Source organism: Argiope bruennichi, chromosome 4 (genome assembly GCF_947563725.1).
Source record: "Argiope bruennichi chromosome 4, qqArgBrue1.1, whole genome shotgun sequence".
NCBI classification, from domain to species: Eukaryota; Metazoa; Arthropoda; class Arachnida; order Araneae; family Araneidae; genus Argiope; species Argiope bruennichi.
In genome coordinates, this window is record NC_079154.1 from 29,347,959 (window position 1) to 29,924,674 (window position 576,716).

General features: G+C 29.6%; 3 protein-coding genes across 4 annotated transcripts; 2 read left to right on the plus strand and 1 right to left on the minus strand.

Annotated features, from left to right (window-relative positions):
- Positions 1-19,130: 19,130 nt before the first annotated feature.
- Positions 19,131-411,214, minus strand: LOC129966545 (protein shisa-9-like). 2 transcript variants are annotated; one of them, XM_056080985.1, is made up of 9 exons: positions 411,103-411,214; positions 309,233-309,362; positions 191,255-191,322; positions 109,513-110,162; positions 95,530-95,695; positions 47,427-47,551; positions 43,895-44,062; positions 30,727-30,856; positions 19,131-19,471 (listed from the first exon to the last, which is right to left on the minus strand). In XM_056080985.1, the coding sequence occupies exons 4-9, from the start codon at positions 109,562-109,564 to the stop codon at positions 19,342-19,344; spliced, it is 771 nt and encodes a 256-aa protein (XP_055936960.1). In that variant the 5' UTR covers positions 109,565-110,162; positions 191,255-191,322; positions 309,233-309,362; positions 411,103-411,214; the 3' UTR covers positions 19,131-19,341. The 2 variants fall into 2 exon arrangements, with proteins under 2 accessions (XP_055936960.1, XP_055936962.1); XM_056080987.1 differs by lacking the exons at positions 191,255-191,322; positions 309,233-309,362; positions 411,103-411,214 and adding an exon at positions 177,113-177,163.
- Positions 411,215-468,956: 57,742 nt separating this feature from the next.
- Positions 468,957-470,258, plus strand: LOC129966211 (uncharacterized). Its single transcript, XM_056080625.1, has one exon. The coding sequence runs from the start codon at positions 468,957-468,959 to the stop codon at positions 470,256-470,258; it is 1,302 nt and encodes a 433-aa protein (XP_055936600.1).
- A 21-nt stretch (positions 470,259-470,279) lies between these two features.
- On the plus strand, positions 470,280-472,903 carry LOC129966212 (uncharacterized). The gene is made up of 2 exons (XM_056080626.1): positions 470,280-472,640; positions 472,694-472,903. Exons 1-2 carry the CDS (start codon positions 470,280-470,282, stop codon positions 472,901-472,903), a joined length of 2,571 nt encoding a protein of 856 aa, XP_055936601.1.
- Positions 472,904-576,716: the final 103,813 nt, after the last annotated feature.

The window sequence follows — 576,716 nt, forward strand, 5'->3', positions numbered from 1 at the left end:
GCAATATGAGCTGAAATTTGATAAAATTTCAAAATTAAAAAAGTTTTCTATTAATTGTTGGGATAGCTTTGAACTACAAGGTGCTGGAATAAAATAATTATTAAAATTTTGCCGATGTCATTTCAGTTAACAATAAAATACAAAATAATATACTATATAATATTATGTGGTTAAATATTCCTGAGTAGCTTCTTAATGTGTTTAAAAATAACTATCATTTTTGATTATAATTTCATTTCACACACTAGTAGTATAAATGTGTTAATTTTATTTAGATTAGGTTATGTGCAAATGCCTATATATATATATATATAATTTTTTGAAAGTAGAGGGCAGTTTCGAAGACAGTGTAGAGATTTTCGATTTTTTGATGTCACTTTATTTCATCCGAGGGAGGCTCGCATTATTTACAAGCAGGAGTGACGAGCACACACACAACATAGAGCGATATGAGGGAAAGCTTATGAACATTTTATCCCTGGTCTTATATAACATGAGATATTGATAGGGAAACATTTCTCACAGTGCTAATACAATGATATTTAGATAGGGAATTTTTTCTACACGCGTGCGAATCAAGCAAGGGAAACACAGGGATCTTTTAGAAAAGAATTTGTCAAGTCAGCGGTATTTTGTTCCTTCACTCGGAGTATTGGAACGTGAGGCTTTTAGCCGATTCAGCAATTTTACAAAGCTTCTGTTGAATTAATTAGATAGAAAAAGTGGAATGAAATCAGGAAATAAGAAAATATTCTAGAGTGAAGTTAATATGGGCTAAATTGAGATAAAAATTAAGAAATTAATTAAGTTTAAATTAAATTTTAAAATATCATTACTTATATATATGGTAAAGCTGCCACTATTAGCTTTCAGTTGATTACTTAAAAAGCTTAGATTATTGACCACAATTTTCTGATAGATACGTGTGAAAGAGGTTCTTATTAAGACTCTAACTTTCATTTCATCTGCTTTAGCAAGGTTTCTATTTAACCCCTTAACTGCTTGCATAATCCAATTAGACAATATCTTCCATTTCAGAAATGTGTTGTCCTGTCGACTGAATGAAGGATTCATAGAATATCTGAGATAGTTACAATTTATGTTTGAATTTGTTGTATTGATTTATAAGAGACATTGAAGTATTTAATTTTTGTTTGCATGTATAAGGTGAGATAAACGAAGTATAAAATAATGTATTTTACATTACGTTTCAATGCGTTTTAAGAAGATGGTTGCATATATTTTATTTATTACAACTATGAATCACTAACGTTTATTCCATTAGATTTGTCAACTAGTTTTGAAATTTATTTCGAACGAGTAAATACTGTACTTTTTTAAAACTGCTATTTGCTTTTTTAAACATTTTTGTTTAAGTTAAATGTTTTTTTTTGTCATAAAAATGCAATTTTGTAATCGATTCTTAACTCTCTCGATGTGCAGAATTTTTGAAATTTTGCATATTCTTGATGACAATGAATCAGAATTCAACTATCAATTAATCATTAATTAAATTCTGTATCAAAGATACTATCTGATAATGAGTATGAGAAACAACTGATTCCTAGATTAAAAAAATAGAAAGTGATTAAAAAAAATATTAAAGCGTATTTTTCAAAACCGTTTTTAATTAGAATTTTCAAATTAATATTTCCGTTTTATTTCTAGATATTTTATCGAAAGAATAAGCATCTGATTGATTATTTTTGTTCTTTTTTCACTCTTAAATTACAAACTAATTGCTAATTACTTTCGAATTTTTATTATTTGTTTTTTTTTGTTCCAATCACTGTGAATGTAACACATTAAACATTGTATATTTCTGATGAAATTGTGAAAAGTTTCTATTCCAAAATGGAGCATAGCTTATTTATTACTAGTTACCTTTGGAGAGTAGGTTGTTCTGGAATTATAAGGGGTTATTAGTTTCAGTTAAGTATCTTATGAGTTAATTGGTTTCCGGATTTTTTTTTCAGTTAAGTATTTTAAATTTCAAATTGTCCAAGACATTGTATCGTATTATAAACCCTGTATTTATTTATTCATTATGCCGTTTATTTAATTAATTACGTCTCATATAAAATCATGAAAAATTCACATCATCTTGTATAAAGTTTGAGCTTTGATATGAAAAACAGAAATGGAGAAAATTTAATTTACTCAATAACGTAATTATATGAATTGAAAAAGTTTCATATCTCTAAGTTATGGACTTCTAGTTTGAAATATAATTAGTTTAGTTTAATGTTTATTCTATAACTGTATTATTTAGTTATAAATTAGTTTAATACTTAATTATTTTATATAACAATTTTATTTTGACCCAACATGAAGATTGTTAGGATAGGCTCTTTAATTTTTTACTGAGACTTGGGCGGTATCTTCTTTTTTAAACTTTATTTAATTTAAATAGTTCTAATCTATTCAAAATATTATTTTGTATTCAACGCTAATAGAATAAATTAAAACGACGTAACAATCAAAAGACTGAAACAACTCAGCCTACCATTTGACTGATTACGTTTTCCCTCCTGATAATATTCCAAAAGTCAACTGGCGTGTTACATTTGACATTTGCATGAACATAATGGTCTTTGAATATCATTGTGTTCTTTTATCTTCTTCTGAATTTCTACTTTTAACTACTATAGAATAATTTATATAATTCATTGAGTTTATTTTAAATGACAGAATGTAATCTTGCTTTGATATTTAATAATAAAACTAATTGATATAGTGTCTCTTGATTAACATTTGTAAATAAATATCCTTCTTTTGATAGCCTTATAATAATATCTTCCTTTACCAATGACATTTTTTACTTTCGTATGCGAAGTAAATAGAAAGTATCATAATTGTCAAAAAATGCAGTCTCGAGATTTTGATGACGTTTTAGTTCTCCCCAAGTTCGAAAAACACATTTTTGAAAAATATCTGTCTGTCCTTCTGTGGTGAGGATAACTAAAAAAAGATAGATGGATAGTTTAGCTATGAACTAGGCGGGTGAAACTTTGCTTTTACTATAATCTATGCACTGAAAAGCAGTTCTAAAGGGTCTATAAACAAGCCGCTCTTAATTTTATTTTGTTTAAGGTAGCGCATGTTCCTGTTCTCACTTCTAGTAACAGACGATAATTATTGCTACTAAATGACTTGGCGAAAAGTTACTCCGTGTCCCGCCAACCTACATGGACGGCAGCAAACAACAAAATTTGCCAAAATCTTTCTGGAACCCTTTGCAATTCCGCCTTTCCATCTGCCACTGATAATGAGACTTTTCCAGCTTAAATATTATTTTCTTTCGGAAACTCATCTAGACAGTTTAATAAGTCACTAGGCTCTATTCCGGGGTTGGTGAGTTCTCCGGGGAGCTGCAAATACTGCCATGGAAACGGGAATGCCTCCTGAAATCCTATGGCTTAAGTTTCCCATTACAGGAAAATCTCTGGCCCGTTCCATCTTCTCACATTTCGGGTTTCATCGTTCTCCAGGGGGCAGAAAATCAATTTGATCCCCCCCTTGTAGGCTGAAAGTTGGAAGTTTCAGCCTTTCAGGGCCATTTTGATGGTTATTACCGGGAATGTTTCGCGCCCAATGGGACTCAATTATGAAACCATTCGAACTTTCTCTTTCGACTGCTTTTCTTCTTTTAAATCGCATTAAATTGTCACGGTTCTTTGTCACGACAGTTACGGAAGATGGTTAAATAATGCGAAAGACACTATGCCTGTGTTGGTGGTAGAGTCGGGAATAAAGGAACGATTTTCATCCGATTACAGCATAAATGAATTTTTATTTCGAGGGAAAAAAAAAGGGGAAGGATTCATATATTTTTATTGAAAATGATTTTGCTTCTTTAAAATAGAGGATTAATAAGATTTAGATTTTTAAAGAAGATTCGAATTTCTAGTTTGAAATTTCATAGCAGGTTTTAGGCTTAATTCATTTGTCCCTTTTACTTTCAAAATACATGCTACAAATTATTTTTTTTTAACTTAGTAGGTCCCCATCAGCAATGGTATCCCCAAATCTGTCTTGGGTACTCTCTAATAAAGGTATTATCTCGAGAACGCCTTGCATAGTATTTGTCTTGCAATATATCAACTTTGATGTAAATTTAACATTTTTACTGAATCTATCATGCCACCATTGGCGAATTATTTGGCGATTAACTCTTGGCCTGTGATTAATAGCATCCGAAATTCGAATTTGTGTTTTAGATGCGTTTTCCCCAACCGACTGAGACAAAAATTTGACACTAAACCATATTTGTAGTCACAAAATCTCGTACTAAATTTATTATATTTAAATCATTCCGTTTTTAAGTAATCTCGTTTACATGTTTCTAAGAACAGACCGACATATGATCAACCCCTTGTGTCTAGAATATAGATGCGAATTATGTATACCAAATTTTACCTATCTAGCATTCTTCGTTTTGTAGTTAACTTATATTCCAACAGCCAGACGGACAGACTTTCTCTGACAGCATTATGCTCAAAATTTGAGAGAAATATACAAATTTGGTATAAAAATCTTGTACCAAATTTCCTCTTTCTAGCTCAAAGTGCTTTTGGGTTGTCTGTCACAGATAGACAGACGGACATTTTTCAGAAATGTGTTTTTCCAACTCAGGGAGGTCTAAAACAAGGAGAATCATCAAAATCTCAAGTTCGAATTTTTTGACGATTAATATACTTTCTCTGTTTTTCGTATATAGAAATGTGAAAACAAAGTACAATTTACTTATTGTTCACAGGAAATCAAAAATAACATTTGAAAGCTTAAACTCAGTATATCCATAAGTGTTTCAATATGAGCCGTTATAGATATATGAAAATATTGAAGTAATGCAATAATTCATCCCAAATATTTTTCAGGATATCTGATGAGACTTAAAAAAGTTGCAAATATGTGTATCTTAAGTTCGTCGACGTCAATGGAATAAATACCTGTTCACATATGAATATTAAGAAGTTTAAATTCATCACAGATATATTGTTATTTTTGATTTTTCGATGAGCTGCAAGGTTGTACTTTTTTTGTTTTCCTTTTAATAGCTCTGCAAATTTGGGATGTTCGTCTATGTGCATTCTGTATATTCTTAACCATACTGCAGCGATAACATACAAAATATATTCAGTATTACTGCAATACGCAAAAGTACAAATCCAGTAAATAAAATTATGAAATTAATGTAAAATATAATTTAATAATTCATAAAAATAGAATTTCAAATTTGAGGCTTAAAAATATTGCCGAAGAAGCTATTAATACACCAAATTATATAAAATATTTAATTGAAAATTTTAATATACATTAAGGCGGATAGTGTCAAATATACTTAAGACTATTTTTTTTAAAATATATAAAAAATAATAAAGATTAAAAATAATTATTAAATAATGGTGTGAAATATTATAGAAATAAAGTTGGTTTTGAATATTAAAAGGGTGTAAAAATGGACTTTGTGCAATGATATACCCCGGAAGTATTGAGGAAACATTTTTATATAACATTTCATTTTAAATATAATTAAGACTATTTTTAAAAATTTATAAAAATTAGAAAAAAGTATGAAAATAAAGTTAGTTTTAAATATTAAAATGATTTTTGGGCTATGACATATTCCGGAGGTATTGAGGCAATATTTTCATGTAATGATTGATTTTTAATTAAAAATCATTGCAAAAGTTTGTAAAAGTTTTTTTATGCTATCCAAAAGTACCCATCTGTAAAATTTACTATGCAACTGACTAGAATTGATTTAATTTTGCAAAGAAAGTAATCATATTAAAGTATGTGGCAGATTGATATGAGCGAGGATAGAACCTGGGACCTTGTGGTTGGCAGTCCAGTAACATGACCACGATACAAAAGCAATTGCTCGGGTAGCGTAGTTGCTAACTGGCTTATATGCTATTCACCACAAGTATAATTTAGAGCACCGAATCTGAAATCCAATAATGGATTTGTATCGCATAACTACTACACTTCATAAACCATGTGAATGAATATAAAAAAAATTCCGAACCGATAAAAATGTTTCTGAAAGCTATACGACATGAATGAAAAAAAAAATGTTCCAAAAGTGAAATTAGCTGTAATTTGTTACAATAGAAGAGCAAAATCGATTCGGAGAAAACTATCCAAAAAGTTAAAAAAATCTATTAAAAAAAACTTTGGGAATGTGAACAAGAATGAAAATGTTCTTCAGAGATATCTTGAAAAAATAATAGTTCTGGAACATCAACTATTTCTAAGATATCAAAGGAAGTGATTTGAAAAGCCTTAATAATTTTGAATATCTTTGATGATATACAAAAATCATCTCTTTGATGATATGGTTTTTCTAAATGTAAACAGTAATCAGGAAATGTTTCCAGTAGCTATTAGAGTAAGATGGAGATATATCCAAAGGAATAATAAAACACTTCAAATATGTTACCAAAATTCAGGAGTTGAGTTAATCACTTTACGGTTTTATTTTCTCTACTATCTAATAAGATGGCTAATTCTATTTTGGGAATATTTTCTTATTTTGATTCAAATGGAAATCCATTCAATACTTGACTTATCTATGTATTCGACGTAATTTTAATATTGAATTATAATCGTTATGTATGTTTTATTTTTTACTTACAGCTATCAAAATGCGATAAATCGATGGAAGTATGGCACTGGGGTAAATTAGTTAAGCGGTTAAATCTACAGAGTGGATGCAAAATATTCTGTTCTTTTTGGAGACATTTGAAGCTAAAATTAACCACTCGAATTAAATTAAATTTCCAAAGTTATTTTTTCTATATGCCGTAGATGCCATAGAAAGAGGAATCCCGCTAAACCGAGAGCCAAAAGTTGCCGTTAGGATACATTTTGGCGGTGTGGGAAACGAAAATGGGTCAATGATTTTTAAGAATGCACGGAAAAGGGCTTATGCGAAATATTATTACTGTTAAAGTAATAAAAGCTTTATAAATATAATATCAAATCACTAAAAATTAATTTAGATTTATTAAAAATACTAGAACCCTCTGGACTATGGACTATTTTTAATATGTTGACCTTCAAGATATTGCATAATCAAATGTATACTATTCTCTACTTCTGCTCGTAAACGTATAAGTAACTTTTGTTATTCTATTGTCTGACACTTCTTTTGTCCTCCGTATGATTCTCTGCAGTCCAGTTTCCTTGACTTTTTTATTTTCTCATCGATGTAGTATATAGGAAATATCGTAATCGTCAAAAAATTCGAACTGGACATTCTGATGAATCTTTACGTTTTAAACCTCACTGAGCTCGAAAAACACATTTTTGGAAAATGTCCGTCTGTTTGTGACAGAGATAAATTAAAAAAAAATGCTTTTGGCTTGCCTTTGAAGATGAAATTTGGAATCCGATCTTTATACAAAAAATGTAGATTTCTATCAAATTTTGAGCAAAATCCGCTCCGAGGAAGTCTGAATGTTCGACTGTTCGAATATACTTTGAAAATTCTCTCAAACTCTTTCAACCGTAAGAAGATAATCCAATAGCGCAATGAATTTTTCATTGAACATTATTCTTATGAAAGTTTCTTCAACAAATGCTCGAGATCCAATAACTTTCTAAGAATTTTTTTTTTTTAAAATAAGATAACTAGGCATATTTTTCAATCTTGTACATTGTACCGATCTTTATGTTTTTAATTAAAAGGAGAAAATAATATTTACGGAGCTGTGCCATGTTTTTTTTTTTTTTTGTTTTGCTGTCGTTTTTTACTTATAATGTTGTGTTTTCCACTGGGGGCACACCTCAATTAAAAGGATGAGGAACTTCTGTTATGGTGGTTCGTTCTGACCACCCGAATGGGTACAGAAATGATGTGGGATCGAGTATCCCCTACTGATGACTGGACGTGCTTCCCACGGGAAAGGTAGAACCGTGGCCGGTGATGGCTGTTAAGACTCAATCTTAATTGCCCACAATGCTTTCGCAGTGGTTCAGTTATTCAGATTTATCAGTATGCCTGAAGGCGGGTCAGAGAAATCAATGTGAATTGTAGATGCGTTATTTTTAAGGCCTCTGGGATATAGTGGTCATTCGGATGTATTGATATGTTTGACTAGGGCTCACGGTTACCACTACAAACAAAATATATAATCTATGTTCTTTTCTTTTAGTTTTTTAAAAATTTATATTTAACTAACTGCGTTGTATTGGAATTCTTTTAATTTTATGTCGAATAACATAATTATGTTTTTAGGCGGTCAAAATTTCTGTAACTTGCCTGTTATAAAAAATGCCACACACAGAATATGGCGTTCTATAAGGCAGATCATTCGAACCAGAGATGCCAAATTTGACACATAGATCCCTTCTTGGGTAGTAGATATTCCCTAAGAAAGTTTTTCCAAATTTTGATTACATTTTTCAAACATTTAAATTTAATCTTAATTTTAAGATTTTACTTGAACACCTCAAAACCATACTATTGCTCAAAAACCAGTTTTTACATTACCTTAAAATTAAATAAAAATAATAGTTTTTCCAATGACACTAATTTCGTTTCCGCACAATTTTTCTCAAATTTAATAAATTAAAAATAATCTTAAGCAGAATTTATTATCATGCTTCCTATTGTTATTATGAAAAAATTCAAATCAATATTATTGCTTTATCTAATCTTTCACCTATGCTGTTTTGTCAATATTAAAGTTATGATAGCATTGAATAACTGTGGGCATTCAAGCTTCAAAACAGACATAATAAAATTATGCTTTGTGACATACTATATATATATATATATATATATATATATATATTAGATGATATAAAAACCATTAAGGAGGAATGCCCCCTTCTGTTGTTATCAAGACAGAATCAAAATTAAATCATCACCATTTTTTTGATTTTTGGACTATAGGTTTGATTTTTCTTTTTTGAGGGCGGAAGAGTCGGACAATGAGCAAAAGTTAAATCGAAAGGAACATTTACTGTACTTCTTGCCAATACTGTATAATTTGCATTTACTGTATAATTGCCATATATTTTGATTAGTTCGATATCATTTTGAAGGAACACTAAGGCTATTTTAAGGCAGATCTCATAGTTACGAATTGCAGACAGATGATGATGACGACACTTTAACTGGCACTCCCTCTCCAAATTTCCATACCATACCAGCGGGAGCACGTACCTCCCCGTAAACTTCCGTATCTCAATAGCTAGGAGAGTTTTTGGTCTCTGCGGATTTAATTTGCAGCAGACATGATTATACGGCGATTTTTCGGTGAATAAATTCTCGCTCGTAGAGTCTCCCTATCAAGAAACCGAGATTTTAAAACCAAACTACAGCGGGCTTTGAATGTATTTGAAGTTATTTCATTTTGACAAAAGTTCACTTTAGTTTCACAGAAATCAAAATATCTATATATTAACCCCTTGCTTTCCTACGTCCAGTCTGTCTGTCCATTATTTAGGATGCATCGTTTTCACATTCTTGTTGGATAATTATGTTTATATAAGCAGCATAATAGCTAAAACTTTTAAATTAATTTTTAGGAATTGTAACAAACCTACATCTATTTCCAAGTTTTATAAACATTAAAAGGAATCCTTATGTTCACATATATATATAATGGAACATCTTTTTACTTTACGGAATGCAAAGGGATACAAACTTGAAAAACAAAGAAGCAGCCCTCCAACGCTTTACTAGATTTCGTCAGTTTTTATTTCGTATGAAAGTTTACGACTCTAAGATAGGTTTTTAGCATATGCCTGTTTTTCCTCCCAACATTTTCGAAAGAAATATCAAGAACACTAATTATCTGTATTATGGGGGAGGAAGAGGAGGGATCAGGGCAGAGTTTTCATCCCCAAATTGATCTCGATCACTTTAATTTGAAAGCTTATGACGTTTAAACACAGTATCTAGGCAGCGGTGGCCTGGTGGTAAAGTCTCGAATTCGGTAGCGTAGTGTTTCAGATTCGAGACCAAATTCCACCGAAGAACCGTCGTATAAGTAGGTCTGGTGGACCCTAAATCCATCGGGATCAAATGGCCTCCAGTTGGTGTAGTGCGGAAGTTTGGAGAGTGGTCAGCTCAGATGTCGTCTTCGCCATCTGACCGCGGTTTAAAATTAAGAGATCCGTCCCAAAATAACACTAACGTTGCTTTAAAATGGGACGTTAATATTGTAACGAAACTTTTTCTAACTTAGCACGGACTGAATGGCTCAGTGATAGAATGCTATGAACTGAAAGCGACAATTCGCAAGTTCGCATGTGACTGCAGGCAAGTGGCCTAAAATAGTTTTGTCATTGATTTACTTTCTGTTATAAGAACATTCTAGAAGAAATGAGAAATAATTTCTGTGTCTTTCTAAATCTGGAAGATTCGTGTCATTTCATCTTGTGGATAAAAACAGTGATAAGGTTTAGCTCCTTGAATAAAGTATCGAGTTGAGATTAGCGATTGTTATTTTCGACTTCAGTTAACACACGGTTTATCTATGCGACAATATAACAGAACCGAACTGAACTAAATACTGTATCTAGCCCTAACTACTTGCCATTTTCTAAAAACATCTAAAAACGAAACCCCGATTCAGGTCCTAACATAAACAAGTGGGACTATTTCACCAATTACTTACGTCACTTAGCATCAGAGTTAAAAATTAAGAATGCTCTATGGTTCTTGAGCAAGAATAATTTAAAATAGCAATTAAATTTATGTTAATAGGATGCAGTTCGTTCCATAAAGAGCTGTTGCCATTGCTTAATTCTGTTAATATATATGGTGTACATATTAATAGCCATTCATTTGGAATTTAAATAATTTAATCCCGATCCTTTGCTTCTCCCAATAAATGCATTTTTAAATCAAAATTTTTCATATGGATCTCTGAAACTTTCGGGGAAAAAGTCACATTTTTGTAAAAAAATGCGATGCAGTCTGTCTGAGGACTGAAAGATAGATCCAAACATCTCGAGTCTATTTCTGTATGATAGATTGCCTATATTCCCCGGGGTTCTTTCGTAGGGCTCGGAATGAAGATTAATGCGCCCATCTTCAGTTTGTGGTATTAAATAAATGATGCGCTGATGTGAATTATGGTTGCTGCACCTGTCAAATATCCCCAGTTATATCCTTTTTAATTCTTCGCGTTTGTGTTTGCAAAGCTGCTGTGCCGACCGAACGAACCAATTAATCTGGAACAGCGAAATATCTCCATCAGCGCAAAAATGAAGCAAGTAGAAATTGTTGGAATCAATTACTGCAGTTAACGACGAAGCGTAGTTGTTTAATTAAATATTGTCCATCAAATTAAGCCGATAAAATTCTCTAATTTGATTATTTCATCGGGTATACTTTGCTGATCCCTTCACAGGAATGGATTCATTTTGATATGAGGCGGTAGAAAAGGGAGGAAAAATTCGTTATGGTATTTGACATTTTTCTGACGAATAATTAAATGTCAGCTGATATAATTGAAAGCTCAAATATTTGCAGTAAGAAAGAATGGATTTCATCATCAGGTTATTCATTGTTAGAGACCAAAATGGGTATTTTTTTTCAAATAACAGAGCTTTGATGATGCTTATAAAAAAACTGGGAATAATTTCTATTAGATAAATTCATTCGTTTCTACTAGATATTTTCGTTTGCCAAACGATTGATATACAGAACGTTCATTCTAATCATGGTTCAATAGCAAATTTTTAAATCGTTTGAAAATGGCGAACAATTCAAACTGAATAAATGCTTTAAATGATAAAAAAAATTATATTTTATTTGTTTCAGTCAATAATTGTTCTGTTGAAAAATTACGAATAAATTTTTATTAAGTCCACGGTTTTATTATTGTTATATATAATCAAAATATTTCTACGTTTAAAAGATATAAAATTTCTTTTATTTTTTTACTTCGAAATTGCTTAATTAAGATACATGAACCAAAGTTCTCTGCTTCTTTAATTAATTAGTTTTTTTAATCTATTAAAATCTACTGGCAACATTGTGCAAAATTATTTGCCTTTTTTTTCCTTCTTTATTTAATTAGTTTTCTTAAGCTTTTAAAGATTTATTGGCTTCATTGTGTAAAATAATTTGCCTTATTAAGTTATAAAAGCCTATGTGTGTATCTGTATTTAATTCATGCTATTTCTTTGCATTATTTTTGAAATGAGAGTTTGAAATCATTATTTTTTTTGTTTTTTTTAAATTTTGAAATGTTAGACCGTTTTCTGAAATTGGCTTTTTTTCATGAAAATATATTAGACACAGTAAAAACTTGAAATTTTAATGTGTCAAGTAATACTTGAAGTTTTTTTTTAGTTTCAAAGATTTTGCGCATATTTGGGAAAGCAAATTATGTACAAATAAGAAAATCTAACATTTTTTTTTAAAAAAAAAACTTTTTGCTACATGTCATTCTATTTTTATTTCAATGTGCACTTAATTTTTAAATACCACCGCCAAAGGGCCATTTCAATTTAGATTATAAAGTAGATTTCAATAACAAAATTAAAACAGTTTTTAAAGCATGGCGCAGAAATGTATTAAAAATGAAAAATGCGAGAACTGAATTAACATAAAAAAAGAATCCGAAAAAACATATTACCACATTTCTCCCAAAATGGCTTTAAATTTTCGTAGCTTTTTATGGAATGCCCTTTCCAATAAAGAGTTTTAAAAGAACATTTTTCTTCAAGAAAAGTGAATTTGATACTTTCCAAAGAAATATTATCACACTAATGATTGGAATAATTAGAGTTGTCGAATTTTAAAAACGCCTTTAGCTAGAGTCAATATTGACGAAACTGCGAAATCGTGATTTTCTTGGGAATTTGGAAAGCTAATAGTTGCAGCCTCCGGCGCTAATAACATGGCATTTAGAAATGCAAATTAAGCTGCTCTGAAAAAGCTGTCTGTTTATTTCTTTCTGCCCTTAGGAAAATAAATTGCTATTTTGCCAGCAAAATATTTATTTGTAACAATCCGAAAATCTCTTTTTTTTTTGGAATTAGTGTAATATTAACTGAAAGTGAAGGATTTTCAGCATCTGTGAAATAATATAAAACCAAGGAATTTACAAACCCGAACATTTTAATGTAAATATTTTGAATGGATAGTTATTATTTAAGCGCATATTTACTGACATGATACGCTTTTACTTTAAATGGCTACTGTGACACTACGTAGTAATCACTTCCAATCATGCACTATATGATTCATAGTCGTCTGGATACTCAAATAAATTTTTTTATAAGTTTTTCATAATTTTTTATAGGTTTATATTATTACTAAGTTACATAAGTTTGCTACCTCAATATCTGTATTGTATTGGTTAAATTACAATACAGGCGTGGAAATACTTGTATTACAATTTAGCCAAAATTATTGAAATTCGGATTTCCCATGCTTTTATTGAGTGAAGTAGCCAAATCTTGAAAATCAAAATATCTCGACGTAAAATATCTTTTTTACTAGCCGCTTTTGGTGACTAATTCCTTATCCTGGAATATTATTTTTCCTAACAGATTGTAATGAATGAATTATTATGGAATCAATGAATTAATTATAGAATGAATTAATTTAAATTTTCATCTTCTTATTCCTTAACATTGAAAAACATAAATTTAATGGAATATATCTACTACAAATTATTTGGCGATCAGCATAATATATTTACATATTACGAAATAAAAATGGAAATAAAAGTTCTATTTTGGAGTTAATATGTAAAGGAATTATTTTTTGAAATTTTTATTTTAGAAATGGCAAAAGAAGGCGATTGGATGATTTCATGGAATAATAAAACTTATCCGAATTTCCTCGTGATAATAAAAATAATGTTACAAATTGTGTAGCAAATTAAATATTAAAAATTAAAACGCATATTGAATGGAAATGAAATTGGTCCAGTTTCCCACATACTCTCTAAATAAGTGTTTTCTTAGAAATTGCCTTACATGGCATTAGTGTACAAGAATTAAAAAATATTAATCTCTCACGTGAATGTAGCATTTTTACTGAATCTATCTTGTGATTGTCGGCTAGTAATCAGGCTATTAACACTATTGGAAAATAGAATTTGTACTTTAGACGCATTTTTGACAATCTTTTGAAACTAAAATCTCGTCACGGAACTTGAATTGTAGTCACAAAATTACATATCAAATTTGATAAATTTAAGTCACTCAGATTTTGAGCTATCGCGTAAACATGTTTCTGAAAGTACAGACCGACAGACGGTCAACTCCTCGTTGAATTGCTCAAATTTTTGAATTGAATTTTGAATTGCGTTGAAAGGCTCAAATTTTGATATACTTCTACACTATAAATGCTAAACGTGTATTGAATTTTATTTATCTGAGTCATTTTGTAATTATCGTCTTAACTTATATTTGAACAGATGAACAGACAGACTTTCTCTGGACGGATTTTGCTCAAAATTTGATAGAAAAAAAAAACATTTTGGTGTACCGATCATATACTAAATTTTGTCCGTCTAACTCAAAGCGATTTTGAGTCATCTTTGCCTCAAATAGACGGACATTTCCCAAAAATGCGTTTTTCGAACTCATTGGAGGTCTAAGACGAGAAAATGCGTTGAAATCTCAAATTCGAACTTTTTGACGATTATTATACTTTATACTACGTATATGAAAAAGTAAAAATAGCCATCTTCTGAAGAGTAGTATTTAATTTCAAGAATTGATCAATAATTTTGTTAATTCTATGAAATCCTATTTTGTTATCGTATTTTGTTAATATGTCACGGTTGTATTTTTGTTAAGCATGTACTATAATCAAAGGTAAATACTATTTCGGTTCAAATATTTTAAATTTGGATTTAACCCCTAATCAGTGAACAACAGTTCGGTTTTATTTCGATTAATATTTTTCAGGCAAATAGTGTAATTAAAATTATTGATTTCGGTATACTTCATAATGTACTATCTTCTTGTCCTAAGAAATTTAAATACAACGGAACGATTTTCTCCTTTTGCAGAAGACAGCCAATTCCAAATAATAGACGATTCTACGCCAGGTTCATAAAACGATCATAAAATCCTCTCTGAAACTATCTGCTGATGCTAGCTGACAGAATCAAGTATTAAATTTTAGTACTGTCAATAATGGGAGTCTGCAAAATTGATTCGAATAACACAGCGCGCATAAACTATGTTTACACGAAGAGAGGAACATAAAATTAGTTGCTCATGATAGAATCCATCCTCTCCCTTCACTTCATTAATTTAGAATTTTCTATGAGATATTTCCTTGTAGAAGATATTTGGAGCTCTAGGAACTTCATTAGATGCTTGAGTACGTGATATAGTGTATAATGTTCTTTTATTAAGTGGCCATGCTTTCGCTTATTTTCTAGTATGAAAGCGGAAATAGTCTAGCATTCAGTATTTTGAGAATTTTCATCTACTGCTAACAGATTGCGAAATAACGAATGCATTAGAACTGGGGAAAATCTAATTTTATCTTTTATTGTAACGTTGTTGCTAGATATTTTCGACTCAGTAATTAAAAAGTTTATTAAAGTTCATATCTTGATTGCTTGAAAGATTTTAATGAGTCATGCAATTGAATCATGTAATCAGATAGCGGAAATCGGTTATTTAATGTCGAATCCTTCGTACCTTTCATTAGATAAAATGAAAATTTCATGGAATTCTTGAGCATTTCCAGAATACAGTTGAATCTTATTTTGATTAAACTAACAAATATCTTGAATTTAGTGTGTCGTATTAGAAGATAATAAAAAAAATTCAAACTTCAAACTGACATTGTTATTCTAAGATCGTAACATTTTGGAAGAGATCTTCATTTGCTGAAGAAACGATACTTTTAAAGATTTAGTAAAATCAGCGCTGTCATTAGTTCTATTAAATTTGCCATGTCTGCTGCAAGTACAAATAAATTAAGCGTGGGTTTCACATTTTGTCTAATACTTAATTCAAAGAAGATTTGGATTTCATTTGTTTCTATGTTTGAAGTGGATGAATATAGAATATTTTTCTGCTTCAGGAGATAACTCGGTAAATTATATAATGAAATAAAATATTTTTACCGTGGCTTCAAACGAAACTTAATCGACCATAATTTTTATAGAAATATAAAAATTTAAAGACATTAAAAATCTATTGTATAATTAATAAGAAACCAATGCTAATAACATATCTGGAATAAGACTGGAACAGAACAGTGTGTGTGTGTAAACAAGTTTTCAATTAATTCTTTTTGAAATAATTTCAAATGTATATGTGAAACCCATAGAATATATACACTAATTGCATCTAATTGTACAATGATGGAATTACATCAACTCTTTCTTTGCTACATTATCATAGAATTTAGAATTACAAAAAAATGCATTTAAAATTTGTGTCAGGGTTTTTGTTGTTTTCTTGGAATACTCTTGTTATTACTTTATTCTTTTAAATTTATAAAAATAACAACAAGTGAATTAGGAGATTCTGTAGACTAATGTATGTTAGAAATCTTCACATTCCTAGAGTTTAGAACATCATCCTTTCTTTTCCTTTTAAGAATGCCTTGCATTTATATGAAGAAGACATCAAAGTTTGTAACAAAGACATGGACAACTAATCTTTGAGCCTTTGTAAACACCTCAGCATCGGTGGTCTTGGGAATATTATTTCAAGTAACTATTTGGTAGGCTCAGAAGATCATATAACATAAGTGGAATACAGATATTCAAAAACTTTTTTGGGGTTCGGGAATTCTACGATGGATTGTGGTGTTTCATAAATCAATGATCCCTTTTCGACAATGATTCTAAATACATAAAACAATGGCACGAGTGTGCTATTGTTTAGTGAAATTACACTATCTGACGATTTAATCTATAATCTACTTCATAATGTACAGTTCTATAACTATTCAATGAAATAATAAAATTATGCAAACATACCTATACCATTTGTCTTTAGATGCAAACAACAGAATGCAAATTACAACCACAATCAATGGGAACGATAATCCACCATGTTTTGACGTTCACCCGATCTTTTGTATTAATAATTACGACGACGTTCATCTTCAGCTGGCAACTCAAATTTGGCGAGATGTGTAGATATTTTATAACATCTGCACTTCTTGTACATTGGGCCAATATAAAAATTGGCATCTTTTGGCGAAATTTTTGCAATTATCTGACCATAGATTAAAATTGTGATGCCCATAGCAAAATAGCTTTTGTATTTTTTAAAATGAGATTTTTTAATAACAAAATAAAATTATTCCTTTACAAAATTTATTTTACAAAATAAAATTGTTTTCTTTCGAAAGAAAACCTTGAAATTGAATTTTGAAAATTAATTTTTTTCGACCAAAATAAATACATGCTATGTGATAACGATAGAGTTTCTCCTGAAATGAGTTTACTTATAGAGACGTCAGAACACTATTTTATATTGATATCAGTGAAATCTTAAAAATTGAGTTCAGAACTACAAATTCATTTTATTATGTTTTTTTAAAGTACTGAAGTTTGTGCTTAATGTAAAGTAAATTTTGTTTTGCTGCTGCATGAATATGATTTTGAAAAGACTACGTAATTCTGAAACGTGGCCAGATGTCTAGCAGTCACGTGTCAGCCTGACCCCCTGTTCTGCTCCTCTTAAATTTAGATGTTAAAGGCGAAAGGAAGTCTGATTTAAAGTGATATGAACTCCATGGTTTATAAATTCGTTTTATCTCCTAATTAGATACTAATCCTGTTTGGGATGTTTTTTCGATCCAAATAAGAAGATAAAATAGGTATGATAATTAAATATGATTAGGTGATTGTTGTCTTTTTATTTACTGCTAAATAAGCTGTCAGTAATACAGCAAATATCAGATTAGGAAATGGCTGTATTAACGAAAGAGAAGAATTAGTTAAAGTTTATTAAAAAAGAAACCCGCACTTTAACAGAAAAACTTATTATTTAGTGCACAAAATGTACAAAACTGTACCCAAAATTATGCTATATTATTAAAAATAGTTAAAAATCTGGGTAGTTAGTTATTGTTTATGTCGTGTCAAAGTACCAGACATCCGCTTACCATGGCTTGTATTCCTTTCAATCATCTGCATATTCCCACTAAATACCTCGGATTATAAGAAGAAAGGTATTAAGAATCTACTATATTTTAATTTGGTACTTATTAATTAAAGGCGAAAGAGCCCAAACTCGCATGAAAAGCAAATTGGTATTTGCAACCCTACGAGCGCGCTTCTAACTTACGAAAAGAAAACAAGCATCTGTTTACGCTGTTTATATAAAAAGATATCAAAGTTTTTGATTTTAAAGGTGAGAAAAATAAAAATGTCAAAATTATCGCCAACGAATTACCAATCCTTCACATTTAATTAATAAGTACCTTTAGTTTATTCACAATTTTAAATACCAAAAAATAAGTATTTCGATGCACATCTGAAGCACATCATTGCATCCGAAAGGGCTGATATGCAATCGAGCCACTATATAAATTAGAACTTAAATCTTTAAGTTCTAATTTATATAGTGCTTCTGCGTCTTGAATGACAATCTCTGCTTCAAGTTCCAAAGCAGAGATTGTCATTCAAGATGCAGTAGACCTTAGAATTTTATATATTTTTCAAACATTTGTAATTTTCTATATAATGAATAGTACCAACAAATACCACCACTTTCCTTCTTAATTTGAAGATAGAAATTGATAAAATCTGCAACGCTTTCTTTGATACCATTGTGCCATATGGCACGTAAAATCCGAAGCTGTTAGGATTTGGATTAAAAATAATATCCAATCGTCAAATTTGAATTTCTTTGGGATTTGCATGGAAACTTGATTTGCATGGGATTGCTTTGGGAAACATGATATTCCTAATAATTTTTATTACGATTCCAGAAAATGTATGTTACTATTTCATATCTTCAAACCATTGGCGAGTTTTTGGGCGTTTGGCGCAATTTCTTTTGTACTCGGTGAGAAAGCGGACACTAATCTCAAATCTTTCCGCTGTTTGTAAAAAATGAATGTGACAATTTTTAAATGTAGATGTTCATAAAAAAATAAAACATTACAAAATCAAAATGAATGTTTTTAGAAATTAAAATCTTTATTGAATGCTTAAGACTATCAGGTGATTACAAACAGCTGAGTGACGTTGATAATTACGATGCAATCCAAACCAATGTATTTGTTGACTCTTAGCACCTTCCTTCGCATGACTTGCGCAAATGTTTTACCATTACTACATAATCTTTCAACCTCACATACAAAAATACGCTCTCGTGGCACATCTTAGTTCTATGAACGGCTCATCGCCACTACTTGTAACGTCAGAACTTAGTTGACCAGTAGAGTGTGTTCTGTGTCGGGGTTCCGTCATTTCCGTTAAGTCTCCGATTAGGATTGATTGGATATCTTTGCTGAGATGCTAAGCCAACACGAGATGTCCTCAGATCGAAACTGAAAGAAAGGGAAAATAAACTTTAATTAATAGCATTTTATTAAAAATTAAGTAACATTTAAATGGCAGTTTTACTTCCAGATAATTTATCGAGACCAGCATGTAAACCATGATAATTGCGATATAAAATTGAAAGTAGTTGTATAATAAAATTATATCAATCATAATATGACAAGAAATTGTAAGATATCTTCACGATTTTGTTCGATATTCCGAACATGTAAAATATTTTGAACATATTATCATAAAGCTGAAGTCATTATGCTAAATTCCATTGTAAAAAAGCCAAATAAATGAAGGCAGATTTTACATCAATCATATTATCACAATAAACTGTACACTATCTTCACAATTTCGCGCGACATTCTGAACATTGTACAGTATTGTGAAGATATTTAGCAAAAGACTGTTGCCTTAATGCTAAATTCCATTGTAAAGAATCCAGAAAAATGAAGACAAATTTTATACCAATCATATTATCACAACAAATTATACAATATCTCCACGATTTTGTTCGATATTCTGAACACCGTGAAATATCATAAAAGTATAAAAATATTGGTGGATATTGCTGCTAATAGGAAAGACAATCAGTTTGCGCAACAGGAAATCAAGTGACTTCATCAGTATCACGTGATCTGTGGAACGATGAGAAAGTTAGAATGTGAATAGGATAGTAACTTTCTACTGCCTTTTTCTTTTCTTCTTTTGCGCATATATGTGACCCTGACATCAGATTGACAACGATCTCATGATCTTACGTAGATCATGTGACTTCCTACTGCGCCCAACGATTGCCTCAGAACAAACACAGTTACAGTTACAGTCCATATCGATCTCACATAAATGTTTCCTTCTATTTTACCTCTCCTTCTTATTAAAAAATTGACAATCACTTTGTAAAATAGAAAAAAAAGAACAAGTAAATCCTCATATAGCTTTTCTAATTGATATTCTGAGTTTTTTTCTCTATTTTCATCTTTAATGTATCAAAATAAATCATACTTTCGATGATTACTTTCTAAAATGGACAAAAGAGAACGACAGATTTTCTTTTGCAACTTCTCGGCCTTTACAAGTAACTCCAAAAAAAATGTAAGAAAAAATAGTATCTAGGTTTTTTACCTTTGATTTAAATTGTAATGGATTACTTCTTTAGATGTAAGATGGAGTGTTATTCAATTTGTAGAGAACTATCAATGATTTAAAATCTGTCTCCATTATGCTAAATTCCAGTAGTTTGGCGAAAAGAAAAGCAGCTTGGAGAAATTTTATTTAAAACCCTTTACGGAAATATATCAAATGCAATAATTTCCCTTTCATCATCAGAAATTTGAAATTTGTTATTTCGACAACATTGTTTGATTTGCGAAGTATTGAGAAATGAATCTCTTCTATTCCAAGACATTTAATTTATAGTTTGCCGAAAAGATGTTGCGCTCTGTAGTGCAACTAAAATTCGTTTTATTCATGTAGTTTCCAAACCCATTCGATTCTCGAAGACTTTGCTGAAACAAAAGTACTCTATGCAAAACTCCAAAATTTCTTTTAGTAAAACGATCAATAATTTTTATATAGATTAGTTAAAATTAAATAAATAAGTAGGGCTTTAGTTTTCTCTGATGACAAAAACTATTACGAATGAACAACAGAACACAGAAAAGTAAAATTTATCGAATAAAATTGTAAAATTGTTGCAATTGTGTTCATAAATTAATTTTAATCTAGATTATTTTGATAGATAAAACGAGTAATGCAGAAAGCGATTTTATGTTCGATTATTATCAAAATGACGTCAGCGAAGAAAGAAGTTCTATATCTTCCTTGGTTTTATGAATTAAAATGGAAAATTACTGTTCAATATCAATTTTCGAGTTATATAAATGGATGCAATACCAACTGAAGTATTTGCAACGCCGTTTGGCAATGCCAATACACTCAGAGATATGATTGCAGATGCAATGCATATTGTGACAACACGAAAGAACAACGGAATACAGAAGAGTAAAATTTTTGCAACGGAATAATAAAAATTCCGGAATAGTGTTCTTAAATTTATTTTAGTCAAACAGCTAACACAACTAACATAGAATGATTTTATCTATTGTTATCAAAATGGCGACAACGAAAGAAAAGGCTCAATGAATTCTTCAGTTTTATGAATTCAAATGGGCAATTACAGTTTAAAGTCAAATTTCGGGTTACATAAAAAGATGAAATTCCATTTGAAGTGTTTGCAACACTAGATGTAGATATTTATACACACAAAGTTTGCAGATTCTATTTCTAACGTAACAATTAAAATATTGGATTTCTTGGTGAAAATTCGAACACCGCCTTGACAATCTTTGAGCTGTTCTCAAAGACGCTCCCATTAAAATTCACCGAAGTAAGTGATTTTATTAAAAATTGTATAAAAGTCTTTACAATATATCGAAACAACCTTATGAATAATTATAATATTTTTTTTTACCATAATTTTGTAATCAGGAAAAGACTCTGTAGTTCTTCCTGTATTTTTGGTTCCATTAAAATTTACTGAACAGTCTTTTAATAGATATAATAAATAAGGATAGGGACCAACTCAATGCTTTTTCTCAAATCGTATAATTAAGCTGGGCATATCTACCCTCATTTCCATTTACATACTGATTTTCGCGCGATTCTTTTATAGTTGAACCACTCAGAAACTAGCTTCGCACAAATAATAAGTAGCAAACAAAATTAAAATCCAGGAAACTAACTATTTCTATAAAGACCCATACACACTTGTGAGCTGAATCCTTCGCGAAATCCACCAGATTATTGTTTTCTCTGCTAACAAATTCAGCTTCGAAATGAGGCAATCACAGCATGAGCCATTAATTAGCCATTTCTTAAACCAACAGCTCACATTTTGGTTTGCAGATTTGATCCAGAAAATTCGTTGAAGATTGGCAAAAAACAACGGACACGTCCGACATCGAATTGCGAATCCTTTTGCAAACCATTCAAGGTAAGGGGAAAAATTACATCTGCGAGTTTTTGCTCGAGATCTTTTTATTCAATTTTTCTCAAATTTTCAAATTTTCAAAGATAATAAGCCCTCTATTATTGAATATGCATTTAGAACTGGCCTGATATTTGACGCTAGAGTAAAATCTCATGTCCAAATAATAGTTTTCTGCTACAAGCAACTAAGTTTCCGATGTTTAATGTCTACCGTACGATTACTGCTTTTCTTAAAAACTGAGAATTATTGAATTTTGATTACTGCTTTTCTCAAAACTTTGCCATATATGAAGCTCGAGACTTACTTTATTATGAAATGCAAACTTTAAAAAATAATATTTACTTTACATGTAAATGATATTCATATGCAGATTATTTGCATGGTTGTTATGCTTTTAAAAATTTAAATTGACTTTGATTAACATAATTTAAATGCGATTGTAAAGCTGTAATATTTGATTAAAAAAATAAGCGGCATAATTATTTATGCTACTTTTTAATTATATTTTTTATGACAGTGGAATCTTAATTTGAAGATGAGCTGTAAGTCTAATTTAGTTAGTTATAGTTTTATAAACGTAATTTAAAATTATCTGTAGAAATTCAAGATTTTGTCTTATTTAGATTATACTTAAGAACAGTATCCACTTTTTCGCAAAGCACAAAATAGTGCCAAAAGTACGGAAATTAGTTAAAAGTGCGCCATTTTGGATGGTAACATGAAAAGGTAACAAAGGCTTTTTAGTGTTACAATACAATATGTCAGGATTACCACACTTGGCATGAGATCAGCTGAAAAATTCAACTTTAACAATCGGACATTATTTGTAAGACGAATCCTGTCTGTTCTAGAAATGCTTTAAGCAATTGAAGGAAATGTTTTTTATTTCAGAATATTAAAGAACATGGGGAATAATGACTGAAATACAATGATTTCCTAATTAAGTAGCTGACCAGGAAGTTCAAAGAATCGAAAGAACAAATATTGTATTTTCAGGAAGTCAAGATCAATTTTAAATTAAAATGGATGTCTCACTTCAAGTTGGGCCAAATGGATTTTACTTTTTTGAATCGCAGCCATCGAGATATGGTGAAACCGAACCTACAGAAGCTGAAAGTGCTGAAGAAGTTCCTGGAGCAAAATGCAAGGCGGAAGATGATAATATTACATTCACAAAAAGCACTGATAAATCTGAATTTTTGATAAAAGATGCTTCAGTCCAATCAACCACAGGAGAAGTATCAATCTATGAAGTTTCTCCTTCGGTTGAAGAACTACAAAAATTATTTGCGAAGAAAATCTTACCGTATTATTCAACTGTGGAAAAGAAAGCTAGGAAGAAAGTTCTTAAAATCATATACGATATAAAACCACCACCTGCTCTAAGAAGTTTTAAAACACAAACCAGTGAAAGCGATTTTCCATCTCAGACAATTCTCAGTAAAAGTATGAAGGTAGATATGAAAGATAAATCCAGGGAATTTATTGCATCTGAAGATATTTCTCCCATTCTTCAATCAATTTCTGGAAGATTTGTCTGCACAAAAGGTGCTGATGCTTTCAAAAGTATTTCAATTCAAGTTGATTTGGGTGACTCTTATAAAAAGAAAGATAAACGTAAGATAAGACCCATTGACTCATCAGATGACGAATCATATGAAACAAAACCGGCTGTACATGAAATTGAAAGTGAACAGTTACGAGTAGATGATAAAAAAGTTACTAAAAGATATAAGGACGCTGAGAAAGGTATTTGCTTACAAACCAAAGTGTTAAAAGATTTAAGACGGTTTTTATTAGAAAAAAATGTTTGGGACATTGTATTTTGGAGACGACGTGTAAGCAAGTCTGAGGGAGAGATTTTTAAAGGGAGTCGAATTTTGATATCTGATGAAAGTGGTGAATATCTTGAAGAAGAAACCTATTTTACAACTCATTGGGTAGATAGGTTTATAGCGGAATTAGCTAAAATTTCCTTTACAGATATCCAGGACAATTTGACTCACTTTTCAGAAGAGATTAGATTACGCGATGTTGCTATGAATCTTTACTGGCAAACTATGGCCCCTAAAAGTCACCAAAAGTGTCTTCCAGATTTAAATGAATTTTTTACCAATTTAGAGCTTGAAGATTTAATGGACAAGAGCTCACCAATCACCAAATCTTCAGATATTGATAAAAAGTTGTCATCATACGAGAAAATGGGAATTGTTCGGCAACATATTGAGGATATTAAAAAACTTTTAAAGAGAACTGGGTCCATGAACAATAAGGGAACTGTTTCCAGGAAAACTCTGTTGAAGAGGTTGTTGGGTGCTATTTATGTGTTGCAGGAGAAGTTGTGGGAGAACTTCACCAGAATAGTACAGCATAAAAATATTAAAAATTTAACCGTCGATAGCTGGAATAAAGCTGAAGAACTGTTGGACCATGAGAGAACTATTTACAAGTATTCTGAACTCGACGAAATAATTCCCCATTTGTGGATTGGTGATATTTCGGCATTGAATACACCACAAATGTTGAGAAATATACAATATACAATATTATTAGGATATTGCAAAAAGTGTATCACAGGTCAGCATGATATTTGCACTGCAAAATGGCGTCCATTTATATATACACCACCTTTTTACTGCGCAAATAAAAACATTCAATACATGGGCATACAAGCAATTGATGATGCAACATTCCCAATATTCGAATATTTCAGAGCAGCTTGCGATTATATTGTCAAATCTTTATCAACTTCACCCGAGGCAAATGTAGCAGTGATATCAAAATCAGGCAAAAGTCGATGCACAGCAATTGTAATAGCATATTTAATGATTAAAAAAAGCTACACTTTAGGAGAAGCTGTTCAGGAACTGAAGAGAAAGAGAGCAATTCGACCCAATTTAGGGTTCATGATACAATTAATTCAATTGGAACGTAAACTTAGAAGCAAAAGCAAGAAACCTGATATTAAATATAAAAGGAAGAATGCATTTGCAATCAGAAGAAAAAATTTTCTGGAAAGTTCTTGGATAGGAGAGGAACAAAGCGTCACAAAGCCAACAAAATCATTTGTATTTTTAGATGACAGAATGTCAAGTCCAGATCGTCGATTAGGCGTCAATACAAATCTATTTCTTCATTCTCCCTTTTCAGCTCCTGGACCTCATTTCTATAAAGACATTGAAAATTCTATCCTTAAGACAAGTTTATTTGAGATGTTGCCGTTTTATGAGTTGGATATTGCTACGACAAATGTAGAAGGCAGTGTTCTGGCGTCTTTTAGTTGTTGAATATTCGAATACATCATTTTAAAAGCGAAAGACTTTGATAATTATTGCAGATTTTAGTATTTCTACCCTAATTAAAAAATTTTTGACTGTTAAAAGCTGAAATCAATTTTCATAAGAAATAAATATTTTCATGTGCATTTAATATTTCTTCTAATATTAAGGGATTAATTCCTTATTGTATACGTGTTACAGTTAATGCGTGTAACTGGTTAGTATGAATAATTACCTGCTAATGTGATAAATTGATTGATCACTTTTACTCGTAATGATTCATAACTGATCAGTGTGATAAAATAATGAATGAGTTTACTGCCCTAACAAATCAATTAATTTGGACTAACAAATTAATCATATTGATTGTTACACAAGTATTCACGATTTAAGTGATTCAGTAAATTCTTTCTTTTAATGAACATACAAAATTTCAAAACAGAGATAACCGCATATACATAAAAAGTGTCTTGAAAAACCATTTTTCTTGAATTTTAATAGTGTAAAATAACTGTAATTTTAAATTTGGTTAGTGAACAGTAACATTTTAATTTGAACGAATGGTTAACATTTGATAAGAATTAAAAGCACTTTTATTACAGCCATCAGTTTTAGACTAGTTGCTTAAGAATACTAATTATAAATCATTTTGAATTAAATATTTATGCTATTAAATATTACAGAAGAGACGAAATTAGAAAAATAAAGAATTGTTGAAATCTGAGTGATTTGGAATAAAGCTCAAAATGATTTCCTGGTGCCGAGTTTTCTGGCGACAATTTTTTCGGATTATTTCCTTGATTTATTTGTAAGTGTTCTAAATGTGGAATTAAACATAATTTAGCAGCTTGAGATTTCCTGCGACATTTAAAGAGTTCTGGAATGCTTCCAAAATATAAATAAATTATGCTATTATCGTAAATATGATCGAAATATACGAGGGCTGGAATTTTAATAATGGCAACTATTTACTTACAGATGATACAAAAGAGATGCATGTTACTAAGTTTTACTGTCCTTCACTGTAGTCACCAGCATTATGTACAATCCGTTGCCAACGATGTGGAAGTCTTAGGATATCTGTAGCTGCGCCTGTTCTGTTGATAATTCGAACGGAGCGGTCTATTGCCTGATGAATCTCTGGAACAGTTCTGAAGCCTTGAACGTTACAGTGCTACGTAGTGATTCCTTCATCTTAGGTATTAAGTAAAAATCACAAGGGATTAAGTCTGGGAAGTAGGGTGTATGGTACAGCACTTCCTGGCCCCATCGATTAAATACACCAACCACAGTTTACGATGTGTGTAACCGAGCACTGTCATGCAAAATGATAGGATGGTACTGTAGAAAGTGTCAGAGTTTTTTTTTCTCTAAGCCGATCTCAGATTCTGTCCGAAAAGTGAATAGTAATACTGCGCATTGACGAAGTGGAATGAAATATGTTAAAATAACGTAATCACAGTTATACACGAGAATCAACATTATCTCTCTCAACATTACCTCTCTCAAACAAATCTCTCCCAAAGAATTACAACGTGATTCTTTGGGATCACAATATGATGCTAACTTTGTTCATTCACCATATAGTTATTTCTACAATTAATAAGAAATTATAAATACATTTCTTTCTAGAAAGAAATTTAAATTCTCTCAAACTGCATGAACTCCCAGCATTAAATCACCAATTTATAAAATTAAAATGTTCAGATGACAGAGATATATAAGTAAATGTTAGAAAACTAAAATATATAATTCTAAAATGTTTGAAAATCAATAATTAATTTACTCCTTTTTCCTGTTTTGATAAGTTATCGAAAAATCCTGTCATCAAAATTGATCGACATAATATTAATATCATTGAAATAATCGCCAAAGATGGCGAGTATTAATAAGATTGATTTGGTCGTGTAATCAACTTTGATGGATTATATTTTATCACAAAAAATATCATATTGTTTTAAATTGTACTTGAGCAATAATGACAGAGCATTCTGAGTGGATAGCTATACTTCAAAGTGGTTAAATTATTTGGCGACAAAAATTGGCGATGTTCCTACAAATTTGAAATTTTGTTCTGTAAATTAAAACGTTTTATACCTCTATTTCTTTCATTCCAACTGAATCTTCTTATGAATGAGTTTTTAACACTTTTATTTGTCCCCAATTTCTCGTTTTCAGAAATTTCGACTTATACTCGAAATTGCACAATTTACACTCATTTTTTCGTGCTGTCTTAGATTTTTTCGCTGAGGCAATGCCAAATTTTGTTTGTTTCTAATCAAGACTTTTCAGATGATTAAGTTACATAGTTAAAACAACAATGAGTCTAATTGGAGTTTATAAATGGCATCGATGGTTTAAATATGACTGAGAGAATATCGAGTGAGATGCAAGGTCTGGGAAGTGCCCAACAGTATTTGCAATGGATAAATAAGTCATTATTGCTTAAGAAATGTGATAAATGCCTGTCGAAACATTACTACTTGCTACATTGAAAGTCTGCATTATTTGCAAAGACACAAAAGACCAGAATTTTGGAAGGATACGTTTTCAATGATTCTCAATAATGCACCAAATAGCTGGACCTTCTTGGTATCAAATTATTAGTCAGAGCATTATACTCCAAGACATTAACAAATAGCGTACTCCTCTCATCTCATCCCCACAAATGATGTAACGAACCCCGACAGCAGCTTGGTTCAACGAACTTTCTCTTATCCCCTGAGTAAGATATTTTAGAGAAGAACAAGGGGTGGAAGAACGTGTAGAGTTGATGAAAAGAAATGGGGTGAGGGACGAAAGCAGACTCCCGAATGCTGATGAGGAAGAAGGGTGTCGAGAACTAGAATGATAATTCATTTAATATCCTTGTTGTGTATAACAAGGTGCATATAGAGTATACTATTTTAATTAAAGTATTGCAAAAAATGAATATACATAAATCTCATTTAGTCATTGACTGGGGTAGCTTTAAGCGTCTATATCTTCAAGATGTTACAAAGACTTTTCTTTAGAAAGAATTTGTTTAAGGTGTATGTACACACTTAAAACTTCGAAAATCGTTCAAAATATCGAATATTTTTTTATTGTTTAATAATGTTCTCTGATCCTTTAACTTTCAAACTATATTAAGATATTGTCAATATTCGAAATATTTCTCGAGTTATAATTATTTTTCTTGAGGTGCTTTCATTAAAAACTCTAGTTACGGTGTTTTAAAAATTCATTTTATGAAGAATGATATTTTCCCACTATGTTGCTTCATTCAAACAATCATAACTCAACAAGAAATGAACCAAATTTCTTGTTGGTTAATTTCTTGTTGGTGGGTTAGTTTTATATATCAATTATATATCAAAATAATCTGTATAAAATAGCGGATGTTTTGTGCCTCAATCAAAGTTATATTTATAGAAATAGGTTTTAAATAGCCATTTAAAAGTTAAAATTACAGAAAAAATCTCGGTTTTTTTCTAATCATCGTTGATGAAAAAATTGTTAAAAAAAACTATATATTTTTATAACTTGATTGAGGCAGACAACATGAAGACTAATATTAGGCATCATTTCTAACTAGATGTGTGTCTGTACAAATTAGAATTTAAGATATCATGTTTAAAAAAATATGCTAATTAGCACATTAAATATTTTTTAATTAATTAATATTTAGTGTAATATGGTTTTTTCTCACTGAAATGAGTTTAAACATATATTAATGACCTACTGTGAAAATGGATTTTTAAAATTAAAATTTTAAAAAACATCTTCTAGTGTGTGCGTACACCTTAAGGGTCAACGATTAGGAGTACAAAGATGAAGACAAGGATGTCTCAAAAGAATACTTTTAATTCGCTTGTATGCTTCGAATGCTTTTAATTTACATCTTGTATGAACAATGACAAAAAGCCGGCATTCTGACCTAGGGTAGCTCGTCTTTCCAGTGATCTGGATGTTCCAGGTTCGAGTCCTGGTTCGTGCATGGTTGTTTCCCCTTTGTTCTGTCTGTGAGGTGTGTGAAAGAGCTCCCCCCCCTGTAAAAAGGGGGATTGTGGAAGCGATTGTGTGAGTGTCATCTTCATGTGAGCTAGAAGTCAGACTTCTGCCTTTGGGTGCTCAAGGGCCTTTACTCTCTGAAGCTACTGAGCAAACTCAGCTTAAATTGCTGGCTTCGTCATCGGGCTTGTCTATGACAAGTGCATAAGTAACAACAATAACAATGACAAAAATGTACAGTTGAGTAATATAGTTACTTGGATGGAAACACAAAATACCTATTCTTTTGTAATAAATTTCAGGAAAAATTTTATAGACACGAATTTAGAATGATAAGAAATCGGAGGAATTTTCAGTATTCAAAAAATATGAATACATCACTATTGTCATTGAAAATGGCCTTCAAAAACTATTACCCGAGATTATGAAATTTATTTTATTAAATGTCTTCATGAGTGCATCTGTCCAGAGTGTTGGTAAGCAAAGTAGTGAGTACACTCAATCATAATAATATCCTGGATCACAGGCCACTTCTGATATTAAATAATTTGTATAGCAATCATATTCCGATACTTACACAACCAGCTGATTCATTTGACCTCGTAAAGTTTACCTTTTATGAAGAATTCGTGTAGGGGACAACGATTCTCAAGTTCCAAAGAAGTACAACGACGAAAGTACAAGAAGAGGCATCAAAAGGAAGACTTTTATTTCGTATTTATATTACTATATGAACGATGGTAAAAATGCAACTTGCACAGAGTAGTTACTTCAAAGAAAATATCAGATAGATAGATTCTCTATACTCTTATTCATCTGATAAAATAAGTTCCAAAATTTTTAGAATGCAGCAATATTTGTGTTGCAGTCGATTAAAACAACAGTCCGACTTCTTATATAATTGACCTTTACTCATTTACATCAAAATCAGTGTAAAGAAATCATGTACCATAAATAAATACCAGAATAAAAATGGGGAACATTTTATTACCTGTTAGATGAAGGTGAATTTCCGTTGACAATGCTTTCTCCCGAAGCCCCATTGTTTGCTTCATTATAAGGGGGCGGTGGATCCGAAGGAGTTTCACATACGCCACCTGGTGTCAGATGTCGAGCCAAACCTGCAGAGAAAAAAATAAGACCATATAAACATTATATCATCCAAAGAATATTTACGGACGTTAAGTTAATTACTCTCTCTTTGATTAGTTTTCAGAAATTTAAAATGGTTCAGAAGAATGTGCGAGGCCACTCAAGGTTACCATTTCTTTTCATCTGAAGAGAGAGGACCTGAAGCAAAAAGAAGGGACATACAGCGATATATTTTTCGATTTGATACACAGACACAAGAAAGAAAAAAATAGGACTTTGGGCAAAAGCAATAAAAGTCAGCATCTGAAGAAACTTTGTGTTTGCAGCAGTGGGAAAAAGAGAAAAATTGGAATTCCAATGCCGGACTTGAATTGTGTGGTTTAAAGTATGAAGAGGAAAAGAACAGAACGGTTTAGTAATTGTTCAAGGCGAAATTGCTCAAGATGAATACGAAAAGCAACGAAAGACACTGCAATGAAAAATGTTATAAGTTGCTGTACTTGAAAATATTTTTATTCGGACTGACGCTGGATATGCCAGCTGATACTCTCTCTCTCTCTCTCTCTCTCTCTCTATATATATATATATATATATATATATATATATATATATATATATGTAGTGACGAGCGCCTGTTGGCGAGCGCCATCTGCTGGTTGTTAGACGGAGTTGACGCTGGTTAGACGGAGGGCAGATCAGACGGATTTGGACGAGCGTAAAGACGTGGCAGATCAGACGGATCTGGACGAGAGAAAAGACGTGTCAGATCAGACGGATCTGGACGAGAGTGAAGACGTGTCAGATCAGACGGATCTGGACGAAGTAAAGACGAGACGCGACGTATTCGACGAAATCTACTGAATGTTCAATTCTTTTATGTTAATGTATATATATCCTAAATGTCCTAAATGTAATTAAATGTGCGTTCTAAAATAGTAGTGATTTCTGAGTCCTACAAAATATGGGGGTTCGGCCGAGATATTAATGAAGACCGGTACATAGACGAAAGAAGAGCCAAACAGGAGTGAAATTTGACGTGCTACAATAAACCTTTTGGATATCAACTACTTGTGGACTGACGCAGTGTGGATCGACGTTGAAGAAATTGTGAGTACAATTTTGATTTATTCTCAAGTATGGCATTTCTTACACGAGCACGAAAGAGCGACTTACTAACTTTAGTAGACGAATTAGAACTAACGGCACCACAGGATGCCAAAGTGCGACAGTTAGTTACAATGATGACAGAGTCGAAAGACTATGACGAAGAGTTCGTAAAAAACTTACTTTTAACTATCACTCAGGAGCGCGAAAGGTTAGATGCTGAAAAAGCCGAAGCCGAAAAGATAGAGCGTGAATATACTTTGAAAAAGTTAGAACTTGAGTTAAAAAGTAGAGAAAATACTTTAACTGTATCAGATATGCCTAAGACTGATATATTAAAATTGCTAAAGAATTACGATAATAGCGGAGACATAAGTGTTTACCTTTCGTTATTTGAGAAACAAATAAGTAGGGCTAACATTGCAAAAGAAAACTGGATTTCTTATTTACTCGGGTTATTACCATTGGATATAGTCAATTTAATTGCTCGTGAACCTGATCCATCAGCTAATGACTATGATTACATAAAAAAACTGTTGCTTAAAAGATTTAAATTAACTTCCGAACAACTCAGGCAGAAGTTCTTTACTCACAAACGAGATTCTTCTTCTTCATGGCGGGATTTCGGTTTTGAACTGAATAACTTTTTTGAGGAATGGATAAATGGTTTAGAAATAACCGATTTTGAAGATTTAAAGCAGCTAATGGTCGTTGACCAGTTAAAGAGTAAAATACCAAATGACGTACGCGATCATTTTCTCGACGATTTGCCCAAAATAAAGAAAGTAGAAGATTTGGTTAATAAACTGGACGAATATGAAGCTGCACGAAGTCACCTTAAAAAGGAAACAAACAGAAATTGGCGTGTTTCCGAAAACAGAAGTAAATTTGATATCGCGAAAGAAGCTAAAAATTCACCATTGCCGTTCGTTCGTGCTCAAAAGAATTATGCTGATGATAATTACTATAACAAGAGTAATAATAAATGTTTTAATTGTAATGAGACTGGCCATAAATCAACTAATTGCAAGTTTAAAAACAAAGGATTGAAATGTTTCCAATGTGGTAACTTTGGCCATAAAGCCAGTAACTGCCCGCAAAGAGATTTTAAAGTGTCTCTCTCTAATAAAGTATATACTCGTAACTCTCCAAAAACTGTAAATAAGCTTAGTAAAAATGTTGAAATAAATGGTGTAAATTGTGATGCATTAATTGATACTGGAAGTGATATTACTATGATTAATTATGATTTTTATTTGGAAATTGGTAAACCTAATTTAACGACTGATAATGTTAAATTAGCTGGTATAAGTGGAGATAGCATTACTCCTTTAGGTTTTTTTTATTGTGATATATTAATTGATGAATATGTAATATCAACTAATGTGTATGTGTTAGAAATAATGCCGAACGAAATAATCATTGGCATGGACGTATTAAATAATCTAAGCTTTTCATTCCAAGAAAAACAAATTATCATTCATGAAAAAAAAGTCCAAATAAATTACACCCGGCTGGTGAGAAACGAGGTCAAGGCCGCATCACTACGTTCCTCGGAGCTTAAAAGAGACAGTCAGGCACCTATTTTTGCTGAGACTGGCAATAAAATAAATACACATCCTCTCCCATACTTCATTCATTTAGCGGATTCGATAAACTATGATGAAATCGACATGAGTCATGTAAAAAAACCCTTGAGACAGGAAATAAATCGTCTTTTAAATAAGTATTCGCCAAACAAAACAAAAAGTACGGATTTGCAAATGAAAATAATATTGAGCAATGATATTCCGATTAGTCATAACCCTCGAAGGCTGCCTTTTAAAGAACAAAAATTCGTTGAAACTCAGATTGATAAATGGTTACAGGAAGGGATAATAAAACCCAGTAGTTCAAATTTTTCTTCACCCGTGGTTTTGTGTAAGAAGAAGGATGACAGTTATAGGTTATGCATTGATTATCGTAAGCTAAATAAAAAGATGATTAAAGATCGGTACCCTTTACCCCTCATAGAAGATTTGCTCGACAAACTTGAGCAATCAAAAATATTTACTGCTTTGGACTTGAAAAACGGATTTTTTCATGTAGACGTAGAGAAAGATAGCACAAAATTTACGTCTTTTGTAACACATCATGGCCAGTGGGAATTTCTTAAAGTACCATTTGGACTTTCCAATAGTCCGAGTGTATTTCAGCGTTACATTAATGTGATATTCAGGAATTTGATGCTAGATGGAACTGTACTGATTTATATGGATGACATTATTATTCCATCCAAAACCGAGGAAGAAGGGCTAGAAAAATTACAACGTGTTCTAAAGGTTGCATCAGAGTACGGTTTGGAGTTTAATTTTAAGAAGTGTCAGTTTTTAAAACCACAAATAGAATTTTTAGGCTATAGAATCCAAAACGGAACTATACAGCCCTCTGTATCTAAAACGGTAGCTGTACAAAAATTTCCACAACCACAAACTGTTAAACAAGTACAAAGCTTTTTAGGCCTTACTAGTTATTTTCGGAAATTCATACCCCACTATTCAAAAATCGCAAAACCGCTTAGTGATCTACTAAGAAAAGACGTTGCATTTAAGTTTGAATCTGAACAAAAGGAAGCTTTTCAAAAACTCAAAGATATTTTAACTCAGGAGCCAATTTTGCATCTCTATCAACAGGGATCAGTTTTAGAACTTCATACAGATGCTAGCAGTCAGGGATTCGGAGCAGTGCTGCTGCAACAGGGAACCGACAATAAGTTTTATCCTATTCATTATTTTAGTCGAAAAACATCTCCACAACAAGAAAAATATAGTAGCTATGAATTAGAAGTTTTGGCTGTGATCGAAGCGTTAAAAAAATTTAGACATTATTTACTGGGTTCTAAGTTTAAAATTGTGACTGATTGTTCCGCTTTTCAACAAACTATGAGTAAAAGAGATCTTACACCAAAAGTTGCAAGATGGGCTTTACAATTAGAGGAATTTGATTACCAAATTGTTCACAGATCAGGAAAACAAATGGCACACGTAGATTCTCTTAGTCGAAACGCAGTACTTGTTGTTACTCGTTCATATAGTGAAGTGACCACTAAAATAGCCAATGCTCAAAATCAGGACGAATTCCTTAAGAAATTGAAAGCTTTGATAGATAAACAAGAAGACGGTGAACACATTGTGAGAAATGGAGTTTTATACAAATACGATAATGGTAGAGAATTGCTCATAGTCCCAGAAGCATTACAAAGAGAAATTATTCGAGAAATTCACAATAAAGGACATTACGCTGTGGCTAAGACGGAAGAAATTTTAAATCAAGAATTTTACATACCAAAGTTGAGGTCAAAAATAGAAAGTGTGATTGCCAATTGCGTGGAGTGTATTCTTTGTAATAAGAAACGTGGGAAAGGTGAAGGTTTCCTTAACCCCATCCCAAAAGAAAATTTGCCTTTAAGTACATATCACATAGATTTCATTGGCCCTATGCCTTCTACAAATAAGAACTATCAGCATATTTTTTCAATAGTCGACGCTTTTACAAAATTTGTCTGGTTGTATCCGGTTAAATCAACATCTACTCAAGATGCAATAACTAAACTTAAGCTTCAACAATCTACTTTTGGAAATCCGACGAGAATAATAACAGACAGAGGTTCAGCTTTTACCTCAAAAGAATTTGAAACATACTGTCAGGATGAAAATATTGAACATTTCAAAATTAGCACTGTAATTCCTCGCGGAAATGGGCAAATTGAAATAATGCATAAAATTTTAATACCCATTCTATCAAAACTCTCAATAACAGACCCTACCAAATGGTATAAACATGTTGCATCAGTGCAAAAAATAATCAATAGTACTGTTTCGAGGAGTACAAAGTTTACCCCGTTTGAGCTTTTAACTGGTGTAAAATTAAAAGATACAACTGATTTACATTTAAAGGAAATATTGGAACAAGAATACACAAAAGCAATGATGGAAGATCGAAATAATATGAGAGAAGAAGCAAGGGAAAACATTTTGAAGATGCAAGAAGAGAATCGGAAAAGTTTCAACAAACGAAGAAAAGTGGCGCGCATCTACAAACTTGGTGAATTAGTGGCCATACAACGGACGCAGTTTGGAACTGGACTCAAACTAAGACCAAAGTTTCATGGACCATATCGGATTGTTAAGGTTGAACCTAAGGATCGCTATGACGTGGAAAAAGTTGGATGTCATGACGGACCAAATACAACTTCCACAGCAGCCGATTTCATGAAAGCATGGTCTTCAGACTAAAAGAAAAAAAAAATGTTTATTGTTTTTTCCAGATACTGTTTTCTTTTTTTTTATTCTTTCAGATTTTTCTACTTTAACTTTCGAGGACGAAAGAGACGTCAGGATCGCCGAATGTAGTGACGAGCGCCTGTTGGCGAGCGCCATCTGCTGGTTGTTAGACGGAGTTGACGCTGGTTAGACGGAGGGCAGATCAGACGGATTTGGACGAGCGTAAAGACGTGGCAGATCAGACGGATCTGGACGAGAGAAAAGACGTGTCAGATCAGACGGATCTGGACGAGAGAAAAGACGTGTCAGATCAGACGGATCTGGACGAGAGTGAAGACGTGTCAGATCAGACGGATCTGGACGAAGTAAAGACGAGGCGCGACGTATTCGACGAAATCTACTGAATGTTCAATTCTTTTATGTTAATGTATATATATCCTAAATGTCCTAATCGTCCTAAATGTAATTAAATGTGCGTTCTAAAATAGTAGTGATTTCTGAGTCCTACATATATATATATATATATAAATCAGAAAAGCCAAAGAAAGTCTCAATCACTGTTCCAATTTCGCTAAATGTTTCATGTAAAAGTTTTGATTCCAAGATACATTACTAATAGTCGCCTGTTCCTTCATCCTAATATTGCAAGAATCATTACAAAATAAGATTTTGGCAGATGCCCAAGATTTAATAATTATATTGATTTTGGCAAAATTATTTGCCAGTTTGCAATCATTTCTACCAATAAGAATGTTTTATGTTTTTTGTTTAAGCTAAATTTAAAATAATATTTTCTTTTTTCGGAATAAAAAGTAGTTTATCAAAGTTTGTTGAGATGATCATATTGATAATATTTATGTGGTTGGCGAATAATCTGGTCGCCAACGGCGGCTGATTTATATTTAAAAAATCTATCCGAAATATTAACTTAAAACATTTTCACATATTCTCAATGAAGGTGTTCTTTACCCTCCTTCCCACTCCCATTGGGGAACTTCTTAATTGAGAATGAAAAGCTTCCAGTGTGGTAGTTGGAGACAGAAAAAGGTGGGGATCGGTTGCTTCTCATCGATGACGGGACGTACTTCCTAAGTGATGGGTTGTATCGTGGCCTGTGATGGCCCTTAGAAGTCAATCACAGTTCCCACCAGTGTTGCTGGTGCAGCGGTCTGGTCATTCATATTTTTCCGCATGCCTTCTAGGGGGGGGGGGTCGGTGTAGCCGGTGATAACTCCCATCCTTCCCGCATAAATTTTGAAAACCTTGGCAAGACCATGATTAAGACGTGAGAAGTTCTGAAATTTTTATTTTTGAAATCCCATGCATGAATGTTTTTTACTTCATAGGATTATAAAGAAAACAAGTATGCATTCTAAACACATTTTTTCAACTAAAAATTTGACACTAAACTACGATTGTAGTAGCAAGACAACATTCAAAATTTTATTTATCTAAATACTAACGTTTTTTAAGTTACCGCGTTTGCATGTGTGCAATTATAGTGACTAATAGACACGCAATACCGTTTCCTGCTCCTGCAACTATAACTTTTGCGCATGTGCGCTGGTGATGTCAGGAAAAAATTCCCGTGATCCGACAGTAATAGATGTAACTTTCAGTTTCAGCTCAATTCCAGTTTTGATGAAGTGTGTAAGAACGGAACCAATGATGGTTGTATGTTTTATAAAGAATTCGTGCACGTAAAATGAAATATGTAAATACTTGTACATAATTATCTGTGCCTGTGTCCTTGTTCAGTAAATAAAAAAGATGATAAAAATGAAAATGCTTGGATTAATGATTTCGATGTTTATGTCATCTAATTCATGTTGGAATACCTCGATTCTTCTGATTTAGAAGTTCCCGGAAAGACAGGTAGAGTGAATTTTGTCTTACATTTCGATATATTTGAATTTGGGGCTTAGAAAGCCCAAAAATGGGATAGACATCGGAAAACGCTCCTGTACTATCCATCTACATGACTATCGCCCAAATTGTTCGATGTCCAACATTTATTAATTAAAATTTGGCAAGGGGATTTTATAATATTAGATAAACAAAGCCGAGAGCAACGAACTGGTTGAAATTCAAATGAGAAATGTCAGTGGCTTTGTAAACAAGTTATCAAAGTGAAACTGAAAAATTATGTCTATTTATAAAACATAAATAGACATACAGTTTGTTTTTGATAACAAATTTCAGGAAATAATAATAATAATAAAATTATTGACAAAATAAGGCTGCTAGAAATGAGGACAGATATAAAAAAACAAACACATAAACAAAAAAAAGAGGACAAATACAAAAAAGGGCTATGTTAAAACACGAAAATAATGGAATATAAATATATATGTATAGATTACTACTCTTGGAAAGTGACAGACAGAAGACAATCAGAATAGATCTTGATTGTCTTCGAGATGACGAATCCTTCTCTAAATTTTCATCCTGGATCCTTGGGAAGAGGCAACACTATGAAACCAAACTTGTTTGAGTTCAGATGTTAGCTTTTTTCATGTGGAAAGATGAAGTCATGATACATTCTGTTGCGCACTGTTAGGAATGGCATCAAGATTTCCACAAAGGCAACATGCATTTGGGACCATATTAAAACGGCTAAGACATGAAGGAAAGGGCCCATGGGATGTAAAAAAAGAATATCTTCCCTTTTCCAGTTACTTGATTGGGACCGATAGGTAGTCAACTCTTGATGGATTCGTTCAAAATTCGATATGGATCAAGACTTTATATGTTAAAAATGTGTACCCATTTTGTAGTTGCAGAGTTCACTTGCGCTCAGATAGACAAATAGGTTCAATTCTTGCGATAGGATTTCGTTCAAACTTGACATAAATCTAAATTTGGTGCAAAACCCACGTATCAAATTTCATTGATTAGCTCAAAGCGATTCACAGACAGAGCAATAGACAGACAGGCATAATTCCAAAAATAAATTTCCCTGACTCGAAAAATCGTAAAAACATCGAAGTCGAAATCTTTTGATCATTGCAATACTTAATATACTAAAGAATAAGAATATAAAAACCATAGAAAAATTAGTCGAAAGAATAGCAATTAAGCAAGTAATTCAGTGATAAAAAGCAGCGTATAAGAGTCGCATTTTGAATTCGCAACTTCATGTTTTATTGTTTCCGTGTGTCCTGTCTACCCTTAACCCGTAACTGGAGACAGGAGTCAAAATGACTCCACGTTGTTTATTATCTCTGATTATCACGTGGCATTTTGTCCTTGAATACAATCATCTCCACAGTACCTACAAATTGTTCTTTCGCAGTATGTTGGCAAAAGTCTACGTATGAACACGTGCGTATAACCGAATAATTCTTTTTCAAAGTTTTTCTTGTTATTTATGGAGTCCTTGACTCCATAAATAACCCTGGAACTGCTTTTAATTTGAATAATGCAAAAAAGAGCCAGGAAATATTTAAAAAAAATTATTTTAAAATATTTTATTCTTCATTTTTGTTTGCTAAATTCTAATAGTTGTTAACATTAGTGTAATTCCGTAATACCGAACCAAAGTAAATACTCATTAAAGGATTGTTTAGGTTTTTCTTATAACATCTTTCCGACATTTAATATTATAACATTTTTAATATTAATATTTTTGATATTTTTGGTAAATACATGATTTCCAGAATGTATTGCCTTTCCAAAATAAATTCCAATGCTGCTTGCAAAAGACAAAAAAGAAAAATTACAATGGAGTCATTTTGACTCCGTGTCTCTGACCGCGTCAGGAATTCATGTCTCCAGTTACAGGTTAAAGTTCGCAAACGACTAGCATACAGAATGCTTTGTTTAAAATAATAAAAAGTTGAGAATTGCGAGCTGAAGTATTTCTAAATAGGACATTTTATTAAGGCTTAAGTTAAAAAGTCACTCGGAAGCAGTCCTAGGAGCAATTTGAAGAAGCTTTTTATTAAACAAAAGGATAAAACTGGCTATTTGAGAGAAGAAAATCAATTCAGTTATAAACTGCAGGAGAGTCATAAAAGTGAAGAAAAATTCATTTCTCTAAAGCGAAGGCCCAGCTAGAAGTAAAACTGAAACAATTGGTCAAGAATTAAAGAGTCAATTTTGTTTTAATGGGGTCGTAAAACTCATCTTAAGAAAAGGAAAAGCGTATCTATGAAATACCAGAAAAAAATTAAATTAAAAAAAATGCGGAAAACTAAGTTTCCTCAACGATTGTCAAGGCATTTAGGATTTAGTTGCAGAAAAATTTCTCCCGACTTCATTGTGACGTTTTTACGGTTATTATCTTGAGAAGCTATTTATTTCAAGAAACGGCAATCCGCGTATATTGTTTAATTCTTTTCAAGAAAATGGATATTGTAAACACAGCCAAGTTAACGAAGCGACAAGTAAAGCTATAACGTACCAATCTTAAAGAAATATCGTCATAGACACGCTGCCTTGATTCATGGAAGGACTTTCAAACGCGCAGTTGACCGTATCTCAATTCAAAGGGGGGGGGGGGAAGGGAAGGGAGAGATTTTTTTTTTCTTTATAACTGCAAAAGTAAAATAAATTTTATAGCAGTAAAATTCATGAAACCATTTGTTTTAAGTACACTGCGTACATGAAACAATTCGAAATTGCAAGTAATGCTTCAAAATATGTGGCTACATTTGGTAGGAGTTTTTTCGAAAACGCTCTAAAATAGTAAATTTTGAATTTTTGCGCCAAAAAGATTAATAATCAGTTTTGAAAACAAAATACCAATTAAATGCCTTAACTTTTTTAAAATTTGGGGAAAAAAAGTGTTTTTTTTTTTTTTTTTTTGGCTAAAAAACGAAAACCTTCTAATTTAGATGTTATTAAATAATTTGTTAAAAACTTTTCAGATCATGAGAAATATATTACTTAACTTTTGAATTTAAAAAGCTGTATTTCTATTCATTCGTTAAATATTGGAGTTAGACTAAAAAACAAGCTAAAATTTTCCATTTCTTCGCATTGTGAAGTATTAAAACAACCACAGAATATTTCTAAATAAATAAATCACTTATTCTCTAGTTCAGGAACTGCAGAACATATTGAGAAATTACTGCATCAAATTTGAACAAAAAATATACATTAGAATTTAATATATGAGGGTTTTTTTTTGTAAGAAAATTCAAAGATTAGTAGTTGAGAAAATAGCATTTAAAGATGTGAAATGGCATTAAACTGTATAGAAATGCCAAAATAAAAATCAGTATAATTCCCAAAAAATGGACTTATAAATAAAATTCAAATGGTTTTATAAAGAACACTGTTACAGGAAGAAAATTAAATAAAAAAAATTTCCCATTTTCACACAATATCAACACAGTCATCTACCTCAACAGGAATAATTGTCTAAAAACATTTATTGATAGCCAATAAACCCAGTTTTCATGTTTCTTTTTTATTATTGAAGCATTAACTATTTACTTATTTGAATACTTTCGTTAAAATATTATTTAGATTTCAATATTTGTGAGTGAAATTCGAATTATAACAACACAAATATCTCTCTCTATATAAAACAATAACGTACGTGGCACAGAAATTGTATGGTTTTGTCAGTATCAAATTAGGCTGAAAGTATCAAACACATTATTTTATTCTTCTCAAACACAACTAATTATTTACGGCTTTTGCCAACTGCGCAACAGAAAGATTTGATATAATCTCGTTTCCTAAGGAAATCATTCTAATTACATATTGTCGAATGACTAGAGAACTCCTATTTTGGCGCTAAAAGAAGGCTATTTGAAGATTATTTTTAAATTTAACAAGTAGTCAGTTGATGAGGATCATTTCTGGGCAAGAACAATTCTTGGCAAATTTTCAAATCAGACAATTTGGACAAGTTTAAGTTACTTCTATTTCATGGCAGGTTTTTAATCAACATGATGAAGATTTTGGGACTGATCTCGTGATTTTAAACTGTGGTTAGATGTCATGGACTCCATTTGAAATGACGACATCTTCTTTGAATTTTCAAGGTACACCCCCAAGAGAATTCGATATTAGCTTTAATACAAACCAAATTTACTTATACGATAAATGCGTATTGAATCGGCTTAGAATTTGAACCCTATTCCCAGAAATTGAAGCCTTATCTTCAGATTACTTGACACATAAAAGGAACTAGAAGAGTGGGATAACAGTGTAGATGGGTTTGAAAAACAATCTTGCTCCAAGAACAAATGTCCAAGATAATTTGAATTTTTTAATACAGAAACTTATATATATATATCCGTTCAAGACATATACAAAATCCAATTCTGAGAAGTTTATGTTAAATTTTTTTACATTTATATCGATTTTTCAAGCGATACAGATATTGAATATAATGCTTTGATAGTGAATAAAATAATTTTTTATGTCTTACAAATTTTTACATGACATGACAGAAAGGCAAACAGTTTTTTTTTGGAGATATGTAGAACAGAATCTAAAATATTTGAAATTATAACTCACTCATTCTCAAAAATAAATAAATAAATAAAAATAAGAGGTATTTTTCAGCTAAAAATGAAAAGTTTTAGCAATGATATATTTGCATTTTAAAAAATGCAGATGAAAAATATTTTCACGGTCATTGGTTTTCTTTTCCATTATTAAAACAATTGGTTTTGCAAATGCAATTAACGAACCTCAGAAATATATGCGGAACGCAAATGAAATATTTTAAACTATACATTTCACACATTGAATTGAAATTCTATCACAACGGAAAGTATAAAATATATTCTTTTGAATTCTATAAAAAGAAACTTTTAATTCATAGACGCTAATATATAAATTTGAGAATTATTTTTAAAGAGACTGTAAAAATTCCAGTATCTTCATTTACATTATGCTGTGATTATATAATCTGATATTGGAAGTAACGATGTTATAAGATAATAAATAATATACTGTTCAAAACCTCAAAACGTAATATAACCAGAGTGTAAAACTATTTTAATTTCCTTATTAATGAGGTTTTGCAAAGATGAGATATTGAGAAGCGAATCGAACAGACCTGATCTGATTAGCTTTCTCAAAATTGAGATATGCATCATATTATAACAAAACTTCTATTTTTCCTTTGAAGCCAGAATGGACAAAATAAATTTTACCTCCCTGTACTCGCAGCACACTTGTCAAATGGTTGACTTTTAATATTTGTAAAATATGATTCCCAGCCCATTTTGGCAAAATATTGGGTTGGTTAATTTAAATTTTTATTACCATAATTTAAGATTCAAGACTCAAACAGAACTTAGATACATTTATCATTGTAAATATTTGTTTCTAAACATCAATTAATTTTAGCTTGCTTGTTTATTAAAATCTTAAACTTATTTTATTTCTTATCTTAAACGGAGTAAAATGCGTTAATTAGCTGACGGGCTTTACGGGACTCTAACTTTTAATAATTTATTTGGTTATAAATTGCTCAACGGAAATCTCTTTCTTCATTTTTAACACTTCAGAAAATACTTTAAAATTGATCCTTTATGACGCATAAATTTGTTTTTGGGGAGAAGAATTCGAGCAGTTATATCTACTTAGCTACTCAAACTTCAGAAAAAAAAAATTATTTTCTTATTAATTATGTAATCATAACACAAATTGATGGTTGACATATATACGGGTTTTATTACAGATATCAACGTAAGAAGGAGAATACTGAAAACACCTTGCATGTACGTTTACCTCGTTGCGTATTCATGGGTATCGTGTACGCATGTTCTGGATTATCCAAGTCCACAAGCACATGAGGGGCGTCCAGAGGAGTGGTCACTGATGAGGGTTGTCCAGAGAAAGAATACATGTTCGCCATGCCACTTGCGGTACTGCTGCAGTGCATTGTATACAACGGCCCTGGAAGAACAGAAATAATTTTAGGGATTTAGTTGTGTTTCTTTCACAATAATTCCAGAGTTATTGATGATAAAAGCTGAACTACAGATTGAAAATTGGTTCACTTGGCAATTATTATATTGATTTTTGGCGTTACCTTTCCCCATTTTGGAAAAAAAGAATTGTCTCAATATCATATTATGATGATGATATCTTGAATCAAAACGAAGTTTTACTTTTTCTTCTAAAGATGTCGTTAAATAGTAAAATGGTCTAGCCTGTGATTAGCAAATAGAATGGATATTCTTTTTACTTTCTCGCTTACATAGTATAGAGAAAGTATCGTTAGAAAATTCGAACTTGAAATTTTGACAAATCTCGACGTTTTAGACGTTTCTGAGTTCGAAAAGCACATTTTTGGTCGTATGTCAGTCAGTCTGTCTGTGACAAAAATAGCTAAAAAACGCTTTGATCTCGAAGGAGGAAATTAGGTATACAGTGTTTATGCCAAATTTTGATCAAAATCTACTCAGAGGAAGTCTTACTGTACGGCTGTCAGAATATAATTTAACATGATAGTTACAAAACGAAAAAAGCTAGGTAAGTAAAATTAGATATACATAATTAACATTTATAATCTAGATACCTTTCAAATTTTGAGCCAAATCTAACAAGGAAATGACCGTCTGTCAGCCTGTAATTTCAGAAACAAGTAAATGTGATAACACAAAAATACAATGTCATAAATGTATTAAATTTTTTATGAGATTTTTGTAACTAAAACAGTATTTATATGTCAAATTTTTGTTTCAATCGGTTGGGAAAAATACATCTAAAACATAAATTCGATTTTCGGATACTATTAATCGCATTCTAGGAACTAATTGCCAAATTACGCTAAGGATGAAGCGATAGATTCAGTAAAAATTCTAAATTCATGCCAAAGGTTAATATTTCGTATCCATTGAACGCGAATCTCATTCTCTGGAATAACGCCTTTATTAGAGAGTAGGCGAGAAAATTTTGGGAAGATTTCTCCCAATTACTCTGGCTTATTATTTGCACAGGTTTATTCTGGTTTATTATCTGGAAGATTACTCTGATTTGTTATTTGCAGAGACTGGCCATTCTTTTATATATAATACAAAAGCATTCTTTAATTCTTTTTTTTTCAATATTTGAAGTAAATCACTTTACTTTCTAAACAGCTAGAGCCTTCAGGAACGTATCTAAAATTGAAAATCTTTGAATTTAGACATATCCAAGACTTTAATTCTCCCATAGCTCAGCTCTACAATCCGTTTCTTCTTCTTTGTATTTCTCTGGAGACTCAAAACTTTCAGTATATAAAGCTTCAGAGCTTTAAAGAGTTTGATAGATCTCATTTTTCTCAATAAAAGATGTCTTCCACGTAATCTGATAAAAATCAAGCAAGTTTTTTTAACGTAATCTGAAAAGTTTTTCATTTCTTAGTAATACATTTTAATGGCATTCATTTAAACTTCAAGATAATAATTATGTTTAAGAATATTCTTCCTTAACATAAAATACACTAATCTATGTAAAGATTTAAGTTACGATTGTTAAGATTATGTTATGTTAAGATTTAAAAATTAGTTATTTAACAATACATAATTGTTCAGCATTGGTTCATTAGACATGTTTGACTTATTTCGTATTTGTAAAAATGAAATCACGAAATCGAGTTTTCACATTTTTATTTTTGTGCTAGATTTCTAAAATTGAGGAAACTTTTATGTTTTTGATTACAACATAAATTTCAATAATTTTGATTTATGTAATAAGTATTTCGATTTTGTTAGAAAATTTAAGTTTTTTTTTTTTTTTTAGTTTCCTATATACAAGTTTTCTATATATTTCTATTTTGTTTCTAACTGTAATAATGTGACTTACTTTTGTCACATGGACAGTATCCCTGTTATAGAACATTTTATTACCATGTGAAACATTTTCTATGGTTGCTTTCAGCTTGTTCATTGCTGCACGCAAAGAGAATATTAAAAAAATGTTTATATAAATTACGATGTGAACACACGAGGAAATTAGTTGAAATGTACTTTAACGTGTCCCTTCGCATCACAGAGAATTTTAACAATGCCAAGCCGCCAAAATAGTAGGAGTATAACTCAAAAAGGCAAAACATTAATAAACAAATAAACAATAAGGTTTCTAGAACTACTCCGGTTATTTAGATTAGCATATTGGCAACAAACTTAAAAGCACATTTAAGTAGATTTCAATCAATTATTTAATAGCTACATAAATATAATGTATATGGCTAACAAATACGTATAATGACAGCAAATACGCCTCACAGTACTTGGCGTGAAACAGAATACAATACAAATGTTGCCCATATGGCCAAGAGATTCCATTCAATGGATTTCGCTCAAAATTTGATATATATCTGCAATATTGGCGTAAAATCTCTATACCAAATTTCAACTGTCTGTTTTAAAGAGGTTTGAATTATCTTTGTTAGACTGACAAACAGACATAATGTCAAAAACGTGTTTTTCAAAACTAGGGGGATCGAAAACGTGGAGATTCTTCAAAATATGGACTTTGAATTTTTGGACAATTAAAATGCTTTCTCTATAGTTCATACACTTGAAAATACAAAAAAAAAGTGTCTTAAGCATAAATCTACCCAATTCATTTTGCTTTACCAGCTATTATGCATTTCTATGGCCAATATGAATCATTTCTTAGCTACGGATTAAAAAAGCAACATATTGCACATGAATATTGTGTGATTTACACGGCTCGAATGAATATAACACCTATGAGATGCATTTTCTCCATTTGGCAATCAACTTGCTAAACTTCCTTTTGTATTGTGTACAAATTTTTTCTTACTATTGCTATTTACAAGAAATTTATAGCTATTTACAATAGCCTTATATTTTAAATCCTCTAAATACTTTTAAAAAATCACTTACTTAAGATCTTAACATTTAATTTAAAAAAATAATCTCCACCAATTGTGTTACAATATTTTTAAATAATCATTGTCAATAAAGTCTCTTTAATTTCGATTAGAAAATTACTCACACATTAAACACAATGACAGCAGATTCGAATCTGATTATACGTAAGGATTGCACAAACAACAGGAAGTAATCAAGCAGCTGCAATTACTCCGCAAATCGTTTGCTCGCGATTAAAGTACACGAAATCAATTGAAACTGTAACAGAAAATGCTGTTAATTGTAATTGTTCCCAGCTTAACGCTTTATGCGGATGGCGCCATCTTCATTTACATTTGGTAATTAAATCAACTTCGCGAAAGGATATCGTTGCAAATGGGAATAGGATTTAATGGAAATAAAATAAGCCTAAATTGGTTCGAAAATCCTCTTACCTCCGTTGAGAGAGGGGTGTGCTCTCCGGTAAGGAACGCATCTGCGGCAAATGAGACAGGAGACGAGCGTCACCAGAATAATCATCAGTACTGAGCCCAGGGCAGATCCCAATAAAACAGATTGGCTGCAAGAAAATACAAAAATCATTAGAGCATGTTTGATTTACAAAGGCGTTTATTGTTCCAAACTCATTTGAAAACTAGCCGTTTTTGACGACCATCTATCCTTACCTCCTTTATTAATAGTTTTAATTTAATCATCTTAGGTTAATTTAATCAATCAAGGCAAAGGTAGACTTCTTTTTATCTAAGTTAATTTCATGAATTTGAAGCAAAAATAACTTTTTTGCCTGAAAAAGTGATTTTTAAGCCCTAATATATTTTTATTTATTAGTTATATATATATAATAATAATATTATAAGCCCTAATATATTTTACACCCTAATATATTTTTATTTATTTGATTTTTCTATTTTATAGTTATCGTAAAACTTTAAATACAAAAGTTGTTCGTCTTAATAAGGCGCTAATCTGACTGATTTATTTTTCTATCTTCAATATTAAGGAAGTTATTGCGAAATAAAAATTTCACCACTCCCACCACACACACCATTTCCACCTCCTTTGAGCTAGATGGCCCATTTACGAACTCATCTGAGGTTTCTACATTTCTAACAACCTATTCCAAGCCGGTTAAAATTCAAACTGAAGCCATTTTGTTCACAAGATAACATGGTGAGAGCGTTATAGTCATCAAATATATATTGTTACGAATCTGTGATGCTGCTTCCCAGCATAGTTGGTTCCATCATCAGAAAGACTGTTTTACAGTCATATGTATTGGACGGAGTTCGGGTGTCGCGTTGAAAGTCCCAGAGCTTGGAGACAAACATGGCGACCATTTGGCGACGAATTTGGAGACTTTGGCGCCAATAGATTATACCCGAAACATAGAGAATTTTCCCGATGCGTCCATTAGGAACCGAGATACGCCTCGAACGTTCCTGATTGTTTGAGAGGCTTCTAGCCCCGCCTCCTAAGACCTATAAAAGGAGGCAGTCTGCAGCTGCCAGAATTGTAGTCGGAATCGACGGTAAACAACGGGTCTTCCAGAGATTAGCAGAGCAGCGACGGAGTCAAGTTAGTGCTGTACTAAGCTGTCCGCTACTGTCTGCAGTAGAGTCTTGTTGTGTGCACGTCTCGGCTGAAGATAATTGTCTTCTCTGTGCTGTATATAGTTGTCGTCTTTGTATATATAATATGGGGAAGTTCTGCCGAAATTCATGAAATATCATGAAAACTATTGCAATACGTATTTTAATATAGGAATCTTCCTACAACAGAGGTTATTTTAAATTATTCTTACACAATTAACATAGGGCATTTTGATAGATTAGCTATGTTCACATAATAGTGAAATTGGAATGAAACTGGTGAAATCGCTCTATTTGTTTAGGCTGGGGACCAATCCTAGTTTTTTTGCGATATTTATTGAAAATGAAGGATGATGTGGAGCGTGAAAATGACCCTTGAATACATATCTGGAAATGATGAATTTTCATACGAAATATAAATTGGTACAGTGTTTGTTGCCGGGGGATTCGGATATGGTTTCTTACTTTCTTGTATAAATAGTATGGAGAAAATATAATAATCGTCAAAAAGTTTTGACGAACCTTCACGTTTTAGAGCTCCTTGAGTTCGAAAAACATATATTTGGAAAATGTCCGTCGCCCGTCCGTCTGTTTGTTGCCTATTGACACCAAATTACAGTTGCAATCACAACACACCGAATTTCATTGATTTAAGTCATTGTTTTTTTGTTATTGTATTTACATGCACGAGAAAGAGCAGACCGACAGATGGTCAAATTTGATTGATTCAAATATAGATACATAGCAAATTTTGTAGGCAAATTTGATTCAAAATTTGATATGTATCTATATTTTAGATGTTAAACTTGTGTACCAAATTTCATCTTCCTAGTTATTTGCGTTTTGTATTTATAGAGTTTACTTGCACTTGAACAGTCAGACAGACATCCAAGGAATAGATTTCATTCCAAAATTGATAGAAATCTATGAATTTGGCAGTAAATCCTATTTACCGAATTTCAAAGCCAAGGCGTTGTTCAAGTTTAGCCAAAAAGCAGTTCAGAAAAAAAAAAGTTAATTCAAAGCAAATTTAATTCAAAGAGTTTTTGAATTGACAAATATAACACATTTTTTGACAAATATAATTCCAAAATTTTCAGTGTCCGGGTGGTCTGAAACATGAAGAATCGTCAAAATCTAGAAATCAAAATTTTTGACGATTGCAATATTTTCTTTTTCTATATTTCGTATACAAGAAAGTAAAAAGTCGAATACAGTTCGAAAACATGCATTTGAAAATCGTTCCACTCGGAATTCAATATATCGAACATGAAACTTGGTATTCGGCAAAAGCTTAACAAAACAATGATCTCAACTATAGACCCAAAATTCACACACATCTACATCTCTGATCCTATAAGCTTTTTCTTTGGCTTCCGTCTGAATGTTATAAAATCGCATTTGTCCCTATTCCAGGACAGCGTCGAAGGAATCTGTCCGGAATATTCGGAATGTCCCAGGATATGCAACGTCACGAACATAGGAATTTCATTTCGATCGGCTACATCAGAGATGAAAGCTCCGCGAGAATTTTCGAACGCATATCTGGGATGACATCGAATCGCTTGACAGAGGGCGGGAAAGGGAAGGCGTTGTTCAAAATACGGTTCGACGACTATTCTGAATTTTAATACCCACGCAGACGTATTTTTTTTTATGGTTCGATTTATAAGGAGTGACATGAAAGTGAAGCAAATCGGTATTTTTATTCCATCTGCCTCTTTTTCGGGTTCTTCGTCCGGGTAAATGTTTGATATTTTGGTTAGATGTGCCTATTTAAAGGTTGGAGAAAAGTGGAATCTCACGTGAGTTTTAACACATAAGATTTTGACTTTTTTTTTTGAAATACCCTCGTGAATATGCCTTTCGAATGTGAAAATATTTGGGATATTAACATATCATTCAAATTTTGTTTTATTTATTGGATATGGTAGCATTTTAAAGTAAAGGCAACAGAATTTGTGTTTTGTTTTTCATGTCATTGAGGATGGAAAAAGAAGTCGATGCATATCTCCTATTTCTAAACAGAATTTTAATAGAGGGGGTTATTAAATGATTCTGTACAGGGAACTATTATGATGATTATTTTTATGCTGACATTCTGTATTCGTATAGGACCTTAAAGAAGGAATTATAAGGAAATGATGTTTAGTGTCCGTTTCATGAAGGCGTATCAACCCTTTTTAGGGCCGTGGGAAGTATGCTTCCCACCAAATTTATCAATCTTTGTATGAAATTATGTAGGTTGGCGTAAGTTCTGACGAATTTTTTTAGAAAGACAGAAACTTAGATGCTTCAGTTCTTTATCTCACACAAAATGATGTGTCTTGATTTGTTAACTTAATTATTAATTAACCAAATTAATTAATTAATCAAATTAAATTTATCTAATAAGCTAAATGAATCTCTTTTCTTATTCTAATTACAAGCCTAAAAACGTTTTAACATAATATGACTAGAAAAAAATGGCCCTTTAAAGGATTAACTGGGAGAATTGGTTGATGACTGTCCTTTCCGCAAAAGCGTTGTAGTTCCAGAAAAGAAAGAATAGATCTTATAACTTTAAACGACCAATTGTTGCATATATATATAAATTTATTTATTTCGTGTATCTCGGAAACGGCTCTAGCGATTTGGATTAAATTTTATATTTAGATAAGGTTTTGTCTTTTAATTTTACTATACAGATATCTTCCCTGAAAAACGCGATTCTTCACACATAAAAGAAGCATTTTTTATAACTAACTATTAGAGCCTTTCTATATTTGCTCTCATGCTGGCAATGTCATACAGCGCCATCTTGGTTCCGATGTTTCACCTTGGTAAAACCGAATGTGAGTTCAAGAATATAAGTAATGATAGATAAACCGTAATATAGCATATTATTTCGAATAACATGTTAAACTGAGTGCATTCGTGATCTTTTTATTTAAATGATCAGTTCATATGTAAGTAAGATTAAAAAATATTCAGTATGTGATTCATACTTAAATATTTCCTCCGAAAATAACAATTTTACAATAAATAAATAAAAAAAACCCTGCCAAACGAAGCTCGATTTTCTAGGTATTGTTAATTAATTAATGTACATACACTGCTTGTTCCGATTTGGGGGGTATGGCTGATGGTTATTTTTCTATTCACATTTTGGAACTTCTATAGAATTTAACTTCTTCACCTACGAACTTCCTTAACTTCCTAATTAGACGATATTTTCTATTTAGGACATTCATTGTTCTTTTAACTTTTATAATAATATAAGGGCATTTGAGATATTGAAGCGTTTTTTGGAGGGGATTTTCATATTTTAAATTTCCGAATACTTTAATTTAATTGCTGATTTAAAATTAAAAATTCAGTAATTCTATGTACGAGTCAGACACGTAATTGTATGCGAAGGGATTAAAAAGGAAATATAATGAATTGACATTCAGTATCTGTTTCATGTTGAATTATTAAAAGAAGATATTTGTTAATTCTTAATTTAGTTTTTTCACGCATTATTGCTCTACAAATATGCATACAGTGTGTGCGAGAGAGAAGGAACTGACGTTCATTACCGTTCTAATAATGTTATATTAACAGGAGAACTAGATAACGCTTTCTTTTTTTTGTTACCGCTGTACAGAGTGGAAGAAGATGACTAATTAATGAACAGTTCATTTCCGGGATGGTGTATTCACAGGAAAAGCTGGTTTCTGGGTATTTTTCTGCTAACAATTTGTTCCTGTGTAAGTGAAATAAATAATAATGACACAGTGTTCATTGAACAAAATGAAGAAATTACTGTGAGTAATAAAAAGGAATTATAGAATTTTCTTAAAACGATATTGAACATTTAAGTGAAAAGATATCGTCTGCGTCCTAAATAGAATAACAGACCAATATGGAAAGATGGAAAAAGCGATGCAAAATTGAAATACAATAGTTTTTAGTGTGAAAAATGTATCTTTTCAATCAATTGTTCGATAATGTTTTCAGAAAATGCTATGGTTATTTTGCTGTCCACATTAATTTCAAGAAATTAATGTATCGTTCTCCATGGTTCCCATTTTTATTTCACTTTTAATAATTATTAACAGTTTATATATGTATTAGTAGCTTTCAATTCCTGTTTATAAATCTAGCCTTTTCCTAAGTAATTATTTCATTAAATATTTTTGCATATATTCATTTAATCCAATAAGGAACTCGATCAGTTCTGATTAGTTAGTTAGTTTGGGATTTTTTGGTGCAAGGGCCAGATTTGGCCATGCATGATCATGCAAATATTTTCCTTTAACCTCAATTGGAGGGCCAAAAATCCCATTTATTCTTTTTCTAGGGTAGAGTTCAGAGGTATAATTCTGGGATATTCGAACCAGAATTCAAAATATCTCAGGATATACGACGAAAGTGGTGTCAAGATTTCATTGCGATTGGCTGCATCGGAAATGAAAGCTTTGAAAGAATTTTCGAACATATAGCTTGGGTGACATCTAACCTCTTGTCACAGAAGGGGGTTGGAGATGTTCAAAATATGATTCGACATTTTTCTTGAATTGTAATATCCATATAGAATGTATAATGTAGTTTGTTTAGGGTTTGATTTCATGGGAAACGATATTCATGTAAAGCACCTCGTTCTTTCTTGATTCTTTATAGCACTTAACATTTCATTATCTTAATTTCAATCTGTACATTTAAGACGATAAAAAAACACGGAGAACCAGCCTCTCATTTCTACATCTAGGTTCGAAATTTGCCAATTTTTAGTTTATGTGAAAACTAAGATTTCTAGATATGTTATTCAATAATCATCTATTTCACACCCAATGCATGGGGATCGTAATAATGAATTGAATTTAGCTAGATACACAAACCAGCTTTTATGATGCAAAGGTTATTTAAACTTCGTCATCTATTTGTCCTAAATGCATTTAATGACACACTTCTCGTATAAAGGGTATCCCAAAATGAACGCAAGATTTAAATTTGCCACCATTCGTGCAGTAAAGTATTTGGCAACCCTATTCAAAAACCATTTGACAGCTGATAGTTTGGGGTTAATAAATATGGTGCGTTAGATAGAACAACGTGTTTTCATTGTTCAACAATATTTCAAAAAGAAAAAAAATGAAAGTATGGTGGCCACAATTCAAAAATTTGAGAATTAGATCCCTATATCGTGCAATTTAACACCATTGGATTTCTTTAAAGTCAAAGGTTTATGCCAACAAGTCCACAAGCACACTTCATTAAGGAGGAAACTTTGCATCATCGAAATTCAGCCACATTTATGCAAAATGAACTTCAAAATTCCGCCAAAAAAGGCCGTGGAGGCTTGCTTTATGTGTTATTCCATGAATAACCCTATCCTGTGTACTTTACTATTTAATAAAAATATTATAATTACAAAACTGTTTTTTATTATTTTATTCAAATTTGAGTTAACGCGGTGTTCTATCGTGTAACGCTCCATTCCTTCTAACCCTAAACTATCAGCTGCCAAATGGTTTTTTAAAAGGGTTGCCAACACTTTACTGCATGAATGGTGATAAATTCAAATCTCGCGTTTGTTGTGGGACATACTTTAACTGAAAGTTTTTTCATCTCCAAGAAGTTGGATGACTTCTCCAATGCTGGTGATATAAGTCCTCCCTCCACCCGAAACACATTTTTAGCAGTACTGGTAAGAAAAAAATTGAAAAAATTTATCACAAAATTTTTTGTATAGCAAGCGTAAAAGATAGTTTTTTTAAAAAGAAAAGTGTAGATATCAGTTTAAGAAGCTAAGCTAACATTTTTTATTTTTTCGCCTACAAAGGGTGCAAAATATTTTTATCATCAAAAAACAGCATCTCTTGCTTTTGATGAATTCCTCATTCAAGACTTTATTGAGTACGATTTAAGCCTTTTTAGAATATATTGTCTAGGAAAACAATAACTAGAAAAAAAAAAGAAATTCAAAATTTTATTCTAGACTATCGCAACAAGAAAATGTTTTAGATTTGATCCATTTGTTTTTATTTTATTTTTAAATCTACTCGTTTAATATAATCCTTTTAAAAATTTCTCTTATTAAATAGCAACGATAATATTCACACGCTAAAAAGTCAAATTACTAAAAAATGGAAAATAGTTTAAAATATAATGAAAAACGATTTTAGAAGTTTACAAAAAATTTTAAAATTGTACAGACTTAATATTAAACGTTTTTTTAAATTTTAGAGTAGTAAAAGTACTGATTTTGTGCAATAATATGCTCAAAGTTACGAAAGAAAAATGTGTTAAAATCTCAATTACTTTTTAACTACAAAATTTAATTAAATCTTTGAGAATCCCTTTCTTAATGAGCATGCAATATAAAGAAGTTACAATATGTAAATCTAGTAATTCTAAGGTCAATTAAAAGGTCAGTAAAGTGTTTTGAACATTTTTTAAAACCATTTTATATTATATCATATATCAGAATTTATAAATAAAAAGCAGCAAATAAAACAAAGGGATTGGCCTTACCGAAGTTTCCTCGTATACTCCCAAACAAAGATATGATTTTCTCTTCATACTGCAAAATATTCGGGGACCTTCAATAACGCTATGAGTACTCAGATTTTTTATTTTCATAGTTTTATATATAAGAATTTTATAAAATAGTTAACTATCAAACAGGAAAAAAAACTGTCGTTCGGAACAAATTTTTTTAGATAAATTTCCGAAAAAAAAAGTATACTAAGAAAATGAATAAAATTCTTTTGTTTGTTATTAGAATTCCAATACATTTAAAAAATATTTTTGCGTCATTATTGAAACGGTATTTTTCTAATTTAAATCAAGAATGATCAAAATATCTTCTTCCATTGATTTTTAGTTAATTATTTTCCTGATGAATTTAAAGATTTTCTTTGCTGATATGCAAGCAAAAGTTCTATTTTTCTGATCTGGCAACGAACAATATTCGGAAATCATGAATCATGAACATAATTTTTTCATAATTTTAATTCTATAGAATCGTTTGAAACAAATTATAAAATTTTATCATCGTTCTTTCTCTTTTTTAGCAGCTCTTTATTTTTCTAGCAGTTCTTTATTTTTATCGTCTGCTGCTCATTAAATATATTATTGCCCAAAGAAAAAAAAGTGCTATATCAATATAATAATTTTTATTTTATTTTCAAAGCTTTATTTAACTTTTTGATGATTTTAGTTACGTTGATATACAGGGTATTTATTTAGTCCCGGACCCATTTTGATGCTTAATAACTCATAAAATAATAAAGATAGATTAAAATTAATAACATAAATGGTTAAATAGACTCAAAAAGTTTCACGACCCTTGTCAATGAACTTTCACGTGTGCCCCCTTCGTCGCACGGAGAATATCAAGTCGATAGTCAATTTCACGCCAGGTAGCGGCAAGCATGTCGGCATCCACAGAGCCTATTGCGGTTGTAATTCTGGCTTTTAGGTCATCAATGTTCGACACTCTCCTCCTGAAAACGTTGGAGGATCTTTTTGGTAAATTCTGAAATTTCTCTGTGCTTGCACTATCGATTTCGTTTCTATGAACCACCATAAAATCTGTGCTTTTTCTTGTGGTGTATGCATTCTCATTAATATCCGCTCGAATAAAACATCACATACAAAAGTACTACATAGAACAAACACATCAAAAGTAAACATAACATAGCAATAGATGCCAAAAACAAAAGAGAGAAAAATGCAATTAATAAGCAGACGATATTTAGAAAAGTACAGATATTTAGACTGGAAAATGAAATTATCTGAAATTAACCACACGCGCAGACGATATTTACAAAAGTAAAAATATTCAAACCTGAAAAGGAAAATATATGAGTTATTCCATCGATAAATGCCATAAGTTTGTTTATATCTTCATTATTTTATGAGTTATTAAACATCAAAATGGTTCCGAGACTTTATAAACACCCTGTATTTCATGTCGCAGATTATAGTAATGCAGTTACTGCTAGTATTAATGTTAGTATAAGAAAAAGTAAACTTTCCGTTTGGTTAGAATACGAAATACTTAAAAACTGCTTTCAACAGGATTACGTTATAAACGATTTACTGCTAGTAAAATGTGAATTTCTCGAAATTTAAACGTAGAATTCAGTATGAATAACATCTAAATGTAGTAAACATACGGCTTATGTTCAACATAAAAATGATTCTAACCTCAAATCCAAAATACACATCTATACACATTTTCGATCACGTAATCCTTTCTTTCGTGTTCAGTCAGGAGATACTAAAATTACATTTGTCTTTATCCCGGGATAGCGTCTTAAGAATCTGTCGGAAATATTCTCGGCAGAATTCGGAATGTCTCGGAATATGTAACGTTGTCGGCTTCGGAATTTCATTTCGATCGTCTGCATCGAAGACGGAAACTTCGCGAAGATTTTCGGATGCATATCTTGGATGACACGGAATCTGTCTTCAGCGAGATGGGTTGACATTGTTCAAAAATACGGTCCGACAACTCTTTTGAATTTTAATGCCCACCTAGATGTATTTTTTGAGGGTTGGATTCGATGGGGAATGATAGGAAAGAGAATCAAGTCTGTGCTTTTTTATCATTGATTTTTTTTGTATTGATTTCATTGTCTTTGAAAAAACGTTTGTATTGAAACGTTAAGTGTATTGAAAGAAAGTTTTAATGTGACTTTGATTGCATGAAATGTTCTTGATTTTTTTCCCTTCAAATAATGCTAGTGTTTGAGTTTCAGTGTAAAATAAATAAATGCTGTGTTATGTAATTTTTATGTACATACCTCATTATTTTCAGAGAAATGAATCTTTTTTTCATAAAAAGAGATTTAAATATATATTACCAAGCGTCAAATCGTAATGATATACTAAGTTCAATTTGTTTTCTTTTATTTTTATTAGGTATAAAGTACACAAATGATGCATTTCATGCGTTTATATTTGCAATTGAAATATCTCGTAACATGTCATAAATGTGTGTATACAAACACATAAACTTAAAAAATGAAAATGATTGTTGTAAAATAAGCTTAACTTTTTTACTACGAGTAAGACTATACAGGGTAAAAACTTCGGGGGGGGGAGGTGTACGACCAAGAATACCATTAATATTCACACTGAAAACCCGGGTTGCAATCCATTTCTGAATCACAAATACAGGGCGTTTCAATTACGGTTTGACGGTTTTCAAACTCGGTTTTAAAAAACCGGTTTTTTAAAGTAAATTTGTCACATTCGAAAACCGGTTTTAAGAATTCATATTATTACGTAAAAATTAATTTTGAACTTATTTGATTTGCTATTCATTCTGTGCACGGGCAGCAAACACATTTTTTCAGCGTTGCAAGTTGCGTTGGCCAGTGCTTGTTCACTGCACAGTTGCGCCTCGAATTCGTCAATTTATGTTTTTCATGAACATCCCTTTTCACTTTTTTTTCTAGTTGAAACAAAAGTTTGATAAAGTTCATCTCTTGCTTCTCGTCGGATGTTTTGTCTATCGGTATGAAGTCGGTGCTTATTACGTGACGTTAGCAATTTGACTGGCTCGTTTCGAAGAACGTGTGAAAGGAATAAATAATTTCCCGTTTTCTGCTTCTTGATCACAGTATTTAATGATATCATATAAAATTTTCTTCGTACCACCCCTGAAAGCTTTTTCACACCACTTGAACTAGCCATATCAATACGAAATGTTTAAAGTTGTTATATTTGGTAAAAATAACGTAAGTATTAAGTATGTTTAATTTTTATGTTTATATTTTCTATTTTACATTTTAAAATTTAAATTTTATTATATACATTTCTTTTATCAAAAATTACTGCAAAATAAGAAGTTCTGGCTTCTGTTTAATGGAATTTTAAATAAAACACAGGGTGTTAAAATATCCCATATTTTCTTTCGCAACGTTTTAACATAAATTATGTCTTTAGCAAGCATCGGAATTAGATTAAAAAGTGTTTTTTTTCCAAAATTCCTAGAAAATGTGAAGATTAGATTATTTTAAATTGCATTAATATTAATAGTTAAAATTGTAAAATAAACGTCAAAAATATTCATTCAATAACTTTAATTTCATTCTTAGATCAGAATGAGTAAGTCGGAAGTTTGGGATAGTTTCAAAAAGTTCGGGATAGACAAGGCAATCTGAAATCATTGTAATAAAATGTTGAGCTGCAAAGGATCATCTACGAGCAATCTACATAATAATTTGAAAGCAGTTCATAAAATAATTGTCGGAAATAATATAATTGTTTAGTCCCTTAAAGACCCTGAAGAAAAACTTACTAATCCAAAGACATTTTCTTTTGACAAAAATTCGAAAACCGGTTTTTCAAAAATTCGGTTTTTGTATAAACCCTAGTTTCAATTCAACTGGAATAAGGGTGTTCCAATTTCTACACTAGGGAAGATATTTTTATGAAATTTGCAACAATGGTAGATTTATTTAAAACTATTATTTATTGTAATAGTAATGTATATTGATTTATCGAGCGTCGATTATTACTTTCTCGTTTATGTAATATAGAGAAAGTATAGTAATCGTCAAAAAATTTGAAATCTAAACTTGGTCGAATCTCCACATTTTGCATTTCCCTGAGTTCTAAAAACACATTTAAAAAAAAATGTCTGTCTGTGACAAAGATAACCAAAAATGCTTTGATCTAGACAAATAAAATTTGGTTAAGTCATATCATTGACTCTCCGACCCGCTCGAAGGCACACGGTTAAATTATACTGAATAACCGGACCGCCGCAACTGCAACGCTGGCGAGAAATGTGGTTGAGTCCTAAGGACCATTACCGGCCACGGTAAAAACCTTCCCGAAGGAAATACGTCCCGTCCTCGATGGGGAGAGCCAGATCCCCCACCTTTTTGTGTACCCTCCAAGGTGGCGAGATCCAACCACCATACCGGAAGCATCTCATCCTCTTTTAGAGGTGCCCGCCCCCCGAACGTTTTTAAGTAAAATTTGCAGATTTCAGTCAAATTTTGAATAAAATCTTTTCAGAGGAATTCTACTGTTCGAGTATAAGTTAACATGATGATTACAAAACGAAGAGAGATAAAGATATAAAATTCAGTACACATATTTAACATCTATAGTGTAGACATCTGTTAAATTTTGAGTCAAATCCAACAATGGGTTGATTACTTATCGGTCTGTACTTTCAGAAACACGTAAACACGATAACTCAAAAATGCAATGACAAATATATTAAATTTGATACGTGACTTTGTGATTACAAGTGTAGTTTTGTATCAAATTTATGCTTCAATCGGTTGGAAAGAGTGCGTCTAAACACAAATTTGATTTTTGTATACTATTAACGCATATCAGGGATTAATCGCCAAGTAGCCATGACAAATTCAGTAAAATTGCTAAATTCATGCCAAAAGTAAATGTTTTGTTACTGTTTTAACACTAATGCCATGTAAGGCGTTATTTGGTATCACAAGTTTAAACAGGAAAGTTTTAAGGAAGTCACTCTCTCAGGTTTTTTTTTTGGGAACAACTGAAGAGTCTGTTGACTCCTGCTGAGGATCGCGTAGCACTAGCTGCTGTACGTGTGCATTAAATACCTAGTATCTTTGGCAGTGTATGCCAAACGCTCCAATGATGCTGTCAAGAACTTTGAACTTTGACGCAAACATTTCTTGCTCTTGTAAACATTGCTTGTCTTTCACCTTTCTTTTTATCTCCTATTTGCGACACTTGCGGTCTTACATTTCTATACAACAAATGATTGTTTGAAATAAATATACTACTGCTAAAAATTTCATTAAAATATCTTCATCAGTACAGAAGTTGAAAACAAAACACCTTGTTTCAGTTGAAATGAGACATCCTGTATATATGACTAATGAAATGGAACCTTTTCCTATGTGAATACTATTCATAACCTTGCTCTCTACTTCCCTTCCAAGTTTGTTCCATGGATGTGAAATCATCCTGTATACGCGTACAACGTCAAATGCAAAAAAAGAATAAAAAAGTTGATTTAAAAGTATATAAGGGTATAAAAGTGTATAAAATAACTGGTGTATATCTATATATTTAATGGTGACCACCACAGATAATAATTTAAAATGCATCAATCGTCTTTGATAATTTTTAGACAGGCGGATTTACTAAATCGTTTATTGACAACAGTCGAAGTCAAACGATTTAAAATATCTATACAAATTGATTACATTGCCGCATTGAAAAGAGGCAGTCGACTCTCCATGGCCGAATGGTCATAGCACTGGCCTCATAATGAGATCGTAAGGTCGAATCCCACTAGAGAAGACGCGATTCACAGTTTGTGTAAATATTTAATTCATTGATTTTATGTTTTCCCTTTATTTCCTGTTCCAGAAGATTCTGGACCTTTCTTTAATTTACCAGATAAGTGTTCTGGACTTTTCTTACTGTCTCCAGAAAAGTATTCTGGAACTTTCCCTGCTGGTAGCAAAGCAGACGATTTGTCAGTCACTGTGTTCCGAGTTAAGAGTTAAGTTAAGAAATTGGTTTAGCTCTACTTCTTGTGTGTCTCATTGAATTGACAATATTATAGTTATTATAGTATATAAGTATTATAGTAAATAGTATAATTTAAAGGACTGTTCTCACACTGTAAAAGATCATTGATCGACGTGTGCAAGAAAGAATAAGAAACATGAACTTAATGTACCAATTGGGATTTGACCAACTGCAGAAATGATGCAAAAATGCATATTTTAAATGCATATTTTTTACACCTTACCCAATTCCGGTTGGAAAATACAAAATACTGAAAGGCAGAATGATTCATTAAAACGCTCGTTCTGTTTCTGATTTATATAAATTAAGAAAACCCAATTCATGTTTCTTAAAATTTTTGCGACGGGGGAAAAATTGAATAGCCACAATTATGCAACGTTTGAGAAAACAAATTACTGACTGAAGCAGTATTTTACTTTACTCCCGCTGAATGCACACCGTTGCAATAAATTAAAAAGGAGACTAACAGACATCCAGAAGGACCTGTGGAAACCTCAAATGTCGACTTTCATAAAAGCGTTAAATGAAATTCTTAAAATATATCATATGAAGAGCTCCCGATGGCAAAAATGAAGGTCTTCCACCCAACTTGACAAACAGACGCGAAAGGGGGGGAGGCGAATTCCAGCGCGATAACCGTGTCATGCATCAAGCAGACAGAGAGGCGATCCCTTCACAGGTCCATTACAGGGAGCGAGATGCATAATTCAAACAGGTGCGGATTTGCACTTTCCGGACGAGATTAAACTCTAAAGTCATTTCTCAAACGCTGCCTCCCCCCCCCCCCGCACCAGAAATGTAGGGTTTTAACGCGTCATTTAGCGCTCTCACGGCCAAGGGCGATAAATCTTGACATTTGGCAGGCAAAGGGCACTGGCACATATACAATTCTGCTTCCATGCATCCGAATACGATGCTCTCGCCCCTTTGGAAATTTGATAGCCATTTAGATGGATAGCTTCTGGTTAAGGCACTTGCTAGAAAATACGGAAATGAAATATGAATAGTGCCATCTCTGTTGCAGTAAGAATTAAATGAGCATCAGTGCTACTGATATATTCTTTAACACTTTGGGTCCCACCGGGACATATATGTCCCGCTGATATTTTTAAATCGCCCAAAGGTATAAGTAAGTGGGGAATTTATCGAAGTGCATGTCCTAATGGCATTCTGTGATTGCAATTTTTTTTTCAAGTATCCACTGTATTTTATATGGTCACTTCAACTCCAATGGGACACATGTGCCCCATTTAAAAAGACCACTGAGACACATATGTCCCACCTTCAAAATTGCACCTATAGTTAATATTTGTTCTTATTTTAGCAGGATATAGTTATTTATACCTTATCAGACCCATTAGAGCCCTAAATTACTTTAATTTTGGAAAATAATAAAAACTGGTATTGAAAGGGTTAAAATGAAATGCACGGCGAAAAATGGGTCGCTAGTTGGAGATCAAAGACGTTGATTCAAGTAACGCTCAAGTCACATGACAAACATTACTGCAACACATAAACATGCCATCTTATATCTAAATGAAAGCTATGATATCACACCCGTTTTTCTCCATTAAAATTAATTTAATTACCATTAACGTCCCGTTTTGAATCAATACGAGAGTATTTTGGAACTGATCTCGCAAATGCAAAATTTGGTCAGATGGCAAAAGATTCATAGGCCGGCAATTCTTTTCCCTCTTGCAAAATACGAAGTGGATTGCTACATAAAATTCAATCTATGCTTTGAAGGGAGTAATGCTTACAAGGACGGATTGACTGTATTTTGAAATACTGAATTGGTTTTTGTATCCATTGATATTTCAATGAGGGATACCTAAAAATGGAGGTGAGAAGATCCCAATATGGTGATTGGTTTTCGGCTCCTTGGAGAGTACAAAAAGAGAGGGGGGGGGGGGGGGGTTGGCTATCGATCGTACGTACCGTCATCGATGGGGGTATCTCTCATCGATGACGTGACGTACTTCCCAAGGGAAGGGTTGCGTCAAGTATTACTTGGTACTTAGGACACAACTACAGTTCCCGCCAGTATTGCTGTCATGCTGGTCCGATCATTTTGTTTGTTCCTTGTATCTACTGGTGGGTCGGAGTAGTCAGTTTGAAATTTATTATCCATTGATATATCATTTTAATATTAAATACTCCTATAAATTTTAACATTAAATAATAAAAATAAAACTCCTCTTCGGATTCAGATAGCATTAACTGCCTTCAATGCTCAGCAGTTCCATTACCATATTAATACTATTAATTTAATCAATCCAATCAAATTTGATTAACTACCTTTTACCACTGTGAAAGGTGTATATAATTTAAATGATATTTTCACAATGAATGTAAAGCATTCTGAATGATTAAATATGTTTGTAAAGTAATGAAATCAGATGCGAGTTAAATTGGCAAAATCGGTCAAGCTTTTAAAAGTGTTTAGTTTCTGACATAGTTTTATTTTACTACTAGCCGCCTTTGGCGACCAGCCGGTTCGCCAGTATTATCGCTCGCTACCCTTTTCAATTAAATATTTTAAGTAACTGGTCTCTTAATAGATTCTCAAACAAAACATTTTTAATCTTCAAATTTTGATAGTCATACCAAACTTATACTGTTGTTTAGATCGTTTCGTTCAATTTACTATATATATTTTGCTAATTTGTTGTCATTTCCGGTAAAACTTCAACTTTAATTTTAAGTGGAAATGATGAAATTTCAATTAATATAAAGATATTTTTTAATAAAACCAAGCGTTTTATTTTATTTATCATCTTTATTGTTTATTTATTTATTTATTATTATTTATTAATTTATTATTTTTATTATTGAATATGAGTATTGCTAACAGAATGGCTCAGTATTTAAGTCTTATGTGAATTACAAAATATTTTTCATAATTTATGTAATATCCCAAAGAATAATTCAACAAAAATTTCTCAGATTCAGCATAAAATTCAGTTTTTAGTTTTGCTTTCAAAAGGAATGAAATGAAATCAATAATAATATTTTGTTCCGGCCTATAAATATATTTAAAAAATTATGAAGTCTAAATTTAAAGCAGTAAGGTATAACATTCTGAGAAATATTCAGGACACACCAAATTTTAAATAAATGAATGAATGTTTCTATTTTCCACAATCAACTAAGACTTGTTTATGAAGTTTTGAATGTTAAAAATTTAGAAAAACTCAACATTTTCATAATCTTAGGCCAATTAATCTTGAGAAATCTGCGCGCTGATTGGCGTATTTTCTTTGAAACGATCGATGGAAAATCTAAAATTATCCTTTTTTTATTGAATAGTGATATTCAAATTTTCTTAAATCAGTCAGTTTAAGTGATTGATTTAGTTGATTGGAAATTAACTCTTTTTATTTAAAATATTAGTGTTTCAAGAACATTTTGCTAATCGTGATTTCCACAGCAGAAGCTTTATGTAAAATCAAAAATTCGTTATTTATTAGAGCATTTATTGAATCAAGTTACATAATATATAATCATTTTCCATTTAGACCACTTTAGCAGATATGTGTCTTACTAAAGGTTTACAAATTAGCTGTGTGGCCCTGATTTGAATGGATATCCTGTTCATATTAAACAAAACTTGCCTTAAAATAAAACTGATTTATTGGATTAATAATATAGAGAGTGTAAAAGATCATAAAATAATTTTTCTTGAATTTATTTTTTAGAAAAAATAATATTTCATATTTGTTTCATTTCCTACAAATGTGTGCCGAAAATTATATTTTTGCAGATTTCATTTCCAAAAAGATTTAATTTATTTTTATTGGAGCTTTAATCAATGTGATGGCAACACTTTGAAAAAAGCTAATTTTTTCCCATGAATGCGAAACGTGCTCGTGCACTTAAATTTTATTTTTATTTTATACGAAAAAAATTGTTGAAAAATATAGTTAAAATATTTATTTAAAAATTCATTAAAAATAGAAATTTAATTTTAAGGTTAAAACATTGGTATCATTTAAAAAATAAATTTTTGATCTTTAACTTCATGTAAAAATCTTTTTTGTGCGGTAATATTTTCGGAAGTTATAGCAGAAATGCGCAAAAATTTCGCTTAATTTTTAAATAAATAAAATTCTAATTAAAAATTCGAAAAAATAACCCCCAGGTGCACATTTCCGGCCTCCAAGGTATACACGTGCCAAATTTGGTAGCTGTAGGTTGAATGGTCTGGCCTGTAGAGCGCCAACACACACACACACACACACACACACACACACACACACACACACACACACACACACACACACACACACACACACACACACACACACACACACACACACACACACACACACACACACACACACACACACACACACACACATTGAGCTTTATTATAAGTATAGATATATCTCTAAACTGGAGAGAAATGGGAGGCGGATAGCTACTGATGAAATGTCCAGGTCATGGATTTTCATATGAAATAACCAGCATGTGTGGTTTTCCCAAAATTTTCTCGTATATTCTTTAATAAATATATCATCCCAGATATTCTAGCCAGTTTTATGTATCATCATATTTTTTTGTTTGCAATTGGTTGCAGTGTGATATCTTTTTCTTCTTAGTAATATCCACCTATATTTGTACTAAACCAGACCCATTAATTCAATAAATGGAGAATTATGTGGTGTTAATATATCAAGATGGGTCTCTTGCCTACTAGACTACTTTTATGATGGTTTGGCGTAGAAATTTAATGTGCCAAAGTGTCAAATTAGTGATCTGATAATAATTCAAAATTACAAAACCCGCTAATTATTCCTCGTATAGTTTCAAAACGGAAGGTAAGACTAAGAATCAACCAACCTACTTACAAGATTACTTTCATGGTTCTTCATGATGATTTGGCATAGAAATTTAATGTGCCAAAGTATCACATCAGTCATCTGATATAATACATAATTACGAGGTTTGCAGCTAATTATCTCTCAAGTAGTTCTTAAACGGAAGGTCAGACTAGCAATCAACCCCACAACAAGAACGATAAATATAAAGGTTGAAAACAATGGTTGATTTTGAATATTGGCACAGTTGTTGACTTCAAAATGATTTGTTTTTTTGTGAAACCAAATTCAGTTCAGGAATGAAACCTTTCAGATTTAAGATCTCTTTGCCGCTTATGAATTTAAATTTTGTTCAAGAGACCTTTCAAATTATATGAATGTGCAAGAAAATTCTAGAATAATTTTTATTTTCGTCTTGCTTTCGTAATCGAAAAAAAAGAATCTGTTTTTAGTGGACTTAAATTTCATTCAAGATTTTATTGGTTTGCAGTTTCGTGCAGTTTAACAGAACGTTTCAAAATTTCAATTTAAACTCTCTAAAGGTTCTCTTACAGATGATAAATGAATAATTCAAAACAAAAAAGCAAACCACAATCTTTCAAAATCCACATCAAAACAAGTAATAGTATTTACAAAATTCTGCAATAAGCGCTCTCTTCAGACAAACCATAAACAGCGACCAAATCTCTAGCGATTTACACCATTTTTCATCCTTTACCACATTATAAGTTCCATTCCACATCTAGTTCACATCTATTTTACTGTTGCCATTTTCTCATTCATTTGGCAGAAATAACGACAATTCCATAACGGAGAGCTTAAAGAATTCCGAAGAAAAGGCTTTACAGAATAATGTGTTCTCAGTCCAACTCAAAGCATCGCCCGCGGAGTAATGTGCCTCCATTTTTCTGTAAAAGTCCTGAGGGGCAACATCTTCTTGCAGGGGAGAAACAATTTATCACGGCTGATTTTGTTTCCCAGTAAATAAGCCGGGATGCCCGTTCGGCGTAGAACATTAATAACAATCCCAGAAAAGCCCTGGCACTGAGGAAAGTTTTCGGTCAGCCGTTGTTGGCTTTCTGCCCAGAACCAGAAGTCGTCTGCTTGATCAATTCTCACTCCTAACCCCCAAGGTGAGGGGCAGCAAGAATCTTCTATGTGGACTGGCGGAATTTTTTTTCTGAGGCTGAAAATTGGGTTGAGAGCTTTGTCTTAATGAAGATGAATTTTTCAAATACGGCGACGTAATTCTTTGTGGGAAAAACACGGTGAGACATCAAATTGTGAACGTTTTTGTAGAAAATGTTATATCCTTTAAGGTTTGAATTATTCAAGGGCAATAAGGGATGTAAGAAACATAAAAATAAATGTGGAAAGATAGTTTTTATCTTTTGATGATTCACGTTGAATGAGGATAAAATAAAAGCTCCCCCAAGAGAAGTAAATATATGAAAAGGAATGATCTGAGACTTAAATTTGAAAGTTTTGTTTTTTCGTTATCAAATTGATTTCGAAAATAACAATTTAAATAAAATAACAAAATTAATAACAGTATTAAATAATAAAAATAATAGTATTTATTTAGATTTAGGAATTGATAAATGTGAATTGTAATTAAATAGCAGTAAAGTAACTGCTTCTAAAAAGAAATAAATTTCTGAAAATCAATATTTGAGACACTCAATTAGATACAAAGGCACGATATTTCAACAACAAATTTTAGAAAAAAGCAATTATCATTAGAGATTGAAATTTTTTTTTAAAAGTTACTTTCGTGATACTCCACAATAAGGTGTTATCAGAGCCGAATTTAACAATATTATAATTATAATATAATGCAGTTATAATATAATACAGTTAATGCAGTTATACTATTAAAACAGAATGCAAACAACGTAAGCTTTAACAAATGTTCAAAATTGTCCTCTCATTATAGCCAAGACAATTAAATGATTTGAGACTTAAATTTGATAGATATGTAATGATTTTTCGTTAACAAGTTGATATCATAAATAACAATTTAAATAAAATAACAATATTAAATAATAAAAATAACAATATTAAAATACCTTTAGGAATTACTAAATGTTTTTAATTGTGAATTGTAATTAAACAGTAATAAATTAAATGCTTCAAAAAGAAGTAAATTTCTGAAAATTAATAAGGGAGATCTGAATTTGTTAATAAGGTGTGATTTTTCAACAACAAATATTCGAAAGTAGCAACTATCATTAGTACAGAAAAATTTATATTTTGAAGTTACTCTCGCATTAACTTCACAATAAGTTAAATAAAATAATCTTATTATAATATAATGCATATTATTATTACAGAATATAAATGAAGTAAGCTGTAACAAATGTTCGAAAGTGGTCTTTTAGTATAGCCAAGATAATTAAACGATTTGAGACTTAAATTTGGTAGTTAGGTAATGAAATTTTAATTAACAAATTGATCTCAAAAATAACAATTTAAATAAAATAACAGAATTAAATAATAAAAATAACAGAATTAAAATAGAGTTAGGAATTAATAAATGTATTTTACATTTGAATTGTAATTAAAAAGTAAATAAAGTAATTGCTTCTAAAAAATAAGTAAATTTCTGAAAATTTATAGTTAAAATCTAAATTTGATAATAAGTTATGATTTTTCAACAACACATTTTCGAAAGCGCAATTATCAGCGGAGACTGAAAATTTCTTATTTTGAAGTTACTTTTGCGTAACATCACAATAAGATGTTATCATAGCTAAACTAAACAAGTTTATTATAATGTAATGCGTACTATTAATACAGAATGCAAACAATCTAAGCTGTAACATATGTTCCAAATTGGCCTCTCAGTGTAGCCAAGACAATTAAATAGAGTCAGACTTAATTTAAATTTTGAATTGCTGCACATGCAAAAAGATTTATCGTATAGATATAATAAATACAAACGGCGCATAAGGGAGAGAGTTGTCTAGTCTAGACCGGCGACTAGATTGGACCATAAATTTAATCTTATTAAATATTTAACCTTTAAAATAGGGAAATTATGTTTTAACGTTGTAAATATGGCTTCTTAAATCATTTCTAAGGGTAAGCGCTGTGTGGTTAATGTTAGAGAACAAATGTTATTTAAAAATCACCAGTTAAATATTTTAACGAAAAACAAATATTCTTTAGGCTATTAGAAAATATTTTATTAAATCCTCAAAGTGGGAACTTCTTTGGCTATAATCTAGTATAACAAATATATTAAAAGAAGTTAGATTAAAATTAGATTGAATTATCGTTTTGAGTTAATGGAAATGAAGTGAAACAAACTCCTCTCCCTAAAAAATGTTGTTAAAAAGATATTAAAGGTATCAAAGATTGGTTAAAAGAACTAGGACTACGAGAAGGCAACATATAAAGGTTCATATAATGTATGATGATATGAATTGGGGAATCAAAAATATTTTTGCTTCAATTATGTTTAAAGAAATTGTTGGTTCAACTTGGAAATTGTTTGGTTCTTTTTTTCCACTTTAAAATACAATTTCATAAGATATTATTAATATTTTATTAAAAATAAATAATTGTAAAAATTTTACTGATTTTTTTTCTTATGAAAATATTTTTTTATCATTTTGCATTAAATTCTGTAACTGTCTCCTACCCTTTACTCTAAGTACCCACAAGAATACTTGAGGTTGAATTTCGTTATTTTGAACCACGATCGGATGATAATAATTTTATCTATGTCTGCCCAACTTTTTTTGAAAACTCTACACCACCACATCTATGGAAGGACTTTCAAGGATTTTTTGAAGGATGTTCTATGCACCGGGCGTGTACTGCTTATGTACTGGTAGAATTAGGCTTTGAATATAGCGATTTCTTGTCCTTTCAGCAGTGACTAGATAATCGAAATGACTTAACGGCGACCATATGAATCGTACCATTTACAGCTTCCGTTTTCAAATTCTTTTTAAAGGAGATAATTTCGTATTGTTTTCTTATCTAGTACAATGAACAGCAATTGAGTGACTTAATAGTTAATGATTTCGAGTGACTTATAGTCTTTAAAAAAATTATCACTTAGGATAAAATATATGGTCATGTTCAGCTAATCGAAAATTACTCAGAAATAATTTTCTTTTTATAATTTTAGTTTTGGTTTCGAATTAAAGAAAATGAATTTAATTTAATGTTCTTTTAACAGAAAATCCAAGGGACCATAGAAAGAATTCTTTCGAGTTGAGAGTATTCGAACTTAAAACATTCGTATTGTTACGTATCCCTGTGGACGAAACGAATTAGACATAAAAACGATTTAGCTTTGTTTTAGAATTAAAATATAAATTCATTTTAATATAGATATTAAGAGAATTAATAATGTAGATATTAAGATCAATGATAAAGTAGATATTAAGATAATTTATAATGCAAATATTAAGATCAATGATAAAGTAGATATTAAGATAATTGATAAAGTAGATATTAAAAAATTGATAATATAGAAATTAAGATAGTTGATAATGTAGATATTAAGATAGTTGATAATGTAGATATTAAGATAGTTGATAATGTAGATATTAAGATAATCGATAATGTAGATATTAAGATAGTTGACAATGTAGATATTAAGATAATTGATAATGTAGATATTAAGATAATTAATCATGCAGATATTAAGGTCATTTGAAGAAATTCATGTAAATAGAGGAAAAAAAAGAGCGTTTTCATATCATTGTTGAACATTCAAATTTAAAACGCTTAAATTATTATAGCCAATACGATAATAGAAGAAAGTAATAACGACGTTTTTAATTAGCGGAAACAGCTAAAAAATAAAACAATTATTTATTATTAGTTAGGATTTTGAAAGCAGAGAAGATAAATTTATTTTAAAGTAGTTATTTTAATATTATTTTAATAGGAAATCTAAGAAACCAAAAAACAACAACATTCTTCTGAATTTCTGACGAATATTCAAATTTAAGTCATTTGAGCTATAATAACACTTTTCGATCAGCGAGAATATAAGGTAGGGAACTTATTAATTAATGAAAACAATTGATCAACAAAAACAATTATTTACAATTTTTAGTTTTGGTTTTGAAAGAAAGAAAATAAATTCACATTCAAGCTAATATATCAACATATTAAAAAAAAATCCAAGGGACTAGACAAAAAGAAAAAAAAAATCGAATTACCGATGAAAATTTATTTGTAGCATTTTAATTATGATAGCACTTATGAAGAAAGCACTTATGACTGTAGAAGTGAGACACGGGATATTTAAAAAGCATAAATAACTTAGGGCAAAGACAAATCTTTGTAATCTTCTTATTTTGACTTCGAATTAAAAAGTAAATTCAAATTAAAGTAGATAATTTAGTATTATTTTAATAGGAAATCCAAAGGACCAGGGGAAAACATACTTTCAAATTACCAATGAATGTTCAAATGAGTCAAGTTTCAATGTAATTACACTGTAAATGAACTTCAAATTATACCTTTTATTGAGAAAACTATTTTATTATTGTTGACAAAATTACAGGTTATAAATTACAGTTTAACTAAAGAAAGTAAATTCAAATTGAGGTAGATATTTTAAAAATATTTTAATGGGAAATCTAAAGAACTAGATAAAAAACCTTTTTTCGAATTACCTACGATTAATGGAATTCCTCAGTTTTTCATCGTAATTACACTATAAATGAAACATTAAATTATACTTTTTAAAAAAGAAAATAAGCTTATTGTTTTTAATATAAATGCACTTTAGTTATTACAGCTAGTTGAGGTTTCGATAAAAATAACGAATTGTTTATTACTGACAATTTTCTTAAATATGCCATTATTTATATAACCTTTTGCTTTTCGATTTCGAACAAAAGAAAAGAGGGAAATTTAAGAGACGCACATCCAAATGATTCCCTGGGGCCAAATAACAATGAAGCCGGAAGCCAAAAGGAAGTTTAATTTAAAATTCAATGCATTTCCTTTCAGAATATGTGTCTTATGAAAAATGGATGTATGGCACAAGTCGTTAAACAAGAAAATAAAGGAGAACCTTTTTAAATCATATTTTTCGAAACAAGCAGGATGAATTGCAAGACCCGGCTGGGTTAAGAAAGTCAAGACTAATGACATTTTCCTTGTAAACAATATTTTTCTTCGAGTAAACACACGAAACATGTTCTTAAGAATTCAGTTTTGGATTTATTATTTGTGCCATTTTATTCAGAATGACATGAGTGCAAAGAAATGGATTTTATTTAGATGATGTTGATTATTGTGATAGTTTTTTTTCTTTTTTAGAAAAGGCAAATTAAAAAGGGGAAGTATGGTATTGTTGATTTAAAAAAAGTATAATTTTTCATGTATTTTAGATTTAATTTCTTATTTTCTTTTTCAACAAACTTCTTATGTTATAATGGATTGGAAAATGAAAATATGACAAGTCCTGGAAGTTGTTTGTCTTTAAAGGCAAATCTTATACACAGAGTGTAGTCTAGGAATGCTGGCATCAATGAAAAAATATCGATTTTTCTCCCATACTTCTTGATAAAGCATTTTATCTTCTGAGCACTCCCAACTCTCCACCTCTTTGTGTAAAAAAATTTTCATTAATAATACCAAAAGTTTAAATATGTTCAGCATTCAAACGATTCCATTTTTCAAACATTTCTGGGATTTATTTTTGATTCTGCATTTTGTAACAATTTAATAACAAAAATTGCTACAATAACATATTTTGTTACAATTATCTACTCTTGGCGGGCAATTTCTTTGCGTTGGTTAATAATTTCTCAAAATTGGAATTAAATATTTTGTGTAATTTGGTCTTCATGGCTTTCATCAATGTGTTTCATCAATGTGTGTAAACTTCATATTTTGATAAACATATACAGTAACATATACAATCAATATTTTGATAAACATATACAGTCCTTACTTAAGGAGCATCTCGCATAACAACTGATTTGAATAAGGAGCAAAACAAAACGTAAAAAAGAAATATTTGTAACGAGTGATATTTCGCAAAACGAGTGGTGAGGAGATACTGGGATGTTACTTGAAGAGAACCTTTATATTGTTACGAAATTTCCGGAGTTCGTTTGGATAGTGGGAGTTATATGGTGTGAAGAAAGCTGAATCACCAAGCGGCAGTAGAAAATAAAACAACGACGTTTATTTACACGAAGACACACAGGACAGCACAAAGACGACAACTATATACAGCACAAAAGACGATTATCTTCAGCCGAGACGTGCAGCAACAACAGCATCCACAGCAGCATACAACAGTATACACAGCAGCTCTACTCCGTCGCTGCTCCGCTAGTCCCTGGAAGACGAGTTCTTCAACGTCGCTTCCGACTACTCTTCGACTCCCCTGGTCCACGACTCCAATTCACGACTGTCCGGCAGATGCGGGTGCTTCCTTTTATAAGTCTCAGGAGGCGGAGCTAGAAGCCTCTCAACCAATCAGGAACGTTCGAGGTGTATCTCCGTTCCTACTGTACGGGTCGGGAAAATTCTCTATGTTTCGGGTATAATCTGTTTTGGCGACTTTGGCGCCAAATTCGTCGCCAAGTTGCCAAATAGTCGCCAAGTTTGTCGCCAAGCTCTGGGACCTCCCATGGAACCAATTATGCTGGGAAGCCGCCTCACAGATTCGTAACAATATCTACATGGAAGAAGTTTTGTTAGATACCGTTGTCAAATGTTACTCCAAGGAGTGTGAGCAACTCTTGTGTGGACCCCGTTTCTATTATAAGAGGTCCCACTACAACTCATTTTACTATTTCAGAAACTCTACATCGTTGTACTCATTGCGCTATGCATTTCTCTAATTTTTTGTCTACATCTTTGAATGCCCAATCATGAAGAAAAGCAGCGATATTTAAAAATGGGCCCTCTTTAAAAGTCTTTCACCATTGCTTGATTCTGAAGTTAAATCTAAATAATAAGTAAAAAAAATTCCAAATTTTTATTAAAAACATACTTTAACCATCTATTTACCGACGGTACTTTAAAGTATCTTTTAAATCCAGCTAATATCTTCACAATATGACTATTTTTTCTAACAGTATTTGAAAGAAAACGAAGAACATATTTCCAATAGACAGCAGTAGATATCAACTGAAAATAATATTAAAAATCTTTTATTATTAATTTAATTATTTTAATTAATTAAAAAAGTTTTTTTCCCTTCCTGGTTTTATTCTGCATCAAAACTGAACTAATGGTTCAAAAATAAATTGAAAAATGGATGGTAAAATAATTCGGTAAATAAGGGATTAAAAAAGAATTTACTGCTAATGAAAAATTAAGCCTACTTTCATACCTCTATCATCCATAACAGTGGAAAAATCTCACAGAAATATTAATAGCAAAAATGAAAACGATTTCAGCTTCAATTAACAATCAAATATATTATTTAAAATATATTAATATATTTTTAAAAACTTAATTGAGAGTAGATAAAAATTATACGCGACAAAAATTTAAATCATTAAAAGAAATATTTTGAATTCTAATCCTTTGCACTTGGAAAAATAATTAAATGCGTAATTATTCACCTAATACAAGGATTTATTTATTTTTCCAAAATGTAAATATATAGAACTATTTTAGTTGAATTTGATTTGCCTGAAAAGTTAATATCTACATCTTTTTATTATTCAGCAGATATTTTTAACAGTCAAAAATTTTTTTTTAAAAAAATGAATAAAACGTCAAAATGATACATCGGTTTGAATAATGTCTTCCGAGAGCAGGTAAAATGATGTAAAATTCGTTTTTATAATGCGATATTTTTGGAAGTCATCAGGAAAAAAAGTCAAGATTTCGTTTAATTTTTAATTAAATTTTAAAAACAAAAATCTCTCCGTGATTAATGTCACAACAATAGAAAATATTGTTACAAAAATTTTTCTACAACAAAATACCGTCGATCAATCATAATAACGTAACGCATTTAATCGCTATAGTTCAGTAGCTTGCTTGCTGTCTAATCCTCCAGTTTCTTTATTTGTCGGCGACTCCGATTCCTCTCACACACAACTTCTGACGATCCACACAACTTCACTGCAGCTTCAGAGTGCCCGTCTTTTATAGTTCCGGGAGGCGGGGCTAGAATCTTCAGACCAATCAGGGCGTATCTGAGTGTATCTTGGTTCCTACTGGATGGATCGTGAAACTTCTCGAACTTTCCAGTATGATCCATTTAGTCGCCAAACTCGTCGCCAAATGGTCGCCAAGCTTTCAGGTCATTGACGCGGCAGCCGCTCAGCACAGATCTTACAACGGTCTTTCTCACGATGACACTATTCGTACCGGGTAGCAAAATTACAGATTTGTAACAATATACATGATCCAAGTTTGGTAGCTCTAGCCTGTTTAGAGCCAACACACGCACATTTATTTTTATTATTAGTCGAGATTAATTCCACATCTGCACAAATGAAAATTGTATTGAAACAATATCTTATTAACTTGTGACGGAAATTAATTATTAATGAATCACCTACTTAATCACTTATCCAAGCGGAAAACGATATTAAAACAATTCTTAAGTTTATTTCACGGTGCTGAATGTGAGTTTACAGCTGCGTCAGGCTTAAGGTGATGTATTTTATTAATAGCAGTGTGTTCTCGCCATAAGTTCCATGTTCGGGAAAAGTAATAAATATTTTATAGCTTTAACCCCGAGATCTTGGTAAGTTTCTTTCACTGCTGTCCAGAAAGCTGCCGAACTTTCACTTTTCACTTTTAAGTTGAGGAAATAAAAATTTTATAGCCTTTTTTTATTTTAATTCCCTTTTTGTGTTTCGTACCATCACTTCAAAGTTGGTCCGCCGAGTGCCTTCAAGTATATACTTATCATAGGCTAGGGTACTCTGCATTAATATACGGACAAAATGACTTTGAAACCGAAAGTGGGATGAAATTTTAGCTTCAGTTTGTGACTAATAAAAGCATTTTATTATTTTGAAGGATTTTGGAGCAGAAAAAATAGATTGCAGATATACTGATGTATACCTACCATATTTGACATTTTTTTAGTTAAATTATTTATATTACTGATTAAAATACATTTATTGATTGAAACAAAACAAAATAAAATATTATTTCTTTTAGAAATTAAGTGCTTTTGAAATTAAAAGTATGAATTGAATTTTATGAAAAATCACAAACAATTTTTAAAAAATTATATACTGAGGTAATATATATATAAGCTTTAAAAATATTCTTCACTAAAGACTTCAGTACTGAACAATTTTCTGTTCTGTACTCATATTTTTAAAAAATCACGTTTCATTCAAGCGAACAAGTTTTGTATTTGCAGAGGCCAAACAGGCGATAAATGACTGTTTGTTTCGCCAACTGGCGACAAGCATCACTCATACCTATGGAGATGAACTTTGCTCTCCAACGAAAACGAGTGACTCACTTTCTGGCTTCGTCGGCTTGCTCCGAACTTCTGCCTCGTGCTGGTCGATGGATATGCGGCCAATGTATCATGATCTATATTTGTTTATTTAATTTGTAATTAAAATTGATTATTGTTATCCTACATGGCTGGCAGTCTTTCATTAATTAATAATGTTTTAATACTTTGATTTAAAGTAAATTTGGCAATGCGTGTGAAGCCACGCACCAAATATTGATTGAAATTTAATCTAATACTTTTCAAAAAGTGCAAGATCAAGGGGAGATGGTAGAAATATTACAGGAATGCAGAATACAATGAACAGATATAAGGCTTTTATAATAGTATAAGTTATATGACTTTCAATATATGAAACTTAAAAGTATTTTGTATTTTTGTTAAGTAAGTCATTAAGACAAAGTAATATAAAATATTTAATCGAGCATTTTAGCGCTAATTAATTCCGATAATAAATAAAAAGGAAATAAATAAAAATATAGATGCTTACATAAAATTATTAAAATAAGAAATTAATCTACCATAAAGCGTTAACATATTGATCACTTTAGAAATGTATTGAAATTTGAAAATAAATTTACCAGTTAAGTAAATGATGGTGCTCATAATATAAAACACCTAGGCTGCCAAATGCTGCAATTAACCATTGACAGCAATTCATTAGCGAGCAAATACACGAGAATCCAATACATGAACAAAAGCTATTTATTGCAGTCTTCACCAACCACTATTTGAGATTCTTGAGCTCCAGTTATTTGTATTTTTAACATAAACAATACTTATAAATATTGCAATTTAATTATGTACCATAGGTATTTGATTTCTTTCAATTGAAACTGCAGATGAAAGTGGCGGATGGCTTTCTTACATTTTATTCACAGACGAAACAAACTTCCCTATCGAACGTTGTTACAATACACTTCAACCACATTTGTGAAATATCTGGGAGTGGCTTTTGAGTAAAGACTATCCTATGAGGCTGTCATGCAGTTCCTGTCTGTGTTTTCGACCTTGAATAGCAATTATATCCTGATTTATGTTTGAGAAACTAATAGTAGCGAACCACTCTATGCAATACAGGGTAATCACAAAACAACTGCTCCTGTTTAAGATGCCTCTGCAGCTAAAACGAACGAAATTAAAGTAAATTTTATATATAGAATGTAGAAAGCCAAGAGAAGACGAAAACAAAAATAAAAAATAAGAAAAATCTCTGATAGAAGAGATTTTGGATCCGTTTCAATGAAAGTGAATTCACAATAACAACGTAGGAAAAAAAGGGTCTCATACAAAATTTCATTTTTTCGAAAGAAAGAATGCATAAATAGAAATAATCGAAAAACAGTATGAAACTTAGAAACTCTTTTATTAATCAATTTTAGAACTCTTTGACCTGCATGTAATATTTTTTTTTGTGTTGAACATTCTTTGTGAAAAAATATTACACCAGAGACTTCAGATACAATTTTTGCCCTACATATCACTAAGTCTTTCACAGTATGCACATGGAATTTTATTTTATTTCATTCCATTTATTAGTTTTAATTGCAAATGGCAACAAACTGGGGAAGTTATTTTTATGGTTAACGTGTACTGAAATGTGCGTAAAATAATAAGAATAATAAATAGAAATTAAAATATACGATTATGCATGTTATTATGGTAGGAAATTTCACTTTGGTTTGTTTTGGAAATAATAAAAATTAAAAAAATCCAGTATTCAAAAGCAATTTCTAAATCTTAGCTGATATTTTTATTTCTTAATAAGTATTTTTAATAAATCAATGAATATTCAAAATTTTTAATAATATATGAAATATTAGCCACGAATATTTTGCTTTCTAATTTAAGACATATTTCATTTTGACAAAAGAAATTCTTATTCTAAAAAAAGATAGAATATCTCTCTTCAGATTAATAATAAGAAGTAAATTAAAACAAACAATACTTTTTTTGTAAAATAATTTCTTTTACTGAATTGCAGCGGGATATGATTACGAAGAAAATGTAATTATTCCTTGCACAAATATCTTAGCAAAGGCATTTCAATTATTTAGAAATAGGAACAGAGGCAAGTATCCCAAGAATTTTCTTGCATTTAATAAAGGCAGAATAGGCTATCCAAAAATTTTTGCAATCACGTCATTAATAAAATTGGAAGGAAATCAAAATTCCATCTCTTTTTCCTCCTCTGATTTTATTCAATATTTTCAAGTACAACAAGAAAAAAAACTTATAAGCGAATCTTTTTCTTAATTAAGGAAATAGAAAATGTTAGCTATGCGACTTTATTTTCATTTAATTTCGGTAGTGCCAGTATGGACTTCGGAACTTTTAAAAATTCCGCAAGCGGTTATTACTTTCTGCAGACGATATTCAACTGAATATTTATAAAGTGTTTGGAGGCAAGCCAATTAAGTAGCTTGTTTTCTTCTACGCCAGTCGTAATGGTTATTATTATACTCGTAATTTTTCTCTCTGTATTTGCTCTTTTTGCTTTATTCTCTTATTCATATATTCGTTCAGCTGCGGTTTATTCCAGAATTCCATATTTACAGCCTTTTGATTAATGCACTCCAGCCAAGCAAAAATGTTCTTTCCGCCCGTTTTATTTTTATGTTTTGTTCTAATTGAGCCAGCCGCTACTGGTAAAGCCTGCCTGGGCATAATTTGAAATAAGGGATCGACAACAAATTGAACAACTTATTTGTATCAAGTTTAGTTTAAATCTTGATAACATTTGCTAAAATGCTTAAAATAAGAATGCGGTTGAATTCAAGATAAACAAAGGGGCTAAAGCTAACGATATTAATTACTTGAATTCGAGTTTTTGCAAATTATTGTCTCATAAATTAGAATTTTATTATAAAAAACAAAACAAAACAAAAACTTTAAGCGTATTTTCAGCTCGTTTTGCTTTAGTAATAACGAGAAACACGCAACTTCATAAAGCTCCTCTTTTTAACCTAAAATTTTAATTTCCTACAACTGCCATTTATATGTTGTATATTCTGCAATGACATTCCAAGCATTCTTAATATATATATTTAATGGCATCTCTAATCAAATTAAAATTCTAATTAATTTTCTATTTTTTACTTTAAATTAATCTACACTACTTTATTGTAACTTTTCTTTTATTTCCTGGTCCAAATCTCTATTTTTTATTTAATCATTTCTAACACAGCTATAAAAAATGGCTGAAGTTTTAGTTCTCACACTACGAGCAAAGGGATATAAATACCTAAAAGATACTTAAGATTCCCTTTCCTAAATTTGCACGGGTCAAAAAATCCCTATTAGAATCTCTTAGTAAAATCATTAAGGGAAAAATTTGTCACTTTCCGCTTGTGTCCCAGTATGAAAGGATCCGTTCTTTCATCGACCATTCCATTGCACAAATTATGGTCTTACGTGGAGAAACAATTTGGAATTAATTCCAAATTTGTCTTCTTTAATTTATTATATTTCAAACAGTACGATTGAAAATGTTGTTTATCTTAAAGCTTTATTATAATAATGAATTAGAATCGAGGATTTTAGAATCTCTTAAGGGTCAAAAAATAAGAACCAAAAATTCCGTGACTTAAAAATGTATGTGTTTTACTTTTTCTTTCATACATATAAAGCCAATAAATGTGGAAAGATATCTGGATTTCCCTTGTCTCCAGTTTCTATGCTGAAATTTAGCGTCTGAAGTAAGCACAATCATTTCTCATGAAACTCATTTAATAAAAGTCAGATTCATTTAATAAATCAACTAAAGAAAAACAGAGAATGGTGAAATTAACTCAGAAACTCATTTAATAATTCAATTCTCAAAGCTGTCATTATTCCTTGTTGATATTTTTCAGAAACATAATTACCAGGAATTTTGACATTGACCATTTAATGTGTTAACACGTTTTTAAACTTAAAAAAATTTAGACATGTCGCATCTTACAATCTCTTACTTCAAAGGAAGTCTCGTCAAACGGATTAACGGAATTTGCATAGATATGACTTATAAATATAGTACTTGATTCTACTTTTTAACCTTTTATTTCCTACCAGAAACATTCTCACCAAACATACACTCTACAAAACTCGATGGCTGTATTTTCCATCATACCAGCAATACTTCCAGGAATTCGTTACCAATGACTGTTGAAGACATTATTTTGAATTTTTAAGCAGTTCTTGACAATAATGATCACCATTATGGAACATGATTCGAAATCATGAATCTATTCTATAATGTAATTTTGTTGAACTACTGAAATAATCAATAATACAACGATTCAATAAAATTATATTGTAGAATGGATCCATGAAATCTCCTGGTAGCCATTTTAGTCACTTTTTCTTTTAGTTGATAGTCTTTTGAATTTACTTTTACTAAGAAACTTGTGAAAGGTCGGAACTTTTAGATGAATAGTTACGGTTAAATATAATCCTGAATATGCTAACTCTGACTAAACACCTTCAGTTTAATGGAGAAAATCAAGCATGTTTTACAGATTAGTTTCTTTGGATCGGCTGAGTTTAAAATTTCGATACACAAATACTCAAATTTAACTTGAAGACCACATATCCAATTAAACATATTCAGGTTGATATGCTTTCGACTCTTGCTCACAATCAAATTTATTTCTGACATCACATTCTTTAGTAACGGAAGACATATCTCATTTATCGAAATCCCGAAGTTGCCTTTTTTGAAAATGACAATACTTTATTCGTTTAACCTTTTTAAACGCCATTTATTCTAGTCATACAATATTAAAATACTTTTAAGAATGAGATTGGCTTACGAAAAGTGTTTGATTTAGTTTATTAGATAAATTTAATTTGACTGATTAATTAATTTGGTTAACTTATAATTATGTAACAAATCAAGACACACTATTTTGTGTGAGCACGACTGTCTTATTGAAAAATTTGTCTGAACTTATGCCAACTTACGTAACTTGATACAAAGATTGAAAAATTTGGTGGGAAGAAAAATTCACTTGGTTCTAGAATGGGTTTAGACAAAATAAAATTATAAATTGAACATGTGACATCTCACGCAGCAAATTATCTTGTGCTGCCACCTACAAGTAAAGAAACAGTAAATTCCACATACAATGCATACCATTGGTGATACAGGATTTCGAACCTTAAAGTCTTAGGTATCAAAGTCGACACCTTACCACCAGGACACTGTTACTCTTTATGTGATATGAAAACCCAATGGATGCTTAATTTCTCTTGTTTTCCGACAACTATTCAAAACATCAATTTCATCAACAATTGTTCTAATGAAGTTTCAAAATCCAGCATCAATTTTAAACCAGTCTCATCAATCAATTTAGGTATTTTACATAATCTGGACAATACTGGCCATCCAACATATATGACATCTCACTACTGTGGAATTTCGGTGATATACGTCCTTCCTATTTGCGATATCGCATTTGGAAACTTAATTTATAGCTCACTTCCATGACACATGAGGCGAGATACGTGACATGCGACTCCATTTGTCAACTGAATTAGCTGCGAAATTCTATACATATTAGCTTCAAGCGTTACTGGATATGTGATAGCCTGTCGAATTTTCCAGTATTGGTTTATAATCGTTACGGATTGCCAAATTAAAAAGGAGCAACAGTAATTAAACTTTTGCTGGAATTAAATGTGAAATGGAAAGTTATTTTCAGTAACAAAATAATATTTTTTGAAATTATTAGTATGTAATTGTTTAAGATAATCAATAAGAAAAGAGTGAATGTATTAACGCTTTCTAAGGCCGTGGGAAGTATGCTTCCCACCAAATTTATCAATCTTTGTATGAAATTATGTATTTTGGCATAAGTTCTGACAGGTTTTTTTTAGAAAGACAGAAACTTAGATGCTTCAGTTCTTTATCTCAGACAAAATGATGTGTCTTGATTTGTTACTTAATTATTAATTAACCAAATTAATTAATGAATCAAATTAAATTTATCTAATAAGCTAAGTGAATCCCTTTTCTTATCCTAATTTCAAGCCTAAAAATATTTTAACATAATATGACTAGAAAAAAATGGCCCTTTAAAGGGTTAATGGCCCTTTAACGGTAATCTAGCATGATGTTGTTTTAGACACGATTCGTCAATCTTCATTTTATTTTTTAAAATGAAGATAGATGAATTCATTTTTAATTCATTTATTTTTAAAATCTTCTTTAATCTTCATTTTATTTTCAAAATGAAAGTAGAAATGAAGAATGGTATTTTTTAAATTTAATTATATAACAGCCATAATGTCGCTTAAAAATGTGTTTAATATTCATTTAAAGCGGGCAATTCAAAATGAAACTAATAAAACAATGAAAAATATTGCTGCATATTATATTTAAAATATTTTTTAAAAATTAAGTAAATTTAGACATATTGGTATCTGTAAAAGGTTCATTTTTTCAATTTTAAGTGATGTAGAAATGATTTTTGTTCAATAACACGCTCGAAAAATTTCGAATGCTGTTTTATTATAAAACTAATTAAAATTTAGGAAATAATTTTTAAATAAGTATTTATATTCATTTTAATAAGCACGTATAAATACTACTTGCAGAATTTAGTAGCTTTTAGTTCAATGTTTGGACATGTAACAATTTAAGGCAATGAGTCAGCCTGTAAATACTATCATGTGAATATAAAATGCAACCAACGGAAGTGATATCTTCGAAAATTTTATGCTTACTCTCCAATGAAGGTTTTATCAACCTCCCGCCCGAATTTTTTTCCCAGAATATTTCGCATGGTATTGGGAAACGATAATTAAGAAATATAAATCTAATATATGACACTAGTAATTTTACTGGTCTAGTAATCTAGTAATTTTACTGATCTATCGAAAGAATATGCATTTGGGCATATTTTTGCAAATCCCAAACTTGACACGGAACTACAGTTATAGACACAAAATAACATTCCGAACTTCATTGATTTACAGTACTGTGCAAATTAATTGGGACAAACACAAAAATTTTCACAAATGTTGTTTAATTAGTATAGGTAAACTTACATGCACAGTATAGCAATCTAATACAAAATATGTCCTTCTCTAGCTTGAATGAGATCCCTTACACGGTTTGGCATGGATTCCACTAAATTAGAACATAAATTTTTGATATTCTCATCACGAAATCAAACTTTTATAGCATTCTCAATCATTGTTTTCTTTGTTGAGCTGTCCATTTTACTCAGATGTCTCTTTACATTGCTCTTCAAATTTTCGATGGGATTTACATCAGGAGAATTACCAGGCCAATCCAAAACCATTATTTTCTGTTTTTGAAAAAAATTCGTTGTTAGGTTAGAAGGATGGCATGGAGCAAGATCTTGTTGAAAGATACCAACACTACCAACAAACGTTTGCATCATAGGCACAATTTTACTTTCTATTATAGAAATGTATTGTTTAGAGTTCATCATCCCTTCAACTAGTACTAAGCTGCAGGTCTTTCAGAAGTAAAATAACCATAAGACATCTGTTTCTGAGGGTGCTTAACTGTTTGAATAAGATGTTGTGCCCTGATGGGTTCTCCACCACTTCGCCTGACAAATCTTGGCCGAAACCCTTACACAAGAAAATGCGTTTTGTCGCTGAATACAACCTTCTTCCAATCTTGTACAGTCCAGGATTGATATTTCCTATCCCAATCCAAATGTTTTTTTCTTCATTGTAGGTGTTAATAACGGTTTTTCTATTGGTTTCCTTGCAAATCTCCCAGCTTCACTAAGCCTTCATCGAACTGTCGATGATTCCACGTTCACACCAGTAGATAATAATTCTCTCTGAAGATCTCTACTTGTTTTGTAAGGATGCATTGTACTATTTCGTACAATAAATCTGTCTGTTCGAAGTGTGGTCTTGCGTTTGCGTCCACATTTACTCTTTCATTTTAGAGACACTACCCCAAAATTCTTTTGCTGATAAATAACCCTAGAAACACTGGATTTTCCAACTCCAATTACTGCAGCAATATCTCTCACAGCCATAGAAGTATGCTGACTAAGGGTGACAATTCTAGCCCTTTTCCTGGGAGTGATATCCATTTTTTTAATACTCTTCAGAAGGAGACAATTCACACAAGCGACAACTTTTTACAGCAACTGAAGGGAAAATTTTTCAACATGTCATGATCACGTGGTCAAACCGGTTTATATTAGTCAAGGGCAGTCACACGTTCTAAGAAAATGCCGTTGGAAACGGTTTGAGGCAGAAAATCCCCGAGAAAGGAACAATTTTCTTAAAAAATCTGTTTGTCCCAATTAATTTGCACAGTACTGTAAGATCATGCGTTTATAAATTATTGAGATTACATGCATGCGAAAGTACATATAGACAGAAGGCCAATCATTTGATAAATTTTGTTCAAAATTTGATATCTATATTCTAGATGCTAAATCGGAATACTAAATTTTATGTACTTAGCTATTTGCGATTTGTTGTTACGGACTCCATTTGTATTCTAACTCCAGCCAGATAGACTATCTATGAATTGATTTTGTTAAAAAATTAAAGGAAGTCTACAAATTTTGTCTTATGTCTAGATACTAAATTTTTTAAGTCTAGCTCAAAGCCTTTTTCACTTATTCTGTTCATAGACAGACATAATTTCAAAATATATATTTTGATCTCGTGGAGGTATAAAACATGGAATGTCGTCACAATCTGGAATTAGAACATTTTGAGGATTATAGTATTTTGAATATGAGAAAGTAAAAATATAAAAAGAAAAAAAAATGTTTCTTGCAGAATAAAATATGCTAACACTTTAAAAGGTATTAATGTAAGAGTTGCAACAAAATGACTTCACGTTTCCATTGAAGCGTCAGATGTAACATCACAATTTCAACATTACAAAAACAGTAAAAATAAATCTGAAATAGAAAGTAAAGGCTCTAAAAGACTTTGAAATCTTTTTCCTTTTCCTAATTTGAAATTCAATCAACAAGTCCCATGTATTTTCCATCATATTCTTTGAAAACGGAAGGAAAAGATTAAAAGTATTAATGCAAAATGTATCGCATTTTTAATGCAAACCATTTTCGGGACGCTAAAAAGAAATGCCGAACCATCCTCGTAATGCAGCAAAAACACATCCATTTCGCACTTAGCATCTCCATTCAAAGAATCTTTTAGTACAAATTATTCAAGATTCGGGTTCAAAGCGTATGGCACAGATTAAATGCTAAGCCGATGAAAATTTCTTTTCAAAATAAGCCATCCATTTACTTTTTTGGTGCTTTCTCCAGGGAACTTTTCCAAATTGCTAAAATGTTTCAGTCTGTGCTGCAGTCATGGCTCATACAATGTAACAGTATATATGTTGCAATATATAATATTACGAAGTTTATTGATGCATATCAAAATGTATCTTTTAAAATGGATTTTAAATAATTATATATTTAATAAATAAAAATAAAATAAATTTTTGGTTTGATGCAGGAAAGTATTTAGTAAAGAAATTGAAACCATTGTTTGCCAACGGATTCTAAAACTTTCCGCGCTTTTGCGCATAAGTTAGGATGAGTTTAACTCGACAAAGCAGGGGTGAGAGGAAAAATGAAAGGAGATGTTTACATTTAACAATAAAGTAAATTCCAGAAATGCGTACATCCTTCCGCGTCTCACCCCTTAGTGAGAGAGAATCGTCGAAAAGTGGTCGTCTCAGAATACTGAACTGAACAGTAGATAATTGTTTATTACTTTCTAGTGTACGTAATGCAGAGAAAGTGTAATAATTGTCAAAAAATTCGAATTCGAGATTTTGACGAATGTCCAAATTTTAAACCGTCCTGAATTTGAAAAACACATAATTGGAAACTGATAGTCTGTTTGTCTGTGACAAAGATAACTCAAAAATTCTTTGTGCTGGACGGTTGAAATTCGGTATACGGTCTTTATCCCAGATTTGTAGATTACTTTTAAATTTTGAACCCAATCTGGTCAGAGGAAGTCTGTCTGTCCGAATATAACACGATAAACAAAGCGAAGAGAGTTAAATATATAAAATTCGGCAAATAAATTTGAAATCTAAAGTGTAGACATCGTTTAAATTTTGAACCAAATCCAACAAGAGATTGATTGTCTGTTGGTCTGTATTTTTAGAAACATGTAAACACGAAAGCTCAAAAATGCATTAATTAAAATGTATCACATTTGGCATAAGATTTTGTGACAATAAGTATCAAATTTTTGTTTCAGTCTGTTAAAAAAACGCGTTTAAAACAAATTCGATTTTCAGATACTATTAACCGCTTGCCAGGTATTAATCGTTAAAATAACTCGCCAAAAATCGAAAGATAGATTTAATAAAAATGCTAAATTCCGCCAAATCTTAATATTTCTTGAGTATTGTTCGCCAATGCTATGCGCAGTGCTTTCTGGGATAATACCTTTACTAGAGAATATGCGAAAACGTTTTAGAGAGATCACTTCCACTGGTTATTTTGAATAAAATATTAAATTGCAAAGCATATTGTTTTAATTCTTTTTTCTGCTGTATTGATTTTCGTTTATAATTTGCGGCTCGTTTATATGTAGCTAAACGATAACGGAAAAAAAAAACAGGCATCGTAAGATTGAAGTAAATATATAGAGAGGAAATTTATTTTCATATTTGTTTTCAAGATTATTTTTATTGCTCAATATTTTTAATTAATTTTAATTTATCATCAATTATTATCTTTCAATTTCTTATTTATTTAGAAGTATTCTTCTGTTGGAAATTTTTTTAAAAGTTGAATTAAAATATAAATTAATTAAAATTAAAATATAAATTGAATTAAAATTAAAATATAAATTGAATTAAAATATAAATTAATTAAAATTAAAATATAAATTAATTAAAATTAAAATATAAATTAATATAAATTGAATTAAAATATAAATTAATATAAATTGAATTAAAATATAAATTAATATAAATTGAATTAAAATATAAATTAATATAAATTGAATTAAAATATAAATTAATATAAATTGAATTAAAATATAAATTAATATATTAAATTTCTTATAAAGGTTCAGATCGAAGAATGAATTGATTTTATTAAAAGAAAATAAAATCAATTCATTCTTCGATCTGAACCTTTATAAGAAAAAAAAATAACTAAATTATATGGAAAAAAGAGAATTATGAACATGATCTTATTTAGATATCTTAATACATAACCCCTTTCTTTTAGTACAGCACAGATACTGAAATCACGCTTCATTATAAATATAATACATATCTTCGAAGACGTGGCCTAAAAATAAGAAGAAACTAGATGTAACATAATTCAGTGTTTGGTGTACTGGGAAACATAATTCATTCAATGCTTTCTGCGTGAAGTTTTGTTTAGTAGAATGGCAACGTGAAGAGCACTGGAGGTCTGTAATAATTTATTGCAATATTACACAAATTTTAACGCTACCCAAACTAAGATATTTGAGATCCTCATTTAATGAATCAATTCAATAAACTGTTCTATATTGCTTTTGTCCATACGGATAGAATATTATGCCCTTTTTTTTGTAAAAGCATTTAATCCTTTTCCAGAATTTTTTAAAATCTATTTCACGGAAAATGCATTAAAAAAATAAATATATCTTATTTATCTAATGGTAAAATAAAAGGCATTTTCATGATTTTTGTATGATGACCAAATTTTCGGAATTCTCAAATAACCACCATATTTGGATACATCTGACGATTTCATTTGTAGTTTTCAACGCCTATCCACATAATAATTTTTTTAATTTTTTTCCATGGAATAATTGCTTTAGTTGTTAGTGAACATTTTGAGCCTAATATATGCACTAAATTGCTTATATTCTCATTTTATAAGCTGTGGAATTTGGCAACATCCGATTGCGTAAATGGTAGGATAAATAATTTTTAACTAGTAGTTTCAAGAAATAAACAAGGAGAATAAAAACAACAACAAAAAACTCCATTCTGCAAGTTGGAAAACAAAGGTTCAAAATCAAATCAATCAAAAAAAGTTTACCTGGAAACATAAATTGTTGATGTTAGAAACAGTCAAAATTAGAGTATGAAAATTACTTTTCAGCTCCTAACTTTTGAGATATTGCAGTTAACAAAAAACTTTTAATGTTAAAGTTATTCGTATTAATGAGGCTCTAATTTGGCTCATATAATTAGTTTATTTTATATAAAAGCGAAATGAAAATTTTATATAGCGAATATAGTGAAATGAAAATTTTAACCCCGCCACCCCCATTTCCACCACCTTTGAGCTAGATGGGTCATTTATGAACTCGTGTGAGATTTTTCTAACAACGTATTACAAGAACTGAAGAAATTGTCCCGAAGTCTTGTCATGAGAACCATTGCAATAGGTAGTCTTCCTATAGGAATCTACCCAATAGTTTTCCTATAAGAATGTACGCAATAGTCTTCCTGTAGGAATCTACCCAATAGCCTTCGTATAGGAATCTACCCAATAGTCTTCCTATAATCTTATACGTACATTCTTATACGAAGACTATTAGTAAATTCCTATAGGAAGGCTATTGGGTAGATTCCTGTAGGAATCTACCTAACAGTCTTCCTTTAGGAATCTACCTAACAGTCTTCCTTTAGGAATCTACCCAATAGTCTTACTTTAGGAATCTACCCAAAAGTCTTCATGTAGGAATCTACCCAATAGTCTTCCTGTAGGTATCTACCCAATAGTCTTCCTATAGGAATATACCCAATAGCCTTCCTATAGGAATCTACCAATAGTCTTCCTATAAGAATCTATCCAATAGCCTTCCTATAGGAATTTACCAATAGTCTTCGTATAAGAATGTACGCAATAGTCTTCCTATAGAAACCTACTTAATAATCTTCCTATAGGAATCTACCTAATAATCTTCCTATATGATTCTACCTAAAAACAGAGAAATGTCTACTCTTTGTAGAACAAAAAGAATTAACTAACATGTGAAGTTCAAAGTATCAGCGAAATGAATTAGAATTTTTTTTTTACAACAATGGTTCTAAACCTCTTTTTACTCCCTTTTTATATCTGAATACCTTGAATATCCTCCGTAAAACTACCCTTCCGAACAAAAAGGTTTCATTAAATATCATTAAGGACATGCTTTAATTTAATATTCAAATGGCTAGAATTAAATTAATAGCATTTGAAGAATTTATTTTTTATTTTAGATTATTCCATTTTATTTAATAAAAGGTATTAGTTCAGCACCAAAACAAAAGAAAATATCTTTGAAACAATTTCATATCAAGTTCTGATGATATCTAAAAATTAAATTAACGAATTACTCTTTAATTAATTATTCTTTTAATCACCTTTTAAATTAAGACATAGAAAAAAGATCATTTTTGTGAGAATTAGGAATTTTTTTTCCTTAACCTAAAAAAAAAGCAATAAAAACAGGATTGAAAAAACAGCAGGAACAAAAGGATTGAAAGAATAATGGCGCCAGTAAAAGTATAACTTTTTCTTTAATAACTTTTGCAACTTTAACTTTGCAAAAATTGGAAGAGTCATGCATAATCGATGATGGGCGGGGCAGAGAGCAGCCAATTATTATTCATCATATAATTATGCTTTAACGTTCACTTTCCTTTTCTTTGTTTTGTGAATATATTTTCAGACTTGCACAACACCCACATTTCAATAAATTTCGGAATTCTTTTCAATAATTTCTAGCATTGCTGTTATTTTATGTTCGACCCTTTATGTTTTATACCTTTTATCCATAAATAAGATTACTTTCATTTACCCTCAAATGTTTCGCAGCATGCTCCAAAAGGTATGCATACCACAGCTTGAGAACTTCAAATTTAGAACAAAGATTATTATTTTTTGCATTTCCCCGTTTTCTTAATGAAGCACCGCTCAATCAATTGAAAACTTGTACTCATCAATGTTCTTATAAACGTAAAATAAAAATTTATTCCGAGACACTATAAAATGTCATAATATTTCTTTTAATAAAAACACCAAAAAAGTAATCTATTGGTGCATAATATTTATAGGTTAGTTTATTATCTGTAGAAACGCATCATGTTAATTGGTTAAAAATGCTCAGCAAGAGGGACTGTTGTTGTTTCTAATGGCACTTGTCAAAGACAAGCCCACTGACTTTAGAAGTCAGTGATTTTAAGCCAAGGGTGCGTCTCTTGTTTTTTCAGTAGCGCCATCTCGGGCCAAGAGTACAACTTAGCTACACACACGTCACAATTTTTAGGCGTTTATTAAACACATGATAAACGGTGATATATATGACAAAAGAGACAAAATAATTTATATCAATAAAAAGGAAGTTCATAAAAGAAGGTCTTGGAATTATTTTTATTTGTACTGAATTTAAATTTCATTTCTTATTTTCTAACGAAGAATATTTAGAAATAAATTTGGGGAAGTTCCCTCTCGGAGAAACTGACGTGAATCACCTAGGGTTTTAATCGTTTCGAATCTTAATACAACTTAATAGGCCATAGGCCCCTGCCTCTTAGAAAAACATCGGCATTTCAATTTTACTAGCGAACGTGCCACTTTGGGAAAGTGCGAGCCCGGCTTAAATAAACATTCTTTGCCTTTCAAACCATTTCGCTTCCTTTCAGAGAAATAAAAATAAAAAAAAAGTGTAAAAATAAATAAAAATGAAACGGGGGAAAAGAATTATTTTTCTTCTTCCCTTTCTGTTTGCTTTATTTGTTTATATTCGAGAAGGTTTGCGAGTTAACTTCAGAGCGAGCAGACGATTTTAAAGTGCCGGACGAAATGAAGTGAAATGGAATTAGCGTTTCTGTTCCGCTCGGTCAGCTCAGTTGAAGGGAAACTGCAGCTCGGCAGTTCGTTAAAACTGAATTTATAACAGGGATTACAGTGATGCGTTCGCCTGGGATTCGCTGGTGGACGAATATGCAGTTCGCGATGCAAATACGAATTAACTTCCACGCAGAAGTAATGAAGATGGGAATTAACCCTTTAGCTATTTGGGAGAATCGGGTAATTGTTTCTACGTGAATTGCTTAGCTGGCGAAATCCCAGGGTAATAACAGAGCTCATGATAGCGCGCGAGGTTTATATTGAGTTTATCAAGATGTTGATGTCGTTTTAAACTCTCCGGACTACAAGACAGTACGTTAAGAATTAGATACTTAGAAGCTAATTCGTTGGACTGCCGCGTTTGCGAATCTGGCAGCATTCCAGAAAACCTTTGGCATGCGGTTTGCATATTACTGAGTTTTGGGAGGTTCTCAAAGAACAAACTTGATTATGGTTATTAATATGAATGAGAGAGTTTACACGTTTTCCAAGGCTTATTAGTAATTTGCTTAAGATAAAGAGTAATTTAAAACAGGAGTAGCTAGTTGATGGTTAAAGAATAGCGTTAGAATATACTTGGAAGTAATTAGTTGCTACTTGGAGCATATTTCCATTTCCATACTTTGTTCGAACAGTTTAAATCTATGAAATTACCAACTTTTTCATTGGATTAACTTCAGTATGAAAATAAATTTCATATTAATAACGAATTTAACTGAACATGTTTAGCTATGTTATTAGAGTTTCAAGCATTAGCAAATCATCATCTGAAAAATATAGTTTGTTAAGTCTAACATATAAATCTTACGATGTAATGTAGTGGTAATGCTATTATGTGAAATGAGAATTATATAAAACTGAAGTTGATTATTTAGAATTATTTAGATACATAGGTCTATTTTTATTTTGGTCTTATTTTCCCAATAAAACACAGCTTGTTTATTTGAGTTTATTATACAACGTTATGATGCATTATAGAAATAATGCTTTTATGCAATATGTAAATTATACAAGTTTAAATCTAATCACTGTAAAATAATTAAAATGTGTAAGTTCATTTCTGTTTTCCTATCCATACTAGGGCAAAAAACCCGGATAGCTAATAATTCAATTAATCAATTGCAATTAATTCAAAGATATAAAAATTAAAATTTTAAAAATTATCTTTTTGAAGATAGAAATAAATCGTATTTCTCAGTAACATTAATTTTTTAAAAAGCAATTTCTGGTCCTTCTTTTTTTTTGAAAACAATAAGAAAAATTCATATTGCATTTTTAGAGCGTTTGCTAAAACCACTTCTTGCTTATGTCCAGCATACAGCATGCATACTTACTATCCAGAATACAGAAAAAAATTATTTCTCTATTAAATCATTAATAATAATTTCACTATTATCTCATTTTTTTATCTAAAAGCTTCCATATCTGAAATATTAAAAAAACAGAAACTTCCATTACCTCTAATATATAATTTTTTTATGAGAAAATTGCGTTTTATTTGCTTTGTGATTGGTAGATAGCGAATCACTGACCCATGACATTTGAGGTTTGTTTAGCAGCACTGTTTGAAATATTTGGTGAAAATTATTTTTATGTCGGAATAAGTATTTATATTGCTCTTGATGGTGAAATGGTGACAAAAAGAGATAAAGTAAAGCTTTAATTAACACCAAATTAGCAGCAAATGAGCTTAAAATAATATTATATGTTAATTCTACTTTTAGACGCACTGTTTGAGGCAACATTAATAAATAACTTTCCGGTTTATCTTTTTCGAGAAACGGAAATTTTTCGTCTGTAAGCTAGCAATCGTCTGAATACCTAAGCATTACAGGTGTTAACTCTTCATAGTTTTTAAATATTAATAGGGACATACATGATTCGGGGACAACATTGGGACTGGCGAGCGAAAGCGACCAGCGCACAGAACCCCCTAGTCTTTTAGAAAAATAAACGCTTGCCAAAAACGTATAAAAATGGATTAGATAAACGGAGCAGCTTAAGAAAAAGCACATTGGCCACATCATGATGAATGTTAAAACTGAAAATGGAACAAATAAACCCGTGTATTTATTTACACATAAGCTTATTTAAAATAAAAAAAAATTAAAAAAAGGGAAAATCATCTTATCATGGATTGGTTATTTTAGATACGAATGAATTTACTGATTACAACTTAGTCATCAATCTGTTTTAACAAGAAGTAATCCATCAGTATAGCAGGAGATAATATAATCGGAAGATAATTTAAAAAAATATTAATTAGCAATAATTAAACTTTCTAACGTTACAAAGCTGCTCTCTCAAACATTTGCCACCATGCAATGGCAGACTCAATTTCGCTCAGTAAAAAGATTAAAATTCTACTCCTTTCTAGTAAAAAATATGTGGCTATTCCAAGGCCCATGCATATATCTAATCTCTAAACTTCTAAGTAACAGTACTAAAATGAGGATTTTATATGAATTTGTTAATGAAATCAGGCTAAGTTGCTGAAAATGCGCGGGTTGTGGCACCGCTTCATGTGGAAACTTTTGGTTTTGTATCTGAGTTCTTTGTGCACTGGTCTACGATATTGTTAGATTGCTAGCAAAAAATGACAGAATTACGCCATTAGCTGAGAAGAAGAGTCCAGTTCTATTTCTTTCAATAATTTAAAAAGATGATAAAAATGTTTTCTTTTTTTTTTGTCTGGATATTCAATTTCAGAAAATAGCTTGAAATTTTATCATCTTGTTATCTAAAGTTATTAAAATTGAGTATATAGTTTATATTTAAAAAAAATAACGATCTGTTGTTTTATAGAATACTTTTTCTTTAATAGGATAGAAAAATATTGGATAACCCTTATATTTAGACTAATTCTAATTAGGAAGAATTTATACTTTATCTCATACATATTAGGTGCAGTAGATTGAAAATACTTCAAAACCAACAGATAATAATAAAATATGTTATTTTAAATTTAAATATACAAGTACATACGAATCAAAAATTGAGAAAAAGTAAAACTGAAAAAAAACATAACTATTCTAAAAACACTGCTCCATATCACAGAGAGCACATTATAAAGGGTAGCGTCATATATATATATATATATATATATATATATATATATATATATATATATATATATATATATATATATATATATATATATATATATATATATATATATATATATATATATATATATATATTGCAGGAAACACGTATTTGTAAAAATTCTAAGTAACTTAGTGTTATTGCAAGTAGCTACTGAGCAATTCCTTCATTGACTATATGGCGTACATTACATAAAAAGTTCATTTTATAAGATCGACACTATATGAATCGACTGCCTTATATTCTATATAGCGACTTTTGAGGTCCAATTTATTATTTATTAATTTTTCTAATGGAATAATGTCTAAAGACATCATACTGCCATTAAAATCTGAAATACACGGTTAATCTATTTCACGTTGATGTATTATTTATTAATTTATTATCCATTAATCCTACTAATGGAATCAAATCCAGTGACAACATACTGCCATTAAAATCCTAAGCATACGGTAAATTTATTTCGCTTTGCTTTTAATTATTTATTAATCTTTCTAATTGAATCCAGTTCAATGACATCATACTGGTATTAAAATTTTAAGTGTACGGTTAATCTATTTTACTTTGCCTTTTATTATTTACTAATTTATTATTTTTTAATCTTCCTAATGGAATCGGGTCCACTGATATCATACTATTATTAAAATCTTAAGTGTAAAGTTAATTGCGTGTTGCATTTTATGGCATTGTAATTTCATTTTCTGATTCCTCATGTAAAATGAACCAGAACTTTAACTTTCAATAAAGGTAGGAAATAACCCGTTTAAATATTTGATGAAGATGATTTTAATTTATTGCAACAATGAAATATATAGTTATAAATTATGCAAAAATATTTTTTAAAATGAAAAATTAAAAAAAAAATTAACAACAACATAATACTGTAATTAAATGGGAATTTTTTAAAAAAATGTTATTTCCCAAACATTAAAATGATGTAAAATTAATTTTGTGCAATAATATATGTGAGAGTTGTAATGAAAAAGCATCAAAACGTCGATTAATTTATAATTTATTAGAACATTACATAAACTTTCAAAATATGCTCCAAAGTGACTTTTATTACTTCCAAACTATATTTGTGCCAAATTTGATATCTCTGGATATAAAGCTTGCCTTGTAGAGAATCAGCCATAATTTTGCCTTATAGAGCGCCAACATATTCTCATATATATTCTCTTTTATTAGTAGTAGAGATTCCATCAATACGTTTTAAGGAATCCATTCATAAAGAACTTTCATAAAGCACTCACCTGATGGACGATCCAGAATGCTGATCTCGACGGGTGCAACAGTACTTATAGGTAACAGTGCCACAGCAGTATACAGTTTCACCGTTGCCCATTCGTGGACAGTCAAATCCCGTGTTCCATTTTCCGAAGATGTCCGTGTAGCCGGAGCAGAAGTCCGATCCCAGGACTGGAAGAGAGAAATACAGCATTATTTTACTGAAATATATTAAATAATTTTTGCTAGATTATTTTTCTTCAAACAAAGGACACTCAAGTAGTTAAAAACATTCTTTTCCTAGAATATATATGATACAGACTGAATTCTCAAATAAAAGACATTGAGGAAGTTAAAAATATTCTTTTACTAGAATATATATGATTCTGCTTGAATTCTTAATTCTTAAACAAAGGACATTTAAGAATTCAAAAATAAAATCAGTTCGTTAATGGCCAACTAAGGTACTGACTACAGAATATTTTTTGCTTTGCCTTGTCATAGAATTGAATACTTATATTCACCTAATAGATAGAAATTGATTGACACATTTGAAATTATGAAATCCTGACATTGTGTTTCATATTTTCTTTGTCTCGATAAATTAACTATAAACTATAAATAAACCAGTGTAACCTAAAAAATTACATTAGTTTATTTTAACTAAAAATAAATTACCGTAAATGTTGTTTATTTTTGCTTTTTATTTTCTCTTATAACAAAATTTCAATTCTTATAATAGAAATTAACTTGGGTTCTTTCATATTCTTATCATTAGGCGTTAAATTCTATATAATTTATTCATTCGTCTTTGCTGAAATTATATTCACACTTTTTTTAGAATTAGCAACATATTTGCTTGAATTTCCTTAAATTATTATTTTTTATTATAATTATTATTTTTATAATTATTATAATTATATTTATAATAATTATTATTTTTAAATTATTAATATTTAATTTTTAGAACTTAATTAAGGGATATGTGTACCGGTGTATTCATTCTCATTATTAGATATGGTTTTAAAAGAATGCAGTACATAATTTACAGTAGGCTTAAGAAATTCCAACCAAATATTCACCGTACATGATTTTAAAAATTTAGAAATTTTAAGACAAAATTTGAAAAAACATTTCCCTTTTATAAATGTCTTCTGTTTCGCCTTATTATTAACGAAAACAAAGTATTTTTGCCAAATGAAGGTGATTCCAAGAAATGTAAACAGAGTGCAAGATGCTAATTATAAAGATATCTGTTTAAAATAATTCAGAATAGAACTTCTCTGAATGGCTAGCTCTGTGTATTGGAGATTCTTCTCAAAGTATAATTTTGTTGGTATGGAAATCTTGATTTATCAAAGTCATATTGAAATAACTTCTAGGAAGGATCACTTGAATCCATCCTCTTGGCAGGTGCATCGCAGGTTTAATTTCAATGCAACTCATTTCATTTATCTCCCTAATCCCATACTTTTAATTAAAAAAGTGGAAGAAACGAGTATATAAAATAGAAAATCACATCGAAATGAATCACTTTTTCTCAGTAAGGACAGAGAAGTGATCATCGCTCTTTATCACGGTAACAGATTCAAGTGGTTATGGTTACTGAAACAGAACAAGAAACTATGTTTTTACCAAAAACATAATTTCTTGATCTCGGAATCATGTAAAAAAAATCTGCGGTTTCAAATTTCAAGTTATCATGTGAGAACATTATTATTTTTTAAGTCATTATTTCTCTTAATTAATTTAAGTCATCAACCAGTTTAAACCGGTTCGAAACAATCGCGAGACTTCTCTATTGGTCTCTCTCTCTCACTATATATATATATATATATATATATATAATATAATGATAATTTTTTTAAACTTTCATTTTCAGTTTTTCTAGCTGGCAAACAAAGTTTTGGAGCTCGACCGATTTTGAGATTAAATAACTGCTAAGATGTCATAGTTCTACGTCAACTTTTTAATAACGCATCTGCTGTCAAAGAAGCATACGTAATAATAATACAATACTGGTAAAAGCAGATAAAAGAATACATTGCGATTAAAAGATGATGATGAAAATCGACATTTATGCTTTATTCATTGCCTACGCGATTTCGAACTTCAGCCCCCTCCCCAACCAGAACAGCATCAGGTTCTCACATGATAAAAAAAAAATGAAAATAAAAAGGCCTTTTTCAGTCTAGAGTAAACTTACAAGCCATCATGATGGCGGCAAATGGACAAAAAATTAATAAAGTTTTCCAACTGCGAAGGAAAGCAAATGCACAAAATAATTCATTGAACATCATTAACTCAATAAATTTTAAGAAAAGCTGATTATACTATTATTTCTTCACATGTAATTATCAACAAATCGAAGAGTAATTTACAATTCTAATTAATAAAAGGATAGGATGATATTCATCAAAAAGTTGATTGTGTGCCGATCTATTTGTTCTGTATATGCAAACACAGTAATTCCAAAACACATTCAGACGAATAAATAAATTTTGTATAATCTTTAACCAATACTACAGATTTGTTTTAAATTTTCGGCGCAATTGGGGCAGTAGATCTATTTTCAATTTTGAACGAAATTTACCAGCAAGGTGATGGTTAAGGTGACAAAAGATTTAGAAGACGTAAATATAACTCAGAAAGGAAAGATAACGTATGAGAGAATTTATATATCATCTTTATCCCAATACATTAGATACGTACTGTTCGTTCAGTTTCCGAGATTATCACTTTTTAACGATTCTACTTTGCTAAGGAGTGAGATACGAAAGGTTATGAGCGTTCTCATTCTTTGACCTTGATTGCTGCCCATTAGATACTTTTCCGTTCTGTTTCTTTGCACGTGTACATGAGTGTCGTGTCTTCTCTGATCATACTATTTTGTTGTAACTCAAAGACGAAAGAAAATGAATGAAGGAATTTGCATATAAATTTTACTCTAATAGACAACGGTACTTATCTAATAACCAATAGATTAGTACTGTTTGTTACAGTATTTCTAGACTGTAACGAACTTTTTGACGATTCTAACTCGCTAAAGGGTGTGATGCGGAAGGATAAGAACGTTTCTAGGGTTATTCGTTCTTTGATATTAATTTCTTTCTAAATAGATTTTTTTTTCTTTCCATGCGTAAATGAGTGTCGTGTCTTTTCTGATTGTATACTATTTTATTATAACTCAAAAATTGCGTATTTATTACTTATATAATTACATCAAATGACATAAAAACTTTCAGAGCTGACACGAAAAATATTTTATATAATACCATTAAATGTGACTGAGAGTATATAACATAGTTAATCTAAAATTGTTATCAAAAATCAACAACAACAAATAAAGTATTTTAACCTAAAAAATTATTATTTTGTAAAAAAATGGGTTTTTAAATTTTAAGAACAAAAATCTTCCATTTATTCATCGGAATTTAATGCTTACACCCCTGAGAGTAGACAAAAAATCCTCGAAAGTATTTTACGACGAATTAGTATCTTTTTACAGCAATTTTATGAATTAATTGCAATTTTTAGGCTTCCTAAGACCGTGAATAATCCAAGTTCACCTTATTATTAAATGTAAACATCTTTTCCTTTAATCTTTCCTTTCACCCCTATTTTGACTAATAAAACACATCTTGAAGCACGCACAAAAGCATAGAGGATTTCGGAATGTGAAATTGAAAATATAAAATATTTGATGTAAGTAATCTGAGGTAAGAGATCCTAAAAGCTTCTTTCTTATCTTCATTGCATAATGAAACTAAACACAAACATTTTATATTGTATAAATTTACAAAAATATCGAAAAGAGAATAGTTCCATTGTTTTATGTTAATAATTCAAAAAGGTTTTCAAAAACGGAAAAGGAATTATGGGTTATGATGGCTGAAGATTTCATTCTTTTGGCCGATTAGTTTTTTATTTTTTTTTCATTCAACGAAAAAGAAATCTTTTATACTATGGCATCTATCTGTTTAATGTACTGAAAAAAAAAGAGATAGCAAAAATAAAATGAAACTATTCAGAGAAAAATAACTTATCATCCAGTTGCCGGTAGCGAAAATACTGTTGCCACCAATAAATAGCTAAATTTATTCGCATCATTAAAGAAAGGAAGAGGAAGACAAAAGGAAAAAAAAAAACTTTTATTAACAAGGGGTCGCGTCTCTGGAGGACTAAAAAGACGTCCAATAAGCTTGTTTGCTTGCTGTGACGTCACTCTCTCTGACAGGAAAGCTCCGACAGTGATAGATGACTTCTTAGCTGAATCTAAATCCTTTGTGCTGGAATATTTTCTGTGGAGTCATAAAAGAGAATTTTTCATTATTACTTTTTTTTCGTTGCCAGAGCACTATCCTGCTGGCTGATGTAAGAATAAAATTCCATCGCGTGTGTAGAACACCGATACAGTATTTTTGGCGGGCTTTATTAAGAATGAGCAAACGATTTTTCTTCTCCTAGAACGGAAATTGATGGTAGATTAGGAAGACGTATCTTTTTCATTTAATTAAAATTAATTAAACCGTTCTTTTTGGAATGAAATTTTGTAGAGGAAATGGACGAAGCGAAATTAAAAGATATTAAAATAAATTGCTTTCAACAAAAGAAATTATTTTTTTTAAAATATTCTGTTTCAGAAAATACATTATTTTCAATTATTACAAAATGTGACCGTAGCTCATGAAATAAAAAAAAAATTAAAATTATAACAGTAACCCCTCTTGAAGTCCGTATTTGATTGTGAATATTAGAAAAAAGTTAGTTAATTCGAATTGAAACTTGAATTTTAATGCATTCGAAACAAATATAAGGATTTTAATGAGAGAAAAAGGAATTATAAAAATAAAAACTTGATAAGGTTCTCTGAACTTCTGGAATCGAAAACTGCTTTTTCCATTGTCGACATTTCTCAGACATCGTAATTTTGAGATTTTTTCAGGAAATAAGTTCTAGCATAAATACCAGAAATAAATCAGTTTTACGCAATAATAAGATTTAAAATGCATCTATTTAATGAAACCAGTTTCATTTTCATGCAAGTTTTCAATGATTTCCACAATTTTTCAAATAAGCGAGATTTTAATTCTATACTTTATAACTTACTAGCCGCCTTTGGCGACCAGCCGGTTCGCCAATCTTAATGTTCGTTAAAATTTTAATAATTAAATATTTTATGCAATTCCAACTTTAATAGATTCTTCAGCAAAATATTTTAAAACTTCAAATTTTGATAGTCATATAATTCACTCATAATATTATAAAGGCCTTTAGTCATAACGTGATATGTATCTCTCTCATTTTCTGTAACCCCTCGTAGAATGTATGCTTTAAATTAAAGTGTAAATGATTAATCTGCAATTAATATAATAATATTTTTTTACTGAAACAAAGCATTTTTTAATAATATTATTACTGATAATAGAGTCACTGAGCGTTTAAACTTTATGGGCACTAAAGAATATCTTTCTTAATTTATGTAATATCTCAAGAATTTGTCAACAAAATTTTCTCAGATTCATCATGAACAGATCGATTCATTAACAATGTTTCATTTTAAATGCATCAAACACTAAGAAAATAAAATGAATCGTTTAAAATAATCGGTCTAAAACAGGTTTAAAAAAACTACTTAAAAAACGATGTACTTAAAACTATAAGCATATACAAAAAATATATATAACTAACATAAATACAATTTAATTAAAAAAAACATGCAACTAACCTAAAAATAATTTAAATCATTGAAAACAGGTTTAAAAAACTACTTAAAAAACGATGTACTTAAAACTATAAGCATATACAAAAAATATATAACTAACATAAATACAATTTACTTACAAAAGCATGCAACTAACCTAAAAATAATTTAAATCGTCCGTTCATAACGGTTGTCATGGTAACAATCAGAACACAGTGCGCATGCGTGAATTTTCTTCGCCAGTTACGTTAACACAAATGCGTGAATTTTTCTACGCCAGTTGGGGTAACGCTATGCAGATTTTACATTTTTAATTTCCTTTATTCTGTGTTATTTTAATTCAAAAGTACTTCAGAATGAATCTGAAACATGGATTAATTAAAAATGTTTAATTTTAAATGCATCAAACATTAAGAAAATAAACAGAATCGTTTGAAATAATCCACCGAAAAATATTAACCCTAGCCTCATTACTGTTGGGAGAAAATAAAACGGAAGCCTTAGTCATTTGGCGGTGGAGAAAATGGAAGATTTTTTTGGCGGAAAAGTTGGCGGTGGGGAAAATGGAAGATTTTTTTGGCGGGAAAGTTAGTTTTTAATTAATAATTAAAATTCTAATTAAAAATTCGAAAAAAGGAACCCCAGGTGCACATTCCCGACCTCCAAGGTATACATGTACCAAATTTGGTAGCTGTAGGTCAAACGGTCTGGCCTGTAGAGCGCCAACACACACACACACACACACACACACACACACACACACACACACACACACACACACACACACACACACACACACACACATTGAGCTTTATTATAAGTATAGATTTGTTTACAAACAAATGAATTTAGTATTTTTTTCTGAAAAAAAAAAAAACATCAAAGAACATGCAAATAAAATGGAATAACAAAATAGCTATGCAGAGTGTTCAAATGTCCCCTCATTCAAAGCTAGCTTCTTAATATATTTGCCAGAAAAGAGGAAACATCAGGCTTTTTTATTTATGATTTAATACAGATGTGAAAAACATTTTGCGAATTAAAAATAGTTCAAAATGCAGCATTTTTACTGAATCTGTCATGTGATTCTTAGCGAGTCTTTTGATGATTAATCACTGGCATACAATCGAAAATATACTAAAATCGAATTTAGGTTTCAGTCGCATTCCTCCCAACCTATTTAAATAAAAATTTAACATAAAATTATACTTAAAGCTACTAGATAGCACTAGTAAAAATGTAATGCATATGCTTCTTTATTTTGTCATGATCCAATAACTATTAGAACCAGTGGGAGTAGCCTCTCCAGAATTTTCTTGCATACTCTCGGATAAAAATGTTATCTCAGTAAACGCCTCGCAATGTATTGGCTTACAATAATTACGACATATTTACCTTTGGCGTGAATTTAGCACTTTTACTGAATAGGTCATGTGATTCTTGGCGAGTTTTTTGTATTTTTTTTTAGACGAAGTTTTCTTTTCAACTGACTCAAACCAAAATTTGGCGTAGAAGTATACTTAAAGTAGCAAAATCACTTACTAAACCGTTTCAAGTTTCTGAAAGTACAGACGATCAATCCTTTGTTGAATTTCTTACCAAATTTGGTAATTATATGTTAACTTATATTCGAACAGCCGTGCTGACAGACAAACTTCCTCTGAATAGATTTTACTCAAAATTTGGAAAAGTTCTACAAATTTGGTATTAAGCTGGTGTATCAAATTTCCTCCGTCTAGCTCAAAACTTTTTTGAGATATCTTTGTCACAGACAGATGGATATTTTCCAAAAATCTGTTTTCCGAACTCAGGGAAGACTTCGTTAAAATCTCAAGTTTGAATTTTTTGAAGATTACTATTACTAGAGAAAGTATATAGTATACTTAGTATACTATATACTTTCTCTATACTAAGTATACTAATAAGTATACTATATACTTTCTCTACACTAAGTATACTAATAAATATATTATATACTTTCTCTACACTAAGTATACTATATACTTTCTCTATACTAAGTATACTAATAAGTATACTATATACTTTCTCTATACTAAGTACACTAATAAATATATTATATACTTTCTCTATACTAAGTATACTAATAAGTATACTATATACTTTCTCTATACTAAGTATACTAATAAGTATATTATATACTTTTTCTATACTAAGTATACTAATAAGTATACTATATACTTTCTCTATACTAAGTATTCTCTATACTATCTCTATACTAAGATAAAGTTAAAAGCTTAAATATTTTCCGGAAACCTGGTATTGGAACAGACGCAGATCCGAAAATTTAAAGCTCTCTCTTTTTCTTTTTAACTTGAACAGCAATCGCTTTCACTACATGCACAAACACTGATTTTCTTTCCCTTGTAGAATGAATAGACAACGATATTCTTTCTTCAAATTTCATTTCCCAGACACTCTTAGCAGTGACTGCGTCTATTCGGAGATTCTACGAAATCCGGAATTTCCACTGAGCAGCTGGTGCAAATAGGCGTTTTGATAAAATCAATTTAAATAAAAGAAGGGAGATTTCTTAAATTCAAGACCTTTGCGAGTGGTGAGTACACTACAAACGAGTTTTTTGGGAATGTTTTTTAGCTTTATAATTACTGCATCAAGTTAGCCAGATGGAGCAGTCTCGTTAAAACTTTCTAGTATTCTCTTTAATAAAGATCCCATCACAGAGAACGCCTTACATGGAAGACCACATCCCAATTTGAGGGCATAAACCGTTCGAAACATTTTTGAGTTATGGACGCATACACAGAACAGACACAGAAATGTTATTAAAAAATTCTTTTCACTTATAAGGATTTCAAAAGTCACGATATTAGTAATTTCAAATTTTTAATGCTTACTCAATAGCAGTTCGCCCATCAGCACTTTTCTTCGCAAAGAAAATTGCGTCATTTCTCTTATTGAGTTTGGCGATGATTTGTCTGGAAAATTGCAGCCCATGATTGGCCAATGGATCAAATGCGTGGTATTCCTTTATTTTTCTCTCTCCTACCTAAGCCTCGCCTTCGCTCATTCATTTGGTCTTTTATTATTCGCTATTGCTTGTTTACGGTTTTGTTTTCACGTTGGTTCGGTGGCAACACATCTACTTTAATACATTCCTTTACTAGAGATCACTCATCGAGAAAAGAGACTTCGAGTCATACACACACATACACACAACCATATTGAGGAAGCACAACAGAAAATAAAAAGATATTGATTTTGGCTGCTTTTTATCATTTCTGTTTGTTTCTTATGCTATTGAAGTTATGGAAACTTAACATTTCTCACAAATTTGATGAGCAACCTGTCCTTAACGTAATTTACCACATGTTTTCAAGGAACTAATTTTATATATATATTAGAGTATTATTCTGTTTGAAACCGTAAAAGCAAATTACTGTAATTATTTTATTACGTTTTCTCCAGAGGATGATTAAATTTTGCCCAATGTAGCTAAAACATTCCTAAATTCCATTTTACCTTTAATCTATATAATTGAATACTAGTTTCGACGATACAGTCTGTTATTTCGCTATAAATCAAAAGAAAAAAAAATTTCGAAATCTTTTAGGAGAGTTTTCATTCCCGGCTCAGAACTCGGAGGTAACACACCAGAGAGCAAACACATCTCTGTGTTCTTAATCAATTTAGCAGACCAAATCAAATTTTTCGGTTCGAAACGCTACCTACAAGAGGAAATCGAATTATTTCACTCAATTTAGTTTTCGCGCCTTTTCAACTAAAGAGCGCTGATAGTTGTTTTCGATCGCTTTTCTTTCTTTCCTGTTTTCGAACAGCTGGTATTTTTGTTCTTGGATAGATAAGAATTTTGATACGTTGTACATCTGCAGACGGAATTATATTGAATTAATATTTTTATAATTGTATAAAACAATAATCTTAATAATTTCAAATAATTCGAGAATAACGTGGTCATTCATATTTCAAATGAAAATTGTGATAGGTATACAGGGTTTCTCAAAAACCTTGACCGCGGCTTTTATTCCTTAAATATTGGTCATATACTGTAAATTACAAAGTTGCAAAGAAAAAAAAAAGGTGTAAAATGTTATGAAATCGATTAAAATTTTCAGGGGATTAAACTTTAAAAAATACAAAATATAAATTTTTATACGGACCCCGTACAAAAAAATTCGCAATGAGTAAAATGTGTCACATCCTCTAATAAGGTCATGTACAAAATTTCATAAAAATCATAAAAATTCTCAAAGATATGAAACTACATAAATGCTGACTTAAACCACTTTTCGATGCCTGGATATGAGAGAGACAAAGAGGAAAAATCATGTCGGAAGTTCGTGTTTTAGGGGACGTATGCAATTAACAAAGAAAGTAATGATTGAATAAATAAATAATAATTTTGGTATTTATTGGTTCAAAAGTAATAATAATTTGAAAAAATAATAAATTTAAGGAAAGATTACCTAAAGGAAAGATTACATAGGAAAGATTACTTAAAAGAAAGATTACATAAGTTTTTTTACAAGTTCATTGACTGTGCTATTTTTGTTATATTCTGTAATTCATGATATAAAATTTTAAAATATTTTTCAGGAAGCATAGATTTTAAAATTTGCATTGAAAACTAAAGATAAAAAGCAAATTTTATATCCTTATGATGCATTTCTGCGTCGCGTCATCTGCCCTGAAGCTGTAAACATTTGCATTTGAATTTATGATTGACCCTTCGCCAACTTTGTTTTAACATATCTTTGAGAGTTTTCATGATAAAATTCTGGAATTTAGTACATGACCTTATTAGAGGATGGGGCACATTTTATTCACTGGATTTTTTTTGTATGGGGTCCGTATAAAAATTTAAATTTTATATATTTTAGTTTTTAATCCCCTGAACATTTTAATCGATTTCATAACATTTTGCACCTTTTTTTTTAAGCAACTTTGTAATTTACAGTATATGTCTGTGATTAATATTTAAGAAATAAAAGCCACGGTCAAGGTTTTTGAGACACTCTATATAAAGGTATTGTAGTTTATATTGGTATATAAAGGTATAGTAGTATATATAGGTATATAAAGGCATAGTAGTATTGATGAACAAAACAATATATTAATGCTATGTATTTCTTCTCTTTAAGCTTTAAAAAAATCACTTCCAATTTTCACATTGAAATCTAAAATTTCTCGGAACATTTTTGTGTAATATGGTCCTTGAGGGATTTCGGTAATTTTCCTGTTTTCTTCAATAAATTCATTTCTATTAATTTTATTTCAATAAACAAAATAAAAAAATTATTGTTTATTTCAACTTAACACAAAAATAAGGTAACGATAAAAAGACGCAGCGTCATTATTTTTATAAAGATAACTTACAGTTCTTCTTAGAATAATTCGAATATAAAGAAAAAAATTTCGAAAAAATAAAATTTTTTCCAAAATCTTGGCTAATATTGAAATTACGAATACTAAAAATACAAGAGAAAAAAGAGGTTTAGATTTAAATAAAAAAGATCCTAAATTTTGAAGAAATAACAGAATACCAATGCTACATCTACTACACTAGTGTGCAAGACTTAAGTAACAATGTGAATTTTAAGCAGATAGCCTTAAAATTGTCGAAAAGGGGTTATTGTGGTCAGGACAATGGACAAGAAATTCAGTAGAAAGGTGATGCGTATGCAAATATCCAGAACAAAATGTCATAGGCGACGGAAAACGAGTGCGGTCGGCGACTATCAAGACAACGAAGAAAGAAAGAACGAAGGTGCAATTAAAGACATTCGCTGCAAGTGCAGCTGAGTTCTTTCGTGAAATATGGCTAGAAGAAAACACCTGGACAATTTAACACGAGGAAGAACGACCGGAAAGCTGGAGGAGGGCCGTAGTTTCACCAGTGTAGCTGAAGAGTTCGGAATCAACAAAATTGTCGCTTCACGTGCTTGGAAAGCCTTTTAAACCATAGGCTACCACCTGTTAAAAAGGTTGGTGGTGGCCTCCCTAGGAAAATAACTGCAGTGAATGACCGATATATCGTCCTGCAAGCGAAAGAGCCCGATACCAGTCAGCAAGTGCCATTGCTCTGCAACTGTGTATAGCAACAGGAAGGCAAGTGTCGTTTATTGTGGCCAGGCGCCTTTACAAAGCTGGTCTATTCACCCACCGTCTTCAATGCTGCATCCCTTTGAAAGTTGGCTATCGGCGGCACAGTTTAGAGTGGGTAAAGAGCACAAAAACAGCACATATCAAAGCTGTTGAAAGTTGGCTGTCGTGTTCTCTTTATGGACGAGAGTTATTTCAGTTCTACAAGGAATTTTGAACGCCAGGTGATTTGGAGAAAGGTCGGAACACGGTTTAATCCTAATAACATTACGGAAAGAGACCGTTACGGTAGTCCTAGGGTTGTCGTCTGAGGAGGCATTATGTTGAACGCGCAGACTGAGCTCCACGTTTTTGATAGAGCTTTTGTAATCGGAGATTGCTATCGTAAGGAGATGATCCTTCCCCATGTGCGTCTGTTCCGAGGTGTTATTGGAGCAGACTTCCTTTTTATGGATGACAATGCACAGCCACACCGGACTGCCGATGTTCAGCAGCCACTGGAAAGTGCAGATATCACTTGAATAGATTGGCCAGCGTTCTTCCCTGATTTCAATCCCATAAAACATGTGTGGGATGCTTTGGGGAAACGCCTTGCGGCACGATTACATCTTCTGGGAAACAATAACTGAAACAGATGCTAATTGAGGAAAGGGCACTCTCACTCTAATGGACAATTTGGTGCTGTGTATATAGAAACGGTGCGAAGCAATCATTATAATAAAGGGAGGGCATATCCCATACCGAGGAACATCTAATTGTTGTTCTTCCTCTTGGAAAGACAGTTATGTGTAACGATACTATGAGTTCAATAAAGCCTTTTTTTATTTGATTCCATACTATATGCATCGTATTAAATTTTGCACAACTATGTTTTTGTCATTGTCAAAAGTACAAAATGCTGTCTCTCATTTCTGAATTTCGTTGTCTCTCAGATGATTTTTCATGGAGTTATGGCAAAAAACACACCGGTTGCTTCAGTTTTGAACACCAGTGTAATAACAATATTTTCCTACAGCTAAGTGTATGAAATTTCTTGTGGCTCATATAAAAATCATAAATACTTTAAGAAATTTATCATGCATTTTTCAACAATCTTAAAAATATAATCGCATAAACATTCTTCAATTCAATAACTACACGATAAGCCAGTAAATTTATTAAATGAAAATACTGAAGTCCTCTTTAAATGACAAAAAAAGTTCTTTTTTGACTATAGGAAAGATTATTAGATAAATTTAGCTAGGAGCTTCCAGTGCCTCTTAACTTTCTTTTCATGATAATAGCTTTCTTTTATAATTAAAGTTTAAGCCAACACTCGAACCGTCATTGGTTACATGAGCAGTATCAATCGCATTTTCTTCAGATATGGGATGTTTAGAGGATCATACGGGAAAATATTTTTTTCTGATCATTATGTTTGCTGTTCATAAAATGCTGTTCATCCTTTCTATTAAAATTTTTTCCAACAAATTTTTTTTCTTTATAGTTGTCTATTATGTGACTCGTATGTGATTCATTCTTGCATTCCAATTAGTTCATACCTAATATTTAATTAAATGACCCCGTTTGTTCTGCAATTAGTAAATAGCAAGGATTTGACAGATGATTCGAGTTAGAATCAGACATGACAGCAAACTTGTTAAAGTTGTTGTTACATCATGTCCTTTTGCTTCATGCAAATTAATGTTTAACAATTGCATCAGCGATAAAATTGATATTCGTTTTCTATTTTTAATGTAAATGTAGGGATGCATTGTGAATGATGTTATGTTATCTTTGTATAAATAATTTAATTATATTAAGGTAAAAACATCATCACACTGTTACCAGTACTATACGCGTGTTGTATGTTTATGGAATGTTCCCTACTTGGACCTATCAAACTATATTATTTATTTATTGTCGCTCTCTAACATTTTCTATTCATAATCCAAAGAAGAATTTTTATTTCATAGCTGGCAACGTCTGAATTTCTGATTCAATTCATTCAAAAATACATAATTTGGATTTCTCTATTAGTCTTTAAAAATATTCTTGTTTCAGTTTCATCATTTTTTCATACTTTGTAAATAAATTGCTATTATTACCAATTTTATTGAATTAAAATAATATTTTCTTGTATTTAGAAGATTTATGGTCACAGAAACTCCCATGGAATATTACATTGCAATTATTTTCTAAGAACATCCATAACATAACTTACCTTCATGATCCTGGCTCGCCAGTTCTTTCACATCTGTTTCTCTCAAGCTCATCTTCCTGTTTAACAACTACACCACAAAAAAAAGAGATTTGTTTTCAGAAACTGAATATGTTGCGAGTATCTCAAAGATTATCTTCTTGTTTTTATATTCTTAGAACTTGTTAAAACAGTTCAATTAAATATATATTCTTGCTCAACTTAAGATTGTTGGATACGTGAAGTAAGCTTCTCTTTACTGGATTCTTTGTCTGTCCTTGTTGTATTTTTCAGAGTGCAGCAGAAAGGTCTTGTCGAATTGGGTTTGAATCTTCTGTCTAGTTAAAATTCTTAAGTTCAGCAACATTTCTGATTTCTCTCATCAGTTCATATTTGTGATATAGTCCATATGTAACGTCTTTCCACAAATTTACATTAAAGTTCAGTAATGTTCAGGATGATACTTGTTGAATAATTATGATCTACTGTATAATGATGATCCTTGTTAAATAGTAATGATCTACTGTATAATGATGGTCCTTGCTATATAGTAATGATCTATTGTATAATGATGATTCTTGTTTAATAATGATCTACCTTATGAATCTACTGTATGGAACAATAATCTATGCTCACTACTCATTTTCAGTTGGTCTTCAGAATAACATCAAGGTCTAGAAGCGATAAAAAAAAGTATAGTTAATAATCAGAAAATGTTCTTATACATACAATGCAAAATTATTTATAACAATGCACATTACAAATAAAATTTCGATAATATAATTGAGATATAAGTTATATTTACATTTGAAAATCAAAGATAATATATAAAACATTTGAGTAATTTCCTGTCTCTTGAAGTCACACATCGTCAAGTAGACTGAGCCATTTTAATATGATTTCTGATTGTGTATTTGTTTTAATTTTTCCAAGCCAAAAAATATTTTTATGTGTGAATTTATGTTAATTTAATGAAGTATGTTTCTGTTTGCGTATTCGGGTTGAGATTCATTTTAAAAATATCAGTAATCGATTCCCAATTTGACAGATTGAATAGATGCCTAGAACCCTTAGTGGCCATAGATAACTTGAAGTAATACATGCCTAGAATCCTTAGTGGCCATAGATAACTCGAAATAATACATGTTCATCAAGCCAAATTGCCATAAAAAATTAAAATTGCAAATTTTTTTTATCACTGGGATTATGTTAATTATATTAACACTTAGCCAAGCATAATTCGTATCGATTATACAAATTATACTTCGTAATAATAGATTTTCATAATCTAACATATTATCAAATTAACCATTTATATAAAAATATGTTGAAAATGTCAATATTGTAGGCAGTGTTATAAAAATTTTGAATTTTAAAAAATATTAAAAGTTATTACAATTTTTTAACTCAACAAAAAGTTTTCACGAAGAAAACTAAATTTTTCCTAGATAAACTACAAAATTCTTAGAATTCATGATAAATTTTTCCTAGATAAACTACAAAATTCTTAGAATTCATGATAATTTTTTCCTAGATAAACTACAAAATTCTTAGAATTCATGATAAATTTTTCCTAGATAAACTACAAAATTCTTAGAATTCATGATAAATTTTTCCTAGATAAGCTACAAAATTCTTAGAATTCATGATAAATTTTTCCTAGATAAACTACAAAATTCTTAGAATTCATGATAAATTTTTCCTAGATAAACTACAAAATTCTTAGAATTCATGATAAATTTTTCCTAGATAAACTACAAAATTCTTAGAATTCATGATAAATTTTTCCTAGATAAACTACAAAATTCTTAGAATTCATGATAAATTTTTCCTAGATAAACTACAAAATTCTTAGAATTCATGATAAATTTTTCCTAGATAAACTACAAAATTCTTAGAATTCATGATAAATTTTTCCTAGATAAACTACAAAATTCTTAGAATTCATGATAAATTTTTCCTAGATAAACTACAAAATTCTTAGAATTCATGATAAATTTTTCCTAGATAAACTACAAAATTCTTAGAATCCATGAATAACAGTGAATATATAGTTCATTCTTATAGAAAAAAAATAGAGAAATGATAGTTTGAATCGTTCACATTGCATTCATTGTATTAAAGTTTGGTTGAGACAGTTTTAAAGGACATATTATTTGAATAAAACATGCCGCGAAAAAGAAACTTTCTTCTATATCTAAACTAAAATCTGTTTGAAATATAAACCGCATAGATGTTGAAAAGACTCAAAACTTTTCATGAATAAAGTTTAAAAGCAGGCGCATGTAAAAAGTTTGAAGATAAAAGTACCAGCACCCTATCTAAGAACATATCAGCATAAAAATAGCCAGGCTTTTTACTTTGGTAGTTTTTTTTCATAAAAAAAAATGGTAAAATTCAATATGATTTAAATTTCAACGGAATATTATTTGCTTATGCATTTGAGCAGCGTCCCATAAATAAAAGAAAATAAGTCAAAAAGCGCAGATTTGCCAGAAAAGTTTGCATATTCGTCGCCAACCGAAACGGGACGAAACACTCAAAATGATTTCTTTTTCCTCAAACGCATCTACGATGATGATAAAAAATCATTTTTGGAAAGATTCCATTGCATAGACTAAAAACTTTAAGATGAAAGTGCAGTTTCTTTTGCGCATAGATAAAAGTTTGGTATGAATAAATATAGTTCGATCGTTTGGCAAAACAAAATATGAATCTTTCAAACCGATTGCGAACATATTTATTTCAAGGACTGTTTACTTTATATATAGCAGCGGTTACAGAGTTGAAATAATAAAGGTTATTCAAAACAATTGCGTTAAACTATAAACAATGACAATTAAAAATATTTTCTATTATCATTCCGTGTGCTTTACTCGCAATCAAGTGCTTTTGGAATTATTTGAACTTGTTAATTACTTTCTATTGTTTGAACAAACCTTACATATAATTATATTCGAATTTACTATCATTGCCTTTATTGCATGAATAATTTTCTAGTGAAATTCAAAGAGATTTCACCGGTGTTAATTGTTCAAAGGCCTATAAACTGTAGTATTTATTGTGTGAATAATTTTCTCTTGAAATTTAACCAGATTTTATTGATATTAATTGTTAAAACGCTTTGTAACGCAATAGGTGGAGATTTCTCTAATGAAATGAATAAGCATCTAAATGAATCCTTTTTAAAATTTAAAAAAGGATTCAAATAAAGGATAATTTAACGCAACCGTATCGATTATAAATGCCCATGAATTTCTATCCAACAGCGACCGAATGTAAAAATTTGAGCACATTACGATAAAAATCTTAAAATTTTACTACAATACAAAAATTGTCCAGTGTGACTTCCCTTGGTCAAATGAGTAACAGCCACATAGAAAATCGCTTCACTCCAGCTTCGAAGAATGTTTATAACCACTGATGTAAAACATTCAATAGCCATTATCATGATCTGCATGTGGTTATTTAAACCTGAATTTATGATGCATTTTCACTTTATTGAGATGTTTCTTAGGCTCTATATGAAATACAGTTTGATATTACATATTGGATTTGTAAATGTATTTTTCGATGAATGAAGACTTAATTTCAGTTGTTAACTTTTATTGATTTGATTCTAAGATTTCAATTCTTCTCATCATTCAAATTATTATTATTATACTTAAAATGGATTCATTGGAATCTTTAACAGCAAAGGCTATTATTCTCTAATTTCAAAGAATCGTAGTTAATAAATGTCAAAAACTTTCAATGATCAAGCAAAAATTTGCATATGGTGCTAATGAGAAACATTTTTTTTTGAAAAAAACTGTAAGTGGAGAAATTTCTTGGTGAGTGAGAGTGAACTTTATACAAAAGTGTATTCTGTTCGTTAAATATTTTAAACCGTGCACGAGAATATGTTCAATATCACTTTATATTCAAATGACGATATCTGAAAATGATAATGACATAAATAACCTTTTGATGAATTATTTCTACTTTAATTAACATTTTCTTTTTTTCTTAATATTTAAATTTCATGATGCTTCCTATTTCACTGTTTAAATGTTCATTTTATGTATATAAAATACCAATATTTATCTTATTACATATCGAACAATTTTGGCCAAAAGATATTGCGAATATTAAACGGGAGCATAAAAACATATGGCTCTTCAGGCATTATCACTTTTATTCTTTTCGCCATATTTAGTGATATAAAACTAAATAAATGTAGCATTAGAATGACATTGCTAGATTTGGGAACCTTATCCTAATCGTATATTTACAATCTTAATTTTTTTTAACACGTTGTGATGAATAAAAGGTGTCATTATTTTTTATTTTATCTTCGTTTTGAAAATAGAGCTATTAAATGTTTTGAAAAAAATTTTAAAGCAGAAAAAAAATTTAAAATTATGCCACCGTTTGAAAAATTAGGAAAATTGGTTTCTGTAAATTGAATTATCAACAGGATCTGATCAAACACAATTCAGGAAAAATGGCTTAATTTTAAAATTTATATTGACATACAATATGTGAAATAAAAAAAGAAGGTTCTTGAACCGTATCATTTCTTTTTCTTTGTTTGATTCCTCTCAAAACCAAGTAACCTTTGTTTTTATTCTTTTTAAATCAATATCTAATGTATTTAACACTTTGACTGCCGTGGGGCGTCTCCGGTGACCGGCAGATACATATAAATTACATTATAAAAAATTCAGTCAACGCATTAATGCTCATTCAATTCCTACTATTAGCTCACACTCTCTCTAAATATATTTACATACTTGTTCAACTTTTGAACCGTTAATAAAATATTTTCTATTCATCCACTCAAGTTCAAATACATTTTTTAAAACTTTCAGTGGATGACACTTGATATTAATACAGTTTTTTCAAATATCAATTCATTGATTAAATGAAACTAATTTTTAATACTTTAAATAGAGTTTTAGCAGTTTGTAATGAAAATTGAAATCAACAGGCAGTAGCTCAATCGGTAAAATTCAAGGATTTCAGTATTTTTCACGTGAAGGTAAAGAATGCGAGTTCATTTCTTGCGAAAGTAGGAATTGATTTACATTTTTATATTACTTATTTTTTAACATATTTTGCTTGTTTTAGTACAAATTTGTGAAGATTATAGCGTTTATCAAGATTATAGTTCCACCATTAGATTTAAGATTATAACCCTTTGATTTTGGCTTTTATTTATATTTATTATTTGATATAGGCTAACTATTTCATTAATAAACAACTATTAAACAATAAAAACAAAAAAAAACCACTTAAGGCTATATTTTAATGAAAATATTACTGTAAATTATAGCCAAATGTTTCCTCTTGAATCAAAACTATTTCCTACTCATTTTCAGAAGGCAAAAGGGTTATGAGTCTTAAATTAAATTATTTTATTAATAGCATTTAAAAGTAAACATTTGTTCCCTATCTGCAAACAAGAAGAATTTTCCCCAAAAATAATTCCAAAAAAGAGATTTAGGTCATTGGAAATATAATTATTGGCAACATGCCTATTTTGTTCTTCTAATCTTTAATAGAATTTAGGTTATGACTGTCCGAATTCGGTAACTTTCCCCTTATTTTTATTGTCTTCTCTAAGGCTGGTTACAGGAGCATCTGTAATACCTTTACCGCTCTTGTATCACAGATAGGTGTTAAAGATAATTAAAAATCATGTTTAAAATTTAAATTAATTTCATAAAACTATCTTGAGATTTTTATAATCTACTAGCTGGTACCCAGCGCGTTGCTGCCGCAGAAGAAATAATTTTGGAAATATTGTTTTAAATTTGAAATAGTTATCTTGTTTAATTAGGAATGACAGAAATAATGATATTTTCTTGTCATACATTTAATGAAATTGAATAATGTATAAAAAAGAAATAAAAATAATATTTATTCTATTCTTTTTACTTTATTATTCAAGTGATTTAGGGTAGACAAAATTTTTTGTTTATCAATTATAAAATAATATTTAATAATAGAAACGTGTAAAACGATCTGTTCGTAAATTTTACTGTGTTGAAAAAAAAAAAAAAAAAAAAAAGAAGCTAATAACTGTACTATGCCTTCAACCTTCGTGCAAGTACAAGCAATAAACTAGCAAAATTTTATCGCAATCAGATGAGCTGTGCGGCAGAACATAAAATACAAAGAAAAACGAAAACTCATTTTTAAATGTTAGGTAAAATGAGTAATAAAAAATTAACTATTGATACACGTTCTTTTTTTGCCATAGTGATTTTATGTTTCAAAGAACCCGAAATCGAGAAATCAAGAATCGGTGGAATATAATAATAATCACATCTGCTATTCAACAGAACTAAATATGTGATAATATTAGAGTTACATTTCAATCATTTGCTGAATTTGACATAGATTGCATGAAATGCATTTCTTTCTCACCACACCGTAGGACATATTCTTTTTCTAAAGAAACGAATTGAAAGTGAAATAACATTCGAAGCCCAGAATCTGTTCTTAAAAGCATATCGTTTTATTCCCTTTTCTGCGTCAGGCAATTCGACGGAGGCCATATTGGATTTCACGCACGTTCGCTTTTCCGAGTCATCCGCCTCTACTCCTTCTCCCCCCTCCCCTTATTTCTGCACCTTTCACAAAAACCCCCGCCGGAGTTCAGAAGTTTTCTCCAAAAGAAAACGTCTGGTTGCCAGCGGAATCTTGCGAAATGCTGCACCAAAATTGGTAACATGAGAACGGTTTTAAAACTGAATTCCCAAGATGGCGATTGAACGGAAAGAATACAAATGGACGTTCGCCAGTCCGGAAACTGTAAATTGCATTTCACTCCGAGCGTGTGGAGGAAAAAAAAAAAGGTTAAAGAAAAAGAAAGAACAAAAAATATTTCCAGCTTAATTCATGGCGTCTTCAGTTTCACTTATTGAATAAAATAAAAATAGAATTCTAAACTGAAAAAAGCGCGGGAAAATGATGAAGACTCACGGCACCCTATATGAAAATAAATCGAGTCTGTTTCCGAAATGGGCCGCGCCAAGTGATGAATGAAAATAGCGTCTGTTGTGTCTGGAAGAATGGTAAAACATGGCTCTTGGTAAAACATGGCGAAACGCTTAAATGCGTTTTGTTTGTTTCTACTTCCCATCATCGCTGCTTTCCAAAAAGCAAACACAAAAGAGAGAGTCGTAAAAATTCGAAAATGCATGAATAAATCTAAATAATTACAGAGTAACTGCAGAATATATTTATTCAAAAGACACCTGATACACAAAATGGCGTCTAAAAATTTCAACTCCCGATTTATGGGAGCAAAAAAGAAGAGAAAGTATATATATGGCGTGCGAAATTTAAAGTTCACAAAACAGCGTGTGAAAGCAAGAAAAACAATAAAGTGTTGTTCTTGTGTTTACTTGAAAGAAGCGAAGCATGTGGAAATTTTCCAAAAGAATGAAGAAAAAAATCTGACGAGGAAATTAAGATGAGCTGTATTTAAAATATAAAAGAAATATATAATGAATGCTTCTGGTAATTGAGCAACAGAGGAGTTTTAATCAAGTAATAGCTTTAATATTTTTTATGATTGGGAAAATATTCTATTTTCAGCTTTCTTATTTTTTAAATCCGCAAACACAAAGCAATGTATTCAACTTAAATAAAGTAGAGAAACAAGAAAAAAATAAAAGAATGGATGAAAGTAATTGAAGCTTACATAAGTTTGAATGGGAACTTGCCGAGATTTATCTGAGAAAGCATTTATTCATGGGATTTTCACATGATATTGTAGCCTAACTTTGGATAGTAACATAACATATACATACCAAACACAGACACCCAAACACGCTAGCATGCGTGAACTGAATTAAAAAATAGAAATGTATTCGATGAACTAATTATGGTTTCTTTACGATTATTATAAAATAATTCATATTTCTAATTTACAAATATTCATTGACTTCCTGGTGCTAAAATGTTGTATACATAATTTTATTTAACTCAAGAAAATTCCATATAATTGATTATTCATAGATCCAGAATCATATGTCTATTTTTTTTAAACGATTTCATTCCAAGATGTGTGATGGCGCAGCATAGCCAAGCATGGCTCTTGCGCCAGAAACCAACACAAACCAAACCAAGATGTGTGATGGGCATAATGGCTTAATAACAGCAACATTTTTCTAGATAGTTTTATTTCTCATAGTTTTCGTTTTCAATGATTATTTTTGTTTTTAAGTTGTAAGATTTTGTTTTAATTCAAAACTATGCAATTTTTTTCTAAGTTTATATCTGTATAACGGTTTTTGAATGCTGCTATTAAAACGCAGCTAGAGGATCGAACCTACAACATTCTTTTTCTTCAGATACTTATGCTTTAATTATGATATTTCTTAACATTTATGGTCACTGGTAGACTCTATGCTAACACCCATTTTAAAAAGACTGAAATAATACTTATACCAAATTTAAATTACTTAATTATAAATAATCAACTAATTAGTCTAATTTATAATAAGAATTTTACTATCACTTAATTTCGAAATAATTAAGAAACATTTTTTATATAGAAATATCTTTTAATTTTGTGACAAAAACGCGAAAATAAGAGTGAAACTTTACATAGAAGTGTTGCCCACTACACAAACACAGCGCTGGATACCAAGAATTGGAAAGAGAAATTGCAAAAAATACCTTTACTTCTTGACTCTCCCACGTACATTTACTTTACTATTGATAAAGAATTCCAATATTTGATTTAAGAATTGATGGAATCCCGATTCTTTCTGATCTGTCTCTTTTTCCGTAGTGGAACAATAGAACCTTTTATAATTTTCAACCAAAATTAGAATTGAGCGAACAAAATCATGGTAATCATTCACCAATGGCACAAATCAATAGAATAGAATTTTTCTTTTAAATATATTATGTTCATGACCCAGAGGGACTTTATATGTTTATTTAAACAATATTTTGATTTTTTTTTCATAAGGGAAATTGAAACCATTTCGATCTGCCAAAATCTCAACTTTCAGTTTTTGATGAATATCCACTCTTAACTCATTAACTACCCATTTAAAAAAACTTTTGGCCGGATAAGTCATATATATATATATATATATATATATATATATATATATATATATATATATATATATATATATATATATATATATATATATATATATATATATATATATATATATATATATATATATATATATATATATATATATATATATATATATATATATATATATACAGTGGTGGCCAAAATTATGGACACTTTCGGAAATTTTTATGCTTTCTAACTTTGCATGCTTATAGAAAATGTAACATTTCACAAAATGCAAACTCTTACATATCATTTTAAAGAGAACTAATGCTGATTTCAATACAAAAAGCAAAATTCAAATATTTGCAATACAAAAAAAAGTTGAATGGTAATAATTATCGATATACATTACATGCTGATGACTGCAGTGAGTTATCAGTATTTAGTAGAGTAGCCTTTATTTTTTATTACATCTTCAATTTGATGTTTTAATGAGCTGACTAAAGTTTAAGCTCTTCCTTTGTTATTACAAGATGCCAGGAAACAATTATAACCTCAATTAATTCTCTTTTATTTGACGAACGCTTCATATGTACAAGAGTTTTTAAGTGGTGCCATAAGTTCACAATAATTTTGAAGTCAGGACTGTTTCCTGGCCGTGATAACAATTCAATGCTCTTTGTACTAAAGCACTCTTTCGATATTTTTGTTGTGTAGCAAGGAGTTGAATCCTGCTGAAAAATAAATGATGCTTTGTTGGGAAATAGATTACAGATGGGAGGTGTAAATTTTGACTTATGTATGTATTGTTATATACATAAGTCAAAATACAGTATGACTTATGTATGTAGTGTTAATGTATTTTTTTGCATTTAATGCCCCATCGATAACATGAAGGAGACCAATATCGTCTGCTGACATGCATGACCAAATCATAACACTAACTGAATTCTTCATAGTTGCCTGAATGCAGTCAGGATGTAGTTCCTCGCCTATTCTATGTCTTACATATCTTCGCCCATCATTACCGAATAATAATATGTTTGTTTCATCACTCTAAATGACTTGTGATCACTGATCATCTGTCCAATTAATGCGTTCCTTTATCCATTGTAATCTTTTTATACGCTGCTTAGATTGAGATAAGAATTTTTTTGTTCAATTCGACCTCTTTTTCCAACATCTAATAATATTCCCCTGATTGTTCTTGAACTGACATAAATGCTAGCATCATTCAATTGACTTCTGATGGCCTCTGATGACATTCTTTTATCTTGGAGACATAGTCCTTATATTTTTATGTCATCAACAGATGTGGTGCACTTTTTGTCAGGCATTTCCTGCATTTTTTTTAAATTTAATTTGTCTCCTGATATCGTAAACAAAATTTTCGGATTCCAGATGTAGTCACTGAACCACCCACCTGTCTTGCAATTTCAGAATAGGAAAGACCGCATTAATGTATCACAATAATCTTAGTTCTCTTTCTAGGAGCCTAATATATTCTTCATTTGATGTCATTGATTCTTGACTAAATATTAGAAATATTTACAAAAATTTCAACTATATATTAAAAAGTTTAGCAAAGTTTCTAACTTGCAATTTGATTACATAAAAAAACAGTTGTACTTCTACAGAAAAAGCAGAATAATGATTTGTTCCAATTTTAATCATGATGTCAGCTTCTGCTAGCAGTTAATAACATTTGATTGGTTCCCAGAACAAGAACAGTGATTTGCCAGGAAAGTTAGAAATTACAATCCACTTCATCGCTTTGTTAATCGCTTCATCGCTTTGTTTGTTACATTAAAGTAAGAACAACTTTTTTTGTATTGCAAATATTTGAATTTTGCTTTTTGTATTGAGATCAGCATTTCATTCTCTTTAAAATGATATGTAAGGGTTTTACATTTTGTGAAATGTAACATTTTCTATAAGCATACAAAGTTAGAAAACATAACGATATTTTTTCAAAAGTGTCCACAATTTTGGCCACCACTGTATATATATAAGCATTATTTTTGAAGCAGAGTCGTGGTTGGCTGAAGAGAGAGCAGAGTCTTTGAATTTTTAAACGTAGCTTTAATCCATCGCGGGAGGCATGGTTTATTTACAAGAGCCGCGGACAGGACAAGTCCGTTCACAGTGCGATACAAGAGCAGATTATCTTAAAAGCGAGAAATAATTCATCCCTGGTCTTATAGACCATGTGATTTTTATAGGGATTTCTCTACCCTCGCCGATTTAGACAAGGCAAACACAGAGATCTTTTAGAAGAATTTGGTTAAATCAGCAATTTCTTATCCTTTCACTCGGGGCGTGGGAACCGCTGACGAAAGCATTTTTACAAAGTTTCAGTTGAATTAAGTAAGTAGAAAAAGTGGAATGGGATCAGGAAATAAGAGAATATTTTAGAATGAAGTTGATATGGAGCTAAATTAAACTGAAAGTTAGAAAATTAATTAAGTTTGAATTAGATTTTAAAATATCATTACACATGTATATATATATATATATATATATATATATATATATATATATGCACGGTATTTCATTATAACATAAAAACCAAGCCAAAAACATAATGGTTCGCGAGTGTGACAGTTCGTAGTAAAGAAACAAAGCACAAAATGCACACTTTCTGCTACACACAATATTGACTGATATATGCAGAATAAAACTAAAGAGTCAGACGTATCATATTATTGGCTCAATTGGTGTATACAATATAATATTGGCCCAATTGGTGTACACAATATATTATTGGCCACTGTATAACAATATAATATATTATTGGCTCAGACTGGTGTAAATTCCAAAATCCTGAAATCGGCATAGCGGGAGATAATGAGTTAAGGGCCTGTAGAGCTTAAAAAATAAATCTAAGTTTATATCGGTCTTTCTATCTCTATGTGTGCCAACTCAATATCTGGAAATTAAATGAAATTTGTCATGCAATTATTATATTGCAATGGTTGGCTTGTAGCAAATTATGAACAAAATCCATCTGCAAGAAAAAATAGTTTTCATTAACACATATTTTCCTCACTTTGTTATAAGGCACCTAAAAATGCATATTGAGATTTATATTGAAAAAAAATATATGCATCTTTCATTATCGTATTTATTTTCTGTCTTGTTGTTACTTGTGTCCAAGGAAAATATTTTTACATATTTTAAATTAAATTTAATTATATACATGCGCATTCATTTTCTGTCAAATGAAAAAGAAGATAAGCATATTTATTTGTATTATATTTTTATATTGGGATTAAAAGTAAATCTAGAGAAATAATGCCAGAGAAAAAAAAATAATTCTGCATCAGTATCATTCGCTATATAATTTTTTTTCATATAAAATAACATTATCTGTACAATTTTTTAAAAATATTTTTTTATCTGATTATTCGGAAATTTAAGAACATAAAAATCTGATTATGTTGAAATTTCAAAACATAAAACATTTTTCGGTTCATTTTCTGCTCTGAAGAATGGGCACAGATATAGTTTAATTTAGGTTAGTTTAAATTCTAGTCCACTATTCTAAAATATAGATTGATAATATTTTAAACTGCATATGTCTGTCATTAAATTCTTATTGTAAGAACTTATTTATATCAAAACGCAGTCCTTTATGTGATACCCCTGGCCAAACTGATTAATCTAGTCCTGAAAGATCAATATAGAGATTGCCTAAAGAAAATAATGATCAGGATTATAAAAAGGATATTTTCATATAATAAAGGCATGTTTTAAAGTGGTATATAATTTATTTTCAATGCATTAATTGCCGCACAATATAGATAGTATATATTATTTAATATAAATTAAGTTGGTATTTACGTCGGAAGATACCACAATCTTGATGGATATTTTTGGCTGCCAACGATACGCATCTAATATTGCAAGCAATGGATTAACTACCGCCATTTTCAGGAATACATTAAACAAACGCTTGACCTTAAAATATTGGAAAATATGTGGGAATCAGGTATGTCCTGCAGCTATTTTAATGTTTTTTACATTCTAAAGTAGTTGAAAAGGTCAGAGCAATTGTAATGTGAATAAAAGAGCCAGTCTGAGTTCCCTCGAGTTTTTTCATATTCTAATATATTATAGCAAGTTTTGAACTCCGTAGTATGAAGAAGGAAATTGAGTAGAAATTTCGAATGTATTTCTTTCCTCTAAAAACGGTGATAAGACAAGTACTAAATTTAACTTGTATAAACCATCGTGTTGCCGACTTAATCATGTTCAAATATTTGCAAATATAAATGTCCAACCGTTCTACGTTATTGGTCCAAAAATGTGATATACTGCAATTTCAAAAATAAATCTACATAGTTAATTTCAATAATAGAGCTATTTGTATTTTTGAGACGTTCTATCATAGACAAAAGAATTTCTAAAGGGATATTTTGTTCGAATTCGCTATGAATCAGCAAATGTGACGAAACGGCCACATACCATATCTATAAATCGCTGTAATTTAAAATTAACGTCTCCATAGATAGACTAACATAATTCCAAAAACATTTAATTCAGATGCGTAAAAATACATCCAAAACGCGGATATACGTCAAAATCTTGAGCTCAAACTTTTGTGACGATTGCAACATTTTCTCTGCTTACTTCGTATGATAGAAAGTAGATTAGGGAATAACTTTCGTTTTCTCCCCTATTTTCTGACTGAATTACACTTTTTACTTTTAAAATATGTTGTCATTTCAATCCGATTCAGAGTTCTTTTATTTAGAGAGTCGAAATTGTACATCTGTTTCAAATTCTAAATTCATTCACTCAACAAGAAGCGATCCATAATTTTTTTACTATATTGCGGAACTGAACTTATAATTTACATTTTTGTGTAGAAATACGAGGCCACAAAAAAGAAAATACTTTTGCTGGGTTCAAATATTTGTTAAAGTTCCATGCTAACTGAATTACACTTTCTGTTTCAAAAAGTGTAATCATTTCGATCTAGTTACGAATTCTGATGCCAGAACTGTGTATTTGTATGAAATTTTAAATTCATTCGTTCAGCAAGAAGAGATCCATGTTTAATTCTCCTCAATATATTAAGAAACCAAACAAAAAACCTGTGAGACAGCAAAAAAAGAAACCACTCCTTCGGGGTTTAAATATTTATAAAAATCGTCTGAGCAAGCAAAAGGATAAAAATAACATTCTTATGTTGAAAGACATAAGGAATAAAATTTCACACACACCCCTCCAGTATTTTTTTGCTAACTCATTTATAGTCATTATTACTCATTTATTTATAGAGAATATAAATAATAAGAGATTTTCGACAAGGTATTTATATATAAATTAAAAGCCAGTGAAATTTAGAGGTGGAAAAAGTCACTTTTCAATCTAGTTTATGGTTTCAAAGTAACTGTGGCTACTGAAAAAGTTCTAATGCATAAGTCCTTCCTTAAGATGAGACTGTAATTTACCTAGTATGAATTATCTTTCTCAATTCAATTTACGGCAATTTCATAGAAACCATACAATACAGTTACTTCCAACCTTCATAAGTATTTGTATGATGCCATCACGACAGCTTGGAGGAGGGAATCAATATTGACAGTTGCCCATCAACTATTCAGTAGATGGTGCGTCCCTTCATAAAAGTGGAAATAATTCGACCTGTCACCAATAATGTACCCACCCGAAGCGGAAATCAATCATTACAATAGAAGTTTCTCCTTTCCATACCTGAGGTATCCCCAGTAGTACAGACAGCTGTGTGGAAAAGAAAATTTCAAGCACTCATTTTCAACCTCGTTCAGCTTATTGATAACAACAAATTGAAATATACTAAATTACTCTAGTTGCTGTATTTGCAATAACAATGGCCTCATGTGAGTGCCGTGAGCTTTGTGCCGCGTGTTATGAACAGTTAGAATATATTGTTACGATTCTGTAATTTTGCTTCCAAGCACAGTTAGTTCCATCACTGGAAAGATAGTTTTACGGAAAGCTCTATTGGATATTGACTGGATGCAGGGTTAATGACTCCTCTCCCCCCTCCCGATCTTGTTGATCATTTGGTGACTTGGTAATGAATTTGACGACTTTGGAAACAAAATGTATGATATCAGAACCTTCCAGAATTTTGGCAATAGGACCAATAGAAGATGAATTATACCTGATTCTTCAAGAACCTTCTTTGCCCTGCTGCTGTCGCTATAAAAAACAAGCTGTCCAAGCCGAAGTCAGTCGTATAAAGTAGAGCTCAATTGATTAATGGTTCGAGAATCGATCCATGCGCCGAATCTTGGAAATTAGTACTGAAGTAGCATAAAGTTGTATGTTGAATAGTCAGAAGTATAGTTGAGAATTGATAGTTCAGTCCATCCAAAGTGAGAAGACAGTGAAAAATAGCAGGTGTTTGGAAAGAACATAGTGAATAGCTACGTGGATACTCTCTTCCTGTTGTGTTGCTGTTGCAGTTGCTACTGCGCTTTGTCATTCTTGTATTCGTGCTTTCGTATTAATGAACATCGTTATTTGATATTGAGGCGAATTCAATCAATCAATCTATATCTATATATATCTATATATATATCTATATATATATATATATCTATATATATATATATATATATATATATATATATATATATATATATATATATATATATATATATATATATATATATATATATATATATATATTGTTACGAACCTGTGATGCGGCTTCCCAGCATAGCTGGTTCTATAGGAGGTCCCAGAGCTTGGCGACCATTTGGCGACTTGGCGACGAATTTGGCGACTTTGGCGCCAAAATAGATTATACCCGAAACATTGAGAATTTTCCCGATAAGTCCAGTAGGAACGGAGATACGCCTGGAACGTTCCCGATCGGTTGAGAGGCTTCTAGCCCCACCTCCTGAGACCTATAAAAGGAAGCACCTGCAGCTTCCGGGCAGTGGTGAGCCGAGTGGTGAACCAGTGCTGAATTGAGTAGTCGGAAGCGACACAGAAGAGTGGTCGTGAACCAGTGGAGTCGTCGTAGTCGTGGACCGACGGTGAACTGAGTCGTGGACCAATGGAGTCAAAGAGTAGTCGGAAACGACAGTAAAGAACTGGCCTTCCAGAGATAAGCGGAGCAGCGACGGAGTGAAGCTAGTGCTGAACTAAGCTGTGTTCTACTGTCTGCAGTAGAGTCTGTTGTATGCTGCACGTATCGGCTGAAGATAATCTTCTTCTGTGCTGTATATAGTTGTCGTCTTTATGTTGTCCTGTGTGTCTTCGTGTAAATAAACGTCGTTGTTTTATTTTCTACTGCCGCCTGCTGATTGAGCGTTCTTCACACCATATAACTTCCACCATCCAAACGAACCCCGGAAATTTCGTAACAATATATATATATATATATATATATATATATATATATATATATATATATATATATATATATATATATATATATATATATATATATAGTTTTGTTTTGCTATTTTCATAAAAATCATTTTAGTCTTGGATGATTTGGGTTAACTCTGCTTCTTTAAATATTATTGTCAGTATCTATAATGATATACAGATATAGCATAATTAGATATACACAATAACATTTATTTTACAAATTTTTCTAGAGATTTCCCTGTGCAATAGACTATTCCGCCATATAAGTGTACCATCAGTTTAATCAAATTAATAACAAAAAAAAAGCTTCGTTGTCTGTTGTCTTACATCAGAGTTAATCCAGTGTACAGCATTAATTAAACTTTAGAAGCTTATTTTTAATTCACTCGGAATTCGAACTTGATTAGAACAAAGCAACAGGCGATTAAAAAAAAAGGAATGAACTTTTTCTGCCTGTATTTTACTTGGGCAGCGTTAAATTGGATTACGTTGTAATTGCATTCAGCTTGAAGAGAAATTTCATTACCATGGAAAATAATTTTTTTTCTCGGCCTTTTTCGGCGGTTTAATGAAATTTTGTTACTCCCTTCAACTTTTTTATTTAATTTCTAATTATTGCTTTTTTTTGTATTTCGCGGTATTAAGCAAGAATGCGTGAATTTGAAGTGGAATTTTTTTGTGGTTTGTTTAAAATTTATGGATTTGGACCAATTAGGAGCCTTAGAACAAGTAAATTTACATATTTGAGTCAATCATTTGAATTTTTCATTTCAGTGTAAAGTTTATAATCAGATGTGAATGTTTCTTATTTCGCAGAATTTCTTAATTTAGAATATATTAATGATTTTCAGACGGATGTATAAAGACTGAATAATGTTATTTTATCTTATATTAAATTATTTATCCTCTAATAAAAGCATTCTTGCTACATAGAAAATGTATTCTATCACAAATGTATTCTATGTCAAATGAGACGACTTGCAAATGTTCTACGTCATTAACGAAAGATACATGCATCAAATCTTACACATTTGCAAATACAAATACAAATTTGCAAAGTAAATTAAAATAGATACAGTTGCTTAATTTTGAGAATATATTATTAATCAAATGGTTCGTTTAAAATGCCAGCTTTTCGGTTAAAATTTTAATTATAGACACAGAGAAAGTATTACAATCATTAAAAAAAGCTTGATATTTTAAAAAAATTTCATGCAGAAGGCCACCTTGAATCGAAAAATCCATTGTTTCAATTATATTCTGTTTTGGAACGCGATAACTAAAAAAACTTTGAGCTAGGTTTGGTTTGGGTTGAGGTTTCATGGTACAAGAACCATTATGAAGATGATATTGCTCCAAACAAGCTGATTTCTAGTTCAAAATTTTAAAAAACAAACAATTTCTACTAAAATGATACAAAATAACGATTGGTAAATTGATGATAAATTACAAAAAGTCGGAACGAAACCATGATAGGGAGTTCAAATTAAGGAATAAAATCCTATAGATTTTAAAAAGACAAAAAGCTTCTCATGGTTCTTTGCCAAACAACAATGACAAAGTCACTGCTGTTGTTCTGAAGTAAAATAAGCGCTGAGTATTAAAATATGGACATTCATTAAGGATATGATAAACTGTTGCTCCACAGTTATAACATGGACACATCGGCAATGGATCATTTAATAATATATGTTTATGTGTGAATCTAGAGTGACCGATTCTCAGACGAGTGAAAGCCGTGTCATATTTTCTATTATTTAAAGAAGGCCAATTTTCTATGATAGGCTTAGAAGTGTGAAGTTTGTTTAGAGTTTCCTTGAGTTTACCAGTTGATATAAAGACAGCGTTTTGCCTGTTTCTTCAATTCTTTAAGCTAGGAGTAGGAAATTTCAAATGATATTATTACACAATATTAATAGATTTTTATCAATTTTTAAATAGTTTTAATCAATTTTTAAACAGATTTTTATCAATTTTTAAACAGTCATTAGTTTGTGCCTCTATCCCAATAGAAAAAAGTACGATAAATATAAAATGCCAAGTGGCAAGTTTACTAAAATTTGCTACATAATTTTAGCATCTAAAATATAGACCCGTATTAAATTGTGAAGCAAATCCGTCAAGGATTCAACCGTCTATCAGTCGGTCTGTGCAGTAGTAAGTATAAGCGCAATAGCTTAAAAACAAAACAACTGAAATAAATGAAATTTTGTATATGTCTTATAAAATTATAGTTCTGTGTTCAGTTTTGGTCCCCATTGGCTGAAAAAGAGTTTCCAAAAAGGACTCTAATTTTCTTCACTATTTACTAAACTACAAAATGTTCATGTGTGGGTCTCTGAAAATAAAAATCTGAGTATAAAATTCCATTCATGGTATTTATGACCTTATGCAACAGTCAGAACTCTTTTATACGGGTATGAAGTGAAGTGTAACATCCTTATTAGAGAGTATGCGAGAAAGATTATTAGAAGTCATTCCCCCTGGCTTTTTATAAAAATATACACTGGTAATTCATGAAATTATAGATCTAAATGAAATTAAAAATCTAAAAGAAAAACTTCAATAAGCATAGCAAAAAAGCAGTGAGATTAATAAGATTAAACACAATAACAACAAAAATTAAACATGATTAAGTCTTCTAGTGTGAAAATGTTTCAAGGTTTGATCCCTCTACCTTTGTTTTATTATTAAAATTGTACTATGCAACAACAACAACATGCATACAAAAAATACATTGATTAGCGTTGAAGCACGGATGGGAATAAAATGCTATTTAAACAATAAAAAGTATTACTGCACAAAATTTAAATATTTATAAAATTATTAAAATTATGGAAACAAATTGTACGGAAAAATAATTGGTGCTTTATTGAAAATCTTTTTAAAACAAATTAAAACTGGAGTTTTTTTGCTATCGAATTAATTACCAAAACAATGAAAAGTATTGTTGTAAAATATATTTAAAGATACTTTAAGAAATATATTAACTTTGGAGAAATAATTCTAAGGAAATAAAGCTGAGATCACTGAAAATCTTATTTATTGAATTCTCCATTGATGTAAGACGATTTTTAGGGTAATTATATGCTTACTGTAAATAAAATAATAGTCTTTGCAATAAAATAATTAAAAATATTATAATACATCGGATAATGAAAATTTCATTTTATCATTCGCTCCATGTTTAAAATTCAGTTAATAAATATTTGTTCATGTTTACTCAATTCGCTCATTCGCTCCATGTTTAAAATTCAGTTAATAAATACCTGTTCATGTTTACTCAAAAAGATATATTACAATATATATATAACATATACTGTTATTATTGTGCTATTTAATAACTTGAATGATTTGGAATCGTTAAAATGTTTTATATTTCATTAAATATAAGTTGAAATAACAAGCATAAACTTTTAATAAAATAATTATAAAATATCTTTAAGAAATAGACCTATATCTTCAAATTAATGACTAAAGCAAGTAGTTTCTTGTAATTTTGTCCCGATTTTAAATGGTACAGTAAATAGTTTTGGAGCAATCTCCTCAACATGTATTAAAGATATTTTATAACAATACATTGCTTACACATTTACTACTTCGATATTTATCCCAAGCTTAAAATGAATTAAATAGTAATGAATAAAATAGGTTTAAAAATGAATTTTTCTTCAAATTGCCAATAATACAAAATACCACATGGGGATTGACTGCTGGTGTCGATAGAAGAAAATAACGAACAAGACAAAGAACAGAATGCTTCACTATGTATGAAACGAAAAAACTACATTTTTTGATGTTGAGGTTCTCTGTTGCATTTCTCGAAAAACTAGAGATTACGTGCCAAAACTTTGCAAAAGCCTTTTTCAATAGTTAATGATCAAAAAGTAGAATAATAATTAGTTTTTAAAAACTTTTAATAGTGTATTAAAATAAGACGAGAGCAACTTTTCTTTTATGGCAAGGCAAATCCTTGGTGGAAAAAAGTAAGAGAATCTAGATCTTTTTTATTTTGTTTTAGTAACAACTTTTATCGACATCTTCATGATTCATTACCAAGACAATGCCTACAGTGAAAGAAATACATGTTCAAGACAGCATTTCTTGAAACAGTGGTATAAGCTCTTATTATTACTTGATGTGTTTTACACAAGTTGTTGCTTAATTTTACATCGGATGATTACGACAGAAATAATATATAGAATTTGTTAATTTTGAATATTAGATGAAGCATAATAGCCAATTAATCTATTTGGATTGTTAGAAAATATTGGAAAATTTGAGATGATGTATTGATCAATATGAGATGTTTTGCACATTAAAATTCTAAAAGAAGAAACACTTATTTCATCCTCGAAAAAGGTTTTTGTATTTTTTTTTCTTCTGAATAATATTATAAATATGGTGAATAAATGCACAGCGTCAGGACAAAAAACGTATTTAGTAATATATTTCTATTCCTTTCTGAATTTTCATTTATTTGTGATAATAAAAGAATTCTTTAAAAAATTATTTATAAAAATAGCTGAAGAATCTATTTTTTATTCTCTGTAAATTGTATACTTGTTCGATATCTTTTTACTCTTTTTTAAATTGAAAATTAATTGTTTTTTTATTTGTTCTTTACTCCACAAAGATTAAATAAGAGTGAAAGATCGCGGAAACATCTACTTTTCTTAGATGCTTCAATATCTGTAAGAAACAAAAATTTCTTCATATTAGAAGTTTGAAATTCATTTTTCTAAATATTGATATTTGAATTTTTATTATCATGTGAGAACATGATGTTGTTTTGGTTAGGAGGTTTTGAATTCGAAATCGTGAAGGCAATGAATAAAGCATAAATGGCAATTTTCATCATCATCTTTTAATATCATCTATTTTTTACCCAGCTTTTACCAGTATTGCATTATTATTAAGTATGCTTTTTTGAAAGCAGATGCGATTTTAAAAGGTTGACGTAGAAATATGTCATCATAGCTCTTATTTTCATGGAATGTGATTTTTTTCGGAGGAAATTAAATAATTTAATTTTTATAATATGTTCAAAAAAACTTTACTCGCGTTTAATAACAGTTTTGATAAAAGTATTTTCTCTTTCCCCTAATGGGGAAATATCACTTCATTCATTCTTAAGTGGGAAACATTGAAGGATATGACTCCTGTTTTAAGATTAGTCCATTAAGAAACTGTTTTATGATCTCAGAAATTAGAAAATAGCAGTTTGTGTTTAAAAAAATATAGTTTTCATAAAAATTCTATATAAATCAATATGTTTATAAATTTATTGGTAAATAGTTTATCATTTGATCGCATTGCGACAGAAACGCTCGTTATTCAGCTTCCAAACGTGGCATTCCTTTTTGTGAGAACATGATGTTGTTTTGGTTAGGGAGTTTTGAAGCTCGAAATCGCGTAGGCAATGAATAAAGTATAAATGGTAATTTTCATTTTCAATTTTTCTTGGCTGGCAAAAAAGTTTGGAGCTCTCGTAAATCGGTTTAAACTGGTTAATGACTTAAATTAAGACAAATAATGACTCAAAAATATTTAATGTTCTCACATGATAACTTGAAATTTGCGATCATAAATTTCATATTTAATTTTATATTTTTAATTTTCCTTTAATTCATTATTTGTTTATCAACTTTACTACTGTGACGGAGCTTGCTTTTGAATAAAAATGGAGACTCTTAAAATGATTTACTGCTTCAAGCTCCAGAAGAAAGTAAAAAAAAAAAAAAAAAAAAAAAAAAATTGTAAGAAAGGCAGAAAATACTTTCGGTTTTTTTCCCCTTCCTTTTTTGAATCCTAAATATACAGGGGGTTCATTAATTATTGTCGGGGTTTCCGTACCTCATAACTTTCGAATAAAAAATATTACGCAAAAACCGATTACGTATTCGTAAATTATAACTAAAAGAATTTTATTAATGATATTAAAATGTAAAGCTTGCACAATTTGCACTTTGTAGGCATTCAGTTGAAGGCGATTATGTATTCGTAAATTACAACTCAAAGAATTATGAATACGTAAATTACAACTCAAAGAATTATGAATACGTAAATTACAACTCAAAGAATTATATATTCGTAAATTACAACTCAAAGAATTATGAATACGTAAATTACAACTCAAAGAATTATATATTCGTAAAGTACAACTCAAAGAATCGCCTTCAGCTGAATACCTACAAAGTGCAAATTGTGCAAGCTTTACACTTTAATATCATTAATAAAATTCTTTGAGTTGTAATTTACGAATACGTAATCGGTTTTTGCGTAATATTTTTTATTCGAAAGTTATGAGGTACGGAAACCCCGACAATAATTAATGAACACCCTGTATATTTGAATATTATAACGTGATTTTGCGAAATTTCTCGTCCTATAACCAAAGACGGGTGTTTTGAATTTCATTACTCTTTGTTATAGTTGATCATTTAGTTCTAGTTACTATCGTAAGCGGAGTTATTTTATAACAAACAATTCAAAACTTCTTACGAGCATTAGACATGTGATTAAAAAAATATATATTCCGGATAATATTTACAAATTGTCCGAAGACCTTTTTCGTAAATGCTACAAAAATTTAAATGACATTTTACAAGACAACATCATTCGCAATGATTTATTTAATGAAATCCAAGTTGTCGCCGTGTTTTCTTTCCAGTATCAAGTTATTATTAAACTTACTTACTTAAAAATAATATTTTTTGAATTGCATTTATATTTTGTTTATGTTTTGGAATTATTTTGGCTTTTATAATTATCTGCTAAAAACCTTTAATAATGATCTATCGAACAATCTTCCGAAAGATTAAAAATATTAAAAAAATATTTGAGATACAACAGAAACAAAGAACTATTTACTTTTTCAAGCATTTTATTTATCAGAACTGAGTCAGGCAAGAAAATTTTAAAATTGTTATGATTTTATTAAAGAATTTGCTATAAACAAAGCTAAAAAAATGAAAACAAAGTTAGAAGAAAACAAAAGTTAAAAGAAACAAAATAACATATTTTAGTAATTTAAATGTTATTTTGTACTTTATTTTATAAATTAAACACTTTTGTTTTTAAGTTTATTAACGATTTTTTTCAATCATTTTAAATTATTAACGATATTTTTTGTGATTGAAATGCCATTTTTATAAATTTAATTTAAAAATCTTTCTTTTGTGTGCATGCCTTTAACGAATGCTCTCACGACAGCAATTTGTACAATATGATAAATAGCGAATCGAGAAACTTATCATTTTGTTGAATGAAGTTTGCTTCACAGAAACTATATCATATTGTTAAATTTTCGAAGTTTTACAAAGTTCCTTTTCCAATCTACATTTACTACTAGTTGGAGAAAAACTGGCCCTGGATTACAAAATATCTAATTCAAGAAGATATAAAAGACGAAAATTTTAACTGAAACAAATCAATATTAAAAGATCTAAACAAACAGATTGATAATAAAGTGCAACAATTATTTCAAAGATTTAGAATCTTATTTAGGCATAGTATAAATTTAGATGGTTATTCAACTTTCTCATTAAAAGATCGAAAAAGAGATATTTAAAGCGATAGAAAACTTTTCTCATCAAGTTCAAAATCGTTTTCAGTCGTTGCTTCGGTTTTAATCTAGACGCTGAGGTAATATCTCGGGACGATATTAGGTCGCTTCCGAATAGTTTAATTTCAGACTTGAGAAACAAGTAATATTCCTGTTCCATCAATCTACATTAAAACCGAAGCAAATCATTCTCGAGATATATTAGCTACTTCAACTCTTCCTACACACAGGCTTGTTTAAAGCTCAACAAGCGATTTCGGTATTTCCCTCGAGAAGTGCTCCAGGCGGCTTTACCCGAGTTCCGGAGTGGCAACGTCATTTCCGGTCGTGCGTCATTTGCCAAACGACGGAAATGGAAGTCGCTTCCGGCTGTCCGCCATCTTTGAGCTATGAGGCTTCGTTCCATGTTGGCGGGCATGTTGGAAAATATGACAGCCGAGATGAAACTTTTTGATGGTCAGTTCCGGATAAATATGGTATAAAACTTCTTTCGGAATTTGTTTTGGAAAGAAACTCGTTTCTTTTCTTTTGATTAAATTTAGAAAATGAAGTGTTTTGTTTTCCTTTAGAAAGAAAGTTTCCCGAATTGTTTTTCAATAATATTTTTTTACAGACAGATTTGATGTCATTACAGGAACAGATTAATTTTAAGGTTTTAACTTATTTAAAGTTTTCTTTTAATATTAAAGACAAGAAATCAAGACAAAATCCAAAGTTTTTTTTTTTTTTTTGGTCAGAACTACACATCTCTGCCAGAATTAAACATTAAACATTTAAGTGGATTACTTTCTTTTCAGGAAGAAAGTTAGAAGTGAATTCTTTAAAAATGAATAGAAAGCGAAATCCTTTAAAGAGAAAGTTACTCTTCTTTTTTGATTAAAGAAAAGAACGATCAATTTGGAGATTTCTTTTTGAGAACTGAATTCTTTATTAGAAAATTGAACAAGCGTGGGAGTTAGTCTTTTGATTTCTTAGATATTTATTTTTTATATGTTATGGTTCATGACAAAAGTTTCAAATGTAATCATTCACAGAGGTACAAGAGCTGGCATTTAGTAAATTTAAAATAATAACAAAAGGATAAAAAAAAAAAACTTTCAAAGAAGAACACAGATTAATATTGTGAGAAATAAAAAAATTGAAAAAAGAACAAAAATATAGAAAATTAAAATGAAATCTACGATCGCAAATTTTCAGTTATCATGTGAGAACATTATTATTTTTTTAAGTCATTATTTGTCTTAATTAATTTAAGTCTTTAACCGAGTTTAAACCGATTTGAAACAATCACGAGACTCCTCTATCGGTCTCTATCCCCTCCCCCTCTCTCTCTATATATAATGATAATTTTTAAAAACTTTCATTTTAAATTTTTCTAGCAGGCAAACAAAGTTTTGGAGCTCGACCGGTTTTGAGATTAAATAACAGCTATGATGTCATCGTTCTACGTCAACCTTTTAAAAACGTATCTGCTGTGTAAGAAGTATATGTAATAATAAAGCAATACTGGTAAAAGCAGGTAAACTTTTTAAAAACGCATCTGCTTTCAAAGAAGCATATATAATAATAATGCAATACTGGTAAAAGCAGGTAAAAAATCTATGCGAATAAAAAATAACGATGAAAATTTCCATTTATACTTTGTTTATTGCCTACACGATTTCTAGCTTCAAAACCCCCTAACCAAAACAACATCATGTCCTCAAATGATAAAAAGAGACAAAGAACATTCTAATATATTTGATTTTTTTATGACTGATGAAGCTAACTTCTCTTAATAAAATAAACGAATATATGTTTTTGTGTGAATGTGAAATCTATAAGCAGATTATTTTACCTTCAATTATTAAATTTAGCACAAAGGTATTTTGAAGACTGAGAATGTATACCTTGGAGCTACTTTTCCGAAATTTTAATCAGAATTTTAATTACTAACTTTAAGCAAAGTTTTTGTGTTTCTTGCCTATAATTTAAAAAAAAAATATTATTCCACAAATAATTAATAACTTTAATAAAATTGAATGTATGATATCATTTTAATTATTCTCCAATTTTTCCACCTTTATTTCAACATTTAAAAAAGTAGTTTTATATAATATTTACAAAAGGGCTTTTTGTTGTTACAATAAAATTTAAACATTTCTCTTTGTTTCTATAAATATTTAACCTCGTGTTTTTCATCAGTAGTATAAAGTTAAGGAATGAAAATATTTTTTTTTTAATAATTTTGGCCAATGCCATTATGAAATTTTAATTTCTTATTTTATTTCATTATTATTTGTACGCAATCTAAAAGGAAAAATAAATAAATTTTTAGTAATGTACCAAACTGCTGATAGACTTCATTGGTTATTCTTTTAAATTTTTATTAATATGTTTAAATTAACTTAATAAGCTATTAGATGCCTTCATAAATACAAGTAAAATGAGTTACAACTTTTCTTTCTTGTTTGAGAAGAATAAAAAAAGAAAATATTTTAATCGTCCAAAAATTAGAACGTAAAAAAAAGTTTGAACTCCCGCGTTTCAGACTCTTTTAAGTCCGAAAAATATGTTTCTGGAACTCTGTCTGTGAATATAATAAGTTCAAATGCGCCTGGATGTGGACGGATGATGTTTTTTATATGGCCGTCATACCAAATTTGTCGATTTCTATTACATTCTAAACGAAGTCGTTTCACAGAAGATCTGCCAATCGGAGATAAGTGAACACAGTAGTTACAAAATGGAAAAAGCTATATAGATGAAATTTAGCTCAAAGTTTAAGCATGAAAAGTATAGAACCGTGTAAAATTTTAAACAAGCTCCATTACGAAGGAATGACCTTCCGTCTGTCTAGACTTTCGCATGCATATAAACTCAAAACGTAGAAACTTAGATACATGAATTTAATTCAAAATTTTATCATCTAAAATATAGATAATTTATCACATTTTGATGTAAGCTGTCAACTTATTGATATTCTGCTATTATGTAATTTCACGTGTGTAAGAGCAGTAATTACAAAAAGGCAAAGACTTAAATAATTGAAATTTCTTAAAGAATAGTGTTGTTAAAATTTCAATTTTGCGCCAAATTTTAATTTTAATCTGTCGGAAGAAGGGTGGCCAAAATGCATACACGGTTTTCTTTATACTAGGAGGCACAAAATGCTCATATGAGGAAAAATAAAATTTTGAGCACTCATGGCCTTCATGATATTTTGCGTTCCATATTTTTATGCGGGAGGAGGGGGGGGGGTGTAACACCTTTATTACACAGTATACTAGAAAGGTTTTGGGAGACCAAACCCTCTGGTTTGAATCTTGGAATCAATTGGCATTTTATATAAGAAATGAAGAAGACAAACTATCGTTTTGAACAACGAGTGATCAGGCAGTAAATATTGGGAGCAATTTTATTTGTATACAAAATGTTACATCACGTGACTTCAGTGCATTATCATGAATCATGTATATAATAAAAATCATGTACATAGATCATGTACATGATAAAAAATGTATGCAAATTACATGGTTTAAACTCTCATTGTTGGATATCACCATTCGATGCTTAAAAATATTCTTTTTTTTGGGGGGGGGGGTCACGAATATCAAATTAGGCACACGAGTTTTATCTGTCAACAATCCTCCAAAATCAACTATCCACCGGTATATCTACTATCTTTCTTTCTACTATTAATAAAGATGTATGCATGTATGTTGGCTTTTTGCAGACAAGAAACTTTGGCTCTAGAGATATCAAATTTGGTACATATATAATTCGGAGAATAGAAATGTGCCCCTCGAAGATTTTTTTTTTTTTTTTTTTTTTGCAATTTTAATTTATCAAAATTTTGTAGTTTTCCTGCAATAAGACATTACAGCGCAAAAACTATTTTTACATTGTCTTAAAATTTAAAAAATATTTTTTCAGTGATACCAATTCTTTGGCGTATAATTTTTTTAAAATTTGTAATAAATATTTTAAGCGTATTTTACAACCATATATTTCATTGATGAAGCAAAACTCAAGTTATTTTCATTATTGTTAATAATATTATATTGTTAATAATATTCATACATTGTTAACAATATCCTTAACTTTTCCCTATTGCTGATGATCAGTATATGAAGATTTGGTTCATTTTTCAATGTTCCGCAGGTTTCAGTATAAGATATATTTTTACTAAAAGTTTTGAAATTTTGTTGAGTATACAATTAAGATTAAGAACTTTTTAAGAGCGTCCATTTTTAAACGTCATAGCTCGGTCTGTTTTATAATTGGATGTATAAAAACAGTTAAAAAAATTAGAGAAATGCACAACAAAGCGAAATCAAAGGCGTAAACTTCTAAAAGAGGACGAGTTATGCCTCTTTCAAATTCTGAAATTTCAAAATATTTTGAGGAAAAAATTAAAATAAAGTTGCATAAATATTTAATTGAAAATTTTAGCAACTATCAATACTGGCGAACTAACTGGTCGCTAAAGGTGGCTAGAAAATAAAAAGACATTTTCTTATAAAATTCCTCAAGATCTTCTATTATAAGCCAAAACAACACTAAATATGAGTACAGATAGTGTTCCAATAAATATTCTCCAACATAAAAATGTTATTGTACTGAAACTATGTAAACTGTTTAGGCTATAGTTTTTACAAATCGAATCTGTTTCGTTTGATTTTTATCTAAGATGCATTTTATAATTTTATAAACAATCATTAGTTATTACAAGTTTAAGTTATATTACTTTTCGGGTAAGGAGATAAAAATTAGTATCCTCTTTTTTCTTTAGTTTGAGTTGTATTTTTTATTATTTTAATTCATTAATTATTTCATTCTGACCTTCATTATTTCATCAATCAAACAAATTTTATGTCTTCTTATTTTAAAATTCCTCATTCTAAAATCACAGAAATCAATAGATGATAACTTTAAAACTATGTCTTAAATCAATTGATTCTTAAGGGTTATATGGCCATTAAAATTTTTTTGTAAGATTCTCGAAAAATTGTTATAGATTTTTTTTTGAGAACAGAAAAGTACTTAATTTCATAAAATTAATATATCTTAAATTGATAAGATTTGATAAACGAAATTTGATTTCAAAATAGTTCACAAAATTAAATATTTAAGGAAATAATCTTAATACTAATTTGGGTATAAAATACTTTTGATAAACGATTAATGTTTATTTTTACATTATTTTACATTACTAACTAAAATATTTAAGCGAAATTAAAATTTGATTTCCAAATGTAAAGTATTCCACATTTTTAGCAATCTTTGAAGCAAAGCACATTATCAGCATAAAGATATGCGAATTAATTTTTTGATACTAAATTACAGAATTATCAAAATATACATGAGAAAACACTCGTTAATTTTTGCTTTTTTTTTCTATATAATAAAAAAACAGTAAAATTTTTCTGATTTCAGAAAAAAAAATTAATCATTGCTTTAGAAGAAAGATGACAGCAACATTGAAATGTCAAGATCACGAATAATTTCCTCCCTACTTTAGAATTCAGAAAACGATTCAAATAAGGACATTTTCCTTCTAAAAAATCTGCACAATGCCTTTCTCTTTTCACCCTCAGTCACTTTCGTTTCAAGAGCAAACGATTCTGAGAATAGAAACCCCGTTATTTCGTTTTCAGAAGGGCGCGGACGGGAAAACTGACATCTGTCACCCCCATACTTCCTCTGCAGACGAGTTCGAGATGATTATTTTGTCGTCTGCGGGATTCCTAGTTCTTTAACAGCCCTTCTATGCCGTCCCTGCCCCCCTTCACCCCTCTTTGTCGGGAGCGAGGAACGATTTGCTTCACCTGTTGCGATGCGCTTTTGTGATAGGTTAGGGAGTGAATGGAGCCTTTCTGTCCGTAACAGTTACTACAGCAGCGATAGCACAAAGAAATGAGTATCGTTTTATGTATTCAACGCTCTAACAAGGCTGGGCTTTGTTGTCTTTTGTCGTCCGCAATTGCTGTGCTGTTTTCAGCTGTTCTTTTTGTAGTGTTTTTCGATAGGGTATGCAAGTATTTGACAGAGAGGATGGTTTAAGCGGCTTCTTTGAAACATTTTTTGCATTAGTCAGCACCTTCGACAGTAGAGGTCGATCATTTTTTTCAGCTAAGAAAAATGTGTTTTCCTACTCTTTATTTTCTTATATATGAAATATAAACGGGAGAAAACATTTCCGTTGTAATTTTGATACATATCTTTGTTTTGATCTGCTTTGAATCCTACCCCCCGCCCCCTTCTTTTATTTATAATTTTTTTTGTAAAGAAAAGAAGGAGGGGTGGGGTGGCGTGGTATGAACATTTCAGAAGCAAAACATGATGGAAATTGTATTTTCCTATTTTTAACTTTCTTTTGCCCCAAATATCTAAAATTAGAAAGCTCTGTAGCCATGATTATGATAGTTCTTTGCATAAAAATTTAGTACTTTACATAAAAAAGAGTTTTTTGACATAAAACAATTTTTTGTCTCTAAATATGAAAATTCAAAAGCAGAAATAAGATGGATTGCTAAAATTTTTTATGTAATTTTTAAGCTAAACGATGACGTTCTCCATCATTTCTTTTATTTAATTTAAATTCTACTTTCATGTATTTTATTTGATATCTTATAGAAAATATTTGATTCAGGCTTTCATGTTTCAAGGAACTCGTTGATTATTCATTGAGTTTCCTCATAAGTTATTCATTAGTTATTTCCAAGAATTTTCTTTTGAAATTCTACTTCCATCAATTTTCTTTTTAAGCGATTCAATTCGAAATTTAACAGCTATAGCTAAATCTATATGAAAAGTAAACATTTATTTCGAGGCCAGAACCAAAATCCCTATTTTCAAAAATAATAATTCAATAACTTGACAATATTTTTTTTATCATTCTAGCTAAATATTGACTCTAAATCTATCCTAGAAATCTATCTAGAAATATGGAAAAATTTCGGTTAGTATAGGGAAAAACATGTTTTTATGTATCACAAATTCTTCCTCGTGTATTAAGACAAAATTTTGTAATTTATTTTTTTTCTTCTTTATGCTAAAGCACTGAAATTCTGTACTGTAATTTGCTAGTTACCTTTGGCTAAAAAAATGTTAAAATTTTTCGGGTTAAATTAATAATAATCTCTTACTTTTACTTCAATTTTGATCCCGTATTAAAAATTTCATTCGGTATTAAATTTAATTAAAGTAGTTACAACACACCATAATGATTCTAATAATGAAATATATTCAATAATCAAGACTAGGAAAGGATAACAATAAAAACAAAACTGATGAAGATTGGAATTTCTAGTTCGAAGCATTCTAGCGTAATGAGGGCCGGTACTAGTTCAGAGGTGATCGTTCTCTGATTCAGGTCTAAATTACGATCTGTAGATGAGTGAATGAAATGCATGAATGAAGTCCGCCCCGTAAAAAGGATTGTGACGCGTGAGAAACTAAGTCGTACTCTTGGCCCTAGATGGCGATGCTGAAACAAGAGACGCTCTTTCGGCTTAAAATGGCTGACTACATCAGCGGGCTTGTCTATGACAAGTGCCATTAGAAACAACAACAACAACTAGCGTAATGATATTTTAGATTTGATATGTCGGTTTTTATACAATTTTTATTCATGTCATATTAACCTTTGGCTAAAATTTAGCATTTTTATTGAATCTATTGTATCATGTTTGGCGAGTTTTTTTTTTTCTTTTTTTTGACAATTATCCACCTGGCATGCGGTTATCAGTAATCGAATTTGTATTTTAGATGCCTTTTTTTCAGAAGATGAAAACAAAAATTTGACTCAAAAACTCTCTTATAGTCACAAAACCCATATCAAATTGGATATTTTTAAGTCGTTCGTTTTTGAGTTATCGCGGAAAATTCAAACCGTCAGACAGCCAATTTCTTGTCAGATTTGGTTCAAAATTTGATACGTGTCTACGGTATAGACATAAATGTGTGCCTAATTTTATTTATCTAACTTTTTTCATTTTATAGTTATTGTGTTAATTTATATTCGAACAGCCGGACGGACAGACTTCCTTTGAGCGGAATTTGCTCAAAATTTGATAGAAATCTACAATTTTGATATAAAGAGCGAAAATCAAATTTCATCTCTCTGACTGAAAACGTTTATGAATTATCTTTGTCACAGACAGACAGACGGACATTTTCCAAAAATGTATTTCTTTTTTCGAACTCAGAGAGGAATGAAAAGTGGGAGATTCGTCAAACTCTCGAGTTCGAATTTTTCGAAGAATGCTATACTTTCTCTATACTATACTTCGAATTTTTCGAAGAATGCTATACTTTCTCTATACTATACTTCGAATTTTTCGAAGAATGCTATACTTTCTCTATACTATACTTCGAATTTTTCGAAGAATGCTATACTTTCTCTATACTATACTTTGAATTTTTCGAAGAATGCTATACTTTCTCTATACTATACTTCGAATTTTTCGAAGAATGCTATACTTTCTCTATACTATACTTCGAATTTTTCGAAGAATGCTATACTTTCTCTAAACTATACTTCGAATTTTTCGAAGAATGCTATACTTTCTCTATACTATACTTCGAATTTTTCGAAAAATGCTATACTTTCTCTAAACTACAAATTTTTCTAAGAATGCTATACTTTCTCTATACTATAGTATAGTATATATATCCTCTATACTATACTATACTATTTACTCGTATACTAAGTATACTAGAAAGTTAAAAAAAAAAAAAGGACGTTTTTTATAAATATAAAATCCTATTACAAAAAAGAAGAAAAAAAAAAGAAAAAGAAATAAAAGAAGGCTTTTAATAAGCGATTAAGAATTGTATTTTGCGTTATTTTCTTAATAGCACCTTCTTTTGTTTGATGGAAAGAATCCCCTGCATGCGGATTTGCTGTTTGCTTCCAGCCATTGTTTCTTTAATCTTTGGACTCATTACGACTTACGCCAGACAGCGTAATTAATAAAGAACCTTCCAAACTTCTTATACCTTTCCGACTGGTTAAATCCGGAGCACAATCAAAAGAGCCGCCAGATAGAAGGGAAAAAAAAGTAATTTCCTGCTCTATTCGGCGAAAGCGGGTGCCCCAAGAAGTGTTGACAAACGACTGTCCCGAAACTGTGTGAACGTGACGGCCGACAGAAAGTGTTTAAGCCCTTTCCTTAGATGTTCATTTAGATAAACCCCGTTCGCTTAACGACGTCGAGGTCTTAGTCGCCATGGCAACCGTCCCCTCCCTCCATTCTCTTAGTGGCAGGGCCATTCATTCGGATCTGGGTCCTTCATTAAAATGTTGGAACAAATTACGAGAACCGCGGTACAGAAGTGTGGAGATATAGAATGTCCTAAGGATGGTCCAGGTCACAATGTCCCGGATGATAAGGGGCGAAATTACAGAATTTATCGTCGTATTAATCGCGCCCTGGAGACGATGACCATCTATGGTTATGGGAAATTTATTTGGTCCTGATCAATAAGCGAGAATTCCCCCCGAGGTTCATTTGTAATTAGGATTTTCTATTAGTTCGTTTAGCAAGAATTAATTAAAGATTATGAATGGCCAAATCATATTTAATAAGTAAAAATAAAATCATCCGCGGCAGACGTTAATTAAACATTAATCAGTGCTAGACACGTCATTTTACAGCCTTATTTGAACACATTCCAGCGAAATAGTTTCGGATGTATTCTTCAATATTAATTTCTATCTGGGCTTAATTTGTTTGATTAATGTGCTTTGATCGTTGGTAATTTGGTCATTTTTTTCCCCCACTTGCATTCTGAAGTCATCTGTGGGAATTATATTGCTTTTCCTGTCATTAATAACTCTTGATGGGAAGCCATTTTTACAGACCTTTGCATATTTTCTAGTTTTGAGTAATGTTGAAGGTTTGTTGGATTAATCAATTGAAATGATTTCAACGTGACGACAATGGCGGATGTTTTGACAAAGTGAGCTCAACATCAAAATATCAGAAGGGAAGAATTAATAAGTAATGTTTGTAAATTTGTCATTTTCATTTTATCGCGAAGTCATTTTTTAAGATCCAGCTTTATAGGAAATCAAATTTTAATGATGGAAAGCAGCTTTTCGAGTGTTTGAACATTTTCCAGGTCAGAAAAAGATGGAATTTGTTAGAGTTTTAGACTAAAGTGACTTCAGTGTAGCGACAGTTTCTGACATCGCGCCAAATTTGTTGCTAAATTAAGATTATAGAGAGTAGAAATTAACATATTTTGGTATATTTCAAGTAAATTTGGCATTTTTCGTTGTATTGCCATGTCATCGTCGAGATCTGTATCGCTTTTCCAACCATTAATATAAGCAATGCACAGAAACAACTTTTACACCGTTTGGAAATTCCAGACAAATGCTACAGATTTCTGATTCTACAATGTTTGTTTATATGTTTATATATGTCATATATATATTTACAATGTTATTCATTATTTTTTCCTTCCTTTTTTTTTAACTCTTCAATTCGTAATCTTTATACAATTTACCCACAGCTACCGGCCTCAAAAATACAAAGAGGTTGTTTCTGTTACATCAACATTTCTTTGTAAGTCATCATTTGTGTTTAGATATTCTTGTTTCCTCCTTTAATTATCACTTTATCAAAATATTAAATACAGTGGCGTAGGATTTGACACCGATGGGATTCTTCATGGAGATCCCTGGATGGTTTTTTTTTCTTTTCTTTTCTTTCCATCTTGTGGTCATCCAACTGGTTTGATAACTGAATGTTATAGGCACCGGGGCACCTGACGGCCTTTGTCTTTGACAATGAGAGAATATATTCAGGATTTATCCGAAAATGACCAAAAGTTAATGAAAATTTCTTATTTCAAATCAAAGTTTGTGTTAGATTAAGATTTGTCAGCATTATCGCGAATGAAATAAAAAAATATATATATTATTTCTCTTAACAAAAAGCGAAAGTACAAAAGATGAGTAGAAGCATTCGTTAGTATGCATTGAGTATTTATTTACGGCAAATACTAGAACTAAGAAAGAAATACTCCATAAAAGTAATGTGCATTTATGAAATATATATTACTTTTTTCAATAGCATTTTTATTTATGTAAGTGTTTTTCCGCGATTTAATCTTTCCGCCATTTATAAAGCCGTTCTTTTCGTTTATTGAAAGGAGTAAAAATCGGAAAATATAGAACTATTATTATTATGTTTTGTCTGAAATTAAGAATCTAACGAACATTTTGTTACTAAACATTCATAATTATAATATAATTGAAACTGTTTTCATATTACCTAGAAATAAGAATTTAGAAAGAATTTTTTTTAAAACCTTTTGTTGCTTTCTATTTTAAAATGCAGACAAAAAAAAAAGACGATTTTGTTTAGTTATTTGCTTTTTTGACCTTAAAACGATAAAGTATAAAATATAACAATGATTATTTTCCTAAAATTAATTCAAGTTATACTACTTAGAGATTTATATATTCACCAAAAGAACTTCTGCTTTTTCTCAGGTTAGCTTTGAACAATTTAATAAACGATTAACAGAATTTGTTATTTAATGCTTTTTTTTAATTGAAAGTGTTTTGTTTCAAACAAATAAATTTCGATCAAGTAATTAAGGACTTAAATGAAGTAATTTTGATCAAAAAGTGTAAATTTCCTTTTTTTCTTGTATTCCATTTATTTATCTTTATATATATAATGTCAATTCTAATTGTTACTCAATAACTTATTAATTAACAGTTAGAGATAAATATGTATAACCAGTAGTAAAATTACTCTAAATGACTTAAAAAATTAAGATTTTAAGCTATTTGAATCCATAAGTGTCCTCAGAAAAACAACGAATTTTTATACATTTGCAGTTATATAATTATATTAGCCATATATTTAAAAATATTCTTACCATTATCGTTTTAAACAAAAAAAGTTCCAATGTTTTACAACTAAAATTAACGGTTTTGAAGATTTGAATTTCAACATTTTAGAGCATTTAAACAATTGCATCTAATAATATCAACCGGTGCAAAGATCTTTTAAACAACTTTTGATAGGTATAAAATAATGAAATTCAAAATTCCATAATTTGGTCTGTTTTGGTATAATAAAATACTAGCATCTCAAGAATATTTTATAATATATGAGCAACAGAACCAGAGGATTGTAAAAGAATTTTGGATTTCATAATTATTTTTAGATTCACACCATACAAATTATTTTCTTTATGTTACTTAGTCCATTTTTTCCTTTACAACAGTAAGTCTCACTTTAATGGTTTAGAAGATAATGGTTGGTCCACAAATAGAATAAAATCCCGTATATTTTATTTTTAAAAAGAAGTTTTTTTTTTATTGTAAAAAAATTTAAGTTGTGTGATTTTAATTTAAATGTAGAATATGTGAGTGACCAAGGATTTCTTTAAAATAAACACTAATATCCACTGAACTCAACAAAATATTTAAATGTCACTCATTTCAAAATGCGAGTTTTTTATACAGTCCCCGAAAATCTCGCAGATTAATTAATTTATTTCAAAGTCAAATTTCATAGCCTGCAGGAGAGATCATACTGCAGTTAACTTTTCTCCCTTCACCAAATTAAACTAGTTCTGGAACAATAGTTTTAAAAAGAACCTCCAGCTAATAAGCGGAGTCAGAAGGCGTTTCTCTCCGCCCAAGTCGTAAAGTTAAAGCAAACGCAGTTCGGATTTCGAACGAAATATTCCTCAGCCGTCCAGAGCGGGGGGAGGGTAGAGCTTAGAAACGGGTGGAAGGGGAACGTGAGAAAAATATTTTTCTCCGTGATTTGAAGTCTGTGTTTTCGTTTCATTTCTTCCAGAATTTCAGATCTCATCCCTCCCCTTCCATCCCCTACATTAAGAACGTGGACGGAATCATTTCTCACTCGCCACAAAATCCCCCCCCCCTCTCTTTCCCATGCTTTTTGCAACAAAAATATGAGAACGAACGCAAAGCGCTCCTAGGCCTAACGGATAAAATTCTTTACAACTTTATTTATTTTTTGTGTATTTCTGTTCATTTTTTTCTAGTGGTTCTAGGTCAAGTTGGTTTGTGGGATACAGTTTTTGTGAGGTTAGGGCTCTGAAAGATAGTATATAAATTATTAAAAACTGAATATTTGACGTTTGAAATATTAATATCGATGATTTTTTCACTTTTTTTTTTTAAGGATGGAATTATCTTTTGTCACTGTCAAATTGAATGTTTATAAATCTTTTAATGAAAAATTTTTTGAACATGCGTTCAAATCTTGAATTTAGTTTTCAAAAGCTTTTAATTAAGAATTTTCCTATAAGTATTATAAATTCCTGTTTTATAATAAATTTTTCCTTTTTATGTCTTTCGTTTTAAATGAAATGCTTTTAAGGCAGAATTCTAGAATTGGAATCTTGATATTCAATTGAGAAAGGTTGTATTTTTTCCCTATTAGAAATGCATTTTGATGAATAATAAAAATGATACATTTTGATGAATAATAAAAATGATACATTTTGATGAATAATAAAAATGATACATTTTGATGAATAATAAAATGCTCATAATTTATTTTACATCGAGGCGATTATAAACTACGTGGTCAAATTAGGATAACATGATTGTTTATTCTAATAACGCTCTGGATTATACACATTGTAGGATTAATTGTCACATGTTCTAAATGGAACACCAACAGTTCATCTTATGTTATGTATCTCTTTGTGTCAAGAAAAGAGAAGGATTACCAACTTCCAACCAAGTATGGATTACCAAGAGAAGGAACAATTATCCAAAGCAGCAAATTCTCCAAAACTAGATAACTAATTAGTACCGGTGTTGGAAAACACTAATGTTTTAATAATAGAAGTAAATCAATAATTTAATCCTTTTTCTTGAGCGATTATTTAAAATATTAATGCATTCTTTAAAAAATCTCGCAGTTTTTTTCATGTCCATAAAGTATATTAAAAGAAAATGCTTAAACTGTAAACAAATTCATAAAAATTCTCCAGATATCGAATTTTTGATGATTTTCAGTGTCTGAGATTTTTTCAGACAAAAAGAGTTTTTTAAATTGGGTTTATCTGTCCTTATTCCAGTGATTAAGACAATTAAAAAAAAAATATATATATAGGCAATTAATTTTGTCACGTGATTTTTTAAAAATTAAATCTTGTAGCCGTAAAATCTTATTCGAAATTCCATATATTTAAATCATTGCGTTTTTGAATTATTGCGTTTATATATTTCTGAAAGTACAGACCGACAGACAATCAACCGTTCTTAGATTTGGTTCAAATTTGACAGACGTTTACTTATAAGTATAAAATCTACGTAAAGAATCTTATCTATCTAGCTGTCTTCGTTTAATAGTTATCGTGTTAACGTATATTCGAACAGCTGCACAAACGAACTTTTTTATGAACAGTATTTAATCAAATTTTGATGATAATAACCTGCAAATTTCATGTAAATGCCTTATGCCAAATTTCATCCGTCTGTCGTCAAAACGTTTTTGAATTACCTTTGTCACAGACAGACGGACAGATATGTATAATGGCAAAAATATGTTTTTCGAATTCAGGGAATTCTGAAAGTGGAAATTCATCAAAATCTTGAGTTCGAATTTTTTTTTTTTGATGATTACTATACTTCCTCTATATTACGTATACGATAAAATACAAAACAAAACAAAAAACATATTCGATCTTAATAGTTTATCAGCCAAAAATATTATGAATCTGGACCAACCAGCCGATCGCTAAAAGCGGATAGTTAAAAAAAATCTCACCCAAAAAAGCATATCTGCACTTAATTTGGTAAAACTAGGTTTAAAAAAAACACTCCATGCACGTATGTATAAGTACACACTTTGAATTTGTGCGACTAAAGCAATATCAATTTGGATTTAAAGTTTCCCTAACGTTTCCATGAATATTTATGTCGAAATATGTAATGCATTCGTGCCTTGCATCGTTTGGGCACCTCCCCCGAAATACACACTAGATATTTGAAGTGATAAAATGACTAACATATCCAACTATTTACAGTATATTGACAGCAAATAAATCATGTTTATTTATTTAGCGGAAGTATTCATTCTTCTTTTGGAGCAAACGATTTTAGAAAAATTAGAACTCATTCTGTTACAACATCCAGACGAGAGCATGGAAGTGAGCTTTTTTGCAGTGTGTTGAGTTTCACGATTCTTTTGTTGTCACGATTCTTCATCAGTTTGGTGTCAGAATCCCGCTGCTTTGCATAATTGATGGCAAACTGGAAAGTTCCACTTTGTCACCCAACTCGCTCATTAATTTGGAAAGAAATTGATTGATTAGCGAACAGATTTTGGAAGTTGACACTAATTAAAGATCTGGTTATGTCATAGATTAATTTGAAGGCAATGTGTTTTTCAGCGTCATAATTAGATTTTTTTTTACCTCTCTGGTTGGTTTCGGTATGTCACCTTTATAAAAGTTAGAATTTCCTGATTGAACAGTTTTTGGTTTTTGAATGATTTTTTTTTTGAATTTACAAAAATTTCTAAGGGGAAAAAGTTATTTAAGCAATATTTAATTAAAACTTGTTTCAGAAACTTTTTAATTTTTAAAAGCTTTTCCCATTAGATCAAAAATTGTGTGAAAGAGTTAAAAAGTTAATTATTCTTCTATGTTTATGATAGTTTTTTGATACTTCATTGTTTGCATCGCTGTAGGAAGAGTTCAATAACAAGCTTCTAACAATGATTTATGAAGGCATAATAAAATTATTATTTAAAATCATAAATTGTTATTGTGAAAATAAATAATTCTTTTAAATTTGATTAAAAACCTCTTGATGAAATTGGTATGTTGTAGCGAAAAAAAGGAATTTAACAAGTACTCATAATAAAGTAATTTTACGAGCTAACCTGATTAAATTCAGCATATTTTTTATTATTAGTGTATAATTACTTATGGCTTATTTCTTTTGACTCAAAGCTTATTGAACATTAAACAAAATCAAACCTGATTCGGTATTTCTTCTATGGTCCAAAACATTAAGAAGTTGGAAGTTTTTCAAGATAAACATCTGATGAAGATAATTAATGCACCCTGGTACATCAGAAGGAAATTACTTCAGGTTGACCTCCAAATTGTACCTGTTTCGAAATTTATTAAAAGAACATCAATTAAATATCCCAGAATTTTCGAGAAATTACCTCAGATTCGTAACGAGTTACTTCAAATGCCAGCATATGATCCAGCTGTGCCCAGCTCTAAAAAAAGATCTAGAGCTGCAATTGACAATTCTTACAATAATTTTCCCGTCTGTAAAATATATTGAGAACTCTATTACAGATTACCAACTCTGTTATCAATCTGGTGGATTAAAATCTTTCAAATTTATTTCTGTTTCGGCCGTAGATAGCTATAATGAGCTACACGGGTGAAATTTCTGGATTTTTTAGAAATAACTAATCAAAATAGTTAATTCAGCCCCATAGTAAAAGGCACGTGCATCGTAATTCCATTTACATTCCCTTTCCCCCATAAATAATCAAAATATTATTTTCTGTTAATAAATAATTAAATGATTTAATTTAACATTAATACCAATTCATGACGTTAGAGCTTTATGCTTTCGTCTAAACTAGTTTCAATTAATCTTTCCCTAACTGTATATCTCCAAGCACTGCGTATATATCTGTGCAAAGTATCTTGCTTTACAGAAAATGCAATCACTATCTAATTGTAATTCTTAGAAAAACTAAATGAATCAGCAGCAATCAAACTCCAAATCATTAATCTCTTTATTTTTGAATAACTTTAATTGTTATGTATCCTTGCAACAAAAGCCCAATACTAAGAGTTTTTATTCATAATTTTCAGGGTTTAGATAGGTTTAATCAAGCAACAAATTAAAGTACATATCTGCATCAAATTTTGAACTAAATTCTTTACAGATTCACCATTCGTCGGTGCATGTACGTGTTGTGACATGGCATTTTACAAACCCGCTGACAGTCATCTGTCAGCGATTTAAGCCCGAATGAGCGTCTCTTGTTTTTTCAGTACGCCAACTAGGGCCAAGAGTACGTCTTAGCTACTCAAGCGTCACAACCCTTTTTACGGGGCGGACTTCATTCACTCATCCACAGATCTTAATTTAGACCTGAATCGGAGAACGATCATTTCTGAACAATACCCACAGTGGTATTACTCTCGACATGGAGGACTCTGCGACCACGACAGATTTATACATGCGCCAACCACCACACACCCGGAGAGTCTTCGGCCGGCGGGGTTCGAACTCACAACCTAAGGGATGCGAGTTCAACGCCCTATCAATCAGGTTATCCCGGCCTTCATACGCATGTGTATAAACTAGATAATTTAAAATTACTAATATAGTCACAGCATTTTCAATAGTATGCATATTTATTTCTGTCCACAATACTAATATAGTTATTTTTTTGTGAAATTTCATTTTTAATAGATTGGAAAAAAGGCATACAAAAAAAAATATTTGATTTTTCGCCCTTTGTATTACAAAACGCAAAATGCTCATCTAGGAGAAAAATCTAGACAACCATGATGCTCATGATCTTGCGAAATTCATAATTTTTATGTGGGGGAGGGAAGAAGGCTTACATTTTTACTAAGCAGTTTGATAGACAATATCAGGCAGACCACTTTTACTTATTTTCAATCGGTTACATCTTAAGAATGACAGACATTTTTAACCGGTACAACATACAAACAACTTCAAATTGAGCTTATATCTCTCACAAATTAAGAGTTATGAAAATGGATGTTTTCGACCATTAATAAGTTTTCATCCGGCATTATATCAAAACTTAGAAATATTCGATACTGTCATTTTAAACTAAGCGATCGATATAAGTAAGGCAAAACAATTTTAGCAATAGCCAGCATCCTGGCATAGGGGTAGTGCATCTTCCCCGTGGTCTGGGAGCCCCGGTTTCGAGTCCCGGTTTGTGCACGGCTGTTTTTATTCTGTGTTCTATCTGTGAGGTGTGTGAATGCGTTCCCCTATAAAATGGGGTTGTGCAAGCGCATGAAATAGCGAAGTCGTACTCTGGGCCCTAATTGGCGCTACTTCAAAAACAAGAGACGCTCACTCGGTTTAACCCTTTCTAGGGCCGCGGGAAGTATGCTTCACACCAAATTTATCAATATTTGTATGAAATTATGTAGATTGGCATAAGTTCTGACAAATTTTTTTAGAAAGAGAGAAACTTAGATGTTTCAATTCTTTATCTCACACAAAATGATGTGTCTTGATTTGTTACTTAATTATTAATTAACCAAATTAATTAATTAATCAAATTAAATTCATCTAATAAGCTAAACGAATCCCTTTTCTTATTCTAATTTCAAGCCTAAAAATATTTTAACATAATATTACTCGAAAAAAACTGGCCCTTTAAAGGGTTAAATCGCTGGTAGATAACTGTCAGCGGGCTTGTGAAGTGCCGCAAGTCACAACAACATTTTGGCATTAGTTAAAAAAATTCAATTTTAAAACAGGAATGAAATTCATCTATATAATTGGAATGACGAAAACTGAAACGGAATAATTAAAATTGATAATCTATGATTCTGAAAGGTGCAGAACTATGATTCATATAAACATTTAATGAACAATTTGGAATTTCTGAAAAAAATATTTAACTTTTTCAAACTAACTTATACATTTTTACAAAAGGGTTCGACAAATTGTGATGAACCTTCTAACTGATTTTGTTACTTTTTATTTGAGAAAATATATGCATTCTATATAACACTCCATTTCAAAATCAATACTCAGTAGGCGCAAACACTTAAAAAAGCAAACGAAGATGAATTATAGAACACAATAAAAAGTATTAATTAGTATGTTATTTAAGACCAGATTAAATTTATAATGCTTGAAAATATGAAACCCTCAATACAAGAAAAAGAAGAAGCCGTTGAACTATCATTACCATGATTGAGTTTTGTTTTGAAGCGATAATAAACTGAAAATGACTCTACTCTATTGACCCAGTGGAAGCGTCCAAGATCAGTGACAAAGATAATATCGTTTGCTAACTGAGCAAGTTCATCTAATGATATATATATATATATACATATTCACAAAAGTAGTAACGCATGCTGTTGAATAGTTTATATAATAATTTTCAATGCTCTGCTGTTTTATTATGCCTATTTTCTTCACAAAAATTAAATAATCGAGTCATATTTATTTTGAATTACATCATTATGACTCAGAAAATGAAATAGCGTTGGCACAAGAGTTGAGTTCCTCCTATGCTAGTTACGCATAGTAGGAATTTTTGAACATATTTGAGTTTGTGTCGTGGCCTACAAGCTACCAGAACTTGAATCCACAGGATATCGTTTTTTACAAAAGCAGTTTGTACACAGTAAGTATGTGGATTCATATTCTTTCATGTTTTTGATAATGAAAATATTTTCTGTAAAAACAAGTGACAAACCTTGTATGCTTTAAACCTTGTTGTTCTGTAAAAACACCTTGTATGTTAGAAGTTTTATTCGTTTTCACTTTCTCATATATATAGTAGTATTGAGATTATATAGTACCTGTAGTAATCTTCAAAAACTTCGAACTTCAGATTTTGACGAATCTCCACATTTTATATCTCTCACAGATCGAAAAACACATTTTTGGAAAATATTCGTCTATCTGTCTATATAAGACGAATCTAACTCAAAAATGCCTTGAGAATAGACGGTTGAAATTTGGTATGCGATTTTTACACCAAATTGGATGATTTCTATCAAATTTTGTAGTAAATCTGTTATGAGGAAGTCTGTCTATCCGTCTCCTCGAATGTAAGTTAAATATAAGTTAACACAATAACCATAAAACGAAGAGAGCTATATAGACAACATTCGGTGCACAGATTTAGCATCTATAGTGTATATATCTATCAAATTATTGAACCAAAATCAACAAAGAGTTGACTGTCTGTCAGTCTGTACTTTCAAAAACATGTAAATGATATAATTCAAAAATGCAATGATTTAAATATATCAAATTTGGTACGGAATTTTGTGACTACAAATGCAGTTTTGTGTCAAATCTTTGCTTCAATCGATTGAGAAAAACATGTCTAAAGCACAAATTCGATTTTCGGATACTGCTAACCATATGCCAGGGATTCATCGCCAAACTGCCGCCAAGAATTACACTACAGATGCAGTAAAAATATTCAATTCAGGCCGAAGATTAATATTTCATAATTATTATAAGCCAATGCCATGTACGGCGTTCTCTGGCACGACAAGATTGTTAGAGAGTAAGCGAGAAAGTTTTGGGGAGACTATTCTGGATGGTTATTGCGAGAATTTGTAAGCGTTCTATATACTTTTAATTTCTGGAATAAGATAGAGCTTGACAAATAATAATAACCAGTGAAAAAAATTAAAGAGGTTCGAGACCTGTGGTCTGAGATATCGCAAACCACAGTTATGATAAAGTTTTACACTAATTTAATCTATCTTTGCTGTATTTCTGAAATTTTCTTTCAATTACATAAAAGCATTATTGTTCACAAAAAAAATGTACTTTTATTATTGTTACAAAAAGCGTATGTATACATCCTGCAGCTAAAAGAGTATTAAGTATTAATGAAACTTATATTTAAAATATTGAAAAAATTATTGGTATTAAGAAAAATAAAAGTTGAGCAAAATCAAACTTGGCATCATTGAAAACCCTATTTTTTCTACTTTTAAAATAGAGTAAAAATGGTTTCGTTCAATAATATGCTATGGCTATTTGGGTTAAACTTTAATATGTTGATTAATTTTTAATTAAAAATCTAATTAAAATTAAAAAAAATTTCATTAAACATTTCCTACACAATAGATAAATATTTATCAACTTTGGAAGCTGTAGGTCCAACGATCTCAGGTTTGTCCTTTAGAGTATTTTAAACAGTTTATTATCACGTGAGAACATGATGTTGTTTTGGTTTGGCGGTTTTTGAAGTTTCAAAATGCACGGGTGGAACACTTTTTTTTCAATTTTCAATTTTTTTTAGCAAAAAAAGGTTTGGAGCTGGAACGATTTTGAGATGGAAAATAAATAAATAAATAAATAAATAAAAACCTCGTTCTCTAAATATTGACGCATGCTTATCTGATAGTCACACGTGATTGGTTAAAACCGGTTTAAGCTGGTTTTTCACAAAAAAAAAAAAAAAAAAATTCTGACCTCAAAATTTTTTTTTTTTTAGAACTCAATTGATTTTGAGATGGTCTAAAACCATAGTCTTTCTAAATGTTGTTGATTGTGAAACATGAGTAATGGGAGAATATGATGTTTTTCTGTCGGATTGATACCACGTGATTTAAAAAATAATGTTCTCACATGATAACATGAAATTTGTGATAGCAGATTTCAATGTTTTCGTTTTTTTATTATATTTTTTCATATGTACTTTGCATCATATATATCTCAATTTACAGGTAGTATATTAGTCATTCGATTATCATCCCAAATACGTTATTATGTTATTAAAATGGCGGTTGATTTTTTATGTTTAGCCTTATACACTTAAATAAGCTTTTTATTGCCACCACAAAAATGTGAACATTTATCTAAGTTCAATCAATCCTTGACAGAAAAATTCCCTTTTATGATTGCATTTGCTTCCAACGCAACAACACAAAAGATATTAAACGGTGTTTTTGTTTCTTTTTTTTATCAGAATTTGTCAATACAGCGTTCCGACATGCTTAATCAACTCGCCTTCCACTGTTTATCCCTTTTCCTGACAGCGAAAAAGCAATTTATCAGTGACTGCAATCTGGCTACCGCGCATGCGTCTCTCTTTTCAGTTGTTAGCCAGTCATATTTCACACCCGCTGTGATGCCACCATCTATTATAGGAACGTCAAAAAGAAAGGAATTTTTCTCAGCGGAGAAGCTTAAAAATGGCGCTTTTCGAAGAAGGGTTTAAAAAAAAAAAAAAGAAAAAAAAAAAAAGAAAATGTATATAATGAAATTTGCTTCCATTTTTTCCCCGCCAGTGAATAAGCAGAGTTTGCAAGAAAAACTGAGGGATGCAGTATTAAATTAAAAGCGAAAAAGAAAAGAAAGACTTTAATTTATTGAAAAAAATTAAGAGAGAATTTTCAGAATGAAATCAGCTATGTTTTTGCACGCGGAAAAGTCCACGAAAAGAAAGTATAATATTTAGAAAAAAGAATAATAAAAATAAAAAAAATTAAAAAAAAAAATTAACTTTTTGAATGAATTTCTAAGTTTTAGATCCGTATTAGATTTTGAAAAAAAAAATTCTTATAATTATATCTTTTTAACTGTGAACACAATAATGTATAAGCGCCAAGAAGTAGACGAATAATATTTGGTATGTTATATTTATACTAAAATTGTATATCGCTATCAAAATTTTGAACAAAATCTATCAAAAAGTTTTGCGTCCGTCTTTATCTGACTCAAATTTTTGGTAGCCCGTATTACTGCAGCGAACAATTTCTTTTGTGAAAGAGTACATCGTTCCACCAGTTTTTGAATAACACTGGTTAAGAGTATAGAAAGTATATAAACTCACTAATCTGCTTCCTCCAATTCATGGCCCTCAACCATGCAAAGTATTAACCCCTTAATTCCAACGTTCAATCTATAGGATATTTGTATTTCATTTCCGTCGCAAAACCGTATGTATTCTGTAGTTACATTTTGATTTGTCTAAATAGTCAATATGTAATACGTCTAAACTTCTAAATAAATTTCAAGAGCCCAGTACTACCTTTAACCAGAATCTGAAGTCAAAAATGATTATTATCATTATTATTTATATACATATTTTGTTTTGATTTTTATTCATAGTAATGCAAGGATTTTTAAAGCAATCATCATTCGTTAAAATTTACTGTATTCTAAACATTGTTCATTATATATATGTGTAAAACATAATTTAGTAAATGTGTCACAGAAAAGAAGAAACTTTTAAAATTTAACATTGATTTATTTTACTCAGGAGGCATACTTTGTACTGATAAAAAGCGGTAAAATATATATCAGTCTATATCGCGACACAAGAATAAAAAAGGCAGAAATTTTTCCTTTCATTGATTTTAATACGAGATTTTGACAGGGATTTCTTTATCAAGTGTCGATTTCCAAAGGGTATTTGCATGGACTATTACTTCACTCGGAGCTTAAGAAAACTGAAGTTAACAATTTTATAGAGCGAGTGTAGAATTAATTAAATAAAAAAAATGGAATTGGATCAGGAAATAAGAGACCATTTTAGAATATAGTTAACATGGGCTAAATTAAGATAAAAATTAGGAAATTAATTATTGTTTAAATTATATTTTAAAATATCATTACGCATATGCATAGTATATTTATTTTTTAATTCTTTTTTTATCGATTTTAGGTAATTTTTCTAAATACACAAACCCAACGTTTTTCGGAATTTATTTAAAAAAATTTAACATATTTATGATTTAGATGAAATATTGATTGAAGAGTTTTTCCACAAATTTATTAATTCTGATTTTAATCCTTGATCCATTCAAACCAATTATATTTTAATTATATCTTCAACCCGAGTTCAAAATATGTCTGTCCGAAAATAGTTTTCTTGTTGCTTTAAAATGGAACCGACTCTAAGCCAGATAAAACTCGTCCTTTCCAAAAGCTTCGAATTCATTTTAAAGAGATTTATAATTTCATATCAGCCTAGACTTTTAAAAGAATGTGTATCTCTTATCATAGCCGGAAAAATTTTATCTACAAACATAGAGATTTTATTTTTATTCTCAAATTCATCATCAGGTAATTAGAATTGCGTCCTTAAAACAGCTTCCCTAAAAGTTCCACGGCTAATAAGTTATGAATCAAATGTTAATGGGCATGATTTAAATTCACATTAAAATTCCTATTACAAGGACTTTCGGAAGTTTAATTAAAAGATGTCAATCATTCCATAAGCCCCGCCTTCGCGATTTCTAGTGGCGAAATCAAGTGGACTTCGAACACCGGGCAATCGAGTTCTTGACGGCAGCCATTTTACGACAGTTTAAGTCAGGGAAAGCGATCCGCTGTAATGACACGGAATAAAATTAACTTTGGCGGTCGCAGTTAGACTCTTTTCATAGGAAAAGTTTAATTAGAGTTTTAATCGCGTGCCGCTAGCTCGACGATGACAGGCTTGGCATTAAATCGACTAAAAACTGCGTCTGCGGTAAGGTTTGACGATAATTCCAGTATTTTAAGTTTAAGCTGCACGCTTCAATAGTTTATGAGAAGTGGCGAAAAAATTCTGGGAGCTTAGAGCTGTTCGTTATTGTGATATTTAATGAAATTTGAAATGTCAAAGTTGAACCTGAAATATCTTTGAAGCATTGGGCATATTAAATTTCCTGTTTTCTTTAACTATCAATTTTCATATATTGTCATCACGAAATTTGTTTTATTTAAAAATCTCTAAATGGATCTTTATCCAAGATATTTGAATTTTAGAATTATACTCTAACCTGAAGATTTGAGGAAGTAACTTGATTTATAGAAGTTTCTATTTACAGAAATGTATAGTGTAAAATATTCATCTTTTTCATGAAAAACATTTCTGCAGAGTTAATTTTTAATATCTTTTTTTAAAGAAAACTTCTATTGTAACATCTATTCGATTCTAATTTTCCCTTTTTATAAATAGTAAGATACAGGGAATTAGTTTAGAAAGTGATCCAAGATACAAAATTGCCTTCGGCTTGGTTCCAAACGCTATCGGTAGGAATGGGTTTAATTTCAACTGCGCATATTAGAGGTTCTTTAAAAAAGTTTTAACTTTGGTTGAACAGAAAAACTTTTCCTTGACAAACTTGTTTTTTATGACTTTCTAATGGTTAATTTCGTAGCGTAAATTGTCATTAATAGTTTCAATTATACCTCTACAGCTATGTTTTCTTAATTCTACTTAAATCGAATTTTATTATTGACATTTCAAAATTATAAGCTAGATTCCAAATTCACTTTCTCGCCAATTCATAATTTATCGTTTGCACTCTATTTACATATTATTCTGACTAGAATTTTTATTTTTCAGAAAAATCTTTCTAATGTTTATCGGACATCATGTTTAGATTCCACTTTTCCAACCTTCTTAATAGCCGTCAAGTATCGGACTGTAATGATGTAGAAGAAGACTACGATAATTAATATCATGTACTATCTCGGTTCATCGATCCATGATGCAGGATACTTTTGTGATCCATGATACAGGATGTTTTTGTGATATAGTATGTTTTTCTGATCCAGGTAGATGATATTTATGCGATCCATGATGCAGGATATTTTTTGTGATTCATGCAACATGATGTTTTTTTGTGATTCATTGCAACAGGATGTTTTTTTTGTGATTCACTGCAACAGAATGTTTTTTTTGTGACACATGGTGCTAGAAGAAGAGACAATTTACAATTCCAACGCAAAAAATAATCTTTATAAGCTATATTTGAATTAAAAAATACCATTAAGCTATAATTATAAAATTATTCTACATTAGTTGATACTTAGTATATGTTACAATTGAAAAAGTTCTTCCTTAACAAGTAAGTACTACGCAAGAATTAATTATACATTAAATTTGGTGTCTTTAAGTCCAGTGTTCCATTTTATTCCATGCATTACGAATTTTGCTTTCTTTTATACAAAAGTATGCAAAGAAAAGCTATTGTAATCTCGAAACATTCAAAAACGAAATGAATCTTCAAGCTCCAGATTTCTCTGATTCTAAAGAGAAAAAAAAAATTATATTTGTCCTTCTATTTGTGCCAAAGATAACTCATAAATCCTTTGTGCTAGACGGATTAAGGGCATAGTTTCTGCACCAAATTTATGGATTTTTATCAAATTTTGAATGAAATCCATTTAAAAGAATTCTGCCTCTCTGTTCAAGTAGAAATGAACACGATGACTACAAAATGAGTGAAAAGAGTTACATAAATGAAATATGGTTACAGATTTAATATCTGAAGTGATGATGTGCATCAAATTTGAATCCAAATACATCAAGGGAGTAACCGTCTGACGGTCTCAACTTTCACAAACATGTAACCGAAATAACTAAAAAATGCAATGATTTAAAATCATGAAATTCGGTATGCGAATTTTTGACTACAACAGCAGTTCTGGGTCAAATTTTGATTTTATTTGGTAGGAAGAAAAGTATCGAAAATGCATATTTAATTTTCTGTGCATGGGCCACATCTTAGACACTAAATACCCAAAAAGATCTCCAAAGATTGTTTGTTAATAGCTTCTATTTTAAGTATTTCTCGCCAATGCCAAGTGTGTAATAATATACGATTTCATTTATCAGAAAATATACGAGAACGTTTAGAGGAGACAAATCCCACTGATTAACTATTTGCAGAGCGTATGCAAGGCTTAAAAATATTATTTCCTTAAAAATTTTCAGACATTTCAATTTATTATTCTCAAAATATAATTACCGACACAATACAACAATAAAAAAACTGTTTTGAAATTAAAATGAAGTCCAATTAAAACAACATGACACTCCAAAGGATTGCATTTTTTTGTGTAATAAACAACGAAAAGGCTTAATGGAAACCCGCATTCATTTAAATTGATTTTTCTTCGAAAATGTAGAAAGGTTTTTAGGATAAAGAAAACGAAAATTTTACATTTTATAAATCAAAACTAATAAATAATTAAAATCTGAAACATGTATTTATTCAGTCGCTGTGTTTAGAAAAAGCACAAACGAACCAAGTAATTAATGGAATTTATTGAACACAAAATTATGGTTTTGAAATAGCATTAATTTGTGGACCAGGTCATGTTGATGATTGAAAATATATTCTAAGTTAATTGAAGCTATTTTTTTTTTTTTTGATAAATTCAGTGCTTTCTCTATCACTATCTTTGATACTTTATGTTCATTAGAATTACTAATTTAACTAATGAAATTGCTGATTCTTGTTTCCTTTGATAATTTCAACGGAAAACTGATTGGAATTATTCTTGCTTTATAATTGAATTATTTTTTTTTATATAAATTTAACACTGAAAAAGAAGTGGGAAAAAAGAAAACATTTCAATTTTGTTTGGTTGTGTTTCGAAAACAGACTCATTTTAAAAATATTTTTCTTAAACAGTATTTTTAATATATGTCAGCTTTTAAAACCTCATTAATTAAAGGAACAAAAATTAATTATAATTCTAATATATTTTGTTTGACGCGGTATGCAAAATGGGTAAAAATCGTGAAAGAATGGAAAGATTTATAAATAAATCAAATAGCTTTAGTGGTGAAATGATAATTCTTTTAAAAAGAAATATCTTCCAATAAGAATGACGGATTTCTTTTTTAATTGCATTTTTTTGTAGAGTCAAATTACGTGACGACATAGACACAGGGAAAACAATTTCTTATTTAATTTTTAATTACTCATTATTTTATGTCGTATTATGTTATCCAGTCATTTTCAACGGGGCAATGGATTGCATAATAACACAGGAACAATAATTAAATTTTAAATTAAAGTAGTGTAAATTAAAATTAAATTTTAATTAATTAAATTAAAATTAAATTTAATTAATTTAAATGTAATTAAAATTAAAATTAAATTTTAAATTAATTTAAACGAAACTGAAATGATTCCTTTTAATAGCAAAAAATTCCAGCTCCCGTTAAAAACATTCTAACTGAATTTTAAGTTGAAAGCTTTCATCGAATTTATCTTTAATACATATAAATACTATATCTCTAATTTCAAATTATCAAATATTAGTATTATGTGAAACAAATAGAAATATGATTATAAAGTTTCGTTTCTACAAACATGACAAAAAGTTATTTCTAATGAATGCGTCAGTTTATTATTTTTTTTATATTTGCTAATTGATAAGACTTGGACTGAAATATAAAATAAACTACATAGTAAATTGCCCTAAGCTCGCCTTTTTATTTATAATCTTGATTTAAGTTATCTCTGATGATTTCATAATTCCTAATCGTTTTCTTAAATGTTTTTTAAACTTTGAATGTTTTTTTTTTTTGAAAAAAAAATGTTTACCACGACCAAATATGTTTGACCCTGCCATAATGGAGATTATCTTTGGTAATATGTTTGTCATTTCTCCAATTTCAAATTATCAAACTTTACTTCAATGAAAAGAGAAAAAAATTTCATTTTTAAAAGTTTGTGAAAAGGTAAATTTAATAAAAGCATCAACTTATTTTCTCATTTCGCTAATCTATAAAACTTTGACTGAAATATCTCTACTAATAATAAAGGGAAATGTGTGCATATGTGCTCGTAGTCTAAAGGCCAACCCGCTTGGCGTATAGCAACCAAATGTTGCAATGAAGAGTGAAAAAGTGAGCATCAGAGAGTATTTTTAACATTTCAATTATTTTAATTAAAAATTTAACTGAATTTTATCGCTTTACCACGATTATTTCAAAATATATTACAGCACAAATGTAAATTTCACACCTTTTCAAAAATAAAAATATAGGGTGTTCATTAATTATTGTCGGGGTTTCCGTACCTCATAACTTTCGAATAAAAAATATTACGCGAAAACCGATTACATATTCGTAAATTACAACTCAAAGAATTTTATTAATGATATTAAAATGTAAAGCTTGCACAATTTGCACTTTGTAGGCATTCAGTTGAAGGCGGTTATGGAGAACGTTCCATATCGTCGTATGTGCTCAGTCTTCCCGCTCCCTTTCGGTGTAGAACGCTACCAGTTTCCTGAAATTGTGTTAACCAGCGTCTGATAGAATTATCCGAAGGAGGATCTTTCTTGTACGTGGTCCTGAAGCGACGTTGGGTAGTTATGACTGAATTAGTTCCGAAAAACCACAATACACACATTGCTTTTTCTTGCACGGTCGCCATTTTTATTTATGACGTCATAATTACCCAGATTGCAAATGCGCTAAGATCGCATTGTTGCCACGTAAAATTCTTTGAGTTGTAATTTACGAATACGTAATCGGTTTTTGTGTAATATTTTTTATTTGAAAGTTATGAGGTACGGAAACCCCGACACTAATTAATGAACACCCTATATATATCTATTTTAATGATACTAATTTTAGAGTCATGCAAATTTTTTCTGAATTTTAGCAATTTTTTTAAAAAATGATTTTTATCTAATTTCCAACAATAGACTATATTGTTGCCCTGAAATTCAAGCTATTTTAATTGCTGCATTAAATATTTTATCGCGTAATTTTCATCCATTATTCAAAGCTAAGGGAAAAGGGCTCAGTTTAAAATTATATAATTTATAAGAATAAAAAAGTGAAGAGACAATATAACGTAAAATTTAGAGGATGGATGAACTGCGTATTTACGATTTTAATAGTGCTATGATGACACGAAACTGCTATCCGTTCATTGGAAAGATCCATAAACACAATGCACAGAACATGGAAGGCATTTAGAATAAAACGGTTTTAATATCTAACAATTTCAGGGAATCAGGGATATGAAGTTATATCTAAATGATTTAAATGAAATTAAATATAACCAATATCTCCGGTGAGCCAACTGGTCGCCAAAGATATCTAGTAATAAATAAAATAGTAGTTTGAATTTCATTTGCTGCTTCCATTTCCAAATTCGGTTTTAGAAGTTTGTGCCCCTATTAGGAATTTTTCTTATAATTATTTTAAATTAAAGTTAAAATTTAATTAAAAAAAAGAAAAATGGCAATTCGCCGTCAAAAATATTTAACTTTTTCTCTAATTTCAAATTATCAAACATTTTCTGCTTCCATTTCCAATTTCGGTTGTAGAAGTTTACATATCTATTGGGAAGTTTACCTATAATTCTCTTAAATTTAAGTTAAAATTTGTTTTCTTAAAAAAAGAATGACACTTTTCCCCCAAAAAAATATCTGACTCCGAATTCAATGAAATTATCTTTCGCAAATAAGCATTCCTTTTCTCTAATTTCAAATTATCAAACATTTCCCAGATGACAAACAATTCTCATTCGCAGTCTTTCGTTTTTGATTTTAAATGTCATCCAATTAAAAGCCATTCCCAACTCGTGACAATAATGGGAAATAACACAATTCCCCTCTAACGAGCATTAAATAACAAACGGAGCATAGTGCTCCAGCCGGAGCTCTTTCGCTCCATTTCCAGTTATATATACCACTGCGAATCTGCCCCGTCCATGGGCAACTGATAACAAAAATAAGTCTTGATAAATGTTCCGGCCCCCCTAATGACGCAGAAACATAATGCGAATAATGGACTCTTTTTTGGAAACGCGCCGGAAAAAAGCCACATTTCCTCCGCTGCTTCATGACATACGAGCAGAGAAATAAATTTCGAATGCGAAGAAAAATCGTCTGCAGTGGTTATGAAGCGGGTGTAATCGGTTTTTAGTATACGATATACGGTATAGTAGAAGTCGCAGATGTAAAAATAAACCCCATATCGTTTGCTTTTTTTTTGATAAAATAAAAATATTTGCATTTCTTAATGGGAGAATCATAATCGTTTGCCTGAGTTTGAAGAAATATTGCTTTTAAATTCTTAAAGATGGCATACTTCTGAGTCTTTTGTGAGTGACTGAAGTATTTAATTTTTTTTCAGTCTCAGGATTGTGTAAAAGAATTAAATACGGCAATTTTTTATGAAAATACTGCAATAATGTAAACTAGGAATCATTTGAAAAATTGTTGCAGTGATTTTAAAAATAGATCTTATGAAATACTTTATAGAAATAAAGTTTACTTTGATCCAATTTGATTCCATTACTTTTATCAAAGGTTATTTAATTTTTCTTTATTAAAAAGCAAGTTTTTTTTATGTATTTTCATCTATGAATTATGAAAGGGTATTATATTTGTTCTGATGTCGACTTACGATAATTAAATATTAAGAATGTTATTCTTTTATTAATCTAAAACCGCCCTTTCTTTTTTTATTTATAAATGGAGGAAGAATATCTTTTAAAAAATAAGTATTAAACTTCTCGCAAGAAAATCTCTATACTTATTTTGATCTCTACTAATAAAAAAGAATATGTGTACTTCATATTGGCACTCTGGATGATCGACTATGCCTAAATTGGGGGTGTAAATATTTTGGACATTTGGGATCTGTACCTTCATTTTTGAGAAATTTTAATTAATACTTTTAATTTATTAAAAATTAATTAATCCTCTGGCATTTCCCATGATAACTCTAGAAAAAAAAATTTGAAAAAAGAAATGATTTCTACATTAACTTAAAATTTAGAAAATTGTCTTTTAAATGATAGCAGTTTAATTATTGTACAGTTTTTAAAAATAAACTTGACATTTTTCAAAAAGGAAAAAATGCATAATTTTCAACCATAAGTTTTATTATTGCATGAAAACCGTCTTTATTTTTTTCACAATTTAAATGCAGAATAAAAAAAAGCAGAGTTACAGAACTATGAAAGACAACGTGCAATTACAGGGCAATGTAGATTTTTAATGACGGTAGAATGTTATGGACTTGATTTCATTGGGACAGTTCATATATTCAACAAACGCAGTAGTTGTAAATCAATTAAAATAACATAACTTTAATGTTTATTACAATATGATGCTTAAAAATATTTAGTTGAGATAATCATGAGCATCAAATTATGTATAACAGATTGAATTGGATTGAAACCCAATTAGTATTTTAAGTGAAACAGCTGGTCTCCAAAAAACGGTTAGTACCCGCTAAAAAGACAAAAATGTTTAGATAATGCAAGTGCCGATACCATTTTTCATTATGAGATGTACCACCACCAAGAACGACGAGGAGGCATTCAAATCACACCATGATTTCCTGTCAGACACGGAATTTTTGATTCAAGTTTTCCTCCCAAAGAGAACAATGCCGATGCTAATGAATAGGAAAAAGAACAAACTGCAGTGCTTCAACAACTCAACTAGGAATTGTTCCGCCCCCCCCCCCCCAGCTTTAGAATGTAAGCTTGATTTAATCTTTTTATCTCTTAATCTCCCTCTTTTGTTCATGAATCGAATTAACAAAAGCTTTCTTCCAATGACAGAGTTTAGTTGTCGTTTTCCTTCTTAGCTCGACAGAGAGGAATTCGGAGAAATCTTTTGGCTGCATTAATTGGAAAAAAAAGCATTTGAATTAAAGAGTGGACCTTTTAATAATGCACAATGGCTTGCAAGCTTTCTTTTCTTCAAATTTGAAGCTCATAAATTATTAAGCACGCATTTATTTCATGTGATTTTTTTGAAATATTCAAATCTAGTTATATTTTTACATCTGACGTCATTTTTAAATGAAGAACAGAATATTTTGTCTGAAACGCAAACGATTAATTCTGCAGAGGTATTTTGTTTCAGCTCTCAGTGATGGAATTTTAAGATAATATTATAATAATTTATTCGCTATTAAATAAAAAAAAGCTTCAATACAAATTATAAGAAAAGAATAAGCAATCAGACAAAGGAAATAATAAGAGATGACATTTATGACTAAGCACTAGATAGATAGAATAGATTTTGTGATTTGAAAAATGGAATGTTAGTATCAAAAATGGTTATCGATGTACGTCTAAATAGTTTGAGAAAAGAAATCTAATGATAGAATACTACATATCACAATAGAAATGAATATTAGGAGATAGGCAGGAAACAATTATTTGTCTAAAGCTATATTTTTAATTGCAAAATTTTACAAACAAAAGCATTACAAATTTCATTATTGAAAAGCAGTAATAAAAAATTATGAAGAATTGGAAAAGTTGTGGGGAAAATTTAAAAACATATTTTCTAAAAAAGTTAATGCATTTATTTTTACAAATTTCGTTACACATAGATGTAACATTTTATTGTTGAAACCTTTCATAATGATTATAAATAAATTGTTGAGACAGTTAAAATAATTTAAAGACGTATTAATTTTAGCAAGATTTTTATTATACTGATTTTTCTTTTTTTCCCTCTCATTTTATTTTTAATAATATAATAGGTTGACATATTATCTGCAAGTTGCGATATTCTTAACGAAAAATCGTGCAAAATTCTCTGCAGTGCAGATCTTTGGATCTAGGGTTAACAATTTTGACATATGGTTATTTTTTGGATAGTATATTTTAATGAGAAAGAATTTCCAAAATTTTAATGAAAAGTAATCGAAGTTTCAATGTTTTTACTGCATAACCATTAGGTTGAAATCATTTTTATTTCCCCTAACTTGCTTGAGATCAAATTTAAAAAGACAAGTTAAAATTAGGGGAATTATTTTCCTAATCATGACGAATATTATTAGTATTGAATAGTTTAGAAGTATTTTCAATAACTTTAAGATTCTAAAGTTAGGGTCTAAGGGTTTTTCAACTTCCTAAGCTTGATTGCTTTTTATCCGAGGCAAATGATACCTTGTTGGGAAGCTTTCATCAGTTGTATTCTTCTTTTTTCTCTTTCCTTCAGCTTTTATCAAATTAGTAAATAGCATCGGAAAGATGTAAGACAGTTCTCATATTTGCAATAAAACGCAATCTATTTTAGTGGTTGAAACAATTTGTGTTGTACTGAAGTTAGTTTATTTTGTTTGGATTTTGTGTTCAGATAATTGCTCTGAACAAATGACATTTTGAGCAATATTGTCATTTTCATGTTGTATGCTATATTTATCTGTCATATTGGTTTATATTTTTCCAAAAACAAACTTATATGAAAAGCAATTCGGAACACAAATCGCAATTTGTTTTTCTTCTATATAAAATTGTAAGGTCCGCTTTTCCATTTCCAAAATAATGTAAATGCAAATACCTTTTCGTGTTCGAGAAACTCGCATAAATATCTCTGAGATTTGTCTTTTTCTTTCAAAATTCTACCTTTTTCACACGGAGTCAGAATTTTATTGGTCAAAGTTCGGAAATAGGATCCAAAATACTACCCATAGGGGGAAAAAACTTTGAGAGTAGAGAAAAATTTAAATTTTTGCAAATATTACGCTTGCCTCAGTTTAGATAAAGTGGGAATTTCAGTCTTATTGTAAAATTTTATTTGCAAGAAATACGATTTCTATATGACATCCAAGCTAAATATTTTAAAAAGCATACAGAATACTGAATATATTTTTAATGTTCTTTTTTATGTGTATAAACTAATCACATAAAATTGAAACATTTTCATGTATAATATGACATAAAACTTCTACGTTTAAATTAGTTTAGTATAAAATATTATAAAATACAAAATCCTATTAATCTTATAAAATTTTTCTCATCTGCTTTTAATTAAAAATGAAATATTAATCGAATCAGACGACTTTTTAAAAATCATAGATAGAATTGTCTTTATTATACAGGGTGTTTATAAAGTCCCGGACCCATTTTGATGTTTAATAACTCATAAAATAATAAAGATATAAACACACTTATGACATTTATTGATGGAATAACTCATATATTTTCCTTTTCAGGTTTGAATATTTTTACTTTTGTAAATATCGTCTGCGCGTGTGGTTAATTTCAGATAATTTCATTTTCCAGTCTAAATATCTGTACTTTTCTAAATATCGTCTGCTTATTAATTACATTTTTCTCTCTTTTGTTTTTGGCAACTATTGCAATGTTATGTTTACTTTTGATGTGTTTGTTCTATGTAGTACTTTTGTATGTGATGTTTTATTCGAGCTGATATTAAGGAGAATGCATACACCACAAGAGAAAGCACAGATTTTATGGTGGTTCATAGAAATGAAATCGATAGTGCAAGCACAGAGAAATTTCAGAAGAATTTACCAAAAAGATCCTCCATCCAAAAACAGCATCTTGCGGTGGAAAAAGAATTTTCTAGAAATTGGAAGTATCGAAAATAAGAAACGATCCAGACGTCCTTGCGCAAGTGATTTTGATGTTGAGCGTGTCAGAGAGACATTTTTACACAATCCTAGAATATCTGTGAGATCAGCGGCAACAGAATTGGATATGCCAATTTCGACGGTGTACAAGGTTATTAAGAAAAAATTAAGACTACAGGCATACAAAGTTCAAATTGTTCAAGTTTTGGAACCGAACGATAGGCCTAGGAGGATGGCCTTTGCAACAGATATGCTAAGGAGGATAGAAGATGCTGCTGATTTTCTGAAGAGCATAATGTTCTCCGATGAAGCATCCTTTCATGTTTCTGGCATTGTTAAAGTGCGCAAATGGCTCTGTGGATGCCGACATGCTTGTCACTACCTGGCGTGAAATTGACTATCGACTTGATATTCTCCGTGCGACGAAGGGGGCACACGTGGAAGTTCATTGCCAAGGGTCATGAAACTTTTTGAGTCTATTTAACCATTTATGTTATTAATTTAAATCTATCTTTATTATTTTATGAGTTATTAAACATCAAAATGGGTCCGGGACTTTATAAACACCCTGTATTAATATTTTTTATTAGTACTGCAAATTTTGTTCATTATAGCTGAAATATATGAAAGGCTGTCTTTGCTTAACTGACTTACTGAAAATTTAATTTTTAAGTATATTTAAATTATTACTTTAGACTAAAAAAAAAACATTGGCAAAAACCGTATTATATAAAGGATAGTTTAAAAAAATAGTAGTATAGTTATTCAAAGTATTACAAAGTCAAAAATTTTCTTAATATTTAATTAATAAAATATTTAATTATTCTTTTACTTTAAAAAGTTGACTTTCTTCTTTCACATGTCTTATATAATAGGTATACAAAATTTGTTCGAATAAAATCCAGGTGTTTAGGAGGTATGGAGCGCACATATACACATAGCTACAAAGGTTTTTTTTTTATAGTAAGACAAGAAATATGCAGATGCATTTATTATGTATGTTTTTAAATTTTTAGAACGAAACATACAACTACAGTTTTATTCTGCTTTTACATTCCGATCTTTAATGCTTTTCCCGCTCTTTACAACACATTGGTTCCTCAGAGTTTATTAGGCTGACTGATGTATAAAAATTAGTATTATATAAAAGTCCTCATGTTTATTTTTATGCAATTTTATTTTTTCACTATTTACAGAATGCCACACAGTTCGAAGGGGAAAAGTTGAGATTTAAATAATATTGTTACCAATCAGAAAAATTTCGAATAATAGTGGTATTATCTGTCAGGTGAAAATATTTGGAATAATAAATATTTATAAAAATAAAAAAAAACAGATGAGAATCATAAAAATAAGAGATACAAATAGAAAATCGTTTTTGATATTTAAATAAACCTGTGTTTTTCATTTTGAATAAATATTTTTTTTAATGTAAAGATAATAATATTTATTAAAATATGTATATTTGGTACAGAGCAAGAACTTTTATTAAAAAAGTAATGAAATATAAAAAAAATCTTTAGGATATAACTTTTGTTTTGAACAAAGGAAGAAAAATAAAATTTAACCCTAAAATACATTACTTTCATATTTTTTGTATACAAAAATATACGTGTTTTGAATAGCTGCATATAATTTAGGAAAGTTATAAAAATTTTGTAATTATTTTTTGTGAAATTAAAAAAGAATTAAAATGTGCCAAATAGCTAGATTATGAATTAAAGAATATTCAAGAGACACAAATCACATTATAACAATTTTGTAATAAAAATGAAAGTACCTTTTTAAAAAAATCTTTTACAATGCAAGGAAAAATATTTCTAAAGGTGGAATTATTTATACAACAGCCATCTTGGCATTTTCCCAAGTTTCCAGTTTAAATTTAATTCTAGTATCGCTTTTGGTATATATCGACCTTTTCTACAAATGTTTATCAAAACGCATTTAAAAAGGGATTTCCAAATACTCATTGTTGCCCGTTGTAACAGTCATGTGAAGCTTATAAATGGAAATAAAAGAATGTAACCAAATGGCTACACGATGTATTGTAGGGTACAATTTCGTGTAACAGTTTAAATTTCATTGCTAAAAGGAAACATGTTGTTGTTAAAAGTTTAAGGAAATTTGCTGAAATTACGGAAAATATTAGAAAAAAAAAGATATCACAAAATGTATTACTTTAAATTTTATGGTATTATAAAAATTTCTTTTGTGTGATTATATTTTCAGTCATTGTATTATATTACGAGAAATTCAAAATTTTATTTTGCATTTAATTAATTGAGATTCTAATTCTGATTTAAAAAAAGGAAGAACACTTGGAAGTACATATTTTTGCTGTTATTCTCTTTGTCGAATTTGGTAGCTCAAATTTACACTGTTTGCCTTGTAGAGCATTAAATAAGCCCGCATGCAAATTATATTTAAGTATTTCATATTAAAAAGTTATTTAGTTCGTTGGCATTGGATTTCATACTCAGTTTTATGAAACAGATGTTACATGTTAAAATATATTTTGCAACAGCCCATATCTACCATTAATATTTCGAAACCAAATAATATTTTTTAAACTAACAATGGTAAACATCGCTTTAAAAGGAACAAAAGGCACATAGTGCAGTGAAATTTTTTTGTTTGATTTAATCACGTCTTTTCTATTTATACAAATCACTCAATTTTGCTAATTATTTTGACAGAAATTTCTTCAAAGAAAAGATATTCGAAAAAACTGCTACTTTAAAATTACAATTTTGGAGATGAAAAAGAGAAATGAATAGCTATTGCAATTTTGGAAATGAAAAAGAGAAATGAATAGCTACTACAGTTTTGTAAATTAAAACGAGAAATAAATAACTACTACAGTTTTGAAAATGAAAAAGAGAAATGAATAGCTATTACAGTTTTGAAAATGAAAAAGAGAAATGAATAGCTATTACAGTTTTGAAAATGAAAAAGAGAAATGAATAGCTATTACAGTTTTGAAAATGAAAAAGAGAAATGAATAGCTATTACAGTTTTGAAAATGAAAAAGAGAAATGAATAGTTTCTACAATTTTTGAGATGAAAAGTGAATAGCTATTACAATTTTCAAGATAAAAAAGAGAAATGAACAGCTATTACAGTTTTGGAAATGAAAAACTATTGGAATTTTGGAGATGAAAACGAGAAATGAGTAGCTATTGCAAATTTGGAAAATGAAAAAGAGAAATGAATAGTTTCTACAATTTTTGAGATGAAAAGTGAATAGCTATTACAATTTTCAAGATAAAAAAGAGAAATGAACAGCTATTACAGTTTTGGAAATGAAAAACTATTGGAATTTTGGAGATGAAAACGAGAAATGAGTAGCTATTGCAAATTTGGAAAATGAAAAAGAGAAATGAATAGTTTCTACAATTTTTGAGATGAAAAGTGAATAGCTATTACAATTTTCAAGATAAAAAAGAGAAATGAACAGCTATTACAGTTTTGGAAATGAAAAACTATTGGAATTTTGGAGATGAAAACGAGAAATGAGTAGCTATTGCAAATTTGGAAAATGAAAAAGAGAAATGAATAGTTTCTACAATTTTTGAGATGAAAAGTGAATAGCTATTACAATTTTCAAGATAAAAAAGAGAAATGAACAGCTATTACAGTTTTGGAAATGAAAAACTATTGGAATTTTGGAGATGAAAACGAGAAATGAGTAGCTATTGCAAATTTGGAAAATGAAAAAGAGAAATGAATAGTTTCTACAATTTTCGAGATGAAAAGTGAATAGCTATTACAATTTTCAAGATAAAAAAGAGAAATGAACAGCTATTACAGTTTTGGAAATGAAAAACTATTGGAATTTTGGAGATGAAAACGAGAAATGAGTAGCTATTGCAAATTTGGAAAATGAAAAAGAGAAATAAATAGGTATAACAGTCCCGGATATGAAAAAGAGAAATGAATAGCTAATGCAATTTGAGATGAAAAATTAAAACGAATAGCTGCTACAGTTTTCGAAATGAAAAGTGAATAGCTATTACAATTTTGGAAATGAACAGCTATATCAGTTTTGGAAATTAAAAAGAGAAATGTATAGCAATTACAATTTTGCAGATGAAAAAGAGAAATATATAGCAATTACAATTTTACAGATGAAAAACAGAAATATATGGCAATTACAATTTTGGAGATGTAAAAGAGAAATATATAGCAATTATAATTTTGGAGATGAAAAAGAGAAAGGAATAGCTATCACAATTTTGAAAATGTAAAAGAGAAATAAATAGCTATTGCAATTTTGGAGATAAGTAGAAGAAATTAATCGCTTTATAAGTTCTTTTTTAGCCTACGTTTCTATCTATTCCTTAATTAATTACCCGAATTAACTCTAGTCTTTGGTGATTTGATATTCTACCCAACAGCAACCCCTTTCGATAAACACCACCCCTGCAGATCGAAATGGAGGCTGGAAGCGTTCGACGGGAACTAGTGCACAAGTTCCTCGTCCACATTATTAAACAAGCCTGCAGAGAAAGGTGCCGTCGGACGCAAACAAGTGTAAATTAGCTGGCAATTACCGTCGGGAAAGACGTCTCGGGAGAAGTGGGGGGTGGTCGGGACAATCTATCGAGCCCCTCGCATACACGTGGGAATAGGCCGATCGATAAATTAATTAAGTGAATTGTTATAACCTGTTCTCTAACGAGAGTTTGCTTCTAATGGGAGGTAAGTCCCAGACTGAATCACAGTTTAGAATGGGAGATCTTTTATAAGTGTTTAATGGGAATGAAAGGTGGTGTCAACAATCAGCAGGACGTGAATGAAAAAGGTTTGCAGTGAGTATATGGGTTGGAAAAGGTTTAGATAAAATATTGGATAATAATTACTATAATAAATTCTAAGCACCCTTTTTATTTTCTCGTTAATGAAAGTTGCTACATAGAGAAAGGATCGGAATCATCAAAACATGTGGCCTCTAGATTTTGTGAATCTTTAGATAGTCTTGTGTCTATAGAAACACATTTTTATTTTCTCGTATACGAAGTACAGAGAAAATATTGTAATCATTAAAAAATTTGAACTCGAGATTTTGACGAATCTCCATGTTTTAGACTTCATTGAGTTCGAAAAACATATTTTTGGAAAATGTCCATCTGTCTGTGACAAAGATTACTCAAAAACACTTTGAGATAAACGGATGGAATTTGGTATAAAAGCTTAAAACGGAATTTGTAGATTTCTATCAGATTTTCAGCAAAATCCGTTTAGTGGAAGTCTGTCTGTCCGGCTATATTTTAGCCCGATAACAAAAAATAATAAATAAATAATAAAAACACGAAGAGAAATAAATTATTATAAAATTCGGTACACAGATTTAACATCTATAATGTAAACACCTATTAAATTTTGAGCGAAATCCAACAGGGAGTTATCCGTCTGTACTTTCAGAAACATCTAAACACAACAAGTAAAAAAAAAAAAAAAGAGACTTAAATACGTCGGATTTGATACATGATTATATGTTTCTAAGTATTGTATTATGCCAAATTTTTATTTCAATCAATCGAAAAAAACTCGTCTGTAACCCAAATTTAATTTTTGGATGCTATTAACCGCATGCCAAGAATGAATCGCCAAAACACTCGCCAAGGACATACGATAGATTCTGTAAAAATGCTAAGTTGACGCTAAAGGTAAATATTTCGGAACTATTGTATACAATGCCAAAGCGGTCAGTGGGTTAACTTGTTAATAGAGAGTATGCGAGAAAATTTTGAGGAGATCACTCCGGCTGGTTAGAATATGTCTGTCTGTCTTTTGTGAACACGATAATTAAAGTGTTTTCACCTAGAAGCATGAAATTTGGTATCTAATCGCCATACCAACTTTGTAAATTTCTATCAACTTCTGAACAAAATTCATTTCCAAGAAATTTGCTCGTTTACCTGTCTATTTGCATGAGAATATGATAGTCATAAAATGCAAAGAGCTATATAAATAAAATTTGGCGCACAATTTTGGATTTAAAGTAATTAGTATCAAATTTTGGTAGAAAATCGTCTATAGGTTGATCATCTATTGACATGCATATAAATGCGATATCTAAAACATCCAACTATTTATACGATTGAAATTGGGCATGTAAACTTATTACTGAAATCGTAGTCTTAGCAAAATTTTAGCTCCAATTGACTGAAAAAAATCGCTCAAAATACACATTTTGTTTTCTTCATTATACTTCAAAGCACAAAACGTCCATATGCGAAACTTCGAAAATAAAAATCTGAGTACAAGGGGTATCGCAATCTTGTTCTTAATTTTTATGTGGGAGGAGAGGGGGTGGGTAAGAAAAATATTTTAACTAAGAAACATTTGGGAAAATTTTCAAGAGATCACATCTACAGGTTATTATTGCAATAAGTACAGGGAAATATTTAAAAAAAGATATGGATACTCAAACAAAATAATTAAAACGCGAAAAACCGATTGGAACATTTTAATTAAATTGGAATCTTAATTTAATTTGTAATAAATTCTTAATTTTTAATTTGAATGTTTCACTACCTGAATGTTATAAAATTCTTCCAGAGCAGCTTAATTAACTCAAAATATAATTTTAGTTCCTCTTGTTTTCATGATTTTGTTTTGATCTCAGTACTTTGGATGGAAATTATTTTCTCTTTTCTTTTGTAAAGAAATGTAAAACTAATTAAATCTCTTTTTTTTAAACTTTTTTTTATTTGAATTCTTTTTTCCTTTTAAATACATTATATGTTTTATAATTCAGTATTATAGATATTAAAGAGACTTGCAATAATTCTTTTGCTGAATTTCATTACCAGATGGCGCCACGCATATACTATCAAAAATTAATTTGAAATTGAGAGATTAACATTATAAATATGTGAAAGTATTAAAACAAGTAGTGTCATCGACAAAACACAGCCATGCGAAAATTCCTTATTATATTATTATAAAATTCATTATATCATTATAAAATTCATTATTCATTTTTATAGAAGTGCATGAAAAATCGATTAGGAAATTCAATCTTTAGAAGTTTGGAAGACTTCGAATTAAAAAAAAAAGTGAATAAAAATGTACTAAATGCACAGATGAATTTATCATTACCCGATTAATCTTCGATATTCAGGAATTCTCTTGCTGGTGTTACACAAAATATTATCGAAATAAGATGAGTTATCATATTTAGTTAAAAATAGCCAGAAAAATATTCTATGATGAAAATAGTGAATTTTTGTTTTTTAGAGTTTAGGTTCTCTTTCTATAAAATGCATATAAAAAGGACAAATTCTCAAAATCTAACATAAATCACAAATTAATTAATCCTTTTTCGGAGAAATAATGTTTCTATAAATCAACTCAAAAATGTACAATTTTAAAATATGCCTGAAAAAAGCTTAGAAAAGAAAACAAAATAAGAAAATTTTTTAAAGTAACATTTTTTACTAGACAATTAATCATCTTTTGCCGAAACTTTTGAAAATGAATGCCAATTTCCAGAATACAAAACTACTTCTACAACTTAAAATGGGTTTTAAATATTAATTCTTAAATCCACAAAATAGTACAATTCTCGCTCGCATAAATGCATCCAGTTATGATCCTAAGAATCTACGATTGATAGAAGATCCTAAGAATCTACGATTATTTGAAAACAAAGATCTATTGCGGTATCAAGAAATGAAACTCAACAACAGAAATTAATAATAATGATTTCCCAGAAGTATATTTTAAAACATCAATAAATCTCGATAAACGTTTCAAGAATATGGAATAAAAAGACTTCTAATGGACTTTTCTAGGAACTATTACTAAGTTCTGAATGAATGCCCAAGAATTTTATTTGATCATTTGCTTATTAAATTTCAGTTTAAAATATGGAATCTTAAACCCATAAAATGGTATTTGACTCCTAATTGTCTAAAAGCATTCAATTGCAATTTTGAATCTAGGATTTATAGCAATTGTTTCCACCGGTAAAAGATTAATCATATTCAGCGTGGTTTAAAAGGAAGATCTTAACTAGAGAAGTATAAAATAAGGATCTCTAGAAATCGGTTATCAAAACTCTAACAAAATTTCTGTATAAACTTCTATTAGGATGAAAATGGCTAAATTTTAGATTGCAGATATAAAAAACTGAGGTTAAAATATAGTAGTTTGAATTTATTAAATGTCATTTGATTCTCGATCGATTCGATTCCATTCGTAGAAATCCAAATCTGGTTGGTTTTTTGGATTTAATGGCACAAGAATCTGGTTACGCTATACTGTCCAAAATATGTGGTTAAAGTGGTTACCGATGATAACAACTTAATGATAAGATTTTAAATATTATAAAATACTTCCGTAGATACACAAGATTAAGGTTAAGATTTATAGGATTTGTTTCTAAATAGAGATGACGTTCGATATAGCATCACGAAATCGAACTCAGCAAGATAAACTAATAATAATGATTTTCAAAAGTGGATATTAAATCAACAACATATAGCGATAACCATTTAATTCATTCGGGACGAAATCTTAAAGAACTTCCAATGGATTCCCGCAAATATTTTGCCGAGTCCTGAATAAACATGCAAGAATTTAATTATATCATTCAATGATTCATTCTCTGAATGGAAGATTGGAAAATCTCATTAGGTTTATAATATCTATTAAGCCATAGAAAATATTCTATTCATTGACATATAAGATTTGGAACAAAATATCATTCACGTTAAATGAGAAGCGGTTGAAAGCACCTGCTTCATGGACTCTGGCGTATAATGAGATTTTAGAATGAACTTCAAGGACACTTACTTGCTTGTATGCGGAGCTCGATGTTAGACGAAACAAAACCGGAACGTTGGCAAACTCTGAATGGATGAAAAATCCTTGCCTTGCAACAGCAAAGGCACGAGGGTTAAAAATAAATCATTTCCCCGTTTGGTCTTGCATTTATGTGAATTCACACATGGGAGGCGTTAACAGTTTTGTTGACTGAACAAATTCCAACATTCTTGTTTCAGAAACTGTAATTATTGAAACTGTGGTAATTATTTGAAACCCCTATCTAGAATTTTTCTTACTTATTATTTAGTCAACAAAAACTGATATGATGAGTTTAAATTAAAAAAAAATGAAATATGCCATCACAAATTTCAAGTTATCATGTAAGAATATTATTATTTTTTAAACTTTTCTAGGGCTATGGGAAGTATGCTTCCCACCAAATTTATCAATCTTTGTATGCAATTTTGTAGCTTGGCATAAGTTCTGACAAATTTTTTTAGAAAGACAGAAATTTAGATGCTTCAGTTCTTTATCTCAATCAAAATGATGTGTCTTGATTTGTTACTTCATTATTAATTAACCAAATTAATGAATTAATCAAATTAAATTTATCTAATAAGCTAAATGAATCCCTTTTCTTATTCTCATTTCAAGCCTAAAAATATTTAAACATAATATGACTAGAAAAAAATGGCCCTTTAAAGGGTTAAGTCATTGTTTGCCTTCCTTAATTTAAGTCATTAATCAGTTTAAGCCGGTATGAAGCCGGCGTCCTGGCTTAGGGGTAGCTTGTCCGCCATGATCTGGGCTTCCCGGGTTCGAGTCCTGGTTCGGACAGGATTGTTATTCCCCCTGTATTCTATAGTAGAGGTGTGTGAAAGTGCCCCCCCCCCACTTGTGGAAAAGAGTTGTGTAAGCGAATGTGTGAGTGTCATCTACAGTATGAGCTGGAAGTTGGACTTCTGCCTTCGGGTGCTCAGGGGTCTTTACCCTCAGAAGCTACTGCACACCCTTCCGTTGTAACACGGACACGACATTATCGTCATCAACCGGTTTGAAACATTCACATGATTATCAGATTACGCATGCGTCGATATTTAGAAAATGGATCATTTTTTTCTTTCATCTCAAAATCCACCGAGTTCCAATTTTTTTTGACAGTTAGAAAAATTGAAAATAAAAGTTAAAAAATGGTATATATATATATATATATATATATATATATATATATATATATATATAGTCGCCAACTGTGACAATCTTCTTTATCATTTTCTAATAAACTTAAAGCAAAAAATTTATACCTCAAAAGCGATAAATCGCCAATTTTCTTGCCATGCATTTTATTTTGTAGCTTCAAAAATATCAAACCAAAACAACATCGTTTTCTCACATGATAATAATTTGTAATGAATATCGTTCAATTTATAAACAAATAGGATGTTATTCAACCTCTTCAAGAGACAACATTTGTAGATGAAACCAGTCAGAAACATCATAAATGGTTTGCTGACTTAAAACCTGATGCTTTCAAAGATATTTCTGAAAATTGACCACCAACAGACGCTGCACAGCACAATCGAAGTAAGACATCATAGGAAATCCTCAAAGCATATAAAAAATTACAACTTCAACGTTCACCCTCATGTGTTGTATTATCACATGAGGGTGAACATATGAGGGTATCATCACATGAAGTGAGGGTATGTAAATAAAGGGTGCCCCAAAATTAACGGAAGATTTGAATTTGTCACTATTTGTGCAGTAAAATGTTGGCAACCCTATGACATTTGACAGCTGATAGTTTAGGGTGAGTAAAAAATGGAGTTTTACACAATAGAACAACGTGTAAACGCAAAATTTGAATTATATAAAAAACACATTTTCATAAATCTGACTGATTTTTGTTGATGCAGCATTGAATTTCCTCCTTCAATGCACGCGTGCTTGCGGACTTGTTAGAATAGACTTTTGACTTCAAATAACCTCATAAAAAATCCATTGGTATTAAATAACACGATCTAGGAGACCAACTCTCAAAGTTTCTAACTACAGCTGCCAGACTTTCATTATTTTTATAAATATTGTTCAAAAATGAAAATATATTATTATATCATGCAACGCTTCATTTTTTTTACTAACCCTAAACTATCTGCTGTTAAATGATTTTTAATAGATTCGCCAACGCTTTACTGCGCGAATGGTGGCAAATTCTTGCCTTGCATTAATTCTGGTGCACTCTTTGTAATATCTATATTCATTTATTGTTAACGAGAAGAAATAGTAAAAAGTAATATTCAAGAGATTAGAATAGATAAAACACTAAATTGAAAAAGAGAAAAAAGTTTTACAGTTCCTAGATTTTCCAATATAAAAGGACACCTTGAAATTTCTTCTATTCATATCATATAAGTGTTAACGTTTAGAGTACCAATGGAATACCTATGTATCATGATATAGAATATAAACATCAAAGGGATTTTTGTAAATTCTTAAACTCGTTTAATATTGTCCTGTTGTTTAGACAATCCTAAAAAATGTAATATATATGTAATTTGAAGACATAGACGAGACGTTGTATTTTTAATTTCGTTTTATTCTCTCTCGTGAGACAGGCATATCTTATTTACAAGAAGACGTGTGGCACAAAAGCAGAAGTAAAAAGGGAAGAAAGGACGAAACAAATGATCACTAGTCTTGTATAATGTAGGATTTTCGGCCACGCGCCAATTCAATACACTTGGTGACCTTTGACACCTTTTCAAGGGCACCGAAAAGATCACTTTCATTTGCTGTTTCATTTGTTTCATTTCATTCACAGAATGAAATTACTATGGGCTAAATTCAGATAAAGTTTTGGAAATTAATTTGGATTAAATTAAGAGTTTAAAATATCATTACATATACATATTACCTAGAATGCTAGAAGGATCTAACTATACAAGGTAATGACACCAATGGGACACATGTGTCCCATTCTTCTAAATTCCTCACCCACATAATATGATTATGAACATATATGACTAATTGGAATAAGGAAAGACATTTTTGATGAAGAAAAAAACCTAAATTTATAAATGTCTCCAAAATAATTAACAAAATTGGTAATCTAAGGGTAAAAGAGTAGATAGTTATAAAAATATAACACTTAATATATTGGAAGGAGACGCACCAGCTAAACTGAATTTCTAAATAGTTACCAAAATGAAAGAAATGGTAATCTAAGGGTTAAAAAGTAGACAATTATAAAAATATAACGATTTAGCAGTTGCATTATTATATCTTCTCTTTTGGATAATAGATGGCGATGTCTATTTAGGTACGCATCCCATAGTGCATTGCGATTGTAATCATAAGGAGATGATATGCTGTTCTGTGCAGGTGCGCGCGTTTATGTCTAGTCTTTCGTGTTTGTTTGTGTGAAATGTGATCATTAAAAAAATGTTCCTGAAAACATACGTCCTCTTACCCCTCCAGCGAATCTGAATTTCTTTGAACAAATTAATCTAAAAGTGAAATACAAATAAATTTAGAATATTTATACTAGAATCATACGAATGAATTAAATAAGAATTCTGTTTGCAAACATATCGCTGTATTAATTATTTATCATCATATTCAAGTAGGATTTTGTGATTTTGGTCATCCGGAATCTAAAAGTTAAAGAATTATAAGAAAGAATAAAACTAATGTATTATTTAATCTGGATTTCTTTAAACATCTTTCTCTTTCAAGGAGGCGCGAAATCAAAAATAGTTCTTCCAAAATATACAAAATTACTTCAAGCCGGGGAAGTCTTTTCTATTAATTGGATCTCTATCAATTAATTAGAAGTTCGAAGAAAGGCTGCCTGCAGCTGAATGGCCGATTCTCCTATTAACTTTCCTCAGAAAATTCGATCCTGGCTGCGTAATCTCCACTCTAGTGAGTTTTATTTATTTTCTCAGATTAATCCCGGCTGAAAGCGGAAGACATTTTGAAAGACAACCCTTCAGGCTAGAAAGAGTGGAACGGACATTCCTTTCTTGTTTTTCTCTTTCTTTCTTTCGCTCAGCACTATTTCCTTCCGCCGTTCCCGTGTCAAAGGTCGCCATGCAATCACCGTCCAGGCGTGAAAAGTCATCGCGGAAGACGTCTGCTCGATAATTGACTGTCGCGTACCACGTGATTTTTGCTTCCAGACATTTCCACCATTCTCTTTTTAAAAAAAGTAATTTTTTTCAAGGGTAAAAAGTTAGAAGTTTGTTTTACAGCGACGTGTTCGTTTGTTCGAAGTTTTGGAAGTAAAATCTTGCCGCTTCGAGAACTTGTGATGCTGTAGCACAAGTATATAGATAAGGTAGTTTTTTTCCGATTGTTTTTGTAGAATATCTTCTACGAGAAATAAGAAAGAAATTTTTATCCGTTTTCACAACAGACAGAGCATGACAGTAACATAGTGAAATAAAAAAAAAGTGTTGCGATGGAAAAAAAATCACTGCTCTTTAAAAGATTTTGCTTCAAAGAAAACAAGCTATGACATAGCAAAACAATTTCTGATACAAACAAATTGGGAGAAAAAATGTAAAACTATTTTTTTACTTTCTGGTATGTCAATATCCTAGAGAAAGTGTTGTCATTGAAACAAAAACTCGAAATCGAGATTTTGAAGGAATCACCAAAGAAGAATTTAAGACCCACTGAGTTAGAAAAATATATTTTTGAAAACTTGTTTCTCAGTATGTTTGTCTATAATCACGATGAATCAAAATCATGCAAAAATATACGGATAAAATTTTACATCGAATTTGAAAACTGCTTTCAAATTTGAACGAAGCCTAATGGAGCTGTAGTAGTTTGCTGATCTGTGTGTACATATACATGATAATTGAAAAACGATAATAGTTATATTAATATCTTGACTTGCGATTTTGGGTAACTTCCTAATTAGATGACACATGCTTTTTGGAACATTTATTAGCACTTTAATTCCTATAAAAACACAAAGACATAAGATATGTTTTTAAGTGGCTTTAGCATTTCAAATCTTTTAATACTTTCACTTGCAGAATTTAATCCTTTAAAGGGCCATTTTTTTCTAGTCATATTATGTTAAAATATTTTTAGGCTTGAAATTAGAATAAGAAAAGGGATTCATTTAGCTAATTAGATAAATTTAATTTGATTAATTAATTAATTTGGTTAATTAATAATGAAGTAACAAATCAAGACATCATTTTGTCTGAGATAAAGAAATAAAGCCTCTAAGTTTCTGACTTACTAAAAAAATGTGTCAGAACTTATGCCAACCTACATAATTTCATACAAAGATTGATAAATTTGGTGGGAAGCATACTTCCCACTGCCCTAGAAAGGGTTAAATTAAAAATTCAATCATTCGATGCGCGAGTTAGACTTCTCATTGTATGCGAAAGGTTTGACAAAATTTAATATACAGTTTTTACGTTAAGACTATAGATAAATATTAAATATTATACAAAATTCAGCTACCGTTGATTCTCTGTCTGTATAAATAATCACATGATTTGACAAAATTTGATGTATAGTTTTTCCATTAAGACTAGAGATAAATATAAAATTTTAGACAAAATCCAGCCACGTTTGATTTTCTGTCTGTCTGTACAATCATATGTAGATAAACTCGATAATTCAGAAATAGAAAAAGCCTGAAAATTAAAATTATATCTAACAGTTAATTAAGTAAATGTTTCTAATTTCATTTCTAAATCAGATAATTATTAAAAACACAAATATAAAATTAATTTATTTATGATAAGAATGAGTAGAATTTCAGGAGTCCGATGTCCGTTAACCGTTGATTCTAAAAACAAACAAACATATATTTAAAGGCGATTCGAGCTTCTAGTTCTAAGATTCTCAAACTCCTAAAGATTACGACCGACTTTTTAGAAACCGAACCAGTCTACCCATTTCATCCCCGTAGTATTAATATTTTATGGACACAAACAGCTTTACATTCCTTCGGAGCGTGGTTTTATGGAACAAAAAGTAATTTTTCAGAAGAAATAAAACTTTTATAATTAAATATATTTAAAAAAATTTCTTCAACTACGTAGCTAGCTGAAGATTTTAACTAAACATCATATATTTGCAAATCATGGAAAGATACATATACAAGGGGTGTCCAGAAACTATATTCCATTATCAATTTTTATCATGGAAGTGCTGCGTTTGTTTGTCTACCTTAACTCAGTGGCAAACAAGAGAAGTTATTTATAGATCGCTGAGTATTGCGTCAACTGCATGTTAAGAAAAGAATTAAAAATTTTAAAATTGTAATTAAAAAAATTAAAATAATTAAATTTTAATTAAAAAACATAATTAAAAAATTAAAATAGTTAAATTTTAATTAAAAACATAATTAAAAAATTAAAATAATTAAATTTTTATTAAAAACATAATTAAAAAATTAAAATAATTAAATTTTGATTAAAAAACATAATTAAAAAATTAAAATAATTAACTTTTAATTAAAAAATAATTAAAATTATTTTTAAAAATTTTAATTAAAATCTGCAAGAATTAAAAATTGAATATTCAACTGCATGCGAGAGTTACGTGTTGCAATCTCCCATCTTAACACTAGGAACACCGAATCAATTGAGATTCACAGATAAACGTGAAGTTCAAGAACAAAACTATGAATATTTCGAATGTGAAAAATGAATGTGGGAATTTTAATGAAAGACATGAAAGTGTTCGCAATGAGGAACGGATTGGAATTGCCGTTTCCGTTTGATGATGATTTGTCTACAGAAGTCGAAGAGATATTTCAAGACAACTAAAAATACGCTATTAAAATACTTTCAATGCATTTTCCTATAAATTTTGTTCACTTCTTCATCACCGTAGGCGGAATTTTTCTTCATACAGGGTACATAAAATATTGCCCCACTCTATGATAAAATGCTTTAACAATAGCGGCAACTATATTGAAAAGTAGCCGAAGCATTATATTTCATGTTCTATTCTTACAATAAAGCTCAATGTGTGTGTGTTGGCGCTATACAGGCCAGACCGTTCTATCTACTGCTAATAAATTTGGCACTTGTATACCTTGGATATCGGGTGACCTCGGAGGGATTTTTTTTTTGAATTTTTAATTAGAATTTTAATTAATTAATATTTAAGCGAAATTGCGGCGTTTTTCCGCTATACGTTTCGAAGATATTACAGCACAAAATTGATTTTTGCATCGAATTGACATGCAAAAATTATCTTTTTAATAATACCCCTGCTTTAAAATATAAACTATGTTTCGAATTTTAATGAATTTTTAAATAAATATTTTAACCATAATTTTCAACAATATATTTCGCACAAAATAAAAATAAAATTTAATCTGCACGATCACGTCAGTGGCTTTTATCAACGTGTTGCCATCACATTAACAAAAGTTCAAATTAAAAAAAAATCAACTATTATTGTAAATTAAATATATAAAAGTGTAATTTTCGGCACGTGTCTGTATGAAATGAAATAAATATGAACTATGACATTTTCAAAAAAATAAATCCAAGAAATCGTTTTCTGTGATCTTTCACAATACCATATTATTAATTTAATAAAACAGCTTAATTTAAAGCAAACATGGTTTAATATATATATAGAACAATCACCCTAATCAGCTCCCATCAGCTAATTTGAGGCATTCATCTGTTAACAAAATGGTCTAAATGAACAAAATAATTATATTTTATGTAATTTGAATCAATAAATGCTGAATTATTACGATGAATTACGAATTTAAAATTTTTTCGTATGTCTTCTTATTTAACAAAATATTCTTGAGACACCAATATTTTAAATAAAAAGAGCTGCCAATAAACTAAATCAATCACTAAAACCGACTAATTTATGAAATTTAAATATCATTTTTATATAAAAATTTGCGATTTTAGACCACTTTATCGATTGTCTCAAAGATGATATCCAATCTCCGGCCAGGATTTCTCGACAGTGATTAACTTATGATTATAAAAATGTTGATTGTTCTAAAATTGATATATAAAATCTTCATAAATCAATAAGATTTCATCGCAGAAGATAGAAACGTTTATTTATTTATTTAAAAGTTGAAGTGTCAAAAGTGTTTTGCAGAATATAATTTCTTAGGACAAAAAGACCGTGCAAATTTTAAAATTCATAATTTTTTCTTAAGTACATTTATTGACTGAAATAAAATAAAATATTTTGAAAGTAAAACTAAAAATTGAATTTCACGATGAACCAGAGAAATTTCTGTTGAGTAATTCTTTAAGATATTATATAAATTACGAGAATTGTTCTGCAGTGCACATGCAGTTTCAGTGCTGAACTACTCTGCTTTCAATTTTCATATTAAAAAAACATGGTTGGTTTCAGTAAAAAATGGTTTTTAAATTAATCACAATTTAAAATTTCCACTCTAATTTATAGTTGAAATTTTATGGGTGCTGACAAAAAATTAAAGAGAGAGATAAGTAGTACAATGAACATAACTGTTTAGGCTTACATAATAGTATGACTGAATTTTATAACTATCAAAATCTGAAGCTTAAAAATATTTTTCAGTAACATTTATTAAGGGACCAAATTAAAAAAAAAATATTTAATTGAAAATTTTAGCAATCATTATAACTGCCGAACCGGCTGGTCGCCAAAGGTGGTTAATTATGCAATAAAATTTTCTAATTATTACTTGCTTTTTTATTTGCTTAATTGAAATAGTTTTTGAATGACACTCATATATTCAAGTTATTGTAGGGATCGAAAGAAAACTAAACGGGGATTTACAGTTTGGAAATCTTTACTCTAATTCGAAATATTACAATATGTTTAGGTTTTAGACTTCGTTTGTCTGTCTTTATACTATTATTAAATTTTATTTTTATTTATAGAAATGACGATGTGTGCATGGGCGGGAGAGTCACACACGCCATGTAATTAACGAAAAATCCACATAAAATAATGGAACATCAGCATTATTCTCGAAAGGTGGACGTTTTTCGCGCCAAAACCAACAGTTTGTGTTTTTTAGCACTTTTTCGTAGACAAATTGATTAACTGGTTTACTTACCATGAAATGTTGTCAAAATAATTGTTCCCTCAGTTAGAGGAAGCGGTTGCCGGTTCTATTCTGCACCAAGATGGTACTCTACCAGATTGGTATAACAAAAATACGTCAATAACTGAATGATTTCTGCCGTAACGCTGGTCATGCTGGTTCAAATGATATAACATTGCTTTATTGGCTGCCGAGATCCCCTGATCTAATCCTTTGAGAATTTTTCCTATGGAACTTAATTAAAGACACTCTTCGTACTGCCACATTCCCAGGATTTACAGCAACTGAAGCAGCGGATAACTGACGTCCTGGACTCGTTAGCAGGGGATCACGAGTGTGGCAAGAACTGGAATGGCAAGAATAGACATTTGACGTGCTACCGGAGGGACACACATAGAACAGCTATAGAAGCTTGCATAACTATGGTTTCATGGTAAATAGGATTTATCAAAATAAGTAATTATAGAATTCATAGGTATGCTTTATTTTTTCCCATTCAATATGAATCTACTGAATAAGACTTATTTTTCTATAATTAGCAGGTTACTGCTTAAAGCGTACTTTTAGTAAAGATATTGCAATTTTTTTATATTTACAATTAAGGTTTAAATTAACAAGTAAGAAAAGATGAAATTATTTAAAGCGCATCCATTTTAAATAGTTTCAACAAGAAAGTACTTGTATTAATTTCAATTTAGTCATTTACGTTTTAAATTAAAGTTCAAATTTCAGATGGGATGATAGAAAAATTAGGAAGATGTATTATACAGTAAACTGAACGGTGTAAGGCTTTTAAATAATGAGTGTTGCATGTCTATCAAAATTTGAAGTTTCAAAATACTTTACAGAGAAAAATATGCAGAGCAAGCCGCATAAAATGCTTAATTGAAATTTTTGGCGATCGCCAATCATGGTGACTCTGTTTACTCTGCCAAAGGCTACTTCAAAAATAAATTGGAATCACAAATTTAATAAAAATATAAAAAAACTAATTCCAGATTATCCAGCGATCGTTATCCACAATATCTTTTTAGTTTCGAGATTAATTTTATAATTGATTTATTGACGATGATTGTTTCGTTTTGATTATGAAACCGTTAGTTTTTGAAAATGCAAACATAAAAATTTCTACGTAAACTTTTATGGTATATTTCAAACTGATTATTCTCTGCCTAATAACATTTAAAGTGTACTAAATATCTTTCTCAATACGTTTGGAGTTCATAAAAGCACTTCATTTATTCAGCCAAAAAAAAAAAAAAAAAAAAAAAAAAAGAAAAGAAAAGAAAATTCTAAAGGAACTATTAAGAGCTAACCATATAAAATATTTAATTTATTTTAGTTTTATACATTTTATCATAACTGATTGCATCCTCTAACCAAATAGAGAAAAATAACAAAACTATAGTTTCTAAAACCGTCGTTGAAACCTCAAAGTGGTGGCGATTCATTTGAAGCATATGGTAATGGCTTTTGTAAATGTCAGCCAAACCATATCAAACATTAAAAACTCGCCAAATGTTGGCCACCTTAAAGAAACAGAAATGTTCATTCTAGGATTACAACAAGGGAACAAAAAATTATGGGTTACCATATTTGGTAAATTATCGCCTTACAAATATTCTAGTTTGGTGACAGCGTATTTTAATCTTGCTTGATGGCAACGGTGGCGGATTTTGTTTTGATTTTCATTGTGTTGCATTCATTAGTTTCTCATAAAACCGTAGCAATTTATTCATATTAAATGTTTCAAAAAGTAAAGTAGCTGCAATTGTTAAATTCTTCGTTCTTGTCAAGCAATGATTATAGTATTAGATTAAAATTATCGCTATTTGAAATAATCCATAATTTAAGTTCAAAAATTTTTCATGGGTTCCAAAGCTACCAAAGAGCCACCAAAAGATCTGAGACCTGCCTTTGATATATACATACAAAAGGTGGGAAAAGATGGCTATTTAACAGCGGCGGGTTTTAGAAAGTGGTTAAATGAAGCTTTTATAATCGGAGAAGATTCAGATGTTACAGTTGTTGAAGTTGAGGAAATATTGTCATCGAATAAAGAATTCAGAAACGATTTGGATTTTGATCGGTTCAAAAAATGCGTTGACGATCTTATTAAGAAAAAGAAATTAGATGAAACAGAAACGATTGATCAACTGATTTCTGCGGCAAAGGCTCATGAACATACTTAATGAAGATTAACTAGCAATACATCTAAAAATGGCTTATTATCACTATGACATTTAAAAATAATTTTCTGAATAAATCAATGTTTTGTCAAAAATACATCTTCTGTTCTTTAAAATAATTGAACCAGCATATTTATTTGCATCTTATTCTGAGTATAATATTCATCGGGGAGGTTCAAAGTTTGATAAAATTTTAAATCTTTATTCGGTATCTCTTCGAACACGACAGATCTCGCCATTTCCCAAAAAATTATTTGCTAAATACCGCCATCTTGGATGGCTACAAAAAATTTCAACAAACGGCTTTTAGGGTTACGATAAAAATTTTCTGGAGCGTATTAAACAAAAAATCGCCCCAAAAAATTCAACTTTGGTGAACGTTAATTATTCTAAAGTCGAGTCTGATTTTTTCATAGAATAAACCAAACATGAAATATTATTTTTATGGTACAATTCAATTTTATTGGCGACCAAAAATCCCCAAGAAAAATTTCGTCAAATTATAAAAATATCCTCAACTGCATTAATATTTATAATGAAAAATTTTGAACCCGCGAATAACATGCTACACAGTTTGACTATTGAAATCGCCAAATTGGTGAAATTTTTTCTTGGCGGTTTTTGGTGGCCGTTACAACCAACAAGTACCATTTTACTTTATAACATATTTTTGTAGCTATTTAGTAATTTATATATTGGACTTGAGAATACAGAATTAACTGGTCACAAAATTTATGATATTTTCATCAACTGTTAATTCTTAATTGTGAAACTCTAATACTAAATTTGGCAAGTTAAGGTTTTAAAAAAATGAAGACACGGTGTTTCAGCCAAAATTTCAAGTTTAATCAACCAAAATTTTAAATCTTTGTGAAATAATTTTAATCCGTTTACGAATTAATCTGCATCTCACCAAATTTTTTTTGCATTTCACCAATAAAAATTAACTTTTAATTAAAATTTTTTGGAATCTACTTTAATTTGTACCTTCAGTTTGTCGTCATTATGGCAACTCAAACAGTAAAGTGAAGAAATTTCATTATCAACCCTTTAGTGGTGGTTTCAAAGTATTATTTGATTTCGCAGCCACTTAAAAAAATTCTGGCTTTGGCAATTTGGCATTGATGACGATATGTAGAAAATAATTGAAGTAGATAAAAAATTGTGATTAATTAAATTTTGAATTTGAGCTTCATTAATTTTAAAACAAAAATATCTGGCCTTCCAAAGAAATTAATATAAGATAGAATAAGTATTTAACTTAATTTGTTTTCCTGCCTTTTATTTTACTCGCATTTTAGTTTTATTTTATAATATTCATAGTTTTTCTTGATTATTTGCAGCATTGTGGAATTTTTTCGCCAATAAAAACAGTCTTATGAAAGAACTGTATTTGATACATCGCCCACATATTTCACGACTTTGCTTTGGTGCTTTTTTAATGCCATTTGTGCTATTCAGTCCAATCTCTACGGAGAGTGAGTGCATCAGGTGATTTTGAAAGCCATGAAATTGCATAAAATGTGTTATTGCAACCACTACAATGAATACGCAATTCAGTAAAAAGGTGATACGTATGCAAATGTCAGGGACAAAACGTCATAGGCAACGTGAGTGTACGCAAAACGCTTGAGGTCAGCGCGCACAGTTCAAGACTACAATGAAAGAAAGAACGAAGGCACAATCAAAGGCATTCGCTGCAAGTGCAATTGATCTCCTTCGTGAAATATGACTAGAAAAAATCATCTGGAAGACTTCACACATAGAAGAATGATAGGAATGCTGGAAGAAGGGCGTAGTGTGACCAGTGTAGCTGAAGAGTTCGGATTCGAAAAAAGTGTCGTTTCGCGAGCTTGGAAAGCCTTCCAAACCACAGGTTCAACTGTTAGAAAGGTTGGTGGTGATCTCCCTAGGAAAACAACTGCAGTAGATGATCGATATATCGTCCTACAGGCAAAATATCCCGATATCAGTAAACAAGCACCATTGCTCAGCAACTGTTTATAGCAACAGGGCGGCAAGTGTAGAGGTTTACTGTGGCCAGAAGCCTTCACTTCGGCCGTCGTGAAGACTTCGTTTTTATTGATGACAATGCACGGCCAAACAGGACTGCTAATGTTTAGCAGTTACTGGAAAATGAAGATATCACTCGAATGGATTAGCCAACGTTTTCACCTGATTTAAATCCCATAGAATATGTGTGGGATGCTTTGGGGAGACGCCTTGCGGTACGATTACATCCTCTGAGGAACACCCAACAACTGAAACAGAAGCTGATTGAGGAATAGGCTCTCTTACCACAAAAACTGTTGGATAATCTGCTGCTGAGTGTGGAGAGACGGTGCAAAACAACCATTGCAGTAAGGGGAGGGTATATCCCATACTAAGGAGTATCTGCTTGTTGTTTTCCCTCTTGAACAGAGAATCATGCGTAACGATACTATGAGTTCAATAAAGTTTTTGAACTCATAGTATCTTTTTTTCTTTGAGTTCATATTATATGCATTGCATTCATTTTTACGCAACTATGCTTTCGTCATCGATTAAGTACAAAATGCTGTCTCTTATTTCTGAATTTCATGTCTCTCAGATGATTTCTTTTTGAGTTAGGGCAAAAAATACACCTGTTGCTTAAGTTTTGCACACCAGTGTATTAAGCAGAGCAATTCCTCTAACCACCTTTCAACCGTTGTTTTTGGTCATATTGACTTTTGATAAAGGCCACTTGGCATGTTTGCTGACATAAAAAAGACACACAAAAGAAGACTTCAACCTTAGATTATTTAACCACAAATATCTTTAATCAATGACTATCGTTGTTTCACTCAACGTACAAAATCTTATCATGCTGGGTTGCAAAAATACTTTTGAATATTTGGTAAAAAGAAAACAATTTCGGCAAAATATACTTACAAAAGAGACTCCCACAAAACAACAGCTTCAGAAAAATGTGATTCCGAAGGTCTTGTTTCTGTCTGTAACTGAAAAAGAAATAAAGACTCATTTATTGTTAATCATCTTTGTTAATGACAAAATTAGAATCTACATTATTTGACTATTTATGAGTTTAAATTAAGAACAAGGTGAAAAGGTAAATCGAATTTCAAGTGTTACGCTTTTTAAAATTAAGATTAATTTAATAATTTCAAAGCAGAAGATAGTGTTTTTACTTCCTCTGTATAAGTAATATAGAGAAAGTATTGTAATTGTCGAAATATTCGAACTCAAGATTTTGACGAATCTGCATGTTTTAGACCCCCCTGAGATCGAAAAACAAATTTTTGGAAAATGTCCGTCTGTCTGTCTGTAACATAGATAACTCAAAACCGCTTTCAGCTAAACAGATTAAATTTAGTATAGGTATTAACAGAAATTTTGCAGCTTTCTATCAAAATTTGAGCAAATTCCATTCACAGGAAGTCAGTCTGTCCGGCTGCACGAGTATAAGTTAACATGATAATTATAAAACGAAGAGAGTTAGATGAATAAAATTTGGTTTACTACTTTAACATCCATATTTAAGTCATCTCTCAAATTTTGAGTTAAATCTATCAAGAGGTTGACCGTCTAACGGTCTGCACTTACAGAATCATATAAACGCGATAACTCAGAAATGCAAGGATTTAAATATATCAAATTTGTTATGGGATTTTGTGATTTAAAATGCAGCTTTGTGTCAAAGTTTTGCTTCAGTCGGTTGGTAAAAACGTGTCTAAAACACAAATTCTATTTTCGGAAAATTTTAACCCCATGAAAAGTTTAATTGTCAAAAAACGTCACCCAGGACGACACGATAAATTCAGTAAAATGCTAAATTCATTTTAATGATTGTATAACAATTCTAAAGAAACCGTTTTCTGGAATAACACCTTTATTGGACTATGTCAGAAAGGTTCGAGAAGATTGCTCCAGCTGGTTCAGTAATATAATTGAAATAATACACAATCAGCTGGGATTCGTTATATAATATCAGTAATAAGTAAGTAATATGATGTCAGCTAGAATGCATGTCATTTCATAGCAGCATAAGATTACATAGACTGGATGATGCTATCGCTTTCGTTTTCCATATATCTGTCACCTCATTTTGGACATATATTGAAAAAGTAAAATGAAGCTTTATTTTTAAATTTTTTTAAACAATTTAATAGATACAGCTAATCTATTTTTTCACAGTGTATAGTAACTCTCAAAATGACGCTTTAACCCTCCAAGCGGCAACCCCGGAAAAAGACGGAATCTTTTCTCCCTTCAAAACGGCGGACCCGTCTATAGACGGAAACAAAAACTCCCTTAAAACTGTCACTGCCCGTATTTTTACGGGTTCCAGTTTTTCCCTACCCCCAATCTCAAGCTGTGAGATAATGAGAAGGGAATGTGAGGTAAGGAAAAGTGAATCGTTATCAGTGGACGATATGATTGATGTCTTCCTGCTCGCGCCCTTTTAAGCATTTTAAAATCTCGCTTGCGTTCTGAGGCGTTACTATTGAGATTTTGATAATAATTACGTATCCAAAATGAAATTTAAATAACGAGAATAAAATTGAAAGTATGAAAATATATACCTGGAATAAATACATACATAAACGTATTATTATTAATAATTTGAAACATAAGATTTTAAAGCTTTCTAGCATAAGAAAATAGTTAATGTAAAAAATAAATAAAAAATATATAATTAAAATTTGACAAGTTTCTTTTTTATAGCGTGCTTTCATTTAAGGATTTTAGAATTGACATTGCTTATGCAACTTATTTTTGAAAATAAGACACTAAACTTATTTACAGAATTTACTTAACGAACGAAACTTTTTAACTTTTAATGAATTATTTTTTTTAGTGTTCATTAATAAGTGTATTTCAAAACGGGGAGATATATAGAACCAATATATTAAAGCGCGATTTTTCGGAATGATTAGTATTCGTTACATTAAATACTTATTTTTATAACGTAATAAACTATATATGAAAATTGAATATTTGTTTCATTCTTTAAACCTTATAGAATTTCACACTCTTTGACGAATTCGAAAAAAAATGTAAGCATTGTAGAGATATGTTTCATTGTTTTTATATTTTTCCTCTGGTTTTTAATAATATTTTCAAAGTTAATATAAGCGCAGTTTTTAAAGGTTCTATTTTTTGTATCGAAATATTAATCTTGTTTCACTGTACAATCTTATATATACATCGCACGATTCTGTTTACATGAAAGTGGTTTATATTGACATTTTTACTTTTAATGCTGAGTAATTTAATCCACGAATTTTAATCCACTTGAAAGTGAGTGAATGTGTGAGTTAAATGTGAGAATAAATAATTTTAATTTGTTGCCATTATTTTAACTCCTTGATCTAATTTTATCTCATATGTTAGCATTGAAAAATTTTTTAATGCGTACAACTGGCATTTAGACTATTTTCTTCTCCTGTTTGGTCAGTTCGAGTTCACTGGATGTGATTTTTAACAAACAAGACGGGATATGATCTTTGTTTTATTTTATTTTTGATCACGAGAGTAAAAAAAATTCGGAAACTCCCACTTCCATGTAATTTGAAATTCTTTATTCTTAATAACCTTTAGCCTCACATTTTCATTTTTTAAAAACAGAACTAGTTTGAACAAGGGTGTCAGACATGAAGGTCGCTTGCGAATATTTCTATTAAAGTAGCGAATATCTCTAATTATAATGAATATGAATGTTCGTATTGGCGATCTCCAGATCAAACTGTTTGGCTTAGAGCGAACGCACTTCGCCATTAAATAATTAGAAAACTGTTAACGTTCACCTCGAGAGGAAATTTTCAAAATTTTAATTAAAACTTCTGTTAATTAAAAATTATTTAAAATTTTACCATTTATCAGCGATAAAATACGAAATTATTCTAATATAATTTATACAATGTGTCATTTATACATTTGAATGTATCACCAAGAAAAAGCATTCTTTGAGGTAAAATTAAAATCTTGAACTTTTAGTGTCTTATTTATTGAGATGCTAATTATGGAGCATTCTCTTCAGCCACATGGTTTATTTGTATTTCAGTAAAGAAATTTTTACCCCTTTGCTTTTAGCTTAGATCTTTTTAACCTTTTAACTAAATCATCATCAATGGGTAAAAAGCCGGAATGAAATATAAGGATAACAATGAAAACGTTTAGTTTCAATTCAAAAATAAAATATATTTTTAAAATATGCTAAAATATTTTTAATTTAATTAAAAGTGGGGGAAAAAATTTGAATTCACAATTAATGTACAAATTATTTTTCTACCGTGATATTTTCGAATGAACTTTAAAATTTTAATAATTTTTATTAACCCTTTAAAGGGCCTTTTTTTCCTAGTCATGTTGGAGTAAAATGTTTTTAAAATTAAAATTGGCCTAAGAAAAGTAATTCGTTCAACTTATTAGATCAGTTTAATCTGATTTATTAATTAATTTTTTCCAATTAATAACTAAGAAATAAATCAAGACACTTCATTTTATTTGAGATAAACAATTGAAACCTCTAACCTACAATTGAAACCTTACTGAAAAATTCGTAAGAATTTATGCCAACTTACATAACTTTATTCAAAAATTGTTGAATTTGGTGATGAGCATACTTCCCTTGTTCCTTGAAAGGGTTAATTAAAATTTTAAAGAAATGATTCCCACTGTCCAATGTATGTAGATGCAGATTTTGGTAATTCTATTTCAAATTGTCTGGTCTGAAAAGTACCAATACAACCAGACAAGTAATGACACACACGCACTTGTCCATCTTTATTATTAACTTAGACGAATTTTTGTGCGTGGCGTCTATTAGATCTTCTATATATATATCTTAGTGGAATATGCATCTTAGAAAATAAAAATGTGTAAAATGTTTTTTTTTTCTGAAAATTTTTAAAAATTATGAATTAAAAATAAAATGAGATTTTGAAGTGTATTCCATCATAACTTTCAAAATTATTACAGAATAAGAAGGAATTTTTGGAAATTTTTATTGAATAAGAGATATGAGAAATCATCCGAGTCATTTCAAAAATTAAAAAGAAATATTCAGTATATACATAAAACTTTATTGCTGAATGATTCTATTCCCTGTATTTAGAAATTTAATAAGCCTGATTGGTTTCAACAAAAAAGGTTTTGCATTAATTGAAGTTTATTCACTCCCGTTTTAAATTAAGGAATTACTATCAAGGAGCTGACAGAAAATTAAAAAAAATCTGCAATATAGAATGGTACAATGAGTCTGCAATAGTATGAATTATATGACTATCAAAATTTGAAATTTCAAGATGTTTTGCTGAAGAAAACATTTAATTAAAAATTTTATATTGGCTAGTAACCTCGACGTAATACATGTGCTGATCACCAAAAGCAATAAATAATGTAAAAGTAATAAGTAAAAAAGATCAATGCAACTGTATTTGCAAAGCTTTTAAATTCAGATTTTTCTTTTTAATGATTCGTTTACCCCACGGTTTGTCGTTATCCGATTGCAAAATAGTAAGAGCTTTGATTCTAACCCGAAAAACTTAAAACTGAGATTATTCAAAAATTGTAATTTATTTTAAAACAGTACTTAATATTCTGTAGGAACTTTATTTGCAGGTATTCAAAAAATTCCAGTTGCAAATGGTTAATTATGAGTCTAAATAATCTGTTTTATTTGAGTCATTTTTCCAGGCCAAATTTGTATCATGAATATTACAAAGAAATATTTTGACAATTATTTTTATTTGTTACAGTCATAAGGCACATCGACCAGTTATTTCAGCATTACTGAATAACTGGCCAATTAAATATTGTACAGTATATTTAATTATAAAATTTTAATCATGCAGATAAATACTGAAAATCGATATATTTGAAAGTGAAACATTGCATGAAATTCCCTAATTACACAATTATTTTTTTTGAATACTGACGAAACAAAGTTATAACGTAGTGTTACTTATCACAATTAATGTTTTAAACAAGCATTTTAAAATATTAAAATAAATTAACAATGCGCTGAAAGGGTTTTTTTTTAAAATTAAATCACTTGCAGGTAATGTCGAGAAATAATTTCACAGTACTACGGAATAAAATAATTTGCGAAACATATTGCAATGAAAAAAATATTAGACGAGGACTTTCATTTTATAAAAACCAGACTAGTATCAAAATAAACATGATAATAACTTATACCTAGCATAAATTTTATGTATTGTTTTATAAAATAATCGAAAAACCTCTAAAAAAACCAATCACATTTTCGCATTTTCAATCGATGTTATTGTCAATCTCTTCCTAAGCACTGAAAGAAAATTGCTCTTCGAAATCGAAAGACTACGAAAAGAAACACCTGCTACTCACAGCATGAAATTTGCTAATCACTTCCCGCCTGCAGCGCTGAACTGACCGCAAAAGGGGAAAGCAATCCTTTTGACCAAACCGCGACAGTTTTAAGGTTGAACCTGTTATTCCGGCGTGCCGCTTTCGGTAAGGATAGCAATCTGAAAGCCGCCGCCAGGAGGGTTAATAATATTTAATATCTTTTAAAGTTTCCTTTGTAGTTTCTGAAATAATATAAAAGGAATAATTACATTCTCATAAAGAAAATTACATAATCGTTTATTTTTTAAAATTTTTGAACAATATAATTCATTGAAGTAATTTATTTTTTTTCCATAGCACTTGAAAATCAACACTCGATGATAATATTTTTATATCCCTTAAGGTTTCATTTGTGGGTTTTGAAATAACATAGCTAAAGGAACAATTTCATAAATCGTTTGCATCGAAAAAAATTATATGGTTTGATATAAACAAACAAATGAATATTTTCCCTCAGTTTATACATTTTCAAAAATCATTTTTACTAATCTATTACTTCACATAAATAAATCTGTACATAAAACTGTAAACAGACAAGACGTCTTTGTAACTTTAACCTAATAGCTAATTTTCTAAATCCTCTGACTCAGACACATATTTCTGTTGTAAAAATTGTTCTGAATATCGTTAAAAAATTACATTTAGTATTGTTTGAGTCAATAAATAAATTTCAATAAGATTATGAAGTTTAAATCCTTTTATAATTCGAATAATCATATTTAAATGGAATATTTTTGAAATGTCAACATAAAAAAAATCTATGGCTTTATTTTAGATTTTTTCAATAATTCCTTGAATCAAATCATTACTCTTTCTTGAGGCGACCATTGATTTCCTAAACGTAAAGAAATTTTTATCTTAATAGCTCTGTGAGATTCAATCTTACGATAGTGGAATTTTTGTGTTAAAACATTAGTATATTAAAAATGGTTTAATAAATGGAATTAGGGAACTGTATAACAATTTACATTTCGTAATTTTATGAGCATTACATTCGTCTCAAGCAACATGAAATATAATTTTTTTTACTTCATTAGAGTTTTTGTTTTGTTTGGAAGAATATGCTCATCTCCATTCTTTTAAATATTTGGTACTAAGGCACGCTTTGAATAGACAATCAGTATCTCTACTAATAATAAAGATGAATGTGTGTATCCGTGTTTCTGTGTATGTCTGTGCATGTGTGTACTAGCGCTATGTGAGCCATATTGTTTCATCTATAGTTAACAAATTCGGTACTTGTATTGTTTTATTCTTTGGGGAAAGAAAATGTGCACCTCGGAGAGATTTTCTTGAAATTTTACTTATAATTTTAATTGAAATTATACCTAAACGATTTTACTGAAATTAAGTATAACTAATATGCTTGGTGAAACAACTGATAGCCAAAGCAACTAATAAATAAGAAAATGTTTTACAAAAATTGTAATTGCGTATTTTAAAATAACCCATTAAACTAGAGATAATTAATGATTTAAAGTTGGCAACGGAAGATCTTAAATTTTTATTTCATCAGAAATACAAACAACATTTAACAAACTATCGCATCAAATATAAATTGACTTTTCATTCACTTTTAAAGATTTATTAAGAAAAAAACTCCAATAAAATAAAAATAAAATAAAAAAAAACAGAATAAAAAAATTTGGAATAATAAAATTATTTTTTTTTATCATTGATTTTAAGCATGGCAAATAAAGATAAGAATAAAAACAAAGATAAACCAAATGATATTAAAGCTATTTTTGAAAAATATACTGAAGCAGCAGGAAATAAAGGGAAACTTTTGTTAGAAGATGCGAAAAAATGGTTTTCAGAAGCTGGCCTCATTAGCGAGAAATCTGGGAAAACTGAATCGGAATTTGGTGAGTCTTTTACCAAAGCTGCCAAAGACAAAGCAAGTATGACTTACGATGAGTTCAACAAGTACATCCAATCTCTTGCTAAAGATCTGAAATTGGAAGCCAATGAGCTCATAAACAAGCTTATAGATTCTCAAAAAGATGAACATGAGAAAATGAAAAATAAAAGGAAACCTGATCTAAATGATATTAAATCCGTTTTTGAAAAGTATACTGAAGAAGCAGGAAATAAAGGAAAAATTTTGTTAGAAGATGCGAAAAAATGGTTTGAAGAGGCAAATCTGATTGGCAAGAAACCAGGGAAAACTGAATCAGAATTTGGTGAGTCTTTCGCAAAGATCGCCAAAGACCAAGCAAGCATGACTTATGATGAGTTTAACAAGTACATCCAAACTCTAGCTACAGATTTGAAATTGGAAGCAAATGAGCTCATAAATAAGCTTGTAACCTCGCAGAAAGACTGCCATGAGAAGACAGAAAATAAAAGTAAAAATAAATGAATTATATTCCTATGTTCTTATATATATTTAGAATTTGAAGTCAAATATTTAAAATCATTGAAATTAAACATTTTTTTCCGTCTGTTTCAGATTTGAAATGTAGCGTCTATTTTTGATCTTTGATTTTTGTTTGATTGAGGGGGATTAAGGGATTTTTAGCTACAAAGGCTGTCATCCCATTTTTGATCTTATTTTGCTTAATATTAATATCTGGTTTATCGCAGAAAACATCAAAATTGAGCCAACCTTACAAAAAATTGCTTGCAAAATTGAGCCAGTCTTCCAAACATATGCATTTTAGGGTTGCATTAAAAATAAATGCACTCTTGACTACATTTATCGAAAAATCGCCCCCGAGGGATTTAACTTTGACAAACGGATATGAGTCTTAAGTCGGGCCTTTCTTTTTATATTGTTCAATGAGATTGAGATTAAATTCTAAAATATGGGGTAAAAGCTTACAATTGGGTGCCCCTTGATTTTTTTGACTCCAAGATTGGCACCAAGGGGATTTTCAGTCGGTAACCCAACAGTAACATCAATGAAAACAAAACATTATGGAAACCAGAAGTATTGTTTCCTCGCTGAAATTTGTCGCCAATCGGAGGGCACCCAAATCTATTCTAAAACCTTAAAAGGATTCTAGAAGATTTTATTGCTTAAAAGATTTATTGCTTGAAATATTTTATTGCTTAAAAATACAGAAAAAAAGATTCTGATTTTACATTTAAAAAAATAATAATTGCATTATAGAAGAAGTTTGTTGCGTAATGAATTTGTATTCGTTAAATTTTGCGCTATAGGCTTATGTAAAATTTCCATTATGTATTACCCTATTATAGTAACATAATAGTAATTATTATAATCTGATAGCTTATGCAAGTGGCATTACTTAATTACAAAATGAGCTTTATGCCAAACTCGCTAAAATCACGCCAAACAAATTCTCCGAATGTCATCATTTTACCATAAATTTTGTTATTAAATTTGGTGGTTTAACATATTTCTTTTTTTCTTTAGTTTAACGAAAGCTTGCAGGTGGACTAGCAAATAAATTGCGCAATAAAAAAAATTAAAAAGACAGAATGAGGTGACATTCAGAAGAGTTTTAATTTAATTATGATACTTTAAATTACTTTTACAATCGAAAAACATTTTCTTTATTTATTTTGTGTATAATAAAAGATAATAGTGAGAATTTTCATTTCTTTCATAAATAAAATAATTTGTGCCGAAAAATATATTAATATCATTCCTTGATATCCAGTCTCCCATGTCTCCTCATTTAAATTTTTCAGAAAACTTTTAAGAGAGAAAGAGAGAGAAGTTAAATACTGAGGATTGATTATAGAAGATAAACTAAAGCTCTTTCAACATGCTTAATATATCAAAATAATATCCTAGGGTGAAACAATTTCCTATAATAGGCAGATATTCAAACTTCTTCCTATTTAGTAACATATCTATTTTGAAATAAACCCTCAGACCAAACTTAGTGTATTAAGCTACCAATTGGAAATTTGCTGCTCCTAGAAAAAAGGAAAAAAGAATTGGGTACTTATGAATTAACAGTAAAAGATAGGCCATTCGTTGGCGAAACCAAACAATAAACGTACTTAGTATAAACAGCGGAAACATATACTTGCTTTCTTCTCGTAAGTTAGATGCACGCTCATAGGACTGCAATACCAATTTGGCTTTGGTGCTACATTTGGCGAGTTTTGACACTTTCACCATTAATTAATAAATAATAAAAATTCTAGCTCCCAAAAATGTGGTATTAAGAATAACAATCTTCAAGAATTATCTCATAACAATGTATCAAGAATTATCTCATTCTATCAAGCCAAGTATCAGTTAAAGACTATATCAAAAATATGCCAAAAATTCTTTTTTTTTTAATTTTTTTAACTTTAATATGGAACAATGTAACAATATTCAAATAGCTACTCAACATTTCTCCATTTACTTCTTAGCATTACGCAAAATTTTCTTTCCCATTTAATTTTCTGCAAACCTTCGTATATATAAATTCGATTAATTTTGTTGTTTGATACTTCTGTGAGATATCATTCAAAATTTAAACAATAATTCATGTTGATTAATTTAACTTCAGCCACCATTTTCTTGAATTTATAATTTTTTTTGTTATATTTCATTTTGCATATTGCCTTATTTATTATTTTTATGTATTTTTTTAAATTTAGAATGATTAGTAATCTTTTTTTCTTTAGTTGGTTCTTCAGAATGTATAAATACACATGTTGCGATTCTTTCTATTATTTCAAATAAAATTTCTTTTTGAATTAGAAATAATAAAAAAGGAACAGTTAAAAATGACAAACATATATTTTGAGCGAACGTGTTTCTGCCTAAAAATTCATTTTAAAAACATCCATAACAATAAGTCTTGTGTATTGTGTATCACGGAATACAATTATTTTTATTAAAAGATAGTTTAACGTATGATTAGAGTTAAAAATCATAATAAACTTAGCAACAAACAAAAAGAGGCGAAATAATAATTCAATAGCATTAGCAGACTTGTTAAACTTTTTTTTAAAAAGCCTTTTAAAGGAGAGTTATAAAACTTTATGCCTTCACTTTCAGCGTTTCTAAATAAATTTCTTGAAAAATATTTATTGAACAAAACTTACGGTATGTAATCCAACCATTCTTGTTAAATAAGTCAAAAAGAATGAAAAAAAAATCGAGAAGAAAATTTCACTGAAAACCTTTCATTTACGACGGTTTGCATTTCTTAAAGGAGAAAAAATCAATACGAATAATCCAATTTTAGAATGTTTTTTTAACAGTTTGCACGGAAGAAAAGAATTCGAGAAAAGGATGGAGATGGGGGAAGAGGGTAGCTAACCCGGAAACTCCGGGCACTCCAGAATCGTTTGGAATGCATATTCGGAATAATTTACAAGAAAAATAAATGCACGGCCAGAAAAAGAAGTACAACAATTCCGAAAAACTTGAACGTGTTTCTTCGGTTTCAACATCTCCGGGAAAAATAATGCTCTCAGTTTGGCTCCTCGAAATGGCTTTCGTTTCCTCTCTTTTTTTCCAGAAAAAGAATGAATTATTTTCACTGATATTGTTTCCATTTCCTTTCTCTTCGTATTACTGTGAGAAGATATTTATTGGCTGTCATAATGCAGGGTTTTTGGCGATTTCTGAAACGTAAACAAAATATAACGTGAAATAGGAATCTAATATATTTGACAATGAATACATTCTCCTGCTAAAAAACTGGCTATCTTTTATGCAGATACGTAGAAACAGGATATCGAATTCACTTTATGCGGTTAATATGAATACATGATTTGCTTTTTTTTCTTCTGCTGTCTCTGTGAACTTTTGGTTTTGTGATTTTTAGTAATAACAACCAATGAGAGTAGATTCACTAAAACTTTCTCGCTTTCTGTCATAAAAGTGTAATTCCTGATAACGCCTTATATGACCTTGACGCACAATAGTTACGAAATATTAACTTTTAGCGTGGAAGCAGCATTTTGACTGAATCCATCGTGCCATCCTTGGCAAAGGATTTGGCGATTAATTCCTGGCATGCGTTAATAGTTTCCAAAAACTGAGTCTGAGTTTTAGAAACGGTTTTCTAAACGGATTTAAATCAAAATTTGACACAAAACTGAACTTGTAGTCATAAAATCTCATACCAAATTTGATATATTTAAGTCACTGCGTTTTTGAGTTTATGCTGTTGCATGTTTCTTTCTAGAAGCACAGACCAACAGATGGTTAATCCCTCATTGGATTTGGCTGAAAGTTTGACAGGTGTTTACATTGTAGATGTTAAATCTGTGTACCGAATCTTATCTATCTAGTGTTCTCCGTTTTGTAGTTATCGTGTTAAATTATATTCGGACAGCCAGCCGCACGGACTTCTTCCTATCAGATTTCATTCATAATTTGATAGAAATCTGCAAATTTGGTGTAAAGACCGTATACCGAATTTCAATAATCTAATTCAAAACATTTTTGAATCATTTTTGTGACGAACATACAGAAAGACATTTTCCAAAAATGTGTTTTTGAACTAAGGGAGATCTTAAACATGAAGATTAATCAAAATTTCCATGTTTTTTTAACTGAGTGAGGTCTGAAATATGGAGATTCATCAAAATCTCGAATTAAAATTTTTTGACGATTATTGCGCTTTCTCTGTGCTTCGTATACGCGAAAATAAAAAGTGATTATTACGTATTAACCACATGCTATCAGTGAACTTCAATATTAATTACGTGCCACTGGCGAGCATAAGGGAATTTTAGTTATGAATATTAGTTGTGGTTATTAAAGAATTTTTTTTGTTATCATTAATCGCTGGCATACGGCTAATACATGAGCCGTTTATTTTAAAAGTGGGGCAAGTCCATTTTTGAAAAAAATGGGTATAATGGCAGTCATACATAAAACTAGTTATAATCTTTTTATGAGTAAAAAATGTATAGTAAAAAAAAAATTAAATTCTAGTATTTGGGAGTTGGAAGTTTTAGCTCTTAAAAGTATTGAAAATCTGTGTATTTTGGAAGTGGTGCAAGTCTATCTTAGATTGAAAGTATATTTTACCGAATATATTACGGCAAAATTTAGCTCCGGTTGCTCTATGGTGAAGCAAATGTGGCCGTTTGACATCATGTCTGAAATCTAGGGTGTTTCTATTTATATATTTTTGATATTGAAAATCGGTGATTGTACAGTATTTTTTAAATAATAAAAAGTATATCTTAATTTTGTGTGTCGATAATAATGTTTACTTCCATCACTTCCATTATTCAGTCCAGTGACAACGAAATAAATATCGTTGATCACAAATTTTTATTGTCAGAACATTCATTTCTACCGAACGAGCGTGATTTTGGAATGGAACTAACCAGTAACTATTCAATCCAGAAATCAGTTCCTTGCATATTCCCCAGGATTACTATAAAATAATACAAAATTGTCGAAAACATAATAAATTTTTAGTACATGAAATGAAACATGGAAATTTATTTTCAACCCAACCTCTGGAAAAAGCGGTTTAAAATAAAAGAAAAATATCGATGGAGAAACCGTGAATTGATTAACTATATGTTGGATCAGATTTACAAGGGATGCACCATACAAAATGTTCAACAAACTTCGATAGAACGAGATTTTGAATTTAAAATTATCTATTTGGTAACCCAAAGAGAAAGGTAAATAATTCCAAGTTATTTCAGAAATAAAAATTGTCTTTTTATGCAAGAAAAAAAGGAGATTTATTACATCTGAAAAATACAAGTATATGATGGATTTATTACCATACATACCTTCCGTCTATCATGAACATTTTAAAATGTAAAATCCTGCATAAAATTCAATTTAATTATACCTGGGTATAAACTTAAAATGTATAATTTCATTGAAATTCTTAATAAAACTGAATTGTTTTTTGTTATGTTATATTTTCTACAAAAATATTCTTTGTTTTGTTTCACTTTTTATCAAATGATTAAATATTTATAAAAATTTGAATAGTATTTTATTTTTTTTATTAAAAAAGGCTGATACAACTTAAATATTTCCCAATTAAATGTGAGTTTACAATAATTCATTAATTTTGAAAGTGATACAAGTTCATTTAGTTATAATAAAACTCTTATTTTTTTAATCAGCATTGTAAACGCTTTTGGATTGAAAACTTACATTATCTGGTACCACAAAATACAAAAAATATATCTATTAATATTTACCAATATTTTTGAATTTATTGAAACGCAAACCTTTAAATACCTCTCAATAACAAAAAATGGACTTGCCCCATTTTCAAAATAAACGGCTCACATAACAACCTATAAAGTAGCTGACGCTTCCAGATTCCATTAAAGATGTATTGTTCTATTCATACAATACAAAATTAGAATACAACAATCGATGAAAGGATAATAATATCGACAATATTTCAAAATATGGTAATGTATTGGTAAATATGGGCAACAGCTACGTAATCAGTTTTCACTGTTTATAAACATGACGGTAAGACAGATTAGTGTAATATGAAGAACAAATATATTTTCTAATATGACGATATTTTTTATAACTTAATGTTTTTTTAAAGAAGACTGATTATTGTAGAAAATAACTTAAAGGAGATTCAGAGTTTTAGTCTGAATCATTATAGCATGATAATGTTTGAAATTTGATTCGTCTGCGTTTCTATTATTTTTTTTAAAGATTTACTCTTGCATATACAGGAAATATAACGAGCTCACACACAATTATTTTATGCAATCACAACTCGACTGAATCTAAATCTTTTAAATAAAAGTATTGGTATTTAAAAAACTTTAAAACATGTATTGAAATGGGAGAAATTTATTTTCTCGGTATAAAGGTGGATTTACAATCGGCCAGTTGTAAGACGGCCGGTAAAAACAACGCATGCACAGAAAGGGAAGTTTTATGTTTAACAATTTCATAAGATAGAATCAGGTATCCCATGCTTGAATATAAATTGACATTTTTGTATTCCCTGAATTTTTGTTTTTCGTATTCAAATGATGTATATTTACACAAAGAAGCATGGTAAAATAAAATAAAAAAAGGATAAAGTGAAGAATAGTGTGCCCCCGAGTTTGTCGCCAATATTGCAACCCATCGGAACGCTCTTCTAGCAACCCTAATACTGTTTTGTTTACTACTTTTTGCAATGGTTGAGTTGTACATAAACTACAACTATATTATGAAAAATGTTAAATTAAAAATATTAAAAAAATATCGATTAAAGATTTTAATTTTGTTCTTTATTATAATTAAAAGTTTATTAAATAAAGAAAGTTAAGCTTATAATTAAAAGTTATTTTCTTCATTCTTTTTTTTAATGTGAAAACGAACAGAAAATATTTATTCTTTTGCAATTTTTAATTGTCAGTATGCGCTTTAAAAAATCGTCTGCATTCTCACTTTAAAAGACAGCTGCAATGCAATTCTTCGCAGTTTTTGTAATTCTTTTGGGTTCTAATGGTTGGTTCCCTTCATAATTTGTTAGGTCGGGAGTATTTCGAACCTGTAGAATGGATGAAGGGTGAGTTAAATATGTATATATATATATATATATATATATATATATATATATATATATATTACGTGTTGATGAAGTTAGGAAAGGATGCTTGTTTGAAATTTTGTATTGAGAATGGTTTGATATCGAACTGGCAGAATGGATGAAAGGTGAGTTAAATTATATATATATATTTTACGAGTTGATGAAGTTAGGAAAGGTTGCTTGTTAGAAATTTTGTATGAAGAATGTTCCGATTGCTTCTTTCTCCGTTCTTTCTTTTCTTTTGGTTATGTACTGTTTCTATTATGCACACAATCCTTATGTTCAATGTGCTAGCGAAGCTACTAGGTTCCCGCTCCCGCTGCTAGCGAAGCCATAGGATGTTTCTTTTGAAAGTTAAAAAATTTTACCCGGTGCCTTCTACAAATGCCGAAGTTCACCGGGCAGTATGGAAAACAAAAAACAAAAAACAATACTTATCAGTAAAAAGTCCTGGGAAATTTTAATGGAATGGTATATGACGGGAAATTTTAACCATAACTGTTCCGCTGAAGTATTTGTTTATTTTGTCCACCATCTTTATTGGCGACTTGGCATTGTTGGCGCAGCATGGGGAACACTATAATTCACTTTTACCAAAAAACATACCTGAATTCGAAAAACTATATAAAAAAAGGGCAAATAAAAAAAATAAAACCGCAACCATGCACCAGAAAGAACAAAGATAAAAACAATTCGGAATCAATCTGTAATAAATGATCAATTTTTTATACGCAAAAAAAAATAAAAAAATACAAATTTACAGACGCATGCACAGTAAGAAAAAAATAAATACAATACAGAGGCATGTTCCTCTCTCGTTTGGACAAATACTTGCCATGGACCAAACAGCATTTTTCAGCTTTTCTACGCATGCGCAGTCTACTGATCATCTTATAACTGGCCGAGAGGAAACCCACTTTAAAACTAGAAGCACTGAAAAATTAAGTTTTTGAATTTTAATGTGGTGCCAAAGTGATTATCGTCTCTTAATATATCTTGAAATCATTGACATTTAATAAAAAATGTAATTAAAGTTTTGAAAATGTCTTTCTTATTAATTGTCAGTATCTTAAAGCGTGAAGTTTGCTAGCTCTAGTTTCAAAGGTCTTGCCTGCAGAGCGTTTTAAGCAGGTGCATAATGCGAATTGATACTAATTAAAATATTTGGCCAAATGGCATCCACCATCTCATTTACCATTATTACATTTGGATGAAGTTTAGATTGGCAATATTATTATATTTATTTCTTAACAAGTTACTTTCAGGCTGAAAATACCTTTCAAAATTTCTTCATACAGGAAGTAATCCTTTCTTGAAGCAAATTTAATTGGTCACTTATGTCAGAATGGCTTCTTCGGACAAAGGGCTTCAGTCTAAATTTGACCTTTTATGCAGATCATCAGAAGATGGCAGTAAACTTCCACTCGAGGAAATTTTGAAATGGTTCAAGCAAAAAAACGCCATTGGCAAAGAAACTGGAATCACTGACAGTGATGTGGGGGCTGTTTTTTCGAAATTAGCAAAAGATAAAAACGGCATGGAGTTTTCAGAATTCAAAGAAATGTTGACTGAGCTCGCAAGAGAAAAGATTGGAGATTTGACAGAAAGGATTGGAGATTTGACATTGGAGATTTGACAGAAAAACTTGCTAGTGGAGCAGCTGGACAAACACTGGGGAAAACTGCCGATCCTAGCAGAAGTCCTGGCGGTACTGTGTCTTAAAAATGGCAGATATGAAATAGCGAATCTTTTTGGCTTAGTAACATAGGGCGATTAATGAAATCAACGCATTTCTTATTATTGATTCTAGAAAAACTTTGCTATATGGGTGCATATCATATTTTATATTTTTTTGGAGCTGAATGTACATGAATAAAATGATTCCAGACACAATTGTTAATTTGTTCTAGTGCTCATAACTTGTTGATTATATTATTTAGCAAAAGTTTCGAATCTTTCTAAAGCATAATGTTGCAAGCTTGAAATTTTGCGAATTTCTTATAGTTTATATTTTCTAGACTTCTAATTTTAAATTAAATGATTTTAAAAATATAAATATTTTGGTTGGAATTTGCTCATAAATTGTAGATTGCCCTTACTCTTAAAGTAATATCTTTTTTTCATCGTCAAAGATGCTAATTATGTTTATCATTTGAGTCAAGAATCAAGGTAGCCTATAAAAGTATATAATACTTTGAATAAATAAAAAAAATTACTGCGTTTCTTGTTTGAATTACTATATTCAGGACAAACTCAAAAAATATATTAATGAAAATTTCATTCGAGAATTTTTAGTACGAGAATTTGGTGTTTAGAACAATTTGATATTTTAGTACTTGTCGGTTGTACCAGCGACCTAAACGCGCAGTGGAAAAATTTCGCCAATTTGGCGATTTCAATCGTCAAAGTATATATCATGTGATTCGTACGATCAAAATTTTTCAAAATAAATAATAATGCACTTGAGTATATTTCTATAATTTGGCGAAATTTTTTCTTGGCCTTTTTGAGTCGCCATTAAAACCGAAATGTACTGAGATTTAATTTTATTTCAGCTGCAGCAACTGATAAAATATTAGGGCATTTTACGTCAACAATGGTGCTTGGTGACAGTTATTATCACATCAAAAGAAGGGCACTAATATTTTTCTTTTCCATGCTAAAGAAGTTTGTCTTAGGACTACAGTGCATGATTCGGTTATTTCATTAAAAAAAAAAGCTACTACACATTTTCATCACGCAGAAGAAAATTTAGATTGGACATTCTAATTTAGAATATTTTCCTCTAAATTATTGTTTGTAGCAGTAAACGAAAGCGATAAAAATTTATTGAAATCAGATTGAAAAACGACAAAGATATGAAATTCACTAAAATAATTTAGCAAAAGAAAAAAAACACACCTGCAATTAGAAACAGTCTGTATTAGAACCATACTTTAAGGATAGAATAACACCTTATTGAATGCAAGATCAAAAAAAAAAAAAAAAATCATGAAAGTGAAAAGAAATAAATTTAAAAAAGTTTAAAATGAAATCTACGATCACAAATTTCAAGTTATCATGTGAGAAAATTATTATTTTTAAGCTATTATTTGTCTTAATTAATTTAAGTCATTAACTAGGTTAAATCGGTTTGAAACAATCACGAGACTTCTCTATCGCCCCCCTCCTTCTCTCTCTCTCTCTCTCTCTTTATATATATATATATATATATATATATATATATATATATATATATATATATATATATATATAATATTTTTAAACTTTCATTTTTAATTTTTCTAGATTGCAAATAAAGTTTTGGAGCTCGACCTATTTTGAGATGAAATAATAGCTATGATGTCATAGTTCTACGTCAACCTCTTAAAAACGCCTCTGCTGTCAAAGAAGCATAAGTAATAATAAAGCAATACTGGTAAAAGCAGGTCAACCTTTCAAAAATGCATCTGCTTTCAAAGAAGCATATATAATAATAATGCAGTACTGGTAAAAGCAGGTAATATATATATATATATATATATATATACGATTAAAAGATGATGATGAAAATTGCCATTTATGCTTTATTCATTGCCTACGCGATTTCGAGTTTCAAAACCCTCTAACCAAAACAACATCATGTTAATAATCGATCAATGGAAAGTAACTGCCTACATTGCAAATTAAATACAGGATATCCTCTCTTATCGTAGCTAAATAGCTAATTCGAACCTTTCAAAAATAAGAAAATGTTCCCATGCTAGAATCAGTAAATTTTCTGCTAATAATTTATGGTAATAAAGTCTATGTATTCATATTCGGTAAAATATTTTTAATACATTACTCTCTCTTTTAAAATTGACTCTTCTGAGGCCAAAATTAACCAAATTATGATATTTTGACTATCTCTACTTTTTACACGATTTTAGATCATTTGAATGACCGCTTTGATTAAGACCATCAATTATCAGTCAAGACTTGTTAAAAAAGCGAGTTTGCAAATTGTACAGACTAAGTCTATGGCAAAGGATACCGACGTGCTCTGATTGGTTTAAGCCTTGGCATCCTTTTGGCAATGTTTTGCCAAAAAGATTCCATACCGAAATATAATTTTACAAAAATAAATAAAATTTGTGGATTTATCCCCCCACCCTATTTTTTACGGTTTACATGTAATATTAATCTGGAACACATATACAGCGGAAAAGATCAAATCCTGAAACCTAAATTCATGAAATATAAAAATTACAATTTATTAAAAATAATTTTTGTATGTGTTTCTTCTTAATATTATTTGATATAACGAAAACAATTAGCTACGAAATCACATATTCCGTTAAAGCTTACTTATTTATACCTTTTGGGCCTGAAGTAATCATCTCCCCATATGTAGTTGATGGGAAAGTAACAAATGTTCAGCAACAAGTTTCAATGACTGCATTAATTATCTAATAAAGGTACGAAAATCATAGAAAAATAAGAATTATTTAATAGCTGCATCATATGTTAAGTAATTACTATCATTAAGTTTTTATACATCTGTGCATAAACAACATTAGTTACTGGTATTACTAGTATTATGAGTAATATTTATTATTATTATTATTATTATTATTAATTAATATTAGTAGTATTACTGTAGTATTAAATGAAAAAAAAATTAAAGCCTTGCAGCTTATTCAAGCCTGGTCTCAGAGAGATATATTTACTATAAGCCTCGGTTAACCAAACTAAAGATCGAGGTAGATTCCAATTTGGATAACAATTTTTTCGGTTAAGCCCTTCTTTAACGTTCATCGTTATTTTCTATGTAATTACAGTAAGAAATTTTAAATTGAGTTGTGGTAAAAACGAACATAAAACTTTCTTTGCAAGCTACATTTATGTTTTTTTATTAAGATTAAAATTACAGTTTGAAAATTGCAATAGGTGCTATATGGTGTCAGTTCTTATCATGGGCCAATACCTAATTTTTTAATCGCTAAAGGCATATATGTAATTCCAACTGGAAAAATGTTTTAAATGAGGAATAATTATTTTTTTATGTTGTTTGAATGAATAAATGTATTTCTAAAAAGGTTGGAAAACTTTTTATACAATCCTCTGGTTATATCAATCATATTTAGTAAAAAACTGTTGATACTTTAAAACATTAAAAGAATTCTGTCATTTGGTCATGATTAAAATTAATCGAGTTACAACTATTTAACGTGAATAAGTGTCATGTATAAATTCATTTTAAGGAACCATTTGAGAAAGTAATATAGTGCTGCATAATTTCAATTTGCAAATGATCTCTTCTCTCGAGACCCTGAATTTATCTGTAACATTCGACTAACGAAACAGAAATTTTCAGTGCTTCATAACACAATCGATTTCAATTGCAGAATAATAATATTTTTATGCTTAAAATTTTACGGCAACAAAAATATTTAATTAAACATTATTTATAAGATCGAGGGACCGTATAAAAATTTATATTACCTAATTTTTTGAACAATATATTTATGGAATGAAACAGCATAAAATCCAAATTTTACCATCATTTAAAGCCTCTTTACATCTGGAATTAAATATATATCTCTTTAATAGTATAGAAACCAGCATTTGGACCACGATAAGAGAGGGCAATCTATTGTTACAAATCTGTAATTTTACTACCCGGCATGACTAGTGTCATCGTAAGAAAAACCGTTGTAAGATCTATCCTGTGAGTCAATGACCTGAAAGCTTGGCGATTATTTGGCGACTTGGCGATAAATTTGGCGAGTTTGGCGACAAAATGGATAATACCAGAAAGTTTGAGAAGTTTCGCGATCCATCCAGTAATAACCGAGATACATCCAGGTACGCCCTGATTGGTCTGAAGATTCTAGCCCCGCCTCCCGGAACTATAAAAGACGAGCACTCTGAAGCTGGCAAGAAGTCGTGTGGATCGTAAGAAGTTGTGTGTGAGAGGAGTCGGAGTCGCCGACACGTAGAGAGACTGGAGGATTAGCAAGCAAGCAAGTTGCTGATCTAATGATTAGCGAGTAAATGCGCTGCATTATTACGATTGATTAGCGGTATTTGTAGAAGAAAAATTTTGTAACAACTCACACACAGATTACAGCAATTGAATTCCTCATTCAAAAATCCATTAATTTCGCGATTTCAGGGAATTATTGAGATTATTACAGTACAGTACACACCATCTGATTATATAGATTTAACAATTTTTTCGATCGTATGTTTATAGACACGCAACAAAAAATTCTTTATTAAATTTTTTATATTTGTTATTAATTAATTATTTTCTAACTAGTTTAGAAATTTGCTATTGGACCATAATCAGAAAGGACACTCTGTGTATGTAACTTCTTTCTACTTAAAAGTTTAACATAAACAAAATTTTTATCAAAACGCCACAAGAACAGAAAATACTGAAAATATGAATGTATTGATTTCAGCAGCCAACCCCCCATAATACATCAAAATACCCAGAACTTATAAAACGCTGCATTATCTCTTAATGCATGTCACTGAATTTCTGTCAGCATCGAAAGTCTCTTTAAAAGAGATAAATTCGAAAAGTGACCTACTTAATGACTTTCGAATATCCTCCAGGAAAAGAAGAAATGGCGGAGGAATATGTCTTTGACAGCGAAGCTTATTTTCTTCTTTTGAGGGTAAGCTTTAATAACTCTTGCAGTGATGATTATTAAGCAAAGCGAGAGTAAAAAACAAAATTCCTCGCACTCTATTTTTGACTTTTATTAAAAGATGCATAATAAATGACTAAAAATATTTTATAGAAATCACGGAAACGATTGCCAGAATTCTCAATTCTGTCCCAGTAAACAGAATTGTTATTTTGATGTTAAGAATAAGACACTAGCAAAAATGAACTGAAGAAATGGTAAAATAAACTATTCTATGAAAACAAGTTATTTTTATTTATGAGTTTACTTTACTTTCAAGTATAAACAGTAGGCAGCGAGGAGGTTTTTCAATTTTCAAAAAATTCGGTAGTTGTCGGTTGTAATGTGGACCAAAAAAGTGTCAAGAATTTTTTTTGCCAATTTGGTGATTTCAATCGTCAAACTTTATAGCATGTGATTCACACGTTAAAAAAATTTCATAATAATGCAGATGAGTATATTTTTATAATTTACCGAAATTTCTTCATGATGCTTTTTAGTCGCCGTTAAAACCGCATGTACCAAAAAATTCATCTCCGGAAATAAATAATTTATTTTAGAACTGCCTTGAAAATTTTCTGAATTTTATCTTTAATCCAAACTATTTGTGAAAGCAATAGTTCAAAAACTCAACAAATTTGAAAGATAAAATTTAGAAAAAAACTAAAATTTACTGTACTTTTTCTACCAGTTTGGACCAAATATGAAAAACCCGCCAGAGGTATGGCATCTGGAATAAACAATATTTTATCCAAAAAATAGGATTTTTGGCCAATAATAATTTTAATTTTGACAACAGATTTTAATAATAAAAGTAAAATCCTAGTAAAATTCTCAAAAAGAATATACGCTAGACATAATATTAGTGTTCAATTTCTAGCCAAGCATCCAAAAATTGTGCCAACCGTCTAAAATCTCGCCAAAAGTCCATCAACTTTGATGAAAACTTGTCATTATTATCATATTTGGCTAGAAGTCTTCAAGAAAGGAAAATCAGCTTTGTTGATCAAAAACTAGTTTTAACTCAGGCTGGAGAGAATATCAGTCTGCCTTTCTATACGTATAACTTAAAAACACAAAAAATTTAAATCTGCTGTATTTTGTTAACTTTAAATTTTATATGTTCTTAACAACGAATTCCTATGGAAATATTTTAAAATTTAAACCATTATGAAAGCAAAGTGAAAAATTTATATTACTAATTGATTCATGACTTTATTTTGAAGGCTTTTTTCCAGTATACGGCCTACACCAAATTTGGCAATAAATGGCAATTTCTGGTAGCGCTAAAGTCCTAGTTGCTTTATGGTAATCGTAGAACTTAACATTTAATTCTACTTAAATTAACATTAAATTCTACTTAATTTAAAATTTAATTCTACTTTATGATAACCGTAAAATTTAACATTAAACTTAACTAATTCTTTGCTGGCTCATTCTTTTTTTTCCTATCCTCTTCGAACAGGCAATTGACTTTTTGCACAATTATGTTTTCAAAAGTCTCATTTTACACAGTTATCTTGGTTGAACTGGAGTTTAACTCCCTTCTTCGCCAAATTACGATAACGCTCCAAAGCTGGCCACTTCCAGACTGGTAAACTTATTATCTTTCGTCTTTATTATGAACTATGATTGGACATTGCTCCTTCGCTTTTGAACATTTCGCAAAACACGGCGCAAGACCGTTGTCGGCAAGTTGGCGATTGTTGAAAATTGCGCCAAGCATGGGGTTAAACTCCGGTCGTACCATTATCTTTTCAAAAGTCTCTTTTTACACAATAATGTTTTCTATTAATTTTAAATACATTTTTTCATGTATTTTGTAAGTCATACGGTTAAACCTAACATGGCCATAACGTGTTCTGGTGACAAATTACAAGATCGCAAAAACGCACTTTTTGGTCACTTCGTGACTTAAATATGGCGTCAATAGGCTATATACGTAAGCTGCTCCAATAAAATAGTATATAACAATAATAATTTATTCACAACATTTTAAATAATAAGAAAAGGATTTATTTCGTAAATTTAGCACCGAATTTTTCAGCTATTTCTTCCACTTTGGCCATTAGCGGAGGTCCTGCGCTAGCGAGTTTATCCATAAGCTCTTTGGGGTCCATTTTCTTCTCCTTGGCGAGATTAACAATGCATTTTTGCAGCTCTTCAACAGTCATATATTTCTTGTCTTTTGAAAGTTTTGCGTGTATTTTGTTGATGTCATGCTCAGAAATTCCAGTGTCTTTGCTGATGATCCCAGCTTGTTTTAACCAGTTTAGGATGTTCTCCATAGGAATCTTGCCATCTGAAATTCCTGTAGTTTTACAGATGAGTTCGAAAACTGCCTGGATTCCGCCTTTCTCTGCAGCCATTTATTGGGAAAGTATATTTTCGGAATTTTGCTAGGGCAGAAAATCTGACTTTATAAAATGGGTAGAAGAACAATCTTTGTATCTAGAAAATAAATGGTCACACTTTCAAATCGCTTCTGATTCCATGATTTGATTTATTCAATTTTTTCGACTTGATAATGTGATGCCAAATAAAACTACACAAATTTTCAGAATTCGTGAATATTTTATATATCACATGTCTGTTATGATTATTCAGCATTTGACTTAATTGATTTTTGAAATTTTTTGGAAGCACTCAATTGATTTCAGAATCCCACTGAATGTAAAAGTGGCTTTACTCTAGGCCAGTTATAAGACAGTCAGTAGACACTGCATGCGGAGAAAGGTTGAAATTTGCTGTTCGATCGATGGTAAGTATTTGTCTCGAAGGGGCAACAACATGCCGCTGTAGTATATATATATATATATATTTTGCTGCGCATGCGTCTGTAGGATTTGGCATTTTTTGGGAGGGATGAAAAAATTGATTACTTATCATAGATTAATTCCGACATTTTTTGCTATTTGTCCTTTTTGATGCGAAGTTGTGTTTTTGTTTATTTTTTTCCTTTTATTTGCCCTTTTTTTTCTATAGTCTTCAAAATTAAGGTATGTTGATCGTTTTTTTATTTTTTATTTTACCATGTTTCTTTGTGTAAATATCCATCATTTTAGTACGATGCGCAATGAAAAAGAAAAGAATTCAGGGACACCAAAACTGCAATATATAGCCAAGCATTGAAATTTGAATATATTTTATGAAATTGTGGCAAACATAAATCTGCCCCTTTCTGCACATGCTTTATCTTACTATCCGTCTTTTAACTGGTCCAGTGTAAAACCATCTGAAAGGTTTACGTTCACCAGCTACACTCCATCCAGTAAATCACGCATGCGCAAAATTTATACTGTAGTGTCCCATCGGGAAAAGCATTTAATAAGGTCCCCTCTTTCAGCGCATGCCCACTTTTCCTTCTGCACATGCCTGGTCTTATTGGAATCTTATATGGCTGAGTGTAAACTGCGAGTTCGCAAATTGTACAGACTAAGTCTATGGCAAAGGATACCGACGTGCTCTGATTGGTTTAAGCCTTGGCATCTTTTTGGCAATGTTTTACCAAAAAAGATGGTATACCGAAATATATTTTTATAAAAATAAATAAAATATGTGAATTTATCCCCCCCACTCTATTTTTTACGGTTTACATGTAATATTAATCTGGCACACATATACAGCAGAAAAGATCAAATCCTAAAACCTAAATTCAGGAAATATAAAAATTACAATTTATTAAAAATATTTTTGTGGGTGTTTCTTCTTAATATTATTTTGATATAACTAAAAAAATTAGCTACGAAATCTGATATTCCGTTAAAGCTTACATATTTATACGTTTTAGACATTAAGTAATCATCTCCCCATATGTAGTTGATGCGAAAGTAACAAAAGTTCAGCAACAAATTTCAATGACTACATAAATTATGTAATAAAGGCACGAAAATCATAAAAAAATAAGAATTATTTAATTACTGCATCATATGTTGAGTAATTACTTTCTTTTTATACTTCTGTGCATAAACAGCATTAGTTGCATTACTAGTATTATTAGTAATATTTGTTATTAATATTATTAATTAGTATTAGTAGTATTACTAGTTATATTTAGATAAAACAATTATATTAATAAAAATTAGATCATGTGGATATTCACTCGTATCTTCCATAATGAAAGGTATAAGGTTTGAGCCAAATAAGCGAAAACTACACTATTATGAGTGCAAAACATTGCCAAAAAGATGCCCAGGCTCAAACCAATCAGAGCACGTCGGTATCCTTTGCCATAGACTTAGTCTGTACAATTTGCGAACTCGCGTGTAAACCCACCATTATGAAAGAACTTATATATCTAAAACACTAACGTACGGAAGGAAGTCATAGAAATCACACTTTTTACTTATTGTCGTTTGGCAACATTTCCGAATATTTGAGGTTCCTTCAATGAACCTTTTCACAAATGCGCTTTATTCAATGCTTCGGAAATTAATGCAGTGACAAACTATTATTAGAAATGCTCTACAAATACGTCCGACATATCCCCCCAAAGTTCCCTTTAGTTAGAGGAAAAGAGATGTAATAGAAGTCAGGAAATAAGCGTCAAACAGAAAGATTAATCGGATGCGAAAATAGGCTTAATTATCATCAGATCCCTATTCGCTATGACTTCTCTATGGAAATTGAGGACCGTATCTTCCAAAAATACTATCTAAAAATATCCCTTTCTCTAAAAATCAAACGAACGCATAAAATTTAAGCAAATCTGATTATAAATGGCAGAAAAATTATCCAGGAATAATATTTTGTGATTTAGATATGATGTATTATCCTTTTTTTGAAACGTAAATCTTCTGCTTTTGGATGGATGCGCCAAAACACTTGATAACAGATGTGAAATGACAGGCATAGAAAGATATTATGTGTTTTATTAACTAATATATAGAATACACAATTTCGAATAAAAAAAATAGGAATGAAATTTACTTTAATATGTCCTTTGATATCACTAAATTTGCCAGAAATGCCAAATTAAGTAGCGGGTATAGAACAAGGCGAAACATAAGTAAGAATATCAATGATAAGTGGCTAGAATAACTAATTCGACTACTTGTTTAAGTTACCATATTGGCGAAAAGCTTATGAGATAAAGTGCATTTCAACCCAAAAAAAGTACAAAAATAATTCAATTCAATAACAAATTCAATTCAAAGGAGAATCAAAAACTGAAACTAATGCCGAAAAAAGAAAAATGCGCATAACAAAGAATCTCGAAGAGTGTTTGGTCCGATCTGAAATAATGTCCCCCCCCCTCCCAAAAAAAAAACTTCTTCTTATATTGTCCAAAAAAAAAAAAAAACTTTCAAGGTTGAATTATATTGTGCCGATTTTTTTCCCCAAATATAATATCAATACATTGCAATTCTAAATGCCATTTTTGTCACATATAGCAGCCATCCATGTTCGCGAACTTTTGACTAGTTTGTAGAAGATTAACACGATTTTGGCGTACTTGGCGAGAAACCGGATATTAACGTTACTCATTGCAAATTATCTGAAGCAAAATCATCTAAATATGAAAAACATGGGGTTCTGAAAACGGATAATACTTTTCGTGTAATTCCTGAGATTTTATGATTGATTTATTGATTGAATGGCGTTTTTTCAGATTCCCATGTTGTACAGCTCCTATGCTCACAGTTACAAATGTAATGGAATAAAAAGGAAATTATATACTTTTAGGTTGAAAAGACAAATAATACTGATCTCAAAAATTCGAAACTTTAATTTCTGACAAATATTACAATAAATTAAATTTAAATAAAAAATAAGATTAATTTATGTGATTAAATATGTCCTTTTATTGCTGTCTCAGTCGTTCATATCACAGCACTAAAATTTAAATTCAGCGAATTTAAAGAAAAAATTTGAAGGGACTTTTTATTGTATCTCAGGAAAAGAAGCATGAAGATGACAGTACAGACTCCGAGTCCTGTTGTTACGGATTTAGAGATACATATTGAAGATGCCTTTGAATACTTTGCTGTAAAAGAAGGCGGAGAAAATGGCAGACTTTCGCTCAAGTCCGTTCAGAAATGGTTTAGAGAAGCGGGCCTGTCTGGTACAGCCATCACCGGTGAATTTACAGGACTTTCAGATTCTGAAATAGAAGATATTTTTATGGAATGTTCGAAAAACAAAGAAGCGATCGATTTTGATGAATTTATGGAAATTATTTCTGTCATTGGTCAGAGAAAGCAAAGAGAATGCAAAGAGATCCTTCAGAAACTTGTTGGCTCCGTCCCTTTGGCAGTTATAGACTCTGGGATTTAATTTGCTAGCAATCCTAAAGAAAAAAGTTTAAACTTATATTTGAAGAGTATTTCGCTAAATTTATAGACATAATTTTTTTTAAAAAAAATTAGTCATTTCTTAAGTTATTGTATCGAATTCAAATTATACAAATCTTAGAAATACATATAATGCAGTTGGCTAAATCCTAGGGACGGGTACCGTCAAATTTGGCGCCAAACTTTAAAGATAAATTCGCCAGCGTCTCTTGAAAATCGTCATAATATTGAGATATAAAATTCTGAAGATTACAGCGTCCACGAGGCTTGGCGAGAAAAATTTGGCGGAAAATCGCCAAATGGTACCCGTCTCTAGAACTGTACCTCGAACTGTTCAATTGCGAAATTGGTATCAATTGTTTTGGATGCGGCTTTTATTTTTCAAATTAATTAGTAAGTTGTCATATTTGGTCTGGTTCGATATATTTTTCTTTCCCAAAACAAATAAAAAATTATTAGTTTTTTTTTATTTGCTTAGAATAAGGCAGCTTATATTTGCTTAGACATTAGTTTTGTTAGATTTAAATACATAGTAAGAGTTCTTTTGCCGATTTCGGGTTGTTTTCGTTTATTGTTAAGATGATTGCCAATTGCTAATAAATTGACATCAGAGCCATAGAAATAAACAAATTAAATAATAAAAAAATTCTACCAAATAAATCAGCACCAAGCTTGCGAATTATTTCTTGAAATTCAAGTTTGGCATCTGTCATGAGTTATCAAATCTATCCGTGATTCTTAATTCAAAATTTATTTACATTTTATTGAATCCTCATCCAAGAATTTCTCATTTACATCCGATTGATTAAATAATTTGTTTAAAATCTAGAATAGCATAGGCGAGTTTTCTGATTTGTTTATAAAGCTGTCATTCGAGCTTGCAGTATTACCACTCTCCATTCAAGTAATTACCAAATTCAGATAGCTATGATGCGCCAAGTTCAAATTATATGAAACTGTTTTGGAAATTATTAGCAAACAATTTTCTTAGTAAGATTTGAGAGCAATAAATTATGAGCCAGCTGCCAAATTGGCGACTTCTTTTTTCAAAGGCAGTGATGGCTACGCAATTAATTTGGCGCTTTATTGTTCGAGAAAACTAGTTTGGGCTATATTACATTTAAAGACAAGTCAATGTCTTATTCTTTTTCATTTACATCATGATTTTTTTGTCTATCTGTTTCTTAAATTGATTGATTAAATCAAATGCATCCGACTCGGCTCGATTATCGAAGTTTTTTTAATAATATTTTTTAGCTCAAGCTTATGTACCATTTTAAAGAGAAATGATAAATAAATTGTGGCAGTCAAAATTTAAAAACAGTTTTGGTCCTATTTAAGATTAATGCTTGTTCGTCAAATCTGAAATTTTTAAGACCAGATTTTTCGGAAAATGAAATGCTGTTTATTTTTTATTGTAACCCTAAAAGCCGTTAATTAGCCGTCTTATAACCATGCAAGTTGGCGGACTTAATAGTGAGTTTTTTAAAGTTTGGTATGATTTTGTCGCTTGGTGAGAATGAGGATATCAATTTTAAATCTCACTAGAATCTCATATTTCCAATAAATATCAAGAACTTTTAAATTGAAATATCATTTTAATTTTTTCAAAGTTTCTTCAAACTATAACAAACTAAAAAATTATAAAAAAAATAAAATAAAATTGAATGTTCATTTATGCTGTCAAAAACAAGTTGATAAAAAAAAATTGGAACCGCTGCGCCCTGATGAATGTGGTATAGTTATTCCTAATTATCATTAGATGGGACAATGATTCTGGTAGACATTTTGAATAAAAATTAAATTATTTGCAGTGCCCCTTTTTAATAAATTTCTAATTGCCTAGATCTGTTATTTTTATATTACACAGATTTTTTTGTTCTTTAAAATCATAAATTACTCCAGTTTTTCTTTATCATAAGCAGTTTTTTTTTGTAATTTGGAGAGGGATTCGTATTTATAACTCATTTATAAATAAAAGAGAGAAATTTAATTCATCTAACGACCACATAATTTAGTCGTGGTATTTTATTTTCTGTTTCTTATTTCTTTGGTACGCTTTCAAGTCTCAGTATCTTGAGTATCTTCCTAGAAATTCTGCTTACGCATTCTGCAGGAGTTCGTTATCTTTTTACATAGCACCTTTCTATATTCTTCATAAATTGGTAAAAACTCACTTCTAGCTCTTAACTGTACAGAAGAAAATATATGAAAATGGATTTCTAAGTTCTTCTTGAATCCTTATTTCTTAAATGTCGTCAATACCCATTTTACTATGCGTTTAGAATCCAATCCTATGCCTTCCTTCAAACTCTATGTACTAAATTCTTAAATGGGATATGCTCCTTTTTAGTTTTATTTATAAAGACTGCAATTAAACCATGAAGTAAAAACTTTCGTTCTTTAGATCCTAGAATTAATTCCCATTTTAATTTTACCTCAAACAGTTTTGAAGAATTGGAACACATGAATGAAGCTAAATCCATCTTTTGGTAAAGGATTAACTTTTATTTTATGTGTATTGGTGGTGGTAGAACTTTTCTCGAAGGTACAATTCCTTACTAACACCATTTTTATTATCAGGATTCCATATCTCGTAAGGTTACCAAGCAATTTCCTCCTAAAGAAGTTGCCAATTTCAATTGCTTAATAAGCAAAAATAAGCATTGATATTTCATGTGCTTTGATATCTGGAACAACAGCATGGATAAAATTTTAAAACGATTACAAATTATCCAAAATTTGTTTTAATTTCTAATTTTTTTTATTTCAGAAAAGCTGCATATTTTCCTATATATTATGATTGTCCAAGAGAAATTAAGACCAATTTATTATCATTGAATAACAATACTTTGAGGCTCGTATTTAAGAAATTCATGAATATATGCTACTCATCGGAATTCTAGTCGATTCAGAAATGAATACATTAGTACAGGATCATCACTCCTTTCCAGACTTAAGTATCCAGAGAATAGTTATCTTTGCAACAAAACAGATTCCAGAACTAGGATTGAGTCCCAATAATAATCACCGATCACAGTGAAACCGTCGTCGTGGAAACTATACCCCGCCATATAAGTGGAGGTAAATTGTCTCCAAAATTTACCCATCTGAGGAGAATGAGTATCTGACATTGGAATGGAGGGTTCTCATTTCTATATTCTGTTCCACCTCTCACAAAGGAAGACATCAATATAATTAAAAAAAAAACTGTATTCCTTTAAAAGAATAAATAAATAATGGAATTCTCAAAATGCCTATTCCATGAAAATTCCATTTCATAAAAAAGCGTCAGTTTTTCAAAAAATATAGGAAAGTAAAATTTCGTGATAAATTAAGCCGGAAATCTTACTTTTGAAAAAAAATCAGTTGGAATTTTAAAGTATTTTTTTTCGTATTTATTATTAAAATTTCTGGAAGCAACCTAATGAATTTTCGTAGTTTTTTTTATTGAAGAATCTCTCGCACTGCTAACATCATTCTTTATTTTTAGAAATTTGAAGTCAGTATAAAAGTCATCTTTTAATTATTTATTTTTCATAGCAAAAGTATTTATAGAAAATCTATCAATCGTCAAAAAATCTGATTTCTATATTTTAATGAATGTCTTTGCTGAGTCTAAAAAAAAAAAGTGATATTATTATGTTCACATATGCTACGACTTTAGATTTTGTGGTGTGCTATCTTCAATTCCTTATAATAGATTGCTATTAAATACTACTAGAAATTTGTCTGATAGTAGGCTGTCAGTGATGGAAACGACGTCAAGTCCATCTAAAAGAGCCCAAAATTGGATACAGAATTACTAATAAGGCTACCTACAAAATTACTTTTATCTAATTTACTTGTCCCCCCGGGGGGGCACCTCGAAATGAGGATGAGATGCTTCCGGCATGGTGGTTGGATCTCGCCACCCTGGAGGGTATTTTAATAGGTGGGGGATCTGGCTCCTCCCATCGATGACGGGACGTACTTTCTTCGGGGAGGGTTGTACCGTGGCCGGTGACGGCCCTTAGGACTCAACCACAGTTCCCGCCAATGTTGCTGTTGCAGCGGTCCGGTCATTCAATTTTATGGTTTAAATCCGTGTGCCTTCGGGCGGGTCGGAGAGTTAGATGGTTGACTTATCTAAGTTACTTCACTTATGAGTCATTGCATTTATAGATTCCAAAATATACAAACCGACAAACGATAACCCTTTGATGGGGTATATTATAAAATTTGATCAAAATCATAAATTCTAGGGAAATCTATCTGTTCAATTTCTTTTATCTAATTTCTTGTATTTTTGATTTATCGTTTTCTCATGGGAGTAAATGGTTGAATATGTGAATTTTGTCCAACATACAATTGGTAGATGTCTGCAATTTGATGAAAAGGTTTTATACCAAATATCACGTCTGTTGATCAAAGTGGTTTTGAGAAATGTGTTCACAGATTGACAGACAGACATAATTCGAAAAATGTGTTTTCCAAAGAAAATAAAGTGTGGAGATTCATAAAAATTTCGTAATTTTTGACGCACTTTTCAATTACAACACTTTCTGTCGATATATTTCTATATTCTGTTATATTTCTTAGTTATTTCGAATATTCTGATGGTTCTAAATGCTTTGGGGTCTTTCCCAAGTGTCTTACAGAACAGGCTTCATCCGATCACATTCTTGCTTGTCTCGGCCTCTCCAGGGAAGATCTTATTGACAGCCCATTGTTAATATTGAGCTTCTTCAAGATGCATAATTTCATAGACTTGTAGATGTGCAATAACAGTATACTTTCAATAAGAGAAAGCTAAAATAAATAAATGACGAATATGGCAAAAAAAAAAAAAACGGAGCCATTTTTTTTTGTAAATTATTTTTTTAAATAATCCAGCCATTTATCTTAACAATAAGTGCAAATTTGAAACCCCATTTTAAATTAAATTAAATATTTAGCTATGTAAAATATCTGCCTTAACAATTAAAAATAATTTGATAGAACGATCTATTTAAAATTATATCCGGAAGTGCAATGATACTTTTTATCGAGAGCAATTTTGTAATGACAACTCTGTTAAGGTAGAAAATTGATATTAAAATCTGACAATAATTGCATTTTTTTAAAAGAATTTAACTTGAATTTTTTTTTTTTGCCAAAGTTATTACTGTTCGTGCTGACATCAACATTTCAGTTTCGTGCAGCTCAAATATCAAATATCACATCTCACGAGATATCATACGATAGAAGAATGCGAATCCAAATCAAAAATTTTTTAGTATCATCTGTGGTGTTTGAAAGTAACGTTTCGATTGACATCCAAAAATCTTTTGCAAAATTTTCGCCGTTTAAAATTAAAATAACTTTTTTAAATCTTGAAATAAAATGGCAGATAAAGCCCTTCAAACTGTTTTCGAAACCTTTGCCAAAGCTGAGGGATCTAAAGATGGCAAACTGACTCCTGATGGACTTAAGAAATGGTTGAAGGATTCTGGCGTTATTGGTAAAGACACCGGAATTACCGATGCTGATGTGGATGATGCAATTGGCAAGGCTTGCAAGGACAAGAAAGGAATTGATTTCAACGAAATCAAAGAATGTATCACCACCATAGCAAAAGAAAAGAAATTGGAGGCAAAAGAGCTTATGGAAAAGCTTGCAACGTCTGGGCCGTTGAAGGCCGTTAAGCAAGCATTCGAATAGGGAAAAGAACATTAAGACATGCAGCAAAGAAGGAAAAATAATTAATGAACAGCTTGAATGTTATACTTAAATGAAAATTTGATGATCAATTGAAAAATAAAAGAAAATGTTTGAAATAGGCTTTATTTTTTGTGTACCAATATTAAGGGTTATTTCAATTGCTTTATTATAATATTATGTATTTGTATTATAATTTTGTTGAAGCTAAATGGTAATCAAATTAGAAAATTAGATGTAGCCTATTGCAATTTTATTTATTTTTAGATTTACTATAGTAAAACATTGCGAAATATTTATAGCAATTTTTGGAAAATGGATTCTGTTAGATAATAATTTTTTCTGCAATATTTCGTGAAGGTGTGAACTCAAAATTTATAATTTTGCAGGTTGTTCCTAATTGATGCAACCATTAGCAGCTGAGAATAAGCAGCTGAAATAATTTATAGTTTTTTATAAAAAAAATAACAAACTAATTCAAATGCTGCGAAGTACTTATAAGCTATTTTTCCAAAATTAATTTGCTTTTTGTGTTATAATAAACTTAGAATTGATTAGATCAAATCGCCTTTGCCATTTCAATAATTATTAAAAAAAATCAGTTCATCGTTTGAAAACAGCTTACACAGCTATAAAGAATAGAACTTATTTGAAAAAAGATGGATATCAAAATGATACAGATAAACATTAGACAATAATGAGTAGATTTAATTAAAAATTTATATATCAAATTAAAACTTTCCATTAACAACTTATAAATGTTATTATATAATCTGAAGATTATTAATTAATTTCGTTGAAAGGACAATTTAATGAATTTTTCCGTTAACGAGAAGTAGCCTGAAAGCTTAAAATATTGTTAATTTACTCAATGAAATATGTATAACTTTATAGTTAGTCTTATTTTTATAAAATATCATTAAAATTTATAATCAGTCCTCATTTACGTAGTTAACATTAATTATACTTTCAAATAAATAAATAATAGTAAATTAGGAATTTAATATACTTCTGAGATAGAAACGATTCAATTCATATATAAAATTATTTTTCTTGAAAATGCGGTATTTATGCTTCAGCTATATTATAGTGAAAATACTTGGCAAATGTTTGGCATTTTTAAAGTTCTATAAGGCTTAAGACTAGTGTCCAAATTCTCGCCTAACACTAAAAAATTGTATCAACTTCATGTCTGCTGAAACAGCTTCAAGAAATGGTGGCCAACAACTTCAATTTTTAAAAAAATTTCAATAATATATTTAATGCTAAATTTTCCTCAAAAATTCAATCTTTGAGAACGAATAGTTAAGTAAGGCTTAAAGTTTTTCAAGAAATAATCATCCTTTATGGGTCATCGAAAAGAATTAAATAAATAAAATAATTAATTAAATAATAAATGAAGAATTAAAGAATGTATAATTTCATGGTGAATTAACTGGGTTGAATCCTTATTTAGCATGTTCCCGAATTCGTCGCCAAAATGGTAACTCAGACAAGCAAACGAAATGGTTTTCCTAGCAACCCTGCTGCTGATTTGATTGCTATATTTTCACTTGTTGAGTTGTACATCTACTATAACAAATTTGTGAGAAATAAAAATTAAAAATTATCTCCAAATAAACATCAATTAAAGAATTTACTTATTAATTATGTATTATAATTAAAAGCATTATTACTGCTAATAAAAATTTCTAATGATACTTTTAAAATGAACTAATAACATCTAATATTTAACATTTTGCAATTTTTATTAAATTATTTTATCCTAATTAAGTATAACTACGAATTTTGTGAAAACGTAAAATACAAAATTTAAAAACATCTACTCGAGCTTTTTGAAATCGTTTGTCTTTCTTTCATATTCTTTTATTTTAAAATTATCTTGCTACTCTAAGGAAATTCTTTGTAATTTATTGTTTTCTCATGGATTTTTCATTGAAAATTCAATAAGAGAGTGAGTTTTAAAGAATCGATATGGATTGGTGTAATCAAAAATATTATAATCACAAATATTACCATTAATATTACATTGGAGAATTCAACATCTGCTTGACGAAATATATATATTTATGTAATGATATTTTAACTCTAATTTCAATTTAATTAATTTAGAAGATTTTATCTTAATTTAGTCCATCGTAACTTCATTCTAAAATATTCTCTTATTTCGTGATCCAATTTCACTTTTTTGTTTAATTAATTCCTTTGTAAATATAATGCTCCATCAGTACTACGTATCAAATGAAAGTGATCTTTTCGGTGCCCTTGAAAAGGTGTCAAAGGTCAACACGTGTATTGCATTGACGCGTGGCCGGAAATCCTATCTTATATAAGACTAGTGATCATTTGTTCGTCCCTTTTTTGTTACTTCTGCTTTTGTGCCGAGCTGCTTGTAAATAAATTGCTTACACGAAATGGATATTAAAGAGAGAATAAAGCGAAATTTAAAATACAACGTCTCGTCTATGTCTTCAAACCTGCACTCTGCTTCAACCAAAATAATGTTGCATATATATATCATGCCGATAGAAAAACATTTACATCATTAAAAAGTTACGTTGTTCATTTGCAGCAGAAAATTCTAAATCATTTCTTGATCAAATGAAGAATAGTCAGACCGTATGTGTATTTATTCCTTAAAATTTCTGTTTCAGATAAACATCAATCTCTAAAATTGAAGCTACTAGAAACGGATGCTTTTTTTTTTCACTTTTTGCTGTTTCTATTATCCCGAGAACGCTTAAGTTCAAGGCACTGGCTATTCTGCTGAGTTCCCTCTCCCATTACTACCAAAGCTGTATGTTTTTTTAAAGGTAAAACATTTTGTACTGTGCCTTTTTTAGAAGGCATCCGTGCTCGATTTATTTCATTTCTTTAGAATTATTCAGAAAAAAAAATACAAGATTCCTTACGTTCAATATGCTAGCAAAACTGCTAGGTTCTCGTTCCCTCTGCTATCGTATCTATTAGATATTCTTTTAATGCAAAAAATTCTGCCCGACGCCTTCTTCAGATGCCAAATACATTGCGTACTGTAATTTTGTTGTCTAAAGCACAGACCGAGTCAGCGGTTTTGTAAAACTTATTTCAGAATTCAAAGGTGATTTTCAAAGGTGAAATTCAAATAGTGATTCATAAAAGTTCAAAAAGAAATCTACTTAGATAAAAAATCGTGATTATTAAAGCTTGCAATTTCAATAAAAAAGTGAATAACTGTAACGGTTTCACAGTATTATTTATTTGATGCGGTCTTGATTGGCGACTTGGCACTATTGGCATCCTTGACTGGGTAACGGATACATTAAAATAGGATTTTACTCAAAGCTGTGATAAGTTTCTTTCATTGATGTAGTTTGAAAGCAAAAGTGCGGAACTGGCCTAAACCACATATTTGAATTTCGCTTGAAATTGTAAGCATACTAAGAATAATAATATTGCATCCGACCAACATGTGGATGAACCGGAGTGTAGCCCTCTTCTTCGTCAAGTTGCGATAACACGCCAAAGCTGGCAATCTCCAGACTGATAAACCTATTATATTTTGCCTTCATTATGCGCTATGATTGGATATCTGCTCCCTCGCTTTTGAACATTTTGCAAAACATTGCACAAGAACGTTGTTGGCGAGTTGGCGATTTTTGAAAATTATGCCAAGCAGGGGGTTAAACTCCGGTCGTACCCAACATGTTTTTCTGTTTTTTTATAGCTGACAGAATGAATTAAAGTAAAGAATACGACAATAACCTGGATAATTAAAGTAAACTAATTATGCATAGATATACAACTCTGCATGCAAAAATGAGCTAACTTAACGATGTTTTAGGTAATCTGAAAAGGCTATATAATATGCAATGAATTTTTTATGAGTTTCAGAATGTATAAATAAAGCAACATGAATAAAATTTATTTAAATGAGTAGAATATTTGGAGGGCGTTATTCTCTAATTCCAAATTGCTTTATACATATTATCTTTTTCTACAGTCACTGAAGAAATGTTTTCACAAATGATTATCATCACATAAAGGCGCCGTACCGAGATATTCATTGATATTAAAAGAATTATTACTTCAAGAATAAATACATTTCTACTTATATTTATGGCTAGTTATTAAAGACAAATAGCTACGTTTACCATTATAATTATTTTTCACTTCGGAAAATAATATAAAATTTCAATTTCACTTCTTATATGAGTATCGTGCTATTTATCAATGAAAGAAACTGTTTATATATTAAAAGGTTGGCCTAAGTGAAGATTAGTGTGCACCAGCTGTTTGTCGCCAATATTGCAACCCATCGGATCCCTCTTTTAGCAACCGTACTGCTGTTTTGTTTACTACTTTTTGCAATGGTTGAGTTGTACATAAACTACAATTACATTATGAAAAATGTTAAATTAAAAAATATTAAAAAAATATCGTTTAAAGATTTTAATTTTGTTCTTTATTATAATTAAAATTTATTAAATAAAGAAAGTTAAGCTTATAATTAAAAGTTATTTTCTTCTTTCTTTTTTAATGTGAATACAAACAGAAAATATTTATTCTTTTGCAATTTTTAATTACAGTATGCGCTTTAAAAAAATCGTCTGCATTCTCATTTTAAGGCAGCTGCAATGGAATTCTTCGCAGTTCTCGTAATTCTTTTGGTATTATAACGGTTGGTTCCCTTCATAATTTGTTATGTCGGGAGTATTTCGAACCTGTAGAATGGATGAAGGGTGAGTTAAATATGCATATGTATATATATTTGACGAGTTGATGAAGTTAGGAAAGGATGCTTGTTTGAAATTTTTTATTGAGAATGGTTTGATATCGAACCAGCAGAATGGATGAAGGGTGAGTGGAATATATTTTTTTACGAGTTGATGAAGTTGGGAAAAGTATGTTTGCTTAAATTTTGTATGGAGAATGTTCCGATTGCTTATTTCACCGTTTTTTCTTTTCTTTTGGTTATGTACTGTTTCTGTTATCCACACAGTCTTTATGTTCAATGTGCTAGCGAAGCTACTAGGTTCCCGCTCCCGCTGCTTCCGAAGCCGTAGGATATTTTTTTAAGTTAAAAAATTCTGCCCGGGGCCTTCTACAAATGCCGAAGGCGTCTGTAGAAGGCACCAGGCAGTATGAGAAAAAACAAACAAACAAACAAAAAAAAAATAATACTTATCAGTAAAAAGTCCTAATTAGATGGCGGGAGAGAAATGGTAACCGTAACTGTTCCGCGGAAGTATTTGTTTATTTTGTCCGCCATCTTTATTGGCGACTTGGCATTGTTGGCGCAGCTGGGTGCACACTAAAATTCACTTTTACCAAAAGATTCTCTTTACAGATATCAGTATTTTGAAAACATTTTTTGATCAATATATTTCACAATTGTCATAGCACTATGTGCTATATTTATTAACAAAAAGAGGATGTATTTTTAGCATTGTAATACTTATATGCTACATACTGACTTGCGACATGCCTGATTATATTCGTACAAAACTTTTTAAAAGACTCATGGCTGAACTTAGAAATACGAAATTTGACAGATAGTATTTACTAAGAAAGGGCTAACTTTTTAGTTAGGAATCAATAGAGGTTGTATGTTTTCCCTAAGTAAATTTGTGGCATATTTTCTGTAAGCTATTTCTATTTTCACTACTATCTATGCATTATTTTTTTTTTTACATCGCTTTAAAATTTATTAAATTAGCTATTCAGTGATATCAGTTTAATTACCATATAATTTTTCTCTAATTTTGAAACTTTTTTTTAAAGAAGTATTTTGGTACAATTCGATTTTAAAGGTCAAAAAGCGCCAAGAAAATGTTTTTGCCAAATTATAAAAATATAATCAAGTGCATTATTATTTATTATGAAAAATATTGAAACTGCGAATCATATGCTATATAATTTGATGACTGAAATTGCCAAATTGGCGAAATTTTTTCTTGGTGCTCTCTGGTCGCCAGTGCAACCGACAAGTACCAATCTTTCTCTAATTTTGATTACTTGAAAAAAAATATTTTTAAGTATTTTTGGATAAAGTGAAAAATAGTGTGCTCCCGAGTTTGTCGGCATTATTGCAACCCATCGGATCGGTCTTCTAGCAACCCTAATGCTGTTTTGTTTACTACTTTTTGGAATGGTTGAGTTGTACATAAACTACAACTATATTATAAAAACATGTTAAATTAAAAATATTTAAAAAATATCGATTAAAGATCTTAATTTTGTTCTTTATTATAATAAAAAGTTTATTAAATAAAGAAAGTTAAGCTTATAATTAAAACTTATTTTCTTTTTTCTTTCTTTTTTTTTTAATGTGAATACGAACAGAAAATATTTATTCTTTTGCAATTTTTAATTCTGAGTATGCGCTTTAAAAAATAGTCTGCATTCTCACTTTAAAAGACAGCTGCAATGGAATTCTTCGCAGTTCTCGTAATTCTTTTGGTGTTCTAACGGTTGGTTCTCTTCATAATTTGTTATGCCGGGAGTCCGCCATCATTATTGGCGACTTGGCATTGTTGACGCAGCAGGATATACACTAAAATTCACTTTTACCGTATTTTCCAGGGCAACGGATAACATAGTCTAAGTTATGGCATATCAGTTATTCAAAGCGGAATCTTTTATCATCATATCAGAATTAAAAGAATTTAAATACAGTTTTTAATTTTACTGAAAACAACAACAACAACAACAAAAGATATAAATTTTTGTTAGAAAGTAAGTTCTCTATTAACAGAAAATTTTTCTCTGAGGAATATTGTTATATATTTCAAACCAGTAAAAGAAAATAACCCGCACCCTGATGTAAAATATCCCAGATCGGAACCGCCTTCGCCCTAATAAGGAAAGCAATCGAAGTTGGTAGATGGCCATCTACGTGACAGCAAGAGCGCAGGAACAATTTTTTGAGTTCTAAAGGCATTTCCATGCTATGGCATTAGTAACAATTATTAAACTAGCATAAATTGGTCCGATAAAGCATATCCGATTTAAGGTTATTTCATATTAACCACCTCCTGCTCTTATTAGTAAATTTGAAATATATCGAATTCTGTTATAAGCGTGTATTGATTAATTTTTCAATGACGTATTTATAAGTCAAACATCACTGCCATTCCAACTTCAAAAATTTGCAAATATATTTTTATTAAGGAAATCCTCCTTTTGGAAAATTGTGCTTTCAGATGCAAAATGATTAAAATATTTCGCGCGTGATAAAGAGGCCGAATGGCAAGTCCAAATCTTAAAAGATCTACAGAACTGAATTGAAAATAGGTTTTTAAAAAGCGTAAAATTTCACAATTTAATGAGCTGTGAAATAAAATTTATCCGTGTCTGAAGCTCCGGTTTGCAAAAATATTAAATACCAGAGAATTTAAACAAAATTCAAATCGCCACATAAATAAAATATTTTCATATAACCGAGATCCTTTTTTCATCGATTTATAATTTTATGAAGCTTAACGATCGAGAACATAACATCAGTTGCACATAATGGCTGCGGAGAAAAGTCTTCAAGATGCATTTGATCTCCTTTGCACGACTTCAGGAGCCAAGGATGGCAAATTAGCCTTGAGTAGCATCGAGAAGTGGTTCAAACAGTCTGCAGTCACTGGCAAAGATAGAGGCATCACAGACACTGACGTGCAGGTCGCTTTCGAAAAAGTCGCCAAGGACAAGAACGAAGTGACTTTCAATGAACTGAAAGAATGCATTGCAACGATCGGAAATAAGAAGAAAATGGATCCCAGTGACCTTATGTTCAGACTTGCCAGCGCTGCACCTCCAAAGATGGGGCAAGAAGCGACTTCAGTACCAGATACAGAGCAGAAAATTGGGAAAGGTACAATGTAACCGAACCATGAATTTGTGAAAAATGAAAGTTATATATATAGAAATAAAAACTAAATTCTATAACTATTTTTCTTTGTTTTTGCAAGATTTAAGATTACCTCTAAATAAATCATCTCTGGTGACTGTGTTTTATTCTCAAGTCTCTCACTGATTTATTTCTGTTAAGGAATTGAATAATCTCTAAAAATTTCTTCATTTTCCTTTATAGTTATTTAATTTATATGAACTAATCGAGAGTATAAGCGATTTTATATATTTTTTCAAAATTATAATTTATTGATAATAATTTATTTTTATAAATATCGATATATGCAGACTTTTGTTATTAATTCATTTACTATTTACAGATTAATTTGTTTCATGTAATTTTATTGTATGATTGATATTCAAATTTTTCACAATATTATTATTGTGGATCTCATAAGAAATAAGAGAAATGAAAATACATTTTGAATTTTTCTTTTTATTTAAGACTAACCGCCTTTGGCGACCAGCCGGTTCGCCAATCTTAATGCTCGTTAAAATTTTAATAATAAAATATTTTATGTAATTCCTACTTTAATAGCTTCTTCATTAAAATATTTTAAAACTTCAAATTTCAATTCACCCAGAATATTATAAAGGCCTTCAGTCATAACTAATCTGTATCTCTCCAATTTTCTGTTAGCTCCCGTAGAATTTATGCTTTAAATTGAAGTGGAAATGATTTATTTGCAATTAATATAATAATATTTTTTACTGAAACAAAGCATTTTTTTTAATAATATGATTACTGATAATAGAGTCACTGAGCGTTTAAACTTTATGGGCACTAAAGAATATCTTTCTTAATTTATGTAATATCTCAAGAATTTGTTAACAAATTTTTTCAGATTCATCTTGAGCAGGTGTATTAATTAACAATGTTTCATTTTAAATGCATCAAACACTAAGAAAATAAACAGAACTGTTTAAAATAATCAGTCGAAAACAGGTTAAAAAATTACTTAAAAAACGATGAACTTAAACTAACATAAATACAATTTAATTACAAAAGCATACAACTAACCTAAAAATAATTTAAATCGAGTCCGCTTCCGTTGAAATGTAAGCAATCAGAACGCAATGCGCATGCGTGAATTTTCAACGCCAGTTACGGTAACGCAAATGCGTGAATTTTTCTACGCCAGTTGGGGTAACGCTATGTAGATTAGAAATTTTTAATTTCCTTTAATCTGTTTTATTTTAATTCAAAAATACTTCAGAATGAATCTGAAAGATCGATTAATTAACAACGTTTAATTTTAAATGCATCAAACATTAAGAAAATAAACAGAATCGTTTGAAATAATCGGCCGAAAAATGTTAACCCTAGCCTCATTACTGTTGGGAGAAAAAACTGAAGCCTTATTCATTTGGCGGTGGGGAAAATGAAAGGATTTTTTTTTGGCGGGAAAGTTAGTTTTTAATTAATAATTAAAATTCTCATTCAAATTTCAAAAAAAGGGACCCCAGGTGCTCATTCCCGACCTCCTAGGTATACACGTACCAAATTTGGTAGCTCTAGGTCAAATGGTCTTGTCTGTAGAGCGCCAACACACACACACACACACACACACACACACACACACACACACACACACACACACACACACACACACACACACATTGAGCTTTATATATAAGTATAGATTAATTAATTTTGTAAATTAGTATCTATTTATCTATTATTAGTATCTATTATGTGTAATATTTTTGTCATAAATTTAAAATCTCATACTCGTGGTTTGAAAATGTACGAATTAAAATTTTAAAATAAAGTAAAAATGTGAATGTATAGTCTGATTAAAGCAGGCATGATGTCTTAATAGAGCTTATGACCTTAGGCATAAAATTTTGTAAAAAAATTCGTACACAGTGCAGTTTAGGTTTTATTTTTTTAACATTTAATTAAGTAAATAATTTTTTTAAATTTTACTCATGAAAAAACTTTAATTATATAATTTATCTACTGTTGAACATTGTTTTCAATAGTGGTATAAAATATTAAATAATTGCCCAAAGAACTTGAAAAAATCTTCCGTGTTTAGTAAAATTATGTCTTCTGCTGATAATAAAGACGACCCGGGAAACATTGGCGAGAATCCTGATTTGGGAGAAAATTCCAAAGAATTCAATAGATTATTTAACTTGTACTCAAAAGCTGGAATGAGTGCGAGCCAAAATACAATGTCTCTTCCAGGAGCCAAACTGTGGCTGGAACAGGCGAAAATTCTGGATGAAAATAAAGGAATTGCTGATTCTGATATAGAGAGATCTTTCTCAGCTGCAGATGTGACAGGCATGAGCAAGGAAGAATTTATAGCATGGATTGAGAACCTGGCTCATGAAAAGGACAAAGACGCCAAAGATTTGATAAATAAATTGATAAATTCAGGGCCTCCTCCTGCTGGAAACAAGTCTGAATTAATTTCAACGACCGGAAAAATCATCAAACCATAACACAATCATTACGATCGAAAGTGAAAAATAAAAGCTATTTTCAAAAATAATGTTGTACTCGATTGGTTTATGCTGTTACGAATCTGTAATTTTGATTCTCTGTGCATTTCATCTCATTGTAAATAAGAAAGTTTTACAGATATTTCTAATGTAGTCCAGGTTAATGGCTTCCTGCCTTGGCAACATATATAATGACCATTTGGCGAGACTTTGGCGGCAAAAATTAAATACTCAAAAGTACAGAATTTTCTTGATTAGGAACTGAAATTTATTTATTGGCCCAATTAGAAGCTTTTGTGTCCAATTGCGAAACTATAAATGTCTGCGAGGAAGAGAGAAATTAAGTCAATTAGTCAAGTCAAGGCATTCCCAAATTTTGTCGGACTATAACCAAAACAACTTCGGTACTTGTACGGTTGTAACGGCGACCATAAAGTGCCAAGAAAAATTTAGCCAATTTGGCGATTTTATTTGGAAGCATGTGATTTGCACGTTATTTGATCTATATTTATGCATATATTTATTATATTTACATGTATGCACTTGAGTATATTTTTATAATTTGGCGAAATCTTTTTTGGCGCGTTTGGCTTGGCGTTGAAACCAGCAAGTATCACACTCACTTCCAAATAGCTAATTATATTAAATATTGAAATATTATTGTCTATGGACCTTCTATCGCCCCATGGAAGACATCATCACCTACAAAAGTGGTACTACCCCTTTTGGTAACCTATAGTCTGTAAATTCTGTCTGGAGTAGAGATAGCTAAGCAACTTCTATAATTATTTTACTTTGGAGAAGCACTAAAAGCGCATTTCTAGAGCCATTTATTCCCTCTCAGTTGTTTAGTGACGATTTGTATTGGAGATGAGGTATCAGCTGCTATGTCGTTGATTTCTGAAAATACTGTCTGTATTTGTATGGTTTTTGATGTGTTCTTCCTTACGGAATTAAATATCGTTTTCCGTTATCTAGTTCAATATATTTCACGACGACCAATTTTGGAGACCCCTATAGCCAATGGAGCTATGCATTAACCGTAGAACTTACTTTTTAGTGATTTCTTAATAATGAATTGGTTTCGTATGAATTGTTGGCAGGTGATGGGACATTCTTGTTATTGTTTAAACAAAACATATGAGAATAAAAATTTAAATTAATGTTTTACTATCGGAGGAATTAAACAAATATTATGAAAAATAAATGTAATCTATTCTTTTCTCTTTCGACATTTTTCTGACACCTTGAGATCTTTAAAACTCCATAATAATACCTTTTAATTGTTTTTACTTTGTATAAGCAGTGAAAATAATTAAATGACTAATATAATATAAAAATGTCATAAATATAGGTATTATAAGTTATTTCAGCAGCTTATATGGATATTAAGAAGAATTAAGAATATCTGATTTTGGATTTGGATGAGAGAAAAGAGAAGAAGGTGTAGACCGTTCGTTATCTACGGGCCTTTAAAAGTTTCAATTCGGCTTTGAATATTAGCAAGGGATTGCCCAAGTTGTAATAAATGTTTGAATATTATCAAGGGAATACCCAAGATGTAATAAATGTTTGAATATTAGCAAGGGATTACCCAAGATGTAATAAATGTTTGAATATTAGCAAGGAATTACCCAAGATGTAATAAACGTTTGAATATTAGCAAGGGATTACCCAAGGTGTAATAAATGTTCTTTTTAAAACATTAAAACTTTAATGTCTGGCAATGCATTTTCAATAGTAATCAACTTTTATTTCAGATATAAAACACATTTATTTTTAAATACAGAAATATTTTACCCTAATTGATGTATTTTTACATATCTTTTATTCTTTCAAATTCATGATGATTATAGGCATGATCATTTCAGAAAAATATATCGTGGTTTCACGATTTATTTGTTGTTGATTATGAAGCCATCTATTTGGAATTTCTCCTACTCAAACATTCGGCTTGTTGTAAACAATGGGAATCATAACATTTCATAAATGGAAATTCGGAATATTTGCTTTCTTGTATATTGAATATAGAAAAAATATTGTAATGTTCAAAAAATTCTTAATCGAGAGTTTGACGAATCTACGCATTTCAGATGTCCTGAATACGAAAAGCACATTTTTGGCATCATTGTCTGTGCGTCTGTATGTAAATGTAATAACGCAAAAGTCCTTTGATCTTGACTAGTGAAATCTGGTATATTAGATTTACAATCAAATTTGTAGGTGTTTTTTTTTTTTTTTTTTGAAAATTTTGAACGAAATCCATTTACAGGAAGTTTGTGTGTCTGGTTGTCCAAATAGAAAAGAATTCGATAATTACAAAACGTAAAGAGCTAAATAGATAAAATCTGGTACACAAGTTTAGGATCTGAAATGTGAATGCTTATCAAATTTTGAACCAAATATATGAAATGGTGTTCATATATCAGTCTGCACTTTTATCTACATGGAAACGCAATGAATTAAATAAATACAATTCGGTGTGTTATCTTGTGATTACAACTATAATTTCATATCAAATTTTGGTGTCAAATCGTCTGCGAAAATGCGTCTAAAATATTTATTTTCATGAATAGATTCAATAAAAATGCTTGATTCATTGCAAACAAGGGTGAAGAAATAAATATTGTTACTTGCCTTACAAGGTAGTCACGGCTTTAATCAAAGTTGGAAATAAATAAAAATAAGGGTGAAGAAATAAATATTGTTACAAATCTGTGATGCTGCTTTCTAGCATAGTTGGTTCCATCATCAGAAAGACTGTTTTACAGTCATCTGTATTGGACAGAATCCGGGTGTCGCGTCGGAGGTCCCAGAGCTTGGCGACCATTTGGCGACTTCGCAACGGATTTGGCGACTTTGGCGCCAAAATAGATTATACCCGAAACATCGAGAATTTTCCCGATCCGTCCAGGAGGAACCGAGATACGCCTCGAACGTTCCTGATTGGTTGAGAGGCTTCTAGCCCCGCCTCCTGAGACCTATGAAAGGAGGCAGTCTGCAGCTGCCGAGAGTAGTCGGAATCGACGGTGAAGAACGAGTCTTCCAGAGATTCGCAGAGCAGCGACGGAGTCAAACTAGTGCTGAACTAAGCTGTGCGCTACTGTCTGCAGGAGAGTCCTGTTGTGTGCACGTCTCGGCTGAAGATAATTGTCCTCTATGCTGTATATAGTTGTCGTCCTTGTGCTGTCCTGTGTGTCTTCGTGTAAATAAACGTCGTTGTTTTATTTTCTACTGCTGATTGAGCGTTCTGCACACCATATAACCCCCACTATCCAAACGAACCCGGAAATTTCGTAACAATATTTATTTCAGAGCATGTGAGCCAGTTTCGAGAAGATCACTCCTTCTGATATTACGGAATGAAAGTTGCAGATCAGAGAAAACCAACGGTGTAGTAAACGACCGGAAATCATTTACTATGGGATCAAAACAACGACGCAATGCTACATTATTGAACTGCCCAGAATTATTTTCGTCAACCACTTGAAGATAAAACTTCATAAAATATTACTAATCTCCCATATTATGTACATTTTCAGAGAGCACGTCATTCTATGCTTTTATGATTATTTATAACCAAATTCTACGAAAGAAGTACATCATTTCCGAAATTATAAATTATTTTCTTTTATGAAAAGTGCCATTTTATTAGATTTTAGTGTTTTCCTGAGTGAAATATTACTTTTTCATAGGGATATGGGAAAATATAAAAAAATAATCCCTTTGAAAATCAAAATTTATGTTCATCTATCACTTTCTTTACATCAGTTACTAGAGAAGGAATACATTAAATAATCGTTAAATATTTTCCAAAAATTCTTAACTATATTCTTAATATCTGTCTGTTGCCATAACATGAAAAAAAGGCGCATCAAAATGCATTGCGTTATCACTGCGACTGAAAATGAAAAATAAAAAGCGACTGAAGAAATTCACTTTTACTTTGTAAAATATATCGTTTTCAAAATGAAAGACATGACTTAAAAATGCAATATGGCGGCAAAAAATTTAAAATAAATATTCCACCACGTAAACTTTTATCTGACACTAATAAAACCTATTTGAAGTCGTCACGCTTTAAAATTATGTTATCAAACGCAAAATCCTCCCGGCAAATTTTACACTCATTACAGATGACGGCAGAAAAAATGTTCTTTTGCCCAAAGAAATTCGTCTTTTTAAATTGGCTGCTGATAACCATCAAAACGCAGCACGTCCAACGCATTTTGCAAAATATTCGAAAATGTTGACACCACCGTGGCATCACATCAGACAAAGATTATACCAAGAAAATACGTTGCCAAATCGCAAAAAGAAGATTAAAAAAAAAAATGAAAGGAAATATATATTCTTTGCAGACGACAGTATTTCCTTTACGCTCGGTCGTTCGGTGATATAATTTCGTCTGCTTATTTTTTTTGTTGTTGCTTCTGGTGGAAGAAGAAGACGAATTGCTCGACTCGGGAGCGGAAAGCGTTGTCGCTTGGTTAAAATGAGATTTTGACTCTATGACGATGATGAAATGCTTTCTGTGGGGAATAGAACACCTTAACCTGTCCTACGGCTTGTGGCACAAATAAGGAAGATAAATTCAACACAGGCAGACTACAACTCAACTCGCCCTTTTCCTGCAAATAATGAAAAAATAATCTTCTCATTCGTTTGGTATGCTTATTAAGAATTTTTTTTCCTCCTCTTCTTCAAGGACATTATTTTTCTTCCTTCTAGAAGATTGAAAATGATGAGACAGTTAAGACTTCGGGTGTCTTCCATATACATTCCGATGGCTTAATGAAAATTAATTTGCTGGGGAATCTTTATACTCTTTTTTTTTTTCTTATCTACTTTTTCTAGTTGCCCCCTTTTTTTTGCCATGCTCGGTGATCAAGATTCATTTCTTTGGAAAAGACATGTCGTTAATTACTGAAGGAAGAAGAATGAGAAGCTTTTTGGAAAAGACGGGACTAAAGTAAGGGATTAGTGGTTCATTTAAATTCAAATTCATTGCTGCAATACATTTGTGAGAAAGAGTATTGTGTTAATGGAGATTCGCTGTTATATAAACAAATGCTAATGGATAAAAATTAAATAATGATTTGTTTCTGTAAGTTTTGTTTGATTTACATAGATGCCTGTATACTACCAATAATGTCAGCTAATGTACCTTTATTTAATTATTTCTCTATGTATTTGGATTATGTAACTGTTTTCATTCATAGATATTGTTTTTTAGAAATCTGTAATATTTTTTTCGGATGCAGTCACTTTCATGGTAAGGAAGAGAGTTTTACAGATAGCTCTAACGACATTAGTCTTAGTAGCCATTTGGCGACTTGGCAATTAATTCGGTGAATTTGGGACAAATATGGCAGTTCTCGAATATGCACGACATTTGGTGACATCTGTTCGAAGCAAAATACGAGTTATTCCAATTACATTCAATGTATTATCATGGCAATTGTAAATGTGAAAATTCATAGATATGTGTGAAATTTTCGAGAGAATTCTATCTTTAGAGTGCTGATTTCCACCGAATTCCCTGTGAGAGCATTGTACTGAGGTCATTTACTGTTGTTGTGTATGTTGTTGAATTTGGATTTGTAATTGTTCTCATTCATCGATATTATTGTTATAAATCTGTAATATTGCTTTCCAACGTAGTGACTTTGATGATAAAGAAAACAGTTTTACAGATGGCTGCAATGAATGCTGAATGACACCAGTATTGGTAGCCATTTGGCGACTTGGAAGCTAATTAGAAGCATTTGGCGACAAATATGACAGTTCTCGAATGTGCAAGAAATTTGGTGATATCATTATTAGAAGTAAGATTCCATTTCTTCAAAGTGCATTAAATATTTCATAATGGCATTTGTAAAATCGAAAATGCACAGATGTGTGGAATTGTCGAGTGAATTCTATCTTTAGAGTGCTGATTTCCTGCAAATTTCCTTCTTAAAGTATTATGCTGCGGCGATTTGTTATTGATATATATATTATTGAATTTTCCAAATTCTTTGAGCACTGTTTGGGCGTGTTTTGATGCTGTTTTGTCAAATGGAGTATCGTTATCTGTTACTGAATTTGTTGGACTTTTCATTGTACTAGATCGATTTTCAGTACAATAGGTTATTTTGAATAAGAGTTGTTACATAGCCAAATACATAAGGAAATAAGTAAATTAAGAAGCATTTGTGATAGTTTTCTTTCTTTGACATGTATAGTTGCTAAAATAAGGTCGGATTGAAGGGTGTCTACTTTGACGAAAACACATACAGAAACATATTAATTAAACTACTCTTTTCATAAATTAATATTGTTGCTGGAATAACATTGTAATAATAAATGACAGCAATTATATAGCTATACTAGCAGACCCGGCCACTCGTTGCTGTGGCTAAGGTTTTTGTAATATTACATAGTAGTAAACTATTCAAGGGAAACGGTAGGAGAACACCAGTCATGGGGACCACCATGCTTTTTTACACAGATGCCATTTGTAAAAAAAAACATGGGGACCTCCATGATTGATTTTCTACTACCGTTGATATTGAGCAAAAATCAATACAAAAAAATAAATTTAAATTTCTTTATTTTTTGTTTTCAAGTTTGTAACAAATGAGTACATTACAAAGTTGTTAGTAAAAAACACATAACACTTAAACTTATAAATGAGGTAGGTAGGGCAGATAGTTTTAAATCTTTTATTAATGTTTATTAATAAAAGATTTAAAACTATCTTAATGTTTATTATTTTGAATTATAAATACTTTTAATTTCAATTTAATTTAGCCCTAATCGGTGCACAATATTTTTGGTTAACCTGTCTTTAGCTAACTCAAATAGATTTGACGGTTTTCCTACACGTGAACATTCAACATATAGTTGCCCATGAGAAAAACATGGATTTTCCAAATCTAAACCACAAATGCACATTGTTTGGCCTTGAGACTTATTTATAGACATGGCAAAAGCTAAACGAATTGGAAACTGTAACCTTTTGAAGGGTATCGTAGATTCTGGTGGTATCATCGGAACACGTGGCAACAGGACCACTTCTCCTTTAAACTTTCCAGTTAAAATGGTAGCTTCAAGTATATTTCCGGTGATCTTTTTGATGACTAAACGCGTACCGTTGCATAATCGAGATGGATTGAAATTACGCAGGAGAATAATAGGTGAACCAATCTTTAATCGAAGGTTATATGGTTAATTTCGTCAACATCAACATTTTTGGCTGCCAAAATAGCCCGATAACTGAGCCAGTTATGATTCAAGTAATTACTCTGTATATCCGGAAAAATACTCTGAATCAATTCATTTTTCCCTCAAGAACAGTGCAGAAATTGTCTGGCAGTTTAATGCATTGCGTATTTAGTTGCAGTTCTATTTTACCGTTCCCAATATCTAGTAATTATTTAGAAAATATTTGTGCAGATGGATCATTTTGCAATTGTACGCGCATGTTTATGGCCAATCGAAGTGTTTCAACACTTCGCCATAAGAATGATTGTTTTAGACATGCATTTTAATTAAAGATTGTTGAACAATGAAGCACTAATAATTAAAAATCAAGAAGAATTGCACTGTATTACTTTTACTATAATATGAATTCAATTTATACTTCAGTCTAAATAACACGTGGTCGGCTATGCTAATACCAAAAATTGAAAAAATAAGAACAATTGAATTTCATTGTATTGCGTTTACTACGAAATAAATTTAACTTATACTTTAGCCTCAGCAACACGTGGTGGTTATACCATTAAATTGTAGCTTATGTGAAACGTTGGTACTTTTAACACAGCGCCATCTGTTAGAATACTTACTCAATCCAGTCAACAGATACCGCCATCTGTTAGAATCGCTTGGAGCTAACAGATAATTGTGACTGTCAAATAATGAACAAATAATTTGTTCCTTCTTAAAACCTTCCTTCTTAGTATAAACCCTTTATGATGTATAATAAATCCTCTAACTTCAGTGATACCGATTCTGGCTTCCTCAGCTTAAAGGAAAGATTTTTTTTAAAAAAAAGTTCTATATTCCACACATGAAGTTGCCATGAGATTTATTCCGTCATTGATACATTTGTCTGTTGCAATAATTCAGAATTCATTTACAAAATGAAATCAGTTTCAGAAACATTTATTAAATAATGATAAGCATTGTAGCTGAAGTGAATGATAGCTGAGTTGATGATAGCTGACATAACTTGATACGTACATGCAGTTTATTAGTAAAGAAATGAAAAACTGAAACGATTATTGTAACCATTTTTTATTATCATATCTTCAATAATTTATATAAAAAAGATTAAATTTCATTTAGCATACAAATGAGTTAATATTTTTTTATTATCCGATTAGAGGAACTTATTATTGTCTCGTTCACTTACCTTTTTTACGATATGCTTAACAAAAGAAATAAAATCATTTAATTGAAAATTCAATGAAGGTAACAAATGTTATTGCCGTACAACATTTTTCTTAATAAACAGTCAAATAAAGAATCGGAATTCATTCAAAACGAAAAGTAATAATTATCCGTCTGCACCTCCAAATATTTTTCCAAACTTCTTTAAAATTAAAAAAAAGCAGAATTTTAGTATGTTATATTAATCAGTGATCCGTTAAAACGTTTGTAATTAATCATTTTCAAATAAAATATCTTATTTCTGAGAATTGCCACCGTGCACAGTAATACAAAATTCAAACATAAGATCGTGATACTTTATCCGTTGCAACGTATCAAATTTATTGTATGCATTAAAAAATAATTTTGGAAAATGATATCTTATTCCTGAGAAACGTTTTCGGATAGGAACATAAATAATTCGAACATTCGGATTCGAAACGTAACGCAAATGCGTGAGTTTTTCTACGCCAGTTGGGGTAACGCTATGCAGATTAGAAATTTTTAATTTCCTTTATTCTGTTTTATATTAATTCAAAAGTACTTAAGAATGAACATTAAAAAAATAAATAGAATCGTTTTAAAAAATCAGCCGAAAAATCTTAAGCCTAGCCTCATGACTGTTGGGGAAAAAAAACTGAAGCCGTACTCATTTGGTGGTGGGGAAAATGAACCGATTTTTTCGGCGGGAAAGTTAGTTTTTAATTAATAATTAAAATTCTAATTAAAAATTCAAAAAAGGGCTATCCTATCTTTTAAGTTAGATCAAACTGCACACGGTGTGCAAATTTGATTAAAATCGGTGAAGTAGTTTAGGAGTCCATCGCGGACAAACAACGTGACACGTAATTTATATATATTAAGATAAGATTGGCGGTGGGGAAAATGAAACGATTTTTTTGGCGGGAAAGTTAGTTTTTAATTAATAATTAAAATTCTAATTAAAAATTCAAAAAAAGGGCTATCCTATCTTTTAAGTTAGATCAAACTGCACACGGTGTGCAAATTTGATTAAAATCGGTTAAGTAGTTTAGGAGTCCATCGCGGACAAACAACGTGACACGTAATTTATATATATTAAGATAATTGGTACATATAGTAAATTGTCAAAAAATTGACCAACTGTTGGTCTGTGCTTTCGTATATACATAAAAGCAATAATTCATGAAGGCAATGACTTAAATAAATGAAAAGCAATATATCTTGTGCCTACAACCGTAGTTTCGTGTCAAATTTTTATGTCAGAAAAAAGGGTCCAAAATGTATACTCTCACGATAAATTCAGTAACAATCCTAGATTTATAACGAAGATCTATATTTCGTAACATCGTTCACCAATGCCATGCAGTTATATAGGGCACCTACTTATATATTCAAGGTATATACTCAAACTCCGTAGTTTTATGCGAGGGGTGGGGGATAAAATTTTATTGGGGAGTAGGGGTGAAAGTTTCAGGGGGATTATTCCCTCAGATTTAAAATCAAAAAGAAAAAAGTACTATATAATAAATAACAGTAAGATCAACTCTGAAAGTTCTCGAAATATATTAGAGGATTAGTAATAACCTACCGAAACTTTAATATAGTTCACATAGTTTAGTAATGAAAGATGAAAACATGTGACCAAATGAGCTTTCCTCTCTTGTCTGAGCGACTCCGTAACAAATATTTTATTTTATGGCATTCTATCAGCAGTCGTCTTGGCTACATTTCACACTGTCATCGTCGTCACCAACATCATTTCTCCGCTGTCATGATCCATCAGACTCATCACATCATTTCGACACGCGATTCCGTGACTAAGATATATAAGCAAATATATAGCGTAACCGAAATAGTATAAAATTGTGCTTTATAAAGTCTTATTTCAAATGATATTGATTTTATCTGGATTGGTTGATATATAAAAGAATTTATCAGGAATCGAACATGCTATGTATTTGTTGCAAAAATGACTTCTACTACTTTAATTGTTCAGATTAGACATTTTTTCCTTATTTGCCCAGCATTTTATGTGATTACTACCATTTAAAGTTACAGTTAGAAATATGCAAATAAATTTTTGGCATACAACTGAAAGTGACTAAGTAAAAAGAAAAAAGAATCAATTTGTTTTATGATCCGTTCATTGAGGTATCCGTCCTCCGGTTCTATCCGTTACGATTCTACCACCATGTTATCAAGCCATTTCTTTTTTTTTCGAAAAAATCACGTCATTTCGCCTGAATGCGTGATGCTTTTTAAGTGCCATCTATGGAATTATGGATATGGTACATCAGCGTGCTGTTGATGCTTTCTTAAAAGTTAAACATAATTTCTATCCTCTAAAAATTTCTAACGCTTTTCCAAGCAATTTGTATTATTGCAATTAGTAAGCTAATTTAATAAGACAGCAAGTGCATAATAATTTCTTTGAGAAGAGTTAAAATTTTTGTAATAATGTCTCGTGCAAATATTTAAAATAATTTGGGGAAATCGATCAGACGCAAGAAAAATACATCTTCCAAATCACTAATTTTGTTCAATGACAGAAAGTTATAATTTCTTTACAGGAAATACATGGCTTTATACAACATACAACCAACTTCAGCCAATTTTGGATTTCATGAACATGGACAGACAAACAAATCCAAAGACATAATTTTAAAAAAAGGTTTTTGAATTCAGGTATTTTTCAAACGTTGAAATTCAAAAAAATATTGAGCACGAAATTTAACGATCAAAAAACTTATTTCTCGAATAATTGGAGCTTGAGAAAAATTATCAATTTGCCAATCGGTTTAATTAAGAAAATTTATTATTAAGAAAAAAATATTATTAATTGGTTAAATCAAGAAAAAATTATTAAACATTTCGCGCCTCACAATATATCGATCAAAAAGTATCTCGATACAATTTTTTTATATACATATTTATTTTCCAAATAATGTTAATAAGAAAAGTAGAGAATGCAAATTAGAAATATGTACTGTTTCTTCACTAAATTCTAAACTAAATGATGCCATCATTTTTATAGCTGCATGAGCATTTTATTAGTTATATATGTATATTTTTAAAATAAAATATTTGTTGATATTTTCAGAAATATTTACTTATTGAATTCAAAACTCAATATAATTTATCGAAAAGATTTTCGTAGTCCAAAATTCAATATAATACGAAGATATTTGTTCAAATCTAAAGATATTTTAAGTTCTAAAAGTCTATTTTTATTGTCCATTATTTTTCGAATCTGAACTGAAATCAGATTTCTATTTCATATAAATCTTGGTTTCCAATAGTTTATATATATAGAATTCCAGACGATTTTATAAATGTAAAATGTTTCATCTTTAACTTCCCTTTCCGAGAAATTTCAAAAATCAAATATATTAGTCTATATACAATAAAAAAAAATCGTTTGCTCTTTTTTCTTTGAACATGAATTTAGAATATTCTTTTAGTCATTTTTTCCGCAAACGTGGAAAAGAAAAGAAGATTGTAAGAAAATAAAAATTTTCTGGCAACGAAAAAACTTAGATACTAAAAGAAGAAAAAAAGAAACACCATCATTGTTTGTTTTGATTGCACACTTAAGAAAACTCTGGTGATTGATGATATTTTGAAAGCATTTGACGTTAATATCTAACGGAATTTCAAAAATGCATTCCTCCATTTTTTACAGAAAAAGTATGCTCTGGAATGTACATTCTGGCATGGGAGCATTATCGACAGTCAAGAATTGCAACCAATTTGAAATCCCGAACATTTAGTCTTTTATTTAAAAATTTGTTGCATGGCTAAAGTGAATTGTTTATGTATGTATTTATGCATTTTTCTTTCTCTTAGGTTTATTTTATACAACATAAACTATAGAATGACGTTATTTAAGGAAAAGTTTATATTAAATGATTCGATAAATTCTACAAAAAATTCTTATAGTTAAAGAAAACTACTGGTGAGTTAAGAACTACTTTTTACTATCATTTAATCTTTGAAATTTTTTAACCATTTCTCACCAACTTATTCAATGTAATATAAGAATTTGTAAAGACATAAAGAAGTATAAAATTCAGAAGCCTGTTTGATGCAACGATTACGATTGAAAATTACGAGATTCGATGAAAAGTTTGAGAAAGCCATTGAAATGAACCTCTGAAATAGTTTTCACAGCTTTATAGTTTCATTAGTTTTGATAGCAGAAGATTGGATTACTTTTTTTGCTTAAAATGTTAATGTGTCGCAAATAATTTACAAAATGTTACTTTTTTTTTTACGAAATTTAAAAATTTTCAAATTATTTAGAGTTATCAAATTCTTTTAGTTCATATCATAGCTAAATAATTTTAGTTATGTATAATGTAAAAGAAATTGAGTCAATAGACAACATTATTGTCCTGAAGATTATATGTCAATCAGTGAACGTAGTTTTTCCAAAGCTGATTGGGTTTAAATAATGAGACAATAGCTTTTCTAAAATAATAATTTTCAAAGCTTCACGACTTGATCAGATTCGTTCAAAGAAATTTGAAAAATTTTCTTTTTATTTAAAAACTTGAATATCAAGAATATTTTATTGAATATGATTCGTAGGACCGAAGGATTGTATAAAATTTGGTTGTCATAATTTTTTCAAAAGTACATTTACTGACTGAATCAGTATAAAATATTATTATTTACATTATTTAGAAATTTTATCAACTGAAAATATAAACCTATCTCGAGAAAGTCAGAAATTAGATAATGGGGCATGATTTTAACGGATACTTTTTTATAATATGTTCCAGGAGAAAGGCAATTTTCAAAAATAAAAAGCAAATTTCTCAGAATAAGAGATTAATTAAGGTGAGGAATATAATAAATTTACAAAATGAAACTACGAAACTGAGGATGAAGGCTTCGTAGAAAAAACAGTTCAATACAAAAAAGAAAATTAAAATCAATATGCTTACACATTGCCATCACATTAGTATTAACCAAATGTATAGTAAAAATAAGTACAATTCGATTTTAACAGCGACCATAAAGCGCCAAAATTTCGCCAAATTATAAAAATATACTCAAGTACAAAAATATAAATATATAAATATCAAATCACATGCTACAAAGTTTGGCGATTGAAATCGCCAAATTGACAAACTTTTTTCTTGGCGCGTTTTGGTAGACGTTACAACCGACAAGTACTTTGAAATATTTTGGAAGTGCAGTAAAGCATTTTTCAAATTACAGCGGAGGGTTAATTCAACAGAGCCAATAGATAGCTTTGGTTGATATAACAATTACTTATATTACCGGATGTGTCACCAAGAAAATTCATTATTCGAATTTATGCCAAAACTTTCATATTTTATTATTATTTTTACGGCCAAGTTAATAGTGAAACTGTCGTTTTTTTATATTTGTTTGTATTTCAATATAGATTTTTTTAAGGCCAGCGATGAAAGAATAAAAGTAATTAATCATCAATTAAATTTCTTCAAATATTAAAGACTACCCACCTTTGGCGATTAGTTGTATCGTGGAGATTAATAATTGCTAATAATTTCAATTAAATACGTTGCATAATCTGACCCTCATGGCTTCCTCAGTAAAATATTTTTAAATTTCAAATTTTTATTGATACATAACTTGTATTCTTTTAGTAATCTTATATAGTTGTGTTTGTTCAGTGCACTATGTATTTCCCTAATTTTCTATCAGTATTTTTATGAATTCAATTATATTATAAAAAAAGAGCAAATGGATGCTTTTCACTATAACTTGATTCCGAAGTTAAAAAAAAGCATATGAAAATTTCAAATATGTTTTATAACTTTTAATATAATAAGAACTTTATGAATATCAAGATTTCAGTCTTAATAATATTTGAATAAAAATACTCCATTAATATCAAATTACATAAAATATTTAATTTATAATTTTAGATTACATTATCCTCTAAATTAGCAATTTGGCGAGCTAGCTAATAATTACAGAAGACTAGTTAAAAATGAAATTGCAGACAACAGAACGATTAAGTACTGCATTTAATGTAAAATAAGCTTTTGCATCTAAAATTTGTGATTTATAAAGCACTTGATTACAGACGAGTTAGGATACCATCGAATATTACTAATATTAAATTGGAACTTTAAAAAAATTGTAATATTAAAGAAAATTAATATTTTGGAAAGACGCATATTTTAAATTTTATAACAAATGCTAAAATAAAAGCAAATTTAAAAAAATTCTGATAATTATTAAAATTGCATGTTTTCATTAACAAAACAACTGAAATTTCCATTTCAATCGTGGCCTTAGAATATAAAAAAATAATTTTTTCCTAGAAAATAGATAGTAATTTTAAGAGGATGCAAATACTGCTATGTTTTTCAATTTGTATTTGTATTTCTATTTAAAAAATATACTTCTTACTGAATAAATTCTCCAAGAGAAATTAAATGAAACCAAAAAAAAAAAAAATCCGAAATAAGTAAAAATAAAAATGAAAAATTTCAACTTATACTTTGCATACAAGTTTTAAAGTTAAATTACTACTTTCTTTTAAACTTAAGTCTTACTATTCTAATAAAAGTTTTAAGAAAATATTTTTTAAAAATATATCTCTGAAATATAATATCAAATTTTATATCAACCGGTTTATCAAGACTTCTTGATATAGAAATTTTGCTATAAAAAGCTTTTCTCTGACTTATAATTTAAAAATAATAAAGTTGTTTCTAAATTTCAGAAAACATTATCAGTTTCCTCCACAGTTCTGGACTGTCTTTTCTTTATCTCAGTTGGAAGCGAATCAGAGAGGGTACTCTCAATCGAATTATGCCCACGGGTGTTTCATCAAGATCTCTAAAATCTCTTCGATCGTTTGTCAACCACCTAGAAAATGCATGTTCGGTTTTTCTTTTTAAAAAAGAGAAAAAAGCGGTTTTTCTCTCTCTTCAACAAATAAATAAAAAAAAGAAAAATCCGAAATCTCATCTTACAGAGCACAAATCGAATTCATTCAACTTCGAATGCGATGTCAAAAGAGATAGGGGTGGATGGAAACTCTGCCAAACGATAACGGAGTCTTATCATTTGCCGTTTTTCCCTCTACCTCATTATCACAAAGCGGAAGGGAGAGGCAAAGGAAAAAAAAAACACTAAACGAAAAAGTATTTTTGGTGTTTTCAAACCTGATTTTTTTCTTTCTCCGTTTAGTTCTAAAAGAAGATTGGTAACTTTTTATTCGACGAATTTCAATGAAAGTTTTCGTTCTGTTCAGTTACACTGGTTTTTTTCTTTTGAGGAAACAAAACTTTTATAAAGATATTACACAATTTTTGAAGTAAAGTGAATGTTCCTTAATTACATTTGGTCGAAAAGCGAATTTTCTTCTAATTAATGTAGAAGACGAAACTATATTTGTTATAGAGGATAATTAATATAATTATGTGAATAACATTGAAATATAATTATTAGCTTTATGGTACCAGATAATAATATAGTCATTAAATATATTATAATATAATTATAAAAGAAATTATGCTTAGTATCCACTATAAAAATTAAATGATTTCTTTGAAAAGAATGCTTTAAACATTACGACTCCACGCTTTATTCTTTGCTGCGAATATTTGGTTAATAAATAAAGTTAAAAAAATAAAATCTACCCTGTTAACTGAAATTTATCGATGACAAATCGCTTAAAATTTGATTCATTATAGACAATTTGTTATCTCAACTTATTTTATGATTTCCAAAAGTGTATTTTTGAAGTAAAAATATCCGTTGTTCTTAAAGTTATTTAGTTAGTTATTGGATAATTCAATTCAATTGAAATCTCTTCTTCTTAGCACTTGATTCGGCTCTCGGGTGTATATTCATGTTTGGCGTGGATTTAGCATTTTTAGCGTGTTTCGTGTCATCCTTGGCGACTTATTTGACGATTTATCCCTGGCATGAGTTAACAGTATCCGAAAATCGAAATTGTGTTTTAGACAAGTTCAAATGATTGAAACAAAATATTAAAATAAAATTGCATTTGTAGTCATAAAATCTCATCCAAAATTGATATATTTTAAACTCATTTCGTCTTTGAGTTATCGCTTTTACATGTTTCTAAAAGACCAATAAACTTCACTGTAGTCACAAATTCCCATACCAAATTTGGTCTATTTAAATAATTACATTTTTGAATGATCGCGTTTAGTTATTTCTGAAAGTATAAATAGATAGACATTCGACCTTTCGTTGGATTTGTCTCCAAATTTGATAGGTGTCTAGATTATAGATTTTGTTGTTGTTTCTTATAGCACTTGCGATGGACAAGCTCGCTGTTAGGAAGACAGCGATTTTAAGCCTGAGAGGGAACGTCTCTTGTTTTTATAGTAGCGCCATCTGGGCCAAGAGAACGACTTAGCTACACACACGTCACAACCCTTTTTAAAGGGGGGGGGGGTGACTTCATTCACGCATTTCATTCACTCATCCACAGATCTTAATTTAGACCTGAATCAGAGAACCATCGCCCCTGATCCAGTACCCCCAGTGGTATTGCTCTCGAGATGGGGGACTTTGTGACCACGACAGATTTATACGCGCTTCAGCCACCAAGCACGCGGGGAATTTTCGGCCGGCGGGGTTGAACTAGCAACCTAAGGGACCTAACAACCAGACGATCCCGGCCCCTTTATAGATTTTAAATCTGCTTATTGAATTTTATTTATCTAGATCTCTTTGTTTTATCTTTATATAGATCTCTTTCTTTTATAATTTTTTTATTATCTAGACCTCTTTGTTTATTAGATTTGTTTTATAATTTTATAATTATCGTGTTAAATTATATTTGAATAGCATGGCCGACTACCACTTTTAGGTCAAAACTTCTACATATTCTATATCTACATTTAATCTACATATTTGGTATAAAGACCTTATACCAAATTTCATCCGACTTCCTCAAAACGTTTCTGAGTTATAATTGTCAGAGTAAGACGGATCGACATTTTTCAAAAATATGTTTTTTGATCTCAGGGAGATCTAAGACATGTTAATAAATTCGTCAAAATCATATTCAAGTTTTTTACTATACTTTCTCTAATTAAGTATACGAGAAAGAAAAGAGTGAAAAGAATTATGATTAAATGAATGTGTCTAATAAAAAATAATTGAAAAAAAAATTATTTTAAGGCATTTTAAAATGAAGGAGGATAATTTTTTCGTAGAATTTTGAACAGAATGTGGAAACCGAAAAATAAATGACTCGGAGGAAAGACACAAGAGACTTTTTATTGGCTTGAATTAAGCATAAATCAACTCGTTCTATATGAGTCAGATTTTTAGACGATTTTTTTTTGTAATTAATGTTGATGTGCTTTTTATAGAATTATTAATTTTACTGACACTTGACAGAAAATGTAAAATTTTGAACTCAAGGGCGGAGGATTAAAAGAGAATATAATATTTTTAAATATCAAAATTAGAAAACAAAGGAAAAAAAATGGAAAAAATTACTATTTCCTTACCTGCTCTTTGAAAAATTTTGAGTACGTGTCATTCCAATTTTCTAAATAGAAATTTTTGGGGATATGTGAAGAAAAATTTCTTGAAGAGCCCTTTTAAGATGTTCAAAATTTTCTTGTAAAAGATAATTGAATAGAATTTTATAATCAACAATTTTTGCAGCTTTATGAAATAATTTTTTTTTCTGCATGACATTTTTTAAATGGAAGACAACTTTCATTAGCTGTAACATTGTTAAAACAAAATTAGAGCTTTCCATTTTGCTGTTTGTTAATAATAATTTTTGATTTGTGATAATGTTGTAAATTATTTTATCTGTTTTTGTGTGTCGCGCTAAAGTACATCATTAAAATTCGAATTAAAAGATTTATGATATGTAAGTTGAAAATTTAATTATGAAATTAAAATTTGAAGTGTAGAATTAATCATTAAAAGACTTAAATAATATAATTAATAATTTCTATAAAAAAATTAAAACTTTCTAATTAATTAATATTTGTACTTCTATTCATAACACACCTTTAACTTTCTTAAAAAAATTCCGGAGAAAAAAAATTAATTAATTAATTAAGTTTATAATAATATGCTACAGATTTGTTACAGATATTCTTTTGGTTGTTTATATCATATGTTAGGAATTTAATTCTGTGATTAATTAATTATTTAGTATAAGACAAAACATTCTATTATCGAAAAATTGTAGTTATAAAATTATAATTTCTGAATACTATCATACTTTTTAAAATTAATATTGCAGACATTTTAAATAAAGGTATACAAAACATTTAGAATTAAATTAAATTATAGCTACATTTATGCTAAAAATTAAATTATAACTACATTTATGTTAAAACCAATTAAATTTTCTTTTATAAGATATTTTCTTTTCTAAGTTTCATGAAACTTTACCATTAATTTCGAAATAAAATGTTGATCAAATTCTAGAACAAATAAAACTTTATTCTATGAGAAAATAAATTAAATGGAACAAACAAGATTTAAATGGAATAGTGAATTTATAATGGCTAAATTTTTTTATCTTTACCTAAGCAAACATCATGCACTTTTCGTCTCACTGAATGCAAAATTCCTGAAATTCTTTCACATAAAAATTCCCATATTCCTTGCCAGATTCAAAAAATTGGCATTTTCATATGTTTACTGAAAGAATCTCGCTAAGCTGTTTTCCAAACACACGAGCGAGATCTGCCTTGATGCCATTTAGGCGGAGAGAAAAACCAACACATAAAACCCCAGACGATATTCCAGGAGCTTGGAAGTTTCGACTTGAGCGCCAAACTCTGGCAATAGGGGACTTAAGAATTCCCACGCTAAGAGGAAGAAACACTGAGCATAAAAGTTGAGTAAAAGAAGAAGTCTTATGTAAAATAAACGAAAAAAAAAATAAGAAACGCCTAAGATAACAAACATAAAGAAAAGAAAATACTTTCACAATAAAAAAGTTGCGTGAATGTGATAGGCAAAAAGAACTGATATAAAAAGATGAAAGAAAAAGGTTGAAAAAATTCTGAAAGATATAAACTACTAAAGATTGTTGATGACCAGAAATATTTAGAACGCAGGCAAAAGTTTTTTTTTATCGTTTGCAGAAAGAATCAGAGCAAAAAGCAAAGAAGTGAAAGGATTGTCATATGATAAAAAAGCAGCTGCTTTACCACTGAATGTTCCTAATTTTTTATGATCTCTAAAATATATCTGAAAATGGCTACGAAATGTGTTGCTTTCTAAATAAAAAACTTGTTAGTTACATCTGATTTTCATGGTTTTTTAGGTTCGAAGTTATATAATTCTCTGATGCACACACATAAATAACTAAAATAATATATTCATTAAAATTAGTTAAATATAACATACACAAACATAGTAATTTATAACAAAGTAATAATATGTAAAATAATAATATATAACAATATATAATTATATAATATATAACATAAACATATTAAATATAACACTCATAAAATAAGTCAATTATAAATAATATTTAAAGACCATGATATGTATATTTTATCATATTCCAAAATAACTAAGAAAAACTCTTCAACTCCCAGTTTAAAATGCTTTTGTAAAAATAATGAAATCATTCTAAACGATTTAGATTTTTTATAACATTTGCAGAAAAATATTGAGTAAATTTTTTAATCGAATAATTAAAATTCTAATTTTTGGCTTTTGATCATTTGATATTAAAAATACTTTTAACATAATTAATGTTCAATAATCAATTTGAATTTCCTTGCTAGAAAATATTACAAAAGTAGTTTATGAGAATATAATTTTTAAGCTTTTTTTTTTTTTATTAATCCTGATATGCAAATAGGTAATACAAGGAGAAAGATTAGATAAAAAAATCAAGCATTTATTTAAATTCTTTGAACGTGCCGACTAATTGCTAAGCTATTTTTATAAAGCCTTTTAAAATGTTACTTTTTCTAAAAAATATTTTGATTAGATCTTTACAAAAATTCTGAAATGAGAATTATTAAATACCAAAAAGGAAAATTACTCGCAATATTTTTATTCTTCATTTTAATTACTTTCATAAATTAAAAAAATTACTAAAAACTTCTGAACTTGGTAAAATTGAAATTCGAACAAATTAATTGAACATTTAATAGATCGGAATTCATACCTATTTTTAATTTCTCAAATTAAACTTTAAAGAAGCAGAAATATAAGTAACAATTTCAGTTTTTATATACAGAAATTCATAGTTACAAAAAAAAAATTGTGTCACGAAAATCTTAGAGAAAAAGAAGAGAGAGAGAGAGAGAGAGAGTGAGAGAGAAGGAGAGAAAAAAAAGAGATCTTCATTCGGCATTTGCAAATTTGTTTGGATTTGCACTGAAAAAGAAAATAATAAAGAAGAAATCCGCAGTAGCACATCCAAAAAAGTGTTAATTACTTAAAAAAGTTTAATTAAAATCAAAGTAGCAACGGGAGAGGCGTTTCGTTAATTTTCTTCCTTTTTTTTCAGCATTCATTTTTTCCTACAACTAACAACCACAATCAATACTGCCTTGTAAATTCCTTCTTCATATTTTAAGCACAGTCGCCGTTCCTCATTTCCTTGGCCTATCAGAAGAAAGAAGCAGGTGCTGAAAAAAGTTTATAGTTTAAATCACTTCCAGTGGAGTTCTCTTTGCTTCTCAATAACATCACGCTTTGAGTAATAAAAAGCGCCATCTACAGTCTTTTATTCTTATTACTCGTCGTCTTCTATCGTTTTCTTTATTCTTTTCATTTTGCTTTTTTTGCTAGTTGCCCTTTATTCTTTGACTGGATGCGGGGAACATTTTTCAGGAACTCGTCGTCCGTCGTAACTGTCCGCCCATTTTACGGTAAATTTAGGGTTTCGTCCGCAGTTTAATTTTGTTGTTGATATAAGGTGCATTGTTTTTGGTAAAGGCTGTAATCATCGTGTCATGGCGCCTCAACAAGCTCGTTTTTTATTAGAGAAATTCTTTGCTCCTTTATTATCGCTTGCTGCTTGCTGGGCTTTATGAGAACTTTGGGATTGATGAATTTTTCTTTTGTTAATGTGCTGTTTCGGATATATATTAATGCACAAAAAATTTAATAGATGGGAGTCCATTTATTAGAAGATTATAAAATGTTTTTATTTTAGAACTTATTACTCGAAGTGGTATTTTTAGAAAAATTTTAACATGTTCTTTTTTTAAAATTGATTTCGCTTAGCAAAATTTTTAATTTTGGTTTTCTTGGTAATTTGATTAGTATTTTTTTTTAAAAAAGTTGTATAAGCTTCTTATTTTCAATTAGTTGATTAAATTTTTAATGAAAGAGCTGATTAAAATAAATCGCATTAATACTATTATTCTTATAATATTCTCTACTTATTATCAATTGGATTTTTATTATAATAAATACGACGGCTCTTGACTTTGAGATGAAAATTTTAGTGTATAAATGGCCGCACATTGTGAAATATATGTTTTCATCAGTTTATTATAGATCATATTACACATATTTTTAGAAATTAATAATGAAATTATGATAAAAAATAACCATTTTCATTTATTTAAATTAAAGTAATTTTCACAATGAACTAGAATACTAATGTCATGTCTTTATCATATTTTTATTAGGTATAATTTTAAAATTTAAAATTTATTTTAAATATTTTTTAGATATGATAAAATAATTTTAATAAGTATAATAAAGCAAATTCTAATAGGTATTTATTATAAACAATATTTTAATGTTTTCCCTGATTAGATTAGAAATATGTTTTTCAAAAATCTATTATTACTTTTATTTTTCTTAACATTTTTTCTCTTTTCATATTTAAAAATAACAATTATATTTTTCAATAATCAAAATTAATAATTTTTTTTTCTTTCTTGCATTGTGATGATATTACATATATTGATTTTGTGTGTATCATTTTACCAATCCTATATAATATAGAAAAAAAAATTAAAATAAAATAAAATTAGACTAACCAAGTCTAAGATGTTTTGGACTAGAAGTTAGAATCTCCTACAAAATGTTTTTTTTAAAATTAATGTCATATTTTTAACATGGCCAAAATTTATAAGCAAAAAATACCATTTATTTAAATTTCAAAATCCTGAACATGCAAACACACAGGTATTATACTTTTCTTATTGTTCAATTTAAGCATATATGGAGCAGGGAAAATTTCAAAGTTATTACCTTAAAAGTAGAATTCTCATTATCTGTGAGAAATACTCTGCTGAGAAACTATATAAAAATGGAAAATGCATGAAAAATTATAGAAAATATAAGATGGAGTTGAGAAATAGGATATCTTGAAATACGAAATCATTAATTTTAGCAAGAAAAAATGACTTACCGATAAACATTCTTAATTAAATATTATGTTCTTTACGTTCTAAAATCGTATCCAAAAAGTTAATTTTTTTTTTCTTCTTTGGTATAAAAGTACAAAATGAGAAAATGACGAATCTCCACGTTTGAGATCTTCTCGACTCCAAAAACACATTTTGGGTATTGATGTCTTTCTGCCAATCTGCGTGTGACCACGATCACTCAGAAAAGCGTTAAGCTAGAAGGATGAAATTTGGTATAAAGCGACTAAAGCGACTTATGCAAGCGACTAAAATAACTCAAAAACGCAAAGTGCTATAGGAATGAAATTTGGAATAAGATGTACCGGAAGCGGAACTTGGAGGAAGAGGGTACTTGCCAAGACCGTCTTTGGTTTATCTTCCCATTTTCTATATATTACCGTAACTCCACAATATGTTTAGGGGATGAAGTGGAAAAGAAAGCTCAGAAAATAAAGTGCTAGATGATCTAAGAGAGGAAAATCAAGGAAAGAAGATTCCCACTTTTTGATTATACATAGTTGTAGACGTTTACGTAAATTCGTCCCCACACTCCCCAAATGCAAATTGTCTATTTGAGACTATATATATATTGTAATCTATTACTTTCAGATTCTTTTCAATCATGCATTCTGTATATACAAATGAGTGGCAATAAAAGTAATAGAAACGTTAATATTCACTCAAAATATGCCTCTGAGTAATATTATAAATTTCGAATTAATTTAGACTTTCTATAATCAGAGTGTTCAATGCCTTAGCAGCCGGCGTCCTGGCATAGGGGTAGCGCGTTTTCCTCGTGATCTGGGCGTCCTGGGTTCCCGGTTCGGGCATGGTTGTTCTGTGTTCTATCTGTGAGGTGTGTGAATGTGCCCCCCTCTAAAATGGGGGTTGTGCAAGCGAATGTGTGTGAGTTTCATCTTCATATGAGCTAGAAGTCAGACTTATGCCCTTGGGAGCTCAGGGGTCTTTATCCTCAGAAGCTACTGCAATCCCTTTCCGTGGTAACGCGGACACGACATCATCATCAATGCCTTAGCGACATTGCAATTTTAATAGTTTCTTCCATATCAGCAGTACACATCGCATGGGAATTGCCAACTGGTGTTATTTTCATTAATAAATATTTTGAAAAAAGATTACTAAGCAATGTAAAATTATTTTAATGATGAAATAATAATTTTGGTGGATTTTTAATCTGTACCATTCCTCAACTTCCCTATTAATTAAACCAAAATATATACATGGTATCATGCTGATATTAATTTCGAACTATCAAACTGAATTACCTGACAAAGACTAAATTTGAGAATCAGGAGCTTCTGGTTAAGTGGTTAGTTCTCGTTTCTCTAATGCATATAGCAGTGACAATTTTCTGTAGAATCTCAATTTGAAAATTGACAATAGAATGTTAATGAATATTTCGATGAAATTAGTTTGAATTTATTATAACAAAAAAAAACACGTGCCCAGAATAAGTGTAAATACTATTAAAAAAATATTATAATTTTAATAAGACTGGTATGAAAATGAAATTGTTATCATATAAAAAGTAGTTTTTTTTGTATATTAAGATAGTATAAAATCATTTTTGTGATATAATATATTTGAAGCATATAGCTGAAAAACATCAGAATTTTTTTAATGTTTCATTTTATTTGATTTAGTTTTAGAATTTTGATTTCTTTTGTTCCTTGAAAAACACATGTGTCGGTTTCGAAATTTTTTTAAAAAAAAACCACAACTACAGATTTTTATAAAAAAAAATACTTTATCAAATAAATTGCTTTATTTTAAGCATTCATATTTTTATAGATATAAATAAGTTATTCCTTAAAAAAAATAAACTATTTGGATAAAAAAAAAATGAAAATATTTTAAGTTGAGTATTGTAATATGCATTAATCCGACTGACAAGAAATCTTCAGTATATATGCTTTAACATAAAACAAAGAAACTCTTTTAAAACCTAAACTCTTAAAAAAACATAGAGTTTACATAATTACAGAATAATGTTTTTTTTTATCCAGATTATATCATAATTGGAAAATTTTTAAATTTCTGGGTATTTATATCCATATAATATAATAGCAAATTATCCATCCATACATACAGCGGTATTGTCATCGTATTTCAACATTTAAGCTTTTACTAACCATAGACGGTATTTTACAAAAAGCCAGTATGACAGAATATGGTTTGAATCCAGTAGGGCAGAATTAGAATCCAGTATGGCAGAATATTATAGAATATTTCTTCAGAGAACGCTTTGATCTAGTATGTTCTATTCTACTGAAATGATTTCCAGCAAACTATTAATGATCTCAAACATTTATTCAGATCTTGATCTTTGAAACCATCGAAGTTCACTATAGAGTAATACCAGACATACCGAATGCTTTGATATATCTGAATATTATGGGTCTTATTCCTATGTCTCAAAGTTCACAATTTACCTTAAGAAAGCATTAGAATAAAGACTCATCTTAATATATGTACCTAAAGTTATATAAGAGAAACATTATTTATTATTATATATTACTATTTTTTATTATATATTTTTATAGTTATATATTATATAAGCATTATATCTTAATATATATAAATTACGTGTCACGTTGTTTGTCCGCGATGGACTCCTAAACTACTTAACCGATTTTAATCAAATTTGCACACCGTGTGCAGTTTGATCTAACTTAAAAGATAGGATAGCCCTTTTTTTGAATTTTTAATTAGAATTTTAATTATTAATTAAAAACTAACTTCCCCGCCAAAAAAATCTTTTCATTTTCCCCACCGCCAAATGAGTACGGCTTCAGTTTTTTTTCCCAACAGTCATGAGGATAGGCTTAAGATTTTTCGGCTGATTATTTGAAACGGTTCTATTTATTTTCTTAATGTTTGATGCATTTAAAATTAAACATTGTTAATTAATCGATCTTTCAGATTCATTCTTAAGTACTTTTGAATTAAAATAAAACGGAATAAAGGAAATTAAAAGTTTCTAATCAGCATAGCGTTATCCCAACTGGCGTAGAAAATCTCACGCATTCTCTTTACGTTTCGAATCCGAATATTCGAATTATTTATGATCCTATCCGAAAACGTTTCTCAGGAATAAGATATCATTTTCCACAATTATTCTTTAATGCATACAATAAATTTGATACGTTGCAACGGATAAAGTATCACGATCTTATGTTTGAATTTTGTATTATTGTGCACGGTGGCAATTCTCAGAAATAAGATATTTTATTTGAAAATGATTAATTACAAACGTTTTAACGGATCACTGATTAATATAACATACTAAAATTCTGCTTTTTTTTAATTATAAAGAAGTTTGGAAAAATACTTGGAGGTGCACACGGATAATTATTACTTTTCGTTTTGAATGAATTCCGATTCTTTATCTGACTGTTTACTAAGAAAAATGTTGTACGGCAATAACATTTGTTACCTTCATTGAATTTTCAATTAAATGATTTTATTTCTTTTGTTAAGGATATCGTAAAAAAGGTAAGTGAACGAGCCAATAATAAGTTCCTCTAATCGAATAATAAAAAAATATTAACTCATTTGTATGCTAAATGAAATTTAATCTTTTTTATATAAATTATTGAAGATATGATAGTAAAAAATGGTTACAATAATCGTTTCAGTTTTTCATTTCTTTACTAATAAACTGCATGTACGTATCAAGTTATGTCAGCTATCATCAACTCAGCTATCATTCACTTCAGCTACAATGCTTATCATTATTTAATAAATGTTTCTGAAACTGATTTCATTTTGTAAATGAATTCTGAATTATTGCAACAGACAAATGTATCAATGACGGAATAAATCTCATGGCAACTTCATGTGTGGAATATAGAACTTAAAAAAAAAAAAAAAATCTTTCCTTTAAGCTGAGGAAGCCAGAATCGGTATCACTGAAGTTAGAGGATTTATTATACATATTAAAGGGTTTATCCTAAGAAGGAAGGTATTAAGAAGGAACAAATTATTTGTTCATTATTTGACAGTCACAATTATCTGTTAGCTCCAAGCGATTCTAACAGATGGCGGTATCTGTTGACTGGATTGATTAAGTATTCTAACAGATGGCGCTGTGTCAAAAGTACCAACGTTTCACATAAGCTACAATTTAATGGCATAACCACCACGTGTTGCTGAGGCTAAAGTATAAGTTAAATTTATTTCGTAGTAAACGCAATACAATGAAATTCAATTGTTCTTACTTTTTCAATTTTTGGTATTAGCTTAGCCGATCACGTGTTATTTAGACTGAAGTATGAATTGAATTCATATTATAGTAAAAGTAATACAGTGGAATTCTTCTTGCTTTTTAATTATTAGTGCTTCATTGTTCAACAATCTTTAATTAAAATGCATGTTTAAAACAATCATTCTTATGGCGAAGTGTTGAAACACTTCAATTGGCCATAAACATGCGCGTACAATTGCAAAATGATCCATCAGCACAAATATTTTCTGAACAATTACTAGATATTGGGAACTGTAAAATAGAACTGCAACCAAATACGCAATGCATTAAACTGCCAGACAATTTCTGCACTGTTCTTCAGGGAAAAAATGAATTGATTCAGAATATTTTTCCGAATATACAGAGTAATTACTTGAACCATAACTGGCTCAGTGATCGGGCTATTTTGGCAGCCAAAAATGTTGATGTTGACGAAATTAACTTCCAAATACAACAGTTGTTACCAGGCGATCTGATGTCTTTTAAATCAATCGATACTGTTGTTGATGAAAATGATAGTGTAAATTTTCCAATTGAATTTTTAAATTCACTAGATATACCTAGAATGCCACCACATACCCTTCGATTAAAGATTGGTTCACCTATTATTCTCCTGCGTAATTTGAATCCACCTCGATTATGCAACGGTACGCGTATGGTCATCAAAAAGATCACCGGAAATATACTTTAAGCTACCATTTTAACTGGAAAGTTTAAAGGAGAAGTGGCCCTGTTGCCACGTATTCCGATGATACCATCAGAATCTACGATACCCTTCAAAAGGTTACAGTTTCCAATTCGTTTAGCTTTTGCCATGTCTATAAATAAGTCTCAAGGCCAAACAATGTCCATTTGTGGTTTAGATTTGGAAAATACATGTTTTTCTCATGGGCAACTATATGTTGCATGTTCACGTGTAGGAAAACCGTCAAATCTACTTGTGTTAGCTAAAGACAGGTTAACCAAAAATATTGTGCACCGATTAGTGCTAAATTAAATTGAAATTAAAAGTATTTATAATTCAAAATAATAAACATTATTGTCAAAGATTTAAAACTATCTGTCCTACCTACCTCATTTATAAGTTTAAGTGTTACGTGTTTTTTACGAACAACTTTGTAATGTACTCATTTGTTACAAACTTGAATACAAATAATAAAGAAATTTAAATTTATTTTTTTGTATTGATTTTTGCTCAAATCAACGGTAGTAGAAAATAAATCATGGAGGTCCCCATGTTTTTTTACAAATGGCATCTGTGTAAAAAAGCATGGTGGTCTCCATGACTGGTGTTCTCCTCCGTTTCCCTTGAATAGTTTACTACTATGTAATATAACAAAAACCTTAGCCACAGCAACGAGTGGCCGGGTATGCTAGTAATGATATATAAACTCAGTAGCATTATGTCCATATCACAAGCTTAATAATCTGCAGCATTCATCTTGGTTTGACAGAAAGATTATGACATTCACAAGATTTGTAATCTCGTACACTTGTAATACTACACATTGAATAGTCTGAGTTCCCCAAACAATTATATTTAACCGTGCTAGAGGGTTTGAAAGAGTTTATAACACAAAAATCAAGTAGAGAATTGAATTAAATGATAAATATTATGCAAATACATTTAACCTAATATATAATATAATTTGCAATATATTTCTATGTTAAATGATGTGTTTCCATTCAGTTCACGTAGGCGCCATTCGTGAAAATATTTTCCCATTTTCCTATCTTATTATAATGTGAGAACACGATATTGTTTTGGTTTGGGGTTTTTGAAGCCTCAAAATGAAAGGAGGGAAAATTGTCGATTTATTACTTTTGAGGCATCAATTTTTCGCTTTTAGGGTTATTAAAAATGATAAAGAAGGTTCTCACATTTGGCTACTTACCATCAAAGAAAGTTACAGCTTGTCGAGAATGTCCGCTATGTATCCGATTCTCCTCTCTGGCAGGGTGGTAAGAAGTTATCGTCCGAAGAAGTACAGAGAAAAATATGGGAATGAATACGAAACAGCAGGGAGAAAGTATCGAAAGTTTAATATATATGATAGTTTTTTTCTCGAACTTTTCAATTTTTCTAACTGGCAAAACAAGTTTTGGAGCTCGAACGATTTTGAGATGGAGGGAGAAAACAACAACAACAACACTCCCCCCCCCCATAGTTTTTTTTAAAGTTGACGATTGCTCAATACAATAGTCACGTGATCATTCCAAATCTATTTAAACCGGATTTTCACAAAAGAAAAAAAAATCTGGCCTAGAGATAAAGTTTTGAAACTTAAACGATTTTTAGACTTTTTAATAAAAAAACCCATCGTTTTCTAAATATCGACGTATGCGTAATCTGATGGTAATGATATTGTATAAAACCAGTTAAAACTGTTTATTTTTACACGAAAAAAAGTTCTGACCTACAGAAAAAAAATATTTTTGGAACTTAATTGCGATGATCAAAAACCACCACTTTTCTAAATGTTAGTGACATGAAATATGAGTCATGTAAGAACATGACGATTATCTGTCCAATTGCTACCACATGACTTAAAAAAAAATAAGGTTCTCACATGATAACTTGAAATTTTTGATAGCAGATTTCAAGTTTAAGTAGATTTCTCCCAAATCTGCTGGTAGTTTTTGTTCTTTTAGAAAATAGTTTATTCAGATAATAGTAGGAGATACTGAAAATTCATGAAAAATAAAATTAAGAAATAAAGTACAAAAAAAAAGTATGCAGTTTATTGCAGGGAAAGATTTATTCAAGGTATAAATTAATTTCAAGTGGGGCATAAATATTATAATGATAATCATGAGTTTCTCGACATTTCAATAACGGCTGTACAAGGAAAAATATCTTATTTCTCTCTGTGTATTTTCCAAAATTTTGCTCGTCAGTAGTAATTATTTGAAAGTGAATTTTGCAGTGAATTCTGTAATTACTCTGATGATCTTTAAGAAAATATTCCTCTTCGTCATAAATTATTCAGGATAAAGGATCTTTTCAGCTAGAAAACAATCACGTAATTCTGCAATTTTCGTGCTATTGTGCAATTAACTCAACTATTTGACTTTGCAATATGAGAACATTTGTGTTGCTGTTCTAAATGGAATTAGTTTTGATTGAATTTGAAGCAAATAAATTTCTATTAACGTTGTGCAAGCAATAAGAGAATCATTAGTTTGAATTATAAACGAAGTCTCTTTTGTTTAAAAAAAAACACTTGCACTAAACTTGAAAAGATTAAATTAGTATGCTTTAGCAGAATTTCCGTCGCATTCAGTTGCTTATCAGAAAAGAACATGCTTCCCCAAATAAAAAAAAATACTTAACTATTTATATTTCAAAATCTTTTACCAAATATAGCGTATCAATTATTTTATATAAAAAAACTTAAGAACAAATGTATTCGATATTTAATTATAATGTTGCTTAAAGAATTTTTTTATCTATGAAATTGTGAGTTCTTACAAGCTTTTATTTATGTTTAATGAAAAAAGTTTTTTTTAAAAGAAAACAACTCGTTTGATACTTATTTTTTAAAAAAAATACTATTAAAGTTTCTAGAAAAACGTATGAACCATTTTAGTTTAAGCTTACATTAAGGTTTTTAATCGAAAATTTCTGAGGTTTCTATAAAAAAAATGCTTTAATAGTATTTCACTTTATTATTAAAAGTATGTTAACGTGTGAAATTCAAGTATGTTAACTTAGGAATAAGGAAATTAGACTATGTTAATGTGTGTGAATCTATAAATAGTATTATACAATTTTTTCCTGAGCTGATTATTTTTGTTCTATTAATTTCGTATAAGAATTAGATTATTCTTATTATGATTTCATTAAAGGAAATTCTTTAATTTCAGCATAAAATATACAAGAAATTTGTACTGTATATAAACATTAGCTATATCCCTGTAATAACGAACATACATAACGGAAATTTGTTGACATAACTATTTTTTTCCACCAAAAATTAAAATTAATTTCTAATTATATGTTTTTAAATTCCTAATTTTTAAGTTTTCCTTCTTAGAATTTAAAATTATAGCCTATTATGGGTTTTCTTAGACATTGATGATGCACAATGCTTTAACTAAAATACGAAAATGAAAAAAAAAAAAAAAATCTGCTAATAGAAAAGATAAATTTGTGTGGACGATTTGACATACAACTACCAAATTTGACACATTTATATCTTGGAAGGTGGGAATGTAAGCCATGTATTATTTTTTTTGAAATTTTATTAAAATTTTAGTTAATTAGAAATGAAACTGCATTTTAGAGTGTTTCCGCTATAACTTCCGAAAATATAATTGCACATGATAGTTCATCATATATATCATCGTTTCAAGATTTTACAAATTTTCTTCCTAGTGACACAAATTTAATACTCTAGTTAACTTTTCGAATTGTTGCAATTTCCTAAAAAAAATATTTTTTGTCTTTTTCCAACAATATATTGCATTGTTAATTTTGGTATTCAAATCGTTTTCATTGCTTCATCAAATAACTAAATAATCGTTTGGTTTTTTTTCATTGCTGCAAGCTAAGGAAGAAGGATTCTACTTAATATCTGAGAACTTTATGAAAAGAATAAAAAATAAGTAAAGTTACAATACCACGAAAAGTAGAAGATATATGAATCGGACATTTAAATTTTTAATAGCGATTTGATGACTTTGATTTAGCGACTTCCATTTGGAAGGTTCATGTATACAATGATCAGAAATTGTGTAACACAGATTTAATTTCTTGGTGATATCATGAACATGAAATTATATTTGAACGATTTAAATGAGATTAATTTTAACAAATATTCTCGGCTAGCCAGCTAGTCGGCAGAGTTAAATAATAATTAAATGAAAGAGAATTAAGCCTCTACTACAAAGCATTATAGCATGACTATTGTTTTAAATTTGTTCATATATCTTTATTTTATTTTTAAATTTTTATTCTTAAGTGTAAAGCATTGATAATGTATACACAAAATGATGTATTTAATATCCTTTGTATAAATGCAGTGAATAAAGCAATGGAATAAAAAAAATTGTAAAATTTACAAGTTAATTACTAAGTGGTACAAAAACATTAATTTTTAGCAGCAAGAATTAAAATTGTTCTAAAATAAAAGTGGTACCATTGATAAGCTTCTTTTTTTACTCTAAATGCAGTGTAAAAATATTTGCTTCATTTTATATGGTCCAAATTTATGCGAGAAAAAAATACATTTTTAAAAAGTAAAGTTTTTTTTAAAGTAAAAATTGAACGAAAATTTTGTAAAATTCTTTCCTACTAAAAACCTATTACTCAAGTGATCAATTATGAAGTTTTGTTGCTCTTATTAGTTTTTAATGTATGCTGATTTTAAATCAAGAAGGCTTAGAAAGTAATTATAAACAAATTTGATTCTTGTCACATGATCCAATTTATAGATAGTACGCTTGCGTATAACCAGTATCATGTTAAAAAAAAATTATCGCTTTACATAAATAAATATATGTTTCAATTTCTATTTAAGAAATACAAACCTTTAAAAGAATATCGGGATTTTTAAACCATTGATGCAAATTTCTCTCGAATAAAAATTAAATAAGAATTTTGCAGAAAGAATGATATATTTTCTTAATAAGTACTTAATACACACAATTTTAAAACTCATTTTACAATCTTTTCTTTTCGCGGAAAGAAAATAAGCTGATGATTCGTTGTTTTCTAGCACGAAATATTAGCTTGCCAGAGAAACAGTTTTACAGATATTATATCTATAATTTTGCTGTATTGTAGGCAATGAAACAAATCACCTAGAAGTAAGGTAATTTTATTTTACTATAAGGAGAAATTGAAATTTTTTTTGTATCCATATTTCGTTTCCCTCTACAGTGTTTGTACGTATGTTAAATTAATTATATTAAAGAATGCTAAACTAATTATATTATTTTATTCGTAATTTATAAAAAGATTAATTTGAGTATTATGTAGTTTCATCTGTTTAATAAAGTTGGAAATGTTGAGTCATACTACATTCATAACAGACTCTTATATAATAAGGGAAAAACAATTAGATACTTTTTGACAAGTTAATTTGATGTTTGGGTTAACTTCTTGTTGTAGGCCAGTTAGAATAAACAAAAATGAACTATATACGAATGCATGAGAGATTTACGTGATCCTCAGATATCTTCAGATGTGTGGCTTATATCGAATACTAGTTGATATACAATCAATTGCTCGAAATTTGAATATTTCCATGTTTTAATATAGAAATAAATTTCGTATAAATTATTATAAAGCATGCGATCTTCTTCTTTTCATATCACTTAATATACTGCTCTTGGGTTTTGGTCACTTTGAGTCGCTTAAAAATAAATTATATATCATTTCATTCTTTCACTTCTTTTAAGCGCCATTAAATGGCTACTTTAAAGCAATAAAGAAAATTATAAGGTACGGAACAGAAATTAAAAAAATAATTATGGAATAGATAAGAGTATTATTATTACTCTGTTTCAAAATCGTTTGCGCAAAGTTTTAAAAGAATAAAGAAAAATTGAAAGAAAAATTACACAGAAAAGAATTTGGCATCATTGGAAATGAAAATTTTGGAATTTTGAGATGAAAAAAATATTTCTTGTAAAATAAATGTTCCGAAGTTATTATAGATAAACGGCAAAATTTCACTTAATTTTTAATGAATTGAATATTAAATTAACGTTTGCATTTTGGAAAGTTAACAGTATCCATTATCTTGTCAAAAGAGGTGCATAAAGCCTGACTAAAATCGACCCAATTAATTAGAAGTTGCGGAACATTCTGTTACAAACCTGTAGTTTTGCTTCTTAGCACGAATAGTATCATCATAAGAAAGACCGTTTTACGATTACAACTTGTGGGTTACTGTCTGCTGTAGTGTGCTGTCCTGTGCTTCTCGGCTGTAAATATTTGTCGTCTGTGTATTCATCTTCTTTGTGTTCTTCTCTTCGTGTGTAAATAAACGTCGTTGTTTTTCTACTGAGGCCTGCTGATTGTATTTCCACACGATATACCCATTATCTAAACGAACCCGGCCGTGAAAACCCGTAACAATACCTATATCCATATATAGCTACAATGACTTTATTTATATAAAGATGATATTATTCGGGTATTATATAACATTCGTTACCAAGAAGTGAATTATCCATATTAATTTAGAGCTGAGATTAGTAAAAAAAAAAAAAAATGTTGATTATCCAACCAGCTTAGATTTTCATGTTATCCAAACAATTGAAATTCTTTTATTTGAAGTCAGTATTAGATATATTGATTTATTTTTACTGCGGAATTTAGTTGGCTATTGGTAGCTGCTTCATTTACCAATCTAATTATATGATCTCTAATTTAAAATATTTCACTTCTTTATATCACATATTGTATTCAAAATTAGAGGTGTATTTCTATTCAGCAAACTTCTTTTTGAAAACCCTTTCTATCTAACGAAAACTGAATGCCTGGATTTTAACATTCAAAATCAATTATTTCTAAATGCGAAAATACTTTTGTAAATACTAAGCGTTGAAAAATCTTCATTCGAATGTTTTTATTTCTGGCAAGTAGTTCAGATACCTTTTCTTAATGAAGATTTACTCCTAAAATAAAAATGTGCCGAATTGGAAGGATCTATAACTTTATAATTTGTACTTTAGAATGTTTTAAACGCTTTTTTGTCTCTACGCATGCCTATATTTACAGATATATAATATTAATAAACATTATCATGCTCATATAAATAAATTCAGAAATATACAAGCATAAAGAAATGGATTTTAGAATAAAAATAGAACTTTGAAGTGGACTAGCTATGAATTTCTAGGCTCCATTTCCTATTTTCAAGTGATAAATAGAATTCATTTAAGTAAATATCAAAATCGTGACTTGGAATGTTAGGCTGTAAAGTACATCATCTGTTTTCAAAACAGAACTTTATCTGAGACCATAAATATGTAACACTGTTCAAATATAGCAAGTTGCTAAAATATCCTATCTTTTCTATACTTGTAATATTTTAGAATTTTCAGCCTCGCTATTTTATTTGAGTCCATTTTGAATTTTGGTGTTTCTTTCTTGTTTGGAAACATGGATATACGTTATTTGTAGCGTACTGCAATTATCATAATTATGCATTTTGTTGAATATTACAATTTTTTTATTTGATAAAAGCATTAATAGACAAAAAAAATTGGAATTCACGTTTCAGATTTCTCGGAATTTGATAAATGAATTTTTGCAATTATTTCTATCCATTTGTGAATACGATAAATTGAAATTCTTTCATTTAAACAGAATTCGGCATTCTTTCATATACAAAATTCTTTCATTTACACCAAAATTGTAAATTTCTATGAGATTATGAATGAAATTCATATAGAGGAAGTCTCTTTGTCAACTATCCAAGTACAAATGAGCACAATAACTGCAAAACCTCAAAAGATAAGATATGGCGCATAAATTTGGCACCTATAATGTAAATTCGTATTACTTTTGGAGCCATACTCACCAAAGGCTTGACCGTCTGTTGTTCTGTATATCTGAATGCATGTAAACACAATGAATTTAAATGAAATTATTTTATAAACGAAATTTGACGCATGATGCGATTATAATGGTAGAACTATGTCAAAATTTGGTTTCAAGTGTCGAAAAAAAAGTCAGAAATGCATATTCCATTTTATGGTGCCTATGTATTAATCATGAATCAACGATTAATAACCAAAAGAACTCGCCAAAGATCGCATTGTAGATTTAGTAAAAAAAGCTAATACAAAAATCTGAGTTTTCATATACTATAATGTTCCCCAATGGCATTTTGTTACTGCACAAGTGCTGATTTTATTTAATATATTATGAGGTATATAAAACCCATTTTGGGAAAATAAAAATTTGTACACTGGTGGCATTTTTAGCCTTAACCAAGGTTTACAATCTTATATGAACTGAGAGGATTAATATCATTATTAGAATATATGCGAGAAAATTTCAGGGAGACTATTTTTAATGATTTAGTTCAGTTTCAGTGAGTTGATAGAAAATTATGAAGATGCTTAATACAATAGACATATAAATGTAAGACATTCGAAATACAACAAGTTAATAATATCTCCAAACTTCGAAATTGATAAACATTTTGCTGAAGAAGCCATAAAGAACAAGTTAAATAAATTATTGAACTGAAATTTTTAATAACCATTAATCCCTACGAAAATCCTAGTGAAAGGTGGCTAATAAATAAAAAAGAAAGAAATCTTCGAAAACGTTGGAAAGATTTGGCGTTGGTAAGAGTAAAGAAATACAAAAAAATAACATTGGTGTCACTGTGGTAATAATATTTCAGAATTTTTTTAATATAAAAGTCATTTATGATTCATCTATCGAACAATACGAAACAACAATTCAAAAACACTTCTGGAGATGGCTCTTAGAAATACGTGCTCTTTCTGCGTCAGTACAAATTTACTGTCTTAGACGTCTTATTTAAAAATGCATTACAAGAACCGATTTGGATTCTGTATCTCAAAAACTGAATTCAACCACCGCACTTCTGACGTTGAAATATTTGCTTTTGTACTCCTTTCCTTCTTCTTCTTCTTATGTTTTATGTTAATGGCTTAAGCATATTTCTTATCTCTAAGCATTCTTCTTTGACGCAAATGCATTTCTCTTTGATATTATTAATAATGCTTCTTTCTTATGCCAGGCTTCTAACTTCAAGAAGCTTTTAGTTCGATCTTTTTTTGACAGAATTTGGAAATTAATGATCGAGGAGATCTGATGGAAGGTATGGCTTCGAAGAAATCGACGTGAATCCTAGATTGAGTATCTTTCTTTGTATGAAAGAGTGAAATAGTGTATAATGTTAAAAAGATTTGAACAAAATACTGCATTAATACTCTAAAGATACGTTATGGATGGATTCGATAAAATGCATTTAGCTCAAATTCATAGTTTCTATAAAAATACCAGCTAATTATTAAAGTCATGCGTTAGGGACACAGCCGTTTGGGAAAAAAATATACTATAGTGTACAAGCTATCTTCGGTGATCAGTTGTATATCCGCCATATTAATAGTTATTTCAAGAAATTTGATGAAATTCATTGTATCACGTTAAAAGAAAGTTTTATTTTAAATTACACTTGCACTTTAAGTTTTGATTGTTCTGCATTTAACTGTGTTTGAAAAATGGCAAAATGAATTGACGAAATTGTTGTAATTGTTTGGACTGTAGGTTCAAAAAGAGTTTTGTTTTTCAAAATTGTATGGTAAGGATAGGTAGGCATTTGTTCATGGCGTATCTAATATTCATTTACTTTCATATGAAATGTAAATTGGTACAATGAAGTAGTGATTTTGAAACTTCTGTAAAAACGGAATTCGATAAGACACAGGCAACCATAGAATCAAAATGACCAAGGGATTGTTTCTTTGGATTTCCTAATTATTTTGAAATACGCAGATAATTTTTACACATACAGATGTAAATTAGTACTAGCGCATAAAAAGTGTTATACAAAACGGAATATGATGATCGAATGGCTTTTTATTGATGATGTCGTGTACGCGTTACCACGGAAAAGGGGTGCAGTAGCTTTTGAGGGTAAAGACCCCTGAGCACCCGAGAGCAGAAGTCTGATTTCTAGCTCATATGAAGATGAAACTCACACATTCACTTGCACAACCCGTTTTTACAGGAGGTCACATTCACACACCTCACAGATAGAACACAGATGAAGAACAACCATGCCCGAACCGGGATTCGAACCCGGGACGCCCAGATCACGGGAAGATGCGCTACCCTTATGCAAGGACGCCGGCATGGCTTTTATTCTTTTTCACTTAAAGAAATTCATAGCAATCTAATCATTTGAAATTTCTTCTCGTGACCTTATACTTACAATTAATTCATCATTATAGTCTACAAAATTTACAACACTTCTTTTAAGCTAACCAAGACCATCTATTAAATCTGTAATTGCTATTTTCTTCCCTTTTCTTCTTTTAGATTTGAAGTATCGGCTTCTAAAAGAGAAATTGTTCACACATTTCTAAAAATGCATTGGAGTTTAGGTCTTTGTCATATGTATTGAATTCATCATTGATGTTTTTGTTGTTAAATTCTAAATTTAATTTGTATCGCAAAATAGGCAATATCTATTGTACATTTGACAAAACCAGTTTCTGGCATCGTTTCTGGTCAATTTTTTTTAAAACTTTCTTTACTTACTCTATTTTAAGAACCTTTTCTTTTTTATTTATGAATTCTCTATTGCATCATAATTTTAAGTGGGGAATATTCGAAGTGAAAGAAGAAAATAATGGTCCATATAATTTCGAATTCCCTTAAATATTTGTATTAATGAATATCAAAATGGCAAAATGGTAACTGAGCAGTTGTAAAGATAACATTTGTTAGGAATTTTGGTTTATTACGAAGTAACTTACTTTTATTTCTAAGTCAGTATTATCTCTCCCCCTCATGAATCCAAAACATTATGTCATTATTCTGATACAACCACTTTACTTGGCGTCTAAATTTAATTGGAATCAGATTTGACTTTGTCTATCAAATAATCGCAACTAATAGGTAATGTAATAGCTAAGCAAGGTATATGTTATCGTATCTATGTCACACGTACGGTTCCGTGCGTTCGCATTAAACTTCGGGGAAACCGCTTGAAGGTGTTGAAGTTTCCTTTGTCTGTAGTGACAGAATTGTATAGCAGTGTAGCTTAATAAGCTAAATGTAAATATGTTCGTCTTCTAATAAAACATTTTTATAATCCCTTCTCGCCAAATCCAGATTTTGGATTGAAAAGCACAATATCAATAAAGAAAATAGGGGAAAAAATGAATCTGCAAACCTGAAATGTTTGTAATAATGTAATGTTACAAACCTGCAATTTTGCTTTCCAGTAAGAATTGTGTCATCTTAAGAAAGACTGTTTGACGTGAACCCTGTTGGGTGCTAATCGGGTGCTAGCTTTATTCAAACCGAAAAGCATGGAAACGGAGATAAAAAAAAACAGCCGATGCCAAGACAGCACACATACTAGTAGCAAATCGCAGTAGTACAAGGCGTTCAGAGAAAACTCGCTAGAGATCAACAATCCAAAGAGAGAATTCATTAGACTGTTAATTCTTTCTACTCGATTACCCAATCACTCGTCTTTGTGCCTTCGCTCTTGTGTTCGAATGTTCTAAAACGAAGGTTGGAACTCGATTCTTAATGGAGATATAACCAATATTTCCTAATATTCGAAATTATTAATATTTTCGTCAGAAGCGTTAAAGGGTCACCAAGCCGGATAATCATTAACCTGCCATCCATTCAACATCCATTAGAACATCAGTTAAGCTCACTTTCTTACCAAGAAATGTAATTGCACAGAGAACCAGCATTACAAATTCATAACGATATCTAGTTTTAGAAACTAATAAATGATTTTTAAAAATCTTTTATCGTTTTATTATTTTCTACTTTAAGTCATATATGCATTTCGTAATTCATTATTAGGGTATAATGCCATCGTATTTTTCTATTCCACTACCGGATGATATAATTCGCAGAGAATAAAGCCGAAGTAGAATTGATTAATTGATAATTAAGCGATGAAAATATTAAAATATGCCATTATCATCGATAACACAAATGCATGAAATTCCAGAAATGTAACACATCAAAAATTCAGAAAAAAATATGATTTCAATAATCCTTATTTATAAAAATCAGGTTTATAAATATAAAAGACATCAAGTTAAATAGAAAAACATAAAATAACCAATAGGATATATATTTATAACGTGACAAATTTACTTTATTTCTTCTAGTTTTTTTATTATTACTATTTCTTGTCATTTATTCGCTGAATACACAATAAACTGGAAACATTCTGACACAAAACAGCAGCAAGTATTCAAAAAATAGTTGAATTTCAAGTACTGAAAAATTTATTTCTGTAAGTAAAATCAAATCAAGTTCGAAACAAAGGTTTCAAAGAAAGAAAAAAAAAATAAAGAAAACATTTCACTCTCCATTAGCTGGTTTAAATGACGTATTTTCCACTACACGATACTTTTATCACTGTTCTTCAATAAGAACTTAAAATAAGGTATCGGATGAAGAGCAACCCTAAGAACCGACTAAGTATCGACACTTAAAGAGCCGCATTTCTTCAAAAGAATGAATGGAACAGAAAAAAAAGAGCAGCAGGAGAAAGAATAGGATATCTTCTCTTCAAGACAGAGTATAACAAGTCGGGGGAAAAGAAATTCTTTTGAAAAATGAAGTAACTTTCGTAAAAGTCGATTCTCCATGACAATAGTGACCAACTTTTCTCAAACGGTGAATGGCATCGGGACGGATCTTTTGTCCGCGATTGGGCAGATCTGTCGTTTTGCTTTTTTGGAACATGGGTCACAGTTTTTATATCCTAAACTTCCTTCCGTCTGGGTTATTGAGAGAGATAAAAAGGAATGTTGCCTTATATATGTCACTCGTAGAAATCTGCCTGGACAAATAATTCTATGGCAGAGGAAATTTCCATTTGATTCTTTTTTTTTCAAATTATTGATTATCTGGGAATTTAGATTTCATCATACTTTATTGATCTGATGCTCCGACAGCAGGAGGCATGGAAAATTTTTTTTTAGCATGATAATGTTTATAGACTACTACATTCATAATTTAAAAATGCCTCAAAGTGTCATGCAAGATAAATCATAAAATATCACTCATAGAAACAATTTTAAATAATCATCAATATTAATATAAATAACAAATTATTAAATTTCTATGGCAGAGGAAATTTTCGTTTGATTCTTTTTTTCAAATTATTGATTAACTGGGAATTTAGATTTCATCCTACTTTATTGATCTGATGCTCCGACAGCAGGAGGCATGGAAAATGTTTTTTTTAAACATGATAATGTTTATAGACTACTACATTCATAATTTAAAAATGCCTCAAAATGTCATGCAAGACAAATCATAAAATATCACTCATAGAAACAATTTTAAATAATCATCGATATTAATAGAAATAACAGATGATTGAGTTTTTATTTAGGGCACTCATAGAAATAATTTTTTATTTATTTCTATGAGTGATTTATATAAGAGACCACTAAACTTCTATCTATATCACTCATAAAAATAAAATTGGACAGACAGTCATAAATAGTCACTGAAATAACAGACCACTGGATATGTTACTCATAGAAAATAAGCTTTAAGATTGGACAAATAATTCTATGGCAGAGGAAATCTTTGTTTGATTTTTTTAAAAGAAAGTTGTTGGTTAGCTGGGAATTTAGTTTTCATCATACTTTATTGATCTGATGCTCTGACAGCAGGAGATACGGAAAATATTTTTTAACGTGATAATATTTATAGACTACTACATTCATGATTTAAAAATGCTTCAAAATGTCATGCAAGATAAATCATATATCACTCATAGAAACAATCTAAAATAATCATCGGTATTAATAGAAATAACAGAGGATTGAATTTTTATTTAGGGCACTCATAGAAATATCTTTTTATTTATTTCTATGAGTGATATATATAAGAGACCACTAAACTTCTATCTATATCATTCATAAAAATAAAATTGAACAGACAGTCATAAATAGTCACTGAAATAACAGACCATTGGATATGTTACTCATAGAAAATAAGCTTTAAGCTTAGACAAATAATTCTATGGCAAAAGAAATCTTTTTTTTTAAGAAAGATATTGGTCAGCTGGGAATTTAGATTTCAGCATACTTTATTGATTTGATGCAATGATAGTATGAAAAATGATAATGATACTATGAAAAATGTTTTTTTTTACATAATAATGTTAGACTGACATACCGAGGATAAAGTGCGACAGTCATGCCTGAAATATCGTACAAAGGGGTCTAAAGGGCAGACCATAAGAACACTTACAAACGTCACTCATAGAAATAAGCTAGGACAAACAATCATACAGTGGTGGCCAAAACTGTGGTCATTTTTTGAAAGTTTCATGTTTTTCAACTTTGCGTGCTTGTAGAATATATTAATTTTCACTTAAATACAAATGTTTATATATCAAATTGAAGGTAATTTAATGTAAAATTTAATAACAAAAACAGTATTACAATATCTGTATTACAAAAAAAGTTACGCTTATTTTAGTAGAACAAACAAACACAAATCGTTTTGAATAATGACATGTTTTGTAATAAAAGCGTACTAGCCAATCACAAAACTGTTCTGAGGACCAATCAAATGTCTGTAACTATAGTTTAGATTAGTTGGATGGTAAAAGAATTATTGTTGTGGAAATATTTTGCGGAATGATGCATACTAGTACAATTAAATAGAGTACTGCTGTTTTTTAATATTTTAAGTCCTTTTTTTTAATTAAACTAATTTTAAACAATGTCACCAACAAGAGGAACTGATTGGACATCTACAAAAAGAAGCCGAATTGTCATATTGAGAGAAAATGGCCTCTCTTATGCTGAAATTGCAAGACAAGTTGGTGGTTCAGTGACTGGTTCTGGTGCAAGAAAGTTCTGTTTACGTTACGAAAAAACGAAATCAGTGGGAAATAAGGCCAAATCAGGCCGAAAAAATGCACAAGTGCTACTGCCGATAGAAAAATTAAACGGCTATGCCTTCAAGATAGAAAAATTTCATCAGATGCCATTAGATGTGAAATGAGTGCAGCGGGTATTGCAGTAAGTTCAAGAACAATAAGAAGAAGGTTATCAGGATTTGGACTACAAGCTAGAATTCTAAGGAAAAAACCATATTTAAATCAAAAGCAACGCAAAAAACGAGTTAAATGGGCAAAAGAACACATTAAATGGTCAGAAAATCAATGGAAGCAAGTAATCTGGAGCGATGAGACTAAAATATCGCTCTTTGGTAGCGATGGTAGAAAATACGTGAGACGTAGAGTAGGTGAAGCGCTTCATCCTCATTGCATTGAAGCAACTATGAAAACAACAACAAATGCCATGATTTGGGCATGTAAGTCTGCAAATGGTGTGGGCCGAATTCAAGTGATTGATGGCCTTCTGAATGCCAAAAAATACATCGAAACTGTCCTGGAACCAAAATTGATACCTTCCATCAGGGATTTCTTCCCCAACAAAGCACCATTTATTTTTCAGCAAGATTCAGCTCCATGCCACACAGTAAAAATATGCAAAACATGGTTTTAAAATAAAGGCATAGATGTATTACCTTGGGAAGGAAACAGCCCTGATCTCAATCCAATTGAAAATTTGTGGCGACGTTTGAAAATTCTTGTACGAAAAAAACGTCCATCCAATAAAAGACAATTTATTGGATCTATAATTGATTCTTGGCACCATGTGATTACGAAAGATGAACTCCAAACACTCGTTCACTCGATGAAAAGACGCAATGAAGCTGTTTTAAAAAATAAGGGTTATCCTACTAAGTATTGATTGTGTAAGTATCACTTTAAAAAAATGCAAATCTAAGATAGATCTTACTAAAATGAGCATAACTTATTTTTGTAATACAGATATTGTAATACTGTTTTTGTTATTAAATTTTACATTAATATACCTTCAATTTGATATATAAACATTTGTATTTAAGTGAAAATTAATATATTCTACAAGCACGCAAAGTTGAAAAACATGAAACTTTCAAAAAATGTCCACACTTTTGGCCACCACTGTAGATGCTTACAGAAAGAACAGATTATTGGGTTTTTATTTATGTTACTTGCAAAAATAATTTCTTAATTATTTATATAAGAGAGTATTGAAGTCTTAAATATGTTGCTCTTAAAACTAAGTTTAGAGAGACAGTCATAGATAGACATAGAAATAACGTCGATTGTCTACCATTGGCCATACTAATCATAGAAATAAACTTGGACAAATAATTCTATGGCAAAAGGCATTTTTGTTTGATATTTTTTGGAAAATTATTTATTAGGTTAAATATTTTAATAATTCATAAACAATTACATGCTCTGCGAAAAATGATTTAATTTAACATGATGATGTTTATAAACAGGTGCGTTATCTACAATTTGAGATATACATGGATTAAAAATTGTAGAAAATGATCCAAAGGGCATATTGTCAGGTTATAGCCACAAAGTTTGACACGTATTTACTTTTTGAGTAAGTGGTGTTTAATAAGAAAAAGAATCTACAAAATTGTAACCAGATGTTTAATTAAATTTTTTTCAGAATACTGCCATTTTTGTTTTCCAACTTCGGGACAGATTATTGCACAAAAATAATTTTTTGCACCTCTAAAATTTTCCGAATTTATTTTTTAGTTATACCAATTCTATTTATACACATTTTTTGCATATAATTTTTAAAAATTCAAAATATAATTAAGTATATTTTGCACAATATTTTCTGTTATTTTGGCAACTGGAGTCAAATTTATCTGTGTTGCAACGATAAAAAAATACATTTTTTGACACATTTTTGTTGCCATATAATACTCTTAAATTTAAAAAAAATTAAATAAAGATACTAGACGAATCAAATCTAAACTTATCATCCCAAGATGCTTCGAGTTTTCTTTAAATTCTTTCCAATAGCATGATATTAAGATGACAAAAAACAAACAAACAAACGAATGAGCAATGTTTTCGTAACTTTTATTCATTTTTGTTTTATATGAAGAGAATATACAAGAAAATATAATTAAAAAAACTCTGTCTGCAAGATAATGAGGAATTTCCACGGCTTAGACTTTTCTGAGACAGAGAAAACTTTTTGGAGCTGCTCCATTGAGTTCTGTCTGCACGTCTGTTTATCTGTATGTAGGATATGATAACATAACAAAACAATAAATTATAATGGTAAAATTATACATAGGGTCTTTTGGGATGAATTGTGGACGAAATCTATTTATCTATGTTCATGCTGTCTGTTTTTTTCGTCTATATACATATAAATTCCCTTATTCATAAATACAATAATCAAGATTGATGGAATTTTATTTTGATTTGACATCAGAATTGGTATTTTAATCGATCGTTTTAATGATTTGCAAAATGCATAATCGATTTTCTCGATACAACAAAATAAAACAAAAAACTCGACCTAATTGCTTAAGTAAACGAGAAATTCAATGGGTGGTAATCTTGCTTATTAAAGGGAAATTTACCGAAAGAGTTTATAATATGATATTTAATCTATGATAAAAGTCGATAGTGAGTGGAAAATAGCAATCTTTGCATCCTAGGTTACTATACTGCAGTTGCAATAATTAAGGAATTTGATTATATCATATGTCTTGAGTATTCTATGTTTTCTACAGAACAGATGTATAAGAATTAATTCAGAAGAGCTATATATATATAGACATATTTAACTCTGAATTTTGATAGAGTTTTCAAAAAGGATAAGAAAAATTCAACGCAGCGAAGTCCTCCATCAATTTTTCTCTTCCCACTGCTGTTGCACATTTAAAAATATCTAACTTACTTTAAAAGTAAAGGCATCATGTTTAATGATGAAAGTTATTTACCTTTGTTTGTTCTTGAACAGTGTCGGTCTGTCATAGTATTTTAATACCAGGAAAATGTTCCTGATATATTTATAATATACCAGGAACACTTTGGAGGATTAGAATGTAATGATAATAGTAATGATGCTTGCCACAATTTGACGCTTAAAAAATTGATTGAAAGAAATATTATCTTTAAGATTCACTTAAAAATTATTTGAAATTAAACAAAATTAATATTTTTACCAAATCAGCTGGAAATGAGAGAAAATATATTCCTATTTTTTAGCATACTCGACATTTTGTGACTTTATCCATATTTATTCTAAAATTTAATACTTCATTTCACGTTATTAAGATGGAGATTTTATTATGATTAATACCTGAAAATAATAAGTAGAACAAAAGCATTCTCCTGATTTTTGGGAAATAGAAACAATTGGAGGTAAACTGGAAGCAATTACAACATCGAAATTTATGTGTAACCCTTTTACTCGAAATAATTGAAAAACTTGCAACCCCTTTTGAAAATGTTAAGAAATTCTCCATATTTACAAACCTTTATTTTAATAAGTTTCAATTACGTCCAAACAAGCAAATGAATTTAAGTACATCCGTGTGGCAGCATATAGCGGCGATGGAATCGTCACGTGTGCAAAGCTAACTTATGTTCACTCCATACTCAACTAAAAGTTGGCTGAATCTTGACAAGTTTGGCGGTCGTCGAAAGAGTTTGGCACGCAAGCACGAGATGTGTTCCCGCTCAACAAGTTACTGAAAGAAATACCTTTCAAATATTAAAACAGTGGAGTTAATACAAGGAGGCTGTTTCATGATAGTTTGCTTTAAGATCGAACTTAGATACTAAAGTGCGGGGAAATTTGTGTTACAGAAAAAGAGAATTTATTAATCCAGGAGAATCTAAACAAAAAAAAAAATATTAGAATGTTTACAAGATGAGAAAATACACGCAATATGTTATGAAATTAACACATTAATTTTTCTTTCGGCCTTATAGATAGTCAATATAACAATGTAACTTCTTTCTCTACTTTTGGTATAACACAGATGCATACTAGTAAGCTATTACTGTTTTACTCCATTCTCAAAGCTTATTTGCCAATATTTAAGCCTTTAGAAATAATTTTATGCCGATTTATTAATGGTGCATTATTTACTGTGGTGATAGGATCTACTGTTATTTAGGAAAAACAAACAGAATCCAGCCCCAAAAACTTCCCGCATACTCTCTAATTAAGGATTTATCCCAGAGAACGCCTTGCATGGTATTGGCGCACATTAGTTACGAAATGCGAAACTTTGGCATGAATCTGGCATTTTTACTGAATCCATAGTGTCGTCCTGGGCGATTAATTCCTGTCATGCGGTTAACAGTATCTGAAAATCGAATTTGTATTTTATACACGTTTTTCTCAGCCGATTGAAACAGAAATTTGACACATAGCTATTTGTAGTTCCAAAAGTACATACCAAATTTGATATATTTAAGTCATTGAGTACCGGCGTCCTGGTCTAGGTGTAGCGCGTCTTCCCCGTGATCTAGGCTTTCTGGGTTCGAGTCCTGGTTCGGGCATGGTTGTTCTCTCTCTTGTGTTCTCTCTGTGAGGTGCGTGAATGAGCCCCCTTCCCCCGTAAAAAGGGGTTGTGCAAGCGAGTGCGTATGTGTTATCTTCATTTGAGCTAGAAATCAGACTTCTGCTCTCGGGTGCTCAGGAGTCTTTACCCTCAGAAGCTACTGCGCAAAAATTTGATTTAAAATAGTCACACGACAATAATAAAAAAAAAAAAAGTCACTGAGTTTCTGAGTTATTGCGTTTACATGTTTCTAAAATTAAAGACTGACAGACGGTCAATTCTTTATCGGATTTGGCTCAAAATTTGAAAAATGTCCACATTATCAGTATTAAATCTATCTACATGTTTTGCAAATATCCTGCTAACTTATATTCAAGCAGACGAGCACAGACTTCTTCTATATGGATTTTATTCAAATTTTGAAAGAGATATACAAATTTGGCGTGATACCAAATTTCATCCATCTAGCTCAAAGCGTTTTTGAATTAGTTTTGTCCCAGATAAAAAGACATTTAACAAAAGTGTGTTTTTGGAACCCAGGGAGGTGTAAAACGTGGAGATTCGTCAAAAACTCTGGAGTTCGAATTTTTTGACGATTCCAATGCTTCATTATACTTCGTATACGAGAAAGTAAAAAGAAAACTTCACTAGCTATTGAAAAGAAAAAGGAATTTATTGTATATAGCTTAGCAAAGAAAGACAGGAAAGCACTTCTCAATTACTTTGGAAGAATCCTCAATTTGTGAAATACTTTGAAATTTCAATCTCCTTGAGTTTGAATGTTAATTAAATTTTGATGTCTGGAGATAAAAGGTTTGGTTGGTTCTTAAAAACTTGGATTCCAAATTTAGATTAATAAAATTTAACAGATTCCAGGTGCATGTATTTCTTTTTACCTTCTCGTATTTTTTTTCTGGTGTAGAGAACGTATAGTAATCGTCAAAAACTTCGAACACCAGATTTCGACGAATCTCTACATTTTAGATCACCCTGAATTCGAAAAACACATTTTTGTAAAAAGTCCGTCTGTCTGTGACAAAAATAACTCAAAAACACTTTGAACTAGATGGCTGGAATTCAAGTACGGTCTTTAATCCAAATTTATAGATTTCACTCAAATTTGGAGTAACATATGTTCAGAGGATGTCCGTTTGTCCATCTGTTCGAATATAAGATAATACGATAATTAGGAAACAAAGAAAGCTAGATAGATAAATTCGGTACACAGATTTAACATCTATAATGTAGGGACCATGGAAATTTTGAGTCATATCCTACAAGCGGTTAAGAGTCTGTTAGTATCTGTATCTCCAGAAGCAAGTAAATTCAATAATTGAAAAAATCAAAGACTTAAATTTATGAAATTTGGTATGTGATTTTTTTTTGACTACATGTGCAGTTTTATGTTAAATTTTTATTTCAATCAATTGAGAAAAACGGGTTTAAAACACAAATTTGGATTAATCGCCAAATAACTCGCCAAGTTTGACGCGATAGATTCAGTAAAAATGCTAAACTTACGTGAAATTATGCCAATTAAATTTCGCCGATTTGCGCCAATTATTAAACTACGACAAAAGTTAAAATTTCGTATGTATTGTACGCTAATGCCAAGCAATTCGTACTCTGGCATGAAAAGTTTATTAGTGAGTATGGTAGAAAGTTTGGGGATGACTGCTCCCGCTGGTTTATTTACTGGAAGATTATATCTATAATGTAAATTATCTTCCAGTAACTAATGAATTGTATTAAAACTTTTTTTGAAGTATGATTCTTTTTTTTATTTACTGGAAAATAATTGCTATTTAGATTTTTTTTATCCCGATGAGTTACATTCGATCTAATAAAGAGAGTTTAAAAAGTTGACTAAAATTAGATGAACTTATCACTCATTAGTTCAATTCATCATTGAAGATATTATTATTCTTATAAAAACGTCACTCAATCATCATCCACTTTCACGTTCTAAGAAATTTCATTAGGCCTATCAAATAAGACTAAAATTGGATTTATTCATTATTTATTGCCACCATTCATCACTCAAGAAACTACTCTTCTTATAAAGAACGCCACTCAATCATTGTCATTAAAACATTCGGGAAATAAAATCATTCATTCGTTATTTAATTTGACAAGAATTGATCGCGTAAATACTCATTACGATCATATATATGCAGTGACAAAGATACTATATCTCAGTTGAAATGAAAATAAGAAATAAACGTTTTCTTACAGAAGATTCGAACTTTTAAGTGCTAAACATCGTAACATGCTAATGCTTTAGGTTTGATTCAACTATCTTTATTTTGTATTTAAAATTTATGCTTAATTATACAGCAGCAATAACATGAAGGGAAGAAACAATTTTGAGGTAGGCGACTACGCTGAAAATTCGACTTCATAAGAAATAATAAAATATTTTACATTTGAATTTCTTAATGTTTGAACTAGTTTTTTTTTATAAAACTGTTAGAATCATTTTTCTATGTCTGTGTTTTGGGAAATTGCACTGAAATTTATATTTGAATTTGCATATGTTTTAATGTTATTTTGCATCTTTAAATACCATTTTCTCAAATTCTAATATTTATAGAATTTTCTAATGAGAAAACCATATAAATTAAATTATAATGCAAATCTTTTGTTTACATTTGGTAAAATAGTTTCTCAATATGTTTCACAGGCACTGAAATAGAAGTAATCTATTCATTTAAAAATATGTTATATTTTTTTAGTGCCTATATTGAAAATTTCATGTTATTTATCAATCGAAACCGAATATTTAAAGAATAAATAGAAAAAAACAACATATTTTTAAGTTCAGGAACTAGATAACATATTTCTTAATCTATGTGCATCGTTTTAAGAAAATTGTTTGATAAACCTCTAAACTAAAAAGTTTATGATTTATACCTCTTTTGATCCAAAAAAAACAGCTCTTTGTCCCAATTTTTGAAAAACAATTTCAATTTAATGGTACATTTTGGTTTTATAGATGTTTTTCCAATCTTTTGTATGTAAATATTCAAAAATTTAACTAGTTTCGAACGTTTTTCAAAAATTCATCCCGAATTCACCTTACAGTCTACTTTAAGATTTTCATAAGACGCATGAATACAAATACAGTTTCTAAAACAATAAAAAACTGTGAAAAATAATTGTAGAAATATTTCACAGCAAAGTTATTAAATCAGAAAAATCATTATCAGAAATGAATCTGATGTCATTGAAGAGCTTGACTTTTACTTTCAACGTTTTATAAATATAGTGTATGCTCAACAATCTACTTCGAAGTGAATGAGAGAAATACGATTTCATTAATTTGTAATCAAGAATTCAATAAAAATATTGATAACTTTTTTTGGCGAGTTTTTATTCGACAAAAACGTATTAATTTTGGTACCACTAAATGGAATGGTTCACTCTGGAGGATAGTTGGAATAATTTTATTATTATTCAAATCTATCAAAAAATCATGTTATTATGGTTTATAGATAGCATACCCGCATATAATTATTATTATGTTAAAATCAACGTGAATAATCTTCCCAAAACTTTCTCGCATAATAAACTTAGAATAATAATAATAAAAAAAAAAAAAACCTTGCGTGTCACTTGCGTACAATAGTTACAAAATGCTAACTTTTGGTGTATATTTAGCATTTTTGCTGAATCTATTGTAACATTCTTGGCTACTTATTTGGCGATTAATCCTTAGGATGTGACAACAGTATCTGAACATCGACTTTGTGTTTTAGACACGTTTTTCTCAAATGATTGAAACAAAAATTTGACACGAAACTGAATTTGTAGTTACAATATCTCTTGCCAAATTTGATATATTTAATTCATTCCTTTTTTGAATTATCGTGTTTACATGTTTTTGAGATTATATATAAATAGACAATCAATCCAGATTTGGAATTTGGTCAAAATTTGACTGGTGTTTACTCTACAAATGTTAGGTTTGTTGTATCGAATTTTATTTATCTAGCTCTTTTTATTTTGTAATTATACTGTTAACTTATATTCTAACAGCGTCAACTTCCTCTGAACAGATTTTTACTTAAAATTTGACAGAATTCTGCGAATTTTGTATAAAGACCGTATATCAAATTTCATCCCTTTAGCACAAAGCGTTTTCAGTTATTTTTGTCACAGACAGACAAACGAGCATTTTCTAAAAATGTGTTTTTTTATTTAATTCAAGATGGTATAAAACGTAGAGATTCGTCAAAATATCGAGTTCGAGATTTGGAAAATCTTTTGATGACAATTCGAATTTTGATGTTATTAGAATTTTTATATCGGCTATTATACTTGCATACGAGACATTGTATACTCTATACAATGTATACCAGAAAGTAAAAATGGATTTGTGCGTCCAGCTGGTAAAAAACTTAGAAATATTAATTTATTTAATTAAAACATAAATTCATATAAACAAAAGTTTAATTTTTATTTCTATAACCCATTTTAAACCCTTCATATCTGAATATTTATGTTATGTATATAAATATTTATCTCTTTTTCAAATTTTGGGATAACTTTTTTTTTATTTTCTAAAAAGATATTGTTTCATGTTTTCAAATTTACGCGTAACTAGACAAAAATATTGATTTTGTTGTTCAAATCTCAGATGTGATGATATCTTGTCTGATTCGAACTTCATTTCATCCAATTCACGCTCTGATTTATGCTTCGGAATTTAATTAATAAATATAACCCACTTTTGGCATCTAGTTCATTCAGTATTGTATTGATTTATACTTCATTAATCTGCAGAGTTTTCAATTAATCTACAGTAACTAAAGTCTTTTATTATAAATTCTTTGAATAAAATCCACTGAATTATAATATTCAGCACAATTTTGTCACACATTTTTTACATCATTTTTTTAGATCTTTAATTATTAATGATATTATTCAAAGCAAATGGAAAATCTCATCACCAAAAAATAATAATTATGATATATTTCTAGACGTCATTTTGACTAAAGCGCTTACGGACCTAAAATACTGTTTCAAACTTTGTTAGTAAATATGGAGAGTTCTGCCTGGTTGGGATGTGATGAAATAAATCTACGAAATGGATCCATTTGTTAAATCTAGGGAACTCTCTTTCCCTGATGTTGAATATACAGCGAAATAGTGCTTTAGAGATTTCTACTGAGAAATGAACTGTGATGGTTGTGGAGAGTAGGAGCACTATTGATAAAATACTAATGGTATAACTAGGTATCATAAGAATTCATATAAAATAAAAATTGTCTAAATTGAAGCAGTGGATGGACTGGAAGGAGTTATTTAGTTTAGTCAATTATTTTAAATATGTAAATAAACATGTATTGAAAAATATTTATCTGTTTTATAATTATACGAATCATGAATGAATCATTAATTCAATGAATCATGACTGAATCATTAATTCAAGGAATCACGACTGAATCATTAATTGAATTAATCATGAATAAATCATTAATTAAATGAATCATTAATTGACGACTGAATCATTAATTGAATTAATCATGAATAAATAATTAATTAAATGAATCATGATTGAATTAATCATGTTTGACTCCTTAATCGAATGAATCATTAACTTAATGAAAGATGAATCGAATGAATCATGAATTGAATGAACGATGAATAGAATGAATCATAAATTGAATGAACGATGAATCTAATGAATCATGAATTGAATGAACAAAAATAGAATGAATTATTAATTGAATGAACGAAAATAGAATGAATCATTAATTGAATGAACGATGAATCGAATGAATCATTAATTGAAAGAATCATGAATATCTTATTTATTTTGAACTTTATTGATAGAAACTGTGAAATAATTTCTCGTTCAGAGAAAAATACGTAAAATATAAATACACGAAATTTCTTTTGTGAAAAAAATAAATTAATAAAATTTATTTTAATGTAATAAATATATAAAATCTTCAAATATGTTTTTAGAAAAAGAAAAAAAAAAGATCCACTTTAAACATGAAACGTTTAAAAGGCTTTTAAAAAGCATACGTCTGTTAATGCACGAAAATAAATGAAGAAATAAATACAATGAAAATAATTATTTTAATTAAAAATCTGTAGGCAAAAGCGAAAATGGTAAGAGGTGCTAATGTAAATGCTCTACGTAATGTGAAATTTTAATTATATTTCTTATTCAGTTTTAATTAGTTGTTTTTTCAATATAATCACTGAGGATTATCTCTATCTTATCGCTTTATTTTAAGCGAAACAAGTTTTTATAATTTTTGTTTTCATTTATAGTTTATTGGTAAAAAATGGCAATTCTTGACAAAAATAAGCTTTTCAAATATCATCTTTTTTTGTTTTTCATTCTTCACTCTCATACTACATAATACTTCATTCGAACTATTATGGAATCTCGTAAAACTTTTTCTCGTATGCACTTTCAGATAATACCTTTGATTATACATGGAACCAAATTTCATGATGAACTTTTTGAAAAATGTTTGATTTTTTTAAATATTTACATAGTAAATATTAAAAAAATTCCTCTATTAAACTAAAATGTACGAGTTAAGTAGCAAAAGTTTTTTACAAACTTTGAATTTTTTTTTGGCTAAAAAGAGGTATAAAGCAAAAGACTTCTGGTTTAAAGATTTATCAAATGATTTATTTAGAATTTTACAGAGAGCTTAATAAATACATTATCTAATTCTTAAACTAAAAAAAATATAAGTTGTATTTCTATCCGTTCTTTAAATATTGGGATTAGATGATGTATAACGCGAAATTTTCAGGTTTTCTTCACATTGTGAAGCACTAAAACAATTATAAAATATTTATAAATGAATAGATAATTTATTCTCTAGTTCTTGGACTGAAGAATATCTTTAGAAATCATTATACTAAAGTAGAATAAAAAATATCCATTAGATTTTAATTTCTAAAGTTTTTTGTTAAAAAAAAATTGTATCAAAGAATAGAATTTGAGAAAATTGCATCTAAAATGTAAAACAGCATTAAAAAAGTATGTAAATACAAATATGAAAATCAGTTTAACTTCCCAAAAAATAGACTTGGAAACAAAATTCTAATGATTTTATAAAGAACCTTTTTCTAATATTACGAATAATTAATTAATAAAAAATAAAATTATTACGAATACCCCCTAAATATTACGAATATTAAATTAAATAAATTCTTAATTTCACAAAAAATCAACATTCCAACGTAGTCCTTTGCCTTCAAGAAATTTTAAATATTAAGTCATACATACATTTGTAAAATATAAAAATATTTTTATCATCATTGTAAAATAAAAGAAAGGACTGCAAAGAATTTCAGGAACATCGAGAACTCAGAGAAATGTAGAACACAAAATTCCATCATTTTAACATGACACAAAAATTAAGAAATAAAGTGTAAAAAACATGTTTATGGCATAATTTTGGTTTGTTAATAATTGTTTTTTTTAGAAAACATCAATGTTAAAATTCTATGAGAAGAAATTTTTTCTAAATTATTTACAAATCCAAAATTCAATTTGTATTGGTTCTAATACATTAAAATGTTAATGAATATTCCACTTTATGGCAAATGTTTTAAACGAACATCAAATTGCTACATAAAGTTAAACACTCAAAAGAACGAGAAAGTCAAAAATTAGCTTAAATTTTAAAAGTTCTTTCGTTTGAGCCTTAATTTAATTCCTTTTCATGGAACAAAATATTTCAAAGCTTCTTCACCCACAACGTAAAAGAGTAATTTCGAAGAAATCTTAAAAATCTTCCTAATCAAAAAATAAATCTTCCCCTGCACATTGTGCTCCCTGATTAAAAAGGCAAACTTAATTTTCTCAGAAAATAATTTAAAAAGATTCTTGCGGAAGGCCATTAAGTAGTATCGTCGTCTTCATCTGTAAAAGACAAACAAGCTATGCATTAAAAGAGGAAGAATGATAGTCTTTAATCAAATGATGAGGTACTAATTAATGAATATTAATTAGTTTCATTATTACGAAGTGTGCCCAAGTAATTCTTTGATCAAACAAGTTCAATTTTTCACTGAAGTGCTTCATGCTCTTCAGATTCTTTCGGTGACAAATATGTAAATGTTGATACTTAGATGATGAACTAAACTGTGATTAAACGTTGGAAAGAGAACACTGTTTAAAAAAATATTTGAATAAAGATTTATGTGGTGAAGTTTTCGATAAAATGTTCTAAAATTTTAAATTTTTTTTTCAAGTCTCTTAACATTCAAATTGCTTGCAAATTAATAAGTGCTTTTATTTATTATAGAATATACACATTATACCAGATGTTGAGAACGTCGATTGTGTATCTCTTAAAATGGAGTACATCGATGAACAAATTTAAATTTTGATTGAAATTCAAAAGGTTATTTAAAAAAGAAAAATTCTTTTGAATAAAGTAATGAAGGGGAAAATGGTAAATAGAATTGTAATTGGAAAATCATTTTTTTTTACTTGCAATTCTAAAATTACTAATTATCGTTTGTCATTCTTTTATTTTAAGTGTAAATAATTAATTATTGACTCATTTTCGCATTGGCTGTTATCGTTTGGGTTTTTCAGTTTTGTGATTTCCGGTAAAAATATTAAATCGTTTGCTTATTTATCGTCTTGATATATTAACAATGTTTTTCTAAATTTTTTTTATTCTTGTTTTTATATCCTCGTTAACTTCTATTACAAAATTTTGGCACATTTTTATAATGTAACATTTTTTTTTTCAATTCCCAAAACCCTCATGGCGTCAGTAAATCTCTTCTGAAACAAACAACTCTCATCTTCATTTTTCATATTGATTGGTTTAGCTAATGCAAGCTCATTTGGAGGATTTTTTTTCTTTATTCCTCAAACATATCTTGAAATGTTACGTCAATAAAAACTACTCCTATTTATATTCATTTACTCTAGATATGGAGCTATCAGTCTTTTGCTTATTTGGAATTACTTTTATGAAATAAGAGTTATATCTTATTATGGCTTATTTTATGTTTTTATAATAGAAAGATGTACCAAAATTATTTGTTTTACTATGAAACATGTGCACTCTAAAAAAATTCCCTGATGCAATAATATCTCAAGTCGCAATATCAGGTTAGATCAGAAAAGGTTTACGCACATCAATTTAAACTAATCATTTTTATTGATAATAATTCATGGACAAAAAGTTCTTCCATTCATGTTATGTACCTGAGAGACTAAGCATTGCTCAGCAGAGTTTTTTTTTTCTTTTGTAAAATTGTTGTCTATTTGGAGAAAATATTTAGATACGAATTACATACGAATATTTTTCAATCTTACCTACATATCATTTGGTCATTTAAATAGAAAAAAAAATCATGAATGCACTTAGTTTAACGTGTTATTCGAATTGGTTCACAAAATAACTGCATTGTTGCTGTTGGATGTGAGCCGAACGTATTCGTATTCGGATAGTGTCATATAGCGCCATCTCACGAAATTTTGAGGTACTATGGGTTATCATCAAATGGCAACAGTACAAGTACACCGAAAATTTACTAGATGAAGCTATATGATGGAGCATTGTCAGCATGAGGGAAGATAACGAAAGGTTCCAATAATTAATTACAATTTGTTTGTGTGTAAAATCGCTTTTTTGTCACAAAAGTCATCTATAGAGATAAACTTAAAATGCAAAACCCTGTCTAAATTTAAAATTTGATTCAAATCGTTAGAACTATTTCCGAGATACATGAAATAAATTTATATATATAGAAGAATAGATTGTTTAAAGTTATTGGATTGCATTTAATTATGAGATCTTTTATCTTATTTTCGGTCGACATTTTTTAAAGTAATTAAATATACTCTTTATGTTACTAGGCAAGTTGAAATCGTTTTGATTTTTTTTTTTTTTTTTTTTTTTTTTTGCTTTCTGTATGAAGAATTTTCAACCAGTAATAAAAAATTATGCCTTCGTAGAGATTTGTAGACAAATACTTTCATAATTATTTATTTTGCATTAAAAGCTATTCATCACAACGAAGTTTGGTGGATTTAACCACAAAATTGTTTAGTAGGAAAAAAACCCCTTTATATTCAGTTCACTTAAAGTAGATAAGCTAAACAACAAGCAGAAACTCAAGATGGAAAACAACATCCAAAGTTCCGACAAGCGGTTAAGCTTGTGGCGAAAAATAAGGGTTTTATTTATTTTTTCTCATTCGAATAACGTGTTCTTTGTGCTAGTAGACGAAGAGGGAAACGGCTTTTCTTTCTTTCTGCCTTTCTTTTTTCTTCTTCCCCGAATCGTTTATATCTCTGATTTTGACAGGAACTGACAAAAATTTCTGTCAGTTTTTCTATCAGGGTATTTTCGTGGAGTTTCTTATTTTTCGAAAGAGCTGATCATGTATAGTTGGTCATACGAAAAATGTCGGCCGGTTTTGGATTCTTGCCTTTTGCATGAAAGTCTCTTCTTTTTTACCTTTTCAATTTGTATTTTTATTTTAAAGTTTAAATATGCATTAAAGATATTCTATTATCTCAATATTTCCTCTTGTAAATTGAGCAGTTAATAAACCGAAACAATTTTGTTTATCTTTCAATGATTTTAGAAAATTATGTGATTAAATAATTGATGAGGCAGTGAAAGCGATTTCAATTTCAGTGCAAATATGAAATATGTTGCAAAAAATTATAACATTTTTAGATTATCAAAATTCAAGAAAAATTTTATGTTTTAAAATGACACAAAAATTATTCTTGTGCGATAATATTTTTTATAGTGGAAAAGTGTCAATATCTCGCTAAATTTTCAGTTAAATAAATTTAAAACATCATTCCAAGGTGCACACTGCACCCTCCGAACACGAACACACACACACACACACACACACACACACACACACACACACACACACACACACACACACACACACACACACACACACACACACACACACACACACACACACACACACACACACACACACACACACACACACACACCTTTCTTGTAAGCAGAAAATTTTCAGAAATGTGCATAATTTGAAATATACATTTAGAACAAATGTATCAAACTAGTAGTCCATAAATAATAAATTTGAAGCCAAACAAATATAACACTAATAAACAAAAAACAAAATTTTCAAAAATTTCGCAGCTTACTCATTTAAATTTCTAATCTTACCTAATTATTTGACTTCGGAATAAGCTAATGAATTATTTCATGACTTTCTTTTCTTATTAGTATTCCTTTATATATTCCTTTCTTATTAGTAAAGAATTTTCAATGTTAAAAAAATTGCATAATTTTAAATGTACTTTTAGAATAAATGCATCAAACTGGAAGTCCACAAAAAAAACTTTTAAATCCAATAAATATAACAGTTTAAAACAAAATCTTTTCGAAAATTTCGTAGCCTATTCATCTACATTTCTAATCTTACCTAATTATTTGACTTCGTAATAAAGAAATGAATTATTTCATGACTTTTTTTCTTATTAATCGTCCTTTACATATTCCGTCCTTATTGGTAGAGAATTTTCAATGTTAAAAAATGTTCATGATTTGGAATGCACTTTTAGAACAAATGTATCTCTCTAGAGTTCTACAAAAAATGTCTTAGAAGCCCAATAAATATAACAGTATACAACAACATTTCGTAGCCTATTCATTTAAATTTCTAATCTTACGTAATCATTTGACTTCGAAATAATCAAATGAATTATTTCATGACCTCAATTACTTATCGCTGACTGCAATTGTTTGACATAGGAAAGGAATAAGTTTCCTGTCAGATTAGTATTGATTGACATTCATTTTGATTAGTTTCGGAAATAATCTTTGCTTACAACATATCTTTTGATGTAAGAAAGGTAATAATAGCAAAAAGATGACAATTGCTTGGCATAAAAGATTAATTTTACTTTGACCCTTGTTCTTCCTCATTAGGCATATTCGAAATAAACTCACATTTCTATAAAAAATTAACGGATCCCTTTTTTCCAAAATCATATATTCTCGTTTATTTGCATTGAATTTAACCTGCATTTGAATTTAACAAAATTATTTTATAATTTATGAACGAATAAGGATTATCGATTTTTATAGTCTAGCTTCGCCTTTAATATTAGAAATTAATCTGATATATTGCGAACATTCTTACAGATAAACCCTTTATTTGGCCCAATTGATCAGAAACAATATATTTTCATTGATTTTTATGACAGACAAGCTTGTACCCGGCGCGTTGCTGCCGCAGAAGAAATAATTTTGAAAATATCGTTTGAAATTTGAAATACCTATCTTGTTTAAAAATGAATGATAGAAAGAATGATATTTATTTTCTTGCCGACAATAAATATATTCATTGAAATTGAACGATATATAAAGGAGAAGTAAAAATAATATTTTTTCTCTTCTAATGAATTTATTATTCAAATATGCTTTTTGGTTTGTTTTCCCCTCTTGAGCAAAATCAAATGAATTTTGTGGCTGTCCAACTCGTGAGCATCTAATATACAACTGACCATGTGAAAAACGTGGATTTTCTAGGTTCAAAGCAATAAGTTGGCAAAGTTTTTTCGTCATCGGATGAACGGTACGGCAGTGCATAAAATACTAACAAACAAAAATCCATTTTTATATATTAGATTTATAATTTCAAATGCTTTACATTAATACTGTAAGCATATACTTTTACATAGATGTCTGATTGATAATTAAAATAAATTTATAGATTTTACCAACTTGCTTTATTAAAAAATTCAAAATAAGCCTAAATATGTTATACATATCCTACTTTCAAGCTAAATGCGCGTAAAACCTTTTTACTATAGCTTTTCACCATTTGCCAATGAAAGCGCTAAGATCAAAAGTCTTCAAGATGATGTTGGCGTGGCATGGATGCTTCCAGGAAGGTTTGATAATAAGAGTATGTCTCTGTTCTTTCGACATGACTAAGAATTACAAAATCAATCCCAAAATTGATTTAATCTTCCTTAAAAAGCTAATCTATATACTTATAATAAAGCTCAATGTGTGTGTGTGTGTGTGTGTGTTAGCGCTCTACAGGCCAGGTCATTTGACATACAGCTATCAAATTTGGTACATGTATACCTTAGAGGTCGGGAATGTGCACCTGGGGTCCCTTTTTTTGAAATTTTAATTAGAATTTTAATTATTAATTAAAAACTAATTTTCCCGCCAAAAAAATCTTCCATTTTCCCCACCGCCAAATGAGTAAGGCTTCATTTTTTTTTTCTCCCAACAGTAATGAGGCTAGGGTTAACATTTTTCGGCAGATTATTTCAAACGATTCTGTTTATTTTCTTAATGTTTTATGCATTTAAAATTAAACATTGTTAATTAATCCATGTTTCAGATTCATTCTGAAGTACTTTTGAATTAAAATAACACAGAATAAAGGAAATTAAAATTGTATAATCTGCATAGCGTTACCCCAACTGGCGTAGAAAAATTCACGCATTTGTGTTACCGGAGCTGGCGAAGAAAATTAACGCATGCGCATTCTGATTGTTGCCATGACAACCGTTATCAACGGATGATTTAAATTATTTTTAGGTAGGTTGCTTTTGTAAGTAAATTGCATTTATGTTAGTTATATATTTTTTGTATATGCTTATAGTTTTAAGTACATCGTTTTTTAAGTAGATTTTTTTAACCTGTTTTCAATTATTTAAATTATTTTTAGGTTAGTTGCATGCTTTTGTAATTAAATTGTATTTATGTTAGTTATATATTTTTTTGTATATGCTTATAGTTTTAAGTACATCGTTTTTTAAGTAGTTTTTTAAACCTGTTTTCGACCGATTATTTTAAACGATTCATTTTATTTTCTTAAAGTTTGATGCATTTAAAATGAAACATTGTTAATAAATCGATCTGTTCATGATGAATCTGAGAAAATTTTGTTCACACATTCTTGAGATATTACATAACTTAAGAAAGATATTCTTTAGTGCCCATAAAGTTTAAACGCTCAGTGACTCTATTATCAGTAATCATATTATTAAAAAAATGCCTTGTTTCAGTAAAAAATATTATTATATTAATTGCAGTTTAGTCATTTCCATTTTAATTTTAAGCATAAATTCTACCGGAACTAACAGAAAATTAGAGAGATACATATTATGTTATGGCTGAAGGACTTTACATTATTATGAGTGAATTACATGACTATCAAAATTTGAAGCTTTAAAATATTTGATGAAGAAGCTATTAAAGTAGGAATTACATAAAATATTTAATTATTAAAATTTTAACGAGCATTAAGATTGGCGAACCGGCTGGTCGCCAAAGGCGGTTAGTAATTTAATAATTAAATCAAATAGGATATTAAAAATTTATTGATAAAGCTCAAACAAATTCCTGATTTCTATTAAATACAAAAATATTTCACTATTATTTCACATTCTTTGAAAAGATCTCAGATCCACTTTATTATTTATCCCACCTAACTATGTTTACTTTTAACAGGAACCCGAGCACAGCCCTCTAGAAATAATGTTTAAACTATGTGACATAAATAACAATAAAATAAGTTCAAACCTTGACATTTCCTATTCCTCAGCATTATCTTTAAATAAGCTCTTATTTTGAATGCAAACAGACCTCGTTATTTCCAGATTTGCGAAAATACATCTGAATAAATACAAAAGTAAAAGACTCTATTTTTACAGGAGGGAGAAAATAAATAAGATTTTTCAGAAAGGAAAAATAACTTTAAAAAGTCAGTTCTTTCAAGAAAATTGACTTTCTTTAAGTGCAGTCTAACAATTTATTTTAATGGGTTGTTTATATTCATTTTACGATTGTATTATTGTGAGATAATAATTATAAAAGGAATTCTTTTAGGAAGTCTACTTATTGCACGATTGGACTTCGAGAGATATATCTGCATATCTTCCCTGGAACCCAAGAAGTTCCATTCAGACTAACAGGTCAAAATGGAACTGGCCAGAAGTAAGATTCACATTCCTATTATAGTATGCTAATAATTATAAAAGGACTTTTTTTAGAATGTCTTCTTATTGCACGATTGGACTTCGCATGATAGGTCTTCGAGAGATATATCTGCATATCTTCCCTTTAACCCAAGAAGTTCCATTCAGACTAACAGGTCAAAATGGAACTGGCCAGAAGTAAGATTCACATTCCTATTATAGTATGCTAATAATTATAAAAGGACTTTTTTTAGAATGTCTTCTTATTGCACGATTGGACTTCGCATGATAGGTCTTCGAGAGATATATCTGCATATCTTCCCTTTAACCCAAGAAGTTCCATCCAGACTAACAGGTCAAATGGAACTGCCAAGAAGGAGGATTCAAATTTTTAAAGCATTTTTTTCCATTCAAACGGGTTATGAAAATTTTGTATAAAACACAGAACTTCAACCTTTGTAAGTATAAATATTATATATAACTCAAAAAATAAAAAAGTACATACTGTGGACTTCATTACACATACCGTAAAAAATACGCTTTATTATGTTGCTACTCGCCTTTGGCGACTAGTTGGGTTTCCTCAAAAATAGATTACGTTTACCTTCAATTTTTCACGTATAATTTAATGTTCATGGTACCCTCACGACAATACTTTTAAGCTTTAAACTGTCGTAGACATCAAAAACGTTTTATTTTAATAACATTTCTTTTAACTAAAATCATTGTGTGTGAGAACCATCTGAATAATGTTAATCCCGTGATATAATGATATTAAAAACTCAATTATTTGTTTGAAAAAGGAAATTTAATTCAAAATATGGAATTTAGTTTTGGGTATCTTAGGTGCAGAGTATATATCTATTTATGGCAATCACAAATTGGGGCATATGTGTATGTGCATTTTGGATGAGATTCGACAAATGTAAAATGTGCCCATTATGTGCAAACAAATAAACTAATTGAACGCTGCGAAAAGTTAGAGAAATGAAATTTGCCGTGCGCTTGCATTAGTTGATTTACAGATCTATAAAAATTATACCTTATATATTATAACGGAGGCTAAATATCTTTCTTTGAATGTGATATCTTAAAAACGGAATGGGGTAAATGATATAATAATGATAATTGTTAATTGTAGATCTTTATCGTACTTTGTAGATAATTGTAGATCTGTATCGTAATTTGTTGTAGATCTTTGTAGATAATTGTAGATCTTTATCGTAATTTGTTGTAGATCTTTGTAAATAATTGTAGATCTTTATCGTAATTTGTTGTAGATCTTTGTAGATAATTGTAGATCTTTATCGTAATTTGCTGTAGATCTTTGTAGATAATTGTAGATCTTTATCGTAATTTGTTGTAGATCTTTGTAGATAATTGTAGATCTTTGTAGATAATTGTAGATCTTTATCGTAATTTGTTGTAGATCTTTGTAGATAATTGTAGATCTTTATCGTAATTTGTTGTAGATCTTTGTAGATAATTGTAGATCTTTATCATAATTTGTTGTAGATCTTTGTAGATAATTGTAGATCTTTATCGTAATTTGTTGTAGATCTTTGTAGATAATTGTAGATCTTTATCGTAATTTGTTGTAGATCTTTATCGTAATTTGTTGTAGATCTTTATCGTAATTTGTTGTAGATCTTTGTAGATAATTGTAGATCTTTATCGTAATTTGTTGTAGATCTTTGTAGATAATTGTAGATCTTTATCGTAATTTGTTGTAGATCTTTGTAGATAATTGTAGATCTTTATCGTACTTTGTTGTAGATTTTTGTAGATAATTGTAGATCTTTATCGTACTTTAGTCAACAGTGGAAAATGATCTAAGTTTCATACTCAATTTTTTTCGATGGTAGGACAAAACTAAATATAAGATGCGTTTTATTGCATAAATACACGGGAAATTCGATGGGAGAACAGTTCCATTGCTAGGAAAACTATTATTGGTTGAATCCAAATATCCTCAAGGTGAAGTTCAAATTTTTAGTTCAAAAAAAAAAAAAAGAGTTCCTACAAAAAAAGAAAAAAAAGAAGATAAGAATAGAGAAATTCGTTTGTTGATTCGAATTTTCTTTTCTTCTTCAATTACAACAAACATTACAAACTGCGCTTTTTCCGAAACAGACGAAAAAAAGTTTTTTAATGGGTTTTTTCCCCATTGTAAAGAAAAGAGTTCTTTTGTTTTTTCCTCTTGAAATTTTTTCTCTCTATATTTAGCACACTTGAGCATTGTTTTTATCCACCACCACCTGATAAAATGAATGCCCGCAAAATAAATTGAATGCCATAAGTAAGTGTTCCAATTTCACTTCTTACCACATACGAAAATAGTTAAGCATAGTTAACATAACTATTTATTACTTGAGAGTGGTCAATGTAACAAAGACCCTAAAGTTATATTTTGTCTTATGAAAGCCGGGTACTTCCAACAAAGCTATTCCAAACCCAGACGATTTATTTTCTAGATTCCAGAATGACCCCCTCGAGGGGGGTTTATAGGAGATTCACGTATCGACAGCACGCACGTAAAAAACAAACAAAAAAAATCAGCATCCTCCTCCTCCGAAAGAACTTATCAGAAACACGAGAAAAGAGCACTTCTAATTCTTTAGATTGCCCGCCTTCCCCTGCTTGCAAGCCCGACCAATAAAAAGTATTCCCCAGGGACTGCAAGAGTCTTAATAAGGAAATGGCAGGAGTGCTCTAACAATTCGCGCCATTGTAGGAAGTGTCACAGTTAAGGTTGCAGGGATTAATAGACGCAGACTAGGTTTGTATAGTTTTTGTTTAAGAAAAGGGGTGCTCTAGTCGATTACGAGGACGTGAGTCGCATTCTGATCTTGAGAAGGTCATTTGAGTGGTATCCAACTTCTGGCGTGAAAAGTGTTTGCGGCTAGAATTGAATTTCTTCGGAATTGAAGAGGATCTCGGTAAAGTTTTGTTTTGACTGTAGCAGTTGATTAAAAAGAAACCGCAGAAATAGAAAAAGAAGAAGAAGAGTTCTTCCATATAGATGAGGAGAATGGAGGAAATGATTACGTGCACTGAAAAGAAAGAAGCTGGTTAATTTTGAATTGTGTTTTTATTGTTTCGAATGGTATCTGATGTTCTGATTTTTAATTGGAAAAAAAAATATTCGGCATGAAGCAGACTTTGTAAATATATTATGGAGCAAAACAAAAAAATAAAAGCGATATTTTTATTCTGTAGAAGAAATAGAATATTTTTCTCTAGAATAGAATATTTCTCGATAGAATTAATTTTTATCTCCTAAACTCTCCAAGAACATTATGAAAATGGAGATATTCCTAGCGGATATCATGAAAATGGAGATATTCCGCAGAAAAAAATGAACATTTTTCTCCAGAATAGAATATTTTTTGATAGAATTTATTTCAATCTTTAGAAATCCTTAGGAAAATCATGCAAATGGAGATAAAACTTCTTATAAGAATTTTTTTTATTAATTTCTTAAAAACTTCATATAAATAATGACCTTTTTTTATCAACTATAGTATGTATTAATATTTCATTATAACATTCATTATATGCTTAATTAAGATCTATAAATTAAAATGAAAAATTTATTATGAATAAACGCATTGTATCATGTGCACAATTTCATACTGAATAATATTAGTTCAATACCATATAAACATCAATTTTAACATGATAATTCTCACAAGGTTACAAACTTCTAGAACCTGGTAAGCTGCACTTAGATGACAGACACAAAACCACTTATCAATGCAGGCCAAAGTGCTTGGCAGACACGATAGATATCTTTGCACATACGCGAGTTTCCCGAACGTTCTCTAAGAAAAGTTCCATTTCAACCTCCCATTGTAAGATTCGACGATCATAACCAATGACCTACCAGCATGTTCATGTGAACAAAGCATGATCACATTGACGCAGCAATGGCATCATAATCGATGTCAAGAGACACACAATTTATATTCAATACGCATAGTTCAGTGCATAAAGCAAACTTTTTCTTTCTGCCACATATGCAAGACAGTTTGATTCTTGACACCGTCAAGGATTTATTATATTTTATTTATAAAAAAAATAATTTGGCGCTCCTATTCTCTTTCTCATACTATTTTGGTTGAAGTAAAAATAAATGTGGATTCAATCTGTCCATATAGGATTGTCGACAGCCAACATCTATGATACATTTTAAATCGATGGTGAAGGTGTATTTTCCAATTTCAACATGAATTATAGATATTATATCTAAATTTATAATCTTCTGGTGTTAGCTCTGAAATCTTTGTTCTTCTCTGTTCTTTGTTCTGAAATATTTATTCACAAATCTCACTCACAAAGCTATCTATAGAGTCTGGCAACTATATCTGATCCAGCACTGCTATGTGATTTCAAATCTTTGAGATGTTGCTTACAACGTTTCGAAGTTTGCAACCCTAGTGCTGAAACACTATGCACAAACTAGTGGTTTTAAAAATCATACTAAAGAAAGTGATGCGTTACATTCAGATGTAACGCTTGAGGTTGATTAGACCTATAAGTATCAAATTTGGCACGTTTTTACTTCTTGATCAGTAAATGCCCAATAAGAAGAGAGTTTACAAAATTTTAACTATAATTAAGATGAATTATAAATTTTTAGAATTTTTTTACAGCAATTAGGGAGCATATTATTTCACTAAAATCAGTTTATAAATTTATTTTTCATCAGATCTGAAACTACTATCATCTTTTTTTCTAAGAATTCAAATATATAAAAACTTTTCTATAATAATATCAGTTTATTTTATCTTTTTTGATGAAATCTACAAAATTAACATGTTTCATTTATATCAATTGAATACGACTAACAGGAAAGAAAAGACTTGCAATACCCAAAAGAATTGGGCACTCATGAAAAATGCATCGAATGATGAAATAAACATTTCATTTTGGTTTCTATTTGACATCATTTGTCAAATTTTTTATTTAATATTTCCTAGAGATACAGGTCTTGCCTAGACTTTTTCATCATGTTACCTTAACTTCTAAATGTTTTCTTTAAAATAAGAGCCTTCCTGAATTCAGTTTTGAGATAAATATTTGAACTCATCTTTTCCGTTCAAAGATATAGAAAGCTCTATTAAAGTTATGTTAGATGATTTAATGTAATCGCATTCTGCCTATAACTTTCTAATTTTGGAAATTATCAAAATCAAATGTATATCATTTTCAAAGGAAAGGTCAAACGTGGTAACATTTTTTTTACGCAAGAAATTAATATTTATATTTTTTAATCATTTTATCTTGCAAAAATAATTAGTATAATTTCTCAGTACTGCATAATTTTTACTGAAAATCTAATTGCAATTGCTTTATAGAAGTATAAAGAAGTTAACCTCATTCGAAAATATGTATTATAACATATAAGATGTAATTATTTGTAATTTGAGTCTTCTTAAAAATTATGATCCTGTTAGTTTTATTAAATTATAAAATAAAAAATAAAGAATTGTAAGTTTAATCTTTCAACTTATAATTTATAATATCAACTATCTTAAAGCATTTTTAATAGATACAAGAAATTTGATGAAATAAAATAAGAAAATAAAATTCAATTCCAGAATATTAAAAGAATATGAAAAGAAAACAGGAAAATGAATTGCTTAACTTTTAAATTTGCGATGAAATCAAATCCTTGATTTTTAAATATGCGAAAAATTCAAATCCTTAGCTTTCAAATATAGAAAAAAATATTTGTTGAAATAATCAAAGCTGTTTAAATTTCATAGCGACAATGAAAAATATTTTAGGAAATTGCAACAATAAAGTGCAGAAACCATACTATGTTTAGTAATATTTCAGACGTTAAACCTCTCTCCCCCCATAAAAAGTTCGAAAATTTTATTTAATTTTTAATTTATTGAAATATGAATGAAAATTATGAAATTATCCCTTATATATGTTTATACCAATCTTCCAAAATATGTTTGCACAATTTTAAGCCCAAATATATGTCTTATAATACACAATCAAGAACATACCCATTCGAATTTGCTCTTAACAGAGATTTTCCTTAATATTTTTATGATATCTTCGTTTTGTAATTACTTTAAATTCCATTGAGCCAATCTGCCTTTTTAAATGCAGCTGGATTAAAATTCTCTTCTTATTTTAAAGTTTTATCATCAGAGAAATAATGTTTTTTCAGTCTTCACTAATTTTTATTCCAAACTCCAACTACTTAAATTAAGTACTTAATTTTTACTTGAAGAATGCTGTTAAGCATGGCTAATTAGCAAGTACATCAGATAACAACACATTGTTGCTGCAATAATCAGACTGAAAAAAAAATAACAAGAGTACATGGAGTCCATTTGTTTCTTTTTTCTTCTTTTCTTTGAGCGCTCACTGACATTATCTAGCTAGTAAATGGTTGGAAGAGATAGAAGATTCCCGGCTCAAACTGGCTCTAGTTCTTCTTAAGAAAACCAAACAAAAACAATTCTTTCCGAAGGAGAAAGCCCCCTTTTTATCTGATCGTGTTCCTTGTATCTGTCTGTTTAGTTCTGCTGTCATTTTCGCTTGCTTCTCATTATCTGCAGAACAAGCCATTGTTAGAAACATTTCTGTAGCGGCCATTGTTCCTCCCGTATAACTGCAAGAGAGGTTTTTAGTAACAAAGGAATGGCAACACAACGCTACCAGTAAAGCTTTTTTTTTTGTTCCATTCATTACTTTTCCCGCTCTTTCTCTCTTGAAATATTTATTCTAATTTCATTTCTTCTTCTTCTTTCTTTTTCTGTGGTTAGAATTTATTAATTTCGTTTCATTCTGTGCAAACGATTTAAATTGTAACAACATTTAAGAAAATAAGAAGAAAAAAAATGACGATTAATTTTATTCTTCTCACAGTTAAGCAGCTGAATAGTTTTTGAAAAGAAATTTACTGTCAAATCTCGCAAGTATTTTTTTTAAAAAGGAAGCATAAATAGTGCGATATTACTGGGAATAACCTGTCTTTTTTTTATTCGGAATAAAGTGCGGCAGAACTCGTTTCTTCTTTATTTACGACTTCGTTAAAGTAATAATAATGCATTTCTTTCGTGTTTTCTACCGTTTAGAAGAAATCATACAGGAGACAATTTCAAGACAAACAGCTTAGCGTGATTGAATTGCATATATTTTCCAACAAATGCATGCCATTTTGCAAATGGAAAAGTTAAAATTATTTCTGAGTTTGTTTTAAATTCGAAATATCACGCGAATTGCCTTCTTTTAAATTGGACAGAGAAATTGTTTTACATTAATTTTAACAAAATTAAATGAAAGAAATGAAAATAATTTAATTTTCTTATACAGAATTATCTGATTTTATTGATTGTAATAATTTATTTTCCATTTACAATAATTTTCTTCGTTATAAACGACCACATCAATAATAATAAGGATTTTTAGTTAATAATGAACACCTTATTTGATTTGTTATTTTCTTCTTTTTTTGTACAAGAAAATTCCAAACTGACTTTTTTTTATTTATTTTTTTGACACAAACACATTTGTTTTTGTTCTTAAGCATTTTCCCCCACTTAATATTTAGGAAAATTTAATTTATGAAACGTTCATTGCCAAAGGAAAATAACCTAAGTTCTTTAACATCCATTTATTTATTTATCAATAACGACACAGCTTCCCCATAAGATTTAAGGTAATTAGTAATTTTATTAATAATATCCTTGCCTTAGTGAGTTTTTTTGGCAATTAATCCTTGGCATACGAATAATAGCATCCAAAAAGTGAATTTGTGTTTTAAACGCGTGTTTCTGAACTGATTCAAACAAAAATTTGACACAAAACTACAGGAGCAGTCGTAAAATTTCGTACCATTTTTAATATATTTATATCATTGCGTCTTTAAGCTATTACTTTTACTGAAAATACAGACTGACAGCCAGTCAATACCTTATTGGATTCGGCATAAAATTTGAAAGGTGTCTAGACTATAGATATTAATTCTATATATCAAATTTCGTCTGTCTAGCTCTCTTTAGTTCGGAGATATCGTGTTAAATTATATTCGAACAGTCGGACAGACAGACTTTCTCTGAGAGGATTTTGCTCAACATTTGATAGAAATCTACAAATTTGTTATAAAGACCACACACCAAATTTCATCTGTCTATCTCAAAGCTTATTTGAGTGATCTTTGTCATAAAAAGACAAATGGGCATGTTTCAAAAATATGTTTTTCGAACTCATGAAGATCTAAAACATGGGGATTTGTCAAAATCTCGAATTTAATCTTTTTTTTTTATGTTTACGATATTTTCTCTATACTACAAAATGTGTGAATGTAGCTACAAAAATACAAAGTTCTTGAATAAACTCAAAATTTTTGCATTAAAACTAGCAAAGTGAAATTTCAATTCAATGGTTACTAACCAGTCATAAGTTATACATCATCGAAGAGTTTTTAAAACCATTATTTGAAGCTGCTGAGCATAATCATAAAATTTTAATCCAAATTACATGTCCACTCTAAACTCCGTGCAGTGGACATGATCGGTCAAAATCTAAGTTTACTAATTCCAATTTCTTTGCATTCTTTACATTTACGAACACTCGAATTGTTATTGAACTACTGTTATTTTTATGACTTAAAGAACAAATTATATTTAAACAAAATACAATAGAATTTCTACTGGTATATTTCAACATTCAAATCAAATAAGATTAAAGTCACCCTTTTGCGAGAAATCCGCATAATATCCCGTGGCATCTTGAAACAAATAAAATTAAAATTGGACCGTAGAATTTCCAGACTGTGAAACTCAATAAAGATACTGTGGAACCCTTTTCTATTTAACTGAGAATGGATAAGAGATTCAGAGTTTAGAAAGTTGAATGAGAATACAATTCGGAAGAAATGAGATTCTAAAATTTTAAATAACCCGATTCTTAATAGATCGCAGTAAATTATAGTTTCTATTTGTAGAAGCAACGTTAAAACCTTATTTAAATGGATATTTACCATTGTTGTTTTATCAATTAAAATTCCATTGTCGTTTCCGGTCAAAACATAACATGTTGAAATATTTCAATTTATCTTGATTGTTATAAGAGGCAATTTAAGAATGTCAGCATCTAGGAACGTACCAGAAGCTAACAGCATACTTTTTATTATGCCTTTTATTGTTGCAGAAATAGTAGTTGACGAAATCGCTCAATTTTCGTTTTAAATATGAAGTTTCAATACAAAGAATATAGATTGTAGTTGTTGTAATCTAAATTCTGTATATATGTATAAATTAATTTAAAATTCATTATGGTTTGGACATTCATTATGATTAGGACAATTTAGCTGGGTGTAAAACCATATTGTTTATTGTGCTATTAACTTTTCTTTCAATAAAATTTATAGATAGAAAATAAATTATAATAATCTTAATAACAGAGCATATAATGCTCAATTTTTAATATTCTTCACACGTTTTCAAAATTGGAATATTTACTCTATTATCGTTGTTTAAAGGTTCTATATTAGATACTCAATGCACAAAGAATCTAATTACCATCTAAACATTAAATGCATAACGGAACAAAGTTAGGAATTCACATAACCAATAATGTACCGACAGATTTCCACTGGAATTCTCAAAATTTGAATTCTTATTATCCACCAGTTTTGGTAATATTCGAAATTCAGATCAGGAGCTCTTACTGGCATCCTACGCTCTTTCATATTGGCAAATGCCGCCAAAAAGTAACAAAAAAAATGAAAGAAAAAAGCCACTGAAGTTAATATAGATTTCCAATAAAGCTCATTTATTCACAGCGAGAAGTATCTCAAAAATTCGATAGTCTCCAAGTGGCAACGTCGCCAAAGTCACGTGTTTTCTTCTTCTTTTTCGAGAGAGAGATTCGCTTCTTTTTTTTTTTACTTCCTGTCTTCATATAGGGGAGAAATAAGACAAGAATGGGGTGATGGGGGTTACTTTTGTTTTAAGAAGACACTTGGTCGCTTTTGAAAACACGAGCCACAAAAGCAAAATTGCGTATCCATTAAAGATGATGGCGCAAAAATAGTTAAAACTCATTCCGTAAGTGCTTAGAAGTGAAGTGAACGGAATCCGATTCTCCAAAAAGTGCTGTTTGTGTTGGAAATCGATAATTAGTTCGCTTTTAGAAATTATTAGCCAGCGACGAAAGCCATAAATTATGTGGTTTGGTTCATTTACCGCTTCCAATAGATAGGCCATTTCTATTCATGGACCATCACCGTATTCTTCGAATTTTTGGAAGACTGCCCGGAATTATTTTTTTATTCGTTATCATCGATGTCGATGCTGCTGTTGGAACTAGTACATGCATGTTTTAGGATCAAACATTGTATTCCATTTGCTATGAATAGTCAATTTTGCTCTTTTTCTTTTGTTCTCTTTCTTTTTTACAATGTGTATGTGGTTTTCGTAACTCAATGCTTTTAAACCTTAGAAATACCCCAAAAACAATATTACAACATGATTTTTTTTAATTTATCGAAGAAGATATTTTGAATACTTCTAGTACTTAGCAATACCACAAAAACAATATTACAGCTTTTTTCTAATATTCCTAAGGAAGATATTTCTAATTCTTCTAGCGCTCAGCACAAAACAATATTACAGCATATTTTTTTAATTCTTCAAGGAGATATTTTGAATACTTGTAGCGCATAATAATACCACAAAAACAAAATTACAGTAAGATTTTTTTTAAAAAAATTTCTTAAAGAAGATATTTCAAATATACTTCTAGCACTTAGTACAAAACATATTACAGCATGAGATTCTTTCTTAAAGAAGATATTTTTAATACTCCTAACGCTAGAAGTATTAAAACAGAAGAAGCGTTAGAAGCACAAAATAATATTACAGCATCAATTTTTTAATTCTGAAAGTAGATATTTTGAATACTTGTAGAGCTTAGTAATACTACAAAAACGATATTACTGCATCATTTTTTTTTAATTCTTAAAGAAGATATTGTAAAGTTTAAGATTAGATTATAATACTCCAAAAGCAATATCACAGCATCAGTTTTTAATTTTCTTAAGGAAGATATTTTTAATACTTCTAACGCTAGAAGTATTAAAATAGAAGAAGCGCTAGAAGCACAAAACAATATTACAGCATCATTTTTTTTAATTCTGAAAGTAGATATTTTGAATATTTGTAGAGCTTAGTAACACTACAAAAACGATATTACAGCATTATTTCTTTTAATTCCGAAAGAAAATATTGTAAAATTTAAGATTAGATTATAATACCCCAAAAGCAATATTACAGCATCGGTTTTTTTTATTTCTTAAGGAAGATATTTTTGATACTTGTAGCGCTTAGCACTACCAACAAAACTATATTAAAGCATCATTTTTTCTATGAATTTTCTTACGCACGATATTTTGATCCATAGAGTTCGTGATTTTCGTAACTCAATACTTTTTATATTTAAAAAAAAAATAACAAACTGCCTATGAAATTTGAATATTACATACAGAATTTTGCAGGATTTTTTTGTAGTGAAATTGCATATAGTGATTATTTTTATTCAGTTGTATCATATTATCACTATCTGTATATCACTGTATTTTCATTAAGAAGTAGGAATAAATTTTCGAAAACCAATTAGCCATTTTTATGACCTTTCTTTACTCTTGTTAGTTTTTTGTCTTTTTCTTTCTAAACATTCATATAAACTTACTAAAAATCATGTTCCCTTGTTCTTATTCCCCTTTAAAAAAGGTTTTCAGAGTTTAGCAAAGTGCCTAGGAGCAAGTAAATTTTATACCTTCTAATAACTTTTTATTTTTTTATTTTTATTTATTTCAAAGATTATTTTAAAACTTTAAGACTCAAGACTTAATTTGCAAAAATATCCAGCGAATTATAATCCCCTTGAAAACTTGGAATTGTTTTTGTATCTATTCAAGACTATAAATAGATTTTCGTTAAAAATATGAACTTACGTGTATTCCAGACAGCATACATTAAATATCAGACTTTACTTATGACGAAATACTGCAGAGGAAATAAAACTTGAAGACATATAACATCCTTTCCAGGAATAAATGAATCTATTCAGCTGATTTGGAGTACCTGAAAATTAAACAAATAGCTCTTTAGCCTTTAACGCTTGTATTCACAAATATACACAACAAGAATTTTAGCAAATTTTATTTAGTCTTATCTAAATGATAAAGTTTGTAAATGTAAAGCATACAGTAAATAAATATATAAAACTTAAATTAAGTTCAAACTCAGTAATCAATCCTTTGGATTATAAAAAGAATTTCTTTTAATAAAGATTAGTGAAATTAAGAAATTTCTCCCTTATGGGAGTTGCAAATATTGCACAAATATTATTTTTTTACTGTGAAAGTGCTGATACAAATTTGTTTCTAAGTCAGAATTGCATCCTCAAATCACAACGACCTAGTCTGCCCATCTTCTAGTTAGTCTACAACTAGTTTTATTACATTGTCACGTCATTTATTACATTGTCAGCATCGTCACTCTCTGATCCGACTTAAAAGCCACAATGGCAAAGTGGGGAGTCCATCAAACAACGGCTTTCGCTTGGGGACTGGAGCGATCCACGTTCGAGACATGATTCCACCAAAGTATCACCATGTAAATAAGTTTGGCACACGTTAAATACGTAGAGATCAAATTTCCTCCTGCTAGTGTGATGTGGAAGAGTGTAGGTGCCAGTTCAGGTTCGTCCTTGTTATCTGACAGCAGCTCAAAACTGCGAAGTCCATCCTCAAACAGCCCTAGTATTGTTTTTAAAAACGCGAAATTAATAAAACGAAATTAAACTAACCTGACTTAAGATATATGATAGAAACTGAATGACCGTGACAACATTTATAGCCATATGATTCTGAGAACCATGCTGGATGAGCCTTTAACGACATTTTAATTTATTCGATGTATTCTCCTAGTACTTTACTGCATAAGTGATGACTTTTTTATAGCTTATAAATTATAAATAATAGCTGGAGCAACTAAGCAACGTCCTCAGTGTTGGATTTTTCTATACGGATAAGTAAATAATATGACATCTACAATTATTGACATGACAAATTTCATGAGATGGAATGATCTTGCAGCTACGCCGCTTCATTAAATAGGGAAGCAATTTATTATTATAAATGTTTTCTATTAATATTTCTTGCCTATGGATTATTTTATTCTGTTAATTAGATTATTTATTAGAGTATGATCCATTTATTGGTTCCTTTGATAAGATTTCGGGAAAATTGTTAAGTCTCTTTAAGTTTAAAATAAAAACTAAGGAATAAGGCCACATTTCTGGCCAAATTAAATTATTTTTGAAAGCTCATAATTCCTAAATATATCATCAATGATCACCCATTCTCAACATCCAGGTTTGAGAGAAATTTAAAAAATACTACTTTACTAGCTCTCTATGGAGAAAAGCATTGTAGATATCTCTAGCCATAGTCACTGCAACTGATTTCTCCTGTTTCTATTTCATACGAAAGTTCATATCCTTCAGATATGTCATCAGAAGCAACTTTCCCTTCTGTTTTCCAGTTTTGATAGATGCTGAATCATTTATTTTTTTGTCACAAAATAATATATAAGACTTCCTAAAGTCAGAAACATAATCTATTTCACCATTTTACAAGCTTAATTATATAATTAAAATCTGTTCATTAATACCAAAAATATCATTTGAAATAGTGTTTTCTTTCGTCTTGATAAAAATAAATTTGTCAAAGTTCGGTGATACGATTAAGTTAACTGTCATTTTAATTTAAAATATTATTATTTTATCTTTTACTGTATGCATTTTTTCATATATTTTTTGTCTTATTTTTTGGCAAATTTGATTTTTGAAATCATTTGATCAGTTGAACTATTCAAGTTTCACTTTACAAAGAAAACAATTTATATAATATATTCGAGCAAATATCTCCATACCCCAAGCACCCTTATAATAACAACTAATGGAACAGCTACAATAGTTTCAGACACAAAGAATTTAACCAATCATATATTCAACAACAAGAAAAATAAAACACGTTGGAAAACTTCTTTGTAAACAAGTTTCCCTAGCATGCAATAGCAAAGCTCTCAACACGTCACCAATTACGTGAACAATTTCATTATCTTGGCTTCAAATTCAGACTTTGGGCGTCAGTGTCTCCTTACATACTGCGGTCCATAAATTCTAATTTCTCACAGAAACGCCGCATGCGATTTTTTTCCCTATCTCGCAACACCAGAGGGTAGGTTTAGGAGCTGGCTAGATTGCTGGCAGACCCCTTCATCCAATTAGCACAGTAAGTGAAGATGAGGCGTCTCCTAATTGGAGGACTGACGATCCCCCACGTGTTTAATCGGGTTATTTCAGCGACCAGTCCTAATCGGGTTCTCGTTGCAGGGTAATATAGCAGAGGTGACAGAAATTCTAATGACCCTTCAAGACCACCCGAGTTCGGTTCTCGTGAGGATGGAAAATGAGATGAGATTTCACATGGGTGGCTGGTGTCTTAGCTGATGGTTTTGTACTGATGATGATGGTGGTTTAAAGAAAACAATTAATTGTCTGCTTTTATTTCACTATTTGTTCTCGTTTATTTATTATTTTATTTTGGAATATTGCTTTTGATTTCAAAACAATTTGCTAAATTTCAAATCAATGGCTTATGACTTATATCTTAAACTTTATCTTAATAAATTATATCTTTGAGGAGTCTTCTCCAATTCTCTCAGCACGCTTTTATTTTATTTATTTTTTTATTTAATCATGTCCCAAGAAAAGAAAAGAAAGTTTTATAACCATACAAAAATTTGGCCAAAGAATTTTATTGATAGAAAGATTTCCAATTTTCCAAATTTCAAATCAATGACTTATGATTTAACATAGACTTATGCAACAATCTTAGTAAAGTATATCTTTGAACACTCTTCTACAATTCTCTTAGCATGTTTTTATTTTATTTATTTATTTTTTTATTTTATCATATGCATAGTAACGAAAAGGAAGTCTTATAATCATAAAAATTCTGGCCAAAGATTTTTATGGATTTCTTTGCATTTCAGACCTTTATAAGTTCAGAAAGACTATTTCTGGAACTCAATGTATTTCTCCAAAAACAAAAATTAGGAAATGAAATACTTTACGAATATAAAATTTATGGGACTGAAGTTTTTGAGTAAAATTTATCATCGAGGAGTCTGAGGGTTCTTAGATATCCTATGTTTAAACATGAACATGATAATTCAAAATCGCAATAATCTAAATAAACGAAATTCGACATCTAGGTTAATCGCCGTATGATTTAGATATAGTTCAACTTTAGATCTAATTTTAAAATAAGTCCTTCAAAAGGGTAACTGCCTATCAGTTTGTATATTTGCGCATTTTTGAATGTGCTAACTCAAAAAAGCAATTAAATAGATGGATGAATTTTGTCTTGTTGACTTTACACCAAATCGTAAACACAACAAATTTTGGATCTAATTGATGAAATTGATACAATCCAAAATGGATCGTATCGTTACTATACAATACAGAAAACCAGCCATATTTAAGAATTGTATTAAAAAATTCGAAAGATCATTTGTGTTGGTTTAAATGTCTGTTAACTATTTCAACATACATCTGTTTTCCCTGTGATTAAAATAATTGAAATCTTGGCAGAAATTACTCGTGTTATAATCAAATGACAATTATTTTAATGCAACGATTAATTGCTAAAAACTCTAGTAGATTAAATCTGATTATGCTTGCTAATTTATGTATCCGCCTACAAAATCTAAAACACTGATTGTTTTGATTAGCCTATTAAACTATATATTCCAATTATTAGATTCGATATTTTAAAATTATGTAATGTAAATGTAATTTGACATTCTTCTATTCTGGCTCCAACGGATTGGGGGGGGGGTATGATATCAAAAATACGTCTTATCAGAAGAGTTTATTTCTATAAGTTTGGTGATGAATATGAGACCTTTGTCATGGCTCTTTCATAATAAATGGTTCAAGATATCTAAATACTGAGACGATGAGAGGAAAAATTATACTCTAGGCAAGCTGAAAGGCGAAGGTCGATTCCTTTACATCTAAGCTTCTATTTGACAACATAAGTTGTTGATGTTAGAAAAGTCAAAATTAAGGCTTGAAAATCAGTTTTCAGCCTCTAATTTCTAAGATATTGCAGTTATCGAAAACCTTTAAATACAAAACTTGTTCGTCTTAATGAGGCGCTAATTTAGTTAATTGTTTTTTTTTTATCTTAAATGTTAAAAAAGTTTTAGCGAAATGAAAATTTCAACCGTTTACTATTTCTACACCCTTTGAGCTAGATGGCCCATTTTCGAACTCGACCGAGATTTTTACATTTCTTACAACATATTCCAAGCCATTTAATATGCAAGCAAAATCATTCTAAGTATCCTATTCATAAGATAACATGGGCACATATATCTATATACACACTTTTGCACGAAGGGGTGGGGGGTTTTGAGTTTTAGAGACTATGATCGGTGAAGAAGTTTTCCTGATATGAAGGGATAAAGCATATGAACCATTGCAATAGGCAGTCTTCCAATAGGAATCTGCCTAAAAAATACGTTAAATTCAGATATTTATCAAAACCAATTATTTTTCCACGAACAGGTTTTAATGTCCAATTTTCCTCCCTCTGCAAATGAACGTGTTTATTTGAAATCGAAGTTCAGAACGAAAAATCCTGAAATCCATATTAGAGTTGTCTGAGTGTTGTATTGTTCTTTATTTTCATTTTTGTAGAATATTGATCACGTGCACGAGTGGTATGGTAATAAAAAGAAAATTGCGGCATGTGAGATTAATAATTTTGCACTATATAGATATTTTAAACAAATAATTCAATAATTCTATTGAAAAATCAAATGAGAAAGAATCAATAAACTAAAAAGAAAAAGAAAATATGATTAAAGAAATAATAAGCATTGTTATTAAACTAAGTGATTTAATTTTTTATGAATTTTAATGCATGTATATAATCCAATTTGAAATTAAATATATTTACATAATAATTTACTCGAGAATTTTATCATGTCAACTTCATATGCTGGTATACTAATATTTGGCGATATAAAGATGCGATTGGAATGCAGTTACAAATAGTGCAAAATTAAATATAGAATATATTCTTGGACCACCTTGAATTACCAAATTTACCTGGTAGTTATTCCTTGAATAATAAATACTAAAGAATGGGTGTTTCGAGTTTTCAACATTTTTTTAATTAAAAATAAAATGAAATATTTATGTTTTTCCTTGATAACTGATGAGCATATTATTGCACAAAACTATTTTGCACCACATTAGCCTCGCAAACCCACGAAGAAAAAGTAACGTCTCAATAATACCAATATTATTTTCTGTGCATTTTTCTCTCTATTTTAATAATTTTTCAATGTATCCTTAATACGTTTTCTGTCGTGATTCATTCGTATGATTTGAACCATCTATTTAATTAGATAGCACCTTTATTTTGCTAAATCTTCACTGTATCAGAGTAAAGTTATTTAATTAGAAAATACGCTGGCATGTATGAAAGTATATGAAGTTGGTTAGCATGTCGGTAGGTGATTCATGTAGCAACTAGTATTCGTATTACGTATGAAGTGACGTCACTTTCAGATAGTGCTATAAGTGTATTTATTGTTTCTTTCTTTTAAATACTTAATTTCGCAGTAAGAGTCGAGAAAATATCGTTTCTAACTTGTTTTCGGTTTACTAAAATCTTGTAATATGCAACTTAAGCTTATTCTTTAACGATTTCTTGTATACTTTAGAACAATTTTAAGACTTCAATCAGTCTTAAAATTGCAAATGTTTCTCAAAAATTCTGATGTAAGTATTAGAATATAATTTTTGAATCAAAATGCATTATATTCTCTGGATTTTACCACTCATACAATAACTTCCAGAATATTCCAGTAATAGCGAACTTGTGACCAAATCATTTGCTATTACTTATTTGTTACTTTAAATTACCGCTACAAACCATAAACAACACAATGTGTTAGTTCTATCTGCGTCATACCAATAGTTTTTACTATTTTAATAAATACCTTTGTACTTATGCATTTTTCGCTGATATTAAATTTGCGACGATTAAAGAATTTCTTTGTGTTCAAGTCATCGTTGTTATAAGCAAAATAATAATAATAATCCATTGAACATAAAATATTATCATGCTACCATGTTTCGGACTTCCTTTTTTAATTATATCCAGTCCCCCCCCCCCTCATTACCACAAAACTAAACCATATAAACAGGGAATATTACGACTGGCTATCCAACTCATTAACTATCCAACTTTTGCATAAAAAAACAACGGTCAGCATAAGTTCAAAGAATCCTCAAACTATTAGTAAAAGACTAGAAATATTTTCCATCATGTCTTTTATGTTTTTTAAAATTTTCAGGATATTGTAATTTTTTTAATTATCAGAGTATCTAATGAATCTTCCTCTAATTTTATTGAGTACTATCCTCTGTCATGCAGTACTGAACCGAGCCTATTTCCCCACAAATACAAGTGTTGTCATGCATCCTTCCGAATCTGTAGAATTATTCAGGAAATCTTCCATGCCTGAATATAATTTGCACTAGCATCAGGTGACTATGTTTTGGACTAGAAGCATGAATCTCATATGAATGTTATCAGAACTATTTATTTTTGTTTCATATAAACCCTTCAAATTTATTACGTATCCATATGATGCTATAACTGCATAATTTCAATTTGTACAGCATTATCAAAGAACTCATTTAATATTTAAGTCTAGCGTTGAATGCTCGAATACGTGCTATTCGTTATCTCCCAACATATTAGAGTCGTATGCATAGTTTTGTTTGATTATACCAGCTAGTCTACAGATACAGATATGACCTCTGTTTTAAATCCATTATCAGCAGAACTCGCAGTACATTCACAGATCAGCACTGGCCGAGCCTGAGCTTTCTGGTCATTAAGTCCGATGATGGGCGCATAGTTTTCCAACTCCGCATGATAGCGCCAACAGTTAATTAACCGTAAGTGCCATGTACGCCGTCAATGTCGCATTCACTCAATGAAGCCACTGATTTCGCGCGCTCCCGGGATTATTGAAATAGCTCCGTGAATACAGTTTCCGATATCAGTCTGGGATCGCTCGACTTGATATAGCGCATTAATAAATGAATTGGTATCTGCATTCGCAGATCCTAGGTTCGATTTTCGTAAATTCTTGGAGTGATCCAAAATGTTAGTTTATAGTTTAATTATTGAGCTAACGTAAACCTGCTGTTTATCATAAATAGACAGTAAATAAATGAAACAAATCCTTGTAATCTGCATAGATTTTATTTGATAAAAGAAAGAGTCATTCTTATTTATTTAGGAAACATCAATATGTTATCTGTGATGGACTGGTTTTAGGGTAATTATTAACCTTTTTATTCCTTGGATAATTAGAGGTACCGCATAATGTTGAAACATCCATGTTTGTCTTTCAAAGATAAGAAACCCCTCAAAAATAGTAATGACTGTTTATGTTCATAAGGAGTTGATATATAAAAGAGAAATCCAGTAAAGCTGATGGTTATTAAGTAAATGTATGCTCGAGCCCTTATTTGAGAATTCTCAGAAAATCACTCCGTCTCCTACTTCCATTCGCAAGAGCATCTCTAATGAAGAAAGTATGCGACGATGGTATTCAAACAATCACACTTAACGACAGAGAGGAAAGATGGTTACTAAGCAAATGTTTGCTTGCACATTTTTTGAAAGTTTTCAGCTCATCCATATAAGTGAAGATATCTAACGATCAAAATATTCGATTCTGGCAGTCAATCCATCTTACTTAACTAAAGAGAAGAAATTTCGCAATGATATCCAGGTGTCTCGGGTACCCGTCGTAGTTTCGTTGAATGAGCGTTTGAGACTTCTTAAGTATGGTGGAGAATGAGCCCATTGCAGTTTTCAGTCATCATAAATAAGAAGCAAAGATATTAAATAAATTCTTATGATTCACAAGGTTTTATTTCATGGTGTATAAATGTATATAAACATAAGGTAAGGTGTTTAAGGTAATCTAGTTTGTTTTTGAAACAGTTGTAGATAGGTAGTAAAAATTTAATGATAGGATGCCGGCTATGGGATCAAATGATTGCCTTCTGAAAACTACGAACAGGCCTCTCGTTTTCTCAAAGAAGTGAAATATTTTAGCTACTTATGGAGAGAGTACACTTCCCTTCTGAATATTTTTTGATCAACAGAAAAATGTCAGGCCAGCAGATACCATTCATGAGAGGCATAAACTCCACCAACATTTATAAAAAAATTACAGGGTTATCTCAAACAATTGTTCAGCTCAGTAATCGTGTAAACAAGGATAGGATACAATTTTTGTTTGTTATAGAAGAAAGCCTTAAAACTTTCCTGATTGGATATGTAATAATTGTTCTATGTGGCCTCCATTGTCCATAAAGGAAACATTAAAATAATGCCTATGAGCAAAATTGCGTTTTGAAAATTGTATTATTTACTATTGTAAAATTGTATTATTGTATCTCATTAGCAAATTGTGGGAGTGTTTCCCAAAAACTTTCTTGCACATTCCTGATTAAAGGAGTTATCTGTTACGTAAGCATGTTGCCCCGCCTCTCACTTGTAACGCCATCTAGCGGTATATGTAAAAAACCATCAGTCTTTGTAACATCATTGACGTAGCAGCACGCCGAAAGGCAAAGCTCAAACCAACTCCCGAAAGCGGAGAAACAATAAAAATCTTAAAAATACAAAAAAGGTCCGTCATCATTATCGAACCTCTCCATTATCCTCGACCTTGCTTATCCCGAAAATTGTGGATATTATCTTGGCAAGGTAATGAAGCGCGGGCGCCCAGATATTTATTTTTAAATTCAGCACTTGAGCATTTTCTACTTTATAGTACGATGGAGTACAGAGTATGCACTCTAGGCCCTTTTTGCAAACTTATTGAAGCCAAAGACATAAAACTACATAAAATTGCAATTTCAGTAACAAGATCGTATATCAAATTTTATTTATTAAGTCTCTACCTTTTTCCTTTATTTTATTTATATGCAAACGAATGTACAGACCAAGCTATAGTTAACTCTTTGAAGGATACTTTAGATACAAAAACTCTATACAAAATTTAATTTATATAGTCTTTTGCATTTTTGTTGTCAATGTATTTATTTACATTCCAAATGACAGATAAACAAGCAGTAAAAATTGCTATGAATGGATTTCATCTCAAATTTGTTGGAATTCTACATAGATGCTGCAGATACCACATGCCAAATTTTAGCATCTAGATCGAAGAGTTTTAGAGTTATCCTATTCACGGACACACATAACTCGAAAGATGAGTTTTTAAAACGCCGGGAGTTCTAGAACTTGCTGACTTGTCAATATCTTTTGAGGATGATATTTGTAATACTTTCTCTTTATCTCAACTGCTTTCAAACTCTTACACGAAAAAAAATAAAAATAAAAACATCTCTGGAACATACAATAGGCAAGAAAACAAAACTATCCTCAAGGGGATTTGAAGAGTCGGATCAATTCCACGAGGAATGTACATTAATTTTCTGTTATTGATACGAGGTTTATTCCAATCCATATTTAGAAATAGAACAAATGATCTACTGGTACATCTGTTCAATCAGTAAGAGAATACATAATACATAATCTCAGAACGTACTATAACGCTGAAAGTGACCAAACATGAAGACCTGACTTATTTTGTCATCAGATACCCGGGAAACAAACGATACATGAACTAATGAAAAATAGATACTCTCGGTGTTCAGATTCACACTCCATTATTCTATTTCGGACAGGAAAATCAATACACCGGTCCTCAGAATGCAATCATAAAGCCCCGAAAACTCTTTAAATTGTTCCTAAATACCGCTATTAAATCCGAGATATTTTTAGAAAATTATTTAAATGCGAATATCAATCGATTGAATTCATAGTTATTGTCATGCCGCATCGGATTTCATTTGTTAATGCTAATGGATTTTCACACATTTAGTTGGAATTAATTTTTATTAACAGATTGTCCAAATCTGGCAACATCATGCGATAAGAGTTCTTTATACACGATATGCAATAAGATACATAATCCTGATTCTTTTTATCTTTGTTTTATGTTATCGAAATATATTAAAGAATTCAAATATAGTATTACATCTTAGAGCAGCAGTGTTTTGCAGCTTCTGTTGTCTGCATTTTATTCCGGAAAAGTATCATCAAAAACATCGTACGTTATATTGTGTAATTTAGGTTGCATATAACATATTGAAAATAATAGAGGACAAATCTACAGTTCACTCAACGGATGCTAATGAAAATTCGTCATTTGTGTTTACTGTACAATAAATAAACATCTCTAGGTATTAAACAACTTATCAGCTAATCTTACGAAAAAAATTTCAAAAAGAGATTTTATTTGATTACCTCGTTTTTGCTTTTTGAGTTTTAATAAATTTTACGAAAGGATATGGAGTTTTCTGGAAGAATATCTGCATCACAGTTCCTAATAGAGAGATAGAACCAAAATTCTTGAAGGGTATGGAAATTTCATTTTTGTCGCATGTCAGGGATCATTGACCTGTATTTTATTCTGCATCCTTAAAAATGTCTGTAAAACGATTAATGTCTTTAATGTCTGTTAAATGTCTTCCATAAAACGAAGTTAACTCTACTGCTGTACAATATTACTGATGTGCAACGGCATAACTATCTAGATATCAGATTTTACAAACATTGAAAGTTTATAACTTGATAAATGTTGTTTTACAGTATAAGTCATTTAAAACGTTTTTTTATATATTTGTATTTAAAAAAAAACACTTTTTTTATTTTTAAAAAAATGAATTTGAAATGAGGATTCACCTTCAAATGTATCGCATATTTCAAAAATCAAGCGTGAAATCGAAAAATTGATGGCTTTACCGGGGTGGATGGGATATGTTAATGAATTAAGTTAGCAAAAAGGATATACTCGATAAACAGCAGACATGTAATAGAATAGAAATTTATAATAGTGCTATAGCTTATATACATAAATAGCAACATTTATAGCACGAATCCTTTCATATGACAAGTCCTTTAAGCACTTACTTTTGTATTTCAGAAGTTTCACATTAAAACTGTATCAAATTGTCACTTTGGTATCTGTTAGTATTAGGTATGCCTTGCAAAATACTATTGATGCCATAGGTGTTTTCTACTTATGATATAGAATGCTAATATTAAAGGTTTCTTTTCAAAAAAAAAATGAAGACGCTCTACAATTTTGTAAATGACCTCTTTTTAGTGTTTTGTATAGTTTTCGAGATAGGAATGTTAACTCTATTGCTTATCACCAGATGCCGCTATAGCTTATCTCATCGTGTAGTGCATGATCAATTTATTATATCTAGATACCAAGATTGTGGAAATAATAGCCGTTATTCTCGAGTTAATTCGTGGAAGAATGACTATAAACCTACCTTGTATATTTCAAAAGGATACGATACTGATCCTACATACTTGTTTTTAATTAAATTTGACATTACTATAAAATCTATAATCGATTTGTTTTCGTATTATGTATTATATAATCAAAGATTCTAAACATAGATTTGATTTGTTTTCGATACAGATATTCTCCAAATATTATTGGAACCAGAAAAACATCAGTCGCATGGTCATTATTCATTCATTAACTTAGAATGTTACAAACATCAAGACATAAATATTCATATTTAAACGTGGATGAATGTATTTAACACAAAACCAATTAATCAGAATAATTAATACACCAATAACAAACCATTTTGATTTAACAGTATCAAATAATAAAAATAATAATATATGTATAAAAATGTTATTATATGTTTTAAAAATGATGAAAATCATACATCTTTCATTTGAACAATTTGATCTGCATAATAGATTATTTGATTTCGGCGTGTTGCCATTAACAACTGTATTAATATTGGAAAAGTGTTGATGCGTTTACGGGTGTTTTATGAATTCGTTTGGGATTTATTGTTTTGCAATGAAATATTGATTCCCTTTCAACTAAATGGAACAGTTCTTATACTCGAATAAATCATGTAAGAAGACGATGCGATTTGCTTAACAAGTATGAGGCATTGCTATACCTATCGGAGTGAAAATGAACCCTCTGTGCAGCGACTGCCAAATAAAATAATCTGAGATTTATTTTACTCATATTATAGGTTGTGAGTAGGCTATATATAGGGATTCTGGATAATAACTATTTGCATAAAAATAACATCTAGTATTAAATCACTTGCTGCGCTGGATTGTGCAAGACGATGTCTTACTTCCATTAAAATTTATTTATAATAAAATTCCTATTATTATTAATTAAAGTGATCAGTTAGTTGGTAGGGAATATTGGCTGTATTTTTTTTCTATTAAATGTCTCTCATATAACTCTATGTTCATGATTAACTAACTAAATTCTAATCATTAAATTGTGCAGACGATATAACCATGTTATTTTAATAGCCCCGTTATTAAAAGAGCTAGGTGTTAGAGAATTTGAATTAATTTATAATAGAGAGAAATTCTATTAAATTCCTAAGAAGAGGAATATAATAGAAATAAAATTTTTAAAATACTTTACATTAGCATGTTAAAAAGTAGAAAATAAATTCTTAATCAGAGATATAGAAGACAAAAAAATTGTAAAAGCTTGAAGAACTGAAAAAATACCGTGAAGAAAAAAATATACTCAGAATGAATGCTATAAATAAAAATTCTAAGCGTTTATTTAAAATTTAAATATATTATTATTGTGATTAAAACTACAACTAGCTTCAAAGTTTTATTAAAATATATTTCTTATTTAACAGTCTAGTTAAAATATGCGTTTCAATTTTTAATTTTCATTATTTAATAGAATTCTCTCAGTTTTAAAACGTATTTTAATTTTGATTTTTAAAAAATTTTTACGTGATAACTAAATTAATATATGGAAAAATAATATTATATATATATATATATATATATATATATATATATATATATATATATATATATATATATATATATATATATATATATATATATATATATATATAATGCAAAGCACATAAGGCAAAAATATACGCATATGACTTTAACGGATCATATATAAAGATTGTATCTTAAATATAGTCAAACTGCCTTTGTAATAATAATGAAATCTGAAGATATTCCAAATGATATGTTTGACTTTTCAATGATCAAAACACATAATGATGGTTTCAAATATTCTTCATTATCTCATTGCTAACGATTTTTATGGTAATATAGAAAAAAAAATGTCTGCATACAATAAATATCAAGTTATGAACTATCATCTATTGTTCATAATCTATACTTATATAAAGCTCAATGTGTGTGTGTGTTGGCGCTCTCCAGGCCAGACCGTTTGACCTACAGCTACCAAATATAGCACATGTATACCTTGGATTTCGGTAATGTGCAACTGGGGTCTCTTTTTTGAATTTTTAATTAGAATTGTAATTATTAATTAAAAACTAACTTTCCCGCCAAAAAAATCTTAAATTTTCCATACCGCCAAATGAGTAAGGCTTCAGGTTTTTTCCCCATCCTAATGAGGCTAGGGTTAAGATTTTTTGGCCAATTATTTCAAACGATTCTGTATATTTTCTTAATGTTTTATGCATTTAAAATTAAACATTGTTTGTTAATCGATCTCTCAGATTCATTCTGAATCACTTTTGTATTAAAATAAAGTAGAATAAAGGAAATGAAAAATTTCTAATCCGCATAGCGTTACCCCAACTGGCGTAGAAAAATTCACGCATGCGCATTGTGTTCTGATTGCTGACAACTATTATCAACGGATGCGAAATTGATTTAAATTATTTTTAGGTTAGTTGTATGCTTTTGTAATTAAAATGCATTTATGTTAGTTATATATTTTTTTGTATATGCTTATAGTTTTAAGTACATCGTTTTTTAAGTAGTTTTTTTAAACATTTTCAACCGATTATTTTAAACGATTCGTTTTATTTTCTTAGTGTTTGATTGCATTTAAAATGAAACATTGTTTATTAATCGATCTGCTCATGATGAATCTGAGAAAATTTTGTTGACAAATTCTTGAGATATTACATAAATTAAGAAAGATATTCTTTAGTGCTCATAAAGTTTAAAAGTTCAGTTACTCTGTTTTCAGTAATCATATTATAAATAAAATGCTTTGTTTCAGTAAAAAATATTATTATATTAATTGAGGATTAATCTTTTCCACTTTAATTTAAAGCATAAATTCTACGGGAGCTAACAGAAAATTAGAGAGATACATATTACGTTATGACCGAAGGCCTTTATAATATTATGAGTAAATTATATGATAATCAAAATTTGAAGTTTGATAATAGTTTGATAAAGAAACTATTAAAGTAGGAATTGCATAAAATATTTAATTATTAAAATTTTAACGAGCATTAAGATTGGCGAACCGGCTGGTCGCCAAAGGCGGCTAGTAAATAATAAGGTGAACTATCTGCAAAACACTGTCAGGTATATCTCATATAGAGTCGATATTTGGCAATTCAACATATCATACTTGCGTTTAAAATTTTATATGACATCCGACTATATATTTTGAATTAATACGATGAAATCAAATATATCTTTTACTTGTCTAATGACCCATAAAAAAATAAATCATTAGCCTTTAAATGCAAGGAAAGCTAAGACATTATTCACCCAAGTATGCATAGTGTTATTTAACATATTTCTTGCTTCACGCCTTAACCTAATTTAACAACAAGCAACTCTGTTCCAATAAAATTTTTTAAAAAATTCGCAGTTCTGAACGTAGATCATAAAACTCTTTTGTACAGAAAACTACCCATCAAAATACAGAAACTAATAGTGAAAGACATTGAAATACATTTATTCGAAACCCTATTTATCTTGATATACGTTCTACCGAAAGACCTTTTTTTCCAGATTTTAAGCCCCACTCTAAGTTAAGATCTCCGTTCCTAACGTCTTATTCAAAGTAAGAAGCAGCTTCATGAATAAAGATGAAGTCCTGGATTTTATTCAATCCTCGAAAACGATACGGATGCTTCTTTCGTCAATCAGCAGCATAAAAAGTTTAGCAACACTGTTCCTTCTCTGGGTAACTCGAGAGGCCACTTCCACTAACTCCTGCAAATGGCACACTGCCAAGAGACAGAGATTTACGACTTAACTTCTCTTATTTGTTTACACCCTTCGGCACGTGACTGTAGCAGTCCGGCCATGCGAATCCGGGAAGGAATAATGGCCGGCATCGGATACTTCATCCGGCACCAGCAGGAGTGGTTTCTTACCCCGACCACGTTCGGCTCTAGTCCCTGGAGGACTTAATGTATTAATCGTTTTCGATGTAGGCCGGATTTATAATGCTGACAGGGAAATGGAGGCGAATCCGGTGCCAGAACGGATATGGACATTTGTGGGATTGAGGTGCTGTGGAACATCGTGCTCAATTAAGAACAATAGCCAGGAAGAACGTGATAAGCGGAATGAACCCCCTTGCTTTTTCTGGAAAGAAAAGAAAATGAAAATCATCTAGGATCTTTCTCAAAGAGTTTGCATCAGTTACAAATTGGTGGCTTACAAACTATTTTATGATTACATGTAATGGAAATGCACATTAAGTGGTATTTTCAACAAACGACTTGACTTAAGTTTCAAATGGATAAAAAATTATGTGAGTGGTAATTAGAGAGGATGTCAAGAGACATTTAGTTTTTATGTTCTCTCTAACTATCTTTGGCAATTCCAAATGAATGTTGTTAATTTATGGATAGTTAATTTTATGGACTAATAGACAGTGTTATAGCTGCCAACCTCAGTAAACTTACATGTCTGTAATGTCTTTCAATATAAATAATTTATTGCACATGCTGATAATATTTATGATAATCATAAATAGCTGGCTCGTTTCTCTTAAAGACACACGGAAAATTGGAATGATCGGAGTGTCATGATAGCATGGGCGGGAATTATGGTAGAACCCTACAGCCATGGTACATCCGATCTCTTAGAAGGCACGTTCCATCAACAGTAGGGAATAGCCGAACCCACGCCATTTCTATATAGACTACGGCGAGAACCAACCACCAATCCGGAAGATTATCCTCCTCATATCTGAAATGTCCGTCAAGGTGGATAAAAATTATGATAACCTTAAAAGGCACTCTTCTCTCCCAAAGGCACTCGAATCAATATGAATGACAGGAAAATGGAGATTACATTGACAGAAACTACCGCTGAATCCTAAGGAACATCAGTGGTCTCTAAACAACCCATCCCGCAGGCGGCACGCCCCATCATCTGTAGAGGGCAGCCAACCCCACACCATTTCTGTAATTACTAAAGTGGCAAAGATCAATTATCATGCCAGAAGCTTATAAAACTCAATTTTGTGAGATTCATATTTATGACAAAGAATAAACATGCAAACTAAGAACAGGAGTTACTTAAAACCTATTTTTGAAGATCTTAAATTGTTTATTAACATGACGCTACACTAATGTAAAAATAAAACATTATCTATTCAGTATGAAGAAATTTTTTTTTTTATCAGGATGTTATCTGTTTTCTAGCAATGATTAGTTAAAGCAAGAATCATGATAGCATAATAAAATCTATAGTAGAAACGAGAGTGGAATTTTTTTGGTCCACTCAGTCGAGTACAATCACTCATTGAAAGATAAAAGGTATATTCAATTTTATTATATTGTTACGAATCTGTAATGCTGCTTCCCAGCATAATTGGTTCCACCATCGGAAAGAATGTTTTACAGTCATCGGTATTGGGCGGAGTAAAGTGTCGCGTCGGAGGGTCCCGGAGCTTGGTGACAAACTTGGCGACAATTTGGCGACTTGGCGACGAATTTGGCAACTTTGGCGCCAAAATAGATTATACCCGAAACATCGAGAATTTTCCCGATTCGTCCAGTAGGAACGGAGATACGCCTGGAACGTTCCTGATTGGTTGAGAGGCGTCTAGCCCCGCCTCCTGAGACCTATAAAAGAAAGCGGCCGCAGCTGCTAGGGCAGAGTAGTCGGGATCGACGAAAAAGAACTGGCCTTCTAGAGATAAGCGGAGCAGCGACGGAGTGAAGCTAGTGCTGAACTAAGCTGTGTTCTACTGTCTGCAGTAGAGTCTGTTGTATGCTGCTGTGTATGCTGTTGTAGGCTGCACGCCTCGGCTGAAGATAATCGTCTTCTGTGCTGTACATAGTTGTCGTCTTTGTACTGTCCTGTGTGTCTTCGTGTAAATAAACGTCGTTGTTTTATTTTATACTGCCGCCTGGTGATTGAGCGTTCTTCACACCATATAACTTCCGCTATCCAAATGAACCCGGGAAATTTCGTAACAATATTATTATTTAATTCAAAATGAAAGATTTTTATTTTGAATTCCGCATCTATGTCATGATTAAAGTTATTAAGCAACTGTTATAAATAATAACTGGTAGAAGTGATTAATCGAATTACCTTACTAATGAGTTTTTATCAATAACTAATGTTATTGCGTATTAATCAATCGCATTGATCGTAGTGAATTATAGTAAAAAATATTTAAAAGTTGAAATACAAATATAGGAAATATGTATTAATGTTTGATATACCACTTACAATTAGAGGGATAATGTTATTTAGCAGTAAGGCTATTGAAATCAAAGTAGTCATTTAAATTACATGCAAAAGATTAGAATAATCATGCATACTTTACATCAACAAATAAAGGAAATCACTATTTCATGTTAAGACATCTGCCATAAGCGACAACAACCATAAACCATTCCTTACTGTTCACTATGCATAATGTAATCCATTGATGATTTGGATTCTTTAAAGCAATCTTAGCATACACGGTATAATTAAAATAAAAAAAAAACGCTAAAGAATTCTTTTTATATCAAACTAAATATCCAACCAGGAACACAAAAAGTGAGAGCTTTCAAATACGTTTCTCTCGAAATCCATTCTTCCTCGACATACATTTCACCAAAGAGTTATTTTCCAGGTTTTAAGTCCCAACGAAACGAATCCGGTTTCCCGTGCTCTTATGCAAAGTAAGATACGTTCCATGAATAAAGATGAGGCCTGAAGTTTATTCAATCCAGAAAACGATACGGTAGATCCTTTTACAAAAGGAAACCCAAAAAAATTTAGCAACATTATTCCTTTCTTTCTAGAGTTACTTCAAAGAGCACTTCTAGTAGCTCTGCAAATGGCAATCCGCCAAGAGACAGAGATTTACGACTCGAGTTCTCTTATTTGTTTACAATCTCCGGCACGTGACCCCGGCAGTGCGGTCATGCGAATCTGGAAAGAAAGGAGAGTGGCCAACGCATTCTTCATTCCGCACCGGCAGGATCGGTTTCTTAAGCTGGACACGTTCCGGCTTTTGTCCCCTGGGGGACGTAATGTATTAATCGTTTTCGATGTAGGCAGGATTTGTTACAATGGAGAGGAAATGAGGGTGAATACGATTTTCGAACAGGTTTGATCCTTTCTGGGATTGAGTTGTTGAAGAAGATGCAGTTCGCCTAAGGAATAAAAGCCCGGCATTTAAATAAGCTATATAATTATAGCTTTTAATGCAATTTTCTTATTCAAAGCATTGTCCTCTGTTACGAATTAATAGATTCTTTCCTGCGCATTAAGTCTCCTGATTAGGAAGAGAGTTTTACAGATATTTCAATGGAAAAGATGCCAAGCCAATGATTTTCGGCTATACAAACTTCGCGATTATTTGGCGATTTGGTAATAGATTTGGCAATAAAAACGAATGCCCTCGAATATAAACTCAACGACTGTTTGGCTATTCGGTAACAGAATTGGCTATAAAAATGAAAGCTCTCGAATACAAAGTTGGCGACTCTTTGATTATTTGGTAACAGATTTAGCAACAAAATGAAAACTCTCGAATAAACAAGAATATTTTTGATATTTCGATCAGAACTCGGGTTTCGAGCGCTTTTCCTAGGACATTCTATATAGTATCAAGTGAATTACAAACAGTGGAATCATATAAAAGAGTATAAAAAGTAGCATAGTATTACTAATAATACATAAAAGTAGTATTATTAATTTAATTGAGAGAAATCACTCTTTGGAATATTGGAATATTAATCTTTGGATATGTAGCAAGTTCTCTTTGAGAGCTTTTAGCTTAATGCCTTGTATCGCGCTTTGTACATTGTTTAATAATTATTTGCTGCATTCGTGTGTACTGTTTACTGCTCTCTTCTACGTTTCGACCCCCCCCCCCTTTTTTTTGCAATTGCATACTCATGTTTTCGGGTGGAATAAAGTGTTGTTATTCTTTACTAAATTTTTTTTTTGACGTTTTCATTTTACACAGACCAAATAGATGTCTCGGTAACAATATAATGCTCTAATGAAATCTTCTTTTGCTTGAATAACTTTTGAGAATCATTTATTGGGATTGCATTCAAATTGTTCAATGAATTTTCTTGGTTTTTTTCTATTGTTTCAAGACGTCGAATTTCAAAAATAGCTTCCAGATAGGTAAGGAAGATAGTACATGGGAAAAGACTTTAAAGTAATAACTTCAGAAAGCTTTAATCCGGACTAGGAGACTCTTATCTATCTGGGAAAGGATTCAGTCATTACTTATCATTCAAGATAAAAGCACTTTTTTGTGTGTAATGTCGTACATTCTTAAATTGAGGTTAACATATTGATATTCACACGCTATATTTTGAAAATTCGTTTTCTTGTTGACAGATCTCGTATTATGTTCGAATACCACAACCAGAAAGACGAGAGAGTTCATTCTTATTTTGTAGTAAGATTACCGAACCAGAGCATGTAATGGATTATTGAAATATATTCTTTCAATTATTTACTTGGCATTTTAAATGCTAAATCTGTATACTTATATTATACAGGGTGTTGCTGAATTCGACCGATAAATTCCGAGGGATGATAGTAGTCATTAACAGGATAAAAAATCAACGTACAACATAAGGTCCCCAGCCACATTTAGTAGGTGGAAATCGCAAAAATATAGGGTGTATAAAAATTATTGCAAAATGTAAAAAAAAATAACAAATGATGTTTCAACTATGAATCTCTTTTTGAGAGAAAGCACATTCATAAAAGTTTATTTTTCATGTAGATATTTTTCATGTAGATGCCGATTTGATGATCCGGGGGGGGCGTAAATTATTAGAAAAAAAATGTAGTTGGAATCCTAATACCTGCAAAAATATTAAAACTTGAAGAAAAATAAAAGATTGAAAATGTAAGGAATTTTATACTCTTTAATGTGATAGAAGCATGTAGTGTGGAAACTGGGGAAGTTTTAAGATATTCAAGAAAAACTAAAATGCGCACCAGAAAACATCGCGGCAGCATCGGTCCCGATGTTTGCAGATGCAATTGTTGAATTCCAGAGATAAATTTATAGAGGTGCCAGTAGGCATTAAGGAGATGAAAAATTACCATAAAACATATAATCGCAGGTAACGTTTATGCAGTGAAAAATGCAAAAACAGACGTCGAGAAATCAATGAAGTTGGCGAAGAGAAACTAAAATTGTAACAACCATGATAATGGAACTATGAATGCGAGGATTAGGAACAAGGTAATTGAGAAGAAGAAGCCTCCTCGTATGTATATTTTTCATCCGTTCGAGGAAAATAAATTACTATCTATTTATTACTCTCTATTTATATATTAAATAATTGTTTTACTTTTAATATGTTTATTAATTGCTTTTGTTTTTATTTGGAGCTTAGCTTTCTGTAGCTTAAAATAGATTAACTGGACAGCAAATTAGTGTAATAACGCATTAAACAATATATTTGCATTTTATCAGTTTAAATAAAACTCTGATCTAACAAACTTTTTAAGTCCTGTAAGAAAGTGAACTATAATTATAAACCTCATAAATCTACGAGAACAATTTCTAATAATCTGTTTCAATGAAATCTTAAATATGCAGTATTTGTGCATCACCAAGAAATCACTCTGTCCCTTCAAACAACCAGAAAGAAATAAGGTAACAGAAGACATTTATCAAACCAAATGTTATAGTCTATTCTTACGCTTCCTACATTCGACCATAAAACCTAACTTTATATTCGGCTATACCATAACATTAAAATAAAAATCACATTGCGAAATTTATATAAAATTATACTTTTGTTTACAGATGAAACTTCAAGACAGCAAAACAGAGGTATGAAATGCATCTCCGTAACCAATTCCCGCCACGGCATATATATTTTTAGTAAAATACACATTTCTAGATTTTAAGTTTACCGAAAAAGCATCCGGTTTCCCTCCCTTTTATTTAAAGTAAGATCGCTTCATGAATAAAGATTAAAGCTGGGATTTTATTCAAAGCCCGAAAACGATATGCAAGATCCTTTCACCAAACAGAAACATAAAGAAATATATAGCAACATCATTTCTTTCAAGTATCTAGCATAAGAGAGCACTTCTGATAGTTCCTTCAAATGGCAAAATTCCAAGATAGAGATTTAAGATTCAAGCTATCTTATTTGCTCACAGCTTCTAACATGTGACTGTAACAGTCCAGCCATGCGAATCCGGGAAGAAAGAATAGTGGGCATCGCATGCTTTATCCGGCTAAGGTAGGATTCGTTTTCCAAAGAAAAGATCTGGCTGTAGTCTCTGGAGGAATTAATGCATTAATCACCTTCGAGGTTAGAGGAATTTATTACACCGGCAGAGAAATGAAGGTAATTCCAACGTTGAAACAGGAATGGTACTGAATTAGATTAAATTAGTAAAGAACACCATGCCTAATTAAACCTAATCAAGCCTGATTAAGACATCCCAAAGACATGAAAGACAAAGAAGAACTTTTTAGTAATTCTGCCAGAATAATTCTGATGCTCGAACAGTTTCTTCCAACTTTTCTGATACTAAAATTATATTTTGTATAATTTTTTATAAAGAAGTATTGCAGCTAATTTCAGATTACTAATACCATTTCTGAATTAAAATGTTCCGAGTGGTTTTTGTTAGTAACCTGGACTATCTCTTTACTAATATTGCAACACTTATTAATTTGATATTCTTATAATCATTTGGCATTTGAGTTTGTGGTCACTGAGCATAAACTAAATCCATAATTGAAATATTTGAGATTTTATTAGTTTCACAGTTGGTAATTGATGGAATATTTACAAAATATTTTTTCACACAGAATAAGCATTTCTTTAATCTTAGAATATAAACATCTTAGTCACATTTAGCATAAGGGAATAATTTATTTATTGAGTTTATAATTTAACTATCAGATTACATTTAATTTATAATTTAATTATTAGATTACTTTCTAACCTCTCGGTGCTGAATTTGGAGATTCCTGAGAAAAAATTGATATATAGAAATTTTTAAGAACAGAATTTGTTTTGTATGTTATGTTTGCTCTACATTTTTTACCACTTTAAACTGAAAAAAGTCATACATAATATACATTTTAATGTTAAAAAAGATTTTTAAAATTTCATGTCTCATTTTTATTTCATTCTCTTTGTTTTTTACAATAAACTATTTTTCAAAATTATTGATATCGCATTTGTTAATATTATTTTTTAATTTTTTCCCCGCTTGTTACATTTCTTATTAAATACCACTTATACTTCTTCTTCTCTAACAACAATACTTCTATTTGATTCTGAAAAATTTCCATTTTCCTCGATATAAGAAAATTGAAACTAAATTGATTTCAAAGTAAAGTTTCAGTTTAGAGTTAGAAATAGAAGCTCTGAATAATATAATTCAGAGCTTCATTTCATCATTTATTGTTTTTTGTAGTGAGCTTCCAATCTTCCAAGAATTGTATGTCTAGCATCTATTAGTGGAAGAGTTTATTTTATTTATAATTTTCTTATGATCGAAATCAAGGATCATTTTTGGACTATAGATATACATATTTTTTTTTAAATAAAAGCTTTTTTCGATATAATTTCAATACGTGAAAATTCTCTCTCTCTCTCTATATATATATATATATGTTACAGTGAAAACCCGAAATCAGTCAAAACACGAATTAACTAGGAAAAACGCGTTTTAACTGACAGCGCTAGGGAGAACCTGAATTAATTAGGGAAAACGCATTCTGACTGACAGCGTTAGGAAAAACCCGAATTAATTAGCTGAAACACTTTCTAACTGACAATACTAGGGATAACACGTTTTCTCTATTTATTCCAGGTGTTTTTCAGATAAAACCATATGAATCTAAATTTCTTGCTTGTGAAATTTTCTAAGAATGTGCAGTCGTCTAGTTTTATTCATGTTGGAACATGTTTGTGCTGTTGATTTACTTACGATGAGTGATAAAAATATTAATGCTTTTTGCGCCAAAAATTGGAAAAAAAAAAAAACTTCTTGGACAATTACAGTTTATACATTAAAAACAAACAAGCAGAATAACTTTAAAGCTATTACACATGATGAATACAACACTCTCTTATCTGAGGTTGACGAAACAAAATCTGCTGTTAGCAAGATTTCAGTTCAGTACTGCAGATTAAAAAGGTTTGACATTCTTAAACTCAGTGGAGTAAAAAAGTTGGTTTCTTCAAATGAGCCCATAAAATATTATTTACTACTTTAAGGAATTTTTGATGCTATCGAATTCGCACATGTGGTCATAGGACATAGGGATAGATACAGACTTGAAATTGAACATTCGAGAAAATTTGTTAACATAATACTGAGATGATACAAATTTTTTATCGATGTATGAAACATGTCAATAGAAAAAAAGGAAAGATTCTTCACTCAGAAATGAATAGATGCTGCCAAGTGGATTTGATTGACATGCAATCTCAGGCAGATAATGAATTTAGGCTTATTATGTTTTAATAGGAACATTTAACAAAGTTTGTTTTACTACGACTACTTCAGAGCAAAGAAACAGAAGAAGTGACTTTGCAAGTACTTGATATCTTTTGAAATTAAAGGCTATTTGTATACTGCAATCTGATAATGGAAGAGAGTTTGCAAATTCCGTTATAGAGCAATTATGTACGTTTTAGCCAGAATGGAAGATTGTTCGTGGGAAGCCAGGGTTCGGATGAAAAGGCCAACCAAGGCGTAGAAAATATGTTGGCTTCATGGATGAAGGTTAATCAAACCACAAAATGGTCCAATGGTCTTTGTTTTGTCCAATTCATGAAAAATGGATCTCTAAATTCAAGAATTAAACAATCGCCATACTAATCTATGTTTCGGATTGAATCAAAAGTTGGAATGACAACAACTTTGCTATCAGTTATAAAAAATATCGAAGACGAGTATGAACTTCAGAAAATTTTCGAGGAAATGAATGCAGAAGATCAAGAAAACGGATTAGCACAATCAGGGGAGCATATGCTTGCTAGTAAATAGACCAATATTTTTCTAATTAGAGAGGAAGCCAAAGAAACTTTAATAAATCCAGCCAAACGAATGAAAAAGATCTCCAATGTAACACATTCTGAGTTTGATATTTGAGGTAATGTCGTTGTTCTTCTTCCAGATGTTGATAGAGTAAAAGCTGATTTGCGAAATCTCATCAGTGTAGGGCTTGAAAAAAATGAAGATGGCCTGTACAAAATTGGCACGAAAGGTAGAGTTCTGAACAAACTATATTCGAAGTAAAAAATAATATTTAACTTAATTAGTTCAGTATTTATATGGTATAATATATGGTTATATAAATATATGGTTATTACTTATGTTAACTTTATAAGTATTTATGCAGTAGATTACGGCTGACTAGGGTACACGTTTGATGCAAAAATTTAATATATTCACTGATTTTGAGATCTCAATTCGATGTATCGTAGAAAATTTTCTTGACTCAAGAACAATTACCGTATCAGGATATTTCGCCGAGAACAGCAGCAAGAAAAGGGATTGTAGGAATTGGATAAAGGTTCACCCGCTATTCTTGTAAAAAGGATTGTTCTTCAAAGAGATTCAAAGATTGTTTCTGTATGAAAAAATGGTTCTCTTTGCAATTCTAAGTGTCACAGCAGTTTGCCATGTCGAAATAAGTAATTTATAATTACGGTACTGTATTAAACAATATTCAAGTGAAATATTTTTTTTTTCAATAATGGGTTCTTTCCTTAAACCCTTTATTAGCGAGTATAGTTTAATACAATAATTTTGGATTAAACTATATTGTCTAACAAATCAGTCTAAACACGAATAAAACGGGTTATCCTTAGCACTGTCAGTTAAAACGCGTTTTCCCTAGTTAATTCGCGTTTTGACTGATTTTGGGTTTTTACTGTAGTGTGTTTGTGTAAATGTCTCTCTATATAGTATATTCTATATATAAATCTACACTATATCTCCTTACAGCAAAGCTTTTTAATTTCTGACTTTAAAAATTAACAGATTCTATTATCCTGTAATATATATATATATATATATATATATATAATTATTGTTATTAAATCCTATGTGCGATGACATTTGGTACATTCCTTTATTCTCATGAATAATAAGTAAATGAAGTGATATTAAATTTGAAAAATCTGATAAAGAAACAGGAGTTACAAATGAATCACCAAAGTGTATATACTATAGCCTAACATATATAATACTTGACAACAAAATTCAACTTCATACACGACGACACCATATGTTTAAAGTAAGATCCACATTGTTAAATGCATATAAACCCTTTTATATGTGAAACACAAGCATATAAAGCAATGTGGGCTAAAGCAAGCCAATAAATAGTGTGTGGTTAAGAAATTCATGCATTTCTTTTAAATTTTGTTTTTTTTATAAGATAGTGCTTTCACCAAGAAATTCTTTCTCGCTCTTTTAGTCACCACGAAACAGATTCTGACGTCTCCTACTCTTATTCAAAGTAAGAAATGATTTAATGAATAAAGATGAAGCTCGGGATGGTATTCAGTAGCCGAAAATGGCATGGAAACTGTTTATATCAGGAAGGAACTTAAATTTTTTAAACATTTTTCTTTTCTATAGTAATTGAAGAAGGCACTTATACTGAGTCCTGCAAATGGTACACCACCAATAGAAAGATATTAACGACTTTCATTCCATTATTTGCTTAGAACTTCCAGCACATGATTACAGCAATCTGGCTATGCGAATATGAGAAAAAAATGGTGGCTCTTCATCCGACAAGATTGGCTTTCTATTCTTCAAATTTTCCAGTTCTAATCCTTAGAGGACTTAATGCTTTAATATTTTCGATGTGGACTGGATTTATAATATGGATACCTTATCCTTAACAGACTACTCCAACCAACTATAAGGAATGCGGATAAATTTGGTTGGCCGGACCACCGAGATAGCAACACTGGCGGGAACTATGGTTGAATCCTAAGGGCTATCACCGGTCACGGTACAACTCTTCCCGTGGGAATGACATCCCAGCATCAGTAGGAGGTAGTTGATCCCCACCATTATTGTAATCACCCAGGTGGTAAGAACCAACCATCATATCGGATGCTTCTCATCCTCATTTCTAAGGTGCCCCTGCGTGGGAGTTAAAATATGGATAGAAACAAGGAGACCAATCCACTTTTGAATCTAATGCGAGCATTTATGGGAGTGCAGAAGAAAACATAATGTCCTATAAAATATAATAGCAAAATAAGTGAAAAAGAGTAAATGTACTTCCAATTTCTGGACCTTGAAAAGTATCAAAAGCGATGAAATTCAGGATTGTATTACATTCTATATGCTCTTTAACTCTTCTGGAAACTTAATATATCATAATACAAGAACATAAAAACTTTAAATAACATAATTTAAATCTACCATCTTATGGTAGCTGGAAAATAGCTAACTTTCAAGAGACAAAGATTCACGATTTGTGGTTTCCGTCAAATGATTGCAGTTGTCCCATCACGCAAATCTGGGTAATAAAGATTATGAATATCATATTCTTCCTTAGTTTTCTTCAAAATTGGTTCTCTTCCTCTGGCATGCACTTTAGGAGAATTACGCATCAATTAGTTTTGATATTTACAGAATTTATTGCACTGATAAGGAAATGTAGTAAATTTCATTGTTCGAATGGAAGTGAAACTTTGCCAGACTGAGTATTAAAAGAACATCGTATACAGTTAAAGTCAGTTGAAAGGATGAAAGAACAGTTAATGAACAGTTTTCCATTTTCAAGAAAGGTAAAAATAATGGAATGATTAGGAAAGTTTTTACTGTTATCATTTTTGATTTACAGGCATTTGTAAATGAAAGATGGTAAATAGTATAATAATAAAGAATATAATAAAATGAAAATAAAATTTTGTATTCTGACCTTAGAATTGTTTTTCTTTAAATGTAAGCATGTCGCCTTTAACATTAATAACATCTTTCAAAATTCACGTTCTTTTACATTTGAAATTAATATTTATAATAAATACTAATAGAAAACCCTAAAACGAGAAGCAGCTTTTATGTGTTTATATATGGCTCACTTTTATAAAGTCGATTTTATGAAAAACACGAAAATTATCACTTATATTCTTAAAAAGTTATACAATTATACAAATTTAGTTAAAAAAGTTATACACTTATGCAAATTTATTCGAAAACGAGTGAAGTTAAAACTTGTGAAATGCTGTATTGATTGAAATTTGGGGAATTAAATATCATTATTGTTTGATCCTATAAAATTAGTAGATGTTTATCTAAGGTATAATGCTTATAATTTTACTTCTTTCGACAAAACTATTTGGGAGAATTTTATGCGATAATTAGGAATGCATTAACATAACATGCGCTATTTTCTTAGGTTTCAAATCAAAGCTTCAATTTTTTTAAAAAAAATTACAAGGAAATGTCCCTCTTGGAAATAGAATTAAAGACTGTTCATTTAAGCGCGATGCCTGATTAATTTTAAAGTTGATGAAGTAGCTCGTTTTACTGAATATTTGAATAAAGAAAAATCACAGCATATTCTAAAATTAAATACGTTTTTTTAAACTGTGAAGATTTATTTAAAAACAATTCATAATGAATCAATTCTAAGCGAAAATGCCTTAAAATTTCTGATTCTTGAGCTATGTTTTGGTAAGTTTCGAAATTCTAAAGAAAATGCCAGGCATTCAGCATAATTATATTATGATTATTTTCATGCAATTAGATTAGGGAAATAATCATGAAAAAAGTTATGCTCGATATATCGTTTTGAGGTTAAAGTAAGATCTGTAGATAAAAATTTCATAGCATTAAGACAGTCGGATAGCCTGAATGTCGTCTGACATTGCAGAATTAACATCTTGGAATAATTGTGTCATATTAATTTGAATTGTTAAATATTTTTTTAATCTATCTTCTGCTTAAAATATTGCTCAATTGCATATTTTACAATAAATATACTCGAAAAATGTTAGCTCAATTCTAACTAAACTCCTGTTCCTTATACGTGTAAGAAATCGTCTGTCCGCTGTCAAGAACAAATCTTTACTGCAGCAAAAATGTACCACAAAGTCATTTAGAGTGACGTCAGAGAGAGAGAAACGTTGCCAGTTTGTCTCACAAAATCAGGAGATACGTCCTTTCCTTTTCTATATTACCAGCCATCCTTATTCGGAAGTGAGCGTATCTCACAGTTAAGTTGGCTTCGAGAACTTCTTGTGGACAGTAACGTAAAGCACTTCATTGCAGCATTTCGTTTTGTCCGTGATTACCTCCCGACGTGAACGGCGCTCTTTGCCAGCGATAAACAAGATAGCTTTTACCACTCTTTGCCTCCAGAAAGTATTTCAGCGGAGATAGAAACGGAACAAAAAAGGAAATAGCATAAAGGGAGATGCCCATTTTTGAGATTTCCAAGAAGATCTGGTTGTATCACACATTCGATATGCTTAACTAAAAGTAAAGGATATCGGTCTGGTACTTAGTTCCAGTCGAAATATTTTTGCAATATACACAGAATTGCTCATATATTTAATTTTATGAATACTTGAAAGGCCAAAAGCGTACGTTTAACGAAGCTATGGCGAAGACCAAGACGTCTGGATAATATTGCTAAATTTCCTTTCTCTTTCGTTAAGTGCGATTGACTGAATAGCCGTGGCACGTCTTTGTCAATTATTGGTGTTCGCCTAGATGGATTTGGGGGCCAAAGAGGTTTTCTGCGAATTCTCAAAGAATATCTTGAGCATACATTTACATCATAGCCAGCAGTTGATTGGGGTTCTCTTTTGTATATCAATCTCTTAAAACTTCGGGTTGTAATTGTGTTTTTCTTGTGGTTAGGGAATTTTTCTCATCTTTAATAGAAAAATTTTAAGATAATTCCAATATTCTGAAGTACTAGAATTCAAAAATTTTTAGGAATGAGATAGAAAAATAAAATGGTCCGTTTTATACTGAGGTTTGCAATAGAATGAGGTGAAGAGAACGTGAAATTTGTATTTCTTCTGCGTCTTTTTATTTGACCAGTTTTGAATTTTAATAAAATTCGGAGTAAAATTAAAAAATATAGACAATAAATTTAATTTATCTGGCATGTTGCTTTTTTGAATTTTTCCTTTCATAAATATACAAGAAAGAGACAGAGTGGGACAATTTATATGTTGACGCATTTGATCAAAATTTGCAGATTTTTTTCTATCTATCTTTTTGCGTTTTTTTATGAACGCGGACTCCTAGAAAGATTGACTTTCCATTGACAAATCATCCAAATACAAATATAGAAATCTACATATTTGATACTGTATATATATACAAATCTACATACAATTTCATACAAATCTATAATTTTGTCTCAAAGATTAAAGATGAAATTATATTTATCTAGATTATTATGCTTTTAAGTTCTGTTTTCATATTATATTTTTACAATTACGTTTTCAGATTCAAGCAGTTCTAAAACGTTCATTAAAATCTTAAATTAAATGTTTTTGAAGAATAAAATTATTTCTCTTATCTACTTTGCACACAAGCGAATAAGAATTTATTCCCTTGTTATTTATTAAGCTGTTATTCAAAATTATAAAATCAATTAAAATTTATTATATTTTAAAAAGTCAAAATTTAACTGCAACATTTTACAAGTTTAAAGATTGTATAACTAGAAAAATCATTATTTAGTTCAACATGCTTTGTTAACTAAATTCAATAAACTTTATTCTAAAAACTTCATAATATATTTTAAAATGTGTCAAGATATCATAAATATATCATATAGTTATTTTAAGAGAAAAATATTTATTATATTATGTCATTACATAAATATTTATATGTCAAATGATGTGTTATAACAAAATAAATTTATTACTTTTCTAATACATGCATAGGCAAATAAGCAATATGCATTGTATGATAACTTAATTGAAAAGGCAATATCAATAAATTAAAAATGCAAAGTCGATATAATTTAATTAGAATTCTTCTATATACTTGATGAAAAATGGCCAACAAAAGAATCTTTATATTATCAACATTCCAAACGATAAAATCATGCTTTAAATGAAGTAATTAGAAGCTAGATAAGAAAAATCATTCTTCCATCCGAATATGCAAAGAAATAAATTATTTCGCTTCTAAATTATGAACGCAGCAACAAAAGCGTGCTAAAATGAAAACCATTCTTTACAAGACTGTTCAGAAACTATTCTTTGTAAAGATCGGACAATAACTGCAAGTCTTTGTCAAGGAAATCGCTGCCAAACTATGTGGCTGAATTTGGGAAATAATTTCCGGCGAACAAACGACTATCTATAATTGATGAAACACTCCATTAAAGATTTAGAGACGAAATAAATTCTAGATCATCCCTTCATCAATCCCCGCTTGTACATCGATTATTTAAACAGATTCTTTCAAAACAGCAGCCGACATTTGAGAGACGGGAACCTGGCAACGGGTCGCTTTCTGAATAACACTTTCAGCGGAGCAGACGATATGCAGCCGCCGCTGATGAATGTTGACTTGAAATGCAACGGACATTTTAAAGGCTCACAAAATGCATTCAATACAATATGCTGAGCAGTTTCTAATTTATTGTAATGTAAAAGGGGATTTATCCTCATTGCAGGTTATTATCGAATATCAGAAATTTCTGTATATAAAATTTCTGTATATTTCTGTATCAGAAATTTCTGTATGAAATAAATTTGCAAACTAAAACACATTGCTTCATTCACTTAATATCATAAATATGTAATTATAACATAAGTAAGTACACACTAATAAAAAAATGATGATGAATATTTTACATCAAATATTCATGTTGAAATTGCATAAAATCAAATCGAATTTAATGATACCAAGTAGAAATGATAGCTATTCTAATTTATTGGTGAATTAAATAGGTTATTAAAATTAATTACAACTAGAGTAAGCCACATTTAATCCATCAATATATTCAATTACTTTAACAAATTAAGAAATTGACTGAAATATATGGAGTAATTAATGTTTATTAGAAATAATGTGTCATTATTAAAGTGATACGTCTATTATCTTAATTGATAAGAATTTTATAACACTAATAAAGGAATATAATCATGTAATTAGGAGCTAAATATCAATTTATAAATTTCTGATTCAGTATTGTAATACGTGTAGTTTATTTATTGGAGATTTATATTTTTGGTATGGAATATTATTTGTTTAACATTTGATTTAATAATGCAATTAATTTTTGATAGCATGGATTGGATTATTGGCATTTAACTGAGCTAAAGTCATATTTGGCTACACAATGCCAAATGTATAAAATAAATGTTTCAAACAATCACAAAATTTGCTAAAACAATAATCACATTTTAAGAGATAAAAACACTAAAACTTACTTGAAATGCATATTATATATATATTATTACAGTAAAATAATTATAGTAAAATTAAACCAAAATTTTTGAAGGTGATTTATAAAAAGTTACTTTTTTATTTAAATTTTAGAATAGCATTGATATTTGCAACCTAATAAACCTATCTTTTCTGTATATATCTGATTAATTTTTTAAACCGAACACAATAGTTACATTTTCATTTCTGATTCATATCTGACGCTTTTAAGGTATCTGTCTACGTGCGAAGACAAATTTTTGAAAAAACTGTTTAATTTTCATTTTTAGTTTATTTTTTAGGTTATTGCAATTCAAAACAATGAATAATACCATTTATGTAATTTGCAACTCAGTCAAATGGGGAAATTTGGGTAAAAAACTGTGAAAATTGGTGTAAAACGCAAAACATCCTAACAAGAATTCTAATCAAAATTTTCAAATTCTTTTTCTACAAAATATAGTTAGAGCTTTAGTGAAGGCAATGAACTAGGATCTAAGAAATATTTGCATTTATAAGAAAGTTATAGCAGTTCGAGTATTTCCTAACTGAAAATTTATCAAAATTCTTATGCATAAACAACATTAATGAGCTCTAAATAAAAAACTATTCATCTCAAAACTATAATCCTAGTTCATTGCCTTTAGGATAGTATAAATAACATACATACAAAATTTCATTAAAAAATATTCATAATATTTTGAGATATCATGTTTTGCGTATCAAAATTTTTACAAAATTAAAGTTCCTCAAAAAATGCATTTAAAGTTTTTAATTGTGTTTTATGAAAAATATCTCTCTTCATTTTTATTAATATTCACCACATTTATATGATACATCTTCTTTGTTAACAATTTTATCTGTTTTCTTCTTTCTAACAGCTCTTAATTTTTTCCTGGCAACTTTTGTTGTACCCAATGACTGCCTTTTTGACGTGATGATTCTTTCTTTATCGAGAGAAAGGAAGTGTCTCAGGGTATAATCCCCAGGAGTTATTCCCAGTTCAAAAAAAAATTGCCAAGAGACCATAAAATCCATCATTAAAAATTATTGCAGTTATTGATGCTCCCAAACGTAAAGTCTGTAGCTCCACAAATGTGTTTTTGGGAATTATTGTCCACAAAAGATTATTGAAGCTTTCATTGGCATTTTGAGTCTTACCGTGTAAGCATTTTTTCAATAAGTTTTGATCGCATAGCTGCATATATGTTGGCTTAATGATTTTAATAATGTTCTTTGGAAGACCTGCATTTGTTTCTTTGAATTTTTTTCTACAGGAAATTGCACGTTGATATTTACACCAACTGTCCTTTCCTGTTGGGCACTGTCCATGCATGGGATGTTTATTATTAGAACATGTGTGAGCAAATGCAGCAATGGTTGCACTCTGCATTTGCAATAAATTCCCTGCATTAGCTCTAATTGCTATCCCATAGTAATTTTGCAACTTATTTATGAAGGAGTCTGTTAATTTCCCTTTGCCACCAAGAGATTTATTCGATGACTTTAATTTTCTCAAACGAGTGCCTACTCGCTCCTGAATATGGCCAATGCATTCCAGTTTTGAAACGGAATCTTTCCCATAAATGTCTTTAACTGTATCATAGCCCTTAGAGTCACCATCTCCATAGTATTGTGAATAAATGAGTTTACGACAACTCTTGGAACGCTCAAATATTCTGTAAGCACCAAGCACTTCCATACTTCCAGATGAACCCTTATGATTTGCACACTGATGTTTTGATGCACATGATAAATTCAGCTTTTTCGTGTGACACCATTGGCAAAACTGAGACATCACTTCAATATCCAGCACCTTACCACATGTCACAGAGATTGCACTCACTACTCCATTCAGTGATGAAAACCCTCTCCGTTGCCATGTTCCATCAACAGATACACCACATTCAGTAATAGCAGCAGGGTTTTTATTGTCTTTTAACTCAGTAGCAGCAATATTCATTGAATTTTCTGCAACAGAACGAGCAGCACGAAGAAGCTTCAGTTCCTGCATTCTGAATGCTTGTTTGGAAAGAAAAGATGGAAAATTGAGGGTAGCAAAAAATTTCTTTCCAGCCGTATAACCCTTTCCAATGATTCTAAGTGCACACACAAGTCGAGTGTTTATTTCATTGGATGTGTTTTTCTTTTTAGATGAAGAAAAACCTTTGTAAAAGGAGCAATTCTTGCATTTGAGGCAGAAATTCGAACACAATCCAAAGGTAGAATCCTCTATCAAATACAAGTTGCTTTTGAAGCATAAAGGACAACATAAAAGAGTAAAAACACTTATTAATATCTCGATATCCATAATTCGAAATCCAGAAAGGTTATTTGTTTTCAAATCAGGAACATTATCTTCACATAACTGCGAATTCAGCAGTTTCTTTTCGCTGCAAGTCTTTTGTTTTGAATCTGATACACCAACAGAGTCTGCAGCTTGCATGGAAGAAGAATGCCTATTTCCATGAAACTTTCGTTTCTTACTTCTGTTAATGCTTTTTCCACCCATTTAAAACACTTTTTAAACAAAAAGCAATAAATATTCAAATCAAACTAAGCTGTATTCACTCGAAAAAGCAAAGTAAATAAACATATAACACGAGACGAGCAGATGTTTTCAAACGTAAACAATGTTCGAGAAGCAGCTGTTGCCAATCTTTTCTGTATATAAAGAGCTGAAAATTAATTCAAATTTAGGTGGCTTGCATATAGTTTTGTATAAATTTAAAAAAATAATTAATTTATGATTTTAGGAGCGTATGTTTGATGAAACGACGAAAAACATTCAACTTCCGGTAAGCACTTCCGGTTTCGTTTTCGACTCTTTTGAATTACATAAATCTTCATATCTCCATTTCTATCAATCGTAGGAGAAAAATAAATACAGTTTTAGAAAGCTAAATAAATGCACTTTAAAATAAAAAAAAAATTGTGAATTTTGACTAAAAGTGGCCTTTTAGACGTAGACAGATACCTTAAACCATCATTCTTTTAAAATGTAAAATAAGTATATATATATATATATATATATATATATATATATGGTTAAATAAAAGAAAATGAAAAGATAAAAAACTAAGTAAAAACAATAACCAATACTTAAATAAAAAAATAAATTGATAAACAAACAACCAAAAAAATTAATTAATCTGTAATGAATATAAATTAATCTGATACAAGCTAAAATATTAATATAAAATTATAATAAAAAATCTTCGAAACGCATAAATAAGTCAACTATAATACTAGAAATCATCCACATTATAGAAAAATAGTTTTTGAATTAAAAACAATTGTTTGAATCTCTAATCAGAAGTATTATCGCATGATAATGGCATCAATTCATCTATCTGGTCTTGGCTGATTTAATAGCGTCATTCGTTTTATTATACGCTTAAAGAATTTCATAATGTGTAAATTACCGAAAAATTCGACAAACGGAAAGAATTATCCGCCTGTCTGTTACTCCTCCAATATCTGAGTTTCAGTCTTCTGTCTTATAGAAATTCTATATAGAACGATTTCTTCCTTTATTTTATCAATCGAATATGTTTCATATAGTTTTATTAATGGTTTTATTTATCAAAAGTAGCACTTAGTATGCCAGTTTAAAAACATTAAAACTCAATTCAAAAATTCAAATCTATCAAAATATTTATGAAATAATCTATTATATGAAATTTATTATAATTTTTATTAAAATTATCCGAGAAGGAACTTTACTTTTTCCTTTCTTTCAAAATGGACTTCCGTGAGAAGTAAAGACATAGCTTCTGCACTGACAATAATGCGATTAAACATTTGCTTCTAATATGAATAAACCTATTGATATTTTCAAAGTAACAATAGAAATGGCAATTAAGTGTTAAAAGAAATACTAGCATCCTCCACCACACAGTTTATTTCTCGTATATATAAAGAATTAATAAATATTGTCACGAAGATATAAAGAACCACGTCGTTAGTTTCAGCACACTATTAGATTAGAACGAGGCAACTCGCAACAGCACGAGACTGAGAACTTTACCATCACTGATGGGACTCAGCTTTTACACACATAGAGAATGCTCGAGAACAATCTAATTTGAATATTTAAGAAAGATCTAGAACTTCCAGATCTTAGATGAACAATAGATAATAATTTAAATAAAAGAATTCTAGTCTTAAGCTAAAACACTGTGACTGGACTCGAACCAACGGACTTCCCAATCTTAAGCGAGATGATCTGCCGACTGAACCACGACGATTGCTAGCTATTCTGGTTTATATCGCAATATATTATCAATTTTAAAGAAACACATGAAATTGGAAGCGTAGATTCATATAATATTTATCTATCGCATTTGAACATCTAGAATTTCAGCTTCTATTTATCAATAAAATATTTCTTATTTCTAATAAGTTTATAATGAATACAGGAGAAAGATTAACACCACAATAATCACAGAAGAAGCAAACAAATTCATTAGCACATGAATACAGATAAAGTAAAAACTGATATTGAAAAAATGATGCTCGTTATTAAAACATTCCTTACTGTTTACGATAATTTGTTTAGTTACCAATCATTTAATAATTATTCCAATTTGAATAAATGAATTACAAACATAATAGAATATCAAGTTCAAGCAAGAGATACTCAATTTGCCGCATATCAAGTAAAAAAATTCGTAGGCAATTATCATTTCATGTAGAATAATTGCCTTCATTTGAATAATTCAATTACTATTCAGAATTCCTCGGAAGCTTTGAAGGATATTCGAACGGACGTTGGAAGGGGTGGTCATTCCCAAAGATGGCCTGCGCATGACAGCTAGGGATCAATTGGAGCTGTACCCTTGGCAATTGATGAACAATGGGTTGGCAGAATGGGTTGGATTACTGGGTGAATGGAAACTGAATATTCATTTCGCAGGTTACAGTTAGTGTTTGGTAGATTGTGTATAATATTTCGTAAATCAATTTAAAATTTAACAACTAAATTCTTATTAAATGTTTGATATGGCTGATAATTATGCTGTATATAGTTATTTTCTCTTTTTCAATATAATATTGTTTAAAATCATTATTCAATTCAAATTAAATCAATATTGGTTCAACTTAAAATTTTAACATGAATATGATTGTAGGCTGACATATTTCAAACTCATTTTGATATGCTTCATTAAAACGCGTTCAAAGACTTTATAGATTAAACTGTTGGTAATGAAGTCTTTTAATTTTTAGGTAATAGATCATCCTTAATTAAGGGTTTCACAAATTTTTAAGGGTTTCACAAATTTTTAATTAGAAATTAATTAAAATTTCAAATTTTACCCAATAGTTTCAGAGAATATCACTGTGCAAAATATAGTTTTGCAATATTTTAATACTAAATAAAAAAAATCAGTTTTACAATAATTTAATATTAAAGAATTTTTTTGTGGTATCACTTTTATTTTCACTCTAATTTTCATCGTTTTACATACTAGATTTATATTTATATTCACGGCGATTTTGTTACATTTTTTCCTATAAAACTTCTATGAAATTGAAGACATAATTAAAAAAAAAAAAAAAAAAACCTAGACATTATCATGCTTTAAATTAGAGGATCGAATTTTTTAGACTTTTTTATTATAGTTTGAATTATTAAATATACTTCTGAAATGTTTATAAATTCAAATTTTTATACGTTCACTTCTCCATAACACAAAATACCCAACAACATTAATGAGGGATTTCTTTATGTTATTGATGGGCATTTAGAATATCGAATAATATTGTAAAGATATTATGCAGTCCCTCATATTTAGCAAAATATTCTCGACTCGTTAACATCTTATACAAAACAATTTGTTATAAAGATTTGAATTTCATTATTTTAGAATTTTCAGAGGTCGAATAGAGGAACTATGTATTTCGACTAGCGGATCTTGAAGGAAATGTCCCCTGACGTAGTCTTAAGTCGATTAAAATAATGATATTCAAAGCTTCAAACTCCATCGAGTTTAGTAACAGAAATAAAGAGCTTTTTAGTTCAAATATTAGTATTTATGCATATTTAATTAAATATGACTAGTAGTTCCAAGGAACTATAAAAATTTCCCTTTCGTACTGTTTCCGCCACCCCTTTGTTTGACTCAAACAATCTTTGGCGCGCTGTAAAACAACAAATAGAAGACAAGCTTTTCTTTAAAGGCTTAGAAATTACTTTTAGGCTACCTTGAAATTGACAAATTGCTTGATCTGCAATAAGGATTTTTATAATATACATGACGACTTTTTTCAAATAGTATAATAAATTTCTAATTAAAAAGTTATTTCCAATGAACTTTTAGCGGATACTTTCACCTAAGAGAATACTAATCTACATATAAACTATGAACGGAATTTTGAAATGAAAAAATTAAAAGTTTCAGTATATTTGTGTTTAATTTTCCGATACAGTGAGAAATTTAAAAAGAAAGAGGAATTTTAATTTTAGAATCTTTGCTTATAGAATTCAATAAATAATTTTATTCCTCACAGATTGAGGAATACAAAATTCTATTTTAGGTTTAATAGGGGAATCGAAATTTAAATATCTATATAGCTTACAATGACAGTTTAAACATTCCTGTAACGAAAATTTAATTCTAATAGAAGTCTTCGCTTTAAAATGGTAAATTACGAAAAAGGAAAAAAAAAAAAAAGAGAGAGAGAGAGAGAAAGAGAAGAGAAATTTGATGCAGTTGTCAAATGTTTGTATAAAATCTGGTACATTTTTACACAAGTAACAAATTAAAAATAAATAAAAATAAAATAAATTATATGCATTTCTCAAATTCCTTCATAAATGAAATTTTTTAAATTAAAATCTTTTATAATTTGAATATCACTGTATATTCTTGCAAATGAGATAAAGTTATGTATTACATTTGAAATCTTCGGACAGTTAACACCCCTTTTTTATGAAAATTAAAAGTAGACAAATTGTGTTTTGCAGTACAGATCTGCTTTTATTATTACTACTCGTATAATATTACATATTCTATTACACGAACGCAAGTATTTTATACTTGAAAAGCACTTTTATGCCATGATACTCTGGTTGAAATATTGTTTACAAAGTTATCATAAAATTCGAAAAATTTTAGAATATGAAAAGAATTTGGAATTCGTTTTCTATACACTGTTCTCAAAGTAAACAGGTTGCATTCCATTTCCTCTAGGCTCAGAGTGTTTCCCTAGAGAAATTTTATAGAAATCCTACCTTTTTCAGCACACTTCGAAATATGTTTTATGGATAAAACTGTTTAAAACAAGATTTTGAATCCTATAAAATTCGAAAATATCTTGCTACAACTCATACTTCTTGTGCTCAAGGATTTCCATGAGGTACTACTGCAGAGTATATGAAAGAAACAACTTTCAACAATCTTACTTCACCGAATTTCCTGTATTTTGAGAGATGTTTTTATAATGCTAAACCGGACACGGGTCTTTTCAAAATCCAAAATTTACTTACCGGAGTAGCGAAATTTTTAAAGTATATATATATATAAATACGAAAGTAGTAAAGCTTTTATCACTGGTCAGGAATCCACAATCTGAATCTACAAGAGGTAAGAATCAAATATATATTTTACAAAGGTTTACGAATTATTTACTTAAAAGTCACGTAGGCTTTTGTACATTCTCCTAGATAGCCAAATTCTTGTTGGCGAGTTTAGCATAATAACTAAATAATATTGAATAAGTTTATTTTGTTAAGTTAGGTGACGAATGCGATTTAGATATTGCCAAATCTGGCTGAATTTCGCTTCTTCATAGCACATTTGTGAAAATATAATAGTTGTAGGTAAAAAAAAAAAAAAAAAGCATCGATTTTAACATAATCGCATATCTCATTGGGGGAGGGGGGTCACCTCATAATTGAAGATGAGAAGCTACCGATATGATGGTTGGTTCTTGCCACACTAGTAGATACAGGTAAAAGTGGGGTCGGCTGCCTCCTATCGATGATGGGACGTACTTATCACAGGAAGGCTTGTACCGTGGCCAGGAATGGCTCTTATGATCCTAAGAACCACAGTTCCCGCCAGTATTGCTGTTGCAACGGTCCGGTCATTCAGAATTTTCTGTGTACCTTCGGATGAGTCGGAGTAGCCGGTTATAGATTAACATAATTGTATTTGTGGCAATCCTATTATTTCCCATTAAATAGCTCACGGTTTACTCTTTTCACCCCCTCAATAAATGCGCTCGTCTGTGTGAAATCGTAAGGCAAAAGTCAACTCAAAAAATCAAGCCAAGTTATACGAAATATATAATTATCATTATACAAAACATTGCAAATGGAAAATGATTGAAATCATTAAAAATATAATTGTGATTGCAAAAAGCGATGCAATCGCAGTAAAAAAATAATCTCCAAAGTTTGATGAATTTCTCATATTTTAGATTTATCTGAATCTCATAAATTATATTTTTTTATCAAACTTGTTTGTCTGTCCAGACAAAAGTGAGCAACACAGCAGCATAACATTTTGTCATACAAATTTGATATTCCGCTCTTACTAGATCATAGTTCCTGTCATATTTTTTATGAATTCTGTATGTTTCCATAGTTTAAACGAATGTACGAAAAAGATGGATTTTTGTGCATGAATTTATTATTTTGCATGCAAATGCATTCAAATTTTGGATCTAATTCGTTGTAAGGAATAACTATTTGTTCTTATATAAATATAATATCTCAGAAAGCTACAAACTAGAACAATGACTTATTTTTTACGAAAATTTAGGACAAGTGAATAAATTTGTTCTTAATAAAAAGTAAATAGCTGGTTAGTTTTTCATGTAAACATGTGGATATAAAACATATCTAAAAAAATTGATTAGGCAGGATAAATAAAATTTCATATACAGTTTTGGCTTTCAAAATTGTACATCTATATGAAATTTTATATCCTATCAGTCAAAAGAAACAGTCATCCATTGTGGAAAGAAAAGAGGAAATAAGTGAATTCCCAGTTTGCAAGAGAATATTAAATTTTTCGACTATAATACGATGCTAAATACCAAAATTTTCGTATTATATAAAAAAAGAAGAAACTAAAGGAGGCAACTCTCCTACTCTTTTTTTATTATTGTAGTATGAATTTTGAAATTACTCCTTTAATATTTTACTGTGAATTGAGTATGAAAGAGCTAAATAATGTGCTTTGTTGCATATAACATCTCAAACCATAATATATTAAGAATAAATTAAAGATTATTATTAAAATGTATTTTATATATATTTAAAATATTATACTGTAGCATTTCCTAATGCATTTTTGACAAAAAATTTTTATATTTATTACTAGCTGCCTTGTTATATTTTATATTATCCGGCCAATTGATTGGATAAAAATTTCTATTAAGTATCTTGTATAACTTGCTTTATATTGCTTCCTCAGAAATTTATTTAAAATTTTGATATGCATATAACTTATACAGTTTTAAGAGTCTTACTCAATTTTATTCATCGAATTACGCTTATCTTTAATTTTTTATTTCAAACATCCAACTATACGATAGGAAATAGCAGCAGTGTATAAAACTAAAAGTTGTTCGCCATTTCTTAGTTCTGAAATTCAACCTTTACCGAAGGTGCAGCAAAATTAAAGAAAATAATATTAAAAGCATGCCTTATGCTAAAAAATACTCGATATGAAAGAAATAAACCGGATATCTCTTTATTTTGATTAATAACGATGGAAAATAAAAAGATAAAATATTAGTAGCAACAATAAAAACGATTAGAATTTCACTTCAACAATGAAATGACTTATTGTAAAATATGTATACAACATATTTTTAAAAATTAAACATAAAATATTAGAAAAATCGTAAAACATTGAAACAATTTTTTAAATTTTCAGATGGCGTACGATTTTTTTTTTGCAGGAATATTTTATTTTAGGAAGTTTCTGTGAAAAAAAGCATAAAAATTCTGAATAATTTTTAATAATTTAAAATTCCAACGAAAATTGGAAAACTTTCGAAGTTTCATATTCATATCTTCCAAAGCTTACATGTGCCATGATTGGTCAAAGCATATATTTAGATCAAACAATCCAGCTTCTAGTTACACGCATATAGAATTAATCATGGCATTATAGTACTCACAATATTAGTAGAGATAAAAAATTGCATATGCTATCTATATGAAATACTTTTTAGATTATTTACAGCGAAGTTTTCTAAAAAACTTTTTCCATGCATAGTGACATAGAGGATATCTTATTAATATATCAAATTTTCTAACCATTGATTTAGTGGGAAGTATGTTTTTAATAACCCTTTATAAATAATCAAAACAAGGCAGTAAATATTTAAAACATTTTTAAAACTAAATTAGCTGCTAAGGGAGAAGAAACATCTCCAATTCTTACTTCTTTAAGGGACTAACCTCACAAATTAGTTGTCTAGTGCACGTCTTTTGTCTATCTCACCGGATTATGGATAGGGCTTTCCGAAACTTGGCATGTCTGTATAAGGATCTCAGTGCTTAACGCTTAGAATTCAGTGCTCCATTCCACTAGCTCCAAAGGAATTTCAATCCATCCTTTGAGCATGGAATGTCACTAGTCGGTGGTGGTTGACACAAGAGGGAATAACTGGCGTGAATCTTTCCACAAAAGGAGCTCGTTTAGGGTTGGCGTGTCCACTGCTTTGCCTACAATGGGTTAATGTACTGTTAACTGACAAGCCACGATTACCTTTGCAAATGAAATCTCAGAGGGTATTCACTCGGCGACTGCAGCGAGCAAGACTTAATTATCTTCACCAATTGTCAAATATAACTGATATCGAAGTTTTGGAGATATTATGGAGTTGGAAATCTACATTTATAGCAACTCATCCACTGAAATCCTTCACTTTGGTGATTAATCTGGAGAATGGAAACCGTTGTTATGAAACAATTCGATAAAGGGAAGAATAATTTGTAGTAAGTTTGTAACAACGAAACTAAATGACGCAGAATGATATTAATAACGGTACATTGACAATAATGTTGTTAAACTAGTAAACATTTTCTCTCGATATGTTTAATGTAATATTGTTATCAGCATTATTCTTAAGCGAGGGATATTACTCCTTTTTCAAAAGAGGGGACCTTTTATTGCATTATAAATTATGTGTTGAGATCTGGCTGTTTTGGTCTTACTGAATCTCCCAAAATATCAATAAACCTGTTATGAAATTTTAGTTGTTATTCAGGGAATAACGGCTATTCTTTGCCTTCGAATAATCTGATGCATAGCAAGGATAATTGCTATTTGAGCATGCCATTAATCTTTTTCTTTTATATGATATTTCGCTTTATAAAATGACATAAATGCACTTATATCTCCTATGACTGTGTGATGCGCGAGGATAGAACCCGGAACCTTGTGGTTCGCAGTCCAGTAACATGACCATGATACAAAAGCAATTGCTCGTGCAGCGTAGTTGTTAACTGGCTTATAAGCTATTCACCACAGCTGTAACATTGGATTTCTGTACCTTACTGAAGAAAATAATGGTACAGAAACAACAGTACAGTACAGAAACTTTGTGCTCCGCCTTCCACTCACTACGCCATTGCTTCTGCTTGCAAATGTATATTAGCACTACATTATGGTTATTAAAATGGTCTCAATACAATAAAAAAAGACTGAATAATTTCTATAAGAACAAATAATTTCAAAAAGATAAGAAATTAAAATAAAAAAATTAGTTAATAAGAAAATTAATCTTACAATATTGCTCTTTTAAAGACATTTTCTAAACGCTTTCAGCGCTACTGACGAGATATCTCGTCATTCAGATACTTCGAATTAAATTGGAAAAAATTGGAAATTAAATTGGTACCATTAAAAAGATTATGTTTTGAATCTTAACACATTCATCACTAAGGATGAATTAGATAAAAACTCCATGAAAAGACAAATATCAAATATCAATGGAAGTATCTGAAAAACGAGATATCGCGTCGGCCGTGTTGAAAATGTTAATGTTCATATAACCTGACAGCAAGCATAGTCATATTAAGATGATCTAAAAATCATATAGATGGTCACCATAAGAAGATCTATAAGTCAAATAGATGGTCACCATAAGAAGATCTATAAGTCAAATAGATGGTCACCATAAGAAGATCTATAAGTCAAATAGATGGTCATCATAAGAAGATCTATAAGTCAAATAGATGGTCACCATAAGAAGATCTATAAGTCAAATAGATGGTCATCATAAGAAGATCTATAAGTCAAATAGATGGTCACCATAAGAAGATCTATAAGTCAAATAGATGGTCACCATAAGAAGATCTATAAGTCAAATAGATGGTCATCATAAGAAGATCTATAAGTCAAATAGATGGTCACCATAAGAAGATCTATAAGTCAAATAGATGGTCATCATAAGAAGATCTATAAGTCAAATAGATGGTCACCATAAGAAGATCTATAAGTCAAATAGATGGTCACCATAAGAATATCTAAAAGTGTCATGTAGAAGGTAATAATGATACAATTTAGATTACCTAGACAAAAAGATATTTGGGCAATCAGCAACTCAAGATGGTTTTACTGTTTATTTCAAGCAAAAATATGTTTTAACATGGGACACGTACTCTTGCATTACAACTGTAAATGCGTTGGGGTGTTATTTATTTTCAGTTGTAGGAAGACTATTAGGTATTCGAATAGATGAATTTTTTTTATAAATAAAATATAAATAATCTGAATTAAATAATTTTTACAATACAAAAAAACTGTCTTTTACTCAGAGGCTATAAAATTATATAATAGTCTTATGATGTTCTATCTATATGCATATATTAGGTTATAAGAGCATCAGAAAGGCATCTAAAATTATTACATATTACACTTATTATACTTTCCTATATTTTTGTAATTAGATTGGTACAATATTCAAAAGTAAAATTTTACCAATCAATTCTTTTAAAATCATAATATAAAAAAATCACGTCATAATTTTTGCATATTTTCATATATTAACACAAATGAAATTTTTCCATAAATAATAAATGTAGTGCTATTTCTGATTTATTTTATTAAATGTCATTAAAACTATGTCATATTTTTTGCATATTTTTTTATACTAACACATGTGAAATTTTTCCATAAAGTAGCAAATAATAAGTGTAGTACAATTTCAAATTCCTTTGTGCATTTTGAAAAAAGTATAAAACAGTTTTAGATAACAGAATGCAATAACTATAAAAAGAGAACGAGGAAAACTTCATTATCATACAAAACAAAACGCAGACGCTCTATTGATGAGCTATCAATGTCTTGCATTTAATATTTCTCTTTTATCTAAGAGGACTAAAAACTTGCAAAATAGCGAGGAAACGAAATGACCTAGTCGGAAACATGAAAGAAGAGGAGATAAAAAGAGAACGTTTTCGAAGGTGGAGCTCAACGACATTCCTCACCCTATTTTCCTTCCGCTAGAACTTACAATCCCTTCAATCTTCCAACGGAACTGAAATGTAAAACAATGAATATTTCATGAAACTCTCCTTTCTTTGTGCCTTTTACCTTCCCTCTCCCTCCCCCCGCGGTAAGATAGTCTGGAAGACACAGTGCTTCGAGAAAGGATCTACACCGGTTTGCAATTTCTCACTGAATGGCGCCACCAAACAATGCAGCTGCGAGTCCCTAAAGTGGTAAGGAGCTGCTGTCTTTTGTACGGGGAGGCCCACTTTCGTTATCTTTCATGTTGGTTGGAGTGGTGAGACAAAGGGGTAAGGGTGTGCAACAAATGAAGTGGTAAAACACCAGCGGAAATTAGAATGGAAGATGGTAGAGAGAAAGAGAGGCTCTGTGCGACACATTCAGATTTTGGTGTTGGGGTTTGGCTTATTAATCATTCATATAAAAGACGGTAAATAACTTCATTGAATTATGCAAAGGTAAAGCAGTGCTGTTGATAACTTATTGGAGTACCTATGTAGATTGGTAGGTGATATATGAGGTGGAAAGAGTTTGAGGTGTTAAGTTGGTGAAACTTTACTGGGTATATGTAGTAGGCAAAAAACCACAGTATAATCAAATTTATAACCTATTCTTAACCTATTTATTTATCATTCTTAACCTATTTACAGTATTTAAGACCTATTCTTGCCTCCATAGCGGTCAACATCAAGTCTCACACCAAAAATACTAAGGGAAAAAACAAGCACAGCAGTCTCCTGTCACACATTTCAATCAAACAGAGATTCTCTTCATTGCCATTTCTCAAATTATTTTCCATCTGATTTTTTTTAACTGCATCCTGATCTATTATATCATAAAAAATAAGTGAACACAGATTATATGTATATCTTTACACATTTTATCTCTCAGCATTATATTTCTAAGTTGAAAAATTATGTAAACGGTCTTATCTCAATATAATTTCTTATACAATTGTAAATTCTGTAAAAAGTTATTTTTGTTTCGTTTTCCTACTGTAAATATTTTGTTAATTAAATAAAATTCTCGTAACATGCCACCAAACCGTTCAGTGACCAGAATGGTCACGGATACGGGGGTATGAGACGGCGTTCTGTTCTGGGTATATGTAGTTTATCCTATTCATCTCAGTGTTCTTCATCAAGATGAAGATTTTGTGCCTACGCGTTTCATATTTGATAGCAGCTTGTTGAATTGGTACAGATTTTTAGAGAATTTTAAATGGCTTGAAAATTTAAGCTGGCCACAACGACCAGTAAGTATTGTTTATCTCTGAAAGCTGCTTGATTTTGTAATTAGACTGAATTTAAAACTATTACATTGATTATAGTCTAGTTTTTTTAAATGATGGTTCATGAAACTCAAATTTTATTAAGAAATATATTTGTGGAATTTGATAATTGAGAGTCTTTTCCTTTCCAAAGTCGGTGCGACATTCGAAGATATTGTAGACATCTATTATTCCCTTGCATAAGGAATAATGAGAAATAATAAATTTATTAAAAACACCGCAGATGAAGTTATAAGAGCTTTGTATTTACCACTGAGACACTTTCGTAACTACTATTGTACTATTGCTGTCTTCCTCAGATTTTAGGCTATTCAACCACCAGATATAAATTCTTATAAACGACAATTTGTTTTTGGTTCGATGTTATTGAAACTAGTGCCCTTAGAATACTTAAAGCCTCTCTTGATTATTTATGCAAATTTTGTAAGCATATAAAATTATTAAATATGAAGTATTCTTGGTTTAATAAATTTCAGTAACATTAGAATGAAAAAAACTAGACAATAAAACATTAAAATTTGAGGTCAATTTATATGCGCATGACACTCGTGAAATGAACATCACCCATTTAATTTTGAAATTCAACCACATCTGTTAGAGCAGTCTTTCATCATCAATCTGAGCTACACTGACTTAGATAAGTGGAAATTTTTATATCATTGTTTTTTCTTTTCTTTTCTTTTTTTTTTTACTAAAATTATAGTTATATGTTAAAATATGGTTTCAATCTGTTTAAAAACAAAAGGTATCCAAAATACACACTTTCGTTCTTTCCTGCATTCTAAATCACAAAGCTTCATATATGGAGCTCTGAAAATATTAATTTGAGCATTGAGACAATAGTAGTCACGTTGAAAGTCCACAATTTTTATCCTAGAGAAAAGAATAACAACACTTTTATTAGAAAATATGGGAAATTTTTTTGGATAAACCTGTGGGAAATGCATAATGTTATATGTTATTTGAAAACTATTTCAATAGAAAGTTTAACAGTTATCTTAACTTTTCTATTTTGAATACCTCATTTTTATAGAATATGTTTTTACTATGTATAAAAGGAGTTCCATGTCTAAAATGCAAAATTAGCTATATTGAAAACAAAACATTTGCTGATAAAAAATTTATTCCCTAAAATTCAGAAAAAACGTTGAATGTTTTCCCATGATGAAAAAAAAAAGGATTGGAAGCCGTCTAATGTCGCAAATCATGATAAAATCCTTTAAAAACGAAAAAAGTTTAATGTGAAGAAACAAAATACATCGAAAAATACACAAAGAATGACAATTATATAAAATGAATGAGGGGGACAAACAGCTAAAATATTTAAATAAGGATGCTTTACTATCAGTTCCTTAGCGCATTTAATAATAATAAAAATATAAAGTTCTTAAAATCAGAATGAATGTCGAAGCACTGAAATAACATATGGAAAGCTATAAAAAAACCGTATATAATCGTATTGTGTAATATGGGAAATTATATAATCAATTTAATGAGTTAAATATACCAGTACTTTCTTACAAAACAAAATATTCTTGTAAGAAATTTAATTAATGATAAATTAAAACTTTTACGTGTAGATAGGAGATCGTTAAAATTACTTAGATCATGAAATACAAACTTTTACTTCGTTATCAGTTCAAAAATCATGATAAGATTCTATCTTGAATATGCCTAGATTCCCGACATATAGTAAAATGCTATGCATTCGTTGATAGATAATATAATTTGGTATTGTAAATATTGCAAAATACCATATTAAAGTGAACAATATTTTTTGCGCATTATAATATCATTAGATTTCATATAATATTTTATATTGCAAATATTGCAAAATCGCATACTATAGTGTTCAATATTGCATGATACTACCCAATATTTTATAATTTGTTGTATAATATAATTTAATGTTTTTGAATACTGCAAAGTATTATATTGTTACGAATCTGTGAGGCGGCTTCCCAGCATAGTTGGTTCCATAGGAGGTCCCGGAGCTTGGCGACAAACTTGGCGACCATTTGGCGACTTGGTGATGAATTTGGCGACTTTGGCGCCAAAATAGATTATACCCGAAACATCGAGAATTTTCCCGAACCATCCAGTAGGAACCGAGATACGCCTCGAACGTTCCTGATTGGTTGAGAGGCTACTAGCCCCGCCCCCTGAGACCTACAAAAGGAGCAGCCTGCAGCTGCCGTCTTCGTCGTGAAGAGTCGTAGTCGGAAACGACAGAGAAGAGTAGTCAGGATCGACGGTGAAGAACTGGCCTTCCAGAGATAAGCGGAGCAGCGACGGAGTCAAGCTAGTGCTGAACTGAGCTGTGTGCTACTGTCTGCAGTAGAGTCTGTTGTATGCTGCACTTCTCGGCTGAAGATAATCGTCTTCTATGCTGTATATTGTGTTCGTCTTTGTGATGTCCTGTGTGTCTTCGTGTAAATAAACTTCGTTGTTTTATTTTCTACTGCCGCCTGCTGATTGAGCGTTCTCCACACCATATAACTTCCACTATCCATTCGAACCCCGGGAAATTTCGTATGAATATTATATTGTACAATAATACTTGACATTCTTCAATGCTCAGTTACGATAATATATAACGTAATTTAATAATGAAAAATATCATAATATATTTTGCATAATATATTTCAAAAATCAGCGATTCAACACGAGAAAAAAAGAAATCTGGAAAGTTATCTAAGAGATTGATATTTCATTGTCTTGAGGAATATAAGTACGTACTGAAATAACTATGATTTCCTATAATGGTGATGAAAATCAAAATTTATGGAAGGAACTATCAACGGAGTAGGTTAATGGAAGTTAGGAAATAGAAAACCTTTAACTGCAGACAATTTTAAAAAAAAATGAATAAAATTCATCTCTTGTCAAAAAGTTTTCATTTCGACTTTAGCAAAAAAAAAAAAAAAAAAAAAAAAAAGATCATTAAAATTTAAAGTGTTTAAATCTGTTTGATATTATTTTTGAATTGTTACTGTTTCTTTACATAGAATGGAAATTTACTGTCTATAACTGGAATACAAATTATGTATGTAAAGTGAAAAGAATAAATTTTAATCTCTATATATATTTTAATTACTACTCAGATTTTTATCACATTTTGCTTACAAATACTGGGGAAAATAAGATAGTTTAGTTGAAGATTTGTAACAGTTAATCAAGTAACTAATTATTTTATTAATTAAAAAGCATGTTTCCCATTGTACATACTCGGTGTTGCACTAAAAAGCAACACAATGGTGAGAAATATATATTTATTAAACTAATTTTAAAATATCCAGAAACATATAAAAAATCTATTTAAAAAATTCTTTTGTCTTATTTATATTAAAAATGTCTTTTCATTTTAGAATAGATTATATAATTAGAATAATAATATTTGATAGAATTAGGAAGCTTTGAATATCACTATTTAAACAAATGTAGACCTTTCCAACGACACCCCCCACCCCCGAAGAAGAACTACAAAACAGTAGAAAGAGCATGTTTAAATCTGCCATTGATTGGATGAAAATAATGAAAGTAGAAAAATCATTACTTGGCCAATGGTAATCGTAGAATATTGGAATAGTGTTTTGTTTAAAATGTTAGTCAATTAAAATTATTTTACTTATTGTGAGTAATATTATCAGTTATCTGTATAAAAATTCATGAGATAGAAAATGCGGGACCACAGATATTAAGCATCCATGTATAATAAAAATTGACGAAATTAACCCAGTTTATGGGGCTAGAGAACTGAGTCTCTGATTTTGCCAATTTATTATTAAAATAGAGCAAAGACAATCCAAAATACATTACCTAATAAATAACCTCATAACCTAATAAAAATAATAATAAGTATAACCTAACCTAATAAGTATAACATAACCTAATAAAAATAATAATTGTCTAATAAGTTTAATCCAACATGCTTTAGAAATAGAAAAGTTTACACACACACACACACACACACACACACACACACACACACACACACACACACACACACACACACACACACACACACACACACACACACACACACAGAAAAATATTCTGAGCTAGTCATCCGATAGTTTAAAATGTTTCTCTTTATACTTCAAACTGCGGGTCAGATTCAAATTAGCCATTTTTTTTACCGAAATTTTCCGTATTCTCCGTATACAATATTATACCTTATTCGAAACATACCGCACGTAACGTCAAAATGTGGTGTCTTTTTCATTGTAAACAGCTGTTGCACATATCACCACAGTACCCCTGCATCAGTGTCATTGAAAATTTGTGGGCTACACTCGAAACAGTGGTCCAAAAAAACACAAAATTAAAAAACAGAACCCATTTAAAACAAGCGTTACAAGAAGAATGGTGTTAAAATATCTTCAGCTATAACAAAAAATTGGTCGAATTAGTACCACTACGTTTAGAGGCCATTATAAAAGCCAAAAGACATGCAACTAAATATTGACACTTTTTTTCTATTCAAGATAATACGAAAATTTTATTAGTGTACTCTCAATTTTTTGAGGTCAAAATCTGCATATGTTTATTTAAAAGGCTTCTGAAAATTTTTAATTTAGTATTTTTCTGTTTATTTTCTTCATTTTTACTTTAAATTAAACCATTTTTTATGTATAAAAATAAAAACATGTTTGCTTATCTCGGTAATGTGTTCTTTATGTTGAAAGTCGGATTTATCAAGTAAAAATAAGGTGTACTCTCAATTCTTTGAGCCACTGTATATGCTAAAGTATTATGTAATTCATCAATGTATCTTTTAATATAAGCTGTCTATTAACAACTTTAAAATATTTTATACAGTTTCTTAATTTTAAAATACCAACTTATTTATAAAATGTTCCAAATTCTTTTCTGGCATTACTAAAACTAAAAATATTTTTTTACTGAAAATGTGAATAAGTACTCTGACCTTTTGTTATTAGTTACTTAAAGCATCACAAAAATTTTACAAGCAAAAATTCACGCTACTTTCGCCTGTATTTTTCAATTTCTTTCTTTTTTTTAAGGAAAAGTAATTATAATACAATTAAGCCAACTATTTGCCTTGAGTCTCTAGCGTAGAAGCATAGTTGAACGAAGTTAACGTATAAAATAATTATAAGTTGCTTCTAAAATAGTTGAAGATCTTTTCCCTTTTTCAGCATTTTTTTTAGAATAAAGAATCCACTTTAAAGATCTCCCAGCAGATATGAAGTAACGAGTAGAATTCCCTCACCGAATAATTTTATTTTATTTTTCACATAAAAAGTTTGGAACTCTTACATTAATTATTCTGCACTAACGTAAAATGCGATTAGCCCATTCCATGTCCCTTTGCTTCTACTTCGATACCCTAATGAAGAAATGCAATTAAGTTCCAAGGTAATTATCTAGCCAAAGTTCTTCCCCTACCAAGTGATCATCAAACACTTAATTGCACACTTACCTTCTTGGAAACTGTGTTTAAAACTCAGCAAAGTAATTCGATATTCGAAAGCTCTGACTACTCTTGCCATATACACAGTAATAATTTTTTTCCTTACTTAGGGATTTTTATTTTATTCAGATTTAGAGAAATCGTTTGCAGTTCGTAATCCATTGCCATTTCGTTCTTCAAATACTATTAATGGTAATCTTTTTCAGAAGCTAAAAATAGAATTCATTTCATTTGGTTCGAAATTTGAAGAACGTCATTTCAAGAATTTTCAGCTGATGGAGTCCAATTTTAGCATAAATTGTGGTCTTTTCACTCTTCAAATTCTACTTACTTTTTTCTGCCGATGAATAGAAAATATGCAATTATGTGACGTACGGATCAATTTAACATTGTGGAATTTTAAATTTATTGAAGTTAAATTTTATTGTTTAATTATCATTTTATTACTGCATATTCCATTGTGTAATTTTTATTTTATTACAATTAAATTTTATTTTGGATACTTCACTGTAATTTTATTTAAAACAATTTTTTTTCTTATGAATTTATATTTATTTGAATTTTACTTAATCGTTTTCTGTTTGCATTTAAGTGTCATTATAATTTCTGAATATTGTGAACTTTTTTAAGGGATTATTTTATTTGTTTCATAACGATATTTTCATTTTATATTACAACATTTCCAACAAAGAGTATTATAGATTTAAAATACTTTAGAATATTGCAAATGTATTATGCTTTGGACGTTTCTGTAATAAATACACACAACTTTTCCAAAGAAATTACTTTGACAATTTTTAAGATCGTAATATCTGCCCTTTTTTTGTTTATATTTTATGTTTTTTGCATCGCAATATAATAGTTTAAAGAATAAATATTGATTGCGATAAATCTTTATAGAAGTACAATATGAATATATACATTTTTAATATTTTTTCTTGAATAAACTATGTCCATTTACAGAATAAATCAATATGCACTCAGCAATATTTAACTTTCCCTTATAAAGATAAACTTTAATCTACACTTTTTATTTATTAAGTAAAGTTTAGAAGTTAAATGTTGCCTTGAAATTTTTGGCATATTTTCAGGTAGACAAAATATATTTAAAATACATGAAAACGTAGAAGTAGAAAAGAGTATTTCTATGTCAAAAAAACAGTGAAACTATAAATAAGAGAGATATTTTTTTAGAAACAAATATAGTAACAGCAAATACGACAATAAACGGTTTCATGTCTTTCTTTAGAGAAAAGTAATAAAAGATTGCAAGGAAACATTACATATTAACTTGGAAATATTGTAAATTAACTTGGAAGCATTGTAGATTCACTTGGAAGCATTGTAGATTCACTTGGAAGCATTGTAGATTAACTTGGAAACATTACAGGTTTACAAGAAGACATGATAGCTTTGCATGAAACATAAATACACATAGAACAACTACAACACGCCATATCCACTAATGATAAAATAAAATAAAAGATTTTTTGTATTATTAATATATTTTTTTACTCTGAGTTACTAATTATGCATTCAAGATAAGAAGAAATCGAACAGAATATGAAATCTCTTTACTGCAGTGTTTCGTGATTTCTGTATTGAAAAACAAAACACATTTCGTTTATTACAGACATTTATTTCATATTTTTTTTCCAACTATTTGCTCTACTTATTTTAATTATTCTGAATCGATCTGTTTATTTATTCCACTTTCAGGAAATTGACTATAAAAGATTTTTTTTCACCTAACATATATATTCTTCTTTTGGCATGAAAGAACTTTCTTCAGAAATTTTTATCTACATATAAAATTAAGTAATACCGTCTATCTAATTGTTTACGGCTTGTGTGCTCATTTAGAATATTAGTAGTAAATACATTCTCTAATATCTTCAAAAAGTGTTAAGAAAGGAAATTTAAGTCAATGAAAAGCAATAAAATTGTCCTTTATTGTACCATTTAAAAAATTAAGCATTAAAAACTAATTGAACAAAAGCGTATCAACTGATTCTGAAACATTGCGCAATGATAATTAGACAGATATATCAATGAAAGCTCTTAATAATAAATCCAATGAAAAATTTATGTGGTACACATTTCAGAACATGGGTAAAGAAATGATTAAAAAATAATAAAAAAAGAAAACTAAAATGTTGTAATAAAGATCTACCTTTATCATATTTATTAGACCTACATAATCTTATTTTAGCCAATACTTACTAATTAGTGTAATATTTATATATTTAAGACAACTATAAGTAATTGCCATAAGTATACAAATATATTTTCCTGTATCCTTTCTGTTTTGCAATTAATTACCCATGTTTATAATTAGGACTGAATTATAAACATGGGTAAATGAATGATACAAAAAAATTATTAAAAATAAAAATAAAACCCTCTAATGAAGATCTGCCTTTATCTGAATTATTAGACCTATCCTGTCTTTTTTTTAAAAAATATTCCCTACTCGATGTAATATTTATGTGTTTATAACAATTATAAGTAATTGTCATAAACACACAAATATATTTTCCTTTATCCTTTCTGTTTCGCAATTGATATATTTAATTATGACCGAATTAGGATCTGATATCAATAAAATCGTAAAATAACTGAGGATTATAAACTAATGTTGCTAATATGTGCAGTTTCAGCGTTAATATGAACGTTTACCAAAAAAGATAACTGAGTTATTTATCTTGAAAAATAAATCTAAGAAAATGCTGCATAGCTCGAGGAATTGAAATTTTCGAATAATCTTTCTAGTGAAGAAAGAAATATGCATTTTTTTAATCAAATATTGTTCCGTTTTAGTTTTATCTCTAAATTTACCTTTTTTGTGTAGTAGTAGAATTTATTAAACATAAAGTACTACTGGATTTTGTGGGATCTTAACACTCTTCAATAAAATGGGATGAGATTTTTCAAAACTTTGGTTCTTCCATAAATTATAAGATATTTGATAAATTCCTTTGACTTTTCTTTCCACGGTTTTCTATTCTGCTCAATTCACTGTGATGATACATTCAAATGTTGGGATTTTTAATTTTCAACAGCATTTAGGAAAAAATTTGAATTCTTTTGAATTATTTTCAATGGAAATAAATAAACCCTCTATGTAAAAGGTAGATGAATTTTTATCATGTGAGAACACGATGTTGTTTCGGTTAGGGGGGGTCTTGAAGCTCGAAATCGCATAGGCAATGAATAAAACATAAATGGCAATTTTCATCATCATCATTTAATCGCATATATATTTTTTTTTATCTTTTTTTACCAGTATTGCATTATTATTATGTATGCTTCTTTGAAAGCAGATGCATTTTAAAAAGGTTGTCCTGCTTTTACCAGTATTGCTTTATTATTACGTATGCTTCTTTGACAGTAGATGCGTTTTTAAAAGGTCGACTTAGAACTATGACATCATAGCTGTTATTTCATTTCAAAATAGGTCGAGCTCCAAAACTTTGTTTGTCAGCTAGAAAAATTGAAAATGAAAGTTTAAAAAAATTATATATATATATATATATATATATATATATATATATATATATATATGGATAGAGACGGATAGAGAAGCCTCGTGATTGTTTCAAACCGGTTTAAACTGGTTAATGACTTAAATTAATTAAGACAAATAATGACTCAAAAATAATAATGTTCTCACATGATAACTTGAAAGTTGCGATCGTAGATTTCATTTGAATTTTTCTCCAGCTTTGCATATTTGTTATTTAATATTCCCATTTTGCTTGGTTAAAATAAAAGTCAGTTGAAATAGATTTATCCTGAAAAATTGTAAATTGACTGAATTGCCGTCATTGAAAACTCCCTTTTTTTTTAAAGAATTTTTACTTCCAAACCTTAAAACTTTTTTTTTTAAAAAAAAAGGGCTCTGTGAAAACTTAAATTCGAATGTGTAAATCAAAGTTAGAAACAAAGATATTTTTAAAAGATCTTTTTATCTTTTAACAGATTTAAACAAAGTTCTTTTTAATCTGTTTTAAAGATATTTTTATCAAGCACCCGTGTTTTATTTTTAAGCATTACTATTATAATTACAATGTTGCATATTGACCACAAAAGTAACTATATCATTGCCAGGTATCTTATTTTTACTTTATTTTAACACCCCCAGGAGAGTTTTTATACATCTTCAAAGCTTTTAGAATAGTAGTACTTAAATTTTAAACATGAAGTACTTAACTTTCCCAAGGCCTTAAATTCCTACACCCGTCTCACATGTACCTTTTCAGCGGCAAAAAGTTTCTGCTTTGAATTAGAATAATCAATTCTAACGTCTGGTACTTTTTTAGTTCATTCAATCATACCAGGTGTAACTTTTATATGATAATAAGTTTTTTTCTCTCAACACATTTTTGAATAATTTTTTTTAACCAATCGGTGCTTTATTTCCCCACATTTTAATGTGCAACATCACCAAGACTTGGCACTAAAAGAATCAGTAGTTTTTTCCTCTATTCAGAGCTTCTAAATTAAAAAAAAACATTGATTATATCATCGAATATTTAATACATATGGTTAACAAATTAGATATTTAATTCATATGGTTAACAATTTGCGGCACTTAATTCATATAGTTAACAACTTACGTCATTTAATCCAAATTGTTAACAACTTATGGCATTTAGTTCAAATAGTTAACAACGTATGGCACTTAATTCATATAGTTAACAACTTAACATTTAATTCATTTGGTTAACAACTTAAGGCGTTTAATTCATATAGTTAACAACTTACGGCATTTAATTCATATAGTTAACAACTTACGGCATTTAATTCATGTAATTTTCTCTCTTTAATTCAAATTAGTAATAAAAAGAAGCATCATGGTTTTTTTAGGGTAAACAATCATTTCCCCATCAGTATTTAAACAAATGAAGGAATAATAATATTGCTTTTTTTCATAGGCATTTAATGAAGACTAGTTTATGCAAAAAAGTAGCAATAACTAATTCCATCTTTTAGACTTATTAGCACAAAATGTTCAACAACATTTTTTCTATATCTACACGATTTTTTCAGGGCTTCACGAGTTTTTCTGTTGGAAAACATTGGGGAGATATTATACAATATCTTGTGCAAATAGAGAGTACTCTTCCAAAAACAATAACATGCATTTGAAAATTCAGGTTACAAATTCCCAAGCAAATGCAATTTTATGTTAGTCCCCTGAAAGAAACTCTCCGTCAAGCTACTCAAACCTTCCATCTCAGATAGAAGACAAAGACGAGAAAATTAGAGCAAACATTTGCCCGAAAAAACAACCATCTCGAGTGTTAGAAAAAAAAAGAAAGCAAGAAAGAGGGAAAGAAAAATCCCCTGAAAACAAAAACCGTTTTTTCGTTGCCCGGGCAATAGAAACTTTCGCTCAAAAAATCTCACTACTGAATAAAGAACAATGTTTAAGAAAAAGAACACAAGAGGGATTTGAAATCGCGTCTGTCTGTCCAGCGTACTAACACCATCTCGGGAAAGCATATGTCACGTGGGATCAAGTCGGCTTTCGAGCGAAAGGAGCAACCATCGGATCTGGCAACAACCCTGGCCGAAAAACAAAAATGGGAGGCTATTTTTTAGACCAACAACCCTAATGGAAGAAGGTATTACTCTTGTCCCTTATTTCGTATGGATGTTGGCGGAAAAGCCGTTGTTTACCTGAAAACGGGCCATGAGGCCTCTTTTTTGTCGCCATTTTTCATGCTAAGAGAGGTGATTTGGGGTTTGCATTGATTTTATGATGTTTAAGTGTTCGTTTAATGTATGGTTATAGGGTAGAGTTTTCTTGTGAATTTAGATAAAAATCCCTTAACGGTAGTTTGCTTTCCTAACTTGAAAGTTATTATTATCTTCTAAAAACAAATGCAGGTTCATTTTCTGTATAAAGCATGTTTTTGAATAAAGATAAAATAATTTGCTTTTATTAGTTTCTATTTTTTTTTCAAACTACATTAATTATTTTTTTTTCTAAATAAAGCATTAGGTAGACTTGATTTATTGAGATGAACTGTTTAATGTATTATTGTTATTTTAATGCGTTTAAAATTAAAATAAAATTCAAATATTTATTTATTTTTTAAAGTTAAAACAAAAATTAGTGCTCTTTTCTTTAAAATTAGCTTGAATACACAGTTTCTAGTAATATTTTGATTAAAGTATGATTTGACTCCTTGATTCTGTCTGTAAAGTATGAAATGCCAAATAAATTCTAAACCATTAGTGATAGACTCAGACGTCCAGCTGAAAAAACACTTCAAATGGGTTAAAGAATTTTACTTTTCATTGTTTAAATCAATCCATGTAATTCTGAAAAAAATGCGACATCAAAACTTTTATATGCTTTCTCGTTCTATTAGTCATATTAAATAAAACATTGACACACAGATATTTTAAATAAATAAAATTTCCCTCTTTTTGAACCAAACTAATCGAGTTGTAAAGCTTTAGGTTTCATTATTTTACTCTAACCAATTTGGTTGGAAGATCCTCCTGAATGTTGCCACTAATTTGATCTAAAATCACCAAAAACAATTTGTGATCAAATTTTTAAACTTCTAGAGGAAGTCTAGAATTTTCTTTTAAAAGTTAGTATGTCGAGTATATTTCACTAAATATCATAATTAGAAAAAAGGGAAGTGTTTAGAAATTTAATATCCACGATTTCTTCAGAAGCATATTAATTAACTTGAACATCATACAATAAAATTATTTTCATATTATATATATAATATATTAGAAAACTATTATATGCAGAAAAAATTAACCATTGAACCACAACTAGAATCCCTATTAACAAAGAAGGCCGAACAAGATATCTTCACGATATTATGACTTTAGAAAACTTTCACAGTGTCGAAGGTCATATATTATTGTGAACATTAGGATATCTAGGGAAACATTTTGGATGCATTTTTTTTCTTATATATATAGCGCGTGATAGTAGGAGCGTGAGTTTGTTGTTTGTTTATTTCTAAGTAAACGAAAAAAATATTTGAAATAATTGAAAATACAATCTAAATGTAACAAACTTGGAAAATTTCTTGCAAAAAGTATATTTGTACACCTATATCTCCGGTAAGTATTACTATCATTTCATGTAATTTTTCACATTAATTTTTTTGGATAGTTTGTATTTTTTAAACATTGAAGGTTATCTTTTTTCATAGTGAATGTCACTCGCAGAGAAAAGTTGAGAAATGGCCACGAAATCAAAAGAAGTCTCTTTAGACATGAGAACTCATATTGTTAACCTTAATAAAAGTGGAAAATCTTATCGCGAAATTCAAAGGATGGTTAAGTTACCCTTTACAACTATTGGTTACATCGTAAGAAAATATAAAAATACTGGACGCGTTGAAAATGAACGCAGGCCAGGCGGCCCGAGTAAATTAACTTCAAGAAATAAACGAAGTATTGTTAAAGCAGCTATTAGAAAGCCACAAACTTCTGCTCAGAAAATTGCAGATGATCTTCTCACATCTTCTAACATTAGAGTGACTGCTCAAACAATAAGAAATGTGTTACATAGTGCTGGTTTAAAAGGCAGAACTCCGAGAAAAAAACCAATGATCTCTGTAGTAATTAGAAAAAAACGTCTAGAATTTGCTATGAAATACAAAGACAAACTGATGGACTTCTGGAAAAAGGTTATTTTTTCAGATGAGAGTAAGTTTGAAATTTTTTCACCCCCTAGTATTCGAAAAATCTGGCGAAAAAATAAAACAGCCCTTGATAGTAAAAATGTACTTCAGACCCTGAAACATGGTGGTGGAAATGTGATGGTTTGGGGCTGTGTAGCTCATGGCGGTGTTGAAAAATTACACTTTGTTGACACAAAAATGACAGCTTTAGGTTACATTGATGTGTTGCGGCATAACTTATTAGACAGTGCTAGAAAATTGGGTATCGGTGACACTTTCTTATTCCAACAAGATAACGATCCAAAACACACTGGGATAGTTACTAAAACATGGTTGCTTTATAATGCGCCAAGACGTCTTGAAACTCCACCACAATCCCCGGATATAAATCCAATTGAAAATTTGTAGATGCTATTGGATGCTCAAGTCCGAAAAAAAAATATTACAGGTAAAAATAGTTTGAAAGAAGCACTCATGGAAGCTTGGGAAGAAATAGATCAAGAAACCACCAAAAAGTTAATAGAATCAATGCCAAGACGTCTTGAAGTAATTGTAAAAGCCAATGGAATGCATACAAAGTATTAAATTACTATAAAATAATTATAATTATGTTTAAAATTTGTCAATAAGTAAGTGTACAAATACTCTTTTTGTATAGTTTTTATAAAGTTTTATTCATTAATCAACTAAAGTTTATGTGATTGTTTTTTGTTGATATTTTATTATTATTTTATCTCACTAGAATATATATCTGCAATTTTAACTTAGTTACCTTATTTTATTTTGTTATAATATTCCAAAATTGAAGTGTACAAATAAACATTTTGTCAACTGTAATTACATAATTTCTTCTTATATATATAATTGCAATGTTCAGGATACTTTTCATTTTTATAATTAAAAAAAATGATAAGATATCAATTTTGTGTGTGTGTGTGTGTTTTGACCTAGAGGTATTAAATTTCGCCCAGATATACTTTGGAGAATGCAAATGTTCACCTTGGAATGATTTATTTGAAATTTTAATTCATTAAAAGCGAAGATATATATATATAACTTTTTCGCGGTTACTTCCTAAAATATTCTCCCTCTAAAATGATTTTTACATCCTTTTAAACTCCCAAATATTTACAATAATGTTATTCAGCTGATAGAAAATTCTTTAGAACAGATTTAATTAATTTTTAAACTTATTTTATATACATTTCACAACAATATATTATTGATATGAATGAAACATACATCGTTTTCATTGTTTCATCAAATATTTGATCACATGATTTTTTTTATTGTTAACAGATTGAGAAGGATTTTATTTATTATCCGTGTCGTCACAAGAGAAATAAAAGATGATGATACAATACCATTAAATTCAGAAGATCGATGCACTATGATATTATTAAACTAGTGTCTCTATTACAAAAATCCATGTGCACAATGAACAGAACATATGTAAGACTATTAAAATAACATGACTTTTATGTCTAGGAATTTGGTGGAATAATAGACATGAAATTTTATTTGACCGATTTAATTGAATTGAATTGCAATAAATATCTCTGGTGAACCAGTTGGTGTAGATTGTGTTTAATATTTCCCAACTTCGAAAGATGCCCTATTTTTACATGTATCCATTTTTATACAATTTAATTGGCAAATTGTGAAATGTTTTAGAGAAAAGTTCTTGGATGCATTTACTAAATGCAATATATATATTTAATTTTTCTTAATAAATTTCTAGGGATAAAATAATTAATCCCTAGAAATGTATATTAATTAATATAAAGGATTAGAAAGAAATAAGTTACCCATCTCAGAGAGCTCCAAATGCATTCTACTGGTCCAAATAAGATAAAATTTGAACAACAGATTGTTCAGATGACACGCTGTACATTTATTAATTTAAAAATTATTACAAAAAATCACTAATGGATGGCGCTGTAACACAAATGGTATTTGTTTGCATATATTGAAAATGAGAAACATAATAATACAGAGCATGTTTTTTACCATTTTTCTTCGGATGAAAAGAAGGCCGATTCTGCACGAACATTAGTTTCTTCTGTTTGTCATGCTTACGTTGCAAGAAAAAGCGCTAATGGTGAAATGGTTCTACCAGAAGCAACAAAATTCCGTTGCAGGTTTAAAGGAATTTCGTCGTATGAAGGAGATAGGAAAAGATCCATTGCCTCCAGGTGTCTTAAGCAAGATGATGCAGAAATGTAAAAAAAACTGGGCAACTTGACATTCTGTCAGGTAGAGGACGAAAAATAAAAAAATAAAAAAATCTTGTATTTCAGGTCGAAAATATTGCGACCGCGCTCGTTGAAGCCATCAGTCTGTCGCTGCATAATAGTGTGAGTTTGCCAGTTGTTTACCGTGTTCTAGATATGCCGTATTTAACTGTACGAAAAATCGTACGGTAGATTTTGCATTTTTATACATTCAAAATCAAGTTTGTGCACCTGTAGGATGGTGACTTAGAGGTCCGTAAAACTTTTGCACTTCAGTTCCTTGCTCGAATGCTGGTTGGCACAACTTGGTCATGGAACATTATGTAGAGTGATGAAGTCCACTTTTGCCTCAATGGGTTAGTTAGCACCCACAACTGTCGAATTTGGTCAGAGGAAACCCCTCACGTTATTCACGAACAACCCTTGCATCCTCAAAAAGTGACAGTATGGTGTGGTGTTACAGCTACCTTTATCATTGGACCAAATATCTTTGAAGATATAACTTAAAATGTAATCGAAACCTGTTCTGCCACCGACCAACGATACCATGATATGCTGAGGGATTTTGTAATCCCACCTCTTGCACAGTGTGGATGCCTTCAAAACATCCTTTTCATGCAGGATGGTGCACCACCTTACAAAAAGGCCAAATTATTACTTTATATTCTTTTAGAATAAAGCAAACTTGCCAACATTATAGCCTTTTTAACTAGTGAAAATTATATGTTAAATCTTCTTAAACACAATAACACTTTTGCCTCGGGCAGCAAAGATCATGCCATCCGAAACAACTGGAAAAGTTATATTACTATAATGTTGCATATTATAGCACACGTCTCTAAATTTAAAAAAAATCTGCAACATTTTATTAAAAAAATATACAAAAAACTCGATAGAAAACAGCCTGATTCTGGGTAGAAAAAGTAAACATTTCCTGAAGGCAAAAACTTGCAATTGAAACCTTAACAGAATTAGTACCGACGTAGAGAAAAAAAAATAATAAAACATTTTGACTAAGAAGATTTTAGTAAAGAAACGTGCCTTTTGGAAATCTACTTGATTGTCAATTAGAGCTAGAGAATTGTTGAGCTTTTCCCATTTCCAAAATAAATTAAATTAGAAAACTCTATTATTTATTTTATCAACTTTAATATGACTAGCAATTAACATTACATATTACTTAATATTCCATAAAAATATTTTAATTGCTTTTGTTGGGGAGATATTATTTTATAAATGGAATTTCAATTATTCATATAATAAACTACAATAATTTCTAATGTATAGCGATCTGTATATCAAAATAATATTTTTTAAATAAGTTTACAAACTACGAATCGGATTTTAACTAGCAACTCATTTATGTTTACTTAATCGACAAAAATACCTGGTATAAGGGCCCATTAGTAGCTTCGGATCTTTTCTTCTTTCCAATTCCTTAAGGCGATACCTTTAATGGAGGATTATTTATTAGGACAAAGTTGCTCCCTTAGAAAACTTTGTCAGAATAAATATCCTATCTTTGCTGTTCCACAATGAATTAGATTTTTATTTAATTTTCTAAGAGAGAAAGAATTTTATATTCTATTCTATATTTTTCTTAGTATCAAGGAAACTATTTAAAAGATAGTTTTTAGTATTAATAATCTTGTAATTGTCGTATAATCTTAATAAAAATGGTAAAAGAATACTCTAGAATTTCCAACATACAATATTTCATCAAATATACAAACATTTTATGAGAATTCTTATAGAAAACTAATATTTGCATTCCAAATACTTTTGCCTGTTAATAATCCATTAGCTGTCTAAACGGATGCACCAGAAAATATATTAATTATTAGTCTGCATAAACTGCGGGAATGCACTGCTAAAGGATTAGTGACTGCACATGTCGGAAGAGTTTTAATATTCTGAGTTACCAAAATAAATAAATTAAATATATAATTAATTTTGTAGATTTACGTTGTCTATCTATTAAAGAATCTTTGGCGGCTTTTGCATTATATAAGTCACATTTTTTAAATTTATTAAATATATGTATTTTCAAAGTCAGTTTCTCCTAACAGGAGTGATGTTTGTATATGGAGATCTTTTGATTCCAAAAACCGCAACAGCCCAGCATGTTTAACCCAATTTGCAGAAAGGAATAGATACCAATATTTATTAACCAGTCTATTTTAACCTCAGAAAACCTGCAGAAACATTAAAAAAACACTTATTTTTAACGTTCTTACAAACATTTATATGAAAAAACTATTAAATGCCTTAAAGAAAATAATTTTATTTTATATCTGACAGCTATTCGAAACTCTTCCTAGAAGACCCGTCATATGTAACAGTAAGATAAATTTCCTGAAGGCTAGCATGAAAAGCAACAAGTAAGTAGTCATAAGAAATTTCCATTTTCAACTAAAAATCTGCAGTTTTTCATCTTAACATGATTACATTCCTTAAAAACTCAGCAACATACCACAATTTTATGACGTTCCCTTCTTTCATTTTGAATGAAAAGCAGAGGGATTACATCTCATCTTTACTTGAAAAACTGCTCTTATTTTCGCAATAAAAATATAATAAAAACTATTTCCTGATCCTTATGCCCATCTTCTATGCTCCTCTGCATCATATTTGAAAACGTCTACCAAACTGAAAGGTAGAATAAATTTTTTTTTTTAGTGGTTTAGTTCAAATTGTTAAAAGATTTCGAAATTCAATGGAACTTGAACGTTCTTACCACAAAATGCTGAAATGGAGTCTTAAAAATAAGTATTCGCATTTTTTCCACGAAATCCTTCCTGGGAAGCTGTATCTAGGATTACTTACTGTTTCTTTCGTATCCTTTTAAAGTATACTTAAGTTACGAGAAGAAGTCCTATCGAAGAGATCTTAAAGATTGTTTGTAGAGCTTTACAAAATGTGAAAATAATATTGCGAAGTTTTTGTTAATGCTACCCAAACTCATGGTAGTGCTTCTGATCGTTTTAGTTGAAGTTTATTTTTATTTGTTGCGTTTTCAAATTTGCTTTCATTTTTATTGTAGTTCACTTAGTAGGTTGACCAGATTTTACTGCTCATAAAAAGAAGCTGTTAATAGATTAAATTCATAAGACTGAATGGCTTTTTATCAAAAATATAAATCCAAGGAGTGTTTATTTGTCGCTGATGTTTTTCTGAATCGTCACAGGATGTGGCCAAAACGTTAAACCCCTATTGGAGTAGGAAACCAAAGTTACTGTTCATTCACGGATTGGAAAATCCACCGTTCTTTTGCGCATGCGTCAGGAAGCGTTTATTTAATCAAAATAAGAGCGAGAAGAAAATTGAAAAGAAGAAATGTTCACATTAACAATAAAGTAATCTCGGATTATTCGAGTACTCAGAAGGCTTAAAAATTGTAGATAACTCTTAATATTGGGGGGAAAATATTCTAATTCATAGTCAAATAATTTAGAACTATTTTTATTTACTGTAAGGGGTCTAGTACTACTGGCCATAAATTATGACGAATAAATAAAGGATTTCTGTTCTTAAAATTTAATAATCCACTTTTCCAGAAAATAATAATAATTTTTTAATGTTAGAATAATGCTTTCGATAACATTTTGAAATTAACAACGGTAGATAATCTCGGTGGCATTTAATTATGTTGTACAAAATATTCTTTGGGTCAATCCTGAGAGTTTTTTGACACTTGCGTATAAGCAATCAATAAGCAATTTTGAGTTTTAAAAAATACTGTCAGAAACGATATGACACTCACATGCTTGGGAAAAAAACTAAATGAAAAAGTGTCTAATGGGGCAGAAATCAATCATCAAATAATTACGAAGAATTCCAGAAATGCGGTCGTCCTTCCACGTCTCACCTCTTAGCGAGAAAGAATATTAAAAAAAAGTGATAATCACAGATACTGAAACGAACAATAGTTAGCAATAATGTAAGCATATTAGTTACTGTTTATTGTTTATGAAGGCATTAGCCGCTTTTGGGGACCAGCTGGTTAGTCAGAAATTTTGTTTGTATTTTCAGTGGACAACTTGATATTCATAACTCTCTCAAAAGAAATATATTTAACCATCAGATATATTATCATGTTATTAATATAACCATTATCATGCTATTTTAAGAGGTTTACACCTGTTCTATACATTGTGTGCGTGAACCATCCGAATTCAATCAAATTTCATGATATCATAGTGTAATTAAATCATAATTGTACAGTTTCATCGATATTGCAACATTTGTGGTACTGCAACTTCATTTTCTTATTCTTCATGTAATTTTTACAAACAGAATTCTTCCTTCTAAGTTTTTAACACAAGATAAAAAATCATGTAATTAAATATTTTCTTAGACAAAGAAAACGTTTTAAAATTCATAGCAACGATGAAATCTATTGTTGAAAATTAAGTAAAAAATGTTTTTAAAAAAACTACCGAAATACAGAAAAGCATTTGTACGACTATTAAATTTAATCCTTAAAAATACATTTTTTTAAATCTTAAAATGATGTAAAAATTAATTTTGTGCAGTAATATTTTCCAGACTTAACAGACATTCTGGCATTTTTTCATGATATTAATTTTTAATAACTGAATTTCAAAAAAAGTGGGGAAAGGTGGAAAACTTCATATTCACACTCTCTAAAGTATGTTAAATTTGATAGCACTAGAACAAGTGGTTTTTTCCATAGCGCATCGATTCACAACGGCATACATATTTATCTTTATTAACAGTAGAAATTTCTATATAAGAATTTGAATAGATTTTATGGCCCATATTCTTAAGTACTATTTAATTGTTTTATTCACTTGATTTCTTCTATAATTTTGTCAATATTTTTTCAAAAGGCTTTCCTTCATATCCCTGTGGTAGAATACTTTTGAAGAAATTGTGGATGTGCCTAAAACATAGCTGCAATCCATCTGCAATTCTGTGCATATGTATGTATACTGAAATATATATATATAAAGGATATCCTAAAATTAAAGATTTGAATTTGCCACCATTCGTGCAGCAAAGTGTTACCCTGTTTATTAAAAAAAACCTTTTGATAGCTGATAGTTAAGAATTAATAAAAATGGAACGTTACACGACAGAACAACATGTTTTTATATTTCAAGAGTAATGAAAGTCTGGCAGCCATAGTTCGAAAATTTGAGAATTGACCTCCTGGTTCACACCATTGGATCCTATGATCATCCTATCATTCACATCATTGGGTTTCTTTTTAAGGAATTATTTGTAGTCAAATGTCTATTCCAATAAGCCTACAAGCACGCGGGCATTGAAGGAGGGAATTCAGGCTGCATCAATGAAATTTAACCATATTTATGCAAAATGTTCATGAAAAATTTCGACAAAAGAGTGCGTATGTACCAGTAAAGTCGTGAAGGCCATTTGCCCTATGTGTTATTCCATACATAATCTTATCCTGTGTACTTTACGATTCAATAAAAATCTAACAATTTAAAGGAAAAAAAACAGTGTTTTTTTTTATTTCATTCAAATCTCGCGTAACACGTTGTTCTATCGTGTAACGCCTCATTTTTACTAACCCTAAACTATCAACTCACAAATGATTTTTTAATAGAGTTGCCAACACATTATTACAGAAATAATGGCACATTCAAATCTTGCATTAATTTTTTGATACCCTTTATAACGCAGGTAGCACAGAATGTTGTGCATTATTGCATAATATTGGGCTACATTATATTGTCACGTAGATGCTATAATATAGAACTGAATGGCGCACACAAGAGGTAGAGCTAAACCAATTTATTAACTGAACTCTGAACTGAGAATACAGTAACTGGCACATCTTCTGCTTTTATACAAGCAAAGAAAGTTCCGGAATACTCTTCTGGAGACAGTAAGAAAAGTCCAGAACACTTGTCTGGTAAACTAAAGAAATGCTCAGTATCTTCTGGAACATGAAATAAAGGAAAACATAAAATCGAGGAATTAAGTATTTGCATATACTATTAATCGCATTGTCTCTAGTGGGATTCGAACCCAGGTCTCTTGATCATGAGACCAGCGCCATGACCATTCGGCCATGGAGATTCGACTGCCTTTCTTCAATGTGGCAATATTATATTATTAAATATTATACAATATGGGGAATATTTTTAATATCGCACAATATATGTATGCTACTGGGGATATATATATATAAATAGTAATGTTTAATAAAAAACATTCAGACATCTGAAATTTACATAAAATTATTTGACTTATCATGTCCAAATGTAATTTTTGGTCCATCAAGATCCAACCAATCTGTAACAGAGTAGGGATTCGATGAATATCATCATTTTGGATTCACATAAATCCACTTCATGAATAGAATGCTCACTAACTATTATTTCTATCAAAATCCATTGATTCAATAGCGTGTGAAGTAGAGAGAAAAAAAATGAGAATCTTTCCACCAACTTCGCCCTTGTTTTGTGTTGGGGAGCTACATAGGAAACAGGGGACGAAACTTCCTTGCTCTTAAGTGAGAAACCTTCCCTTTCCTAGGCACTAAATACAAACAGATGGGGCGCGGGAAAAGAAATGCTGGGGAAATAGCACTTAAAGAAAGGGCAAGCCGAGTCTATTAAGGACGCATTAGGGAAGCAGCCCTGCAATTGCTGTAGGGGGACAATCAAGGCTCGAAGTCGCCCCAAAGATTACGCCCCTGTAGGAGGTAAAAACTTCTCTGTGATTGGTTCGGTAAGGAACATTGGCATTAGTGGAATTATAGATCATATTTTTCGAAAAAGGGAAAATAATTTCTTATTACAGGAAGAAATGCTCAATTGATTTCTGTAGATGCTTTGACCAGATGCTTTAATACAGTGCCATAATAATAATTCCCATAAAAATAGAATACAAGTTGCAATTTATTTCTATAAATAATGGTTTTATATAATCAGGATTATATTTTCATGAAGAATATTATTTCCCTTTCACACTCTGTAGACTGGATATACAATGGTGCTTACAAGCTAGGCTACAACCATGTAGTATCTCAAGAAATGATAGATTTATGTCAATCAAATTTTGTACTTACATGCAGAGTGCTTTGATGTAACTAAATTGAAATTTATCGTAATAAAAAGGAGACAACTGATAATTTAAGAATTGAGTATGACCACACAATTTCATAAGTCTGATAATGAACACTGAATATAGGATTGCTATCTAAAGCTTGAAGTAACAAATATTGGATTTAAAAAAAAAGAAGATCGACGTCCTGCAAAACTATATTTAACTTTCTAAAAAATCTTAAACAGGCTTTGTAGGATTACGAACTGGAGATCTAAATGGCCACATCAATTGAAGAATGACTTGTTTCACCATAAAATACTTCAAAAGTTGAGTTCTAATTGTTCTTCCATTGTAGTCCATAAAAATACAATTGTTCTCAACTATTTCCATGTAAAACTTTATATACGTTTCAAGATGCCTTAAGATGCGTTTATGCCTTAAGAACATACGTATTCAAAAATTTGGTATTTATTGCAAGTAGAATTATTGATTTTCTTGCTTCTACAATTATTATTATACTAAACGTTTCATTGCTAAATAGGGGAAACACTACAATGATCAAAAATAAGTTTTGATATAAATATTGGACTGAGAAATAAGTGATTTTCAATTAAAAAAAAAAGAAAGTGACATTCAAAATTTTTATTTGAAAATATGAATTTATTAAATTAGGTATTACCTATCTTTATCGATGACGTGCCATTTTTCGGGCATTTTCATTTTAAAGTTGCATTATTATGTCTTCATTAAATATATATATCATTCGGGTAATGCTTATAAAACTTGCGATTTTTGTACAGAAAAAAAATTAGGTAAGGTTTTACATTAATAGTGTCATTAAATAATTTTTAAGGAATTCTTCATTAAATTAAATAAGAAGAAATCTGATAGCGAAGGATCATTGTTATATAATGGAAGTATCAACATATCCCAACTTTGCTTCAATAAATTTGTGATCAAATATGTGTGGAGCTCTGTATTAACTATGGAAAACATTGTCCTCATGATTGCAAATCTTTTTAGCCCTTATTGAACTATTGTACTCAATTTGATAAGTTTGTGAATGTGGACGTTTGAATGAACCATTTGGTTTGTTGGTGAAAGTTCAAATTGCAGAATTCCTTTATAATTCCCTCAAGTTAGCAGTCTAACTTTTTTTGGGGTGGGTGGGTGAATTTCAGCTTTTGATGTTATCTGGATACACTCGTTTTTACTTCATTCACGATCTTTTAAAATTAACTTTGTTATAAACCCTCCATTTTTCATTGCCAGTATTCAATCATAGATCAATTTCATTAGACATTGAAAATGGAACAAATCTTTGCGTTAAGATGGGGATAGCAAATGTATGGCATTGTTGCAAATGAATTTCTTTAGACTGATGAGAGATTCATAAATCAAATTTCTTAACATAACCAAATTTAATGTTTTTCTCTTTCAATGCACATATGCGATACATTGAGCTTCTTTGCAGTTTTATGTGTTGCGCTATACCACTCTGAATTTATAATGACTATGATATAGTTCTCATACACCTTAATTTTGACTGTTAAATTGTTGCGAAATTTTGCAGGTAAAACTGTCATTACGAAATTTGGCAAGCCAATTTCAACATTTCCTTTTCATTCAAGGTTTAATTTCCAAATGCGACACATAACTTCTTGTATTTGATCCTGCGATTATGGAAATAATACAATTAAATATGTTTAAAATGAGTGTTTTAATCTTTCATTTTTAAATTGGGTTAAAATAAAACTAAATAACTAATCAATGCAATTTTCTTACAATTAAATGTGAAATTTAACAACAAGAAAGGAATATGTTTTAGGTGTTTTGAACATGCAAACAAAACAAAAGAATGAGCAATAACCCTCTATTAATAAAATCCACAATCATTTAATTGGCAGACTAATAATAAAAACAAATGGAAGTATTGATTTTATAAAAGCTGTTCTACGAGAGAGCATATACAGATTTCCTTTTGATCAGTAGAACGCAAAAGTTTGCTGTCGATCGAATAAAGATCTCATTTTTACTTTAATAAGTGTCTTTTAAGTAACACACTGATCATTAAGGTAATCTGCGAAGTGATTAGGTCAATGATATAAATTAAAAAGATAGATCAAAACAATCTATATATTATTTAGATAATAAGCAAATTACTGGATATTTTCAATTTAGCAGTAACAAATGTATTTTAGACAAACATCTATAATCAAACAAACGAAATTTGTGTAAGAGGTTTGGCGACAATCTACTCTAATTCTTTGAATCCAAACATTGATGGAACCACATTGTATTAAAATTATACTACAAAAAGCATATATTTTCTCTGAACCGCTACATGCTCTCTTCCCACGACATTCAAATGCACACCAACACTAACTCGCCCCTCAGACTGAGCATCATCCAATCAATAATTAACTCTGAGCAGTAATCTCGCTTACAAAGATTTCGAAAAGTAATAACTAATCTACCGAAAACGCAGACAAACAGATAGAAAGACAAAACTAATAAGAAAAAACGAGTCAATCGCTTGACGCTGTGGGCCTCCATCACTCAGTAAATATCTGTTTTGCAAATTGGATTCCTGTGCCAGGGAAAAGATATCAAATTCCCCCTAAGGAATCATTGCCGTTGGAGCGTGGCACTTTTCCAATTTCTTGGAGTTTATGTAATTGCTTCTGCTCGGCGCTTGCACAAATTCAATTAACGCACACTTGTTTAGCAGCTGCTTTGATCGCCGAGATAGAACAAAAATATTTTTGCAGAATTTTTCGGGCTTAAAAAAAATAATAATTCGTTGAGAGTGGACGTGTCGTGGAAACAAATCATTTTGTTTTGTCTGAAATCGTATTTGGTTTGGTGTTTGCATATTGATCTATCTACTTTTGTCATCTACTAGTTGATATATTCGGCTGTAAAATTGTTTCGTATATAACATTTTTAACGTTAAATTATTTTTGTATATAAAATTTTAATACAGTAAGCCCACTTTCAAGATATAAGCATTGAAATAAAAGTATAATTGAATCTCCTTAATCTTTTTTCTTAAGTTTGATTTATTGTTCACAATTTATTTATTTCGCATATTTATTGTCCACACCTAATGGAATCGAGTCCCATGACATCATAAAGCCATTAAATACTTAATGTCTATATAATGTTTCTAACTGCAGGAATGTAATTTCACATTCCGATTCCTTGTGAAACCTACGCAGATAATTAGAACCTTTGTTCCATAGCTTTCAAAAATGGAAGAAAATCGCTTGATTCAATATTTGATGAAACAATGAAAACGGGTTGCATTTCCGGGCTATCTGTTTTACAAATAAACCTATTGTTGGTAATTAATCTTTTTTTTTCAAAAAAAGAAAATGCCAAAAGGTTGGAAAAGTTGGCACAATTATTAAATTAATTTTCTCAATTTTGAAACAATGTAAAAAATTTTTTTTTGCATAATATACTCGGATTTTATCTCGTAAAATTGCCAAATTCCATTTTAATTTATAGTTCATTAAAATAACAATTAAAATTTCAAAACATCGTAACAAGGTGCACATTCCCACCCCTCCAAAATATATATGTGCCAAAAAGTATTTAAAAACCCTTCGATCTCAAATTTTCTTTGGTGAAAGTACTTGAAGAGGACGCAGGAAAATGTGAAGAACCGACATCTGTATCATCTGAATTTTCGAGACCTAATCCACGTTAATATTTAAGTAAATTTACCATGTTACTCAAATTCATGTCATTTACTTGCGAATGTTTAGTTTCTCAATTAAATAGTACAATCTATTTAAAATATTTATTAATATTTCAATCCACATTAAAGTGTAAAAGACAATTTAATCGCATCCAAATTATTATTGCGTTTAAATAAATTACTACTGGATCTTCAGCAGTTTGAAATTCAAAATTCGGTAATTCGATGCATGAATAAAATGCTTCATTTTGAGGAAAGGGGTTATAAAACTCAATCGCTATTTTTTTTAATCATTAGGCAAGATCTGAGCTCAGTCTTAGCTAGACAAAGCAGAATTTTTTACAGATTCGTTACAATCATATGATAATCAATTTTGTTCCGAAATAACCCATAATTATTTGTCAAGAAACTACATATTCTGTTACATGCATTCAACAACAATTAATTTTTTACATGATCGTGACAATCATATGATAATCAATATTTTATCCAAACTGATATGTTATTATTTGTTAAACAACTGCATACTGGATTGCTTGCATTCAACAACAGTTAATTTTTTACAGGATTGTGATAATCACATGATAATTGATTTTGTTCTGAAATAATCTGTTATTATTCGTCAAGACTCTACTCATTGAATTACCTGCATTCAACAACAGTTATTTTTTATACTATCGGAATAATCACAATATAATCAATTTTGTTCCTAAATAACCTGCTATTATTCGTCAAGAAACTATTTATTGCATTGTTTGCATTCAAAAACAGTTATTTTTTTAACGATAGTGACAATAATAGAATCAATTTTGTTCCGAATAACTTGTTATTATTCATCAAGAACTACTCATTGAATTACCTGCATTCAACAACAATTAATGTTTTACATGATCGCGGCAATCACATGATAATCAATTTTGTTCCGAATAACCAATTATATTCACCAACTACTCACTGAATTACCTGCATTCAGCAACAATTAATTTTGTACCAGACAATCACATGATATCAATTTTTGTTCCGAATAACCTGTTATTATTCATCAAGAACTACTCATAGAATTCAACAACAGTTAATTTTTTACAGAATAGTGACAATCACATGATAATCAATTTTGTTCCAAAATAACCTGTTATTATTCATCAAGAACTACTCATTGAATTACCTACATTCAACAACAGTTAATATCTTTACAGAATAGTGACAATTACATTATAATCAATTTTGTTCCAAAATAACCTGTTATTATTCATTAGGAACTACTCATTGAATTACCTGCATTCAACAACAGTTATTTTTATACTATCTGGAACAATCACAATATAATCAATTTTGTTCCAAAATAACCTGTTATTATTCATCAAGAACTACTCATTGAATTACCTGCATTCAACAACAATTAATTTTTTACAAGATCTTGACAATCACATGATAATCAATTTTTGTTTCGAATAACCTGCTATTATTCATCAACAACTACTCATTGAATTACTTGCATTCAACAACAGTTAATTTTTTTACAAGATAGTGATAATCACATGATAATCAATTTTGTTCCGAATAACCTGTTATTATTCATCAAGAACTACTCATTGAATTGCCTGCATTCAATAGCAGTTAATTTTTTAAGGATAGTGACAATCACATGACAATCCATTTTGTTCCAAAATAACCTGTAATTAATCGTAAAGCATCTACTCATTGAATTACCTGCATTCCATAATAATTAATTTTTTACAAGATCGTGACAATCACATGATTTTTTTCCAAAATAACCTGTTATTATTCTTCAAACAACTACTCATAGAATTGTCTGCATTCAACAACAATTAATTTAAATTATTGTATATTCTAACTGTAGAATGAGAATATTTTTGCTTCTGTTTTAGGTAAATATTCCTAACATGTATTTTCTTTTAGCACATTATCAGCCATATTCTAAAATTATACAATATATACATTTCATTTATGTTATCTAGTAGCTTCACAATTGTAAACGTGCCTTGCAATCGGCATTCATAAGCATAAAACAGAAATAAAAAAAAACAATTTATGTATATTACTTGGTTCTATGATAAAGTCATTTACTGAGTATATATTGAAAGTATAATATATATGAGCTAAATATTAATTATATATACTGAGAAAATGGAATGCCATTTTTATTTTATTTACATTCTTGAAATAAACTAAACATTCTCATATATTTCTAATTTTGCATGTTCATAAATTATCTCCTGTATTATTATATATCACAGAATATCATTTTAAACACATTTTGATAACAATGCTTTTCATATAATATATGTGTTTTGTTTTCATTTTTCAAATAAGCAATTTCACTAACTATACCTGATCTTTGTTTCATCACTATAGAAAGTCAGACAGCATTAATAATTTTATTCTTAAATAAATTTGGCTACCTTTATTGTAGTTTTAACAGAAAGAAATGCCTTGCATTTATTCTAAATTTCACAAATAGTAAAATCTTATTCAGGCGAAATTAAATATAGCGGGCGTCTGGTATTAAACAAATGATGTCTGAGTAAAAACTAAAAGCCTCATTTTGAAATTCGAAGAAAATAATTCACACGACGCTGAATTAAGTTAACAACAAAAAGTAACAATATTTTTTTTAAAATTTGTATCTTTCACTTTAGATTTACTGTTTTATTTGTAAAAAGTTAGCGCAGACGATAAAGAATTAAAATCGTACAAAATGTAAACTATAACTTAAATGCATTCAGATCAAGTTGAATAACTATGAAGACGTTTTCCATGTAAGTTTCAAACAATTTGATATTATTTTTTTAAATTAATTAAATTTATGTAAATTTATTTTATTTAATATGAATATAAAATAAGTTTTAAACTTAAACAATTTTTCTTGAAAACAAAGGAAGAATTAAGTTTCATTTGCTTTGAGAATTTCCAGAATTTATCAATAAATTTTATGAAAGAAAAAGGATAAAAAGCGATTTTTTTCTAGTTGTTTACGATTTCTCTTTCTTTTTAAATTAAATTACTTTTCTTTAAATGCATGTTAATATTAATTACACTCTTTATTTTCATATGTTATTAATTTTGAATGATTAAAAGAAAAAAATATATATTGAAAGTAATTTTTATTAGTATTTCACCAAACAAAATAAATAATTTTCTTTTAAAAATTATTAAAAATGAGCTATTTTTCCAACCGCTCCGATATTGACATTTTAGGCTATAAAACCATTAATAGGGAACACATTTTTCGAAAATTCCACTTTACGTTCTTTGATAATATTGAAAATATGAATACAATTAAGTCAACCTACTACTTCGAATTATGGCATGTGTAGATTAACAAGTGTATGTGCTACAAATAAAGGCAGAAGTGAAAATTCTACATCAGAAATCTTAGCATTAAAAGCATCATTACAAACTGTGAATAAACTGAATTTAAAAAAGAATGAAAAAGGTTTAGCTTGGCCTACAGAAATAAATCACTTTTTCCATCAGAATGTCTCAGAAAAGTGGAGAAAAGAACTTTGTAAATAGTGTAAGAAAAAGCTTATATCAGATCAATGACATACAACGAAAATGTAATGGAAAATAGAATTAATTTAATGGTCAACAACCTAACTGTATTAATTATTGCATTTATAAGTCGCTCGGAAATGCAATAGTAAGTAAGTTATTATATAAACCACAAATTTTGGGAAATTTAAGTGTTCAAGTAATTACTATCTGAAGCGATACACGCTTCATTTATTATTATTCATACATGTGGGCTAACGTTCTATGGATTTCATTAAATCTGTTATATACATTTTTTCCTTAATTTAATTCATTGGAAATGAATTCTGTATAGATGTTTCTCTTTTCGTGTCCCACCCTAAATTCTATTGCAAAATTTACTTCTTTCTATATGCTTGAACAATAGTTAGAACTCTTAAAAAGCCTTTTGGAATACTCTTTATATGTATTTTATAATATATCATTCATTTGGAAGAAGACAGCTACTTTGTCATGCTTTTTCTTTTTCTTTGTTGTTTAGTAGACTACGAAACACATATATTTCAGAAATTCATTAATAATCTTTGGTGTCACTTTTCAGGCATTTTCCATTACATTCACCTATCTATTTTCTAATGGACGATAGATTGAGGTAGGTAAGCTTCAAAAGTTTCTTTTCAGTCAATTTCCATTCTTTTGTATTATAAGAAGTCTCCTCCTTACAACTGGACTTTATACGCATTTTTTAGTACTACTGTGATCAAAAAATATCTGGGATGTTAAAATATAATAGATTATATCAATAAGTTGATCAATTTTTATCAACATCTCATTCAATTTTATTTTCCCCAGCTATAGCGCACTTTTGCCAATATTTCTCGTATTTTCCTAATATGGTGTAAAATCGTTTGCATAAAGCCTTTCGAATGTTCATAGTGAATTATGTTTTATTCTTTCTATAGATTCAAAATGGTTACTATGAAAAAACCAGTTTCAATTGTGGAAATAACAAAAAGTCATATGATGCCAAGTCTGCTAAATAAGGAGTTTGTGTAGCTTTTTTTTATTTGAGGTCAAAATTCGAGAATAAAATGGATACTGTAAAAATACTATGAGAAGAAGCATTATTGTGGTAAAAACTCATGAATTATATGGCAACAATTCAAATAGTTTTTGATATTGGAACTTGTTATATAATGTCTCTAATTATTGAATGTCCATCAAAGCAGTAATTCTCTGATTTGATCAATATGTTGACAATTATATCAAGTGGAAGGTCTATCAGATTCTTACTAATCTAATCAATCTTCTTTTTTAATAATATTCTATTATTCAAGTACTTCCGCTTTTGATAAGAAAATGTCTTTAAAGGCTGCATACAAATTTTCAAATATTTTTGATGCAGATATTGCATTGCAGAAATATATTGTAAAGAACAATTTTGCTCAATAACATTCGCCGCTTTGAAAAATAAAAATTCTTATGTAAAAAAAGTTTATTTTCATACAATTATATAAAAATGAATACTGAATGTTTTCAATAATTCGGGAAAATTTTTCACAGTTTACAAATGATTTCTAGTATATTATATATATAACATTTTCGATATTTTTTAATATCACAGTAGTATTACACATTATTATATGTGTAGCTAGTATTAAAATATGTATATTTGTATATTTAAAATATCGAATTAAATAATGACATAATAAATTTGGATAAGTAAAATTATAGTCTTTTAATTTCTTAAAACCCTATACAATTCTAAAGCGACATGATTTCATAAACTAAAAATCATAAGTAAAAATAAATATGGCTAATAATAACCTCAAAATAATCATTTGTAAAAATGAAATAAATTGCATCTTTTAAAACATCTTTAATGAAAGAATTTTTAATTTATGCCCAAAAATATTCCACGTTCTTTACGAAAGAGACTCATTGAATTATTCATTAATGATTCATGGAATTGTTAAGCATAAATAATAGAATGAATAATTAATTTTACAATATTAATTTTAAGTGAGATTATTAATAGAATAAAGAGAATAAAATAGAATAAAGTGACTAAGGAATAAAGTTAAATAAAATAAGAGAATAAAGTTAAATAAAAAAGTTATAAATAGAATAAAGAATAAAGTTAAATAAAATAAAGTTATAAATGGAATAAAGAATAAAGTTTAAAAAAAATGAAGTTATAAATGGAATAAAGAATAAAGTTAAATAAAATAAAGTTATAAATAGAATAAAGAATAATAAAATAAATAAAATTTCATAAATAGGCGATAAATACATCAATTGCAAACAATCAGTCGATTTTTCCTAAATTGTTGAGATTCAAAATATACTTTAAACGAATCTTTAGCAATATAAAATTATTCTGATTTAAAACATGCATTTAAGTGGAAATGCTGAGCTTAAATAAAAGCGACAAATGATTAAGATGAAAAAGATTTTTTTGACACAAAAAGGAAATGTGACTGGAAAAAAGTTCAAACAGAAACGTGGAACAAAATATTTCATCCTGGAGGCAACTAGCAAATGTAGTCTTTAATGTTTTATTCCAAACAGTTTTTAAAAGATAGATATTAAACTTTGTTCATCAAAGGCGAACAGTTAAACATGTTTCAATGCATTAACAATTTACAAAATATATTAAATTGTCATTCCAAATTTAATTCTATTACAACAACAGCATGTAAAGAGATTATATGAATGAATTTATGAAAGTTGTTTTCCATTAATTTACGCTTTTAATTAGTTGCCTCATTTATTAAATTTATTTTATCTGAATTAAAAGACATTAAAAGGTCAAGTTATTTAGATCCAAATCAAAATAATTTTATTTTCATAAATTTATTATTAAATATTATATGATGTCTGATAGTTTTTAGCTAACGAAATTATTTTTTATCAAACTTAAAATATAAACTCTCACAGTAATATTTTTTAAACCATTTATTCATTATATTTATTATATGAGTAAATTATTGAATATGCATTGTTTTTCGGAATATTTCTACTAGTTGAAACAGTAATAAATAATAATTTAAGCTAAAATATGAAAAATAAAATTTGAAAAGAAAGATTGCGCTATTATTTTCTGTATTTTTTTCAGGTATTTAGGTAATTTCAATACGAATTTTTTTATCGAAATTATAAAACAAAATTAAAAAGGAATAGACATATAACTTATTAACATGATTTCATATCAACTGGATAGAAATAAGAATTAGAAAGTTACAGCGCCAAACATTATTTCTGTTTTTCATTCATAAGTATTGGTCACAATAGATAAGGAGTTTAGAAACCATAATAAACTAATTTTAGAAAATAATTCATTTAGGATTTCTCATAGGATAAATCTTTCAATACAAATTATTTATATGAAAGCATCATAAATTAAAGATATCATTGCTATGTTTATTTCTATTAACAATAAAGAAGTATGTGTGCGTGTGTGAGTGTGTGTGTATTGGCGTTCTACAGGACAGATGTTTGCCCTAGAGAACAAATTTGGCACATATATCCTTTAGAAGGCAGAAATTGCACATAGGAGATATTTTTCAGAATTTTGATTAATAATTAAGCAATATTTTGACTTTTATCTGTAATAATTTCAGTAAATATCCATGCGCAAAAATTCTTTTCATATTGTTTTCAATTTCAATATATATCTTTTTCAGTTACCAATTTAATTCCCGAGATTTTTTTTTCAGTGCAAACAATTAAAATTCTTTTTGTATTATTGTCAGAAACTTATATTCTTATTATAATGAAAATAAAATCGTTTTCATGCTTTATAAAATATTTAATCACATGACATTCTTTCATTATAGAATGGTAAAAACGAAAGACTTTGTTTTTTACTCTGATTATATTATACAATTTTCATGTTATGCAAGGAAAAAATCTAATTAAAATTATAATAGCAATATTTCCAGATATCATTATTGTAATATTTGGAAATACCAGAAAAAAAACAGTCTTTTTTTTCTAATATATCAGAAAAAAAAATAAAAAAAACAGTAGTGATATTTCTTTCGGACCAGCAAGTTGTTAAAGATGAGTAGTGTTTAATACATTTTATATTCACCTAATATTCTGAGCAAATCCTACATGGCAAAATCAAAATTCAATCGTTCCGTCATTGGAAATAGTTGTTCGGCAGTCCTTAAACTAAATTACCCCATTTTTATAACTTTATCGCCGAAACTCAGGGATTTCCCCTAGTTTATAACTTCCAAAACTAAATTTATCTTCCTTAAATTCTAACTCCAGCAACATAGTTTCCAAACCAAAGACATTATTAAGTGCCTGCTTGCAAGCTGAATATAAGGACCTGGCGACAGAGATCTAGTGCAGGTGATAAACTAAATAATGCTCAACATTCTTCAAAGAATTTTGTTTTCGTAGCCTTAAGAATCTCCAAATTTCAAGATCCTCAAACCATAAAGCACAGAAATTCTTATCCGAAGTGAAAATTCTTCGGATAACCGTGGACTGGAAGTAATGATGTTACAGCAGCACGTTCCTTCTACGTCTCTTTTTGCTATTGATTCCGTAAATCGTAAATTTTCATTTATTTGACAAGCCCTTACTTCCTCAACCGGAATTTATGGTATGTCTCTGATGTAATGGTCCCGGATTTCAATCCCCCAATATGCTTCTGCAGCCGGACTTCTTTTTTTTCTTCTCCGGTTTTATCCCAAAAATGATGGAAGTTTGGGAGAAAAGTTGCTGAATTTTGTATAGCGTTTTTAGCTTCCCTGCTGGAGGTAATACCTCAGTATACTCTTATATACGATGTATCGTTTTCTTAGTAGATGTTGTATCAGTACTGATTGCTTCTTTTTCCCGATTTTAAAAAGATGGAGTTTATTTATTTATTTGACCGTGCGTAATGTCACATGTCAAATTTATGCCATCCAATATGAAACCCCAGAATTGCATAAATATATAAAATAAATGTCTGGATGAGAATTTATTCTTTGTCGGATAGTTTTGTATATATAGTTTGCCAAGCGTTGGTTCAAATATAAGGACTTATTATGGGATAGCGTCTAGACGCATTTGCATTTAAGTTTATACACTGGGTAAAACGATAAATAAACATGCACCGTCTTGGTAAAAGTCGATAAAAAATATAGTTTTGAAACAAATATAAGAATTAGGAATGCCAAAAAATTCAGTAAATAATGAAGACATATCAGATTTGGAAATGTTTTTTTATGGAGATGATTTTATATGAGGATAGGTAAAGAAGTTAAAAAGTACTACTTGGTATCTAGGAACTGGTTTTCTAAATGCTATTTAACAAGAATATTTTTAATATATAAGACATGTTTGAAAACTATTCTGATAGTATTTATCAGAAATAATGGCATCCATACATCTTGACAAATAATTTAAGAGATTGCGTGTTTATATCACTCCGTGTGTTTGTGCTCTAAAAGACCGACCATTAGATCCACAAGTCCACATTTTTACATAAACATACTTTGAGGAGTGTAAATGCGCACCTAGAAGCGATTTTTTAAAATTTTCGTTAGAATTTTAATTAATTCAAAAAAAAAAATTGACGTTTCTCCACCATAATTGTTGAAAATATTAGAACATATAAAAGAGATTTACAGCATCTTAAAGCTCCAGAAATTCTCTTTTCAATTATGCTAATTTAATTACTGCTTTATTTTTCTTTTAGCTAATTTTATGCTAATTTTTAGTAAAGCGATGACGTCCTGGGACAGACCTCTATCAATAAGATTCATAACACAAAACAGATAAAGGAATTAAAATAATGCAGATTCAATAGCCGACGAGTTGAAGCAGCCATAGACATGAAATTATATCTAAACGACTTAATTAGAATTAAATATAATTAATATTCCCGTCGAAGGAGTTGGTCGCTTTTTGCGAAGAGTTATAATGATGTCATGCTATTTCTTCAGTTTTCTTTTATCTTTATTGCATGCAAGGCTGCTTGAACACAAAGAAATGCACTGAATATCCTAAATTTTATGGTTCTAAAATCATATAAAATTAAATAAAAAATTAAAGAGAATTCAATTTCTATTACCATAGCATGCTAATGCTTCCAAGTTCATTCAAATATTTTTATTTTATTTTTAATATGCATTCATAATCATATATCAGGGAAAGCTTATGCAAAATTATGTGTTTAATACTATGTAAATAGATATGAATGTAAATCCAAATACCGGAATAATGGAAAGTATAGCTGTGAAATATTTTTAATTAATAAAATCATAAATAAAATTGCACGGATGGGAAAGCATATCACTTTAAAGATTATTTTTTGAAATTTAAAACTTGTGTGAAAGTGCTTTTTGTGCAATAATATGTTCTTAAATATAGAAGAAAAAATTTAGATTAAGATTTAATTAGATGTCCAGTTAAAAATCAGAAAACCCCATTCTTTTTTATTACCTATTATTCAAGAAATAATAAAGCGCCAAAAATGGCAACACGATCCAATGAATGGCCTTGCTGTCATTCTTTAAAAAAATTCCTGTAATGTAAATTAAATTTCTTCACAGATCGCAATTTTATAGACCGTAGACCATGCTTATAAACATTGCCAAATTTTTGTATTAATTATTTATTGTAGAATTACATGGCTTATTAAAAAAGGTGTATATGTCTGTGAAATACTACATTACATATTTTGTCCAAGATTGTATAAATATCTACAACTTCGATTTAAATGTAATAAATACAATTTCATTTACCCATTTTTTTTTGTCTCTTATGTGTTCACATACATGCAGACGAGTATACATTCTCCAAAAATACTTTTTCAATAAGAGGTTATTTTAAAATTATTTGTAGAGGTCTGTTTTACAAAAAAAAAAGCAGCTTAAATATTTTATTACTTTATTTTTTTTTATTTAGGAACTAAGTATATTCTTTTTTCATCACTAATAAGAGAGATAAAAATATTAACTACTTTATATATTTCTTTACCTTTGAAATTTGCTACTGCTGAATTATTATAATCCTTGAAATATGAATAAACAGATTCACTTCTATTAAATCTTCTCTAACATAAAATTAATACGAGTTTCATAACATTTCAAAATGTCTTAGATCTCTTATTTTTATAATCCTGCAATTAGAATTTGTTCTTAAAAGTCTGATTATTTATAAATTTTTTATCGAGCTTGCAATATAAAATTAATATAAATTTATTTAACTATTTGAAGCTCAATGAAGTTACAAAAATCAAAAATGACTGTAAAAAAAGTATCAATAGAATAAAAGCCTCAAAAAAGGCACTGAACAAATAGTTACATTAATTAAGATTTAAATAAATTATTACAAGAGAAGCACAAAAACAGAGGAAGTATTATTTAAATTTTAACGAGAAAAATTTATGTTTAAATGATTTCAAATAAAGTAATATTTCGTAATTTTTATAAAAAAAATCAAATTAGCAATTATTCAAGTATTAGAATTCGCTGTTTTCTTTCATTTTAATAAATATTATAAAAGAAAACATACCAAATTGTTAAATGGTTTCCTTTTTCATAAAAAAACCCCGCCTCTTTATCAAAAAATAAGTCGTTTTCAGTATTTTATTGTTTTTTTTTCAAGCAAGCTCAATTTAATTTTCTGAAAAGAAAATACTTCATTATAAAAATAACATCTCTCGACTGCAATTCGTCTTTTTTGATTCTTTTTATTTAATCAAATGTTGAAAACTTCTATCGAAATGTTATTAAGTAAAAGTTAAGTGATAGGTGGTATTTCGAAATATTTCAAAGAAATGAATTGGATCTATTTCCTTTCTTCCATTTCATTACTCTTTGGTAATTTAAGTAATTACTTTAAGTGTCCCAAAGTTGTTTCAATCAATTTCTGAATTCAGTGCGATTTCTTTTCCACTATCGATTGCACACAGGTAACATTTTGATTAATATAATTATGTGAGACTTTCGAATGATTTTTTTATTGGATGAGAATAGTTTCGATTTTGTACTTTATCAGATGATTTATTTTATAAAAAATAAGGTGGTTTTAAGGAAAGAATCTTTGAAGATATATTCTTATATTCATGAAGTAGAATTATATACGATGACGTGCTCAAATGCCTTTGCAACGTGAATGAAAATGAATGAAATAAATAATGTAAATTTTCTTTCTTTACATTAAAGTAACAAATGATCATAATGTATTAAACATGAAAATTGCTTCCAAATAGTTAAAAAAATTCACCTGAAGAGCTAGAGTAAAATTTCTAATGAATAATATGAACTTTTTTTTTTGCGATTTTATTCCAACAGTTTTTTTTTTTTTTTTTGCACTTACAGCGTTTGCCCTTTTTAATCCTTAACTGACTACATTTTACAAGAACAATACCAATGAAAGCTTCAAAATTTAGAATTAAAGAATTTCATGGCTCTCTTTTTTCCTTCGTGTTTACGAAGAAACGTAGAGAGCGAGTCCAATAGCTAATGTTAACATTTTTTGCGATTTTTCAATAATATCTTTCAATATAATCTTGGAACATAAGAATTTACGATTTTTGATCGTCAGTTTTACAAATTAAATAAAAGAAGCTCAAAATTTTAGAATTAAGTAATTGAGTGATTATTTTACTCTATATTTATAAACATTCTTTATCGTACATGTGTGAATCGTTTGGTGATTTCCTAATGATTCATTTAAAGCTTTTTTTTTGTTGTTGTTGTTCTCAATTTCTATATTTCACAAGTTAAGGAAGAAGAAGAATCATGACAGCTCCATTTTTTATCTATACTTATAATAAAGCTCAATGTGTGTGTGTGTGTGCGTGTTGGCGCTCTACAAGCCAGGTCATTTGACATACAGCTATCAAATTTGGTACATGTATACCTTAGAGGTCGGGAATGTGCTCCTGGGGTCCCTTTTTTTGAAATTTTAATTAGAATTTTAATTATTAATTAAAAACTAATTTTCCCTCCAAAAAATATTCCATTTTCCCCACCGCCAACTTTTCCGCCAAAAAAAATCTTCCATTTTCCCCACCGCCAAAGGAGTAAGGCTTCAGTTTTTTTTTCTCCCAACAGTAATGAGGCTAGGGTTAATATTTTTCGGCGGATTATTTCAAACGATTCTGTTTATTTTCTTAATGTTTTATGCATTTAAAATGAAACATTGTTGATTAATCCATGTTTCAGATTCATTCTGAAGTACTTTTGAATTAAAATAACACAGAATAAAGGAAATTAAAAATGTATAATCTGCATAGCGTTACCCCAACTGGCGTAGAAAAATTCACGCATTTGCGTTACCCAACTGGCGAAAAAAATTCACGCATGCGCATTGTTCTAATTGTTGTCATGACAACCATATCAACGGATGATTTAAATTATTTTTAGGTTATTTGCATGCTTTTGCAAGTAAATCGTATTTATGTTAGTTATATATTTTTTGTATATGCTTATAGTTTTAAGTACATCGTTTTTTAAGTAGTTTTTTTTAACCTGTTTTCAGTGATTTAAATTATTTTTAGGTTATTTGCATGCTTTTGTAATTAAATTGTATTTATGTTAGTTATATATCTTTTTGTATATGCTTATAGTTTTAACTACATCGTTTTTTATGAAGTTTTTTTAAACCTGTTTTCGACCGATTATTTTAAACGATTCATTTTATTTTCTTAGTGTTTGATGCATTTAAAATTAAACATTATTAATTAATCGATGTGTTCATGAATGAATCTGAGAAAATTTTGTTGACAAATTCTTGAGATATTACATAAATTAAGAAAGATATTCTTTAGTGGCCATAAAGTTTAAACGCTCAGTGATTCTGTTATCAGTAATCATATTATTAAAAAAAATGCTTTGTTTCAGTAAAAAATATTATTATATTAATTGCAGATTAATCATTTACACTTTAATTTAAAACATAAATTCTACGAGAGGTAACAGAAAATGAGAGAGATACATATTACGTTATGACTGAAGGCCTTTATAATATTATGAGTGAATTATATGACTATCAAAATTTGAAGTTTTAAAATATTTTGATGAAGAATCTATTAAAGTTGGAATTGCGTAAAATATTTAATGGTACAACCGGAGTTTAACCCCTGCGTGGCACAATTTTTAAAAATCGCCAACAACGGTCTTGCGAAATGTTCAAAAGCAAAGGAGCAGATATTCAATTATAGTGCATAATAAAGATTGTCAGCTTTGGCGCGTTATCGCAACTGGGCGAAGAAGGGGGTTAAACTCCGGTTCAACCTATTTAATTATTAAAATTTAAATGGACATTAAGATTGGCGAACCGGCTGGTCGCCAAAGGCGGCTCGTTTATTTATATTTTTAGAATTGAAGAATTGCAAGTTTTTTTCTCCTTTCATATTTATAATGGAGCATATATAATGTATTCTAGAAGAACGTGTTTACAATTATCCGAGATTTCCAAACAAGTTCGTTTTTGGCAATTACAAATTTTACTTCTTCTGGACCTTTAAAAATTAAATTTGTCAAAATAATAAAGCTGGTGAAAGAAAAAAATTTCGCGTCAGTTAAATCCATTTTCAAGTTAAAAAAAAAATAATTGTGCTCTTTAGAATTCAAGAATAGTAGAACTTTTCTTTTTTGGACTCCATTTTTAAGAAGGGGAATGGAGAACGGTTCTAGAACTTCTGTTATTTTATGCTAGATTCTTTATTTAAGAATTATTATGAATTTTATTTTTCAAACTTAAATCCAATTTTACGTTTTATAAGAATATTTTAAAGGATGATACTCCATGTTTTCTTTTGTCCATTGTATTTCTTAAAAAATCTCATTTATCGGAAGGAAAATTGAAATAAAAATACGAAAAGAAGAAAGTGTGTCTAGACACACAAATTTTAATTCCATCTTTCCGTATGCAACTGTATAGCAACAATATTATTACAATATTCTATTTTATCACGAAATAACTGATGTTTTTTTTCCTTTCTGTTTAGTTCAGGAGTGAAAGATTTAACAACATAGTATATGCTCCTAATCATTCCTTTTAAGTTTTATTAAAATCATAAAAATAAAAATGCAGCTTTTTCGCTATAGTTTTTATATAAAATAAATTGCCTCAAAAGGAACAACTATAATTTCATAAACATATAATAAAGTGTTAAATAAAATATATAGCTTTGCAGTTTCTTCACTTCATAATGTAATGTAATTTAACAGTTTGGGATATTAATGAGTTAGAGTAAAAAAAAAATTAATGATATTGTAATGGAAGTTAATCATATTATATAATGATAATTAATCATATTATAATCATATTGTAAGATTAATCATATTCTAATGAAACTATATTTCAACTTGAAGATAAATATCGATTCTGTAATATTTCACTAAACACCCTAATTTTTGTATTTTTAAAAATAAATAAACATGTAAAATAAATAAAGGATTAAATAGATTCTAATCCTTTTTTCCGAAACATTGTAGCAAGAATTTGTTTTAGACCTGATCCATATTTCTTCATTTTATTTTTAAAATTTATTCTTTGTTATGCAGCAACAATAACGCACATGTAAAAACACATTTGTAATATAGTTATAATGGTCGGTAGGTACAGGTATAATGGTAGGTTTAGGTATTGGATGTGGCGTTTGAACCCACAACCAATACCTAAAACAATGAAAAGTATAGTTATCGAAATCATATTTCTAATCGTGATCATATCTTTAAAAATTTACTAAAATTAGAACTAAAATTATTGTGAAATATAGTTAATATCATTAAAAAGCTTATGTTTTGAATTTTAAAGTAATGGAAAATGGTTTTTGTGCAATATTCAAGACATTGATAAAAATAATCAGAATTAATTTATATTTAAAATTTTGAAAACCCTTTCTTAGTAAACTTCTACAGCTCAAGAAGTGTTTTAGGTGATAGTTAAGGCTTAGTGATACTTCCACAGACTTTTGAATTATTTTTTCAGTAAGCATGTCGAATTTATAGATATTATACCAACCTATAAATATCAGAATATTAAATAAACCTACTAAAACAAAGTTTATGAATAATTTCACCCAAAAAAATCTCACATTTCGTTAAAATCATAATAAATAAATACATTTTTAGAATCAAACTTTTTTTGTTATGCTCTTTAATGAAAACCTTTTAATTTCCAGTTTTCGAAGCTTTTAGTTGAAAAACGATTTTAAATGTAAGCTTTAAAAAAACCTTTTTTCATCCAAAATTTACGATTTCGTTCGAAACCTGCTGTTACTATGACTTTAACTAAATATAGAATATGCTAATGAAACTCGAAGCAAAATGTTAACTTCAAAGAATTTAAATATCTATTCCGGTTTAATGATTTAGCAAATGAAAATGGATGAAAGATCAAAACATGACTTTCAAAGTTTCTGTATTTTCACTTTATAGCTCTTAAAAGCTAAAAGCATGAACTAAGTTGGAATGAATTTAGCTAGATAAAAGCATATTCTTAGCAAAAAAGTAAATACAAGTTACGGCATTTTGTGATTCTAATGTATATAAATGTTTCTTGCTGAAATAAAAATAAAGACGAAATAATTTTAAAAATAAATTTTTGAAAAATGTAGTCGAACACATTTTGCTTGAAAGCTTGATATAAAATAAAAAAAAGGAAAAAATTTTAATATGTAATATGGAAATTCTCACAAAATATTCAAGTTTTTGTTAAACTTATATAGCGAGGAATAAGTTTGATAAATATTAAAATTCATTTTAAGAGCTCGTTTTTTAAAAAATAGTTGTAATAAAAAACACTTTTTTTGCCTATGTAAATAATTTTAATAAAATTGATTCAGAAATTTCAAAATATATTTTACTCGATCTTTTGACATTTTTAACGAATAAAAAATCGTTTGTGACTTACAGTTTAAATATTTATTTCAAAATTGATTCTTTTATTTGTATATCATTCTTAACTTTATTTGTAAAATAAATATCCAGTATATATTTGTAAAATAAAAAGCCAGTTTTCAAAAACTCATAAAAAGTGGAAAGGAACAAGGCTATTTTCATTTTTATGTTCTTGAATTTATCCTTGCTGTTTACATCTGTATAAATGTGAAAGGTTATATAAGGTTTCATGTAAAGCTGAAGCTTTGGACTAGAATTTTCAGTCCTCTCCTGAAGTAATATGGTTGTGAACTTTTGTTTCTTAGATCAAAATAAGAACCATTTTAATATTTTCAAAATGTTAATTAATAAAGTAATCTAATACATTTTAATTCTATAAAAATAATGCTACCTGATATCGAATTTGCATGGAATTAAAGCGGAATAATGATTTCACAATTTTATAATTTTTATAATAATTGTTTATTTATTAAATTAAAGAAGAAAATAAGTTACAGATTTCTATATTTTCGTATATAAATGAAACTTCGCTTTTATACAAATATTTTGGTTATAAAATTGGTTATTTTCCTGTTTAAACACACAAAATGGATCCTTGAATATTCTTTCATTTATTGTATTTTATTTATTTATTTATAGTATAAAATGATTTTGAGACTTGAACAAAACTTTAAACGGCAGCCCGATCGACATTTCTTTACTTCATAAATCCTATAACTTGAGCATGAGTTAATGCAGATAATATTACAAAGTTTTTAATAGAAAAGAATATGAAAAAGAGATTTAACGTAATGCATAATTATTTTTTTATTTGTAGATATAGAATTTACGGATATTACTTACTTCATTTATAAGATTAACGATTGATTGTTTTTACAGTCATCTTAATATTTCATCCTGAGAAAAACAATGATATTTCTTTCATTTACTAGTTGCATTTAATGGCTAACTCATCGGCAATATTGGCTGCGTTTAATTTCCATTTAAGTAATAAGTAAGCCCCTGGCATAACTTGTGGCTCGTGGTTTGCTCAGTATAGTAATTTTAAGCAACAAATATTGTCAGACATTAAATCTTTGTTATTTTAATATTGGGTGTATAATATATATATTTATATTGGGTTTATAATGCACATGAACCTTCTCAATAGAGGCGAGGCCCAAGATATCATAAGGCCATTAAATACTTAGTGTCTAAATAATTTGCTTTAAATTGCACTTATGCATCAATGTAATTTCACTTTCCGATTCCTCGTGAAAACTACGTAGAAAAGTATTCAACTATGGAATAAAATCACACGATTAGATGTTTGAAAAAATATTGAAAATGGTTTGAATTTAATTGCAATAATCTAATCTATTCATAAAAATTATGCAGAAGAATTATATTTAAAAACTGGTCAATATTCAGCACAAAAAGCACATCAATTAAATTGGCATAATTAAAATGACAATTTTTTATATTCTAAAATAATGTTGAAATTAATTTGGAGCAGTAATATTTTTTTTAGAATTATAGAGAAAAATCATTCAAATCTCGATTATTTTTTAATTAATTAAAATTCCACTTAAAAATTCAAATCAATCTTTTCAAAATGCATATACTTATCATCGAAAATATTTCTGTACCAAATCTATTATTCTAAGATTTGTAGAGTGCTAAAACACATATTTCTTTGTACTAGCCGAATTTGACACCCAATTTATTCACTCAAAGTACCAATTAGCTGGTTGGTAAACTATTTATACAATATGCTTTTATTTAAAATTTCAAATTGTTATTCAATAAGACAAGCATTTGTATTAAATAGAATCAGTCTATATAAGCTTTGTTCTGGCAAATTAAAATAGGCACAAATTACATTTAAAATAATTCAGTTCATAATTATTTTAAGAAATAACATCCTATTGTTTGAAATAATAGATTTTATCTTTTAAAGTTGTGAATCATAGTAATTACTTACCTAACGACGGTTAAGCCTAGTATAGCGCTGGATTAAAATTTATTTCAAGTCAGAATCTTGATTTCGTTTACATTTATTTCTTTTGATAGTATGAAGATTGTAATGATACGACGAACCATTTTCCGAGAATTCCTGATAATATTTGCAATCTAATAATTAGATAAGCGAATCTTGAACTAAGTGCATTCGTAACAGCTTCCAATGAAGTGGTCTGAAACATTCGTACAATGGTTTGTTTACAATTAACTGCTGCCATTCATCAAAAAGTAATAAGATTGATTTCTGTGCCACGTACGTTAATATATATATATATATATATATATATATATATATATATATATATAGATTGTTATTAGAAGAAAAAGCTTACCAGAAAACAAATTTTCATAATTACTTTTATTTTAAACACACAGAATATTGCTTGATTATAAAAAAATGACTTCATTTTGAATTATCACAATCAGTGACTGATTTTTATGATTAGAATAGCCTTTCAATAGGCGAAAAACTAAGATATTTATTCATTTTATAATGACTAACGAAATAATGATTTTACAAAATGCGTTTTTAACAAATGTCAGGAATACATTTTTTCTAAACAGGTACAACAAAATTCCCAAAATAAATACTTAATCGGCGTTATCAAAAATAAAGTATTCGATTTTAGCAATTAAGATAGATTTTATCGTCTTCAAGTACAAGATTATTTATGAAGAACTCATAAATTCAAATAATATTCCCAAGAAAATGTTCTAGACATATTACCTTATAACTCTATCCATTATGTTCCAATTTTCCATCACCAGTAGAAGCCATATCCCATATTTATAATATTTATGTCCATTAAATTAACCAATGATTTATGGATGTAAAATTTTCAGCCATATAAAACTTTGATTTAAAATTTTCCATTACGTCTCATCCATTATTCACTTTCTTTATTAATATTAGAATAAAATATTAGAAATTCAGGTCAAGCAACGAAGATTAATTGATAAAATTCGATTTTACAAACATTGATTTTGTCTGAAATTTTAAATGTATGCTTAAGGTAATGGTTTTCTTCACAGACTGTATATTTAGTTTTATTTAACTTCTGATTCTAAGATTTTATAACTTGATTTAACAATTTATATCGTCCAGCGAAAGACAAATATCTATGAGTAGCTTACTATCTAAGGTATATTTTACTGGATTTCAAGAAATTTTATACGAAGCGTTATTTGAAGAAGATAACTTATTTTACAACAAATAAATGGATTGGATAAACAACTGTTTTCAAGGTTTACTTTTCTGTGAAAATTTATATCCAACGTTGCATTTACAAATATTCGAAGATATGCATTTAAATTTCTACTTATAATACTGCTCAAATTTTACATTTCAATTGAAGAAGATATAAATTTAGTGCATCAGAAATTATCTCTCTCTATAATATTTGGCAGAAATACTGGAAAATTGTAATTGTCTTTTTGTTATGATCTGGTACACATGCTGAAGCGGAAATTATTCTTTTACCTATGATTTTTTGTAGATGCTTTAACAGTAAATATTGTCTTCCTGATATGGTCTGGTATCGATGATAAAACAGAAGAGATTATCTCTCTATGATTTGTTACAGATGCTTTACAAGGAAAAATTATTCCACTACATTGGGTTTGGTACAGAAGTTGTAAAAGAAAAATTTATCCCTCGATAATCTGATACAGATACTTTATAAGAAAAGTTATCTCTCCCCATGGCCTGGTACAGATGCTTTACAAGAAAAGTTATCTCTCCCCATGGCCTGGTACAGATGCTTTACAAGAAAAGTTATCTCTCCCCATGGCCTGGTACAGATGCTTTACAAGAAAAGTTATCTCTCCCCATGACCTGGTACAGATGCTTTACAAGAAAAGTTATCTCTCCCCATGACCTGGTACAGATGCTTTACAAAAAAAGTTATCTCTCCCCATGACCTGGTACAAATGCTTTACAAGAAAAGTTATCACTCCCCATGGCCTGGTACAGATGCTTTACAAGAAGTCATCTCTTCCCATGGCCTGGTACAGATGCTTTACAAGAAAAGCTATCTCTCCCCATGGCCTGGTACAGATGCTTTACAAGAAAAGTTATGTCTTCCCTTTTCCTGGTACAGATGCTTTGCAAGAAAAGTTATCTCATCCCTTTTCCTGGTACAGATGCTTTACAAGAAAAGTTATCTCTTCCCATGGCCTGGTACAGATGCTTTACCAGGAAAAATTATCTCTCCCCATGGCCTGGTACAAATGCTTTACCAGGAAAAATTATTCCCTTTACATACAGTCTGGTATATAAATTACAACAGAAGAAATTATTTCTCTATGATGTGTTGCAGATACTGCTTTACCAGAAAAAATTATTTCTCTACAAGCGGTCTCGTACAGAAGTTGCCGGAGAAAAAATTATTTTCCCTCTGATATATCTGGTGCAGATGATAAAACATAACATATTATTTCTCTATGATCTGTTACAGATGCTTTAACAGGAAAAACTATTAACTACAGTCGGTTTCATGTAGAAGTTGTAAAAGAAGAAACTATCCCTCGATAATCCGATACAGATATTTTACAAGAAATAATATCCCTTCAAATTCTGGCACAGATGCTTTACCAGAAGAAATAAACTCTTCATATGCGGCATATGAAATGCAACAGAAGAAAAGATCCCCATGTAATCTAGCGAAGATGTTTTACCTACAAAAATTGTCTCTCTACATACGATTTGGCACGGCTTAGTTCTATAGTGACAGAGTTATTGGCTGTAATTCAATTAAAATAAACATATGGTCTTATAGTCATTGTTACAGAAGAAAATATTTTTCTGCATACGGTCTTTTAAATGTTTTACCAGTAGATGTTAATCATCCTATGTACACATCCTGCTTTAGAAACTATAACAAAATAAATTATTCATCGACATGTTGTCTGGTAAATATGTTTTAAATGAAAAAATATCTCCATACATACGGTGTTTTACAAATGCTTTTCCAGCAAAAATAATTTATCTGCATATTGTTCATAGTTTTTCGTACAGATATTGTTACAGATGGAATGACTCCTCTGTATATCGCTTTTACTTTCTTTTATACGAAGTGTACAAATAGAAAGTATTGTTATCATCAACAATTCGAACTTGAGTTTTCAAAGAATCTCCACGTTTCAGATTTCTCCGAGTCCAAAAACCCTTTTTTGGAGTCAGTTCTGTAAGTGAAATCGAAAGCTCAAATCCGCTTTGAGCTAGAAGAATTTATGCACCAAATTTGATTATTTCTATTAAATGCATATTTACTTTAGATGATAAATCTATTTAGATTTATCATCTAAAGTAAATATGCATAAAATTTGGAACTCAGTTCTTCATAGAGTTGACTACCTTTTGGCCTATACATTTACAATCATGCAAAGGCATAGTTAAAATCAGCAATGAATGAAATATATGAGATTTTATATGTGATCCCGTGACTACAATTGTAGTTCTATGACACATTTCGATTTCAATCAGTCGGGAAAAAAATGGTGTCTAAAATATAAATGCAGTTTTCGGGTTGTTATGTATTAACCGCCAAAAATTGACTTTTACTAGGCTGTTTGGTAACCATTGTTTGTCAGTGATATGCGGTTAATAATACATAATTATACATATATTAATTTGAGAAAGAAGTTGTGCGAAAGTTTCGGAGAGACCACATCTTCTAGTTTACAACTACTTTTTTAATAGAATATTCTCTTTTTTATACGGTCTAATATAGAAGCTCTAATAAAAGAAACTATTCCTCTTTATATGGTCCAGTACAGATGCTATAAATGAAGAAATGATTCGCAGTATACGATCATATAGATACAAATCTTCTTCATTTTTAAAATTTCACTCGTTCAATGTCTAAGACTAATCAGTCTTTTATTTAATCAATCTACAGTTTTATTTTCCTGATTTGTAGTAGCATCTCATGAGTTAAACTAAATTTGCTACTAATGATAAAGGTTAGAATATATAAACTTACAGTTTATCGAAACTTATTGCAGGTTTATCTGGCGATTACCGTGAAAAAGGAACTCTTTCCTTTGTGTGCCCCCGCTTCTATTGGAATTTTTAACACTACCTTTATAGAAAGTTAATAAATAATAATAATTTAAAAGTTATTATTATTTATTAACTTTACTAAAGTAAATTCTTTATCTTCATGTCGATAATGGCATTGTTCAACGACTTACGCTTTCTTTAATGTTACAAAGTATGACTTTTTAAATTTTTTTATAAAGGAAATATATATATTTTAAAGAGCTGCATATAATTTAAGTAAATTATTTTTAAAAAATTAATTATTTTTTCGTGAAATTAAAAATAAATTAAACTGTGCGAAATAGCCGCATTATGAATTAAATAATGCCCCAGTGATACAAATCACATTATAAAAATTCTGCAATAAAAATAAAAGTCAATTTTTACCAACATATTTTTTACAATGCAAGAAAAAATATTTTAATAATATTTTTAATGGTAGAATTATTCATACAACAACCATCTTGGTATTTTTCCAAGTTTCAATTTAAATTTAATCCCAGTACCATTATTGCCATATATCGGTCTTTTCAACGTTTATTAAAAAGCATTTAAAAAAGGATTTCCAAAGTCTTATTGTGTCACTTTGATCATGCAAAGCTAATAAATGGTAATAAAAATGTGTTGCCCAATGGCTATACGATGCACTGTAGGAGTGAAGAATTTAAAAATAATAAGTTAAAGAAATAAAGCATTTTTTTCTTGCTTTTGAATGTCAGTGAAACTTTTGTGTGTACTGAAAAGACTAATTTTGTAGAAGCACTGTACGCAGTGCTTGTACAAAATTAGAAAACTATGAAATTACAGAATTACTATGTTGCGGTAGAAGCGATATACATATGAAAATATTTTTTAACCCGTAACTGAAAACAGGATTCAAAATGACTCCACGTTGTTCATTAGCTCTGATTATCACGTGGTATTTAGTCCTTGAATACAATCATCTCCTCAGTGCTTTCAAGTTGTTCTTTCAGAAGTATATTGGGAAAAGTATGAGTATGAACACGTGCGTATAACCGAGTAATTTTCTTTCAAACATTTTATGGTTGTGTATGGAGTCCTTGACTCCACGTCTTTGAAACTGCTTTTAATTTGAATAATGTAAAAAAAATAAAGAAATATTCTCAAAATAACATTTTAAAATATCGTATTTTTTATTTATTTTTTTGTTAAATCATAACAGTTATCAACATTACAGTCATTTCGTAATATCTAAACGAAGTAAATACTCATTAAAAGATTATTTAGGTTTTTCTGATAACATTTTTCCAATATTTAGCATTTTTAATATTAATATTTTTTCTAACTGCATGATTTCCAGAATGTATTGTGTTTTCAAAATAAATTCCAACGCTGTTTACAAATGACAAAAAAGAAAAAAATAACATACGAGTCATTTTGTCTCCATGTCTCTGGCAGCGTGAGGAAATTCCTGTCTCCAGTTACGAGTTAAAACAATTTGAAATTATCTATTTAGAATCAGAATTCATATTTTCAGTATTAATTAAGAATCTTGAATTAACTTTTCTTTAAATGTGGTATTATTGTCTCATTTCCTTTGCTGATTACTGGTTCTTGAACAGTGATTGAAATTGCTTGAACAATGATTCTCAAATTATTGTACATGTACTACCTATGCTGCATTACATCATCTTTGATGTTTCGAATTTTATACAAAAGATTTAAGTGAAAGTTCAGAATGAATCTAAAGTTTAACATTTCAAAGCAACATCCATTTGTTCCTTTATCTGAAAAAAACATTTTGCACATCCAAATTTTCAAGACAATGATGGATCAAAATTGAAGTTGAAATGTGGTTCGGACAACAAGCAGCACAGTTCTATGACTGTTAAATACAAAAACTTATACTCAGACATAACAAATGCTATGATAAGGGCGGCAACTATGTCTAAAAATTTTTTTTTTTTTTTTTTTTTTTTTTTTGACTGATTTCTTCAAAAGGGTGCAGTTTTAAAGTTAGCTTTTGTAATTAAATAATACATTACAATATTAAAACAGTACATATGTATTAATTTTTCTTTGCAACCTTGACGCCTCTCGTAAGTAGAAAGCACTTTTCTGTTTTCATAAACAAAATGCATTTTAGGTTAGTTTTGAGTGATATACTAAAATATTAAGCGTTAGTTAAACATTTACTGCTGTTTATTTTACGTTTCATTGTACATAAAACGATTTTTCAAAGTTGGAATGACTGTTTTCTCTTTTGCTATACCCGATTTTAGCTTTTTTCGGATTATCCGCGATTTTTGTTATCCGCGGAGGCCGCGCCAACCAATTCCGCGGATAATCGGGAGTGTACTGTATATTTAATCAATTAAAATATTTTCCGAGTGAGTATGTTGCATTGTACCTTTAATTCTTTAAAATGCCTCGTATTTCTGCTTAAACTAATGTCACTGATTGTACAACTAAATAATGATACAGAATAACTCCACATAAAAGTTCCATTTTGACTTTTCCAGAAATTGAAATGAAAATGAAAGTTGAGTAGACAGCCGTTATGTATTTCAGAAACTAGACAATGCTTTAATTAAAAAGTTATTCGTGAGTTCTAAAAGATATAAAAATGTTGGTTAAAAAAAGAAAAAAAAAGATGAAAGTAATAACATTTCTGACAAAGCAATAGAGATTTGGATAGTTTTCACTATTACATCATTGATATTAATTACAAATAAAGAGAGGGAAATCTTGCAGCTTGGACGACTTAGGTTTGAAATCGATGGGAATAATAAAAGTTCATTCTCATCAATAATAAATTACTCTTTCTATTTATTACTATTACTCTCTCTCTCTCTCTGTATATATATATGTATATGTACGTATATGTGTGAATACTATGACATAAAAAATTTAAAATACAGTACAGATTCTAATTAAAATGTTAAAATTGAAAATTTTAAAATATATAATAAACGCAAAACTAAGCAGAGTTAAGATGTTAAGATCAGCATTTGCCACAGAATTGTGAACTTACATACGAAATAAAGTAAAAACATAATATTGAAATTTGATCTAAGATACAACTATTTCCCTTACTATCCATCCTATGAACATTGGGATATTAATACACTATTTTAAATTTAACTATTTAATGTCTCTTCAGATGATCAGATGACAAGTTTAAAATATCATTTATCAGTTTGATATCGATCAGTTTCAAGAAAATTTATTAAATCGTCAAATATCAATTCATATTCGCAAGTTATTGGGAATTTAAAAATTGGAAAAAATTTTCAGCCTTCTACTAGAGAAACTTCAAACTTAACCCCCTTCGACATTTTTATAGCAAAAGTAAAATCGAATTTTTCACATGTGTTTGTTAGCAGATTTTGAAAGTTGATGCAATATTAGAAGTGCTAACTCAGCGTTCAAGAATATTTTTACAATATATATTATACTAATGCAATTTTTTGTTCTGCGTACAGGCTGGTATGGAAGTTCTACTAGTAGGATGCTTTTCTAGGTGTCTAGATTGGAAAGAATCTGTACTATTAAAGGTAATCTGTACTAAAGAATCTGTACTATTAAGATAAAAGATCTTGTCTTAATATGTGTTTCACTTAATATTAAACATTTAACAATAAAGCGCATTTCCTCGCCATTAAATGATAAACGTTTGATAGCTAGAAACCTTCCAAATGAATCTTACAGGACTAAATAATACAAATAAGAATAAATAAAATATTATCTAAAAACAGCATAATGATGGACGATATAAAATGATTAGGTCTTAGCATAGTATACTGATAACAATTTATGTAAATAATAATAATAATACAGATATTACTTCTCATAATCTGTAAACGAAATCGTAAGAAACTATATAATATATATTAACGGCTTAAAAATCTGCCGAAAATTTGAAAATAAAGGCTAAATTAATTTATGAATTTCAATAGCATTATCATTTTAGAAGAAATTATATCAAAGAACTGAATTACATCATAGTAGTTACTGTTATGTTATTTTTTCAAAGGATTTCATAAAAATTCTTATTTTTCCATTTAGAAAATCGGGAATTTATACTTTCAGCTTTATTCCAAGATTCTTTAATATTATTCACAATATATAAGCTTTTGTTACCTAAATATGATAAAGTTCGAAGTCTCGGCCTTTCATTTAGGTTTATAAGAGTTTTTAGTTTCTTTTTTTGAGATTTTATTTTCAGCTATTTTTGATGATATATTAAAAATATTATCGAAACATTTAAAATTTTGTGGCGATGTCAAAAGATTATTAACGCCAAACAGTTAATTTAGAATTATTTAAAACTGATATAAAACTGACCTTATGTAGACTGCATGAAAAAATGTTCTACATTTTCAACTTAGCTATTCTTTACATCATTATACTGTAAATCAAGTAACTTTTTCGAATGTTTGTAAATTGAAATAATTCTATAGTAACTATTTAAAAATTTATTGGAGATAGAATAAATATGTTTATTTATAAATGTATGGAATGAATAACTAGTACCTTTTCGGAGAGTATTTTCCAAAGCTACATTGTCTTTTTTATAAAAATTGAATTCTTGAAAAAAATTGAAAAATTTCTTGGAGAATTAATTAAATTATCTCAAATTATAAAATTTAAATGCGAAATATTAATCCACTTATTAAATCAGTTTTGAAACATTTAGAAAAAGCAAAGTCAAATTTTTGATTTAAAATTTTGCAAGACCGAGTATTACAAATTTTAAAATAAATTATTATTAATTAAATTTGACATTTTTTTCTAATCATTCAAAATGCATACTTCGGGAAATTTTGTTAATGAAATTTTCGTATAGTAGTTAGTATAAATTTTGAACGATATATTTTCATTAATCGTTGTCTAAAATTATTATTATTATTATTATTATTATTAGATTTTTCATGTTTATTAATTTTTAGAAGAAACTTATCAGTTCTTTTTTTTTTCCTGCCTAAAGATAATTTCAAACAACGTTCTTAAATAAGAGCTTTTGAAACATCTGTTTTTAATTCTTTAAAAATTTACTAACTGTTATTTCTCTTTGTATTTATATCGCTTATGCCCATTTTTCAAATAGATAATTTTCTATGCTTTGAAAAACATTTCCTAATATTTCGAAGCATAACTGTAACTTATTTCCATAATTTAAGAACATTGCAGTAATGAAATAGTGATATTCTTTCAAAATTAGTATTATATCTTGACCTATGTATATACTTGAAATTTTCTTTGAATAGATAAGAAAAAGCTCAAATTTTAATTCTTCAAATTATGCAATCATTTTTGTTGATATTATCGAATTGAATTCCAACTTAGTTTTGCGAAATGTATTTTAATTCATGTTTTAATAATTTAAACATTTCAATATAATAATTATTGATTAACAAAAAGAACCTTACAGTGTTTGCTACTTCCCTATTTTATAATGCTTTAAAATGAAACCGTCTCACAATTGCCACAAATATATTCATAAATAACTTCAATTAAATATATTTACATCATTTACGATATATCTATTTGAATTTATTCTTATTTCTAATTCTATGTTTTATTCTTATATATGTTTTATACGTTTATTTATTATTATGCTTATTCTTATTTATAGTTCTATATTTTGTTCTTATATATGTGTTAGATGTTTATTTATTCTTATTATATTTATTCTTGCTTATATGTTTTCGAATTGTTAAAATATTTTCGAATTGTTAATATAATGATCTTGCGATTTCTTCAAATACATAATGTTTTCAATTTATTTTATTAATAAATATTCAATTCTGATATCTAATTTCTGCATCTACTATACTTGGAATCATGTATATTTTTAATGAATTAAAGCATTAAAATTTATTTCATTTTTGTTTTATAATTTAAAGAAAACAATATAAAACTAGTTTAATATAAATAATGTAGAGTTTACTCTTTGTTGTGTTTTTTCTTTATCCATTCTTATCATTTGTGTTCATGTCGAAATTCCTTGAAATTGATTTTGTATTTTAATATTTAAAATGTTACAAAATATTCTTTTCATAGATTCATATAAAATAGATCATGATTCATATTTGTTTGGAAATTGTTATTCAGTTTCGTATGAACTTTCTAATTAATCATATAATTTCATACGTTGTTATATTTTTAGTACGCCCTGCATATTTTTAGCTAATTAAAGCGTTTCATGATTATGATTTTAACTTTTTCTATATAGATAATTAAAGAATTATTATAATTTCACACTTCCGTCTTCACTAAATATTATACAGTTAAAATGATGTATATATTTTGTCTTCGGTAATACTTCTTACCAAAAATTTAGATATTCCTGTTTGTATCCTCAATTTTGTTAAAAAATTATTTAATTATTTTACAAAGTCGTGAATTTAAAAATTTCTTCACTTTATTTCAATGATGAGAATCCCTCTCATTCGATTCAAACAATATATTGCATGTATCGCATTGAAGAACAGATGTTTTTCATTATTTTCATGTAATTGTTTATAATTTTTAATATATTATCGAAACTATTCTTTTTTTCAGTGTCCAAGGGGCCGCATTTTATATACCAGAACTGAATTCTATTAATAATAAATGAAAAAAAATTCGGAATTTCTTTTTTAGTGCACCATGTTTATATCAAATCCGCCTTTAGTCTCTAATGCAATGGCTAGCGATAAATGAATTAAAAATCTACTGACCTCTCCACCTTCAATAACCGACTCCGTTTCCTGAAAAAGATGCACGAACTTCACGGACCGTAACCGTGACCGGCACACTCCGCTCTCGGTGCTCCTCTGGATGAGATGAGGATTCTCAGAGGATGGATGGAACCGGAGAGATGCGAGCGCGAAAAATCCGCAACCGGTGACCGAGCCGTTTTCCCGCGGAAGCACGTGACGCGAAGGCCACCAATGGCGCGCCTCCTCTCGCGGTTGTCAAGGCAACCTCGTATTTACTACAGTGGGATGCCCGGGAGTGCAGAAACGGGGTAGAAACAATAGCGGTCTATGTCATCTCCGTGTTGTGTTTTGCGAGTTATTGGTTTGGAAGGAATTTAATCGCGTACTAGACACAGGAATGAATAGATAACGAAGGCGGATTGGGATTTATGGATTGTGAGAAGGATTTTTGAGAGAAAGGGTTGTCTCGAAGATGGTGTTGAGATGCAAATTGATCCCTTCGAATCGAATAATGCTCGTGTGTGTGTGGTTGCTTGTTAAATTTATTTCTTTTCTACAGTTTTGGAAAACTACTATCATTGATATTTTTTGGGGATCAATTTCAATGTAATGTGTTTATAGGCAGAATAGTTAGGTTAGGCATGATGGAAAAATCGATCAAAACATTCTACAGTGCAGAATGCATAGCATAGGTTATGAAATGTGGCTCTAAGTTATTGCTTAAATAAAAGGATATACTAAGGAATATTTTTAAAATTTTTTAATTATCTACAAATCTTTTGATTAAAAATTCATTTAAATGTGATTTTTTTTATAACTTCTGGAATATTATTGCCCAAAAACCTTTTTACACCACTTTAAGGTAAAATAACAATTAATTTTTCAATGACGCAAATTTTATAGCAGTACAATTTTTCTTAAGTTTAAAAATTTTTTTAAATATTTTTATGTTTTGATAAAAAAATTTGTATTGCAATACTTTTATACAACCGCGCGTTATGGCCATATTAAATGCATTTTTCCGGTATGCTATAGTTACCTTAATTCGGGGTACGTTTTTAATAATAATATTAAACATCAGATTAAAAATTTTCATTCCCGATGTTTTCAACTATAACCATAACCAGCTACTCTGATTGAATTTCAATGATCGGACCGAAACGACAGCATTAGCGGAAACTGAAGTCGAGTCAAGGATAATCATCAACCAGTATACAACCCTTTCTTTGGGGAGCACGTCCCGTCATTGGAAAGAGGTAGCCGACCTCCGCCCCTTCTGTACCCACTTCTGTGGCGAGAGCCAACCATCATGTCGGAAGTTTCTCACGCTCATACGAGTTGCCCCCTATGGGAGTGTTTAAAACTACAAGTTCAAATCTTGTATAATTGTTTTTCTACGCTATTATTGTTTAATAGTTTACAAAGCCTTATATGAAGTAAACATTTTTGGGCTAGCAACTCCGAAGGGACTTAAGATGGATGCGTTATTGAGGTGCTACAGATTCACTTTGACTGTAATAAAATGCAATACTTAACCTTTAATATGTCCTGTGTATATCTGTACTTCCTGTAATAATAATACCAATATTGTTACAGGAAGTACAAATTTGGCAACTTCGAAAAACGCAAGATTAAGGTGCTATTGAAGTGCTACAAGGTCACTTTGACTTGAATAAAATGTCATACTTTCCCTTTAATTCTTCATGTATATATTTGCACTTCCTATAATAATAATACCAATATTGCTACAGCTAATACAAATTTCGGGTCTAGCAGCTTCAATGGGACAACAAGATTAATGTGCTATTGAGGTGCTACAGGGTCACTTTGACTGTAATGAAATGGCATTGTTCCTCTTTAATGATTGTTCTTGGCTCATAGACTTGAGTAAATCAAATAAGATTAGATCCACCGCAACACAAGCATGAAGTTGCACAATTGCACAGTTCGCTCTAATTCATTTAATCATAAATACATTTACATTTAAATCGAGTCCATTTACCACAAGATCAATAATTTAACCATTCATTCTATAGTACTTAATAAATTTTGGTCTCTAATTTCCGATATCTTGACACACGCTAAATCAAAGCTCTTTACTTATAATTAATTAAGATGAAAGGTTAAGAGTGGAAATCCATTCTGACACCCTCTTACATTGGTATTTCTTCTGATATTAATCATTCGTTTATCTTTACTTACGATGGTGTAACATGGGACTTAGAAGACTCAGTGGGTGGATTAATGGTCCAATGGGACCTTGAAAGTAATAATAAACTACATGCTACTAAATATCTTGTGCAGCTGTGGCTGTATTACTAAATCGGGGTACAGATGCAGTGGTAATTCCTTTACATATTGAACATATTAGATTCATCTTTCTTTACTTGTTGCTAAGCGAACAACCCATTCGTAATATGACTGTCAAATGTCCGACCAACATATACCTTCAGAGAATGCCCAAATTTCAATGCTCAGCGTTTGCAATTTTTTCAAAAGTCTAATATTCCATTATCTTTCCGACTTGATAAGAAACTATATGTTCACATTTTTTGCATTTTTAAAGTCTGAGAAATTTTATACACTCATTTAAATCTTGTTTGAATTTTTTAGTACTTTTGCACACTATTCGTTTCTAACTATTTTACATTGAGACGATTTAAACCCAGGTTTGGTGTAGTATAGTAAAAAAAAAATCACTGTTCTTTCGCTAGAAATATAAAAAACAAATCCCTAAAGTATCCCTCTAACAGTAGTCTCACTTCTGATTTTATTGTAGACTCCTATTATTTCAGAAGAAAATTCAAAAATTACAGAACTTTCGTAGATTTCATTAATTTATGTGCTCAAGTTTTTCAGCAACTTCTTATTTTAGGTTTTATATTAAATAATTTTCTTAATTTATCAATTACACTTACTTACAATAAACTATCTCATAGGTTTAAGAAGTCAAGACCATGATGCAAAGATTATCGTTGTCTTGACCAAGTGCGAATTTAAAGCAGAATGCTCAAAATAAAAATAAAAAAAAATTGATATCTACTTCGCAAATTTTAAATTATCATGTGAGACCAATTTTGTCTGGTAATACGACTCTTGCGGGTAAAATTTGAATTTTTTAATCATCCTCATTCTATGAAATGCATTGACAAATTGAAACATCAAAATTATTTTCAGAAGAGAGATTGAACTTCGCGTTCTAATAATTGTACAAAGATATTTTTTAATAAAACTGCTAGATAGCTTTGATTCAGAAACTAATCTAAAACGTTTGAAATTTGGAATATTTCCTCATATTCATGGTCCCCATCAGAAAAAATTCCTACAATTAAGAGTTCCAATAAAACATACTTTTTTATTTTTCTACCTATGCATTTTAAGGTTTCAAAAACCCCTAATAAAAATAACATCATGTTCTCACATGATAAAGATAAAAAAAAACCGAAATATTGTTTCTTTTATTATTGGTTGAACATCTTCATTTAAATTCTGTTCATTAGACCTCTAGACTAATTTGATTAGCTAATGTTCAGCGTTATAGATAGGCCATATATCAATGCATATGCGAGACATTGTGCAAGCTAAATAATAACGAGTATTAATAACCATTGCAGAGCACTGAACATATTAGAATTCTAGAAAGAATATTCAAACGTAGGTTTTCATCTCTTGTATGTTCGACTTAAGATTTATGACCACAAATTGTGCCTTTCGATAATTATATATTGTCAAATAGAGTACACTCCCGAGTATCCGGCCTAATATGGCTGTAGGGCAGGCTATATAACAAAATAGCCGGATAAGCCGGACATTATGAACTCATTTCTTTGTCCACCAATACCAAAAGATAAAGTTTTTATACCAAAACTCACTATTATAACACGTATTTTCTTACTTCTTATTGAATACTAAACCCTCCATTTATCTCAAGCCATGTAGAATGTGAACGCGCCACGGTCTGGTGTGTTGTGACTTATGGCACTTTTCAAGCCCGCTGACAGTTACCTGCCAGTGATTTAAGACGAGCGATCATCTCTTATTTTTTCTGTAGCACCAACTAGGGCCAAGAGTACGACTTAGTTACTTAATTCGTCACATTCGCTTGCAAAACCTCTTTTTACGAAGGGGGGCATTCACACACCTCACAGATAGAACAGAGAAGAACAACCATGCCCGAACCGGGACTCAAAGCCGGTGGGGCGTCCAGATCACAGGAAAGGCGATGCGCTAACCCTATGCCAGGACGCCGGTCCACAGTCTGGTGAATCATAGAAAAGTTGCTGGTAATGTGTTCATTTAAAATAGAAGGTTCTGTACTGGTAGTTTAAATACTGCATTGAAAGAATTTATTAGGAGAAAAGTATGTTAAAGGACATAAACTGTACACACTTTAACATGAATTCTGTTACTTCACTGCGTTATGCTTAAATAAACTAAGCATACCCCAAGAACGATTTACGAATCCTGTAGGTACAGTGCATTTATAATCAGGCACAGGGAAACAATTGTGGTTGAATAACAATGTTCAATGTCCCATTAACGAAACAATAAACAACGGGCAGTACGCTGCTCTTTTTCTGCCAGAACTTGTATTTTGCACACGACACACAAGAAGATCATAGTAGACGCCCGCTTCAATACCTTGGCAATACCTTGCTTTCCTCAATTAATTACGATAAAGAAAACTAGGTCTGATAGTACGGAAGCAAGATACTAGGGAATGTATTGCACTAAAAAGATAATTTTATGGTGAAATTTTTACTTTGTTCAGAGGTGAAGGTTAAGATGAGCTTTATGGGGTTTATTGTAAATTATTGGCTTAAAATTATGAAATCTTGTCTACCTATACATTTGAACATAATTACATTAAATACCTCTAAAATATCTTTAAATAAATTAAATTTATTAGTTAATTAATTATTATTTAATTTAATTTAATATTAGGCAATTATTTAAATTAAATTTAAATATATGTATAAACTTATTAATGCTTCATGTGATCAAATTTTCCTTTTTCTTATTCCAGCATTTTAGCACTTAAAAATTCATTTCTAAAAAAATAAATGAAGTATTTAGCAAATTTATTTTTATTTTCATGAGTTATTTTGCTTATTTATACTTGGTTTTCTTTGAGTTTTGCATTTTTTAAAACTCAAATTGACTTTTATCTATAGATCTGAATGAAGAAAGAATTCAAATTAATTCATCGATTTATTTAGGCGTATAATAAGATGCCTCATAACAAGGAAGACTTAAGAATATATACAATTTCTACCGGAATTAACAGGTTTAGATAATTTAAAAAAAATGTACATTTCAAGAAGATGCCTTTTGAAAAACAACCATTTCATAAATAGTGCATGAAAAAAAATACACAGCTAGTTCAGAATTTAACCTTTTTTTTTTTTCTTTTCAAATTCTTCCAGAATGGCTGGAAGAAAATTCAGAAAGTACCTTTAACCTAATACTATGTGACGAATATACCCGAATTCATCTTTTATAGTAAAAATTTGATTATAATGGCATTAGGGCATTTTTAGGGAACCAGAAATTGGTGAATAAAAAACGATTTGGCTTCTCTCTGTATCAAATGAAGCTAATCATTATTTTTAACTTATCATAAATGGTTTCATTTATTATGTATAGTATTTACACGTCTTTCTTTTTTAAAAAAAGCAGCTCATATAAATAGTAAAATATAAAAGTGTAAAAAATTTCCAAATTTTGCCGCGTGATTTTTGTTTATAACTAGAAGAGTATTATTCAACTTACAGAAGGTATGAAAATATGGCATTTAAGATTGAAAATAAAAGCTTTGACCGTTTGTAGTACATAATACTTGTATTGTGCAAACTAGATTTCATCTTAGAAGCACAAATCATGGGAACCAATTTGGGACTGTTTTAGATGAATCTTTTATCCCAAATAGATGGATAAATTTCATAAGAATGCATGAAAGTATTTCAGGCACCAAATGAAATGCCAGATAGAATGTTGATTAAAATTGCATAAGCTTTTTGATTTTGAAACGAGTGGAGCCCAATTCAATTTTTTTCATGAATTTTTAGCTGATCTCCTAAATACCCTCACGACCTAAATTTCAATGTAAAATGTAAATTAAAGCCCATCCATTATACGTTATTAACAAGTCTTCCTTGCTAGATTCGAGAAAGAATTTAACCCTTTAAAAGGTCATTTTTTTTCTAGTCATATTATGTTAAAATATTTTTAAGCTTGAAATTAGAATAAGAAAAGGGATTCATTTAGCTTATTAGATAAATTTAATTTGATTAATTAATTAATTTGGTTCATTAATAATTAAGTAACAAATCAAGACGCATCATTTTGTGTAAGATAAAGAACTGAAGCATCTAAGCTTCTGTCTTTCTAAAAAAAATTGTCAGAACATATGAAAACCTACATAATTTCATACAAAGATTCATAAATTTGATGGGAAGCATACTTCCCACGGTCCTAGAAAGGGCTAAATTCGAAAAGTCCAGGTACTTTTGGTGAAGTTGCATATTTTTCATTATAAACTTCTATTATAAACTTAACAATTCTTCATTTTATAAATACATATTTTAATAATCTTTTCAGAACTAAGCATATCTATTTTAGATAAAATGCTACATCTGAATGTGTTTTGATAAACGCTTTTTAATTTGAAAGTTTGCCGTTCTGATAATATAATGAAATCAGAATATATATATATATATATATATATATTGATTTCAATATTACATAATATAAACATTTTATTTTAAAAAGCAGTGCTAAAGACTTTGAAGCTTTCACAGAAGTTTCATATCAGATCTTATTTTTAAGACATTTTAGTAAGGTAATAGTATTTTGATGATTATTTTTAATTTTTAGTATTCAGCGATGATAACATATAAACTGCACCATTTTTGTCGGATAAATGAAAACAAATTAAATAGTTTGGGATCCTGAATGGATTCAATCCAAAATTATTTTATATCTGTGATAGAAATAAAGCAAATGCCCTTTTTAGTACATTTCTTGATCTAACGACATGTATTCTAACGACATGTAACGTACATGTATTCTCTCATTAGTAATTTGAAAACGGCGCCCCAGGGTCGGGCTTGACTTTTATCTCAAATGAAGATGACATACAGATATATGCTTGCAAAAACCCCTTTTACAGGGAGGCTCTTTCACACGTCTCAGAGATAGAACAAGGGGGAAGAAAAACCATGCCCAAACCGGGACTCGAACCAGATCACGAGGAAGACACATTACCACTACTATACCAGAACGTCGGCTTGACGCAAAATACAAGACGATCCAATAGGTAGAGGATCTGTATCAGTAAAGTTGTCCCTCTGGTTATAATCTGATGCAGATGTTGTAACACAAATCCATTAAAATTTCAAAACGTCATCTCTCACTGTGTCATCATCATTGGTTTCTGTATAGTCTCTACCATATCCCTTTATTTTCAAAAGTTGGTTTTAATACAAAATAGGAAAGATGCGATTAAGTAACTCCACGAAGAGTTAAATGATCATATAAAAATGTTTCACAAAATATCTCATGAAATTTAAACAATTTTCTTCAAAAAAATTAAGAATATATATTTTATATTAATTAGACTTAAAATGTTTTCCTTAGATACAAAAACAATGTAGTATAATCTCATTCTCTATTCAGCAAAAAGTGTAGTTTATGTCCCCGTTGTTAAGGAAGGTAAAAAAAATGATAAGAGTTATTTGTATCAGAACAAAGATAATTATTGGAACAAAAAGGTGCATAATTAAAAAAAAATGAGAGTTTCTATAAAATATCTTTTATTATTCTTATTACAAGTATACAAGCGTATTTGTTTGTGGATAATTGACCTAAATGATTCTTATGTATATCAGTAATTTTGGGACGCGAATCATATTTAGATGATAAGCGTTTAATATATTAAATGAAAATTTTTTATTTAAACATTTTTACGAATAAATTAGGGCGAAATGAAGTTTGTTAAAATAAAAGAAAGGATACTATTTTTTTAAATCGTTCGATAATTATTAATAACAGCACTTAAACATTTTTATTTCATTCGTTTTATTTTATTTAATCATTTTTTTCTCTTCTTCACAAAGTAAAAATATCGTCTGCAACGACATAAAGAGAATGCATAAAAAAATGAGAGTTTATATTAAAATATTGTTCTTACTGCAAGTATATAAACGTATTTGTTTGTGGATAATCTAACAGAATTATTCTTTTGTATATCAATAGTCTTGGAACCTGAATCGTAATTAAGGCTTACATAAAATTTTTATTTAATATTGTCCCATATAAATTACTACAAAACAAAGTTTAAAAAAAAAAGATTCAACTTTTTTTTAATCTTTCGATAATCATTAACAAAATTTTTATTTCTTTCACTTTATTTTATTTATTTATTTTTTACTTCTTTGCAAAACATAAAATATCGTCTGCAGTGACATAAAGAGAGTGCATTAAAAATTAGAGTTCATATTAAAATATACTTTATCATATTTACTGTAAATATATAATCATGTTTGTTTGTGGATAATCTAACAAAATTATCCTACAGTTATAAGTAATAATAATAATGGAACACGAAACGGAATTAGAGCTTGCATCCAATTCAGATTCTCCCACATAAATTACTGCAAAACAAAGTTTGTGAAAAAAGAATATTTCTCTTTCAATCTCTCGATAATCATTAATAAAAGCAATTGAATGTTTTGATTTGATTCGCTTTATTTTATTTTATTTATTTATTTTTTCCCTTCTTTACAAAGCACAAAATATTCTGCAGTAACATAAACATACAGAGAAACTGTCTCAATTTCAGAAATTTCTGGACTTGCAGAAAAGTACTAATGTGTCTTGTACCACTTTGCTGTTAAATGGGCGGAAACCAGTCCAATGCTCGTTCCATTGGTAAATGCCCATAAAACAAAAAAACTCATTTCACAGCATTTCTTTTCGAATTTTTTTTCCTACTCACTGATTTTTTTTGTTTTTGCTTTTTTTAGAGAATTTAAGTCGGGAAAAAAAAAGAGCAGTGGTGTTCTGAAAATATCTTAGGAAGGAAATATAATTTACTCATAGTGTTATTTGGAAGATGTGAGAAAAGTATTCTTTTGTGAGCACTTAAGCTCTGGCCTAGAAGAATTACTCGAAGTAGAATGCTGCATAAAATATTCAAACAAAAACAGTTAATAGTTTGAGATAGTAGCTGAAAATTACTTTGAAAAAAAGGTTCATCTTGTGGGGAAATAGTTAAGGTCTTTTAATGCGTTTTTACTAAGCAGAAAAGAATTTTGAAAAGCTCGTAAAAATTACAAAGTCTTGAAATTTTTAATCACCAGATATTTTTATTGTTACTTTCTTTTCTGCTTTAAATTTATTCTATCGTTAAAACTGAAACAAACATTAAATTCGATCTTTCAACATTCTATCAGTTTTATACAATATATTCTTGGAATTATTTTCCATGATGAAAAATGCATTTTGCTTTATAATTTTATTAAATGTTCAAAATATAGAGGCTTATCTTATAACATTAAACGAGCAATTCTTGTATATATATAAATTTATTTCGTATATTTCGGAAATGGTACTAAAGATTTTGGATCAAATTTTATATTTAGACACGGTTTGGCCTTTTAAGATTATTTATATACTAGCCGCCTTTGGCGACCAGCCGGTACGCCAATCTTAAGGTTCGTTAAAATTTTAATAATTAAATATTTTATGCAATTCCAACTTTAATAGATTGTTCAGCAAAATATTTTAAAACTTCAAATTTTGATAATCATATAATTCACTCATAATATTATAAAGGCCTTTAGTCATAACGTGATATGTATCTCTCTCATTTTCTGTAACCCCTCGTAGAATGTATGCTTTAAATTAAAGTGTAAATGATTAATCTGCAATTAATATAATAATATTTTTTTACTGAAACAAAGCATTTTTTTTAAATAATATTATTACTGATAATAGAGTCACTGAACGTTTAAACTTTATGGGCACTAAAGAATATCTTTCTTAATTTATGTAATATCTCAAGAATTTGTCAACAAAATTTTCTCAGATTCATCATGAACAGATCGATTCATTAACAATGTTTCATTTTAAATGCATCAAACACTAAGAAAATAAAATGAATCGTTTAAAATAATCTGTCTAAAACAGGTTTAAAAAAAACTACTTAAAAAACGATATACTTAAAATATAAGCATATACAAAAAATATATATAACTAACATAAATACAATTTAATTAAAAAAAGCATGCAACTAACCTAAAAATAATTTAAATCATTGAAAACAGGTTTAAAAAACTACTTAAAAAACGATGCACTTAAAACTATAAGCGTATACAAAAAATATATAACTAACATAAATACAATTTACTTACAAAAGCATGCAACTAACCTAAAAATAATTGAAATCGTCCGTTCATAACGGTTGTCATGGCAACAGTCAGAACACAGTGCGCATGCGTGAATTTTCTTCGCTGGTTACGTTAACACAAATGCGTGAATTTTTCTACGCCAGTTGGGGTTACGCTATGCAGATTTTACATTTTTAATTTCCTTTATTCTGTGTTATTTTAATTCAAAAGTACTTCAGAATGAATCTGAAACATGGATTAATTAAAAATGTTTAATTTTAAATGCATCAAACATTAAGAAAATAAACAGAATCGTTTGAAATAATCCGCCAAAAATATTAACCCTAGCCTCATTACTGTTGGGAGAAAATAAAACGGAAGCCTTAGTCATTTGGCGGTGGAGAAAATGGAAGATTATTTTGGCGGAAAAGTTGGCGGTGGGGAAAATGGAAGATTATTTTGGCGGGAAAGTTAGTTTTTAATTAATAATTAAAATCCTAATTAAAAATTCGAAAAAAGGAACCCCAGGTGCACATTCCGGACCTCCAAGGTATACATGTACCAAATTTGGTAGCTGTAGGTCAAACGGTCTGGCCTGTAGAGCGCCAACACACACACACACACACACATTGAGCTTTATTATAAGTATAGATTTCTTTCCAGGAAAAGTGCGATTCTATGCACAAAAGACATTTCTATAAATATCAGATTCTTTTTATATCTGTTCTTATGCGGATACTATCATATAGTGTCATCTTGGATCGATTTCACCATGATAAAACTGAGTGTAAGTTCAAAATTATAAGTAATGATAGGTAATTTTTAAAATGAATACTGCCATTATAGTAGATTGTTTCGAATAATATGTTAAATTATGCGCATTCATGATTTTTTTTTAAATTTAAGGTGTATGTACACACCAGAAGATATATTTTTTTAATTTTAACTTTAAAAATCCAGTTTTTTACAGTAGGTCATTAATATATGTTTAAACTTATTTCAGTGAGAAAAACCATATTACACTAATTATTAATTAATTAATATTTAATGAACTAATTAGCATGTTTTTTTTAAACATGATATCTTAAATTCTAATTTGTACAGACACACAATTTTAGTTGGAAATTATGCCTAATATTAGTCTTCATGCTGTCTGCCTCAATCAAGTTATAAAAATATAAATTTTTTTGAACAATTTTTTTATCCACGATGAATAGAAAAAGCGAGATTTTTTTCTGTAATTTTAACTTTTAAATAGCTATTAATAATTTATTTCTATAAATATAACCTTGATTGAGGCACAAAATATTCACTGTTTCCTACAGATTATTTTGATATATAAATAATCGTATTTGAGTAATTTCTTGTTGAGTTATGATTGTTGGAATAAAGCAACATAGTGGAAAAATATCATTCTTCATAAAATGAGTTTTAAAAAAAACGAAACTAGAGTTTTTAGTGAAAGTATCTAAAGAAAAATAATTATAACTCGAGAAAAATTCCGAACATTGACAACATCTTGGTATCGTTTGAAAGCTAAAGAACCAGAGAACATTTTGAAGCAATAAAAAAAAATCGATATTTTGAACGATTTTCGAAGTGTCAAGTGTTTATGTACACCTTAAATGACCAGTATATTTGTAGGTAAGATTGAAAAATAATCATATGTAATCGGTATGTGATTCGTATCTAAATATTTTCTTCATAAACACGATTTTACGAAAAACTGCCAAACGAAGTTTGCTATTTTTAACTAAATGGCGACCTTCTGAAATTTCTGATATAATATCAAATAATGTAATATATTATTTTAATTAATTATCGTTACATTTATTTCCTTAGTGAAATCTATTCAGGCTCAAGCTATACGTTAATGGGAGAATGAGATTATGTTCCACATTGGGCAATTCCACGTACAGTTACAGGTGGTATCTGAATAAAAAACGTGAGAAATAGTTTTGGACCACCTGCCTATATGATGGAAATGATATTTTTAAAATCGTCTAATTTGTCGTTCTTATTAAAGCATTTTCCGATATTGAAATAATCGACATATTTCTTATATTAATGTTGTTGTATATAGTAGTCCACTCCGCCAACATTGATCGAAGCAGTATCAACAGGATTTGTTGTGATCGACTGCTGTCTCTATTATAACCCGTTCATAATACCGGTCGATTCACTGAATTGACATCCTCTTCAAGGCGGTCGACCCCCAACCACAAAGTGGTCGATCTCTGACCTTCCACCTCATCTTCCCGTAAACCTATCATCCTGTTAAAGGAGGAAAAGGCCACCACAAAGTTTTCAATGTTTCTCCAAATGCTCGTTCCACAATAAAAGAAATCCAAATATTTTAAAACTTCGAAATAGGCGGTAATTTTTAAAAAAATTTTTACATCGTGTCCTTCAGTGTTTTAAGACTTTTGTACTTAAATCATTGTTTTCAAATTTAAAATTCTTCCTTATTTTCTGATTTCTATACATTCCTTTAAATAACGATAAATAGTTCCAATTCCTCCACAGATGCATTTATTTTTTCGAATTGTTCAAAATTTCCACATTTTTCTTATACTATTGGACATCCAATCTTTAAGGTAAGATTTTTTTTGTATATAATAAAAACAACTTGCATTGACAAATATTTTATGTTCCAGCTTTTTAAATACAATTTGGAAGAGATTTGTATTTGTATTTTTCGATGCAATTTTTGAGTCAATTTAATGAATTTTTAATTGAAACAATACTTTTTGAATAAATAATTTATGTATGAGGTAAATCCGCGTAATATGGCAGCTAGTGCATAGTATTACTTCGTTCGAAAACATTTATCAAATTAGTACCTTGCCTCTTTTTTCATTATTTTTTTTCTTCATTTTTTTAAAATAGAGAATTTGAAATAATATATGAAGCAATAATAGAAGATTTTAGGTATAGTTTCAACTAAAAACAACTGTTAATGCCGTTTTACAGAAAGGTCGAAAAATCAGAGAATGAGGGAGATCTTTTGAAATCCTTGAATTCACCAAATTGAAGCATATTTTTACAGTTTAATGTTTCAAAAAATCAAGTTAGAAGAAAACCGGGTTTTCTTAATTTCCTAAGACGTACTTTCTAAACATGTTTTGAAGTACGTCCCAGGCTATTTTGTGGACATTCGAAAATTGGTGCTCAATTTTGCTGAAGCCAACCATGTTAAACAAATTTCAATAAATCATAATAAATAGCCAATATGGGTTAGTTTATGTTACTTCTTAAACGTGCTCTACACATATAATTAAAAAGGCCTTATCGATGATTTTCAACTAAGAGGAACACAAAAACTGCCTTAAAATTTTACAAGTGATTTTTTAAAAATAGAAATTAATCGAAAAACGAATCTACAATATAAACGAAAACGAATAGCAACAATGCAATTATTGGGGGAAAATAGGCTCGACAATTCTGTACCTTAGAATCCTGGGAAAGTTTTACATAATCTGAACATGGTTTGTGTATTCATTGTTGCAGGAATATAAACTTCGAAAATTACAACGACGATAATTAGTTTAGTTAGTTAATTTGCTCTGGTGGAGTTCATAAAGATTGTTTCGGCTGTGAAAGCTGCGTAACTTTGCTATTTTAAATTCGTTTAACAATGTTCATTATCATAATAATTTGTTCTTTATTTCAGTGAAACATGCGAATTTTAAATCAAGTTCGATTAAACTTTGCATTTATTTATGCAAAACCCAAGGAAAAATACTTTTACTTTTAATTCACAAAATTTCAACTCGTAATAACATAGTCAGTGCTTCCCAATCGATGCGCGGAATCACTCTCCTACCCCATAGGAGTTAAGAACACCAAATAAACAAAATAATTTTAAAAAAAAAGCAAACTGGTTGGATAAAAATTAACTACGAAGATTACCTATTAATGGCTGCAGTTATTTTTGGTCAGTGAAAAATAATTACTAAATTTAGTATCACAAAGCTCCCTTAGGAACGCGGATTACACCAACTTTCCCCTAAATTGCACATACCTATGCCAATTTTGGAACAATTCAATTTGTTTTTAGTTCCTTCAGTACAATTATTCTGTTATCAAAGTATATTAATTTTTTTGTATTAGAAGTATATATATATAGAAGTTCTGTATTAGAAGTTTAATTAAAATATTTTCTTAATTATATTGCAGTATTTAATTTTGTAATGTTTATTTAATACAGTGTTCCACTAACAAATATAAAATTAATACTTATTGGCATTATAAGAATTTGTCAGATCTAAGTTTATTGATTTTTTTCCGAAAATATAATATATTTATTTAAATTTATTTATTAATTTCACTTTTTTTAAATTTATTTATTAATTTCACTTTTTTTAATTTATTTATTAATTTCACTTTTCTTAAATTTATTTATTAATTTCACTTTTTTTAAATTTATTTATTAATTTCACTTTTTTTAAATTTATTCATAAATGTGTGCTGCAGTATCCCGAAGAAAGACTTATTATTTAAAGAGCAAAGTATTATAATATGATGCATAAAGATATAGAGTGCAGAAAACAAAGTATTGGAATTTTTTAAATCCATCTTCCTATGCATTCCGAACTTCTCCTATAAAATGTGACATTATTCAGTTCATTAATTTAAACTGTAAACATCTCGAAATAAAAGGAAGTCATTTAATGTCCACCAAGTATATAACAAAACCTTTTTAAATATGATTTTTTTTTCTTAAAATAAAAAAAGTTAGAAATAGATAATGAAAAAAAGGTTGCACTTCATAAAGAGCATTTTATATAAGTATTCTATCAATAATTCTATCTTGTATTGCATTACATTCAAAAATTCCTGAACATATCGTTAAGGCAATAATATCAGTGATGCTAATAATCTTTTTTTATAATCCCTAACCCAGTGCCTTATCGTTGCCCTTTTTCGGAATTGTCTTGAAAAAAAAATAGAATGTGAGGTTTTCCAAGGCTAAATTGACCACTCGCCCTTATCATGATAGAGTACCCTGGACTTGTCGAAAAATTTTTAAGTGCTTCAAGAGATAGCGCATGCATTGAACATGTTTGAATTAGATGAAGCCTGATCGGACTAATCGATCACATGATGTTTTTAACATATTTTGAGGAAAATAACATGATTAATCTATATTGCAAAAATATGAAATATGTTATTAAGCTTAGTAGTATATTTCAAGGCAGATAATATTACTCAACTTTTAATTTCTTAATATATAGAATATTATCATAAATTGTATGTATATGTAATGATATTTTAAATTCTTAATTTAATCCAAATTAATTTCCAAAACTTTATCTGAATTTAGCCATTGTAATTTCGTTCTTTTATTTCTTGATCTAATTCCACTTCCGGTTTAATTAATTCTTTTATAAAAAATAATGCACCATCAATAACTACGTATCAAGAGAAAGTGATACTTCGGTACCCTTGAAAAGGTGTCAAAGGTCACCACGTGTATTAAATTGGCGCATGGCCAGAAATCCTATGTGATATAAGGCTAATGATCATTTGTTTCGTATTTTTTTTTTACCTTCTTTCTTACTTCTGCTTTTGTGCAGCGCTGCGTCTTGTAAATAATTATACTTTCCCGAGATGGATATTAGAGATAATTAAAAATATAACATGTCTCTTCAACGTTTTTGAACATGCACTCTGCTTCAACCATAAAAATGTTGCATATTATTTAACCGACAAGATCCGAAATATATTACATATATATTTGGATCAAAATTGAGACCCTTATTTTAAATGACTTTGGAATTGTACTGTGATACTGAATCACATTTTTCGGAATAATTTAATAATAATCTAAATAATTTATGTAGAAAACACCCTTTCAAATATCATCTCCCTTAAAGAATTTTCTATTATGGAGTGTAGTACAAAAAAATAATAAAATTTCAGAAATTTCAAAGCAAAACTTTTCAATGAAATTGAATTTAAAATGGATCATACATGACTTCACATTCTATTCTGAATTTCATCTTAAGATCAAGTAAGAACAAAAAAGGGATAATTCAATGTTCGATATTCAGATATAAACTCTCGAAATCAAAATCCTGTTTCGAACTAAGATTTCATTTGATTCTCAATCTTATAAAAAATAAAAATTCATTTCATTCGCTTAAAGGTATTTAAATGTAAATCTTACTTTATATTATTCTTATTTTTGATCGAATGCAGAAAAAAAAAGCATTTCATCTTTATCGTTTGCTATTTTTAGTGTAGTTAAAATTGCCGTTATTATGTTATTATTTTTAAAATACAACAATTTGATTCATTTGAAATGTTTTGATAAGATTTCAGAAAGGTCTGATTAATTATTGGTGTGAAGATATATTTCTGTTTTACGCCAAAAGTTGTTTACAGAAATAACTATTTGAATAAAGGAAATATTTTTTTTAGTCTGTTATTTGAAAATACATTTTAAATTATAAAAATATGAAAAGTTTATTCAAATAAAAGAACAAATTTTATATTCAAAACGATTTTTACTTTTTAAATACCAAGTTTTCAAATGACACATCATTCGAAAATATTTTGTCCCAAATTGAATATAGTCAAGACAGAAATGAAATCAAGCCTTATTCTTATTCTAATTAATTATAAAAAGTGTTACATATCATTAAATGCTGTTATAGTTTATTTAAATTAATATTTTGTGTAAATATTTTATGCATAAACTAGAAGAAATAATTCTCTTAAATTTTTGAATTTATTATAAAGATACCTACAAATAAGTGTTGTAATACGTATAAATAAGAGGTGTAATATCTATAAATAAATTGTTACTACAAAAGTGGAACAAGTCGAGCAACCTGCATATTTCACTTAAAATGATAAGATTACTGTCTTGATATTAACTTATTATAGTAGATTTCAATTGATCTTTTCCTTTCACTTTTCTTCGTTCTTTTATTTCATATATGGATTCGAAAAACTAACTAAAAAGTCCAAATTAGATATCACAGTGAAAATGTGATGCAATTCTAACCGACAACTTTCTCCTGAATATTTTCTAAGGACTGATAAATTTCAAAAGAAAAATATTTTAATCTTTATGTTGTAAGCCAGAATAAAGTGCAATAAATTTTTAGAATTGTATTATTTCATCTCGAACTATTTATAGTTAGAAACATCCCACACACGTTTTGACAGAATGCTTTAAAAAATTTACTCAAATACCAGTAAAGTGTTAACCAATATTATTATTGAATATTAGTTATGGAATTACATTACGCCATTATTGTTGTTAACAACAATAGGGAACACCATTGTTGTTAACAACAATAATGGCGTTCCATATTGTTGGTAACATAACAATTTCTATAGCACTTGATTTAGAAAAATATACTGAAGGATTTACCCGTTACACTCATTTTCATCAGCATTTAATCAAATGCTCGCGTGCGTGTGTGTATATACAAGAAACATACTTATTTCATATTATCAAATGGTAATACATCACTATACGAACGTTTCAGACTACTGCATAAAATGTCTTTACAGCTGTACTCATTCCAATTCTTTGCTAATTCATGAAGTTGAAAAATGCTATTAGAAATTCCCAGGATAAAGTTCATCATAAATTCTATTCATTCATAAAAGGAAGATGTAAAAGAATTAAAGAAATAGGCATCAAGCAAAGTTTAATCGCACAAGAAGAATGGCTGAACTGTTGCCAAAATGAGTAATCGTTGACTTACTTATGGAAATTGATGTCCATATCTTCCAAAACTAGTATTTTACAAAAGGATTTTTATATCTTCTTAAAGGTCAAAAACTTATTTTTTAATGATATTAATTCCATTTCTGTACAACATTTTTTTAATAAATGTTTAAATGTAATACACAATTTGTAACAATTCTTAATACTATGAAATACAAACTCTTCCATCAAAACGCTCTTTCGAATGCTTTTGCCAAAAATACTTTCTTTGGGATACATTTTGATGTAAGATTTTCATATTCACCTTTATTTGAGGACTTTTTAATTTGCATGCTACACACTTCATTTTTGACTTATTCGATTATTAGTATGTTCTATTTTATATAATAAAAATATATACTTTTTACTTAATATTTAACAGCCCCCAATTTAATAATCGAGATAAACAAGCTGGATGCCAAGTGTGGCTAGTTTTGTATATACTTTAGATACAGCATTATTTTCATAGCCTCCATTCTTTAGAATCACAATATTACTATCAGAATAAAAGAGAACTTCGTAAATCTATCCTAAACAATAAGTTCATTTAAAAGTTTTCACAGGGAACCTAATTTCTTCATATGTCATTTTTCACCGTTCCTTTAAACGTATGTAAATGGAATATGAAAGTCCATTCCAAAAGTCGATCTTTTCAACCTGTTTATACAGATGGTTCGAAATGTGGTAATAATGTTGGCTCAGCAGCAGTTTTTCGTAATGTAGTAATATCCGAAAGACTTCACCCTTTCTGTTCTGTTTTTACATCCGAACTTTATGCAATATATCTTAGCCTTCAAAAAATTGCAACCTTATCCCCTTCTAAATTTATTATATATACTGATTCTAAAAGTAGTATTGCAGCTTTTAAGAATGTATCATCGGAAAGTCATCCCTTAGTTCTAAATAGTTTGCACATATATAATTTGCTAAAAAATAATTTCGCAATTAAATTCTGTTGGATTCCTGCGCATGTTGGAATTTGGGGAAATGAAAAAGCTGACAAGGCAGCAAAAAGCTCAACCCTGCTGAAGGAAAATTTTGTTCCATTATCCGATGCATTACAAGCAATAAAAATAATTCAAAGTAAATTCTGGCAAGCTACGTGGGAAAAGCTATCTACAAATAAACTTTTTCAAATACAGCCATCTGTCAAGGGTTTCAAAAGTAAAATTCTAACTAGAAAGAAAGATGTCATTATCACGAGACTTCGAATAGGCCACACCTATTTGGCCCCAAAACATCTTTTACACTCTGATCATGCACCACTTTGTGATAAATGCAATTCTGTTTTAACGGTTCAGCATATTCTGTGTGAATGCCAAATTTTTAGTACACAACGACAAGTCCATTTTGGAGCAACTGTTTTCAACTTAAATGACATTTTAGGAGATAACCCTCATCCAAATATTTTTACTTTTTTAAAAGATATTCAAATTTTACATCAGATTTAATTGTTTCTTTTTCTTAAAATGCTTTAATTTTTAACACGAAAGCCATATTTTAACAAATGTTTGGCGCAGAATGATCAAATCTGGTCCTTGCGCCATAAAAACCAACCAACCAACCAACCAACCAAAAGTCGAGTCATTCCGAATGAAACATATTCGGAAAAAAAAAAAGAAAAAGGAAGAAAAATTCGAACTCATAACCAAATAATGTTCAACGCTTAGTTGCCATTCTCTCACTGTTAATATTCAAATAATATACCGGTAGAACTGATGCCACATCTCATTTCCATTCTCTGAAATAAACAATAGCGAATCTATAATGCGTGAAGGTGCATCAACTCATGAAAGGTCTCGACCCATTTATTTCAATATTCTGCTTTAACCAGGGCAGGCCTTTACGGAGTTGTATGTAAATAAGGAGGTACTTAATCTTCGCAACCGAAGTGACTGGAATCTCCCGAGACGAAAGAAAAGGGCAAACGATATTCATCACAATTAGTTACTCTTTCTCCCACGGGCAACCAAGATGGCGGCCGTTAAGTTCCGAAAAGTAACGAATAGAGCCAATTACTCTTTGTTGGAATTTGAGCTGATTTCACATGTGAATGTTAATTTTATGAGAAAAAATACGATTAAATAATATAAACTAGGTAATAAATTAAGTTTGATAGATAGATAATATTTTTACTACAAATTTGCTAAAGAATTGTGAAAATTATTTCTGTATCAAATAGTGTATATTGTAAAAATGAAATTAAACCTCAGTAGTATGTTAATGTAAGACCGTATGTAAGCCTGGAGTATATCAAAATTTATTGATACTATAATGCATCTCGGAATACAAAATAATCATGTGATGGTTATTCAAGAATAACCACAGTAACTTCCTGAAATAATTGGAATTATTTTTATGTATGTGATATATATGGAAAACCAGAGTTCAGTAAACATTCTACTAATGACGTTTTTTCGTACGAATGACATAAAAATTAGATTTTATCGGCTGTATATGAAAAAAAATCTTTTGGCATTATTCGATAGATAATGAATTAAATTTCTTTACAATTGTTAAAACATTTGGAAGTTAACAGCATGAAAAAGGAATTGCAACATTGTAAACAAAATAAATATACATGTCAAAATAAAAAGAGAATTATTATTATGTATTCTATATCCATACAGTTTTTATTAGAAAAAGTTATGAAACGTTCAACAAATAAAGCTAAATTTCCCAAAAAATGTAAAAAAAAAAAAAAAAAAAAATGTGTCAGTCTTATATTAAAGAAACACAAAAGACTGAAATCAAAATCGCAATATTAGAAAATTTTTCATCCGTTTTATTATTTTTTCGAAAAATCCATTAAAATTATGTTCAAAGTAACAACATGCAAGTTGAAAAATATTGGGTTTTAGAAATTTCATGACATTAAAAGCAAAGTAAATATTTAGAATTTTCGTAAGAAAAATAATTAACGATAAATTCTACTGAAAGACGTATAATGCATGTATCAGCAGAGCATCAATGTGATCAATGTAAACTTCACTTTCAAAAGACAATGTTACAAAAATGTGAATTGTTTACAAATGAATAAAAGAAAATCATTAAAAATATGACTTAAGGTGTATGTACACACTTGAAACTTCGAAAATCGTTCAAAATATCGAATATTTTTTTATTGCTTAATATGGTTCTCTGATCCTTTAGCTTTCAAACGATACCAAGATGTTGTCAATATTCGAAATATTTCTCGAGTTATTTTTCAAACTTTATTTGTGTTAAGTGTGCACAAAATCTGCAATAAATAATATGGGTATGTGTTAATTCGTTTTAAGTTTGGAAACTGAAACTTACAGTAGCATGCATACGAAAATGTATGCAAATTTTCAATATAAATAAAAAATTTCTATATTTTTATACTTGAGTTCCCTTTCAGATTATCTTTTAATAGAAAAGAAAGATCTAAGAAACAATTTTGTCATTACTATTTGGCAATGTCACTATGAATTCAATCATATACTTAGTTACTAGATATTTAGTTCAATGAAGAACTTGGGGAGTTAAATCTTTCTCCAGCTCAAAAAATGCAACAGGACAAATAACAAAGTTCTGCAATTTATTGTACAGAAACCTAAGGATAAATCTACCTCTTAAACTGAAATAATAATAGTTGCAATATCATAATATTATTCAAATGAATTTATAAAAGTAAAAAATAATTTTACTTACCATAAATAATTAGAAACTTCACTTCTATCCTTATAATTTTTATCGAGCAGAAATTTTCTTTGCCTTCATTTCTGTATAATTATATCTTTTATCAAAAACGAAAAATATTTATTAAAATTTTTCAATTTCATGAAGATATATTAAATGTTATAACTGTAAAGATCGATTAATAAGAAAATCTCATAAAATTTAACTTGTGATTTAAAATTTGGTCTTCAAATACACTGCATTCGTTTCGATGATTTTTATTCTGTGGAAATATCTTTTAGACAATTCAAATAGAATTTTAATATTCTATATATGATGCAGAAAACAGGCATATACGTCAGAAATGTTCAAAACTTATGCAAAAGAATTTTCAATTGAATAAAATTGCTGCTTAAAAGCATTCTAAACATAATAATAATATAATAATAGCAGCAAAAATGAACACGAAATAGAAATGGAATTTGAAAAAGTTGTAATGGTTTTATTGTTCTGTGTTGGGATATAAACGAAAGGGTCGTAAGAGAGATTTAAATTTAAGTGCCCAAAGCGAATGGAATGACTTTTTTTTCAGTAAAGGGGACTCCAAATAGAAGTTCTTTGTCCGGAATGAGATCTGGAAGGTAATCCCTGAATATTGATCATAAAATCTTCCTTTTTGGCTTTTAAATGAAATTCAAAATGCAAGTCTTGTAGAAGTCATTTTAAATCAAATTTACTCGAGGAAATTTCGCTTTGAAAACTCTAGAAATTTATGGTTTTCATACACAACCGCGAATAGAAAGTGCTTTTAGAAAGCAATATATTTTGAAAAGAATTCGAATCTTCTACAACCCATTTTCAGTCAAATATTCGCATGATATAAAATATTTCGGTTCGAAAACTTATAAATATAATACAATTCTATAAAATTTCTATATACGATACGTACTTTGGAAAATCGTTCAGAAATTTAAAAGGACATCATTTATTTTCGGAAATTATATTATATTGCCAGAAAATAGAATTTAACATCTTTAAGACATCTGTAAAGTAGACACAGCAATTATGATTTACATGCTGCGATTCTATAGATAAAATAAATAAACGAACAATTGAAAAAAATTAAATGAAGGTAGAATAGGTTTTATAGCCTAAAATTCTGTGTCACAAAACTTGCGTAGGCATCATTTAGGATGTTGTAAAAAGACGATGCCATTTTTCTTTGCTCAATGAAGAGGTGGAAAATAGTTTGATCAGTATTCCTCGTTTGAAGCATAACCTTCCATTAGAAGAAATCCATTACCTGCTATCACATAAAGTGTTGAATTACTTCTTGGAAATTACTTTGACAATTCCGATTTCCTTTTTAACAACCACAAACAACCAAGTAAATTTTGTCTTCACAAAGAATCTATCTCACAATTACTTTAAATCAAAAATTATTTAATTCTGTTTTAAACTTAAGACTTCTTGTTCTGCGTGATCATAAAATATTTGGAATAATTCTTTATAATAAGCCTGGTTTAGTTTAGTTATATTAACGTCCCGTTTTAAAGCAACACTAGGGCTATTTTGGGATGTAAGTAATAATTTTGAACTGCAGTCAGATGATGAGGATAACACCTGAGCTAACACAAAAAGAGAACCTTTACAAAATATAAATTACTTTTTTGTAAAATCCATGGATATTATTCATTTAATCATTTCTTAAGAGACTTTTAATTTTCTACTTGAAAAATCTAAGCAAAGATAACTCCTACATTCAAATTTGCTGTAGTTTAATAAGCCTAAATAACAATCTGTCATCATTTCTTCCACATAATCGATGGATAAGAATGTATATTTAATTAGTATTTCTTTCTGAAATAAAATTTGAAAAATCTATTCATTCTTTGTTATTTTGAATACTGGAAGTTATCGCATTTATGATTGCAACATATTCCGAAATCCGTTTAACCAATCAAAACTATCCTTTTTCTATTCCTTTTAGAGCTATTTCAAAAAGCAAAAATTTATAAAAATATTTTGAAAAAACGTTTATAAAATGAAATAAGATACTGACAAAATTCCATTCACATTAGATATCAAACACTTATTAGACGTTATAGTGCAGTCTTTATTTTAAAAAAGTTTGAATTCAGCTATAGAGTTACATTTTTTAATGTTTTACTAGATTTTAATTTGCCAATATATTGAAAATGTTAAATTGGAGAAATTGAGGCCAGCTTACAAGATTTTAAAATCGATTTTCTTAAGAATAGTTGACATTAGCAAATACACTCAATTTTGTAATCTGAATAAAGATTATATAATACTATTTAGTTTTCGTAAATTATTTCTCTGATAGTGAAAAATAGGATTGCAAAATTAATAATTACTTTCATTAGTCAATTTTAAGACAAATTTATAAAGAGATAAAAATTTAAAATGTTGATATATTTATAAACATTCGACATCGAAAAACCTATTGTTACGAAATTTCAGGGTTCGTTTGGATAGTGGAAGTTATATGGTGTGGAGAACGCTCAATCAGCAGTAGAAAAAAAACGACGTTTATTTACACGAAGACACACAGGACAGCACAAAGACGACAACTATATACAGCACAGAGAAGACAATAATCTTCAGCCGCGAGACTTGCAAACAGCAGCACACATCAAGACTCTACTGCAGATAGTAGCTCACAGCTTAGTTCAGCACTAGCTTCACTCCGTCGCTGCTCCGCTAATCCCTGGAAGACCAGTTCTTAACCGTCGATTCCGGCTACTCTACTCTGGCAGCCGCAGAACAGCCTCGTTTTATAGGTCTCAGGGGGAGGGGCTAGAAGCCTCTCAACCAATCACGAACGTTCGAGGCGTATCTCGGTTCCTAATGTACGGATCGGGAAAATTTTCAATGTTTCAATGTTTCAACGGGTGTAATCTATTTTTGCGCCAAAGTCGCCACATTCATCGCCAAGTCGCCAAATGGTCGCCAAGTTTGTCGCCAAGCTCCGGGACCTCCAACGCGGCACCCGGACTCCGTCCAATACAGATGACTGTAAAACATTCTTTCTGATGATGGAAACAACTATGCTGGGAAGCAGCATTACAGATTCGTAACACTATATATATATATTTTAAGAAACTCAGTATGATCAGCAGTAGGCACTAAAACTATAGCCTTTAGTTAAAGGAAAACTAAGATGATAAGGTAATTTAAATTTAGACCTAAATCTATTTTACCACCCAGAATCTTTAATACGCCTTATAAATCGAATCATAAGAATTCAAGATTATTTTATGAAGAGAATTTTCTGACTGTACATGAAATGTAACTCAATGGAGAATTTGGGGAACTAAATCTTTTGACAAAACAAAATATTAAGCAGGATAAATAAATTTCCCCCCAAAATTATTGAAAAGAAGTCAAAAGACAAATTCTGCTTCAAAAACTTAAAGGATAATGGTTGCAATCTCGTTATAAAGCTCAAATAAATTCATAAAAGAAAAAGTAACTCTACTTACCATAAGTAATTATCGAGATTAAAGCGCTGTTTGTTATTTTTATCAAGCGAAATTTTCCTTGCCTTCTTTCTATAAAATTGCATCTTTTACCTAAAAAAGGAAGTTTTCAATTTCATACAGTTATATTAAATATAAAAATAGCAAAGATTGATAAATATAATTTAATATAAGTACAACATTTGGCTTTCAAGTATGCTGCTTTCGTTTCAATTATTTTCAATCATATATATTTTAGCATTATAGCCTGCATTAAAATTTGGTCCTCAAATATATTGCATTCATTTCGATGATTTCGATGATGAAATGTCTCTTCAATAATTCCAATCGAATTTTTAAAAGCAGAAAGTATGCAGGATATACGTCAGAAAAATTTTCGAAACTAATGTAAAAGAATTTTCAATCGAATAAAATTGTCGGTTAAATGCATTCTGAATGTAATAATAATAATATACTAATAGCAGCAAAAAATAACAGGAAATAGAAATGGAATTTAAAAAAGTTGTAATGGCTTTATTGTTCTGTATCGGAATACAAACGAAAATGGTCGGAAGAGAGATTTAAATTTAAGTTCCCAAAGCGAACGAAACGACTTTTTTTTCAGTAAAGTGGACCCTAAATAGGAGCTCTCTGTCCGGAATGAGATTTGGAAAGTAATCCCTGAATATTGAACATAAAATCTTCATCCCTGGTTCATCTTTGGCTTTTAAAGGAAATTCAAAATGTAACTCTTGTAGAAATAATTTTAAATCAAATTTATTTGAGGAAATTTCGCTTTGAAAGATCTAGAAATTTATGGTTTTCGTACACAACCACGCATAGAAAGGGCTTTTAGAAAGGAATATATTTTGAAAAGTATTTGAATCTTCTATAACCCATATGTAGTCAAATATTTGCATGATATAAAATATTTCCGTTTGAAAACTTATATATAGTGCAATTATATAAAGTTTCTATATACATAATGTGGTTCGAAAAATTGTTGGAAAATTTAAAATGACGTAATGTATTATCGAGAATTATATTATATTGCTAGAAAATAGAATTTAACTAACTTTTTCTGTATATACAGAATTATGATTTAGACGTTGTGATACTGCACATAAAATAAATTATTCCCAATTAAAAAAATATTAAATCATTTTTTCTTTTTGAAACATGTAACTAAAATGGTTAATGAAAATGCAATATGTTTTATAGCTGAAAGTTCTTTGCCAATAAACTTCCAAAGACGTCATTTAGGATGTTAGATGAAGATGACGACATTTCTTTTCTTCCAATGAAGAGATTGAAAACAATTTGATCAACATTCCTCACTTGAAGAATAACCTACCATTAGAAGAAATCCATCAGCAGTGACCACATAAAGTGTTGAATTGCTTTACTGAAATTACTTTAAACTATTCTGACTTTTTGTTTGAATATATATAAGCAAATTTCGATTTTAGAAAGAATCCAGCTCACAATTACTTCAAATCGCACATCATTTAATTTTTGATGGAGTAACAATTCCATATTCTGGCCTGTTCAAAGAACTTGTTGAAAAATACTGTTTTGTTTTAGGCATGAATTGGTCTATAAAAGATGCCGATTGTCATTCTCGCGTTGCACAACTCTATGTTTTCTATGGTTACATTTAAGGAAGAATTAGGTTGCATAATGTTAAAGTGCACATTCATTCAGTACTAGTAGTTGTCTTGCATGCGCGACATGAATGAGAAGATACTTTTGATCTGTGCTTGCAGAAAATTACTTTCAGTTATAGTAGATTCTAAAATAATTTGCAACTAGCTAATATACAGGGTGTCTCAAAATCCTTGACCGCGGCTTTTATTCCTTAAATATTGATCATAGACATATACTATAAATTACAATGTTGCGTAAAAAAAGTGTAAAATGTTAGGAAAACGATTAAAATTTTCTTAGTATTAAACATCAAAAAATACAAAATTTAAATTTTTATATGGACCCCGTACAAAAAATTCCCAGTGAGTAAAATGCGTCCCATCCTCTAATAAGGTCATGTACAAAATTTCAGCAATTTATCACAAAAAGTCTCAAAGATATGAAACTACATTAATGACGACTTAAACCACTTTTCGATATCTGGATATGAGTTCGCAAAAAGGAAAAATCATGTCAGATGTTCGTGTTTTAGGAGTCGTATACAGATTCATAAAGAAAGTAATGATTGAATAAATAAATAATAGTTTTGCTATTTATTAGTTGAAAAGTATTAAAAATTTGTAGAAATAATAACTTAAAGGAAAGATTACATAAGTTTTTTTACAAGTACATTGACTGTGCTATTTTTAAGTTATATTCTGTAATTCATAATATAAAATTTTAAAGTATTTTTCAGGAAGCATAGATTTTAAAATTTGTATTTAAAACTAAACATATAAAGCATATTTTATTTCCTCATGATGCCTTCCTGCGTCGCGTCACCTGCACTAAAGCTGTAAACATTTGCATTTAATTTGTGATTGACTCTTCACCAACTTTGATTTAACATATATTTGAGAGTTTTCATGATAACATTCTGAAATTTTGTACATGACCTTATTAGAGGATGGGACACATTTTACTCACTGGGAATTTATTTATACGGTGACCATATAAAATTTTAAATTATGTATTTTGTAAAGTTTAATCCCTTGAAAATTTTAATCGATTTCATAACATTTTGTACCTTTTATTTACGCAACTTTGCAATTTACAGTATATATCTGTGATCAATATTTAAGGAATAAAAGCTGCGGTCAAAGTTATTGAGACACCTTCTATAAAGCAATATCTCTTTTTTCAAAGAAAGATGATAAAAGCAGTTTTCATAATATATTTCAAAACACGGATTCAAAACAGTCTTTTTAAAGACACAATTTATTGAAAAATTATGAAAAATTTACAAAAAAGTTATTATTTTAACAGAAAATAATTTTTGCGACTAGTTAGCGGATTAAAAATTCGTGAAACTAACAACTACTAGAAGACTCATTTTGCTCTGTCCATCTAATTACCCCCTACCCCAATAGTTATGAACCTAGTATATTTAACATGGCAGCAGTAAATGCTATTGAAATCTAGAATAAGAAAATCTAGAAAGCTAGTACAAATTTATAAACATACTACGTCGAAAATCAAAAATGTAAGAAATGTTAGAAAGTATAGTTTAACTTTATTTCCGTTTTGAACAATATGACAATTATTTTGAGATGGATTTAAAAATTTTGAGCTGTGCAGAGATAAAGAGGATGAATGGGAAATGGACTATAATCTCCAAAGTTCAGTGTCGCACCTTTAGCTTAATCCTTATGCAAAGCTCTCATTTACGGAGAATCTTTGGCGTATCGAATCCACTTTAATTCACTGATTTTTCGTAAACGAAATACGTTTTCGAACTATACATATTGATAAAGAAGAAATTTAAGCTGAAACACAGAAAGAGAACTTTTACAAAATATACATTACTTTTTCTCAAAATCCATCGATATCACTTAGTTAATCAATACTTAACTCTCAACCAAAAGAATCTAAGCATAAATCATTCCTAAATTCAAATTTGTTTTAGTTTAATATAAGTAAATAAAAATTTGACGCCATTTCATCCTCATAATTGATAGATAATAATGTCTATTTAATTGGGGTATTTCTTTTAAAACAAAATTTCAAAATATATTTATATTATTTTGAATACTTAAAATTACTGGATTTATGAAAGCAACATATTTGAATTCCCCTTAATGAACCAAAAATACTTTTCTCGCATTCTTTGACAGCTATTTCAAAACCAGATTTTTATGAAAATATTTTGAAAAAGATAATAAAAACGAAATCGGGCGTTGAGCAAAATTCTATCCAAAACATATATTTCAATTTTTATTTTATTTTTAAATTTTATTTGCATTGAGCTGTAGCGAAATTTTGTTTTATTTTTTCTTTAGATTTTAATTCGCGAATATATTGAAAAAATATTGAATATATTGAACTGAATAAAATTAACAAAAATTAAAGTTAATTAATTAATATAACGCAATAAAATTAAGGAATTGAAGCCAGTTTAAAATGATTAAAATCGATTTGCTTAAAAACGGTTGACATTAACAAAGAAACTTAATTTTGTAATCTTAAAAAAGATCATGTAATATACCCTTTAGTTTTTTAGTTTTAGGTAGTTTAGTTCATGAGGTACTTTCTAATTTTTATAAATGATTTTTTTTTCAAATTATGAAATGTTGGCTTGAAAAATTAAGCATTGGTTTCATGAGTTAATAACACACATTTAAAAAGTGAACTGTAAATCTAAGATGTTAACTATAAATATAAAATTTCATGAATTTATAAACATACTGCATCGAAAATGTACATTTTTTCAAAAAACTCACCATGATGAGCAGTGGATACTAAAACTATAGTCTAGATAAAAGAAAAATAAAGAAATATAAACTTGTTGTTGTTGTTTCTTATGGCACTTGCCACAGACAAGCCCGCTATTCAAAGACAGCCGGTTTAAGCCTAAGGGGGAGCGTCTTTTGTTTTTATCGTAAAGCCAACTTGGGCCAAGAGTACGACGTGACTACCCACACATGACTCATTCGCTTGCACAACCCCTTTTTATAGGAGGGCACATTCACACATCTCACAGATAGAACAGGAAGAACAACCATGCCCAAACCGGGACTCGAACCCTGGACGCCCAGATCACGGGGAAGATGCGCTATCCCTAAGCCAGGACGCCGGCAGATATAAGCTTAATGATCTATATTTAGATCTAAATCTATACCAAATCTATCTAAATCTATAACAAAAATCTTTTATATGCCACATAAATTGAATCATAAGATTTTAACATTCGCTTATGAAGAAAAAAAGCTCTGATTTTAAGACTTATTTAAACATTTGTTCCACTATCTTCCCTAACTTCTGCAATCTGAGCAAAGCATTTAGGGAATCATCGAATATATCGTATCCAGATAAAATCTGCAATGTTACCACCTTAAGTCCCATCGAGAAAGCGATCATTCTAGTTTTATGTTTGCAATCGATTCATCTAGAGCGAATTGCAAAAAGTAGAATTTATCACCAGAAATCCCAGGAGATACTGTTGCCCCATTTCATCGCGCTTGTCGCAGTATTTATCGGAATTTTCACGATTTTGCCTCCCATGTTTCTTAGAGATATTTTTCATGCATTCCATAACCTAGTGTTTAAAGATAAGTCTTCGAACATTTCCAGGAAATAAGTCTGCAGAGAGCTATAAATACATTTTTTTGTGGTTCAGAGTATATTCGATGCTAGTGTGTCAATTTTCATCAATTTAACCGAAAATGAGATCAAATATCGGAATAAATATATTATTTATAATATCAATCAATTAATTAATTTTATGGCAATTATTTATTAATTAATATAGCAATTAATTACAAAATATTTATTTATTAATTAATTTTTATTTAATATAAAAATTGTTATTTTTTTGGTTAGTAAATTAGTTCTAAGTCAATAGTAGCAGTACAAAAATGTGTAGCACAAAACTTTAATATTTGGGTCTATAAAATTTTAAAATCTATTTTTTTATTATTTCAAGTTTAAATTTAATAAATCGCTTGCTTTTGGATCTGTATTTTACATAAAAATAAATACCGCTTTTATGGATTTTATGGCAAAGAGTGACTAACTGAAATATGGGTGTTAGTCATGTTTTCTTATTTACTATTATTTAAGAAAGCTAGCTGTCTGACTCTAGTAATCAGATTTTAAATTCTTCAAACAACCAGGTTAATCTGGGCATTTAAACAGATATTAGAATGTAAGAACAAAGTGGGGAAACAAACTTGCTGTATCTCATGGCATAATTCCAAGAATTATCTCTGCAGTACAGGAACATCAGTTGAATCATTTTATAAAACTTTGGAAAAAACAAAATCTAGGATTTTTTATAGGTAAGGTATTTATTAAATTACAATGAAAATTCCTTTTAATATGGATAAAAAGAAAAATGATATTTAATCAGCTGAATTAAAATTTTATTCTTTTGAATTCAAAAATTGAAATTTGAAAGAAAAGTAGGCAAACGATTATCTAAAAAAGTTATCCCAATAAAAAATTTGCAATGCTCCGTTGATTAGTGTGCTTTACATGTACAAATAATATACAAGAACTTTTACTGCTATAGAAATATTTGCTATTGGAAAACATGCGATTTATTTTTTAATATTAGTAATTGCATTTGTGATATTTTTAAAAATTCAATCAAATTTATCGAACAGTTAAATTACAATTTTCATTTACTAATTATTAATATTTTTACTAGAATTTAAAACATTAAATATCTGTAAAATGAAATGAATTTAATGGCTTTTATGCACAATTTTTACCAGATATAAACAATTTAACCAATATAACCAATAAATAAAATTTTAAGCAGAAAATAAATTTAAATAGTCATTTTACAGCATGATAGTCTTTTTACGGTGTTATATAAATAAAAAATAAAGTAAATTAACAATGAGATAGGGCATGAATTTTATGAAATCTATAATTATTTAAGTTTTTATTTGCAAAATTAAACAATGAAATCTGAATTAAAATTAAATGTTTTGGGATATATTCAAAAAATTTGAAATTGTTCAACATTCCCAAAATTTCCACTCGAAATATTTTACTCTAAAAGATTTTCAAGAGATTCAAACTTTCTTACAAGCATATATATTACCTCAAAAAGCACTTTCTATTAGGAAATATGCATGAAAACTATAAAAACCCTGATATTTTAAAGCCAGACTTTCACAAGTAAATTGGATTTAAAACAGCTCATACACAACCACTTTGAATTCTATTTAAAATCCGAAGACGAAAAAAAAAAATTCTTCAATATTCTGAAGTAACTTTTTTACATACGGTTCTAAATCCCATTTCGAACTAAGAGCCTTTATTTGAATTTCGCTTTTCTAGAAGAGTTCATCCCGTTTGCATTGGGCACCTAAATTCAAATCACTCCCCAGTAATTTCTTTTATTGTATCGATACAAAATAATAAAACCATTACAAAACATTTTTTCTCTGGCATTTTTTTGTACTTTTACTATATTATTTTAGAATGCATTTATTCTGCAATTTTATTGGGTTGAAATTTTTTCTTTGGTTTTGGAATATTTGGATGAAAAACATATCTAAAGTTAAGTATCATCGTCCTCTTAGAATTTTTTATTTTAAATTTGTTGAAAGACAAATTAATAGTTTGAAATCAGGTAAAAACCAGGTGTAAAAAATAATTGTAATATTTTATAAGGAATAATAAAAGTATTTGTTTATAATACATTTCGCGTTTTAACATTAAAACGTCCGTCGGTGTCGATTAGATACCGGAGCCTGTTTAGTTTATTCTTCTTTCCGCATTTTAGCAGAGAATTTGAAAATTTTTTGCTACTTTTAATCATTTTCCATGGTGATTACACAGAAAAAAGTTTTATGGTTCTAGGTTAATTAGAAGAGATTTTACAACCAAATATACCTAGAAATTCTGCTGCTGGTACCGTTTCGACACCAAGGCAATTTATCATTATAAATAGCTGTCATTCAACAAACGATAGTTCACTAAGTCAAATTTGTTTGACCTTGAATGCAGTGTTATTGGGTTGACAGCGCAAATGAATCAATTATTCTAAAAATTTTGTGTCTAAGTATTTCGTTACACAACATTTGCTGATCTGCTCATAAAAAAAAAATTCATTCGATTTTCGAACCTTGTGCAGAGCAGACACCCTGAAACGATGACTCACAGAAAAGGTCTAAGCTGTAATGAAATTGCTAATTTGTTGCGACAGCTTTCTGAGAATGAATCGGATGGTGGTGAGCTGTCTTTTTCAAATTTAGATTACAATGAAGACATAAGATTGCGTGAAAATGACTGCGAAGAATCTGAAGAAGTAATTTGTTTTGTTATAGTTCTTTATGATTAAAAGGGTCATAATATATGATAATTACATGAAATAATATTAAAACATCTTAAAGCAAAACCCTACTGAATAGTAGTACTGCTATTATTTTGTTATTACAACTATTTTATATCTCGGTGTCGAAACGACAACGGCGGGCGTTTAAGGTAATCGAAATCCCGGACGTTCTAGTGTTAAATAAATAATTATTTTTACTTTGAATGAAAAGTTCGTATAGCTTGAAATATTAAGGTCGATAAGTGAATTAATTATATTATTAACTAGGGATAAAATATATATTGCATCATATTTTTATCCATATAGTTTTTTGAATGATCGAAATAGGTTATATTTCTTAGTCATTGCAAATTCTTTTGGTATTTAATATGAAAATTATTTTTCATTCTGAATCAGATACAATTTTATAAATTAATAAATGATATTGTAAAATAGAATAAGGTGAAAATCCCTCGATTCATAAATTTAGCACAGGTTTCCCAATGCCACTCATATTCATTAAAGATCAACAATTTTTTATGGTGGAATGTTTTTATTGCTTCATTTAATTCTTTTTGCTTATTATTTTTTCTCACCTGTAAATGAAAAATTCCTATAAGATAGAAACTACGGAGACCTATCCTAAATATAATACAGATTTCCTTATTTGGCTTTACTGTTCTTTAATCATTATTCAATATTTATATAAATGAAAAAATTCATATAAATGAAAAAAAATTATAAGCACGTTTTTATTAGTCCATAGAAAATTCTAAAATGAATTATTAAAATATAGGCATCAAATCATCAATAGTAATATGCAAAATAAAAGAAAATATATTTCAAGTATTTTATTTTTAATTCGGGCATTTAAAAATTTATAGAAAAGAAATGTCATTTGTTTTACATATACATCTTCAATTTCTATTAAAGCATGAAATATTCAACTGAAATGGAAAAATTTTTAAGTATTAAAAATATGCTATAAAGTTCAGTAGCATACAAAAGTTACCTCTATATTTAACTAAGAACTGGCTTTATGAAAACATGCATAATAATAATTTCCTTATAAATTCAAGTTAGTATTATTCCAAATCAACTGTTTGACGATTCCTGTATGATTTTTTTTCTACAAATCAAAGAGAAACGATTTAAAATGACAAAACTTCATGCTTAGTCGAAAGCTAAATTTGATTATCTCAAATACGTTAATTATAAGATATATAGGAACTTGCAATGTACAAGTTTATTTAAACTTTTTGTAGCTGGGTTATATTATATTTAGGATGTTGGATTCATAATATTTTCTAAATTGTTTTAAATGTATTAATCAAAAATTGTAAATAGATTAGAAAAAAATCCAACCTTATTTTTATATATTTCTGATAATTTTATAAATTATCATTAAAATAATCTAAAAATCATCTTTACTCCAATTAGAGAAAACTTCAAATAAAACATGTTTTTAACTTTTATGATTAAATGTACGATACAAAACAATATATTCATAAGAATTATAAGCTATGCATAACGTGATTAAAATATATCTGCTAATAATCTGTAAACATATAGGAACTATAACAGCTGTAAAAGAACACGATAATTTGACATATATAAAGATAATTCTTCAAGAAAGATTATTCATTGAAAAATTACATCAACAAATTTAAATCCATTAAATTTAAATTGAAACATTCTTTTTGCATCTTTTGAAAACCTTAAATTAGTGAAGAGATTTTCCCCTTTCTCACGAACATCTTGAATTATCAGAATCAATTTATTGCACTAATTAGTTATGTATAAAATGGAAAGCTATTACAAGGCTGAGTATGATATTACAAATTATATTGCAAATCATACCATTTGCTAAAAATCAAAATCTTATATAGTTAATAGTTTTATTAATTAAAAATCACTTATCTATTGCGAAGACAAATAACATGGTGGTGGTTAAATTTAGGTTGATAGTAAATTGGTTTTAAAATAACGTGAAAAGTAAGTTCATATTTTAAATAAATTTAAAATAAAAATAGCATCATCGTAAAAATTCTTTAAATCAAATTTATTTACTTTATTGACACTGGAAAAGCTTTATTCTACTATAAAATTGTCTTGAGGTTTGTATTTCTCAAATATTGATATAAAAATTCAAAACACATTTTGAAGGATCGATGGAGATTTAAATACTTTACCTAAAATAGCTGCTTTCATATTTCATTCTTCAAATATGTATTCAAGTTACCATTCACGTTGTTTATTAAAACATTTATATCAATATTTGAAAATTGGTAATATCGTATGATGAAATTTACTTTCTGCGGTCTTTCAAAAATCGTTTTGATAAGTCTGTCATTTTCTATCAGTTGAGTTTTAAAATTATGTGGTGTAACAGATTGCATCATTTTACATATAAATAGATGCAGACGATAAACAGTTTCTAATATTTTGCATAAAAGAATCTTTTATACTAAAGTTTTGGGATTCAATCAAATGCTAATATCAAATGCATTTCCTTTCTCGCAAACTATGTTTACCTTAACATAGCTTTCAGCTGTTATTTTTTTTTATATAAATTATATATTCAATCATTGCTGTAAACATTTGTGAGGTAACAAGAGTACAAAAATTTATCGCAAACATTAAAGTATAAGTAAGGTTTTAATGGACATTTTTGTCAACTTATTAAATAATTTTTTCCCAATAGTAGTAAACGTGAAAGTAATTTCTTCTGAATAGCATTGGTTATACAAACGACTAACAAGATTTTATAAAGATGGAAAGTTTTAATACGTTTACGCACTAAAATGAAATCATATCATTTGCCAAAAAAAATAATAATAATTAATTTCTCTTATGTTTTATCTCATTTGTTAAACAAAACAAATTAGGCATTTATTAGGAAGACTTGGGCAAGAATGATTTAATGTTATTAATTCAATACCGTTTTAACAACACTCTTGTTGAACTTATTAAAAACGTATAACGTATGCGGAACAGATGTCAGGTAATGTATGAAATAGAAATAATTCTAAAATCTTTCCGTATCTTTTAAATTTTGAAATGTAAGACAAATATATCTCAAAAAGTGAAACAAAAAAGTGAAAATTCCGATAAATATTGGAATAAGGATGGCGAATGGCCGAACAGTATTTCCCGAGAACATGCGCCGATAAATTCTACTTTTTGCACTTCGTGGCTAGGTGGATCGAATGCTGCCATAAAAATAAAACTGATCGTTTTCGCTTTCATACCTAAAGTTGAAACACTAGGGATTTTATAAGGATTATTTGGCGATTCCTTAAGTATTTCTTTTGGTGTAATAAGAATATATATAAAGATTAGTAAAGAATAACTCTCTTATAAAATAAGTAACTCGTATAAAGAATAGTAAAGAAAACTCTCTTATAAATACTAATAGCTCTTATAAAGAATAGTAAAGAATAACTCTCTTATAAAATAAGTAACTCGTATAAAGAATAGTAAAGAAAACTCTCTTATAAATACTAATAGCTCTTATAAAGAATAGTAAAGAAAACTCTCTTATAAATACTAATAGCTCTTATAAGGAATAGTAAAGAATAACTCTTATAAAGATTAATGACTCTTATAATGAATAGTAAAGAATAACTTATAAAGAATAATAAGAAGAACACTCATAAAAAACAGTAAAGAAAAGTCTGATAAACCTTGTGATAAAAGTTTTCTGTCCATAGATAACTTTATAATAGTACAATTTTCTTTAATGATGATAATTCTATAATAATTCTTTAATGATAAAAAATACCTTAATGCTTTTAGATCCTTTTACCTTATTTTTAAAAGATTAAAATCTGCATACACATTTTTAGCACATATAATGGTTCAAAATCAAGTTTGATATTGAATTATCCCTATCCTGTTGCTATTTTAATTTAGTTACATTACAGTGCATTATGTAGATATTTAGCTACACGTTTTTTCTATTTATAAACTTTACTTAACTGTTTCAAAAGACAACAACGAATGTTTGGAAATCCTTTCTTAAATGCTTTTTGATAAACATTTGTAGAAAAGACTGATACATGGAATAGCGGTACTAGAATTAGACTTAAAGTGGAAACTTGGAAAAATACCAAGATGTATAAATAATTCGAACATTAAAAATATCATTAAAATATATTTTATTTCTGTTGTAAAAAAATCTATTAGTGGAAAGGGACTTTTATTTTTATTGTCGAATTTGTTATAATGTCATTTATGTCACTGGGATATTGTTAAATTCCTTGTGTAGCCATTTATGTTTTTATTTCTTTTTTTTTTAAATTTCACGAAAGAAAATTATTACATTTAAAAAAATAATTTTCCTAAATTATATGCAACTATTCAAAACACTATTTTTTTGTAAAAAAAAGAAGAAGAAGTGGAAGAAAGTTACGCATTCGGCGTTAACTTTCTTAATATTTTTTCTTAGATGTCATCTGTTTTAAATATGCTTTATTTTTCTTTGAAGGTTTGTTAACTTTAAATCCAGCTATCATTGAAAAAAAAAATACCTACAGTTCAGAAATGTGTTTGACTTTTATTAAACGGAAATTTATACATTCCGACAAGATATTCTATCTCTTAGCATTTTGTATCGTAAGTTAAAGGAATTAGAAATTTTGTTGAAAAGAATGACTTTTCTTTTGATACATCAGCAGGCAGAGACCTTTTCATACTGCTCGTATATACGATACAAATTCCAAAACGTAGAGTTATGAATTTACAACTCTCCGGGCGTGAAGAGTAGTGACGACCTCGAAATCACTATATTCTAAGCACAATAGTAACATCAAAACTTAAACATATATTGTTTTTTATCCACAAACAATATTGTTCATCGTGAATATAAAGAGACGAGACATATCAAAAATAAAATTGTTGATTCTCATAAGGCAATTATCCGTTTAATGTGAACAATCTTTCTATCTTCAGTAATCAAGAGGTTTCAAAGAAATGAAAATTTTAGTTCCCTGATATTCCCTGTCACACTGTGATGAATGACACGAACGAAAGGTCTACTACGAAACGTTCGTCATCTACGAACTTCTCGCATTCTTAGCTGTGCCATTTATCTACGGATCTTGGTAGATCGTTCGTATATTTAATTCACCTTTTGACATATTTTTCATCCGTTCAAATCCAATAAAATTTACAATAACTATCAACTTTGCGCGATAGTATAGGAAAAGTGTTTTATTTAAATCTTTAAAATATATTTTCCGGAAAAGTGGGAAATTCGGCATTTTATACAAGATCTAAGCATTTTATAGAATGCCGAAAACTTTCTTGTCTGTATGAAACGATTAACATTTCAAATATTTTATAGGAATTCTAAATATCTAGGCAGTTTATTGAATGCCGAAAATTGGCCAACAGTATATGAAGGATTAATATTTCAGACAATTTATAGGCATTGTATAAAATATCCAGGTATTTTATAGAATGTCAAAAAATGGCTGTTTGTGTATGAAGCATTAATATTTCAAACATTTTACAGGGATTCTAAATAATATCTAGGCATTTTATAGAATGCCGAAATCTGGCCAACAGTATATGAAACGATTAATATTTCACACATTTTAAAGGCATTCCATAGAATGACTTTTCGATAAAATAAGAAATATATCTCCGATTCCTTCAGCAAACCCTAAAGTATGTATAAAAATTAAATGCAATTCAAAATAAAGTTTTTGTTGTAATAAATCGATTCAGATTTAATTTTCAGTAAGAAAAGGGATAAATTTTGCTTTGTACATCCTCAATTCTTTTTATATATTTTGAGTAAAGGTTTCTTTACTGTGATACTTTCTAAGAAAATCAAGAGAAAATTCGAATGCTCAAGTAAATGGTTTGAAGAGCTTTCTTACTCATTTGTACAGTAAATAATCAAATAATATACTGATAGAATTTCTTCAAGAACCTAGGAGTGGATTTCGAACTGGACAGATTAGGCAGCCACTTAAGCCACCACTTATGCTGAAAGGGTAGAAAGAAGATATGATTAAAAATTTTATTTTTCTAATTTCTAAATAAATAAGTTTATAAAATATAAAAATTCTATGAATAATGACTATATTATAAATATTTTATCAAGTTTAATTTCTCGTTTTCCTATATGCGCAATTATGTTAACATTGTTATCAGAATATTAATAAAGACATCTGCTTCAGTGATATCGTATATAAGCGGATATTAGGTAGTCTGGAATTATAAATAAAAAAGCCTGTATATTCTTAAAATTAGTAAAATGAAAAATATATATATATTAATCTAAAATAAACCATTAACATGTTAAAAATGTGCTGAAATGTGAAATAATTGACTGTCTTATTCAAAGAGAAACCTCATAAAGTGCACTGCTTAGAGCCGAACTGGAGAGCCGCCACTGGAACAACTCGTATCCATTTCCTGAAATAAGCAAAAAATAATCTATTATGCTTAAAAGCCGCCGTAACTCAAGAAGGGTTTCGATCCATTTATTTCTATATTTTGCCTTAATCATGCCAGGTTTTAAGGGAAGAGTATGTAAATAAGGTACTAAATCACTTACGCCAATCTCCAATCGAAAACCTCGAGATTAAAGAAAACTATATTTGTCACAATTAGTTACTTTTTTCACTTGATGTACAAGATGGCGACTGTTAATTTCTGAAGACTGACAAATGGCAGCAATTATGCTTCGCTGGAAATAACAGAATGGCGTGCTTTTTGTGTAGTTGACTGCTCTTGATGAATTCGACTACTATCTAGATTATTTTAATCGTATTGGAGAATATATTGTACAAAAATATGATACTAGAATTAGATAATTATTTTTAGCAGTAAATATTTAAAAATAAGTTGTTATAGTGCTGCTATAGGAAAATGTCTTATCTTAATAAGCCATTTCTATTGAAGAAATGGTCAATAATTTGCCATATTTTTCTTCAGAAGAAGGTATTACGTACAAAAAAATTTTAATTGTAAAGTACTCTGATAATTTGGACCAAGTGATAATAATTAGCAACTGATTAATATTTAAAATGCCTTTTCACTTTTTAAAGCCTAACAAGCATGAAAAAACGAAAACGACAAGTTTAATAAACCATTGATATTAATAAAATTTGAGCGAAAAAACAAGCAAATACATTTTAAACATTGCCAAAAACTTTCGAAAAATAAATTATCTATATATATAAAAAACTAAAAATTAAATACCATAACAACTTTAGTTATAATTCTTTCATTGATTGTGTTCCCTCTTTAGAAGTTCTAAAATAATCTGAAAATTCTAATCTCACAGCATTTAAAAATGAAAGACAGTCTTCAAACAGAAATTTCAAATAATGAACAGAAACTATATATTCGTATTCAAAGAAAAATGTTATATTTGTGTTCAACGAAATTGTTTGATTATTGTAAGTAAATATATATTTAAAATACCGAAAATGCAAACAAACAGTTGTTCGAATTAATAAGATAATTTTTTTATTGTTCTCCTACCCAACATGACTTCACTCAGAAATTGAGATTATAGTTGAGACATTTCATATATTTATATTTTTAATGAATCTTCGTCAAAATATTATACATAACGAAATATAATACACTCGATTACACCGTGCCTATTTTTGTTCCTTTTTGTTACAAAAAGTTGTTAAAAATAATTTTCAGAAAGCAAAAATGAGAGTTTTTCGCAAAAAAAAAAAAAAAAGAAAAAAAAAAGAGACTCTCAGCACAAAATTGAATGCGGATTTAAGATAACTTTATAATAAAAATCAACTTATTTGTAAATAAAAGAAACCATTGTTTATGTAGTCATTGTGTATATATATCGCTACTACTATACATTAAAATTGTTCAAACCTATTTCCATCATGAATTGTGCTTTTTTGTTGATTATCCTATTATTGTCACATCACTTTTTAACGAAATTCTGAAAAATTGATTTCAGAATCATACTTTTGATTTCTGTACTTTTGTAACATATCATTAGAGCCTTTAAATCAAAGGATTTTCATAAAGAATGGAGATCAGAATAAAAGATGCCCTTTAAAATTTTGTAAATGTACTATCAACTGATACGGAAACAACAAATGGTTTTATCGACTCATTCGCTAACAATTGGTTTTATCAACTCATTCGCTAACAATTGATTTCATCAACTCATTCTTAAACAACAATTGATTTCATCAACTCATTCTTAAACAACAATTGATTTCATCAACTCATTCTTAAACAACAATTGATTTCATCAACTCATTCTTAAACAACAATTGATTTCATCAACTCATTCTTAAACAACAATTGATTTCATCAACTCATTCTTAAACAACAATTGATTTCATCAACTCATTCTTAAACAACAATTGATTTCATCAACTCATTCTTAAACAACAATTGATTTTATCGACTCATTCTTAAACAACAAATGGTTTTATCAACTCATTCTTAAACAACAAAAGGTTTTATCAACTCATTCTTAAACAACAAATGGTTTTATCAACTGACACAAAAATTTGTTTTATCAACTGATTTTATCAATTGATTTGTAAATAACGAATGTTTTGTTTTATTTCAATTGCAGATGTTTCAATCATAATCGAATAGATTACTCGATATTTTTTCATACTTTTATTTAATTTCGAAAAATAGAAAAAAAAACTATTAAATGTTTCCCCTCCAAGAACGACTACAAAATTATTGTATTCAATTTAATATTTTATATGTACTAATATACTAAAGGTGTCATATGTATTTAAATTGAGTTATAATCATCATCTCGAAGGTAATAAAATTTGACTAAAGGTACTTTTTATCACAAAGAATTATTTATACCTCTCATAAATCGAAGCATAAGATTTTAAGATTCTCCAATGAAAGAGAAAAAAAGAATTCCTGTTGATGATGTATCAAAGAATTTACTTTATTTTTTTTCTAAAAGCTTTATTTTACTGAGCAAGAATATTTAGAGAATCATCAAATGTGGCGCAAACTGATAAAATCTTCAACTCCACCATCGGAGGTCCCATCGAGAAAGAGATCATTTTTGTTTTATAGTCGCAATCGATTCATCTTGAGCGAACTCCAAAAAGTAGAATATATCGCTAGAAATCCTAAAAGATACTGTTGAACCATTTCGCCGTGCTTGCCTCAACATTTATCGAGATTTTCACGATTTTGTCTCTTGTTTTTTAGAGATATTTTTCATGCACTCCGTAATCTAGAGTTTTAGGGAAAACTCTTGGAATGTTTCCAATAAAGAAGTCTGCAGATGAACGCAAAGACATGTATTATGTAGAACATATTTCATGTAAATATGCCATATTTTGCAACCTTTAAGTAAAAATTAAAGTATCGCAATAAATCCCGAAAATTTCAATTAATTGTTTTTTATGTTTTAGAAATACCATTGTTTCGGTTAGTAAATGATTTCTGTATTGATTGGTTTTAATTTTAAAAAACAAAAGGCTTATGGTTTTTAAAAGGCTTCATAAGCTGGTCTCAAGAATGATTCTGACATCAAAAATTTCATTTCTTGAGATCAATAATTTATAGAAATGATATTCCAAAACTAGTCTTTAGTATTTTAAATTTTTAGCTATCCTTATGTTTCTAATGCCAATTTCATAATGGTAATACATAAATAGATCTAGATTAATGAAACTTGATTTTCGGGAATAACTTTTGATATAGTTTTAAAATTTTATGAAAAAAATGTTTGTTGCAATTGTGAACCTTGATGTTGGTTCTTACTTCAAAAGTTAGTCTTTTATAAATTAATTATAAAGCCTTTGTAAGTAATTTTTAATTCAAAGATCTTTAAGAATACAATATTTCCTTTCAAAAACTATATTTTTTTTATGATTGTATAGCGAGTAATGCCAGAACAAAACTAAACGAAGCTTTTTATTTCCTTAATTATTCATTCGAATCATCCTGTAATGCTAAGAAAAAGCAAACTCTTTAAGGTCAAAATTAGATTCCATTTTTTGACAGAAAAAGAAAAAACATAATCTTTTATATTGTGTTCCTTGAAAGCTTATTCTTTTAAGTTTCTGAAACTGATTTTATTTCGCTTTTAGAATAAAGTATAAAGTTAGTATTTTATTAAAATATAAGATCTGGAAATGGAATGATAATGAATACTAAAAGGAAGTATTATACAATTGTTTTTATTTAAAGTAACTATTATTTTCTTAAAAATTATTCCTTTTAAATATTACATATCAGTTATTAAATTATAACATTCCCATATAAATATCTTTGATTGTTTGCCTTTTTTAATATTTAAATAATATAGAATTATTGTCACATTTTGATTTTATCATTTTTCTCAAACTCTTTTTTAATTACCGGTATATGGAAGACATTGATAGCAGCAGGATAAATTATTTCTTAGATGTTCAGATGTCCTTATCACAGGTAAATTCCCGCATGCTCTGCATGTCTAGCAACAAATTCTAAGATATATCGCTGATTGGTGATTGCTGTACGCTGATCCCTAATTTATCCGGATCTCATTTTCTTTCTTAATTTCCTATTTTCATGTTCCCCATCTTTTATTAATTATGGATGATTAAATATGACCTTGTAAATTAATTATTATAAAGGCCCTTATAAATTAGTGTTTCCAATTTGAAAGTAAAAAAACAATATAATTTTGAATTTTTCATATTAATTAATAACAAAAATTTAGGATGAATTTAAGTGTTACTTCGATATTAACACTTTCATTTAATTGAATCAAATTTTGGTCTGTAAATAATTAATGCTGTTCTCTTCATATTTTATGAAATGAGAAAATGATTAGTTAAATATTTCAGAAAAGCTGGGTACATCATTTCCTAAAGTAAACGTTTCCTGAATTTACAAAAATGTTCAAGTACAGAAATTTTAAGTAAAATATTTGAAACGATGCATATTTACAGGGAAGTTAGCCAAATTCTATTTATTACCTTAAAACACATTTTAAGTTTTTAAACAATTTTCACATTCGCATTTTATATTTATTACAATTACTTTTAGAAAATTACCATTCTACAAATTATTTCGAGTTAAATTACAATTTGGAGTGTATTATAGAATTTTTAATAATTAAAACATTTTAATTTAAATGAACTAAAATTTATTAAAATAATATCTGTTGTACTGAACATTCATATTATAAAGAAATTGCAAAAACATTCACCATGAAAAAGATTAAAATAAGAATTCTTTTTTAATATTTTATATAAATAGAAAGAAAATAAATTAAGCAAACAATAATGTAAAGACATCCATTTTATGTGGAAGATGAATCCATTAAATATTTAAATGTAAAAATATGCATTGCATTTAAAATTACATTTATGATTTTATAATTAATTTACAAAATATTCATGAAATAATAATTAATATTTTATAAATAATTATCAATGTTCCAATCGAAATATAATACTTTTTACATTTCCTGGAGATACAAACATTCTTTCACAAAGCTTCCTTTCTAATAACCTTTTCAACTTGGGAATGTCTCTTTTGAAATATTTCGGAACAATAAATATCGAAAGATTTCAAAGCCTAAGTTGTTCAAATAAATTAGACATAAAACGGTTTAAATAGGATCTTCAATGGTAAAGATGAAATAAAATGAAATGCTTCAGTGCTCCAAATTCAGGAATGACTTTCTTTAAATCCTATTTTGAACAAAGAGCTTTTATTTGAATTTCTCTTTTCAAATATAAATTAATCCCTTTAGTATTGTCATTTAAATACAAATCCCTCTCTGCAGCAATCTCTGTTTTGTGACGATACCAAACAATAAAATCATTAGTAACCTTTCAAATGACTTTTTCTTCGACATGCATTATTGCTATTATTATTACTAATTTTAGAATGTTTATCTAACAATTTTATTCAATTGAAAATCTTTTGCATTGGTTTTGAAATATTCTAATGAATAATCTAAATAAAATTCTATGCCCACTTTCTTTCAGAGCTATTTATTGCAAATTTATTGAAGAATAAATGAACAATTTGAACTAGCATATAATAAAATAAAGACTTTAAATGTGAGAACATTTTATAAAGGAAGTAGAGTTATTTATTTTACTGCTCATTTCTACGATTTAAATAATAAAGGCATACTGATTTTAAGTAAAGATTACATTTGGTATAAAGGATTGCAAACGATAATTAGAATTTCTAAAAAAAATTCTGAAGCGAGATAAAATATTTATTACGTCATATTTTTTAACTTTATATTTTATTGAATGAATTAATAACGATAATGAAAAATATTTCATATTCAATGCAAAATCGTTTTATATTGCATTGAATATATTGTGATAATTTAGATATTAAATTAGGGATTTTTTTTCATTTAAAGCCAATATTATATTTTTAATTAATAAAGACAGACTATAAAACTGATATTGATGAAAATTACTCAATTCATAAATTTAATACATATATTTGAATATCATACACGTTTATAAAAGAAAATAACATAATAATAATAGTAATAAATTCTTTACTGGCTTTGTTCAGTCTTTTTTTTCTCATCTATAGAAGAAAAATTCAAATAAGCCTATCATTTTAAAAAGCGGATACGAATCTTCAATATTGTTCTCAATTTCAGCACTGATTTCGCTATTACCTTTTTGCCATTATTCATTATTTGTAATCATTCATAAAAAAAATATAAACATCTTTCATTAGTGAAATAGAATGCTAAAATTCATTTTTAGTAAAATTATGACTATACGATTAAATCATAAAAGAACGGGACACCGATATATCCAGTGGCTCAAACATTTGAGAAAACATCTTATTGTTACTTCATAAATCCGACTTTCAACATAAAATAAACCGAGAAATGCAAACGTCTTTATTTTTACACATAACAAATGGTTTAATTTAAAAATACAAACATAGCACAATGAACGAAAAATTTATGAATTGAAAAGTTTCAGAAGCTTTTTAATTAAACATACACAGATTTTGACCACAAAAAATTGAGAATACACCAATAGAATTTTTGTAATATCTCGCATAGAAAGAATCAGTATTTAGTTGCACGTATTTAGGCTTTTATAAGGGCCTCTAAATATCGTGGTACCGATTCGATCAATTTTTGGTTGCATTTGTTTTACCTCATTCTTCTTGCAGCCCTTGTTTTAAATGGGTTTTGTTTCTAATTTTGTATTTTCGGAGCACTGTTTCGAGTGTGGCCCACAGATATTTAATGGCATTGATATCGGAGTACTGTGGTGCGTGTAACTGCTGTTTACAATAAAAAAGACACTACATTCTGACGTTATGTGCAGTGTGTTTGGAGTCGGTGTCTTGCAGGAAATTTCTATCTAAACCCAAATGTTTGGCACTTTACATATAGCGCTATGCATAGTATTTAAATCACAATGAAACTATTTCAAATAAAAATCGATGATAAGCTTAAATCAATGCATAAAGTCATATTAATACAAAATTAAAAGCCATTAAATATATATCATTACAAAAATTGCATAAAATTTATATCAAATATAAGTGAAAATATTATTGAATCAATGAAATAAAGAAATTTCTCCAAATCGACAAAGAAAGTAGTAACAGTGTCTATTAAAATAATGAGGATATGCGAAAAAATGCATAATGACATTGCAATGATTTCAATAAAATACAAACTAAATAAGATTTTTCAATTAACTGACAGAAAAATATTTCATTTTTAATTTTTCTGCATGTGATATCGAAGATTCTTATTATCAAAGCAATTCTAAGTAATTTTTGTTTTAAAACTTAATACATTTACTTAATTTCAGATTTAAAACTAAATAGTGAGTAATTTGATGTGTGTGCCAGGTACATCATTGTATGCGAAGTGTATAATAGGCGAAAACTAAATATGATTTAGCCGAAAAAAAACCCAATAATATGCAATATGTATTAATAGATGATAAGTTTATTAAATGTTGATAAGTCTATTAATTTGAAAGCAATTTAAAGTACCTGCAGGTAAACTTACATTGCTTAGTTCAGAAAACAATTTAAAAATGTATTTGAAGCACTCGTTATCTTTATTACGTTTAATAATGAATTAATTCATTAAAAAAATTGTGGTGTGAGGATAAATTTTATCAATAAATAACTTCCTGATAATATTCGTTGTATTTATGAACTGCATTTGCTTCATTTTTTCAGTGTTTTTAGTTAATTCTTTCTACATGAAAGATAACCACTTTTTGTTTTTCAGAACCAGAGTAAATAACGTTATAAAATATCACTTTTTTCCTTTCCAATTGATTGACATTTATTGAATGTAAATTTGATAATCCATATTTTAAAAAGTTTAATTTCATGTTCAATCAAGTGTAATTAACATAAAAATACCTTCAGTGAGTTCACGAAATCAATTTAGTCTATTTACTTACTACATTATACCTTTTAGTCTATTTACTTACTACATTTTACCTTTTAGTCTATTTACTTACTACATTTTACCTTTTAGTCAATTTACTTACTACATTATACCTTCCGACACTGTTTCATGACAACCAATTGTCATAAACACCCATAAATTATTATAGCTTAATATTCAATTCAATACAAAAACACATTCAGTCATATTGTAACTATAGATTACAAAATATTCCTTGTGATTTTTATTTATTTACATAGAAAGCGTACCTTTTCATTGGAACGAAAACAATCGTAAACAACTATATTACATTATGTTTCATTGAAAGAAATTTGCATCCATTTCTATGTTATTATAATGAAAAAAAAAAAAAAAAGAAAAAAGAAAGTGTACAACATTTTCTCGTGACTAGAAATTAAGCTTAAAATATATTTAATTTATCATGTTTATTCATTCATTAATAGGTTTAGAGTTATCAATTTTCGTGCATTATTATATATCACATTTTAATTTATTCCAACCTTAAATTAAATTGTATTCAAATATAGATTTAATGCTATTTATAAAGAAGATGATATTCGTACTATCAAGCAACGAAATCTAACTCGAAAAATGATTTGGATTAATTCATTTTAACTATATTGACATTTCTTTTGCAAACGCACAAGGATTTCTTTGGGACGTATTTTTGATTAGACGAATCCCGATTAGAAAAGGAAAATAATTTGTAAGATTAAATTTTTTATCATTCTTTGCAACCCCACCAGGGGCACCTCAGAAGTGAGAATGAGAAGCTGACGATATAATGGCTGGTTCTCGCAACTCTGAGTGGTGCAGAAATGATGGGGGGTCAGCTACTTCATATCGATGACGGCACGTGCTTACCACAGGACAGGCTGTACTATGACTGGTGATGGCCCTTAAGAATCAACCTTTGTTCCCGCTTGCTTTTGCGTCTGTCCGGACAATCCGATTTATTCCGAAGGCCTTAATTAGGTCAGGGGATGTTGACAATGTAGTTATGATTTACATTTCGCCAAACTCCGGGCTCTGGTAAGATATACTGGTTTATGATTATCCAAAATTATTAGCATTCTACCCAAATGAAAATTATTTGTACGTTCATTTAAATTTCACCCGTTAGGGAATAGTTTCAACCATTGTTGTTTCGTTCCAATACGACAATCTTGTACTCATGGAAAAAAGAAAGTGAATTTTGGAAGTTGTCTTTTTCAAACAAAACGATTTTAAAGAAATACTAAGTGAAGAAAATCCGAATGCATAACCAAATGATTTGCGGCGTTTTGCATTCCCCCTAAATATTTAAAACCACTAAAACGTCTTCCACGACATTTCCATTTTTTGAAAGAAACTTTAAAGCATCTTTAATATATGAAAGCACTGAAACCCAAGAATAGATTCTCCCCGTTTATTTCAATATTTCACCTTAACAAGACCAGTATTTTACCGAGTTGTATGTAAATAAAGGTGTAGTTAATTTTCACAGCCGAAGAGACTGGAATCTCCCGAGACCAAGAAAAGAGAAAACGATATTCATCACAATAATTAGTTACTCTTCCTCCCAAGAGTGATGCGCTCCTTGTCATTGGCTGCTGTTCGGAAACTACGTCATTATCTGAATAATGCTTTTCAAAGAAAATTTATGGCATGAAATACAAGACGTGCGGTAGATTTTCAGCAACCGTTTGTTTAAAAAAAATGAGTCCTCTTTTTCGAAAATTTATGCATCCGGGACACTTTTATAGCAATCCGCTAAAAGAAAGTATATTGTCATGAAGATGTAAAGAACTACGCCGTTAGTTTAAACAAACAATTAGATTTATTAGAATTAAGCAACTCGCAACAGCACTAGGGTGAGGACTTACCCATCACTCACGGGACTCATATTTTATACACACATAGAATATTTGAGAACAATCTAATTTGAATATCTAAGAAATATCTAGAACCTTCCAAATCTTATATAAACAATAGATAACATTTTAAATGAAAAAATTCCATTCTTTGGATAAAACGTCATGTTTGGGATTCGAACCAAGCGCCAACCAATTAAAAATGAGATGCTCTGCCAATTGAGCCACGGCGACTGCTAACTATTCTGATTTGTGCGGCAATACTATTATAGCATTATTGTACTCCTTAAACTTATTCGATAATAAAAATACGGTAATACAACGAAATTTACAGATATTATGTAGGCATTTATAATTTTTAATAATTGGATATCCAGCTGATTATGGAATTATTATGATAATAATGACAATTATTGTTGCTATGACATCAATCTAATTCTTTGAATACGAAAATACAAACATTTAAAAATAATTAAAATGTATGCTTGTCCTTGCAAAAGAAGTTATTTTAAGTGTTAACATGCAAAAAAGAGTGAAAATTAAAATATTTAATTCAATAGTTTAAAAAAAATAAATAAATTATGCTTTATTCAAGCGTATATCCCCAGTTTCCATTTAAAGGTAATATATTGAAATGAAGCAGAAAAATATCAATGTAGTAAAATTATAATGAAATCATAGCTGTTGTAAAGCAAAGCAGCATACAAAAATACAATATTAAGATTTGGTTAAGAATTGATAACTTGTTTTTTTAAATTTAGCCACCAACAATAATTTTCTTTTAAATCCAAGTTAGTTGTATTGGGTGGAATATGAACAGGTTGATTAGTCATGTGTGAAAAAAGTCTTCCTGAAGTTAGAAAGTTTATTAAAAATGTTAATTTTTTTTAGTCAGTTAAACACTAAATTTGCTATTCTCAAACACATTAATGTTAGATACATTGAACCTTCTAATGCATAATTTTAATGGAAAGTTTTTTTTATAAGAGGATGGATTACGAAATCTCGCTAGATAGCCTATTTCAGGTACTGAATTCATAATATTGTCTAACTTGTTTTAAATGCATTTATCAGAAGTTGTGAAATTTTATTTCAATAACAATAATAAAAACATTGGAGTGCTTACCTTTATTTTTTACTTCTGATTAGATATTACATTTATAATAATAATACATCCATAAGAAGGATATACTAATCATATTATGTTTCGAACATTTCAACCAATAATCTTTAAACATATATGAACTAAAACAGCGGCAATAGAACACGATGTTTTGGTATACGTAAAAATTCTTTGTAAAATTACAAATATAAAATTGTCTATATTAATAAAATCGAAATGGCCTTGCATTCTTTGGAAACTTAAGTTATTGAATAGAATTTCTTCTAACTGTTCTCAGAAATAATACGAAATATGAAAGAAATTTTAGTAATGCAATAATTAGATTTAAGTTAGTGATTATTGATTTTTAATTAAGCATAAAATATAAATGTATAGTAATTATAAAAATATAAAAATTAGGAGACTTACGAATGCGCCCATACATTTTGCTAAAAGAAAATTAAGGACATATTATTTATCTTTATGTTTATCTCCTTTATTAAATCAATCAAATGTTTGCATTTACTAGGAATGCTTCGGCAATAATGCATAAATGTTATTAATAGTTTATCATTTTAATAACATTCTTGAAGAAGTGTTACAATACAAATAAACGCCCTAACAAAATATGCATTGGAGTTATTTATAATTCATGACTAGAGACATTTCAAAAGCTTTCCATATTCTTTAAATTAAGACATACACGGCAAATATCTCTCAAAATGTGAAATAAAAGAATGAGCATTCCTCTGAAAGTTATCGCAAGAGAACGAATGATCAAACTGTATATCTGAGAAAAAATATCAGCCAATAAATTCCACTCTTAGCACTTCGCGCTAAAATTAATCGAATGCTATCATAAAAATGAAAAGATCTTGCGCGATGATAGCTTACCTTTCAGGGATTTTTACATATTTGGCGATTTCCTAAGTAATTTTTCTCGGTCCTATAAGAGTGCCATAAAGGATAGTTAAAGAACATCGTTTTGGCATGTTTTAAAATAAGAGATTTTGTTTATAAAGAATTTTATTATCATATAAATGTTCTCATGGCAAAGAAAGTATTATTTTCAATTTCGTTTTATTACTTTTAGATCGTTTCTTCTTATGTAAGGAAAGTTAAAATCAATTTTTAGTAGATACAATGCATCAAACTGAAGTTTAACACTACTTCATCCCTGCATCCTTACCTTATTTCTACTTTAATAATGATTTTTCAAACTATCTTCGTTAAAATATGATCTGCATTAGATTTACCTCACATAAAAACGATTAATCATTTCAAAATCCAGTTATTTTTGAAAAGACACTTTTTTCAAGTATAGTGCCTAAATATGCATTTAATTTTAATTAATTAAAAACACTCTGATATTTATGGTAAAATGTTCTTTTTCTTGACATATTTTAGGTAAGTGGAAGTTAAAATCTGTTGAATCCATTTGTATAAGAAATCGAAACTCTGGAAAACAAACTTTTTTATCAGAATATAAGTATTAAAAATCAATAACAATTGAATGTAGAAAAAAAATTATATTATATATATATATATATATATATATATATATTATAAAAACCCAAAAATATAAACATATATTGTGATGCTTTTATCTGTCAACTATAGCTTCTAACATTATCTCTCACTTTCTCTAATATATATAAGTTACTAGCCGCCTTTGGCGACCAGCCGGTTCGCCAATCTTAATGTTCGTTTAAATTTTAATAATTAAATATTTTATGTAATTCCTATTTTAATAGCTTCTTCATCAAAATATTTTAAAACTTCAAATTTTGATAGTCATATAATTCTCTCATAATATTATAAACGCCTTCAGTCATAACGTAATATATATCTCTGTAATTTTCTGTTAGTTTCGTAGAATTTATACTATAAATTAAAGTGGAAAGGATTAATCTGCAATTAATATAATAACATTTTTTACTGAAACAAAGTAATTTTTTGTAATATGATTACTGAAAACAGTCACTGAGCGTTTAAACTTTATGGGCACTAAAGAATATCTTTCCTAATTTATGTAATATTTCAAGAATTTGTCAACAAAATATTCTCAGATTCATTATGACCAGAACGATTAATTAACAATGTTTAATTTTAAATGCATCAAACACTAAGAAAATAAAACGAATCATTTAAAATAATCGAGTGAAAACAGGTTAAAAAAAAACTAAAAAAACGATGTACTTAAAACTATAAGCATATACAACAAATATATAACTAACAAAAATACAATTTAATTACAAAAACATGCAACTAACCTAAAAATAATTTAAATCATCCGTTGATAATGGTTGTCATGTCAACAATCAGAACACAATGCGCATGCGTGAATTTTCAACGCCAGTTACGGTAACGCAAATGCGTGAGTTTTTCTACGCCAGTTGGGGTAACGCTATGCAGATTAGAAATTTTTAATTTTCTTTATTCTGTTTTATTTTAATTCAAAAGTACTTCAGAATGAATCTGAAAGATCGATTCATTAACAATGTTTCATTTTAAATGCATCAAACATTAAGAAAATAAATAGAATCGTTTCAAAAAATCACCCAAAAAATCTTAAGCCTAGCCTCATGACTGTTCGGAAAAAAAATTGAAGCCGTACTCATTTGGCGGTGGGGAAAATGAAAAGATTTTTTTGGCGGGAAAGTTAGTTTTTAATTAATAATTAAAATTCAAATTAAAAATTCAAAAAAAGGGCTATCCTATCTTTTAAGTTAGATCAAACTGCACACGCAAATTTGATTAAAATCGGTTAAGTAGTTTAGGAGTCCATCGCGGACAAACAACGTGACACGTAATTTATACATATTAAGATTATTGAAACAACTTGTGGACAATTATCCATTGAAAATAAAAATTTATCTTTATACAAAGCATTTCTTTATAAACAGAATACCTGCGGGCTTAGGAATGTGGAATCATAAGAAGTTCAGACATTGTGTAATTCATGTAAAATGGAAATTTTTAAGGACTAAACATACCGAATAATGGCATGAAGATAACAACGACACAAGTTTGCAAAATGAAATTTTTTTGGAATATTCGAAACCAAAATGTCCCGAATTTTCAGTGTTTTTCAGTGTGTGACTTCAAGACTATAGAAAAGCTTTCAAAGTGTGAAAAATGTTAATTGAAGATCTATACCATATCGGGCTAGAGTCAAAATTGTTTAACAACACAGATATCCGTCAATAATGACCCGACGCCAGAGAAATAGTTGCGACAGTTAACTGGGTTCAAACACTTACAGTCAAAACAGAAGCCCGAGTTTGCAGTCAAACTGTTCACAGTTTCTTAGTCATGTTAGTATTTATTCCAAGAACCAACAGTTTGCATTACCTTCGCATCTAAGCATAAAAGCGGATGTTTAGTCAGGAGTTTGAAACATCAGTACAGTTCGAGACAGTGAGTCAATGTCATGTTCAGAAATGAATCTCGTTTTAGTTTGAACAATTTTCATCTGCTAACAATATTACCAGAAAGTGAAACTCGCTTTCGACAAGGTAATATCGCGGTAAAAATTATTTTCCGTTAAAAGGAATCATGATGCTGATAGACATTACGGTAGACGGTCGAATGAACCTTCGTACATTTGAAATTGAGTCTGTGATTGCTGAAAGTCACATAGTTAAAGTTCTTGAGCCTTAAGTTCGCTTGTTTAGAGATTCTATAGATCCTAACTTCATATTTATGGATGATGATGGCATTTTGACCTTGCGAGTATGATCAGTTGCCCTTGAAATGGAAAATATGCAAAGCATGCTGTAACCTGTTTAGCCATTTGTTTAGAATTCTATTGATAGTTGTGTGTGAAATACTCGGATACAATTTGCAGACCTTCTACACATACCAAATTCCGTTCTGATATGAAAAGATCTCTTTGTGAGTTCTTTGAGTTAGCAACTTATTCAAAATTTATATGAAGAATGGGAAATCGTTGTAGAATGCGCCTGGTTGTCAGATGTGACCATACGTTTTCTTAAATTGTAGGATCGCATTCTTATTTCTTTTGTTTTTCACTGAAGTGTGAACTCCTCATGTGTCCAGTTTTCCTTCAAACCGCTACTTTGTTAAAAAGAGTGATAATTATCGATTTTTCGCATTATTTTCTTATTTTATAACAATTTTACCGTTGCATATTAAGTTTCTCGCCGTCCGAACTTAAACATCCTTTATTATTCACATAAGTTTTTATCATTTTTAGGCTTTGGGCAATAGTTCAACAACATAACAATGAAGAGACCCTTATTTTTCTGCTTCTGGTGTTGGATATTTGTAATGTTGCAAAATATCACTAAAAATGTAATAATTTCCTTTGTTATATTCAGACAATGCTTCAAATAAAACACTTTTTTTACTTTTGTGATAAAATCTATGAATGTAAGAGAAACAATATATTGTTACGAAATTTCCGGGTTCGTTTGGATAGTGGGAGTTATATGGTGTGAAGAACACTCAATCAGCAGCCGGCAGTAGAAAATAAAACAACGACGTTTATTTACACGAAGACATACAGGACAGCACAAAGACGACAACGATATACAGCACAGAAGACGATTATCTTCAGCCGAGACGTGCAGCATACAACAGCAAACACAGCAGTTTTACTCCGTTGCTACTCCGCTAGTCCCTGGAAGACGAGTTCTTCACCGTCACTTCCGATTCCACTGGTCCACGACTCAATTCACCGTCGGTTCACCACTACGACTCACCACTGCTCGGCAGCTGCGCGTGCTTCCTTTTATAGGTCTCAAGAGGCGGGGCTAGATGCCTCTCAACCAATCAGGAACGTTCGAGGCTTAACTCCATTCCTACTGGACGGATCGGGAAAATTCTCGATGTTTCGGGTATAATCTATTTTGGCGCCAAAGTCGCCAAGTTTGTCGCCAAGCTCTGGGACCTCCTACAGAACCAACTATGCTGGGAAGCCGCATCGCAGATTCGTAACAATATTCAATAGAAAAATATACTATGAATGCTACAATTAAAATATTCTAAGCTGTACTCTTTTCTCATAATACAATCCAAAACAGCTATGAAAGAACATGATATTATAGGTTTTTAATAGTATAAACCATAATAGTTTTTCAAGAACACGACATTGTTAGTTTCTCATAGTACGAGCTAAACTATCTACGAGAGAACACGACATTGTTAGTTTCTCATAGTACGAGCTAAACTATCTACGAGAGAACACGATACTATTGGTTTTTCTCAGAGAACGAATTAAAACAGCTACGAAAGAACCCGATACTGTTGGTCTGAATGAAAATAATTTACCAAGAAGTATTAAAGGTTTTAATATTAAGTGAATAACATTAAATCTATATAAATAAAACAAACTATATTTTTATGTATGCGCTATAGAAAATATGACACAATAAATTTTCTTCCAACTTTAAAAAAAATATTGTATATCATATGTATATAAGAATAAAGAAAATTTTAGCGGAGCACTAATTACGTATTGTAAACTAATGATTCTTGATACGATGGTTACTTGTAAAAACAGAGATATAAATATTAATTGCTAAGGATTGGAATTAATCAGATTTACGAAATATAATGTATTCCTACCACTTGCTTTAACTAGTAAACATGATATTTATTTTTATATTTATCTAATCTATCAAAGAAATCAAATGCATACTTTTATCATTAAGACCCCGACAACAATGATTTACTGTTATTGCTTGAATTCCTTTTGCAACATTATTGATAGAGTGTTACAATGAAAAAATGCTCTCAAACCACTCATGTGTTACAGTTATTAAATATTTTATGTACTGGAAAAAATTCCAAAAACTTTTCATCTACTGGAAGCTATGAAAAGAACTAAAAATATCTCTAAAAATGTGAAACAAAAGAGTGCTATGGCAAGAGGGTGCATGGTCGAACAGCGTTTCCTGGAATATCAGCAAATAAATTTCACTTTTTGCACTTACCGTCAAGGTGGATCGAATGCTGTCATAAAAGTAAAAATGATCGTTTTTGCGATAAGGCCTTAGGTTGAACACTGAAGACTGTATAAGAATATACTTAGCAATTTCTTAAGTATTTTTTTTTCTCTATGCGATAAGATTCTTATGCGGGATAATAAAAGACTTGCTTTGATGTAGTATATTTAAGAGTTTTCTGATCATAAGGAATTTTATAATCTTAACATAAAAATTATGTGTAATATTTAATGGCACGAAAAAATTGCTTTCAATTAAATTTTATTATACTTAAATAATTATGTCTTATTTTTCGTAAATTAAACATTTTTGGTATGCGTTTAATGCACACAATGCATCAAATTGAAATTTAGCATTGAATTTCCCCCATGCCTTCTTGTTTTTTTTAATAAATTAAGATTTTAAGCATACCTTCGTTTTAATGTTTACTACTTTCGATTTGTTTCATAAGATAGAGAATCAATCAATCAAAATCGAGCCATCTTTGTAAATAAGTATGTCCAAATATAGCTCAGAATTCACAATAAAATACTTTAGAGTAATCTTTAATTACTGTGAGAGATCTAGACATTAAATTATAATGAATAAATGGAATTATGTTTTTAAAATTTGGTAACTCACTTGTTTAGAAAATGATAATGTTTCAGATTTAAATGCTTTATTTCTTATTTAATTTTTTTAAAACATTAATTGTAACATGTTGTAAAATATTTCACTCTGTTTATTTTTTTGTCTTATGTATGTGTTCAATTTAAGATTGTGCAATATTATTTTCAATGTCTGAATACAAACCGTCCACCTATAACCTAAGAATTATTTGTTTTGTTTTGATTTAGCTTGTACCGTATGGCAACATCTTGTAAATAGTGTAGTTTGTTTTGAATGTGTTTGTCCGTTAATAAAGAACTGTGATATGCAATCAGGGTCGTTAATTGCATTTAAGAACACTGATTAATACACTTTTTCGTGAGTATATCACTCATCTGGAGATCTTTTGATCATTTGAGTGAATTGTAATATAAAAGGCGTCCGCAACGATATTTTTACTGACATTGTTTACATTTCTGTCGCGGCAACATCTTGTAAATAGTGTAGTTTGTTATGAATGTGTTTGTCCGTTAATAAAGAACTGTGATATGCAATCAGGGTCGTTAATTGCATTTAAGAACACTGATTAATACACTTTTTCGTGAGTATATCACTCATCTGGAGATCTTTTGATCATTTGAGTGAATTGTAATATAAAAGGCGTCCGCAACGATATTTTTACTGACATTGTTTACATTTCTGGCGTCCGCGACAGGACGTTGTTTTTGAATACAAACATGTTTAAAACAGCTAAGGGCTTCTTGAAAGAGGACTTGTTGTTTGCAGCAGAAGAAATAGGAGAGACACTGTCTGATAAGGTAAAAATTTCTGAACTGAAAGATATTATTTTGAATAGCAAAGAGTATTTGGATGATCCAGACTTTGTGACAAATATTTTAGTAACGGCCGTGAGCCAGCGAAAACTAAAAGAAGAACAAAAACAAAAGCAAACAGAATTTGAAAAAGCGGAAAGATTAAAACAGCTAGAATACGAAGAAAGTGGAAAAATAAGAGAACACGAACTGGAATTGGCGAGAATCAGAGCAACGTTGCCAATTACAGGTGAGTCTCAAAATACTGTTATATCTGGTGCTAAAAAGAAATTTAATCTGCCAAAATTAGAATTTAGACAGTTTAATGGCGATATTAAAGATTGGCTACAATTCTGGAGCCAGTTTCAACACATTCATAACGATGATGAAATCGCGCCTGAGAACAAATTTCAATATCTTGTGCAAGCTACTGTAAATGGATCACGAGCCCGAGAAGTAGTAGAAAGCTTCCCGGCAACAGCAGCCAATTATGCCAAAGCAGTTGAAAGTTTAAAAGCACGATTTGGGAGAGATGAACTATTAGTAGAAGTTTATGTTCGGGAATTATTAAAGCTGATAATCTCAGTTCAGAAACATGAGAAAATATCGATGACATCTCTCTATGATAAACTCGAATCTTATCTGAGAGCCTTAGAGACTTTAGGAGTGACTACTGATAAATGTGCTTCAATTCTTTATCCCATGGTGGAGTCTTGTTTTCAAGAGGACTTTTTGAAAGCATGGAATAGAAGTGCTTCTTCAGCAGTCTCAACTGATGCTAAAGACCGTTTAACCAACTTGATGACTTTTCTTAAAGCAGAAACGGAGGGCGAAGAAAGAATTAATTTGGCTATGGCTGGTTTTGGCTTGGGTGCAGATGAAAATCGCCAATCATTTAAGAAAAAAGTAAGAGATTTTCCAATGAAAAAAGTACCTACAGCTGCCAATTTATTTACTACAGCTTCAAAAGAAGTGAAGAAAGAATGTGTTTTCTGTACTGGGAAACACTCGAGCCCAGACTGTTTTCAAGCTCAGAAGATGAGTTTGGCTGAAAGGTATAATATTTTAAGAGAGAAGCAATGTTGTTTTGCTTGCTTAACACCAAAGCATACATCTCGTTCCTGTAAGACATTTTTAAGATGTGTAATATGTGGGAAAAAGCATGTCCCACTTATGTGTGAGTCTCTAGAGGCTAAGAATCAAGATTCATTCAAGAGTGAGAATTAGAGTCCAAATGTTGAAGTTAATATGGCCAACAACACTTCTAGTCCCAGGGTGTTCCTCCAAACGTTGAAATTAAAAATGGTGTGTGGTAACAAAGAAATCCCAGTTAGGGCAATTCTAGATTCTGGGTCACAAAAGACTTATGTATTAAAGAATGTTGTTGAGAAAATGGGATATATCCCACTCAGAAAGGAAATTCTGATGCACTCATTGTTTGGGGGCATTAAATCTGACAAGTGCGAACATAATTGCTATCGGATAAAACTGAGAAATCAAGACAACAGTGTTACATGCAACCTGGAAGCATTAGACCAGCCATCTATATGTGACAAAATTTCATCAGTCATTCCAGGTTCATGGATTACAGAGCTCCGTGAGATGAAGATAAGGCTATCAGATGTAGGGGAGGAGCCACAATCTGTTCAAGTGCTTCTTGGTTCAGATGTGATAGGGAAGCTCATGACTGGCCAGCGTAGAGTTCTATCCTGTGGGCTTGTTGCCATGGAGACACTACTTGGCTGGACTCTGTCAGGTAAAGTTCCTGAGAATGAGATGTCATCATGCAATGCTATGCTGGTGGCCTCCCTATTTGTGAAAGAGATGGATATCTCCCAATTATGGAGATTAGATTCCTTGGGGATCCAAGATCCTTCAGAACAAAAAACCAAAGAGGAGCTTCATAAAGCGTCGATGGAGCACTTCTTAAGAACTGTCAAGGTCGATGAAGAAGAGCGATTCCTTGTCTCCCTACCTTGGCTTGACGGTCATTTGCCTCTTCCAGACAACTTCAATTTGGCACTCAAAGGGTTGCAAGTGACAACCCATAAGCTGAAGAAGGAAAACTTATTTCAAGAATACGGTGATGTCTTTAAAGAATGGGAACGAGAAGGCATAATTGAAGAAGTTCCCCAAGAGGAAATAAAGTCTGCTTGTCACTATCTGCCCCATCGACATGTGGTGAAGCCGAACAGCACTACGAAAATTAGGCCCGTCTTTAACGCTTCATCAAAACAAAAGGGAGCGGTCAGCCTCAATGACTGTTTGGAAAAGGGATTAAACTTGATTGAATTGATCCCTTCCATGTTAACAAGGTTTCGACTGTATAGGTTTGGCATTTCGGCTGATATACGGAAGGCCTTCTTACAAATAAGTCTATATAAGGAGGATCGAAATTTCCTGCGATTTTTGTGGCACAGTGAAGAAGGAGAACTCATACATTACCGACATTGCCGAGTGGTGTTTGGTGTTTCCAGCAGCCCTTTCTTACTTGGGTCAACAATCCAATACCACTTGGAGAGAAAGTTGGAAGAAGCGCAGCAAGGCCGTGGAAGATACCCTGAGTGCATTATTCAAAAGTTGATGAACAGCTTTTACGTGGACAATTGTTTAGCAAGCGTCAAAACCCAGTCGGAGCTAGAACGATTTATTGATGTAGCCACGGAGATCATGGCTGAAAGAAAATTCGACTTACGAGGGTGGGAGCACTCTAGCCCATCTGATCCAATAACAAGTCCTACAATCATCCTGGGAACGATTTGGGACAGACATTGTGATACTCTTTCAATAAATATTCCGGATTTCAGAGAACTAATGGAAGAGGTTATCACGAAAAGAAATATTCTTGCTGCTTCCCACAAAGTGTTTGATCCCTTGGGGATTACTAGTCCTGTGTTGCTACTACCAAAACTCTGGCTACAAAATTTGTGGAAATCTAAAATCGGTTGGGATGAAGAAGTAGATCTAAAAACACGTCAAGATTTTCTGAAGTGGCTAATGGAGCTGGAATATTTGAAGCATGTTATAGTACCAAGATGGTTACACTGTGATAGCGGATTTGAGAATATTTCATTGCATTTTTTTTGCGACGCGGGCAAACTAGCCTATTCTGCGGTTGTTTTCCTACGAGTTGATAGTGGAAACTCTGTACACATACAACTGGTGCAGAGTAAAACTAGAATTGCACCTTGTGGGAAAAAGGAAACAACTATTGCAAGGCTGGAACTTCTTGGTGCTGCTATATCTGCTAGTCTTTCTTCCACTGTCTTGAAAGAGTTTCCAACAGACAATGTTTATTTCTGGACAGACTCTACTACTGTGCTGGCTTGGTTGAAGAGAGAAGAACCGTGGGGTGTATTTGTTTACAACCGTGTTCAAGAAATTCGGAAGCTGACACCAGTCAAAGCTTGGAGACACGTTCCTGGATCACTGAATCCAGCGGACTGTCCGAGTAGAGGGTGTTCAGCGAAGCAGCTTTGCAGTTCGAAATGGTGGGAAGGTCCCAGTTGGTTGTATCTTTCGTCTCATGAATGGCCTGTTAGTGATGTTGTAGTAGATGTCAATGAGGAAGAAGTGAATAAAGAGAGAAGAGCTATCGTGACCTCTATGGTGAATATTCAAACAACAGATATAAAGAGTGAATATTTTTCCACCTATAGTAGAAACATCAGAGTAGTGGCTTATCTATTGAGAAGACTCCTGATTTACCTACTGACCGTGTTCCTGATTCACCTGCTGATCATGTTCCTGAATTACCTGCTGACCAGGTTCCCAATTCTCCTGTTGAAAGGACTGATATTTCTGAGGAGATACACCATACCAAAACCAGATTAGGAAGGACCATAAACGTTCCTCGTAAATTGGACTTGTGAACTTTCAATTTTACAGATTTCACGAGGAATTAAGTGTTATAAATTTCAGTTTGTTTTATATTGCAAAGTTCAGTTTGTAACCCTTCACTTTGCAAGGTGGGAGTATGTAACATGTTGTAAAATATTTCACTCTGTTTATTTTTTTGTCTTATGTATGTGTTCAATTTAAGATTGTGCAATATTATTTTCAATGTCTGAATACAAACCGTCCACCTATAACCTAAGAATTATTTGTTTTGTTTTGATTTAGCTTGTACCGTATGGCAACATCTTGTAAATAGTGTAGTTTGTTTTGAATGTGTTTGTCCGTTAATAAAGAACTGTGATATGCAATCAGGGTCGTTAATTGCATTTAAGAACACTGATTAATACACTTTTTCGTGAGTATATCACTCATCTGGAGATCTTTTGATCATTTGAGTGAATTGTAATATAAAAGGCGTCCGCAACGATATTTTTACTGACATTGTTTACATTAATATTAAAACGGTAATTTATCTCAATCAAATTTTATGATATATATTTTTTGTGCCAGTTCTGAAAGTTTTTTTGCCAGTTGAAATAACAATCAATACGCAATTTTGAGTTAAAGAATTACTGTCAGAAACGACACGACACTCATACGAGGAATGAAACATAACGAAAAAGTATCTAATGGGGCGAAAATCGATTGATCAAACATTGTGAATTTCGAAAATGCGCTAATTTTTTCGCATCTCACCCCTTAACAAGGTAAAATTTTCGAAAAGTGGTAGTCTTGGAATATTAAAATAAACTTGTGTATTAATGTAACCATTAATATAAACAAGAATAAGCAGGAATGAAATAAAGTATTAATTTGTTTCGGTGAATAATTTCTTTATGTGTTGATCACATATGATTCAAATTTTGAAGATATATTCAATTTATTTACAATGATATACTTGTTTTTTAAATTTGATATTCTATTCAAGTATGACTGTGTAATTCTTAACTCTTTTGCCGTCCACTCCTGTCCGCAAAAATTTGTTTTTTCTCGGTTTTTCGCTGCATTAGAGAAAAACAAAAAGAAACTCAGACAAGTAAACATTTAAATTTTTAAAATGTAGAAAAACCGCCCTGCAGACGTTTCACTTGTTATGCGTTACATGTGTTACGGATGACGAAGAGGTTAAATACATGAAAATGAATATTTCTAAAAAATTTTTATAATAATAATTAATTTAAAAACTACTTTGACATCGACTTATCGTATTTTTTACAGAAAGGCGTTAAGTGTTATTTTTTGAATTAATTTTAATGAATGCTTCATTTCCATATTTTTTTGCTGATAAATGCACACTTGAAATTTAAGTAATTTATCAGTTAAAAAGTAATGAATTTCTTTATCTAATGTCTGAAGTGGAACTATAGCGGAAATTTTTTCAAATAACTTATATGAGACATCATATCCAGAAAACTGTAAAATCGTACTGTGCATGGACAAGATAGATACATTTCAATTTCAAAAGATTGTCTGTCGAATAAAAAAAAACGATTTTATTCGTCTTAGGTGGCGAATTGCCTTAGTATTTCATTTGGCAATTTTGTGAAAATTTTCATCTTTCGAATTGAAATGTTTTACTTCAAATGACTAGAAATTTGAAACACTTTCTAAAATATGCTACTTTTTTAAATCCACTTTTTGTTCAGGAATGCTAATAAAAACTGCAAAGTTAGACAGATTTTAATCAAAAAATTTGTTATCTCAAATTAAAAATGGATCGTGACGTATTTCTAATTTTTATTTCGCTTTAAATTTCATTTAAAAATCAAATTTGAAGTAAATAGAAATACTCAAATGTTCGGTATTCAGATATAACCGGCTTACTCTAAGCCTATTCTAAGCCGAAATCCTATTCCGAATCGAGAGTTTTCAATTCAGTTTGTTTTTTATCAAATTTATCTTATTCAGTGTAGAAATTAGATTTAAATTATTTTAAGATAATTTTCATTTTATCTCAATATAGAACAGTTAAGCAACTCCATTTCTGTAGATTACTTTTTTGTTTTTAATCTGCTATTATTGTTTTTACTGTTTTGTTATTGTGCTCAAACTGATATTTTCTATCAATTTTATTCACTTGTAAATGCTTTTGATTTATTATTATTTTCGTTTTGTATATGCAATTTTGCAGAAGAGTGAGTGAAGAATTTCTCTCTATACTTGTTGTTCTCTTGTATATGGAGGAAGAAAATAAGAGGCAATGCATATAAGTATATAAAAAATTTTTTAATATTCACTAACTATGCTCTAGTTAAACATTTTGAGATGAAAATAGAATTCCTTAAAATATATTTTATCACAGTACAATTATGATATTTCCATAGTGCTACGCCCTCTGTTTTATAATTAATTATTTTTAAGTTCGTCCAAAAGTTACCTTTTTTTACATACAGTCTCTTAATTCAAAAGTATTCTGGTCAAAATTGGTTTTGTATTTATCATTTCATTACATTTCTGAAAACATATGGTAATATTGAATTACATGTCTAAATAAAAAAAAGTCTGTCATTTTTGAACAAAGCATTTTAAAGAAAGAGAAACGAAATTTGAATATTTAACCAAATAACATGAAAGCATTGTTGCCATTTTCTTCCTGTAAATATTCAATTAATCTATAGCTAGAACTTCTGCAACGGCTCATTTTCATTTCCTGACAGGAGCAGTAGCAAAATTATTTTGTGGAGATGACTCCATAATTCAAGAAAGGTCTTGATCCTTTTATTCCAATATTCTACCCTAAGGCATGTAAATAAGATTTTAAATCTTCTTCGGCGATCTTTAGTCGGAAACTTTGCGATTAAAGAAAAGCGCAAACGATATTTATCACAATTAGTTACTCTTTCTCCCGCGAGCATCCAAGATGGCGGATGTTAATTCGGCAGACTGACGAATGGCGCCAATTACGTTTGATTGGAAACAATAGAGTGTTTGCTCCTTGCAACTGATTGCTTTTGAAGGATCAGAATATTAACCGAAATATTGTTTCGGTTTTAGAGAATTTATCGTACCAAATATAAGACTTGGCGCGGATAGTTTATGTTTTTCTCGCAAATTTATTATAAATTTAACAATTTGTTTTAGAATATCGATAGAAAATATTTTAATCAATTGTTTCTGCTGCTGAAATGAGTTATATATTTCATATTTTATTCAAAGATTATTGTTAAGTAATAAAAATAAATTTTTCTTATTCTGAAATACATTTATATTGTATGACATGTGATCATAAAATATAATTCTATACTTAGAATATTTTTCCATATTTTAGAGACCTAATATTCCAGAGAGAAAATATGCCTGGAAAGATCAAAGCATTGGCACAAATGTATCAAATAAATTTTGGATTTATCTAAAAATATTTCAAAAGGAATCATTTATATCAAAATCTAAAAATTCTACTATACAAAATACTTGTCATTCTCGATTATCCTTGTTGTAAAATATTGAATATTCTTCTATTCTGATATTCGAAAAAAAGGGCACATAAGCTTGAAACAAAATGTTTCACATATTGATCATAACCATATGACTAAACAATAAATTGTAGTTCAACGAATCTGTTTGATTTCCCAAATGTGAATTTAAAATATCGAAATGACAAATCGAACTTTGGTCAAATAAATGTACCAAAATATTTTTTTAAGTGCTACATGACATTTTTTTAAGTGAACAGCTTAAAAATTAAAGTTGCAATCTCTCTCTGTGTTTTGCAACTCAGTCAAAATGTTATTTACATAAAATATAATAAGTTCGTTACTCAGAATAACATTATTTTATTTATCTTAATAGTTTCAGTTGAATGAATTTTATTCTTTATTGAAAATTAAATTCATATAAGTTGTCTTCAAAAAATCCCTCAATATTTTTGGGATTTATAATTACAAAAAATATCGTTACCTCTTTTTAATTTGGGGAATATTGGATGTAAGTATAAAGAATATTAATAGAGCTATATTAAATAGAGGTATAAAAACCACCATAAAATGTTTTAGGTTATTATTTGCAAAGAAATAATCCCTGGTAAACTACAAATGGTTGGTTATACTATTTTCCATATATTCCAGCAATAATAGAATCAAATATTTGATATTTTCCCAATAAAAATTTCTTTGATTACATTTCATTTCCATCAAAACATTTTTTTAAAAAATCTTAAAACTTATGTGGCAATTTATTATTTTGATAATCTATTAAAAATCACAAGCTTAATTGGATTTAAAGTAGAATTAGAATCAAAGATCTGAAAATAACATAATTTGATTGATATCCAAATCCTTTGATACCTCTAAAGACCTTTTATATGACACATAAATCGAAGCAAGAGATTTTAAGATTCTCCAAATAAGATAAAGCCCGGAGTGATCGACATATCAAAACATTTGGTTTAATATCTTTTCTAAAAGCTCTGTTGCTGAGCAGGAATATTCAAGGAATCAACTAATGTATCATATCCTGATAAAATCTTCAATTTTACTGCCCACGGTCTCATCGAGAAAGCCATCATGTTAGTTTTATGATCGCAATCGATTCAGTTTGAGCGAACTGCAAAAAGTAGAATTTATTGCCAAAAATCCCAGGAGATACTGTTGGCCCATTTCATCCCGCTTGTCGCAACATTTATCGGAATTTTCACCATTTTGTCTTGCATTTTAAGAAATATTTCTCATGCATTCCATAATCTAGAGTTTAAGGAAACATTTTGGACTGTTTCCACTGACGAGTTTTTTTTTAGATTGGTGTAAAGACAGGCATTCTTGCATTGGAGCATACTGGATTCAAATGTGACATAATTCCTCTCCTTTAGTTCAAAATAAAGATATCTAGTAATACAAGAAAAAACACCGGATTATCAAAGATTTCAACTGATTGTTTTTTTATATCCTAGAAATATTATTTTTGCAGTCAATAAACGAATTTTGTATTGAATGAATATCAAACATTTGGTTTAATATCGTTTCTAAAAGCGTTGTTCCTGAACAAGAATATTCAAGAATTATCGGAAATTCAAGAAAATCTATCGCTTCAGTTAATTTTTTTATAAATTTCTGATTACATAGCGGTTTCTCAAATTTATGCGATGTGAAATCATTGTAGAATAGTGGTATGTGTTAGTTTTTTTCCGAATTCATCTTGAAATACTCGCATTTGGTAGATATTAGTGACGACAGTAGATATTATTGTTTAAATGACTGAAACAGTAGATATTATTGTTTAAATGACTACAACAGTAGATATTGTTGTTTAAATGACTGAAACAGTAGATATTATTGTTTAAATGACTACAACAGTAGACATTATTGTTTAAATGACTGAAACAGTAGATATTATTGTTTAAATGACTGAAACAGTAGATATTGTTGTTTAAATGACTGAAACAGTAGATATTGTTGTTTAAATGACTGAAACAGTAGATATTATTGTTTAAATGACTGAAACAGTAGATATTATTGTTTAAATGACTACAACAGTAGATATTATTGTTTTAATGACTACAACAGTAGATATTATTGTTTTAATGACTACAACAGTAGATATTATTGTTTTAATGACTACAACAGTAGATATTATTGTTTTAATGACTACAACAGTAGATATTATTGTTTTAATGACTACAACAGTAGATATTATTGTTTAAATGACTGAAACAGTAGATATTATTGTTTTAATGACTACAACAGTAGATATTATTGTTTTAATGACTACAACAGTAGATATTATTGTTTTAATGACTACAACAGTAGATATTATTGTTTTAATGACTACAACAGTAGATATTATTGTTTTAATGACTACAACAGTAGATATTATTGTTTTAATGACTACAACAGTAGATATTATCGTTTAAATGACTACAGGTCTTTTATGTCAGCATTAGCAAACTATTCAGGAGAAATTTTAAATGAGTAACACTAAGTATTATTTACAAGCTTGACGAACAGCGCCTTTTAACTCATCCGGTTACTTCCGCCCCCGTACTTACGTATTTATTTCGAGCTCGTGACGATTAAAGACTATTTTAAAAAATGGTAATCAATTCAAAAGTTAACTCGCATTGTTATTTCTAGCTCATCAGATTTTATAATAACACTAATCAAAATTAATTCAAAGTGTTAATTGGATATCGGCATTGCATTTCGATTTATAAAATCAAATTAATAAATAAATTTTTGTTTTTTAGTAATTAATATTATTTTTTTCAAGCTTTGCGATCTGAGTAAACGCATATTTCAATATTTCAAAAAAACTTTTCATCATTATATTCCTATAAACATAACTTCAGTGAATATTTTTTTTCAATAAGAAAATTGTTCTCAAAGTGAGAAACTTTAAATAAATTTTTTAAATACTTTATAAGTGCAGTATATGTGTTATAAGTTCATAATTAAGTTATTTAACTTTAATTAATGGAGTTATAGATTTAAATAAAATTGAAATTCCCATTATGAACCTAATCTCATGACTGTTGTTACGAAAAAAAATCGATTCCGTTGGGTATACGGCGGAAACTTCCAACGAGCACATTAATGATAAAAGGCATTTATTATACAAGGAAACCTGAATCCTAAGACAATAAACCACAGCCAAAGCGTACACAAAAATATCACGTATAGTAAAGAACCGCATATAAGCAGTAAATCCCTAATAAACAATCGCAATTAGGGTTTGACGGTTTTTCAAACCCGGTTTTAAAAAAACCGGTTTTTTAAGTAAATTTGTCACATTCGAAAATCGGTTTATGAAGTAAGAAAACCGGTTTTCCGGAACGCCTAGATATTTCAATTTTTCTTAAAAAAAAAAAATTGGTGGGAATTGATTTGTCTAGCAACTGGGGGCTTAAAGCGATGAGATGCGAATTTATTATCAAGTGTAGGTATATTTGAATTTCTATTAAATGAAATAAAAAAAATTGAACACTGAAATAAGTTTCAAATTATTATATGCTTTAGAAGAACGAATTCAAGAAAGTAGAATTAGCGACTCTTTTGCTGTATTCGCACACTTCTAGTTCAGCGGAGAAATCTAGTGTACTTTCTTTAGTTTCAAAAACCGAAATTATTAAGTTATCTGGAAAGATATTCTCTAGATTATTTCCAAATTCTTATGTGGAAACCGATTCAGATGAAGAGCAAATCTTAGAAACTATTCGTCAGAGTAATGCTTTTTTAAAAGAAGCCATGGAAAAATCAATTCATAAGTTTCTTAAAGACCCTGAAGAAAAACTTGCAAATCCAAAGACACTGAAAGCTGAATTTTCATTATTTGATTTGAGGCAACGAATAAAAGAACAAAAATCTTAAATTTGTTATTTGATGCCATGAAAACTATACAACCGAGCTCAGTAGTTAATGAACGATTATTTTCAATTTCAGGCAATATTGTGTCCAAAATTAGACTTATCTTTAAAATTTAGTCACCTTCAGTCGACATTTTATGTTTTTTAAAATCCTATTTTCTTAGGAGAAATTAAAATGAGTGAAAACAATACAAATATTATTCAAAACTTTTGTTTAAGTTTTCGTTATTTTGTGTAAATAATATGTATATGTAATCTTTAATTTCATTGAATTTGATATTGATTTCGTTTTTTGTTATTTTATATAACTTAGAGAAAATATTTTTCCATATTCTATTTTTTTGACAAAAATTCGGAAACCGACTAAACCCGTTTTTTTTTTTTTTTTTTTTTTTTTTTTTTTTTTTTTTTTTTGGGGAAATATGGAATTCGAAAACCGGTTTTTCAAAAAGTCGGTTTTTCTGTAAACCCTAATCGCAATAGACCAGATTAATCAGAGAACTCGCTAGAGGCATCTTAGACTTATTCAAGTAGTTCATTTAGCTTAACTCACATTTTTCGGCTCTATTGCTCCCTATGCTGTTTTTGGCATTTCGAAGTTTCAGTTATATCTAGAGCAAAGAAGCTTCTAGAAGGATCTTCGTATCTTCACTCTTTTTTAATATATCGCCAAAACTCCAAAAAATGTCGGGAATTTTTGCTTTTGTCAGCAATGTACTCAAATGGCCAGAGCCCATTAAGCAACCCTTTAGAACTAGTTGTGAAACTCTTTTCCTTACCGGAAAACTAACTCTACAGGGAAACAGTATTACAAATTTGCAAAAGTAATTTGTAGGAATTGTTTTCTTTTTGACTTTAACGAATGCCTATACATACCTACTAATGTTTGAAGAAATCTTTAATATATTTTTAATTGTGCATTTTTTTAAAAAAATTATAAAAGTTCTTATTAGGAAAATTTTTATTCGAAAATAAATGCGCAGTGTTCTGCCGTTTGAAAATACATTTAAATATGCACAAAGTTAACAAAGAAGTTTTAGTGCAATAGAATTTCTGTGTACTGATAATTTTAAACTCTACCACTCTCCATATAATGTCGGATTATTATTTCGTAGTTAACAGATAGTAGTAGATTCTTACCAAATTCTATAATATTACTAACCTACGAAGATTAGATTTTTTGATGAAATAATGATATATTAATATTTATCATTTATTAAAATTCTGGCGTTGTTATTTGATGACAGAAAAATCTGAAATTTTACAAATGGGTGCACATACATATTAAAACGGTGAAAGTGGAAATGAAAACAATTCTACAGAGCACAGAAAGAAGAATATTTTCTTAATATCGCAAAAGCACGTGATTGAAAAGTTTTATGTAACAATGAAATTAGTTTGAAATTCGTTGTAACTACAATAACATTGCTACAGCTACAGATTGAATATCAAATAAAATTAGAGGGAAAAAAGTATAGAAATCAATAAAAAAAAACTAATTTTTACAATAGAGTAAAAATTATTTTAGAAACATTAAAATAGAGGTATAACTTTTGTTCTAGAAGAGTTCTAAAAAAATTTAACAAAAACATATAGTTGAAAAGTACAAAAATTCACCAATTTTTAATTGAAAGAAATGTTTACTAAAGTTTGAACAAAAATCTTTAGATACTTATAAAAAGATGTAAACAAATATTTGTCTTTTAATTATATGAATTAGTTTTGTGATATTTTTTTACATTTCAATAAAATTCATCAAACGATTGAATTATATTTTCCTTTAAAAATACGAGTAATTTATATTTATTTCGTTTTAAATATTGGCTCTTGGTCAAATGAAATAAATGGAATTTTATGTACATTTTATTCTTAAATAAAAGAAGTATATTATAAGAAATTAATTGATCCAAAAATGAAAATCTGGCAAGCGAATCAATTTAAGTAAACTCTAAATATGTTAGATAAGTAGCAAATAACAAACTGACAATGAAAATAAGGCATAAAATTTTCATGGCAGATAAATTTTCATTCCTAAATATAGAATGTGGAATCAAAATCTAAATTAAAATTGTAATTTCATATATATTTAAAAAAGCTTGAAATCGTTGAATGGTTCTGAATTTTCCAATGGAATAGTTTATGCAAAAATATCTACATGGGATTCACAAGCTCTTTCAAATTAGATTTAAAATGTCTCAAACACGAAGTCTATTTTGAATTTTATTTAAAAGCCAAAGATGCACAAAAACAAAATTCTTCACTGTTCAATATTGAAGGAGGACTTCCTTAGATTCGATTTAAATCCTATTTCGAACTAAGAGCTTTTATTTGAATTTCGCTTTTCCGAATATAATTCATCTCCTTTGCATCGGGCACTTAAATTCAAATCTCTCTCCAGCAATTTCCATTTTTGTCCTTATGCAAAACAATAAATACATTACAAACTTTTCAAATGCCAGTTTGATTTTTTTTCTGTTATTTTTACTATATCATTATTAAATTTCGAATGCTTTTACCCAATGATTTTATTTGATTCAAAATTGTTTTGCGTTGGGTTTGAATCATTCTTATTAATAACCTGTCTAAAGTAGCATGCATGCATTCTTTCAGATGTGCTTACCTTAAATTTATTGCAAAGCGAATGAATAGTTGGTTTTCATGCTTAATATAAACACAACTTATTTCAAATGTGGCAATATTTCATAAGAAATGCAAAACTTCTTTTAAAAACAGTAGAATGTCATGTATTAAGTAATAAAATATTGCTTCTTTTGAATAATAAAATTGCACATTGGTTTTTGAAATAGCAAACGATAGTAAAATTTGCTTAATATTTATTCTAACTCAAGATAAAATATTTATTGTGTCATATTTTTATCGTTTTATTTTATTGATTAAAATAAAGGAAACATTATCACGTGAAATATTTCTTATTCACTATAAAAATTTTTGATATGTTATTTGAAGCCATATAGACAGGGATTTCTTTCTGTGAGGGGTCTACATTTGTCCAAGTATTTACCCCTCATGACCCAAAAATCCATAGAAATTTGAAGTTTTTGATGACAAGAATTAATATCAATAAAGCAACGACAATAAATTATACTATATTAATTATAAGCAAAATATTATTTCAAGATTCAAATCTAAGCACAGTAAAATTGAAACAAACAAAACTACTACAAGACCATTATCAAACTATAAGTTCAAAAAACATCAATAAAATATAAAAAAGCAAAGAACATACCACTTGAATATAAAAATATTCCAAAAGATTTTATAAAGAAAACTAAACTTATCACTGCAGACAATTATATTAAACTAAATTCAAATTCCCCGCGCTTAAAATTGTATACGCCTCCAACGTTTGGTCAATGTGCTTTGTCAACAAATAAAATAAACGATCTCAGTGCCATCTATGGAGTTGAAACAAAGAAAAAAACTAGAAATTATATCTCTAATTGTGAAAATAGGTTAGAATATAAGTTATAAAATAAATAAACCTATTCTTATTAAAACTTCTATATTACAATAATTTTTAGGATAATCATTAAAAGATAAATTTTTAATGAGATTATTGCTTCAAAATAGAAATTTGTAATTATAAATTTTTTAATCATTTTAAATTGAGGGAAAATCAAATTTTTGGAAACTTTAAAGTTTTAGTTAGAACTGTAATTTAATGGTAATTCAAAGTTCAAATTATTTGAAGTTAAATTAATCCCTTTTATCATAAATACACTGAAAGAACAGTACACATCACTATCTGAAGAATTATATATTGCATTGAAAAATCGCACAGAAGAAAGGCATACCGAAATAGAAAATGTCTTATGGTATTTACATAATTATAATGATTTTAAAAATGAAAATGAAAAAGAAGAAAAGAAAATAATCAATTCATATCTGATTAAGTTTAGAGTAAATTTTCTTAAAATTTTTTACCCACAAACCTATACACATGCAGAAAAATTCAGTTCAATTATCGAAGATTATGATGTCATTACTATCGATAGTGAAAAGGAATTGTCTCTTGAACAAAAATTAGAATTAGCGATAAATAAAAAAAAATCAACGAACCAAAATACAATACAGAAATCAGCTATATCCAAAACCATCCGACGAGGAATCGATTTATTTGAAGATGAGGGATTTAGAGGTAAATACTTGGAAAAAGTATATCGCGCAATGCTAACAGTACCACCAACTAGAGCAGATGCCGAAAGAGTGTTTTCGACAGCTGGTCATTTTTACACAAAATTACTTTTCAGGCTTAATGACAGTACAATGGATGAATTATGTTTTTTAAGATCACATTTCAAAAATTTGTAATAGTACCACAGACTGAATAGCGATATTTACCCTTTTTTTGTGATTTAAATAAATAAGATGTTCCTTTACTTTTTTGTGATTATACACTGTTATAATTTATAAGTTACAAATTATTTTTTGTGATATATACCCTCTCTAACAAAACTGGCAAATAAAACAAAGAGACACCTCTGTTTTCTTTCTTTTTCTAAAATTTCTAATACCGGTATTAAAACCGGTATCCCGGTATTAAGATTTAAAAAATACCGAATACCGGTATTGAAATTTCGGTCCGGTATTGCAATCCCTACATGCATACCTTATCATTTTATTAAAAATTAGTGATGACAATTGATTGTGTACAATTAATTGAATTTTTACACTATCTTCGCAAAAATTTATTTCTTGATCATGTTCGATTAAATAAGAATTTTGCATGCGCCTAATATGCTTTGAACCATATGCCTACGCATTCAATAAATTAACACCTGCTCTCAACTATTTCCTTTGATTACTGCAGTTGGGGATGTTTGCTTACATATTTAACAAATATCAGCTGCCTCCTTCAATTTTTGATATAAATACAGCTTCCTTGAGTTATAATTGATAATTTATTAGTATTAAAATCCAAGATTTTGAAAATTAATTGTTCGAAAAGGATGCAAGCAAATTAAATTATCTGTAGTCATTAATATTACGTTTTTAATTATTTTTCCTTTAAACATTAAATTATAAATTAAGTATTAAAGGAATAAACATTTATCCTTGCATAAAAATAAGTAGCATATTAATTACAATTATCGGTAAATAGTTAATTAAATTTAAATAATTTTATTTTGTTTAAAAAATACATCTGTATTTATAATTTTTTTCTTTTAAAATTTTAATTTTATTATTATGTATTTTGATATTAAATATTTATTTTGAATGAAAAAAATTAAAAATATATTAATTAAGAGTAATTGTAAATTTTTTATTGAATAAAAGCTATTAAAAAAGAAAAAAAATCCTAGTCAGGTTCGAACCCTGACCTGCCGCATACGAGACGGTTATCTAGACAACCATGCCATCGTAGTCATCGGGATGGGAGTCAAGTTATCAGTATATAAGTTTTACCAAAAGTTGGAGGACCATTTTCTCGTAACTGACTGGCCGTTGCGTTTTAATATTTTCATGAATGGACATTCTAAATGTATACCATCATTATATCAAATCTCATCCCGATCTGAGATTTCAACCCCGTGCCCTCCCCTTGTCAGGAAACATTCATTTATTTATTTTGTCTCAGTAATTATTTACTTTTAAGTTAGTTTCATAAAAATTGCTTTCATTTTTGGTTGATTTATGAATGTAATACTTATTTTCCAATATCATATGCGTTTATTAAAGAACCTTAATTAGAGTTAATGGATTATGTTTAGCTTTTTTTTGTTTGATTCTTTAATTTCAGTTGAAGTTTCTCATATATAAATGAAAATTATCAAACAAGGCTGAAATCCTGATAATAAATCCTGACCGTATCTTAATATAACTGTTTATTTCCTTATTAGTTTCCTATTGTGTTTTTCTCATTATTCAATATTAGTAATTATTAATAAATAATTAAAAAAAATATATAAACATGATTTTATTAGTTTATTAATGAAACCAAAATCAGATTTAAAAAAATATGAGGGTTAAACTAACAAACCTAAAGGAAGGAAATGTGGTCAGCAAACCGCAATTTTAATTATATTCATAATACATTTTTTTAATTTATAAACTGGAGTCTTCTTTAATAAAAATATTTAGCTTAATTTTAATATAGCGTTGTTTTCTATCTTTCCGATTTCAATTTTCTTTTGGATAAAATTTTTTTCTCAAATGTAAATTTAAGATTAATATTTAAAATAACATTAATGAATGAAATAAAGTAATAATTTCAATTAATCAAAATAGATAATTTACAACAACATGTTAAGATTAATATTTAAAATAACATTAATGAATGAAATAAAGTAATAATTTCAATTAATCAAAATAGATAATTTATAACAACATGTTAAAACAACAGTGAAATGTTAAAATATAACGTTGCATTAAATCCTCTAAAATGAAAGCAAACTACGTAATGTGTTTTGAATGAAATGTATCAATGTAAAAATATCAATGGAAAGTCAATGCAATGGTGTATCAATGAAAGTTAATCTTTTTTTTCTTTCTTTTTTTTAAAATTTTCTTTTACATATAGTGAAAGTTTGGAGTTCGAAACTCTAGCGGTAATCTGCCAAGTCTAGCCAAGAACTCTCAAGGAATAATTCTCTGTGACATTTTGCCCTTTAAGATTGCAATCTGTCTCGATCAGCTTACAGCGGATTCTCCCGGCTATAATTTACCACTTATGACCACAACAAAAATCGTCTCGATGATTGGATTCTTTCAAAATTAAACATCTTCCCACGTGGAAATAGTTTATGCCAGATAAATGAACTAATATCACGGATTCCGGGGGAAAATATTTTAAGCAAATATTTTCCTAACTGGAAAGATGGCAAATTTTAATCTTCATACCTAATATTCTAGAGTAAAGAAGACAAATTTCAGACTAATGCAATCTACCGTCTAAACAGAATTTTAATCCTTCACTAATTAAAAAAATTCTAGTCAAACAGTGTAACTTTATTTTTATGGAATGTTGTAGAATTGGATTTTTTTACAAGAAAGAGTATTTAGTAGCTTTATTTCTGTGTCCAAATGTTTCTTATTTGGTTAAACCCGCTAATTGTTGTTTCGTATAATTTCTCAAAATTCTAGAGATTTTTTTAAATGTTTACAAGATATTCACTCATTATAATAATACAGATGTGTGTACGGCGTCCTGGCATAGGGCTAGCGTGTCTTCCCCGTGATTTCGGCGTGCTGGGTGCGAGTCACGGTTTGGGCATGGTTGTTCTTCCGTGTTCTATGTATGAGACGTGTGAATGCGCCATCCTGTAACAAGGGATTGTGCAAGCGAATGAATGATGCGTGAGTAGCAAAGTCGTACTCTTGGCCCTAGTTGGTGCTACTATAAAAACAAGAGACGCTCTCCCACCGGCTTAAAATCGCTGTCTTCGTAACAGCGGGCTTGTCCATGGGAAGTGCGTGTGTAAGCACTCTACAGGTCAGAGTTTTTTTACATTCAGCTACAAAATTTGGAGCATATATACCTAGGAGAGTGAAAATATGCACCTCGGTATATTTTTTTAAATACTGAATCTTTAGTCAATACTCTCTATATTGAATAAAATATCATTTTCAGTAATATTATAAACATTCTCAGCAAAACGTACGTTACAATAACAAAAATAGTATAAAGACATGAGGTAAACCTTTCTATATTAACAAACATGCAGCCATTTTTATAAAAAGAAGAACAAATATTTTAAAAATCGCATTTTTAAGAAATAAGTTTTAAATTACAATTCATTCATTCATTAAATTCAGAATATAAATTTCCTTGAATCATTTTAAACAATTTTTTAAAGAATTCTCTCCTTAAATTAAGTAGTAGTAGCAGTAATGTTTTAGCTTCTCTTTAAAACACAAGGATTAAGAGTTTCAACACGAATATACAATTAATTTCATTAGCAGAGAACCATATGATATATTCTTGCAAAATAATAAAGCAATATAATACACAGAAAGAATAAGAACCATTATAACAGTACTTCATATCGTACCTGAAATTAGGTTCAGCCATTTTTATTTTATGCTTGTCCAAAAATATCAGCAATCCACTGACAGAAATATGAAAACGCACCTTCATTTAAAAGTCATCTTATAAAGGAAAAATTCGAGTCTTATCTTTGCGTCCATTACGAAAAACGTATGCAAATGGAAAATGGAAGTTCAGTCATTCCAGAAGTCAGTCAGTCCTTCCTGATGGAAACGATTTAAAAGAAATGCGCCGAGAAAAATTCGAATACATAACCAGATACTTGCAGTGTTTTGTTGCCATTTTATTCCTCTAAATATTCAAAAAATAAACCATAGAACTTCTTCCACAGCATTTCCATTTTTGAAATAAAAAATAGGGACCCTGTTATGATGGATGCACCAAAATTCAAGAATAAGCTCGTCCTATTTATTTCGGTATTATTCCAGTTTCACCAGGACAGCCCTTTAGGGAACTGTATGTAAATAAGGTGGTTCTTAATCTTCACAACTGAAGTGACTGGAATCTCCCGAGACCAAGAAAAGGGCAAACGATATTCATCACAATAATTAGGTACTCTTACTCCCATGGGGTTCCAAGATGGCGGCTGTTAAGTCCCGAAGACTGACAGATGATGTCATTTATTCTTTGTTGGAAAGAAAGTAGTGATGTTCTTTTTGTCATTGGTTCTTGCTTGCAGGCGTCATAATTATATGAAAGATTGATTTTGTTTTTGAAAAATATGCCATGAAACGAAAAACGAGTGTTAGGTTTTCAGTTTCAACTTTTTTTTTTTTTTGTAAAAAACTGTTTATTTTGTTGAAAGGGCCTCTGCATGCTATCACAGAAATTCGCTGTCAGAAAATTTCTCTATCAATAATAATGGTACTGTAATATGCTGAATTTTATTGGTGTTTTTTGTTTAAATATTGATAATTGTACATCTAACGTCATATTTCTTTATAGACAACAGGAATTATGAAAAGATTGTTAAAATAATAAAGATTGTCCACAAATATTATGAAATATCAGGAGTATTAGTAATGCATTGGTTAAGGATAAGTTAGTGATTATTGAATTGCTTTATAAGAATAAAACTTAAAAAGTGTAAGAACTGTAAATATGTGAAATTTCTCAAAATCCTTAATTAAACTTTATTCGGACCACTTAATAAATATCAGAATGTAATACACTTAATATTTATATAATTTAATAAAAAAGTAAACAATTAAATAGTTTATTATTTACGAAAAAAAACTTTCTATCCAGTGTGCATAATTAATGTTGCGTAATTAAATAACAGGACACCAATTAGGGTTTAGATAGATAGTAAACCAAATTTGAAATAGCATATGTAGTAAGCGGAATTTAAAATAGCCTATACATAGGAAATAAATTTTTCGATGGCATTTTTTTGCTTTATTGATACACAAAAATATCTCTTTGTGAAAATTTTTTTTAAGATTTGGAGTAGTCAAATATTGATTTAAAATCTGAAGTCTTGCTTTTCGATGTGGATTGAGATTTTAAAACATTTTTCAAACTAGCTGCCTTCACATGCCATTCTGTAAACAAAGTTCAAATTACACCTCAATGTTTAGAAGAAATATTTATTAATATTACAAAATTACTAATATTTTATGAAAAAAAATATGCGGGTTTTCTTAACATTTTTTGTGTAAACAAATCTGTAATTTTCAGAAACATTAAGTCATTTTAAATTCTTTGGGGCAACAGATTGCTACGTTTTACTTATAAATAAAATAAAAGATAAGAGAAAGATGATATTTTTCTAAGGAAATTTTTATATTATAAATATTATATATATTTTTAAAATGGGTTTATTTGGGATGTGCATTATTAGGATATATATTATTTAAAATGTGTTAATTGCATATAGGGATTCCATCGAATGCTATTATTGAATATAATTTTAATTTGAGCGTAAGACATTTATATTAGAATGTTTTTCAACTGTTAACTTGATATAATGATCATAAAAACTCTTCAATGTAGGGGATATCACATTTTATTTTGTTGGCTTCCCGGTCATGTAGGAATTCTTGGCAACGAGCAGGCAGACCAAGCTGCAAAAACTGCCACTTGTTTCTCGAATCGCAGAATACCATGTTGTGATGCAAAGAAATCCGTTGCATGTCGTGTATTTTCTCTATGGCAAGAAACATGGGATATACGCAGGAACAATAAACTGCATTCAGTTAAACCTTTTATAAGCTTGTGGCCAGTCTTACCTGTGCGTAGGAATGATGTAATATTAACACGCCTTCGTATAGGGCATACTCGGTTCACCCACAAGCACCTACTATTCGGTGACAGAGCACCTATGTGTTCCACATGTCGCACAGATTTTACAGTTTATCACATTTTAATCGAATGCCCTACTTTTAATATTCATCGTAACCAGTTTTTTCACTCATCATCGTTAACTCTCACTGATTTATTGGGAGAGAACCACCATCCAAGCATTTTTAAATTTTTATATGCTATTAAATTTTTACCATACATTTAAATCTTTCAAGTGTTTGAACCATTTAATTCTTTTCATTGTAAATACATATCATTTGCTACTGTTTCCAGTATATTTTAACTATTTTATTGTTTTTGTATAACCATTCATATATTTAAATTTAAAAAAAAAAATTTCAACCTCTTCTTTACCACATGAATGGCTCAGTTTAGCCAAGGATGGCTCTTGTGCCAGAAAAATACAAACCAAACCATAAAAATTGTATCAACTTCTGCTTTAAATGTTTGTTATTTAAATATGTCTCAAATTTGCACAAACCCAATGAAGAATAAAATATATATTAATGAAGATTTTGGGACAGATAATTAAACAATAACTTTTATTAATAAGAAAAACTTGAAACAAATTTCCATACAAGAACCCTTAGATATATATAAACAAGTCAGGCATTAAATGCATGGATATAGATATTACAGAGATAAAAAGGAATTAACAGACTTAAGAATGGCAATACAACAACGTCGTTTACTAAAAATGAGGAAGTTATGTTCTTATTATATATTTTTCATGTTTTTCTCAATTATAAAAAGTAAAAGTATACATTTATCAGGAAGACTTAGACAAAGTTGGTTAATTATTAATTGAATATCATCTTAATAACCTTTTTGAAGCAGTGTTGCAATATAAATATATACCTAAACAAAGACTTGTCGGACAGATATTTATAATTTATGTACTAGAAATCATCTAATAGCTATTCATGTGCTCTAAGTTATGAAATGTTAAATAAAGGTCTCTGAAAAATATGAAACAAAAGAGTGAAAATTCCTATAAAGGTTAAAACAAAAGGGCGGATGGTCGAAAAGTACTTTCGGAAATATATGCCATTAAATTCCTCTCTTTGCACTCCGCGCCAAGGTATCGAATCTTGTCATAAAAATAAAAACGATTATTTTTGTGATAAAATCTAGCTTCGAAACTATAGGATATTTATAAAAATATATTTGGCGATTCCACAAGTAATTGGTATCAGCACAATGAGATCTTGTCAAGGATAGTAAAAACAGCTGTTATGGTGTGCTATATAATTAGTGTTTTTCTTCAAACAGAATTTTATAATATAATTTTTATAATATCGTGATAAAGAAAAGATTTTTTGCCATATTTTGTTATTTTATATTATTTTTTCTTATACAAAATAAATTGATTGCAGCTCATCAACTCAGAGTCCAGACATCATTGGATAAACAATTGATTCAAGCATAGTGCAAATGTGTGCATATGGTTTTAATTAGTTAAATGAATTCTTACATGTTGTGGAAGATGTTCTTTACTTTTTCTTATATATCTTAGATAAGAGAAATTTGATATTTCTTGAATGCAGCCATAAAAAAAAAAAAAAAAAAAAAAAAAAAAAAAAAAAAAAAACATTTCTGTCGTCACGTCGGAAAGCAGAAAAACTTATTTTAGGATAAATGGAAATTTTTCACTTGAGTTAGAGGCAAAACAGCCTAAGAGTTTCGAACCCAGTCTCTTTCTGGATTCAAAACTGAGATACTATCATGAACCCAATACTTCTTCAGAACAACAGCGAAAAATCAGGTAAAAAATGAGACACTCCATAAATGAATAAAAAATGTTTACTTTGATCTTATAACTTTATCCATTATTTCTTTCAGTTTTGGCTTAGTAGCACACATATTATTTTAAAAATCACATTCTAAATTATACATATACAAAAGAAATTATACATACAAAAGAAATCATGAATTTTCAAAAAGTCTTCATTAATTCATCCTTTGGTAGCAAATTTAGTACAATGAATACACTATTATGCCTTTTGTTCTTGCATTCCGTGCACGCGCGCGTGTGTGAGCGTGTATTATTAAATAATATGTATAATGTATCATTTAAACAAAATTTCCTTTTATTGCCCTACTGACCAAAAACGGTGGAAACGTGCAGACATTTTGTCATAACAACTATTGTAATTGATAAAATTCCTAGCTAGAATCCATTTAAAATATAATTTTAAATGGTTTCAGCAAACATGTCAAATAGAGTTTTACATCCTCTGATATAAATTATTAAATTTGGTCCCAGTAAATTCTGGATCCAAATTACTCTAAAAAAAAGTATATTTTGTCATACTAGAACAAACCAATTATCTCAATGCCAGTGATTGATTTATTGATACCAAGAAAAATAAAAATAAAAATATTAGCCTTTTCCTTCCTTTTTCTAAAGATTTTCCATATAAAAAAATTAAAGGCCATTGATTTATAATTTACTTTAAAAACCAAATATAATCATTTAACTTTATTGTAAAATGAAATAAAATTGGCAAATAGGTGAAAGGCCTTTTTATTTTTTCTAAAATTTGGGATAAGGTAAAATTGATTGATTCACTAAATCGGAAGAAGATTGGCTTCGTATGAATTGGCATATCACAGGTTAAATTTGCTAAATAATTCGATACCTCTGGCATTTGAGCTCAGTGATTTTAGAATTAGATTTAATTTCAAAATTCACTCGCAAAAACAACAATTACGAGGCTTCCATAATGCGAAACGGATTATAAAGATTTCTTTCTATCTTCCAGCATGTGAAAAAAAAAACAGATAATCCATGATGTCTTTGATCACAGGTAGATAATTTCAATATAATATTACAATACATATGAACATTATTTTGGATTGAGGAACTTAATTTTGAACTCAAGCAAACATTACCATTTGCAAGATTTAATCACAATAAATATTAGGAAAATAATTTAAAGCTATTCGATTTTAACTTACCCTTATTTTTCCGTAAAAGTGTACTACGGAAAATTGCTTTAGTTATTTTTAATTAATGGTTCCTTTGAGTGATATTTTGTCACATAAATTAAGATTTTAACCAGAAGAATCTTGTCATGAAAAAAAAAAGCTCCATGAAATTATTTTTAGATAAAAGATTCAAAAGAAGGTTTCTAAATCATTTGACTCTTAAGTTTCCTCAAACATTCTAACCTATAAATTATAAAGATCTTATAATACATGGGCAAATTAATTCATTTCTTAAAATATCGTCTGATAAATAAAAAAAAATCAATCTTTATTTGTTTAAGCAATTTCTTCAAAATCGTCAAGTATATTCTTTGAAATCGAAATGTTTTATATCAAATGATGAAAAAAATTCAATCAATTTTTAAAATTAGTTTTTCTTTAAAAGTAATCTCTGTTTAAAAATGTTAATATAAAATACTGACTTATACTTTAAATGTTAGATATCCTTTTTTTTCAAGTAAATTGATTTGAAAAATTTCGAATTTCATTCAAAAGTAAAACAAAAAAGAAAACTAATATTTCAAAATTTGATATTCAGACATAACTAGCTTATTCTAAGCCAAATCCTATTCTGAATCAAATGCATCAATTTGAATTTCCTTTTTCATAAATAAAAATTTATTTCATTCCCTTTGGAAGTAAAATTTAAATCTTTTTTAAAGACAGTTTCCGCTTTTGCTCATGCGCAGACCAATAAAATAAATTTAACACTGTCATTTCATTTTTCACTTGAATATATATTTATTTATTGCTGTTACAATTTTGTTATTATGCTCAAAGCGCCATTTTTACCAATCTATGGAAATGTTTTTAAAAACATTATAATTTTTTCTTTAGACTTAATTAATTAAATTTTTATTAAAATTAATTAAATTTTTATTAAAATTAATTAAATTTTTCAATTAAATTAAATTAAATTTTTCAATTAAGTTAAATTAAATTTTTATTAAAATTAATTAAATTTTTCAATGAAATTAAATTAAATTTTTCTAAAAAGTGAATACGTATTTACATTTTTTATAGCATCCTTGAAAATGTCACTTTGCATGAAGATGTCTTGTAAGGAATAGAAAATATAGTGCAATGCTTATCAGCATGTAAAAGAAGTATTAATATTCAATGTTAACTAACTCTGTTCAATTTAATTGTTTTAAAATAAAAATAGAATATCTTACAATGTATTTTAGCGGCTTTTTACGTTAATGTTTGCGTATTGCTTTGTCATGTTTTTTATTATAATCTACTCCTCATATTTAACCTCCTTCAGAAAATCTTCTACTCTAAATAAAATCGGGAAAAAAATTCTATACAGAATGTCCATATGTATAAAAAAGTTAACAAGCTCCATTAAAAGTCTTTTCATTAAGCTAATTCAATGCTCCTGTCATTTAAATTCATTTCTGAAAACGTAATCTAAAGTAATGAAAATTTATTAGAGAAATCATTTTCGTATATCACTTTTTAAGAGAAAGGGAACGAAAAATTCCAGTAAATAACCAAATGATTTGAAGTATCTTATTGCCATTCATTTCCTGTAAATATTCAAATAATATACTGGTAGATGTTCAACTACAACTGGTTCCCATTTCCTGAAATAAATAATAATAATAACTCTATTATACGTGGGAGCCGCCACAACTCGTATGCAAATGTAGTCGTATGCAAATAAAATAATAAATATCCTCCTCCGATCTCCATTTGAACACTTCAACATTAAAAAAAAAGCAAACGATATTTATCACCATTAGTTACTCTTTCTCCCATGGCATCCAAAATGGCGACCGTTAAGTTCCAAAGACTGACGAATGGCAGCTATTATGTTTCGCTGGAAGCAACAGAGTGATGTGCTTCTTGTAGTTGGCTGCTCTTGGAAAATCACATAATTATCTTATTTATTTTAGCATACTGGAGAATTTATGGTACAAAATATAACTAGTCTCAGATAGCAGATAATTTTAGTACCAATTTATTAAAATTCCTAATAAGCTGTAGTAAGATTAAGACAGAAAAAAACCCTGTTATCTTAATAAATTGTTTATGTTGTTAAAATGGGCTGCAGACTTTCATAATTATCTTGGGTATGTTGTTAGACAACAGAAGTAATTCTTATTTATTGTGAAATACACTGATAACATGTGTCATGTTAAAACAATTCGTAGGTTGGTATTTAGACTATTTTTTTCAATTATTTGAAACTTAACATATAAGTATCTTATAATCTAACATTGGTTTATTAAAATATTTGGGCAAATAGACAGATTCTAATAACAAATAAACTAATAACAATAATATGATTAACAAATAAACTTTCAGCAAATGCTTAAAATTACTAAAATTATTTATATATATAATGTCTAAATATTTAATAATATAACAAGTCCATGTAGCTTGGACACACTTGTAGGCAGCAAAATAGAGAGATTTTGAACATCACAAAAATAAAAAAAAGAAAGAACGGCTTGAAACAAAATATTTAGAATTGTCTCTCAGTAAAAATCAATAGCAACATGAACGAATCTGCTTCATTTTTATTTGTGAATATGTATTTAAAATGGCCAAACAGATAAGAAGATATTTGATCAAATTTAACACGACAAAATGTTTATTATTGAGGAGTCATTCAACTGCGTGACTAAACTCGGAATATGAGGCACGTTCGCAACATACAAATATTTGATTTTTGGTAAAACTTCATTGAAATATTATTTCCATGAAATGCGATAAACTCTGAATCTGTTTTTGGGTATAAAATGCTACTATAAACTTTCATCTTAAAAAGAGTGGAGTTAAATCTTTCATAAAATATGTATTTGTAAATTAATGCATGTGTAAGTAAAGAGGTCTACTTTTATTAAATCATTTTTATATTTAGTGGCTCAAACAATTGAGAGTACACCTTACTTTTAATTGATAAATCTGACTTCCAACATAAATAACACATGACGGAGAAGTGAAAAAATGTTTTTACTTTCACCCATTACAAATGGTTTAATTTAGATTAAAAATAAAGAAAAATCAAATAAAACTTCTAAATTGAAAAGTTTCAGAAACATTTTAAATACTCAGATTTTTGCCTCAAAAAATTGAGAGTACACCAGTGAAATTTTTACAATATCTCGCAAAGAAACAAAGTGTCACTTTTAAGTTGTATGTCTTTTGGCTCTTATAATGGCCTCTAAACATCATGGTACCGTTTCGACCCATTTTTGGTGGTATCTGAAGATATTTTATCCCATTTTTCTTGCAACATTTGTTTTAAATAGATTTTGTTTCTAATTTTGTGTTTTTGAACCACCGTTTCGAGTATGGCCCACGAATATTCAATGGCATTAATGTCGGGGTACTGTGGTGGTGTGTGTAACGGCTGTTTAAAATGAAAAAGACACCATATTGTGACGTTACATGCCTTCTGTTTGTAGTAGCTGTCCTGCTGGAAAACGGAATTTCCATATAAACTCAAATTTTTAACAGTTCCCTTTAGATTGCTACGACCATATTGTTCTTCCAACTTGCTGCAGAAACTTCTCAAATCAGGCAGCAGTGTAAGTGCTGAAACTATGCGAAATGCCATTAGACAAGCTGAATGTAAAAGTCGCATTGTTAGAGAGAAACCGTTCATCAGCTTGCAAATTCAGATAAAGCATTTAAAGTTTGCAAAAACTCATCAATTGAAGACCAATAACTTTTGAAAGAAAGTTATATTTAGTAATGAAAAAAAACTCCATATTCATGGCAGTGACAACCATCGTACTGTATGGAGAAAGCCTAATACTGCTTTGGATCCAAAAAATTTACTTCTTACAGGTAGACATGGTGGTGCCTAAGTCATGATTTCAGGTTGCATGGCTTCATCCGGGGTAGGAAATTCTTATAGATGGCATTATAAACCTTATGGTTTATTTGGATATACTTCGCAGCAATTTAAAGGAAAGTGCTAAAAATTTGGGTGTACTCTAGTAAGGTGTACTCTCAATTGTTTGATCCACTGTATGTAGGCTATTGTAAAAAGGATAGTTCAGCAGACTTTTCATTTTGATTTGTAGACGTTTTCAGCTATTTTGAGGAGTATTCGCATCTGCGAAAGCACTGAGTTCTGCCGATAATCTGAGGTTTATTTATCTTGATGGATTCGACTGAACGGGTTTGCATTCTAAAAAAAGAAAAATTGAATTAGTTTGTTTCAAAATTAATTCTTATCTTTCTTTAGTGATATATCATAGGTATAGTTTAAGTCCTTTTAATAGGATAATTTCTACAAAAAAGTGAAGACCAGAATGATGCTATTATTTCCAAAGATAAAATCAATTAATTAGTAAACAGAAAATAATGCTTTCTAAAAGAAGTTACAGTTACTATTTTAATTACAGATTCTTCACAAGCGAACACCTAATATTTTTTTCATAGATATTCTTCTTTCATCTTGAAACATAGGAAAAATATATAAAAATTTTATTCCTGTCATCCATGTAGGTAAGAATTTAATATTTCTTGTACACTTTAACTCTTTCTAAGAACATGGGATTCTTAGAAATTCCTTAACCACCAAATTCCTTAATCTTTGTAAGAAGTTATGTAGATTGGGATAAGTTTTGAAAAATATTCCATAAAACAGTAACTTAGATGCTTTAATTTCATACTTCATACAAAATAGTATGCCTTGATTTGTTATTTAATTATTAATTAACCAAATTAATTAATTAATCAAATTAAATTTATCTAATAAGTTAAATGAGTCACATTTCTTAAGCTAATCTCAAAGTATTTCAATACACTATGACTAGAAAAAAAAGTGACTTTTCAAAGGGTTAAAAGGCGCGTACAGAATATGCATTTAAAATAAAGCTGAAATAAACAATCTAAAAATAACAAAATTTGAAAGCAAAATCCTTTTTTACCACTAAGGAATATTTATACGTCACATAAATTGAAGCATAAGATTTTAAGAACCTCCAATGAAGATAAAGCTCTTACAGCGCGAGTCATCAAAGCATTTGTTTTACTATGTTTCCTAACAGCACTGGGAGCTCAACATGAATATTTAGTGAATAAACAAATATAACGTATCTCCATAAAATATTGAATGTTATCATCCAAGGTCTCATCGAGAAAGCGATAATTTTGGTTTTATAGCCGCAATCGATTTATCGTGAAAGAATTGTAAAAAGTAAAGTTTATTGTTAGAAATCCTTGGAGATACTGTTGTAAATTTCATAGCACTTGTCATGGAATTTATCGAATTTTCCACGTTTTTGTCTGTTATTTTAAGATATTTGTTATGCATTCCATAATCTAGAGCTTTTAGCTAGCTATTGTTTGAAGTTGTTCCCTAATCTAGAGCTAGTTGGTGTTTGGAGCATATCCGATGTCAGTGAGTTGGTTACAATCATTATTTTGACTGAAAAAGAAATGTCAAATATGGCAATTAATGAATTACTCAAGGTTTCAGTCAATTGTCATTTCTGTCCTCGAAATATTGTTTTTTGTTAGTAAATAAATTCCTCTTTCTTTTTTTTTCTTTTTTTCAATTTCTTGCTGTAGTCATTTTTATTCCTAATTCCCCTCTATTAAAGGAATCCTTGACAAGCTATGGCAAAAAATACAACTGGTATCATTGAACGGAATCATGAATTCTCGCTTCTTCTCCATTTTGAGAAAGCAATCTACGGGCAGATGGTTGAATTTGGTCTCATACAGTACTCAAATCATGATTATAATTTGGATCTCAACCAGATATCTGATGTGGTAATGTCAAGGAACACATATTTCCAGAATCTATTGCATCTTAAGCTCTTTTATACTATTTGTGTCCAAGAATTTCTCTCATAGCACGGAAAGAATACCCAAATCATTCTGATTGACTAAGTAAGATATCACTGACTCTCCGACCCGCCCGAAGCCACACGGATAATAAATACTGAATGACCGGAACGCTGCAACCCAACACTGGCGCGAACTGTATTTAAGTCCTAAGGGCTATCACCGGCCACGGTCCAACCCTTCCGTAAGGAAATACGTCGGGTCATCAATGGGAGGAGCCAGACCTCTACCTTTTCTTGTACCTTCCAGAGTGGCAAGAACCAACTGCCTCTCATCCTCATTTGGAGGTGCCCCCTCGGTGGGATGATTGATTAAGTAAACATAAACTTTTTATTGCTATAGATTTTTAAGGTGTCGATTCAGTTGAAAATCTCTTTAAAAAACTTATTCTTTACAATTCTCATAATTATTATCCTTTTTCTTCTAAAATATGTCTCAGAAGGCAAATCAAAAATTGGAATTAGAAGCTTCCACCATGGTGGTGGGTTTTCAATCGATATTGAGTACTGATATACCAACCGTTTTTGATATGGTGTGTGGTTGGCTAATGCTTAATGGTGTAAGGGCCTACCAATGTTGGAAAGAGCATCTAATGAGAGACGCTGTATGAAGGCCGGTAATAGCCCTAAATTAGTCCTCAAACTTAATTGTTGTATTGTTCTGGTCATTCAGATCTATCTAAATGCCTTCGGGCAAGGCAAAGTAACTTTATTGTAATTTTGTTCTAAAATAGCGCAAGATTAGGGCCATTTTTTTTACAACTGATTAGATGGAAATGAAATAATATGCAATAATATAAGAAAGAATTTGCTATTTTTACTTAAACCTTTAACCTTTCAATTTAAAGGAATTAATATTTAATATTTAGCTTTGTGTCCTATCATTTAAATATACCAGATAATATTTTGGAATATTTTTTGCATGAAATTCTTCAATTTCTGGACGTTTCTATAAATATAAATCATTTGGAATTAATGTGCAGTATTTTCTGTTAATGCTGAAACTCTTAGATATTAGACAGATGAAAAGCACATACATGATACTTATGATAAATAATCGATAAAAACATCTCTGTATCAACAAACTTGTATTTTGGCTACAATTATAATAAAATCTGTCGATAGCAGTATGATAGTAGATCACAGTAAAAACTCATTGAAATAAAGGAAAAAAATAAATAAGTAAAATAATTCCCCACTCTGATAAATAAATTTTTTTCGTCTGATAAATAAAAGAAATATGCCAAAAAATGAAAAGTGCTGAGTAAAAAAGGCATTTTTTTTCCTTCTTATTGTTAATTAAAAATATAATTTTAAACTTATTTTTCAGGAATAAATTTCTGTAAATTTTCAATTTTTTTAAAAAAAAATAACTAAATTGTATTTAATATTGAGGCAAATGCATATTATATTTAATGTTTCAGAAATGTTGCTTTAAATAGTGTTAGTTTTAAAAGGAAGCTTTTCGATCATAGTCTGATATTATAAAAATATTCAAAGTTCTTACATTTTAAGAATATCTGTTTTTCACATTTGAAATTATCTTAATTTACAAATTATTTATTTAATTAAAATATTTATATACCGAAGATAAGAAACAATTTTCCTTGTTTGGTGGCATATAATACTTTAAATTATAAATAGAATGAAACCAAATCTCATATAAGATAGTAGAAGATATGGGAAGATGGAATTTGTGCAATAAAATAGAATAAGTTAGATATTTTTAATCAATTTTTATATCACAACTAAAACTTTTTTGAATATAAATTTCTAAAAAATTTGATGCCAATCGGATGAACAAAATCTATAACATCACGATTAAAACTTTTACCCATTTATTTTATATATATTTTTTTAAGATATGCTGAATTAACCAAACTCTTTCAGAACATGCTGAGTTTTCTTTTCATTTTTGGAGGATCATTTAGATTTTTGAAATGAATTATCTGGCAAAAATTTAAAAAAAAAATCATTAAAAGAGAGCTGAAAGTAAAATAGGCTCTCTGACGCTGCTTTTAATTATTTTTTTTTTACTTTTTAAAATAACTGCTAAAATGGGCAGTAAAAATCAATACATGTAACAGATTTTACTCCAATTACATTTCAAGTGAAGTTTTATTTGGTAAAAAAGGCGGTCCTTCAGAAGCCCGGTGGCGTAGTGGTAGCATTTCGCACTCCCAACGCACAGATCCGCGGTTCGAGCCTCGGGTCGATCAACTGAGAACCAAGCATGCTTAGAAACTTATCAGTGGGGGTTCCGCGTTAGGCTGATCATCTAACCGGGGCATATGCCATGCACCCAGGATTAAGAAAGCATATATAAGCGCTATAGGCATTGGCCTGCATGGGCTTTCGTGCCATTCAGTTTAGTTTAGTTAGGAAATCTTACAACTATAGAATTTGTGAGAAGTTTCATTAAAGAAAGAAACACAGAAGTAAAATAAATTATAAAATTTATTTACCATTAAGTATATCAATAATTAAAATATTACTGAATACAAATCCTCGTGCGTGGATAATGCAGTGTCACTAGATTTTCAAAAAATAACAATTAAAAGGAAAGAAAGCATTATAAATCTTTCGGTATTCTTTTATTTAATTCCTATTCTGGTGAAAAAATAATTAAAATTTAGAAATACTTAAAACTTATTTGAAATATTGTTTGTATAGAAACCAGAAATACAAATCAACAGTACAGTGTTAATTATGATTGAATTATAAAGGAATGCTTCAGAAAATAAGTATCTGACTTTTATTTTTCAATTTCTTTCAAAGCGTTTGATTTAAACATCTTTATTAATATTAATTAATAAGCATATACAAAATTTGTGATTACTTTAAACAATATAACGAAAAAATATTATTTATTTATTACTTATATGCAATTAAATAAACCAAAAAGCATGGAATTTGATTTCTTATTTAGTCTTCCTTTCTATTAAAGAAAAACAATAAAAAATATTAATTTTTAGGAGAGCAAAGTTAATTAACCAACGACTGAAATACAAATTTCAATAAAGGAAAACATTGATAATGTAACTTATTTACTACGTTTATATACTATATTGAAACAGCCCATTGACATTATAACTCAAGATATTTTGAAACTTTTGATCCAAAAATTTTTTATCTGGAGATTATTTATTATGCAGAATCAGTTAAAAGACAAATCATTAGGGGCTGCACTTGGAAAATTTCGAAATTATGTTAATATAAGCAGGTAGGTGATTCCATATGTAACTTGCATATTTTTAAAGAGGGTATTCACGAAGATCGAATGACACGTTTTCATTTCATTGAACTTTTATACATTACGAGACAATAGTAAATGTCAGGATACTTTTTTGAAGGTTTTAGCAAAAATGGGATGCTCGTTTCATATTTTCTTTCCATCCGAATGCGTGCACACAAACTGTTGATGATTCGAACCCCGTTCGCAATCATTTATCAAATAAAGTGAAATGATGCTTCCAATTATTTATGCAAATATTATCCAAATGTTTTTCACTATACATATAAGAGCGGAAGCACTCGTACCGTAGATACTTAGACGTAGATTCAGATTTTCTTTTTTTCCACTTGTGTTCGTAGTGTGTGTCGGTGTGATATTTTATAATGTATTAAATGCTTGTATGTTTCAAGAAATAAAAGTCTGTTTTTAAGAAGTCTTCTCGACCTGCAACATTTTATAAGCACCAGTCACATGCATTTTTCACTGCTATTATTAGAACATTTTACTCTGTGGACCTTACAGACGATTGATCTTGGCAATTGCAGGGTTTGAACCCAAATATCGTCTGACAGAAGGATTATACAAAACTAAATTCAGGATACTCATTGAAAATGTCACACTTAATCTTAGCACCAAATAATGAAAGATTTTGAAACTTCTTATTAGAAAAGCTATCCAAATATGATTTTTTTTTGTGCTCTTTGGCCTAAAAATACATTTAGATGTGCAAAAGATATTCAAAGTAATTTGATTGCAATCGAAATTCTGAAAATACTCACCTGTTGAGATTTGTGTAATAATTTGTAGCTGCAAAATAAATAGTTTTATCAGATTTCTTAACATTATTAATTTTTATAATAATTTTTTATGTTTCACTAAAACTTATCGAGCAATTGTGCTAAAAAAATTTCTCATTCACAAGAAATTGCTATTCCGCTAATATTTAAAATATTAATTATAAGCAATATAAATTAAACTAGCTCTTATGTCAACCTTTTATCGTTTATAAAAATATTTTTAAAGATTTTCATCTGAAAGGGAAAATCTGACGAGAAAATTAATTTAAATAGTCATTTTTCAGTAAAAAAAGTCATTCTGGGATATGATACAAAGAATAAATAAACTTGATTTGGCAGTAATGGAAAATGTGTAATTTAAATAAATTAGTAAGGTTTCTTTTTTTTAGTAAATATACACTGGAAATGTTTAATAAAAATTAAAATTATAATTTTACATTTAATCAAAAATATTAAATCGTTGAGGGGCCCTGAACTTCCAAGTGAAATATTTCACTCTAAAGGAATTTTTAAATATTCATATTCTTTTTTAAACCTATTCTTCTCTAAACACAATCCCTATTTGAGAATATGTATATAAAATTTATAAATTTCGAGTCATTTCAAGGCCAAAGTTATTCAAATAATTTGGATCTAAATAGCTCATTTAAATCAGACAGCCGTTTTGAATTTTACTGAAAAACCGTCAACCGAACCAAAACAAGATAACTTAAATGTTTGATAATCAAGAATAACTTTATTAGAATCGATTTAAACGCTAATTCGAATTAAAAAAATTATTTGGATTTTTCTTTTTCTAAAAAAATTGCATCCCATTCCCTTTAGGTTCTTACATTTAAATCTCTCTATCGCAATTACGGTTTTGTTCCGATACTAAGCAATAAAGTAATTATAAGCCTTTCAAATGCCGGTTTTGCTTCTTGTCCATTTATACTCTGTATTGTATTTATTTTAAAATGCTTTTATCCAGTATTTTTTGTTTATTTATTTAGAGCTTTGGGTATGAATCATTCTGATTAATAACTTGTCTAAATCATATACATGCATTCTATCAGAGTTGTTTACTGTAAATTTATTATAAAGCAAAGGAAAAATTGTGATTCGAATAGTATAATCCAGAAATACTTTTGTTTTAAATGCAAGAATATTTAGCAACAATTATATTATAACATTATATACAGAAATATATTATACGTTATATTTCCGAGTTTTAAATAATAAATCGCAACCGCCTTTGAATAAAAAGCATGATGGATTTTAAAGATTACAGACGAAAATCATTTCTTAAAATTTATTTTGTCTCGGTATAAAATATTTATTGCATCATATTTTATTATTATATATTATTGTATATAATGATCAAAAGAAGATTATTTATTATATATTTATTACGTTTTATATTATTTTCAATAAATTATTTTGGATTTGTTATTCAAAACACATTTAACATTTGAATCAAATAATGTTTTAAACTTATAAAATTATGTTGACATTTAATGCTCATGAATATTCCTGGACTCATGCTCATATTCATATACTATATAGATTCATATACATACATTCACATGGTTTACTATACCATGTGTATGTATTAAGAACCTCAATTGCCAGTAATAAAATAAAATTAATTGCTTCATTTAACTTCTTTTTTCTGCTTCTCTCTCTCAATTGTAAATGAGAAAAATTAAAATAAGGCAGAAACTTTAAAAACATTATTTGGTGCTTTTATTAGTGTTTTAAAAGGTCGAAAATATTTGTTTCATTAAAATTCAGACGTCACACTATAGGGTGATCTCAATTAATTTGCAATTTCAAAAGCTGTTAAAAATCACTTGTCAGAAGGACAAAATATTTCACTTGAATTTACTTGAAACAAACATAATTTATTTTATGAAAGAAAAAGTTTAAAAGTTGACCGATAGATGGCGCAATACTCATAATTAGATACTAAAAACGGTTGATTTGGAAGAGATGCTAATCTTAAGATACTAATGAAAGGACGTGGCATGCGAACCGGACATTATACTTGGGATAAAAAAAAAAACGGGAACATGCAATTTCTGTTATTCTGCGTCTTTGAAGGTTCCATTACATGGAACACATTCGCTCGTTTCTAAAATCGCTAAATTCAACTATAAATATAAAAAATAGGTTTAAGATTCACATTTAACTTTCTTTTTTAGTAATAGATGGCAATTTAAATAAAGACGACCCAGAATTTTCAGCTATAGCACGTTTTGCAAAAGCGTATTTTTTCAAGGATTTTTTTTTATTTTTTTCTAAATTTTTTATTTCATTTTTTTTCTAAAATAACATGGAAATTATTTTGAGAAAACAATTTCTATGTTATTTTGTAGGCTGTATTTTAAACTATTTATTCTATATATTTTAAAATTTTTTATACAGAAAGTATACATATAATACTTAAAAAGGTTGGATAGGACACTGCGCCAATCATGTTATTCAGTGGGACGCTATATCGGAAAGAGGACACCTGTGTTTACTTTCTTGTTCTTTTCCTATTTTCGAGTTTCTTCAATTCAAAGAGTATTTTTGGGGAGGATAAGAATTCTTGGAAATGACCGATCCTTACGTTGCGTCTAAAATTTTATTGTTTCACTTTTTTTTAAATGTTTAGTATTGGTCATTTTATAGCTGCACGGAGTTTTCTGCTCTTTGTTCTGAATTCCACTGATGTTCGTTTTATATAAAAGTGTAAATATTTTTAATTTATATATACTATAGCTTGTATTTTTGATTTTAAACACAGCTGTAATTTTTTTAAATTATAAATCAACTGTATTGAAAATGGGGCAGATAGATCAACTAAGTCGTCTTGAAATTCCAAAAATGCTTTTAGCATTGTTCTCCAATAGCGAATCTGAGCTTGCCTCCTTGTGGTGCCTTTTGGACCAACTAAAGTTACTACACAGGTATAAACTAGTCTTTTTTTATTCAAATGCTGATTTTACACATTTTCGCACTTCATTGTATTGCTCGCTTAATCGCACTTTTCATAGCTCTAGCGGTGTAGTGTTCCAGCTGATGGAACAGCCCCAAAATCAAAACGATATGTACAATCTTCACAAAATTTAACCTTCGAACACCTATAGGCCTAAATAGATAATCTATGTATTTTCTTTTTGTTTGAGTTTAAAATTTAAAAGGTAGAATACAGCTAATGGTCATTCATGGATAGCGCTTTGTTTGTGAAGCTTTTCTACAAGAACAGTGAATGTGCGGCAGTTTCATTGAATAATTTCCGGACATTAAAGGATTTCAGAATCGGTTCTGGTCCGATGACTTCAATCGGTGAAAAATTTGGCATAGGGAAGAAAATAATTGCTTTTGACGTCAGTGGAGGATGTGGCTATAGCATTGCAGGAAGCCTAAAGCTATGCTTTTAAAAATTCCAATGCATGGAAAATTTCCTGAACTTTAGAATGCCTATCAACACAATTCGTAAAACTTTATGAAACTTCCCAAACAATACAAAGGTTATTATGAGAGGTACCTGATAATTTCGAATCCCACTAAGATGAGGGAATAGAATGTGGAAAATTACGTCACGTATCAGCCCTTTCAATTCATTATGTCGCACGTTTTGTTAAAACTTATTGTTTAACATCTGTTCGAAAGTATCAGTAATCCACATAAAGAAAAAATAATTGCAGTTTCGTTTAAATTCTCCCAAAAGAGCAGAACTTTACCTTAATCAGTTTTGTTAGAATTGTATTTAATGAAAAATGCATGTATGTTCAATAAGACAATTATTTTAATTAAACGATTTTTTTTAAAAAAAAAAGAATCGCGAAATGGAATGCATAATGAAATGAGCTTCACTTTAGCTTAGTTTAGTTTAGTTATATTAACGTCCCGTTTTTTAAAGCAATACTAGGTAAGCAACTAGATAAAACACTAGGTAAGCAACAATAGGTAAACACTAGGTAAGCAACAATAGGTAAACACTAGTTAAGCAACTAGGTAAAACACTAGGTAAGCAACTAGGTAAAACACTAGGTAAGGAACAATAGGTAAACACTAGGTAAGCAACTAGGTAAAACACTAGGTAAGCAACTAGGTAAAACACTAGGTAAGCAACTAGGTAAAACACTAGGTAAGCAACACTAGGTTTTTTTAAAGCAACTAGGTAAAACACTAGGTAAGCAACACTAGGTTTTTTTAAAGCAACTAGGTAGACCTCGTAATTTTGAACCGCTGTCAGATGACGAGGACGACACCTGAGCTGGCACCTCCCTCTCCATACCACGTCACACCAGCGGGCGGACGTTTGGCCAGGACGTTTAATGCGCACCAGACCCTCTACACGACGGTCCTTCGGTGGAAGCGGGTTTCGAACCTGAAACCCTTCGGTTCTGAAGCCGAGACCTTACACTAGGCCACAGTGGCCGAAATGAGCTTCAGCGCTTTTTGCAATTTTATTCCAATAAAAAAATTAACCAATAGAACATAGTCATCTACACCTTTTCACTTTTTTAAAATAAACAATGTTATGTGTGGAAGCGCCGATACCCAAGAATAGATTCGGCTCATTTATTTCGAAATTCTACCTCCACCACGGAGATGCTTCAAGAAATTATATGTAAGTAAGGAGGTATTTAATTTTCATCCGAAGTGATTGGAGTTCTCAAGTCCAAGAAAAGGGCATATGACATTCATCACAATAATAAGTTACTTTTTCTCCCATGGTATTCCAAGATGTCGGCCCTTGAGTCCTGAAGTCTGATGAATGTCGCCAATTACTCTCTGATGGAAACCAAGCAAATATATGCATCTAGTCAATGGCTGCTGTTTGAACATGTTATCCGAAATAAGGTTAGATCGACACAAATGATGTCGGAAAAAAAAATTTATGAACCGAAATGCAAGATGTGCTGTAAAGGTTCACTGTTAGTTCGTTGAAAAATATGAAACATTTTTATGAGTAGTTTATACTACTGAAAGGAAAGTGATGTGAAATTTGCTTCAATAAAGTAACCTTATAATAAAAATGATGTATAATATCAGAATCTATTTGTAATTAGAAAGAAACTAGATTTTTATAAACTGGAATAAAGGTGGAATTATTAAGACAATACAACTAATTTGGTATCCTTTTTACTTTAAACAAATATTTGAAAAAATTCAAAATTATTTAAAATATATTGATATTCTAATAGCTGATCAATTAATATGTACAGATGAGTTAAACTTTAAACATTAATTAAAATCTAAAAAAGAGAGAAATGCCTGAAATACATTTTTTTTTTACTTCGTGAATTTAAAAAATTCATAAAAAAGATATACTAAATTCAAACGTAAACCTCCGGTTTCTATTTAAAAACGAAATAAGTGAAAAAGAAAATAACAACAAAGTAATATTACAACGGAATATAATTTCTATAAGGCAAAGTAGCTCTAGAACATATAATTATTACGTTCGGATAATTATTCATAATATATTTTGCTGTTTTATCATAAGTTCAAGTTTTCTTATTTAAAAAAAAAATGCAATATTATTCATGAATAGCAGTTTGACGGATCTTGTTTGAAAGTTCCTTAGTGCAGGTTAAAAAAATAATATGAAAATAAAAATTTTAATAAATAAAAATAATATAAGATCATACGAAACTGTATATTTCATCATTTGAAGATTAACTTTGATGAAATCAAATACGTAACATAGTGTAAGGATATTAATATTTTTTTTAAAATTTTAGTGAACATTTTATGGATAGAAACACAACTTATTAAACTTGACTGCATTTTATTTGAATTATTTAATTTATAACATTTTCTTTAATATTTTAAATGTTGTAAAATATTAAAGATTGTTAAAAGTTGCAAAAACTTCTAGCAAGAAAAGACATCAATGCCTTTTTTTTATTTTTATGCTTCTGGATATCTTGTAAAATAGTATTAATATATTACCAATGATTCAACCAAACAATGCTTCAAGTAAATACTTTTTTTTTCAATTTTGAAAACCTTTAATTTAAAGTAAATGATTAAACGTAGGTAAAACAATGCATTCAATAGAGATATGTGCTTAATAACTTATTTGAAATATTCCAACCAATAATATCTTTTCATTGTATGAATCAAAATATCTGTGAGGAAAAACGATATTGCTGGTATACGTAGAGATAATTCAAGAAATATTAACTCTTGTAAAATTATGACGATAAAATTCAATCCAATAAATCTCAAATATGTTATTGTTACTTATGGCACTTTACAAGCCCGCTGACAGATCTGTCAGCGATTTATGCCTAGTGAGCATCTCTTGCTTTTTCAGTAGCGCCAACTAGGACCAAGAGTACAACTTAGCTACTTCATGCGTCACATCCGCTTGCAAAACCCCTTTTTACATGGGGGGGGGGAGGCACATTCACACACCTCGCAGATAGAACACAGAAGAAGAACAACCATGTCTGAACCCAGGATGCCCAGATCACAGGGAAGATGCGCTATCCCTATACCAGGACTCCGGCCACAAATATAATTAAGCATAAAACGCTTTTATCAATGTACTAATTAAGTATAATTAACTTAAAGATTAGTGACCAGTAAATTAAGTATAAAACATAAAAGTATCGATATCATAAGAAAATGAAACTCCACAGATTTACAAATTATAATACTATTATAACAATTACAAAAATGTAGAAAATTATGAACTTCATGTAGTATGGATTTATTTCAATGTTTATTTATTTCATTTATTAAAATAATCGAATAATAATTAAATAATAACCTTTTTATTAAAGTAGAAACAATTTTTAAAAAAAACTTCATTTTCATAGCGCATGCGCAGCTTTATGCAACTACATAGAATGGCAGCTCCTTGGAATTGTTAAAACAACAGAATTTAAACCAGCTAAACTATAGAAAAAGTTTCTTTATCTTATTAAAACTAGAAAATTTTTGTTTAATTCAAAAATTGCTTTGAGGTTTCTAGTTGCAAAAAAAATTATTTAAATTTTTAAAACAAGCTTTTAAGGACCAATTGATAGTTAAATGAACAATTCCAAATGGCTGCCTTCATATTCCATGCCTTAAACAAAGATTCAACTTGTTACTCTTGATGCTTGATAAAAAAAAATCATTCGTTGGAAATTATTAACATTTTATGAAAAGAAATGCTCTCTAAGTTTTTTAAGCGTTTGAGACAATATCTGTAATTATCTAAAAAGCTGCTTGTTTTTGCCTATTTTATACTGTCTCATTTCAATTATGAATAAAATCGCAGACGATGGAAGCAATTTTATATTTTATGCAAAAGAATCTTTTTTATAAAATTCTTATAAAATATTGTTTAAAATGCATTTCTTTACGGCGGATTAGGATTCCATATATAATTTTACTAATTCCATAAAATTCCTACACCAGCACAAACTTACAACATTTAATTTGATGCAATGTGTTAATAGATGATTTAATTTCTGTAAATATTAATTTTTATAAAAGTACTTAAATTTTTGACCACAAACGCTTAAGCATAAAAACGATTTTAATAGCGTTTTGGGGGTAATTATTATTCAATTTTCCTTCGTTGAAAAAAAAAACAAAATAATTTCATTTATTATGAAGTTAAATATATAAAACTAGTAAGACACGAAACATAAAGATATGGGTTTTACAAAGATAAAAAATTTTATATTTAGTATTTATGAACTATAATGTTATCATATCATTAGCGAAAAAAATCAGAAAACTTTATTTAATTTTGTCATTATACTAATTATTAAAAATATAATTGTATGCATTGATCCTGAAGACTTGATGAATGATTTACTTTTTTTAATGCCATTTTAATAACATTGTTGACAATACGAAAACGGCTTTCAGTTATTGAATGTAATGGAAAATTTACAAAAGCTTTAAGTTATGAAATGCATGGCAGGTATTTCTAGTAATGCGAAACAAAAGGGTGAAAATTTCGATACATTTGGAACAAGAGTAGCGAATAATCGAACAATATTTTCGAGAATATGTGCCAATAAATTCGGTTTTTCTCACCTCGCGCCAAAATGAATAGAATGCTGTCATAAAAATAAAAATGATTGATTTCGTTATGAAATCTATGGGGGAAATATTTAAAATTTTACTATCGAAAGTTTAGTGTTTCTCTAAATACTTTTTCCCGCACATTAAGATTCTCCCAAAGAATATTTAAAAAAAAAATTTCGTATGTCATATTGTCAGTACTTTCTGTTCCTAAAGAATTTTATATTCTTTCGATTCATTTTATCATGTGACAATTATTCTTTACTGGTAAAGAAAAATTTTATGGTCTTTGAATTGTTCTTTCTTTTTTTTTTCTTATTTTATATAAATTACATCTGTCTGTATGCTTCTTTTATTACATACGGTGCATCAAATTGTAATTTGACATTTTATTCTTTCTAGACGACTTGAACTAAATGAGCCTTTTTTTACAAAAATATAATTTCATTTCAAAACAGAAAGTAAAAGTTTTAAGAATAAATATAAGGCTTCAGCTTTGTGTGGTAAAGAATTCTTTTTTGGACCAAACTTTTGGCGTTGTCATTAATTCAAATGAAACGAAAATGAATGTGGAATTCGTTCTTATGTTAAGAGCAACTTCTTAATGATAAATTAGAACAATAAAATAAAACGAAAGGAGATAAATTAAGAAGAAATACTTTAAAAAATAAGAAATAAGAAATAAATGACAGAAATAACATCAAGAAATACAAATGTACAAAACATATTTAAATACTTTCCATGCCTTGTAATTACCTAAAAAAAAAATTTCCTTCCTTCTTTAATGAATGCTAACAGCTTTTTTTTAAAGATTTCTCTTTCACTTTGGTAACTTTTCATCTCAAAATCCAGCCCTTTTTGAATAAACAGTATCATACAACTCAAACGGGTGAACAGATTGCAACTAAGTTCGGTGTATAGACTATACACGAGATGCGCTCAAGAAATTTTGAAAAAAAAAATTCAGTTTCAGAGAGCGCTTTTTTCAGAAAAACTTTAAACTTAACACAATAAACGACCAAGACGGAACAAAGAAATAATATTTACAATTCAGAATAAGAATTATGAGCATCAAAATGTAAAACCGGGAAAAGCTGTCATTTCTATGAAAAAATGTCGAGAATTCATTTTTTTGAAGGAAAATTCAAAGATATCACTTCATACACTTGATATCTGATCTCCTGAGATTCCAGTCATATGCAGATCCGAAAAAAAGACGTTTAATCGAATCTTTGCGTCATAAACAAATATTCAAAATGAATTGGGTATGTGATGAAATGACGTATAAGGGCGAAAAAGATAGATTCAGTAGAAAATTATGATTTCCATATTTTATTTTGTCGTTGCTAATAATAAATTAATATATAGATATGCGCACTAAAATACAAATTATCTATCTTTTTAAAAATATCTGTTTCTATATATTTGGCATTAAATTTCACTAACTTCTGAGTTTTGGTCATCTGGCTTCTCAGAATCTAATTTCTGCCTGTAAATTGCAAAATTGCACGTAGTTAAAATAAATACTTGATCAGCTAAATTTTAAGAAACTCGTATTTGAATTTTCCGATTAATAAAAGTTTAAAACACTTTCTGAAAGTTCTCATTTTGTGTGCTTTAGCTCTTGTGGCAGTATGTGCGTGGTATCAAGGTCAATGATTTAACAAAAAAGCTTTTAGAAATGAATTAGAAATTTTTTCAAGATAATGAACAAGGAAGAATATTATATTGTATTCTTTCATTTCATTTATCATATCATATCATATTACACGTCACAACATATTACATCACATCACATTACGTTACGTCATGTCATGACACAATTATGTTTTAACGACAACTAATGCAATATGTAGCTTTATAAGCCATCTATTTAAAATATATTTCAGCAAATTATTAACAAAATTATTTCCCCAGTTGATATAAATAGATTTGTTCTCAGTTTATTCTGAAAATCTGGATAAAAATGTATTCCAAAACAATTTTTATTTCTTTTCCAACAATTTATATTTTTATTTTATAATAAACCAATTAACTTTAACTAATGAATTGTTTCATTGTTACTAAGCGAATAAAAAAATGTAATTATGTGTTAAGCTAAAAGTGTTTACACCTAATTAAAATGAAAAACAACACATAATAAATTCTTCAAAACCGTGTAAAACAATTTTGCTCGTTTGTAAAGGAAAATAAAAGAGAAAAAAATAGTTCTAATTTTGTGATAGAGTAGAGCTGACTGATCCACTAAAATGGAGGAGGATGTGGCAGGCAGGTACAGGTTTATCGCACGATAAATCTATTAGATATCTTAATGGCTTTCACGATCTTTTATTTTAAGTCTTAGTAATCTTAGTCATAGAAGTCTTAGTAATATTTTCCAATGATTTTAGGATCAGATTGAATCTTAAAATTCTGTTTCAAAAATGAAAATTCAGAGACTTCCATAAATTGAAAACATTTTAAAGACTGTTCGTTCTCTCTCTCTCTCTCTCTCTCTCTCTGCATGAACAACATTATGCCCCTTTGATTTTCTGATTATTTCTTGATAACAGAGAAAAACCTTTCTTCCACGAATGAATACTTTGAATACCAATTATCATATTTTTTTCATAAAAGTGAGTTAAATGATATTAGTAGGTTTTATTAATTGTTCCCGAATAAATATATATACTTGAATTTGAAAAAAAAAAACTTATTAACTAAGAAAAGTGTTATAAAAATATTTTTAAAAACTCAAAAGAAAATAATCAAAAGAAGGTCTTTCAAATATTATATATAAGGTATCCTAGTCAATAAACTATAAATCTTATAATGCAAGTACAAGTTGTTTACATTTTCATTTTTTAAAATATCGTCTGGCATGCGAAACAAAATGAGACTTCTCACTTTGTATTTGTTCTAGCAATTTCTTAAAAGTCGTTGAGAATATCTGTATTTCCAAAGCAAAATATTTTCTCCAAATATTAGAAAAATTAAACTATATCAGAAATATGTTATGCTTTAAAAACACCTTTTGCTTAGGAATAGTAATAGATTCCATAAATTTAAACAGAATTCTGTGTTATATGTTTTCAAGCAAATTAAATTTAAAATGACCTGATTTTTTTCTGACTTCTGTTTCGTTTCGTTTAGAATTTTATATAAAAGTCAAACATGAAGCAAAAAAGGCATACATCTGCATTTGAATTTCAGATACATCCATCTTATTCCTCATACAAATTCTTTACAAAATTAAGATTTTCAATTTGGATTTTCATCTTCTGAATAAAAATTTATCGCTTTCACACTGGAAATAAAATTTTAATTGTATTTATGATAATTTAAGTTTTTGTATGGTTATAGAAACAGTAAAGCAATTTCAACTCCTTCGATTATCTTCCTATTCCAATGTCTTTGTATTGAAATTGCTATCTGTTTTATGCTCAAAATAATTTTTGACACCAATTTTATTGCACCTGAAAAATGCTTTCGAAATTCAGTCATTTTCTTTTTTTGTTACATTTGTGATTTAAATTTTTCAAAAAAGTTTTTATGGTATCCAAAAAAAGAATCTGCTTATGTACAGGAATATTTCGTGAGAAATGCAGAAAATAAAAAGTAGTACGCTTTTATATAAAAGAAATAAATTCTATATTCAAATATTTATTAACTATGTTTGTTAATCCAAATGTTAGATGTTTTAAAAAAGAGTACCTTAAATCATATTAAACTAGCCGTCTTTAACGATCTGCTAGTTCACCCAAATTATTGATTTTTTATTCTGTTCATTATTATATGGAATTCATATTTTTCCTTAAAGATTTCACCTTATTATTTGGTAATATCAAAAAAACTTAAATTTAATCAAAACAAATTATAACGCGCACAATTTTTTTTAAAAAAATGTATATATTAAAAAATAAAAATGACAGTTATAATCCTACTTTGGAAATAATGTTCAAAGGAAGCATATTTTTAAATATTTTAATTTTAACATTAACAAAAATAAGTGATTAAATATTTTGATGGCTGTATTTGAATTTCATCCAAATGTTAAATATTAATTGTTGCAAATTTTGTATTGAATTAAAATATTATCTATACTTATAATAAAGCTCAATGTGTGTGTGTGTGTGTGTTGGCGCTCTACAGGCCAGGTCATTTGACATACAGCTACCAAATTTGGTACATGTATACCTTAGAGGTCGGGAATGTGCACCTGGGGTCCCTTTTTTTGAAATTTTAATTAGAATTTTAATTATTAATTAAAAACTAACTTTCCCGCCCAAAAAAATCTTCCATTTTCCCCACCGCCAACTTTTCCGCCAAAAAAATCTTTCATTTTTACCACCGCCAAATGAGTAAGGCTTCAGTTGTTTTTTTCTCCCAACAGTAATGAGGCTAGGGTTAATATTTTTCGGCGGATTATTTCAAACGATTCTGTTTATTTTCTTAATGTTTTATGCATTTAAAATTAAACATTGCTAATGAATCCATGTTTCAGATTCATTCTGAAGTACTTTTGAATTAAAATAACACAGAATAAAGGAAATTAAAAATGTATAATCTGCATAGCGTTACCCCAACTTGCGTAGAAAAATTCACGCATTTGCGTTAACGTAACTGGCGAAGAAAATTCACGCATGCGCATTATGTTCTGACTGTTGGCATGACAACCAACGAATGATTTAAATTATTTTTAGGTTAGTTGCATGCTTTTGTAAGTAAATTGTATTTATGTTAATTATATATTTTTTGTATATGCTTATAGTTTTAAGTACATCGTTTTTTAAGTACTTTTTTTAAACCTGTGTTCGACCGATTATTTTAAACGATTCGTTTTATTTTCTTAGTGTTTGATGCATTTAAAATGAAACATTGTTAATTAATCGATCTGTTCATGATGAATTTCAGAAAATTTTGTTGACAAAGTCTTGAGATATTACATAAATTAAAAAAGATATTCTTTAGTGCCCATAAGGTTTAAACGCTCAGTGACTCTGTTATCAGTAATCATATTATAAAAAATGCTTTGTTTCAGTAAAAAATATTATGATATTAATTGCAGATTAATTCTTTCCACTTTAATTTAAAGCATAAATTCTACGGGAGCTAACAGAAAATGAGAGAGATAATATTACGTTATGACTGAAGGCATTTATAATATTATGAGTGAATTATATGACTTTCAAAATTAGAAGTTTTTAAATATTTTGATGAAGAATCTATTAAAGTAGCGTAAAATATTTAATTATTAAAATTTAAACGAACATTAAGATTGGCGAACCGGCTGGTCACCAAAGGCGGCTAGTTAAAAATAAATAATGTAATACATGCATAGATGAAATAGAACATAGATGAAATTCATATAATTAAAAAAGTAATTTTTTTGAGTTTTCAGATAGCGCAAAAATTATTTTCGAGAGATAACAATTTCGCAAGACATGATAAGACAACAATTTTCATAGGTAAACAACAGAATTTATCCATTGACAATGGATAAATTCTGACAACCTATTTTCGAGTTCGATTAAACATTGCTTGACGCCTATTTCTTAATTCCTTTTACATATTCTTTCATCTTAGTGAATGGAGTTCTTGTAAACCATATCCAGAGCTTTTCAGTTAACACTTTGCAGCTTAATTGTCAAAGTACTAAATTAAATACAACATTAAGAGCATTCAATGATCAAGTTTGAAAGTTTGTATAGTAATTTGTTTAATTTCACTTTTGCAATTAGAAATGTATAATAGGATCTATTTCTGTTCCAAGTGCGTTAGCGATTTATAGAGAGAGATAGAAAGATTCGAATTTCGTTCTAACATTTGCATATTTTTATCTCCTCTATTTTATGATTCCATCCACTTATTTGACCCGCTCCGAAAGAATTAATATTTAAAATAAAAGCGAGAAAATTCCATCCTTTGTATTTGTAATTCTATCCTTTGTATTTACTCATTTAATAATATTTCATCAATTGCATTTCTTTCATGTGCTATTTTATGCAATTTTTCTGGAAACTAATACTAGTGGAATTCGAATTCTTTTAGAAAAATCACTCATTTCCGAACAAATCTTTTTAAGAAAGCTTGAAAATGAAATGCCTTGAAACTCATTGTTGCTATTCTTTTCCTATAAATATTCAAATATTAATGAAGAACTCGTTTTCATTTCCTGAAATAAAGAATGTACTCTGCGTGGAAGTCACCGCAACTCAAGAATGGTCCCTATACATTTATTTCAATATTCTGCTTCAGTCAGATAAGGCTTTGAGGGAGTGGTATGTAAATAAGGTATTAAACATTCTGCTCAATCTTCTATTGAATACCTCAAGATTAAGAAAAGGAAACGATATTTATCGCAATTAGTTACTCTTTCTCTCATGGGTATCGAAGAAACAAGTCGGTATGCTTTAAAGATTGACGAATAACACTAATTATGCTTCTTGTAGTTGACTGCGTTTAGAGAATTAAGAAATTATCAGGAAATATTGTTTATTACTTTTCATACCTTGTAGAATCTATGGTATGAAATGTGAAACTAGGCATAGATAGTAGATATCTTTGGTGACAGTTTAATTAAAAATCTTTATAAGCTGTTTAAGATAAGACATATCTTATCCTAATAAGTTGTTTATGTTACTTATATTGGTTATATTGTGTCATAATGTTCTTTTTGATAATTTTTTTCAACAATAAAAATAATTACTGTTCATTGTGGAATGAACTAATATTGTGCATAAAAATAATAACTGGTAAATAGATTCTCAGAATTCCTTTCCATGTTTTTCAAATCTAACAAACGGTTGAAAAGTTAATTTTAGTAAACCTTTGGCATAAATGGATGATCTTCCAATGATAATGGCTAGGACATAAAATCTGAACGGAAAATATTCTAAAAGGAATCATTAATATAAAAGTCAAAAAAAATTTCGAAATAATTCTCTAGTTAATTTGATTATAATTCTTATTAAAAAATAGTGGAATTTAGATTATCGCATCATATGAAAATTAAATGAGGACCTTGCATCAAAATGTTTCCTACTTTTAATCAGAAATTGTAACACCCCCCCCCCATATTCGAATAATTCAATGAATATATTTGATTTATATCATGAACATAAATTCAAAATGTCGAAAAGACAAAGGAAATTTCTACTTAATATACAAAATGGATTTATTATTATTGCCAGGCCACACAACCACACGATTCTGTTCAGAATTTGAAGATATATTTGAATCATCTTGCTTTTTTTTTTTTTTTTTTTTGATCTTCGCCTAAATTTTATTTATGCAATATACATTTAACTCTCGATTAAGCAATTTCTTCCTATTGAGGTGGGTGAGAGTAAACTGTTGTTTAAAAAAAATTCAGACAAAATAATAGATATTTTAACAGCAAAAAGGGATGCAATTTTGCAAAAAAAAAAATGGTCAACGCATTTGTAAATGCAAAAATATATTGTTTATTCAATCATAATCTTTTGTGAAGGCAATAAATAATTATTATCGCTAAACAAAAAGTTTTTCCGAAAGAATTTCCGTATTGATTCGCACTCATTTCAAGTCATCTTGAGGTTTATCCAACTTTGTAACATAACCCATTTCCGCGTAATCGTAATATATTTTACTTTCATATATTCTATTAAACAAGTCAATTTCTTAATTGAAAATGAAATTCAAATAAGTTGATTTCAATACCAATTCCGTTTTATACTTTTGCTATATCACATAATTAGAGAAATCATACGATCCTTTTAATCTGGATGTTTTTATAATAGCAATGGAGTTTAGAATGAAGCATCCCATGGTACTATTTACAAGAATACAATAAATTGGTTGTTAAACAAGATTGGTTATATATATATATATATTATTGTAATTACATGTGCCTTAGAGATTTCCAAATCGAGTACCCAACATTTTTTTCCTTATTTTTTCCCTCTTGATTCTGAAATGTAAGAAATATCTACTAAATTTTTATTGTTATCAATTATTGTAATATATCATTAGTTGCAATTGTAATAAAGCATTTGTTGCAATTTAATATTTAATGCCCATACTAGGCAACAGGTGTGACCTCTCCGCAATTTCATCACATCTTCTCCACTGAAGATATTATCTCACTTCCTAGGTATAAAATAATGGACCTTAGATAAGGAGCATCTAGCATTTTTTATTGAATCGATCAAGGCCGTGTTGGCCTGGTGGTAAGGTCTCGGCTTCGAAACCGGAAGTTTTCAGGTTCGTGACCTGATTCCACAGAAGAACCGTCGTGTGAGCGGGTCTGATGAACGTTAAACCATATTAGCCAAACGTCCTCCCGCTGTGGAGAGGTAGGGGTGCAAGCTCAGGTTTCCTCCTCGTCATCTGACCGCGGTTCAAAATTACGAAGTTCATCCCAAAATAGCCCTAATGTTTCTTTAAAATGGGGCGTTAATATAACTTAGCTACTGAATCGACCATGAAAATATGCATCTTGGACACCTTTTTCCGAAAAAAATGATACTAAAATTTGATAGTGAACTACAGTTGCAGTCACAAAATCACATATCGAATTTCATTGATTTAAGTTATTATGTTTATTACTCGTTTCATTTATATGCATATTCGTAAGCACAGATCGATAGACGGTCAACTCTTTAAGGTATTTAGTTGAAAATTTGATAACAATCTATATTTCAGGTACTAAACTAGTACACTAAATATAATCTAACTAGTTCTTTGCATTTTGCTGTTATTAAGTTTATTTGTATTCGAACAGCCAAATAGATATACTTCCCTAGTTTGGATTTCGTTCAAAATTTGAAAGAAATTAACAAATTTTTCTTAAGTTCGTATGTAAATTTCATTAATATAGCTTACAACATTTTTTGATTTATCATGTTTACAAACAAGCAGACATAATGCCAAAAATATGTTTATCGAACTCAAGGAGTCTGAAACGTTGAAATGATATGTAGTTAAATGAGAATTTTAATAAACGTTCTAAAAGTAATAATATTTGATTGAAAGAAGGAAAATTCTTCTTTATCACTAAGTCGAAACCTGAGATTTTCTCAATAATTGTAAAGCTCAGAGTGAATGACGTATCAAAGTACTGATTTTACCATCTTTTCTATAGGTTTGAACAGCTTGCAGAATGCATAGGGAATCAATGAATATATAGCATTCTGATAAAACCACCAGCGTCACTACCCAAAGTCACATGGAGAAACCAATTCATATATTTTTATGGTTACAATCAATTCACCTTGAGAGAAGTGCAAAAAGTAGAATTTATTGTTTGAAATCCTTCGAGATACTTTTGGGCCATTTTCTCATGTTTGTTGCAATTTTTAATTTAATTTTCACAATTTTGTTTTACATTTTTAAATATATTTGTACTGTATTCCATGTAACGTTCATGGTAAACAGTAATAAAGTATGCTCATGAGCATAAAGAAATATATCCCTGGAAATATTTCATTATGGTAAATAAATTACAATAGTGTTGAAATACTAGTGTTAATCTAAATGTGCATTAAATCAGAATATTTCAAAAAATAGTAAATAATGTTTGAGAAAAATATGTTTCTGTCCCTTTTATTAGCTATTATCAACTAAATGGTATTAAAAATTGAAACTCCGCTTTGTTTCAAACAAAGTAATCGAACAAAATGGACGAAAAACAATATATTATTTGATAATTAGACATTAAAATAATAAGGAATTTTATTTTCAGTTGTTTGTTCCGGCATCTTACATATCTGAAAACACAAATTTTTATAATAGATTTTTTTTTAGTTACTACCTTATTTACCATAATTTTGAAATGTAAACCATTATAAATTAACTAATAACAGCGCGATATTTTAATATTTTCAGAAATTAATGATTATTTAATCTCTTAAGTTTAATTTAATGTTGACCTCATTTGATTCTTTAATACTTTCATTTGAAAAATTTCTCATTTTCTACGATTTCAGTTTATAATCAAAATTTATTGTAATAAATTCATTTTTCGTATTCTTTAACACTTTCATTTGCAAAAATTCTCATTTTTGACGATTTCAGTTTATAATCAAAATTTATTGTAACAAACTTCTTTTTCGTAATATTCAGTTACAAAAAAATGTTTTCTCAGATTTTTCCGCCGAGACAATATGTAAACAATCCGAGCAGGTGAGGTGTTGCCAAATAACGATTAAGAAATTCGACCTGAATTGGCGTCCACAAAAACGTTTCATGTGTATAGATATTATAATAGAAAATCCATGACGTTTGCATTTAACAATTCTTGTACATCCATAGCTTCTGTATTGAGTGATTGATACGGAATAATTTTGATGTTTAAATAATATAAATTTATTTCTCAGTTCTTTGCGAATATGTTTCTTTAGCTTTTTTAATTTTAATATCATACTTCTTTGTCCGAAATGTGCCATTTTGGTACTTTAATATTGACTCAATTTATGAATTTTTAACCCTTTTTGTTTCGATTTTGTGAATGCTGCACTTTTTTTAACATTTATTTTACAATCATAGATTGCATAGTTACATTTTTATTATGTTCAAATTCTTTTTTAACATTACCCTCAAGAAATGAATAAGTATATCAAATGGGCTTCTTATTCATTAAAATCTATTGTAATAATTCCATATTCTTAAAATTTTTTTAATTAGCTGCACATTACACAGGATTTCAAATTAATAAAATTTGTAAAAGATTATTCCAAACTAAATACTATCTAAACATTTTGCTGGATCTAAGATCATTTTTATTATCGGATATTTTTACCCGATAAAATATGAGGAGTAAATTCTCCCCTTTCAACAACATAAACCGCTTATTAGAAGAAAAAAAAATTTCACTTTTTAGTAAACTGACACTTAAATTACCTGATATCAACCATAAACCTTACATTTTATACTATAAATTATCCTACATGACAACATTATTTCTAGTAATGACATGGTACCCGAATGAAAGCCAACACATCACTTTGTTTCCAGTATGGAGTAATTGGCATCATTCGTCAGTCTTCAGAACTTAATGGCTGCCATCTTGGATACCGATGGGAGAAAGAGTAACTAATTGTGATAAATATCATTTGTTCTTTTCTTTGGTCTCGGGAGATCCCAGTCACTTCGGATGTGAAGATTTAGAACCTTATTTACATACGATTCCCTCGAGGATTGGAATGGTTTGGGTGGAATATTGAAATTAATGGGTCGAGGTCTTCTTGAGTTGCGGCGCCTCCCACGCATAATGGATTCGCAGTTGTTTATTTCAGGAAATGGAAACGAGTGATGGAAGAAGTCTGACGGTATATTATTTGAATATTTACAGGGAGAGAGCGGCAACAAAGAGTTGCACGTCATTTGGTTATGCATTCGAATTTTTTCCCCGCCTCTTTTTCCAGAAGTGTTTGGTTGTGAAAGATTGACTTCTGGAATGAACTTTTGTATTCAATTTGCACATGTTTTCAATACTAGAAGAAAATGAGAGGCAGAAGTTATGTTCGAAGAGAAGACTTCCAAATGAAGGTATAGTTTAGTCGAGGTGTATTAGAAAATCACATTATTTTCCTATTTTAGATATGTTAAAAGTTTGGGAAGAGCATAAATTGATTCTGAATTACATAAATTATGACAATAAATAAAAAATTAGTGTCTTCCATCTTTTGTAAATTTTTTTCTTGTGGCCAGGAGAACGCATTCTTTTTCTTACTGAAAGCTATTGGATAAAGAATGGAAACAGAAATTACTTATTTTTCCGTTATAAACATAATTAGATGAAGATGAAGATAAAGGTAAAGGTTGTGATTCATTAACCTTAAATATATGAAAAAAATGAATAATTGGTATTTTGTTTTAGATTTATCTGGAAAATGGAGAGCATAAGAGACAGACAAAAAATGATGACTCATATAAAAGTCATGAATTACCGTTTGAATTACTATTTGAATTACCAGCTAAAATGATTCCACAAATCTTCTTCCACAGAAATACATCTGCAAAGAAATGTACTACTGTATTATTAATCGCAGCCCAATGATGAGCACTAGAGTCTAATAGAGTGAGATGTCTGGCGATTAATCGCTAGAATGCGGTTGATTTACAAATATTAGAAAAACTAAATGTACATCTCTAATAAATTTACTTCTGTATTATTCATCGCATGTTACGAACGAGCCTAATAGAGTGAGATCTTTGGCGATTAATCGCTAGAATACACTTAATATACAAGATAGTTACAGTTACAGAATACATAAATATAGAATACAGCTAATATTGGAAAACTGAATGTGTATTTTGGAGGTTTTTCTTTGACGGATTGAAACGAAAATTTGTCATAGAATTACAATTGAAATCAAAAGACTGTGTACTAAATTTAATATATTTAATTCATTATATTTTATCGTATTTTCATGCACAGATAATTAACCCTCTGACAAATATGGTTCAAAATTTGATACATTTAAATATCTGATATTTTAATCGCTTTTGTTATTTAATTGCTTTTATTTGACTAAGTAATTCTCATTTTCTAGAGGGAATCAACTTACTGCAAACTTAAAAATGATTTTAATTTTTTTGTAAGCAATATACAAAAAGAATCTCCAAAAACCATCATTCTCTCTCCGATTGATCTGCAAGTGGCTCTTACATCAAAATAACAGCCGCGTCTACATATCGGAATTTTCAAGAGTTTCATTTTCTTTCTTCCATTACTTGGTCCTAGTTACTTATCCATTTCTACAAAACCAGACGACTCGATTAATTGCGAAAGTTTCGTCTGTAATAGTGGAAAGTCTGAAACTTTTATGTTATCAAGAGATGAAGTCTGACGTCGTTAACCTCTTAGAAACGAACCTCTTAAGGGAAACGAAAAGGTCCTTACTCTCAAATAGAGATAAGGGAGTCTCCAGTCACAAGATGCTAATTATCTTCCTTCCCCCCACTTTTTTTAATCCTTTAATTTTTTTTTAATATCAACGTATAGTTCAAATACTTAATGCAGCTTTCAAATGTTAAATGGTGAAATAGAATGCCAATGGAGTATTACACGATTAAAGAAATATTATCTATATTTTAAATCAATTTGGAAAACCTTAAAAGTTAGTTGTCCAACCCCAATTACTGATCATATTTCAGCAATTTTTATTTTATATGAAAGACCATGACCCTTAGATATGGAATTAAAGATTATTTGCCTTTTACCGCCCTCCGTTTTCGCGAAAAATGTAGAAACCCCTACTTGACTGCATTTCATACATGCGAAAAAATCATGACTGTCCCCAAGGCCCAATTTCGCCAATTTTTATTTCGTTAAAATGCTCATGACTTTCAGCTGCGTCAATGGAATCCTTTACTTTCCATTTGAGGTTGTCGACATGTCCGACAATCTTAACAACTGGTTTGATATCTCTAGTTTTATTCGCTCATTAATTTCCTCATTTTGCTTGTATAACTAACTAATCAGAATGCTCTATATTTACTGTTGAATTTCCACCGTACACTCACTGTACAGTATTATTTTCCATACAACATGTTAACGTTTTGTTTCAATAATTTGGAAGCATATTATTGTACAAGAGCTATTTTACTTAACTAAACACTTTGAAATTTATAAAATTAACATTTCAGTAATAATGTTTTTCTTTCTTTTAATATATTTTTTAAAAAAATATTTTACAGTAATGCTTTTCATTGTTTCATATCTGATTTATAGCTGAGAGCATTTTAACGATAAACATACCTTTTGTACACAGACGATCACTGCTTTTATTAAAAATGCATTTTAAAAATAAAATATAGATGAATTAATCAAATTTAAAACAATAGGCTATGATACTTCGGATTAGATGTTTTGATCTCTTTAAATTTTTTTAATAATGTCAATGGCAAAATACTTTCAGATAATGAAATATCATAATAAACCTCATCGGATTCTTATTAAGTTTTCTCAATCTAAAGATATGTCCAATAGAAAACATTTTCGCAATGCCTTCTTATTTTGCGATCTCTACAATACGTATTTCTAAAATTACATGCAAATAATTTCTTAATTAAAATATTTTAATTATTTGCTGCATAAGTAAAATTTTGAGAATTTCATCGATACTATAAAGAAAAATAAATTTTTCGATGTAATATAAAGTTGAACTCAAGTCTGCAATATTATCTTTCCACTTTGTTCTTGACTGAAGATTTGAATCTTCTATAAATGGTTTTCATTGTTATTTGTTTTTTTAAATAGAATAAAATTATTTATAAAAAAAGATTAAAAATAGACATTAATTGTTGCATTGTTGTATTAAATCCCAATTAATTAATGCATTAGCCAATAGATGGCGTTTTGGTATCACCAATTTTAAATTAACGGCCTTAATTAACTGCTTCGCATCAATATCCTCGTTTCCAGAGGCCTTTCCTCAGTTTGTTACGGAATGGATTCTATCAGATCAGCATAAAAAGTAGTTTTCCAATATCTTTGAGCAAAAGAGGAGCATGCTTCACAAATTTATCGCATTATGAAAAAGGTATACGCCTTCTCACAGTGAATCATATTCCTACGACGTCAGCATTATGAGAGAAAAAGTAAACATCAAGGACTTGCCACGCCATGAGCTGGTGCACTTTGTGATCAGCTGTGCCACGATTTGGGCTATGAAGGAAAGTTTTATCCATCGCATGTGAAGTTGCTGTTGAATGGTTGATAAGCGAATGAACCGTTTTTCACATAATCCACAAAAGCATTGGTTATGGTAAAGTGGAAAAAGGACACCATGGAAAATTGGATCCCTCAGCAATCTGGTAATTTCTATTCTGAAAATATCCAATCCCTTAATTTAAGTCGGAATCATTGTTTCCATGACTATGGTGCTTATTTATGGTTGCACTGCTCCATACGAATTACAAATTAAGATTTCTTTATATTTTAACTATGGTATCCTTTTCATTTAGGTGAGCCTTAAATATCTATATAATATGATTTCATTTAGTAGTTGTAGACCACAGTGATCAACTGGTAGATTCTCATTTTTGGGACAGGATCACACGTTCAAAGTCAAATTCTTCAAAAGAAATTCCCCGGTATATGTGAAAACATGTTTTTATATGATTTGTTATCAAATAAAAGGAGCCTCTACATTGGTTAATTGAAACTTGTGGGGTTGTTAAGGAGTTCAGTAAAATTTCTGAATTAGTGCAATAGTTATTTATTTACAGGCTACGTTACACACAGGGAATTTACATACAAAAGTTTGGAATAATTAAGATATACATATAAGAGCATGGATCAAAGTATGCAGCACCTGCCATCGCTAGATTTGAACTCAGTCATAGATCCTGAACTGAGACTTAGTGTAACAGTTATTTATTTACAGGGCGTTCTCACTGAAGTCCTCAGTCAGTTATGGTTAGTGTTACAACAGCGGATACAAACTACAAAAATCATCCATGTCATTTTATAGGGATAAAAATTACTTTGATTTAATAACTTTTGTGCTACCTGTAGATAATATCTGAGTAATTAAATCAATCAAATTTTTCATGCAAGTGACATTGCGCCTGTTGCCTTTACTCTCAAAATTATCTACAATTTAAAAATATTCAGCAAAAATTTTGTAATTTCTAAAATAATAATCACATCAAAAAAGGGGTATAAAATTCATACAACATTCGTTTCTTTGAAATTAGTTGTTTTGAAATTAAATCCTAATACGCGATATAGAAGATGTTTTTTACCTCATTGCAATTGCTTTCAAATTAAATTTGCATCGAGTCATTTAAAAAAAAATCTTTACTATTGTATGGAAGCATAAAAAAAAAGAACTATATGTATACGAAAAATTTTAACTATCGTTATTCGTATTGAATGAATATATTATAAGAATGCTTATAATAAACATCCATAAACATTGCGTTGCCACTCTGATGCAAAGAAACATTTTGTACACTTTTATTATTATGTGGCCAAATCCATAAACCTAAATAAATAAATTTATTTTTATGAAAGCTTTTCTAGGTATTATGAAAATAGTATTGCAAATAAACTGATATTACAGGGTGCGGAAAGAAAACCCCGACAAACAATTTGTAATATAACTTCATTAAAAATAAATAAATAAACTAAATGTAAGAAATAATAATGATAGACTTATTAATACATACATTTAGTTGTTTTCAAAGTGGCCGCCTTTTGCAGCGATGCAGAAGCGCAAATGCTTATTGAAATCTTCAACAATGGGCCGCAAGTCTTCAACATTTAATCTATACCATTCCCGACGAAGCGATTGCTTTAGAGAGTCCAAACTCATGTGCGATTTAGTGCAAGCCCTAGACACCAAAATGGACCATGCACTGTAATCCGTGGAATTGAGATCTGGGGAGTAGAGGGGTTTTTCTCCAGATGATATCACGTGCGGAAAATGCGCCTTGCACCACTCTTGTGTCTTTTTGGCCTTGCGATTATATGCTAAGTCTTGTTGGAACGTCCAATTCACATTGCCGAAATGCTTTTTGGCACACGGAAGTGTAACATCTTCTAGAATGACCCACTGGTATATGTTTTTGATTTATTTTAATGCCATCATCCATAAAAACCAGAGGTGTTTTGCTGCTTGTGTAAATACCGCCCCAGACCATGACCATCTTTCGATGTTGCGATACTCAACAATTGCCGAAGTGCTTGGAATGTCTACAAACCTGATCTTATTATTCTGGGAATTACGAACTTGTTGGACGGTAAAGAGTTTCGCTTTAGTGAAAAACCCCAGAGCTGACTTATGGCCTGTCTCAAAAGTTTCCGGAGTCGCACAAGTTTGCTTTTTTCATTGAGAAACTGATTTTTTTAGAACTTGTAAGGCTTTAGTCCAAACTATTTTTTGCCAATTATCGCACTGAACGATTACTTATTCCCCTTTCACGTGCGATCTTTCTCATTGAAATTCTCAGATTTCGTTGAACTCGCTTTCTGGTGGCCTTACGATTATCGGAAGTGTTCACCATACCTTTTCATCTGCTTGCTGGACGTCGACCATCATTTCCAAGCTCTTTGAAATGGCAGATTGCACCAAACACTGTTTACCGAGGCACATTATGCAAATGAACGATTTTGCATTGTCATTTTCCTAGCTTAAACAACTCAAAAATAGTAGATCTTTTGCTTGACATAGTAAAAAAGCAAAGAAAAGCAATGCGTAAACTATGAGATACATTATCAAATATTTTACAATTGAAGTGGTAGACAAAAAAGAAATGAACACAAATAATTAACTTCTATTCTTTGATGCAATAACTTTGTCCGAGTTTTTCTGCCTCACCTTGCATGAAATATGTAACATTTTTAATTCTGAGGTGATAAAAAAAGACTGATTTCTTCCAATAATAATTTCCAGAATTATTTGCAGCTAATGTCAAAATAATAAAATTCTAATACAACAAGAATGACCTGAATAAATATACCTTACTATACCTTACAAGCAACATTTTAACGATACCTTACAAGTAACATTTATATTTGAATATACCATAAAAGGAAGACGCGAACCATTTCGATTTTATCCAATATCTTTTAATTACTAGCATTTCTGCTGGTTTTTCATTATTATTATTGTTATTATTAATAAGTCAATCCTTGTGCACCACAAAGTACATCACAAGGCTTACAGAGGTAAGTTGAAACAACTACATACATAGATAAAAATATGTACATAACTTATTCATATGCGAAGCAGTAAATCTTTCATTTATAATTTTCGGGATTTGTATTCATATTCTAATTAACAGCAACCGCATTTAGGTTTAGAAAATTCACCATTCATTTATTATCTTTCTGAACTTTTAGAAACATTCTACATGCGGCATGCTAATTGAATCATCTGAGGTATTTCGAAGAATCATCAGTAATTTCCGGCCCCTCGCTTCCTGATTTGTGAATCTTTTATTTTCTCATTTTCACATCTGCCTTTCATATCTGCTTCCTGACTTACTTGGCCTTCCAATTCTTCTCGAATTTCCGCTGTCAGGTTCAATTTTTCTCGACTCATTTCCCCGCCTGATATTCACTCAGTTTATTCTTTCTGCGCCAGTTTATTTAGCATCCTGTTCCGAAGCTATTCCCTTGCATTCTTAATTTGCAGATCTTCTTAAGAAATGGGAATCTTCTTGAGACGTTCCTATACTTTCATTTGAAGTGGATGAATGAATATTGCTATGAATGCAGCTGTTAATTCAATTATCAGAAACGTAATTGATATATATATATATGTAATGCTATTTTGAAATCTAGTTAAAACTTAATTAATTTCCTAATGTTTAGCCTAATTTAGCCCATATTAACTTCCATCTAAAATGTCCTCATATTTCCTGATCCAATTCCACCTTTTTTTATTTAATTAAGACAACAGAAACTCAGTAAAATCTACAAGTTCTTACATTCAGGGTGCAGGGATAAAAAAAAAGGTTAATATACAAGGTCAGTATGCTATACAAGGCGCTCTCCGGGATAACGTATTTATTAGAGTATGTACGAGAAAGTTTTGGGGAGACCATTTCTTCAAGGGTGGGTTTTCTCTCATTAATCAAAATTGTATGTGAAACTGTTGTCTCTCAGAAGCACATCTGAGATTCTACTGACAGATTTTATAGATAAATTATCTAAGCTGGCAAAAACCATTCCATCCCACGAGATATTCTTTTTCCCACAAATAAAACTTCCCAATAAACTTCCCACAAAACCAAACAGTAAGTTTAACAAACTGTGTAGAACGAACCAATATTAAGTCTCCCTGAATTTTTCTCGATGACTTTTTACTAACACCCACCGAGGAGGGGCACCTCATAAGAGGATGAGGGATTGCATTGCTGTTAGTTCTCGCCATCCAAGTGGGTACTGAAATGGTGGGAATTGGCTACCTCCTTCTGATGGACAGATTTCCGTTGGGAAAGGTTGTACCATGACCGGTGAATGCCTTTCGGACTCAATCTTAGTTCCCACCAATGCTGTTGCGACGGTCCGGTCGTTCAAATTTAATTCGAATACTTTTAATTAAGTGAGGCGGAGTCAACTTGTGTGGTTACTCTGTAACAAAAAAAAGTGTTATTCTCCCCCCCCCCCCAGCATAAAATTAAGGACCTTGGGTGAAACCATGAAGACCACGAGTGCTTAGATTTTCAATTTCCTATATGAGAGTTTTATGTTTCATAATATAGTAAAGGAAATCGGTGGTTATGTGTTAATTACGTATCACTGACTGTAAAACAAATACAAGAAATCGATTGGTAAGAATCTAGCATTTTTATTGAATCTTGCTTGCGATCTTTGGCAATTACTCGCCGACCGAAAATCGAATAGGGACTTTTGGACGATTTTTTTTCCTACCAGTTGAAACCAGAATTTGAGACGAAACTACAACTGTTCACACAAGAACAGATATAGAATTTCATTTATTTAATTTACAGAATTTTTTGATGAATCGCCTTTATGTGCGTACAAAAGTATAAATCAACAAATGATCATTGACGGATTTGATTTCAAATTAAGTTGTAGTTATTAAATCTGGTACTAAATTTTATTTCTCAAACCTTTTGCATTTTATAGTCATCGTGTTCACTTACACTACGAGAGACAGCCATCCGTTTAAAATTTGAGAGATAACTGAAAATTTAGCGTAAAGATCATATTCGAAATTTCATCTCTCTAGTTCAAATAGACTGACTACTGTCTAACTGCGTTTCCAGATAGACTGACATAAAGTAAAAAATATGCTTTTCGGACTTGGAGAGGTCTGAAAGATGAATATCAATCAAAATCATGAGTTCCAAATTGTTGATGATTATGATACTTTCTCATTGAATATTCCGTATAACAGAAAGTAAAAATTAAGTGAGATTTGAGTCTCCAGCTCGAATCATTGCTGCTTGATAAAGTTTTACATTTGATTCGTTTTTCTGTGTCTGGTTAGATGGCTTAGGTTATTGCATTTTGTGAATAATGAATTTTATATCGTCTATTTTATTGAAAGAATTTCTAATCTAAAAGTATTATCATACAAAAATATAACCACTATTTTGAAAAATGTGAATGAGTATTAGTTAGAAATAAACTAAAAAATTCAAAAGTTTATCTTTGTTTATTAGAAATATAGTTTTAAAATGTTCATTAATTTACTATTGTTATTTATTAATTAATTATTTTTATTATATATTATTATCAATTTATTATTATTTAAAATGTTTAGTGCAATAGAAGAAGAAATTAAAACAGCTGAAACAAACTTTGAAATATTTATCAATTTTTAAAACAATTCATGGCAATAAACCTGATATTCATGATTTTTTAAATTTTAAAACGGTGAAAAAATGTATTAAAAAGGATAAAATGCTTCGAAATGTGGAAAAGGAAACTAAGGAAAGACACTAAAATTTCGATTAACTTTTAATTAATTAAAGATCTGATTTATTTTTAATATTTTTTTCAGCATGCCTCATTTATGTACTGATTAGCCAGCATTGCATAATAGCATCATTATATCAGATATATTACCACAAGTATTTCATCAATATTACCAACAGCCTCATCAAAATTTAAAGCTTCTAGAGATGCCTTTGACTTATGGAATACCTTTTAAATAAATTACGATTAATTACTGGTTTCGGAGAAAATTAATGATCAACTTTAGACAAATAGTTGAAGTACCAAAACAAGGCTTGAAAAGGGCTTTTAGGAAATAGGTTTATAGAAACTAATGGAAATATGAAATGAGGTGTCTCCTCCTGACCAGATTATCCTCTAAATCAGTACTGCAGATTGCTCTTCTAGACTTGTCAACTTCAGTGAAAAATCGTATTCCCAGACGAGAAATAATCTGTTTGAATTATGAGTAATGTTCGAGCATTTTAAAGATACTAATAAGTTTATAGTTGTAAGCTAGTATAAACTACGACATATTTCATGCTAAAATTCTTCAAAATATTCTTCAGGGCACCGTTGGATGCACTGGCTATCAAATCTATTATTATTTATTTCTAGCTGGTAACCGGCGCGCTGCTGCCGCAGAAGAAATAATTTTGGAAATATCGTTTGAAAGTTGAAATAACTATCTTGTTTAATTAGGAATGATAGAAATAATGACATTTATTTTCTTAGCGAAATGAATACATTCACTGAAATTGAATGATATATAAAGGAAATATATAAAGGAGATATATAAAGGAAAAGGGTAGACATTTTTTTTCAGTCTTCAGAAAAAAATAAATAAATACATTTCGTGACTGTCCGAATTGTGAGCATCCAACATATAACTGGCCATGTGAAAAACAAGGATTCTCTAGCTTCAAAGCGATAAGCTGGCAAAGTTTTATCGCCATCGGATGAATTGGAAGGCTGAGCATAAAATACGAACAAATAAGAATTCATTTTTATTTATTAGATTTAATAATTATATTATGCCCACAACCATTGTGCAAGTACAAACAATAAGTTGACAAAGTTTTGTCATCATAGGATGAACAGTACTGCATAAAATAAGAAACAAAAATTCATTTCTATATATTAGATTATTAGGATCCCATTAAGAGGGGCTTTTTCAATATTTCAATTCGATTCTTGATTAAAAATTAATCGAATTGTTTACGTTTCTCCACAGTAACTTTAAATCATCATATTGAAAAAAAATTCCTATCACTGTAGAACTCAAAATCCAACATTTTCCATGATATCAGTTTAATTATTTACAACTTCTTTTAAACTGTTATCAAACTTTCAAAATTGTATTTATTTTACAGCTATAATTTTCATTTCTTATATAAAGCGCTTGCCACGATATTGATTAGATTTTTTTTATTTACTTGTTATTATTGCTATAATTACGATTTATCTCCATTAAATCTTTCAAGTATAGAGTCTCTTTTCCTGAATCACTTATATTAAAACATTATTCAATTTTTATTAATTTTTAAACCACTTAATAAAGTAAGTAAGTATATATATATATATATATATATATATATATATATATATATATATATATATATATATATATATATATATATATATACTTTCTTCATTATGTGGTCTAAAACCTGAACCACAAAGCAATAAATACTTTTATATAAGTAGTCGCCGGCGTCCTGGCATAGGGGTAGCACGTCTTCGCCGTAATCTGGGCGTCCTGGGTTCGAGTCCCGGTTTGGGCATGGTTGTTCTTCCGTTCTTCTATCTGTGAGATGTGTGAATGTGCCCTCCTGTAAAAAGGGGTTGTGCAAGCGCGTGAGTGATGCGTGAGTAGCTAAGGCGTACTCTTGGTCCTAGTTGACGCTACTATAAAAACAAGAGACGCTTCCTCACCAGCTTGCAATCGCTGTCTTCGTAACAGCGGGCTTGTCCATGGCAAGTGCCATAAGAAACAACAAACAACAACATATAAGTGGTTCAGGAAAAAAGACCACCATGACTGAAAGAATTGGTCTTTAAGTCTTCTTTTATTGATTTATATCTATTGCGAAAACACAAAATCATTCTGAAAGTTGAAGATGAATACGACTTATTGCGTTCTAATTAGATATAATTAGAATGCAATAAATCGTATAATAACTCTAATCCGTAAATAATTCTAATTAAATATAATTAGAATGCTATGACGAAAAATCCTTACACACATTTTTTTTCACATTTGTTTAATCCACTGCTAAAAAAAGAAATGCTTAGTTTCAAAGCTGAAGACATGACATAACTTTCAATTGTAAAAATTCTTTTCTGAATTAATTTATCTTAAACGAAAATATAGCATTTTTTAAAAGTTTTAAATGAAAAAGTATCATATTGAGAAAAATGCTTTAGTGAAAAGAATCCAAATAAACTTGATTCTTAAAAATAAACTGAAATATCTGTACATCCCACTTTCTTTTAATTCACTAGAAGAGAACCCTATTTCCCCTTCTACTCATTTGTGGCAAAAATTACTCGCAAAGGGCACATCGGTGGCTTTAAAGGCGTGCTGGTGGTGGCTGCCAGAGACGCACTGCAGTAGTAGAAACTGTTGGGGAGAGAAACGACATTAATCATAATTAGTGGCTCCTAAGGCTGCGGAATGGATGGCATTTATTGGCTCTTCCCTAGTCCTTTAATAACAGCCAATTACAGTCCAGAGAGGGCTATCAGATACAGTCGGTTTATAGCTGTTATTTCGAGATATGTTTCTGGCAATAAAGTCGAACCGTTGGCAGCGGCAGAAGGAAAACGAAAAGAAGTTTCGTTTGACGGAGAAATGTATTGCTTGCAATAAGTATTGCTATGTTCCTTGAGTAAAGGATTCTTCTATCTGTAAATATTATGATAATATGTGGTTGGTTGGCTTATGAATATCAATAAGCTAAAGGGATATCATCTCTGTATAAATATTGTTGCTTGGTTAATAAATTATCATCCGATATGGGATACACTATCTGCGTTAAAACATGACAGTTTACTTTAGCTAGAGTTACTTTATTTTAAGAGAAATTTAAAACATCATATTTGTGGAAGCTATGGTTGGACTTAAATAACTGGATGGTGTTTTCAATAGGTGAACTCTACTTTTAAATTGGAAGATGTCGTTAGAATAGTTAATTTGTCCATCTGTCTTGATTATGGTTGCTACTTATATTTCAGGTATCGTTAGAGTAATAAATTTGTCCATCTGTGTTCATTATGGTTACTGCTTATATTTCAAGTTTATTAGCTTCCAAATTGCGCCGTTGAATATTATATATTTTATAACATATAATGATAATATATGGATCTATGTTCCCAGTAATTGCCCACTATGGAATTAATAATTAATAATTTATATGAAAAGTATATGTTTACTTTATTCTTGTAAAGAAGAATCTTGAAGAATATTCTAGTGAAGAAGAATCTTTTTGAAGAGGAATCTTCTTGTAAAAAATAATCTTTTTCGGGAAATAATTTTTTGGTAAGAATTTTTTTGAAGAATTTTCTTGTAAAAATGAATCTTTTTAAAGAGGAATCTTCTTGTAAAAAATAATCTTTTTCGGGAAGTATTTTCCTAGTAAGAATTTTTTGAAGAAGAATCTTCTTGTAAAAATGAATCTTTTTGAAGAGGAATCTTCTTGTAAAAAATAATCTTTTTCGAGAAGTATTTTCCTGGTAAGAAATTTTTGAAGAAGAATCTTCTTGGAGAGAAATCTTCTTGTAAAAAAATATTTTTGCAGAAGCATTTTCTTGCAAAGAAATATCTTTTTGAAGAAGAATTTTTTTTATAAAGAAATATCTTTTTGAAGAAGAACTTTCTTGTAAAGAAGAATCTTTTTGAAAAAGGATCTTGTAAAAAAGAATCTTTCTGAAAAAGTATTTGCTTGTAAAGAAAGATCTTTTTGATTAGGAATCTCCTTAAAACGAAGAATCTTGTCTTCTTTTAAAAGTTTTAACACTATTAGGAAGAAAAGTTGACTAGCTGCAACTTGGGTTCTCCCTATTCAAGATTTATACATGAAATTCTATACTATTCACAATTGTATTGATATAAAAAAAACTTACAGAAAAGTAGAAATAGTTAATTCATTACTTTGTCATAAATAGAAGAAAAAAATGTTTTCAAATTATTTTAGGTACATCAAAGTAATTTTCGTTTTTGTTACTTATCACTGTTTTTTAATTCAATATTTAACATAAAACCTTATATGTTTTTCAACTTCTGTAACCTTTCAGATTTTTTTTTCTCGTTCATTTTAAAATCGGATGATGTGTGAAACAAAGATTTCATCATCTAGATACATTGTTTCAAATTATGATTTACAAACTATTGAAGTTGTAACCAAAATTCATACCGATAATGATGATAATAACATCTATAATGAGCTGTGCGCCCTGCCAAATATTTAATAGCATTTGTTTCGAAGTAAATAATTTCTACCAATAATATACTTACGCCAGTTGAGTGAGTCATTAATAAAATAGTTTTACTCCTCAATTGACGACACACCTTGCTTTGCTTGTTTTTATAAAGCTATTAAAATAACTGTTCAATATTTATTAAAATACTTGAAGAAAAGATACCTAAATTGTGAAATCAAATTTAAAAGTGATAGATGTGCAGCTTTTGCTATGAATCATACAGGAGAATACCGCCATCAACATCCGAAACATGAAGAAAAACTTGGGCACTCTGAGTACACTATATGCTGTACGTTCCAAAATCTACAAAAAACATATAGGAAGTTTTAGAATATCCTTCGTGAACCGAAATGACCGAACAATTACACAGTCAAGTGAAGATCTAAAAGGCACAACAGGCTATGCGATATTTGTGACAAATACAAAGAATACATATACTTCTGAAATATATATACTTTTGGAAACATATTTATGAAATATATATACTTATGGAATCCAGATAATCAGAAACAAGAATTGGATGGCAGTAGCCATGACCGTTACAAAGCAAGAATGATTTGAAAAAATAAATTATTATCAATGTTTGGGGGAATTTTGATACATTCATTCACTCACTTTTAAATTATATTAGGTGGTCAATTTATTTCCCCTGCATTCTTTTCTGGACAGGACAGAATATATATCGTACTGAAAAAATCTTACTTAATCAAGTAAGTATTCTTCTCCAGAAATCTCCTAGGGCAAGATACAAATTAGAGGAGTTTGAAGGAATTGTACCTTTACAACACGAGGCATATAATCTGGACTTTGCTACATTGGGAAATATGTTTCATTCGATTACATCTTTTATTTTTGTTTGCTGCTAATTTGTCTGCTGTAATTTTTCAAAAAAGGGAATCTAAGCTTTTTTGCGTCAAATCATCAGAAATTGTTCTAGTACGAGATGCTTCAAGCAAAACGGCGAAAAGAAAACATTGCTCACAAATCATAACATTTTATAATCTAATGATTCTTTTTATTGCAATAAAATCTGGTTTTAAAGAAATATTTCCAGCATTATCTTTTGAAATGATTTTATACTTTTTCCCCCCATTGGTATAAAGATATAAAATATAAATATTCTGCCTTCACATAGCATTGATGTTCTAATAACAAATTTACTTTACAGTTTTGTTACGAAGAAAATGTTCCACATTTATCGCAACATAGGGAAAAATATGATGGTATGACAGAATATGAGTGAAAGAAGTTTTACTTGATGGTATGACAGAATACGAGTAAAAGAAATTTTGCTTGATGGTATGACAGAATACGAGTAAAAGAAATTTTGCTTGATGGTATGACAGAATACGAGTAAAAGAAATTTTGCTTGATGGTATGACATAATATGAGTAAAAAAAAAAATTGCTTTTAGTAGTATGAAAAAAAAATGTTTCTCATCTGGCAACTGAATTCTTGCATGGAGCGCAAATTCGTACATATTTGTAAACTGTTACTTTGATCGTTATATCACTCCATGGCAAATAAATTTGATTAATAGCAGGTTGAACAAAATCTATCAACATTATGAAGATTTAGTGATTACAAAGTCTCTTCACTACAAGATACAAAGTCTATTCACTGCTTGTCGCAACTGCATTCTGTTTCACATAAAATAATGCTTACATATTATTTACCCCCCCCCCCCGCAAAACGTGGAAGCGCATCAGGGCCTTTGACACAAAACCATACCCTACAGTGGTGTCTGAGTAAGAGGTTAATGTTTAAAAATATATTGAAAGTAACACCCAAGTTTCCCTTATCTTCACATTATATAAACATTAATACAGAAATCCCATTCATCATTTTATATTAAAAATATAAAACGAATTATATTTGTGAAAATATAATATAAAAATCTTAATAATCAACAGTAATAACAAAATATTAAAAATTAAATGATATTGTGCAAACACTTGTTTTGACCATTTTTCTGTAAAAACTCAATTAATAAACTTAATTTGATGAGGAAAATCTATGGAAGACTTACTTATATTATTCTTAAATTCTAGGAAGTCTAACTCAACAAATTTTTTAAATTAGAAATAAATTATTAAATATGATATCAATATTGTTGTGATTTCACCCAAATGAAATATCAATATAATCATGATTTCAAATAAATATTTGGATTGTAAATAAAAAATATAAGATTTTCAAATTTCAAATAAAAACTTGGAAATGAAAGTAATAATTCTAAGAATGAAAAATTTCAAATTAAACACTTGGAACTGAAACTAATAAACATAAAATTCAAAACCTTCTTAAAAATCATTTGAAAATGAAAATAATAATGCTTGATTCAAAAATATCAAATTAAAAACTTTAAACTAAAAATTATAAATGCAAGATTCAAAAATTTCAAACAAAACACTTGTGAATGCATGTAACAAACTCAAGATTCAAAATATTCTTATGATATTTGGGAAATAGAAAAAAAAATATGTAATATAAGAAATAGTTGAGTAGTTGTAAGTAAGGGAAAGACAGGGATCTTTAAAAAAGAATGTACTTATTGAACATTTTTCTAACCCTTTACGCGGAGCGTGAGAATGTGTCAGCGTTTAGCCGATTCAGCAATTTTATAAAGCTTCTCTTGAATTAATTAAGTAAAGAAAGTGGAATTGGACCAGGAAATAAGAGAATGAACTTACTATGGGCTGAATTAAGATAAAAATTTGTAAATTAATTAGAATTGAAATCAGAGCTTAAAATATCATTACATATTATATATATGTGGCAATGCAGGCAACTACTACAAACACTTTTGGGAATTCTACAGTTTTCTTTCCCTTGGCTTTCGAATTCTGTGAAAAATGCAGCATAATAATTACACACTTGCTACAAATTTGAACCCATAAATATACTTCCATAATTATATAAATCTAAATTAAATAGTTTTTCAATTTTGTTGCACACAAAAATTTTTAATGCGTCGCTTCATCTCTTAAAGAATATCCAAATTAATCAGTTGCAACATTCACTTCCATTCTCTATTATACTCAACTTCTCTAAAAGATATAAGAATACTTGAGGTAAAATGGCAAGCATAAGTCTCACAGAAAATACCACTTCAAATCCAATCTCCTTCATGAAAATTAGCCTTTTTTTTTCTTTACTTTCTAGTATACGCAGTATAAGAAAATATTATAATAATTAAAAAAAATTGAACTTGAAATTTCTCTGAGTTCGAAAAATACATTTTTGAAAAATGCCCGCCTGTCTCTATATGACAAAGAAAACTCAAAAACATTTTAGTCAGAAGCATGAAATTCATTGTATGATCGTTACATCAAATTTCTAGATTTCTACTAAATTTTGAGCTAACTACGTACAGAGGCAGTCTGTATGTACGGCTGTTCGTATACAAGTCAACACGATAATTTCAGAAACACGTTAACTCAAAAACGGAATAACTTAAATATTTCCAATTATTCATGGCATTTTTTGACTACAGGTGTAGCTTTGTGTCGAATTTTGATTTCAATCTGCTGGAAAAAATGCATTCAAAACACGAATTTGGTTTTTGGTTACAATTAAACTCATGCCAGGGATTAATCACCAAAAAACTCGCCAAGAATGACACGGTTGATTCAATAAAAATGCTTAATTTATTAATGTTAAAGGTTAATATTTCATAGTTATTGGAAGCTAAGAAGATGGGAGACGTTTTCCGAGATAACACCTTTAAAGCGTACTTGAAAAAGCTTTGGGGGATCATTCTTGCTAGTTTACAGTATTAATTGCAATTATTCTCCTTTTTCTATTATCACAAATTCTTGTACAATACTACATTATCCTTTGATAAACATTTCCCACTGAAAGTTTGTATGATTTTTTCATCTTTTCCCGATGGAATATTTGATCCTATATTATATATAATATAGATAGATAAAAAGTATGTATGTATGAGGTAAACCAATTCGGTGTATGTTCTGAATAGTCTGTGTCCAAAGCTTATTCTTTTAATCTATTTAAAATCCACTAATTTTGGTCAATGTATCAGAAAACTAATTTTCTGAAATAAAACAAATGTTATAAAATGGCTTCTTTTTGTCATCATTTTACATTTTGCCTTTAATAGGCATTATAGCGGAATATCTGATATATCGAACAAAATTGTTTTTTTTTAATTTTTCAACTATAAATTTGTAATTCTGTATAAGGATACTTATTGCAGTAATATTCTCTATAATTCAAAATTTCGTATCTCCGTAAAAATGAATCATTTTCAACTGTTAACGAACATGGAAAAGCTCTTCCTTTACATTGATGCATACAATATAAACAACATTGTTGCTTAGTTTCATTTATCAAGTGAAATGCCAAAATACAAATTCACAAAAAATATTATAATATTTTAGATTACTAAGAACACCTTCAGATAAGCATTTTTGTCAGACAAGAGCTTCGATACCACCCCAACCTACTTTTCCAAGCCTATAACAAGCGGAGAAGAAGAAAAAAACCATCGTCTGTGACTGACATTGAAATCATTCATTAAAGTCACCTCAGCTAAAACAAAAGCTTCAAGAGGAGGCAGAAAAAGAGGAATTGTTCATCTCAGGGCGATCAAATACCGCAAGAAAAACAAAGAGTGTTTTCTTTTCCAGAGGATCTTCTGATTGACATGATGTGCGGCGCCCCCTGGCGACAGGAGAGGAAATTTCCGCGTCGCCGAAATGCTATTCAAGTTTATTCATTGGACCGTCGAGAGAAGACAAATACCAGGGTGCTAGGAAACAACAGCTTGTCAAACAGTGTTCGCAAACACTAGCGTGGCAAGTCAAGAAGAAGAAAGACACTCTCCCCCAGACATTGTTCTTTTCTTTCTTTTTCGTATGATTAACCTTCGAAATGCATTTTGTGGGGTTTTGCTTATGCATATCAGGAGGAATTTTATTTGACAATCATGGAAAGTGTTTGAATATTGGTGGCAAAATTGTTCAATCACAAATATTTTTCACATTCTTGTATAAGATATATATAAGACAAACTACTGTAATCATCAAAAGTTTCGGATTTCAGATTTAGATGTTTATATAAGTTATATAGGTGTTCTTGAAATCGGAAAAAAATCTTTGAGGAAATTACATTTCTCTAACTACGCATCTGTCTATGAATATACCTTCTCAACAATAGAACGAGCTAGACAATATGAAATTCTTTATAGCTTTATACTTATACTGAATTTGTATAGACTTGTTTGAAATTTCAGACTAATTTCATCGATGTATATTCGTTGGACTCACCATCCATCAGTGTGATACAAATGATAACTTAAAAACACAGCAAATTAAATTAATGAATTTTGGCACATAATTTTTTAACTAGAATTTGAAACCTCTACCAAAGATTGGTATAAAGGTTATCTATCTATCAAAGGTTATCTGTCTATCATGGCTATATGAACGCAATAAAAAAGCTAAAAGTTATTGATTTGAATTTCGATGTGATGTCTCGATTCCATAATTGCAGATCTGTACCACAACTTGGACAGGATTCTGAAGCTGAATGCTATGTTCGCTTTACTATATAATTAGTTTCAGGATAATGTGTAAGTACAGGGTGGTTATAATTAAAGTGCAATTGTTTGAAAGCTTCAAGAAGAAAAATCATTTGGAGTATGTTGAGGAAACTTGGCATTGTTATATTCACAGTATTGGGAAATAAATTGCACATTGAATAATTTAGTTCAATTTTTTTCTATAGGTGATGTTTTTATTTGCATTGCTTTATGCATTGAAATTAATTTTTTGTTAAAATATATAAATTGAATTATTACAATATTTACTCAATATACGAGTCTTCAAGTTCAATCAAATGCTGCAGACGCTAGAAAATATGAACCACAGTAGCCCTTAATGTTTCCTGCTGAATTTCTAGGACATGTCTAGTAATACTGTTTGTTAAATCAACAACCGAGTTTGTTTGCCATTATAGACGAAGTCTTTTAAATATCCCCACTGCCAGAAGACACAATGATTCAAATCAGGTGAACAGGGTGGTCAGGCATTTCGGAAACATCTGCTAACTATACGATTGCCTTTAAATGCTTGGTGAAGCAGTTGTTAAACAGGCTGAACAATATAAGTTGGGGCTCCATTTTGCATAAATATTGTTGAATTTAGACAATATTTTCTTGTAAAGCAGATATGACATTATTTTACTGTCCTAGTAAATCTTTACGCTATAGCGAACGGGTCCTGTTGGTGTAAAATTTTCGGCAAAAAAAAAAAAAAAAAGGGCCAAAAATATAGTCAGCAGTCTACTACACCAAACTGAATGCAAGGGCTTTCCAAAAACCGTAGGCAATCCCATATCCGACAATTCTGGGTGTTTGTTGACTTGTCCCGATAAAGTAAAATTGGGACAATCATCAGTGCGCAAACTCTTTCGAATCTATGATCGATTTTTGAAATAATGAAGTCAACAAAATCAATTCTTTGTTGTGAATCTCTTGGTTGCAAGTGTTGCAAGGGTTTAATTTCATACAGATAGTAACGCAAAATGAACGCAAGAGTTTTTTGAATTGTCGGCCATGGTATTTATAAAATCCTTGCAAAACTTCTAGCTCTTACTTATTGCTGATCCACTAACTCTGAATCAATTTCTTCCCTCATTTCTTCCACGACTTCCTGATTCTCAGCAAGCCGTCATCTAGTTCCAAGGAGCACCCCGAAATCTCTTGTAGTTTAAAATTTATTAATCAGTTTAATCAAGGCATTCATCTATCCTTTTCTCAAATATTTAAGACGACGATATTCTTTCAAAGCAGCAATATAATTGATATTCTTTTGTTAAAAACATTTTACTAACAGTGCACTTTCTAACTTCGACAAAGTAATGACTGTATTTTAAAGACGCATTACTTTTATCAGAATTTTTTTTTAAATTGAAGTGGAAAATATTTTGATATAACAAAGAAAGAAACAGTGTTTAAATAACCGACAATGCCAATTTACGAAAAAAAAGGACTAATTATTTTTATTGTGTAATTGATTTCCCCATGCTTTAAATATAACAAATACCAAGTTTCTTCAATATACTCCAAATAGTTTTCTTCTAGAATCTTTTAACACTTGCACTTTAATCATAACCACCCGGTAAATGAGAAATTGGGTGGGAGAATTCTTCTGCTTATTCGTTGAATAAGAATAGAAACTAAAATAAAGGAAAAGTAGAATTTAAGTTTGAGATATCTATAAATACATGAATATCCAGTTGTAAGAAACCATTGCCAAACTGCACAGATAAACAGCTGCATATATGTAACAGTATGAATTCGTAAAAAAAGAATACAAAATGTATAATTTATCCATTTGTGTCCAGCTTGAGAATTTATTTTGCTTTCGGAATTTTAACTTAAAATTTCGTATCTTTCAAAATCTTTTCTGTTCATTGCCAGATTTAATTAAAAGTGTTTATAATCCACTGAAAGGAAGATGTAATATTTTAAAGGAACTTTAGAGAAGCAGATTCTATCAGCAATAATTTAATTTCAATTGTAGCCCTGTATCTGCATATATTCTAAAAAATAACTGATTTCTTAATTTATATATCAAAATTAAATCTTATCTTACAATTTGTTAATATAATTATTTCGGAATTTTGTCACCTGTTTTTCTTTCATTTGAGATGACATCTCTTATTTAAAACAAATGATTAATTGTTTATTAAACTCAACAAATATTAAAATAGTTTTTCTTTAGATGTTCCCAAATGTATTGAATTTTATCATTTCAGGAATTTAATAAAGATTCTATTACAATTTATATCAAAATAACTATAGAAAATTTTAAACTAATTAAAAAGCATAGAAACATAAAACCCAATTCCAAGAATGTAAGTTCTTCAAACCTCGAAATTATTATTCTAATGTAGACAAATTTAAAAGTTCAGATATTTTTTAAAAAATTATAATAAAATATAAATTAATTTTCCAATAAATTAGACAAAATTATATATTTTTTTATTAAAACTTTTCAAAATTTGATTTAAAACATTTTATTCTAAATTTAATAATTTGAACTTTTAAATACAATTATTTGAATACTGCATTTTATTTTTATAATTGATTCGTTATCATCCCTCAAATTAGATACAATGTCGTAACATTAGTTGGAAGTCTGGGATCCAAGATCTTAGAAAGTCCTTTGGGACTTTACAGAAGTCGTACATTTATTTTATTTTAAAATCCAAATATAAGAAGAGACAAATAATATGTACCAGAGCTAATTACCCTTATAACACCAGTATTTCGACTGCTCCAGCAATCAGATTTTGCATCTATCTAATTGTAGCTTTACCTACTTGACTCCATTTCACCGAGAACTCCAGGTAAATGCAAAACTGATAACCCTTGCAGTGAAGCGTAAAAGATGAGGTCCTGGAATTCTGGCTTGGAATCATCTTTTATACCAACCAATAGCTCAGAGTTACGATATCTAGATCAAACCTGGCTGGTGCCAATCTTGAAAGTATCAAACCAACATTTTATCAGAATTAAATACTCATTTGAATCGTAGTCCAGTTTTAATGATAGTTGTCTAATGTGGAGCTTCTAGAGGGATTGCGGACATTGATAAAAGTGGATGCTGATATCATCAAGATAAGTTAAATCCCCTTATTATTCCGTTTATGTTCTTAAATTTTAGGGGGTGATGTCAAAATAACTGTTGTGATCAATACATTATTTATTTCCGATAGCTTCTGTCTTATGGTTACCTACCTCAAGAAACAGTGGCCAAATTTAAACTGCCGCTTTGGTTGATCCTGTATTGCAACCTTAATTACATTTTTGTTGTTTCTAATGGCACTTGCCATGGACAAGCTCGCTGACGAAGGCAGCCATTTTAAGCCAGTGGAGCGTCTCTTGTTTTAGTAGCGCCAACTAGGGCCAAGTGTACGTCTTAGCTACTTACGCATCACATTCGCTTGCACAACCCCTATTTACAGTGGGGAACATTCACGCATCTCACAGATAGAACAGATGGAGAACCACCTACCCGAACTCGAACCCAGGACGCCCAGATCATGGGGAAGACGCGCTACCCCTGTGCGAGGACGCCGGCTAATTATATTTTAATCGACAAAAGTGATCACCCTCGAATCTTCTCGCATAGTCTTCAATACATTTTTATCCCCTTCCTCCCGTATAAAATTGTCAGCTCCGATTAAGGCAGCGAATACCATGCATGGCATTGGTGGAAAATAGTTATGAAATATAGATAACTGACGTGATTCTTATATTTTTGCTGAATATTCATAAGCATATGTATATTGGACGTCGTTTTGGCGACCGATTAACTCCAAAATTGACATGTTACTACAGTTGTAGACATATCAAATATGACTGATTTAAGCCTTTCCGTTTATGAATTATTGTTATTACGTATATGTGCAAGTATAAACTGATAGACGATTAACTGCTTAATATATTTAATCCAAAATTTGATTTTAAAAAATCAATAATTTAGAGGCTACATTTGTGTACCAAATTTAATCTACACTGCTCTTTGCTTTTGCGGTAATTGAGTTGTTTACTTGTACTCGAACAGCGAGGCTTTTTATGAATGGATTTCTTTGAAAATTCGAATAGAAATCGATTTAGTCCTAAGTCTATGTGCCAAATTTCACCTGTCTCGCTCAAAATATTTTTAACATATTGTGTTCATAGACAATCAGAGCGAGAGGGCAATATTGCCAAAAATATTTTTTTCGAACTCAGGGGAAGTTTTAAACTTGGAAATATGTCAAAATCTCGAGTCGGAATTTTTTCAACAATTGCAAAACGTTCTCTATCCTTCGCTTAGGAGAATGTAATAATTATTTGGACAAATAAACATTTTATATCTCTCCGTTGTAAATACGATTATAGAATCCTTTCTACGGTTTAAGTGGTTGCAGCTAGAATAGGTTGTATTCTTAGATTTAGATATCATCAAATAAATATTTATTAGAAGTTTTATATTTTTCTTGCTGTTTTAAAGTAACAAAATATATTATCATATCTTCAGAGTGAAACTTGCTTCGTTATAGTTCATTTTAATAATATTATTAAAATAATTTAGAAGATAAGTCTGAAAATCTGAGCCACAAAATAGTTGTCAACATTGTCCTTATGTATGTGTAGAAAGTGTAGCAAGTCAAAGAAGAAGGGGAAAAAATATTAAAGATAGCAATTACTAGTTTTAAAAAATCTCAGGTTCTAAGGTTACTTGTTCTTAAGGCTGCACTTAATAAAACAAAAAAAAAGAAGAAATAATGCAGAAAATGTCATTTGTGTATTTTACTGTAATTATACTCAAATAAAGTGATTATCTAACTTGAGAAACTAATTTTCTTTAACAGGATTTTTTTTATTTTTTTATTTTAAGACGTAGTTTTTGAAGAAAATTGTGCTCATTGCTGAGAAGTTAAATTAAATAAAATACTAACTTTCTTTATTATTAAATTTATTTCTTAAATACATATATATATATTGTTACGGAAATGCCTGGGTTCTTTCCAGTTTCATGGCCGACCTCAATGACGAACGACGACTTTTATTAAATACGAAGACAAGAATACGCAGGCAACAAATGCACTGCCGAGATGTATATTGGACGATACGCAGCAGCACAATTCAATAAACAGCAGTCCACAAGTAGTAATCGGTAGTAATAACAACCACACCACATAAAGCGGCCAGACAGAATTCAGAGGAGAAAGGAATATTGTAGCCACACTCTACGGTCTCTCCAAACGGCTGCAATTCTCCACAGTGTCCTCGATCGAGCCTTACCCAACTGCCGACACTCTACTACATGACTGGCAACTCCACACACGACTCGATGCTGCTTCCACAATAAACAACAGGACTCAGCACACTGCTCAGTTCAGCAATCGCTTGAGCTCCACTCCACGCTTTCGCTTCTCTGGACTGATCCAATTATTCCACCGTTGCTTCGTTATCCCCTCGACGACTCTATACACGACTTGTTTCACAACTAACTTCGGCATGAGACTGCCGGCCTTTTATAGTTCCCTGAGGCGGGCAATGAAGGTTCTGGAACAAACAGGTCTATCTCGGTTCCTATTGGCTCAATCGCTAAAATTCTGCAAGTTTCCAGCATTATCTATTTTGTCGCCAAATGGTCTCAAAGTTTGTCGCCAAGCCCTGAGATCAATGATTCGGCATCCGATCAGCATACATCGTAAAACGGTCTTTCCAGTAATTGAACTAACCATGCTGGGAAGTAACATTACCGATTTGTTACAATATAAATGGCCCGAGTACGTTAAAGCTCCTCTGCATTTTGATGAACCAAAGCTTTACATGAAATAATCCGGCAATCATTTTAATTCTGATTAATTAAGAATTCATTCCAGAAAAAAAAAATTAAATTACTTTTCTTAGGAGAAAATGGGGTAATTTCTCCTAAGAAACTATGGACAATTCTGTGTACTATTTCCGATAATAAAAAGGGCGGGAAAGAGTCTACATAGTGGAAGGGGTATACACCGGCGGAAGAAAAAAAATCTCAACACCAAGAAGGACTTGTGCTAGATAAATAAAATTTGGTAGGCATGTTTATACATCTGAAATATGACATCGATTCACATTTCACGATTCCCGCATAAGTGTGGACACTAGTAGTGCCACTCAGAATTTACATATCAGGTTTGATTTAAATACGTGCTGTAAAGTTCGTGAGCTTTATTTATCTTTGAAATCTGACGTGTTGAGTTGATGTTAATCAAGAATGCCCTTTAAAAAGACGAAGAAGCCATTATCAACAGCTCTCCGAGTTTGAACGAGGTCGTGTAATAGGGGTACGAGAAGGTGGATTTTCTTCCCGCGATATTTCAGAAAGACTTGGCCGGAATGTATCCATTCTGAATGATTGTTGGGAGCAGTGGTCAAGGGATGGTACAGCCTCAAGAAGATCGGGTTCAGGGCGACCAAGTGGCACTACTGAGAGGGAAGACCGCCGTATTCGGCGTACGGCTGTGGCGCATCGTACTGCGTCTGTGGCAGAAGTTCAAGCTGCAGTTAGTACCACAGTGACACAACGAACTGTTAGAAATCGGTTACTTCAAGGATAGCTCCAAGCCAGGCGCCCTGTAGCGTGCAATATACTGACTCCAAGCCATTGCCCTTTTGCGATGCCAGTGGTGTGTCATGCCAGAGCTCATTGGAGGACGGAGTGGAGATCCGCTGTGTTTTCTGAAGAAAGCATGTTCTGCCTTGGCGCCAGTGATGGCCGTGTGTTGGTCAGGAGGAGGCCAGGCGAACATCGCATTCAAACTGTCTGCAGCCTGGACACACAAGACCTACACCTGGAGTCATGATTTGGGGATCAATTTCCTATGACAGCTGGAGCACTCTCGTGATTGTCCCAAACACACTGACTGCGAATTTCTACGCTAGTCTGCAAATTCAACCTGTTGAACTGTCATTCATGAACAGCATTTAAGAGGGAGTTTTCCAACAGGATAATGCCCACCCTAATACCGCTGATGTAATGCAACGTGCTCCACAGAGTGTCTACATGTTACCTTCGTCTGCAAGATCACCAGATCTGACTCCAATTGAGCACGTATGGGACATCATTGGAGGATAACTCCTGCATCATCCACAGCCTGCCCTGACCGTCCCAGTATTGACAGAACAAGTACAACAAGCATAGAATTTCATACCACAAAGTGACATTCAGCACCTGTATGACAGAATTTTTGAAGGCTTGTATTCAAAATTCTAGAGGATACACCAATTATTAATGTAACAACGTTTCACATTTGAAATGCCTTCTCTTGAACTTAAATTAACCTGTGATCTTGAAAATTTAATTATGTTTACTAGACAAATACATTGTCCAAATTTCATAACTCTACAATAATTTTTTCTTGGTGTTGGGATTTTTTTCCGGCAGTGTATATTAAAATATGCATCCCTGCCATTGAATTTCTTATTTTATTAGAGCATTCTCATATAATGAGAGAAGTGGACGTTATTCTGATATTTTTGGACCACCAGAAGAAGCTCTGAGCAATACATGAACATCTCTTGCGCATACTCAATTCACGATTTTTAAAAATACGTTATAAATGGTTCATTTAAATAATCACAAATTGATAATCCCTTGATTATCATTAATCAACATTTGACATTCTTCTGTAAAGGGGACTAAGTACAATTATCTTTAAAATTTGTTTCCACACGTAAATAAGTTATTTAATACGTAACCACACGTAAAACACGTTTTATACGTGAATTTTATTTATTAATTTTACACAGAATTTTTTGACTTAAATTATAAATTAAATCTAGCATGCTTCTTCTAAAAAAATCAATAAACTAAAAATAAATCGAAATTTATTTTCAATTTATTCAGACAATATATCATATCGAAAGTGCATAAACGAAATAAATGATACAGGAATTCATTCAACCATATTTTTAACGTTAAGAATAATAAAGTTTTCGAGAACGGAAATTGCACCTTAAGATTCTTATTACTCATTTTTGCACCATAACAATGAACCTAAACATGAAAATAAAAAATATAAGGCAGAATTCTCTTTCAATACCAATATAATTGCATCAAAAGTTAGAATCCTATGTGGAAAAAAAATGTCCTATTTCAATGCAAATCACAATTTTAACATCGAAAATGGTTGCGTGAAAGTGGTAGCAAGAATGCCACGAACAATTTTTCAGAGCATTCATCCTCTAAGAACTTATCTTTCCCTCCAAATCGCTTGATTTCCATTTTGAAGACATTTTTACTAAATTCATCCTACCGAAAGCAAACCCAGCTTCATTTTCTCGAACTTCCCATTTCTAATCGACGCCTTTGGTAACGCCCCCTAGCGGCTTTTCCCGTCAGAAACGATTTGAATAATTTGTCACCTAATGGATACAAATTTTCTTTCTCTTCCGCAAAAATTCGACTCTCTATTTTTTCTCTCCATCCAATCTTCCTTTTATCTTTCGCGCCCACAGAAAAATACCAAACGATATCAGCGGGTAATGAGTCGCGTGCCAATTATGGCGGTCTTGCCATTTCGAATTTGATGTAAATTTCGTTTTGCCTTTCTAATCGCTTGCTGGGAAGGGGTGGGCGACTCTGTGTGCCAGGAGAATTTTCGAATTCTTATTCAAAAAGTTAAGAAGAATTTTTTTTTTTCCTTCCTCTGGCTGAGAGAAAGCCGAGGAGTTAATCTAATTTTGTTTTTATTTATCGTTTGCTTTTCGTGGCAAGGAATATTTTAATCGAAAAAAAGACAAACTAATAATAAAAAGGAAGGATAAATATAATTTTTGTCGGCATAACTGAATTTCTTTACGAGGGGTGTGTACATAATTTTCAATGAGGAAAATGGTGTTGAAAGAAGTGAAAAAAAGGGGGAAAGAAAGAAAAAGCTAAGTAAATAAATAAATATTTTCCGGAATATTTTTATCGTTAAAGTCATAAAAAGAAAAATGAAAATTTTTGCTAAAAGAATCGTTTGCCATAAGAAATGCATAGCTAATAAAAATGATTATTTCGGCAAAATATAATTGAGGTCTAGTTTACTACTTTAATAGCATTTAAGCAACGCAATAAAACAATATTTCGGTAAAAATATTTTTATTTAGATTCTAGCTAAATAAAATCTATTAAATTTAGCTAGAATTTTAGTTAAGTGAATAAATTTTCAAAATGTAATTCATATTAAATTTTTAAAGAAAAAAATACTTTTTTAAATAAAAGCATTTGATTAATTTTTAAACTTGGGTTTTTTAGTTTTATTTTGTTTTTTAGTTCTGAATATGCCTCGATTTATATTTTATATACATAACTCTACTCTATACTAGAAAATTTGAATATTTTCATTTTTTTATTGCAAACGATTTTCTTATTTAATAACGTTATTCATCAGAATAATCGTTTTCATATTTGGAATACTGAATTATATGAAAACGATATCTGATGAAAAAGTATTATTAAATAAGAAAATCGTTTGCAGTAAAAGAATGAAATTATTCAAATTTTTCATTATAGAGTACAGTTATGTGTATGATTGAATCGAATGTATATTTTGAATTGAATTCGAATCTGTATATTTGAATGCAAAAAAATGGTTACAATTCTACTTTTAGTTGTAAAAAAATCACCCATAGTTCTACAGTAATTAAAATTCAATTTCTCGTACAGCACTTTTTTTTATTTGTTTACAAACTTCTCTCTATTTGAAAATAATAGTCAACGCATAACGGCTAATTAGGAGAATCCGTATCGTTCTAAAATAATATTTAAAATGAAAATAAGTGAGGCAAATGATAATAATTTCTCTTGCTAAAATTCTAAATGTTATTTTCCGTATAATGCCGATTTCCTTCATTTTATTGATATTGCAAAATTGTGTAATATTGTAGTTTCCTGTTGACCAAAACTAAACTCACATATAAACTAAAAAGGTTTGAGTGCAGCTACAGATTATTAATCTAGCTGCCAAATAAATTTGCCGAAAACACAATTTCTAGGCGTTGTAGAATACGGGAATAATATTGAAATTTTGCCGAGTGTAATTAGTCAGGATTCTATCAGTTTCGTTTCTTTTACTTAATTACTACAATATTTAAAAAAACACCTAATGTTTAAATAATAATGTGTACAGAAATGGTCATAATAAATAAAAGCAGTTGCATTTTTCACAATGTTACAAAAAATGTAATTTAAAATAGATTACTTACATGTTGATGAAAAATATATTAGAATGTCAAACGAAATTTATCCATTCATTAAAAGAGGGCCTATAGCCGTAAATTTCTAACAGCTGAACATTAGTATTCCCAAACAAATGCATTTTAAAACGTCACAAAGACGCGTAGTCATTTTTCAAGTGAAGAACAGTTCATGTCCGAATACATATTTACTCAGTCTAAATATATATTCTTTAAACAACAAAACCTGACCTCTATTTAAATTCCTAATTATTTATATATTATTAGATTTAAGTATCTACATTCTTTCAAAGATCAGAATATTATCGTCCGCGTTTTCAGAGGCCGGCTTTTTGGCATAGTGTTTAAAGCATAAGACGGCTGTAATGATATATACTATTCAGATATTTATCGTTATTTCATTCTAAATAATAATTTTAAGGATACTTGAGACCTTTAAAACTGCACACGGAGTTTTTACCATTTGAATAACTTGTTAGTTTGACTTAAATTAAAAAAAAATTAAGTATAAAAAAATTCTACAATTCGATGCACAAGTCAGACAAGCCATTGTAGTTAGAAGAGCTACACCTGCATTCAAATAATACCAATTTATATCAAAGTAATTTATAATTCAAAAATTTCTTGGGTTCGATCTACATTCATTCAAAGATCAAAATTTAATCGACTGCGTTTTCAAAAGCCGGTCGTTTTGCATAGTGGTTAATGTATAAGATGGCTATGGTTTATTAATTATATTGGAACATTCAACATTATTTCATTTTAAATAACACTTTAAAGACATATAAAATTCTTTAAAATATTCTCGAGGTTTTCGCCATTTGAATTACATCCTTTTCCATTTGAATTACTAGGTTTAACTTAAAAATTAAAAAAAAAAATTAAATTAAAACATTCCGTAATTTGATGCATATGTCAGAGACGCCATTATAGTTAGAATTATACCTTCATTCAAATAATACCAATTTATGTCAAAGTAATTATTAATTTATAATCTCTATATCATAAAGTAATAATTAAATTGTAATCTCTTTTATTCAATAAAGTATCTCAAGTGTCGGTTTCGTTTTTGTTAGAATAGAATTAACAATAAATGTCCAAAATAAAATCTGGCATCTATTCAAATAATATTAATACGAGAGAATGTCTTCGTTCGAGAATGCATATTTATATGAAAATCTTTTCCTAGTAGTAAGTTTTAATACGAAACCATAGTTAAGAGAAATTAAATTCTCATGTCTTAAATTTAAAACAGCTATTTAAAAACCTGATACATAGAAATTTCGCGGACAATGGAATTATCTGTCTTGCTAAAACCAATGAAACTAATATTTTTAAGAATTTACTCATTTATGTTGTAAAATATTATTTAAACTCTAGAATAATGTCTATATTTTTTTGACGAAGAAATTTGGTTCTACGGTCAGAGGGGAAAATATACAATGTCTTTTCGTTTTCTCGTAATCGAACTGGATACCTGGATACAGAGAAAATATTATAGTTGCCAAACAAAAATCATCCTCGAGATTTTAATTATTCTTCTCGTTTTATAAATGTTTAAAAAAAAAAAAAAAAAAAAAACATTTTCAGAATTGTGGTCATGTGTCTGAATGTGAACACAACCACACAGAAACATATTGGGCAACAAATTTTGTTTGTGACCTGAACACTAAGTAAATATATGTAGAGTTTTGAATGAAATGTGTTTCAAAGAAATCTGCCTGTCTAATGTGTGCACATACTTGAAATAATTCAAAACTTCTAAAAACTAGATTGACAAAATTTGATGAACAGTTTAATCTAAATAAATGTAAATTTATATTAAATTTTTTTATCAAATCCAACAAAGGAGTCGGTCAACTTATTTTTCTGTCTGTATATTTGCATTCTTGAAAGTGATAGCTTCGAAAGCGGAATGGCACAGACAAATGAAATTTCGTATATGGTCCTTTGACTAAAATTTCAAATTTGGATTCGAATATGGAAACAATCGGCGAAAAGAAAAAAGTGCCAAGTTTTTATTTTATTTTATTCATTACTCACACATTTAAAACACAAAGGATTCATTATAGGTACAAATCCAGGGAGGACTCCAATTTGCGGTGTTTATTATCTAAACCAAAGTCGAGTGGCTATAATTGTACTGGGTTTTAGAACATATGGATATCACAAATTTATTAAAATGTTGAAAATCACATGTTTTGCAAATAAGGAATACTTAATATTAGTATTAATTTAACAAACAGTAGCAAAGTGTTAAAGATGTATATAAATTTTTAATAAGATCCACGAAGGAAAAGTTGCTAAGGTAATCAAATGTCTCTTTCTGTGTAAATATGCTATTTCATAGATTTCTTAACGAATAAAAAAAATTACCAGTATCCTTAATTTGTTTTAAGAGTAAGTATTTATTTTACACAAGAGAAAAAATAAAAGGAGGGGTAGTAGGTACAGTAAGCCTTTCTTAGAGAATAAAATATGACTCGATTTTATCTTATGCTTTGCGAGAGAACAAGAATTGTTCTCCAAGTATCGATATTCACACGTGTATCGATAAAAGCAACTTTCGTCGCACTAAATCTCGCTGCTTCACGACAGTTTTCTCACAGTTTCACAGAAGAGAATTCTTTATGGTTATTTCCGTATCGTCTGAATCGGGAGTTGCCATCGATATCTCTTTTGATGCCTTTAAAGTTCAATAAAAACTTCGCTGCCTTTTCAACATAAATGTAAAATGCTGTCTTTAGGTTTTAAAAATAAAACCGAAAAGGAACTTCAAAGGGAAAAAAATGGCAGTTACATAGTAGTGTTATCTCAAAAATGGAGGCACAGAGTGTGATTGTCAATTTAAATATTTCTTTAACTTCCAATAATAAGTAAGGCTTATAATATCTTGATCCTGGGCAATCAAATAAGGGAATAGCGTAACAAAACAATTCTTTTATTTACAGCCTTATATTTGTACACAAAAACAACTTGTTCCCATCAAGGTAAATATTATTTACAAAATTCACACAGCAGTTGAAAGTTAATCATGAAAAATTCCTTGATCAATTCGGAGAATAAACAGCTAAAAAAATGCTAATAGACTGTTAGCTCATACGGCTACTCCAAGTGTAGCTTCAGAAATTCACTTATCTTTATAGAGTGAATCTTAACATAGAAACCTGAATCATAAGTAGCTTTTCACCAACTCAGGAGCACCTTCGAACACTCGCGTCTCTCCGATACCTTCTTAAACGGCTCTCACTGCTCTTCTCTCTCTCTCCTTCTCTTTTCCTTTTCTCAAAAAATACCGAATTTTATTTCCGCCAGATTTCCGCGTCTGACTTTTTCATTCGTGAACTTGAGTTCCTCATCACCCAATAGCTGCTCAGCAATGCTTCTTCAATTGTATCCAGTCGATCATGGGAATGTCTGTTCATGATCCATCTTTGTAGCTGACTCTTCCCGAACACATGTTAATTATATTTAATTCACCGTATACACCGGCTAAAGTCTACCTGACTTGGACACTTAAAGACAACGGTTGCTGGTGATTGATTGTTCCTCGAAGACGTGAGGAGTCCATTCATAATGGAAAAAGAGTGTAACATCTGGATGTTTTGACGATCTTCTCCCATGAATATATGATGGATCTCTTTGAAACGACGAAACACGCATGTGTTGTCTTTTTTCTGGTTACAACAAATGACCAGACACAATGACTCCGTTGGTGAAGGAGATCCCCATATGGCGGTCCGGAGGCACTAAACGATATGTGGGGAAACAGGTGACGTTGCATCTGGCCGGAATGCCAATTATTATGTGAGGAAAACGGGGAACGTTACAGAGTTTTTGCTTCGAATTCTAATTGATTAAACCCCGCAAGAGTGGTTTTCCCTTAAACATTCTCGCCTACTCTCCACTCAAGATCTTATCTACCTCCCCCAGAATAACATTAACCTGGGTGAGGCTGTAAATGTTGTTAAAGGACAATTTGTTAAGAAATATAGATCGTTGGCAAGAATCTTACCGTTTTACTGAATCTATAGTGCGAATATGTATATTGAACACTTTTTGCTGAAATAATGAAAAGAAAATTGATACGGAACTGCCAATGTATTCAAAAGACAACATACCGAATTTCATTGATTTATGCCATTCTGTTTATAAGTTATTACGTTGACATACATGGTATGTACAAGACAGGCAGATGATCAAATCTTTGACAGGCTTAGTACAAATTTTGATAAGAGTCTATATTTTAGCCGCAACACTTTACTAAATATTATATACCTAGCTTTTTGCGTTTTAGAGTGCTCGAATTTACAAGTAATCGAAAAGACATACAGAGAGAAAGATTGCCGGTGAATAAATTTCGTTCGAAATTTTATAAAGAGCTAGAAGTTTTGTCTTAAGTCCGTATAAAAACTTTCAACCGTCTAGCTCAAAGTATTATTGACTTAACGTTCTAAGAGACACACCTGACACAATGAATAGGCTCTATACACAATAAATAGCGCTTGGGTAAGATTAATAAAAAACACTGTTTTAATCAATATTGTTAATACTTAATTTAATACTTAGAAAATTTTTACTGGAAAAGCCATCAACATCAGGTTATGTATATGAAATTTAACTGAAAGTAAATACAACCAACAATCTTGGAATTGGTCACAAATTTGACTAATAAGGAATAAAAAATAAAGTTTCATTTTCATCAAAGATATAAAATAGTTAGATTATCCAGCAATTATGCTTCTGAAAGCATTTTGATGTCATAGGATTTGATTCTTTTAGGATGGTTCACAAATACAATGATTAGAATAGGCTGTAAAAAAGTAAGTCTTTAATGTTTGTCACTAATTTATGCCTAAAAGCATGATCGTCTAATTATGCATTGAAATTTAAATGAACGCAAACGCAATCAATATCCCCATACAGCTAATTTAGATTCAAAATAAAGAAAATGAATTTTAACAGAAAAATTCAGCCGCTATTTTTGTTTCTGTCAAAAAAATCATCAAGGAAACATTGACAATATCAAATAATACAAAATAAATTGCCAAGTCTATTCAATTTTCGAAACACAGAAGAAATTCAAACTTAATTTTCATTTTTGCCAAAATGATGACATACAAACAATAAAAAGGAATCTTTTTGAACTTTCCAATTTTCTTTCGAAAATGAAATTGGAATATCGAATTCCAGTTTTGCATTGGAAGAGATTGTGTTCCGTCCGAAGAGAGCAAGATGACTATCGAAAAAGCAACCCTTCCCAATCTCGCGGGTACAGTTACTATGGTTGTGGTCCATCCTCCTCCAATAGTTGCAAAAAAATGCTTTTTCCCTTCGACATAAAAACACTTGTGTTAAAAATGTGATATTTTTGACCAGACGCTTGAGGATATGTAAATATATTTATGTAGGAAATAGAACGAGCATTTTGGGAAATAAAGTGCCCTAAAAGCAGTTTTGTTCCTTTCTAGAAACAAAATGTTCAATATCAGTCATGCCTGAAGTAGAAACGAATTTAAGTTTCAACTATTCACGTATTTAATCAATATTTTGTGGCAGCAGTAATGAAATATTCTTTTATGTCTACTTTGTTTTTACTTTTCTTTTAGAACAGAAGAATATTTAAAGTTATTTGATTGAATCTTAAAGCGATGCTGATAGATGTTAAAATAAAAATGGACATGGCTGTAAACTGTCCTTCCCATCCCTATTAGCACAAGATACCACATAACACGATGTCTACACATCGTTGGTCACTATTCAGAATGTCAGAAAGCATCGTGGAGATATTTACAACATCTTATGCTAATAGAGATTAGCATCTAAAAGAATAAAGATAATAAAAAAAATAAATACTTTTCTACTATGTACAAATATGGAAAATATACAGTGGGTAAAAAAATATAAAGTGGTAAAAAAAAGGAAGACTAAAATAAAAATAAAATAGAATAATTTCTATTTTATGCTTTTTATCTTTATAAACTACTTATATATTGTTAATATGAGTCTTTAAAAGGGAGTTTCATAATAAATTTGTCTTTTTTTACAAAACGCAGCAAGTCCGGTTGCAATTTTTAAGATAAATAACGAAGTATCATGCAAAAAAAAGTTTCCGTACGCAGTATGCAAATTCCTCCTGACGTGCTCTACAACTAATCCACAGTAAATATTCTATGTTTGATGGTTTGTCAGAGTGAAAAATACGACATAACAACAGTTGTTAAATTCCAATGTTTCACTGATCGTCTTAAAATGGAAATTCAGAAATTCATTCGAGAGTTAATGATTCGGTTGTGAAAAAATGGATTAATTATGAAAAAAATCAGTGAAATGACTTACAAATCAAAGTCTATAGTGCATTATATTATTAAAACGTACCGTGATGAGTAAACATTTGAGGATGGAGATTGATCCAGAAGAACTCCGAAGTTAAATCTCTTGCATAAAAGAAATATAATGTGTAAGGGCAAGATAATCCCTCGGATTAGTGCACCTCAAGTTGCAAACGATTTAATGGTTAATTACAACATTAAATTCTCATCTTAAATTGTGAGAAATGTCATTTAAAAAAAGGTTATAATGGATGTGGGGCCAGTAAGAGGCCTGTTATAAGTCTCTGCTACAAAGAAAGCGTCTCGAGTTTCAAAGAAGCATATAAGCAAGCCTTTATCTTTTTGGGTTTGGTTTGGTTTGGTTTTATGGCGCAAGAGCCATCTGTGGCCATACTGCGCCAAGCATATTTTATCTTTTTGGGAATCGGTCCTTTTCAGTGATGAATCAAAATTTAATATCCGTGTGTCAGATGGTCGAGTTATGATCTGGAGGGAATCAAAACAGCATATGTTACTTAAGAATTTATGTGGAACTTTGAAGCACGGTGATGGTTGGAATATGGTATGGGGGTGTATAAGTGCTGCTGGTGTTGGATATTTATATTTTATAAATGGAAATATGGATAGGTGCACACATCTTGACATTCTAAAACAAAACTTTTTAACCGATGCAGATAAACTGTCCCTTGGAATGGACTTTACTTTTCAACAGAACAACGATCCTAAGCACACTTCCAAGATTTGTCAAGAGTAATGTCTCTATAATGTTAGAAAACAGCTTCATAGCCCTCCCCAGTCTCCCTATTTAATCCTTATAGGACATTTATTGGAAGAAATCGGTCGTGAACTAAAAAAATATGACACAAAGAACAAAATTGAACTCAAAAGTGTCATTCAAGACATTTGGAGTAGTATTTCTCCAGAAACAACAAAAGAACTGATGGGGATTGTGCCACAACATTTGAGAGAAGTGATAAAGACCAAAGGAAGGCCTACCGATCATTAAATGCAAGTTGGTCAGCATGAAAAAGGTTTTTCATGTACTACGTAAATACCTTACGGAAACTTTTTTGTTTCTTATTACTAGCATTTTTTTATTCTTTCAATTTAAGTATTTAATTTTCTTCATAGTTTTTCCTTTATAATATTTCTAAATACTAAATGAAATTGTGTTAAATCAATTTTAAAATTTTCATTTTCATAACAAAATATTTTGTGCCAAAAATTAAACTTTTATAAACAGTCATAGCTACGTACGGAAACTTTTTTTACCCACTGTATTTCCCAACTTAAAGTCTAGATGACAAAGTGTAACAGTGAGCTTTATATTCATTATGACTAAAATCTTTTTATAGAATTCACCATTTCACACTTTTCTAACTTTTACTTTGTTTTCTTGACTTTTAATTAAAAATATTTTTTCAGCAATTTTAATACATTATTAAATGCATGCTTTTGAATTCCTTTTCAGTTTTATTAATTTCAATTTTTCAGTCCTTAATATATTTTATAATTCCTTTTATAGTTATTATGGAATCTAAGAATATTTTTTTAAAAATTCTTTAACAGATGGCGCCAATTGTATTAAATAATCAAAAATTGAAATTCAGCTTGATTGATACTTATATTTAGAAAATATAAAAATAGCGTATTGTCACCCTGAACTTAAAACAATACAGAATTCCCGAAAACTGTCATGTCAGGAAACAATTGGAAAAGAGGTTATAATATTCTAACTTTACAAATATTAATTAAATCAGTTATTTTAAAGGACTTAAATTATTTTCACAAAACAGTATGTAATTAATCAGCATCTTCTAATCCAGTATTCCATATTTGAGAAAAGTGTAAGAAATTCAGATAATGAAGCTATAAAGAGAACTGCATATTTATAATCTTCTTTATTTAAGCATCTTTTTTATTCAAAAATATAGAATATTCTTTATTGTTTTTGTAAAAAGAACAAAAGAACAATCTAGAATATTCCACATTCAAGAATATTTATTCTTGAAATAAGACTTCAAAGCATTGAAAACATTTTATGTAATTGCACTTTTACTAAAATAAAAGTTTCTATAAAATTCAAACTGTGTTTTCCATATCTTTACAGTCATCTATTTGTAATAAAAAACATCACATCATTGCTGTTTAAAAATCGATGTCCCAACAATTTTTTAACAGATTTTTTTTCTCAGATATTGTCTTTCGATTTTATTTTTATAATGAAAACTGTGTGAATTCGTGAGTTTAGTTAAGCTGAAAGTACGATGATTCTTCGAAAGATATCGGCAAATAATATTGGTAAAGATCTCGGTAACAGATATAGACTCGTACGAAGTGTAACATAAAAATCGTTTTACAATAAAATTGAAACAGAATGGTAGAAATGGGATGAGTTTAGGTCTAAAAAAATTTACCTGGACGACGAAGATGTGAAATGTGTGTTTGCGAAAGATGTGTATGCAACTGTGGTGTACACGCATAATAAAAGATTAAAGTAATCGCTTTTAATCGCTATCAAGTAATCATTTTACATTTCTTTTTCTTTCTTTCTATCTTTTTTTTTGTTTTTGTTTTTAGTGAATTATTTTTGAACATTCAGTTTTTTTTTCTTTCGTGCCTATCATGTATTAAATAAATACAATTAATGAGCCAAAAAGCATTATATACTTATGCATGCTATCAGGATATCCATGAAATTTCAGTATTTGGTTACAATGTAAAGGTATCTTTAATCCTGATGTTTTCAAAACAATTCATTGTTTCAGTCTTTCGATGTTTTCCTACAGAAAATCAAATATATCATCAAAACAAAAGGAAAATCACTTTCCAGTTAATGAATGAAGGAGTTAAGCATTCTAATTATCTAAGAAAATAGGGGTTAAATGAGGGTAGAACAGACCAATTAATATTAGAAAGATTAGTAGATGTTTACTAGCAGATAAACTAGGTAAAAGAATTAACCACTCGAAGAGTTGGGCGTGGGTCCATTATTTGACGGTGTTACATGTTATATGAATTTATTAAATAACTTAATTGTTACATGTGGTTTCTTTTAATACAAACAATGCAAAAACAGGCCTAAAAGCGTCTAACTGGACATCTGGGAGTAACAGATACATTTTTAATTGCACAGATTTGTTTGAAAAAAATTTGTTTTCACTATGCTTAACAAATTTCTAAAAAAAGTATCTTAATTTAATTTATTATCTTTTCTATACATAAAATTTTGGCATAATCTAACCATTTAGTGGGTGTTTATAATCTAGTTTTCTGAATCTTGCAGAGTTGATTTATAAAAGTATTCTAATTTTGTTATTTTATAAATCAATTATAAAGGATACATGGAATTTGGGATGTTTTGGAAAAAAGGATATATGCAACATCTAATTATTTTTAAACAATTAAGTATAAATATCATCGCAAATTTTTCCATTTTTACACTTACAAAACTTTTATAATTTGGATATTTTCGAAAAATGGGTGTCATCCCTTTTTTCTCTTGTAAATCTTCCAAGTCACTCCCAACATGAAATATCCTTATTTTTTAAAATTTAGTTTACTCCTCAAAAATTCTTTTTATTTATTATTTTTATTCACTTTATTTTGATTTTGTGGTTACGTTTTATTCATTTTTTTCATTTTATTTTTTTATTAGCGATATACCTGTATTTGATTTCATTTAATTCTATTTTCTTTTAATTATAAAAATTTTTTTGCTTAACTTTATTTTACTTTTCTTTTAATTAAAATTATCTATACATTTGATTTTCATTTGCCTAAATTTATTTATTTTGGATATATCTTGGCATAAAAAGGATTTTTTTTTTGTAATAAGACATTTGATTTTTCTCAAAATATTTTTTCTTATCTGGAATGTTCCAATACAATGATATAATTTGAAACTGTTCAGATATTTTAAAAGAATCTTGTAAAATTAATGGAATCGTATTAATATATCTCAAAATTATTGTATAAAATTCTTTTAATTTTTATAAAATTAATGTCATTTGTTTAATATTATACTAATTATGTTATTAAAGTATTTTTAGGATTATTAGTGGAGTGCTCTTAATTTGAAAAGCCAAATTCTTTCATTGAAAATTCAACTCATTTATTGTTGCATTTTATTAATTTCATACTTGAAATTTAAAAATCATAAAGAGAAGTAAATTTTAATATATTGTCACGTAGATACTTTAGTGTGGAACGCAGTGACACACACAAGAAGTAGAGCTAAACCAATTTATTAACTCAACTCTGAACTGAGAACCCAATGACTGACAGATCTTCTGCTTTTATACTAGCAAGGAAAGTTCCAGAATACTTTTCTGGAGACAGTCCAGAACACTTGTCTGGTAAACTAAAGAAATGTACAGAATCTTCTGGAACATGAAATAAAGGGAAACATAAAATCAAGGAATTAGATATTTACATAAACTGTACATCCCAATGTTGCTAGCGAGATTCAAACTCGCAATCTCTTGACTATAAGTCCAGTGCCATGATCATTCGGCCATGGAGAGTCAACTTCTGACTTTTCAATGCGGCAATATATTAAAATTAAATTCATGTAACTAAATGAACTTTCTTCTGTAGTGCATAGCAACATTTAAGCACTATTTCGAATCTATTGAATATTTAGCAAGAGAATTTTTTTAACGTCTTAACACAACATTATAGAAAGCGTAATAATAATTGTTAAGAGATTGTGGCTGTTGTGTGTGCAAATTGTTTCCATTTCCTTTTATAGGAAAGTATCGTCTACAAAAATAAATTAATCATCATTATTTATTAAAATGGAATCATTTTTACAAATTTAATCGCTATATATACAATCGTCTGCTTTTAAAAATTAGTCCCTTGTTCCAGAGACCGTGATCTATTTATCATAAAGGAAAAGATTCCAAAATAATATTTAAATTATTTTAAATAATATTTATAATATCAAACGATATATTTCTGTTTGTTATAAAAGCAATCTGTTAGTTAATTATTTGGAGATTATTTGATAAATTATCGTCTGTTTTAGAAGAGAATCGGTTTATTTTTAACTGTAGGTATTTGAAAAACTACAGTTAAATATAATCTATGAGCAAAATAAAATTATTTAGCGATACATTCATAATGATTATTATAAAATAGTTAATATTATTTTAACGTTACGACAATTTCAAACAAAATAATCATTTGTACATTTAATCAATAAAGCTTTTATTTGGATATTTATCATATATATTGACTTTTTAAACAATAAACAAGACGTTTCTATGAATTCTAACAGATAGCACGAAGGAAATTAAAATGATTTTTCATTGTTGTAGTTATACATAATCGAGAAAACATGAATACTCTAAAAATAAATTATCTTTCTGTACAAAAATGATTGATATTAAACGTTTTGTTTATGTAAGATAGCGAAATTACTTTTATGGAAACGTTTTTTTTTCCTTAAATGATTCTTCTATCTTATGTACAGCGTTTGAAAATACCCCTTAACGTATGCAATAATATTATTTTTAACATAAATATTTTCATGCCAGCAGAAAAACGTTTTGTATATATTTTTGTTACAACAATATCGACTTCTTTATTCACTTGAGATAGAATAATTTGATATTACGAAAACAATCTATTAAAACTGCAAAAATATATTGGTACTCTTCTAAAATAAAACTGGAATTTGGTATTCCAATTTAAATTTCGGAAGAAAATAGTAGAATTCTTACTGCCCAGCCAATTTCTTTAATTTTTTGGATTCAATTGTTCAATTTTTATTTTTATTTTGCGATATCTAAATTTTTGTTTATGTCAACTGAATAATTATTCTCTGAAATCTCCATACCGGAATTGTTCCAAAGAGGAAAATTATAATTTCAGATATTTGTGTCCGTTAAAATGAAAATAACCGTGTTTTAAAATTAAAAGAAAATTGCAGGAAATTAAACTAACAGATATGTTCCAAAAATATTTTTTTCATCCATCTAAAACTTTCCGCGTTATAAGAACTAATATACAATTCCATCTAGAATTCTAAATCAAAGATCCACGCAAAATGCTTTCACAGACTGAAGACCGATGCATCGAAAAGTACTATTATAAATTTCCCCAAAAAATGTTTTCATTTCAATAAAACTTTATCTCAAATTTGAGAATCTCTGAAAAAGATAAAGTTCTCTTGAAAGAATCTAAGCCTAATTGTTTGAAAATCGAAGAAATATTTAAATTTAGAACCAGAATCTGGTCGTGTTTTCAATTCTAGAACCAGTTTCTTTTATAGTTATTTTTCTCGGATGGCATCTTTCGGTTTCGTTCCTATTATTCAAAGGATAGCATTTCATGGAATCGGATAAGCTGATAACACAGCGGATGTTTTTATGGAACTACGAATGGCCTCATTGGAGGATGTCGGCAGTAGAATTCAAATCATCGGAAATTGGCATACGCTTAATTAACATTTTACTGTAAAACTAAGGAAGAATGGTTTGAAAAGTTTCTGCCATTAAATTCTGCCTTGATCAATACAGATATTAAGAAATCCATGTAAAGATAAAAACGGGATTCATATTGTACACTGAGTGGCCAAATTATTATGGCCAGCCCCTCAATACAATGTTGGACCAACTTTAGCCCGTGATACTGCTGGCATTCTTCTTGCCATAGATTCTGTGAAATATTGCTAGATGGTAAGAGGAATTTCACCCCATGACCATGATGAACTGTACTTTCCAATTCCTTCAGATTGGATGGCACTGGATCCAGCTGTCTGATGCTCCGTTCGATCTCATCCCACAAATTCTCAATTGGATTGAGATCTGGTGATTGCGCGGGCCAACGAAGGCAGGTAAAGTCAGCGTCATGTTCTTCGAACTATCTGACGACAATATCAGCTGTATGACAAGGAACATTGTGTTTCTGAATATATCTATCTCCGTCAGGGTACACCATTAACATAACAGTATGTACTTGATGTGCGAGAACACTTAAATACCTTTGAGAATTCAGACGTTGTTCTACAGTAATCAAAGCACCCATGCAATGCCAAGAAAACATCCCTTAAACCATAATATTGCCTCCACTAGCTTGAAGTGTTGTGGCACATGCTTTCGGGGTGTTTTCGCCATATCCTCCATGCCATCTGCATGGTGCAATTGAAAATGTGATTCATCAGACCACATGACCCTTTTCCAGTCATCTACTATCAAATCCTTATGCGTCTTTTCAAACTGGAGACGTCTGTTCTTGTTCAAGGCTGACAGCAGAGGCTTTCGAACAGGTAGCCTATACGGTGGAATGTGAATCACACAGTTCGTTCAGGGACGTTCGCAGTTGCTCCTTCATTAAGATTCCCCGTTTTATTTGACGTACTGTTGCTCTTCTGTTGGCGTGAACAACTCAGGCAAGCATCCTTTCAGCTCGAGCATTCAGTAGCCTGACAGTAGTAGACAACCATAATCCTGACATTAAGATCCGGTTTTCTGCTTGGTAATCCACTCTCTGTACACATTAATAACTACTACTCTCGAACACTTCACAAAAGTAGCAGTTTTGCTGATACTGGCTCCGAAGCTTTGCGAGCCTACAATCATTCCGCATTCAAACTCAGTAAATCACATTTTTTGCCCATATCTCCGCTCGTAAGACAGTACAATTGATGGTTCACTTGTCTTACCATTCCATTTTTATAACTATCTCGCCCTCTAGCAGCAACACTGTGACACGATAACTCACTTTGCATAAAACTGTCAGGTGATCATAATAGTTTGGCCACTCAGTGTATTTTGAATAGATTTATTCATAAATTGCCTGCGTATTTAACTTTTTAATTTCTTTTTTACTCCATGCAAAATCAAACACTGTAAGCTTGTTGCTAATTTCATGATTCATGCAGTGCCTAATTTCTACTACAGATACTCACTATTCGGCTATAAAAATATATACCTATATTAAATATAGAAACTACCTGCTATCTTAATTTTTCTTACTGGGCATTTCCTAACCTTAACCAAGTCAAAAACTAGCAGTTCCTTACCTTTTTACTTTCTGCAATACGTATTATAGAGAAGGTAAATTAATCTTCAAAATCTCGAGTTCGAATATTTTGAACGAATCCCCTCGTTTTTAGACCCCCCCCCGAGTTCTAAAAACGCATTTTTAGAAAATGTCCGCCTATCTGTCTGTGACAAAGATAACAAAAAACGTTTTGACTTAGACAGTTGAAATTTGGTATAACTTCTTTACGTCAAAGTTGGAGATTTCTGTCGAATTTTGAGTAAACTCTGTTCAGAGGAAGTTCGTCTGTCTTTGTGTGTGATTATAAGTTAACAGGATAATTACAAAATGAAAACAGCTGGATAGATACGATTCAATACACAGATTTAGCATTGATAGTGTAGACACTCGTCAAATTTTGAATGAAATCCAACTACAGGTTATTTGTTTGTCGATCATGAGTCCTGCTTTTTTTTAAAGAGTAATTCTGAGCGGGATTATATATGGAGAGTTCAATGTTTCCGTTTAACTTGCGATTAATACATAAATCTACTTTGGATGTTGTTATATTTTTATCTATTTTTCCGCCTTCCAAAAGGTGGCGCTGCTATCTCTGGTTGGATAGGGAGGGGGGGATATAAGATCAAGAGAGAACAGTAGAGGATTGAAGTGAGCTCCGTTGAATACGATATAGCTGGACCCCGATTGCGCGGAGGCAATCGGGTGAAATGATCAACATATTATAAAATTGTGAAAGGAATGCTGGTTTTCGAAGCCTTTAAATTTATACAATCTTTGTCCTATTGTGTGTGTTTCTGTGCCATAAATGCCTATTGTGAAACACAGAGTATTTTCTAGAATCACAGTTTTACAAACACGGGGGGGGGGAGTGTTCAACAGATGTATTGCTTTGTATGGAGATGAGCATCTTAAAAATGAAGCACAGGCCTACATTCTTTTACCATATGTATTCTCAATACCCCATTATTTGCCTATATGTTGGGGGAAATTAGCTATTTTCCCCGCAAATAATATTCATTCATACTCTGCACATCTCGTATATCAATTTTGAAGACGAAAATATATTCAAATTGGAATGGCTAGGACGTTCTCTGGACGATATCATAGGACTTTTATGGGTGATCTCAGAAGCATCTTGCTGGTTTTTAAACATTTCTTCATATCTTGCTTGGACATATATGATGAATGGACTTAACAACTCATTCCAAATCATTGACAACAACTTAAAAATAGGAAACATCATGTTCAGATCTATATATTTCTTTTAGGAATGCTCACACTAATTAATGAGGCGTTTTTTATTTAATTTATATGTCTAACTTCAGAGCATTTTACTCTTTTGTTGATATCACAAAATAAAAATAGTATATAAAACATTTCCTTGTGTGTTTTAAATTACAAATAGTAAAAATATATTTATATATATATATTGTTACGAATCTGTGATGCGACTTCCCAGCATGGAGGGTTCCATCATAAGAAAGAATGTTTTACAGTCATCTGCATTGGACGGAGTCTGGTGTCGCGTCGGAGATTCCAGAGCTTGGCGTCAAACTTGGCGACCATTTGGCGACTTTGGCGCCAAAATAGATTATACCCGATACATCGAGAATTTTCCCTATCCGTCTAGTAGGAACCGAGTTACGCCTCGAACGTTCCTGATTGATTGAGAGGCTTCTAGCCTCCCCTCCTGAGAGCTATAAAAGGAAGCAGTCCTGCCTCTGCCGGGTCGTCGTGAACCAGATCGGAGAGTAGTCGGAAGCGACAGAGAAGAGTAGTCGGAAGCGATGGTAAAGAACTGGCCTTCCAGAGATAAGCGGAGCAACGACGGAGTGAAGCTAGTGGTGAACTAAGCTGTGCGCTACAGCCAGCAGTAGTCTTGTTATATGCTGCTGTGTATGCTGTTGTTGCTGCACGTCTCGGCTGAAGATAATAGTCTTCTGTGCTGTATATAGTTGTCGTCTTTGTGCTGTCCTGTGTGTCTTCGTGTAAATAAACGTAGTTGTTTTATTTTCTACTGTCGCCTGGTGATTGAGCGTTCTTCACACCATATAACTTCCACTATCCAAACGAACCCCGGAAATTTCGTAACAATATATTATCACCTTGTTCCGTGTAATTTGCTGTGATTACTCTTATGATTCTTGTTAGTTCTATTGCTTATGATTATTGTTAGTTTTATTGCATATTTTATTCATAAGTAAATTTCCATACTTATTTCAAGCTAGGAAAATAAGACAGATTGCGAAAAAGTGACAGTTAAAACAATAGCATAAATAAAAAAATTTATATATTTCTTTCGCAGTATTAATATGAGTTAGTGTAACAATATTCAATACACAAATACAACATAATTTATTAATGGCATAGTATTAAATCGGGCTTTTAAATATTGAATTTCCCTAGTAAAAATATTTGACACATCACGTCGTAAAATAACTTTACAGTCTTTAAATAGTCATTGCAATAAACAAACTAAATTCCACTCCAATGCAAATAACAATGTATCTCAATTTAGTAATTCTATTTCACAACATAAATAAAGAGTAAATGTAGACTGAATAATTATATAAATTGCTGAATATTAAATAGATTGTATTAAATTTTATGTTGATTTTCCACATTGTATTCGCATCTACCAAGAGTCTGATGATGAAAATTTCCCGTAATGTCTTCTTCAGAGCCTGGCGAGAATTTCAACTAAACAAACCGGGAGAATGCCTCCGAAATGTCTCTCTGGGGCGAAATTCCATTAAACTCTTCCAGGTTCCTTCGGAATAACTGGATGGAAGGCCATTATGGCACCCGCCTGAGGATACTCCATATGGATGAAAGATGGCTTCATTCTCTCTTTACAGCTACCCAGATCAAATGACCATTCGTCTTAAGCTAAATATCATTTATTTTTTTTTCTGTTTTTCCAGGTCAAATAACTCTTTGGCTATTATGATGGACTTTCTTGCAGGACACGTTGTTTTGATTCGTTTGAAATTAAATTATGTGTGTCCATGTGTAATGTAAAATCAATCATTTATGAAATTCATTTTTAATTCAAAAATAGCTGACGGATGATATATTTAAGTCATATTTATTACAAATGGGGTTTTGTCCATAAGATGAAATGTTGAAATCAATTTTCAATTAATCATCCGTCTTAAATTGTTGTCACTTTTCATTCTCTAAATAATAAGACTGAAAATCAAAGATATAACTTTAAAGGAAGTTCCTGTTTTAAATAATTAATGTCCATTTATCATTTTATTCTCGATCGTCTGATTTTTGACTCAAATAAAAGCTTTGAATTTCTGTTATATAGAATATTTTTGGGAATATACATATGATTAATCTTCAAGCAAATCAGATGACGCTGTTAAATAATTATTTCTAAATCGACTATTGAGTTTAATCATCATTTCCAGGAGATAAATTTAGCCATTTTTAAAATCAGATTAATAATTAAAAAAATAAATTATTCCCCTTTTTAAAGTTTATAGATTAGTCATTGCATTGTTAGATAATTATCATGATAAACTTTTTTCACTTTCTGTTTTAGATGATGGAAGATATCATTTCTATATTTTTTTTGAAAAGATATGATATTTATTTAAAAGTAAAACGAAAAAAATAAAACAATAGATTTGAAGAAATATTTTAGAAATGGAAGTAATAGATTTAATGAAAATAGTTTTTGAAAAACATTTTTTATACACTTCTCTTATTAAATTTTAAAAAATAGATTTTTAAAAAAAATATTTTTTACCTTTTAATATGTAATTAAAAATCTATTCCAAAATATATCATGAACTCATATGTAGTAACGGTTCAAGATTGGAATGAATATTCTTTTCAAATTCTCTACCAGGTGTCACTACTGCTCTGGAATCACAGTTTAATTGAATCAAATGGTTAGATGATAATTATGATAGAGATACATTAAAATTATATACAATATTCGAAAAGATTAAGCTATACAAAATTCACAAAAATTTATCCGAGCTGGAGAAACAAAACTATTACTAAATTCCGTCATTACAAACATGAAATTTATGTAGTTAAATAAAAAAAAATTAAAAACATTACGTGGTTAATAATTAAGACTTTTAAGACAAATTTTTAATCGTGAATCGGCTTTCATAGAAAGCGAATCATTTCCCCCTCGTTAAAAATAATATATTTGCTAATTCGCATGATCTTAAGAAAAAATGAGAATAAGTGTCAGACAAAACATTATAACCTAATCTATAAAAATTTACTGATCTAGCCGTTTTTTTTAGTATTTGATAAAAAAAAAATAATCTATGAACAATAATTAAATGGCAGTTCCATGTAACAGACTAATATGTAATTAAAAGACTTTTTTAATACATGTCCACACTTCCAAAAAGTACGGTTTTATTTTTAAAAAATCATTAACGACTTAATCTTATTTGCTTGAAAACAATCGTTTGAAATCTTTAAACAATGCTTGAAAAGATATAAGAAAAATTTAGGAGCATTCGCCCTCTTCTAGAGAAAGGTGCAATTGAAATGAGGTTCAATAAAATATTTAAAGGCATTATTTAGCTAGAAAATTAGATGTTCTAATTATTTGCTATTAATCGTTCTATTTTCTAGAATAGTTCAAATTATTTTTGTTTTTTGTTTTTTTCTGATAGAATGAATCGCAAAAAAAAAAAAAAAGTTTGCCTATTTTTAGAAAAAGCCAATTTAATATTTTGTCAGAAAAAATTCTGAAACATATTTTTAAAAATTATACTTTGCAGAATTACATAAATTGTTCGAATGTTTTAGGAATTGTTAAGAACTTTTAAAACATAGTTGAAATTTTAATTTAGAGATATTCTTTTGAAGTGAAAAGTAAACCTATCAATATTAGATTATTAAACATTCTTTGAATATTAGATCTCTTCATTATCATTATTTCATTACTTATGATCATTTTTTCAAGCATTTTTCCACTAATAAAATTGAATCTATTTTCTAAACAATATTGAATTATAAAATATTTACCATTTATAACACATTCTTCAATCGTATGTATACAACATTTTTTTCTTAATGGTAACATTAAAAAAAATTAACTTTATTAATCAAAATATTAAGATTTATCATACAACAAAAATAAAGCATTTTTTTAAATCATCTTCTGCGTTTAGTTTTTTTTTTTCTTTTACTTTTATTTAAAAAGAAGTTCAGTTTATAATTCCATAAATTATAAATAAGATCTTTATCATGAAGGAAAGAAAAAAATTATAAAAGAATCTTTTATCAAATTAATGCTTAAATCAGTATTTAATTTCAATAACCCTCTTTTATTATAATAATAATTCTTCATTACAAAACAATTCATCTTTATTTGAAAAATATACTCTTTTTTTTCTTTTATACGGAATCCCTTTCGCAATGGATAACACATATTAAATAAATTATCGTCTGCACAAATAGACCAAAGGTATTATAGATTATTGTGTCTTTCATGAGATCTAATTAACCACTATTTTCCTAATTTATTTACAACTTAATTTGCATTTAATAATATGCGAATGAGTAATATTAATTTATCTAAAAACGTATCATGTTTATTATCATTATAACAAAATTATCTGTTCCATTTATTCAATATTATTTTTAACTAAGCATTCATTAAGTGAACCTAAAGAATATTAAAAAAAACATCAATACATTTATTCGAGATTTTATTTTTTAAAAACACCAAGGAATCATAAAACAATTTTTAATTGATATATCAATTAAAATGTATCAAAACATGGAACAAACCTCAAAATATTGAACAAACTTGTGAATATAATAAAAACCAGATTCTCTTCCATTCGAAACATGCCTGAAATTGAACATTTTGGTTCCAGTAGAGAACTAAAATGATTTTATGGTACCAAATATATTTTCTACTTTCTCTGTATAAACATTTACATATTTTTGAATAAATGGTCGAAAAATTGTTATATTCTATCAAGTGCACATGAGAAAAACAAACTCTTCCATATTTTTAGAACAATAAAGGCTGCAACACATTTCATAATAAATTCTTTCCAATCTGATCTAACAACACATTTTTCAATTTCGCTGTCATTGAAAACGGCATAGCTTTCGTCTCTCGAATAAAACTGGAATTCGATATTCCAATCTCATATCGAAAAAAATAGGATAAGTTAAGAAATACTTCATTTACTTTTATTTCTGTTGCTGTTTTTAATCTCGATTTGAAAACTTAATTTTAGTTTCTTGCAGATTGTCAAAAATTGCATCATTTCAATTTACTTTTTATTGCTTGATTTGAAATTCGGTGATATTTTCTAGGCATTCTTGTTTACATAGAATATTTTTTTATAGTTTGTCAGGAGGAATTTTGATTTCATTGTCTGAGGAGTATGCAAACACTTCAATTTACTTTTTCGTATACGAACTGCATAAAGAGACATTTATCTCAAATTTTAATGAATCTCCACATTTTAGACCTCCTAGAGTTAACGAAACACATTTTGAAATTATATATGTATGTCTACCTACCTATAAATAAGATAATGCAAAACTGCATTAATCTATAGGTATTAAAATCGGTATATAGAAATAATACCACATTTGTAAGTTTCTGACAAATTTTGGATGGATTATCTCTAAAATAGTCGGTCCATTAGTGCACGCCCATGTAAATAAAATAATTCGAAACCTTAAAGCTACAAACAGATGAATTTGGCACACAGGTTTCTTATCACAAATGTAGATATATTTTAAATCAGGGATTAAATCCATTAAAAATATCCTTTAACATTATGTCAGGTATCTGTATATTATATGTAAATGTTGTACCTTGGAAACGTAGCGGCGTAGATAAATTAAATTTAGGATGCGGTCTTGTGATCAAAACTGTAAAATATTTTAATATTTGGATGCAATCTTTTGATTTTAAAATCCATACATAGGTTTCTTAATAAAAAGCTCATTTGCAGCGCGTAAAGTGCTGTTTTGTGTATAACTACATTCGAATTTGAGAAGGAAGGGTCACTCGCATTTGGAGATTTTGCTGTGACCTTCAAAGGTATCAACTATGCTTACGATATGCACACTGCTTTAAGAAGGGTCGAAAAGAAAATGCTATACTGCTTTATTATACTAATTATTCCCTAATAAATTTAAACAAAGAATACTGTTTGTTTTTATTTTAGGAAATACGTTATTACAGACATATTTAACAGATCTTAAAAGCAAGATATACATATAATTAATTATTTTATCTAATAAGCATTTGTATAGCTATGAAGCGGGCCACAACGTTTCCAAAAATTCCATGAAAGAAAAATTCTAAGGTAATCAAAAAGCATTTATTTGCTACATATAACGCAATTTCATGGATTTTTTTTTAAATTTATTAACATCCTTCTTGCGTTTTTCAATCAATTTTTATCTTGTGAATAAAAAATCACAAGTGAAGAAAAATAACTGTTTCTTAGAAAATAATATATTCGATTTAATCTCTTGCTCTATGACTGCACCAGGATTGTTCTGAAAATATTCGTTTTTATAACTGCTTCAATCAACTATCGGCACATTCATAACACCATAACCATTTTCTTTTATTTCTACTGCAAAGAGTTCTTTACAGTTATTTCCTTATCAGGCGAGACGAGTTCTGCTGCGATTTCCTGACATTATATCTTTTGATGCCATTTGAAGTTCAATAAAAACTTTATTGTCTTTTTAGCACATTCGATTCCGTAAAATTCTGTCATTTGGTTTCACACTAAAACTGAAAGATACCATCCAAGAAAAAAATAAATGCTGCAAAGTATATTGAATTTAGAACATGGTGCAAAAAGTATGATTTAAATTTATATACTTCACTTACAATATATAATTTGTTTAAATAATCCATAACTTGAAAAAATTCCGTTTAAAAAGGGAGAGCACCCTATATATTTACCAAAATAATCAAATTCTGGTTCAAAAACTTGAACAGCTGAGAAGAATCATGCAAATATCAGGCAAGATCTGGAGGACCCAGTGAGGTAAGTGATAAAAAAATGAATCGATTACTCGATTATCAGTTATCGATTTCGAATGAGGTACTTTAACCATCATAGAATAACTTTTAGTGGTGTGGAAATACCTGAATGTGTTTGGATATCGAAGACATCTTGAAAACTAGATTCCACATCAACTGATTGACTCGATGATAAACAGAGCTATCAGTCACTGATAGAAATAGAGAAATACTTCATTTCTCTATAGTATGTTCACCTGCGCTATGAAATGGATTGCATTATGAACATTTCTTTTTAAAATACAGCTCACCTGTATTTGGTGCGACAACAGAAAGTTCGCTAGATGTACAATTATCCACAAGAAAATTTTAATACCTAAATGGTGGAATCTCAGTAATCTTTGATGATTTTTTTCCTCTGTGAATAGGTAATCTTATCCTTAGAAGTATGTGGTTATTTAAACAATGATCATGAAATTTTAATTTAAAAAATACATAACTTGTGAATGCAAAAATGAACTTTATGCCTAAGTTCTCGTCGAGTGGAGTATAATATGATCTATTTTTTCCTCTAGATCTTAATAAATAAGGAACATCATTTAACGAATTACCGGTGAAAGAAATGTGGAATTAACGGCAACAATTTTAAGCAAAACTTTTCATTTTACTGATATACTGGTGTACCGGTATAACAATCATTATCCGTTGTCTCTACAAAAGGCGATTACTTAATATCAAAGAATATTTATCCCATTTCACAGTTTTAACTAATTTTGACGGTATACTTTAATTTATTTTTACATCGCCAGATTTAGTTAATCACAGAGTCATAGAAAAGTATTGTTTCAATAGGACTCATTCTAAGTTGTAGTAACTTAATCAATTCTAATTACTCAGACTACTGACTCAAAAAAAAGAAACTCTTAAGTTGTTTCATTCAAATTTTTGGAATTTACATAACTCGCTAGAAAGCGAAATTGAATAAAATATGTTAAATAAAAATAGAAAAATAAGGAAAAAAAATACTACCATATTGGATTTATGAATTTCATTACGAATTTATAACAGTTTCACTGATGGATGCTCTAAATATGAAATAAAATCCAAAGTGAAGAAAATAAATTTTGACAAAATGACTCTGATGACATACTTTTTCCTGATAAGCAGATTTAGTCAAATACATTTTCCAACAAACATTTTTTAGGATACATTTCTGAAATTTGTATAAAACAATGGAAAAGTCTATTCATATTTGAAAAATAGCCGGAAATTCAAACTTAGTTTTCATTCTGACAAAATGATGAAACACAAAACACATCCTTTTGAACTGTTCAGTTTGCATTTGGAAGTGCGATTGGAATATCGAATTGCAATTTTGTTTTGGAAAATATTGTTTTCTTTTCAAAAATAGCAATGTTACTATTGCAAAACCAACCTTACCAATGTCAAGGAAACATCTAGTTTGATTGTAGTCTTGCCTCAAACAGTTTGCAAAAGATATGAAATTGTTAGTTTTCCCTGTTGGTATAAAAGCACTTATAGTAAAAATATGATATTTTTGACCAGACGCTTGAAGATATATAAATATGTTTACACAGGAAAGTGAAAGAGCGTTTTGGGAGAAACAGGTGCCCTAAAAGCAGTTTAAGTTGCTTCCAGAAACAAAATATTCAATATCAGTGATGTCTAGAATGGAAAAGGAATTTAGATTTAAACTATTCACATATTCGCCGAGATTTTGTGGCAGCAAGAATGAAATATTTTACGCTTACTTTACTTCTTCTTTTAGAATGCAGAAAAACATACGACTATTTTTATAGTCTTCATATGGTTAGTTGTTGTCTTTTCAACTTGCTTTTAAAATAAAGACAAGAATGATAAAAAAAAAAGAAAAGAGGATAAAGAATGAACTTTTTATTAGAGTTAAAATAGTGAAAATAATTATTTGAACTAAATATTTGTAAAACTTGCATAAATCTCAGACACTGAAATAAACGCTCTATATAAATCTGAATTTTAACTAATTTTATGGCAATTTTTGATGCATGTTCAAAAATACCATTTCTTTTATTCATTCTTTATCATTTCTTTCACAGCCTCATGGTTTTGTTTCTGCTTTTCCCTCTATATTTTTGATTAAAAATTATTAATTTTAGAAGTATATTTAGATTTTAGAAATTACGCTAATAAAAAACTGATCTTAAATTTTACTCATCGCTATGACAAATGCTCATTTTCTTTCGGTTATATAGAAAAGTAATGAAATTTCTGCATAAACTTCGTAATAAATTCATTCGTTTTTTTCATTGTCCGTCGGAGACTCTCGTATTAAATACTGATCACCAGGAATATTAGCTTTTCAGGCTATTA

What these genes read in the sequence shown, in the direction of transcription:
- LOC129966211 (XM_056080625.1), top strand. Translation starts at nt 468,957, where the DNA reads ATGTTTAAAACAGCTAAGGGCTTCTTGAAAGAGGACTTGTTGTTTGCA.
- LOC129966545 (XM_056080985.1), bottom strand. Translation starts at nt 109,564, where the DNA reads ATGAGCTTGAGAGAAACAGATGTGAAAGAACTGGCGAGCCAGGATCAT. An exon ending in GGCGAGCCAGGATCATGAAG is followed by an intron (nt 95,696 to 109,512) that starts GTAAGTTATGTT and finishes TCTCTCTTCCAG; the next exon opens with TCCTGGGATCGGACTTCTGC. An exon ending in CATTCTGGATCGTCCATCAG is followed by an intron (nt 47,552 to 95,529) that starts GTGAGTGCTTTA and finishes ATTTTCTTGCAG; the next exon opens with CCAATCTGTTTTATTGGGAT.
- LOC129966212 (XM_056080626.1), top strand. Translation starts at nt 470,280, where the DNA reads ATGGCCAACAACACTTCTAGTCCCAGGGTGTTCCTCCAAACGTTGAAA. An exon ending in GAGCTATCGTGACCTCTATG is followed by an intron (nt 472,641 to 472,693) that starts GTGAATATTCAA and finishes CACCTATAGTAG; the next exon opens with AAACATCAGAGTAGTGGCTT.